Source organism: Falco cherrug, chromosome 3, assembly GCF_023634085.1.
Source record: "Falco cherrug isolate bFalChe1 chromosome 3, bFalChe1.pri, whole genome shotgun sequence".
Lineage (NCBI taxonomy): Eukaryota > Metazoa > Chordata > Aves > Falconiformes > Falconidae > Falco > Falco cherrug.
This window is the reverse complement of record NC_073699.1, coordinates 12,437,735-12,962,911: the sequence shown is the minus strand read 5'-3', so window position 1 is coordinate 12,962,911 and position 525,177 is coordinate 12,437,735. Positions and strand designations below refer to the sequence as shown.

Below are 525,177 nucleotides of genomic sequence, written 5' to 3'. Positions count from 1 at the left end.
AACTACCAGAATTTACTGCCTACAGTCTAGGAGTTGAAAATTACTGCTACACAGTAGCAGTGTTGTTAAGGTGATATTGTTTATATACAAACACTGCTCAATATGATTCATCATGCTCAAGGGCAAGATAACCATTTGCAAAAGGCAATTTTATAACTGTTTATCTGATTTGTGTTTAGCCTTCTTAAGTAATCCTCATATCAACAGACATCTTTGTTTTCTTGTCACAGATGATTGTTTAATCATATAGCAACAACAGTCAAGCAGTTTTCAAATAGCTTTTACCTACAGACTACTAAATTACCAAGTTTCCTATTCATATTTTTTATACAAGCACATTTAGTCTCAGTTATTTCTCAGTTGTACAATGGTTGCTTAACACAGGATTTTTTTTCAGCAAGGAATGTTAATTTTTTTCTTCTTAAAATAGCCTTAATTAACACTTCAGTAAGCTTAAATAAATCTCTCTAAGAACCCCCTAAGAATCATGGAGTTTTTCATAAAATGATGTAAAGTCATAGCAACTAACTTACAGAAGCACAAAACTGTGTAGGTTTAAAAGAGAGCTCTGGCAATCCTCTAGTCCAGTCTTCTAGTCGAAGCAAGTCCAGTTAGAGGGGCGTTGCTCAGAGATGTGTGCAGTTCAGTTTCAAATATCTCAAAGGATGGAGATTCCAAAACCTCTTGGCACTGTAACAATGTTTGACCACCCAACACATAAATATTGTTCCCATTTAACTGGAATCTCCTATATTCCAGCTTGCGTATGTCGGCTTCTGTTACCATACACCTTCATGAAAAGTTCAGGTCTGCCCTCTCTCTACCCTCCCATCAGACAATTGTAGGCTACAGTAAGATCTCCCCTTAGCCTTTTCTTCCTAAGGCTGAACAAACCCAGTTCTCCTAGTGTCTTCTCATACGTCACATACTCTGGCCTCCTGACCATCTTGGAGACCCACTGCTAAACTTGCTCTGTCAACCTGCTAGCTATTTCAGCCCTGTCCACGGCCAGCACTCTTTGCTGTGATATGCATTACTGGCTCACATCGAACTTGGTGTGGAACAGAACCCTTCAGTTCTTCTTTGTAAACCTGCTATCTAGCAACTGGCCACTGGCCTGTACTGTCATACAAGGTTATTCCATCCTAACTGTAGGACTGTTTTCATTGACTTTCTGGAAGTTCCTGTTAGTTAGTTTCTCAAGCCTGTCCAGGTTTGTTTCAATAGCAGCCCTGCCCGCCACATATCAGCCTCTCCTCCTACTTTATCATCAACAGCCTTGCAGAGTCCATTCTGTCCCATCATTCAGATCATTTGTAAAGACCCTGAACAGTATTAGCCTCAGTATCAATCCCCGAGGGACACCACTAGCAGCTGGCCACTAGCTGAATTTAGTACCACTTTAAGTCTGCTTATCCAGCCAATTTTCCACCCAAATGATCAGACTTATTCAGTCCCTATATGACCAGTTTGACTCTAAAGATATTATAGGATGCCTTGTCAAGCACCTTGCTACAGTCAAGTTACAGACCACCACCCACTGCTTTCCCCTTGCCTACGTAGCCAGCCATAACATCATAGAAGACAATCAGGGCGGTCATGCAGAAATTGACACTGGTAAATCAATGCTAGCTGTTCACAATCATCTTCTTGTTCCTTCAGGTGCCATAAAAATCACTTCCAGAACACTTCGCCCCCACTGCAACCTGAAAGGAGCACAGCTGTTCAGGATTACCTCCCTCCCCCTTGGTACTAACAACCAAGTTTATGATCCCCTTGGACTGAATTAAGGCAAAATGACACCAGCCAACCAATTTAATGATTTATTAATACACAATACAAAGCATGTGGATAGATACAATAACTCAATGGCAGTTACTTAACTGGATAACTTCACTGGATAAGCAAGTCCTGTGCCACATGTTTCTAAGAAGAAAGAGAGGAGGAGAGGGAGTGACATATAAAAAAAAAGAGAAAAAGAAGGAAAGCAATAATATCACACACAGATCCAGCAGCATCCTGTTGGTCCTCTTCACTCTGGGTATCTCAGCAGTGGGGGGTCCCACCTCAGCTTCTGGTGGTACCATTTTTATACGGTTCCAAGAAACTTCATGCATATGTACAGTGGGTAAGATTTCTAGGTGAGGGTAGGTGCAGTCTGGTTCTGCGCAGGCCAGTGGTGGTCGCAGGGGGACTATTGGGGTTGCATCAGACAAGACCCTCCCCAGGGTCGCTGACCTAGTGCCCTTGCACACCTGCAATTAGCTGTTTACAGGCAGCAAAACCATGGGATGCAAGGGCAGGGGAAAAAAAAAAAAACATCTCAGTCCTGCCTCTTCAGGGCCAGAAACCAGTGTCTTGTTCTTTCTTGTGATTATAACACCAGCTACATGCCCAAGACAGCAAAACTCACACCTTTTTGTACCAGGAAATGTTTAAGGCAAATGCCCAGTCATCCATCCACCACAGCCCCACAACCTTACCAGGGAGTTAGGTGCAGCTGGCTGATCTGCCATTACCTGGATCTTCCTTTTTCTCTTTTTTGAAGATGGGCATGACATCTGTCTTTTTCCAGTAATCAGGAACCTCCCCGGATCATCATGGCCTTTCAAAGATGAGAGAGGCCTCAAAATGACATTGGCTTCCTCCCTCAGCACCCTCAGGTACATCTTATCTGCTCCCATGGAATTCCATACATCCCATCGGCTTATGTACTCCCTAACACTATCTTTGGCTACCATGGGTAACCCTTCATTTCCCTACATTCTGCAAGACTACTTGAAGACTTAGAAAATCAGAGGGCAAACCCAGCTCATGAAAACTGAGGTAAAAGCGGCACTGAATACTTCAGCCTTTCCCATGATCTTTGTTGCTTAGTCTGCTGTCCCACCAAGCCGGGGGGGTCTACGTTCCCTTTTGCTGCCAGTGTACTTAGAAAAGCCATTCTCATTTCCCTTCACTCTCCTCACAAGTTTGAACTCCGGCTGAGCTTTAGCTTTCCTAACTCTATCTCCACACACTTGGGCATTGTCTATATTCCTCCTGGGTGGCCCATCCCTGATTCTACCTTCTATGGAAGCTTGCATATTTGAGCTCAGACAGGGTCTCTGTGTTCATCTATGCTGGCCTTCTGCAGGGCCTGCTCTTCGTTCTGCGCATCAAATGACCTGTCCTTGCATTCGAAGGATGTTGTTCTTGCAGATCAAAGAGTTTTCCTCAATCCTATTTCCCTCTAGGAACGTCCCTCATGGCACCCTGCCAAGAAGATCCCTGAAGATGACAAAAAAAATCTGCTGTCCTGAGGTCTAAGGTTGTGACCTTATTGGTTGTCTTGCTCACTTCTTTCAGGGTTTTCAACTCCACAACCTCATGATCACTGCAGGCAAGGCTTCTCTCCATCCCCACATCTTCAGCTCGTTCTTTGTTTGTGAGCGGCAAACCCAGCAGAACACCTCTGTCAACTCATTTATCATTCACAAAAAGAAATAGCCTTCAACAAACTCTAGAAATCTCAATCACTTAAGTAACTTGCCATGTGGCATTTTTACGTTAATTAAAAGGCTGGCAAAATTAAAGTGACTGGCAATCATGACAGGGAATAATCTAACCCATGGAGTGGGCCTATGTATGTGTTGATATCAAATAATCACAAATCATCAACTTACACAGAAAACCTCTTCACAGCTGTAATATATCCTCAGCCATCTCTCGCTCAGAACCTTTGAAGTAGGCTGCATTTACAGTACTAGATAATACACTGATCTTGATTAGAGTCATGGAAAGGTTTTTTACATTTATGGAAAGCAACTTCCTGTGATCTTCCCCCTCACTGTGTTAAAAAGGAAAACCAAAAATAATGAAGTGGTTGAGACAGTAGTTAACTGCCATTGTCAGGTCACTATTGTCCTTGGATCAAAAGCCAGACTTCCAGCAAAGCCAACTTACCACACCATTAATACAACCAACAAGCCAGAAGGCTAGAAGCAACCTTTCAGTCAGGAACTATATGCAAGACACCACTGTACTGCTTCTTTGCCTTACAAGCCACAAAAATAAATAATGCTTAGCCTTAAGTTTGGTATAGCTGATAACTGCTGAAACTCAGATGCTTCTGTAGTGCCAGATCCATGGTGAAGTTGCATTATTTTTAGTCATGTAATATACATTTATGAGAATATGCAACTTGTATTATAACTCAACTTTCTCAGAATAATTTTAGTCTGTCATGTGTCTCTGGATAGCCTTGACTATGTTCAGCACCCTACAAAACATTGTCAGATTTGGGGCATATCAGCGTTATGCAGGCCAGTAAATTCACAAAGTGCACAATCAACTGCATTACAGAAAAACTTTTTAGATTAAAATATCAAATTGTCATATTAGTTTAGGAATTATAAAAGTTCATTTCACAAAGACTTCTTTGATAGTGTTACACTGTACAGCTTCAGCAACATTTCTTTTACTACAGGCAATTACAGACAGTAGTTAGCTACCATCTAGTGGTTAAAAGACAAAGAGTACTTTTATACTGTTTTTCATAAGGCCACAAAATACAGTCTACATACAATTTGGCAATTGAAATTTTACTTTATGGAGATTATCACTTACAAATCACAGACTAAGATCTCCACTGAATAGTAGTGGAGGAACGTAAAGAAAAGCATATCCTACTATGCTACATTCTCTTCACACAACAGCAATACTAACAACCAAAGCTAAGGGTGGACTTTCTTGTCTTGAACTGCTTTCAAAGTCAAATAACATTGAAGCTTTAATACCTTTAATAAAGGCCAGGATATTTAACTGCTTTGCTGAAAAAACTTCAACATAGTTAGTGATTTCCTACACTAGTAGGCATTTGGTTTGCTTGCCATTCCAAAAAAATGCTTTTCACCTTGAAACATCTAATAAGTACACAATTTGTTAGCCACCTTATGTCTTATTTCAGCTAAACAAACCAAAGGCTACCATAGCTGGAAAACACAACTTCTCTCCATCTTACTTGTTTGATGATGTAATACATACAACTAAGATTTTAACCTATAATAATGTCATCTAGCTGCCCAACAAGCATTTTATGCAAAAGGTAGTACTGCTTAAAGAATTAATCTACCCTATAGGAAGTCCTAGTGTAATTCCTTGTTCTGCTTTAGGCAAGACATTTGTTCTCGCGGCTCTGCTTACCTATTTGATCCACTGATAAGAAAATAAAATTTAAAGATAAAACACTGAATATATTAAGTATAGAGATACACAATTAGTCTTCTGTTTACTAAGACAGAATGTGTAGGTCTTACCAAATGAAACACATTATTGTGAGGACAGACGGTTTCAGTTCCATAACCATGCAGGTAATGCATTTTCCATTTTAAGCAACCACAGAATCTCACACCACCTCTATCCTTTTCCATTGCCAATTATGTGGAGATCAGCTTCAGCCAGAGTAAGGATCAAAGGCAAAAATATGCTACCTCAGGTTCTTCAAGCACCCCAAACACCGATCAGATGTTGCCAATATTTCCAGCAATGTAGACTAAAGAGCATGATAAATTCTCAACACACAATTGAAGACCAGGAGGGAAATGAGGGTCAAATTCATTGCAAGCTGTGGACACTCTGAAATGAAGGAAATGGTTTTGGAATAAACAAGTTAAGTAAATTTTGTGGCTTCTACTCTTAAAAAAAGATTAGAGGTGTGTTTTTAAACCTAGCCTGAGGAAAAGCTATCTACATACCCATTTGTCTGAAGCACAGAGAGCCCTAACATGATGGAGCAGAGGCTGCCACTTGCCACACTGCAAACCATAGCAAAAGGCTGGAACTCTGTTGTCCCATTGAACAGGATGGAAGGGAATAGAAAACCAAAACAATACCTGCTTCTTCTACCAAAGCTGGCGAATTCCTAGAAACAAAGTTGGAGGAACTGGAATGCTGTCTTTGAACAAAGACATTGTTGTAACAGGAGCACTAGAAACTCAGTAGAAGGATGGTATCATTGGTACCTCATGCCATACGTCAAGGTATTTACAGGAAACATGGAACAGCCTACACCACTGTATAAGGGCTTGGTGTTCAAACAACTTAGCAAGCCAACCAGAGCCCAATGGAACAAAGTTTCAGGCATAAACAAGATAGACATAATGTATATTACTGATTGCCTGACTAGGATGGAAATATTGACTATGACATGCTAACAGTAACGAGAGGGGCCCCCATGGCAGGGAACAGAATCAACAAGAAACTTTAGCTATCTCCATATACACCAGGGAAATGCCATCTCAGATTCTGATGCTGATACTAATTTTTTTCGACATCACTAATAGTCACAGAAAGTTTATCATAAAAAACCCAAAGCATACAAGGCGGCAAGTGACTCCTACCTCAGTCCCTAAGAAGGTTCAAATTTTTAGCGTTAGAGAGAATAAAGTACAAAATTCAACAACCTCACAGCACTAACAAAAGTTTAAAAAGAAAAAAAAACCGCCATGCAGTCAAATGCTACTTCAGAGGAGCCACTAAAAATAAGAAGGTAAAAAGAAGCAGTCAAAAAAAAAAAATCTTTGCAGACAACATGCGAACTATTTAAGAATACCATACTGGAAATGCAGAGCAACTGCACAGCTTCTACCAAGAAAGACTGGAGAAAAAGCATAAGCCAGCCAGCATAACTAAACAGTAGACTAAAAGCAAGAAGGCATCCTCCAGAAAGCTGCATTAACAATGATATGGAAAAAATCCAGATTAATTAAACCCTGACAGTTTAAACAAAGACACAATAAGGCAAGGTGAAGCAGTCTGCGTAACAGCTAATAAGAAATACAAAGTGCCGATAATGAGGTCCCCTTCACAGTGCATCGCAGAAATAGGAAAAACCTCAGTATGTCTTCAAAAAACCATAAATCATAATATGCAAGAAAGTAATAGAAGATTACTAAATTTGTACATATTTTTGCTGCAGAAGTGTTCAATATTTCCTTCACAGGAACCTCCCACTCAAATGGCAACACATCAAGGCTCAGAAGACAACTTCATAAGCGGTAAAAAAAAATACTTTTTTAAAAACAATGTAAATAATGTATCAAACAGGTAGTCACCCAAAAATTCTAAAGTAACGCAAAGACAAAAGACTAAAACTGCTTAACGTGACATGTACTCTCCATCAGTATCAGAGGACTGGTCACTGGCTTCTAAAATGCACACTTTCAGGACTAGCTGAATAAGAAACCGCTGATGAGGAAGACTGACTAGGTAAAATAACAGGCACTGTAATGAAGAATAGAATTAAGGGGCAGCTCAAATAATTTCATTTCCCAAAGAAAAGTCAACAAGGTTTTTGTGAAAAGGAGAAACACTCATCATGAACTACTGAGGTTCACCAAAGGTGTTAATAAGCATTACTGTAAAGAAGATTCCTCTACATGACACAGATTTGCAAAAGGCTTTTGAAAAGATCTAATGTCAAATGCTTTTAGGAAAAGCATAAGGGAAATGATCTTTCAGAGATAAAAAACCTGATTAAATTTGGGAAGGAGAGGACAGGAATAAACAGTTAGTTCTTAAAGCAACAGGTGCAAGGTGTAAGTGGAGCTCTCCAGGCGTCTGCACATTGTCAGGTGGAAAAGGGAAGAGCTGTGAGAAAGTTTTGTCTACAGACTTTCTCAGAGTCATTCAATGTAAGAAGGATGACCACAAAGAATGACAGAACCTTCCAAGATTGAGCAACTATATGTGAAGAGTGGCAGGTGAAAATTCAGTGTAGGCAAGTGGAAAAAGAATCACCCTAATCCTGATTTCGCATATAAAGTGATGGTCTCAGAGCTGATCATTACTACCATGAAGTCTATTTCTACCTTTGCAAACAACTGGCTAACATATAGAAATGAGTGATCATCCTGGATAAAGGCTCAATTACAGATGCACGACATCACACAAACTGAAAACCAGGCCCCAAACTTTCCACTAAGAATTAAGGCAGAAAACTTCTCACTTTTTAAATAAAAACTAGCAAAAAAGGCAGTATTTGTCTTCATCTTCTTATCTGGCTCACTGAACATGTTCACTCCATCATCACACAACTACTAGGCCTAGGGCAAGGAAAGCACAACATGCAGACCATCCTCTCTGGCTTCAGTAAAGCATGGAACAGGATCAGTCTCAATACAAAACTTCATCCTGAAGCTCTACAGCCTCCCTAGCTTGTCTGGATTTCTCTTATTTGCAAGTAGCAGTTAAGCATACATTCAACAGAGGTCCAGAACCCACCCCAAACCCTGCCCCCGTTCTTCATATATGCATAGATGGATGTTTATCACCTAGTTCGTTAGCATTTCATGAGAATGTGTTTCCATCTCTTCCTCATACTGCTCCCTCAGAGGAAACACATCTCTGATGCCCTCATTCTCTCATCCCTGCATTTTTGAGGTGGAAATATAGGCCTCCGGTGTAAAACAGGCAGCCAAATTCAAGATTTCTTACGGAAGAGGATCCAAGACTTGGAATCTTTTTAGAGGAGTTCTTAAGGATTACTTCCTTGGAAGCAATGTTTAGCCATTAACATACCAGTCTTGAGGACTTTTCAAAAGACCATAGATTACATTTCAAATATAAATGCAGTGGCACCTACTTTTGCTCTCTTACAGCACCCACTACTTGGCTCCTTTTTTTCTCTGTTACTGCAAAAGTACTTGGCAGTCTAGGTCAAAAAAAAAAAAAAAAGATTTAGCAAGCCTTTGGTTATAGTTAGAAAAATCTCTAACAGATATTTGATACATATATATGTATACACATGGACATGCCAGCCATTCCTACAGCAAAGTAGCTCACAGGTTCCTATACCAAGACAGCACTATGCTGCCATCTGCAGTTAAAGTGCAAATGATGGCATTCCGTAGCTGCTGTCTAGCACTACACAATTAAAAGATTCTCTTTTCAAGCTGTTGCATGGCAAACAAAGCATCGCTGTAATAACAGCTCATGGACTAATTAACTTTTTGCTCATTTAACTCTAAAACCAAAGTTGTTGTTCTTCCCTGCAGGCCCCACCAGGAAGCTAAGATAGGGCGTTCTCACTCATTAAGTTGGTAGCATACTTTTTAATTCTGCATTTTTCTGATTAAATCAGAACTGCTTTAGTATTAAGACATGCATTTTAAAAGTGAACGCTAAACTCAAGATTCACACTCATCCATATTTTGTCATTAACTGGTACTAATTCATACCTCAAAAGTTCAAGGACCAGTTCTTAAGAGATTTCACTCGTGTTGTTTTTGACAGGCAAATGCACAGTTCAGCTTAGAACCATTGTCTCAACAGTCAGCAGAGCAGGCTAAATGTATATTTTCTTTCCATACTGTCAAAAGGGTCACATTGCATATTAACCCAAAGCTTGCTTACGCAAGAGTGGTCATGAAGTGCAAGCTCTGCTTTAGTTCCAGTTACATATAAAATCATGCTTTGGTGTAGTATTATTATCACTTCCTTCACAATGAAACGATCAAGCCTCCCATGGTCATATATCTCTACATATCAGCAGAGAAATATTAGTCAAAACAAACTGACTTGAAAACTGTCACATCCCTCTGAAACCTGAATTAGAACAGTTGCCTGTAAGTTGTTTTGGAGTTTCAAACTGTAGTTAAGTCCCCTGTCCAAGGAAAAAAAATTCCAACTCTTGCAGTTCCATGCAAATCCAACACACCTGTCTACTAAAATACTGTACAGTAAGTATTCTACCACGATCTTCAAGCATTTTCCCACTGCCCTGAATTCACACTGAGCAAGTTTACCATGCCTCCAGATCACTATGTATACTTCTTAGTAAAAATACAGTTGACGTTTCTTTTGACCCCTAAAAAGGGGATTCACTCACCTTTTTTACAGAAAGCCTAACATTATTTTTAGTAGAAGCAGTCATGCCTACACAGCTGGGTAACTAGCATTACCACAACCCCAGATCCAAACAGCAACACTGAAAGCATGTCAGCCATCAAATACGATGTTTTATAACAAAGTATGTTTGTGCTCTAACCTACTTTTCCAGAATGCAACTAATCAGTTCAATCCATTCAGGATTCCAGGTCATGTTATATTACTGTCTCAGTGGGTCACATTGATATCTTACTAGTAACCATCTTCAGATTAATAATAAAATAATAAAAAAAAATCTTGACACAACAAAGTACCTAGTTCTGCCTTACCCTTTGCTATCTACACTCCTATTAGAAGCTGCTAAATCACAATTCTCCAGCTGTATAGAAATAGCAGAGATAAATCACCAGTTCTTTGAAAAGGTTCTAAGAAGCTTGCCAGCAATCGCAACAAGAGGACACAAGTCCTGGAATAGATAATATTGGGAGGGTAGGGGATGTTTCCTGTCTTAATTGTTCTGCAAGGTTTCTCCCATATAGATAAAGAAAAGACATATTCACACATTTGATTTCAAAGCCATGTGAAGATTACTTTTAATAAATTGATCTCTGGTGTGAGAAAATCTCTTGGAAGGGGGACATTATAAAAAACTGGGACCTAACAGAAGTTGTAGTATTACAGCACCCTTTTTAAGGAAAAATACAGTTGCCACTTTCAGGATCGTTGGTATGCATGGAATCTACTTCATGGCTCTCTAGGCAACACCACCTGCCAACCCAGAGGAGCTATGGATGGTGCAGCAGAGTGGAGGCACCGCGGCCAGGCTCTGCTGTACTCCCTGCAGGACTGGGAACTTGATGGTATCGTACAGACAAAAAGCTCCATAGCAGCTGTCAAATGGAAAATGTAAGAGAAGGTGTCCATTGCTGAGCCAGTAACTGTGGTGAAATTACTCTCCTTAGTATTATAATGAACCGCGTTTGTCTAACACACACCTCCTTCTCAAAGTTACCCACCTCCAAGGCATGACCACCCCTCATTGAGCATGCACTTTATTTCTTATCAACTATGTCTTTAAATTAAAATGAGAGACTTTTACACCTATCAATAATAAAAGAATTAATGACTAGAGTCACTCAAGCTCCACCTGAGAGTAAAGAAAAGTACAAACAGTGAATGAATGAGGGGAGAAGTTAGAGAAGACTCCATCATAATGTCTGGGATCAGTCAATGGGCTAGATCTGTCTTCTCCCCCACAGGGATACCTGTTGGGTAAGAACTTTGTCATACACACATTAAATAACTAGCTCACACTAGCTGTAATTAGTGGTTATAGTTTTGGATGCATAGTTTAGTTGTATATCATTTCAAGCTTGTTTTTGCCAGCAGTCCGTATCACTGGCGATCATGAATCTTAACTGGTCGTGCTTTTATAATAAAGAGTGTTATTCCATAAACTGTTAGTGTGTCCTCGGTGGGTGCTAGCAGTTGCCAGCAGTGGGTAACATGCAAATTAAGTGGGAAGACCCACTGAGGGGTTCCCCCTTATGCTGTTGGCATGTTTCCCTGAACAAGTCAATCAAATTGCCCTTCAATCCAGCAGGACTGTTCAGTGAAGGGTCCCTGTAACGGGACGCTGACAGACTGGTCAGGCACAAGGGTCTCCAGTTTCCTGGGGTGCTGACAGGCAGATTAAAAACCCAAGGTTGGGAGAATCTCTCCCCTCCTCTTTCATGTGACATCTGGTAATTAGCTAGCTATAAAAACCTGCATATTCATATATACATTTTATACCATGTTGAGTGTTTCTACATGATAGTCCGGTCCCAAGACTCTGACTATTTGCATTAGATAGAGACCTTTCACAGATACTTTCCTGCAGCTTGGTTATCTCTCTTGACAGAGCAAGGAGCCATCTGTCCACTTCGCTCACTACAAATGCACTAGCATTAAGTGTTAGTATATCATTTGTCATCAGACTACATGTTTAGTGTTACAGACATCCATTCATTTTTATATTGAAAATATAATTTCACTATTAAGACAGCAAAGCCTCCAAAAGTCAAGGCAAACATTTACAAGTCAAAAGGATTTTAAGAAAATATTAGTTTTAATTGGTTGTAAACATCCTCTTTGTTCCTTGTTCACACCTGTGGATGCAGGATTAATATGTGGTGTTACAACTATTGAAATTGTCTAAGCAGGAGTGACAGTGTTGAAACCCAAACACTGGAGTCTTGTGTTCATCAAGTGGTCTTGTTACAGTTACCCTAATCTTTACATCAGCCCTTAGAGGTATGCAGCTACTTTGCAATCCTTGAGGACTCCTGCTCAAGGAAGGGATGAAGATCAGGTTTTTTCAACTACTGTTATAAGAGCCCAGCAAGAATTAAAAATGAATGCTGCATGAACCTATCTAATCTATACAGCAGTAAATACTACATAAATTGGTCCAGGACAGCAAAATTTGTTGACATTTATTGTATCAGATTGATTCTTACATTATACAGCAGCTGAAATATTTTTTTATTCCTAATACAGTCTAAGCATACCTTCTTTCTGCAGGAACCTCCATTAGATGCACTGTTCATCACTGTTTCTATATAAGAATTGACCGTCTCACTCTATGACATGCATGTTATCCTGCAGACAAGTTCATATATCCTCATAAACATTGTGAGTACATCCTTATCCATCCTAGAACTAAAACTCAACTTCTTGATCAACACAACAGCAGAAGGTATAATACTGTATTTCCAAAGATTGCTTTGTCTTATGCCACATGGTGTCAATAATTCATTGCTAACAGATGATTTTCTAGAAAGCCATGAAACATTTCCTTTCTGCCACTGCAGAATTTCAGTACAGTAAGTAAAGCATTTAGCTTCAAAAGAGCATAAATAACTATGATTTTTATTGTAAAGAATTGCTAATTATCCGTGTAGCATGCAGTGCTAAGCCAAGCAGTGTTTCTATTCTGTCTGCTTCATGTTTGGAAGTTACAGACCCTCCAATAGGTTGTAAACTGACCATGCCAACCCTGAACAATAATACCCGACAGAAACATTACTTTTCTGTTTTCAACATCTATCAAAGCTGTCCAGAAGTGTGTCATTTTTACAGCCAAGAGCTCAAAAACTGTTATAGCTTTGTTTTGGAACATTCCTCTATTCCACAACTTTTCAAACATCTTGCAGTCTAAACATTAGCCACCTTTTGTAGCTCTTGAGCATGATGAATTATGGAATGAGCACCATCATCTGAGAAGGTTGTCCAAGACTTAACTTCGGATCACTAGTTAAAACTTCTCTTTCATTAAGCCTAAGATGGCACCAAATCTAACAAATACAGCAGATTCTAAGAGACAAGTTTCTAAAATGACATTTATATTTTAGACAAATTAGATAAGGAAATACAAACTTGTGAAAAATGCAATTTTTTTGCTGAAGTTATTACTATAAAGATCAAAAAACCTATTTGTAACATATGAGCAATATACCCATAATAGTAACTTAACTTCCAGATTGTTGCCTTTAAATTTGAGAGGATGATAGCTTTCTCTACTGATGCAGTCTATCAAGACATAATTGACATAAAGTTGATAGGTCAGCGTGGCAAGCTGGGCAAACTGACTGTGTCATTTGTCTCTTTTTGAGGTAGCAAATACTTTTACAGGTATTAACTGCTTTCTACAAGCTGCTTTGTAACCCTTTTAAGTGAAGACAGTGATGTAGCAGTTCATATTTTCTATTCTACTGCTCCTTATTTACTTTACCTGAAAGGGGATTCAGCAGCATAAACCTTAAAGATTTATGTCTGATTTTTGGTTAACACACAAACTACATAAGACAATAAGTAAATTGATAAATAAAAGCATAAAAGCTTGATTGTACTAACCTGGGATATTTCTGGGTAGCTTGGTAATAATAACTAAGTGTCAGTTTTTAATTGACGAACTGTTTTGTTGGTTATTCTACGGAAGCCAAAAATCTCCAAATGGACATTTTTGTCTGGCTATCAAAGGCAATCAGATAAGATTATTTGATTCAGGCCCTGCAAGTTGCTCCACAGACCAAATCTATCTTACGATTAAATGTCGGCACCAGAAGTGTAGCTTTATCTACACAGAAGCAAGTAAAATAGTTCCAGTGATGGAATTCTTATGTCTCTTTTAATAAGTAATATAAACATTCTGGAATTTTTGATTACTTGTGCTGAATTCAGGCTTTTGCACTACACCTGTTTAGCAGTACTTTTGTACTGCAATCAACAGCTATTGAAGTTGCTCAGACACAGCTGAACTAAATTGCTCTAAAGCTTTTTAAAACTCCGCTCACAGCTGCACTGAGCTCACAAGAGTAACTCATCTGACCTATGGGTCATGAGAAAAATCACATTTTATGCTGCAGATATAGATGCTAGCTATGTAGATCACTTAGGTTGGAAAAAATCTTTAAGATCATGAAATCCAACTATAAACCATAAACCTGGACCATACAGCAATCAGGATGCAAAAAACCTGTACACAACAGATCTATACCATTACAGATTTCAAGAAAAAGGTATTTCCATTGTACTCTATCACTCCATTACAAGCAACACGTTCATTAAGACAGTCCAGTAGCTATGCTGAGCTTGGTGTTTTCTTCAGTCACTTGAAAGTTATTTAAACCTCCAGCTGCCCTTTGGATCATTCCTACTAATCTTTGCTTGACACGGGCCTAGCACTTCATCTTTGAAAAGAACTATGTGCATTAACTAAAACCACAAGTTTCATGGTACTACTCCACAATAACCCAGAAAGAGCTATTTGGTCAGCTGTATTATTGTTTCATGTCTCTAGTTTGAAAACATTGCAAGCAAAATGTCTTCTTTGTTTCCACTCCCTCCTCATAATTTACTAATACACACACATTTAAAGGAAATTAACTCCTTCAACACATACTTTTCAAAATGTAGAAATTGATGGAGGGGAAGTGGAGATTTTTATTTAGTTCAGTTATGACCTTCTTAATTAACATTTACTTCCAAGTAGACTTTAAGAGAGTCTTACTCATTTTTCAATCTATATATTTGGAATTATTTACCACCAAACAAGACTCCATTTAATACAACTTTTACCTATTCATTTCCGTACAATTTAAGTTTGAATAAAATTCAATGAAACAGAGCTGCAACAACTACGTATATTTAATCTAAGCTACCCAGTTCTTTGACTAATAACAAAAATCACCCTCTTAGCATGTCTTGGTAGTAGCAGCTATAGCACGAAAAACACCATGCTTACCAACCAGCCAACATAATAGTGCCTGCTTTCCTACCTTTTCTCCTTCTCTCGAGAAATAAAATTGTATTAATCACAGGCCATAGATTGATATTTCTTTTCTGCAGTGTAATTAATTTTTTCTACCTCTCTGCTTAGTAAATTTTTTGTCTTTGGTTCTTTCTGAAACCAGTCATCTTCTAACAATGCACTTCTTGCTCTAAGCCTTTGGAGGTTTATTTATTTATTGATTAACCCAAAATTTAGATTACTACTTGTACTGTACCTTTGGAGGCTGTTCCCTAACATATCATTGTATCAAGATTCCTCCTTTACTTAGCATTTCCAGTGCATTTTTCCAAGTACAATCTTATGACTGCTCTACAACAGTTTGAGGGCAGGGCAAGTTAAAATCTAACCCCAGTTATTCACATTTTCCTCAAACTTTAAAAGAATTCTCTTTTTATTGAATACCCTTGTTACAGTACTCCTGAGAACACAAAGATTACAAAACCTTTTCCTGAAGTTACTGCATTATCTGCATGCAGCTAAACCAACACTCATGAAACTCCAGCTTCTCAGCTTTTAGCAAGAATTCCCTCCCCACCACATTGAAATAATTGTCTGGAGGCTAGTTGGTATCACCTGGGAGGGAGAGACAATAACCTCACCACATGTAAAGTGAAGCTCACCTATTTCTTGAGGCTGTAACAATCCCTTGATGTGCTCCAGTAGATTTAAACTCCAGCTTTTGAATTCCAACAAACCTGAAAACATCTGGCTGCATGGTACCTCCAGGTGCTTTCACCTCACTAACACTAAAGGCCTGCTGCTTGCAGCTCTGTAACCTTGCACACAAGCTGCCAGGGGGGTGTTTTCCAGAACCTCTGTGGCAGGGTTTTTTTCCATTGCTCTTCCAGTGCTGCTGCTCCTGTGCCTGCACCCACAAACCCCAAAAGTGCTGTTATGGTGCTTCTCATGGGAACCCATTCCCTCTGGCAACAGGATTACCCTCACTTCCTTTCTTTGCCTTTTGTCTACGAGATTTTAGTTTACATTACAGAAAAGCAAGCATAACACATACCAAAGTGGAGAACAGTCATAGAGATAGCTGATAAACATTACTGGATAATATGTGTGCACAGAGATTTAACCACCATATGCAACATTTGCATTTGATTAGTATACTTCAATCAACACTAACAATCAATACAGAGTTTGAACAGGTCCCAAGGAAAAGACAGGGCAGAGTCAGCATCCTCCTCCTCATCTTTACCATTGCCACATGCTGCACTGGAGATACAGACAGGCCAGCCCAAGAGGGTGCTCAGTTGGGACCCATCACTGCTCTGCCTGGCCACACTGGGAAAAGTACACTCCCTCCCTCTTCCCCACAACCCCCCCCCCCCCCCAATAAAATTCTTTCATCACTAGTCAGTTTATGCCATCAGCTAGAAAACCTGCTAATAAATCCTTGTTGATATGAACTTCTCAGTTACATATCCTTTGTATAACACACTGAAAATTTCATAGAAAATTAAAATAAATTTAACATAGATTATTTGTATGAATTAGGTCAAGAAGAATGGAATAAACAATTCACCACACAAGCATTTTTCTTGAAGGAGTCAAAAACATTGAAAACAGAACACAATTCAGAGCAGGAAGAAGGCAAGCTTTCTTTTTCAAACTGACGGTCATTAGAGACATACATAAGAAATCCTCATTTCCACATTTTTCATCTTCCCGTCTTAAAGTGTGCCAAAGCAATCCCATAAAAGGCAGAACTTATGTTATTTTCTCCATGCTGGAAGTTTAAAATTGTTTTGGTATATAAATTTTTAGAAAACAAATGGTGATGAAACGGAAACTACATCCTACTGCTGCCAACTTCTGGCACCTATCACATATCCAAGTTATGATCTCATAATCCCTAAGCAGTTGGAGCTTGCATGCTCCACTCACTATTATCTGCTACATAAAATGGGGTTTTTTCTGTAGTAAAAATCTAATGATTCTTTAAATTCACTGTGTTCATATAAGCTATGGAAAAACTCAGTATATTTTCTTTTAGAAACTGTTACCCAACATACAGAGGCTTGAGTCACTTATTTAAGTTATAAAACAAGAGCTGCTTCTGTGTTCTGGTAATAAAAGTGAATTATTTAAGTTACTCTAAAGGTTGCAGTTTAGACCTTTCTTCAACCTGCCATGACAACACTATTGGGTTCATGGGTGCAAGGCAGAAGAACAGTATGGGAACCACAGGAGAAAATCTGTTGCAGTATACAGATTAGAAAACACAATTCAACATTCAACTTCATGAAGGATTTATTGTTTCAGGAACCTGAGGTTTTAGTATTCTTTAAACTACATACTAATACATTATTTTTCATGATTATACTTTAGCAATGCCTTCAGCTTTTCTAGGATTTTGAACACCTCCAACTCCTTCACAGAGGGAGTCTCCCTTCTGTTTCGCCAGCCAAACAAGAAAGGCAGCTCCAACTGACAACTGATTTGAGTAAAAACGGAGTAAATACTTGAGTGCAAATCTGTACTCAAAATATTGAGAGAATAAGGGGGGGTGTGGGGGGTCCTTAAAGAGCCACCAAGAAGTCTTCTGTAACTCAGCCTGCCCTTCTTTATCCTAAAAGACATGAGCAATGCCAAGTGCCATTCTTCGCATTTAGCCTTTTCGTTCACTTTTAATCTACTACTCATAATACCCTACAATCCACTGGGTATCCCAGAAACAGAACAGCATGTGAGCCATGCTGTTATTTCCCAGAACTGCTGGTGTTACTGTGCCTGGTTTTTGTTGTGCAGTTGAAGTGGACCAACTGCAGCCTTTCAGCAGCATTGGTCCAACTGTGCAGAGCCAGAAGGCATCCAGCGCGGTCCCCTGCCCCACTGCTCAACCCTAGGTCCTTGCCCTGAAACCTGCCAGGTATTTTAAATGCCTACTCAGAAACCTCAGAACAGAAACAGAACTGTGTCTGCCAATAACCAAGCGTATCCTTTTACGTAAGTTTGGCATTACGGTAGGTATAGATTTCAAATTTCAGTATTACATAAACAAATGCCAAAGCCACTCAACTCCACAAAAGTGGCAATAATGCAAAGTTAGAAGTTATCATGGGCTTTCAGGCTGTAGGCTTGCAGCTCAAGCCTATGTGGCATACATTCCAACCGTGTCAAAGATGAAATAAATGAGACCTTTCTGGAAACAGTACCACTGCTGCTGCTTGCATCCATACACATGGTAAAAAGCTGGAATTGTTGCTGAGCAACCAGAGCCAGGCATTTGCTGCTTCCTCAGCTTGCCATCTCTCCCCTGCACATTCGGAGCAGAGGAGGTTAGACAAGATGCAAGACGCCCTGTGCTGCTGTCCTTATTAAACATCTTCCTGCTTCTGTAGTACATGACTTATTTGTCATGAGGTGTCATCATTCTTGATGTGTTTGGAGTACAATACACTGCCTCATCTAGATTAAGCAACAGAGATCTTCCCTACCTGTAAGTCTTCTGAATATTAATTGCAATGATGGCATACTCCTTCATTACCGGTCACAGTTCTTTGGCAATGTTTCCTGTAGCTATTAAGCTTTTTCAAATATATTATTTGGCTACTGGAAACTGAAATCAGTAGGGACCTGTGACATTATTTTAACCAGTCACAGCCCAATTGCAACTACAAAAAAATCCTTCTTTCCCATCTAAACATTTGGTGTCATGCTTCATCTAAATAATTTAGTAAATGCAATCCATATCAATATATTCCTTAACTGACACTGTATTCCAAACAACACATCATAGGTTTTTTTTTCTTTTGGTCAGAAATGCCAGTTAGAAAATTAACAAAATCTACCCATAGTTCTTATGCTACTGCACTGGTTCCTCTTTCCATCGCTGCATATTTTAACTTCCTGTAGCATCCTACTGGTGATGAAAACAAAAAGCAGCTTTCCCCATCTTCCAGCAGGTTAGCTATCATTAGCCACTATCAAGATTACTTCAGCTATCCTACACTACAGTAACAGCTGTCTCATGCAATTTGCTGCATGCTTTGATATTCAGTAACTGTATCCAATGGTTTGCCTGCCACCAGTTAGCAAATGGATACTTTCTAATCTGATCAAAGGCATCCAATCGTTGCTTTAAAAAAAATACAAGCACCAAAGTCAGAAAAATCTCTCTCTTCATTGCACATTAAAGCAGTTTCATCTTTTTCATCCTACTACTGTGCCTGAACATCCCCAAATGTAAGGTAGAAGTGAAAAGGTTAACAAATATTATGTTGGTCTGTTTAATAAGAATTGCCATTAAGGCAGGTCACCCTGCACAAGAGTAAAAGGTGCTTTCTTGTCCTCAGTGGTTAAACTGTGAATCATTCAAGTGTGGAAGGAACCCTCCTTCGTATCTCTCTTCTTCCACCACTTCTCTGCAAAATACAGGCAGCTAAAACATAGGAGGATATTTTTGGTTAATGAGAAGTTACACCATCCAGCCCCAGTCTAGAAAAAAAAAAAGACAAAACAAGACACACATACTTACTAATATGGACTTAATGCCCAAGTTGCACAAGAGCAAAAGTTTACAGCCCATGAAGGTGTCAAATGGTAAATACAATCAAACTATACACTCAAAAAAAATTAAATAAAAAAACCTACTTAATCTCCTAGCTACATATCCACAAAAGCAAACATAAAAAGCATCACTCAAAGTCTCAACTGAATACTGCTATGATCAAAATTTAAATGAATGTTAATAAAGAGACAGTGGCTTCATTTTTATCCTTAGCTCCACATATCAGCTAATTAAGTATATTTTCTTAATTAATCTCTTGTAAACCAAGTAGTGTCTTCTTATCAAAGTTTAAGGTATTCTGGATGATATTACCACAGCATTAGGCTGATTGTCTCGACTTGAAAGTTTAAAGTCTCAGCAGGACAAGTCTCCTAATAAACAAATTACTCTTGTAAGAGAGAGGCACAGTTATTTATTACATTTGTAGTTGTACAGAAACATCAGCCCAAATGGGTTTGGAATGTGTCCTGGAAACTACTGCAGAAGCTAAGAGTAAGGTATATTTGCATTGCTGTAACATGGAAAACTAATGGAATCAAGCCATCCCTGGGATCTATTAACTACATGGCCCTTCCAGGAAAAGGTAATCAAGTTAGCATGCATTAGTAGTGCAAGACCATATTGCAAGCTTTCTTGCTTTTAGATACATTGAGGACTCCACCAAAACAAAGGGAAAACCAAGAGTTTACCAAAAAATAGTTTTGTTAAATGTTAACACATGAAAAAGTGTTGCATAATTAATTACTTGTGTGTTTCAACTCAACAGAACTAGCAATAAAATCATTATCAGAGTAGGGCTGAAACCAACAGCCAACAAGGAACAGGGTTTCCCAGGGCACGTGGCATTATTCCTCTTCTTTCACGGCCGGTCCCGAGAGCATCCTCCGCCGCCCCTCCCGAAAGCACCACCTCGGTTCTTTTCATACCTGGAGTCTTGTCGCAAGACAAGTAACTAACAGGAGAAGCAGCTGCCCTTTTAAACATGCAACGACGCGTATTCTGTTTGCAAGCAAAACGTAATCCAGTCGTCTCGGAAACCCAAGGAGACCCCCAGCAACGGCCGTGCCGACGTGCGGCTGACCCCTGCGGGCAGCCGCATCCCACCGAAATCCTACGGGGAAAGCGTTACCGAAGACGGGCCGCTCTCAAGCTTCTCTCCCCACGCAGGCTCCCAGCACCAGGCTGCTCAAGCCGCCCGCAGGGCCGCCCCTAGGCGGAGCGCCCCCCGCCGCGCCGCCAGGCACCGCGGCCGCCGCTCCCGTGCGCCGGGCCGGGCCGCCGGGGGGGGGGGGGGGGGGGCGGGCGGCGGTGCGCCCTGCCCGGGACGCTCGCCCACGGCCGCGCTCCTGCTTCCGCCCGACTCCCGTGCACAGCCCCCCCCGCCGCACCTGCATCTCCTTGCCGCTCTCCAGCGGGGCCGGGGGCTGTCCCGACCCGGTGGGAGTGTGCGCCCTGGCGGCGGGCCGGGCCGCGGGGCAGGCGGGAGCGGGGACGGCCGGGCCCTGCCGCTGCCGGGCCGCTGCCTCCATGTCCCGGAGCCGTTGCTATGGCGAGGGGCTCCCGCCGCCGCCCCCCACCGCTGGCTGCTAAACGTCACTTTCCAGCCCGCGGCCAGTCCCGGATCCCGGCGACAACGAGCTGCCGCTCGGGGCTGGGAAACCGATCCAGGGGTTGTCGGAGGGGGGATCGGCGCCACCGGCTCCTTCCCTGCAGAGCGCAGCGGCCACCCAGCCCGCAGCGACGGCACCGCCGGGGCCGCACAGACCGGGGGGCCGGGCAGCCGCACCCGCCCCGGGGCCACCGCCCAGGCTGCGCGGGGACCCCCGCTCCCGAGGGACCCGGCGGCGCCGTCCCGGGGCTGCGCCGGCTGTTCGGGGCTGTCCCCCGCGCTGAGCGCTCTGTGCGCGGCCAGCTTCTTCTGCGCTTCTTGCAGAGCCCCCACCAGCTACCTTCCTTCCCCCCCCCCGCCTTTTTCCGTTTTGTTTTTTTTTTTTTTTAAAAAAAAAACAAACCTGTAAAGTCACACCGCGTTATCACGCTAAAAGCTGAAAACTTGCATCGGGCGCAGCCATAGTATTCAAGCAATAGCAAAATAATCTCACCTTTAACATTTCACTTCTAGCAACTCTCAAAAGCATGCTGACTGTGTAGCCCTCACAGCTGGGGTTGCTGAGGGAGGCTAGAACACGAAGTTTCAAACGCTGATCCTTTAACTGCATGACAAAAGGTGAATGGAATTTAATACACCTGGATGCTACAGGTGCACATAATACATCTTTCTCCTAATTGGATGGCACAGTGAGGGTTGCCCTCTTAAATGACGAAAGAATCTCCTTGTTGTCAGGTTTCTAACACCCCTTGTTTTCCAAGCGTGAGGAAGGGAGAAGAGAAGAAGAAGAAAAAAAACAAAACAAAAAAAAATTTTTCTGGTGCTGTGTTAGGCATGCTGATCATTTCTGTATAAATCAAGTTTTAAATGTGTTTCTAAACAAATTTATCTGTAAGGAAGTGCTTTTTGCCTTAATTTTTCATAGAAGATATTAGGATAATCATATCATGGGAAATGGTTATGCTGTGTGCACAAAAGTGCTGAAAGCTATCTAAGCTTAAATATACATGAAGGACAGATTAAATATATGTGACCTGACACTGAGGTATCAGTGGCTTTTGTTCACCTGGAATCTACATCAACACATCTGTAGGAATGTGATAGCTAAATACTAGGTGTAAAGCACAGGTAATTTGGGAGGAGAAAACCTGAAATTCTTTACAGAAATATGTAAGAAACTCAGTGCCTAGCTTAAGGTATGTGTTTTTCTTCTGTTCCTTTTGATGTAACTTGAACCCTGGCCCAGGGAGCCTCCTGCTAGTCTTTTATGGAAACATGCATGCACAGAGCTGCAAAAGACCTGCGGAAACTCTATGTCTTGGCCCAACAATTCTGAAACATCCCCTAACAGAATTTTTCCACCTACTTTTAAAAACCTCTGGAAGACAGAGGCTATGCAAACTTCCTGTGGGGTATGGTCCAGTTCTCACTTGCCCGTTTCACTGGTTTTTTGCTAATATCAATTATTACCTCAAAGTACACTTTTTCTCATCTCTCACAATGACCTTTATAATCATAGTTTTTAACATGTTTGTTGTGGATTAACCCTAGTAGACAGCTAAACCCCACACAGCCACCTGCTCACTCCCCCCCCAGGGGGAAACGTTTTGTCCCTCAATTTTTTCTGTCCTAGAAAGAAGCTAATTGTCTCAGCTAAAAGCTGTTCATTTCATTGATTCCTTGGAATTCATAGGTTCTTTTCTTTATGATTTTCTAGTTTGTTGGTACTACTGCCAAAACGTGATATGCAAAACTGGACATAAAACTCTTCCAGAGGTCTTAGAAGCCACAGAGCAAAAAGGGAAGTTTCTACTGATAGTTTGAACATAAACTTCTACAACACTGTCAGACATCATTTATTCTTTTTTCTTTGAATTGTTTCAATGTTCACTTTGACACCCCTGGGATCTCTGATACACTTTTGCATATCAGTATTTATTCCCCTTTATACTTGTTCATTTCACTTTCTGTTTCTTGAGTACTTTATTGAATTTCTGAGCTTTTTTTTCATGCTCTCCTTCTTCAATGGAAACTAGTTTGAGTTTCATTCCTATCCTCTGATTCAGATCTGGATCAGCTCTCCCAGCCTGTTACTGTATGTGAACAGAAATTCTCGGTTCCCTTACGAACAATGTCCTGGAAAGTCAGGCTCCTTTAAGACCTCTTGTAGTATCTACACGGAGTTTCTGTGAAAATATTTTCCAGCTTGACAAGCAGCCTTTCAAATCATTGCTGACCTCCACCACAGTAATTTAAATTTGATTGTATCTATCTTGTTTCTTAAAAAAAATTATAAATGGAAAAAAAATCCCCATGAATTACAAGAGTTGTGTCAGAAACTTTGTTAGTTAGGGGCATGCTAGAGGTATTAGTTCCCACTAGGTGAATACATGCCTGTCAAGCAGCTAAACTATCAAAGAAAGTAATTGGATTGATTTGACCTGAACTACTTTTTTAAAATCCATGTGGTACATGTTCTTTCCCATTCTTGTCTCCTGAACTATTGGAAAATGGTAGCATAATAATTTGTTCTTGTAATCTTGAGGATTCTTTTCCCCTCATTTTTAAAGGAAAAGTGTCTGAGCGACATAGCTGAGAGTGCTGAGGGACCCTGAGACTTTGCCCCTCATTAAGTAGGGCTCAAAAAACCAATCTTTTTTGGGAGAATGTTTTCAGCATTCAAAGGTATATTTCATTCCCTCTTGTCTTGAATAGCTCTAAATTATATAAATATTTCACAGTACTTCTTTAATCTGATGCTTTCCTCTTCTTTTCATTATTTTTTTACAGTCTTGTCATATGTAGCATTTTACTAAGACCAAAGAAAAAGGCACTAAGCATTGTGGTCTTCCCCGGTCTTTCCACTAATTGTTTACTCTATCCTTTTCTCATTCTGCATGATGACTCCTGATTTTAACCCTCCACAGTCCGCTTATTATAAACATCTCTATATTTTGTGCTCAGTAATATTCTCCGTATTATTATTTTTTAACTTTCAGGGCAAACACATCTTAGCAAAGGCACTTCACTGAGATTTTAATATCATTAGGGATACTGAAGGTGCCACTGTAACACAGAATCACAGAACAGTTGAAGCTGAAAGGGATTGCTGGGGATCATCTAGTAAAACCCCTGCTCAAAGCAGAGTCAATCAGAAAAGGCTGCCTGGGCCCATGTCCAGTTGAGGCTTTAATATCTCCATAGATGAAGATTTCACAGCATCTCTGAGCAACCTGTTCCACTGCTTGACTCCCCTCAAAGTAAAAAAAAAATTCCTATGCTTTAGTGGAATATCCAGTGTTTGAGTGTGTGCCCATTGCCTTTTGTCCTGGGCACCACTGAAAAGAGCCTGGCTCCCTCTTCTTGTCCCCCTCAGGACTGATAGGATCCCTCTGAGACGTCTCTTCTCCAAGCTGAACAGTCCCAGCCCTCTCAGTCTCTCCTCACAGGACAGATGCTCCAGTCCCTTCATCATCTTTGTGGCCCTTGGTGCACTTGTTCCACTATGTCCCTGATGTCCCTTCTGTACTGGGGAGTCCTGAAATGGACACAGCACTCCAGACACGGCCTCACAGGGGTGAGCAGAGGGGAAGGACCACCTCCCTTGACTTGCTGGTGACAGTCTTCCTAATGCAGCCTGGGATGCAGTTGGTCTTCTCTGCTGGGTTATTCCCCATGCGCAGTCCAGGTGCAGGACTTGGTAAATTCTTTTGTTGAATTTCAGGAGATTCCTGTTGGGCTATATCTCCAGCCTGTCAAGATCCCTCTGAATGGTGGCACCACTACGTGGTATATTACTCCTCTGAGTTTTGTATCATCTGCCCATTCATCAAGGGTGTGCTGTGTCCCATCATCCAGATCATTAACTTGTGACAAACCTCCACCCTGACTTCCTGCTGCTGACCACAACCCTCTAAGCCTGGCAGTTCTCCCCATTTATCAATCCATCTCACTTTCTGTTTATCTAACGGTCTAACCCATTGTCGTGGTTTAACCCCAGCTGGCAACCAAGCCCCATGCAGGTGCTAGCTCACTCACGCCCCACACCTGGAGGGATGGGGGGGAGGATTGGAAAAGAATGTACAACTCAAGGGTTGAGGTAAGAACAATTTAATAGGGAAAGCAAAAGCTGTGCACGCAAGCAAAGCAAAGAAGGAATTCACTCACCGCTCCCCATGGGCAGGCAGGTGCTCGGCCATCCCCAGGACAGCAGGGCTCCGTCACACATAACGGTTACTCGGGAAGACAAATGCCATAATGCCAAATGTCCCCACCTTCCTTCTCCTTCCCCCAGTTTATATACTCAGCATGACGTCGTGTGGTATGGAACATCCCTTTGGCCAGTTGGGGTCACCTGCCCTGGCTGTGTCCCCTCCCAATTTCCCGTGTCCCCCCAGCCCTCTCGCTGGCAGGGCCCAAGGAACTGAAAAGTCCTTGATTTTGTATAAACATCACCCAGCAACAACTAAAAACTTCAGTGTCCTGTCAACATTGCTCTCACATCATAGCTGAAAGACAGCACTGTACTTACTACTAAGAAGAAAATTAACTATCCTAGCTGAAACCAGGACACCCATACTTTATCAGTTTGTCTGTGAGGAAGTTATGGGAGACAGTCCCATAACTAAAGTCTACAGTAAAGTCAAGATATCTAATGTCCACTTCTCTCTCCTCGTCCACCAAATCAGTCATCTCACTGTAGAAGGTTGTCAGGCTGGTTAAGCTTTAAAGAAAATCAAGAAAACTAAGTCTTATTATGGTTTACGTTAACACCTTTTCACTTGTATTTAGCACAGTAAAAACACACAGCACACTTTGGTCATTTCTATCTGACCTAAATTATTCTATGAGCCCTCCCAAAAAATCTTAGTAAATTCGGGTAATCCCAGTTTTTATATTTTTGCTTAAACCAGCCACTAGAGGGGGAGAAAATCCCAAACACTCGAATCCGTCTAACCCTAGCTAGCTGAATTTCTACATTTGAGTATACTTTCTTATCACCATGACAACAAGTCCAAAATTACTTTTTTCACAGTATGATACAAGTATCCAGGTATAATGAATTACATTGGATTTCTTGTTATTCGGTTGCCCAGCAGATGAATCAGGAGCGCTTTGCCGAAGCCGAGGCCTTTCCTTAGAAGGCTCTGTTTATTTATTCAGTAACCAACAAATCATTTTCAGATTGTAATTTCTCTTTAAAGGTGATTTGATTTTGAGACTGTAAGGTGCAGCAAAGTTCCTTTAAGTCATCTTAAATTCATAGGAACTTCAGCGGTCTTAGATTCATTAATGATAACAGACCCTGAAACTATGTCACGTTGCACTCACACAGTGGTACCCGTACTGAGACCATAACAAAGCATATTATAAATTCAAGCAACCAGATTATGACACTTACAGCAAATGTCAGTTTATCAACCAAACAAAATCAAGCTGTACTATCTAGTGTGATCATGAAAAAAACCCCAGTGACTTAACGATGATAGTGGCACTACCCGCTTCACTTCTGTGCGCGTCCCTCGGATCACAGTACCCCTAGAGCTGTTGCTAGCCCACAGTTGTCAAGGAAAGGGAGACTTATACTGTGTTGTATCACAAAGTTATCAAGACCAGTGGTTCTCCATCGGAGAGGAACATAGTAATTATCCACATCTATGATGTTAATAAACTTTGTCAAAGACAATAGAGCCACGATAAAATCTTCATCTGAGGCAGCCATGGGCACACTTCATTATGGGAGGAATTACTTTATATTTTATTATAACTTGTTAGGCAAATTTGTGAGGCTGACGTGAGATCATATGTTGTTATAGTTCCAGAAAGGCAATATGTCAAGTGAAACTAAAGAAGATGTTCCCCGGTCTCACTTGCTCCTCCATCAATCAGGGAGGGGAAATGGCAGGCCTGCAGGGACTGATTACCCACCACAGTAATGACTACAACCAAGGTGAAGAAATAAAAGAACATTTTGTGTCTTAGCGTTCCACATGAGCGGTCAGGAAGAACCACAAACTGAACGGTTCTTATTTTTTTGTGATTTTTTGCCTGGGTGATGTAAGCACCCAGAACTACTTTATGTTCTGGCTGGAGATAAACCAGTAATTTACCAGTAAATTGCCAGTAATTTAATATTATTAACCACTACATATGTATAGATATAAATATACATTATAAAAATATATTCCCTTGGGCATGACTGTAAGGTAACAAAACCTAGGGTACATTTATTTCTCAGAGGAAGAAAAATAAATATTGAGGAAAATGGCAATCAAGACAGGAGGTCTAAGCAGTAATCATAAAGAGAAATTATAGTTATGATATAGACCAAAAGGGCAAGAAGTGGCAACTGGAAATAAAAGGTATTATGGTCAACCTCAGAAACAGACAGGAATTTTTTCAGTGAAGAAAGTTTGGGTTTACAGGCAGGTAACTCACTCATGAAACATACTTTAAAGAAGAGAAAGGGAAACTAGCCTCTTGTTAGAGTTATAAATCTAATTTCTTTTTAAAAAGCAACAAATGAAAAATTTATTCTAGTTTTCTGAAGGCAGGATACAAAGCGACTGATTTTCCCATGCCCTTTGGTGGTGGTGTGTGCTGAGTAAATTTGACATGGTAGGAGTGTGGAGCATTGATAACAATTTAGAGAAGCAGCAGTGCTGTGGGAATGTGCTCACCTGGCTCTTCTTGCTGGATCTCTGCAAAGGAAGAACCAGCGTCTGGAGGACAGAGATGCGGTAGAGCAACAGGAGCAAGAGAGAAGTGTCTGGAGGATGGATGCAAAGTGTCTGTGCTGAGAAAGATGAGAGGAAGCCCTGAAATCAGACAGTATTGTTCGTGAGGCTTGGACATCTTTTTAATTAGGAAAAAAAGTCTGGTAGCTGGAATGGCTAATGTTACAGAATGTAAGAGTCTGCATGTGATTGCTTTCCAGCTGCTAAAGAAAACCTTTACAAAAAGTGAAATATATGAAATTTTAATGGAGAAAAAAATCCAAACGTAAACATCTGCATGGCTGTGACCATGCAAACAAATCCCTAAACAAACAAATCACTAAAACCTCAGTCCTTTATTGCCAAGAAGGGTCATACTAGAAGGAAAAGGACAAAGTACCAGCTAGAGTGAAACTCAAGAAACCCCCAGAAAGTTGGAGTTTAACTGGAGGTAATTCACAGAAAGTCACAGAAGTTCATCTTTGACAAATCAGACTGCTTTTGAAAAACATAGCTGAGTGACTGTGTTCCTAATTTGCCTGGTCATTTAGAGCGCTTTTGCCTTACAGCCTCTTTAAAAAGCTTGTCAAAGACCTCTTTACAAAGTAGGTAAAGAAATATTGTAAGGGTCAGCTAATTACACAGATAAAGGACTAACTTGGACAGCAAAAGCAGAGAGCAATAGTGTAAAGTAAGAGTTTGGGCTACAGAAGTATGAAGAGCTGTGTGCCACAGAGACCAGTAATGACTGGGAGTGACTTCATTCCTCACGTGCACGTCTCTGGCCAGGGCGAGGGAATATGGCTGTAAGGGAGTGGATTCTGCTCATGACACATAACTGGGCAGGGATTCAGCACAAGGGAGAAGAGTCGTAAACATCAGAAGGTCTTGGGCAGAGCAAAAGCAACAGTATGCGAGTTACTTATGTGCTTTAACTCGGAGAAAGTGGTGGTATTAAAGACCGGACAAGTAAAAATGTTCTAACGCTGCCCTGACATTGTGCTTCTCACAGACTTTTTACTGATCAAGTACAGTGAGGGAGCAGGACTGCTGGTGCTGAGGTAGGAGGTTCTCAAGTGTTTTAGCACTGGACATAACTCAGGGCAGACAGTCATCTCCAGTAATGCTTCCAAAACTTTTTTGAACAATATTACAGATGTAAGCCTGTTTAGGGGTTGGTTTTTTTTTTCAGTAACAAAGGCCAGGCCAAAAGAAAGCATTATGCAGGAGTCTGAGCAAGCTCTCATTGGATGCCTTGGAATAATATTCAGTTTTAATGTATGTAATATAGGTCTTTTACACAGATGAAGCTACACGAAAACTGAGCAAGATGTTAAACTAAAAACTTAATACTAAGAATACTACCTTGAGGTTGAAGAGTCTGTAGCTTCGGCTGTTTGAAAACTACTTTTATTTAGCAATTTGACTTTGCTATTTAACAACTGTGTGCAGGACGTGCTGTAGACTGTTTAAAGTTCGTTGTTGTGCCACAGAGGCCCCTTTGTTCATATTTTTAGATCTTCCAAATATTTGTTTACACATTTCCTGTGGAGAACATACCTTCTGTAACACTGCTTCTGCATCAGCCCACTCCCGATTTATTTTAGTATCCCCCAGCTGATGGGGGACAGATGGGTGAGGGCTGGGAGCAGAGGAATGCTGCCCTGCCTCTGATGGCCATGGAAGCTATGCAGCTGGCCTCCCCCCGACAGCTCTCAAATGCGTTTGGGGAAGGGCCCAACATGACTCTTCGTGTCACCAAAAACATTACAGACCTGCAAAAGACTTACGGTGACTCAGCTTTCAGTCTTGAATGGCAGGGCACAGGTCACTGAGAAGCGGTTGCTGAAGATTCCTGTCCCAGAAAGATTCCCAGGTTGCTTAGGATCAAGGGAACAGGCACACTTTAGTGCAATTATGCAATACTAATTAGAAAATTGGTGTATAGTTTGTGCTGTTCATAAACTTTTCCCACAGCTCCCATCTTCACCTTATCTGGCAATGGAATTTAAATTCAATTCCTGTCTCAGCAGACTGGGAAGTACAGTTTGGATTAACAAATTTTCGTTCAACACCTTGTAAAATTAATAGAGTCTAATCAGTACCAATGTCTGCAATATTTTGTGTGTGCAACGCAAACCAGTTTTGACTGTGATTCCTTCTATTTTCTGACTGTGACAGCACAAAATCCCTCTGTGCTAAGATATGCTCGACTGCATCTCCTGATCCAAAAGCCACATCCTCCCTAGTCTCGCAGGAGGCTGGAGCAGCCATCGGAGAGTGCCTGCTGCAGAGATGCCCTGACCATGTCATGTGGATGCCCTAGGCAGGGCAGCGAGCAGAGACCTCTGACAGCTTTACTCAGTGCAGGGCATTTAGATATGGGCCACTGAATTCCCTTAGTGTAACAAAGTCAACACAAAGGGTAAGACTAACTCTACAGCTTGCTTTGGGAAACGTGGCTGATCTCGAAGATAAATGCTGTGGAAAGTTATGGGTTTAGGAAAACAATGAGTTTGAATGTAGAAATTATTCTGTTGCTGTTTTTTTTTTTTTTTTTCAGTTTTCAATTTGCAGCTGCTATTCAGGGATTTGTGTAACACATTATGCTTACGAGTGAGTTTTTCCCTTATAACCAGTATGACATAGTATTGTCTTTCCAAATAGAAGGATGGGATAATTCTCTAGGGAATAAATCGTAATATGAATGCAGGCAGTTGTTAGTTCCTAGTGTGTGGACATGCACATCACACCTGCCTCTCTTGCAGATCATGGCACTCAGCAGTGATGGCAATCAACATAAACCCAGGCTACAATTAGGCCAGGACCACTGGGAGGGTCTTGTAAACCTGAACATTCAGACCCCTTAATAAATCTATTTAGGATTTGGACAAGCTCCTGGTTGGCTGCATCCCTCTTTCTCCTGTATCCTTGGAAAGCTGGCCAAAGGCAGCTGTTTCCCTGCCATGGTGGCTTTGTCCCTCCATGAATGACTCAAGCTTCCTACTGTCTTCTCCCCTCGCATACAAGATTTCAGGGCTCAAACAGAAACTCCTGTTGGCTGGCTGTGCAGTCCCACACGTCTTTCTGGCTCTGCCAGGACTGCACAGGGAGTGAAAAATTCCCCTACTTTCCACCACAGCGCCTTCAGCGAGTGTGCGGAGATGGCTGTGGAAGGACCTGGGGAGAGGAGGCTGTGAGGTCCAGCAGAAAGGGAAGCTGACAGGCAAATGATGGCAGATCCTCTGCTATGTCTGGTGGGAAAGGAAATTTTATAGAAAATGTTTTGTGGGAAACAGAGGGAAGAAGTCCTTTGGGGAGGGAATAAAAGACTCAAAATCAGAAAAACATAGTGAAGGAAAGAATTCCTTCCTCATATCTTTCATGGTTCTTATTGAGAAGAAAGCATCTTAAATACTCCACACCACCAAACTGTAAACACATTGGACATCAAACATTTGCTGACATGTAGTTCCTGCAATCATAAGGCCTTTTTCTATCTCAAGAACACAAAAACACTGCCTCAAAAGGTAACATTTTGTAAAAGCCTCTTTACAGTTTGTATTTTTAGAATTATTTTGTTTATTTATTTATATTCTCAAAAAGCTTGGTAAGTGTGAAACCCTAGGGTTAGTGTGTACATTACACCAGTGTCTAGTACTCAGGATTACTGATACAAAGTATATAACCATAACAAAACAAAGCATACATGAATACTAATCGGTGATTCTTTCTGCTATTTTATCTGTTAATTTGTTCCTTCAATTTGCCTTATAGTTGTTGCTATTAGCATCATTTCTGTATTTCTACTTGAATAATTTGTTATTCCCTAGACTAAGACTGCTTTGAAACTAAAAATGGAGTCTTGGTAAGTATAATATTCACCCCTTATTATTAACCAACTAAGATCTTCTTTATTTGTCTGGAATACAAATGCATATTAATAATGCCAGTATACCTTTAGGAAATTACTATCATCACAATAAAACACTCCACTTAATACAACAGTATGTTTCATGTTCACAGAATACAACCTGGGGATGAAGTATAGATGTTTGATTATATTAACATTTTATATAAAGTGTTTAGAGGCCATAATCTGTTGTACAATTGTTCTTGAATATTAATGAAGTGTTGAAGGCTACAGAATTGATGAGCGACTCACATGAAACAGTAATGCAGAACTGAAATCCATGGGCAATTCTTTTTCATAATTCTCTTTGATTTTCCAGGAGTAGACCTGCTTTCTCAGTGCAAATGTGAAGCTATTCACTGGGCAGCAATATCTCAAACTGAGAGGAACACGGGCTTTGAATACAAAACCACTTCGGGTCTGCAAATATTTTCATATGGAAAGAACAATACATATTACATTTATAAAGCTGACAATATGTATACTGACCATACAATTGAAAATCTGATTCCAGTGTTTGTGACTTACAGAAATATACTGTAAAACAGAATTATTTTGAAGCATGACATCAGTCACACGTCTCTGTGTGTGGGTCTGACCAGCAGCACTGTTCTAGAAATCCCATCACCACACAGAGCCACACCCAGTGATCTGACGTATTCTGAGAATCTGTAACATGCAACAATGAGAGAACAAGTCAGTAAATAATCAAGTTATTTTGACTGAGTTCATATAAATTATATTCTATTATACTAGGTTATTTCTGTTTTGCTGTAACAAAATAATAAAAAATTCTTATTCTGGCAGTCCAGAATTTGCCAGGCTTCTGTTAAGCTTGCCTTATTGTTCTTTGGCTGGGACAGGAAACAAAACCTAGTAAGCTATCGTCTCAAATTGCGCAAGCAATTGCATTCTTTGAAAACCATTATCTGCATGAAATCTTTCATGGCAGGAAATTACAAATAGAAAGAAATTCCTTCACAATGAAAGAAAAGCCCAGACTATTTTCAATACTTGTTTAAAGTACAAAAGGCACCGCAGTGGTCGCTGTGATTTCGGATCACAGGAATTAATTCAGTGGTCGCTGTGATTTCGGATACCTGTCCTGACAGTAGGCAGATTCCTTTAGAAAGAGGCTGAGGTAAGGAAAAAAGATAATTTTCTGCAATCCTAATAGTTAAATTTTCTGTCAGACAATCTGTCTTTTCTCATGACTGATCGCTGAAGAGAAATACAGAAAAAACAGAACAGGTATCATACATGTATTTCTAGTTCAGACTTAAAAACGGTGTTATGAAACAGTGAGAAAAAAATGCATATCAGCATTTAAGACTGTTTTGGAAAACATTTGGAAACATTTGCTTAACAAGATTATTGGAGTAGAAACTTTGGTTCAGACTGACATAGAATGCAAGTCAAGCTACCAATTGGTATTACATTGCGACTCACTGCAAATGATGTTAAGTGGCAAAATAAAATTTAGGAAAACAGGCCAGATTCTGAAAGTTATTTTTTTTCCCAGTGGAATTTTTAAAGTCTATAAGCTTTAAATGATTCATCTATAGGCCAGTGATTCATGTTGAGAGACTGACTTTTGTGAAAAACAGTAACTGGCAAAATTTTACTGTCTTGATAAGAGGCAGAACCGAAACACTGGAGAGCAACAATACTGGAAGCAAATCACTGACTGCTTAAATGCTCTCTGTTGTTAGCTGAACCAGACCTTGTTTCTTTACACTAACTGGCAGGATGGTACATATTTACATCTTTTTTCCCCTTTTACCTTTCCTTGGAAAATTCACATTTCATGTTGTCAATTCTGGAAGGTGCTGAAATCCATCAGTAATTCCTCGTTTTATAAAAAGATTCTATGTTAGATGGATATTGTGAACTTAGCTCAGTGAATTTACTGAAGGGCAAAAAAACACACCAAAAAAACCTGTCAAATTGTCCATAAGTGTCTCTAGATGATCCCTCCCTCCCCAAAATATGTAATGTTTAGCTCTATTCAAAATGAGTAGACAAGAGTGAAGCAAGAGGATGGGTGAGGAGTTCAGGCTGCTGCAGGCAGCCGGAGGCTGTCTGACCTTCCTGAGCTCAAGCGGTGTATCCCAGCGAACTCCGCATTTCTGTAGAAAAGGAACTTTGCCATCTTCAGAGCTGGGTCACGTCCTCATCTGCCATGCTGCAAAGGCAGTTACAGCTACTCACATGATATTTTAAAAAGAATAACAACAAAAAATAAGAATGCCACCCATATAAAATATCTCATATAGCAGCTTTATAACATTGCTTTTTTTCCCCAAAGTTGAAATATTCCTTGCTGTATCAAAGAAACTTACACATTTTAGCTCTTTTCTTTAAGCTCATTCTCTAAAGATGATAAAATAAGGAAGTCACCCCAGTCTGTGTTCTTCCTTGGGATGCTGCTTTCACACAGGACTCCTGGACAACCTCACCTTCCTTCCTGGCTGTAATCGCCTTGCTCTGCTCTTTCGGACCCTGCCTGTCAGTACCTACTATTACCTTTTTTAAGAGCACTGCAGATTTCTAGTAGTCATCAATTACAGTCCTTGCACTTAATCATGACTTCTTTGATTCATTCAGATCAATGGCATAATTTAGATCACCTCTTTTACCACCACAAGGGTTGTCACAGTGTCCAAAGGAACAGATATTTGTTGGGCTTATTTCTTACTTAATTATCAGGCTAGGATAAAAATGAGAAAATGGTGATTTTCTGTGCCACTTTTTCTTTCTTTCTGCTGTGTTGCAGCATCCTTCATGCCTATTACACTGTATAGCGATTCTTAATCATTTATTCGGTTAAGATTCAAAGTGTTTAACAAATTGCGGTGAAGGTGACTAAGCTAATTCTGAAGAAATGCATACCATCTGCTTGGTCAAACTCCCGGCAAGATATGTCTCTTTCACACCTGTATTAATCATGATTTAGACACGTTCTGCCCTCATATATCAGAAGTGGTATACCTTTCCACGGTTGTAATTAACTTGGTCTTGCCTGTGGCAAAGCACACAGCAGGTATGTGAGTTTGTAACTGACTGAGCTGGCTAGTTCTTGTCCCTTCATGATGCTTCCTGGACTTGGGAGTGTGCACTCTGAAAATCTACATTTTCAAGTTATGCTTCTGGGCTTTCTTGGAGACAGCAACCTCTGAATTGACACCAAGGCCAAAATAAAAGCTGATTTCAGTGCAGATAACAGCATTTAAATACTGGAAGTACTCAAATGCTCAATGCATACATTATCAGTTATATTTTTTGCTTTGTCTCATACAAGCTTCCAGAAGAATATTGAATTAGAAGTTTGTACTTATTTTATGCTTGGAACCTTGTTTTGCATAAACACAAAATTACCCTAATATTTCTAGAGATAAGGCAGTAAAAAAGTAAAGTCTTGAACTTTCCATCATGAGGTGATATGATACACAAATATTTATGTTATTAGAGATGCTTCGTTATGACTGATCAAAAAAATGTTGGGAAAAGTGTAACGGTTGGAAACCACAACTATGTTGAGATGGCCGTTGCCTTCTGTAACTGGTACCCACAGTCTATGCCTCTACTGTTCTCTTTGCTTACTCCTGTGGACCACACCAGTGTGAACATGTCAACGTGAAGCATCAAGAAGTTCATTCATTCATTCATCCATCCAGTGCAGTGTGTGGCTCCACAGATGGCTGGCACGGCCCAGGGGACTGAATGGGGAAGATGTCAGTGGGTACAGGGTGGGAACTGGCACCGTTACCAAGGGAAAAAACCCTTCCTGGAACAAGTGCTCTCACTGCGCAGGCTCAAATATCACGTTCAGCCCAGCAGCAAGGAGGCAAACATATCTGATTGTGATGAACATTCACTCAGTCAGTATGAGAAAAATTGATTTACTGAAACAAAAGCTGGAGTAAAGTAACTAAAGCCTTGTGATTTATTCAAGGGCTAAAAAATACAGGAGATGTTTCTGATAAAGGAAAGCATGAGTGGTTTTCAGAATGACATAGCTCACTGCTCTGGCTTTGCTGTCTTCTGGGCTGCAGGGAAATGCAGCAGATATTTTTAATAGTAGTAACTTTGTACTGAAACGCTGGCACACCAGTAGAGACACGCAGGTACAAAGGCACTTTTTGTCCCACCTTGTCTGTACATTAAGCAAGGCTAAAGTGGTTATTTAATATGCATATTTAGGGAATTATTGTGTCCTTATACAACTACAAATATTTCATTTATGTACAAGAAGGCCTTTATTTTAACATCCAGAAAAAAATTCCTGTGGGACAGTAATTCCACAGACCATGGAATATTGTTAACAGGGTTAAGCACAACTAAGAAGGCTTACTTATTTCTTTAAGCTGTTAAATTAGACAGGCACATATCACATAATACACACCATCTAATATAATTTGAAGAAAAAAGGGAAAACTGGACAAGCGGCTATACATATGATACACATTTTTATTTCGTAAAGGCTTCCTAGGCTGAAAGAAAACATGGAAACAAAATAAAAAATTAAGTACAGCAGTATTCATTTATTTAGACAGGCATCTAATTTTGTAATTATACTTCAGGTCAAACTGGTTTTAATATGATACCTATCATTCAGAGAATTATGAATCAAATACATACTTATATGTCATATAGCAAAAATCACTCAAGTTCTCTGCTTGCAAAAATGGAACAAAACTAGAAATGAGACAGATACATAGATATATAGATAGACAGATACATAGATATATAGATAGACAGATACACAAACAGACAGACACATACGTATATACATACATAGTACCTGAGATCTATCAAACAACACATGCTTTCTAAAAAAGCCACATACTTAACTTGCTTTGTTAAGATGTCATTGCTTTGTAGATCATATATTTGGGGGGAAAAGCAGGGAGAACTATGTAATTCTGTTGGCTCATCCATGAGTTTATGCAAATAAATATAAAGCTGGGCCAGCCAATTTGTAACCTGCTGTTTCTAGGGTCAGAAGGACCCACTTGATCACCCACCAAGAAGGGGCTTGGCTCCTTCCTAACCCATGGAGGGTAAAGGAGTGCTCTGGAGGCCCTGCGTGGTCACTGGGGGCAGGATGAGATGTGCAGGCATCGGTTCAGCTGACGATGAGCAATTTTGTCCCAGAGCTGTAGCAAGTGGACCACCACACAACAAAGCAATTGCTTCGGTCTGGGGTGCAGTTGAGAAGTTTCACATGGCAGCTGCAGCAGCTTCAGCCTTGCAAAAACCCATGTGTCTTCTAGACTGCTTGGGGATCTTTGCGTGGAGATTAGAGGTGGTAGCCCGGAGGTATGAACTGGACTCTGGAGCTTACCTAGGTTTTGGCTATGTGTTGAGATTGTGGACAGGACTTTGCCCTGCCACATCACCACCATAGGAAGTATTTTTGTCATTCCTTTGGCTATAGGCAGAGCTGGTGGTGTTAGGTGTAGTAACCACCAAAGTTTTGCACTGAATGTTTTTTCTTCACTGTTCTCTTATTTTTCTGTGTTTGTTTCTTTGGATTGCTAGCCTTTTCATGGCATGAATCAGCAAAACATTTAAGCACCAGCCCTGACTAAATTTGCAGAGATTTAGCATTTGCTTAATGCCAGGCCCATCAGAACAGCTCAGTTCGGCAGCAAGCTCTGAGCAGAGCCCCAGTGGCTATGTCAAAGAGGAGTCAATGCCTCCGTGGCGTGAATCACAGAACTTTATATTTCCTCTTTCTGCCACACTGAGGCCCACAAAGATCTTAATTCTGCAGTGCTTTTACGATAGAGTTCATTGCCTGTCTTTTACTGGAACCAGAACCTATCTGTATTCACGGTTACAGAACTAAATGTGTATTTTCCAATGTACTTAGTTCAAAGAGTACGTTCATGAATAAAAAAAAAACTTCTGGCTGTTTGCTGCTGCATTCCAATACAGGTTGTAAGCAAACAGACAAATTAAAGTGAATTGGAGCTTTCAGTCCCTTCTCCTGCGCAGTTGTCCCTGGTGAATTTAACTGAATAAATGAATAAACCTCTTCTTTTTAAATGAACATTGGAAAAGAGAAAATTTTGAAAATAGTACCAGTGATTGACCGTAGTTCTCTATTCAGAAGTAGTCCCTACTGAACTCTGAGGGTATAAACGGACCTCTGTGTTTTCCAAACAGCACTCTTTAAAACAATAAGTAATTCACACAATTCTATGAGGCCTAACCATAAATACACAGAAAGATATACAGAATGGGTTTTAATTTACTCTGTTGTTCCTTTTTTACATCTTTCCAACATATAATAGTGCTTGGGGAATTTTGTATGTCCATTATATGTGGCAGTGTATAGAGCTGCTTACTTAGATGGTTGCAAAGGCAATTTAGTGTACTAATGAATAAAACAAAAAATAACTATATGACAGAGGCACACTGTGTTTCGGAGCTGTAGGTGCTGGTGACAGATCTTCAGTTATGACACCCAGATAATTGCTGATGACAAACTGTGTATTCTGAAGCTGCTGCACTCCCACAAAGGGACCTTTGTTTGGCCCTGTGGATGTAAGCGAGACCTCCTGCTGCTCTGCTGCCAGCACACTGCCATCACGGAGCCCACATTTCCAGTGAACACTAACCCACCCTCACACAGAGTGAAAAAGTCAGAAGACCTCACACCAAGAGTGCACAGAGAGGAGCTGTACACAAAATGCTGAAGAGAAAGTTTGCTGGAGCCCCACAGTCTATTATTTGAAAAAGACAACATGAATCTGCCTGTGCGCTGGTGAAGCGATGCTCTAGAGGCAGCTCTGCAGAAAGTAAATGCAGTGCTCCCTGTACACGTCAGCGCATCCCCGACTGTGCTGAGGAGGCGAAGCCTGTTTCTTCAGTCTCAGTTTCAGACGGCATTGCCTTATCCACAGAGGTATCAGAAAAAAAACATTTACAAAACCAGGAGGCTAAAGGAGAACTTTTTGCTATAAAGAGCACTGTGCTGGATGTCTCTCAAGTGTGTATTTTCAAGTGCTTTGATTTTCAGAAGGTTTGAATGTATGTCAGCTTCTATACAGGGGACTGCAGTGTATTTTGTTCTTTGAGAAACAGGACCCACACATATATACATATCCATAGATACCTATCTCTCTGCACAGACATACACACTCGGGAGTCTATTTCATGCTTCCAGTTGCAAATATTTTGACTCATGTCTTTTGTATCCACATATCCCATGACACATATCTACATAACACATATACACTAAATAAACATACGGTGCTGCTAATAGCCCAGAGGTGTTCTTTCCCATATAATAGACACTATTTGCCATGCTGTACAGAATGCATGCCCTAAACTCCATGGTTGCTTTGCATCTTTGTTGCAGCAATTCTATCTCACAAGGCTGAGGATGGGCACCACGCCATCCTAACAGATGGGTCTGACAGCCAGGAGACCATGTATGTGCATCCAGTGTGAGTGAGACCGATGGGATCCTTTTCCAAGGAGATCTAAACAGCTGTCTGTTTTGGCTGTACCACTCCAAGGAGAAGGATGTAGGCTTACATTACATGAGGTTTATGCAAGCACAAAGACCGGAAGGGGGAGCATCACATGTGTAAAGAAAAATCCATTCAAATAGCTACGAACCAAAGACATCCACTGCAAAAAAAGTAAAGCAGCATTATAGCACTCCACGCCCCTCTGCCTCACCTCAGGAAGACCAAGCAAAACTCGTCCTGAGAAGTTAATTTGCCTGAACACGTCGGCAAGGGTGCAGAAACCTGTTGCACCGGCTTTCTTCCTGTCCCAGAGGCACATAATATTCCGTAAAACAAAGGCCTTCAAATACTGTGCAGACACTGCTCTTCTATACAGCATAAAAATCTGCTGAATAAAGGAACATGTCCTTTCAGCACAAAGAACACAGATTTAGCTTGTGTCTTTTAAAACATAATTTAAAATGCCTTGTGAACAATTAAGTAATTGCATGAGTAGAAGTTAAAATACTGCTTTCAAAAATTATCCCCTTGCGGAATTTGCATCCTCAGGTCAGGCCTGTGTGTAAGTGCGGAGCTGAAGAGAAACACCATACAAGCTGCGTTTATTCAGTGCTCTGAAAGGCTGGAGCACAATCGGGGTGACTTTCGTGATTGCTGTGATGCATTTTGTTCACCATAGAAAAATCTATATAAAAATAATGTCTGCCACCTAAAAATAATTAAGTGATACTTCAACCATTGTCTTGAACTAGCTTTTAACTAAAATTTAGACAGTGATCAAAGATTTAGCACAGTATATGGAGTGACCAGTGCTATCGGGTCATGGAAAAATCTATTTTGGTATAACATACATACTTTTAAAAACAATTAGCTGTTCAGTAAACCAACTGAACAGTACAAAGTAAAAATTGCATACAGAAATAAAAAAAAAAGGTGGGAAAGCATAGCTGTACAAAGGTGAATAAGATACATAAGGAAAGCTATTAAAGTCCTTCCTGTACACAAGCTTAAGTACCAGGCAGAGCAAGGGAGCTGGGAAACATGAAAAAAGTTGGATAAGGTGTTGTTAGCAGTTTTAAAAACATCCATCAGGTTTCTGGTAAATTAAAAAGTCATGTTCCTGTCCTTACAGATGTTAAAGGAAATTTTGTAGCCAGGTTGCTTAGGATGGGTGTTGTACTCCACCCCCAGTGATCACCCAAGATGGATGACACTTTCAAAGGAGCATCTTCCCACCCTGAGTGCATTAGCAATGAAACTCTCCTCCCACGACAAGAGGTCATGCTTTTAGGGCTGATATATTAATTCTTAATTATACTTAGAAATAATAATAATAATAATAAAAAATGTTAAATTCTAAGCCATCTGTAACCACCTTGTTGAAAATGGCAATTTATTATACTAGCACCACGGGAAACCAAGGAGCAGTAAGCCAGCTTCCTTCCTGCTCCGGACTTTTCAGTAGCTTTTATTGTGTTTTGTTTATTGAATTAACCCTTGAGAACAGTGAAAAAAGGCATGTTTTTGGAATGTGTTTGGTATTGAGGGAACTCAGCCATAATGCAAACATGTTGCACCAACAAATTTCGACTTGTGCTTGGCCTGAGGGTGTAAGAAGAGGGCAAAGGTGACATAGAGGAACTTCACGCCTGCTTATTTGGTGTATCGATGTAGCCACCAACAGGAGCTGCTGCTGCCTCAAGGGCTGTTCTGGCCTCTGGAGACAGCTGAGATGTTTACACATTGCAGTCGGTCTTTGGGTTTTTGCATCATTGCCTCCTGCATTGCGAGGTATGGAGCTGCCACAGGAGCTCTGCAGGCCTGCTATAGATTGTAGAGGAAATTTTCTCAGGAAGAAAGTTGATCCTTAAGGATTTACTCTGCAGCTTCATCAGGGCAATGCAGTCACAAGTGTGTGTGTGCATATATCACCTATTCTTAAGTACACCTTTTAAACTTCATAATTTTTTAATACCTGAAAAACATAGTCGTCGTAGTTCTCCAAGTTTTAGTTCTCAAAGTTTCTGAAAACCTCTACAGTTCAGGAACATACCGTATTATTACCCAGATTATATGAATACATTAATATCCTGCCTTCTGCCATCTCAGATTTTTTTTATTTGGTTTATGGAGCCATTTTATTATAAATTCAATTCATGAAATAAAAAGTGATGCTCTCCATGTAATCCTTAAAAATTCCTAGTGTTCTTTTAAAAGAAGGAAAAGCACAATCTAAAAGGCATTGAATTTTACAATATATTACATTATTATGTATAGTGCCTTCTTTGTAATTACAGAACCTGCTGTCTTTTACAGACTTTGTAGCTATGTAAAATTTACTTAAAACACTAATGTTTAGCTACATATTATCACTCAAATCATAAATTAATGGCAACATCAGAAAAAGCAAATGAGGAGATACTTCCAATCAAAACAAACAGGCTAAATGATTGTACTGTTTAGAGATCCAGATAAATTGCTTTTCTCTTGTACATGGACATGTTCTACACATTACAAAGCAGACGTGTTAAGAACAAGCTAGTGGTGTAATTCTTTGATGTTTGATTTAACCCTGCATATCTAATTCCTAGAATACCTTGCATTACTCAGTAAACTCTACTTTAAGGGACTACTCTTTAAAATGGGAGAGAAATGCAGATTTTTTAAAATTTCACAGTGAGTCCAGTACATTATTTCTATCGAAAGAACCTCATTACAAATGGACACTCTTGGACTTTCACAGGTATCAAGACACTCTGGTTTAAAGGATGGACAAGTTGTGAAATAAAATTTACAAAAGTTGCTTCATGGAAAACCAGCTCTTTGCAAGCTTGAGAGCAGTCTGTAACATTGCCTTTGCCTTGCCCCCGCCCCCCCAAAAAAAACAAAAAACGAGCTTGCAGCTTCTTGATGCTGTTTTCCAGAATCTTAGTTTTAATGCCTGTGTATATCCGTAGCCAAATAAGCTCTTTCTCATGGGTAAGCATTTTTAATAGGCTGCATATCACACAGGTAATGCACTCATTTCCAGCTGAATCACAGTGGAAGCCTCAAAATGCAACCACTACTAGACCCTGGTCCTGGGTGCACTAGCATCTACCCTCTCTACAGTCGAGGGATATGCTTAGGGGGGCTTCTGTAAACCAGATTAGAACACTTCCTAGGACTGTTTCTTTTGGGCAATAAAGACACCATCTCCTGAACTAATTCTAAAGAAAAGAAAAAAAAAATCTTGAAGGGAATCTTTTTTCTGTTTGCAAAACTGGATTTTTTTCCTCTTTGTCACTGTGCTGCCTAAAACCAAAGTTGAACAAAATACTAGAGGATAAGAGAAAAAAGTGTTAAAAACTGGAAAGTGAGTGATGTTACATAGTATTCTCAATAAAAAAAAATTAAACTATCGATTCATGAAAATAATAATATTAAGTGTGTGCATTTCATGTTTAACAGAGTTTCAAAACCCTATATTTTCTGGACAAAAATTGGTTCTTCTTTATATTAAAAGTATCTGTAAAAATAGATCTTTACTCTTCTGCTCAGCAGTAAGAGAATTTTTTTTTCAGAAGACATGCTACTATAGAAAAGAGAGGAAGGAAGCTGGAGTTAGAATAAAAGTGAAAATTATAACTTAGAAGAGAATTTTTAAAAACACAAACATACTAGTTTTCATCTTTTATTTTGAAAATATCTCATTGTTCATATTAATAAAAGGCAAAACCACCAATTGAACTTGTTCATAACTTTATTCTGCTACTCATTTTATCATCTCCAGTTGCCATTTCCCTGACTAGACATTGCATGTCAATTAAGAACGGTAGTAATTTCTGATGGATGGAATAATTTGTAACAGGAGCAAAATTTTAAATGCCATGCTAGGAGTATCAAAACTCATAAGGTACCAGATGTTCATCAGTAGGCTCCCTGTGTAGTAAAGCGGGATCTCATTATAAAATCAGGAAGTATGTAAATAATCCCGAAATGGTGAAAAATTTAATAAAGATAGCTCATCAACAGACTGATAGGAGTGGGAGTAATGTTATGTAAATTAAGCTCACAGTTCTTCTACATCAAAGGAACTATCAAAGCCAAATCAGAAAGGAAGGAACCTTTCCCATCTGCAATTCAGATCATCACTTGTGGTCCCATCATTAAACTTAACAAACATTGGAGCATCCTACTACTATTTTTTAACAATAAGTGAAGTAGCACCACTCACCTTGTTACTCCATGCCAGAAGTTACTGAGACGAGAGGGCACTAAAGGGTTCTTAAGGCTGTGGACTAACTTTTCTGGGACTGTAAAGGAGAACGGACACAGGCAGATCACCCTTCTTTCTCCTTTGCACTTGCCAGGTAAGAAGAGATAACGTTTACAGTTTCTTTCAAGCTCATGTCTAAGCATGTCAGCACCTGCCCAGCCAAGTCTGTCATGATCTTCAGCTGTCCGGGAGCGCTATCACATAGCAGAGCCCTCCTGCAAGCCCTGAACCCGTAGAAAACAAGGGATTAGCCCACATCGTGACCCTGCCCTGCCTGACAGGCAGGACAGTGTGATGAGGAGGTGAAGTACCCGATGCCTTGTGAAGTGCCTGAAGCACTTCAGAAGTACATCAACTGCAGAAAGATGGAAACCTATGGGGGGAAACTAAGAGTTGGTCAAGTCTGTGCAGTTAAGCTGCTTGTAGGGTTGACACTAGCTTTCAGTTTCGCCTCCCCACATTTTATTTCTGGATGTGCACTGCTGTGCATCACAGTGACTGTAAAAAGAAGACAGGTATTTGTTCTGAAAGGGTCCTTACCATGTAATGCCAGTTGACTATGTAGCTTTTGTGAGAAAGCTCTTCTTTGCTACAAAAAGTGTTTCCATTTTACAATGAGAGTGGCTGAGCTTTTCCCTGTTGCCATCGGTAGCTCAGCAGTATTGCAGCCACAGGAGACTAATGTAAGTAAGCTTTTATTCTGTATTCATAAGCTAGCAGTGCCTCTCTTCTGGCCATGAGAAGGAGCACTGATTTACATGTTACAGGACAAGGTCTCAATGGTGTCAGTAAAAAACAGCTAAAAATGCAAGACCCACCTCTGGGATCTTTTACTAACTGGTCAAAATTGCCCGTCTGGAATTTTTACATGTCCAATTGATCTATACCTTATCAGATGTCATCTAGCTCTACTGTGATTCAGATATCGTTAATTAAAAATTCACCAAGGAGTGGATTCTGACAGCTGCTAACTCAGCAACGAAAAACCTGTTCAAATATTAACAGTAATCAGTGAGCAAGATCACTTCTTTATGTGTTGCTCTTGTGACCTAAAGAAGAGGCAGCAAAGGGAGAAAATCTTTACACGTATATTGGTACTTAAGGACAGATAATTTTTGGACCTTTTTAGACATCTTTTTTCAGCCTGCTCTCAAATATGGCAGCTCACTAGAGCACAAAGTGTCCATGAAGCCATCATGATGGCTCCTGACCCACTGTCTTCTCAGGGCCTTGAGAGTGGACATCACAGAGCCTTCCTCAGCCTCTCCTTTCTACTGATTACAAGATTAATGGCTCTCAAATTGTAGCAAGAAGATCACAAAGCATATAGAAGATAATCTGGTGTGTGTGTGTGTGTGTGTAAAATAAAACAATCTTAACAGACTATGCATGGATTCCCAGGCAAGCAGACAAGAAAACGGGACAAAAAGTAAAGTACTAAAATGACATATGAAGTTTATAATAATCTAATGTGGTTGTAAGTGAAGACCAGTATAAGATCTTCATAAGCTTGTCTCCATGGGTTTAAAAAAAAAATCTAAAAGATTCACTTTACAAAGATTGAAGAGCCAGGGGCTGGAGGACATAGGTACACAACCCGCACAGATGGATTTTTTTGGCTGGGAAGGGCATCCAGTTTGGAAGGTCTCTTCTTTCACAGGATTTAGGCAGAGGGTCTGATAGCACATGTACAAATGATGGAAAACAGCTCCTCCCCAATTACTCAACAGTTGAGACTGAAAAATAAACAGCACAGTTGTTTAACAGATCTAGAAGAGCATTAAAATTAGCAGTGGGCTTTGGGAGCACGTAAATGCACACTGCCTGGATATACCTATAGCCAAAGCTTGATGTTTCAAAGCTTCATTTTAACCTCGTGTAAGGATCTCATTGATTGTCATAAGGAATGTAAAGTTGGGGGGGGGGGGGGGGGGGAGGTTGTGTAACAGAGGAAATACCTATTTATTTAAATTAATGAAAACACATAGAGTCATATACTGGTTCTCAGGTACGCCTAGCTTTCTAAAGCTAGCTGATCAAAATAGTCGTATAACAGAGAAAGGTTCTGTCTATGCTGGAATATTTGACTGTTTCTATAGGAACAGTTATATCACTGTACGTTTTACAGTGGCATTGTTAAATCAATATGCAGCCATTAAAATGGCATCAATCTTTGCAGGGCTGTGATTGTTCTAGATTAAAAGCAGCCTTTTCACTGTAGTTAAAACTCCTTCCAAAGCATCATAGTATAAGGTGAAGAAAATACTCTGTTTTTACAAAAGGAATCATACTGATATAAAAATTACTGTATAAATTGACAAGTTAGCACATTCAGTATTACCTTCCATGTGAGAAAACTCTTTGATAAGTTCCTTCAAAGGAGAAAAAAAGCAAGTCACAGAGTAAAGGGCAATTAGAAAAAGGTAAACTGAGAAAGAGAAGAGAAAGAATAAGAGGAGTCACTGTCCAACTTCTGTTGTGCCCGTGTTTGATTTGAATGAGGAAAGGCGCTACACTAAGGCCACCGTTATCGACTCAATTTATTAGTGTTTTGAAAAAGAGAGACTAGTAAAATGTAAATACTACTTAAATGCATGTGCAGGGAGGTCTAAACATTTTAATGATGCATTTAATTCTGCAAAATCACAGGTCTGGAAGATACCTTAAGAGGACATCCAATTTAGAACATCCTCCCAAGGCAGGGAAAACTAAATCCATTTCACTGCTTATGCTTATTTGTTCAACCTTTTCCCTTTATATGTTCATATGTTTGTGGAGGTATAGATTTATGTCTATACTTCTAATCAAATTAGTTCTGGTTTTTATTTTATTTATTTCTAAGTTTTCATACTTTGTCAGTATTATCATATCAGAATTATACATATAAAAAAATAACTTATGAAAATGTAAAACTTATTCCTCCACCAAGCCTAATGTAATAAATCTCCATTTTTGTGGAACTATAAGATAAGAATGTTATAAAGGTGCAACAAATGCATTTATATTACATGTACGTTTTAGGTGCATTGACCACCACTCACAGTGTAGTCTAAAGTAACTTTATGCCACCCGTTTATATAATACTAATAATAGAACTCATAATACTATCACATAAATACATAAGAAACCCTCAGCCTGAGATGAACTATGAAATATGTTCAGCTTCCAGTACACTGTCACAAAAGATATAGGAGAAAGAGTCCAGAAAAAGTGAAGAAAATTGTTTAGAAGGCCAAGTGCAGGGTCCTGCACATGGGTCGGGCCAACCCCCAGTGTCAATACAGGCTGGGTGGAGAATGGATTGAGAGCAGCCCTGAGGAGAGGGACTCAGGGGTGCTGGTGAATGAAAAGCTCAATGTGGCCCAACAATGTGTGCTTGCAGCCCAGAAAGCCAACCATATCCTGGGCTGCATCAAAAGCAATGCTGCAGCTGGTTGAATGAGGTGATTCTCCCTGTCTGCTCTGCTCTCATTAGACCCCACCTGGAGTACTGTGTTCAGCTCTGGAGCTCCCAACATAAAAAAAGACATGGACTTAATTGGATTGAGTCTGGAGGAGGTCTACGAAGATGATCAGAGGGCTAGAGCACCACTCCCGTGAAGCGAGGCTGAGAGTTGGGGTCCTTCAGCCTGGAGAAGAGGCGGCTTCGGGGAGACCTTATAGCATACCTGAAGGGGGCTTACAAGAAAGATGGGGCAGACTTTTTAGTAGGGCCTGTAACAATAGGACAAGGGGTAACGGTTTTAAACTAAAAAAAGGTAGATTTAGATTAGATATCCAGAAGAAATTCTTTACTGTGAGGGTGGTGAGGCACTGGACCAGGTTGCCCAGAGAAGCTGTGGATGCCCCATCCCTGGAAGTGTTCAAGGCCAGGCTGGATGGGGCTTTGAACGACCTGGTCTAGTGGGAGGTGTCCCTGCCCATGGCAGAAGGTTGGAACCAGATGATCTTTAAGGTTCCTTCAACCTAAACCATTCTGTGAGTCTATGATACTATAATATCATACAAATAGCCATGCATGTAAAAAATTAAGACCATTTAATATACAGAGAATGATAACTGCAAATGTGGTCAAAGTTTAATTTGGTAAACGGCATGGAGAGAGTAAGGACTCATACCTCTACTGTTTTCTCTAATGCAAAAGGGAAAAGAAATAACCTGTATAATTAAAAAACCATATGTTCAAAAGCAGTCAAAAGAAAGAATTTATGGACCTCATAACATTTAAAAATAAGATTTCTGTAGCCATGATTTTCAAAGAATGCAAGAGAAACTCAAGTTCTAGTGGAAGAAAGTCTTTTTAAGCCAACTAAAGTTGCTAGCAAAAAAATGTTAAGATGTGAAAGACTGCTTCAGCTGGCTTGAAGAACGTGAGTGTCTAAAAGCTTGTCTGGCTTTTCCAGTTGTACCAGCTCATCTGATCAAAGATACCACCTTTTCCCACTTAGTTTTCCAATTAAGTTTTATCACCTACAGGTGCAATAGTCACAATGCATGCATATGTTAAAGGATAGCAATACTTGTAGTTTAGGATTTATGATAGCAGTATGAGGCCAAAAGAAACTTCCAATATGGTAAAACTATTATTTCATTTGTCTGTAGCATTTGGTATCTATTGCTTTCCGAAACAAGACAGGGGGCTACATTTCAGATCAGCATTTTCACTCTTTATAGCGCATGGCTTGTGTTTAGTGAATAGAGAAGAAACCTTCCATTGTAATCATTTTACTCACAGTTTCACATGGAAGTCACTAGCCACTGAAAAAAACAGTCAATTCTGTCATTTATAACTGCTGACTTTATAGAAAACATGAATATGAATTAGTTGCATGTTTATCCCAGCACAACAAACTACCCTTTCTCCCCACCTCCTTTACCATCCACTTACTCAATTCGTTCAGCAAGTGTGTTGTTATGCAAAGCCTGCTGACAGCCTTCTGAAGCAGTTCTGCATCTCCACTGCTAGTCCTCAGCTTCAGCTGCCACCACATTCCTCCACTGGTAACACTTTTGGGAGAAGGTTTTTTTTGTCTATTCATGGTGTTCTGACTGGCCTTGTTCACAAAACCTCAGTATTAATGAAAGCAAAATGTCATTCTTTGGGATGTTTGCAATATTCAGTTTTTTCACAGAATGATTTAATACATAGTTTAAAGTAATCTAAAAAGCTTATGATAGGTGAAAATAATACTCTTAGATACATGAAAATGTTAATACATATGTTATAACTATTTTCTGAATATAATTTAGAAATAAAAGTACTGCTGATGAATCAATGAGAAACAATAATGTTTCTAAATATATTACAAGAAACGAATATGCTTCATGAATGAATGATGAAGGAATTAATTTGTTTCGGTATGTATGAAAAAGGACGAAATAAGATTTTAATCCTGCCAAAGCAATCACACTTGGAAAGAACTGATAGCTTAAAGCTAGTACACAAAAAATGGCATAAAAGGAGCAAAGGCTTGATTACTCATACTTCAGTAAAAAAATAAGGAATATATTTCTGAAAAACTCCTTGTATACAAATCTTCATTAACAGATGCAGGAAATTATTTTGAATCCTTCATTGTTGGGCTTGATACCATATTTAGTGAAAGCCCCTAAAAACACCCAGCAGATATTTTGAAAAGTCAGTATAAGTATTTCCATTTTGAAATGTTATATATAACAGATGTGAAACAGAATGGTTGTGTTAAATAGGAGTTACATTTATCAAATACAGCACAAGATCTAACAGCGAAGAATGAAACCACAGTGAAGCATAGTTTTTGAAAGCTTGTGAGCAACTATAATCCTTGTAGTAGATGTTAGTATAGAAGGAAATGATTGGAAATACAATTTTTTTCACTTCAGAAGGGTAAAACCATACACTAACTCCCTTGCATGCTATGAAATATGACAAAAGTTAAGCCAGTGAATTACAAAAAAGGAATCGAGGAGCTGGAAGCCATTGTGCAGCAGGAAGACTATGACATATTCACCATCATGGGAACATGGTGGGATAACTCACAGGAATGGAGTGCTGCAATGGATGGCTACTAATTCTTCAGAAGGGATAGGCAAGGAAGGAGAGGCGGTGGGTCCCTGTATGTCAGGGAGGGTTTTGAGGGCCTAGAGCTGAGTGATGGTGACAGTAGGGTTGAGTGTTTATGGGTAAGAATGAGGGGAAGGCCAACAAGGCAGATATCCTGGTGGGAGTCTGTTATAGACCACCCAGCCAGGACGAAGAGGCAGATGAAACATTCTACAAGCAACTGGGAAAAGTCTCAAGATCACTAACCCTTGTTCTCATGGGGGACTTCAACCTACCAGATTTCCACTGCAAATACAACACAGCACAGAGGAAACAGCCTAGGAGGTTCCTGCAGTGCGTGGAAGAGCTTCCTGACACAGCTGGTCATTGACCCAGCCACGGAGATGCCCTGCTGGACCTGCTGTTTGCAAACAGGGAAGGCCTGGTGGGGGATGCGGTGCTCCCAGGACGTCTTGGGCATAGAGATCATGAGATGACAGTTTTTGATTCTTGGAGAGGTAAGGATGGGGATCAGCAGAACTGCTACCTTGGACTTCCAGAGGGATGGCTTTGGCATGTTTAAGAGCCTGGTTGACAGAGTCCCTTGGGAGATAGATCTGAAGAGCCAAGGGGCCCAGGAAGGCTGGACATTCTTCAAAAGGCGGTCTTAAAGGCACAGGAGCAGGCTGTCCCCATGTGCCGAAAGACGAGTGGCAGGGGGAAGAGCAGCCTGGCTGAGTGGAGACATTTGGCTGGAACTCAGAGGAAGACGGAGAGTTTACCACCTTTGGAAGGGGCAGGCAGCTCCAGAAGACTATAAGGATGTCACAAGGTTATTCAGGGTGAAGATTAGAGAGGCGAAAGTCCAGCTAGAATTCAGGCTGGCCTCTGCTGTAAAAGATAACAAAAAATGCTTTTACAAAGACATTAGCAACAAAAGGAGGGCCAAGGATAATCTGCATCCTTTATTGGATGTGGTGGAGAACATTGCCACAAAGGATGAGGAAAAAGCTGAGGTACTTAATGCCTTCTTTCCCTCAGTCTTTAATAATAAGACCAACTTCCCTCACAGTACTCAGCCTCCTGAGCTCCTGAGCTGGAACACAGGGATGAGGAAGAGCAGAACGAAGTCCCCACAGTCCAGGAGGAAACTGTTAGTGACCTGCTGCTTCACTTAGATATGCACAAGTCTATGGGTCCGGATGGGATCCACCCAAGGGTACTGAGGGAACTGGTGGAAGAGCTTGCCCAGCTGTATCTCCATTATCAATAGTCCTGGGTAACTGGGGAGGTCCCAGAAGACTGGAGGTTAGCCAGTGTGATGCCCAGCTACGAGAAGGACAGGAAGGAGGATCTGGGGAAGTACAGGCCTGTCAGCCTGACCTTGGTTCCAGGGACGGTTATGGAATCAACCTGAGCGCCATCACACAGCACACGCAGGACAGCCAGGGGATCAGGCCCAGCCAGCATGGGTTTATGAAAGGCAGGTCCTGCTTGACGAACCTGATCTCCTTCTATGACAAGATGACCTGCCTAGTGGATGAGGGAAAGGCTGTGGCTGCTCTTTACCTGGACCTTAGTAAAGCCTTTGACACCATCTCCCACAGCATTCTCCTGGAGAAACTGGCTGCTCATGGCTTGGACAGGTGTATTCATCACTAGGTAAAAAGCTGGCTGGCTGGCCAAGCCCAAAGAGTGGTGGTGAATGGAGTTACACCTGGCTGGTGACTGGTCACAAGTGGTCCCCAGGGCTTGGTATTGAGGCCAGTTCTGCTTAATATATTTATCAATGAATATTTATCAATGATCTAAAGGAGGGAATTGAATACAACCTCAGTAAGTTTGCAGACAATACCAAGTTAGGGAGGAGTGTTGATCTGCTGGAGGGCAGGAAGGCTTTGCAGAGAGATTTGGACAGGCTGGACTGATGTGCCAAGGCCAACTGTATGAGGCTTAACATGGAGAAGTGCTGGGTTCTGCACCTGGCTCACAACAGCCCCTCACAGCGCTACAGGCCTGGGGAAGAGCGGCTGGAAAGCTGCCTGGGGGAAAAGGCCCTGGGGGTGCTGGCTGATGGCTGGGTGGACATGAGCCAGCAGTGTGCCCAGGTGGCCAAGAAGGCCAACAGCACCCTGGCTGGTATCAGAGACAGTGTGGCCAGCAGGACAAGGGAAGGGATTGTCCCCTGTACTCGGCACTGGTGAGGCTGCACCTCGAATACTGTGATCAGTTTTGGGCCCCTCACTACAAGAAAGGCATTGAGGTGCTGGAGCATGTCCGGAGATGGGCAATGAAGCTGGTGAAGGGTCTGGAGCACAAGTCTTGTGAGCAGCAGCTGAGGGAACTGGGGTTGTTTATTCTGGAGAAAAGGAAGCTCAGGGGAGACCTTACCACTCTCTGCAACTCCCTGAAAGGAGGTTGTAGGCAGGTGGGTGTTGGTCTCTTCTCCCAAGTAACAAGTGACAGGACAAGAGGAAACAGCCTCAAGTTGCATCAGGGGAGGTTTAGATTGGATATTAGGAAGAATTTCTTCATGGAAAGCATGGTCAAGCATTGGAACAGGCTGTCCAGGCAGGTGGTGGAATCATCATCCCCGGAGGTGTTTAAAAAGTGCGTAGATGCGGTGCTTAGTGATGTGGTTTGGTGATGGACTTGACAGTGCTAGGTTAACGGTTGGACTTGATGATCTCAAAGGTCTTTTCCAACCTAAATGATTCTATGATTCTACGAATTCTAAGAATAAGGTAATTGAAGTGCTCTGTTCTGCAATTTTATCATAAAGTTGGTCTGGATTCTAGTTAGTCACAGAGTGATACTGGTGAAAACAGAATCACAGTAGATCTTCCCCTAAAGGTCTTGAAATCACAGCATCTTACAGCCTAACATTACCTTCATTTGTAAGAAAGAAAATATTTTTATGGTACAATAGATTTGTCAGACCTGTGTAATACCTTTTGATATTTTCTCTACTAAAAAGGGCAATCAGTTAGATTAGAAATTGTTACTCCTAGGGGAACTAAAACCTTAATAGGACTAGTACCACCCCCAAGATGGATAACTGGATTTGCTCCTCTCCTGTAGCATAACAATAGTTTTTATATTGCATTGTTGTTAGACCTGGTGTTCAATTGTTACAGAAGCTTAGAAGTTAGTCATTGTAATCAACAGCAGAAATACACAATAATTCAAAGTAATCAAATTCCATACAACAGACATGAATGGAATGCAAGTAAAGTGACAAAATGCAGTATGTATTGCAGCAAGCCCAAAAAGAATGACTTTTTCCTGACAAAATGTAGGGACAGGTTGTGATAGCAGTGGTATTGATTCATGGCTCACCCTGGCAGTCAAAGTCTGTGAAGAATGTTCTAAATGAGGAGACGGAGCTTGAAGCAACACGTTAGCTGAAATAGCCAAGCAAGGAAAAGTTGCTTATATAGTGAAATGGTTGTTTGTCATGCAATCTCCATAGCATGATGAAGATACTAAAATTCCGTATTTGGCTAGAGGACGCAATTTGGTCCTACTCTTCATTGCATGCCACAAAGACAAGTTGTCACATGAGCTGCTGTAGCTCCTGTGGACCTTTGTAAAGCCCTTGCACACATGATAAATCAAAGGCTTCTTAAAAGTTGTGCAAATTTCCAAATCTATTGGACAATTGTCCAAGTCTAGGGAAAACCTGGGCAAATACAGTTAGTAGGTGTCATGTAGGAAATACTTCTGTTAGGTGAAAGCAGTAAATAGGAAAGAGATTTAGGAACAGTATTCAAATAGCAAAATTTCAGGTGGTTGTTTTGTGAGACCTAATATCAAATCTTTCACTAAGAAGTATTGATAATTTAAATTTTAGTGCTTAAGTAAAATCATTAAACATTTGCTTAATAAATGAACTGAAATGGGTATCTATGACATCCTACTTCCTCCTGATCTGGCTGTTCTATTGTTAGAGATTTACTGTCAAAAAGCCATTTCCCACCTCTTACCGGTACGAACAAGAGAACTGGTGAAACTTCAAGGTTATGCACTAAAAACAGTGACAACTGGAACAACTGGATGTAGCTTTCTACCTGTAGAGGGATTACTTCGGGTTATTAGTCCGCACCAACGGGCAGAAGCATTTTAGTGAAGTGCAAAAATAGCTTGTGTCCTACAATTATGCTAAGGCCCAGAAGTTTGTACGCATTTCCTGGGAGTGCTGCCAACTGAATACAGTCCCTGTCCCACATTATCTGCTCCCCCTCTGTGAGAATTGAGAGACAGGGATACAGCGTAAGCCATGCTGAGCGCATGATCTGTAAACTTGCTTTGTGCACAAACTGAACAGCCCTTTATTACAGAATGCAAGCACTCACAGATGATGTCTTCAGTCTGGTGTACAAGTATTGGCAAAGGAGCTAAGGACTAGAAAGATATGGAAGCTGAAGTCCATCTGCATTTCTGTCTTTAGAAACAGCAGCGAAGACCCTGGAGGGAATGTGGAACACCAAGTGACTCCACAGGTCCTGAATGGTCTCGCAATAGCTGAACATCTTAGGAAGCAACTGGATCTAACTGGGGTTAACATGCCAATAGAAGTATGTGCTGGATAACTTTCAGGGTCAACAAGTAGCCTATTCGATTAAAAATAGGAAACTGGGACTACCTGTGAAATTAGCTGCTAAATAGAAAAGAGAAGAAAGCAAGCACATGAGGAGCAAAATGCCGGCAATAGTTGCTTTTTGCTCAATTAGCTTACTGTGGTACAATGGGGAAAAGGGGATATACCGAGTAGGATGAAGGAACATGAAAGGGGGCTTGTCTTCTAATTGAAAAATTGGAGAGGATAGAAAAAAAATAAAACAGTTTATTTACTGCCTTCTATCCACAGAGCATCGCTGCAGCTGCTGCTTTTTTACTGCTGAAAGCCAAGTGGCTTCCCAGGCGTGGCAAGGAATTTGACTTTCTGACTATGAGCAGAGGAAACATTAGGAAACTTTGTTCCACATTGGTCAGTTCTTTCCCATTGTAGCAGCTCCTGGAAGGAGGCAATGCTGGCAATTCATGGCTGTACACTCTCACAAAATTCATTAAGACTAAACAATGTCAGGAATAACATCTGCTGCTACTGTCTAGCTAATAGCATGATCAACTAGGATGACAATGTTGGCCAACTGGTACTAAAGAATGATAAATCCTCACCTAGAAGTTGAATTCCCCAAGCAAAACCATTTACTTACCACCCCGAACAAATCACATATTCTATAGAGAGACCACAGGCAACAGTGAAATATCTGCAGAAAGTAACAGCTATGTGAAAAAGACCAATCTGGAGATAAAGCCTTGACAAAACCAAGGGAAAGGAGAAATCACTGTAAATGTATATACCTAGAAATAAATAAAATGGATTGCAAAAGATGGCTTTCATACCAGAGAGCACCTCTTGCAGCAGCAGGTAATGATGGGGAACCATGCCGTGGGTCTCAAGAGGTCTCCTTGGGAATTTGAAAAGCCTTTTTGTGAGAAAATCCATTCTTTCCAAATGAAACAAATTTGGGTGTCTGTTTGGGCACTCATGCAGTCTAGATCGACTACAAAAGAACAACCTTTACTGGTATCCTGACAGAAAATCCTGTATGTCTTGGAAATGTCTCTTTATTGAGCTCTCAAATGAACCTGGAAAACTTCAAGTACCAATTGTAAATATTATCTGGCTGAAAAACCTATACTCCTCTTTCAAAACAGTAAAGTCAGCAGTGACTGAGTGTATTCTGGGGAATCATCAACCTATGAAGACTTAAGTCATATAAACCCAACAAACTTGTGAGCCTCATAGGTTATTATCAAAACTAACTCCCTAGTACCAGATGCAAACGTATTGTAAATATTTAAAAATGTGTCAGTTTTTAAATGACTCAAACTGCAATTCAGTTCTGTGTATAGAAAAGGAAATATGCATTTTTAGTTTGTTTGTTGCACAAGCAATTACTCAAATTTCTTCAGTCTCTGTTACAAGATACTGATTGACATAAGTGATACAGACATAGGCATCCAAGATGCTTTCCAGTCTGGGCAACTCTAAACCAGCATGCTGATGAAGTTGCATGCATACAAGTACACAAGCAGTTGAACTGATTTAAATGCCCTCTTCTGGGACACAGCTCTTGAAGCAGGATGCTGTTTGTTTCAAGCTTCATTTTTGATTGACTTTTCACTTTGTCTAGGCTCATAAATTACAGTTCTGTTTTATGCATGGCTCTTGTGTGCTGCTTTATGCCAATTCCTGCACACTATTTTCACAAGTGATTGTAGGCAAGTCAGTACAACTAACGGACTATTACTGTTAAAGCAGAAAGGCAATTGTCAACTGGACTTAAGACCACTTTGATACTAAGTGAACAGTTTTGTCATAAATGTAGTATGAGGTGTGTTAAAACACTTGGTATAAATAGGTGACATAATGTAAGGCTGTCTGCTGATCTATAGGCAAACACTAGCATAATAGCTTAGCTTAAATGGTGACCTATTTTTCTGAGTTTCCACCGTGATGATACAAAGCAGTGGTCTGTGTTTAAAGATACATATGGAACATCTTTTCTGTATGTACAGTGCATTTTTTCCTGTGGACATGCTAGTGTTTTTTAGGCATGAAGAGCAGAGGTTCTTCTGGCATGAGCTGTCTGCATATCATGACCACGGATACCTTCAAGGGATGAAACGTCATGACATTGGAATACTTTCCTATAGTAATCATACAAACACAGATTGTTGATAGTGTTGGTAACGTAAGCTTGATAGGGGCCCACCTTGCTGTTGGCAACTTTTTATTCTATAACATCCCCTGAACAGGAGCATGGAATGAATGGGCAGATCTACAGAGGATATCAGGCTTGATGTAGAAGCTTTCCTTTAGGGCTTAACAGAGTTTGTATATAGAGGGTTTTGGTAATATGGTACATCTAGCCATGCTAAATCTTCATTGTTTCAGTTGATCTAGACCACTGGAGCCCAATTTCTTAATTTAAACTTACAAAGACTTGAAACTGGATTGGTTTTCCTTGTAAAGTTTAACATCTGATACAGTAGAAGGTGGAATTCAAGAAAGAAAAGGGAAAAAGCTGAATTTATCTCCTGAACTTTTTCCTAAAATGCTTTTAAAGCTGAAGAAAGTCTGAGGGAGACTAATTTAACTCATCAGTTAAGATGAACTCATGTTGCCAGTCTCATTACACAGGGGAAAAAAAAAATCATGTCCCTCTTCTTTAGTTAACTGCAACCATACCCCAATTAAAACCTAGTCTTTGAAAATTCAGGAATGACAATGTTAAATCATTAAGAATATGTAATATGATCTGTTGTGGAGCAAGGAGCACCTACAGAATGTCTAAAGGAAAGTATTTTTACAAGCAGAATAAGAGGTCATGCCACCTTGAGAATAACTGATTAAAAAAAGAGGACTAAATCACCCATAGAGGCTTTAGCATGCATTGTCTTACTGTTAGGATTTCTGGACATGATCATCTAGGCTGTGATCTTATAATGAATGTGCACTTTATTTTCAACCAGGCACGTAAGTTCAATTCTTTCAGAAAGACTCTGAAGCACTCCACACATTTCTGCCTAGGAAATCTTGGGCAAATAGGAAAATACTCCTTGAAAGTTGAGTATGGCTTCAGTATTATTGCTAGTGACAGAAAATCTGAAATTAGAGTGTGTGTGCATGTGTCCATTTGTGTGTATGCATACTTCCATATGGAGAGAACAAGGGTTTCTGAAAACCTGGATGGCAAAGGCAGTGGGATGACTTGTCCGAGATGCAGCCAAGTGGTTCAGCCACCAGTAATTGTACAATAATGTAGAATTATGACTGCCTAAATGTAAAAAGAAAATAACCCACTTCATTAGGCTGAGGTTAGTCAACAGATGGTATATAGACCACCAATAGTCTATAAAACATCAGACGGCTGGTGTAATTTCTACACATAACAGAAGTGCCCTTGACATCGACAAGTCAGTACAAACCACGTAGCAGAACTGAGAGCTGGATTTTTATAGAGATATCACATCATCGAAATGGTGAGAATTAAAAAAAAAAAAAAAGTGGTTTGGTTATAAATAAAATCAGGATGGTTAACATTTTTAGTAAATGATACGCAAAACCACACAAGTTGGGCTGTAGGTTATTAAAAATCTGCCTGATTTTTTTCTTCAGATTTGAAAGCCATGACCACATAAGCAGTAAAATTTCAGTTGCAGTGACCATCAAACACTGGCCCTTTACAGTTTTTGACTGAAGTGTACTAAACCTCTCCTTGCAGGTGCTAAGAGTATCTGTGAAATGTTATGTCCTGGTGGGTGCTGGCAGTGCTGCTCTAAGTTTATAAGAAAATTCAAGAATGTGGAAGGTCTTCCCAGTGGAAGTATGGAGAAATTATCTTCAAGTAGACTGGCAACATTTTACAGAGGTGATAGGTAGTTCATCTGCTATCACTACTGTTTTTCAGAAAAGTGGAACAAACAATGAAGAGGCAAAGGCAGAAGTTCCAAAAGCTGTCAGAACTCATACAATGAAACGAGAACCTGACTTTATAGAATGAGGAAGTGGAGCATGTAGGCGCAGTACTGCTCAAGATAACTTTTCAAAAACACATATGCTTCTATAGAAATGAGGGCTATAATAATTATAATGGTTGGAAAATGCTTCAGTGCTAGTCTACAGATAAAAGAGATGCATCTTGTGCTTGAAGAATAATTTGAAATCAAAAAATGTTGCTATAACAAAAGCACCATTTAGATCAGAAACCAGATAGCAACTCCGAGGTGGTACACATTAAGAACTTTGATTGCTTTCCTTAACTGTTACAAACTTAAAAGAAGCCTTGTCATCTTAAAAGCACTGTAGCAACTGGTATAGCCTTCTCTACTACTTACCACAAGTGCTTGTGCTTCTGCTTCTTATCCTGGATACTGAAGGCTAGGCACTGGGAAAGGTTCTTTGCTCACAAGACACCTCTGAGAGGAATGAAAATATTTGTGCATTGATATACTGATTTTAGGGTGACTGTTCAACCAGAATAAGACACAACAAAAGGAAAAATAAAAGTCATTCAAAAGAAACAACACTTCTCTTAGGGTATTTATTTTACTGGAATGTAAATCTTCTTGAACAATTTGCTTACATGAAATGAAATGATTTGTTTATATCTATAAAGTAGGTACAGAAATTAAGCGTGATTTCAACATCTTTAGATTTTAGAACTCCTGGTGTACGATTTAAATAAACTCCAATTTGAACCTCAGCCTTAACACTATTGATATTTAGCAGGTCACAGCACCCTTAAAATACCTTTTACATGAAGAATAATATTTTTCCTTTCCTGCATATACCATTGCAATTGGTGCAAAACCACTTGCATATTCACAAAACCCGAGACAAGCAAAGTAGGAGCTGATGATGTAGAATACGGCTATTCCCTACTTACAGGCTTCCAAAGCAGGCAAACTCATGCAACTTTTCAATGGGCAACATTGTGTCCACATAGACAATTCATACCTTGTTTGTTTGTTGGGTTGGGTTTTTTTTCAGTTTCAAGCCTAAAATGATCAAGAAGAACCAGACTAAGAAACTTAATTTCCTAATGTTAAAATATTAAATCTGGTATTTGTTATTTAAGGAGGATACTTGTGAATGAAATCCTTGTTTTATGACAGTGTATTAAGTAACTCTGTCATGTTATTTTCCTATCTTTGTCTCTTTCTTTTAGCTTACCTTTCAGTAAATATTGCATCCTAAACATGATAGTGAACACAACTGTATTTCTGTAACGCTCTTGAATGCTGCAAAGAATATGAGCATATTTGGCTGTTGAAGGTTCCCTGTAAGGGCCACCTTTGCTGCAGGTGAAGAACTCAAATTGAAATTAGTCCATCTCTGTCGCTGTCAGCGATGAGAGGCTCTTGTAGTGGAGGACATGGCTCAGGGCATCCATGTGTCAGAGAAAACCAAAACCAGCATCTCCTGCAATTCAGCAGATGGAGAAGACGGGGGAAGGGACAAACTTCAGTCATAGAACCTTCAAAATTGTTCAAGTGAACCTTGGCTTTTTAGCACCCACTGAAAAATTATACACTGCTCTGGATGAGCAGCTAAGTGGAAACAGATGGTCAGTAGCTTATTTTCAATAGCTGATGAACAATCTTCCAAAGCTTTTTCCAGTGTTGCACAGCGTATCAAAGTCTTAATTCAAATTCAGAAAACAAATAATCTTGAGCACTTCTTGCTCTCCAGCCACTGAAAGCTCAAATTATGGAGATTCTAGGAGACCCAGTTTTCTTTACTCTTTATATTAACTCTTTCCATTCACTTACCCCATTTTCTCATATTCTTGTGCAGTTTTTTCTGTGCTGACGTACAACACCCTATTCCAGCTCCCAGGTCAATTCACTGCTTGCTAGAGAACAGCAGCATTTGTCCCAGTTGTGTTTTTTGCTAGGTGGATGGTGCTAGGCCAGCTAGGAAGGAATTCACATTGCAACCATTGCTGTCAATGGGGTGCTCATTTGGAACTCTTGCCTATGCCTGCTGCTTGAAAGAAAAACATCTTAAAAAAATAATCATCTTTTTCAGTCAAACTAATCTCTTCTCTGTAAGAGAAATTAGGGCAGGGGTAGTTGAATAAAAGTTTTTCCATCAAGCTACACAACTTCAGATAAATACAAACCTTGGGAATGCCCTCCACATCATCTGACTACGACAGACTAACAGAACCACATTTCTCTTGAAGTTACTTTTTTAACACTTACCAAAGGTTGCAGAGTTTAATTCCTGGAGCTGTACTTCTGCGTTTCAAGTGTGCTGATAAGCAATACGTCTGACCATTTACCCCAAGCATTTGGGATGTGTTACTCAGGTTTATAAATCTGTGCAACTGCTAAACTGCCTATTCGGCCACTCTCTCTTTAGCTTTATCTGCACATGATCTTATTCGGGCAGTTTCACATCAGGAGCACGACTGTGCTGGGACGCACCTTAACCCAGCACTCAGCTGAGCTTTCCATCACGAGCTGTTTGCTTATTTTATGTTAATTGGACTCGTCCACGACACAGAAAAATTTGAAGTGTCCCTGTGCTCACTGACGAAAAAAATAGCAACAATACAGACAGCAATGTAACGGCCTGTGCCGGTGCCTTTTGAAGGCACCTTTCTGAAAAATTCACGTATTCCCTGTTTTTTTTCCCCCTTCAGGCGGTCCGCGCTCTTTCGAACCCAGGCGCCGGGGGGCTCGTACCGAGCACAACCTCTCGCAGAGCCGCCGGAGCTGCCACGCTCCAGCGCCGAGCGGCCCGGGGGGGTGGGGGGGTGGCAGGCGGCAGCACGGGCCACGCGCCGCTGGTCACCTCCCGCCGCGCCGGGCGCGGCCCCCGTGCACCCAGCCCCCAGGACGGACGGACGGGCGGGCGGGCTGACTGGATTTTTGAGGAAGCCTGCCCTCCGCACACCGGCGAGCTGGCAGCTGGGCTGCCCCGCAGCAGCTGCGTGCGAGGGCGAAAGTCAGTCAGAGCGGTTAAAAAAAATCCCCAAAGCAACACCCACCCCCCCCGCACCGGCCGCGCCGCCGGCAGCCGCCGGGCAACGGCCGCGAGGGACTCCCGCCCCGCCCCCGCCCGCCGGGCGGCCGCGCCCCAGCCAATGGGGAGCAGCTGACGTCCTGCGCCGCCCCGCCCCATCCCGACCGGGGCCGGAGGCAGCCGGAGACTCCCGAGCTTCCCCCTCCCCGCCCGCCCCGCTCCACCGCCCTTGTTCCTCGGGCGGGGACTCGCTTCCTTTCCCGACTCCCTTTTCCCACCCTCCTCCTCCTCCTCCTCCTCCCAGTCAAGATGGAGGACGGCGGTTGCTGCGACCACCGGCACCACGGCGGCTAGCGCAGCTGCTGCTCCTCCGGCTCGCTCCTCGCTCCCTCAAAAAAAAAAAAAAGAAAAAAAAAAATCCCTGCTGGAAACGTTCGTTCTTTCTCCGCCCACCGGCTGCTGGCTGCGCGGACTGCTGGCCCTTCCCATGCCGTCGTCGTCGTCGCCCTCCTCCTCCTCCTCCTCGCCCTCCTCCTCCTCCTCCTCCCGCGATTGTCTGCGCTCCGGCTGCCGCCCGCCCGCCCGCCCTGACTCCCTGCATGCACACGCCGCCTCCTAGGTGGCTGCGGGGGGTGGGCGCTCCCGGAGCTGCCATTCCGCACATACCTTCATGTCCCTGCGCTCACTGCGGCCGCCCGCCGCCGCCCCGCATCGCTCGCCCGCTCAGGCTGCCGCCCTAACGGCCGCTCCCGCCCGGAGGTGAAGCCGGGACCCGCGGAGGGGGCGGTGGGGTTGGCGGTGGGTCTCGCCCGGAGGAGCCGCCGGCGCCGCCACACGCAGCAGCCATGAGCAGCGCCGCTACCGCCACCTCCGCCGCCACCACGGCCGGCAGCGGCGCGGGGGAAGGGGCCGAGGAGGCGGCCAAGGACTCGGCGGACATCGCGGCGTTCTTCCGATCCGGTGAGTGCGGCCCCGTCCCGGGGGGCGAAGGAAGGGGCAGCGGCGAGGCCGCGGCTGGAGGTGGCGGCGGAGGGTGGAGGGAAGCGACGTTTTCCTCCCGGAGCCGGGAGAGGGAGCGAGGGCAGCCGGCTTTGTCAGGTGGCCTCGGGGAAGGCTCGCCCTCCCCTCGCCGGCGGGGCCGCCTCGGCAGCGCCCGTCCGTACGGGGCGCCGCCGCGCTTCCTCGGGGAGGCGGCGGAGCGGGGCCCGGGCCGCGCTGGGGCGGCCTGGCCGGGCGGCAGCGGGGCAGAAAGCCGGGTCCCCTCGTCCCCTGCCGGGGGGCAGCGGGGCTTCTGTTCGGGCCCAGCAACTCGCGGGCGGGACGCCACCCTCGCCGGCAGGAACGAGGCGTGAAAACGGGTGCGGCGGCCGGCCCGGCCCGGCCGGGGCGGTGGGGGGCTGAGTGCCGCCCCGAGGCGGTGTCGCCAGTGACAGGTGCGACTCTTCCTCCGATGCCGGCCCGGTAACGGGCGTGTTCCCGGGGCCGGGCGGCACGACCTGGCGCCGGGCGGACCCGGTATCCCCGAAAATGTCCCGCCGGGGACTGCGCGGCGGTACGCGAACGGAGGAGCCGCCGCGGGTCCGGGCAGCCCTCGGTGTCGGAGGGGAGCGGGGGCAGGGGAGCGGCGCGCCGCAGGGCTGCGGGCAGAGCGGACCGGGCCCCCCGGGCCGGCGGGCGGGCGGGGATGACACCGCTGTAAAAGGCATCGCGCCTCCGGTGGTGCTTGGCCGGTGCCGTGCTGGTGGGTGGCGGTCGAGGGCAGGGGTGGGAGAGCGCAGCATCTCAAGCGGGTGTTCATAGAGGGAAGGGAAAGAAAAAGACAAAAAGCGAAGCCCGTGCGCCGGGGGTGTCCCTGCCTGGGCTGAGGCGGGGCAGCAGCGGGGGCCGGGCGGCAGCGGCTTTCGGGCGCTGCCGGGCTGGGAAGCCAGGCTCGGTGCGGAGGCTCGGGAGGGGAGGCGGGGGAGCCTGTTGACAGGCTGCCGGGATAAAAAAAAAATGGAGGCCGCCTTCTCCCTCGGTGTTTACTCTCGGCACGCAACCGGGCGGGGAGGGCGGCCGTCCCTGTCACCGAGACATTGTCCCCCGGGGAATGGCGGCGGGGACGGAGGGGAGGGCAGGGCTGGGCTGGGCTGCCCGGGCCGCACGAACCGCCGGCGGCGGGGTCGGAGCCCTACCGGCAGCCTGGGCGGCGGCAGCGGCTGAGCCTCCCGCCGGTGCCGGCTGCCCTCCCCCGAGCGGCGGCTCCGCCCCGCTCCGCTCCGCCGGCGGCTCCGCGCCCCCCCGGGCACCCCCGGCCATCGCTGCCGGGCGGGGCGGCGCGGCGGGGCTGGGCACTTGCGCCGTTCGGATGCCTAAAAAGGAGCGGCGAGCAAGGAAAATGCAGACTCACCGCTGGAAAGATGAGGGGGATTGCCGGTTTGGTGTGTGAAAAATAATAATGACGGCAGGAGCTGTAGTAATAATAAAAGCCGTGTTAATTGGTTTTTTAAGGAAAGTCTGCGAGGGAAGTGGGAAACGGCGTAATGCGTGCTGCTGGCGGTCGGTGCTTGCTGTTGAATGTGTTTGGTTTAATGAGGGTGAAGGAGGAGGTGTGATTTGCAGCAGGCATCCCTAAAGCAGGGTTCAGAGCAGCGTTTGTTTGGACAGATGGTCTGGACGGGGGGCTGTGTCTCCTCCGAAAGGCCCGATGCTCCCTCGGCAACCTGTTTCACATGACAGCAGCGAGTCCAAAACTCCTTGTTGAGTCAAGGTGCTGGCCTTGGTGGGTTTCGTCATGGAAGAAGGATTGAGCTTTGTCATTTTGAGGGAGAAAATCCTGGTGAAAGCGAAATGACGAATTACAACAGTAGACTTACGGTCTGCCTAGTGTAGTTACAGATTGGTACACGTGTAGGAATCTTGCAGTTTTGGAAGACCTTGCCAGCTGTGTTAATAGTCAACTTCCACATTTATGTGTGGGTAGAGGGATGACACGGAATTGATAAGCTCGTAAATGGTGCAGTGATGACTTTGATACTGATAACTTCTGATAACAGGGAAGTTGCACTGACCTCAGTCTTGCAGCAACCAAAAACCTTAAAGCAGTAGAAGGACATGTCAAATGCTTATCAAAAAACTCTGAGAGCATATTTAACAGCAGGCATTCTCATTTTTGTATTTACATGTGGAGGTTATCTGGTTCAGCCTGGGCTGTGACACACGCTGGAAAATGCTGTGGCATCTCTAGTGGGTGTTTGGTATTGGGAAGAGCTCTTCAAACTCCACCTCTGTACAGGATCCACTCTTTTATAAGGAAAGGGTCTATGAAGAGATCTGTGGTGTTCCCCTTTGTTTGAACAGGAGGCACGTTTTTTTTTCAGTGAAACACAATGGACACAGCAATCTGTGAATAAGCAAAAAACTTTATTTGGTGTACATGGGAGCAGACAAAATATTTTTCTCTTTACAGTATTTACAATGACAAATGCTTCCTTTTTCCTGTCACTTGCAGAGAATGTCAGCAAAGCTGTAGCTGTTACTTAAAAGAGAAAATGAGTAAAAAATGTTATAAAGAGTTTTCCGGGAGGAAGAAACCCCTACCAACAACAAAAAAACCCACCTAAACAATCAGTTCTAATCTTAGTTTAGTTAAATTGGTTAGTTGAGATGCCAGTGGGGTTATTTACTTTCTGCATGTCCTTTTGCAAGGCTAAGCATTAAGTAGAATTCAAGGAGCCTAAAGAATTGGAGGGTGTTTTGTTAGGATATTGAACAGCGGCTAGGTCACTTGAAATCACTTGAAATGTGTACATTTCCAGGTTTCACTTTGGTTATGTAAATGTAAACTCACTCTGAGTTGTTGTGGAAATAAGTTGCAATTGAAATGTGAAGAAAACAGCTGAACTGGAAGTGAGGTAGTAGTACGAAAACATAAAGATTGTGTCTTGAATTTAAATGAGGGATCCCTTTACTGGAATTGGAAGAAATTGAGGCAGCTTACTTTCCGTTATCTATTTGGTATCTAAATCTCATTATTTGAAGTTGAAAAGACAAGAACACCTCGTTAGATCTGTCACCTTCTTTGTGGCAGGCTAAGGGTAAAACTGCTAAGAAGCAGAGTTGAGTGCCAAGCAAAATGATTACATTTTGATGGAGAAAACAGTGGTTGTAGGAAGTGTCTTTCTGTCCTATATGTAAATTGGAGATTAGAGATGACTCTCTGAATTGACAGAAGCGATGCGTTTTGCACTGAAGATGTATAGACAAGCATCTTTTTTTTTTGTCTTATTAAAAAGTGCACTGGTGTGATTTGAAAGGACTAGTAAAATCTTTTAGAATTACGGAAAACCAGACTGTTACTGTATGAAAACTCAGTGGTGCAGTGAGTAAGTGGCTGGGTAGAGGGTTGTTAATGCACATTTTAAGTATGCAAGATCTATTCTGTATAAAAAAAGTATTAAGATAAAGCTTTTCAAAATGCATTCTAAGTTTAAACTTAAAATTTTTTGTATTCAGAAGGGTTGAAAACAGTGAGCAAAGTTGATTTTGAAGGACTGCTATTAAGTCATGGCTTACAGGGCAGTAACCATGGAGAGGTTTTGCTTGGTGGTTGTTCTCTTGTTGCTTAAATCTTCATCTTTGCAGCTTTGAGGCCCAGTACTTTGGGTAGGGGACTGTCGGCTGACATCTTTAGGATGCAAGAATGAGGTCTGTTAAGTTCATATTGTGCTGTTGTAACAGTGTCCTCCAACCCAAAGAATTTTTGCTAGTTGAAGTTAATGAATATTGATTTTGAGCATAAAGAACAAAGCTTTTTTTTACTTAAGTAGAAGAGGTGCTGATCCTATATTTTGTAATTAAACTCACCTTTTTGGGATGATGGAGAAATCTGTGAATACCAAAGGATGCAGAGAAGAAGACTTGTAAGTGCTTCAGTCAGCTCTTGGCTAGACAGTATTGCAAGTGCCTTGGTAAATGATTCCGGTAAGTCTTCGTGGAAAAAAACCCACTCAAGTTATCAACGGATAACTCTGAAGAGTTTTGCTATGAAAATGGATGTAGTTATTTCCTGTAAGATACATTCAGGATGAGTGGCTTCTGCATACTGTGCAGTAGCTTTATTCATATATGGACAAACGACAGTTTTCAAAGCGATTGAGATTAGTGTTGTCACCACCTATTTATGAGAACACTTGCCACGTTTCCAAAAAGAGAACAATTTACAATACTGAGCAAGGGGCAGGAGCCTTTCGGAGAGACAGAAATGTTTCAAAACCAAAGGAAAACCAAGAGGCCCAGGAGGTCTTGTCACTAGGGTGAGTAACTACCTAAGCTTTACCAGGTCAAATCCGAATACAACTGTTAGTAGTACTTCATCACTTGTGTGATGTTTGTTTTTGTGGAAAACAAAAAGGGGAGGATTTTCCATCTGAAAATGAATCTGCACAGGTGGCAGCAGTCTTTTCTCAGGAGGAAGAGGAGTAAGTCTGTAAGATGAAGGTGGGTCTGGAGAAGGTGTCCTACGTAGAGAGTTCAGTGTGCCACCTCTCCCGATGTGAAGTCAGAAAATAGGCTGGTAGCCAGAACAGCTTTGAATAGAAACTGGTTCTAACATCGTACACTCAGTCTTTCCTGCTTGTGTATGTGCTTCTTAATGTAAGCTTAATGATAAGAGAATTAAAAACTGTTTTGAGATACACGTAGGTACCAAAATGTCCATCTGTGAGTATTTTAGGAAAATGGGATGCTGAAATCTATTGTGATTGTGGACATGTCGTTGAAGACTTCTGCATGGTACTAGTGACTTGAGACTTGGATCAGTCTGGGTTTGATGAAGTCTGCCTATAGCAGCTTGAGCTGATAATTGTTTGAGTAGCTGAGACCATGTAGGAAATATTAAGGAGTATCATGAAAAAATTATTGATATTTTTTTTTCTGATGTTTGTGGGGTTTGCTTAGTTTTCGTGAGTATCAGTTAACAAATAATACCGTAAAGATAAAATCTGAAAGATTTATTCAGAAATTTGCTATTTCAAGTTTACAGAGAGGATCTGTATTTTACTTTTTTCCTGAACATACTGTTTCATATACTGTTGTCTTGCTTGCTTTACATTGGTGTCCTGTGTGATAGTGGTTGGGAAAGTTGACTGCCTGTAGTAGACAGCATAAAAAATATTGCTGTAGTAGAGAAAGTCTCCTAGAAAGAGGAGAAGAGAGAGGGAGGGGAAAGATTAAAAGCAAACATACTATTAAAAGTTCTGTTTTTGTTTTGTTTTTTCATTAACACTACTTATAAAAACATGCTAGCTTTTAGATCATGGGCTAAATAGCTTTCATATTAGGCATCGAACATGAAAAATAAGCCCAATTTTCAGCTTACATCCATGAAGCAGGACGCACAATGAGATAAAGTTAAGGTAGTGCCTTTCTAAGAAGGTTCATTTATCTCCTGCTGATGTGTAGCAGCTAACTTACAGAGAAGGTGGTCAGAGCTGTGGTTGTGTAGCTTACTTGGCTACACAGTTGGAGTGGCTACATAGTGACAAATGTCTAACAAAAATAATCTAATATCGAAGCCTAAAGTGAAGTGTTGGCAGACAGCACTGGTGGTACCTCGCATATCTCCGTGCTGTCCTCTGCAAGTATTGATTCTTGGCCCTGTGGCTGTTGGGAGCTGAGGTATGTTTGGGGTTTTTAAGAAGTGGTGAGCATGCAGAGAACATAAAGTACGAAACAAGTTGGCCATTCTTTCATGCAGCTTAGAGTGACAACAGCATTTGTGTTAAAAAAAATAAACACAACAAAAAACTTAAGGTGTTGAGTTGGCTTTTCAAGAATCTGTTACTTTGCTCTTTGAGTTACTCTAGTCGGCTAGAAGGTTGCAGCGGTATTGCCATTATTACTACTGGGTGACCTGGGCTGGAAAAAGAAGTGGCTTGTCCTGTGAAGTTGAATCCAGTTCCAGCAGCATCCATTTTAGTAAGATGGTTAAGCTGGGAGGGTTAAGATGTTTTGAAAAGCAGTATAGAGAAATGTCACAACTTGATAGTGGCAGAACAAAAATAACTACAGAAACAATGAAGTTACGGTGGAGGCGTTACTGTGGGAATAGTGGTGTTGGATTGATGTTTCCTGGAACAATGAAGACTAGGGACAGAGCACTTCAGTGTGAAATGCAGCAGCTGTTGTGCAACTTAGTTAAGTGTGGAACAGTCAGACTTCTCTGGGGATAGGGAAGGGTAGAGAAAGTTAAAGGTTAGGGTGTGTTTGAAAGAGCTGGAGGCAGAAGTCATGGGTATTTCTAAGAGGGGACAGAGAATTACTTGTAATACCTGTGATAGCTCACAGTTGATAAACTAAACGCACATTAGGAAGTGGAGGGTAAATGGGAGCTAGAGAAAAGCCAGGCCCGTTCTTGAGAGAAGTACGTCTGAGCTGGCATGAAGTGCTGATGTGCTGAGAAAGGAGCTGGCAGAAGTAGGAAGAAATGTGATGCAGCTGAGGCTTTCATTAATTCTGTAGCTTGGTCACCGTGTAGACAAAGTGGGTAATAAACATTTGTTAAAGAAGTGGCTTCTCTCTATTTAAACATGTGTCCCACAGCAACATAGCAGAAATGGGTATGAAATTTCAGCCTGAAATACCATGCAGCTTCCGAAAGCTTTGCCATCTAGGTAAATAAAATCTGAAAGAGACTGGAAGGACTTTCCCTACCCCAATATAAAGAGAAAATATTAATGTTGTTCTGTTCTTTTTCCATTAAAATTTTTAAAATTCTAGTGCCAAGAATGGGCCTGTTTAGATACAGACTATTAGCTCAGTTTATTAATAGGGTGAAACTGCACTGTGATTTTTGGTGTGCAGCTTGAAGAAGGAGGTCATACACCTGCTTGCGTACAGCAAAAGTGTTAAAATAGGAAAGACACATTGAAACTTTGGAAATGTACTGGTGGTTGATTGAGGTATATTCTTCTGAAAGTGGGTGACTATTTTAATGAGAACAAAGGAAACTAATTTTACTTCTTGATGTTGGTGAGAACCAAGTCTTAATTTTTTTTTTTTTAAAAGGCTACTGGGTAAAATAAAAATATTGAAGGCCATAGCAGGCTATTTTAAATATAATGACTAAAATGCTTGCATATATTTGGTTGTTCTCATAAAAAATTTGCTTGACTTGGGGAAGGATCTTTGTTTAACAACATTTTTCTTGGTGCAGTAAAATCAAGAAGTAGACTACTGGTGAAGTAACACTGATGATCTGCAAAGCTGAGTCATATTCCTTCAGGAAGGATACTGCTGTTTTGAGAAAACAGATCACTTACCCAGTAGTGAGGAGGAGGAATTGAAATGACAAGGAACAACTCAAGTGCTTTTAGCAGTAGACACTACAGTACATTAAGGCATCCAATTTTCAGCCTCTAGAGTAGGTTGTTATATTGATACACAGAGAGGAGGGTTATAAATGAGTTGTGTCCACAACGTTTCACCAAACAGTCTGAGTGACAAGACTCTGCTTTAAAGATACAAAGCCCTTTCCAGTGGCTTTTCTGCCAAATAGCTGCTCTGACACATCTGAAACTGGAGCTGTTGATCCCAGCCTCTTGTGGTGGCACAGAGGAGGAGGAGATAGCCAAATTGTCTTTATGCATTTGTTTAAAAAAATAAGGTTGTTTTCCAAGGTGGTTGGATGGAGGCTTCTCAAATAATTTAGTCAATTTGTTTTCTCCTGTGTCACTGTTACTGCTATGCGTAAGTGACAGTGGCGCTGGTTCATAAAAAACACTGCAAATATGTAACAGGTTTTCCTACTGTGCATCTTGCTGGTGCTTTGAACATGATGTTTTGTAACCTGGACCTTACTGAAGAACTGAAATCAGTATTACTGTAATTATGGTGGGTTTTTTCTGAAGAGGAAAAGGAACTTTTCGAGAGAGAGAAGAAAATTCTTTGAGGTTTTGTCTCTCAGGGCCCAAGATGGTAAGTAAGGAAGCAAGATGTAAACAATAGGAAGAAAAGTGTAGGTTTCCAGATCTCAAAATATGCCAATAGTTTGCTTTGCTTGATATGTTTTACAGTATAGTATTTCAACAGGATGGTCAGATAATTCCTGCAAATCTGTGTAAGAGGTTAATGTTAGTGGCTTGTGTAAGTCAGAACGTTGAGGCTGAGATTCAGAAAGGTTTGTTTTACCAGTGTGCATGGGGATATATGTGTGCATGTATACACTGTCACACTGAAGTTCACGTGATGAATCTTTTTTAACAAAAAGTTAGGGAAAGTATTCTGGGTGGCAGGCACTGAACAGGGCTATTGTGAGTAATGCTGATGTGTTCTAGTTGTCTGTGAAACTACCCAGAGCTTACTCATGTTTCCTTGTAGTCTTACTGCATATATGAGCAGTAATAGTTATTCGTGAGGTGTTTGCAGACTGTGTAAACAACCAGTAGTGATTTTTGTGGTTAGCTTCATATATAATTGTTTAGCAATTAGAGGCTGAGGGTCTGGGGTCATAGGGAAGTGAGATTTCCTTAGTGTTAAAAATGAACAGGGAAATATACAGCAGCCAGTAGGGCTCATAAGGATGTGTTAAATACCTACTTGTTTTTATGTAGTCTGTACCTCACTTCTTGCATAAAACAGTGAATTTAAATCCAAACCCTTTAGATTTTATACTGATTCTCTTCCTTTTTTTTGCATCAGTGAAGTCTGCAGCATTATGAGATACTTTGTCAAGGTATTTGGTCAAAGGCTTTTCCCTAAGCTTTGTGGTGATCATATAGCTGGTAAATAGATTTGAGGTCATCAAACAATGAGAAATGTTATTGCTGAGATTTCTTGATAAAAGAATAGTCTTGAATGTTGAAGTCTTGGGGACTGCTTGTTTTCTGAGCCCAAGCAGATGTTAAATGTTGGGATGAAATGAGGTGACATTTCCTAAAACTTGGCCCAGATAATGAAGGGAGGATACTTCAGGAACAGCAGGAAAATACATCAAGAACATCCCAAGGAGTGAGTTAGAATAAATGGAGTGTTTAAATACTAAATATTACTTGGCTAACCTCTTACACTACACAATGGACTTTGCTGTACCCATTGTGTAAACTTGGCTGTACACTATTGGGTACTATTCTAGTAGCATTAAGGTAGTAAGTTCTTCACTTTCCAAATGTTTATCATGCCAACTTTGGGACATGTTGAGTTATGCAGCATTGAGTGCAAAGTTGCTATTTTCTGAGATCATAAAAATGCTCCATAATCTTCTAAAAAAAACTTAGGCTAAGGTTGAAATGTCTCAGCCTTTCATAATTCTTCTGGAATTAGAGGAATAGGTGCCTGCAGCTGAAGGCATAGAAAAAAGGTAGAAAGTTGTCAGCAAATTGAAGTGAATTGAAATGTAAGTTGACTGGATTTTCCCATTCTGTGCAAAAGCTGACAGTACATAGTGTGGTGAAGATCAGACTTAAGATGTCAAACCTAATCTTTAGAGGCCTCCTTTCAAGGTTACTATAGGGAAATAAAATGGTATGATTTTTGTGCTAAAGAAACTGAACAGCCATGATTTTTTTTTTTTTTTAATCTTTAATCTCTAACCTTTTATCACTGTCTTCATTTCTTTATTTGCTTTATTGATGTTAGTTGGCAAGTCCATTTCGGTTGCATATTGCACATCAGGTTGGTTCTAAAAGAGTGGAAATGGGACAGTTATAGCAGTAGCTGATGCTCTTGCTTTGCACCCCTTAAAGTCACACTTTGTGTGCTTCAAGTATGTTTTCTGCAGTTAAAGATAGTTGTTAGACTTGAACTTACCATGGCTTGCAAAGTTCAAAGAGGAAATCAGCGCTGTGCATTGCTTAACTGAGAGGGGTTTATGTGAGCCAGGTTTCTGTAAGGACAACACTTGTAAGCCAGACGAACATTTCTTAGGACGGTGGCACCTTTTCAGATGGAAAAATGAGGTCATCTGTAATGGCTTATCTAGTAACTTGTTGATTGGCTTGTTAATACATCGTATTAAATAATTAAATAAATATATAAGAGACCAGCTTCTTCAAACCTAGTGGAAGGCTGTCTTTGAAAGGAAAACAGGGGCACTCACTTGACTGAATTTCTTGCCTTGATGGCTGAGCAGAAAGTTACAAACCTGAACTTCCTTTCTGTTCCCATTATGGAACAGTTCTGCTGTTTGTCTATTGAATTGTCAAGGCAGCAAAGCCAAGTCAAGCCTGCTTATAAGTAAGTGATAAAATACGGTTTGGTTAGTGGTGATCCTTGTAGAGGGACAGACGTGACATGTTGCTACCTGTCGGTGCAGAAAGAGCAATTATCTTTTGTAGTACAGGGCAAGGACTGGAGTCAAATTTGCCTATCTTTAACTTAGAACAAGGGTACAACTCGGCCAACAATAACCACTCAGTGTGTGTGTGTGTGTGTGCGCGCGCGCGTAAACTTTTTTTTTAGGCTTGGAATCAGATGCATCCTTTTCTAGCCAAAGGAAAACATTTGAGAAGCTGTGACGCATTTACACAGATGAAGGAAGGAAATGTCCAAAAGAGTCAAAAGCTAAAAATAGAGCAGTTTACCGAGTTGAACTCTGGGTGAGAATTGAAGAACTAAATATAAATCTAAATTTGAGTCTTTGTGACTTACATAACTGAGTAGTCGTTTCTTTTTTTTTTTTTTTTTTTTTTTTTATTAAACTCTATAGTGGAAAACTTCAGGTGAAGACGTGTCAAGCCTTTTGAGATGGCTTTCTGGTGCCTTAAATAGACAGCACTGAGAAGTCTGACAATCTCTTGATGATTATTGTTATAGCATACAGTTTAACTCCCTGGAAAAGTGGGTTGTGGGTTGGTTTTTTTTTTTGTTGTTGTTGTGAAGAGCTTCTCTGTGGAAATGATATCTTCTGACTACTGAACAGAAGTTTCAAGCCAGTTGCTATTAGAACCAGTATCTATGAGGTTAAAAAAAAGTAAATATTTTTCCCCAGCTTCTTGAAGAAGTAGTAAATTTGCTTCTGTCTGATCCATGTGTAAAAAGCGGTGATAACCTGAGCATTTAAGAATTGAAGTTTGGCTGTCCAAAAAGGTTTGCTTTCTGCCTTGCCACGAAATCCAGTTTGGAAGTGATCAGCTTTCATTTGTGGTACAGAAAAAGTAAACTTGTAGGAGTGTTTAAAATTTGTGTAATGGAAGAGAATTTTGGAAAAATTCTTCATATGTGAGAGTGTTCTAGATTACTGTCCTTGGGTGACGATAGTAGTGACATGAAGATCAAGATCAAATTCTGTTTCTTTCTCCCTGCCCTGGAGTAACACTACATTTTGGGGGGAACTAGGGGCAACCCACACAATATGGCCAAACAAAAACTGGCCTTTTCCAGTCCAATGAAGTGGGCCCAGTGCAAGTGAGTCTCAGGTTTAGCATTTTCAGGCTGCCCGTGAAGAGCAGTTCTTTCATGATGCTATAGCTAATTCGAAGCTTTGCATTGGAGAGATGAAATGCGTATAGTTAATGCTTTGACTTTGTCAGGAAAACAAATGTTATTATTAAAATAATTTATTTACAAATATAGTAAATGTAATAAGAAATTATGGATAAAAATGGTGGCATTGGTTAGATTAACTTCTAAGTAGTAATTGTCTTCCCCTCCACCCACCAAGATGGGAGTTTTTATATTTAATACCTTCATTTTTATAGAATGTTTGCTTGGCAGATGTATAAATAGTTGTGCTGTTGTTTGCGTTTTGTTTGGTTTTCCAGAGGACCCTGAGAATGTTTTTTCAAGGTTGTTTTGAACAAATTCAGTGTCTTTGATTACTAAAATAGTACTTGTTCTAAGCAGCAATTTATACGTTAAAGCGATGGGCAGTTTGTAGCAAAATGACCTGACTACCTACAGCCTTGCGTATATAGAATCATAGTACGGTTTGGGTTGGAAGGGACCTTAAGGATCATCTAGTTCCAATCCAATACGCCAATTTAAACTTTGTGTTTATGGAATATATTGTTACATAGCAAGGTGTGAGAACTGCTATCTTTAAAATCTCATTTTTCTAGAATATGCTTTTGAAGTGGACTTGTCCATGTTGCTGTCCCCACTGTGTTAGCCTGCTGTTAGAAAGGTAAAGCTGTAAAAACCTTTTGAAAGACCAGCTGGTTAGCTGGGCAGCTGCTTAACCTGTGATGTTTCTGCTAGTAGGCAAGTTCATGATGCAGAATCTGGGCAGGACGTGACTTGCAGTTCATGTCCACTGAGCAACAAGGGTGAGTTCAAAGAGCAAGAAAGTGCTGCTCTCCATAATACTGCCTCTAGGCAGCGAAAAGGAAGTGATACAGCCCTGCATTTGCGTGTGGGACGGTAAGGATGGATATACCTTGATAGTAAGGCAGAGCACTTAATGGGCAGCCCTTAAGTTGTTTGTTGGAGCTGAGCTCAGACTGCAGTTTCCGTATGTGTTGATATAGCAGAGCGTGAGAGAAAAGTTTTTTTTTTTTTTTATGATCTTGAGCAGCCCAACATAGTATACTAGGCTGAATTTATTTCTTTGTGGAGTGTTTTCAGTGCTTGGGATAGGAATCTCACTCTCACTTGCCTCCTTCACTAATACTTTGTGTTCTTGCTCCTGTTCTGGCTACAAAGCTTTGGAGGCGGGGTACAAAACTGGCTGGTTTGTGTTCTCCTAGTTTAATGAGACTTGCCTAACTGCAGGAGACATGAGCATTGAGGAAGGTTAGCCATCTTTTTCCAGAGTGGCTTTTTACTGTTGTCCTCGCTTGTGTGATTCTTTCTTTTGTTCCTTTTCCTCAATTATTTATATCCTCAATTTTCCTCATTTATAAGACAGAGGTCCAACAGACAATAAGCTCAATCAGTAGGCATCAGTGTTCATCTCCACAGGAGGTCTGTTATGTTTACAGAGATAAATAGGGGGTCCTATGGAAAAGCACTGTATAGTTTGTTACAACATGTATGCTACACTGAGAAATAAGGGTCCCACAGGCAACCTTAATGCTGCATTACCTAGTTTTTGAGTGCTTTTTGTGGCAGCTTCAATCAAGCCTGATCCTAGCCAAATTAAGACATTGTTTTTATGTAAAGTTTTTATTAAATGCCTTAGTGGATGACAGTAGATGACGTTGGTTTTATCAGACTGCACTGGATTACTATATTAGATCAGAGTTATTTTGGGAGTAGAAATGCATGAATTCAGTATATAATATTAAGCAACACAGATGTGTAAGCTGCTTTATTACGTAGACATGTTGAGGAAAGCATCTCTTCAAAGACAAATTGAGGCTAAATTATCCTTTCATAAGCCTATGTATAATTAAGACCTAAAAGACAAAGTGTGTTTGGGTGAGGGAAGCTTTTCACAGCATAGTAGCATAGGTTTCATGTGCCAAAGCCCCATGGAAAAGTAGATGACACTGAAGGACTTAATTGGAAATACGTATTGATAAGTGACCTAAGTTACTACACTCTTCTTTTTTTTTTTTTTTTTTTTTTTTTTTTTTTGCCAGCTATGTGGACTGAGTTGATCACTCAAGTGGTTAAATTACTGCCTTAATAAGAAGCTTTCTGAACTGAACTGTCATGTAACCTCTGAGGAAGGACCCAAATGGAGATGAAGGGTGCCTCTCCTCTGGTTAGGAAAGAATTACGTTGCTGTGTAAAATACAGATTCCTCCTGTAATGTGGAATAGAAATTGGCTGAACAGATGAAGTAACTGTTTCCATAGTAAGCAAAGTCTTCTAATGCAACAAAACTGATTCCCTATTGAAAGGTGACTGGGAAGGTAGCTAATTATCAGAGACAGAATAACCCTGTATCTCCATAGTGGAATCATATGTCAAAGGTGACAAATCTGGAAATGTTGAAGTTGTATTTAAAATTTCAATATTTATTGGTTTCCAGGTCCTCTTGTCAGAAACTGTTTCTCTTAGCTTTTGACCAGCATACAGCATAAGGGCAGTATTATCATCCACATTAAAGAATGAATTAAGTCTATTAGAGGCATATTTTTCATCCAGGTATCTATTCCTTTTGAAGAGGGTTTGCCAACAAGGCCAGGATCCAAGTCAAAATTTCTGTTTCTGTTATGCTGTTGACATCGCAGGGAAAGGGAAGGAGGAGTGAACAAAACAGTTTCTCACCTGGAGGCCAGTCAAACAATTTCTAACCAGTGAGGCAGGACTCCTGTGACCTGTTGAGCATGTGGTGGTTGAAGTAGAGCTTTGGAGAATAAGCTTTGCTGCCGTTATCTTGCTTCTGCCCAAATATATTCAGGTTTGGTGCTGATATGAGATGTAGTCTTTGAGGAGGCAGCAATACTTGGCCTAGGAGCAGGCAGGAGCATATCCTTAGATGATGAAGGATGGAAGAGAAAATTGAGGAAGGACAAGATAACTGACAGAATTCAGGGTGAGGGTCATTTTGCTTACAGAAACACTGGCAATTGCCACACCTGCTGCAAGAGCTGTCATCTCTTTTGTGGTTAAGGTCTTAGAGTAATACTGAAACAGAACTAACAGCTCTTTCTACTGATGGCAAAGGTGGATTAATAGATACAAGGCAGCCTAAATTTTCACAGGCCATTTGACAGAAAAAGTACTCTCTCGCTGAAGCAACTACTGATTTTAAGGCCAAAAGGAGGGTTTTCTCGTTTTAAAGCAGAGCATGAGAAGGACAAGCCTAGACAGAAGAGTTGGAGGGAGATAAGGAGTATCTGATGCAGAAGGCTCGGGATTGCAAATGCAGTAAGGTCACAAAGAGAACTGCCCCTTGGAAGGAACAGGGAGGTGGGTTGCCTTTTTATGTACCATGCTGCTCAGATGTTGGCTCTACAGGGATAATGTGCTCAAGTCAGGAAGACAAGCTGTTAATAGGCCCTGCCTGACCTAGATAGGTCTAATGTTTCTTTATTCCCTGAAGAGAAGAACAAGAAACAGGAAAGGAGCCTGCATAAATTCCTTAATTTTGTACTGCAAAGTACAATCTTGGTGACATAACTCAAGAAGAAGTTAGTTAACCTGTTTGTACCTTAAAATTACCTTTTTCCATACCAGTCTTTGTCAAATTTCTGCAATTGACAGTAGAAATGTATTATTTGGGTTTTTGTGGAAAGAGCAGCTCAGTTGTTCCAGGAGGTCACTGACACAGCTCTACAAGGACCCCAGCACATAAACATGTTTGTGGTTAGTCCTCTCGCTGTAGTCTCTGATCTGGCAAGAGTACTGCAGAGGATATGTGTAAGAGGCTGTACTGATCTCAAGAGATTTGTTGAACCTTATCTCTAGGTAATCATCTTGTGTTCAGATGAGATTACTAATCACATCTTCTAATTAGAGAAGTGTCATAGCTGTAGGAAAATAAAGCTATTTGGATATGTTGGTAGTCATTTTGCTGACAGTCTCCTCTGCTTAAGGAGGTTGATCAAAACCTCCTGCACGGGCAAATGTATGCTCTTGAATAAAAAGGAACAGTGACTAACTTTAGGCTGACTTCTTACCAGGAACTTTTTCTTCTTTGTGGTCAAAAGTTGTTCTTGGTGAAATAGTGAGAGATATGAAGCATAAATTGCCTTGTATTGAACCTATAAAGAGGCAGCTAAGTCACTCTCGTTTTGATTGTAACCTTTTAGTAAAGTATATTGAAGGAAAATCTGACATTATTAATGTAAAGATAGGTTTCCAAAAATAGCAGTTCATATAGCTGAAAAGCGAAAGCAGAATTAAGAAAAAAAGAGCTAACTCGAGTTTGCTCCCTGGGCTAACAGTGATTTCAAAGTTAACCTATTCTGGGATGTTGCTTTGACAGCAATCTTGGATCTAATCTAGCAGTAGAATTAGAATTATCATTCTAATGATAATTGTCATTTCTTGTCATGATAGAATTGTCACTCCCTGTGATATTTAAAATGCTTGTAACTGGTCTCAGTTCAGCACAGAAAGTGAGTGTAGTTGAGCTATTTTTTCAAATAACATCTACTTCAGTAGTTGCTATCTGTGCGGTTTATCTAGTGTTAACAGCATTCAGGTATCTAAAATTAGAGGAATATATTGCCATAAGAAGCAAGCAAACTGCAACCCATATGTTTTGTTCCCTGCCTTTATTTTAAGCGTGGTGTTACTACTGGGTGTCCTGCTTTTGTGGCTTATTTGGTCAGAATTCTGAGTCCGTTGGAAGTATTTTTGTCTATTTCTTAAAGATAAAATAAAGATAGCACTGTGACATTTTGAGCTGGTGGAGGAAATTGTCAGTTAGCCAAATATATGAAATTACTAATTGGCTGATAACTTTAAAATCGTTCTTAATTAAAAGCATAAGTTCTATAAAGATAGATATGTATTAATAAGGTAATTTTGTATTTTCCTTTAAAATCAGCCTTGCCAAAGGGAGGCTTTGTGATGGCATCCTATAAAGGTAGGAGTAGAAAAAAATGGTTAGTGGAATGGAAGGACAGGTAGAATGCTTGTGTTTATGTACAGTTGAAAAAACAACTTGAAAATGCTGTAACAGAAGAGCCATACTGATAAGAAGGGACAAGTGTATAAAGGTAGTAATTTATAGCAAAATATAATGCATAGTTCTAAATGAGATCACAAAAGTCCTTAAAAGCCTAGCATAGATACAAACACGAAAATAAATACCGTTGCACCCGTTGTGCTGCCAAGTGGTTCTCCGTGTGAATGTGTTCTGGTCTGACTTTTAAGTTGTTGTTTCTAAGGCTAGAAATGGTTAGTCAAGTTTTGCTGAGGCTTGCTGCCTGATAATACTGCACTTTTTCTGGTTCTTTGGATATCTGTGGTTGTTCACCTGTTCCTGTGCTGCTTAGAGCCGGTGTGAAGGTTGTTCCTGAAGCAGCAGCTGTGTGCCAGGCTTTGTTGTGCTTAGTGCCGGGAACCTGTGGTCTGACTGGCTCCTGCACGTTGGAGAGAGAGTTGGATGTAGGCTACACAACTTGAATTCCTGAGGAGAAAGAGGTCGTATGTGTGTTCTTTAAAACATTTTTAGTTACTACATCTCTGCCTTTCCCTTAAGCTTTCGGAGACATATCTGAATATAGCCTCAATTAAATTCCTGCCCTTTAATGAAGGAAGTTCTTTGCTTAATGCGTAGCTGATATACTTGGAACATTAGGGCATCAGTCAGGATCCAAAATTAATTGCTGCTTGGGACTGATAGTGCCACGTGGGCATTGGAAAGAACATTGTCTCTTTCAAAAGCCTTTTCAAATGGTCAGCTTTGAAAATGAGGCACATCCGTACTATGTTAAACTATTGCATTTAATCTTGCATCCCATTTTTGCTTTGTAACAACAAAAGCAAATAAATATTTTGTCTGTTGAAGATGGCACAAGTTGAAAGAGGAAGGCCATAACTTCCTTACTTGTTGCTGCCTTGTGCTCTTTCTTGCCTCCACCAGCTCCCAAATGTAGGAGGAAAAAGCCTGAAGCTGGCACAAAGGGAAGAGGGCATCTTGTTCCAAAACCAGTGACTAATGCGTCAGTCCATGGCAGAACAATATTGTTTTAGTGTGGCTAAGGCCCTGTTCTTTCCTTTGTATTGAATTCCTTCCTGTTTAAGGACATTGTCTTTAAAATATACTTATATCAGCTTGAATGGTAGGCATTTTGTGCTTATTGCTATAGTATCAGTACTAATTGGTTGGTGCAGCTGTTTCAGGTAGCAAAACCCCCAAAAAGTTAAGCAGGCATTGGCTGTAGGATATCAAGTCTAACTGTTAGCAGAGCTGTTGAAGCATACTAGATGCATGGGGAGTTAAAAGAAGGCAGAACTAGGAAGGGAGCTTAAGCTCAACTTGCTTTTGGGAGCTCAATGTGGGAGGAAGATCTAGCAGTCAGGCAAACTCTGCTGGATGACGTGGATCCAAACATCAGCTGTCAGTGAAATAGCCCAGATGAATCTCAAGTAACTGATGGGTGTTAAGGAACTCAGTGGCACCTTTCCTGGCCCCTCATGTAGTATCAGTTAATATAGAAGATTAGGCTCCATTTGCTCAATTAAGGGAAACACCTAATTTTCAGTAATGCTTGAGCTAATATCCAGGCATTTCTGTGACTTGAACTTCAAAAGTAAAATTGGAAGTAGCTACTCTACATGTGCTTTCTGACTAATTTCTGTGACTCGTATTGGACTCGTTGTGGGCAAGCAGGGAAAGGAGAGCACTGCCTTTTTTTCAATAATTGTATAATTAAATTCATTGATGGTAGGCCAAGAATACTGATCACAAGGGTTGGTGCTGAATCAGAAGGATACTTTAAATGGCGCTCTGTTGAACAGAGACATAATTGCCCTCTCTTTCCCCTGCTTGGCTTATTGGATGGCTGAATTGCTCATTTCATACGTGACTTTGAGTGTGACTGGAGCTGTGAATCAGTGTTTGTTGGAGTTCTGCATCTGGCTTATGTTCTGACTTCCCTTTTATGAGCTGGAGAGGCTGTCTCTGTTATTACTAACTGTGTAGTGAAAATCCTCTTAAACTCTCCTTGTTATGAGTGGGTGAAAATGTTTGGCAAACACACGAATCAATAATTGCTTATTTGCCTCACTGCTGCTTTTCAAAAGCTTCACTGTCCTTTTCTGTGTTTGCACAGATAATCGATGTCTGTCCCCAAATGATAATTAACAGGGATAGATAACTTTGATGCCTTCCTTTACAAAGTCATCCTGTAACTGTGCCGCTCTGAAACCACTCTTGCTTATTCCATTTCTGACCTTTCTTCAGCAGAAGCAAGGCTTGCATCGAAATTGAAATAGCTTATGTGCAGTTAGAAAAACTTAATGATTGTTTTAGTTAAAGGTGTTCCCTGGTTTACCATGCTGCTGAAATGTCCGGAGCTCTGTGTGGGTTAAAAAGAGTAAGTAAACTGAACGAAGGCTATTAAAAGGGAAATAAACACTTGTCTCAGTATGAGGAAAAACTCTGCGTGTAACTTGACCTGGTAAGTTTTCATAAAGAAGAGACTGGCTTTGTAATGGCCTTGTCTAACATGTCCATTTTGTTCTGCTGTTGCTGGCTGAAATTGAAAATTAAAATGAGGGAAAAATACCTTCATGATTACAGTTTTCCCTTGGGAACTATTTCAATTGTGGCTTTCTCATAAGAGAGATTGTGGCTTCCTTTCTATTTGTGGCATGAAAATTCAGATTTGTGTAGCCTGTTGCTAAAGTTAAGAACATTCTAGATGCCAGTTTTGGAAGATACAAACAACTTCCAGGTGCCTGCAATTTGAGGAAGTCCCTAGCTGAATCACATTACCATCTTGATGTGACCTTTGCCAAAAATAACTGCAGTAGTACATGCACAAACTGTCTATGCAGTATAGTAAGGAGAAGACAAAGTATTGTGTTTTAATGTACAAGATTTGTTTACTTTTTCAGATTTGCGTTTCTGTGGGGGAGAGGTAAGCTTTCAAAACTGTTTCACTTTGCTCTTCAGGTCAGTGGCATCTTACTCCACTGGAGGACTACAAGATAAGACTTGAGCTGTTCACACTGTTGCAGATCAGTGAGGCTCACTGTTACTGGGTGACTTTCCTGGTTCCAGGACTTGGCTTTGTCATTCACTGAAGAGCTACTTCTGGTGCCATAATTTACGCCACTGAAAACCTACTTTTTTGGTACCATAATTTACATTAGCTCGATGGTAACACAATTAAAGCTTGAGACTGTGTTGTTCCGTAGATCAGATGAACCATAGATGCAATACTTGTACCTGCCCAAACCTTCAAGTACGTGCAGGTTGTTTGGATATCAGTGATATGATCTAATGGCAAGACAGTTTCTTCAGTGGACAGAAAGTAGCGGGTGGGTGGGGGCGGGGAAGGAGAGACATCACTCAGCATTCTGTAGGCCTGGGACTACATGTAATCTGTTGGGGTATCCAGAGCGTTTTAATGGCTATTTCCATTAGCAGTTTGGTTCAGATCAAGGTGTGCTTTTGAAGCACATCTCTTGATTGTCCCGTTTCACAGTTCTTTGCTCTCCATTGTGGAGCATCTCAGGTGCACAAATAGGATTCCTTTCAGATGAAATTGAGTTGGAAGACGTGCTCTAGTTACAAATAGATTTTAGTGCACAGAACCAGACAACAGCCAGCCAAAAGTAAAACTTCATGTAAAATTTCTTGCAAAGCATGTAGTTTGGCCATTGAGGCCTCTGCACCAAGGTTTTGCTGTATTGACCCTCTTCTGTTGTGCTGTGTGACTAGTGTCGCAAAGACAAATGCCAGAGGTCCAGCAGGTAAGTTGTGAAACTCAGCAGATGCTCCAATGAAGTAACAAAGACCTTCTAGTGACAGTGTTAATTTACTGTGTGAATTGAATGACCACTCTGAAGAAGCAGATCGTGCTTAGAGCAAGGGCAGTTAACCTTTCTTGATATCAAAGCAGTCCTTGTACTGCAAGGACTTGGAGAGCTGAAGGAGGGGAAGAGATGGCTGCTCGAGTTACAGGATGGAATGAGGGGCATGGTGCACAGCGGCTGTTGCAGTTGAGCTTTCTTTTGTGGCAAGGCACAGAGATTACCTGTCAGGACCGCTCTAATGTAGGTCCCAGTCAAAACTTCAGCATTTGAAGAGCTGTGCATGTCTAAAAAGCACAAGTTGGTCACTAATGCTCTAGAGAGGAATGGATATTCAAGGTTCCTCTTCACGTCATGTGACTGATTGGAAGGTGTTTTCTTCCTCCACATATTCACCCCTAGAGAAAACGTGGTTGATGTGTGGATGGGAAGAAAACCCTACACTTCCCACTTGTGTGTTTGGTGGAAGTGGTGAGTTGTTTCTCTGTAGGGCTGCTGAAAGTCAAGAAACAAATGAAATGCTGTAGGAAGAAGACAATCAGCAGCAGGCATGTGAACTGACTCTCAGATGCAGATACGCTGGAGAAATCCTTCTTACCCAAAAGCTGCTATTTACTTATTCAAAAGTTACTTATTCAAAAAGGAGTTTGGCAACCAAGTTGTCTTCAATAATTAAACACTGGTCATACCTTTTGGAAAATTTGAAGTGTTATTGGAGAATTCGTCATTAATTGAAGTATTTTGTAACAGGGTGGAGAAGTATAACTGTCCAGTGGATAACAGTATCCTTCCACTGTGCCCCTTCTGATGGGCATAAATTGTTAGCTCCTAATACCTAGATAAATATTGGAGTTGAATGCTACTAATTGGCCTAGCGTCAGTGTAAGACTTAAAGCTCAAGTAACCTTGCTGTGATAGCTAGATTTGACTTCCTTGCTCCACCTGCCAGAATTTTCATCTCTGTAGTAGAGTTATCTGAGAAGAGTATTTTCTGAAGTCTCAACTGCTTGATTGCAGCATCATTGATGCTCAGTCCAAATGGTCTTATGGGTTTGAAAGGTTGCACTTCAGTGGAGGTGCCAGAACTCCTGTTTGTCTTCTCTGTGGGTGGCTTGTGGAGCAGGAGCATGTCAGGATAACTCCAGAAGGGAAGTAATGTTGGAAGCTGTAAGCAGCATTGATCAATTCTGATTAAAAATCTTGGTGTGGAGCCCCTGTACTTAATGAACATGTACTGAAGGGCTTAGTGAAGGTCACTGCTGGCAGTAAGGATTTGTTGAGATCCTGGCTCTTTAAGGGCTGCTGCCAACTTAAAAAAAAACAAAAAACAACAACTTCCAAGACCTCTGTTCTTTTGGCTGCTGAGTGTGTTTGTACTGCCCAGGAAGGGGTGACAGGAGACTAAGGTGAAAATTCGGATTTCCGAAGACCTACTGAGAGTGAGTTCATTTGCTTTTGCAGACTCGTCTGGAGAGAGGGTAAGTTCTGGCAGATAAGTGAGACACTTTATTTTTTTAGTGTCAACTTACGACTCAAGATAAGACTATCACATTAATTTAGAAAAACTACTAAAAAAAGTTAATCTTGAAGGCTTGAAGTGATGTCTCTAAACAAGTCCCCTAGCCCCTCAAATCTCCAGGTGTAAGTTTCGTATTTAGTTCTGATATGGAAATACTTAACACTGAATTTGAAAAATTGTCAAAGTTTCTGGCACTGTCAGTAAGATTGTCTGGCTGGCAGAATTATATACATTGTTGGCAATACATTTGCATCTTTCAAATTTATGTGTAATATGTGTCTTGCTACCTTCTATTTAGTACCTTAATACATACATGTTTTTTCTGGAGGATGCTGCAAACCTTGGTCCTTTAGCAATTCTTTTGGTGCCTGTACATCAATGCATCACAACCAGCAACCATCTGTTTCCTACTGGACTTTAATGCTAACCTGTCAACTCTAGGCAGATCTGGTTGTACAGCTTTGTTTCTTGAGAGGGAGGCTGAAGTAATGGTGTGACTTAGTGGGTATTTGATAAAGATTTTGGATGAGTATCACTAAATACCATTTGTGAAAAAGAATGTTTATCCTATTTAAGATGACAGTATTAACAATTATTTTTGTGGAATAAAAATGACATATTTTTTTCACCTCAGATTCACAAGTATGAAGGAACATGTATGAAGGAAGGGAGGAAATCTTATTCTAGGATAGAATTCAATTTAACTTTGCTTTCTTCGGCTGCATTTACAGCTTGAGCTGCTGGTTTCATAATCTGTGTGTGTGTCATCTAACAGCACAGTTCCAATATGAGGTGTTGGGGAACTTCAGGCACGTCTTTGCCTCTTCTCTCCTTGGGGCAAGGAAGAGGTTGTGACTGGAAGTCATCTGTGACCTCTCAGGGAAAGTGGCTTGTATGGATAAACATGCCTGGATATCCTTCAGAAGAGAACAGACGCTCACCTGGTCTGTTACTTCACCTTTTTGTTCAGAGAAAGTGGAGCAGTAGTTCTAAAGTGTGCTTAGATATCAGAGAAATCTGTAGCCTGAACAGGGTACCCCAGCCTGCAGTATATTCTCACTTCCTTATGTGGTTCCAGGTGTCCTAAACATTGGTCCATTTTTCTCTCCTCTGATGGATATTCGTAAGGAGTTGTAGCCATTTGTGTGACTCTGTTAATAGACCATTTGTAAAATCACAATTGTCAGGCATGATTGAAAACACTCTCCCTACAAAGTCAGAATTTGCTGTATTTGGAGTTGTGTCTAGAAAGAAAAGAGGAGAGGGAGAATTTGTGGGGAGTTTTCTTCTCTCCTAATACAGCCTCTTTCCCACACTACCACTTCATGTTGCAGTCAGTGTTACAAGGGCAGAAGTCCCTTGATGATGGAGCTACTGACTCCTGCAGACGTGTATGTCAATACCAAGCAAGAGATCGGAGAAGAGGTTTTACTGGAATATAGAGAGCTTTGGTGGGAATGTTGGCTCAGGCTGAATTCTGCCTCTCCCCTGGTGTGAATTCTGTTATAGATTGCCAAGAATTCAATGTTGTCCCTTTCAAAAGTATCCCTTATTCCCAGTTGCTTATTTGACTAATAAGTTTGTATGGATAAAAGACCACACATGGCTTTCATTTTAATTGTGAACACTCAGTTGAGAGGAGCAGTTGTTCCTCTGACTTGAATACTGCAGCACAAACATGTTTCCCAGGTAATAGTAAAATGACTAAAGCAATCTTTTGGTCACCTTTCATTTTAGATGATAAATTGTGAACACAAGTTATCACAGAGTACTACATGTTTCATGTTATGGTGTTTGGCTGGTATCCCAACAGTGCTGTTAACTGTGACACTTAGTATTAGCAGCTGAAATTCCCATCTGTAGATTTTTTTTGAAATATCTTAAGCTACAGGAACATGAAGAACTGTTGTCCCTATGGTTCAAACCAAATATGCACCTGTCTGCTATCTTGCCTCTGCTGGTGACCAAACCAGATGCTCAGCTGTCCTGGTTTCAGCTGGGATACAGTTAATTTTCTTCTTAGTAGCTGGTGCAGGGCTGTGTTTTGCAGTTAGTAGTGTGAGAATAATGTTGGTAACACACTGGTGTGTTTTTGGTTGTTTCTGAGGGGTGTTTATGTGAAGTCAAGGACTTTCAGCTTCTCAGGCCCTGCCAGCAAGTGGGCTGGAGGGGCATGAGAAACTGGGAGGGGACACAGTCAGGACAGCTGACCCCAACTGGCCAAAGGGATATTCCATACCATATGATGTCATGCTTGGTATATAAGCTGGGAGAAGAAGGAGGAAGAGGGGATATTCAGAGTTATGGCACTTGGCTTCCCAAGTAACAGTTACACATGACAGAGCCCTGCTGTCCTGGGGATGGCCGAGCACCTGCCTGCCCATGGGGAGTGGTGAGTGAATTCCTTGCTTTGCTTTGCTTGCGTGCGCCGCTTTTCCTTTCCCTATGAAACTGCCTTTATCTCAACCCACAAGTTCTTACTTTTATTCTTCTGGTTGTCTCCCCCATCCCACTGGAGGGGGAGTGAGTGAGCGGCTGTGTAGGGCTTGGTAGCTGGCCGGGGTTAAACCACGACCCTGGGAAACGCCTCACAAGGGTAGGATAAACCTCTGTGGAGCTTCTCGGTTGTGTTGCCCCAGCATGCGACTGGGTCTTCCAAAGCCAAATGATACTTCTTTCTTTTCAGTGACCTGCAGGCTTTTGCTTTTCTACTAACTTGTTTGTTGTCTCCTTGGGCTTACATACACTTTTATATCTTTGAAATCCAGTGGTAGACAACTTCATAGTGTGAGGGGCCACCTCCTTGTGGTGTTTCAAACCTGCTACCTTCTAGTTCTGTTTGACAGCTCAATCTCTTGTGTTGGAAGAGTTTGCAAACAATTAATTTGCCCTGTCCAAGCCACTCATGATTTTATAAACCTTTCTCCTGTTCCTCAGCTTTTCCATGCTGAAGAATCCTACTCTGGTTAGGCACTTTTTGTGCAGAAGGGTTAATTTTATTTATCCCTGTTGTTCTTTGTTGAATTGTCTCTAGTTTTTCTGCTTTACTTGAGAAGGTGGAACTAGATTGTGTTGAAAATGTTGAGCTTGTAGTAACTTTACACAGTTGTATGTTTTCAGTCATTTTCTCTTCCTTTGCTACTATTTCTGAGCATTTAATCTGCCTTTTTTTTTATACTTCCTATGTGCATCGTTTTGTTTCTGTCTGTATTGGGTGTATCCTTGAAGATATGGTGATGAAAATACAGTTAACTTGTAAATTGAACTGAGGCCACTACCACTTCAGAGCCAATATAGTTTAGGCATTAGATGGCGAGTTAAACAACATAGCCATTTAAGAAAAGTTTAGTATTTATAAACCACTTGCCAGGTCTGAGACAGTCTTGAAATTCAGTTGTTTAATCTTTAAAAGCAAGGTGGTTTATTTCTAGTCTCTTCAAACCCTGTCCCTCATAGTTGTTAACTCCAGTTTGAGGTAACTGACCTTGGGAAACTTCTGGGACTCAAGTATGAATTTTTTGAATCTGGTACTTCAAGTAGGAAAGGGATTGTGTGGCTTCTCATACCCTTTGTATAACAGTTGTAACATGGAATGACTTGTTTAATGTGTCATTTAAGGGTATGCAAGCTGTTGCATCTGTTAGTGGAGTTCATGAACAAGACGATGATGCTGTTAGTGAATATAGAAGCAAAGGGCTGTAAGGTGTTATTCTAAAATAGGCTTATTAGTTTATTGTAAAGAAAAAAGATAAAATCTTACATACAAAGACAGGTGGTGTTGTCAAAACTTCTTTTGGACCAACACTATCATAATTTTCTCTTTGTATTTAGACATAAAGTGAAGTGAAACCCTCGTGCCTGTTGGTATATGCATATGGCAATGCCATTAATAATGACATTCAAATGGTTCTTGGAAGTGAGCCCGATATTTAAGCTCTGATACCAGTACTCAGTTCTGAAATTGTTGTGATTGGCCTCAGTTTCCAGAAGGACATACTGTAAAATCTTACTTTGCGTACTCATGGTAATGCAGGAGGTAATTTGATTGCCGAGACTGAATTGAGCTTTTTGTGAGTACTGGAACTTATGTATTCAAATGTATGAAAATATGTGATCATCTTTGAGGAATTACTACACATGGAAGAAGGTGTGAGGAGTAGTTCATCCAATGAATGATGCACTTTCAACTTGCAAGATTTATCCATTGTATTTTATTTTTCTCCTATTGAGATAGTTCCTTGGAGTTTGAATGCCAAACTTGCATTAGGGAAATGTTTTCTCTTCTGGTGAATCATATGAAACCATTGGCCACGAATGGCTAGGAGTACGCTTTGTGCATGTGGGATACTGCAGAGGAAAGCAACGGTAGGCACAAGGCTTGGAGAAGAGTTGTCATGAGCCCATGCTGGCCGTTCTCCGGTAGCTAGAGCCAGTTGTAAGGAAGCTTATGATTTGATTTGTTGGATGTTGCACACAAATCCCACTTACAATGCTTTATACAGCACAGATGTGAAAATACATTATTTTTTTTCCAAGAGTTAATACAGTAAGACAACCCAATAACAACATCAGGGCTTATACTGTGTGTGTTATTCACCATAGCCAGATAATACTTTCTCTGCAACAGTTGAATTAACTGGCTGCTATTTGAGGAACTTGGTATTTACAATAATAATTAATGATAAATATATATTATAATAATTTCATAACTTTATAGCTATTATATTAGTTTACAATCATGTAATTTGTACCAATAGCAATAAATATAATTTATGATAAATTTTATTCTAAGTGCCCTTAAAATACAGGAAGTTTTAATAGAGGAGCAAAGGCACCTATAATCTTCTAGACTACTCGTTACTACAATTTCTAGGCAGTGTAACCTATATTCAGTTTAGTCCTGCAAAATTAATTGTGAAGCCTGATGGTGAATCAAAATACCAATGAATTGAGTTTTAATAATCTGTAGACTATTTTTGTATGGAGAGAAGCCAGGAAGTCTTTTACAGGTTCTCATCTGAATCCATTTTTTTATTTACACCACCTCTATTTGTTGATAAAATGACAGTGCTTGGTTAACTGCACATACTTAAAATACAAAGCGAAGGGTGTGGGGGGGTAGGGGCTTGGGTGGGGTGTTTTGTTTTTTTTTTTTTTTTTTTTGTCAAGTATGCTGCTATCTTTGAAAAATGCTGTGTCTTTAGCTGTACGATACAAAGCAAATGAGGAAAATACACTTGTAAACTCGTAGTGATTTACATTTAAAATATCATGGGGAGGGGAGTAGTCCTTTTCACAGGAATTTAAGTGGACAGGATATGGGATTTCAGAATTATAATATAAACGACTTCGGAATGCATGCATAAAATTACTGCTTTGGTTGTATTATTATTCTGGATGTAGGACAACAATACTTAAACTTTCAGGAAGATGCAAATAACTAGCTATTTGTACTTTTAAATACTTGGTTCACAAAGAACTTTTAAAAAAATCCATTGTTATCTTTAATAGTACTGTGGTCCTCATAAAATAAGCTTAATACCAAAGCTGCTGTTCTACTTGCAGAGGAATATATTTTTGGATTAACCTTGAGCGTGAATGAACATAAATACACAAAGGGAAATGCCATCACTTTGGTACTGTGGAAATCAGGAAGGCTACTGGTCATGTAACTGAGAATTGTTGAGGCATGGTCTAGATTAGCTCCTGCAAGGCTTGTGGCTTAATTCTCATGAGGCTGCCTTTTTTAGGAAGTACTTGGTGCTGATAACCAGTTGGACTTTGATGTTCCTCCTAGTAATAGCATCCTAGAAAAACTTGATTATGCCCCTGCTGAAATGTGTGTGTACTCAGATGACTTTCACCTTAGTTAAGAAGCACTTATGTCCTGAATTTAAAGTAGCTTAAGTGTCATGAGTTAGCATAATTATAAAGGGGTCTGCTTTATTTATTCATTGGCTGTGGGTGTTTTTCTTAAATATTTGCTTCCAACTTGTATTATCATCTGTATCTGGTTTGGAATTGGCAAGGGTAAACTCAGTGGTATTTCATTTCACATCTCCTTTTCTGAAGTTTTTATAAGAAGGGTTTTAGCTAATTAGATATGCCACGTAGCTCAAAGTAGTGCAGGCAGGTAAATGTCCACTTAGAATGAATGGTACCAAGCATTCTGATTAAAATGCTTTTAAAGTGAGAGAGTTGTTCCCAGATCTTCCAGAAAGACTGTGCTTTTTAAGAGGTATAGCAGTTGCTTCTTATGGGCCATGGCTGTAGGTAAGTTACCTGGTTTGGAGGCGGCTTTTTTAGGGTGTCCCCTGCTGCAATTTGCAATATTGCTGGTGTGTGTGTGATAATTTTATTTTCTTTTAATTGCAATAAAACAGAGACAAGAATGTTCCTTCTCAGAGGAGGGATGTTGTAAACAACTCAAGATTATAATGATGAATAAAAACTTGGTATATGTGTAGTTCAACATAAACTGTTTTGGATGTTATTTCAGTAACAGAACTGCTGATTAAGTCTTTTATTTCCTCAGCACCCTAACATCGTTTCAGTCAGGCTTTAGCTGTTAGTTGAACTTCCTGGTTGCCCCAAACCCAAACTATACTTCATGAAAATGTAATCGGCTGTGTTTAAATTCATTCGGTATTTTAAATTTAACATTGAAGTTAGTAATTTGTCGACGTGGTTGGGTATTCTCCAGAGGCGATAGGCATGATATATTGGCTAGTTGTAACTGTTGAAATCAAGTTGAGGAAAAGGTTATTATCAATTGAGTGTGATGTATGTAGACCAATTTGAATGATATTTAATTTAGAATAATGTCTATACTGTCTTTAAAGCACTGTCTGTTAAAGAGAAGCATCTTAAGCATGGGTCTGCCATGTGTCACAGCAAGCGCTTCTCCCTGTCTGGGAGGAAAGAGCATGCCTTTTGAATTGTCCAGATGTGGGAGAAGGGGAGCATAGAGCATTTGGAAATCCAGAGGTTGGACGTTTTAGTGAAGTGAACTAAATGCTCAATTTTTAAACGTAGTCAGCCTTAAAATTGAGATCTAAAAGGAACAAATGCATATTTAAGTGGTAGATCCCCAAGGGGGAGGGGAGCAAAACCCACTGGCACAAAGTCATAGAACCGTGGAGTTGAATGTGTGCTGCTCAGTTAATGTAACAGGCGTTTCACTTGGAAATTGCATGGGCATACCTACAGCTTGCAAAACTTAAGATTGGATAATGACTTCTGTTTATTTTTACTAACAAGTAATGGCTTAAAGAATCTCTGAATCAAGAAACAGTGATAGTTTTGTAATCTTTTACTAAGTGTTTTACGTTACAGTGTGAGACCCCCTTAAATTTGGTCTACAGATTTTAATTTTGCTTTAGTTAGACTATATAAAATCATCCATTAATTTTTTTTTAATCATGCTTTTGTTATTTTACATCTTCTGACACAAGTTCCTGGTAGCCTTGTTACACTTAAAAACAAACAAACCAAAAAACAACCCACACCAAAACCCCTGCAAAACCTGTGTTGTGTGTCCTGGAATTATGACCTTGCCTTTTTTCATGTTCCCAGATATAAAAAACTAGGACACCCTTAGTACTTGTCCTTGATCTACTGCTTAGGATGTTAGTGGATGTAATAGTTGATTGTATTAATTACACAATGGCTTAGCGCAGCTTGTCTGGCGATAGCACTGCTATATAGCCAGCACGAAAATAACACTGCTGAGTGACTAAGTTCTCATTTAATGGGAGTGACTTAATCCCCTCTCCTAGTTTGCTCTAGGCTTTGGATTTGTAACAAAAATGCTAGTTTCTTGGAGCTTTTGTGGTTGGGAGAAGTACTGCTCTTACTAAAAAAACCCTCAAACTAAAAAGGTAAATGTGTTTTGTAATGAAGTTCTAAAAGCATTTGATAACTTTGTTTTAAACATTACAGATTGTTTTGGTTACTAGTAAGATAATTCTGTCTTTATATGTAATAATAAAATTACTGTCCTGAACTTAATCAAAACACAGAGGTGATTTTGAAGCACACAAGAGATTGTGTGCTTCTCTGAAATTGTATTCAAGTCCACAAGAGAAATTTACTTCCTAATTATTTCCTCTTGTTCAAGAATCTGTATGTTGGCTTGGCTTAGCTAAAATATGTGTTCTACTAAGAAGCTTATATATACTTCACATAAATAAAAGCAAATTGTCCATAACTAAGAACTTTAGTAAATTGGATATAAATAAGTATGTTTCAGTTATTTTCCAAAGATTCAACTTCAAGACGGACTGCATTAAAAAATGAAAATTAGGTAAGTCACTCACCTAGATGATTTGGATTGCAGGCTATTTTAATCCTTAGTGATTTCATATGTAGTAGTGAAAGCACCAAAAACCAGCCACTGGTGGGTAACCACTGTGTGATCTGACTGCAAAGTAGTCTAAGAGTTTGTTTTCAGTAGCAGCTATTTCATTGTGGTGTTTGCAATACATCTGGATTTAAGGCAATAAAGCAAAAAAAAATACCACAGGATAAATGCAGGTAAGAATGGCACGGGCTGTGGCTAAGGGAGTACTACAGCTGAGTGAGGTAGCAAAGCTTTCCCTTCAAGCTGACAGGGAAAAATTGGATTTGGATGAGAACAGAGAGCGGTACAAGTATGCCAGTTCCTGGTTTGATGTTGAAGTGTAAGGGGCAAATGTTTCAAAAGGTGTTGGGTCTGAATTGTTTCAGACTTGATCTGTTCCCCAGGTGCCTTTGGGATTAAACAGAAAGGTAAGAATTATTGTTCATTATTGTTACAGAGTTTGATGGGTTTTCTGGGGCACTTGAAAGTTGGAGCAAAAACTGTGAATGCACTTAGAAGACACTGCAGTATGCCTTCCTTTTGAAAGAGTAAATCATTTTGAAACAGATTGAAGGTTAAATACTGCACCGGGAATACCAGTTTGTGATGTTCTCCAGAAAATGTCATAGTTAGAAGCTCGTAAGATTTAGTTAAGATTCAAAATACTTACTGAAAGCAGATAATTCCGTTAAAGCACAGAATGAGGGCTTGTTCACATCGCTGAAAACTATGCAGATTTTGCATGCCTTACCTGTATTTCCCATTGGCAGACTTACTGTTCACAATACTGACATTCTGCTGAATAAAGTTTTAAAACATCTTTCTGAGTGCTTGAATCTAGTCTGAAAAAATAAAAAATGTGCAGAATTTTTGTAAAAGTTAATTTACATTTTTATTTTACTTCCAAGGCAGGTGAATCTAATGTAAGATTCCAAAAGTGACTTTAATAGTTGTGTAGCAAATAGTTTATTTATTTTCCAGGTAGTCTAGTGGTAAGCTTTAAGAAGACATTTTTGCTTAGTTTAGGCTTAGTTACTTGATATTGATTATGTTGCCCCTCCCCCCCCCTCCTTTTTTTTTTTTTTTCTCTTTAGCTTGTGCATTTGCTGCCTGAGTGTGGCATTAGTAGCTGCCATAGAACAGTGAACTTAAGGTGGATAAATGGTTAACCGTGTTTGGAAGATAGGCTTGAAATGGAAGAGGTGAACTGTAATAGCTGCACAGTTCATTTGGTTTGGGGTTTTTGGTTTTTTTTTTTCAGGGGGGCAAGGATGCTCAGAAATTTAATTTCAGATAGACTAATTTTAAAGCCTAATGTTAAAAGACAAAATAAATTGGGGGGGACTGAGTGAGAGGCAGGACATCCGTGAAGTGATGGTGGAGGCTTTTTAGTAGAAGGGAATTGTATTGTCCAGAAAACAGGTTGTGAAGAAGTGGACAGCTTTGAGAATTGACTCATTTAAATGAGCAAAAGCATATAGAAAATTGTTAGCTTGTTAAGTTGTGACAAGTGACTGAAGTGCACATGTCACATTTTATGTTTGATCCATGACTTTATTTAAAACAAGGAACAAACCTGGAATTCCTAAGGTGCTTAGGAATATGGATCATCTAAGAAATATTTATGTATGGTGTTAAGCAGAAGAAATTAAAAGAAGCACATCTTTATATGTTGGGATGTATTTTTTTTTTTTTTAGTGTGAGAAATGTGACAACTGATGAATTATGAGTTTGAGAAGTTGGAGGTGCTTGCAGACATAATGATGAACTTGCATTTCTAACTTCATTTTCCTCAGTAGTAACCGACCATGTACAGAAGGGATTTGCTGAGGAAAGTCTCAATTTGTGGAACAGCATTTACTTTGGGTGTGAAATGGTGTGAAAGAACAGAATGGAAGAAGTTGACCCTCAAGTAGGGGTGTTGCCTTGTAAGTGAGTTTTGTAGCTAACAGAAGATTTGACAAAAACATTGAAGAAACCCTGTTGAAAGACACGGCTTAGTATGTGCCTGTGCCAGTTACCCAAAGGAACCACCGTACTTATTAAATGGTGGGCCATGCTTCTAAGTTGATTCTTGTGAGCAGGTGGAAAGCAGAGGTGCTAAAACTGAATAAGAACATCTGTTGTAACCTTTTAGGAAAGGAATGTGGAGATTTAGATGAATACTGTCCTTGAAAAATGTACTGTAATGTGTTATGTTGATGTTTGCTCAACTTGGACTAGTTCAATCAGTAAGGCAAATGCTTGTTTGTTTTCCTATTGATAATTAAGTGAAAGAGTTTGGAATGGGTAGTGTTCAGAGGGGGACCTCACATGTAATAAGTCTGAACGATATTTTAGGTACTGTCACAAGGATGTCTTTCAGTCATGGGTAATAGGATTTTGGTGGACTCAGATTTAAGATGGAGCTGGCAATATGCATTGCTTGCTCAGATGTTAATTAACACAGATTTCTTAGAATTTACAGTGGATTTGAGGAAGAAATATATTTATTCTTTATAAGCATTTGTGCAAAAAACTGCTTCTAATGCAAAGAAAAGTAGTGAAAAGTGATTTTGCTGTGACTATAAAGCTGTTTCATTAATGGAATCTGGATAGAATAGGTGATAAATATGCAGTATTTGTTGCTTTTAAAATAGATTATTTCAGGGGTGTTCTCAACTACCTGAAGTTGCTTGGGAGACAGCTTTTACTCAGTTTTAACAAGCTGTTAGAATACATGCTGGCAAAATGTGGACATTCCTAAATAGAGATCATAATCAAAAGTTGTTCACACAAATTGTATTTGTAAAAGGTGACAGGATAAGTGTGTATAAAGGGGTAAGAAGTAACAAGAGATGGGCTGGGAAAGCCTGGAAACAGGTTTGGGTGGGTCTAGGAGATGGTTCAAAGCTGAATTACTGCTTAACTGCATTGAAGGATTAAGTCTTTTGTAAAAACACAGTGGAGTAAAAATAATTTGATAATATTGCTATGACTGTATCTACATGTAACAACATGCAAATTGGTATTGATAAAAATAGAAGGGAACTGACATAGTTCTAATAGAGCTATTCTTGCAATATTTTCTTAAATCCTTGCTAGTTGAAAGTAAAGTGGTGGTGGTGGGGAAGTGAACAACTTTGATTTCACAACAGAAATAACTAGAGCTGTATTTTTATGACCAATTTTGGAGTTTTGCATCATTCTGTAGTATATATTTTTCTGTCCTACCACAGGAAAATACTGTTTAACGAGTAGGACTGTAGAACACCTGATTATAGTGGGTTTTTTGTTTTGTGGTGGGGCGGTTTTTAGTTTTGGGGGTTGTAAAATTTTTTTGATTGGTGTTTTGCTTGGTTTTTGTTGGGTTTTCTGGTTTGGGGAGTTTTTGGTTGTGTTTCTGCGCCCCCCCCCCCCGTTGATATGGATTTGCAAACATGAATTAGGGATTAGGGTCGGTGCAAGCAGTATGCTGAAGTAATACATAACTGAAAACAAGGCTGATGATTACTGCTTAAGAATTTTAGTGTGTTAAGTATCAATTTGAGCAGCTCCAAATGACATGGAGGAAGAAGAGTCAAAGTTGTGTGAGAGCTTTTGGACAGTCTGTGAGCAAAGAATAAGAAACACATCAGAAAGATTTTTGTTGCCATTAGGAATTAGTACATGAGATTTTATAGGTAAAGTGAGTGCATTTTGATGAGTCCTTAAAAAAAAAAAAAAAAAAAAAGTCTTCATCTCTCTCAAACCGAACCATTTGGGCTTCATGATGCTGAGTGTGTAATGCCTATCATTGATATGCCAAACATTGGCAATTTTGGGGGCAGCTCTTGTAAGGGGAAGGAATTAAGTAGAAATTTGTGGCAAATTTGGTTCTTCATAGCCAGAGAAGAATAAGTATGTATTTAAAAAAAAAAAAAAAGTGGTGTTATTGCAGTTCATTAATAATTTCTCTGAATTGCTCAGTCTGGCCTCTGATCATAGTATTGGCTGTGAAATGAAGGCGCTGGGTATGTCAAGAGTTGCCAGACTGCTCAAGTTGAGCTGGGACAGTCATGTGGCATTTTATGGGCTACCGAAAGCAGGTGATGAGATGCTTCAAAAAGAATAGTTACTAGTGCTTATAGGGATATTTTGATAGCTCTTATTTCTTTGTAACTCTATGGCTTGTATAAAATGCTATTTTGAAGCAGTACATCCCCAACGATACACTGTTTCCATACCATGCAAGCTCTTCTGTTCCATCAAATACCACCTGGGGGGAGCATGACTCTATTGCCAGTCATTGCTATGGTGCAGTTCTTCATCTTGTGCTGTTGGGAGCATGAGATGGATGCTTGGTGGTGTTTTTTTCCACTTCAGAGTCCAGTAATTTCTAGTGATAGGACAAAGGGTAATAGTTTTAAACTGAAAGAGGGTTAGATTACATATAAGGAAGAAATACTTGATGGTGGTGAGATGCTGGACCAGGTTGCCCAGAGAAGTTGTGGATGCTCCATCCCTGGAAGTGTTCAGGCCAGGCTGGAAGGGGCTTTGAGCAACCTGGTCTAGTGGAGGGTGTCCCTGCTTGTGGCAGGGGGTTGGAACTCTATGATCTTCAAGGTGCCTTCCAGCCTAAACCATTCTGTGATTCTGTAGGATGCTCAGTGGTTCAAAACACTGTCAGATGTTGTTGAGCCAACAAGAGCATGGGGAGGAGAAATATGGGAGAGGAAGAGGGCTGAATTTTGGAAGAGAAATTTTAGACATACACATAAACGCGTTTCCTGCAACACATAGATACAAGATATACATGTTTTATGTCCAGTCTCCCTAGTACCTAATTTGCCTGGAGTTTCAATTTGTAGCTTAATTGTTTGGTTTTGTGGCACATGGAACATGAAAATATATCTGAGGTTGTGTCAGTTGAAGTCACCTATATCCTCTTCCCTCAGGATTTAAAATCTAATTTTGAGATTGTGCTAAAGCAGGTGACCTGCTGGTTGCTCAGATGCTTGTGGACATGCTTTATGTCAGTGTGACTATTCCTATACTCTCTGTATGCAGGCATGGCCAATGCTGTGGAAAAGGGAGGTGTTTTGGTTGTGTGTGGAACACGGGAGAGAGAACTTCAGATTCTCAAGAGTTTAAGAAAAAGTGGAGCATTGTAGGCTTTTAAGTGTTTCTGATAATTTGATTTAAAATTTTAACTTACTTGAATTAATGATGAGTCTTATTGTTTAATGAGCTCTTCCTTGTCTCTTCGATTAAATATAAAATAAGGGAGGGGGAATTTAAGCATAGATAATTGTCTGTTTGGCACATGGAGGAATGAAAGTTTAGTCCTGACAAGAAGATGTTAGAACAATTTCTTAAACAATTTGTCTCAACTGAAAAGCAAAGGCCATAATTTAGGTTGGTGGGTACAACTTTAAGCCATGTGCTTTTTCCTTGCCTTATACAGAAATGTGTAAGACTTGATATAAAAGACTGCATGAGTTTGCTTGGTACAGGGGAAGTGAATCTTGCTAAGCGTGTTTTTTGGAGCCACTTTAAATGTTGATAACAAAGAGTGTTTAGTCTCTTGTATAAAACATTAACTCATTCAAGCTGGACTTGGTGTAGCGGCTTTTGAAATTGCTACTAAGGGCTCCCACTAATGCGACAGAAGCTGCATGGCCATCAGGTTTGTGTGTTGAGGATACAGATGATACAGGTTGTCATTGGAGGAATTTAATTTGTCTGTTAGTATCTAGGTGTTAAGATGAAGACTGGAAAGGAGGGAGGTAGTTTTTAGATCCAGGAAAAAAGGTAGGAGACTGTTGGCGAGGAGCTTTATTATTTTTATTTGTAGCCAATCAGCTAGCATAATTTGTAGCCAAATAGCATTTTGGTTTAAAGAGTACAGATTCCCCATCCCTTGTCACGAGACAGTCTTCTGCCCACCTCTCAATTACGTTGCTTTTGATTGTGCCAACAGAAGCTTCCAGATTGTTGGCTGGTAGCAACTAGAGCTCTCTCTAGTAAACTTGCTCATGATTCAAAGCTGCTTGGTCTGATAGCACAAGCTGCTGATACTGGTTGTGGTAAGCTGCACTCAGGAGCAGTCAATAGTATTATCGAGGCACTTATGAGTGCTTTCTGAGGAGATTTTGTGTGACTGGGAGGGTTATTATCTTGTGGATTGTTGTTGAGCATGTGCTAATTGGACTAACAGTACAGACAGGCTACTGGGAGTAGTGATGGTGCATCCAAGTTCTGTCTGATAGACACACTGGAGCTGAAGATGCTGAGTAGTGTAATTGTAGCTAGCGCCTTCACAGGAAGAGAGGAGGAGCACTCTCATAGTACGTTCAGTTGCTCTATTGCCTTAGTCAAATGCTTGTAGAATCAAATGGCATTAGATAGCCAGTTTTGGTTAATGATACTCAGTACATGTTATCCTTGATTTTTTTTTTCACCTGCATCTTCCCGTGGTAGTATTCTGGTCATGAGATGACAGTATATGCCACAACGACCCTCTAAAAGGGTTTGGGGATGAAGTAACCCTTGTAAAAATAGCATTTGGGTGGGAGTAATATGATGCTTACACAACATAGAGGCCATTTTGCATCTAGCAGAATTTTATTTGCTCTTGTTTATAAAATTTCTTGGCAACCACAGACCCAGGGGGTATTGTGGCTCTTTGAAACTGGTTGAGATCCAACATACTTGAGGTTGAGTCTGTACTAATTAGCATGGTTTCTTTCCATGTGGGTGGTGTCTTCACTCAAGGTGCTTAGTCTGAGAGCACAGGTTCACACTAAAATTTGTCTTCAGGTGGAATCTGCTGTGGTCTGTAAGCCACCACGAGAGAGACTTTTCGTAACTTAAAAAGGCTGGTATTTTTGGATCTGAGCTGACCGTTGAAGTAACTGAGCACCATCTGCTTGATGATGCATATATTTCATCCATTCTGGACCAGAGCTTGAATCATGCTGGTTCTGAGCTTCTCCTCTTATCTATGGCACAGTTCACCTGCAGTTCCCAGGAACTCATGTACAGTGATATGAATTACTATTATTTTGAAGCTGCTGGTTGGCACAAAAACTGTTAGTGTGAGAGTAAATAAGCTGTCTTCCTTTGTCTTTAAGATTGCTTGCTGTTATCAAAGCCTGAAAAGGTCCCCTAGAGGGTTCTAAAGAGAGCTTTGACCAAGTGACAAGCTGAGAAGAATTCTGTAGGTAGAAATTGCATATACTTTGGGAGGCAAAAGCCAGGAGTTACTCAGTAGTTAGTTTGTAGAAAGAATTTAAATCCTGCGTCTTTTATCTTAGAATTACTATGGTTTGGAATGTGAAGATTCAGTGCAAATCAGAAGTTACTTGGAAAAATTACTAAATCTTACTGGCTGAGTAGAGTCGGGGCATATGCCTTGTCATGGAACTGTTGTCACATCAAACCTTGGGTCGCGTGCTAGGTGAAGGCACATAAGGAGGATACATCAGGTCTGAGTTACTGGCAAACAGTATGTCATAACTGCACGAAATCTTTTCCTAAATCCAAAGAGAAGGCAGTATTCAGTAGCAACAAGTCTAGTGAATTTTATTAGACAATTAGAAATGTAACTTGGGCATTGCGGGGGAGGGGGAAGCTACCCATTTGTTAGCTATGGATAGAGTTCTCCATCTGAGATTCTTATGTCAGCAATAAGCACAGTCCAGGAACAGCTGTTAGTGTTCTGGTTGCAGATAGTATCTCCTGTCTCTTAATTCATTGTATAGTTAAAACTGGAAACCAACTGAGCATTTTAATATCTAGAGGGGCAGTATTTGGAGCAAAAATACACCTGAACTGTTGGCAGCTTAGAAACTCCAGTGCAGTGCTAGTGCGTGGGGGATAATTTTCAGTGGTTCAGTGACAATTAGTAAATCAGCTTTTCTAATCTTGCAGTTGAAATTGTAACGGGGCAGAAAAACTGCTAGCAACTGCTAGCAAATAAAATAGTTTAAAATTTTAGCATTAATTCTTGTAAAAGGGTAATAGATGTGTGAAGGAGGGTAAAGGGTCTCATTTCTTGGTTTTAAAGGCATGTGGAAAGCAGGCATGTAGTCTTCCTGATGCAGATGGCTGGGGTACTTGGAGATGCTTTAGATTGACTAGGAGCCTTCCTTGTTCTAGTGGGACTAAAGATCTGGCAGTGTGATGAAGAGAAAACATTTCTTATTGTTGGGTTGAGAAGCCTTCCCCTGTTAAATTACTTGAATTACAGAGAACTGTTTGTTGGAAGAAGTTAGCCATGGATCAGTTCTTCTTTGCTAGGATAAGGTAACTTTTTATCACGCTTTAAGCCATTCAGAGCATACAACTGAGTGATCTGCTTGGTTTATATGTTGAGTACCTTTAGAAAAGTCTCCTCTTCAAGGCATGCTTACTTGAATGAATTACCACAGCTCTTCATTTCAATGCCTTATTGTTCATACTGCTATTCTGGTAGGGAAACTTTCAGGTTTTTGGCTGAAGATGTTTGATGTTGTGTGTGGGTCCCCCTTATCCATTGCTGTTTGGATTTGTTTCAAACTTCTTGTTCTTGGTCTTATAATTGAGTCAGGGTAGTGATTTTAATTGGGACAAATTAGCCTCTTGATGTATTGTACAGGCCAAGATACTGAAGTTCTTTGAAAGGAAAGGTTTTGTTTGAATAGATACACTTGCAAGAACAAAAAGGGACTTTTTGAATTTCATTGTAGGGTCATCTTGTTCCCTGTAGTATGATGAAACAGCAGCAGAAATAAGCACAAGATAAGTTTTAAATTTCTGTTTAAAAAACAGAACAAAATGTTGTCACTCGAGGTTCTGGCATTACATTATGCTTCTAGAATTGGCAAATGAAATGGAAATTTATGAATAAAATTTAGACCAGAGCTACAATTTACTGTAATGGAGGGGAAATCTGAATATGTTATACAAAGGGTATTCTCAAAATCAATCGATCCTGAAAAGCTAAAAGCTTTCTCTACATCAATATTATTTTAGCCTGAGGAAGGAAGTAGTGTGTTTTGTTGGTAGAACAAGCCAGATACGTAACTCAAATTATTGCTCATAGGAGTATTTTCTTCTGTTGCACTAAAACTTCTCCTTTCCTCCAATAGGGAGGTCTTCTCATAGACTTAATATGAAGTTCATATGTAAGGGATTTTAGATTTGATGTAAATAAGATATTCTGAAATGTTTCTATCCAGCTTTTCTAAAATAAGAAAGTTTTCACGCAAAGTAGAATACAAGTCTGAGATGAAGTATTAACTTGCATGGTAACCTGATGAAAATACAGGGAAAATTAAGAAATACAGTAGTGCGTGTCAAATACTGAAAATCACTAATTTGTGAGCCTAGGACAAGCTAAACTTTGTTGGAAACAAACCAGAAGCAAAACCACCTAAACCAACCACTACTTCACAGTTTAACTCTTTCTGCCATCATTCAGTATAGCTCCAAGCAGCAGGGGTGCTGTGGAGATGTAACATTTGCCATTTGCTCTCACCCCAGCCCCTTCAGTTTCAGTGTACCTCCTCATGCTTGGCCACTTCTGCCTCTCTCCTCTTATACTTCTCTCCCCTGCCCCACTTCTCTCCCCTCCCCTCCACTGTTTTTGTAGCATATTCTTCTCTTGCCTAGATAGTCACACCTACAGCCTTTGCCTTGGATGCTGCTGATCGTTTTCCTGGTGATGAACAAGAGCTCAGCAACTGGAGGTGGCCACCATAGAGGGCTGCATTCTTCTCCTGCTGTCTCTTACTGTCTCTTACTCCTGGCTCTCTTTCCAGGCTTGAAGGGGACAGCTGCTGTGGCTTTGCTCTCAGCTTGACAAGCCATTCAGCACTTGGCCTCACTGCAGCACAGGGGATACATGTGTAGGTGAAAGGACTGTATGGATCTGCTAATGGTATGCTGCTTTGAGGGCTGTGAGGCAGTCTAGGGGAACGTAAAGAGGTAAAGAAAACATGTGGCCCAAGATTTTATGCTTTTTCTGCTCTTCCTGTAGGTTTCAAAAGAATCTTATTTAAACTTTGTTTTAAGTTTCTCACAAGGTGTTGAAAAGTTAGGCTGAAATCTTCCAAATAGATCTTGGTTTTGATTGTGCTGCCCTCAAGCTGTATGCTGCTCAGCTCTAATGGGCTGCAAGTAGATACCATTTCTGTGATGAATTTTGTTTCTGTGATGAGTTTCCCCCAGCCTCTGGTCATCTATTCTCACCTTTCATAGCACTGTTTTTTCATGCTTATAGGAGTAAAAAAAATATTTACAATTTTTCTTTGCTACTTGAGGAGTAAATGGTTTAAATACAATTTTAGGCAGTTTCTACTGACTAGTAATTATTGCATCTTTATACCAGTAATGTACAGTTCCAAAAATTAAGCTATAAATATTGTAAGTTGAATATGCAAATATGAATTTGCCCGGGAGAGCTGCAAGTGCATTTTTGAGCATTGGTTTTGGGTTATTGTTAGTTAAGTGTCCTACCTGAAGTTACCTGCAGGGAAAAGCATTCCAGAAGCCCCCTTTTCTGACACTGGCAGGAAAGCTGTTGGCAGGACTTGGTTAGTGTAGGAGACAAGAGTGGGGGCCTCAACTAAACCAGCTCTCATGATTTAGAGTAGCAAGAAGTCTTGAAGCTGACTTGGCACTCAGCAGAAAGAGCCTGCTGAGAAAGAGGATAAAAACGATCTTCACCTTCGGCTGTAACTCAGTTTGTAATTCGGAAGCAGTGCCAGATCGAGTTTCCTGGCCGCTCGCACTGGTTCCTGTGCATACTGGATTTGAACAAAACTGAGTCAGTATAACACCTTCCCCTACCCCATCCCCCTCAGGCTTTTCAGCAGATTACTCTTAGGCTGGATCGGTTCCCTGCTGCTTTTCATCATGCAGCTGCACAAATACTTCTGTTGGCACAACAGTGGGAGCAGTGTAGGGGTAGGAATGAGCAGCTGGGGACACGGGCCCTTTAGATCAGCTTAGGGATCCACCAGCTACAGCCTGCATCTTCGCTCTCATGATTGGGCTTATCTGAGGGCTCAGCTCCCAGCTCTAGGGGGCTGCATGAGTAGTCTAGGGTTTTAGCTTGCAAGGGCTTCTCAAATGTTCATGTATTTCAGCTGAATCCCATTTTAGCTAGAGGAGGCTGGACGGATCAGAATGCCATACTGTGTCAGTGACTTTGTTGAGCCTTGGTAACGGGTTGAGTTGAGATGCCCTCTGTAAGCATCGCTGTAGCCCTCAAATGAAACTACTTGTGGCAGGCAGAGGGTATTTCTAATTCAGTCTTGATCATCTACTGCAAAATGTCCACAAATGCTCTTAGTTCCTCTGTAGATAGAAGGGAACATTGGCTTCATTTGGGTGCTTTCCTTTTGCTTATCTAGTTGAAAGCTGAATTGCTTAATTGTGTGGACAGCTTAACTTGTCTGAGCATTAATGGGTAGCAGAGAGTGTTTGGGATTGGAGCACCACTGAGTGGAGCGAATAGAAGGTACCTAATTTCTTCTTGCTTTAAAAGTCCTTGTAACCTATGGCCGTTAGGGTGAGGCCCTTCTGGCTGAGTTCAGCTGAACAAGCAATCCGTTACTCTGTCAAACAATGCGTTCAGATAAGATTTCTTGACAAGTGATGTCACCAATAACTTTAGCTGTGACCACTGGCGTTGATTTGTTTCAGCACCATTGGTATCCGAATGCTGTGTTGCCATTTTGTTTAGGAAACACCGGTAGGGCATTAGAGTTTTTACACTTATTCTATTAGCGTATTCTTGCTTTTTGCAGTAACTGAATGGAGATGCATCAAGGGATGAAGCTAAAGTCAGAACAGGTTGGTTTGTCAGTGGGCTGATTATGGGGAAAGTAGCATGAGAGGGCAGCACTGAGATATGGAAAATAACATTAGGGCAACTGACAGCTTAGTATGACCAGGTCGAGTGGAAGTAATACATAGCATAAACTGGCAGGAAAATGGCTGGTCAGCTACCCAGTGAAGAGGCATCTTGCGCAAAAAGAACAGTTTCCAAAATGTTTCTTGTGATCTTCAAAACATGAATAGCTTGTTTAATTGTTTGTTGATAGCTGGATTGTTGCATTGCTTTAGCTGGTGCTTAGGAACCCCTTGAGAGCCAGTAGCTGAAACACTTTTACTTGCTTTGCTCTCAAAGGGCATTAACTTTCTGGAAATAGGTTTTAGAAAGAATGTTCCAAGTAAATTTTAAGGGACTCTTGAACGGTATCCCTACAGTGATGTAATATGTATTTTAAGATACTGACTCACTTTTGAAATACTGCCAACATTCTGCAAAAAGGAAGATGTGAGTAATATTATCAGTTAGAAAATATGTCTACAGGGACAGTTAATAGCAGAGAAATTTTCTCTCTATAAGATGTATCTCCAGTAAGCAGGGTGTTACCTGAGAATGAAGCTCTGCCTACCAATGTATTTAGCATTGTTAAAGAAGATGAGCAGATTTTTCTAGTTTGCTTGGTTGGTTGTTTTTTTTTAAAAGAGATTTCAGGGTTTTGTTAAAAATGAATTGTGAAAGTAAGTTGTTATTGAAAAAGTATGGAAAACATACTTGAGAAATCCCATCTGTAAATACAGTCTAAGCAGACTGAAGAATTACAGAGGAAAAGTAATATGAAAGCTGTTCCAGCAGGAGGAAAAAGCTGCCAGGGAAGGTAAGTGACAAAATCTAACTGCAGCACAGGATGTGAATACAAGAAGATTGGACTCCTTGGCGGTGCTGGGAAGCTACTAAAGTCAGTACATGAAACAAAAAGAAAAGCTATATCACTGAAGTTAAATTCTGAAATTTAACTTAAAGTTTGTACTTCTGCCAGCCTGAAATGGAAATGAAGGACAGTTACGCTTCTTGTGTTCCGTGTTAAAGCAGGAAGCGTAACTGTGCTGTTTACCACTGCGTGTAGTTTTAGATGTACATACTCTGAGCACTGGCCTTTTGCAGTTACCTGAGCTCTGAGCTGAAGCAGTTTGTGGCTTCTATGTCTCTTTATGTTCTAGAGCACTATGGGGGAAAAAGTACAGTTTTGGCTTCATGTCCTATGCAGTGAATGCTTCATGGACAGTTCTTTTGACTGTGAAGCCTCATGTTCAGTTCAGGGTGGGAAAGGGAGGTGATGGTGGTGCTGTACTTAGTGACCCAGAACCGTACCCTAGTTGTTGCTAATAAAAAGGAGAGCTGTGACAGCCTTATTCCCTCTGAACAGATATTTTCATGTCTTCCTCATTTGATTTTGTACTAAACCCAGCTTAAAAATCACTCTGAGTAAGCTTTCTTAGGTTGTAGGTAAAAAAAAAAATAAAATATAGTAGCTATTTATAATAACCAGACAAGTGGTGCCTGCTGATATGTATTGGTCAAGACAAGGAAAATTGGGACACACACACACACACAAAGGTGTGTTTCGTCTCATTTTGCCTGCCTGTTTGTTATACCTGCAGTCCACGGCCCCTATAAGCTCCTTGAAATGACAGCAGTCTTCATGGAATTGTTGACATTTTGGCATTGAACTTCTTGAACTCTTACACAGTGGTATGGAAAACTGAAAAGATGATCTGGGTGTTAAGATTTCCTCCTCGTACACAGACATGTAGACAGGGGGGCAAACAGAAAAGCTGAACCAACATGTAGACTGTGGTATTAAGTTTCTGTACTGAGATGTTGGTTTGGCAGTTTTGCCTGTTCTTTATCAGTTTGCATCTGTGTATCAGCCTCCTAAAGAAAATTATCCAGAATCTTTGTTGTGTTTGGAAGCTTATGTCAACATTAGGTTTGAGCCTGTTACTGTGAAGGGAGCTCTGGTTCTGATAAGTGACTCAACTTTTTTCGACATGTTAAATGATCTAGGAGCACTGTGAGAACTTGTTGAAAGCCACAGGAACAAATGTTGTGAACGCTTTAAATTGTCTGGCGATAGCAGAAATTTGTCTCTTCAGATGTGCAGGCTGACAATAATAAGGAGGGCTTCCAAGGAAAAACAGATCTCAGTTGTTTGGGTGCTTCTTTGATCACTTAAGTGTCGATATGTAGGGCCTTGTTTTACTTGCAGTATTTCAGTAGATTAAAGCTGAATCTAGCTAGCTAGCTTAATTGTGCAAGCTATTGAGTGGCCCTATCATGAGAGGAGCAGTAAGAAAGCAGTTCTTTGGATCTTTTGAGTCTAAAACCACATCTTTTAAAACTGAAATAGGATGAACTAAACAACAGTGGCTACTGCTGCCTGGAGAGCTTTTATGCTTGGTGTATAATGTTAAGGTGTACGCTAAAGCCATAGAAGATACTAACAGTTCAGAATGTGTTGCAGCGTGAAAGACATTTAAAACTATAGTAGGAGGCAAAGGCTTGATGGGCTTCACTGTGTGCCTGGTGGGTTTCCATTTGCATTGTTAAGCTTGCTGCTGGTCTTGCTGACAGGTAGGCACATGTGTGACAGTGCTGTTGTTGAGTCAGGCTCATGGCTGAAGGTAACTGAAATGTTGGAAGTCTCTGGATCGGTCAGTATTAGTGCTGTCGAGTAAATAAATGGCCAGTTCTGGAAAAACGAGAAAGAGTCAGGGTCCCTTCTGTATGGTTTGTGGCCTGTCTTATAGACAAACTTTTGAACAAAGAAGAGACAAATAATAAGGTGTACAAAAGCTAACTTTGCCCATGGCATACATGTTTGTTTTATTTTTAATTTTGTGCTGGAGTTCTCTGGACTAACTTGCTGCTATGTCTCTGGACTCTAAGGTGTCCATTTAATGGCAGATGGAGAAAGTGTGAACCCTCTTCCCCTGTAAACTATATATATATATATATATATATATATGCCATTAGTAATCATCAGAGTTATTATTGGGATTTGAATAGAATAGTTAGAATTCTAAGAATTCTAAGAAAACTTAGAATGCAGTTTATAAATTAATGCTGTTTATGAATTGAGTGTAAGAGTGTCTTAAGAAAGAGGAACTTCTTGAGTGATAGATACAGTCAAGAGGGGCAAAATTGCAGGTTTATTAATGTGCTTTCCACCTGTTCATAACCACTAAATTCAGTCTTAACGAGTTTAAACTTACAATCAGGCTTTAATGTGTCCTGGGTAGCTTATAACCCGGAGCTCTTTCATCTTTGCATACATCAGAGAATATTGCATGAAATCCATTGAGTTAAAATGAATTGTTGGCTGTTTAGCTCCGTTGGGAGTTTATGTAGATTGTCTAATGATTGTCTTGGTGAAGCTTGGCAATGCCTGGAAAAATGCATACTAGCTGTGGGTGGATAAAAATGCAGATTAACTATTGTTTTGCAAGTTTTCACCAACATTTATAAAGGAAAATTCTTGCAGTTCTAGTATTGTATGGTAGTGGGGGTTTTTTCCCCTCGGAATTTCAGAAGTTTTTCAGCTACAACACAATGGTAAGCCAAGGAAAACAACTTGCTAATAATTCAAATAGAAACTATTAGGCATGGGGGTGGTGGGAAATAAATTTGGGTGCAGCTCAAAGGCAGGTGTTTGATGTATCTTTGCCTCCTTTTTCTCATATGAACTCTTTGAAATCAGTTTGGTTTAACTGAGATACAAGTATTTGTCATGTTTAAATACCTTTGTGGATTGCTTTTGATCAGGCCTGACCCTCTCAGCTGGCTGGTGAAAGCTGGGATGTGAAGTTAATTTCTCTGTTACAGGAGTTAAGAGTATTTTTTTCAAACCTCAGTTTGCCTTAAGCAGTCTTGGATTCCACAAAGTCTGGGTATGGGCTAAACCAAAATTAATTTCTTAATTGATAAGTGGACATTAAAAAAAAAAAAAAGGGCAGTCAGTCCCACTATTGAAAATCATTTTGCAAAGACATGACATCTTTTGATTGGATAACCTCTTCCATTGATGCAGGGGCATGAGTGAGATGGTCTAATGTATCAGACAGAAAGAAAAGCGTCTTTGAGCTCATACCAGCATGATTGCATGACTGTTAACCTGTCTAAAAAGATTTGCTCTCTGTAGGCTTGCTTACAGTACATGCATCATTTCACAGATTGGTGCAAGCGGCACAACTACCTGAGGCATAATGTAGACCAGTAGCTGAGGTGGACATACAGGCTAAACTAACCTCTTGGCTCTTGATGTAATTGATACCACCAGAATCGTATTTAAGTTATGTTACACGTACTGTGTGCTTAATTTGTGTAGCTGTCAAGTCAACCCCTTTCTGGATGCCATGAAGTCCTTGAAGTTGATAGTTCAGAGAAGAGTCTGTACTTATGAAAACAGGGTTCCTTTGTAAAGGTTAGGAAATGATGGTGAGAGTACATAAAAGTTCAGTGTTCGACTACCGTAAAGACAAAGGAAAATATTGCAGATTCCAGTTGAATTCCTCTGCTTAAAAAAAAAAAAAAGGCAGCAAAACAAAATCAGTAGGTCTTTACATTGTGAACATAACATCTTCTTGAACATGAGCTAATATTTGATAAAATAGAGGATATCGAAGGCATTTTAGCTTAGAAGTTTTTAAATTTAACAAAAGATATGGTTAAATGTAATAGAAAATTTGCAGGTATGCTTGCAGAGAACTTTTGTATGCTTGAGAAGCTTTCCTTGGAAAATTGGGGAAGAATTACGTAGAGCTTCCTAAGTGTACACAGAACTGTGAAGCAGTAGTAATACATGCCAATCTGACATGCAGAGCTGAATGTTAGATAGCGTGTATGCTGTGGTTGGCATTTCATAATTCAAAATTGGTCTGTCAAATTTCATTTTAAGTGTTCTACACGTTAGGTGTTTCAAGACATAAAAGAATATTCTTATTGTAATTTTTACCTCTAGACCTAAATTGATTTTCTCTGAATAACAGTTTAAGGCAAAAATTTATGTTTAACTTCATCTCTGTTACAAAGTATAAATTTTGCCAGGAGGTCTTTTTGGGTGGGAGTGGGGGAAGAGGAGAACTTGCAAATTGTTTTTAGACTACACCTTATGCCCTGGCCACAAGTAGACACTTTCAAGACATTCCTGTTAGATTATCTCCTTATCTGCTTCAAACAAACAAAAAAAATCTCACTGATTTTTGTGAAACACTTCCAGAAAAAATCTCTTACTGCAATTTGATCTGAAATTTCCAATAAAATGGTTAAAATGTTAAACAAAGAAACTTCTAAGGTAGAGAGATCATTGACAAATCCAACTGCAGTATTATAGAAAGCACTGCCATTCTGGCTTTGCTTTTCTTGATTCTGCGGCATTACTCTAAAACATGGTTTGGTGGCTGATGTTAATTTCCAAAGTTAGGTATATTTCATCTCAATGGGATAGAAATGAAATGTCTATCTCAGCCCAATTAAAAATTTTTGTGAAGTTTAAATAATATCTGTATATGCATAGAATCATGTCACATACAAATATAATGAACTGAAGCTTAAGCTTCAGGATGCTTGAAACACTAAATGCAAGAAACAGAGTCAGCATTTATAGCATTCTTAGAGTTGACAACCAAATTTTAGAAAATGAACTGTCAGTCTTGTTTTCCTTCTCATCCATTTGCAAGTAATGTTTCGTTTCCTTTCCATTAAAACCACAATAATCCTTAAGGAGTTTAGCCCGCCAAATAAATAACAAACATTTATTCTATTTCTTTAAAAAAGAAGAAAAAATAACAAACCAAACCCAACAGGTGTTTAGTCCCCGTTCTCATCAGATGAGCATTTTAGATGAGGGTATGGTAATTTGTTGGTTTGACATGTTTACACTTCTGTGGACTTGAAGTGGATCAGTTTGTCTAATCATGTAACTAGAATGCAGATACCAGGGGTTTGATGTGTCTGCCTCTGTTAAACAAACTGGCAGTTCACAGTGGAAAAGCCCCTGCAACAGAGCCATTGGATTATGAGTGAGGTGAGCTCCCTTCCTTTGCTTTGGGTCAGAGCCTACAGTTGCTGCATTGCAGGTGTTGCCACATGATGGAAAAAGCTTTCTTTGAAAAACTAAACTGAGAAATTTTACGCTAAGATGATCTTTGAGAGGGTGGAAAAAATTGAGCAATGAAAGGAAAGGTGTGTATGTTCAGAGCTATCATAGTATCCCTTCACTGCCTTCCAAAAATTTAGATAAAATAAGTCATTTTTCATGGGTGTTTTGTTGAAGGCTGGAAACCTGTTACCTTGTGTTCTGTGGGATAATCAAACTTGCCAGTTACAAATTAGTTCAGGCATTTGCTCACACACAATGAGGAAGGATTTTCCCCAATACTGAATTGCAGTATTTGGAAGACTGAAGTCTCTTCCTTTGCAACTTGGCAAGAGGAATATGAAGCTACTGAAATAAGTGCAACTAAACCTAGAAGAATCGTATTAACTTAATGTGTTGTGTTAAGCAGAAGCATCAGTGGAATTAGGCTTCCAGTGATACCTCTGCTGATTAATGGCAACGTAATTGGGAATGGCAGTATCAGAGCTGATCCAGCTTGGGCTACTACTGCTGTTTTACTTATAGGAGTAGTGGAAGTAACTGTGGTCAAAACCAAAGCGAATACTTGGTTTAGCACCTGACTTCGGTTGTCTTTATTTAAAGAAGTAAGTAGTTTCACCTATTTGTCAAAACCTCTTTCAGAAGCTGTTTAACTTTTCTTCCAGTCAGTGAAGACAGATGCATTTTTAGATGATTTCTTGTGGCTGTAGTTTGCAAGCATAGCGTTTTTTGACCTAACTATCCATTACATTTATTGTATTTCTCAACCTCCCAAGTAGAATGCCTTATTTGTCTAAAAACTCAGTGCAATTCCCCAAACAGGCTATGACTGTATCTGTTGGATTTTTGGCTTGTTAAACTTAAATGTGCAAAAAGGGCACAAACAAGTGTGCAAAAAGGGCACAAACAAGATTTGGCCCCCACCCCCCACATCCCCCCCACCCCCCAGATTTGCTGGTTTTCTAGGTCAGAATGTTTGAAATTAGAGAGAGCTGCTGTTCTCTCTGTTGACCTTTGGCAGAAGGTTACTAATGGGAGGTGGATGCAGATGGCTAAATTGCTGGGTTTGCCTCAACAGGAGTGAATAATCTTATGGGAATTTGTGCTGGTTTATTACAACCTTATATATGACAGGTCGACCACCCATGTTTTTGAAGTTGATGACTGTGGTTAGCTCAAGGTTTAATTGTTAAAAACATTGCTATGATTTAATGGTCAATAGAAGGCTCTTTAGATCTTGTATATTTATAATGCTAGTGCTGCTTCTGTCACTTTTTCTTCAGAGATCAAATTATGGGCCTATGATATTGTTGGCATCTTTTCCTATTCAACAACTTGCTGCAATCATCTGGATTTGTAACAGGAAGGTTAATAGTGCGATAAATAGATGGGGTTTTCTGAGATGATTCACTTGAAGAGGAAGATAACTCAGAACTTTGGATGCTAATACGCAATCCTAAAAGTGACTTTGTTAATAAGTTCATTTAATTTTGTTTGCATAAAGGAGCTCAAGGTTTGGTTGCAGATATTCCAGTCAGAGAGGTTACTCCAGCAGAATTAGAATTGAGTTATTCCATCATACTGATAACTACTTATCCTACCATTTCCTGTGATTGTTCCTTGTTTTAAGATGTATTCTGCATGTTTTTGAGTGAGCAAATAAGAATATAAGAATGAGAAATACATTTTAAAAATGTTTTTCTAGGTGCTTAGCATTAACTGTACAAAGTTGATGTGTAGATTGGGCTTTTTGGAACAGGATGTGGAAACTGAATGGTAACAGGAAAGTCTCAATGCACAATGGGGTGGTCATGTTGTGCCTTCCTTGCCAGGTCCAGCGATAAATTAGACTTTAGGAGCAATGAGTTCAAGGGGAAAGCTCTTGAGACAGTGAATAGGTGAGGTCCAAGAAAGTTCATGATATCAGTTCATCTGCAGGAAGAATGCCAAGTAGTAAGGCAAAGGAAAGCAAAAGTTGAGCCAGAGTTGAAGTAAGATACGGACATCGAGGGCAACAAGAAGAGCTGATGCTGTTACGTTAACAGCAAAAGAATACAGAAGGATAAAGTGTGCCTGCTGCTGGTCGGGGTGGGTGATTAAGTTACCATTGATGCAGATGAGGTTTAAGGTACTCAATACCTTCTTTTCCATAGAGAAGATCTATCAGATCTTTGTACCTACAGACTGGATTTTGGGAGGAGAGGAATAACTGGCAGTGAAAGAGGCTCAAGTCAGGGAGCTCTTGAAGTCTTGACCTATGCCAAGTCCATGGGACTAGGTGGGATGCATTCAGGGGTGCCGAGAGATCTGTTTGACGTTAGAATAGCCACACTGTCACTTTTGGAAGGTCATGGAGATTGGAGGAGTTTCTCAATGATGAGAGAACAGCAAATGCTCCACCCATATTCAAGAAGGGCAAGGAGTATTATGTAGGGAACTACAGGCTGGTCAACTTTACTTTGGTGCATGGAAAAATCATGAACCAAGTCCACTTGTAAGTCAGTTGTAGGTGTGTGAAGGTGCTGCTGTTGGTTGGAAATAGCCATTGTGGTTTTACCAAAGGTAAATAGTGTCTAACCAGCACAGTCAGCCTCGGTGATGAAATGGCTGGGTCTGTGAATAAGGCAGAGAGCAGTGGATGTGATCTACTTTGGTTTCAGCCAGGCTTTTGGCATGGTCTCCCCACAGCAACAGCCTTGCATTCAAGTTGGGACAGTGATCTAGATAGGTGGACTGCTTGTTGAGTGAAAAACTACCTGAACGTTCATGCTCAGAGGGTAGTGGTTAATGATTCATTCTGTACCTGTTAAAAGTGGAGTTCCTCTATTCTGAGCCCTGCTGTGCCTCACATCTTGAGCAGTGTGGCTTGGAGGAGGAGGCAGTGTACCCTTGTTAAGTGTCTGGGTGTTGCTAGACTGAGGAGTATAGTCCATATGCTTGAGGGCAGGCTACCATTCAGAGGGGGCCTGGGCAGGGTAGAGTTACACACTGACCTTGTGAAATATGAATGCAAAGTCCTGCACGTGGAACGGATTAACTCCCTGTGTTGATAGTCTGGGGTCTGCGTGGTTGACAGGAGCCCTACATAGAAGGCTGTGGCCTGGTGGACAGTACGATAAAGATGAGCCAGCCCTGTGCTCTGGCAGCAGTGAGGAAGAGTAACAGCATCCAGAGCTGTGTTAACAGGAACATAGCTAGTACGTTGACATGATGAATTTTCATCCCATACTTAGTATCTGGAATATTGTGTTGAGTCCAGCTGGTGAACCACTAACACTGTTGCGTTGTAGCCATTGTCGTATGAGGAGGGGATGAAGTAGCTGGGCTTGTTCAACCTCGAGACAAGAAGGCTTCCGTGTAGCTAACGGTAACTTTCTGATACCTAGAAATAGGGAACTAAGGAGAAGTCAGGCTCTTCATGCACATGGTGGGATGAACATGAATGGAAACACGGCAGGTTTTCGCTCTGAGGGTAATTGAGCACTGAAAAAGGTTGCCCAGAGAAGCTTTGGAATATGGTCCTTCCAGGTTTCCAAGATCTAACTGAATTAAACTCTGAGCAATCTGGTCTGACCTCAGAGCTGATCTTGATTTGAGCAGGAGATTGTACTGTGGGCCTCCCAAGGTTCCTTCTAACCGGAGCTAGTCAGTATTTGGATCCAGCGTCCAAGTTACACAGAGCCAAGAGAAGCTGCTTGGTCTTTCAGGGTCCTGAAATGTTTCAGGTGCTCTTGTAGTACTTACCTGAAAATTTTTGGATTGCTTGTTTCAAGTTGCAGGCTTCTGTTCACTTAAAGGGTGTAGAGAGAATCTGAGTATCCACTAGCATTTTAAGACCTTAAAGTTGTTTAAATACAGGCCTAAAGATAGCAGTAAGGACAGCACGAAGTATGGCTGATGTTGAAATTTGTTTCTGCAGTTGCATGAGCGAAGAAAATTTATCACTCTGAAAACTGAGGCAGAATAGGAAACTCGCTTCTACGTTGGCAGTACAGACGTAGGTGCGGGACCGCTTCTGGCAGGAGGAAGCTATCTTAAGAAAGAAATGCAGCATAGTTTCTGATGCAGGTGGAGAGGAAATCGTGGACTGTCTGTTATGTCAGATTCATGTCTTCATCCACAGTCTAAGCATCTTATGTTAAAAGATAACGTCTTAAGACTACTCAGTTTAACTGCTTACATGTCCTTGTTATCCCGTATGCCTTCCTGTGCAAGTTTAAACTACAGAAGTCTGATGTGTAAACATCAGCTCTAAGGGCAGAATACCAAAGCTGCAGTTAACGGTTGTGACAAAGGGATATCAAAAATCCCAAAATCATCATAACTGCTCAAATTCAGGTGCCTTTATACATGTAGGCCTGTGCTAAGTTAATTCTGCAAACTGGCTGAATGTTAAGTGAGAGGAATTATCCTGAGTTGAAGCATGAGATGTGTAGTATTATGAGTTGTAATTGATTTTTCAGATATGCCAACATTGAACTAATACAGTTTTTGAATAAGAATATACTGAGAATTAAATGTAAATAAGATTGAATATTTAAAAAGACTTGGAGAATGAGAATTGCTTCTATAACTCGTGAAAAGTTTACCCCGTAAGCCTAAATCCAAATCTCTGTCAGTACTCATGTAAACTAAAAAGAATGATTTAGAAATGTAACTAGGAAAAACGGGGCTATAACTTCTAACTCCATTAATTTAATGCTGCAGTGATACTTTAAAAAAAAAAAAAATTACCACGGGAGTGAGGTTGTATGAAAGAATACAGAAAATGAGGACAGTGGTCAGTTTATAACTTTTTTACTCTGCCATGTGTACTCTTGCTTTCTGTAGGTATGCAGGCTGTTAAAACCCGGTGTGGTTTTGTGCCTTTGTGGGGTGTCTGGGTGTGCTGAGGAGCAAGTGACCTGCTGGTGGTGGCCTCTGAGGGTTACGGGCAGGCGCAGCTGGACGCCTTCCTCCCTGTCCCCATGGTGGGAGCACCAGGGCTGTGCCAGGCAGTTGCTGGGGAGAACTCAACAGTTGCAGGCCTGGCCCAAATGTGCCTGCAGTTGCGAATGAAAGAGTTCCCTATGTAGCCCGTGTTTAGTTTGGAGTGAAGTAGTGTGTATAGACAGTCTTCTCCTCCCCCCCCCCCCCCAATTCTTTGGGGGATAATTGTTTCTTTGATAGGTTTGCCCACATGATGTTGGCAAGGCCAGTGTGCCGTACTACATAGATATTTACTGGTATGTCACAGTGAGCTGCATTCATATTCAGCAGTAAACCCTGGCATCATGTTAGAAGTTGAATTGCTTACATAGTTGGCATAGTCTTACTGAAGTAATTGCTGATGTATGGGGCAGTGTTTCATGGTAAAAAACACCCTTTCAAGTGCCTGAGTCATGTTAGAGGCATGTTGTCTGGAAATGGCTGAAAGAGATTCCTTGTTGCTTTCCTTTGTACTCTCATTTCCTGAAGAAGAACAAGGGGGGGGTTAGTAATTTTGTGTAGCAAACTGACATGGAATCATAGTGGCCCTCAACTAAGACAGCCCGTGTCCTAGGTCTGTCAGGAAAGTATCAGTGCTGTGGATTGATGCACTTGCTCCATGACACAGATCAAATGTGTTCCTGTTTGTACACCTAACTGTCAGTGACACGCTTTCTGATACATTAGGAAGAAGCTGTTCCTGTCTTGATTTGCTTAAAAAAAAGCCTCTCGTAGTCATATCACTTTTTCAATGAGATAATCCACTGTTAGCTGTTCTAACAAAATCATGCTGTTTTGTTTGGAAGTCCTGGAAACAAAATACGAAGTTCATGAAGTATTGGCAAATGTACGGAGAAATGTGGAAATTATCTGTCTTGCTCCTGGTTTTGCTGTACAAGTTGTTAAAGGAGTCTTGTAGAAGGACCAGTGCTGACAGGGAAGCTGGAATCTTTGTCTGCCCAAATGCTTCTGCCATATAGAACAGCAGTGAGTAATATTTCAGATTACAATGAGAAAGGACTGTCTAAATTCAGGGTCATCATCTTAAATGTCTTTGGGTTCTATAAGCAGCAAAGTGGTGATGTCTAATTTAGAGCAATTAGTCATATTCTTTTTTCCTTGGTGCAAACTGTGTAATTTAGCTAATACAGAGGCCAAATTTGAATTCAGCTTGTCCTGAACCATTAAGACAACAGCCTGTGAATAAGGCTTAAGCTGTAGTCTAATAAAATGTGGCACTTCTTCAGAGCTGTTGGGGAGTAGAGACCTTGAGTCATTTTGCCTAGAAGTGCTCTAGTTACGGCCTGGATTTCTTGTGCTAGCATGTCAGTGCCCTGTGACGCACTGTCAGTCTTCAAAAATGGCAAGTAGGCTGAAATTTTTACTTTGTTTATAATACCTTGTCTTTCTCAACCCAACCCACATAAGCCAGTTTCTTTTAACTGAGTGCAGTAATCTCTCATATTTATAGCTGGCACTAAGGAGTTTAAATCCATAGGACGTACTATTACAATTCAGGTATGTTGGCTTTTTGATTAGAGATGATGAAATAATAAATGGAGCATTAGATATCTTTAAGGTGAAATCAAGCAGATTATTTTGTTCTTCTCCACTGTATCTTATCTTACATTTTATCATCTGGTGCTGTAGGCAGTTGTTCCTCACCCTACTAATGCTTAGTTTGTTCTTCATTAAATTGTTGCTGTAGAGTGTTATCTAAATCTTAGGTATGTGTTATGTTGAAATGATAAATTTATCATACAGTTAATTGTTAAGGTTATTTGTTCATATCTGTAGAGTAGTAACGACAGAATATTGGGGTGCTGATAGGTTTTTTTTTTTTGTTAATTTTTAGTCTGAAAAGGATTTTCTAGTGTTTTAGAGATTAGGATAAACTTTGAATGTATCACTATAGTTTTAAAGCAGTGTGTATGTTGACTTTCATTTAGGTCATGGCAATATCTTCTTCAGGAGGATAAACATTTCAGAAACTGGGATGTGGATGTTCAGGGGTAATCGAAGTATTGTGTTTCATGTAAATGTAAGCAGGGATGAAATGATTAAGGAAATAATTCTAGATTTTGTTACGTACTTACGTGGGATCTCCTTGCTAGCAAATTCTCATGTACACTGAAGCTTTTTATGTAACAAATGTTTAATATTGTACCATGATGATTAGATAGTAGAATTCATAAAAACAAAGCATGGGATTAAGTTTACAGATGATCCAAATACGACCAAAAAATAAAAATAATAATTGCAGATCCTTGAAGTGAATAGCTCCAAAGGGGGTAATAACAACTGGGAATTGCTAGTGAGTGTCCAGCTAGCATTCAACTTCTACAATTGAAACGGTAGGCTTGTGTAGGATGAGTGGGCAGAGAGAAGGTTGACTGTTGAGTTTAAATTGCATTGCACTGCATATTTCAGATTTTGCCATTTGTGGTGTACTGTATGAAGGGTGGCTTGAGTCCAGACACTCAGGTGGTGAACCCTGTTACTCAGTTTTATTGGCATGTTATTCCCTAAAGTACAAACATTAGAAAGTTTAGATAATTAACCTTAAATTTTAAATAAGGCATTTAATTAGGAATCTTATTTATAATAATTTGCTTGTCATAGATAAATATATGTAAGATTAATAGCTTTTATTTGCAACAGTGGTCCTTTCTATTGTTGAGTTTTGCAGATACAAGATCTCTAGTGCTTAACTTCAGACTTGTATGTAGCTGGGGAGGAGACTGTTTTTAAACTGTCCTCCGATCTGGGAACAGTTGCCTCTGGGTATTACATAGGATTAAATAGCAATCATTGTCAAAGCCTATTTGGTAGTAAATCCAGGCAGAGCAACTGTTAAGCAGACTGACAGTCAAGCAAACTGTACAGGCGGAAGATAGGCATTGACAAAGATGACTTGGATTTTGAACATGTATTGTACCTTTTTTCACCTGACTGCTCAAACAAGACTAGTTGAAAATTGTTTTTACATGGAAATAGAGCTCCTTGGAGAAGAAAAAAATCTAGCAGCTGTAGAAACTATATCAAATTCACTGGGGTCTTGAACTCAGATCTGAGTTTCTAACATCAGGATTCATTTTTTCTGATAAAGGGATAAGGTTTTAATTTGACGTTGTTCCCAAGCATTGTTTAATTTATCCATTGTGTTGGCCACAGACATATTGAGCCTCTGGGGTATGAACAATGTGTTCTTATAAATGGGATACATACCAAAAAACGGGTGTACTGATACTTCTCAATGGTAAGTCACTTGAAGATTTATTGAACTATGTTTTGTGATAGCAGGCTGCTGTATAATATTAAGAATTAGACTGAACGTGTACCTTTAGTATGGTAGAATCCTTTCTACTTGCATGTTAGTTAATGACCTTGTAGGATGGAGAAATAGAAAACATAGCTATGGTGGGTGAAGCTTGACAGTGCTTCTTGACGATGTGTCAAAGCAATTCTGTATTCTTTTACTCTCCAAATAGATGTGGGTAACACTTCATGTTTTCGCATGATGTAAGTGATAATGGCAGCTATGGTATTAGGTGTCAATCAAAATAGTGTGCTTGTAATATTAGTCATCTGCTGAAGGGAGCATAAATGTAGATACTGAGCTCGTTATGAAGAAGGAATGCTTGTGGTATGATCAGGGCAAATAGCACTTCAAGTAAATGAAGAAGATTCTGGAGATAGGGATGTACGCAGATAAGCTAATTGGTGCCTGTGTCAAACTAGCATTGCTCACCTGACAACTGTTTATACAAAGACATCTTTGAGCCAGTACCAACACTGTTGTTTTCTTGCTCTAAAGCTGTTCTGGAGAGTGAAAATTCAAAGGATGGCATTGTAGCCGACTAGTGTAATGCAGTAATTCTGGCTTTTGTAATGTGATCCATAATCGCCAGTGGCTTTCCAACAAATGCTCTTGTCTGTTTTAGGTTGATTTTATTGTAACACGGGGTTTCCATGAATCTTCTCTTAAAAATTTTCTTTATCTCTTTTGGAAACAAGGAGGACCACTGAAGATCTTTCCCAGTTGAAGACTCTGTTTGGCATATGACATACAGTTAACTTTGCTTGGGCTTGCCACAGTATATTAAAATTCAAATTCACAACTAAGCTTCTAATGTGTGCTACCCCTGAATAGAAATATATGGGCCCAGTTGGTTTATCTAACTTAGCTCATCTTCTGCTGGTTTGATGGGCTGGAATTTCAGAACCGGATCAGCTCCGTGGTCTGGTACCAGAGTCAGCTCATAGTCTTCACTAACATGCTTCTGTTCTACTATACTTTGTAAGTGTACAGAGATACCAGGCATGTACTGAATGAGTAGATCTTAGTTTCTCTTGGTTTTTGATTGTAAATTTAAGCATAAGGATATTTTTTTAAGGCTACATTATACATTTCTTTTACCGTGTGATGTAGTGATTTCAGTTGATTATTGGCAGTCACTTTGTTAGAACTGCAGTAAGTCAAATGCTTTTTTTTTTGGACTGAATAGAGGCTCTCCTTTCAAGATTATTCCACAACTGAAATCATTGAACTGGTTTCAATGTGCTTTACAAGTTGGTTAATTTAACATGGGTTTTGGAAGAGGACTTGCAGAGTGTCACTCAGAGGTAAAATACTGATGGTTCCTTAAACAGTTTGTCTCGGTGTCTGTTTAAACACTAAATTGCATTTCTTTCTTTTAATCATAGGCCCGATTTAAGATAACTTCAATCATTGATTACTTTGTCAGCTTTAGAAAGTTTTGGGATTTTTTTCTAAATTCAGTTGTGTTTCTTGCAAATTCATCGAGTATCTGAGAGATTTTCATGGCTGTCGCTATAAAAGTATTTTGTATTGATTTTTGGCAAAATAGCTCTCTAACCAGCTTATTCAATGTTTTAAAGTTTTGCTTTTAAACCCTTTTGCTCTTGAGGGAGCAGGGTGTTAGTAAGAAGGATGTTTGTTGATGTCCCTGTGCCTTCATGTTGGAGATGCACATAGCCATGTGGATGGAATGCCTTGATGCTGACCAATAATGGTCAGTCAGCCTTCTCTTAAGGAAGGCAAAGATGAGTATTTCAACTTCTGGGGTTTTTTTAAACAATAGCCAAAATGTGCAAAATCAGTTACAGATACTTGACTTGCACTTAACAGTCTGTACACACTTGGCTTGAACAGAGGGTTGGGGTTTTTTTGCCTGGTATTTAGCTCAACTGTGTGTGCTGCTTTAAATTTGTGTTTGGAAGTCTGCATACTTGCCAGCGTCATGTGCTGGGTTCTGTTTGTGAAGACAGTCTTCCTGATAGAGAGCATGGCAGTTTTAATAGCCTTTCTTTTTTGAGGTTGGGGGAGAATTCTATTTATAATGAATTTTTTTCCTGTGTATCAGTCTCCTCCCTTAGAGCGAAACTTCCCAAAATGTCTTTCTCCCAGATGACATGCCCATTTCAGTGAGGAGATATCTCTTTGTACACCTTTCTTATTTTTAATCAGTTTGTCAATGGACAGCTACATTTGATAAACAAGATTTAATGCATGGGAGCCTCTGTTTGGACTACTGATGTGTTGGTGGTTAATCAAACTAAGAATCCCCAGCCTGCATTTGGTAATTATCATAAAACCCTGGCTTAAGCTGGCACTGCCACCAAAAGGGAATATTGATTGAATTACACCCTTGATAATGCAGTTGCATGGAACTTGACAGAAACTGTCCCTTGGCTTTTGTGTTGTGCCGGTGCATGTGTGCACACATGTACGCCCCCGCAATCATTTAATGAGCTATCAATAACTCTTTGTACAGATGTCTGTACCAGAAAATTAAAATATCTTAGTTTTGTAGTGAACTTCTGAGTTAGCACTTTGATTATGCTTAATAGTGGAGTATCTCCTTATTTGAAAACTGTAAATAACTACAAAAACTTTTCTCTAGGACTTTATGTTTAGTCCCCCAGCTGCCAGTAGTTACTTCCTGCCTACCTTAACTGTATCATATTGTGTTAATATGTTTGATGGAAGGAGTTATAATGCGTGGAATAATTAAGCCTTCAATTCAGTTGTAATCAGTTGGTAGATGCAGATAGACTAAAAAGTAACGACACTGGGCTGAGCTGGTAAAATGCAAGTGGAGGGGGGAGTTTTACTTCCTATCTAGAGGCTCTGTAGCCGTTCCTTCTTGCTATAATTGCAATTTAAAAGTGATTTAGTTTTTTGAACGTTACAAAGTAAATAGTCCATAGCAATAGAGGGCTATTGGTCAGAATCACCAGCCTTTTCAAGCCTTTGTTCAACAGAAAACAGGGAAATCACAATAAACTTGACTGTCACATTCGATTGGAAGTCTTTGCAAGAAATCAGATATTTAAATACCAGTATCTTTAATGTGGAATAGTGTGCTCTAAATTTGAAAGATCAAAAAAAATCTGATAAGGTCAGGGAGTTTATATCCGTAGAAAGTCACTGAGCCAAGAGCTGGAAGAATGACAGTTCAAAAAATGTGGATGTAAGAATAGTAATTTGAAAAGTGATTCTAATGGCAATCAATTACCCAAAGAGGTCAAAAGCAGGCCTTGCGTAAAGATGGGATTATCTCACATCTGCTAGTGACAGGCTGCTTTGGTAGGCAACGTAAGCTGCTGATACTGGCCCGGTCTGAGAAGCATTTTGGACTCATTCAAGGTATTTTCTCATACATCCAAATAAACCCTAGCTTTGGTGATTTTGATTCTTATATTAACATTCTTCATAAAACAATTGCTTAATAACAAATCTATCATGAAGGCAAGTAGAGATGCTGTGTTGTAGTGCTGTAACTTGGATGCTTATCATCACCATGTGTGTTGTTATTTCAGGCATAAATCCTGTTAGTTGAAAATTTTACTTTTAATGAGTCTCAAGTACTTCACATTTGTTTTCCCCAGATGTTGAGATGGTTGTACAATTTTTAGTCTGCATTGAAATCAGGGCAGTTTTGTTGCTGCTAACAGTATTGGCATTCTGACAGAGATGTATCCTGGTAACTTGTTTACAGCTCCTCCTTTAAAGAATTACAACCCATGGAGTTTGTGTTTGGTGCTCAGTTACAGAATTCAGGACTAAGTTGGCATTGGAAATAGACTGGTTTGAGCTAACTGGGATTAATTTGTATACAGTTGAGTTGCATGTGGTAATGGTCTAAGTCTTGCGTCTGATCCTCGTGAGAAGTATACAGAGTCAACACATCTGCTGGAGGAAAGGGTCTCCAGCCGTCTCAATCTGATGTATGTACACAGAAGTTACTGTTAAGTAAGTTCTGAAGAGGACTAGTTCTCCTGATAGGTCTTGTGAAGAGTAAATGGATAGTAGGTAACATGTTCCATCTACTTCTGTTACTCTTGCAGTCAAGTAGTGCCAATGAACTGACCTATCATTAGCCACAAGCACGGTTGTTGCAGTGGTAGCAGTGGTTAAGTAAATCAGGGAAACACTATGCATAAAGGACTTGGTAAGAATGTTCTTGTATATCAAATGTACTAGATGATGCATGGTATACACATGTATACACTCATGCTTAGTCAAGGAAGCAAGGAGGGAGGCTGTTGTGATGTATCAGCTATTAAAACTTTTGGGGAAGTCTTCTAGGGAGAGGTTTGAGTCCATGCCTTGCATTCTTCTACCTGGATGCTCTGTAACGCAACGCTGAACTCAACACTCTCCCTTGTGCTGAGTCCAGAATACATCCATTATCTGTCTGTATGCTTTGGAATAACCAAATGCCTTGTGCTGGAGAAGGTCATGATACTACTTCATGTTCAAGCTTTCAATAGCTGCCAGGCTAAAAAGACTCAGTAAACCTCTGACACAACTTAATTTCTCAGGGGTTTTTTTGTTTTTCTTTTAAATAATAGTAGATATGAGAGTTTAAAATTTGAATGGGATGTCAGGGTATTGGAGCTCAAAAGCAAGTAAGAATGCTGCTGCATGACTTGTCTACAACAAAAGTGGCTCTAAACCAAAAGCACTTTAGTAGAGAATGCTTCTTATTTAATAATGTGTAAAAATAAAAATATTTGCCAAACTAAATAATGTATCAACTGTTGCCATGCTGTACTACTGCCATAAACTTGTGTTTTAGCCAGATGAGATGGTGTAAGAGTTAGGCGGCAGGAAATAAAGATGAGAACAGCTAAAGAAAAATCTAATTTCATGGTTGTTACTGTTCTACTCTACAGAAGTTAATACTTCCAATTAAGCTTGCTAGGCCATTTAGCAGTACACCTATGGACTGCTAATTTTTTTAGAGTTTAAAATCTTCAGAGACAACTTTGTCTGTCTTTAATCATGTTGGAACCGAAGACATGAAGGCAGAGGCATTGTTAAAATCTTACCTGGTGCTTTTAAAATACATTGTAGACTTCTGAAGTAATGCATTCATATGCTTGCCAAAGTACATAGCTGCTTTTTAATGCAATTAAAATGTTAGCTCCTATTGTTGTCTTAAAGAGCTTTTTCAGGAAATCATATACATTTAGGATTTTGTGTAGAGTGAGTCAGTGTTGTAGAATACCAACAAACCCATTTTAATTGAGCTTAAATTAGGTCGGTTTTGTGAACTTAATTAAAATCTTATAACTTACAGTTCTTGAGTCATTGTTGTTATCCTGATTTGCAGATGGTATCACATGGTGTGTGTACTATACTACATAGCACTTGGTAAGTCTGAGCATGTTCTTTAAAGGCATGGATCAGAGGTGCTAGAACATGCCCATGTGATAATGCCCTCTATTGAAATAAAAATAATAAGGAAAACGTCTGCCAGTGGTGGTATTTTGCAGGTAGTGTTACAGAGGTGGATGGCTGGATGGTTTGGGCACATAACATCTTTGTATTCTCCATCCTCCAGAGGGCTGAAGAATAAAGGTGATGGGTTGAATACTTGCTGCCTGTGCTAACAGAAAAGTAACTGTCTGCACTTTGTTTTAATGAGTGCACCCATATTGGGTCCACAAATTTGTAGTTAAAACTTTAAACATGAAATAGTGTGAGCTCACGAGTATTTGTTAGACTAGGTTTGTTGTGCTGGCAAGTAGTAGGAAGTGGTAAGTTGCAGTCAAGTTTAAATAACTTTTGTCTAGTTTGGCCTGTAAAATGACCAAGGGTTTGTATGTGATTTTTTTAAAAAAAGATGAAGTAGATCTTCATTAGCACACTTGTGAGTATAATGCAGTGCCCCTGCTTTCAGGTGATTTGTTCCCAAAGAAATCAGACACTATTTTAGTAGATAACAATTGTTTGATTATGCGTGCAAATATTAAAGCTATAGAAACAAATCTGGATATCTGAATGCCTTTGGAACATTATGTCTAGAGGCTTCTGTCTCAAATAGTGTTAAGAGCTGCTTGCTTTGTCTTGGATGTCTCAGTATTGCATATGCTACGTATCTTTAATAATGATGAGTTTGAAGCTGATTTACTCATGACTTGAGGATAGGTGTGCTGGTGAGAAATCCTTCCCTGGTTTTGAATGCTGAGTTTGGGAGTATGCTTCTGACTGGAGTTGTGGAAGCGCACATGCGGCATTTATAGTAATGTGTATCCATTTACGGAAATGGATGAAAGTGAAGGCAAAATGTTAATGTTGTTCTCATTACAGTAACGTAGAAGGAGCTGAGTAAGTGCAGTTCACAGAGAACACCCAGCCTTCATGTAGGTTAAATTCATGTACTTCAGTAGCTATATAAATGTAGCTCTAATAAGATTCAGGCTGCTTGCCTTTGTCATCTGATGGAAATAATCTGCTAGAGCAAATTTGATAAATGAAAAATGCAACCTTCCCTTCTTAATCGTGACAATCCACAACACCCTTTCTGTTGATTCTCCAGTGAAATCTATTCGCAAAGAAAACGTGGTAAGGGTGGGGTTTGGTTGTGGGTGGGTTTTTTTTGTTGTTGTTGTTTTTGGTTTTTTCCCCCTAATGAAATTTGCTAGAGGGATCACGGGGAGGATTTTTGGCGGGGGGGGGAAGGGGCGGGGAAGAGGAAGGTGTGCGTGACTTAAGATAACTCGTATTCTGCCTACGTACGTTTGGGGGGATGGATGCGGGGATGCAGCGAGTGGTGGCAGCACGATGGCTCAGCCCTGCACAAAGCTGGTGATGTAATGTGTGGTGCTGGGAGTGCGGCGGCCATGCGGGAGCCATAGCCATGCTGTCACCCGCTCGCATGCGGATCGGGCTGTGCCCCACCGCTTCGCTCCGCTGAGCCTGTGCGCAGCTCGGTTTTGTCTCAGTAGAGCGTTTGCTTGCTCACTTTTTGCCTTCTATTGTCTTAAACCTGTATTTTTTAATTAATGCGGCATGTGTGTTAAGAATACGTATGCACCTGCTCAGAGTAATTCAAGCTATCATTTGTAATGTAATCCTCGAGCAAACAAGACGGGTATTGGACATCTCTTTTGGCATTTCATGCTAATCATGCTCTCTGCCTTTTAAAGGCAGGGTGGGAGGGAGACAGGTTGCTGTTAGCAACCGCTTGCATATTAGAAGTGAAATACCCAAGCTTTTAATTCCCCTGTGGATTCCTGATCAGTATTCTTTTTTTTTTTTTTTTTTTTTTTTAAGCATTGGTTTATTCTAACTAGTAGCACATGTTAATCAGTGTTTCAAGTAAAATAGTCTCTGTAAAAAGGTAAAAAAGGAAAGCAGGGAGAAGCTCTAATGTAAAACTTTATTTGGCCCCCTCTAAATGCTTCTAACACATCTGAAGCTAAGGGGCTGTATAAAACAAGTTGCAGATGATTCTTTTTCTCTGTTGTTTGAATTGATGTGAACTTGACTGTTTTTGTGATGCAGCATGAAGAAAAGTGCCTCCCCCTTCCTCCACACTTGATCTTTTGCATGTGCACTGTAATGTAGCAGAGAAGCTCAGATTCATCCTACATTTCCCGTGTCTCAGTGCTCTTACAGCTCGAGCTTCTTACAGCTGCAAACTAATAAAATGGGAATTTGAAGGAATGAGTACTGTGCGCTAATCCAGTTTTGACATACATCTTGTTGCAAACTGCTGGTTTTGCCACAGAAGGAATATCAAATGTCGTGCAAAAAAAGGAAGGGAGGGGAGGAAGAAATATTAAACAAAAACCAGTTGTTTAATTACTAATGTCTCCAAGTAACAATGTAACCTAGTCTAATTTTTGCATATGGATCTCCATAAGGTGATGAAAGTGTTGTGAAAATGTGTGCATATTAAAAAAAGAAGGGGGAGGGGAACGGAGAGAAGGGGGAAAAAACCCCCAGAAAACCCAGTAAATGTCTGATCTTGGAGCCTATGCATCATAGGAAGCCCAAAAGCAATACTTTGTGCTATAAAAATGTGTTTCTTCTGAAGAATATGCAGTCTGGTTTTTGGTGTTTTTTGATTGATTTTCAGGGCTGATGGAAATAGTTCTTCTTATTGTTGCTCAGGATAGAACAATGCAGGACAATTTTCAATCTGTTTTAACCTGCTTATTTTTACTGCCCTTGCTGTAGTTTTCATCAATTTCAGTGCGGAAAGAGATTTCTCCAGATGGTGGTTGGGAACAGGAGCCAAAGGACATGATCTAAAATGTTATGTTCCAGCTGTTGCTGCACAGAATTTAGAAGCTACTGCCTTTCATTTGTTCTGTGTTTTCAGCAGAAAAATAAGTAAAATTGTTTAGAGACCTTGTGATTAAAACAACTGCATGTTAAACCAGTCTTTTATAGGAGACTGGGTACCCTCCCGGTAGCCCTGAGAGTGTAGACCCCTTAAGCCATGAGTGTCTGTAGCAGCAAACAATAAAACAATAAGGGGAACAGCAGTGAGCGGTGTGCTGCTGCTGTATTTGAACACCACTACAAAAAGGTTTGCCACCTCAGCGGGGCAGCGGACTATTGCAGCGCTTAGAGGTGGATGAGTGGTTCCCACCAAAACAAATTCACTCCCAACAATGTTGGTAGGACATTAGGAACAGGTTGAACATCCTGAATGGATAGATAAATTTAAGAACACAGTTCCCCTCACTTCAAAGGGGGGAAACTAGTCAGATTTTTATTGTCTCATCTTAAGTTTTGGTTGAGAAATGGTCATTTGTACTTCTGGCTTGCACATTTCATAGGATAAAAGGGTAATTCGGGATGAAAAGGACCTTACGACAAAATACAGATAACTCTAAGGTTTCTGTTACCCACTTAAAAGGCAATTGCAGATTTTTAACAGAGTGATTTAGTATTTGGAATTTTCTTCAACTTAGGTTCTTAAGGCAGCTCCTCAGAAAGTTTTGCAGCATGCCTTTGGTAGTTAGTGAAATTGCTCTTTCTTAAGTTAGGAATAGATTAATTTCTTGCTTCCAAGAAAAGGATGCTCGCCTAGTGAATTTGATCTTACTTGAGTATTTGCTGTCAACCACACCAGTAGCCTTTTCTTGTCCCACATCCCTCTGTAGGACATTGTGGCCCTCCCATAATTTACAGTCAGGAGAAGTGCGTACTGGTGTTAGGACAAACTACAGAGCTGTTAAAAATGGTAAATTTTGCCTCTTACACTTGGTAAAAATGCCAAAACCTGAAAGTGGCTGAAAGAGCTGGTAACCTTCTAATGAATCTCATTTTCTTACTTCAAGGCAATTTCGAAGTGGTCGGCTTCTGTGAGCTCTCAGTTGTCATGTAGTAGAACGGCATACCAGCTCAGTACTGCGGTGCAATTCCCCTGCAGCACCTAGGGAGAGTGCACAGGGTGCAAAACGGGACGAGGAGGGACATTTCTGTGAGCTCTCATGATTTGAAGTGAGGGTTTGAGGGTGCAGTGTTGCCTGATGAGTGGATCTTGAGCCTGATCAGAATTGAAGCGTACTCATGTCATACTCCTGGAATCGCTTTAAATTCAGGACTAGGTTCTTAATGTTGAATGAATACCTGTTAGCTACGACAAGTACTTTGCTTAAGCTCGTGACTAGGCTGCTGGAACAACACTGAAATCACACCCCTCTGTTATATGCCTCTAAGCTGCGTCCTTGTTGGAGTCACCTGGATGGAGGCTTTAGTCTAGACCAAGAAAAGTGAATGAATAAATGATTAATGCCGTGGTTATGAATGTTGCCCAGTGATCTGTATGTCATTCATTTAAAACAACTGCTCCTAGTTCTTCATTTGCTCCTAAAAAGAAAGATGTATAGTCTTAAATATGTCATGACAGGCATATTTAAAAGTTAGTGTTCCTGAGCTGAATTGCTATTACACCTTTTGAAACTGGTCATCTGCAAGCTCAAAGAGCTTCAGAGAAGAGAACAGAATTGCAGTCTTTGCCATAATTTCCCTGAATTCTCTTGCTTTGTTGCAATGTGAAAGATGGTGTGAGATTGCTGAGCAGCACTGAATATAGGCAATGTCTATAACGGGAAGCGATAACAGTACAGTTGGTGAATTGACAGCTCTGATTGCTCTATGAATCCTTTACTTGCATACAAAAGTATGAATTTATAGTTAAGCCTACCATAAAATTGAAATTGGCACTTAAAATACTTGAGTTAAAATCAAGAAAAGCTATCAGTAATCTGATAAATGTGCTTTAACTGTAGTTACCTTTTGCTTCCCTTTGCCAACCCTTTGGGTTATATTCACAATTAGTGATGTTTTTTGCAGTTTTCTCCTTTGTGAAAGTTCAGGTTTCTTTCTCACCTTTACCGCAGTACCCTGATTTCATTTGTAAGCCCAAAACCATGTTGAGTTCAGCAATCATTTTTTTCCGAATCTGATTGAAGGAAAGAATCAAGTGGTTCTACTGACTTAATCTGTACTGGTTTCTATGTACTAACTTCAAAGTAAGGATGTGAAAGGCTTCATAATGGCTTCTTGTGAATCTCCACATACTTTGTTTAAAATTATTTTTCATGCAATAATACCATTTTTAGAAGTTAGCTCACTGTCCTCTTTTAGAAACCTCTAAATGGGAATAAAACCTCTAAACAGGAGAACAGGAACCTGCTTTGTGCTCTCTTTCTCTTTCTGGACACTTGAAAAACATGGGAGGTAGTGTATAAATTACTTGCAGCTGGGGTTTATCATATACAGTTGTTAACTGATAAACAAAATTGAATAAACCTATGGATTTCCAGGATTTAAAATCAATGTCGTAGTCTTGTGATATGGAGGAGGAAAAAGGGCAGATAATGAAACCTTAACTGATCTAATAATGCACTAATTTTATTATATTTGAGCTTCTTTATTTCTTTATTTGGTTTTTGCCTTTTTACTTAATTAGAAGGCATTTTTTCTTGAAATGCAGCTAGGACGCCTTTACAATTAAAGGGGAGGAGTATCTCAGATTTCAGAGTTGTAGTTGATACCATTCATGCTGTGAAATAGAGGAAGTGCTGAAGACAGCACCATCTTGGATTCTTTTTGCTTGAGTGTTTATTAGCTACAGTTTTGAGATTTTGTGTTCCAGGGTGAAGCTCAATCAACACAAAGGGACCAGTGGATGCAAGGAGATGTCCAGAAGTTGTCCATGGAAGTTGTTTTGTCTCTCATCTTCTAGCAAATATTTCTTTCCACTTAAGACTAACCTAAATCAGTCTGATTATTATCTAACACCCTGATTACTGAACTGTGGCATTAATGTAGCAGTTCTGAGTGCCTCTGTCGCAGCTTCTATGTGTTTGGGGTTTTTTTTCCTTTGTATAGAATTTAGCATAGTGTGTGGATTTTTGAGCGGAAGCCTATCAGAGCAGGTCCTTTGAAATGAAGAGAGTACTCTGCTGGAAAATAACTCACTGAGAGAGTTTTCTCTGGTTGAGGATGGAATTTCTCTCAAAGAAGAGGTGGGGATTTAGAAGGCTGGTGCTGGAAGGAGCAGCCTGGCCGATAAGGCACTTGCTTACTGTTGGCACAACACACGGAGTCATTCTTCTGAACTCGGAAGAGAGCCTAAACCATTGATGTATTCTGGATTGAGTCTGGCTTTTTTTGTGTGAGCCTGTGAAAAGGTTGTCTTTTCATGTTGCAAGGTGAAAAGCAGTTGTGTTCTTAAAGGCGGGAGTTTCAAGTTGAGAGCATTTCCCTTTTTTTGTTTGTGCTTTTTCTAGCCACATTTCAGAAAAGTTTCAAGTCAGTTGTGTGTGACAGCAATGGATGAGGGTTTCGTCAGCCTCTTAGCAAAGAGGTGCTGCTTGTAGCCTCAGTTTTCAACTCTCTTTGCTGTCTTAATTTATGTTTCTGTAATTTGTTTGTCACTATAACTGAACGATGCATGCCACCGAAGATACACCTTCAAAGTAATGAAGACTTCGGTGTTCCTGGGGCAGCAATGCATCTTTGGGGAAGCCGTTTCCAAAAAAATGTTGTTTGGTATTGCAGTTCTGTAATGAAATTGTTAGCTTAAAGCATGTGTTTTAAGGCAAATTTATCTGCTCCCTTTGTGTGGCTGGCTAGTTACTGATCACTGCAGTGCAAGATGATTAACAGTTACCTTGTTTCCTGTGTCTGAAGGACACTTCATTCAGCCTTAGACTAGTACAGCATTTGTCTTAGATGGATAAGCTACTGCACAGGGTAGCCACTGTCTCTTACTGCTCTAAAGGTGAGTTGGTCACCATATTTCTGTGCCCATGAGAAGTTTCAGCAAGCTGGGTACCCAGGGGAGCAGCAGTGTTACAGAAATGCTAATTCGCAGGCAAAAGGTGGCTCCTTTATCCTGGCTTACTCTCTGGTCTCCAGGGCAGATGGACGTGCAGCTCTGCAGCCAGATATGTGCCATGGGATTTGGGAACACTTGCACCCCAAGTGAGGGGGGGCTGTCCTGGACGTTTTGGTAAAGGGCTCTCAGAAATGTCCTAGGGGTGATACCTCTACCCAGAAATGCTATCTTTTCATGGGTCTTTGAACTTGGATAAATTAATATATTGCAGCAAAATAGCTTGGCTTCATACAGGGTGAGAAAAGGGGTTAGTACAGACCATTTCGTTTTTTAAATGTGGCTGCATGATGGTGTCGTCTTGGCTTAAGAGCTGTGAGGGCGAAGAGGAGATGGTGTGTTTATGGGAAAGACTTCTTTGCTTTCCAGTGTATACATCAGTATAGAAAGTGTAGGTGACTTCCTTTTGCTCCTTTCTTGTTTGCATGTTTTAAAGATCCTTACTTGTGTGATATAATATTTCAATGACTGCTCTGTAATAACAGGCTCTGTTCTAGTAGAAGGCTGGATATAACTCAGGATTGTGTAATTCTGAAAGCTTAATGGGGGGTAATAGAATAGACTAAGTTGTGTGTTACTTAATCTACTGAAGTTGAATATTAACTAGCATAATTTGAGTTTTTTCCCTCTTGACTGGTAGTTAGGGAAAAGTGTCTGTATGATATATGAGACAACAGAAGGGCATGTTCTACCTATTAAAACTGTGAAACGGTAAAATGAGTATTTCTTTAATAGGTATTGAAAATATCAAGGGTGGCTTTCCTGTTTCAGCCTAAAATTGTCTTTAAAAGATACTGGCGTAGGGTTTATTGTTAAAATCCCCATTTTAAATTAAAAAATACTGTATTAGGTGAACTGCAATAGTGGAAGTTAACAGCGTAAGTATGTGCCGCATGTGCATATACAACATGCTTTCAAAAGAGAAGCGTGTGCTGTGGGAATGAAACCCCGTTCGAATTTTTCACGCTTGCCTAGCTGCTCTGCCATTGAGCTCTGCCATTGAGCTCGCCACGCCGGCAGCGGGCCTGCTGGCCACACGGCCGCTCGCTCCGTGGCCGCTGCGGTGGGCTGCGGGCGGCCGACGGGGCTGCGGGCACTGCACCACGGCAGCGGGAGCTGCAGCCGGCCGGGAGGGATGACATCACCTCCAGGAACATGTGATGCAGCCGGCTGGCGCGGAGGTTGCTGAGCTGTGTAGGGAGAGATTGGTGCAGAGATTTATGGCATTTCATTGGAGTGCGGTAAATGCCTTTTAATTTTTTTTTTTAATTAAATCCTCATAATCGCCAATGCTTTGTGGCGTAGAGGCTTTAAAAAGGGGGGGTGGGGTGGAGGACCCACCCCGAGCCCTTAAGACCTGTTTATTTTGCTGGTTTTTTGTTTTATTATTGCTCTGTTGGAGATAAAAAATACAATACTTTCTGGCTGTATTCACCCTCTTTGCTCCCCAGCATTCTTTCGTCAATTGTAATCCCCGCAGTCTTTTCAGTTAAGCTTTAACACTGCAGAACTGGAATAAAAATAGGCTGTTCAGAGCAGCAGGAGTATGATAATCCAAGGCAGTCAGCCTTAAGGATATGCAGATCCAGAGCATGAGCCAAGTACTAACGTATTTGCTAGGGTGTTTACCTTGAGCAGCCCCTTAATAGTCAAAGAAATGTTAGCTAAGTGTTTCTCACGTCTTACATGCCACAGGCGAAGTAAAATGTGCAGCTACTGCGCATCATATGAGGTGAAGTAGTTTAAGAGCTTAGAAATCTGAGCAAGCAAGTGGTAACATCAGTGTCTTGGGTAATTTTGAGCTAAGATAGGCAGCAAAGTACAGCACTAGTTTCTGCATGCTTTTTAGGCGAGGAGAAAGTGTTTTCTACCTCTAAATTTACTGTAAAGAAAAGGAATCACCATTGCTGATGGGAAAGCTGAGCATGCTAAATCAGTGTTAAATCTTATGGTGGGTAGCTGAAAGCATGTTTAAAAAAAAAAAAATTAATTCTGGAAGTGTGCCTGTATGCCTTAGTAGTCAACTGAAGTCCGAATATTTCAAGGTGGTAAAGGTCTCTGCTGTCTTTTTAGATGAGTTATTTAAGCCCAAAGTTTTTCTTGAAGCCATGTTTAAAGCTTTAGTCCATACTGAATGAAAACTTAGTAGGAACAAAACTGTGGGCAGTTTAAGGAAAAGGTTGATAACCCATAGCCAGTATTCTGGAGGAGGGAATAATACAAGAGGTTCCTTTGGAGCTGTCTTAGACTCCTTAGACTTCTGAGAAAGAAATAACTGTGTTCCTCTGCTGTTTTGTTGGTCTGGAGTTGCTCTGTAATTGCAAAATACTGTCTATGATGTAGAAACCCTCCATGTAGCATGCTTACCCAAGGAACCAGTTTTCCTGGTCTAGCTTTTCTGAGAATGTGTATTGAATTTTGGATTTGTTTTTGGTTTGTGGTGTTCACAGAAAAACAAGGAACTAGCCAATGGCTGGAAGAGGATGTGTTTAGTTTTCTTTTGTTTGTAATCTGGAGTACTGAGACAATGCCTGGGTTGAACAGTTAGAGTGAACTGGAGGGACCCATTGCTGACAGACATTTGTCTAAATGCATTTTTTTAAAAATCCCCAATCATGGATGTTCCATGGTTTTCCACAGGCAGTCCCGTGTGCTGCTGCACAGTTCTTTCCTTTACAAAACTTCCTTCCATTTAAAGCAAACCTCTCGCTGTAATTCCGGCCAATTTACTTTTGCCATCACTAGCCTTTGTTTTGAGGACTGCTACCATGTCTCCCTTCAGTTCTTCAGACTAAACAGTGTCACTCAGTTTACTCCTTCCTCATAGCTCATAACATGTAAACACCTGGCCAGCTTTGTCCTTTGGGTGTTTTGTTTGGTGTGTCCTGGGGCTGTTTTGAAGCCTAGTGCGCTGCACATAACAAGATACTCTAGTGGCACGGGAGTCTCAGTATTGCTGGCTAGAATAGAAAACTTGTGATGTAATTTACATATATGATGCCCTTATTTACAAATCTTGTGTTGCTTGATGACACCAGTAAGGTACCTTCAAGTTTTAGCTCTAAAGTGCACAGTTCTTTTGTTAAAGCGCAGAGCCTGACACCAAAGGATATGGAACATTTGGATGTTTTTGAGGAGGAAGAGAAATGGTGGCCTCCCTCCTGAGCATCAATGACAGCTTCTGCTGCCATCTCTAGAGGGATTGTGGCCCTTACACACAGAGGAACAAAAATGTATTTTAGAAAAGACTGCTACGTACACCAGAGCTTGCTCTTGTAAGATTTCCCTAAAATTATAAATAATTAAGCTTAGTTTACCTTCTAAATAGCTCACTCTTGCTTTTAAGGAACACAACTACTGTGTTGTAGCAGGCTATTTGGGCTGTCTTACTTAACAGCACCTCTGGGCTTCTGCAGTGTTAGAGGAGCTCTTCCTCAGAAGAGGTACTTTCTTCAGAAATGAGATTTTTGAAAAAGCACGTGAATCCAAGGCGGCTGGGAAGGATCGTACAGGCAGTTGAAATGTGGGTACAAAACCACCTAATTTTTATAAGATGAACAGTTCTGTATTCTACAAGTCAACATGGAATGTAAGGTAATAAAAAAATGCTTCCTAAATGTCCCTTACTAAAGAAGGGAGAAGTTTAGAACCTGGCCACAGAAATGTAATGAGAGTAGAGAGGAGGGACAAGCTGGTGATGTGCTGCTTTGTAACATTGACCATAATCACTCACCTTGGGGACCATTTCAGACTTCATGGGTGTATAGAGTTGATAAGACAAAATGTGCTCTCCTAAAAAAAATGCCGAACCTGTTAGGCAGCAGAAGAGGCAAAGTTGAGAGTTCATCTCCCAGTTCTTCTTTCAGAAGTAACGTAAGGGAAGTTGCATGTAAATAGTGTTGGGGTTTTTTGGTGGGTCTTTGTGTGTGTTGGTTTTTTTGGGATTTGGGAATTTCTTGGGGTTTTTTAGTTGTGTTGGGGTGTTTTTTTGACTGGTAATTGTTGTAAAGGTACCTACTCTTATTAGCTTGATACTACTTCTTTCTACTGGAACAAAAGGTGAAATTGGCATTTGGAATGCCAAAAAGCAACAGGCTCTAACTGATAGTTTTTATTTACTGATGAAAAAGGCTGCTTCCAATATCCTGTTTTCTACTGAGGCTTGCCAACAGACTATGCTATTTGTGTTAAGCTAGTCAAAGCGATGACTGGTTAATTAATACATGTTAAAAGTTTAGTTTAATTTTTGCAACCTTCTACTATAAAATTACCTTAATTCCTGTCATCGTAACTTTCAGATTGTATTCCGAAGGTAAATGTTTATATGTAATTACATTCATTAAATGTAGAAGCTGAGCTTGTCTGAATTTTGGACTAATTATCTTGTCTTTTCCTTCTTTTAGGGTTTCGCAAAAATGATGAAATGAAGGCTATGGAAGTATTGCCAATTTTAAAGGAAAAAGTTGCATACCTTTCAGGTACGGTTATTTTCTCCTGTTGTGGAATGTGTAACTGTGGTGTTAGTTACATGTGAAATAGTATTTTAAATACTTAGAATTTCATTACAAAAGTCACGGAAATCTAGGGTAGCACCTATTCCAGCTGGATATCCCAAACATAACGTAAGCATTGTGAAAAGATCTGTATTAAAGAAGATACATGAGTGTGGAACACACTGCTTGTTGTCATCCTGGTCATGTCCCCTCCCCCCTGCATATCCAACAGCATTATTTAGAACAATCCATAGTCCTATTCCTTCTCTTATTTCTGGTTCTTCTGCTGGAGAGTTCTAAAGAGATGGCTTTGTTACTGGCCCATCTGAAGCACTGGAGAAACAGCTCTGTTGCAGAGGTGAAATTTCAGTGCGTATCTTTTGAAGCACACTTAATAGCCATTCATGGTGAAATGAGTTCGCACCTAATTTTAGCTGTCTCCACCGTATACCTTGAAGTTGGTTGATTACTTAACGAGGGATAGCAGAGGATTTAAGAGTGGGGTTTAGATGAATGACTAGCATAACGTATTCTATAACTCGGTAAGTAACTTGATGGAATGGTGGCTGAGGTGCTTATTCTTGTGAACTGCGTTTTGGTGTGACTTTCTGAAGTAAGTACTTCCAGATCTCTTTGGATTAAACATTAGTCTCTTTGCCATAATCTTATTTTAGTGTCCAATGATTTGGAGGACAGTCTTGTACTTGAAAGGGTTGGGGTTTTTTTTGCTAAATAATTTGTCTCAAACACCAAAAATAAAGCTCTTATCTGTAAATATTAAAACATACAAAAGGTTCCCTGAAACTGCACTCTAGAGATTTGCTATGCACGGATGCTGATGCTTGCAAATAGTGTGTAGTTTACAGTACTTCATCCTCTCCACTCTGCTGAATCAGGTAGAGGTGTAAAGCAAAAAAGATGGTTTCTTTAAAAGGTCCTAGCTACTGTAATAAATGATATAACAGACTTCCCAGAGCTAATTTCCCTGATAGTGTGGGAACTCCCGTTCTGCTTATGAACTGTAGTGCTGATGAAGGCTTGCTGAAAACTGTATTTTCAGAGGGAAAGAGGAGGAGAAAAGGGGGTTAAGCACAGTATTTTAATCCCTTGTTACTCTTTTTTGGACCTTCCTTTGTGGCATTTCATGAAAATTTAGTCAGTTTCCATTCCAAAACCTCTGAATTTCCAGTTGTCCAGAACTTAACTTAGACCCTTTAGAAGGGATCTGAAAGATGATAGGTATTCTCTAATGTTAATATGTAAAGCATACGGCATTCTCAAAAGGCATTAATTCGGTGAAAGTGAAGTGGGCCAAGTGAAAGCTGAAGATAAATTTAAGGGGAGGTAATGGCTTATGAACCAGAGCAGATGAGGTGCAGGCAGGCAGAAGTGGTTGCCAGCTTTCCAGTGTGAAGGTAGCATCTTCTGACAGAAGAATGGAGGAGATAGCTGTGGGCAGCAAGACTGGCCAGAACTGATCTGCCAAAGTCGGTAGTTTCACATTTCCATTGCAAATGGAACTCAAATGAAATTAGATACATTAGTAGTGCAAGTGATTTACAAAAACCCAAACAACCACACAAAACAAAACAAACAAAAAACCCCTCACAAAACTACCACCACTGCTAGGCCTTAACCATTGTGGAACTAGAACTGTCAAGCTTTATACCTGAGAACACAAAAGTAAGGCAGACTGTTGGATTACTGATTTATTGAGACTTTCAATGTACTTTCTTTTTTTTTCTTCAAAAGTACAACTTTTGCTGAAGTACTTTTAATATTTGTAAGTACTATAACTTGTTAAGGTCTGTAGAAGCAGGACAAATTTAGTTGGGATATCTCTACTAAAACTCTTATCTAAAGATACCTCTCAGTCATCTCTACTAAAAACTCGTAATGGTCCTACTAAGCCTAAGGCATCCACAAGCATAATTATAATTTTTCTACTTTGTTCTCTCATTTCTGTTTGAGTTCTGGTGGAGTTGCTGGAACAAGTTCACTGTTGATTGTCAGATACCTTCTTAAGTAAAAATCAAGTATGATAGTCAACAGTGCTAAGAGATGGTTCTTTTTTATAGAGCAGGAAGGTTACACAAGTAACAGTCTAAAAAAAAAACTGTGCAGTGTTTGAGATCCTCAGTTTACTTCCCCAGTCTTTTCTCTGCATTTCTGTGCTGAGACCTTTCATCTCCAAACTAAATGAGTAAGTATGGGCTGTAATGCAGTATATTCATCTTTGTGTTCTTAGAATGCTGAAGACACTGATTTTTCCACAATGCTGACTTAAGCAGTTCTTGAGACCATGTTATTATGAGATGGACATAAAAGGGTGAGCCATCTTGTGGAGAGATCTGGACAGGCTGGAAGAGTGGGCTAGCAAAAACAGTATGAAGTTTGATAGAGACAAGTGCAGAGTCCTCCACCTGGGTCAGAATAACCAAGGGGCCCAGTATAGCCTAGGGTCTGTGTGGCTGAGGAGCTGCCTTGCTGAAAGGGGCCTGGGGGTCCTGGTGCACAAAAAGCTCAACATAAGTCAGCGGTGTGCTGCTGCAGCAACAAAGGCAAATCAGATCCTGGACTGCATCCACAGGGGCATTACTAGCAGAGATGGAGATGTGATCATCCTGATCGACTCGGTGCTTTTCAGGCTGCACCTGGAGTACTGTGTCCAGTTCAGGTCCCTGCAATTAAAGAAAAATGCAAGCAGACTGGAAGTGGGTCCACAGGAGGGGCCACCAAGATGGTCAAAGGGCTGAAGAACCTGCCCAATGAGGAAAGGCTGAAGGAGGTCTTTTCTTCCTGGAGAAGAGAAAGCTCAAGGGAGTACCTTATCACAGTATTCTAGTACTTAAAGGGCAGCTATAAAGAGGATGGAGGCGCTCCCTTTGCACAAGGAGCTACATCAAGAAGAAAAGGAGCAATGACTGTTTCCACCATAGGTGTCTCCTAAGCCATTCTTGGGATCCGTTTTGATCCAGTCGGAAATATTGTTTTTTTTAATCAAGTTAAAGCTCTTGGTAACAGATGTCTCCCACAGAGGCACCACTTTTACTCCAAGTGTACTATGTTATGGTTAAACTGTATAATGAGTTTCCATTTTCTCCAACAGGTACCTCTTTGGTCTGTGTTAGCCTGTAATTCTATATTGCTTTGTTTCAGTCATTGCTTTTCATCTATTCCTTTCATTGGGTTTCCAGTGGATATAGTTATTTAATGGATCTAGTCAACGTAACTTCTGTTTCTTTGCACTGAGTGCTTCATCACTTTGGAAAAAACTCTTTCAGTAGTTGCTTTCCCTCTGCCAGAAATCACAGTGGATCTGATGTGATTCACTTTTGCTTTCTCCTCCATCTTCACAATCCAGTTTAGTCCCCTTTATTGAGCTGTTAATGATGGGGGGGGAAGGGGCTGTTTAAGTGAAAGAAATGAGTGGATTTTTCATAATTTAGCATATCTGAAGATGTATTTAGGTGAAAGAGAATTCTTTCTCCTTGCCTCTGTCATGTGCAGAACCAGCCAGGGTAACTTTAAAAAAATAATAGATTTTGTGCAAATGAGGACTGTGGTGCAGATAAATCATATGGAATTGTTTAAAATCTGTGTGTTCCTTGCATATCTTAAAATTTGTTAGCGTAGCTGTGATGCTCAAACTGTTAAAGAAAGGTAAAATTAATGATTGGATGACAGCTGGAGTGAGAAGGAAAGATGTAGTCTCTGAGAATTCAGTTCTGAAACGTCTTGAGGCAGGCATATTCTTGCTAGGGCAGGAGGCAGTGAAGTACAGAAGAACAAATACTTCTGTGAAGTATTGTGAAGTACATCTTGCTGTATGTAGGTTGGTAACTGCAAAGTCCCAAAGCTCAACAAGCTAGCTTGAATTCTGGTATCTGTACATACTGATTCTGGAATAAATTCTGTATTGGAAATACTTGTCCTTCATGAAAACAGTTTGACAGACTGGACTGCTTTATCTTGTATTGGTCAAAGTAACAAAATTAACTTGGTGTGTAGAATGCAAATGCTTGGGTGCAGCTCCCCTGTGAATCTTGTGTTGTTTTTCTAAAATTGCCAACAACAATAAAAAAAAAAGGGGGGGGTGGGGAGTGGGTGCAGGAGGAAGAGGAGAAGGTTCCTTGGACTGATTTTCACTGAACTGGGAAATAATCTGCTTGAGTATTGGGTATCTTACCACCTAAAATAGAAAAGCCTCCTAGAGCTGCAACCATGAAGCAGAAATGGAGTCTTGGGTGCAATTGTTTTGCTAAGTTTAAATTGAAGTCTGTTGAAGTACCGATACTCTAACATCCCTACACATACTTACACCAGGAGAGCATTTTCCTAGAAGGTGCAGTTATCTTGGCTTCATATGAGGAAACAGCACTTGATAACGTCCTGCGTTTCAAACATGCCACAAAACCCCACTGTTTAGCTTTACCCAAGTACTTCGAAACCAGGTAAAAAGGCATTTCTTGAAAAAAAACCTGAACTACTCAGCCTGTTGATTTCCGTGCCATTTGGAGACCATCAACAAGACTGCTGTTATTGATGTGCACTAGACAGAAGTGATTCATGTTGGGTGACTCGTGAGTTGATCAGCTACTCATATGACACATCTTGGCATAAACAGAGAATTTCTCAGTACTCTGGGGGTTTTATATAAAAGGAAAGGGGTAAAAATGGAAGTCTCACCCATGAAAGTAGTAGCTTAATATGTTTTTCTTGAACCAAGACAAATAAGGGGTTGAGTTGGTTAAAGAGTATTGTGAGGCAGGAAATTCCCACCTGATGCCTCATACATTGTTTCTTTTAACATTCCTGCTTGTGTAACACACAGGAGCATCAGGAACAAAGGAAATGAGTTATTTATTGAAAAAGGCCTAAGAAAGCTTTCAATATAGCTGATGAAAAAAAACTGAGTCTTCGGGACGTTTTTGCTTAATATTTGCAATTTTGGTGCCTGGTTTTAAGACTGGATAGTGAAATTCTTTTCACCAAAAATCCAGGCTGTATTAATATCTTCATTACTCATCTACACCTGAAATTTGCATGACAGATTTTTGTCTCAACATATTAAAAAATCAGGATATGATTTATCAGAAATTTAAGCACCATACTTAAAAAATGGGTTTTCTCTGTGGTGTATGTGGAGCTAGAAGCCAACTGAAGTGCCATCCAAAATGGCTTACATAGCATGGATTTCTTTCCTTTGCCATGTCACGATAGGGGTTACTGTGTGGGAAAGGCCTAGAGGCCTGATCTGAGGTGACTTTCTGGAACAAGGCGTTTGTTCAAAATGTTTAGAGAGTAATAAAGACAATTCAGTGCATGCTCTTTGCTGCTAGCTGCAGCTTTTTTAAAGAAAAATTCCTCCCCTGAGCAATCCAGCATGTTTTCTGTGGGGTTGGAGTCAGTAGTGTTTACCAGTTGAAATGTAAGTTTTTGAGGCCTGCAGTTGATGGCCTGCAGTGCCCTGAGGAGAGCGTTAGGAACTGCGGCAGGCTTTCGGCTAAATTTGGTAGCTTTGGAGGCCAGCAATTGCTCTGGAGGTGAGGGGAGGCCTGGGCTGTTAGATTCTTGGTCGTTTATCTTTCCTCTCTTTTGTGTCTTCTGTCTAGCTTTTAACCTGTCACTTGCTATGTAAAAATCCTCAAAGCTCTTTTCTTGGCAAGTGGGTCAATGTGGTCAAGGTCAGACTTGTCTCATTCTAATGTGGAGAGGCAACTTAGTTGGTTTTAATCTCATGTCCCACTTAAGAGGGTCATGGAAGATAAGAACATGCATTTCCTTTCAAGTTTAGGTTTCTGGCATAACAGCTTGACAGAAATTCAAAACTGCTTTTGCCTCTTCTGAGTTTCATTTGGTGCCTCATGGGGAATATATCCAGCGCAGACAATCCCTGGATACCTCGACAGCTAGGCTGGTGTTTGGCAAGCACAGCCAGACTCGTGGGGAGGCTAGCGATGAAATTTTGAGTGACTACTTTTATTCCTTTGCTTTTGGCCTTCCTTTGTAAGTAATTTAAAAAAACCAAACAACAAAACAAACCCAAAAACTAACTACTCCTTAGTAGCATGGATTTGCAATGAGGAGCTGATTTGCAATGAGAAATCGTTCAGGACAGAGGATAGTGTTTTTCTGCATTTCCATGGGGCAGGATGTAACAGTCCACACATCTGTGGTTGAGAACATATATGTGAAATTTAGCTTGTAAAAATGTGTGTGCTATTATACAAGTGTTAATAAAGACAACCTACTGCCTTGAATTTAGCATTTAGTAATAGCAACATTTTGTTGTCACCAGCAAGGGGTTGGATATAAGATTGCTTTTTAATGTTCATCGACGGTAAGTCAGTGCAGTCTAATGAATAAGGAATACACTTAAGTGGAACTACTCAAAGGCAGATTTTTTGCCTTATGTATTAAGTGGATTCAGAATTTCCTGCGTTGCTAACAGGATGAAAAATTATAAACTGACAGTTCAGAATCTGCACGTCAGAACAGGGTAAAAATATAAAGTAAATGCCTGAATAGTATTCATCTACTCATCTGCTATATGCATTGGGTGTGAAATACTATATACCTAAACTCTGTGCTAGTATGGAAGTTAATGCTGGGTATCCTCTAAATACTTGCCTATAAAGTAGCATAACTGTCTATGTAAATTTAATCTGTACAATTGCTGATTCAAAAATTAAACACTTAACAAAGCACCATTGCTGGAGATCTCACACTGCCAGTGAAACTTCAATGTGACTGTAATTTCTAAGTGTAATGCTATGGTTATTCTTTGTTTCCATTTTTTTTGACAGTTCCTTCCTTATTGAGGGAATTACGACAATATGCTGATTGATACTCCCAAAATTAAATTTTAAGCTGGTCTCTAAATGACAGTGTTGGCATTTAATTTGAAATAATTTCTTTTTTTGAGTGGATATTCATGAAACAATGTAGGACTTAAGTTTTCAAAAAGTATTCTGAAGACTAGTTTTTGCAAACAAGAATGGTGTTAGGTGTGGGGTCTTTTAACATGTTTAATTTTTCAGGTGGCAGAGATAAGCGTGGAGGTCCCATTCTAACGTTTCCAGCGCGTAGTAATCATGACAGAATACGGCAAGAAGACCTTAGAAGGCTAATTTCATACCTAGCTTGTATTCCTAGGTAAGTGATGGTCTGGTAAGCTCTGAGGCTATAAAATGAAACAAATGGGTTATGTTGCAGTATATCCACAAGACAGAAGACTGAACAAGGTAAGAAAATGCACAAATTTATACCAAGTTCTTTCAGTTAGTGTTTTCAAACTGCTTTTTGGAAGAGACCTAAAGCACGTAATTAGAAACATGCTGGTCATCATTCAAAATATACCCGGTGTGGAGTGAGGTCAGCACAACTGTCCTGTTACTTGTATTAGGTAAGTTATACTGTCCTGGTATAGCACAGGAATAACCACAAGAAGTATATGTAACATTGCTTGTACAGGTCTCAGATAAACCTGTGAAGAGATCTGTGAAAGTACTGATATCATTGTATTATCAGCAATTGAAGATATGAATTAGAATGTGTTATTCAAATAAATCGGCAGGAGTCAAATCCAGTGCTAGTTGTGTATGTGTGTGTGTTTATATAGGCATACATATATACATATATTTATATATAAAAAGTTATGTATTATATATATGTAAAAAAGTTTGTTCACATAGATCTTTATTCATAGTAGTAACTGAATTGCGGACAAAAATGATTGTAAGACCCTGACTTGAGGTCCATATCAGAATCTGCTTGCATTTGGTGCAGACTGGAATAATGCTGACTCTGCTTGAATACATTTGCCTATGACATCAAGAAGAAGTTGTCACTACAGGTGAAAAAAGTCGCTTGGACAACATCCCTGAATGCAGTATCTTCCATATTTCTGTAATGTGTTAATTTATAGGCAGTTGTCTCTGCACCTGATGTAATCAGATGTCACTTTCAGATTTACAGATGTGGTTTCATAAAAATAACTTCAAGACATGTAGTTGATAGTGTGTATGGCCTTCCTTAAAAGCATTGGTTGATAACTCAGTTATTCTAGTCTTTATTTAACTTTGAAGTGTAGGAGTGTTTAGTACTTTTTTTTTTTTTTAAGTTAACTGGGGGATTTGGGGGAGGTAAAGGAAGGAGAACAGGGAGAAGGCTTGAGACTTTTACTTCTGAAATAATTTGACTTCATATTTGAATGTTTGAGATGTATTCTAGCCCTCTAGAGCTTCAAGTAACTGAAAAAGCTAGTAGATAAATGTGCATCAAAATATGCCCAAAAGAGTTTTCTAGAGATAATCTGGCAAAATACAGTGATTCTCTGGTAAAAGATGTATGCTAGTTTAGCATCAATAGATTTAAAATTAAAAGAAAGTTAGTGCAGATTTTATAGCTTTGTAAGCATCACAAAGCTTTGAGAATTAAGGGAGCTTTGTTAAATACAAGACTCGTTTTCATACGAGACATGTTTTAGGGATGGATCGTGCAACTCTTGCTAATTACTAAGTTCCAATTGGTACAAATAGCCCCAAACATGTGATCTGTTAGTTACTGCAGTACTGTTACTCCATGTAGGTGAAGATTCAGAGGTATCAGTTGTTTGGCAAGAGTTCTAAACACTTAAGGTGATTCAGTCTCACAGTTTTACTAATTTAAAAATTTATCTGATATAAAAATATCAGGAAGCTTGTCACCAGTGCTGACTGGACCAGGTACTGTGTAGTTCAGGTTTACCAAACAGGTGACCTTGGCTGACTAAAGCCTCCTCGAGAAATTTTTGTGATCCTTGGCCAAAAGAGATTCATCTTTTGTCAGATGATGGGGCCATATGATGGGGCAACACATCTGCATTGTATCACGTGATGAGGGGCTGCTTTGTACACCTTAGTAGATGTATGCCTTGTGAATTAGAGGCAAGCACTCTTCCTCATGTGATGCCCAGTTTCTGTGGTAGGATAGGGATGGACTGAGCAGCACTCGTGTAATAGCATGAGCTTTTCAGTAATGGGTGTCTCTTTAAAACACTAGTCCCTTTTGTGCTTTAATCCTGTGAGGCTGTTAGAAAACATTTTCATCATGATCAGAAAATCATATGCTGTAGCCTACGAGTATGCCAGGCTAGTGAATTTTAATGTATTTCCTGCTACCATTGCGGTTTTGGGCATTCCCATGGGCAGGTGGGACAGCCAGCATCTATTGTGATAAACTCCTTTTTTAAATGGTGGTTGTTTGGTTTTGGGGTTTTGGTTTTTTGGCTTTTTTTTTAAAAAAAAAACACTTTAATGAACTTTTTAAACTTTTATAAAGATTTCTTTTCTAAAGAACCTTTATTATCACTTCTTTCAAAAGCTCCTTTGCTGTCCTGTATCAGTCATAACTCATGTTTTTATAGTGTTGCCAGTGAGACTGTGTAAAGTATGCCAGTGAAGCTTCCCTTCTTGGACACATGTAAAAACCTCTCCACGAGAATTCCAGAATTGCATTTATGTTAGTCACATCACTGAAAGGGACTCATACTCAAACAATGGACATTTGGTGCCTTTTGATAGCCCATTAGCTATGATGCATTGGTTTTGAAATACTTTCCCCTTCCGTGTTAAGAAGGTCATGTATCCACTTCTGCTGGAACAAAATCAAGGTATCTGGTGTTGGTGGTAGTTGCCGCATTTGATCAGTGCCAAGTACTAAGTGTGCAAAAGGTATTGATGAAAAGAAATTAAATCTGTCATTATCAGAAGAGTTATCAAGGAGTTTGGATGTAAGATCTGTCAACTTTTGGACAGCAAAACTGAGCGCAAATTTAGTAGAAACAGGTTGATGTGGTTTTATTTACATCCATAAAATGCTTTCCTATCCATTATCTATCCACAAATTGATCCTGTTGCAGAAGGAACTGTCAATAAAGGGTGTTTTTCCCTCTACAGAGTCTTTAACTCTCAGATAATATGGGACTAAATCTGAGACAGTTTGCAAATGTTGCAGAACTGGTAGGTAAGAACAGTATGCCATCTTCTGTCTTTTAGAGGATCCCCTCAGTCATTAGAAAGGCATAAATATTGTTATCAGTAAAGTGTGGGTGCGTTCTGAAGAGTCAATTGTAAATGAATTGCATATTGCTGCTTCAGTAAATGGTGTGTTTAATGTGTGTATAAGGTGAAGGAGAAACAAGACCAGAAGATGAATCATCGTGAATATAAATGATGAAAATGAAAGAGGAGATAAAGACAGATTATCAAATCAGTAACAAGTGTAAAGCTATCACCCTCAAGGAGTTGGGCAGGGAAGGGGGAGAGAAACTTCCTGAGAGGTTCATGAGTTGTATGTGTCAGCTAGTCAATAGTGAGACCCTAGGGTAGGGGTCCTCAAACTTTTTAACCAGGGGGCTGGCGTGTGGATAAAGTGGCAGGCAGTCATCTGCGGCTGCTTGGTTCCCACCCCCCCCAACCCCTGGCTGGGGGTGGGGGTGGGGGGGGTCTGTAAATACCAGCAGGCAGATTGAGGACCCTGGGGGGCCGTATATGGCCTGCAGGCCGTACTTTGAGGACCCCTGCCCTAGGGTGTTACACTTAGCTGAGGAGGCCACGTTCGTTAGGCAGTGTGGTGCAGCAGAGTGCTGTGTTTGAAGTTGTAACACTTGCTTGATAACCTTTTCTTCTTTCTTCTGCAGTGAGGAAGTATGTAAACGAGGATTCACGGTCATTGTAGATATGCGTGGGTCAAAATGGGACTCCATAAAACCTCTGCTGAAGATTTTACAGGAATCCTTTCCATGTTGTATTCATGTTGCACTGATAATCAAGCCAGACAATTTCTGGCAGAAACAGAGGACTAACTTTGGCAGCTCCAAGTTTGAGTTTGAGGTAATTTCCCCTATGGGATACTAATTTACATGTATTTCATGGTTTTACGTGTCCTCACCACTGATCAGCACCTTGAAAACTCTCAGATAAATTACGTTCTAGATGAGAGGAGGGGTACATAAGGCCTGTGGTGTTAGAGGGAGTGTGGGTTTTTTAATGTACTTTGGCTAGATAGTTGTGCATATTGCCATTCTATTTTATTTTTTTTTCTGAGCAAGAGAAAGCTGGAATTAGGGGTTTACCCCCAGTGGTAAGAAATTAGGTTTCGTCTGTTTGTTGTCTTCGTCTGCATTGTAGTAACTGTGATATCACCAGCATTCAGAGGAAAGCAGCCAACCGAACCTTGCTGTTACCCTCCTGCTGCTTTACAAGACTCAAAGTCAAAACTTAATCAAAACAGTAGTCAAAGGAGTGGTTGCTGTTTTCTCCTTAAGGTTAGTGAAGCAGGAAGGAAATAAAGTTTTTTCTTATTTGGGGAAATACCTGCAAGACAGGGAGACAGATCAGAATTGATATTTGAAAAGTTAAGTCACATGGACTTCACGAACAAAATTATCAACTCTTAGAAAGGGCAAAACAAAAACTTGAAAGAAAACTTCAAACTCATTTTACTAACAGCATTTTTTAATTTTAATTTTTGTCTTTTAGACAAATATGGTGTCTCTGGAAGGCCTTACCAAAGTAGTTGATCCTTCTCAGCTAACCCCAGAATTTGATGGCTGTTTGGAGTACAACCATGAGGAGTGGATAGAAATCAGAGTTGCCTTTGAGGACTACATTAGCAATGCAACCCATATGCTGTCCAGACTGGAGGAACTGCAAGATATATTGTCAAAAAAGGAAATGCCTCAGGACCTGGAAGGTGCTCGTAATATGATAGAGGAGCATTCACAATTAAAAAAGAAAGTCATTAAGGCCCCTATCGAGGACCTTGATGTGGAAGGACAAAAGCTGCTCCAGCGGATACAGAGCAGTGACAGCTTTCCCAAAAAGAACTCTGGGTCAGGGAATGCAGACTTACAGAACCTTTTACCCAAAGTATCCACCATGCTGGACAGGCTGCACTCAACACGGCAGCATCTGCATCAGATGTGGCATGTACGGAAATTGAAATTGGACCAATGTTTTCAGCTCAGGCTGTTTGAGCAGGATGCTGAGAAGGTATGGGGTTGGGGGAGGGGAGTATAAATGGGCACTGCTTGACAAACTTGAAAGAAGTACCAAGGGTAACTGCAAATAGTAATTTTTGTCTTTATAGTTGATCACTAAACTTTTAATGAGAAATGAAGGATTTCTTCATTGAGAATGACTCAGTCTTCTGGAGTAAAAGGGATGGAGTAGTAGCTCTGTGTTGTAAAGAACACAGGTAGCTGTCACCGAAGAAAATTAAGTGGTAGTGACTTTTGCTTTGGTAAGTTTTTATTCTAGACAGAAGCTTTTGTATCCATCAAGTGAAGAAGAGTGCTGTACACTATAAATACAGATGTATAAGGGCTACGTCAGTCTCCTTTGGAGCGACCCTTGGGATTTGAGTGACAGGCAGTCAACAAAGTCTGAAGAGTCTGACATGGGGAACTGCTTCATTGATGCAGTATTTAAAGTCCCAGGCTAAAAACTGATGTATCTCTTTTGACAGTGCATATGTCATTAACAGGGGACTGGGTGATCTCACAACATTTCAAACTAACCAGCCCCTTCAAATAAGAAAGCTCTTGATTGTCATGGAATTTGAAGAGGAAATGAGGCAAGCAGATCACTTTTAGATGAGCTCAATTAAGATCTATTTTCATATAGAATGGTTTTGCAATCACTTGTTATTAGCTTGTTACCATGGAACAAATAGCTTTAAGAAAGGGTGGGGAATTTTTCTCCGGCAACTAGACTGTGCAGTCAAGTGGTAAGTATGGTCTTTGGCTGGCTTCTAAAAATATTTCATGGAAGAATGCTTGAACTGGATGAGACCAAAGGTCTGTATTAAAGCAGTATCCTGCTCTGCAGCAGTGATCATAAGCAGATGCATAGGGAAGAGTAAAAGCAGAGCAAATATGTATACCACTGCTACTTCCTCCTCCCTCCTCTGTTTTCTTCCCCTGTACTTACCCTTACCCTCATCATTTCAGCTCAGGGACTTTCTTTACACTACTCTTGATGTTTTCTGATGTGTTTAGAAAAGAAATACTTTTTTAAAAGTACCATTTAAAGTGTTTACAGAATTGGTGTAACTGAAAATAGTAGGGGCATGTAAAGAGTTGGAAAAAATCTGGTCAAGTGCATTTAGAGTTATAGAATTATTTAGAAAATAACAAACCGTTGGTCTAGTATTGCTCTTTCAGGCCCAAAATGCTTTTTAGCAACCTTTCAGCCACTTAATTACAGCATTAATTATTCTTTATATAAAATATATTTTGATGGTGCTCATATGGTATTCAGCTCATCTAAAAGTTGCTCACAGAACTTAGGCTTTAGGAAACTCCTTGTGAAATACTGTGGGATTGATCTCTGTCCTGCCATGTGGTTGCATAAACTCTACCTGTGTTTTCTAGGTTCCCAATTGCAAGAATAACTCTATATTAAATTAATGTATCTTTCTTTCGAAATACAAGGAAACGTTAGGCACCTCAAAAGGGGGTTTACAGCAGCTAGCATACTTGGGACTTACCAGCCAGCAGAAAAAGATTAAAAAGAAGGTTTGTGTAGTATCCCAACTCACTTTTGGATTGAAGCCGCCCTTGCCTTAATCTACTTGCAGCCTTTATTTCACTGCTTGTGTCAGATTAGATTCCATAGCTCAGGGCTTCCTTATGTATATGTGTATATATATATAGACATACATATGTATGTCTGTGTGATTTATTTAGGTATGAGAAAGGGCTTGATCTTTGTTGGGAAAATAAAGGGTATTGGATGGGGAGAAATGAACATGTTCATTTTGGAGTACTTGCACAACTCTTTGCACGAGCAATCTGAGCTGGTTCAGAAGAGAAGGCAAAAAAGGGGTGAGGTGAGAGAGAATCTGGTTAGAATTGCCCTGTAGCAAAGACAAACTACCTAGAGAAAGGTGGTCACAAGCAGGACCAGTGTTTATTTTGAATAGTGTTTTAACACATCTTCACTATAGTCAAGATAAGAAACTGAAAATCTTAGGAATTTGTGATCAGCTGCCTTAGTTGTCTAAGCTCTTAAAACTTTTTTCTTTTGTTTACAGTCCTTTCCACACTATGGTCAACTTAAATTTGATTTGTCATGTACCTGGGTGGAATAATGGATTTAATAATATTGCTCTGTTAGCCAGCATATTTTTAAAGATCTTTAAATCTTTTAAAGACAGTTGCTGGAGGGTAGGAGGTGGGGGATAAACTTAGCCTTTTGCTGTGCTGCTTGGTCTTTGAAAACTGTCTTCCAGTGCCACTGTTAACATACCTATGTACCTCCATTCATGGGTGTTGTATAATTTGTTTGAGTGTTAAATTCTTTTTTTCTTTTTTAAACAAACATATTTAAACTTTATCCTTAAGCTTGTCTGGAAGAATGTATTGTATAAATCTGTGCTCATGTATAGTTTTAAAAATTTGTTTAGTAATAGAAAAGTTGTTTTCAAATCTGCTGTAAAGTTCTGAACTAAAAATATTAAACTTGCTGCTGAAGTACTTGATCAGCAAGAATGAATTTATATTTGATTTCCATGAGTTGCCTTTTTCATTCTAAATTACTAAGCTGCTGACGACATGAAATGCTGACACTGGAAAACGTATAAGCTCGGTAACTCAGGGCTGTGCTCCAAGCCTGTTAGTTTACTATGACTTCTTTGTAGTAATGAAGTTTATGACTCTAGGATTATGATGTTATTGTAACTTTTTGAGATAAACCCCTATAGTAAAGATTTAACAGCCTAGGCTGTTTGGTCCAAAAAGTCTGATTTCAGCCGTGATTTAGTTAAAATGTACATGGCCTTAAGACTCTTTCTGTCTTGTATTCACAGATTTCTCACATGACTTGTCTGTGATTTGTGCTGTAAAAAACTAGTGATTTTTTTTTTCCTCCCTAATTTTTTCTTGTAGATGTTTGACTGGATCACACACAACAAAGGTCTGTTTCTGAACAGCTACACAGAGATTGGAACCAGTCACCCCCACGCAATGGAGCTTCAGACACAGCACAATCACTTTGCCATGAACTGTATGGTAAGAACAGCACTGACACAGCACTACATGTTGACTATTTTCCTCTATGTTAAGGTAGAATACATAAATCATAGACATAAATCATCCCTTCTGTTTCAAGTAGTGCAAATTTGTATTTGAGCAGACGAATTATAAAACACAATGAAGGAAAATAAAGGGTAGCAGAGTACAGAGTTATTGTGGTCAAGCAACAAAATTGTTTTGACAGATGGCAGTATTCAACACAACCTTAGCACTTCTCAAATAAGCGTCCAAACTTCTAGAACCTGGGATGTGTGTTTGAGTGCTGCTTTGAGTATTGTAGGAATTTCCAGAGAATCATGTAATATGGAATTCAGCACTCCATACAGAAAGAAATAGATCTCAGGATCTTCTGAATAGATTGCAGCTTAGACAAAAAGTTCTGAGAAGCAGTGATCAACAGCTGAGCCTGGTGTAATAACTTTCCATATTTTTAGGAAGACACGCTTCTTATTTCTGGCACAGTAGAATGGAGGTAAACTTTTTTTTTTGTCAGATGTCACGTTAGGATGAGCTATCATTAGGCTGCAATTAAAAATTTGGATTTCAACCAGAAGTGAGTAAAAGCTGCTTATTTTCAGTTTCATAAATTCCTGCCTGAACATGGGGGCTAAATTCTCGAGCAAGTTTTAGGTCCTTTTCACTAGGATGATGGGAGGTGTTTAAATGACTTTGGGAGTCTGGGCCTACATCCAATCCCTGGCTGTCAGCTCAGCAAAGGAAGAACACTACCAGTCTTGTTAGAAATTAACAACCTTGGCAATCCAAGGATGGGAATTGAATGGAAGTATAGTCTAAACAGTCAACTCTTGCTATACGGTGTTTTTGTAGGAGAGGACTACTAATTGTGGAAAGGGAGAGTGGCAAAGTAAATTTACCTAGGTTATGCATCTTGCTGAAATAACAGAAAGACTAGTAAGGCAGCTCTTGTGTATGATATAGCTAGAGTTAAGCCAATAGATGACACGAACAGACAAGCTACATTTTCTTCTTTTGCAACTCAACTACGTTTGCAAAAACAAAAAAAATATGCAAAAATAATAATAAAAAAAATAAAGATCAATATGAACTTTTTGGAAAGAGTAAAGCAAATGCTGGTGGACATTGTCATTAAGTTACGTAACATCATATACGGATGTTACTTTGGCCATTAGGTTTGGAAGGTATAGGTTCACTCCATGGGCATGGGGATTTGCTTGTTTACGGAGTATTTTGTTGTTGCTCATTGCTCAGCGTATGAAGTGGAGCAGAAGGAAGTTCACAGAAGGACAGTAGGTGTCATTGACATGACTTTTGGAACTTAGTAATTTTGGATAGGCTTCCAGGCAGTTCTTGGGCTCGTATTCTAGAGGCTGAATTCTTCTTCTGTCAGCCTGTCCTGGTATTAGTCACTGTTGCCCTCTTTTCTTCAAATTGGATGACTTTTTTTTTTTTTATTTTTTTATTTGCTTCCATACTGTTCAGATACTCTGAGCAGTAGGAAGCACTTGAGCAGTGTAGCATAATCCCTACTGCTCTGTTTTTTAATCTCTGTTTTGCCTGTAGTAGTCAAATGCATTAATTGTAGAGGACTTTTTCTCAGCCTATAAAATGTTTTCTTGAAGCACGCAAGGAACAGCTTAAATTTGGGGCAAATTACACAGTCCAAATATTCAAAAAGGGAAAAGAAAGCTTTAGTTGTTTGAGGTGTTTCTGTAGCATAGCTCCCCCCTGCCCCACCCCCAGTGGTTCTTTGGCACAGAATAGAAAAACACAAATTCAAAATGATCAGTCCCTGGTTTTGATTTAAGCAACATGCAGGTTTTCTGGGGTTTGTTTGGTTAAATGGCAAAAGCCTTACATGCAGATTATAGAGGAAAAGATTAAACTGAATGTGACATAAACGAATGATGAGAACTGATCAAATTTTGGCACACCTTAATTTTCATTAGCTTTTAGCCGGAAAAATACTGAGTAATCTTAACTTTTGTCAGCATGTTCAGCTTCTCCCTGAGCACTTTTCTCATATACTCTGTGCTTAACAAGGTACTCCTTGTTCACTGTTCTTGTCAGTGTAACTGTTCAGTAATCAGAGTTGATTTAAGATCTCTTATGTGAGTGCTTTAACACTAGAGATGGAATTTAACTTTTAACCCATCTACAACCATGCATGTTTATTTAATTGGATGGGACAGAGGAAGGAAGAGTGGCAGCAACGTATACGATTTATTATATGCAGGAGATTTTGAAGGCTTTTCATTGTGGCCCTAATGGGACCCTAATATACCTTACTTTCCAGGTAGTTTCCTTAGGCTCACTTTAGGTGGGGAAGGGCTGTTCAAAGGACAGATGCTGCCCAGGCAGCTAAATGCAACCTCTCGCACTTGCTCACAGCATAACCCTGATATTTGATGTTGCAGCTGCTTTTCCCAATGCCTTGCTGCAGGGGACGTGTTCCCTTCACAGCAGGTGCTACCCTCTGTCAATAGCTGGCTTTCCCATCTCCCTTTCCTTCCCAAGTAGCAGCTTGGCTTTCCAAGAGGTGCACCAGGGCAACTTTTGCAGCTGCTTATGCCAAACTCGGGTGAGAAGGAGTGACGGCCTTTGGGTGAGATGCCAAAATTTTAATCTGGTCTTCCAGTCAGAAATGAGCCACCTGGATGTAAACCATTGTGAAAGCTACTTAGTTCCTCTCATGAGCAGGAGTTGGTTACATCAAAGACAAAAAAGCTTCGCTAAATGATTCTTTTTTCCTTGTAATGGATTTCTGCCATTTTTACAATCTGATTTTCAGTATTCCAGCAAAAGTAGTTGGAAATTTAAACCAAATGTTTTAAAACAAAAAGGTGAAGAATACATGGGGGGAGAACATTTAACTGTATTTGTAGCAGTCTCATTAGCAAGTGATATGTCTAGGAATCTTGTGTATTGAGTATGGAATAGGCTCATGTGGTTACTTCAAGGTAGCAGAAATAAGTTCATGAAAATCTTAAGCTTAATACGCAAGCTTGTTCACATTGCAATGAAACTGTCCCAGAGAAAAGCTGGGTAGGTGCAGTCATGCACATCGGAGATGGGCATAGGTTTGGTTACCATTGCTTAACGCACAGGTTGATGTGGCTAAGAGGTCTGAAAGATAGTTCACATGTGCAGCTGTAGGTAGGTGACCTGCTGTTACTGAATCGAAGAGGCTGTGCACTGATAAATGTCAGGGCTGTGTCTTCACAGGGCAAGTAGATCCCGTGTTCCCTAACTGGGGGGGGAAAAAAACTCACACTGATTCTCCCCTCTAAAGATGAGGGTAGTTTTTCAGTACAATTTAAAAGGCCTGCCTTCAGCAACAGTAAATTGCTGTTGTCAAGTCCTGAGATTTGAGCTAAGTAATACTCAATTTCAGCTTGAAGTTCCTCTTTGGGTGACTAAACCAACGCTTCACTTCTCAAAACAAGTTTTTAGTGCCTTTTAAGGAAGAAGCTTGCAAATCAGGCATCATAGGAGTTGGAAGTACAAAAATTATCTGTCAAGTTTTTGAACTACAAAAACAAAGTACCCATGATTATATGATTAGTCTTGCATATAGGAGTGGAAGAGACTGATTCTGTGTCTATCCATTCATTTTTCCTACCATTTTCTATACGCCTGCTCGGACACAAGGGAAACAAAAGCAGTCATGAAATATGGATGAGGAAGAGAATGTTATTTACTTGAATATTTTCTTCTACTCTTCTTGCTAGACAAAATGGCCTTGTTTCCATTACAGCTTAACCATGCCATTCACTGCATGGTGAGAATCAAAATGATTGGAAAGTGGTATAGGCAAAAAGGTGGGTTTTTTGGGGGGTTTTTTTTTTGGTTTTTTTTTTTTTTTTGAGAAAGCTGGCAATGGCTGCTATTAAAGGGTATGTTGTGACTACTTCTTGTCTTGGGGCTGATAGGACCATCAATTGAAGATATGTTTATTAACCACAATCCAAAAAGTCTGGTGTCAATTTTAAGCATATTACTAAATTATATTAATGTTCTCAGGACAGGCTATTTGCATATACTAAAACCGCTTTATCGAGGTAATGATCAAATAACGTAATCCAAAAAGAGTGCCAGAGATGAGCACTGGTGAGAGTTTTGGGAGGTTAAAGTAGAAACATGAACATAACTTGAATATCACTTGGTTTACAGAGTTACAAGTTACAAAGATGTCTTAATTGGCTTGGCTTGCTCAAATACAGCCACAGGGACTGATAATATGAAAACATTAAGGTCGGATAGGATAAAATCACTTTAGCTGACAGCTAGTGTGACTTTCTCTTCTTCCTTTGTACTACTGATAAGTTTCAGTCTTGAGATTCTTTTTATTTAAATACATACTTTTGTAACTGTACAGAGTTGTTGCTTGAGATAAAATGAAGCACCATGTGAATTCTAGACTGCCCTGGGTCCTGAAACTTCAGCAGATGAAGAGCAAGACCACAGGTTGTGAATGGTGAATTTGTCCTGAGACTGCTTTGATTTTCAGATTTTCACGGGTTTTCACAAAACACTTTTTTCAGAATGGTGATAGTAATAAGCTAGCTCTTCTGTCTTGGAGGTGACTTGTCTGTTTTGTGGGTTTTGGTGGGGTTTTTTGGTGGTTTTTTTTGTTTTGTTTTTGTTTTATTGTTGGTGTTTTAAACTAATAGATTGTTCAGGCATGGCGTTGAGTAAAAATAAATAAAAGTTAAATGTTAAAATCCATCAACTGTCCAACCAATCTAACATCCCTAATAGACAAGATAAAGACTCTAAATAGGCATTGAGCAGTAGAATAGGTAACATGGATTCAGCGAAGTTTTTTGGTAGTTCTGAATAACAATAGTTTAAACAAACCATGTATTTGTGATGTTCTTGAAGCTCAGGGAATGCACAGCTGCGCATCCTGGTCAGACTGGGAGGATGTTTTTTTGAGTGCACTTCTGTAAGGGAGTCTTTCTGGTGCCAGAGCAGTTAATGCTTAGACACATCTGGATGCCAGCAACCTGAGAAGAGACTGAGAAAGCAAAATGAGTTCAGGCTATTTCCAGCTTCTGAGGAACACTCCAAAGTCAACAAGATGAAATAGAATAGACTAGATGTACGACCCGTAAGAGGGAAGAAGCAAATAAACAGATTTTTAAAAAGCGATCAGCTGGTGAGTTGTTAATACAGCAACAAGTATGTTCATATCGATGGATCAGGAAACAAAGGAAGAGACAGTGGTGTTACTGCGAAGAGATAAATCTCATTTCACTCTTGATACTTTGTGGGCATGCTGAACTTAAGATTTTTAAAGAAATTGCTTTGATTCAGTTGGTCCCACTAGAGAACTAGGTGCAGTTTAGAGCTCCATACTTAATGTTGTAATGAGGAACATCCAGATGAAAATAATGTGGCTGTAAGGAGTAGCTGATGGCACTGGTATTTACTGTAGCAAAGTAAAGGTAAGTGAAAGGTAAGAGAGGAAAGGTGGTGATGTTGGTGTTGGACTATATGGTCTTGCTGTAAGATTCCCAAGGTCCACCATCAAATACATGGAAAAGAGAGATGATAAATTAGGAGAAAGTTAAGAGTGAAATTGTATTTCACTGGTTCCAGGGTTGATAGCAATGGTTAAATAGTTATTTCAGAATATTTTTAGGATCCTTGTAGTTGACGAACAGGTTAAACACTTTCCTTAATTGTAGTCTGGATGTTGCTGAGTTTGTTTACTGTATTTTTTTCAAGGGAAGAGGTCAGGTGATACCTTTAGTTGTTCTGCAGCCCTTGTCTTTGAAGTTTGGATTGCCAGGCTGAGAGTTTTACTGTTGGTATAAGAGTGAGAATAGAAGAGATGTTAGAAAACATTTAAAACATAAAATACATAGGTGTTATTTCATACATTAATGCTACACTTTGTCTTGTGTGAAGTGGCAGATGATTTGGAAATTCTGTTGCCAAAATATTTCCATCACAGATGAATAGTTCAAACTCACTCTAGTCTGTATAGAGGTGCCAGTTATGACACTTATGGACCATGTCACTGAGGTGGTTACTTAACACTGAATGCTTAATTATCTCTCTGTCAGAAAACTACTGTTTGAAACATTAGACCTAAACAAACCTATTATAAATGGGTCTGCAAAAATCAGGAAATAAAATAGAAACTTCGGGGCATCTGCCAGCTTAATTTTGCATTGAGTATGATAGAAGTTCAGTTAAGCTGTCACCTGTTTTTCCCCCTGTGTACTTGCATTTCAAGCACACACCAAGGAATGACACAGTGCACTATGGCTCAACAGTGTTAGGCTGCTGAGCTATTGCCTTGCTGAGCAATACTTTTTTATATGTATGCTCCCTTTAGGGAATAATTCTGCAATGAGGAGCTTTCCAGACGTTGTAAGGTCTCTTCTGAGCTTCTGGTTAAAGGGCGTTGTGAGAGAAAATAATTTTACTAAGTACATCTGTGTACTTACTGCACATACTGGAATGCAATAACTTGGATTGTTCCTTTTTTATTTTTTTTTACAAGTTATGTGTTACACAATGAAAGAAATGCAGTATCACTTTACCCTTTCACTTTTTAGACGCTTGATACACATTTAGAAGCTGCAGATGTTTCATGCAGATACACATGATGTAAATGAGATGGCTGAATAAGTCTTTTAACAGTTACTGTCTGATAGCTGTTGCTTCTTAAATAATATCAGGATGTAAATCCATGCAATGAGTAAGATGTCAGTCCCTGGGGAATGAGCACCAGCTTACTTAGAACAGCACTTCTCGAGCAGTGCACAAAATATGCATTTGTCATATAATAATGACAGTGGACCTGCCCACCCTCTTAGAAGATTGAATAAAATTTGTTAACCTTCAAGGATCAGTTAAAGACAGTCTAATTATAGTGAGTTGCTATTTGAGATTCTTTTCCTTCATAACTAAATCTGTCTCTGTTGGGTCATTGCATTCTAAAATAGTGAAACTTAAACCTTTCGTAGCTATATCAGGTAGTGAAGGATATGATAATGGGGGGAGGGGAAGTTGAGATTATGGTAAGATTTTATATTTTTTTTTAGGAATGTGGCATACATAGCTTGGAAAGTGTTCAGTGGTCAGTATGTTCGTTCATATTCATATCGCTACAGAGGGTATTCTTCCACACTTGTGAAGCCAGATTGCCATGGGAAAATTAATGCTTTTTAACCGCAGATCAGTTTTGATTTGTTTACCTTCACATTTATGGTGCCCTGTCCTTCATATCTAAGTGGAACTGATGTTCCAGAATTCCTTTGTTGTGATATACAAACAGTTCAAATGGCAGCCTAATACAGCTTTTATTCTTTCCTTTTTTGACGCTTGGTTTGTTCTTTCTTTTTCCACACCACTGTAAGGAGCACATAATGGATTCATTTAGCAGTCTCACATTAATGCTAGATAAAATTTCATAGACCTAAGTGCTCTCTAGTCTTTTAAAATTTGTTGGAAATAGTAGTTCTGTTCTCTTCCCATTGTTCAGCTATGCTTAAGAGGAGTGCACAGATGTGTGGCATAACCTAAAAAATGAAAAAGTAATATTGTGCAGGAAGGAGAAGCATGACACTGCTGTGCTCAGTTTATTAAGTGGACCAGCTGATGTGTAGACTGTGTCAGGTATGCTCCTGCTTGCATATGTGCATATGCTTGGGACTAATAGAGGTCTGTGCCAATTACCACTCAGATGAGTCAGCATGGTGAAACCTGGGGAAACTGCAACACTTGCTCCAGCCAGTCAGTGTCAGGCTCTGGGCAGTGACTTGATGCCGACGGGTAATGGTTCCACCTCAGATGGTCAGCTTCTACGTAGCATTGGGTGTTCATCTGCCAGCATTCTCCCCTGACCTCTCTTACTGGTGGGGGTATAGTCAGATTTTGTCACAGGCTGCCCATCACATCTCTCAACAGTAATATAACCATACAGTTTTCCAGCAATGTCAGGTTTTGTTCTTCTGTCATTTGTTCATCTGTGGCCTTTACTGAGGCTTGTTGGAGTCAGTTCTGTCCCCCCTCGCTTACTGGACTCTGTTCCTCAACCCTTGATCAGGAAGGGTTGTGATGCTGCTGCTGACAGGTAGCTACCTGCTCCATGGCATTTCCTGCGTGCTGGCATTCCAGACAGCACTGTGTGGACAACAAGGAAAAACATTTCACTGTAGAATGTTGAGATTTTAATGGTGTGTGTTTGTTTTCTTCCCCACTGTTCTATGTGGTAGTGTCTGGCAGGTTGGTCCCACATGTAAATTTTTAGAATATAGGCAACAGTGCAGCCAACAGAAGGAGCCAATGGACGCAGCAGTTTGCGCAGCAGTTCATGCAGGAAGGGCCAGCAACTCTGCTCAGAACAGCATCTATGCCCTCAGCCGTGGTGGTGATGCACCCCAGAGCACAGTCCCCAGCTACTGCTGGACTGACTCTCCCTGTAACATCAGAGGCCCCAACCCAGAGGGAGCCTCCATAAGGAGGATGCAGCTTTGCAGGGAATGTCTGCAGCCTCTTGCAAGGCTGGGGCAGTGGGAAATGGTTTCCTTGCCCACAGGAGGTGTGCAGTTATTAAGGATCTGTGTCATCAAGTAAAGGAGCTAAAGGAGGAGGTCAGCAAGCTGCACAGCATCAGAAATAATGAGAAAGAGGTTGACCAGATCTTTTCCAACACTGCGGCTTCAAGAGCACAAACTACAATGTACTGAAGGTAGGAGGGTCAGACAGACTCTGTGCCTGTCTGTTTGGGAAGTGGAAACTCCTGTGATGATGAAAATTGGAAGATAATGGCTTCTGGCACAAGGAGGAAGGTTTCTGCTCCACCTGAAGATTTGCAGCTACGGGATAGGTTTACTGACCTGATAGCTGGTGAGGAGCTGGAAGCTGTCAAATAAAGCGTCTGTGCCATTTGAGTCTGAGCCGCACAGGAGCACCAAAAAGAAGAGACGAGTGAGAGTAATGTGAGACACTCTTCTACAGGGAACAGAGACACCCATCTACCAACATGACTCATTCTTTATGGAAATTTGCTGCTTGCTGGGGGCTCAGATATGGGACATGGTGGAAAGACTGCTAAAGCTTGTCCAGCCCTCAGACCATTGCCCCCTACCGCTCTTCCATGTGAGCACCAGGGATACTGCCAGGAGTGACCTCAAAGGTGTCAACTGTGACTACGTGACTCTAGAGGCAATGGTTGAGGGCATGGGAGTCCAGGTGGTTTTCCTCCCAATCCTGCTAGTGAGAGGGTAGATGAATCCTGCAAGTCAAAAACTGTTTACACAGCTGATGTTGGCAACAGGGGTTTGGTTTCTACAGCCATGGGATCCTCTCTCTGAGCGTCAGAACATCAGAGGCTGTTCGACCAAGTGGGGCAAAAATATCTTTGCCAGCAGGCCAGATAAGCTAAGAAGAGCTTTAGGGTAAGGATGATGGGAGAGGGAGAAGAGGACCAACAATTAAGTGAGAAGTGGTGGACTAGGCTGGCAAGCAAAGGATCTGCTGTGATGTGAACAAAAGGGATGCTGTAGTCAACAAAACAGGGCTGAACTGGGGTTGTTCCAAGTGTACATGCAGAAGTCAGGATGTGCCTATAGGACAGTATTATGTGGAAAGCTTTCATTTCATTTCTAGGAAGTCACCATGACCAAGTTCTTCTCGAAGTACCTGTATGGAATGCTTGTCTTGTACAAGAAGAGGCTGACGGAGCTGGGATCGGTTACCCTGGGTAAAAGAATGCTTAGGAGGGATCTCATGTATATAAAAATATAAATATCTGATGGGAGAGAGTAAAGAAGACAGAACCAGACTTGTCTGCATGGTATCCAGTAACAGAACAAGAGGTAATGGGCACAAGCTGAAATGGAAGGAATTCCGTTTAAATATGAGAAACACTGGAAGAGGTTGCCCAGAGGGATTGTAGTCTCTCCATCCTTAGAAGTTCTCAAAACCCCACTAGACATGACCCTGAGCAACCTGTCTGAGTGAACCTGCTTTGTGCAGTGGGGTTGGACTAGATGATCTCCAACCTCAACAATCCTGTGATTCTAAGAACTTCATTCTAGATGTATGAAAGTCAGTCCAGTTGAAAGAAGCATCAACTCAGCATTATATGCATATAACTCCGGAAGAGCTACTCAGAAACCTTTTGGTGGTGGAGTTGTTCTTGTTTCTGGTTTTGCATGAACCATAAAATCTTGATTAAAAATTATGTGACTAAGAGCCATCAGTGAGTAATGCTAGAGAATCTTTTGGATCTTTGACCTACTTTGTCTAGTTTTCAGTGCTAGCTCTGAGGAATACAAAGGCAGGAAAATAAAATGTGAAACTGTTGAAATCCTTTAGAACTCAGAGTTCTGTATTTTGTTACTTAAAATTTAGAAATTTCAGAAGTTTATGTAGAAATTTGTAGAGTGATGTTGCATATGTGCATACCACGTAGAGATAAAGTGCTTACTAATTATAGTTTGATTTTTCTGTTGTGTGTGTCTGAACATCTCGTTGTCTTGATGTTTGTCTGTAAACATTCTTATTGAGGCGGTTGTAAAATACGGTTAGCTTTTCCTCTTCATTATAATAATGGGTCTTCATATAATATAACTTTAAGCTGACTGTTAACATTAGCTTGAGACTTCCTTGTCATTTTAAGTTGTCCTTCTCCCTTGTAATACAGATAGGCTGTTATATTACACACCTAGATTCCCAAGTTAGGGATTTACAAACCTGGCAAATAAAAGCAGTCTATCAAGCAGCACTGTAATAAAGAAGAATTTTATGGAAGTATACCTCTGTATTTAAGTGGTCTGTTAACTTCCACTAATTTTCCCCTCTTTCTTCTCCATAGAATGTGTATGTAAACATAAACCGCATCATGTCAGTAGCAAATCGCCTGGTCGAGTCTGGACATTATGCTTCACAGCAAATAAAACAGATTGCTAGTCAGCTGGAGCAAGAATGGAAGGCGTTTGCTGCAGCCTTGGATGAACGTAGCACGTTACTGGATATGTCCTCCATCTTCCATCAGAAAGCTGAACAGGTTAGTGAGCGGGGAGGGGGCCAAAGAAAGTTTCCGTGCTGGGATGGTGAGTTGGACTGTTTGCTTTTGATTTAGACGGAAGTAGAAGAGAGTGATTGAAAAGGTTAGCAAGAAAGCCAGAGCATTCATTTCTGCCAGTTTCAGCTGATACTCATAAACTTGTTCTTCTCAGGACAACCCACTGACCTTATATTCCCCACAGAATGCCCTGCCCATATCAATGCAAGATAGATTAGCCAAATTAACTATGTGAATCAAAGTGAAATGGACATAAATGCTTAACTATATAAAGCTTTTAAGGTGAAAGAAAGGAAAAAAATCAATATAGTCAGTATAAATACAATGCCTTTCCTATGTCACTTGTTCTGTTGTCCCCACCACTCCACCACAATCAGTCCTGAGTATCAAGATTTAACTCATAGTAATTGCTTGTAGAAAACTAAGTTGAACTGGCCTGAAAGTTGAGAAGTTAATTAACTGTCTTCTGAATCTGAAATTGTGATGGGAGATGTTTATTTAGTATCCCATAAGAGATTCCTCCTATATTAAACAAAAATTTTAGCTTTAGGCCTATAGCAATTATTTTAATTAAGTCATTAACTGCGTGTAACTGCCAGAGAAGAGGTATATGTAGGGGAAATAGGAATAAATATCCCCAAGTTAATAGTCTTGATGATGAAAGCATGTTTCCCCCTCAGGGGAATTCAGTTCTGAAGGAGTTGCTCTGTGTGTGCTGTTGAGTCACCCATTGATATTATAGACAGTCTGCTCTGTACATCTCTGGTGAATTTGGAGAGCAGAGGTTCTTTGATGGTTACAGCTGACTGAAGCTCTGGTGTGCTGTATGGCTGCTGTAGATACTTTTATCTCCATTTGCCTTGCTAAATTTGATCCAAGAAAAGGTCTCGTGTCTGATATAACTTTAATTTGGAATAAATGAAGGAACCACTTGGGAGCTGATAACTGCAGAAATAGAGGGAGACAGCAGACTTTATTGTAAGAAGTTTTTTCTCCTGATTTCTACTACACAGATAGTCAGCTTCATTAATGTCCAGAAATTAGAAATGTGAACATATTAAGATGCAAATACACATGGCTTTTCATTATGTTAGTGGTGACATTGGTTTACTTGTCCTTAGACAAAGGTAAAGTACATAAACTAATGCCACTATAATAAGTATTTTTTAGCAGGTTTTACGGTAAAGCCACATAAAAAGTAGGTGAAGGCATTGTTTTCTGGTATAAAAGTTGCCAGTCAGCTTGAAGCACATGATAGACGTAGTGTGGTACCTTATCAGTATTGATGGTTTTCTAATTGTTTGGGTTATTCAGGTTTACATTTAAGCACTGTCAGCCATACGTGTAGGAGAGAGATGGTGAAACATGAACAGATAGGTATACTGTGACTCAAATGCTGTCCTTTTTTATATGAAAATTATGTTCGTCAGAAGTCAGGGGAGTAAATTTTGTGTTGTGCTGGGCATCTGTCGTAAGGGTCGGTGATACCCTCTTCAGCGCTAAATGTAAGCGTAAAGAGGAGGAAAGAGAAGAATTAAGAGAAAATTGTGCAACATCTGCTGGAATTAATATACTTTTTAATTGCTCCTTCTGCAATTTTCATTTTATGATTAACTGTGGTGGATTGTCCTAGTTGCTTTGTAAGAGACTTGGCTGTGATATATCAGCTGTTTCATTAACAGTGGAGAGTGAGTTCAAGGAAAAGAGGGTTTGGAATGAGAGGAGTGACCCCTTTAGAGAACGGTGATGCTTGACCTACATAAAAACATGGTTAAAAAATAAGCAGCCGAAGAAATAACACACTTGTTGAATGCGTGTGTTCCCTCGCAAGTGACAGGTAAGTGTCACTGCTTACTGTCAGACACAGTGAAGACTGCATCCAGCTATCGGTGTCTGATGACTGATGCAAGAGGTGTAGCTCTGTGGTCCTCCATGGAGCCTCTCTTAATGTTCAGTGCTTAAGATGAGAAATTTTTAAAAATGTACCTTGGTGAAATGAAAATTAAGTGCGCACCTTAGAGTTAAGTGCTCTGTCACCCTTTCTCCCAGCTTTCAAATAGTAATGGATTACCAGAAACGGTCTGTGGATTACTTTTTCCTCAAAAGACTACATATGCTCCAGAAATGAAGTTATGTATGACGAGAGAAATGGCTTGGTCTCTTAAAACCTTTGAGACTTGAACTTGACATGAATAGAGGACAAATTTAGTTTACAGATACCGCATGTGCTTGGCTGTACTAAGTTTGACACCTGTGAAAACTCATAGAAAATCAGATACTTTTTTTCCTCTTTCCTTTCCTAGCATAACAAGGGTATAAAATTGATGCCCCCTAGCTGTCAAAAATAAGTTGACAGAACTTCTGCTGTGCATGTAGTTTGGCAGTTTCTTGTCTGTCGAGGCAGCTTAAGCTTCAGAGATAACTTAAACTGCCTGCAGAAGAGATTCTGATGCAGTATCCTCAGCTTCTGCTGGAAGGCTTGACTTGAGCAGCTATGCTGACATAGCTGTGTGCTCAAAGTTCAGTGTTAGTCCTAAGAGATCCCCACTTAAATTGTAAATCCCTTATGTGCTTGCTGCTGTAGTAGCTTGCCAAACGGATTTAGTGCTTCTCTGTGTGTAGAAGTTAGGGACTGAGGTGTGAATTTCCTGTGCTCTTAACAGTGCTTTGCCTCCTTGATGATCTCCTTCCAGCAAAAGACAGCTGTGGAGTGCTTCAGTGAACATTTCACCATTAATTCTTTGTGTGTGCACGCACAGGCACACGCAAGTGCAAAGTAACTTGGTTTTCTCTGAAAACTTAAAAAAGGTGAGGTGATACCATGAGTTTCTGCACAGGAAGTTGATGGCTGAGAGCTGAGGATCTGGACTTGAAAGTTGTAGCATGTTTTACCTTTTTGTGTGGATAAGATCTTGATTGGCTTTCATGCATCTGAAATGGTAGGTGCAGGGTACAGTAAACTTTTTCTTAGCTGCAAAGTCAAGAAAAGGAGCAAGAGTAAACCTGAAGCATCGGTATTGCCACCAGTTTAATTGGTTCTGAAGGCTGCCAGCATTCAATTAAGGCTGCCTGTCTGTGAACGGTTCAGAGTTACATGTAAATAAAAGCACAAGTATTGTCAAGACTTGAATATTTGTTTCTGTTCTTATGCAAACTTCATTTTGGTCAGTTCAGAGAGAAATATTAAACATTTTTCCCTTAAAAACATCTTTTCAGTGGCTGTCATGCAGATGCCAGCTCTTTTGTTATATTACCAATGTGTGTACTTATTGATGAACACTAAAATCAAGCAGAATGTTTTTTCTCTGTTGCAGTACATGAGCAATGTGGACTCATGGTGTAAAGCCTGCGGTGAGGTGGAGCTTCCCTCAGAACTGCAAGATTTAGAAGATGCTATCCATCATCATCAAGGGATATACGAGCATATTACCTTGGCTTATTCTGAGGTAAGTGTCTTGTTTGTTTCCTTAGATTACTGACTTGATAAAATGGTGTAATATGAAGTTTGGATCATGAACTGGTATCACTCGTTGCATAGTACATTGGAAACTCAAGTGCCAGGTTGCTTTTTTAACAGGACTTTGCTACCATTGTTCAAAATGTAAGTGTTAAGTCTTCCCCTTAATCTTCTGAAATAAATTTAGAAGGCAAGATGGAACTCTGTGTGGTACAACCCATGCAGGTACTAAGTCTGGTTTCATTTACATTTGCATATTACTACCTTTTAATAGCAGTATGATACTATCATTTAAACGCTTTCTTGAAGGGAAGCTAGCTGGGTGTTCTTTGGGTAAGCGTTCTGTCGGAATGGATTGTTTTAAATGTGTTTTGAAAATCCATCTCTGAAGTTGCCTCACAAAAAAGACTTAACCATCAAAGAATGTCACTTGACAAGTAGAAGGTAGTATACTTAGATCTGGGAACCTCAAAGACACTTAAATGAGCTAGTGTGCCTATGTAGTCAGCATTTGTAAAGGTAGCATATCCTATGCTGCTGCTGCTGCTATAATCTTGAATGCTGCACACAATGAAGTAATAATATTTCTCAGTATTTCTAATAGCTGTATTTACAACTTCAGATAAACTGCTTGTTCTGAAAGTGGCCTAGAAAGCAATGACTTAAGTAGCTATTGTTTTTCTTCAAATGTTGAGTTCTCTCATGTGCTTTAATTAACTGAAGTGATAAACGGGTATTGACTTCTCTGTTAATTAAAAGGTATTTTCTGTATTTCCTGTTGAGCTTTTCTTGCTTTCTTTTGCCAGGGTTGTTCTCGTCACAGGGTAAAACTATTTTTGCTGTTAAATTGGGCTGGTGTTTTCCTGGATTAAATACAGCAGTTTCTGTTCTCATGAAAGTTGCATAAAATTATGCATTTGATTAAATCGTGGTAAAAAATTATCAGTGGACACAGGATAGCTTAGGCCGCAGCTTGCACCTTCTTTTAGAAGGAAGTTGCGGGACTCAATGGTTGTGACTTATCTATTACATTAAAGATTAAAAACTACTTTCTGATGAACCAGCTCTATTATGGACAACTGTATCATAAATCTGGTCGGATTTCATGTAGTAGTAAAGGAGGGTAAATTGGTGCTGATAATCAGTCCTATTGCGAATATATCAAAACAGGGTTTTTTAAATACCTGCCATCTTAGGGCCTGTATAACCTTTTATTACCATGAGTCAGATGTCCAGAGTTGACTTGGGTAGTGTTTCTTCTGCGTAAAATACATGCTGATATCCCCCATTTCTGATATATGCCACCTTGCTATGCCAACTGATCTGATGACATACTGAAGCCACCTTTGGTGGTAAAACTTGTGATCTTACTACACATAGCTATTCTAACTCATTCTTGAGAGTGCGTTTTGCAGAAAGGTTTCTTTTTGTCATTGTAACCTTTCCTCATTGGAAGGATCCCTTTGTAAAACAAGGGACAGAGACATAGCACATTTGTAGTAGATTTCTGTGAAGAGAAGCAATCTGAGGTGCGTGCTCCATGAGAGTGCAGTGAGGAATAAGAAGGCTAGAGCTTTCTAGAATAATGATTATAAAGCATTGAAGTTAAAATAGTGGGGTTTTGCAGTTTGATTCTGTTTTGGATTGGGTTTTTTGTGGTCTTCCCCCCCCCCCCCCCCCATCAGGGACGTGACTAGATTAGAGCCTGCTGTTAAGTGTAAATAAGTACTTTGGATTACTATGTTAAATACTGTTTGCTTCCTGGTGATGCATAATAAAAATAAATTAGATGGGTGGATTATAGGATTGCTTTGGCAAATACTTTGAAAATTTATTTAGGATTTCAAAGCTGTAACTTTTTGACTTTGGGATAGTAAAGCAATAGCTTTGTCTTCAGCAACCAGAATTGGTGCAGAAATAATAGTTGTGTGTGTATGTACAGTTCATGTTCCACCTCTGGACAGAAAGTTTTATTTTGCCTTATTTAAACATTAATTCCTTTTTGAAGATTGAGGGAATCATCTTCCCATGTAAAGATACTACAGTACTATTCCTTATCTTTATTAGATGTATGACTTTATTTCTGTTACAGCATGGAGCTTCTTTCATTTTGTCACGAATAAACCTGGAGAGGGGAGGGAGGGCAGGCGGGGCGGGAGGTAGGGAGGAGAGAGGAGAACACTGGAAATTACAACACTTTGTCATTCATTTTAGATTACGGTGTCTTGACAACATGACTTAGTTGCAAAGTAGAAGACAGTAATTTTAAGAGAGAAAATGCTTTTAAGACTAGACAGTCTGATTTTACTGAGGGATAATTACTGTATATTACTAGAAAAGTAACTTACTAGCTTACAAGCTTAGGTAACTAGTGTACTTGAAAATCCAATAGCTGTGCCTTAAATTACAAATAAGTTATTATATATCTCACTGAAATCTTACAGTAGTCATGCACTGGGAAGGAAGAGAACTTTACTGTGTTAACTCCAAAGAGGAAATGTGCATGATCATTTGTTTGTAAAGTAATAAACTAATCGCATCAAGGGGCTGTCACAATTGATTTTTCCCCCCCTAAATTTCATGGACTCTGGATAGGTAATTGAAGTCCATTATCTTGAAATATTTGTAAGACTTGTACTAGATAATTGCTTTGGATACAGAAAAGAAAAAAATCATCAATATAATAACTACTATGGACTATACTATTTTTCTGCCTCACTTGATTTCATAAGAGCTACCTTTTCCAAGTGAGCTTCGTTCTGCATTGATACTTACTACTAAAATAAAAAAACTTAAATTGGAACTGAGAAGTAAACTCACTTATAAACTAATTATTAGAAAAGAATTTTTGTTTGGATCTGTTTGAGTACAGAATAGCAAATTTAAAATGTGCCTAGATTTAGTGAAAATCGTTGAAAATAGCTGCTGGGGGAAAGCCTTGACGAATTTTCTGTTTCTGACATGGTGTTGATTTGATGGATTCAGACTATTGTTTATACTCCAGTCTTGTGGTTTCAGATGAATTTTTCCTGCTTGTTAGATGAGGTATTAGAAAAATCCTTTACAGCTAGCTGAATGGTACTGAATTGTAAGTTCTCTGAGCTTCATGCTAAAAGTGACAGAATAGTTAAACACCAATGAAAAGTACTCTCAACTGCCTTGGCCAAGTGCTAAATGTTAACAGTGACCAGATAAGATAGAATTATTGCTTTTTAATTAGCATGCAAGCTTAATCTGAATATTTTTGCTGTGGTTTGAATAAGAGAGGACAACAATTAGAAATGACTAATGTTTCCTGTCAGCATCAGTAGTTAAAACCTTTCCATGCAGCTCAGAAAGACACTCTTTTCCGAAATGCTTTAAAGTGATTCGGTTAGGTTTAAGTTTGCCATAACAGCAGTTTGCCTTTGGTGTAACAGTAATAATTTAGAAATTGTAAATTGTGTCAGACCAAATCATGTTCTAAGTTTATATCTGTTGGTCTAAATGTATTAATCAAATTAATATTAAACCTATAGAAAGTAACCTCCTGCTTCACCTTTACAGCAAATGAAACAAGAAGTGTTCCTGGAAGGATAATTCTGGGCAAATGCTTAACTTTAAGTGCTGCTTTGACTAGAAAAAGAGCTGAAGGATATTTATTCTAAGTCAGACTTGACCTGTTTAAAAAAAAAAAAAATCACTTTAAAGGAAAAGCACTTTTAAGGCAATCGAAAACTGGGAAGACAGGCTGTTATTCAGAAGAGTGCTACTTCTTAAAATTACCTTACATAGTGGGAGAATACAGGGTTTTTTTCCTATAACAGCTGCATGTAATCATGCCTGGAATAAAAAAAAAAGTCATCACTGCTCCTCAAGTTCTTAAAGACATCTAAAATAGGGAGAGGGAGTGGGGGAATGAAATGATAGTCTAACAAGCTTTTGGCAAGAGAAGTAGTTCTTCATCCTTTCTCATGATCAGGTGAGCCAAGATGGAAAGTCACTGCTTGACAAACTTCAGAGACCTTTGACTCCTGGGAGTTCCGATTCCCTTACCGCTTCTGCCAACTACTCAAAAGCAGTTCATCATGTTCTGGATGTTATCCATGAAGTACTGCACCACCAGCGCCAACTGGAAAATATTTGGCAGCATCGAAAGGTCCGCTTGCACCAGCGGCTTCAGCTATGCGTTTTTCAACAGGATGTTCAACAGGTAGGTTTTATTTCATGTTGTCTAAATGACTTTATACTCTGTCAGCCTGTGATTTGAAGCTGGTTGCATTAAGAAGTGGGTTTTGATTGCTAAACCCCATGTTTCTTCATTCAGCAATTGGAATAGTTGCATGGGATTGACTGATTCCAAGTTCTGTGTTATCAAAGGATATTGGCTTTACATCTGTTTTTTTCTTTCTTTAAAATTATTTTCTTTAGTTACTTTAAATCAGAATGAAAGAGATATTTAATAGGGATGGCTATTCTGAACTTGTGCTGGAAGCTGACATTCACATTCTAGGTAAAATTCTGGACCTAAAGTGTCTGAAAGATTCGTAGGAGTAACATGGGAAAAACTAACAGTGTAACTGTAACGGTTTTTCAGTTTCAAATCCTTAGTGATACTTAATTGATTTAATTGGGTTTCTTTAAAATCTGAGAGTAGTATAATAAAGAGGTATAAAAATTACATATAAGATTACTTTCTGACAATTACTCTGTTCTTGAATTAATGGTTATTAGCTGCCGTATTTTTATTATTATGATGACATCCATAAAAGTTAGTAGCTAAGTGCAGGCATTAATATCTCTGACATGTTTTAGTTTAAAGAGGTGAAACTGTACAGAATTCCTTTGTTGATAGATTTTTAATAAGTAGACAATATTTGCATTAGGCTGCAATTGACAGAGACATTAGTAATAGATCCCTTAATGGTTCAACTTGATAAAAAAAAGTAAAGATGGCCAGTAGCTGCTGATCATGTTTCTTTATTTTAGTGTAAAGGCATTCACAAATCAGGAATTTCCAAATGGGGTTTTAGGATAGCCAGTCATGCATTCTGGTTAAAATAATCTTGTTTCTTCCAAATTAGTTGCACTTTCACAAAACAGATAAGTACAAGAAATTTTGCTTAAAGTGCTGGATGTGAGCATTCGAGAGTGAAGTAACCTGGTTTCCATCATTTACAGTAGTTGAAAAGATACTTAATTCAGGTAGATGGTGAGGAAAATAAGCCCAATCTTGTTAGCTCAACTTTATTCTATATGCAGTGCCTATCTTTGCATATAAGATAAAGAAAACAACTCAAAAATACTTAAGCGGTAAATCAAGTATAAAATTATTAAAACTCTATTACTTATTTTTTTATGTAAAAAGAAGCATATATTGAAAGGCAGGCAGTTATCTAACTTGTTAACACTCAGATGTGACGTAGGATGCAGAAAGGCATGAAAAATGTTAGCTGACAAAAAACGTAAAAGCAAGCAGTCAGTGTTATGAATGGGTCAGGAAGGGCATAGAGGACCAAACTGAAAGCACTATTATGCCATTGTATAAATCATCAAGATTTCTACATAAACAGCAGCTGGTCAGGAGGGTACAGTGCTGGTACTTGCACGAGTAGTCAGTGAAGGACACTTGTCAAAACTGATGAGGCACAGCCCCCAAATGAGTCACCTCTTAAACTTAAAAGGCTTCATAAGGAATCTTCAGTAACTGAAAACAACACAGTGGTTTGCTTCTCGTGGGGAAAGACATAGGTCCTCTCAGTGGCAGCCTGGTGCCAACCAGTGCAGGTTCGATCCTGGAACTTTCTCCTCTAGTTTAAATTCAGTTCAAGTAGGAGCCACTTAGGCAAAGTAGGCCAGATGATCTCCTGAGGTTATTTGCCAGATACGTAGTTCAAGCTTCAGGCCTGGGGGCCAGGCTGCAGGTGGTTTATTTCCTGGGAGAAGGTGTTCATTAAATGCTGCAGAGAGTCTTACTGTCCTGTTCCTACTCTTTGCCTTTGTTATCTTGGGAGTCATAAAATGTTTGTAGGAAATTGGCATTTTCTGTTCCCTCCTAAGTCATGGCTCTCGGAGTGGAGGAGTTAGTGCTGAGACTGGTTTGTTGTTTGAAACTGACAAGTAACCCGTCATTAGACTCAAGTCATTGTACAGTCAGCACCGGGTTCTTCAGCAAGAAGCAGGATTTTCCTTCTCTGTATGAGATCTGTCAGCCCTTGAAACTGGTGCATTTAACATCAGAAAGTTACAGGTTTGAAAAAACAAAATAGACAGCTTTACCTATTTTTATAACTTCTAGTACTGAGAACATGTTACCCAAATCATGTATGTGGATTGTGAGTATACCAAAAGTTTTCAGTATGAGGCAGTTGCCTCGAGAGGGTTAGTCCATCTAGGGTCACTGTTCAGTATGTGCCCTTACCTATTGGTTGGAGAAATTTCTTTCTTCCTGTTTATGCCTCTGGTTTGCAAGGCATACCTTGCATTAAGATACCAAGATATCCTCTTGACAATTTGAAGCTGCAGCCTTTGGTGCTAATGCACATCTTTATTAACCCCTTTAGATTTCAAGCTAGATCTTATGTACAGAGATGCAGCCCCTGCTTACCGTGTTCTGAAGCTCTTCCCTTAACATTATGTAGTTATCACTGCCAGAGACTGGACTGTCCTTTGGTTTATCCCTGTAATGGCTGTTAACATCCAGGTTGGAGGCTTCTGAAATGTTACATGTGGAAGCATATCTCTTTGTTTTGTTGCTGTAACCTAATGTTCAGATACTGATGTATTTTGGGTACTGCCTTATGAATCACAATGTGAATTGTGCTTAATGTTCCCTTTCATAATGCAACTTCTCATACTTAATGTTTCAGTGCAGATCATGCTGTAAGGCAATGATAATTCAACATCCATACCAGACAAATTAATCTAATAGCCAGGAGCAGATGCATTAAAGATAACAGCAAGTACATAATGGTATTTCCCTGGAATAGCCTTGCTTTGGAAGACTGTAGCTCCATCAACTTTGAAAATCCATCAGGGGAAAAAAGTGGTCTTGAATAATAAGGATTCGTTTTTTTTCTTGCAAAACAAAACCAAAACAACCTTATCAGATCATCTAATTAATCTGAGAAATGTTAGCTCTTCAATTCAGGAATCATTGATGCCTTTCAGTGCATGAGATTACTTGGTTTTGAGGTATTGGTTAAACTTATATCCAAGACAGTTCTGGAATGGTTTACGCAGAGCTCCAAAGCAACTTCCTAAAATACTTTAGTTTTCATTTGCACATTGTCTCAGGCTTCTTAGTCTTTGTTTATATCTTAAAAAAATAAAATAAGATTATCTAGCATGATTTAGAAACTAGCATGAAAACATTTTTTAATTATTTTCAGAAAAGTTCAAAGTTTGTGGGTTTTTTCATGTTAAAATAAAGTCCACTGTTTATAATTAAATTGCACATAGGAGCAAGCAACCAAGTGTGTTGTGAGTGAATCTACAACCGTCCTTCAGTATGAGCCTGTGATTTCCCTCTGCTGGAATAGTTTTCTGCTGGACTAATGAAATAAATCAGTTCATGGAAGTGTTAAGTGAGTGACGGAGCAGAGTTGGAGATGGGAGTTGGCTGGGTTGAGCTGGTACTTCGTTTTGTGTGACTTTCACCTTAGAAGACTGGGGTTATGGTTTTGGGTTTTTTTTCTTCTGTCTTGTATGTGCAGTATTGGGAAAGTGTTTCTAGTGGAGCTTTCCAAATCAAAAACACTGCAGTGCTAACTGTGTACACCAAGAGCCATCTGCTCATTTCTTGGAGCAAGTAGTAAGGAAAGTAGCACATGAAATATTAAAAATAGTAGATAAGATGCAAATTACAGAAAATCTGAAATTTGGAGTGTGAAAACCTATGACAGTCTTAAACAGAACAGAATTCTGAGTTTGACCTTAGAAAGCAGAAACATGCCAGGAAATCTAGTTTCTGGTTAGCTTGTATATTAACATCAAAAAAGAGGGTGTTTAAGTAAAAAGGGAAAAAAAGTCATTGGCTGTTGCACATGATGGTTGAACTAGCCCTTCTAATGTAACGTGCTAATAAAAGTACACTTTAATGCTTAAGAATTGACAAGCTTACTAAGGGGGATAATATATAGCAGAATTTCACCTAAGGAAAGGATCTGGGTGATGATTCTGATACAAAACAATAAAGCAGACTTGCAATAGCAGTGCGGGGTTTTGTGCTGCTAGTCCATGAAAGGTCAAAATTGAATGTAAAGATAATGTTTCTGGTAGAGTGGTAACTGCTGACGCTTCTATGGTGGAAGTTTTGGGGCCTGAAAAATATTCCTGAGGGCTTCCAAGCCAGAGATTAGTGAAAAAAATAAACTACAAGTATTTTGTAAAACATACATTTGTTAGGTCTTAGTGACCTTGTGCGTCTTCTCTGTCCATTCTGGATAAATGTGCTGCTTCTCCTTCCATGGTCTGCCGGCCTCAGAGACTCTGTCTGAGTTTTTTGTTGTAACAGTCACTTGTTTCAGCCTTGGCTAATGAAGGGCGGGCCGAGAACTCTTGCTAGCTACTTGCTCAGTATCATCATGTTACTGATTTCACTGGGTGATTCCCTTGTGGCTTTTGGAGGTGGTTCCAATGTAAAATGGTCCTGTTTGGGAGAGACTATTTCCACATTTTAACTATCCGAAGATTAGAAATGCAGAGATTTCCATCTTCCCCTTCTGAATGTTGTGTCAGCACCAAGTAAGTGGTGGAGATGGGAAAAGTGAGTGTGTGCAAAGTAGGTAAGGGGGGTGGGGGTGGGGTGGTAAGAACTGGATCATAATGTGGGAAAGACTGCTGAAAATGAGCACGTTGAATCTGCAAGAGATCAGATTGTTGATTTCTGCAAGCAGCACATACAAACAACATATTTTACAGCCATGAGCAATGAATTTGTCAAAGTGAAGCTATCTTTCCATAGCTTCTTCTGTCTTATATTCAGTACTGGTGCTAGAAAAAATAAGCATTTTTCTAGATCCTCTAATGAGCATAAGGACGATTCTGCTGAGACTGCAGTTCAAGTTTCACTGCATTGTTAAAGCAACTTGCTGCAGTGGAGGATAATAGTAATTCACCCTTTCACTGAAAAGTATTGAGCCTCTTAAACTCTGAACTGTACTACTGAACTGCCAGAGTGAATTCCGTGTGCTTTCAGTGTTAGTAGAAGAGTCCTTAGTGCGCTGGTATGAATGGTTTCTGTAACTTTTAGCTCTCCTAGGAAGAGGAGGAAGATGCATTAATTAAGATTGCTAAATGGCTAATATTAGTGCCAGCTAATGGTATTGTCCTTTGGTCAAAGTGGTATGCAGAAGCTCTCTCTGATGGGCGCGAGCATAACTTTGACTCTACCTTTACATGCTGTGAAATTCCCAAATGATGAGTGCTTCCGTAGTTTTGTTAAGAGTCAAGGTAAGAAGGCTGAGGACTAATAAGACTTGTATTCATACTGATTTTACTCAGAGGCAGCAGTGTTTCTCTAGTTGACTGGTTTATGTCACCATCTGTGTACTCTATTTCTATGACAGTTTCTTCTCTTGTTAAGTTACTGAGTGTTATTTGGAGCAAAAATCACTCTCCCTGGACTGCTTTCTGCTTTTCATCCCATGCTTTCTGGGACAGATTTTGCTGTTGATTTCATTTGTTAGTTTGTTAATAATCTCCAGAGTCCAGCCTAATTCTCTCCTCCAAGCATGTCTCTTCTGAGCTCTGTTTATAATGAGAAAAGCAGAGCAGTCTCCTAAAACTAGCCAAAAGCATTGGTAATACAAACTTTACAGATAACTGAGGCCCTGTTTGGCTCCTCACTCTAATTTCTCTGATCAATACTTGCCCTTGAAAGAAGCAAATGCAAATTTAATTGGCCTAAACCACAATAATATTACTTTGACAATGCTTACTAGGAAAAACAAACATTGCATAAGTTTAAGTATGGAGATTTATCAAGTGTTGGTTAATTGAGATGCCTGTGTTATGTGGTGTTCTGGGATTGTTTGTTGTTTTGAAGATGCCCAGTAGGAGAGAGTTCGCAAATGAAAAAAAGTTTCTAACAGTCAAGATAAATGAGAAAATCGCACCAGATGGTTTCACTTCTCTACTAAAGCAAGCATGGATGTTTTGTATGGGAGTTCTGTGTAGGCCTGCATGTGTATTGAATGTAGTTGTGAGTGATGTTGCAGGAATGGTTCTAAGTCTGTTTAGAAGCAGGGGGGGGGGAAATCTTTCTCTGTAGTTGTGATAAATGTCAGATGCTTTCAGTACAGGAAAAGGTGGAAAAAAACTCACCCAACTTCAGGAATCAGAATAAAGGACTCTGGTAGATAAGGAGAGATAAGGTACAGGTTTCTGGCAGGTAAATTCAAAACAAAGCACTTGGGTTTTAAAGAAAAAAGATTGCTGGAGGTAAATGTGAGGTAAAGTATTCCATCCACTCCATACGTAAATACTGTAGAAAAATGGTTGGCTGACTTAAGAAAATTGCTTATATGCAGTTGTCTTTAATTCTGAACAGCACTCTTGAACCTCTGAGTATCTTCCAAAGAATTAAATACATATGCATGCTAGCTAATGAGTGAATGAAGATATAGCTAAGATGTATTAGTTTGGAGAAAGACCAGATGTTTTTGTTCATTCACTCATTAGAAACTTGGTATGTGTGCAGAAATCCTTTGTGTTAACTGGCAGGAACTAATTACGTGTACAGTTTCTACTATATATAAAGCTGTCAGCTTAGTCATTGTGGTAGAAGCTTTCATGTCCTTAAAATGTCTTTCATTCCTCACTTCTTCAGCTATAAAATTTACAAAACATAATTATGTCTATCTGATGTTTTGAGGAGATACTTGTTCAGAATTGGGGCAGAATCCTTCATAGGTTCTGAATGCGGACATCGGCATTCTTCTCATAATAATTTCAACTCAGTTTTATTGACTTAGTTAAAAATTCTACCTCTGAATCTTTCTTCTTGACTTAATATGTGGTAGGAGAAGCGACTTCTCATCTAAAATAAAACTTTACTGTGTTATTCACTGGCATTGTTGGGGAATGTGCAAAATCCATTAGTGTTACATTTCAGAAAAATGTCAGCTGAAGGCATAAACAGATTACAGAGACACCCTCACAAGGGGTCTAGCCACTTGGATCAGATTACTGTCAAATTGATGAATGTGTAGAAATGAAGTTGTCCTTGGTATGCTTAAAAATAAACATATAATCTTGAATCGTATGATTTAGCTAGTTTGAGCTAGTTACTGCCTTGAGAAAAGTTAATGAGATTTAATTAATGTCCTTCAATGGCAATACTGTGTTTTAATCCAACAGTACAGTTCCTTCTAAGTAGTCCCTTTTACATCTGCTTAGTTTCTTGAATAGTTGTCTTTTTGTTGCAACATTCAGTACATCCACTCAGAGTTTTTGTGTGTCTCCTTCTGTACCACAGGTGTTGGATTGGATTGAAAACCATGGAGAAGCTTTTCTTAGCAAACATACTGGAGTGGGAAAATCCCTGCATCGGGCTAGAGCTTTGCAGAAACGCCATGAAGACTTTGAAGAGGTTGCGCAGGTAAAAATGATCACGCGAAGGACTGTGCACTTGCTATGGAAATACAGGAAACATTCCTGTTCTGCCAGTGAAGGGCTGGGCAGAGGGGAGCTCCACTACAAAAAAAAAAAGCAGTTCTAAGAACGGACTATTTTTTTTCTGTTGCAAGCTTTTATTTCCTTTCTCCTTTGCACTCCATCTTCAATAAAAAAAAACAACTTCCAGTCTACAGAGAGTGGGAGCCATGGAGCCCAACAGAGCTGCTGCTACTATTATTATTATTTTCAAAAGCATGCTTTGAAATGTTGAGTCACAGAAGAATGAAAGCTGTCCTTTTAAAGTAACTTAATTCCATGGGGCTCTAAGATTTAAACTTTTGTGCAGCCTGTAAGAGAGGATGGAGATGAATTGAAAGCCCTGCTTCCTGACTTTAGGCTTGGGGAGCTCTCAGATCCCCATGACAGTCATCTGGGGGAGGGGGTGTGTGGACTCCTAAGAGACCAAGTGGGCCAGCAAATTGGCCAAGCTGGCTTTGGGTTTTTTCTTTAAATACAGTTGAGTTTATGTATGCCCTCCTGGTCTGAATCACTGATATCAATGCTTTTTCCATAGGAAAGCTCTAGGCTTAACCTTAAGTGGAACTGATGATAGAATTTCAAAACACACTTTTCTGTGAAAAAGAGTGAAGCCAAAAGAAATAGAGATGCTAAGGAATACAGGGAGCATAACAAGAAGTTGGTTTGGGTGGCAGCCTCAAAAAGGGGGAGTGAGGTGAATAAAATCCATGACAAGCTGAAGGCTAGAATCCTCCCTATTAGTAATATGCACTGTTTGTCCAGTCTTAATGGTTGCCAAGAGTAAACATCTTCAAGAGTCATCAAGCAAAATTTTATTAAGGCAGGGTTGGTATAGTGGTCCTTTGTCAAAACAGGAGATGCATTATTAGAAAATTGCAAAGTGACATGCAGCAGCACAGTTGGTGACACCTGCTATGGAGGATGCATCAGGAAGCGTGTTTACAGATTGCCTGTTTAATGGATGATTAAGGTCGTAATAAAATGTTGTTGTAAATAAGGTCTTAGAGCACTGCAGTGACTGAGGACTTGAAACAGCATCAGAAAGTTTCCTCAATATTGATTTCCTATAAAATATTCCAAAATAATAAGCATTTTTAGTTTTGTATATGTGCATGCTGGATTTTCCATAGGCATCCCTAATACTACATTTTTAGTAGAATCTGTAATATTTTTCATGTGGAAATACTTATTTTTCTGGGTCAGACAAGCAAGAACCTATTTCTGTAAGACACTTAACAAAACTTGAATGATCTCATTCTTAATACTGTGATATCTGAGCAAAGAAGAAAACAATGTTTGAGTAACCAACGGGGATGAAGTATGTAAAGCTGTTAGTGGGATGTAAAATGTTAGAAAAGCATCTTGTTAATTTGCATTATACTTTAAAGTAGAAAGTTGTAAAGCAAATACTTAGCAAAAACTTCCTAAAACTGAACGTTGCTAGAGTTTAAAATGATCTCTTTAGGGGATGAGTGGAATTTCTATTTTTGGAGATACTGAAAACTTAGACTGGTCAAAGAACTTAAATATACTTCAGGGGAATATCTTTTGACAGAAGGTTGGACAAAATGATCTAATAAGTAGGGTTTTTTTTCATCTCTAACTCTTGAATGTGTAATGACTGCCAGGAGAGGCACACCCTCTGAGTTGTTCCTCTTGCTCTAAAACTGAACGTAAGCAGGCCCCAAAAGGCATTCCTGTTGTTGGTGTTACAAGGAAGATTATGTTGAAGTATAAGGTAGCAATATGCTGTCCTTTTCAAAGCATGAATATTTTTTGGCTGGTTTATTCTCTACCTACATTTCTGGTTGGTCCGGGTTTTGAGGTTTTGTTGGGTTTTGTTGTGCTTTATTCTGTTGCTTTTTGTTTTTGTTTTTGGTTTGGTTTTTGTTTTTGTTTTTGTTTGTTTGTTGTTTTTTACAGGACCCTAGGCATAATCAGGGGTTTTCAGTCAGTTCTAGTCAGAAGTTGAGAAGAAGCGGTGTCAAGTGAACTGTCAGTGGCACAACAATGTTTTAGCAAATGCAGGGAGCCAACAGTGTTGTTGAAATTTTTCTGATCGAAGGCTAACTCCTGATTTTGAGGGGAGCAAAAATTATTTCTTTTTTCTTCCCTTCTGCTTATTCCCTCATTCTTTTTTAATGTGAATGAGGTGCCACTTCCTCAGCAGCATTCAAAGAGATGTTAAAATAAGCTTTGTGTTGAATAGAAAAAAATGTTCCAGAGTCAACGGGCTGTGGGCTCACAAGTTATGCACTTAAAATTTTGTGTGAAATGAAGGCTTGTTTCTCTTCCTTTGGCACTTTTTTGTTACCACTACAAAAACATTAGGTAGTCAGAAATCAGCCAATTCATAATCCTCCCTAATTTCTGATGTATAGACATTTGTGCTACACATACACGCTTTGATTTGTACCCACTATTGTAAAATTGTGTTGCTCTTCATGTGAAGCCTGTCCAGTACACTTTCCACTTACCCTTTTTTTTTCTTCTTTTTTCCTCTCTACCCATGATCATCTTTGTCTCTATGAGACCATTTAGTTAAAGTATCAAGACTTCAGATTTTAATACCACTGATAAACTTATGGCACAGTTTTTAAGTTAGCAGCACTGGATGCAGATACTTCCCCGCGCATTTTTGTATGAAATTCTAAGTCAGCTTCTTCTGTTTCAACTGTGCTCGATGCCTGCTTTTTGACAGTGGTCTATGCTCAAAAAACATGAAAGGTGTGTGGCAAGAATTAATTAGTGGGATCTTTTTCCACGGGTAAGTTCTTTTTTCCATGTGCAGGCTGGATATGAGTAAAGAATTCAAGTCTCCTTGGTGCAAAAGAAAAGTAAAAAGCAAAAAAAAAAGTAAGAAAGACTCTTCCAAACCTCGTTTGAATATACCTGTCGTTTCCCTCCCACCACCAGTTCCCACCTCCTTTAATGTTTTAAGAAAAGGTTATATATTTGAACTGGTTCTTAACTTTACCCATGAGTGGCTGTAATATATCAAATTAAAGGTCCTTGTCTTACAGTGTGGCCATCACCAGATGCATAAAGAAAAGGGGACCGTATGCTTAAAAAGTTACCTGTACCCTGCCAGTTGTCTGGGCCTATTTGGATGTCTGAAACTGAAGGGTACATCAGAACCACTGTTTGATAGTCACTGATGGACTTCTCTTCCCTTAATTAGGCTAGCTACTTTTTGAACCCATTTATGCTCTTGGAATGTATGCCAGATCCTGTGGCAGTGAGTTACGCAATTTAATTGTTCCTTAGATGAAAAGTACTTTTGCTTTTTCATTTTAAGTGTGTTGTCTGATGCTTAAAAGGGATAGCATCCACAGCATTTAATGAGTAATCTATCTTTATTTTCTTTATGTGTTAATAATTTGTACACCTTTGTTAATCTCCCTCCATCCATGTGGGGGGTGTGTGTGTGTGTCTTTCCCCTCTCCAGTGCAATAAACTCCAGCTGGTATGAAATTCGGTCCGTACCTCCACTCACTTCTGTTGCTGTATTTATTGTCAGTACTACTCATTTCTGCAGTAGTCTCTTAAATTTACTTTTGACTTTTCTGTGATGTGTCACTTCATATGCTTTCTAAAAATGCAGTGTTTGTTTTTTCTGAAAAACACGTAGAGAAGGTGTCTCAACATGAAGACTAGAAAAGCAATGTGGTATATTGTTGGGGAAGGTGGTAAACTGTTATGGAGAGTCTTTCACCATTTTGGAGAAGAATGGTCGTGCCTTGGGGTACAGAGAGATGGACTAGGTGGTTCTTTTCCTGTGGGATTTGGCGAGGGTGTGCTAGTGGAGATACTCTGAGGTGGTGTTAATCTGTTTCAAAACTCTCTGTTTTGAATTTGTCACCATGAAGGCTCCTAGCAGCTTCAAGGAAGAACTCCTGGTCTTTCTGCCTAACCTTCTGTTTTCTAACTGGTGGCTGCCCTGCTTGGGACCAACATTTTCAAAGTCTTGACACTACTACTTTTTTCCTCCAAGCATTGTTTAGAAGTAAGCAGAGAGTTGAGAAAGGTGGGTAGTACAGCATGCCTATTTGCTGCGATTTCTATTCCATAGGGCAGTTATTATCTACCAAGATAAATATTTATATTATATTTGAGCTATACTTGGAAGAGAAATTTTGGCGATAAGGCATGTGTCTGCTGTTAAGATTTGAGAATTGCAACCCCTTCTGAAGCAGCGTCTAGGCTGCGATCATTTCTAAGTACAGGCAGTTCACCATCCGTTTTACAGTGAGAGCTCTGATGTGCCTGGACCTGTGTTACACGGAAGATACCCCTGGAATTCATAAACAATGCTTCACATGTGAGAGAAAGTTTTCATTAAAATGGGAAACTTCTGTTTCAGCCATCTGCAGCTGGGTGTGGCTCTCTGGGTTGATGAAGTAGTTGCTGTTCAAGGAGTGCTTTAAGGCTCATCAGCCTTGCCCCTGAAATACATGTCAGCTGCGACCGTGGAAGTCAAACCACCAGAGCACACATCGGCGTGTCTTCTGGGCCAGCATGGCCAGAGCCCATCATCTGCAGCATTGAGTAGTGCGTTCCCCACTGAAAAGCATAGTCTCACCAGGCTTTCCCAGGGAAGCTGGGGAGGACTTGTCTACCTCTCCGTGCAATTAAAAAGCTGAAGGTTAAGGAGGGGTTAAGATGCACATAGTCAAAATCAGGGAGCAGCATGGATTTAATTTCTTAAATAGATCATAACAAATGAAGGGGGAGCTCCCCCCCCCCCCCCCCCCCCCCCCGATATATGAAAGCTGTACTGGGTCATGTTATCGGTCCTGGGCTTGCCTGGTAATTTGCTTGAGAGCGTGGGGGGGGGGCGGGGCAGAGCAGAGCTGGTATTTCCTGCCCCTTAGTTGAGTTTTAGGGCCAGGCTTTTGTGGCTATTATAATGTTAATTAGAGGTGTGATACTACATTCATGGCAAAGAAAAGCATATTTGCATAGGTTTAATTTGTCTTGGCAAACAGTGTTTTTACCTGATATAATGGAGGTTGGGAGAACATAGGAGGGCAAAAGGGAAAAGAGAAAGGTATAGTTTATATTGTCAAGTTTGGTGGTGTTTTTTTTTTATAGTCTGTGGTTATCAGGAGATATGATGTGGTGACATAAGCAAAGCTTCTTTGGTGTAGACTTGGCTTCAGTCTGTTTTCTCAGGAGGTTAACATCTTTTCTATGCTTTCTTGATGAGTCTGTTTTGAGAACCATTCTAAGGCATGAAACCCCAAGGTTAGGCTCAAAAAGAGCACCCAAGTTTATAGGAAATGTTTGGAATCAGTCCTGTTTTGAATTAATGAGAAAGATACAGGTGTAGGCTGCAAGTTCTAATCTTTAAGAGCTGTTAAACATCTCTCTGTCTTCTCTGGACCCTAGTGCACTCAGCACATCATGGACTTCATCCATTCTGTTTTCTGCTTTGACCCAAGTCTCTTATAGGATTTCTGATCTGCATTTGTTAATGTTATGATGTATTGGGACAATGTTCCTCTCTGACATTTGCCCATAGCTGACTTCTAAATCCTCATCTGTTGCTGCTGTTTCACAAATGATGATCCACTTGACACATGAATTTTGGAAACACTTCTGTAAGGATGGAGAGACGTTTTCTCCTGTGCCTGGTCACTTCCCACCTTCCTGGTGGATGTGTCGATCTGATGTTAAGCGTTGCTACCAGCAGCTAGGACTTTCTCACCTCTAATAATACACATTTGGAAAGTCTTCTGGCTGTGACTATAGTGATTTTTCCAGTATTGAAATAGGCCGGTCTGCAAGTAATGAGACATTTAGGCTAATCTTTATTATAGTTCTGAATATAAAATACTGATTCCAAGAAAGAATAAATAGGCTGCCACGTTCTGGATCAAGGAAACATTTGAATAGACATAAATAAGGAGCTAAGGAATGAATTTATTCACAGCTAAATGAAAAAGTATCTAGAAATACAAAAGACCCTATAGGAAGATTATATTGTACTACCTTTAAAAAAGAAGAAAAATACATTTCAGGGTACTTTTTGTCCTTTCATTTTCATTAGTGGAGTGGATTTAAAATACACTGACTGAATTTTCTTTCATTTAATCCTGTGAAACTAACATATTTCTCCACAGAACACATATACCAACGCAGACAAGCTCCTAGAAGCAGCTGAACAGCTCGCTCAGACTGGGGAGTGTGACCCAGAGGAAATTTATCAAGCTGCCCATCAGCTGGAAGATCGCATACAGGATTTTGTTAGGCGTGTGGAGCAACGCAAGATCCTGCTGGACATGTCTGTGTCCTTTCACACTCATGTTAAAGAGGTAAAACTGCTGCAAAGTTATAGTCATAACTTTAAGCCTTAAAACTGATGTTGTCCAATGTTACTTCATTGTTAGAAACTTGCTATAGGAAGTCATGAAACCCCTAGTGTACAATGAGTTTTGGTTTGCAATTCATTGCAGATTGGGAGCTGGGGTAGGGGTTGCTTTTTTGGTTTTTTTTTTTTGTTGTTGTTTGCTGTGTGTGTGTTGTGTTTTGTTTTTTGGGGGATTTAAAATTTTATTTTTACTTCCACAAGCAGCTTCTACCTTCTTTGTTGTGCAAGTACACATGCTTGTTCAGTCACAGGGAAGGGGGGAGGGTCAGATCAGGAAACTGATACAGCTAAAAGACAGCATTGTGGGGGAGAGACTGTGCACTTTTTGGTTTTGTTTTTTTATCCAACCAGCACTCCAGTGCAGTTAACTGAGTTGTCAGACACATGGTTAGACTGACACGATTCGGGAGACTGAAACACATGGCAGAAGTACAAATCTACTTAAGGCAACCCTGCTGCCCAGAAAGACTTGGTTTTCTTTCTCTGTTTTAACATTGCATTTTGGTCTTGTAGATTGATGGTTCTTCACAACCTAAACAGCTTATCTGATGACAGTGGTTTGCCTTATGTTTGCAATTTTAGTCTCTTTCAAAAGTTTATCTGTATACACCAGGAAAAGGAAGATTCAGTCAAACGCACTGAATTTTCAGCTCTGATTCAGAACACTCATCATACGAATTTATAAACTCATCGGAGGGGGCTGAATAGGCTAGAGCAAGAATAAGGACTTCAGTAAGGGGGTTTGGTTAAAGGTAGTGGCAAATGTCAGTAATGGTAGATTACCCGTTTTCTATTTACAGCTCATATTAAATCTCACTGCTCAAACTAGGTGAAAATATGAAAGGTTTCTGGACCACAGCATGTCAGAGTATGTCTTCCCTTCATCCTACATAAAGATGTGGTCTGTTCAGTGGGGAAGTATACTATTCAAAGTAGCTTCTTCAGCAAAACCTTGTTAGGGGATAAGAGTGGGAGTTTTTTGAATGTGAAACATCTGCTTTGCACTTGAAAAAAAACGTACAAGGCAGTTGGTCTTTGAAGAAGGTCAGGATTGAATTACTTTTTAGCTCTAGATGTGAGTACATAGCTCCCCCATCAGTTCTCTGTTAGATGCTTCCTTTCTGATACTCGGGACTCTTGCTGTTTAAACAAAACATAAGTGCTATATCTTAAGCTATTCTTAGGGGACAACTTTTTTGTTCCACTTTTCTCAAGTACACAGTGCTGTCCCATTACCTGTTGTGAAGCACAGGAGCAGTCAGCTGCTGGAACACATTAATTGTTTCTATAGATTTCTTCATTACCTGTTTTTCTTAGTATCAAGAGCAGCAGCTGGAATGGTATTTAAATGGCTACAGTTAGTTGTAGTGATGAAAGACTGAGACTGTAAAAGGATTTGCAAGGAAAGTGCTTTAAAAAAATCCAAAAAACCAGAAGGCAGACTGATCTATGAGTCAGTGTTGAGTAATTCTGTGAGGCTGATTCCAGATGTGCTGGAATGTTGCCACTGCTTCTCTAGATAATAATGTTTTATTGGGGGGGGGGGAAGATAATTCTGTATCTTGATTTATTTCTTTGGGAAAATGGTTATTATTGTGACCCTGTAAGCGCACACAGCTGTTACTATGGCAGCCTCTTTGCAGCCTGGACTTTGGGGGAAAGGTGCTGTGGCTCATGTACGCATGTTGGATTTCTTTGTTTTTGTCATGTAGCTGAACTTCATACCTCATAAAGTGAGGAAAATTAAGAAGAGTACTTATTTATGTAAGCAAGACTATCCTTTTATTTATTTGCATTTTACTTGAAAATACAGATGAGAGAGTGAGGCTGGCAGTTCATATTTAGACTAGTCCTTTAATAAAGATGCAAAGAAATAATAAGCTCAAAGCTGTCTTGTGCGTTCTGTATTCTGATGTGTTTTCAAGAGTATGTTGTTTGTTATCAAACATGCATGTGGAGTGCTGGGAAGGCATCACAAAGCAGATGGAAGATAAAAGTGCTCTAAACCTGAAAGTCATCCATGCTTTGTTGGCAGGAGAATTCCGTTTCTCCTGCAGGATGTGGGAGGTCACTGAAAAAATTAGTGCATACCTGTAAGCACATAACCTTTCCTCTGTATAGCGGAGTGAAGAAATTAATGTGTGTGCTTAGCTAGTGAAGAGGAGTTCAAGTAGTAGGGTAATATACTAGCTGTTGAACTGGAAAGAGATGCTTCAGTTGTTTAAAAAAAACAACCTGAAAAAACCCAAACAAATCAAACCCAAACACCACCAACGCATTTTGCCCTTCAAATATTCAGGGTGAATTTTGTTTCTTGTATCTTTTTTGTGTTTTCCTGGTCTAAAAAACAGTCATGAAGAATAAAAATCCTGTTGTGTGTAACAGTTTGGAGGAAGCCACAGAGCCGAGAAAAGCTGGTAATCTGAGTTGTTGGCTGTTTTGAGACTTTAAAATCTGGCTCCGATATCCATCCAATCCCTTGATTTTTTTTTGAAGTAGGATGTTTTCTTGTGTTTTATTCTTTTCCCCAGAAATACATCATGTTGAATGAATGCTCCTCATCTGGATGAGAGCATTCCAATACTACCTCTCCCCTGTAGCTTTATATAACCTTTATACTTGGCACAGAATTTGATTGCAACTTTTCCCATCTTCCCTGGGAAGCATTAGTCCTGCAGTGTCTGTGCACTACTGCACTGTGTACTGTTACTCTGTTCACGCTTAATAAATCGGCACAGTTTCTGCTTGCAGAAGCAGCATGCTTGCCACAAAAGCAATAGATCAGCTTGATGCATCCTGGAAGTAACAGACTTTTGCTATACCTGTGCACAAAGCAGCTGTGTAGTTTGTGTGCGGCAGCCTGTTATGATGCATGTTGGAAATGCTGGCTGGCTTTAGCATTTTCAGAAGGTCTGTAGCCAGGTGGTTACAAACTGGTAGAGCTCCCTGTGGCTTACCTAGGCTCGTAGACTAACCTCAACAGACCACATTTCTCACTGGGGAAAAAAAGGGATGTGTTCAGGGAAGCCAGAAACATGGTGTCGCCATTATTCATTTTGCTTAACGGTGGTCCAAGAAAATCAGTTGCTTGCTACATAGAAATCATGATTCCATGTTGTTGTGCTATTACTAGTTTTAAGTTTGTAAGGTGGTAAATATTGATTTTTACTCCCATGCAAACAGTGAGAAGTTTCCATCTGTAAGCCAAATTTTTCCATAACTGATGCACTGAAGTTAAGCTGTGCACTGGCAAGCTTTAAAAGTGTTTGGGACCATAAATATCCCTATTGGAATCTTTGCGTTGGAGAGTACTGTGTCCTGGCAGGTTCTCAGCCTGAGGGTGGATAAAATGCAACTGAACATCTGAACATGTTGACCATTGCAAGACAGTGAATCCCTTATGGCTTTTGTGCCTTTTGACATTCAGTAATATATGGGGAGGAACAAGGTGAGAAAAAATTTGCACAGATAAGAGACATTTCCTAAATAAACTATTATCATAAAAAGTTGTGTGCAAAACATAGGAGCAAAAGTCACGGTAGTCTTTGCTGTGAAATCTGTCAACAAGTAGAGATGAACAGGATTTTGGTGTGAATTCATATTCTTCCATACACATGTGTACAGACACACATACACACGCACTCTCTCTGACATGGCTCCCTCAGCATCCTTGAGTGGGAAGACTGAAATCCTGGCCAAACCAGGTGTTTGTAGTAGTGCCAAAGCAGAGCAACAGATATTTTCCTAACTGGAGTCAAGTGTGGGAATATGGATCAGGCTGACTGTACATGGAAGAGAATGATCTCTTATGAGCCTGTTGGCTTTTTGCATATAACCTTTTGTGTGTATTCTGACAAGCTGCTTATAAAATAGCTCAGAGTGCTTTTTGTGTGTACACAATACGCTTAATGGTGTTACTAGAAGATGTCTCTTTGTTTCAACCTCAGTCTGTTCTGGTGCAAAGTGTGGTTTGAGTAAGACGAAAAAAGGAAAAGGGAAGTGGAGTTGGCTAAGATTTCAAACACAAAACCTCACTGTTCCTGAACAAAAGTAATGAAACAGTAGTCTGTGCAAGCTATTGAAGGAAGGTGGCATCATTTTGAAGATGCCAGTGCATGGGAAGGCTGAGGAGGCCTTGCTCTGGCCATAATGTTGCTGATTCATTCACATCTAAGGGTGAGGCATGTGTATTCGATTCAAATAAGCCTATTGATAATGGTCTTACTTTGTCTCACAACTCACTGCCAGAAACATGCCCTCCTTTGCATTATCTGGCATGGAAGGGTGTCCATCCATGCAGCCTTTTATTTGTTTCGTCCCAGCGTGGACCCTGAGGCGACAGACCTGCTCTTCTGGTTGCCTATCACTCCTGCATATTCTGAGTCTTCTGTTCTGATGGTCTACAGGTTAAATTTGGATGTCATAATGAGGCTGCTCTCACTTCTGCGTGCCCTTTCCAGGCAGCAGAGCAGCTTTTGGATGCCCTCATCAAACACTGAAGGCTCTGTCCCTTTAGTGTTTGTGCATGTCTAGTATTTGTATCATGTCATTATAACACAGCAATGCTCGATGTGACAGGTCAGGCAGAATATAGGAACTGCGCTCTCTGGTCAATACTTCAATACACTGGTCATCTTACGCGAGTTGAGGAGCACACAAACACATTCGGTGGCAGCAAACTAACGTGTGCTGTGGTTTACTGGTTGGTTAGGACTGGAATCTACTTACCCAGCACAGATTTTTCGCTCTTGATTTTTTCAAGACTGGTAGCTGCTTTGCTTGAAGAAAGGGATCGAATTTAAGTCCAGACTTCATTGAAATAGCACTGAGTACTTGAGAGAAGTGTGGCAGAAATAGGCCTTTAAACTGTGTAAAGCTACGGTATAGAGATTTTTTTTTCCTTGCTCGGTTAAGAAATGGGATGATTGCTTACAGTGTACAGTAGTAGTTGATGTAGTTTTAGGAAGGTGTGAGCAAGTTGGTTTTGCTTCAAGGATGAATTTATTTTGAATAGGATATTCATCCAGTTATAACTGTAGAATAGATAGGGATATTTGAAGCTTTTTAAGATAATTGTATCTAACTTTCAAAAAACTATGCATGCATTTAATATCTTAAGTGTCACTGAAAGACCCTGGAAGACAAACTCCAGGGGGTTTAACATCTCAGTGTTTTTCTTTTGAAAAAGATGCCGGTTTTGCCCACTGCATGTCCTGAAAGGCAAAACTTAAGGCAGACACACACACACCAGCCCCTTTCTATGCCCAGATATACTTGTTAGGGAATACTGTTGCAACATTTGGCCCTGTACAAATAATAGCTTTTTCAACAACTGTGCCTGTGGTGTAACACACGTACTGCCCCACTGTGCTGGGGGGAAGGGGCAGAAAGAGGAATTGGCAGTTTTTACATGCAGAAGCAGTGTGCCTTTCTCTGTCTTATCCTGCTGAAAAGGCTGACTGCATATCCAAAAACCATTATTATAAAAACGAAAAAATAAATTGTGAAAGAATGCAATGTGGTTTTTTTACGCTAATAAAATAACTCTGTGCACTTGGGAAGGTATTTACTCAGAAATAATTGTTCTCTGATTATATTGAGCAAAATACAGTAAGGGCTTATTTAGTTGAAGTCTTCCAGGAGGTTGCAGGGATGGGACTTGAATGGATAGAGGCCCATGATGGAAACACTGAAGCTTCCAGGATGTTGCAGACAATTAAAATAATACCATCTCAGTGACTAATGGCATGCTCCCAAGAACTTAGGAAAGAGGTAGCACAGGATGCAGGCTCGTTCAAGCAGATGTTTCTTAGTCTGTGCTATATTTAGATCAAGAAAAAAAATCTGCTGTGTGAAATATTTGCCTGTCAAGGATTCAGAATTTGATTCCCTCTCCAATTTTAATTCTGGTAAGATGTGAAGAGCAGATGAAAAGAGCAGAAGAGCCTCCTTCTGTGACAGGATTGAGTTACTTATATGGTTTTCTCACTGTATGTTAAAGCTGTCTTGCTGCTGGATTGAAGTTCTTACTGAGGTCACAGGAATCAGCAGTTTGTTTAGGGATCTTTGTGCTGCTGCTTTTAAAAATAATAGAAAAAGATGTGCGTGGAAGTTGCTCAGAAGTTCACACTGAGAGAAGGTTAATAGTTTTTTAATGACAGTTTTGTTTGTGTGTTTTTCTGCACTGGATTTTTGTTGCCAAGTGCTGTTCTATGGAATAATGCATTACCTCAGAAAATCATTGCACTATAAAATCTGTAGTTCTGCAATGCTGAACGTGTATGGGTAAGCTCCACTCTGTGTTCACCCCCCAGTGCAAACTGTTCACTTTCTTTTGGCTTTGCTGTGCAACTTTGTACTATCTTCATCCTTAGTTTTGTATCTGAAAACAAGCTAATTTAGGTAATATCCAGTATATCCAGTGCTTATTCTGGTATTAAAGCTGCATACAAGCCAGCTGGCTATTGCCACCTATTATGAATTAAGCTCCTCTCAGTAAATGGCATGAATTTATATCCAGCTTTAATAACTTGACAGTTTTGTTCATCTGTGGTGGCTTTATTCTGATTTTTATGTATAAACTTCAAGATTATTTTGAGGGGAGGCTGTTTGTCAGAAACTTACTGGGTAGAAAAGCATGAAAAGCTTATTTGTAATGTATTAGGGTAACTTTTGCTATGGAAGTGTCATAGAGCTGTTTAGTCATTTCAGAAATGGCTTAAATTGTTCCACTTTCAACAGCATATGAATCACAGCTAGACAAGTAATGCATGCTAATTACTCTCCTCTTTCTGCACATTTGTAAAATGTTCTTCCTTCCCAAACAGTGGACAATTCAGCTAATGAACTAGGGAAACAATGCATTTTTGAGCCCTTTGGTACCCTGGGGCCAATATACCATGCTTATAGTCGTGCTGTGCTGACCAGGCACTAAGCCAGTCGGCATAACACTTTGTTGTGCTAGCGCCCATGTCTTTCTGCTCTAGGCAGGTGGTGTTGCTTTGAACTGGCTACACAGAGGAAAAGGTCTGCTTGTTCTGTGTTGGCTTGGTCTCCAGCATCCAGGGTGAGCGTTCAGGGAAGTATTGACGTGCACAGTACATCACTAGCCCAACACTTACAAGTTTATTGCTCCTGCCAGGTCCGCTCCACCCAGTAGAAGTAGCTGAAGCATATGTGAAGAGTAAGAAAAGCAGATGTGAGGCCTCTCTTGCACAGGTCTGACACAACCTAGCTGCAAAAGACGTATTGAGAAAAAATTGAAATGGTTCTTAGACCTGTCTTGAGCTGCAGTACAGGTGCTTGTAAGGGAGCCAAGAAGCAAACTTTATATAGTCCAAGAGACTCAAAATGGTTTTAATCCCAGTTTGTCTGTGATAAACTTCTCTGAAAATCGGGCATTTTATAGAAGGTGCAGTAAGCATGAGTGTAAAGGTCTTTCAGCTAGCACAGAACACATTAGTTCTGCAGGCAACAATAAAGTATTACTTTCAAATGAATATATTTGCGCAGTTGCAAGCTGCACTGGTTGTGTGTACATGCCAGCTCACTTGGAAGGTCTCTAACATGGTGCCCTACTATTGCAGTTCTTCAGACAAACTTCATAAGCGAAGAGTGAAATAAAAACATCCTTTCCGCATTGAAACCTGAGTAAGGTTTTCAAGTTGTATTGTCAAGCTTCTTACTCTTAAGCTTCATTTGTCTCAAAATGGAATTTGCGTTCCTAAGTATGCATTTGGGGAAAAAAAAAAAAAAACTATTTGGATGCAGAAATGAATGTTGACAAGTGCTTTTGACTCACTTGGTAAGTTCTATTGATTTGTCCTCCTTTTAATAAGACAGACTGCTGTGGCTTGAGCTTGTGGTGTTCACAGCTATGGAGTTGGATTCAAAACTGTGACAGACATTGTCTTTGAAGCATATGAGTAGTCACAATAACTGTGTTTGAATTGGCAGTTCCGTTTGTGGGGGGGACAGTAGATTTCTAGAAGAGAGTCTGGTTAAATGTCATTAATTCTTCCTAATTGTGAAAATTTAGCCTATAGCTTGGCTAACACAAAACCTACCTCAGGAGGCAAGTAAGGCTCTAAGATACAAAAACTGGCATTTGGTTGTAAATTAAAGTTTCAGAGGAACTAATTAATCAAGATCTAGAATCCTTCACTGAATTTTCTATTTTAATGTAGCTCTATTGTTAGTTAGGAAACCTTTATGATCAGAACGTTGCACACACAGCAGCATGAAAGGGGTATTTCTGTAGAAAACGTTAAACAAAGAAATAAAGAAAATATTTGTTTTTCTGTCTTTTGAAATCAAGCCAGCTTTGGTTGCTTACTGTTTGTATTTTAACTGTGTTAACCTTTTAATTAGCTTCAAAGTTAATAAAGCCTATTTGTATCTCTGAAATGTATGAAGACGGAGATTAAAACGCAGTCAGAAGACCTTAATGCTTTCAGTGAGATCAGAGGTATTCTTTCAGGATAAAAAACAAACTCTAATCCTTGTTCTTGGAAATGCGGCATTTGGGATGTGATGGTAAAAGAGAGGAGGGCCCCGGCTTGGATGCTTCCTGTGAGAGTAGCTGTTCCAGCCTGCTGTTTTTGCTGCTCATGGGGGTGTTGCAGGAGACAGCTGTGCTCCCTCTCTTCAAGCAGTGTTTTTATCAGTTGTATGATAGATGGCTAATGGATGGCTGATGAACAGTTTTCACACAGAGCTTGTGATGCAACATCTTGCCTCATAAAATTGTGGAAAAGAACGCAGTAGGGTTCAAGTGACCAGTAGTGATACCTTAACTGGCGTATATCTAGGGATTTTTGCATAAGTGCGATACGTGGGCGGTTCTGCACAGGGACATGTGCACATGTTAAGCAGGGCAGGGAAGGCATTGAATTAACTGGTGGAATTCTTTAGGATAATTTTTGTTGTAATGGTGTGTAATCAAAATCGAGAGGGTAAATACCATTGCTGTAGAGATCATGACAGAAAAATAACTTCTCCCATCTGATTTGTCTCTTTATTTTGTTTTCTGAAATGCCCTTTTGTTTTTCCTGCTTTTTTGAAGGCCACTGAGAAATGTTATGGTGTCTGTGTGCATGTGTCAGCCTGGCAGAGTAAATTTGATGGTGGCTACAATACATCTCCCTTCCTTCCTTCCTTCCTTCCTCCCCTCTCTCAGGGAGTGTTTCCATAGCATTTCCCTCCCAGGGACTCTCGCGCAGAGCTGCAGATGGGATTCTCGCTATGAACTCTGTGCAGCTCAGTCGGATATGCTCAGTACTGTAGAAGGAAAATCAGAAAGAAAGGGTGACTTAGCAACACGGATAAAGCTTTCCTGGTATTTCCAAGAAGCAAAAACCTTATTTGAAACAAAGGCTTGTTTTCATTAAATTGAGGATGAGATTTTTCTATCAAGAGAAACAAATCCTGTTTCTCCCTACCACCTCAGTCTGTTTTCTCTTCTCCAGGGAGATTTGATTTGGAGTACTGACTGCCTGGTCCTGGGGCTTATGGTTGTTTTTTTTTTTCTCCACCACCCCACCCCCCTTTAGCTGTGGACATGGCTTGAAGAGCTACAGAAAGAACTGCTTGATGATGTCTATGCTGAGTCTGTGGAGGCTGTTCAAGACTTGATTAAACGTTTTGGTCAACAACAACAGACCACTCTGCAGGTTACAGTCAATGTCATAAAAGAAGGTGAAGATCTTATTCAGCAACTAAGGTAAAACAATTTTTTATTTAAATCTCCTGGTGTACATGTGATATTCTGTGAGGCTCTGTTTGAGGGTAGAGGATGGATGACTACAAGATATGACCTATAAATAAAACTTGTAAATATTAGGACTACAGTGATGTTTCATGCTGTACTGATGGTCTCTCACCCTCTGTTTACAGGAAGCTCAGCTTATATATAAACACTATCTCCACAAGGAGATTTTGTTTACTTAAGCTACCTTTTTTATAGGAGCAATTGTACGTTTTTGTAGTCTGACATGCGGGGTTCCACAGCATTTTGAGTTCTGGGCGGCAGCCTTTTTATAAAGAGACACTTGAAATTGTTTTGCAGACTGATAAGTGACTTTGTTGTAGTAAAGACCATCAGTTTGCAGTCCCTTTCATTTGGCAACGATCAAAATAAATTTTGGCCACAGTTCTACTGGTACATGTCCCTTTCGTTGTGGGAGCTGGTTTTATCATATCTGAATTTACAGGTTTTATGCTAAAGTAAAAGATTAAGTAATTATTTTTTATTATCTAATTCTGATTTTTTTTTTTCGTTGACATGAAGGTTCACTAAAGTAAATAGTTAGCATATGCCACTTCCTTTTCATTATGAAAGGGTTTGTCTCTGGTTTTAAATTTTATTCTTCCTGTTAACAGAATGTCCTTAAATGTTGAGTTAGTCAAAAAATGAAAGAAATCTTAATTTTGTACTGCTTTCTCAAGTATTTAAACATAATTTGGACTTTTATTAACAGAGATATACAGACTTAGCTTTCATGTAATATGGCTTGCATTGACTTTGTGAAAGTCTTCCGTGTTGTGGTCATGTGTATTATCCACATTGTATGGGCTTTGTTTAATAATACCTTTTTTTCCTTCCCCTCTCTCTTCTCCCTCTCGCTGCTTTGAATAGGGATTCTGCCATTTCTAGTAACAAGACGCCCCACAACAGCTCAATCAACCACATAGAGACAGTCCTGCAGCAGCTGGATGAGGCACAATCTCAGATGGAGGAGCTTTTCCAAGAACGCAAGATCAAGCTTGAGCTATTTCTGCAGCTCCGCATATTTGAAAGAGATGCAATAGATGTGAGTGTTTGCTCTTGGACTTGCACTGCACACACTTCTCTCATGTAGGAGTGTTTATGCCCAGATTGTTGTGTAGTTGCATTGGCATGTGGCTCAAACGGCTTACCCAAACTGAAGATTTTTGTCTTGTATGTGAAAGTGTCAGGAGAGTGCAGAGCTGCGCTTTTTATTATTAGCTCAAGCTGTCATTGGCTCACAGTGCATTTTAAGCAAGTGTCTTATAAAATCATAATGCAGTAGTTGCTTCATCTGCTTAGTTTGGTTTGAATATCAAGCTACCTTGATATAACTATTATGCTTACAATTAATATGAATAAGACTTCCCAAGATGGTTTAGTACAAACCCTCTAAACTGTTGCTTTGTAGTAACACCCCCTCTTTCTCTTTCTTTTCCACATCAGCAGTCTTTTTTTCAGTTGGCAACTACAAGTGGTGTTTGGAACTCTCTTTTAATCTTCAGGGATGTTGTCTGGGCTGTATTTTTTTACAATAGGACTCTTTTTTTCCAGCTATGAAAATAATGCAAAACAAGTTGTAGTGCTGCACCCCTGCAAATCCTCAGGAAGTTTTGAGGCTGTCCAAATTTTGGAGGAGGGTTACAGCTTGTCTGTTAGAAGGTTTCTGTTTGTGTGCAGGGACATGTATACCAACAGACGTGAAAGTCCACGTGGAGCTTAGGTTAATGGAATTGCATCATAAAGATTCAGCTAAGTTTAGGGCTTTTGTAAAACCACTAGTGCTGTACGCAGTGACTGAAACTGATTTGCTGCCTCAGAAGGTTCAGGGTTATCCACTGGTAAATGATTCTGTCTGAGTAGATAAAGGTTTATCTCAAGACTCAGGAAACCAGAACTTCCAGTGGTAATTTTACCCCTTTTAAAAAATGCAACTGTTGGTTACGTATGAATGGTGTAAGGGCAAAGAGGCTGTCAGAAGTGGTATCTTCTCAGGTTTGGTTGTGTTAGGGGTTTGGGGTTTTTTTCTTATTAAAATCAGGATTAGATATCATGGCTGAAGTCTTGTTTAGCTAAGCACATTGTTGGCTGCAGTGCAGGAATAGGCAGACGCAGTTCCTTGATCTGTGTCCGTAGAGGAAGTGAGAGTGTGTGCTCTACAGTAATAACAACTCTGGTGTAAAGAAAGACTAAGAAGGTTCTCTTATTTCACAATTCACACTGGTCTGCACGAGTTTGCTACTTTGATTATGTGAGAGTAGCTGTCCTGCATATGCAAGGGAAAGGGTTTGGCAGAATTGTGATTGTAATAATTAGTTGGATGACGGGTGTATGTGGAGGAACATAAAAGGTATCCTCTTCTATAAGGCCATCAGCAATTTTGCAGTCTCTGCAGAACTGATCGGCAGTGCCTGATGTCTGTGTGATGTTCTCAGAATGCTTTTATTGAGGAAATGGCAGCTGTGGGGGGCAAGGCATACCAAGAAAATGAATGGAAGATCATTAGGTTAAAGGTTTGAGTGAAGTTCATGGTTAAGGTGATGGCTCTCTGCTGTAGGTTACATAAACCAGGATTCTACAATAGCAGAAGGCTGGTTGCAGGAGCCCTGCTTTGCAGATGTGTTCTAGTACTTCAGTGCAGGACAGCATCTGTATAGATAGTACTTCTGCACATGTTGTTTGGTGATGTCCATAAGATTTTGTATTGGAAAACTGCAAAGCCAAACTTGATATGTCTTGCTTTTTCTAAAGCTGACACTTGGCATGCATTACGTTTTGGTACGTACAGTGTACATCAAAGTACCAGTTACTTTAGTGAAAGAGTTGGTGTATTTTGTTGATGGCTTGGAAATAAAAAATTGTGTTTATTTAAGATTGCCAAGGAACCCTCCAGGGAACAAAATGACCCTGGCTGCAGAGTGTCTTCAGCAAAATCTTGATTGCTTTGCTGCCTCTGTACCATGTCCTTTCTCTGCTTCCTCAGCAAAGCAGGCTTCTCTTTTACCTCTCCCTGAAGGCAGACATCTGTTTGGAAACTTCCAGGAAGAAAATGCAGGGACTTGTTCCAGGTCAGCTGTTTGAAAGCAGAAGCTCAGCTGAAGTAACGTGATAGCGAGGAAGAGCCAAATGCCAGCTGGGAACTTGCAGACCTTGTTTTCACCTCTTTGTTTGTTGAGTATTTTGTGTGACTGGTCCAATCACTTAAGACTTGGCTGTAGGGGAAGTTCATTCAGGGGAGCATTGTGTGAGGACAGTTTTTCTGGAAGGCAAGTAGTGTTTCTAGCTTGTCTTACTGCTTGTAAAGTAACACAAGCTAAAATGGGACGAAGGGTTCCCCTAGCACTGTAGGATCATACCGTGCATGGGAACAGTAGTGAGATTTACTGGCAGGATTAGTCCTTTTCTCCTTGTCCTTACTCTTCCCCTGTTCACTGATGAAATATTGTTTTCTTTTTCTTATGTTGCTGTCTTTTATCCTACAACTTTTGAGATTCACCTGCTCTTCTGAAATTGCTGTAACTGCAGCACTGTCTCTGTTTTGCCCCTTGCTCTTGGCATATAAACTTGACCTTCTCTGTCCTCAGCAGGCTTTTGAGTGCTGTTGGTTGTGAGCTATTTGAAGGACTCTATTGTAAGTGCCTGTGTTAACTAACAGCTAGAAGGAGCAAAATAATGTACATGAAGAGTCCCTTGTGAGCGTGATTAGTAGCATAAGGAAGATGTGTATGGACCCAGCCAGTGGGAAGGTAACACTGGTGGCAATGTCTGCAGCCTAAAATGTGTGTGTCTCATTTGTGTCAGTGCATTTTTGCTTGTCTGTAACTTAAATGCCTCAAGGCCGATGTCAGGGCTCCACACAAAGCATACCACACACTTTTCAACTCACAGCTTTATCTCAACTCTATTTTTGGACCATACTTACAAGATGCCTGTTAAGTCATACAGCTGAAAAGGCAAGGATGCAAAGTGCTGGATCACAGAGACCAAAAATCTTCTCCCTTTCCTGCTTTCCTTTTTTCTTTCTCCCCAGCATATAATATTTTCAGGTCCTGGTTAGCACTCAGTTGGTACGAGGAATGCTAGTTAGATCCTTCTAAGAAGAGACGTGTGGTTCTTTCTTTCCCACTAGTGCAAAGGAGTCAGCATCCCTTCTGTGTTATATCCTGCCTTATTTCCCGTTATTGTTACCTTTACATTTGTTAAAACCTGAGAATGTCAGGCAGCTCAGGCTTTGCACCAGGAACTTCTTGAACACATGCCGTGGTAAGTAGTTACCCTGTGTTTATGCTGGGTTGTCCATTTCCTGTCCATTAATTTGTGATTCAGTTACTTTCGATGTCTATTAGTCATTCATTTTTGTTCTGTTTGTTTGATGTTAATTGGCTTGACAAAACAAAATAGGAGACTTCTCACTTTAAAAGTGTTGCTTGCAAAGCAGAACTTCAAGGGAAGCACTGAAGAGTGTGGGCAGAGACGGCTTAATGCACTTTATTTTTGTTTCGACTCTGCCCTCGCATTTCACATTTGCAATGTGAAACAATGAGTGCAATGGCTGAAATAGACCTTGTGCCACCTAATTACTGCTGAAAAATGTAAGGATTACTGCCCTTGTTAGGAACCTTGGCTGTGATGTTCAGGGACTTTTTATCTTTTGAGTGAGTGTGGGACCATGCTGGCATTATTTATTTGAGTTGTTCTTCCTAGCCTTTTGAAGAGGACAGAGAATGTCTTGCTCTTGCAGTGTTCCAGACTGCTTTAAACAGTGTGTGGGCCATGATCTTAATCTTGGGGTTGCATGAAGTAACGTGGGAAGAAGTTATAATTCTTACTGTTGTTCGTTTTTGTTCTTTGGCAGCAGTATCGCTAAAACCTCTTGGCTGAGGTGATAGGCAGTGTGATACGCAGTGCTGACGTCTTGGAACTGCCTGTCAATTATATGGGCTATGGTGAATCTCAGGATAGTCTTAAGAGGACATAGTGACTACAATCTACTTAAACCATTCCATGATTACAGAAATACTGACAGTTAGCCACAGCAGTGTCCTGTTGTGAGCTTACTGTGTTTATTACTTTATTTCTACACAGTTTGCTAGTAAGAGAGGTAAGATTTTAGCCTGTGTCTGAAAGGAGATGGAATGGCTTTGCTTTTAAAATTTTAAAACGTAAATGTGGTATGTTAAATCTTAATGCACTTTTAAAAGGTGTTTGGAAAGACAGTGGAAGATGTTGTTTTGATGGAAGAGTTTCACAACCTTCTTTAATGCTCAGATTTCTTAGTTTTACCAAGTCTAACTACAGTTACTTATTGAGGATAATTTATTAATGTTGTTAACTGAACTGGATGAAAATAAGATGGTAAATCTGATTAGTGAGAACTTCCATAGTGCAGTGGATGGTTTGAAGAAACAAATGTTAGATGACCTCCTCTGCTTTTACTAGTGAATGAACAGAGAGTTTTGAAGGCAAACTGGGAAGGGCAGGTCTGAGGTGCGTGAGAGCAGAAAAGGGGGGCAGCTGGCTCGACTTTCAGGAAGACTTGAAACTTCTGAAATATTTCAGGCCAGTTAAAAGGAGATGAAGGACAGAGGTGATAAGACATGGACCAAGTAAAAGGGAAATAAAGGGAAATTGTGAAGGATTTTGTGGAAGGGGAAGTCTGCATGTGTGTTTATGCATTATGAGTGGTCTCCCCTCTAAATAATTATGCATGTGATGTTTAGAGCATGCAGAACAGAGATGAAAGAAGCTTTAAGCAGTAGCTAAAAGCCTTGTCCTGTATATGTTCCTGCATCTCTTGTCCATCAGCTTTTCTGTTTTCAGTGTTAGCCCTGAACGTGAATTTCTGCCTGATTCTGCTTTGGAAGAGCTAGCTGATCAGGATTAGGGTTTGTAAATAGTTACCCTAATGGTTTGGTATATCCCATCATGGCATGTTGCTAAACTTGAAGACTTTAAGTCAACGAAAATTTTTGCAGAACACCTTTAAAACAGGAAGTAACTCACTGATGCCACTATTTTAATAATAATTGCTTCATGTGTCTCATTTTTTATGCTGCCACCTGTGGGAAAGGAAACAAGCCTTCAAGAAATGTGGTAGCTGACAACAGAAACTTTATACAGATTATTTAACTTTGTTTTCTCCTCAATTCTGTTGTTTTTTAGAAGACTTGTTTTCCTGGAACTTCTCTTGTAGTTTAACTGTCGCAGTTAAACAGCTCTGATTAACCACTCAATGTAGCAGCATATTACTTCTGCTGACAAATTACTTTGGTTAAATATTTATGTAGTCAACTACTTTGTTGCTAATGCCTGTTTAGTCAGATCCTCTTCTTGCTGTGTCTTGCTGCATAAACAGGTGGGTTTCTGTCATTTAGCACCATTCACATCAGTTGGTCCTACTCCTGAAATTATAGAACTCTGGAGCTAAGCCATACTTGGTTCTTGATATCTATAATTTTGCTTTCCCAGTGCACTGCAGTAGTTTGTGGCAAAACTCTGCTGAGAAAAAAATGATTACAGGCTTGAGGGTTAAGTGTCAAACAGACTTGTTTGAAGTAATTGATGCGTGAAACCTGTGCCGTTAGAACTCACCCCACTTTGATCAGTGACGGTTGTAAGTATTACCTGTTAGACTTAAACAGGTTTGTATCCTAATTAAAAGGAATATTATAAGTTTCAACCAGGTTTTGCAATATGATGTGTGGACAGACATTACTGTTGTCATACATACGTTTAAAAAAATACCTCCTTAGCTAAACTTCTTTGGATATCTTATGGCTGAGAGTAAAATCCAGAATTAAAGTGTAAACTGGAAAGTATGGCTGAATGATTTCAGCAGGCAAATTTAGCTCTGACATTACAATCATACTGGAATAAAGTAATACTTTTTGGTTTTGCACCATTAGTCACTAAGTACCCTGCCTTTTGTGTCAAGTAGTGCTTCTCAGTTGTCTGACAGAAGTCAAAGGTGCTCACAGAACCTGATGCTTCTTGCTCACAGAATGATAGAGCTGGCTTTTTTGTAAAAGGGCTCTAGACTGGCACAATTGAAAGATAAGTTGGCTCTTGATGTGTGAATTATTACTTGGTGCGGTCTGAAGAATTGAAAAGATGTTTTAGATCAACGTTTTCCTTTAAAAGTGGAGATGAAAACCCCCGTCTGTTTCACAAGTGGTGTGTTGATGGAGTACCTTAAACAAGGCAAGGGTACCCATAGTATTGCATGCACTGGTTGAAGGAGAGCTGTAGTGGTTCTCAAAGAGATTCTTCAGGGTTGTTTGCCAAAATTTTAAATCCCTGCTAAAACAGCCTATATCTGAACAGTTTTGAACCTGATCACTGAAGTCAATCAACAGTGAGAAACTCAAGTTCCTGACCTCCATCTTAAGTACAACATTGGAAATGAACATATGTTGTGAAATGGGTAATTTAACATTGTCTTCCTGTTTTCCGCCCAGATAATTTCAGACCTCGAGTCTTGGAATGATGAGCTCTCTCAGCAGATGAATGACTTTGACACTGAAGATCTTACAATAGCAGAACAGAGGCTCCAGCATCATGCAGACAAAGCCCTGACCATGAATAACTTGACCTTTGATGTCATCCACCAAGGGCAGGATCTGCTGCAGTATGTCAATGAAGTGCAGGCATCTGGTAAGATGGCTTCTTCATGCTATTCTGGGCAGTGGCTTTGTGAGAATTATCCAGTTGTCTCCATGGGATGTGTGAAAATAACAGAGATACTGGTTAACTTTAAACTGGAGATGTGGACTTTTTTTTTCCCTTTATACTCAAACCATTTGATAGTGTTCATGAGAATGTACTGTTATTATGGCATATAGTTTTTATATAAGAGTTGGCAACACCTGAATATGTTTAGGATTAAAAAAAAAAAAAAGAATTCCACTCAGGAAGTCGGTAAAGTTAAATAGCAGGGAGTTAATTTTATAGTGAATCGGAGCAACACAGTCAAGCCAAAAATTTCAGCTTTCAAGGAATAAGTGTTCCTTTTTTGTCTCGTACACCGCTTCACTTGATGTTTCTAACTGTACACGGTCACCCAGGGTAAATCTCAGGCTTCTTTAAAATTGCAGTATGAACTTTTTTTTTCTAAAGAGTGCAGAACCTATGCTTATTTAAGCAGTTGCTCTGGGGATTAATTTGAACGTTGAGAAGGAGCCAGAGTGTGCCACAAAGCAGTGGAAACAGGCAGTTTGTCTTCGGGAGATTTTTTTTTTTTTTTTTTTTTTTTTGGTAAGTCATTTATAAATGACTGGCTGATTACAGGTGTTGAGCTGCTTTGCGACAGAGATGTAGACATGGCAACTCGTGTCCAGGATCTGCTGGAGTTTCTCCATGAGAAGCAGCAGGAGCTGGACGTGGCGGCCGAGCAGCACCGCAAGCACCTGGAGCAGTGCGTGCAGCTGCGTCACCTGCAGGCCGAAGTCAAGCAGGTAGGAGCCGCCTGCCCCCGCGTGGGGTGGCGGTCCCCCAGGGCTGTGCACACCTCGGGGGGGCGGGGGGGGGTCTGTGCCCATTAACTGCCCTGGGAAACTGCTTTCTGTCCTAGCAAGTCTTGCGGGGAGGGACTTTGAGCACCTGAGAAACTTCATCCTCTGCTAATGCGAGGTGCGTTTTTTAATTTGCATCAACAGTCCGTATTTCTACATGGATACAAGTCAAGTATTTGAAGTGTAGAGCAATTTGAACTAATGTTAAACCCATACTTTTATCATCTGTATTGTTTGGTGATAAACCGTGCACACTGGCCTAATGCTTTTTGGTATACTGTTTGAGACTTCTACAAACCGTGGTAACGTAATATCAGCATGGTTTACTTTCTGGGAGAAGAAATATGAAGTTTTGCTTTTCCTGACAGTGAAGTGGCAAGTGTCGAGGACCTTATCTGATAAACACCTAAACCTTTAGTGAATTTAAGATGCCGTGGGCAGAACCACTGAATTAGGTGAAAGTTTAAAAAACAAAGAACACACTAGAGAGGTAAAAGGTTTTGATCTTGCTCACACTTGGCAGCAGCACAGAAGTCTGCTACAGTCTGTTGTATTAGTATGTCCTATAATGGCTCCCAATGCAACCTGTCCTTTTCCTGTTTGTTGTGAGCTCGTACAAAAATTCATCTCCCTCATGAGACTCTGAGAACGCCTGAATTGCAAAGTAACATAAAAGGGGTCCAGTTAGCACAGGAGAAGTGAACAGAAGGTTCTCAAAGTATATCCAGGCAGCGTGTGGTTACTTTGTAGTAGCAGACCCAAAGCTTCTGTGTTGTCTCAAAGGAATGCAAGAAACGGGTAGGGTCTGCCATCAGTGCGATACATACAGGTGTTAATCAAATACACGGCCTTCGAGTTCAAGCCTTTGCATACTCTACTGAAACTTGTTCATCTTTGTAAATGCACATTACAAATTACTGATTTCACATGAGTAATGGTTGAGATAAAGTTATTGCAGCTGAGAATAGTTTGCACATATTCGAAGAAAAGAAAATATGAAAAGAGTGTGAATGCTAGCTGAGGCAGTCTCATCCCTTTTGGGTACATCAGTGGGTTAGGATGGGATAGATTTGTAAGAAAAAAGGATTGTTAATTCCCATGATACTGAAATAATACTCAGTTGCTGAACAGAATAGAATATAGCACTTGGGTAATATTTCAAAGACACGCTATTAAATAGTTACTTATATTGCATGCTCCCATAAAGTGAGTACCTTGCTCCTCTAGTTTTGTTTGTATGCAGGTTAATTGTGACAAGACAGACACAGTGTTTAAAACCTGTGTTTGCAGAACCAATGTTTTGTATTTTAGCAGATACAAGCGGATGGTGAACAACATGGATTGTAAAGGAATATCCATGTTGCACCTAGCGGTTTGTAGGTCATTCTGTAAGATCTTTGTAACTTTTTTGAACCACTGCTAGCCCTGTCTGAAATTGAAGCTCAGGATTAGATTTTTAAGAAAACACTGGAAAAAATGAGTTCATCTTATAATAAAGATACAGGTAGTATAATGTTCTAGCCAGCTGCCTTTTCTTAATAGACTGGTGTTTAGGAGAAAAAATGGCTTCTGTTTTATATTCTTAGAACGCATCTCTATCAATTGGATTTTTCTGTTGAATTAAATGCCACAATAGGTGTGAACTTTCAAACAAACTTACATAACCATGTAGCTGACAGAATGTTCCTGCATTACAAACTCCTTTTCCAGATTTTTCATTGTACAGATTAACCTGCAATACTTGCCCAGCCTGAGGGCCTAAAAATTGAACGTAACGAAAACTGAATGTTATGGTCTCATTTTGATCCCCTTTGGAATGCTTTGGGGCTAGTAACTCTTAGTTTTGTGATTTCAATTGCCTTTTCAGAAAACCATGTCTGATTTATTTTAGTTTTTTTTAAATATCAGGAAGCATGATCCTCTGCACTGGGAAAAAACTTCATCGCTCAGCAGGTCCCAACAGGTGCTTTACCCAAAAGTAAAATGATATGGTAAACCTCATCTTCAATCTGTTTTGTTTGTATTTGGTTGCCCAGTTCAATTACTGTGATTTTTTGCCAGATTTATTGTTAATGATCTGAGTGTAAACATACTTATTATGTAGATGGGATACTGTCTCCATAGCAAGGATTTTAACAAGTTTTCAGTTTGAAATTTTCCTGCCAAACTGACATTACTGCTATTGTATTTTTACACACACACATACACACACACAGATACATATAAAAAAAGTAGTGAAAAGGTTAGACTGGAACACTGCAGGGGTTTTTCCATAGGGTTCATCTTTCAGATTACTGTAATCAAGACCAGAAAACTGTCTCCTGGCTTAGCTTTTTAGTCAAATACTTGCAAGGAGTCCCTTCAGTACTAGGTTTTGAAACTTGTAGCTTAGTGATTTCTTATCAAGCAAGCACAGAAAGCAGACAAAAACGTCCAGTGGTGCTTCTCCCTTAACAACCATACCAGTTCTGCTTTGTGGCATTGAAGTTCTGTACATCAAGCCTCAGGACAAGGAGGAAGCAGAAGGGCCGTAAGACACAGAGGTTTAAAGAAACCCTGCAAAGAATTTGCTTGTCAACTTGATATGTTATAGGTGCAGAAAGGGCAAAAGCAAATAGAAGATCACAGTGTAGGAAAACCTCAGAAGGTAGGGGGAAGAGGATGCTCATTGAAATAAGAAGGGAATGCTGTATGTGGGGAAGACAACATGGAAAGGAAAACGTGGGCATTTTAGTCAGGGCAGGAACATATGACTAGGTAGAGGCAGAGAAATATTTTAAGAGAATATCTGTCTCATCCAGAATTCCACTTGCATGTTTGCCAGACAACCTTTTTCTTTTATCACCTAAAATAGAGCTGCTGGATTACTTATTGCTGCTATCACTCCCACATACTCACTTTATAGAACGAATGCTGTGCTCTGCTTAACGTGCAGCATCTGCCAGGGTCACAATCTCTACCAAGCTCCAAAATCAATGCGATTGGTTTACAATGCTCATTAAGCCTTTTCAGTGCAGTATTGTCTGCTTCTCTGATCATGGTGTATGTTCTTGGATATATAACTGTGTATTCATATCTGTACAACAGTGTAGATAGATACTTGTACCAGGTACAAGCTTATATCGTCAAGAGCACCTTGAGCTGCTTTTTGTTCTCACACGCAAATCTTTTAGCTTGGTGCAAACACAGTCCAGTGCTTAAGCTCTGATTCTCTCAAAATACTACTCGGGAAGAGTATCCTGGCACTCTGTATAGTGCCATATGGATATGAAAACGTAGCAAGGACGGCAGGCTGAAGCAGGTGTATCTCATAATCATGTTTAGTTAGTCAAATATCAGTCCAAGAAACTAATCTTAAATCAAGCATCTATAGAACTACCTATTTTATCCTTTCACGCATCCCAAATTGTTTCATTTCCACAGTTTTGCTGATGCTCTGCTGATGCTCTTCTAGCCTGCTGAAGGCTGCAAGGAGAAAGATGGCATGTGTGGTCCACCCAGACAGTGAGGTGATGGAAACATGCCAACAAATGTGGGAAGGCAGCAGCCCTGAAAGAACAACAGGCTCAATATTTACTGGTGCTTATATTTTCCCCTTGAGTCAGAGCAGAGGGAAGGGGAAAGTGCTGTGGGCAACTTCCCTCCTCTGAGTTCCACCAGCTTCTGCACTGGCACCGTGACCTGCATCAAGCAGGAGGGCAAATCAGTGTGTTTGAAATGACAAGTTCTGTGCTAGCTGTCTTTGCTGTGTATGATGGGATGCCAAGTCAAGAGGAGCTTTGAACTGGTGCTGCTCAAGCATTCACCTTCATTATAAGTTCTCTGGACAAGGCTAAATGTATTTTAACCCTAAGAAGGTATGTTAGAGCATACCTGGAAAAATAATTACCTAAGTAAGGTAGAGGGGGAACTTAGAACGGCTTTTATAAGACAAACTACAAATAAAAAAGGGATTTAAAAACATCTTCCACCCTCTGTGTTCTTACAGACAAATTCTATTCTCCAAGCATAGTTTCTGTCTACAGTCTATTGAACCCATCTTGTTCCTCTGGAAGTTGCCCTTGAGGCTTACCTGGACTTGCTCCCTTGAGTATTAACAGCCCCAGGTGTCTTAACGAATTCCAAACTCCCAGCTCCTTTCACGGTCCCTTTCATGTGCCCCCATGCTGTTATCCGGGGGATAACAGCAGGAGAGGTTGTTCCAAGGCCAGAGCCATCTTCCGCCTCCCCATAAGGCTCCACCTGACCCAGCATTTTGTCCTCAGAGAAGCAGAATGTGCACCCACTTACATGTCTAGGAGGTGCTGTCCCACACTACATCTACACTGCAGACTTTTTTTCTACAGACTTGCAGGATTTGTATAGAAGAATTCAAATACATGTTATCCGAGGCGGAGGGTGGGGATGGGGGAAATGCCCAACTTCTTAGCTATTCATCGTGCAGGCAGAAGTGGAAAAAACTGTATTACTAATCCCACAATATTGCAGTGTAGATAAGCACAAGACAGAGGGTGAAACTGTGATTTGAGGGAATGGATATTGTGTCAAGATAGGTAGACCTCAGTTGCTTCAAGCTGTTAAAGCCATGTTAGAGTATACCTTGGATGTAGACCACGTGCGCCTTTTGTTTTTAAGCATCTGTGTTTTGATAGGTCCTCTTCCTGGTTTCTGCCCATGTTTTCAGACTATGACTATAGTCATGTCATCCTGATTCACCCAGTCATAACCTGGCACAGTAGTATCAATGGTGGTGTTACAGGTGGATCACTAGATGACAATATTTAGTGTTAAGAGCTAGCTGTCATTTGGTAGTTAATATATTTATTACCAGTGGTTAAAGGTCTAAAATCAGTTGGTAGGAACATGCTAGGGAAGCTATGCTTAAACTGGTTATTTTCAAATCAACTGGGCCCAAAGGAAATCACCCCAGAATACCTATAAAACTGCCTGAAATAATGTCATAGACATTAGTGCTTATCTTCTCCAAACTTGTGGAGGTTGATGAGATTCTGGAGGCCTGGAACTCAACATCTACTTCTCAAAAGTGGGAAAGGATTAGCTAAGGGAGGATTATAGGTCAGCTAGTTCAACAAAATTCCCAGGAAAAATTGTGAAACAAGTAGATTATTAAACCTGAAAAGTGATGAGGAGAAGAGAAAAGGCTTACATAGATTAATTAAGTATAGCTTCCCATTGATAAATCCTGATTCTTCCTGACAAGGTAACAAGTCTTCTGGGTAGAGGTGAAAAAGCAGATGACATAATCTTCCTTCTATTAAAGCTTTTGGAATGGTTTAGTTCATTCTATCTGGCCCTGGCTTAGTATGCGAATGTAATATGGTTTTCCAGCAAGTTTATCATTCATGGTACTGTAGTCTCATACTCAGTAATGAAAGTTTTACTAAGAGAGTCACTGGATTGGAAAACAGATTTCAAAATTTAAAAAAATATATCTGTAGAAGGTCTGTATTTGGATACTAGTTCATGTTTCCAGTCAGAAAATTACATGGTAGAGTAGGGATTATGCTTTTAAATGTGAAGATAAAGGCAAAAGAAACTGGAAAAGGGATTTGAGTTCATCAGAAGACACTGGATTACAGTTCAAAATTATCTTGATGTATGGGAGAATTGTGCTGCAAGAAGGATATTAATTTTATTAGTGACAAATACAGAGCATGGTGTACTGGCAGGAATAATCAGCTGAACAAATACACCACAGAGGTAATTACTGGCTGGGCAGAAGTTCCTTAGAAAAGTTACACAGATGACAGTGAATAACCTGAATTATGTCCAGCTTTACTTAGTACTTGAAAGACGTTGACTGAAGTAATGGTTATCAACTGGAGAGATCTTATAATAAAGCAGTGAGAAAAATAAGGCAACTGACTTCACATGGGCTTGAAGAGACTGTGGTCAACAGGGGAAGATGAAACTAGAGGAAGGAATTGGGTAATGTTCTTGATGGAGAGAGGAGAGTGATAAACAAAGCTGATGCTAAGAGGGAGAAAACTAAGGGGTTTGGCTTGTGTTTTTTCAGTTTTTTTCCTCCCAGTGCGGGCAGGAGAAATGAAATAAGCTGAAATGAAAGCAAGAAGGATTTGAGTGTTACAAGAAGGAAGACTTGTGGTGATAAAAGCATCTGGTGGAAGACTGGGATTGGAGTCTTGAGTAACAAACAAGGCCCAGATCTTTCAGGAGGGGCCTTAAGGTTGCATGTTCCTGATGTTGGTAAGGGATGCACTAGGTGGCCTCCTGAGGCTCCTCCGCAGCCGGGGATCCTTCTGGTTTCAAGGACGTGTCAAGACACATTCTGAAAACTGAAAATCTTTAAGCAACTAGAACACAGTCAATGGTCACATTTTTCACAACTTTAATATTCAGAATTGTTTGCTTACTTTTTACTAAGGTGCATATCCTCAATTTATATTATTGACACTGGCTTTTAGGCAAATATTGCTCGTAACTTGTTCCTGTTGTCCAGGTGACAGAAGTGGTGTTCAGAAACACAACCTTGTTCAGAGTGTAAACTGAAATCACAAGCATGTAGTAGTTGACAGAAAGATACAAATTGTCAACGAAGTGAAATTATAGTGAATGTCATTCTCTGTGTTCATTGAATATATAATTCACCATAAATATATCATTAATAAATTAATTAGTTATCAATTCCAGTACTACATGTGACCCTATGTGTGGGGTTTTTCCCTAGCAATGATGCCTTTCTTGCTGTTTGGCAGTGGAACTGCATATTTCATGGTCTTCTCCTTTGTTACAGGTTTTGGGCTGGATCCGAAATGGGGAGTCAATGTTGAACGCTGGGCTTATCACTGCTAGCTCTTTGCAGGAGGCAGAGCAGTTACAGAGGGAGCATGAGCAGTTTCAACATGCAATAGAGGTAAAAGCACAATTTCAGTGACCATAACCAGGTAGTCCTGTGTTACAGTTCATGAGCCTCTGTAAATAGCATTGTTGGGTTCACACTACAATATTTTGAATTTAGGAAAAGCTGTTGAAAGCATCTTACGGTAAAGAGATAAAAACACTTACTGGGAAGGCGGGGGTTTTGTTCTTGTTCTTTTGGAGCTGCAATTCCAGGTGAACACATCTCAGTACCTCTTTGCATTTTTGTAAAGTGATAGCTGTTCACAGCAATTTCACTGAAAATGGTGTTTCCCTTTGTTAGAATACAACACGTAATCCTCATTGTTGTAGTTTAGAATAAATGCAACAGCAAACATCAGTTTTGTGTATTCTGATATGGTCCTTTAATGTTTCCATTTTTGTTTGACAGTAGGTTTTACAGTAATTTGTGTGTGGTGGTGTGTCCATCCTCCTGCCATGACTTCAAACTAAACTTACCAGACTGGACATACCTCTGCAAAAAATTGACAGAGACCTTAAGACTGACTGAAATGCAGTATTACTAATAACTGATATGCACTATTGAGGAACTTAAGGTGATATTGATTATGTATAGCTTACATTTTTTAAGAATTTGACTTCTGTTGAAAGATTAACCAATGTTATAATTTGGGAAAACTTTTTTGACGTATTCTGTCTTGCAGTAACTCTTTCAGTTTATTTGCTATTTGGTGGTTTGGTGGAGTGTTGCTCTCGTTCCCACACACACACACCTTTTTTTTTTTTTTTTACAGTTTGCACTATCTTTACCCTCATTTTGAGAGCTCCTAAGTATAAAAATTATCAGACCTTTAGGTGTTCGTCAGTTTAAGAATAAATTACTAGGAAGCTTGAATTGTTTTTCTGGATCATTCTGTACTCTGATATGATAATACTTATTATAGTTAGGGGTTCCAGATTTTAGGCAAGTATATGTTTACACAGAGAATTACAGTTAAAAATTTGCTTACAGTGAATGGAGAGTTTTCTTTTGTTATTGGTCTGCATGCCTGCACCTTCATTTGCTCACTGTTGATGTGTAAAAGACTGCAGTAAAGCTGTGAGGATAGTAAAAGCAATCAAGCCAAAATAAGATACAGCCCTTCCATCTTCCTTTTCCTCACCATGAAGGGAAAGAAAATTGACTTGAAATTCATAATTATAACAGTGTACTCCAACATAGATATGCTGTGTGTGGCTTACTGCTAGACAGTGGCTATTGCTTGCAAGCTGCTAGTCATTGTTGATTTGATGATAAATCTCTACAGGATTTATTTCCTTTGTATTTGCGTAGTCAAGTCATGCAGTGACTAATATTAGACAGTTCTTTTTAGCTGATGGGTGTTTGTGCATGTGTATAGAAGTGTCGTTGACACAGTGGAAATGTGAGCCTTTGAGGTCTTCAAGAAAATGAAGTACTCCACTGACCTCCTGAATTTTCACCTCTTGCCAGAAAACACATCAAAGCGCCCTGCAGGTTCAGCAGAAGGCAGAGGCAATGCTGCAGGCTAATCACTATGATATGGATATGATCCGGGAGTGTGCGGAGAAGGTTGCCTCCCATTGGCAACAACTGATGCTGAAGATGGAGGACCGTCTCAAACTTGTGAATGCTTCTGTTGCCTTCTATAAAACTTCTGAACAGGTACAGAAATGCTACATAATCTGTGTCTGTCTCGGGTAATTCTTCAGTGTGGCATAAACCAGCATTCCCTAAAAAAAACGGTTGACTAGGTTTGCTTCTATTTACTGATCTGATAATAATTGCAGTTATACAAAAAAAAATGCAAAAAGCAAATCCTCTTACCCAGCTGCCTTAGAAAGACAAATTATGTGTTGCAGCCTTTCAATATATAAAGTGGTCTTATAAGATGACTTTTTACTACGACCTGTACTGAGGGTGATGAGACACCAGAACAGGTTGCCCAGAGAAGTTGTGGGTGCTCTGGAAATACTCGAATATCCCTGGAAATACTCGAAGTCAGGTTGGACCGAGTTTTGAGCAACCTGATATAGTGAATGATGTTCCTGGCCATGGCAGGGGCGTTGGACTACAGATGATCTTTAAAGGTTCCTTCCAACCCGAACAATTCTATGATAAATGAGTAGTAGCTAGATCATACTAACTACTAAGAGACTACAGTGTAACTGATCTGGATACACTCACTTCAGTTAGCGAACTTCCAAAGAAGGTACACTACCAAAGTGCAGTGATTATTGGTGAAGACTGAAATCTTCATCTGCCTCTTCTATCACCCTCCCCTTTTAATATTCCTCAGATTCTTATTTTTAGTAAAGAAAAGTCTTGTAGAACATTTTCAAGATGAAACATACATACAGCTGCTTAGTTGGATTTCGGCTTGTTTCAAGAAGTTTTGCTTAAACCATAAACAAATTACACAGAAGTTTTAATGGAAGTACTTTAGATGGCTTATTCTGTTTTTTGGGCGGGGGGAGTCAGAGAAAAATCAGCTTCATCCTACTTGTCTGCAGAAGAGTTGGGGGAAGGTTGGCAGGGTTGCTTCCTCTGCAATCATATCTTAAGCCTATCCTGAATTATGCAGTCACAGAAGCAGATATAAAGATGAGCAACTCTAGGAGGGATAGTCTTCTGAGAATTCCACTTAAGCAGGCCAATGCTTGCAAACCTTCAGTCAAAGTTTGTTGCTTTCTCTTAAGTCCCAGTCAAAACATGTCAGAAGCTAAGGAATATCTAAGGGGTGGATTCGTTTTCCATTTTTTTTTGGCTTGAATTTGAGATTTTTGTCTTTACTAAATTATATTTGAGTTGGACTCCTTTCTCCTGATAGGTGTGCAGTGTGCTGGAAAGCCTGGAGCAAGAATATAAACGAGAGGAAGACTGGTGTGGGGGAGCAGACAAACTGGGTCCCAACTCTGAAACAGATCATGTTACTCCCATGATAAGCAAACACCTGGAACAGAAGGAGGCATTCCTAAAGGTAAGGTTTGCTTTTTTTTTTTTTTTTTGTGGTCTTCTGTGTCTTGGAAAGCATGCAGTCAAATGCTTACTCTTACAGTGCTGAAATGTATGTGGGAAGCAGCAGTGCCCATTCAAAAGCTACAGGTATGTCCCAAACTGCAGAGATGTGGTAAGTGGCATGTTAACTGCTTCTGACAGCAATTAGGAGAATACTGCCAAGTGCATACAATTGTAGCCAGTTTTTATAAATATATTTCCTGTTGAACTTCAGTAAATGTCAGGTTTCCCGCTGTGACTGAAGAGGAATTGGGAATCACTGCTTTGAGCAGCTGTCATTCTAAAGAATGCTTAAAGGCTGCTGCTTTGGAAGAGGAGTGACAGTCACATAGTGCCTTTGCTGCCTGTGCATCAGGGCAGCTCTCAGATGTTCTTGGGACTACAGTAGAGTACAGAAGGAGGAAATTGCTAGACAAGCATGTGGGAGTAGTTGGGTTTATATGGTAGTCTGCAGATAAATGAAAGGTTTCCATTCCAACTAGTGTCCTAGTGGAGAAGCTTGATTATAAATGTGTAACGGATGCTTGCAAAGCAGTGTAACTAACCCTGTAACCAAAGGCTTTTTCCAGCATCACCTTGAAAAACTACTAACAGTATAAATCTTATTTTTATTAAAAGCTGTTTTGTTCTCATGCACAGATGAGAACATTCAAAAATACATTAACATAGATCTGACTGTACTGTCAAATAGATCTTTCTGCAGCTGGCGTGTGAGTTACCAGTCTTTGTTTAAAAACAATTTGAGAAATTACTTCAAACCGTGCTAATTTATGTAACCTTTTACAGTAGCGTTTCATGTTCTGCTTATTAAAAATAAAGCAGCAAGCCCATGTGTAGTACTTGGTGTACATTAAGGTGAAGGCAGCTGAGCTGAGTGTTGGCAATACAGTAGCAAGGTCTGAAAGCTCTCAAGGCCTTGCCTTAATATATTAAGGGCATGTCTTAATATTTTAGCGCTTTGTTTCAGTTCAGTGAAGTGTTTACTTTTTTGTTTAAAGTACTGGTGGATGTTTTGGAGTATCCAGGTGAGTATGTAAGCATGTGCACTCTGTTTACACAGTAACTTCAGGTGGCCCGTGGCACATGGCACATACACAAAACAAACTTCTTTGTGAGTGGTGCTGAAAGCTCTAGAGCAGGCAGTTGCCTTTCAGGATCTTTGGATAAAAATGTATAGCATTTTGTTTGGGGTTTTTTGTTTTTGTTTGGAGCTGGTGTTTTTTTTCCCCACTGCTGGATGAGTAAGGATCAACTGCTATTTTTTGGGAAAACTATTTTAGCCATTGAGTTGGCTTACTTGCAGAAGGATTTAACAAGCAACCTTTTCTAAAATTGGAGAGGGTGGGAAATGCATAAAAAGGGGATGGGGGTGAGGAAGGTCCTTCCTCTCTTTCTGGATGTGTATTTGTGCATCTTCAAATAAAGTAATACTGCTGTCTCTCTAGGCTTGCACACTGGCTCGGAGGAATGCTGATGTCTTCCTGAAATACCTGCACAGGAACAGCGTAAACATGCCAGGGATGGTGACACATATCAAAGCACCTGAACAACAAGTGAAGAGTAAGGGGTTTCTCATCCTTTTTTTTCCCAAAGAATGTGATCATCATATGCTGTGGTGTGTGTGATGATGGAGTGAAGCCTGCCCAAGTGGAAAGGGTTCTGTCAGACCTAACAGGAAATAATTAAAATTCCTCGCACACTTAGAAGGAGCTGCCAGTTATCAACTTCTCTTATACCCAAATGAAGTTGCTTTGAATTTATCTCCTGCTTACACTTAATCTTCTTTCAATTTGAGACTCAAATGTGCTACTTCTGTTGAGAAAATGAGATAGTAAACTTCCACGTGATAATGTTTGGTCTGAAGCCAAATGGAAGCTGATCACTGCAAGCTTACTCTGTTAGTGTGGTACATTCTGCGAGTTCCTTGGGTGTACCAGCGTGATACAAGATAATCCCTTGAATGATGCCCTTGGACCTTTCATATAGTTGAATCAATATTAAGGAACTTCATGAAGTATAGGACTTCATGTTTAAATTAGATGCGTAGATAAGTAGTAGCTGAGGTGAGGCAGGAAAAAACTATTACATGGGGCTTTGCTTTTGCTGGGATTAGTTCAATATAGTACAGCTTTAAGGTGCAACGTGCACTGTGGGGAATGGAGTAGAGAGAGAAATCTGTAAGTCTTTCAGGGACAGAAGTACAGAAATTAGTAGTGTGTGCATAACTGATGGGTGAGATAGGTGGAACAGAGATCAGAGAGATTCAGGAATAAGTATTGCATTTTACTAATTTATTTGCCAGTCGTATTCTGCTCAATGAGTTTTGAAGCTGTGACTGAACACTCAGGCCATGCTACAGACTCAGTACCAGTGAAGTCTAATTGTCTGATTAATTGCTGTTTGCAGCTGCCCAAAGGGGAGTTATGCAGAGGATGGAGCCCAACTCAGAGGAACACAGCAATAGGACCAGAGGAAAAAGTTGCAGCAAGGGAAGTTCTGAATGGATATAAGGAGAAACTGTTACAACAAGAGTGAGAAAGCACTGAGTAGAGCAGGTAGCCCAGAGAGGCCTTGGGAATTTTTAAAACTCAGTTGAACAAGCTCCTGAAAAACTTTGAAGTTAGTTCTGCTTTGAGGAGGAGATTGGAACAGATAGCCTCCAGAGGTCAATTCCACTCTAAATTACTTGATGACTCTGTTAGAAAAGGACATGCTCACTGCTTCCCTTTACTATAAGGCAAAGACAGTTTGTGTTAAACTTACCCGTGTACCTGACAGTACTGAAATTGAAAATCAACCTTTGTTGAATTTTTTATGTCAGGAAGATAATAGCATGTTGACCATACTTTTAGCTCTAAGGAAATAATTGGATTTTGGCAGTTGGAAATGTTGAGCATGTAGAGCTGAGGGAAAGGATTGTTTTTTTCCTCTGCCCCCAAGACACCAACATTTATAGAATTGTATATGACAAAATCTCAACACAAATGCTGGCAGTATCCATAACTGAAATGTTGCTGACATTTGTCACTTAGCTCTTCTCTTAGTATAGGACAAAGAAAACAAAGCAGGAGCAAGCAGGAAGTTTTGGTTACCACACTTGCAAGTGTAAGAGTATAAGGAAAATGTTAGGGCTTTTAGACAAACTTTTAAAAATTCAGTTTTGACATTTGTGTGGAAACAGTCATTCTGGGAAAGGTAAATGTGTTCAGATGAGGAAAATACAGAAATAACGTCCTTAAGAATAATTATGTGTCAGAACCATAATGCTATACATGTTCTGTGTACATATAAAATCCTGGGTGAATGATATATGTTTAAAAAGCAACAAAAAACCCCACCAAAAATCCCCAAGCAGGAAAAAAATAAGTTATGTGCTCTAACGTAGTGAGTTAGTTGTTCCCACCATATGCCATATAATATATGCTTCTGAGAATTAAACGTAAGTCAAGAAAAAATTAGTGAGGACTCCTTCCTTTGAGGTCTCAGTGGTATGGTGGTAACTGAGTAATTAAAAATCTCTGGTATTCTTGTTCAAATATGCATGTAAGGAAAAAAAAATAATCTCTTTTCTAAATAGAGGAAAAAAATAGTGTGTTATTTCATTTTGGTGCAATCGAGGTTACATGTGTTCCGCTGGACCATTACACACTCATACTCGGGTGTATGCTTGAAACAGTGTGTCAGACTGTGATCAGTATATAGTATATAAATGAACACTTTAAAAACCTTGAGTAGCCCTCAGGTTTCTGCAGAACTGCTGAATGTTTTTCAAAAAACTTGTTCAATGGCATACTTGATGGTACTCCCAGCTGCAGATTATGATGTCTAGAAAAGCAATGTCTAAAAAAATCTAGGAAAAGTTTAGGTAAGCACGTGCCTCATGGGAAACAGTTATCACAATGGTACTGAACTCTGAGAAGTCCTTCTGTCTCTTTTTACCAGTGTAAGTAATTTCCTTGACTTGCAGCTCAGAGTATCCAAATACTGTCAGACACCATGCCAAAGCTATATTTTAGGAAGGAGTTGTGGCCTAAAACTAAAAGCAGGTGGATTCAGTTGTTGACAATAGTTGTAAGCTCAGAAATGGATCATCTTTGTGTTTGCTTCTGTTGCTAGTTTTGTGTGCTTCTTTGTAACCTGTCTGTGCTGTATGGGCTGTGACTGAACATACTGTGGAAGTTGTCTAGTGATGCTCGTATTTTTAGATTGGTTGTTAGAGAGTGCGTGGTGCATAGACACAGCTGAAAGCTCACCGAGCCTGGAGAATAAGCTGAAAGTTTAGAAAACAATTCTAACGAATGTTGGAATCAAAGAAAATAACAACATCAGGGACTTAGAGTTCAGGAGCATTGAGACAGAGCTGCTCATCCAAACATAGTATTAACTACTGATGTTCTATATTTTCCTTCAAGTATTTTATATAATATTTTTGCTCTTCCTTGTCAGTCCAGGAAATTAATGACAGTAACACTAACACTGCCCAGCCAAATATCTCTCACTGCCTTGCCATCTGTATCATGTCCTGACGGAACAAATGCTGTTCCAATTAGCTACACTCACCTTGCTTGCTCTTTGTCAGAACTACTTTGCTTGGGTCACTCTCGAGATGTCTCTTTTTATATGGTGTGTCCAGTTAGGTGCATTGCATTGTATAATGATAATTGTGTCCCACCCCAACCCTTGCCCCTCAAAATCTGGCATATATTCTGAGCAAATGTTTTGGAGGTGGTGTAAGGCAGAAATAAAGCTGAGAAGGCAGGTGAGGCTCATAGCAGATCAGCTCACAGCTTGGCTAGGGGACAGATCAGTTGAGGCATATCTGAGGGTAGCCTGCCCAGCAGGAAGAAAACCTTGGCCACAGTGACCAGATTCCAACCAAAAGCAAGTCCTGGGTGATCTCAGCACTCTGTGGCAACTGGGAATACGGTGCTTCCAAGCAGGAGGATGTTGGCAGCATTGCAGACAGGTTTCATAATCCTTAAGGAGGCTGTGACAGGCAGTTACAATTGGTCTAGATAGCTGATAGATGTTTTCTCCTCAGACTCCCTTTATTTGAGCTTCTCTGTCAAACTGTTTCTTGAAGTTGTTAGCCTTTGGGATGTAAGGCATGGTTGGACCCACACAGTGGGGCAGGGGAATGCAGAGGCCTGAAGTGGCCTAGCACCTGATAGCCTCCATTCATCATTATGAGGCATATCTGGCTGTGGGTGTAAGTAGAAAAGCAAGTAAAGCGCCATCGTGAAGAATGAGCCTTTTTTGTGCTCTCTCCTGTTTTGTAGTAAACTTCCCCTTGAGTTCTGTGCACTTCCAACAGGGTCATCTGGCAGAGACAGTGAGTGTCCCGGTCTCCGTGTGTGGGCAGCTTGCCACCAGGCTTTGCAGGAACTACGAAGTCTGGTAGGGCTGCTGCTCTGGAAGAAGCAGCAGGTGAAGTCAGCTTCACAAGAAAGTGCTAGGATTTCTCTGAAGAAAAGAAAAAGAGTTAAAGGAGCAGAGTTCGGCAAAAATCTTGTGCATATTATAAGCAAAAGGTCTTTGCTGTCCAGGAAGAATTTATAAGCCAGATATGTGGAATTGCAGGTTAATGGTGGAATTTGGATGTGACTTTGCAGTGGCAGACAGTTTCTGATACTCAGGAATGGAATAACAAATTGTGGAGTTAATTATTTCATTACCTGGGAATTCTCTCAAGGCTCAAAGAACGCTCATTTCAACAAGTCAACTTACTCAGTTACACTGCTGTTGGTTTGGGTTTTTTTATTACTTGGGTTTCTGTGCATTTCATATCTGCTTATGTTGCATCTGTTTGTGTAGTGACCTAAGGTTATGTATTTGCCCACATGTATTAAATTATTAAAATATTTTTAGGAGACTGGTCTATACAGAAAAGGTGAGGCTTTTTTATTGCAATTAATAGGAGATGTTAAGCATGTTGTGATTACTTGCTCATGCTCATTCTTTCTGAGGAAATGCCAAGAACCATCTTATCAGGCTACATTTTCAGTTCTGTTATAAGCAGTGGCAATCCTTTGTATGAAAATATTTGAGAGTAAAAAGATGTCAGTAGTAAGTTTTAATTGCATCTCTAGTTTCTTTAACCAACATTTCTGTAAATAATAATGAAAAAGGAACACTGTGTCATGAATATCAGGGGAAAGAGCAATACAAAGAGTAACAGAAAGAGTAACTGGATTGTAAATTCTATAATATAAAGAACTGCTGATTAACGTGATATTTCAAAATTGGATGTCATAACATCTGTTGAAACTGTTTACGTTTCCTCAGATATCTTGAATGAACTCTTCCAGAGGGAGAACCGTGTGCTGCATTATTGGACCATGCGTAAAAGACGTCTTGATCAATGCCAACAGTATGTGGTGTTTGAAAGAAGTGCCAAACAGGTGAGGCTTTTATATAAAAATCTTCTTCAGTTGTGATCAAGGTTTAACAAACACTGACTTGTCCCACAACAAATTTACCCTTGACTTTAGTATTTCAAATGGCAGAAAGATCAATGATTAAAATATAAAGTAAATTTGCTTTTCCTTTAATACAGAACAGCTAAATACACTGAGGCAGGGTGTCTTTACTGCTGTAACTTAAAGGTAGTGTTTTGCTTCTTCCAGCTTGATCTGGTACTGGTGAATCTCATTTCTGCAAACTTGCATTTGACAATTTGTTACACTTTTTAACTTTTACACACACACCTGATTTGACCAGGGACATAACAGGCAGCAACATTTTACACAGATGTTGGGGGGAAAAAAACTTCATATAATTAGTCAGTTGGCAGGTCTAGGAAACTGACAAGCTGGGTAGCTCGTTAAACAATAACTGAATGACTTTGGTTTTGCAATATGCATGTACTTTTTTGTGGTTTCTTGCATGGTACCACCTCTTTGTATTTTTTGTATTTTGTTGAATTTATCAGCCTGGAAAGAGCTATTAAGTAACTAATACACACACAGAAATTTCCCTCACTAATTAAAACACAAGCCATAAAAATAAGTAGGAGGTTCCGAGGCAGAATTGGTAACTGGAATGATCTGCAATGCTTTTTTACGACTTTTTTTTTTTTTTTTTTAAAACTGGATATAGGACAAAGAAAGGAAGCTATCTGTTCCGCTTCTACAGAAAAGGACACAACGCCCATGGTGTGAAATATAGTTAGATCTACTGTACAGAACTCAAAAAACTAACTTTTTATTTCTTTCTGAGAGTCAGTATAGACAGTAGCTTAAATACTAGTGGTCTGTTCTGATCTCTTGAAAGATTCCTAAAGTCTGTCTTCTATGCTTTCATAAAGAAAGTAAAGCGAGATAAATTTTGGGAGTAAAGTTAAAGGTTAATACCTCTTTAAAATACCACCACCACCCCTTCCCTGCCCCCCACTCCACTTTTGAATAGCCTTAACTCCAGCCTCTGCCAAGCACATGACCTACTTGCTTTTCTATAGCAATTGCTAACAATCAAATACTGGAGATAAAGATCTGTCAGCGTTTTCATTGTAAATCCCGTTTTTCAGCAATCACCAGTTCAGTCATTGCAAAGGAAACCAAACCATATATGGACTCCACACTGATTAGCCAAAAAATGGAAATGTTGTCTTAATTTAGATTTTTGTTTGGAAGCTGGAAGAACCTATTCTTTGTGCTTTCAGAACTCGATGCCCTGCAGTGGGAGCAGATACCATAGTAGTTTGCAAGTGAAATGTTAGGCTCTCAACTCATTCCAGAGTTAAGGGCTCACCTGATCACTAAATTGATTGCTCCGGTTTTTGTATGGAGATACTTGTCTTCAGCATGCAATCCTGAGCCTCACATGAAATGAGAGCTGATCTAAACTGTAGGAATTAACATTGAGATGAACTTTATGTCATTGTGGCTCTGGAGAGCTGCCAAAAATTTACAAAAAGGGCAGCATTTGGGGAGGCAAAGTTTTTTGTTTATCATTCATTCCAGCATTGTGTAATAAATCCACCAAAAAGAGGTGGAGGTTAAAAAGTTGAAAGTGAGAAGTATCAAAATAAATGTAATTTGTAATATCAGCTGTGCTGTGCTGCTTGTCCTTGTCAGTCTTCACTTGGAAAGATCAACATTAGAATGACAAGGAGTATCATACAGGTGGTTGGTTGAAATATCCCTTTTCTTGATAGTAGTCCAAAAGTTGTTAGTTTGTTTCCATCAGTGACTTTTCAAATGCGCAGGCCTATCTCAACAGGCTTGCATCTGCACAAGTATGTGACTAGGTAAATGGTACCCTAGCATTCACGTTCAGCATTGAATTTTGAAGGCTTTCTACTCACTTGCAGGTTTTTATACCAAGAGGCAAAAGCATCCGAAGTGGAAGGAAGAGAATCAATGTTGTTCAGTCACAGCCTTGTTGAGCTTAAATTGTGGGTGCGATTATAATATGAACAATGCCTTTGCTGATTCAGTGTAAGGTTATGCTCTTGAAATAGACATATCTGTTGTCCGCCAGCATAGAACTTTTCCTGTTCTTGGTAATGTGAATGGAGAAAAGGGTAACTGGAAGCATGAGAAAGAAAAGGAAGAAGGAGGACCTGCTAGCAATCTACTACTTTTTCTCTTGAAGTATTAAATTTTTGTCCAGTGCTGTATGTATTTACTAAAGACACAGAAGATACACATGCATTTAATAACAAGACAGTTCTAAACAAGCTGTATTAAACTCTCTGAACATCTGGTATTGGCTTTTTCAGAACCAAGAAGTTTCTAAGTTCATGTAGTTCTGCATACTGCTGTAGTAGCCTGTATGTAGAGCTGCAAAAAAACTTGATAATGTCAGTCTTTTGTTACATTTTTTTATTTTTACTCTTATGCTGCGGTTTGAGAAGACTCTTTTTTTCCAGTAGCCAGAGAGTAGGATTCCTTGCAACCACTGAGTTATGCTTAAGAGGGCAGCAAATATTAATGTGGGCAGAACATAGATAATAACATGGATCAGCATGGTTCGTAATAGTGAGAGAGTAAGGTGCCAGGATGTGGAAGGAAAACTGTTTAAGTCTGCAGTTCTTAGTTAATTGTCTTTTACTACCTATACATACATTAATTGGTTTAACTGATATATCTCAACATTCCTCCGCTGCTGCAGGTTTAATTTCTAGGAGTACAGGTAACTACAGACCATACTTTGTGAGGCTGGAATACATGTCAACTACAGAGTGAAATGACAGTTGCATCTTATGTGCTTGGAAAGTTCAGCCTACACATTTGTCAGTCTTACATACAAATGTATGTAAGTTTTATTACAAGTTGTTTTACAGGTTGGACGATGTATATCTGAGTACAGCTGTCCTGTGTTGTACCAAGAAAGTGATTTTTGCTCGGTTGGGGAGTATACTAACAAAACTGTAGACAAAGTCAGTTAGAACCTTTTATTAGTGTACTGCTGTAGTCCTGTAGTAGAGGACTGCTCTGAAGTTTTCAGATTCATGTGTCACTGAATTAAAGTGAATTATTTCAACCTGATGTTGTAGAGGTATTAGAGATTGCCACAAGTGACATACAGTAGAATTTACTTGTGGGAAATCTGTGTTTGTGAAATACCAATTACAGATAGTTTCTATTGGCAAAAGTATGTTACCTTATCTGTTACTTTTCCTTCATCAATGCTTCATTTAGGCCCTGGAGTGGATTCATGACAATGGAGAGTTTTATTTATCCACACATACTTCCACTGGCTCCACTATCCAGCACACTCAAGAGCTGTTAAAAGAGCATGAAGAATTTCAGATCACAGCAAAGGTAAAAGAAATAAATAACATTATATAAGAACTAAAAAGAAAAAGAAACCCACCAAAAAAAACACAAAACCACAAATTCTGCCCCCCCCCCCCAAAAAAAAAACCCCAAACAAAAAAAAAACACAAAAAACCCAACCAAAATCAAACCCTCCTGAGGATGTGTCCATAAATATCTGTTTACTTGCAATAGCTTTGTATTTCTGCTGGGAACAGAATAAACCAAAAGATAATCGGAAGATAATCACTGTTACTGGAACTCTCTTAGCCCTATGTGCTGTTGATTTTTCATGACAGAATCGTAGTGACATAGCTTTAAAACGTTTTTGAAAAAAACCTACAAACCTTGGAGGGCCATTGATTTCCACTTTTGCATCCTCACGTCTGTCGATTACTGCACATTCATTTAGGATTTAAAATACAACAAGGCGTTTTATTATTCAGCTGTGATTTAATTAGAAGATAGAAAAATCAGAGCTTTACTTGTTAGGTTACTCATTTTATTAAAGTATTCTGTGGTACTGCTGTAACTTTTCGAGCCATGGCAGCATGACGTTGTTCTGCATCTCTAGGGGCCTATACGGAGATGCAGATGTCACTGGGGAGGCTCACCAGTTTTCACGTGTGAAAGGCAACTAGTGCATGATTGAAGTACCAGAGCTTATGTAGCCGTGTCTGTTTCTGTGTTTCATTTTGTCGCATGTTCGAAGTGTCACTTATTTCTGTCTCTTGACTCTCCAGTCTTCGTAGAGAAATAATACAGTCTAAGAAAGTAAGCAGGCGTTCATTTGCCTGAAGGACTACCTTGGAAGAGAAGAGACTTGTAGATGGGACACATGGGAAGGGAGAGAAGAGAATCCAGAAGGAACAGAAATCACTTTTGGTTTTCAAACCTGGATTTTCTTCTTTCTGAGTTTTGCTCCAGCCTTTGTTCTGCTGGATCCCTTCCAGCATGCAGAGCACCACTGCCCCCCTTGTTTCCTCTGTCAGTCAGCAGATGACGTGGGTGCCCGATTTGAAAGGATGTTGTTACTGTCACTCCCTTGGCGTTTCGCTACCTGTTGGGAGGATGTATTAGCCCTTGCTAATTCCATAGAAAATAAATGCTCAGATGAGGGACCATTAGGAAAGAAAAAGATTTTTTTTTTTAAAAAAAAAGACAGACAAACACTGTTGATTTTCCAACTGACATGAGTCAAGTTTTTATTGGCTGTTTTGCTTAACTCCCTGTTACCAAGGGCCCTGACAGTGCACTTTGACATGGTATCAGAGAGAGAGAGGTGGAGGTATAAACTCATCCATTATGGATGATTTATTTACACAAAAGAAACTGCATAGTCTTACGCAGCTTGGTAATTGGGAAAAGTGCCTAGTTACAGATTTAGTGGTGGATACTTGTTCTCTTAGTTTCTCTTAAACAACTGTATGACAACAAAACATAATATAAAAGTGATCTAAAGAATATAGTCTTGATCTGATAAAGTGTAAAGCATGTAACAAGACTTATCGCCGTATCACCATTTCAGTGATGTCTGAATGAGGTAGATTCTTGAGATTGTGCGCTAGGTCCAATATGAGTGCTTCAGTGATAACGGACAAAATATCCTCTTTGGCATCAAACCCCCTTTGTATTGATGCAGGGAGAATACCCATGCTCTGAAAAGCTTGGCTACTAGAATTTAATCTCTGGCTTAGATACAGAGCAGATTTTTGAAAGAAAAATAAACAACCTGCTTCTAGTCATGTAATAATAAAACCCGAGGAAACTAATATCCATCTTGTGCTAGTTTTGTTACAAAAAAAGCTATCAGTTTAGAGGAGTTCTGAAGAGAGAGGAGGAAGCTAGCTTCTTTGATGGCTTCTCCAGCTGCACTTAGTAGCAGGTTAAGTAAAATGACCCCCTTCATGACAGGTAGAGCTAGTAACTGTTCAATATTTTCCTGTTTTCATAGCAAACCAAAGAGAGGGTGAAGTTGTTGATACAGCTGGCTGATGGCTTTTGTGAAAAAGGGCATGCTCATGCAACAGAGATTAAAAAATGTGTCACAGCAGTGGATAAGAGGTACAGAGACTTTTCCCTGCGCATGGAGAAATACAGGACCTCTTTAGAGAAAGCCTTGGGTATTTCCTCAGATTCCAATAAATCGGTAAGAAAAATTTTACTGTGATGACAGACAAACAAGCTTTGCTTGCATTTGATTTACCTATTGTTTTCTACTGTCTCCTTCCTTAATCAAATCTTCCTTTCTTTAATAAAGAGCAAAAGCTTGCAGCTGGATATAATCCCAGCCAGTGTCCCTGGGTCAGAGGTGAAACTGCGTGATGCTGCTCATGAGCTTAATGAAGAAAAACGAAAGTCTGCCCGCAGGAAAGAGTAATACATTTATTTTCTTATAATCAATGAGAATGCACAAATCAGTCCTGATAATGAAACAAATGTCATAGCTTGTCTGGCAGCTTAGGAATTGGATAAATGGTAAAAAGAGAGAGGTATTGCTCAGTAGCTCCTATGGCTTGTTCTTATGGATAATTCTAGCATGTCAGAATCTTAAACATTCAATACTACGTTAGACTTCTTTCAATATGCTTTTTTTCTTTTTAGAAATAATGTGAAATAAATGTGTAAGGGGAGGAGGGAAGACAACAGTTAAATGACTGTAGCAGGTGAAAAGCATTTGAGAAAAAATTCCATCTCCTTCCCTATTTCTTTTTGCACTGGTTAGTAATGGAGGGTGTTACCTCTTATGCTTCCTTCATCTGTTGTCTCTCTTCACATTTCAGTTCTCAGATTTTTCTTGCAGCAATAGAAAAAGCAAAAGTTGATGAGAAAGATGGATTCTTGTTATTATGCATTCATAATGATCTAACAGACTGAGATTTGATTATTCTTTCTGTTGTCACCTAAGGTTCATTATGGCTGAGCTAATTCAGACAGAAAAGGCTTACGTAAGAGACCTCCGGGAATGCATGGATGTAAGTTTTCTTTTTTTTTTTTTACTAATCTTTGAAGGCAGGATTCAAACCGTTGCTTTTCTTTTTCTTCTGGTTTTAACAGCAGAGCATGATTAGTTTGCAGTTGTAGGACCAAATTAAGTATCTCTTCTGCTATTAAGAAGAAACTTAGATTTTCATCTGATAACAGCCACTTTGGAATTAATCCTGTATGTTTTGCTTTTGTCAGTACTGAGTTTCAGCATTTGCTCTTTTCCCAATTCATAAATGTGGAGGGGTTTTAGTTTTAGAGAGGGGAGGGAAAAAGGAGGGGTTCACCGTATGTGCTTTGCTAGCAGTAGAGAAGAGCTTGTGTTAATTCTCTTATTATCTGTATCACATGTTCTGCTACTGGCTGACTTTTTGAATAGAAATTCAGAGAGGTTCTATGGAAAAGTGCCCAGTAATTGTCTCACTGAAGCAAGTAATGTTCAGTATTAGCTGTTGCACAAAACATGAACTTCTGGACTGCAGACGTGACCTTGATAAGGAATATCCTGAAGCATTAGAGGTTGTCAAGAACACTACGCATTTTAAATGATGAAGTCTCAGGGACTATTTTAAATTGTCAGTTTTAGAACTTGGATCTTACTGTCAAAATCACAGCCTGTATTTGACACAACAGGTACTGTCACAATTGGAGATGATGCTCTGAGATCGTTCCCCAATTTTTTCCAGGAATGTATGCTTACAGATACCTGGGTGCTTCTGTTCAGAGTTTATCATGACTTCTTATGCATCTTTTTTGTTCTGGGCAGACATATCTATGGGAAATGACAAGCGGAGTCGAGGAGATCCCACCTGGTATTGTAAACAAAGAACACATTATCTTTGGAAACATGCAGGAAATCTATGAGTTCCACAATAAGTGAGTGACTTATCTTCCATTTCCATATTACTGCTAAATCCAAATGATGACCTGAGGGATTTCCTAATGAAAATACTGTGCATATGAATAATGGTCACTTTTCCATTAAAAAATCTAAAGGATTTCTTCTTGCATTGCTAAACTGTTGTTGCTCTTTGCAGCCAGGTAGGCACACCATTAGAAATGGTCGTTTTCAGTATCGGACATCTTTCAGCTTCTAAGAAATTATTTGAATACATTAAAATTTTGCTGTAGGTTTTCCAGTTGTTCCAAAGAGATGGAAACCACTGAACTCAGTAGAATACAGATATAGCACATCAATTTAAGACTCTGCCATTTCTTTAGAACCCTCCTTCCTGCTTTCCAAGTGTGACTGCTAGTAGGAAGGAGTAGGGCTCCCCACTCTTTCTTGGCTCTTTGAAGCTTCTGTGGAGATGCCCCACCATTGTTATGTTTACTTGAGCATGGGGCATGAAAGAGGCTTGTCCACTGTGTTTCCTCTGAAATGGTTCCTAGGCAGATCGGTGTACAGAGGTCTTGCTCTGAGTCTTAACTCTTTGTTAATTCATTGGTGTTTGTATTGGGTTATGATTCCTTCAAGTAATATACCTAGCATATTCCAGAACCTGATTTTACAGTCCATTGTAGGCTTTGTGTTAACTTAAGCATCCAAAAAGCAGGTCATGTCCTTTCTGTCTTGAGATAAAAGCTAAACTTTTCTTGAAGCTGAAACAGTAGGAAACCCTAATGGAGAACAACAGCAGTTATTAAGTTTTTGTGTGCTCTTATGTGTTAACTGGATGTCTGCTGGATCAATTTCTCATCTTCACATCACAGTTTGTATTGAATTACTTATTATATTCATTCTGTTTCTACACATTTTTATTCAATCTTGTTACTTTTATTTCTTTTAACTCGTGCTGTTGGTATGAATTAATAGCAACTTTTCTAACCACCATTATTCACAGACAATAGATCAATATCAGCTGATCTAATAAAAATGTTTCATGTACTGCATACTATTTGTTTCTTTTCTACCCATAGTATATTCCTCAAGGAGCTGGAAAAATATGAACAGTTACCAGAAGATGTTGGACACTGCTTTGTTACTTGGGTAATTAAGTCAAACTTATGTTTAGAAGTAACAAAAGAGATAGGAAGCATGAAAGGATGGATTCTTGCTCTCAGGTCCCTTTAAAATTTGTAAAACTTGTAAAAGTACCTTTTCCTTCAAATTTGAGCAAAAATGTGTATATCTTTAACTGGGGGTAAAAAAATTAAGGCACTGCTGTCAAATGCCAACGCTTAGCTGCTCTTGAAATTTATGCAGGTTGCCTAAAGCTGAATTCAGGTTTGGTATCTTTGTCTTAGCTATGAATAATCTCCTTTTGCATGCATTGCTGCTGTTTTCAGTCTTACTTGCCTGATGTATTTTCTTATGCTCCCAGTTTAAATGGGAGGATAATTCTATATATTTCAATTCCTTGAGAGAGAAGATATGCTCTCTTATAACTGCAAAAACTTTGAGACATAAATGATGCTCTCTGATAACATGTGTAAATTTGCATTTTGTTCTGCAGGCGGATAAATTCCAAATGTATGTTACTTACTGTAAAAATAAGCCAGATTCTACCCAGCTGATATTAGAACATGCAGGAGCATACTTTGATGTAAGTACTTCATGTCCATCTTAAGTGTGCCTTTGCAGTTTGAATCATGTACTTGCAGTTATGCTGCATGCCTCTCTTCTTAGGAAAATGCAAGTTTCTTGGTACTAATCCTGCAATTTAGTGTCAGATCAAGAAAATCAATCTTGTATCTCACATGGTTAACTTTTATTGCTCAGTTGGTCTCATAAAGCTGTCAAATCAAATGTAAAAGTCACTGTCACATTATCAGAGCAGTTCAGAACTGGAAGCAGGTTCTGGCAGCAACTACTGTGAGACATGAATTTTCAGCTCTCACAAGCACATTCTGCAAATCTTAACATTTTGATGTGCTTAGTTTGTGTTGTATGTAATAAAGATTGAAATCTTAGTTAAAATTTTGGAGCACCTTTGAATTGTATATAGTGGTAATTGTATATAGTGGTAAATCAGTTGACAGCCATTGTTCAGAGCTGCTAAACCAACCACTTTGCTTACTCAGTCCCAAGGTTACTTGGTCTACGTGTAAGAACTCTACTTAAGAAAGGACCAAAATGCAGCAGCTGTTAAGAGGTTTTGGGGAGGAATTTTGGCCACACTGAATGAATTTTGGAGGAACATGTATTTGCAGATAATTTGATTAGAGTGATCTTTACCCCTGTTTGTCTCCTCCTCCACTATTCTGAGTCACTAGCTGTGTACTGACACCACAAATGATTTTTAGAATTGTTTGTAGAAGTAGAGGGAAGGACATAATAGAAATCAAACAGGCAAAAAATCCCTGGATTTCCTGGGGTTAATTTCAAGAGCCTTTCGTGGAGGAGATGGGGATTCTAAACATTGTAAGGTTAAGACTTTCTGTGAAGCCTCTGTTAAGTTTTCGGTGTTTGAAGAAGAGCAGGTAAATTACAAGAAGTCAGACAGATACGATAAAAAATTTCAAAGAAACATTTAGTAAATACTATTTTAAAAAATAGCAAAGGGCTGTGATAAAACTGTATTAGAAATTTCTTGCCACCACCTGCAAAGGGGCACACATTGATCCTTCTGTTTTACGAATGTATCAAGAGCTGTCCACCGTCTAATCCACCTAAAGCGGATTAGAAGTGTGAAGACCTAACGTTATGCACAGGTATCTTCAAGAGCCTCCATTGATGCCACCACTGGACCATGTGAAAACATCATGTGTATCCCATCTTGGGAACTTCTGATTCTGTAATCAGGGTTAGAAAGCACATAGGTGCGGTGCATAGTTTGCCGTTTGAAATCGTGGTTAAAACATATCTGATACTGTGATAAATGGCAAACACTGGCTGTGACGTTCAACCGTGATCAGTACTTGAAATCTGTTATTATCTCATCTAATTATCATCTAATTCTGTTTTCCTCCTTTAGCTTTATGGAGGTCATTCTGTTTTTTGATGTTAAGCGCCCGTTTTCTTTTTTAAATGTTTGGTACCTCTGGCGATCAGTTAGAAAATGTTAGTTCGTGCTCCCCCTTGTGGGGGAAAATGCTTCCCGTGAGTAGTAACAGTTAAACTAGCAGGTGATGCTAAGAAACCTCCACGTCAGCCTTCCTGTGAGAGTCCTGGCTGTTCCTCGGAACACTGAAATTCTTTTCTGTCTTGCAAGTAGCAAAAGAAATACAGATTTTAATTTTTTTTTTTAAAAAAAGAGGTGTTTCCACATGTCTAATATCCCTAATTGTTGCTATTTGTATTTAGGTTTGTTAAAATGCTTCACAGATACCCTTGGAGGTAATATTTGTACAAAGTGAGCAGGCAGATGGACAACATCTGTACTGTAGTTGGAATATCTTGTCATCCTGTCTTTTTTTATTTCTCCTTGCTGAAATAGAATTTGTAGTTAATGTGTATTATTGCATAGCCCTCAAAGTAAGCTATATCTGAGTATTGGTGCTCACAAACTTCAAATGTTTGCTTTTTTCATGTAGGAGATACAGCAGCGACATGGACTGGCCAACTCTATCTCCTCTTACCTTATCAAACCTGTCCAAAGGATAACAAAATACCAGCTTCTTTTAAAGGTCAGTGCTAATTGAGAGTTCTTCATCTGAATCTGCTTTTCTTAAGAAAGCAAAGCTCTTGCTGAAATCAGGAGGGCTGTTTTACTGTGCATTCCAAGACCACAGTATCCTGGCCAGCCTCAAAAATTGCTGTGATATTTTTTTGGGAGACCATTGAAAATGAAAGAAGGCATAAATAAGCCACTTTTTGTCCAGATTCCTGTAAATCAAAAAAAGATACCTCTCTACTAATGTTTACTTAGAAAATAAAATTTGCATTTCCAGAGTAAAAAAAAAAAAAAAAAATTATGGCCCCATAGACAGGCACATTTCTGTGATGGTTTCTGCAACAAACTTTGGCGAGATGTTGGCTGTGTTTATGGTATTAAGTACTGTAAAATATGTCATTTTTTTATATCTGTAAAACTATAATGTATAAGATCTATAAAATATATAAATATATATATGTGCCTATATACACACACACTGAGTACAACTGTTGCACATTCTTGTTACTTACAATGTTGCCTGGAAATGTCAAGTAAATAATAGCTGTTAAACAAAACTTCTGGAAACCTGTAGTTAGAGCTTTCACTCAGTGGACACATCTTGTTGACTGAGCAGCGGTGTTCTTGAACTGCGCTGGGTCTCTGGTAGGTGACATTGCTTGTTTTATAAGAGTTGCCTCCAAAAGCACTGTAACTGATCTGTCTCCCCTTTTTACCTGAGAACTGCCATGGTTGATTGTTTTTAAAAATTCTGAAAAACATTACAGGCTATTTCAAGTCAAGTTGGATAGAAACAAGTCTGTTATTTTAAACTGAAACTTATTGTCTCTTCTCCCCTTGCAAAAAGGTGCAACTTGCTTAAGTTACAACTTACAGAAATACTTGCTGTTTCAGAGAGGTTGGGGTATTGATTCCAACAATTATTTCTTTTAAATCTAAATATGCCTTAGCTGCTACATTATTGAAATGGTGGGATAGATCAGTTTCACCAGTGGTGTTGTAGGGCCAGATGGCTTTGATACAGAGTAAAATGGATTTATTTGGTAGTTGCTGGGGTTTTTTCTCACCCCCCAGCCCCCCATAAGAAGAGAGACATAAAACATGGAAGGATGGAGAGCCTGCAGCTTGAAGATAGCTGAAGCATTTTACGGTTCTAGAAGTTCTCTGTGTATTTTTCCAAATGGTATTGAAGCTGCTTGTCTTCTGTGCCTCCTGGAGGGTATTCAGTTACACTCACTTTTGCGTGGAGTTGCCATGCAAAATCTAAGCGTGATCATGTAGTGTTTTGCTGTGATGGTGGTATTGACAGTTAAATAAAAATAGTGTAATAATGGTAATAGTAGGAATTGCCTGGCTTTCTCTTTAAAAAGGAAAAGGGAAATTAACCTGAGGGAATGAATTCATTTGGCCTTTTGAATAATAGAAGGAACATAATATGCCCTTTTGGTTACGTAAGCTACGTTTTATCTTGATACTGTTCAAATGCTTAAAGGATATGAGGAAATTTGAGTATCAGCTCAGGCACTGTTATGTTAGTATCTGTGGGATGTTGAATGGGCAGGGAACAGCATCGCCGTAAATTCCACTACAGTACTTAAGTGTATTCCATTCTCAGACTTCCGTCCATTAGTTAATGCTTGTTTGTATTAAAAAGTTTTGTCTGTAGGATGCTTTTAACTGTGTGAACACAGAGTAGAGTAATTAAGAGAATATTTGAAAGAATCTATATTGTTTCATTTTAGCAGCACTAGCACAGAGTAGGTCTTTGGTGCAGCGGAGCAAAGACTGACATGGGAGGCAGGGAGTCCTTTTGTGCTGTCCTGCTTTCCACTGTCTTCATGACTTGGCAGCTGTGGCGTTCTGAGCCTTGATGTCATGCCGCATCTGATAGCTGTGTCTGTGCTTATCAGAAAAAATGTTTTATTTAATGTAACTTTTAAAGATTTCTTATTAAGCAGATGATCTTGTTTAAATTAGAGGTGGCTAGCTGAAAGCTGGGCTGCTCCTTGAAGAACAGAGCATGATACGCACAAAGTACGCTGTCGTGTCATTGGCAGAGTAACAAGTTTGAAAAGATTTTACATGCCAAAAATGATTCTTTGCTTGTTCGAAGTAATGTTTGGTTGCCTATCATATTACTCTAGAAATATATGATAGAGAGTACTCATGTTTGCTCATCTTGTGCAGGAGCTGCTAACGTGCTGTGAAGAAGGTAAAGGTGAGATTAAGGATGGCCTGGAGGTGATGCTTAGTGTGCCAAAGCGAGCCAATGATGCCATGCACCTCAGCATGCTGGAAGGTAGGATTCAAAGTGACTTTCCAATTCAGTCATATGCTGTAAATGTTGAGAAGATCTGAAGAATGCAAATATTTCCTTATCTCTGGGTTTGTATTTTATATACTTTTTATTTGGAGGTATATAGAATGCAAACTAACTTAGGAAAATCAATTGTGACAAGACAACTGGTACAGTTTTGTTAATTTTTTTAATGTTTTTTTTATCCTCATCTATAGCTCTGTCACTGCAGATTTGAAAAATATGTAAGCTAAGAAAGTTTTTCACTACTCACCTAAAATGTGACAGGTGAATCGTCAGATATGATTACTTCAGCTAAATTTTTCAACCAGTATCTTTGGCTTCTTTATATGAGGCATGGAAGTGTGTTAGAGGGGTTTTTGCTGATTTATATATCAAATAATTGTCTCCAAGAAGTTTGTAATTTTCACATCTGTTTGCTGCCTGTTCCATAACAGACTTCTGGTTGAAATTAAATGTATCTTCTGGCAGTAAAATGTCAGCATAAGCCAATTTAGCCTGAGCCTTAGCCAGAACAGCATAATCATATTCATGGCAGACAGTGGAGGTTGGATGTAATTGCTTCTATGTGCTTAGAACAACTTTCTGACAAAATTTGTTTTGTAACTGGCATGTTTTCATGTATGTGATGGTGCCATCATATATGTAGTAATAAAAGTGGTTTTCTTTGGCATTTATATTTTTTGAGATAAAAACAGAGCTGCCTTACCTTGCAGTTGCTGAATAAAGACTTACAGGTGCTTTTAGTTAATATTCCTTTTCTTCCTTTCTGCCTTCTGGTACTAAAATGAAGCTTGTCATGGAATTCCCAGTATTGTCCAAGTTACTATAAAGCTCAATGGTTTGCAGTGTGATCCTTGATCACATGAATGCTCAAAATCACCTCTCTCCCCCAATTTGAAACAATAGGGATGTTGATCAGATTACAGGATTGGTTCCAAATGCTTTGTTTGTGAGATGGTGTTAGTATAAATGCTGACCAGCTTTGGTAATAAACTTTTAGCACTGGGAATGCGACTCTGGAGAATATCCTAATCTTTTACATAAGTTGGTTTTATAACAAAGCATGCATGTATTGTTTCGTCATCTTATGTTAGACAAATACAGTGAGTGAGCACATTTCCTTTTTATGTCTCTGGAGGATTTTGAATGAATATCCTGATGCAACTTGCCTCTGATGCTCTCCATACTTTTGCCCTGTTTAGAATAGTGAGAATGTTATTTTTTTGAGAAGGATGGTGCTCTTCTATTCAGAGAATACTGGCAAACGGAATCTGTTTAAAATGCAGTTTAATACCACTTGGAACAGTATGGTAGAGTAATTTCTGTTATCCTGCAACTCTAAAGCTGTGTGTTAAACTGGGAAAAACTCTGTATCACTACAATGCAAGTAAAATTGTTGATGTTCTCAATCTTCATCTTTACATTATGTCTCAAGATAAGTAAACCCGCTGCTCTTTCTTTATTGTGGATCAGTGCTGGAGTGACTCAATGGCAGGCTGACCACATGGCAACAGCTCCAGGTTGCTATCTTTTTTCATCCCCTATTGGAACATGTTGGCATGCACACTGCGTGCATGGTAGGGAAGGTGTACACCAAAACAGGTTGCCTTTGGGAGCTTGCTGATGTCAGAACAACCTGACGTGCTTTCTCTGTCCTTGCAAGTTGCTCATTTTCTATAGTGGCAGAAAGTTTATGAAAGAAATCATTTTCATTATGGAAGAGGTTACCAGAATCTGACATAGACAGATCTGTTGTTTACTGGTGAAATGCTGCCAGAGATACTGATAAACTTCTTAACAGTTGGATCTCTAAATTTAGATGTAGACTTGAGCTACAGTTATATCTAGTATATTGCAATGTTCAAATCAAGTCTTGTTTTTAGTATTGCTTTCTTGGAATCCCATTTTCTGCAAGCTGGGGGGGGGGTGGAAGCGGGCAGAATGAACGTCATATCGCTTAATAAACAGAAGGAATGCTTTTAATTTCCTCATATTATTAGCTTTTCGTGGTGAACCTTTCCTCTCCCTGGGTTTTTAGGCTTTGATGAAAATATAGAATCTCAGGGAGAGCTCATCCTTCAAGAATCCTTCCAAGTGTGGGACCCAAAAACTCTCATTCGAAAGGGAAGAGAGAGGCACCTTTTCCTTTTTGAGATGTCCTTGGTTTTCAGTAAAGAAGTAAAGGACTCCAGTGGAAGAAGCAAGTACATTTACAAGAGTAAACTGTTTGTAAGTATGGGAGAACGTGATTATATTTAGAAAACTGTCCAGATTACACTGCAACTAAGTTCAGATGATTTACATGTCCCTGAAGAACAACGATTAATATTGCACTGAAAGAACAGCCTCAGTATGTGTAGACTGAATCTTAAGTTTGCTGCTTTATTCCTGCTTTTGAGAAGAAAGAGTAGACTGTAACTACTGAAGGCTATGTGGCAGTCTTGGTGTGTCAGGACAAAGGAAAATCAAGATTGGGCTGGACTAATTTTTGTCCTAATTGTGTGTGTAATTGCTGTTTCTTTAAGGCTTATTTGTGTAAAGCAGAAGGGTGGAAGGAGTTGACAAACTGTCTTCATCTTGCTTGTTCACTATTGTTGTAGTAATATTCATGTTAAGGATTCATTTTGGTGGATATTCTACTCATACTGATCTGGAAAGGCAAGAACACCTTGTTATGGAAAAGTTCATTCCAGAATGTCCACTGAGACAAGTAGTCTTACAATAACATTTTGTAAATAAAAGGATAGCTCTTATGGTCTACTAAAAGAATGTAAAGATGGAGATGTTTCTCTTCCCATTTAAAAAAAAAAATTAAAAATCTTCTCTTGCTTTCCTCATCTGTACATGTATGCTTGGCAAAATGTGACCCTGGAATTCATGTCCTTAACCTTCTGTCTCATCGGATGACTTGGGAGAGAGCAGTATTCACACTTTGTAAGCTGAGGTAGCCAAGGGACAAGACAGACTCCCATGGCTTGCTCTGCATATGTTGGAGGCAAGACTAACTTTTCTGCTAGACAATTTAGAACAAGTACTTGAAATTACTTTAGAGTGTGATTCTGAGAAGGAAAAGATATTATTCATCTGTTGATCCTGTCAGGATATATGACTAGTTCTAGATGGTATAAATATTTTTCTCCCAGCTTCAGCTCCTTTTCCTTCACTCATTCCCTCTCCCACCTCTGTGTCCAAACTGGTAAAGCAGGTTGTTCATAAAACCTCTTTTTTCTGGATCTTACCTTGCATATTCTGTCACTTAATTGCCCACACTTGCTCTCCTTCCTGATACAAGGTACCTAGCAGGTAACACAGCTGCAGCTGTTTTGTTGATCACACCTTTCTTTGCTGCTCTCAAGAACCTGAAATACAAAAAACTTCTGGTGTACTGGAGGGTAACATCAGCTGCCAAGGCATTATGTAGGAGGGGAGACAGCTGAAAAATCAGTCACGTAGGCTTATCATGTCAGTTCCTCTGTCAGGAATTTAGTAATAGCTTTGGGTCCTAGAAAAAGTACTGGAAATCTTGAGGACTCCCATTGTGCCTCATTTTTTAAATACAAGCATTCTTTTTGTCTTCAGATTCTGCTTGGCAAAACATCCTGTAGCGCAGCTTAATATTACAGCAGTTCTTATAGTCTGATCTTTAGAAAAGGCATCCGTACAGATATTGAAAGCATGCGTGTTGACTCAAGCTAAAGATCTCTTTTGCACGTTACCCTGTATCCTACCTCTGGAGGGTGGTTTTACGAAAGTGAAGTCCTTCTCTTTACTTCAGGCATGATGACCACCATGGTTTCCCCAGCACAGGAAACTCAGTGGCATGATTTGTGTAGTGGAAGAATGTGTTGATGAACTTGTTTGGCAAGAAATAAAGTATCCAAAAGCAAATGCCTAAGGAGGGCTATGGGAACAAGGCAAGCAGGTGTTACTTTGCCAGAATACTCTCCCAGCTACCAGTAACTGGCAGTTCAGGGGCTTCCTCACCTGAAGGTGGTTTCTATGCAGTAACCTGCAACAGGTTTATCTTCTGTGAGCTTATCCTTGGATCTCACGCAGACTTTCAGCTTTTACAGTGTCCTTTGCAAAGAGCTGTATTGCTCAGCTACATGCTGGGCACAGGCCAGCCTCCCTGTGTCGGGTTTTGAACCTGACTCCCTCCCACGAGTGTCACTTGATGCCTCCCAGAATCGTAAGGGACAGTGAACAACGTCTGCTTTGCCACTTCCTAACCGTACAGACCTATACTGCATTTCCCCTCAGCTGTCCCTTGTAAAACTGACAATATTCAGAAGTGTACCAAGGCTTCTAAATTTACTAGGCTTTAAAAGACAAATGACACTAAAAATTTTACTGTCCCACCCATTCAGACTTTATATTGGGCAGTGCAGTAGTGTGTATTTTCTTTGAATTACATAATGTAGTGTTGGATTAAGTATTTTACAAGCTTTTTAACACAGAAAGTTGTTAGTGAGTCAAGTTTAAAATGCATCACAGGCTTTTAAGTATTTCAATGAAGGAGAGTCCATTTTGCCAAAAAGAGATGACAAAGCTGGAAGGGTGAATGTGTTCGGTTGGGGTTTTTTTTAGGGGTGCAGGGAAAAAAAAACAACCAACCAAACAAGTTGTCAACCAAGTGAGACAGGAGAAAAATTACTTTTACTCAGGTACTGCATATCCAACATCTCTTGCAGTGAACTGTGTATGTGCTAGTGGTGATGTGTATGAGGGGAAAAATACAGCTTCTAATAATGTGAGAATGCTTAGCAGCTGTCTGTTGGAGTCAGGGCTCTTGTAGTTTTGAGCTCTGTTTCTTAGTTTGCAATTTTTTTTGGAGCAGAGCCTATATGAATTGTTTAACTGGGAGCCAATTCACATGATTGAGATGTTGTTCCAGTTGGAAAGTGAAAACATTTTGGATGATTATTAGCTATTAAGGTTTGACATTAGAACATTCACAGAGACGGATTGTTAATGTAGTTGTCCCACAAAATTCTCCAAGGAAACTGTATTTCTGAATTATTTCATCTGTTTCAGAGGGAAGGAAACACACTAGGAGAGGCTCCTTTGGCAGAAAAGAGATCAGAGGTTTAGAAGGTATCAAGAGAATTCTTGAGCATATTTTAGCTGAGAGAAAACATAAAAATCATGAAGTAGTGAGTGTTCCCTGATGAAAATTAACTAGAAGCCAACACATTATTTTACCAAACACCTTTTTTTAGAGTTATAAGGCTTTTATTGTCAAGTCAAAAATGCAAAATTAGCAATTTGGTATTCAGATTATAAATGCTATTATTTTTTGTTATTTTACAGGAAAAACTGTTTGAAGTTTTCAGGTTTGTTTGGTTTTTTTTTTGGAAGAAACCCTTACTGCTGCCACCAGAACAAAGGATTCTCTCTAGCATATGAGTTAGCTTCAAGCTTCTAAAACTGTCTTTAAATAGCAGAGCTCAATTATTTATAATATTAGCATCCTTTTGTGGCTTCTGGGAAAAAAAATGCCATATCACCCTAACAAATTTTTCTGAATTCCAGACTTCTGAACTGGGTGTCACAGAACACGTAGAAGGCGACCCCTGCAAGTTTGCTCTATGGGTTGGAAGGACACCAACTTCAGACAACAAAATTGTTCTCAAGGTAATTTTAGCAGATGTGCTTGTACAGTCTATATTAAATCTTGTTATTCATACTTGTTGGGAAGGCAGCAACCGATGACTTCCTACTTTCAGAGGGACAGCTGCTGACACCTAATTTTCCTTTGTGTAAAGGGTGTGGTGGGTGTTTAACTCAGTGGCTTGACAGCAGAGGGGAATCTGTGTGGTCTGCTGAAGGATTTAAACAAATTTGGTTTCACAGCTTTGGAGCAGGAAGGGGTTTAATCCCACAGACTTGTAGAATTTGAAGACTTCAGCCACTAGCTGACAGAGCAACCGATACGCCACAAACAAATCACAGCATCAGTGTGACATCTCATACTCAAGTTGTTGGTGTTTGGTGGTGATGCTGTTCTTCATGGCCCAAATTTTTATGCAGAAATCAAAACACTTCAAAAGATTTTTTTTATCTTTCTGTGGGCTACCAGGTTTTCTGAGGATGCTTGCCTTTGGGTGATAGTACATGCAGTGCCTATATGTTTTGTGTCTGGGGAAGTTACAGGTGTCAATAGTGTATTTTGTCTGTCTAGGAGAATGGCTAAATCATTTTTCCTGTGACTGTGACAAAAAGTGGAGAACTTTTTTGTAATACCACAAGCAGCTAATGAGTAATTTGACATATTTTGAGGACTCTGCCAGCTTTGAAACTTTTCTTTTGTAAATTTTAGCTGTGTTGAGCTGAAAAAAAGTTCATCTTACAGGTTAATACACCCACTATTAAACTTGTTCCTGTTTTCACATATATATTTGGTAATTATTCAATGATGCCACTTAAAAATGGCCACTCAAATTTATATGTTTTCCTGGTGAATTACAGGCTTAGAAGAGCTCACATTAGTTTTCTGACAGCAGCCAACAAGTACAAGGAAATAAAATGTACATCACTGAATAATACTATCTGTTCAGTCCCAAGGTAGAGCAGTTTAAGGAGTTTTATTTAAACTCTCTCGACATAAGAACACTTTAAGGTGTTCGTGATCTTTATTTATAGCATAGGACATTTAGATAACTTGCATGGTATGTGAAGCTTTCCAACAATTTTATTGGTTTTTTTAATTACTATTATTTGTTTGGTTTTGAGGTTTGGAAACTAGCACTTCTTTAGCTCATTAACATTGTAAGTAAATTTCATGAAAACCTAAATAAAAGATTTAACAAAACTGTGTTTGGCTTCTTTTCCTAAATGTTTTTGTTTGTAAAAGAAAACAAAGATAATTTCTTAACTGTTCCATCTGTTCCTGCAACTTTCTCTATCCCTTTAGAATCTGTGGTTATTAAATATTTATAGTATATTAAATATTTATCATCTATTCAGAGCGAATTATTTCAGGAGACAGCAATTAAGAGAAGTAGGAAGTTATACTTGATAATTTTTTTAGTTCTGCAATAATGTTTATATTTAATAGCATTTCAGGTGCGGGGTTAAATTGGATTAAACAATCATATTACAGGTTGGGCAGCTGGATATCAAGTCTTTTCCAGGGTATCTCAAAAATATAGATGATATGTTGCAGGCAGTTATTAAAATACACAATCCTTAAATTAGCTTGCTGCTTCCAGGTATGTTTCAAAATTGGGAAGAGTAATACCTTAAATGTATTGTAGAAGTGTATGTGCTGCGTATAAGTTGATTTTTCTTTCAGTGTTAGTAGGTTATTATGTAGAATTAGAGTTGACCTAAAATGTATCGTGAGTTTAAAATACTAATGTTCAAGTTGTTATTACAGGAATTCTTTAATTCTGTCTCACATTAGAGTAAGCGTACAGTGTTTTAGCCTTCAAGTTATAAAAGGATTCTGAATCTAAATTAAAATGTTTTTTAAACTAACAATATTAATAATGTTGAGAAGTGTAAAGCAGTGTTGGCAATTCAAAATGAAGACAACTAGCTTGAATTTCCTATTTTCTGATCAAGTTTTTAAAAATGATTCACAAAGTCATTTTTGTGCCTTCCTCTTTGCATTTACTAGCTGAATGTATGTGTGGATCTTCTCAGCTATAATAGTCCATTGTGGGGGTTTTGTTTCTTTTGCATATCAAAGGCATCCAGTATAGAGAATAAACAGGACTGGATCAAACATATCCGGGAAGTGATACAAGAAAGGACCATTCATCTGAAAGGAGCATTGAAAGAGCCGATCCACATCCCCAAAACCGCACCAACAACAAAACAGAAAGGAAGAAGGTAAGTAGTATTTAAAATAATCAGCAATCTCTAAGTACACGACAGCACTCTTTTCCTCTGTAGTGATGAATTTCTAAAAACGTCCAGTGAACTGGACAAAAGCACGAGTCATTTTGGCCAGCTTTATCTTACAATTAATTTCCAGTTTCCTGCAATGCTGAATTTGTTGAGATTTCTGCTCTGAACAGTCCTTGACTTGTGTCCATTCAGCCATTACAGAAGGGATTTGGAACTGCAGTATAGTTATACTATGTGTGTATATATATACATATATATATACAGGATAGCTGTATATTTTAGATTTTTACAATTCTGCATGTGTTATTCAGGTCCTTGGTTTCCTTTCATGAAGCTTAAAATGTGTGACTGCACGTTCTGTTTGCTAACTTTAGCTAAGTGGCTGTGCAGGTTTCTTGCCATAGTTCTGTCTGGTTGGTTGTTGCCTTAATTCTACATGGTGTAGACTTCGAGCAAATGAATCTGTTCTCTTAAAGCGTAGAAGAAATTATTAAGTGCTGAATATTTAATTTTTGCATCAGGTAGTTTGGCTGGCTGGTGTCCATTGCCACAATGTCTAGATGCACCTTCTTTAGAGTTGGAAGTAGGGAACTAACATGTTACAAACACAGTGCTAATATTGTAATGAGAACTGAAATATTTGCAGAGACGGCGAGGACCTGGACAGTCAGGGAGATGGTAGCAGCCAACCTGATACTATTTCAATTGCCTCTCGAACCTCACAGAACACGCTAGACAGCGATAAGGTAAGTTTCCCAGGTGTTACTTTGTTCTGAGAGCCGGTTACTCATTCCTTCGTGTGAGTTAGCACCCAAGATTAGCCCTTAGTACCTTCAGAGAAGAGGCAGAAATACTCAATCTCTTAAAAATAGCTGTACAATAGCAAAAATATCTTGATACCATGGGGGAGCAGGGGTGGTGGTTTAAATAACAGGTCATGAAGGAATTGTTTGCTCCAAACTGAAACCATTTTGGTTCCCTTTGTTCTGCAGTTTGTTCAAAGATTTAATCCAGTTTGAAAAGGAAGTTTTATTTTCTGTAGAATTTGATACCCATGCACAGAAATCTTCTTGATGTCAGTCTCAGCCTTTCTGAAAGCATGCCATCTGCTTTTTATACTAGCTTGAGGTTGGTGGTTGCCACATGGTTACTTTTGTGAAGGAAAAATACTATCCAGTGTTCGTGGGTTAGAGCGTTAAGTGTGTTCGCTTTCTGCATGAGAGCTGATGGAAATGACCTTATTTAAAGAGGAGTAACCCACAACAGTATCATATGATACTAGTGCTAGTGTCTCCTTTCCTCCATCGCTGCCTGTAGATTCTGGCAGGGTTATCCCCTAAGGATAACACAGCCAGAGTTTCTCATAGGTGGAAGAAAGATAAGCATTAATACCCATCTTTCATGCAGATTGATGCCAAGAATAAAAATTCTTATGAAACGTGTGTGTTACTTTGGAATTGAAAGAGGATTTCTGGCAAGTGAGAAGTGTTGCTCTTGTGTTTGTCAAAAATAGCCTATATTTTGATCTTGTGTATTTGTACTGAAGCTGGTCTGTAGTTTTGGTGGAGACTTCTTCTGAGGATATCTGTGGAAAAAAAGTGGTTGGTTGGCACAAAAAAAAATCTTTTGATGACTTGTTTTGTTGTTTGCTTACTTATTTTATTTAGCAATTTACAAAAATTGTGTTGTGTATAACAGCAAACAGTTTAGATTTTTTTTTTTTTTTTTGGTGTGTATTCTTAGGAGTTTAGGTAATCTATCACACTCAGAAGTAAGTCTTGCTCTCTCTGATTTCCCTGATCATTGGCTGAGACATCAAGCTGTGTGCAGTCAGCCTGGCTGGATTGTGTTTAGTTTCAAACGGAGGTGATGCAGTCCATCCCTCCATACACAACCATTGCCACTCTGCAGTTGTTTGTGATGTACTGTTTACTGGGGAATAGCATGGATTGTCTCCTGTTGCCCTTCACAGCAATATTTCATGCATCATGTGATAATTGCTAAGAACATTGGCCAAGCGAAATGCCCTCAGGATTGTCTTCAAATCTGACATGTGGAGGAGTCTTACCAACAACTTGTTCAACAGAAGCTATAAAAGGAGGAGAAATGAAAGGGAGGGAGGAATGGAGAGCAGTTCAATATTTTCCTGAGAAACTAAGTTTTATATTTGGTTAGTGAGTGTACTGTTGTTTTTAAACTGTATGAACTTGTTAGACTCTTCCTTGACAAGAACAAACTGAAAAATGGAAGACTCCCTGGAACTTACTTGTGCTATATATTGTATATCCAAGGAAGGAATTTACTGTTTGTGCATTTCTTAGAAGTGTGTGAATTGGCAGAGTAACTTTGTTTAATGTTTCTATTATATATTTTTGTTTGTTAAATACGTTAGGAAGAGAAAAAAATTAATCTGTTTAAAAATACAAAATAAAAATTATTAAGGAACATTAACAGGCAGAAGGCTGGTGAAATCTGTAGGATGTCAACACTTGCTGAATCTGAAGTAATCTCTCACTTTGTATGTTAAAAATTCATTAGCTGTAGTCCTTTCAGGGTCTAAAATTGACTGTGTTTTCTCAACCTAGAAGCTTGAAGTATGTATGAATGTCTTACAGAGCTGGAGTAAACGGTTTTATGGATTTTAGGTGCTCTTGGTGTGGTTATCCAGGTGGAGCAGTGGAACTCCTCGGTTGAATTTGAAGCATGTTCCAAACTGAGCCAGGATTCCAAACTGAGAAGCATTAAAATATAAAGTAATTTAAAATAGTACTATTCAAGTGCTAAAAATGTGTAGCACTGTATCATATTGCTGATGAACATTTTTCTGTTCACAGTTATCCACTATTGTGATTAAGAAAAGACAACCAATAACAAACGTCATACTGATTGACAGCCAAGTAAAACCATTCTTATTTTCTCTAGTTATATGTTCAGACAGTTGATTCCTTTAAAATACAATTTTTTGTTAGAAGTGCTAAGCTGTTCTGTTATACAGGGAGAATATAAATAATTAAACCTTTACTCAAAACTCAATGCTTTTTCTCACTTCCTCAGAGATACACTTTGAAAGAGCTAAAAATCCTTAGCCTTGGTAGTAAGTGGTTGCGTATTGTCCAGATGAGCTTTCTTTCCTTGCATCCTGGTTTGTGGCATGTGGAAATGCATTAACAACAGAGAATAATTTCATGATTAGCTTTTTTCCTCTCCACCCTGGATTTTTGAGCTAGAACTGTAACTTCAGATTGTTGGCTCCACTGTTGCATGTTGCTTTTCAGTAGTGACTGGGATGATGCAATAGACCGTATGTTTATAATGCTGACATCCTTCCCAACTTCATATCATCTGAAAACTGTGTTTGAAGGCAGAGTTGGAAATCAAAATTGTCTTGGCAAATGGGAGAAATTGATTGGCAAAATACCATGCAATGTAATTGGAACACATTTGAGCTAATGTGAATAGGTGGAAGTAGTTAACTACTAATGAGAACAGTGAGTGTGTTGAACAGTTTTTGAGAAAATGGTCTAGAAGCTATAGGCTTACAAGATGTTCATGGTTTTAACAGTGTGATGTAGTCATTGTTGGGAAGGGGGAAGCAGTCCTACATTGGCTTTTAGAAATAGGATGGTGAGCTGCAGGACACGAAGTCCTCATTCTTTACTCAGCACTTGTAAGGCCTCTGTTAGGTACGCATCCAATTTTGAGTACAGAATTTTAGAAAATTAGTGGTCGGTTGGAAGAGTCCCAGGGGAAAGATGAAAAAAAAAAAAAAAGAAAAAAAGACTGATTAGGCATCTGTCAAACATAACCTACGAGGCAAGCTAAAGAGTTGGGACTAATAAGCCTAAAGAAAAAAGGCAGGAGGAAGAACTTCAGGTCTTCAACTGTGTAAAAAGCTACTACACAGAGTTACAGAACAGTATTTTACCTGTATTTTCAGTGGATGAGATGAGATCAAAGGACACATTTTTCATAAAAGTTTGCAATAATATTTTTTATGAGTATGAAAATGTGTGAAGCCCTAGAGCAGAGTAATTGTGCAGGCTGGCAATCTCCATAACTGGAGATCCTTGAGAAAGGTTTGGATAAATGTTAGTCATGATTCACACAGATGTAGTTGATCATGCTCTAGAGGAAGAGAAAGAAGTGGACTAGGTAACTTAGATCCCTTTCCAGCCTGTTTTTAATAGCATGCATGGGGTGTATCTTCATATTGCAAGACATGCTAAATGCATCCATAGCAGTGACCCATCCTGAAGTACTGGAAGGTAGAATGGAGTGCAGAGTGAAATACAGAATTTTTTGAGAGGAAGATTTCTTCTGCTCCATCAAAGCAACTCGGTTTTTGAATGAGTGCTCTTGTTGTACCCTTCTCAGTAAATACTTTGGCCTTCACCTTTAGCGCTATTCCTTTTTTTCACCTTCTGTAGCTGTGTAGCCAGCATTTTAGGTGGCTAATGAATAAAAGAGATGACACTTGGCCCATTCATTCCACCTTTCACAGTTCCTAGCCTCAGAGCTTGATCTGATTTTATCATCTTTTGAACTTGATCCAATGCACAGGAAATGAAATGGGGAGGCTAAGGAAACAATGTAGGTCTGATAGGTCTTTTCATGCTTGTATTAAGTAGAAACGTGAAATAATCCAAACCACTGTTTTGGTAGCTGAGATGAGAGGCTTTTAGAAGAAGAGCTGTCATAGGGGTGTTACCCTAAATAGTAGGAATCACGCTAGCTGCTGTGGGTGGTCAGTGGAGCAATATTTTATTTTTAAGAAATTGTCTTTTGTGCCCAGCTGGTAACACTTTGTACTGCTGTCTATGTGAAGTTGTATTTCGTTCTCATGCTGCTTTAAGTTTGTGTGTAGTACTTCGGAAAACAGCGAAAGGACTGAAGCATCAGGAGACGACCAAGTAATTGGTTCTGCCAGCTGAGACTGCAGAAGAGAAAAGGATCCCGTCAGTAGAAAAAATGCTAGTAAAAAACCCAGACATGGCTCCAGAGTATACACCTCTTTTCAGAGTCAAAAACCAAGTCTGGGCAGCTACCTGGCCAAAGCAAAATACTCTGTATTTGAGACAGAACTTCTGTGTGTGTCTCATTTCTTTTCTCCCACTGTGCACTTGTTTCCATTTTAAAAGGGGATTAAAGATTTTCCATGCTTGTAATAATTGAGAAATCTTATTAGCTACTGTCCTTCCTTTCCCTTCTCCTTAATGTCAAATTACCATGGGACAGTAAATACAATTTGCAGTCCTGAGAGGATGTTATATGGCCTGATGTCAACGCTGTTGTACATGGCAAAACTGCCAGTGATGATGCTCCTAGGTACTGGTGGCAGATGAACTGTTGGTGTGGTGTCTCTGACTTCAGCAAACCTACACTAAGAATGCGTTGAGCCAGTGAATGTTTGTTACGGTTTTATTTTTTTTCGCTCTACAAGCATCAGCGATTAAAAGGCCCCAGAGAGATGATCATAGATGGTTAACATTAATTTCAGCAACACCAAGACACTGTGTCTATGATAAGCTGTTTAATTAAACCTTGTGCCTTTTTTAATCTGCAGTTCCATTTCTGTCTGGCTTTTCCTTCTCATCTCATCTCTGTCTCTCCAGTTTCCATGTTTCAGACATAGCCTCATTTATTTTTATCATGCATGATTAATTCAGTTTACATAAAGGGTTTCTTGAGAAGGGTAAAGTATATAAAGTAATTGTTCAGCCTAAATTTGGATTTAGATGGTTTGCAACTCTCTTCAGTGCAAGTCAGTTTCCTGGTTCTGCTGTGCCTCTTTCTCTTCCCTCCAGCTAGCCTAGAGAGCCTTGCCAAAGCTGTCTAACAACAGCTGTTAAGCAGTGTGCTTAATCACAAACACTCCTTGCTGTCCAACTGCATTTAATCAGTGCAAAAGACAAAACTGCTTTCAGAAAGTGTGTTACGGAGAGAAAATGAGCAATAAAATAAAGAGGAAAGCAGTGTTTCCTAACCATTACAGTTGTGGGGAGAAGGAAGGGTTGTTATCCCAAAGGAGGGGAAAATCGGTAAATGCTTTTTTTGGTCAGTTCTCCGTAATGACGCAGATGCATTGGGTAGAGAACATCATTGATTTTGGCATCTTAGGCAGGAGTGAAGTCCTGCACTAAGTTGCATCTAACAGCATTAGTGCATGTTGGAGGATGGTGTGGCACTAGCAATTGCACACAGGAAGTCCCGTACACGCTGTACTGAGGTGTGATAGAATATTGCATTCAGTGGAATACTGACCAGCTAGGATATCTGATTCCCCCACAGTCTTAAAGACAAGGATTTTTTTGTACTTTAATAGTTTTTGACATAGCCACTGACAGCTTTTGTTTGGTTTTGTCTTTAGCTTAATACTATATAAAATACTTAGTGAACATAAAATCTGAGATCTTACAACTTTTTTAAGGGAAGCAGGAGAAGGAACATCTATATTAAAGCCAAAAACATGGCCATTGCACTGGTAAACAAAATATATTTTAATCACTATTTTTAGGAAGTGACGGGTCAGGAAAGCAAGCAGAGCACCAAAGCCGTGCTTCTGTACGTGTTTAAGAGAAAATACAATGACTAGATGCAGTTTCTGGAAGGTGTCAGCTTGTTACTGTCTTGGTGCTTGCACCGATTGAGATATGGACTCTCCAGAGAAAAATTTGGTCTGCATTGGAGACCTTATGAAGTCATACTTCATCAGCTTTTTTGTTAGTCCCCATCAGGCATACAGATGGTTTCAATTGTTTGTCTGAAGAAGGCTGCAACGTAAATCAATACCAGAAAACAAGGGAAAGCTCTTTACTTTTTCCCCCTTTGGCATAGTTTTGCATGGACTAAAAACTAATAAAATATGGAGAAAGAGTGTAAGGAAACAGGAAACTTTTTTATGAGGGAGGAGGTAGCATGTTCTGAAGATGTACCCACCCACCCCCCACCCCCTTTAATTTGGGTGTTGGGGCTGTCTGGAGAGATGTAGTAGAAGCAATGTGATTAATTTTTAGCCTGGAACTAAATGGGTACAACCTGATTTATCTTTCTTAAACTTTAGATGTATGAGGGTTTTCTGCCCTTCTTGGCCCCTGCATTCCCCCAAGAAAACTTTTTCTTCTTTGTATGCATGCACAAGCAAGGGTAGCTGGTGAGATTAGCAAGCAGATAGCATGGGAAAACTCTGGAGTTACTGCAGACCATCTGCTAGGAGTTACGTCCTGTTGTTTGTTGCAGACTTGAATTAAAGAGAAGAATTAAGAGAAGGCTGGAATTAGCCTTTGAGTCTTACTGGAGTTTTGCTGGTTTTGTCATTTGCTCTAAAATTCTTGCTTGATAACAAATAGTGTTATCCTTCAAAGGTTTCTATCTGGTGCTTGCTTCAGTTCCTAGCTTGTAAGAAAACTAATAAATGAGTAACAATGCAGTCTCTTATCTCCTTTTCCTAAAGCTCATAGGATGTAGCTGACAGCCGTGTACATTATTATTAGGCTGGCAGCCTAAACATAATAGTCAAAAATAATGTGGCAGGAACCGTGCGCTATGTTGGTGTAGCACATGCAACTATATTTGCTGCAGTTGGAACTCCCACAGGGTATTTGTCCTCCTTTGTCAGCACAGAGCATTGCAGGATTATCTCACTGAGTTGAAGGAGGTTACTGGCTTGGTCCGAAGTTAGTGAATTGACAGAAGTTGCTCAGATCTGATAGGCATGTTGCACTGAAGCAGCCTGAGCTGTAGAAATATTCCCACAGAAAAAAGCTGAAATAACCTGGAATGCCATTGCTGTATGGAAGGAGAAGGAATTCCTGGGTTGTTTGCTTAAGTTGGATGGCTGCTCTGGCGCTGAGCAATCTTGGGAACTTTGCAAAGTTCTGATAATTTTCATTTCACATCAAAGCACATGAAACAATCAAAGAGAGGAAACTTAGGCTTAGGCAAAGTGATTCTAATGAAGTGTTTCAAAGAGGGGGAGGAAAACCCTAAGCTTGCGTGCCTTTAGTTCATGTTTGTGTGATTTTGTTTGGGGAATCAGCAAAAAGGTGAAAGCTGTATTTCTACTAAATAGTTCAGTATTTGTGAATCTTACGTGAAGAAATGTATCCTGGTTTTTATAATTATGTATGGTGTGTCCTGGATTGTTTTGTGACCTGCATATATGTAAACTGAGTTGGGTGGGAATAAGGCAGTAAGCTCATTCTAAAAAGGTTCCTCTTTCTGCCTTGAATTTGCAAGGTAACAAAGCTTATGAGTGACTGTATTTAGTAGTATCTGGCTTTTTGTTGCCAATTATTACCCATAAAATATATTCTGAAGTGACTGCTACTTCAGCTTTTGGGGTAAGGAGCAGTCTAGCAAGAAAAACTGCTTAAATCCTCCGCCCAGCACTGTCACAACTGGTGTGCTTTGAACGTAGACGGAGGCAAGCAGAGTTAGAAATCTGTTCTGAACTGCCTGATTTTGAAATGAGCTGCTCTTGATGTGGAAAGTCCCAGAAGCTTGCCATCTCATCCAAAATACGAATCCTGCCAGGAATCCTAAATAGGTAACGGTGCGTGACGGACGGTTTGATAATGAGCATTCATCTGGCTTCTTGTTTTTCCCTTCACAGTTGTCTGGTGGGTGCGAGCTGACGGTGGTAATCCATGACTTCACTGCCTGCAACAGTAATGAGCTGACAATCCGCCGTGGGCAGACAGTGGAGGTCCTGGAGAGGCCCCATGACAAGCCCGACTGGTGTCTGGTTCGAACCACGGATCGGTCCCCAGCTGCAGAAGGCCTGGTCCCCTGCGGGTCCCTCTGCATTGCTCACTCTCGCAGCAGTATGGAGATGGAGGGGATTTTTAACCACAAAGGTAAGACATGATGGAAACCAAGTCTGTTGATCAGCAGCATGAGTTTTTGGGTAATGGGGAGTACTGTGCAAATGGGAATTCCGGTGTTCTTGCACTGTTTTGGTTTCTAGGTTTTATTATAGATAAAACAATGCTTTCAGCAACCTGCAGCCACGCTGTCTATTCCAAGACAAGCAGTCAGCAGTTCTCAGTGTTAAGTGAAAATGTGGCTGAAGACAGGGAAGAGATTTAAGCAAATTATATTTTGGTGAACTGAGTTTATAAATCATGTTAGATCAAGCTCCATGACAGGAGAATCTATACCTGTCGTGTGCTGAAAGGGGAGAGGGAAGAAAATCACCAGCATGCATTATCAGTGGTTCCTGAGAAACACTGCAGTAAGAAGTCATGACAGCATCGGGCTCAGCGATGGAAAAGGTAATACATGCACCTATATGCCCTGGCACACGAATTGGCTATTTAGACTTACATAGTTTACTGAACTGAGTGTTGCAGAGTAGCAGTGGCACAGTCATCCCTTTTTCCCAGAGCAGCTCTGAAATCTTACTTTGTTTTTCCAGATGCATGAAAGAGTGTGCCCCTGAAGGGTGTAAGAAAAATCTGACAATTTTTTGAAAGTTTCTAAGGTGTGCTGTAGTCCTTTGACTCCATAAACTCCCTAGACTTGCAGAGTTTGTTAATAGAGAAAATGCTTGCTTGCTTCATTTGAAACTTACTTGAGTTTGCAGCCTGTGAACAGCAAGAAATGTGAATTAAAAAAAAAACCACCAGAAAAACAGTCCATTAGAAGGTGTTTTATCACATGCTGGGGAAAAGATTCATTTCCAAAATTGTTATTGCAAGTAACAAGATTAGCAGGAAAAGTGATGTTGGGGGAAACTTGTTATCCAAAACACAAAATTCTTGTTTTGGACAGTTTTTCATAAATATAACCACAAATTTTTCAATTATTCAGTCCATCCCCAATAGCACGTTACAATTTTTCCCAGGTTTTTCAGACATTGTATACATATGCTTGGCTAAAAGAAGGGAGTTTGTGTTTCTTACATTAGGAGCATGCACAGCAGGAACTTCCTGAATGCAGACTGATTAGGGGCGGGGGGGGTGGTGGTGGTGGGGTGAAGCCTGAAAGAGTCTGAGCTGTATAGCTGGCATACTTTTTTGTCCTCTTGTGTCCTATAACAATTTGGATAGAGAAAGTTGAAAGTTTGCAGTTGTGCGGATGATAACATTGAAAAAAATCGTTAGGTATCACCAAAACATTTCTTCCTTTGACTAGGAAGTGAAATCATGGAATGTTACCACTGTTTTATTTGTTTGTTTTTAACACCATGCACAGAATTGATAAATCCAATTTGCTTTGGAGCTAGGGGAATTCATTTGAATTGCAATTTGAATGCAGAGAGTATTATGAAGAGAGGCAGATTGTACTGGACAAGATACGTTATATGAGGAACATTGACCCTGTCAGACTTCTGAGGGAGAGGCAGTTTATATTGAGCTGGTTTCGCCTTTGCAGGTTACTTTTATTAATCAAACCAGTGGACATAACCTGTATTATGTTTTTTCTTCAGTGTTTGTTTGGGGAAGGTGGGGCAGAGCCTTGTAAAGTTACTTTAGTTTCTGCTTGACGTGTTGCTTTGAAATACAGAGCATTAATTAATTATGTTAATCATGGAGACTGAAGAAGAAAAGGCCATTGCTAGAACAAGCATGATTTGCAGGGCTGAATGCAGCCTGAGAAGTGACTTCTGTCCCTGCCTCTGCCACAGGCTGCCTGTGGGATGTTATGGCATGCCATCTAAACCCTAGCTGATAAGAAGCAGCTGCTAATTGTTTATTCCCACATTACTGGGTGTCAGGCTGTAGGAGCTGAATGTTTGATTTGTGAAGTTTCCCCGTGCATGTGACTGTGACCAAAGTCAGTGTGAGCAGTCTTGACCACGCATACTATTATATAATGTTAAGTAATCTGGGGAGGGAAAAACAGCAAAAAAAACAACTTCAGACTGGATACTTGAGACCACTGGATACATTTGACTTCAGTCTCTACCTCAACTTTATACTGCTTGAGTAGAATTGAAGTAGTTGATAATGTTCATTTCACAGAGGGACTACAAAAATTAAGCAAAATTAGTGGAGTGCTTTGATTTTATCGCCCCCCCACCCCCCAGGGAAAAGTACCTCAGACAGTCCCACAAAGCAATTACGCATTCTCAAGTGCTGCATTTGATTAAAGATCTTTAAATAAAGCATTAGAGAATATGCTAATCGGAAGAATGGAAAAACAATTAGATGATCTTCTCAGAATTGTGAGCATTGATTGAGGTATGAATTCCTAACAAACAAAACAAAACCCACAACCCCCATAAACAAAGAACAAGTGAATGGCTGACATAATTTAAGGCAGTCTATGTACTTGAGTGGATAACTTTTAACTGTTGTATTTTCTAGATTGCTAGTGCTTGATTCTGCAACTTTAGTCTTCTTATTAATACAGATTTTTTTTTTTCCTTTTTTTGACCATAATTCAGTAAACATCTGTTTTTGAATGATTCAACAAACTAGGATATTGCCCTCTGGAGTTCTTAGGTCTGAAAAGACATGTCATATGTTAGGCTCGCAGTGTGAGCATCAGGTTTGAGTAATTCTGTACAGTTTATGGGCTAAGCCACGTGCAGTAGACACGAGTCTGGAATTTGTGCATGTCTGGCATCGCAAGCTGTTGCGAGAGGCTTGGGGAGAGAGGTTTTATGTAATTCCAAAGGAAAAAGGGAGGTGATCAATGTCAGAAGTGGTGGTGGTGACTGCTTGGATGTTGAGTGCTTAACTAACACAAATGACTTGTTGAAGCAAGGAGTTCTGTGCTCTTTCCAGTATCTGTGGACCCTACAGTTTTCATCTTTTCAACAGTATTTGTCAATACTGTTCGCCAGCTAAACAAGTCAAAAAGCCACAGCATATCAGAGCTGAAGTGAGCTTCAAAGTTTTGAAATGGCAAACCTTTTCTAATTTACAGCTCATTCTTAAGTTTTGTAAAACCACATTTTATCAGAGTACAGAAATGTTGGGTGATACTTAATGCCTTAAAAAAATCTGAAATTATTATCCAAAGTAGGGTAACATGGAAGATTATTAAAGCAGAAAGTATGTTTAGCCTAGTTCTGACAGCTGATCATGGCTATTTCTTGTGTGTCCACATATTATCTGTCAAGCATGAAAGGTAATGTTTTATTTTCTTGTAAGAAGACAGCCCCAAAAATGACCTTCCTTACTTGCCTACAAGTGTAGGTCTTACTTGTCCTCTCAGAACGTGTATTACTTTAAGTATCTAATCAGTATCAATGGGTTTAAAAAAAAAAGGCATTTACAGTATCTTCAGTCTCTAAAATTTTATAGTAGTTAACAAACGTTTTGTTAAGAGTATAGGGAAAGTATTACACAGAAAACAGACATTCACTAGGTGGATAGTCATTTAGGGGGAGGGTTGATTGCAGGTTACAGACCTCTTGCTTGCTCTGCTGGATATCAAATCTATTTTTGTAAATTATTTGGGTCATTTAATCAAATTGATGTACAGTTTACAGATGAGTACATTTTTATAAAGTCTAAATCCCTTCTGTAATGGGGGGGAAGAGACAAACAAGTGGGTAGTGAAGAGGTTGAATAACAGTTGGTACACTCTACAAAAAATAAATTACTAGCTTTGGAAGAACATGTTTTTCACAAGTAATACATAAGGCTTTGCTTTTTTTTTTTTTTTTTTGGGCAATGATTTCTCACATGTTATTGGGTGTGGGGGAGAAAGAATATTCCTGTTTTATTTGGTGCTTCTCTCTCTTTTAACAAGGGTTTCTTTTCATTCTGTGGTACATCCTTTTTATATGTGCAGTTCTTTCCTTTGTTTGCAGGGCATTTACACAGCCACAGAGCTCTGGGTAAAGGGCAGGGGACGGGATTCAGTATAATCAGTATAATGAAAGTGAACTTGTAAGCTCAGAAAAAGTGGCAGGTGTTTAAAATGGTTTGTGAACACCTCTTGCCTGCCTAGGTCACAAGTTCACTGTCTTTTCCAACTTTGAGTACTTCTGAAGTCTGAAGAATTTGTGATAGTCCATCATATCCTTTCTGTTGGTGCTACTGCTCAGCAAGCTACAAAGGCTGCAACAGGCCTTTGCTCATGAGGCTTACATTTACATGTATTTAAGATACAGGGTTTCTTGTGACCACATCTATCTGCCGATTCATGCTACTATCTGTTTAGTTCAAAACTTGCCCACAGATCTTTTATTTAGCTGGAGGTACAACATCTGCCTGTTTTATACGTTCTTATATTGCAGGTATCCATACAGGTTTGTTCAGATCTGAAAGGTAGATTATACCTTAGTAATGTGGTGACGTGCCATGCACCACTACAATACTGAATACCAGCTTTTGATTTTACTCTCAGGATACTGTCCTGACTGGTGCCGTAAACAGAAAAATGTTATTTGAGCAGGTTTGTTTTTTTCCCCAACTGTAGTATCTCTCAAACAATCTACCATAATAAAGAGTATCAAATGGCTGATGCTTTCCAAGACGGTTTAAAGAACTGTGTCGTAAGCCCTTTTCTACACCTGCAAGATGGGAAGGAGTGGTGTAAGGCAGGAATTGCAGGTGTCGGAGCTCTTCTTGAATTGGTATGGGGGCCTCCCATTCAGGAATTAAGAAAAAGAAAAATTGCACGGGTGATCTAGAAACATTTCCCCAGAAAAGACAGGTATTTTATAGTTGAGGCCACAGAATGGGATAAAACAAAGTCTTGAATTTGTTACATTAAGTAAGCTTGCTCTCGCACAGTGGGAGACCTTTTATTCAGAATATTAATTTTAGATGAACGGGGAGGTGGGGAGAGTAAAGGTAAAACATCTTGCATATGTTTGAGAGCTTTGAAAACTGTGGTTGAGAAATGGAGCTTTTCCATGCTGAGTCCAAATACTGTTGTGTAGGAAGAGGAAGCTCTGGATGGCAGCAGAATTTGATCAAGTAAAATGGGAATCCAGTCTGAATAATTGAAGGAGGACTCCCTGTTTGTAGTGGAAGAAAAGAAGGATGACCTGGGCAGCGATTCTTTGCTTACAAGCAGGGGGAGGCTGTAGAAGGGGAAGATTTGCTGTTTTGAGTCTGCAGGCGAGCAAAGCGTGGGCCATGTGTTAGGGAAAAGGATCCCCACCCGTGGCTTCGAGCCAGAGCGCTGCCTGTGAGATTGTCTGACCGCATTTGCAGCTGCAGGAAATGAGTTCCAGCCCAGGCCAGCAGGGAAAGTAACTCCTGACAGCGGGTAGGTAGGGTGCTGCTGGCCTGGCCTTGGGGCCACCTGGCAAAAGGTGGGGACTGTCGTTTCCAGGGCACCGTACAAAAAGGGATCCGCTTCTGCTACACAGCGGGATGTGATCACGTGCAGAAAGTGATACTGAGGAATGTGTTGTACTTGTGTAGGACACTAGATGTTAATCTAAAAGTTCTGGGGTTTGATGAATCAATTCCCGCATAAAATTTGCAAATAACAGGCTGCCCATCCAGATATCCGGGTGGTAGAAAGCCTTATGAGGAGCTCGCAGGAGGCAAAGCGGAGCGGTCAGTTGGATTTCATGCTCTGCTCATCTAAATTAGCAAAAAAATTGTAAAAGCCATGCTGCAGTGGCAGTTCAACTTGTTTATCGGGCAGACGAGCTTGAACAGAGGTGCAGGTATTTTAATAACTAAAGTTCATCTTCACAATTATCAGTTGTTTTGAAAGCCTAATAAATCATAAATAATTTGCCAAAAAGCATTACTAGTCTAATAGCAGCAAAGATAGTTCGAATTTAGGGTTTGTGTGTGTATGTGTGGTTTTTCAGACACGTTCTCATGCTTTAGTCCAGGTAAATAAAATAGCTGCAGTATGAAGTTAAACAAGAATTCTCTATCCTGACTTGCCCACCTTGTGGTTTTGGTTGAGTTTGCAGTTAAAAACATGGTTTGAGCATAAGTAAACTTAAATAAAATGTCAGCAATTGACTGTGGTCCATTAGATCATAATCTTTGCATTGAGCTTTATAACCAAACTATCAAATGGTCAGAATTAATAGCCAGATTATAATTCAGCCTTGAATAAACAGTGAAGTCTATATGAATTGCTTCCTTGGCATTGTGCAATCCTAAACTAGATAAGGAGAGTCAATGAATCTCACAGGTTTAATTTCTGGAGGAGTTCTCTCTAAATCAAGTTTATATGTGCTCGGAAACATCATAGGATTGATTTCTGCATAAACCTGCCTTTTAACTCCTGCGCTATTCTTCCTGGGCTGGGTTACGATAAAAGATCTGTCGGATATATCTGTATTTCCCATGCTGACTCTATTTGTGGGCATAAATATGTGGTTAATTTGTCTCCGGAATTTTTGTACATAGGTAATGAAAGCTTTCTGCCCTGCTTGGGAGCTCAGTATTACAGCTGAGAGAAAAGAAGAAACTTTATAATACTGGCTTGAATATACTTTTGGTCCCAGACAGCTGCCAAATACATTTCTCTCATATCGTAGTTGGAAAGGAAGTAAGTGTGTAAAAACTATCTGCTTCAGAACAGATGTATTTGCACAGCTGATCTTTGGGAGGTAGAGGGTGGATATAAACCAGCAATTCTGATGGCTTTAGATTTCCCAAGAGCGCTGTTATTTTGCTTGCAATTAGGGTTTCTCTGACAGCAGTTTCTTTTTCTAACCAAGTTATTGAGGCAGAACAGAGTACAAACTAAAATCATATCCTGCAATAACTGACCCTCTTCAGGTGCAACAAACAATTGAAAAAGTTGCTTCAGTGTTAAGAATTACTTCTTGAGGGTGTCTTTGTTACCCATCTGGAGATCACATGAGAACAACCCAAAGAATTTTTCTTCCATTTCAATGAGTAAATAGTTTGGCAGAGTGGTGGGGGACAGGGAGAGCGGAGCTAGGGACACCTATTTGGACAGCAGAGTTCTAGAGACACAGAGTTGTCGTGTGGTAGCTGCCTTGTTCATGATGGGTGACAAGGAGCTATTGGTGTATTTTTTTTCCTGTAGCTGGAGTGGCTGTTCACGTCCAAGGACCACCTGGGTAATTTTACCTGATGCGTTTTCCTTCTGTCACAGAACTGTGTAATACTGACAGTGTTCATAAAGTCTTCTGTTCTTCTGACTCTCTAGTTTTTTGGCACTTACGCTGCTGTGGCTCAGATTCTTAAACTTGGTGTTGGGAGGAGCGTTTATGTGTGTTGTGTTTAGTGGGAAGGAGAAAATTGTTGAGGACCAGGCTAGAGCCAATGTTCTTGTGTGCCTTTCAGGGCTCGTCACATCACATCCGCTGTCATTGCGGCCTGCAGATGGAAGTAGCAGGATTTAGCATTCCACTGACTTCCTCCAATTCTGTTTTTGTAAGGAAGCTGCTGAAAGTCCATGTCCCGTTGACTTCATTTCACTTTTCCCGCAAATAGTAAAATACTAGTCTCTGTTATGCATGCTAAATGAGAAATGTTGCGCCACTTCTAATGCAGCTCTTATGCAGAGGCTTTTTAGATGCCCTTGATGTCTCTTAATTTGTTGACATTGGTTGTAAATCCCTGCTTCATTATGCAATGTTTTGCTACTATTCTGAGTGGATGTTCACTGATACAGGTATAGTTCCAGTTTGGGACATGCTTGTGCTTTCTCCTAGCTTTGAGTTGAGTACAATTAGCAAGACATTTTTCTGTCGTGGACATCTATTGAACTTAAATTCATCATTCTCTAACCTGGAAGTTACACAAGTAAGTGATGGAATTTGTTGAGCATACTATGAAAAAGAGGCTGTAGCACTATAAAAACAGTTCATGATTGCAGGAAAAGTACTCGTAATGCTTCTCAGAAATTTGCAGTATGCATTTCCTAGGCTGGATGTATAATGGTTAACCCCTATAGCAATATAAGACATTTACATAACTGACATGCAGGCGTAATAGTAAAGGCTATCTTAGGTAAGCTTCTTATCAAGTTGTCCTTGATGACCAGAATCCTGTAGCCATTCTCCCTGTGGTCAGAAACGAGCTGTGTCCAAACCTACTGTACTTTAAGCATTTACAGTGTGGCAGAAATAGTCCCTGTGACAAAACATGGTTAAAAGTATGTCAGGTTTTCAAGAGCAGGCTGGACAAAGCTCCAGAGAACCTGGTCTCATCTCATAACTGACCCATCCTTTTGAGCAAAAGGTTGGACTATATCAGTTTTTGAGGCCCCTTTCAGCTGAGTTATCCTGCAGTCCTACACTAAAAGTTAGAATTGGCAGCACGGACTTGATACAATCCAAGTGTTTCCTGGAGTCTTGCCCTCCTCTTAGTGTCTGTGGGGATGTCAGAAATGCTTAAGATTTTGCCTCAAAGTATATTAATTCCATGTAAGAAATGGAAAGGAACCGTAACAAGTATTTCTGCTCATGAAAAGTGCTAGTTATTCTTGTTGCGCCATGCTGGGTGTGATTTTAGCCTCACTATGCTTATGATCATTTGTTAACATAAGCTTTGAAGTAAGAGTGATACGGAGAGTCCCTAAACACAGAGTCTAGGGAAATCTAGTTGCATGTAAGAACCTGCAGATATGCTGAAGGAAGGAAAGCTGCTAGGGAAGCCACCTGGAAAGAGGGACTTGTAAAGCGGAATGGTCATTGGTTGCTTTCTGTAGAAGAGCTTAAGGGACATGGAAGTAAGTGGGGTTGTCAAGGTCTAAGTTCAAGCTGTTGCTCTTCCCCTTATGAATAGTAGCAGAGGAGTCTTAGAAATGTTAAATGTAGGGAATTTGTAGTGATGAAAAAGATCCTGGAAGAGAATGAGAAAGAAAGCAGGATTCACTGGCAAAAATGTATATTAAGTGAAAATTTAAAAAAAAAAAGAAAAGACTGGTTGAGTGGATTGACGTGTGTTTTAGGCAATATTCAACAGAAAAGCTTAGCTGGTGAAAACCACCAAATTGCTAACAACATATCTTAACCTTTTTATGTCAGTAGCTAATCGCTTTTAAAGAGTTTATTTATTATGGACTGACTTGGTTGTTGGTCCGTCCTAGTGTGTTCTGTGTGTGTTTCTCATTGTCTCAGGGGTAGCGAAACACATGCAATCAAAATGCTGGTTGATTTTGGAAATGGAACAGGCTTAGGTGTGTTTGTCCTTTCACATCCTGAAGATGTGGCAGGACTAAATGCAGTCGTACTAGAATCAGTTTGGAAACCACTGACCCGTGACTCTGGGCCTGTAACCAGAGCTGTATCTGAAGAAAAGGTGCTTATAGCAGATCATACCCTGGAGGTACGTGCTGTGTTCTCTTTGTGTCCTGGTTGCTTGCTTAAGTGAAAAGCCAGGCTATGGGATCCAGCGCTCACTTGTGTCATCTTCACAAAACTGTGCTGAGATTACAGTCCTCAGAACTGGAGTAAATTAATGGCGGTAGTATTTACTGTCTTCTTTTGCTGTTTGTGGAATCACAAAGCCTTACTCTTGTTATTGAAATTGTTGGGGTGGTAACAAGCATTTAGATTTCTGTAATGATTTTTATTTGAAAAGAAGTGTTTTATCTATTTTGACAGTCTAATCTTTCTTAGCAGTATTTTATTAATTTTATAAAGCAAAACGCCATTATAAATTGCAGAAGGAGATAGCACTGTTCAGTCAGGTTGAGCTTTTGAAAGACAGTATTAGCTTTTGGAAAAGTTTAAGTTCTTCAGAATACTAACCTCATATTTTTCTCAGCAAGTTGCATATGTATTAGGATATAGAGTCTGTTTAGATCTTTTTGTGTGTTTCAGGAAGTTAACATTAACCAATCTGAAACTTCTGCCATGACAGCATGCTTTGTTCAGGAGGAACTAACTGGGAAAACAGAATGTGCAAAAAATTTGTGGCAATTAATATTTTTTTCCTGCACCTAGATTTTAATTGCTGTCCCAAAGGACCATCATTGTCTTAACTGAGTGTAGTTGCCTTCTGAAATATCTGAAGCATAGAATTACAGTGGTGGGTATTTTGTAACTGCATTTTCACAATTCTAGTAAGGGGTGATGATGTAATTTCTGGAAAGTGTACCCTTTTCAATTTTGTGAACTGTGTGACACTGTTCTTTTTTTGGTTCAGAGCTAATATTATTTTAAATGGATGTAAAATGCATACTGTGTAACCCAAACAGAAATGTCTTCTCTTTTTCAGTCCTGAAATATTCTACATCTAAAATTCAGAGTAGATATAAAAAATGTTAATTACCATGCAGAAACAGTCACATTTGCGGAATTGTTTGGCAGTACAAATTTTCTATTGTTTATATGTTTTAACATCTGATAAGCAATGTAGACTAATAAAACCCTGTCCTGTGGATTTTTTGCTCCCTTCTTTCTCTTTTCCTAGGCAAAGCTAGCTTCCAAGTATACTTAAATCTGTGTAGTAACAAATCTGTTTTCATAATTTACGAAAATGCAGCATGTGAAATCCAGGCTGAGACAGAAAGCACCCATTTCTGATTTTGTTCTCCTGCGAGATGTAGTGCAGAGGAATGGCAGAGGTTGCTTCATTTTGCTAAAGTAGCTTTTAATATAATGAAGGAAGCTGTGAATGTGTGCAAGTTTTTTGGGTTTTTTTTGTGTTGAATGCTAATATTTGAAACCCAGACAGATGCTCTCAGTGCCCATGTGCCTTTCCTGCTTCCAGAAGCAGCAGGGTGTTGAGTCATGACTGGGCTCCATCTGGCATATGTAGCAGCGCTGTGCAACTTAACGTGGTGTATTACATGGACGTGACTTCTGTAGACAGTACTGAGCAAAGACCAAAGGAGAAGAGGTCTTGATGTAACCCCTTGTAACTCCAAAATGCATTTGCACAATTTGAACTTAGCAGAAGGGAAATAAGAAGTGTTTTGGTCAGTGATACCAGCTAGCAGGTAGCCCACGCAGCTTGCGGAAGCAGTTCCTCCAGATGCATATGTATGGAACGAAAGCATCGGTATTTCATACAGGGAATGTGTGTCCAATTTTAAAAGCATTTCTTTTATTTGTAATGACCTAGTTTGGTTCCTAGAATTTTCCTTTTAAGTGACATAAAAGAAAGTAATTTTAAGTCAAGAACATAATTCAGTATTCTGAACACTTCTGATGAATATATTCTTACCCTTTCCTTTTGTCTTTGACTGCATGCATTTCTAGTTAAGACAATTATCTATGAGAGATATGTTAAAAAGAATCCCAACTCCTGTATGTGCAGTTACAACTTGTTTGGAAAATTAAACCTTGTTTTAACCAGGTATTTTTTCACACCAGCAGGCTGATTCCTTTTTATTTTGGAGTGGGAAGGGAAGAGAAAGTGTGTTTTAAATACAGTTGAGGAGACTACATCAGAAAATTCAAATTAAAACAAGAAAGGATGATTAAGGGTAACTTGGATAATGAAATTAGTGATAAAAAATGAGTGTTTCTTCAATATATCTCATTAGGACAGCACGTATTTCTTGCTTGGAACACTTTTTGTGTTTCCTCCAATGTAGAGATGAGGCAGGGCATATTTCTTCTCCCCTCCCACCCCTCGCTAAGTAGTGAATGTATGTGGAACAACATTCCTTACACTTATCCAAAAGATTTTGTTTGAATTATCTGAAGCTGGTTTGTTGTGGTTTTGCTGACAGTGGCTGGGATCCTTCAAGCTGATTTGGCATGCTGCAGTGGTGACTCTGTCTGAGGAGTCAGAATTTTCCCAAAGCCTTTCCAGATAAACAGAAGACCGGGGACACTGAACATCTCATCCCTTCTTTGAAAGGCCTCTTCATTCTTGGGAGTGGTATACAGGCTCCAGTTCCTTGGCTACAGAACAAAATTAAAACCTCAAGAAAATAATAGCCAAATTATTAATTCTGGGATTAGGATGTCACGTGCTTTTTTATATTCTTTCGTACTGTAGGCATGAGCAACAGCTAGGGCATGTTCTGCAAAGCTGGAGACAGGAAGGACTTGTTTAGATCCTGGCCTCAGTGACTGGATAGTTGGATAAATGGTTTGTTTCCCAGTATTTTTAATTAAAGCCTGAGTACTTAAGTCTTGATATCAGTTGCTCTAGACAAATGTTTTATCCAAGATGTAGAAGGGAAGGTTATTAATCACCCAGCTGAAAACAGCTCTTTACACTCAATCAGAAAATACTTTTCCCAGGTTTGCTAGCTAATTAGATAGCTCTTTTCTAATTTCTAGATATTTTCTTAGAGGTGGTTGTCGGTTGGGTTTTTTGGTTTGTTTGGTGGTTGTTGGGGTTTTTTTTGTTGATTTGGTTTTTGTTGTTTTGGGGTTTTTTTGGTTGAAACACCCACATTTTGAAAGGAGTTCTTGGAAATCTCAACTTAAGGATGTTCGCACGATTCATTGCAAAATACAGTTTCTGACTGATTCAATTTAAAGTGTCTCTGGCAGCTGGCAGCACTGGTAGTAAAGAACAGGAAACAACGCACTGAATGTAAGTCCAAAGAGCCACTGTTGTAATGATTCCGCTCCTTGCAGACTGGCAGTGTTATCTGTGAGACTGAGGAGCTGTAAGGCTATTTTTTGGGAACAGGATGATCTTTGTGTATGGAGCTGAAGAAACCAGATCCTACTGGTGCAGCTGTGCTCCAAGCAGTTAAACTGTAGATACATTGTACGCTGAAGAAAAAGCAAAGCTAGGCTCCTTTCAGAATTTTCATCCTAGTGTGGGAGCTCACCTTTGAAGAATCAACCTCAGGTTTATTTATTGATGCATTTTTGCTGTTCTACAATTTCTTGATTGTGCTAGAGTATTTGAGTGTGATGCAGAGCATCTAACTTGCCAAAGATAGCATTTCTGTGCAAAGTCTGCCTGATTTATTTGTTGTTTGGTGGGTTTTTTTTAAGGGGAAATGGATATTGTAAATAAAATTCCTATTGGTTTGTGCAATGTTAATTTAGTTCAAGAATTTTAAGTTATGAATTTGTGTCTAACTTGGGCTCCTAGGGCTGGGTGGTGTTTGGTCCAGCATGGTTTTGGAGAAGTCTGAATCTTTTCTCTCCCACATTCAGAAACATGACTTAAAATTGTAAGAACTGTGCACTCCTCGATGAAAGCATTTGTCTCATAGATTGATTAAAAAATGGTTTTAGGTGCTGGTGCTGGCAGAACTGAATAAAGAATTCACTCTTCTATTAATTTCAACTATCCTGTATACACTTCTCAACTCTTAAGATAAACAAGAATTTTTAAAATAACTTCATAATACTGATTTAAGAATATATGCATTGCTGAATTGCTTTTGTAAATGCAATGTCTGGAATAAAAGGGGGAAGATTCCAGAGAAGAATACAGATTTAGTTTTGCTTGAGAACAACATTAAATTTTGAAGCTGGGTTTTTTAATGGTATAATCTTTGAAACTTTTTTCTTTTTTACACAAAACTTAGATATTAATGAAAAAAGGTTGACTCTTTAGCTTCTTTGTCAGGCTCTGGGACAATTCAAAATAGGTGTTTAAAAATGAAACTTCTGCATTTTTTTTCTTGTTCTGCTTGTTTTCCATAAGATGGTATAAAATGAAATGGGTCTTAAAAAGATTAGGTTGGGATGCTGTTTATCTTGCTTTATTATAAATTAAGGGTTTTTTTTCCCAATACCATGCAAATCTTTTGGAGTATGAGAAATGCAGTCAGTTTAGTTGTCCTCTTCAGTGAAAGAAGGGATGAATGTTTCCATTCTTACATGCAAGACTAGTAATAGTACCCTCAGGTGAGGTAGCACTTGCATGGGGAGGTTAATACGGTGGCAAATGATGGTTGTGGATGCTGCAGTTAGGAACTGGTACCTGTGAGAAGCTGAAGCTCTAGCAAGCTAATTTCTTGACTCTCAGTGTCAGAGACTGATGAGCTTGTTACTTCTGTGCTGGAGTGAGCTGGCAAAATGTTAGTGCTTTCAAATGGTTTGGGCGGTCTGATATTGTCCATCAACGAGCCCCAAGATTAATTGCAGAAAGTTGATCCCATTCCTTTACTGTCATAATAGATACGGGCGTGTGATGTTTTATTTATGTATATCATACAAAGTATGTGCTTGAGATCACACAGTGCTACTCTAGCGGATATTTTTTAAATTACTCACTGGGAAGTAGTCTTTCTTACAAAATGCTATCTTAAAAGTGAGAGAGCCTGGAATTTTAAAATCTTCATGAAATAGTCATTGACAAAATTTTCACCTGGACACTTATTTTGTGACAGGTTTAAATATTTGAGAAGTGTCTTAAATTGCTAGGGGTATGAAGGGCCTTTCATCAGTACTTTGCTTTCAGAAATTAAGCTGATAACTGTCTACTTTTATAAAGGAAATTACATAAAATATATGGTCAAGAAAACTCATTTCTGCTTTACACTGGTAAGGTAAAAAAAAGAAAGGTAATTTTTACTTTAAAAAACCACTGTTTTAAGTGCTGCCAGATAGCATGGGTCAGTATCTGAGCTTTTTTCTTTGCTAATTTGATCGAGTTTATTTCATTGGGTTGAGGTCTATGAATATTTAAGCGGTGAGTGAAGCAGGGGGCAGCTCAGTGCTGCTGTGCACCATGCCATGCAACCCAGCGTCTTCTGTGCTGAGCTTGTGCTCTGTGCCCAGGCGCGGTTTTGCCTATTTTCCACGTTAGACATATTCTCACCTTCAGAATGGAGATTGACTGGTTCATTGTTACTGAGGATGAGTTCCTACAACAAATGGCTGCTAGGAGGAGCCACAGGAAGAACTGTCTGGCAGGAGCTAATGCAGGGTAAGGCTCTGGAATACAGAAAACCTGATGGAGCTAAATGACAAAGAGACCGTTGTGGCAGAGCCTGAATTAAACTGTAGAAAGGCATTAATTGGCTACTTGTTTGGGCTTAAAATTACATATATTTATATATCAGGTCACTGACTCAGATAGAAATGGAGAATTGTGATACGTCTTATATAAGATGACAGTGGTACTAAATAATGGCCCCTGCTTGTTAAATTAAGAAATGTTTTTGTGATGTAGAAATCATCTCCCTTTTGCTTATGCTTCAGCACAAGGGTCTGAGCTTTCTGTCTTGGACCGTAAGAAAGTTGTAGTTATTGTTTCAGTATATGCACCAAGATGTTTTTCAAATTCTTACCTGATACCCACAGTGACTGCAGCACATTCCTGTGGAGTCTGCTGTCTCCACGCCGGTGTTGCTGTGCAGCAATTGCTTTTTAAAACAAATGAGTATACGTCGAAGGCAACTGCATATTTGTGATCCTTTCTTTTTAATCATGTAACCTGTGAAACACACTTTATGTAGTGGTTCGTGTGGCTATTCTCAGTCCCCCACCACCTTGATCTACTTGTCAGAGTTGTCTTCTCAGAGTAGAAAGGGCCAAAGCATAAGCTAAAAATAATGGTGTTTGATTTAAGTACAAACAGAAGAACTTTTTGCAATAGCAAGCTGCAAACGATGTAGTTCCCAAAGCATTTTAAATATATTCCTGCATATATTATTGGTGTTACAAGGTCAGTCTACATGCAGTTAAAAAGCAAAAGCAAACCAAACAAAAAATAGGTTTGTGTGTATTTTACTGTGTTTTAGTCAGATGATGTCTTACATATGGAAATCACTATTTCAAAGCTATATTGATAACTTTGCTATTTTTTTCTAAATGTTAGTTAAAGATGTGAGAGTTTAACTACAGTAAGAATGGCTGGATATTTTTTAGCATCTTCAACATGCGTGGGAACTGTTGGGAAGTAGAGGAAAAGGATTGTTTAATTTATTTTTTTTTCTTGCTCAACTAGAAACTAGAATCATTTTCAGATGTTCTACAATTTCATGAAGAATAAACTAGCCTTAGTGGAAGTCTCACCGTAGGTGGCAAACTATAAAGATCACTTATCCTGAAGAAAGGGGTGGTTTTTTTCTTCTACTGCCCACCCCCACCCCTTAGGAATTCAGTGTCATTTGAAAGTTGTCTTGGGTCAGAAGAAAAACCTTCAGGAATCAGAATTAATGGTTTCAGTGCAGGAGGCTATGAAGGGAAAACTGACTCAGAATTTAGGGTGGCTTTCCTTAGAAACATGAAGAAAGCAAAACTTTTGCCTCAGCTGGAAGGGGAGCACAGCTCTTTAATAGCGCGAACAGGGTAATGTGTGTGTACCCGACTTGTGTTAAGTGCTAATGATAAGCCTTCCTTGACTCTGGAAACCCTGTATGCTATCAGTTCCACATAAAATTCATATTTATCCTTGTGTTACATGCATTTGTTTGTGCTGTTATCATTGGCAGTCCCCTCACTGCTTTATTTTCTTCTTTCTCACTATATACGATTGTGTATTTTACAGTACTGTTTGTTCAATCTTGTTTTAGGGCTCTTTTTTCATGACAATATGATGAAAGCATTTCATTTCTGTTTTTACAGAAATTCAATCCTTGCTTTGGCTTCATAGCTGTTTATCTAGTGAATGTAGCTTTTTGTATGTTCTTTAAAATAAGATGATGATGTGTTCGGGGGAAGAAACCAAACATCTTTTCTAGGTTTCTAAAGTTTTTAGCTTTTTAGCTAAAAAAAAGTGTTTAGTTTTTTAACTAAACACTTAAATGAATATTTATGGACAAATGGTTGTGTGGCATGCTAGATGAAGAATGTACAGATAAAAAATAAAATACACATAGTTTCAATTTACCGCACAGGAAGACAGCTTGATGAACTAGAAATTTATCTTGCAGAATATAAGCTTAAAGTGATCTGAAACGCAATTTAAACCAGGACAAGGTCTTAAATGAATTTATCAAAAGGTGTGAGTTTTCTAGTGTTTGGATTTTTTTAATTACTTTTCATAAGCAAGGCTCAAGAGCAGGTGAAGGTAAGGGCAGAATCTGTCATTTGGTGCAGATTTTGTCAGTGAAAATGGAAGTTCTAGGGCAAGTGCTGGGTGGTTTAGCTGACCAGAAAATGTCCCTCTTTTTTGTATTTATGGCTTTAGCTAAAGCATTAAAAACTAACTATGCACTGTAAAATAAAAACAGGTGTTAAAGGTTGGTGGTGTCACTGTAAAGCTTTGTGGAGGTACTAGACTGCATCTTCTCCGAAGGCTGAGAGGAAAAATAGCTGGTTTGCTGTATTTTGTTAAGATCTTCTTGAGCCTCAATTAGGGTAGTTACGGTAGAGTGTAATCTGCTGCATCTGGCTATTCCCACATGTGAATTTAAAGACTGGAACTGTGCTCAGTGAGTCAGAGGAGAGCATCCCTAGAAGAGAGGAGCTGCTCTAACGGGAGGGCAGGGGGCTAAACCAGACTGAGAAGATAACAGCAACTTCCTCAATCTGATGGCATTGCTTGTAATGTTACCTCAGTGAACATCTACTGGAGAAGCTGTCACATCCCTGGGGTGTGGGCAAGTAGATCATTTGTAAGCTGTGGGTATCGGAACAGCTGACTCCTCACCATGCCAAACAGGATTAAACAGATTGACACTCTGGAATCGCTTCGCTCAGTAAATCCTACCTGCTGCGGCAACGGGCAGCCGAGTGGCTGCAAATACTGGATTCTGGATTTAGGTACAAATACATGCAACAGAGAGATAATGGGCTGGGGAAAGAGGCTGGGTTGGTTGGTCGGGGGATGTTTTCAGATCATCGTTTAGTAGGATGCTTTCTTTTCTCCTTCTCTCTCTGCTCTGCTCTCTCCTCCCTCTGACCCCAGTCAAAAAATGCAGAGTATGACAGAAAGGACCTGTATGGGAAAGGGAGCAGTTACGGAATGAATCTACTCTGTAAACTACTAGGGTGCTGTACAGTAAGCTCTTTCAGAAAAAGCATTTAAAATGCATGTGCTACTTTATTATTATTTCTTTTTAGTTGAACTGTGGAAATGAGAAATGGTAACTCTTGCTCTGTGAAATGTTATTAAAGGTAGTAATTTGTTTTAAGAGCTTAGCAGAAATTTTCTTGGAATGTTGCTGCTAAACAAAAAAATCATAGCTTGTTTAATACCTATCACTTCTGTTAAATTATTGTTGAGAAGTAATGTTTTACGGAATAGGGCTTGAAAAGAATGGGTGGTTGGGAAATAACTTGGTCTGTATGAAATTCACTTAGAAACATCATTCTGAAATATAATATGGAGGAAAGCCGTGCTATTTCAGTCTCGACTGGAGTAGCACAGAGGTCAGGGTAGGGATGTTCACATTAAACTCTGTTGTTGTTGAGTCTTCTCCCCTTCCTCCTCTGCAGTTTTAACAGGAAGCAATACTTGTGCTTGGCATTTGGACTGTTGCTGCAGAACAGGTTTGATTCTCATACATAGTGGTCTGAAATATCTGCAGTACAGAACAGTGCTAACCTTCCGTGTCTGGAGCTGATGCAGCTGTCAGGATGCTTCCTTTTCAGGATGCAAGTTTTTTGTAGCTAGGTTCAGGTCTTACATAACCTGTTGCTGTATGCATATACCTAAAATCAGCAGCAAAGAGGCAAGTTATAATCTGTTTTATTTTATAGTATCTAAAGTGCTGTTACAGATCGACTGAGAGGAGAGGGAGTATGGTAGAAGGGTTGCCGACATGAAATCAAGGATGCAATGGAAAGTAATCTTATAGGGAGCATCTGAAGGTAGGGTCACATGTCAGTGTGGAAGAAACTCTCAGTAGTTCCTCAAAAGATAATGGGGTACCAGCCAGAGGGTGTTAATGTTAGCAGGCTATCATCTCTGAGCCTAGCAGCTGTGTTCTCGGAAAGCTGCTCTGCAGCCCCCACTGCTGCACAATCACTTCCTAAAACAACAATTATTCCAGTTTTTAGAAGTAAACAAGTACTGAGTATCTTGGAGGGAGGTGGGGGTGAAAGCTGTCAATTAGAAATGATAATTGATAGGCAGAATGTTTTGCAGCAAAACATTTTACAGCAGGTGCTCGCCCAGAGCTGTGACTACCTAGTCAGCTGCAGGTCTGTTCATGGCACGGCAAGAGTCTTTATCCCTTTCTGTTGCTTGGCATTCTCCTGTCTTCACTGGAGCTCATTTGCTTCATTTTTGAACTCTTGTTGCTGCTGTGGTTAGTCAGGCTCAGATCTATCTGTTTTTTACGTCCAAAGAATTTTTAGCAAACATGTTTCATGAAGTGCTGGGTGTAGTCAATCCCGATCAGCAAGATGCTTTCCATTATTACCATAAATTAAGATCATAGACATGTATGAAGTCTTGTTTGGCAAGCATACATGGTTTCACAAACATTCTTCATTGTTCTCTTTCTGTGTCTTAAAAACAGATGTCCGTGTGTATAGACCATGTTGTAAGGAGGCTCAATAGCCTTTCATAATAGATAATAGGGGAACAAAGCTTACTTGCATGCCCCAGTATAACTGTAGCTATGCCATCTCTTGAACTGGAAAGAGTAAAAATTGTGTCTCTAGTATTTCTGGCCACTGCAAACTTAAAACTGGCAATTTGAGATTTAGGCCGAACGTTCAGAACGTACTCTAGTGCGTGATTTTATTCAAGAAGACTTTAACCAAGGCTTTGACTTTGCTTAAAGAATTCTTTAGGGAATTAAAAAGTTTGGTTTATTCTTCACTAAAATATTAAAGAGTACCTGTGCAATTAATAATTATGTACTGCTGTTCAATTAAATGATCTGAGCTTTTTCCCCACTTATTCATGAAATTAAAGGGAAAAAAAAAGTATTCAGATCTAGAGAGAAAGAAAATAGGAGAATTGGCAAGAAACTACTGAAATTAATAAGTAAGTATTGTATTTTTGCCTTTATCTGACAGCAGTTGGAAAAAGCAGCAGTGATGGTAGGAAAGCAATTCTCATGGTAAATCCACCCATTCCTGTAACTTAAAAATGCTCTGCATTTGAGACAAGTGTGGATGAATAGCAAAGTTGTTTATGGTTATCTGGCTGGAGAGAGTGTTGAGTAGTTTCAGTCTGGAACTGAATACTGGAAATAATAACATCTTTTTTCAGTTACCTTATGAGCTAGAAGAAACAATAGGATGTGTTTCAGTCCGTAAGTGTATCATGTTGAGTCTGTATTTCACTTGGGAAATTTGAGAGGCAAATCTCATGGATAAAATCCAGGGAATAAATCTACAAACCCAAAATTTATCCTGAAGTTATTAACCATCTGGGGGCTGGGTTTTGGAGGAGGAAGGGTGTTTGTAGGAGTAGACGGAGTTCTCATTTGGCTTTGAAGAAATGCATTTATTATATGTGCAGTAGATTGCTTAAAAGAATGATATGAATCAAAGTAGCATTCTTTTTCCTCTTTCATAACATTTTATGGTATATCAAGCCTCAGAAATAATTCATCCATAAAACAGGATGCTTTTACTATAGAGTAATTGTTAGCAAATGGTGTCCAAGAGAGGATAAGAGGTCTCTGAGGACTGGACTCAGAGGATGCAGTGGGGAGAGTCCAGTATTACTAATGGATTGGTGTAATTCTTGGCATAAATCCACCTCTGGGCTTTGAAAGTCTATTCTTTTAGAATACAGATGGAAGCTGTTAAGTATGTGCTGTGTGTGCTTTTCCATCTCCACAAAGAGCGTGCAACAAAAATCCTCCTGAAACTGAGCTCATGTATCAGCTATATAGTTACATATGCAAAGGTACTATTTTCCGGACCTCTATGGCCTTCCTCGCTGCTCTTACAACATGTCTTTTTTGAATTGTTAGGCTGCAGGACTTGCAAGAGAGTTAGCTGAAGGTGTTTTCTCATAAGTTAGTAAAAACTTAACTATGTGCCAGGTACTGCCAGCTTATTTACCCTGTTCTTGCACATGTGATCCAGCTGCTTCTCTTGCATCAACACTAGCAATCACGCAGGCAGCCAGACCAAGGAGTTGATCCGGCAGAAAATGCTATACCCCTGCCTTCCATCCCCAAAAAAATAAGCCTTCAGGACCTTACGCAAGAGAGAGACTAGTATCCTTTCATAACTGCCGTTCCTACCCGTAAACCTGAAGATTTGAGGCTCAGGGTTTTTTGCTCTGAGTGAGCTGATAAGATCCAGAGTTATCCATATTTTCATCTAACTACTCCTAATTTTTGTCCCTTATAATTCAGATCTATCTTTTCAGTGACTGGAAAGTGCCATGTAGCTCTCAGGCAGGTTACCTGCATTGTGAAATAAGCCAGGACTGAGCAGCAATGTAGATCAGATGTGCATATGCGGTTAGCCCCAGGCAGCCTTCTGCCTCTGATCCTTGGAAGTCTGCTCCCTCCCCTGCAGTACTTTCCGCTCTGACCTTGTATAAGTACTACTTGAAAACGCAGTAATTTAAAATGGGTCTGTTAGCCCCAGCTCTTTGTCAAACTAGCGACTTGGCTCTGCCTTTCAAAGAGTTTTTGAAAGATATAAAATGAAAATGTATTCTCTTGTGAAGGAAATGCAGTCGGGTTTATAATGCAAACTTCATGTAATAAGGACTTGTAACTCCAAAATGAGTCGTCAATACCAAGAAGGTTTCCCAGAAAGAGAGGAGGGAAGGAATATTGATAAAGCTCTGAAGAGAAGGGTGGAGTTTGATTCCATACCAGAAAAAATGTGGCTGCCTCTTTATGTCCTAGTCACACCTCTCAGAGCGTAGCTGTAACTAAACTTTTGATGCATGCAGTTTTAAATGATGGTCAAAAGTCAGTATTGAATGGATGGGCTTAACCTGAGCAAAGCAGAACTGTTTCAACTCATATTACAACTTAATTTCCCTCTTGCTATGTTACAGCTCTATTTTAAATGAATTACTTCAGTGAGGCAGCAGCATAAGAATGAGCTATCACCTTACATAATGAAAGTTTCCTCTAGGTGCTCATTGCGAGACTGGTAACGAACAATGAGCTTATGAGCTGCCTTTGAACGTGGCTACACGCAGCTGTAACAATCCATCGAATTTGCTCATCTAGGCTTGGGGTGACCCTCTCTCCTTTAGTGGAGGTAATGAGAAGGACAGAATTTAGGTGGTGTAAGTATATTCCATCCAGCTTTGAAAAGACCACATCAGTAATGTTAACAGTCCTTCCTCATAAAGGTTGGGTTTCCCCATAGAGAATAGTACAGTATGTTTATTAAACCACTTTTTTCTTTGTTTGTTTGTTTCTTGTTTCCTTGCATTTGGACATGGGATTGGGCACCTCCAGACAATCTTTTTTGTGCAAGTGGTTAAAAAAAACCACAAACACCACGGCCCAACAGATCACCTGCATGGGGTAGTTTGTCCTAGGAAAAGAGCTTCATAGAGATCAGCTGTCTAGATGCATTGTATGAAATGCTGAGGACTTCATGAAAAGAAGAGATGTTTATTCAATAGAAAAAGGAATAGAAGCTAATTAAATTCCTTATCTTTTTTCCTCCAGGTAACTTATTTTGCCCCTAAATTTAGGTTTACATTTGAGTCTTTAACTTAAAAAAGGTGATTTACTGTAGCAGTAATTATCGTTGTATCTGTTACATATATATATATATATGTATCTGTTACATATATATACATATAAGTATCGTTATACAGATCTCCGTCCCTCCCCCCACTTTGTGTTGAATTAAAGCAAATAGTAAGAATTCTGGTTTATTGCCTTTCAAAGTAAGTTTGTTTGCTTTTTTCCTTTACCTTTTTGTTTCCTTTTGATTCCTACTTCCAAACCAGTTCTGGACAGCCCTCCTGTGATCCTGTCACATCATTTTCCTGTGGCGACTTAGGTAATATTAGGTGGATGGGAACTAGGGAATGATTTGAGGAACCAAGATTTGGATGACTGGGTGGACAAGTCAGTGTACAACATCACCCTCCTCCTGAGGCTTTATTGGGAATAATTGAGGGAAAGAAAAGCAACAGAATAGTTGCGTGGCAGAATGAAGTGCTTTTTGTGTGTGCCTGTGAGATATGGGCTAGATCATACCAGAGAAAATTCATGTTCCTTATTCCTGAAGAGATTGTAATCAACTTAACGAACGTAGCAGTGATGGATTCCATTTTTAGTACTCGGTGTATTTTAATTGCCCATTGAGATACAATGTCACTCCATTACTTTATAGTTTGCTTGTTTTAAAATACATCTATACCAAGGAGTTATCTTTTCCCTTTCAACTCAGTGGTTATTCAAGACTGAATTTTTGGAGGAGTATCTTCCCTTTCCTAATCCTTTAAAATAATTCATCCTGAAAAGGCATCTCTGCAGCAGTTTGCCATTATGACTTTCAATAGCTATCTGCTAGTCAACCTTGACTGTGAGTCTGTTTAAAAAACCTTACATTTCCAGTGTGACCGCCCTTGATTAAAATCACGTGTGCTCTCGTTGCATTGCTCAGGTTACATTTCCATCTGAAGACAAAAAGTTTAAACCCAGTGCAGTTTCTAATCACTGTCATCTAAGTCTGCTCTTGATAATGTAGTTATTGAGGTGGGATTGAACGCGGAGGAAGTTGTCTGTCATCACCTACAGTCGGCTAGTTAGGCGGTGTGGAGACTGAAAGCAGTGGCGTGGCTGCAAGGGCTGACTCTGCTCATTAGTATTCCCAATAGTGCGTGCACTCAAAAGGTCAATGTTTTACAATGCAAAGCAGTGTCAGTACAATTAATTTCTATCACTATCACTAATAGCAATTAATTGGATGAGGGAGGAAACATTTTTTATATATATAGGAATTTTGGAGGACTTATTTTTATCACTGTTTTAGCCATTCCATCTTCCCTCCCAATTCCTTTAATTATTTTCTCAATTTATTTTTTGAGGGCTACAACAGTATAACATTTGGAAAGAGAAAATGACCAAAGTTATTGTAATAGCCCCAAAGCTAAACAGTATGAGTATATTATTATTAAGCTTATGGCAGAGTTCCTAACTTGAGATTGATGTGTTTGTACAGCTGTTGCTAAAGCTGTAGCTCCAAACAATCGCTAGTTGTTCTAATGAGCTCTTCTGCTTTGAATCAAGAGGATTGGGGGAAAACAAAAAAAGACTGTTCAGATTGCTGTTGGATTAGTATGTGTATTTAGGTTAACATATAACTGCAGTAGGTGAAGAGGAAACAAGTCTTTTTTTCAGTACAAGTAGTCTAGTAACTTGGGGTTTTTAAACAAATAAAATTTGATAAAGTCATCATTTCTTTGGTATCATTTGTTCCTGTAACTCAATACTAGCACTGTGTACTGTTCATATTTATGAACTTTACCGATACGCTTGAAGATACGCTTAGCAATTATTAATATCTACCCTGTGTGTTTCATAGTATGTTTATTGGCTCATCATATATTCCCTCAGTTTTACTAGAGAATTTTTGAAGGTTTTCTCATGTGTTGGAATTTTTTAAGGTTTTTGGAAAAAAGAATAAAATACATCTACTTTCATCTTTTCCTAGAGGCCACTCATTTGTAAAACACATGGCAGAAGTTGTACTTGCTCAAATTCTTTTTCAAATTTTTGGACAAAAGAAAAAAATATAATGCTGACTCACTGGTTTATGCTGACTTTTTTTTTTAATGTAAAATTTTTTTTTGGTCTTCATAATTGTGAAGCTTGTTTTTACCACTTAAGATGGTGGAAGCTAATTTCCTCCCTATCAGTGTGTATAGTCTCAATTCCAAAAGTGTACCAGTAGAACTGTGCATCCCCAATTTCCTTTTGAGGTCAGATGTGCTTGGAATGTCTTAGTGAATATGCAGCCTTTTTGTTGGAGTAGCGGAGGATGTTTTAAAATCTGCGTACGATAAATTTTTTCCATTGGAATGCTCTGCGTTGTTAAGCTTTTGCACAGGGCAGCATGGCAGGCATTGCTTTAAATAACGTCTAAGGTCGTGATTCTTCCTAATGCAACTTCTGCAGACCTGCTTCTCCCTCCCTTCCCCCGCGGCTTTCTCTGCCTTCAGTAGAGCTGAGGACTTGCTGAATGCATCTTTTTCTCCCTTTGCTTGGCCATGCTGTTACCTGCATTGATACGGATGTTTTTGTTTCATATGTGCTCATAATCTTCCTCTTCTGCACACGTGTCAGGTAGGTTGCTGTGCTGCTTCAGAGCTGTGTTTCTAGGACTGGAGATTATTTTTATCCATTTCTGAGCAAAAAATGATTTTGCAACACAAATTAAAGTGGCAGATGATAAAACCCTACAGCCCAGTAACAGATGAGCAGAAATGAATTGTGCAGCTGTCCCAATTAAAATCTGAGACTGCTTATCACAGATCTTGTCAGTAGTGGTTCCCAGTTGTAGCGTGCGACATACAGCTCTCCAGCAAGAGCAGAGCTGCGTCTCTGCTGCTCACATCACACAGCATGGCTCTTCAAAAGTAGGTTGCACGCAGCATGCATGAGACAAATAGCTTGTCAACAGTCAGCAAAACTCTGTCTCGTGTCTTCTGCAGCAGCTCTGCCTACAAGGCCCAAGCCCAAAGCTTCTGCCTCCACTCTTTTCCTTCTTTGGCTGAGACTCCTCTTGTCCCCACCAGCTCACTGCTTGGTTTTGTTGAAGGTGGGGAGTGCTGTAACTTGGAGCAGTTGGAAGGAAGCTAATGCTGCCAGCTCCCACTGCTTCAGGAGCTGCGTTGTGCCCTCCACCAGTTTCTTCTGCTGAGATCTTAAACTGTTGAGCAGCAGCAGCAGTAGCGGGTAACGGGCTGGAGGCAAGGGCTGGGGGCAGCTCTTCCACAGCTCAGCGCAGCAGGGGGGCAGCAGCCCTGGGCTGGGACAGGGTCGTTCCTGGTATCTGCTGCTCCAGTTGCATCCATTCTTCTGGAGGGAGGAGTGCATGGGCCATGCCTTCAGCTGATCTTCTGTTTTGGTCATTGTAAAGCAGTTAGATTTTGCTGATGCGAGACAGCTGGCAAAAATAGCATACAGACTTTATTTCAAAATATATGTGACTGCAGTGAAAGCTCCAAAACACCCACACTTTGAAAATGGGTTATGTAGTTGAGACTTGGTGAAATGTCTCAGTGCAAAATTGATCTTAAAAGCTACCGTATTTAAAGGAAAATGGGGAAATTACATTGGGACTGTGGGAAAACTTGCTTTCTAGTAATAGAAAAATACCGTTTCTCTTATTTTCTTTCTCTGTTTGCACTGAAGAACTTTCACAACTATTTAATGAAAGAAAGATGTCCCCTTAATATTCTTAATTACATGGTATGTCCCTGCCTGTATGCGGGAATTAACTGTTAGTATGTAACTTAAATCTGTCAATGAAAATCTTGCCTGTTGCAGGCCCGCAAAGCAAATAATGTTATGTGCTCCTTCATGGTGATGTAAAATGATGTCATATATCAGGAGGCACAGGAAAGTGCGAGAGATAAGTAACTAGCTGATGGCCCCAGTCAGCCCAAAGAAAACTTTGCCTGAAAATTAGGACGTCAGCTTCTCTGTTCATTAGCTCTTCTGTAGAAGCATGCAAGCCCCTGTGCAGTTAGTGGTTAGCAGAAATACGCACCCCCCTTCCAGGGGGAGATAATTGTATTAAAATGATCAGGGCACTTGCTTTGATCTGTGAAACTTTGATCTGTGAATCAGGGTGACTCAGTGTACTGAAACGGAGCAAGAGCTTGAGTGGAGAACAGTGCTAAAGGACAAAATTTGTCCTTGGCATGTCTTGCCAGCACGTGGATGTAGCTGTCTAAATTTGAGCAAACAGGTGGTCAAAAGAGTGGAGCTGAAATCAAGACATTGTAAAAATACAAGCTGCGTACAGGGAAGCTGAGATTTAATCTGTTAGAAGCTTGTGGTTTTCACAAACTGTGAAACAAAACTTTAGCAGTGTGAGTAACTTTTAATACTTCCTACTTGTGACAGAAAATATATTTCTCTCCAGAAATAGGAGAGAATAACAGTTTATTGCAAAAAATGAAATTCCCCACAAAGTCCACTCTTCCCTTCTGTAGTGCTGCCTTGCGCTTTTGGTAATACACAGCAGTTAGGTTTGGGGATTTGTATCCCTGTGGTCTGAATTCCAGGGAGCACAAACAGAACTACTTCTGTTAACCTGGAAAAGGATTTTTTCTGGCACAATATCAAGCCTTATTTAAAAGTTTAAGTGTAAAACCTTGATTTTACATTCACGGGGTAGGAAGACAGGAGAGGATATTAAAGGAAAAGACACAATAGTAAAACACGTGTGTTAAACCCTTCAGGCATATGCCACTAATTTTCTAACTTCAATGAACAATGTATTATTTTTTGCTCTTAATCAGAGATTTTCTTCATTCCTTTCTCTAGTGCTGTTGCAAATATGTCTATTGGATGACTTTTCTCCATTTCAGAAAGACCTTCAGAAGTTATTAAAGTGACAGTGTCTGTCTTGGGGAGAGGGTGGGGTTTTTACTTGCAGACCTGCTTGTGAGGCAGTTTAGTATCTCATTAGGAGATGCTGAAGAGTATGTAGCCTCAAGCTTAGAATTCCAGTTTGGCTGATACTAGCACAATCAGCTTTTGATGACTTGGAGGACTTAATTGTTGAACACACTTAAATCCAAGTGTCATGGTCTAGTGTCTGTATCAGTCAAAATTAGCAGGGATAACTCGCTAATCAGGGAAGATATACTAAGGAGTTGAACTCTTAGTCTATCCACACACTGAAAATATTGCAAATTGTATTTCAGCATAATGTGTAACTTGAAATAACTCAGGAAAGGTTTGCTGACCAGAGATGAAGAGTGAGTGTGTTTTGTTCCACTCCAAACACGAATGTGATTGAAGGATTTTCTTTTATGTGTTAAGTACTAGCTTTTTGCATTTTGTGATTATTTTTAAGAAACTAATTTCATGAACATTATTGCACTGTCTGTATATCGGAAGTGAAACTTGTGCTTCCCAAAGGGCATGGTGGAAATTCTCCATTTGCAACACTGATAACACTCAAGCTGCATCACCTTTAAATGGTAACTGCTGTTTTGGTGGCTTGTTAAGAGTTGAAATGCATCTAATGCCTTTTGAGGTATATACCACTATTGGTTTCCAAAAATACACAGTGAGCGTAGTCTAAAGAGGATAACCCAGCAGGAAAGAAATAAAATTCCTGACACGTACAGAAGTATCTGGATGGTCTTGTATATGGCAGATTGATAGCCTCCCACTTCAAAAGCGGTTCCCAGGCAGAAACCATGTGCGTGTGTGTCCACAAATAAAATAAACCTCTCACTCTTTTTATCAACCTTTCCCTATCTCATCTAATAACAAATGATGGCTGTGTACACGGGCAGCATTTAATGGGCATTTGTCATTAGATGCTTGTAAACTATTTTTGCTTCCTCTGATGGCATGTTGATTTGGCTCAGATTGGGGCATGTTTGTAGGTAGCTGTGGGCTTGGCAGATCACTGAACTCAAGCTGTTTCCAGTTCGCATATTAAAGTTTCACGTTGATCAGTGTAGATCGTGCTCCCATTTTGAACCAACGAGCAGCTCCTGTCCCCATATAATTTGTAATGTACTTGCATAAAATCTTACTGATCGGTTGGTTAATTGCTCTGTGTGATGGATATTTCTGGGCTTTTTGGTCCCTGGAGTTCATGGTAGATAGCAGCTCTGCAGTGGTGGTGTGACAAGCCAGTCAGAGTTACTAGGTTTGCTTTTCTTCATTTTTCACTCCTTGTCCCATTACTGTTTTGTAGTCCAGGCATGGTGAAATGTCTTATTTTGGGGTTTGGAGAATTTTGGGGTTAGGGATGCAGAGCAGACATCAAACAAACTTGGTGTGATTCCCTAGGTAAAGGAGTCAGGGTTTTTTGTAGCCCCTTGCACTCCTTGTAAATACCAAAACTCTAAAAATGGCAATATGGAAATAGTTAATATGAAGCAGAGTCTTTCAAGTCATCAACTAGCTTAACATGGCTGATTTATTTTTTAGGGGAAAAAACCAGTTTATTAATCACAGATGTGCATGTTTCTAGTGTTAAGAAAGCTGGGACTAGAATGAAAATTCCCATTTCCCTTCTAGTTTCAAAAATTTGCCACTTCATTGGAGGTAACTTTATCTTCTAGTTTGAGGGGGTCAGAACCCATGCTGCCCGCTCTTTTTCTTTAGCTTCAAAAATATATTTATGGACTCTCAGTGAACTCTGACCTCACCACCACAGCAACATATGTGATTTTGACTTTGAGGGAAATGGCAGTTAAATGCCTTATTTTCTTATTGTGACTATGAATTATAAAACGAAGTCCACCCGTTAGGTTTTTTTAAATACTTTACTGAATTATAAAGCTGTCTCCACTTGAGCAAATAGCAGTTTTATTAAATTTGATAGTTTCTTGTTGGATTGGTGTTGCTGTGTATGATCGTTATATGTGTGTTGGTTTGGGGTTGTTTTTTTTTTTACTCTGAGATGGCCATCTGTTGCATTTATCTTTTTCTAAAAGGGATTCTGACGCTCACTAGAAAGTTTACTGTACTTGAAAACACAGTTGGGGTTAGCATACCCCAAATTTATTCCATCTGGCTTGGTTTTAAAAGTCCATGTTGTTCTTGGTTTAATTTGGAATACTCCTTTTTTGTCTTAGCATGTTTTAGTGATAAAATATTCTTGAGCAACCCTAGAAAAACAATTTGCTGTGTAGTCATAAAGGAAACAAAGCCAATTTAGTGTAAACAATCCCAAGCATGGTAATCAATCAAACTGAGTCTGCATCCCTAATTATATAGATAGAAGTAGTATATAGTGAAGGGGGAGGGGAAAATGAGAGACACCTGTGTGGCTGTTCACATACTGAAGGTGAAAGGTCTTTCCGTACTCTTGAAAATGCCTGTATTGGATGTCGATACTCCCCAATGCTTGGTTCTGGCAATGCCTCAAAATAAATAGATGAACTTGAGCACCTAGGTTTTTTTCTTGATTGCGCTGTAGTATTGTAACTGGTCTCCTGAGGAAGTGGATGAGGGTGAGAAATGGAGAATCCAGACCTTTGTTCAGCTGGGATGGGACGGGAAAATGGATGGTAAATGGTCTCACTGGGAAAATACTGGGATGGTATATTTGTAGTGAGTATTAGCACCGACCTCTGAGGCTGTAGGGATGTTTTCTGCAAATTTAAGGAAGGGCAAAAAATCGGATCTGACTTCTGAAAAGGCTAGTAGGTTGGTATTCATTTCAGGTTAACTCTGGTGATGTTAAACCTCTTCTGTTTGTTTACTCAATTTTTTAAATTGTTTCTATTTTTTCTAATGCCTTTTTAAAATAAAATTTTATATTTAAGCTGAAGTTATTATTATGGCAGTGCAGTATTTTTATTCATTTTAACCTTTTCCTTCTCACCCAGGGCTTTCATGCTTTGAAGAGCAAAGCGGAACAGTGCTATCGTTTTGGTGTACTAATTACACTTTGCCCACTTTTATAATTCCCTGAAGCCCTAATAATACTTCAATAATATTTTGTATTAAATCATGCAGAAGAGAAGATGAGAAGCAGTTACATGCTGCATGCCAAATGAAAACTAATGCTGTGTGGGAGGATATGGCTAAAGTATGTGCTGCGAAAGATGTCTGGCTAACATTGTTTTTGTCTCTTAGATCCTCTCCACTTGAGCGGAGTACACGTATTTCTTCCTGCTCTGTTCCATCCTCCTGCCCCTAAACTCTTGGCTGACTTGGGTTAAGAGCAGGAGTGGTACAGCAGGAGTGCAGTCAGACAAAAATACCAGTCTTCCACGGTTTTAGGGGCTCTGGGCTGTACTGCTTGGTTTTACAAGGGATTCAGTAGTTGCAAAGTGCTGGTTGTCAAAAGGATGGGTGATAATTTGAGGAGGTGGAGCACAGGTTTTATAAAAACAAAAATGGGTTTATTAGCTGCAGGCACGTTACATGCTTAGGGATAGACATGTTTATGTGAAAGTAAATCTTGCACAATCAGTTACCACACCGCCTTTCTCTTAGAAAGGAGTAATTGTGAAAGTAAGAAATGCAACAGATGCAAAAATCAAAACAGTACATGGTAAACTTCTGTGAAGGCTTAGTTGCTTTTTTTTTCTTCTTCTTTTTTTGTAAACAAGTGAACGTGCTCTATTTTATTTGTATGGAAGGAACTTGTATGAACCCTTATTGGGAGGAAAAATATATACAAATGAAAGAAAAACTTGGCTGAGGGATTTTAAACATCTTCAAGCTTGAGAGTCTTGAAGACAAAGCATTTAGTTTATGCTTTAAGAAACTTAGTTGTAAGAATACCAGCACTGTTCTCTCCTCTTCTGTGTTCCACTAGCAGAGTGACAGAAGGTTATTTATTGAAATACCCATCAGCCAGTGTTTGCTGTGATTTCTGAAACAAGGCATTTGAAAAAAAAATAAAATTAAAATGCATGATACAATAAAGGTAATGTTAAGTTTGGTGAAAGAGCAGTCAAACTAACTTCTAACAGTTTTAATAGGAGATTGTTTGGATTCCAATGGAGACTCCAGCTTGCAGATGATTGTGAGTTTTGTTTGGAACTTTTTTAATAAGCAGACCACTTCCCCGCCCCCCCCCCCCCCCCCCCCCCCCCCCTTTAAATAAAGTAAAAAAATGTGTCATGATGTGGATGCTGATGGCTAGTAGGCTTGTCTGTCTTACGGATGTGCTGAGAACCCTTAAGCAGTAATCCAGGGGCTTTGAGGGATACTCAGATTGCAAGTTGAAAACCATTGTTACAGATAATTAATTTCTTCTTTATGTTTCCTGCTTCAACAAGAAAATAATGTGGTAATTATGGGGCGCTGCTATCTTTAGATTTAGAGGCAAAGCTGACTAGCGTAACTGTGCGTCTGCTTTTTGGTAGTACCCATTACTTAAAGCCTTGAAACCATGTTAATGGCATCGTAGGAAGTCTCCTTACCCAGGTGCAGCACAGCTGCAGCTGTGGCTAGAAGATAATTCTGCAGGTGAATCCCGATTCTGGGTGACTTTAGTAACTAGCTTGTAGGACTGAAGGTATGTTTTATGAAGTTTCTTTTCTTTACGGAAACATGATGGAAGTGGAGGTTAATAGCAATTATTATGTGTGTGTATTCATACAGTATAAGCTACAGGAGTTCGTGGCATCAGACCTGATGTGTCTTAATGGTTACATGCCACTTGGGTTTTATTAGAATAGAGAAAAATCCTCACAGAAAGCCTGATAGATCATAATTTTGGGTGCCTTTTTTGGAACAGCTTGAACAGTGAAAGAAAAAAAAAGTCCCAACTTAGTATATTCATATTTTATGTCTCCCCATCTCAGTTCAAAGTTGTAATTTGCACTTAATGCTTTATGGAAACAGAGCAGGCTCACATACTTGTGTGTGCATCTAAGGCATTTGAGTGTTTACGGTGAAGTGTATTGCTGCATAAATGTGACCATATTATTCTACAAAATTCAAACGGCTTCTGGTCAGACTGGCAATACGCCTCTTACAGAAAAGCAGCCAGAAGAGGTGACCTGAACATCTGTGTCAAGCTTCAAGAAGGAACACAAGCACTGCATTTAATTCCCAGCAGTAGAAACATTCAACAAAACATTACTTATGTCATCCTTATATAAACTACTCATCTACAAAAGTGCACACACATGGGGCGGGGTGGGGGGGGTGGTGTACGAACCTGCATTTGACAACCTAGGAGAGTCTTGTTAACACCCTAATGGTAGATGGTATTCATAGGAGAGGTGTTATGAGAACGTGTCCAAACAAAAAGTATGATTTCAGGAAAACAGAATTGCTAGGGAAAGAAGAATTGTGCTGCTTGGGGGGGGGGAACCCAATGTGGTCTCAAAACGGATAACCAGTAGGTGTTTATCATAAGCATACAGTCCAGTTCAAGTGACAGGAGCCTCAGTGGGAAAGTAGTGTTGACCTCATGCGCATACAACTATGGCTTGATGAAAGTGTGTCCTTTGTTTGACTACAGAACTCCAGGCATTGTCATGCTGAGAAATACTGCTGATCCTGAGGTTTGAACAAATGGGCTTTTAAACTTTCGTGTTCTGTGCCTTTTTAAAAACCAAACAAAACAACAGCCAAAAGTCTGAGAAGATTTAAGCAAAAGACAGACGTTTAGCTGTTTTCTGGATTCTTCTTCCCCTTTTCCCAAGGGCAGGGGAAATAAATAAAATAAACAAACTGGAGCATTGTAGTAGAATTTGGTGTTTGAAAAATAATTTACTTCTCTCATTGAGGCAATTATTTTTGCTCTTCATGTCCATGCTCAAACCAGTATACATTAAAAGATAAACCAAGCATATCCTTCCATGAAGTCAGATGACATATAGAACATATCATCTAATATCAAATAAATATCAGCAGTGGTAAGTATGCATTGTAGTTGAGGCAGGAGTGACTTAACAATGCTTGACTGTTGTAAGCATATATATAGTGTTTATGTGTGGGTGGCCACGGGCAGCGTGAACACTGATAGTTGTGGTGTCATTAAAGCCAGGTTAGTTAAAAATAATCTTGTCAATTCATCCATAAATCCAATCTGATACCCGTGATTACACGTGTCATTTGCCTTGTTTCTCACTTACTGGTGTTTCAGCTTTAAAATGCTCCCCTTCTTCTTTTTCCAGACTCCCTTTCAGTCTCCAGCAATGATGCCAGTCCTCCTGCTTCGGTAACATCCCTTCAGCCCCACATGATCGGTGCACAGAGCTCTCCGGGCCCCAAGCGCCCAGGCAACACTTTGAGAAAATGGCTTACCAGTCCTGTGAGGCGTCTGAGCAGTGGGAAAGCAGATGGGCATGTCAAAAAACTGGCCCACAAGCATAAGAAGAGTAGAGAGGTTCGTAAAAGTGCCGATGCAGGCTCTCAGAAGGACTCTGATGATAGTGCAGCAACCCCACAAGATGAAACTGTTGAGGAGGTAAGTGTTCAGGGCAGCTTCCCGAGACTCGTTGTTATGTTTTTTCAAAGAACTACATGTTGTCAGGTGAAGGTTGTCTCCTCATTTGACTGTCCAGCAGCTGATCAAAGTGGCATGTGCCCATGTGCTCATTCTTGATGACTGCTGTACTCTGTGTAAGTGCTGTGCCAGGCACAGTTTGCTCCCTTCTGCATTGAGAGTGTTAGTATGATAGCTCCGTGGAGAAGGCTGTGTAGTTAAAAAGGAGAAATGGGAGAGTAAACAGTTGTTCTTTAGCTTTGCTTTCTTATCCCACTTAAGAAAGCGGCTTTGTGAGTAAAGGTGCTTCATGTTCTGGGAATAATCAGGTCATTTTGTATTTCCTTTCCTTTTCCTGTTGATGAATCAGGGAAAAAACAGGGAGAGCCGCTTAACTGCTTAAAGCTGTATGTACACCTTGAGCAAGAGTTAGAGTACAGAATTACTGGCCCTTCAAATCAAAAGGTAGATAAACACAGCAGTTTTCATTAGAGGGGAAAAAAACTGTGAACTATTTGAGATTTTGCCACCAAGGACATCTGCCGGAGGCCTCCCTTCCTCCCACAAACATGTGCCCATCCTTGGAAGCCTGGAACTGGTGTATGAGCAAAGCCTGCCTTCAGTTAGGTGCGGACAGAGTCACATTCCCTTCTCTTATAAACCTGTGGTTCAGGCCGAAATGAACGGCATCTTACTGTTTCCAAGGGCACAGCAACTTGCATGCTATACAGTTACTCCCTCCTACCAGGCTTGAATCTGAGTAGTGGTTTTGGTAGTTATTGTACAGAAAAGTGGTCTCGGATGCCCAATTACTTATGTAGTACGTCTTTTTTTTTTTTTTTTTTTTTTCTTGCTCCTGACATATTTTGCTGCAAGCTTGGAACATCAGTGAAGTTACACAGTAAATGTAGGAAAGAAAAGTACTAGAGACTTGGCAGCATGGTGAATTGGGAGATGTGGTTTGGGAAGGAATATTGGCCTCTGTCCTTGAATGGCAAGCTGTAGAAAAAGGCCCTCTGTGATGCCGTTGTAGTGGAAGTGTCTGTTATTCTGCAGTTCTGTGAGTGAGGGAAAACCTAAGGCCAGTGCCTTAAAATCAGGAAAAAGCAATAACCGTCTATGCTGTCTTCCTTTAAAGATAGTTAAATCATTCTGTGAGGTCAGTTATATTAAACTTTGGCTAGTTGAAATTATATTCCTTATATAACTGGAAGGACTGTCTTTCGACACCACTGTAAAAATTACACAAGCAGTCTGCTCTTGCTGCTTAAAGGGGGAAGGGGCAGAAAGGACAATTGAGAAAATACTTAACGTTGTAATAGGGGGGAGTCATATCCTTTAGAGGTCTTGCTGTGAGGGTTGGTACTTCAGATACAAAGTTCTTGAGTTTCTGAAGTTAGAGGAATGTGGCTCTTCACAGAACTGAACTTGGAAAGCAAGCATGGCTTTGGTAACATTTTCCTGTAGTAAATTTCAAGCTGAATGTCTTGTTCTCAGTATCTCAATCCATCTGCTTTTACCAGACACTGAAAAATATTTTTGGCATCTGCTTTCCGCCCCCCCCCCCCCCGCCCCTCTGTTGAGCAGTTGCACTGCAGTTTGCTGTATCATCTTAATTTGTTGGGAGAGGGGTGAGATCTACAGAACAGACTTAAGAGAAGCTTGTAATCACAAGCTTTGTGCTGTTGAGGAGGTAACAAAGCTCAAATCTCTTGGTTTTATTTACAGAGAGGTCGGAATGAGGGGCTGAGCAGTGGCACTCTCTCCAAGTCATCCTCTTCGGGCATGCAGAGCTGTGGAGAGGAGGAAGGTGAGGAGGGAGCGGATGCTGTGCCACTCCCTCCTCCAATGGCAATTCAGCAGCACAGTCTTCTCCAGCCTGACTCGCAGGATGACAAGGTAGGAGGAGGAAGCAGGGAAGGCTTCACATGTTGATATAACCTGTGTTTGCACAACCTATGTTTGCACAAGTTTTTCTCCTGTTTCCACAAGTCTCTGTAATGTATGTAATGCAGCTTTGTGGTTGACAGAAATAGTCCCTATGTCACTTTAGACAACATTTAAAGAGTTTCCTGTGGAAAGAGTGTGAATTAAATGCTTCTCTATTTTAAAAGCACAAGCGCAGAAAATTTTCTGCAAGCACTTTAAATGTGGAAATGGGCCACTTTGCATGTTTGCAGGCCTATTTACATCTGTGTGGATGATGCCATCTTTAGTGATCAGAATGTAATTGGTTTATAGTCATACCTTTTGGTACCGAGGTTAAAAAACATTTGCAAATAAACTTTATTAGGAGAAATTAACAGTTGTACATAACCTTTCTAGGTCGCAGGCTGTTCACCAAGCCCTACTAGTTTGGATTGCCTCTGTTCAGGGGGAAAAAAATGTACATGCCTCAACAGAAGGAGCTGTTCATATCAAATCTGAGGTGTTGGGGTTTTTTCTTCCAGTTTTTTTTTCCTTGTTTTTTTTGGATGTCTGAGAAAAAGGTGTTCCAAGACATTAATATCCAAATAAGGGTCATAATCCAGCTGTTTTTTACAAAGCCATGTTAAAATTGAGGGTAAAAAACTTTGCATCGGTAAGGAAATTCTGGATGTATGTAGTAACTGCATGAAGGACACCTTACTTGAATATAATCTGGTTTTCTTATGTTGATGCATTGAGAGGGTTTATTTCAATTTTCAACCTGGATCAAACATTTAGAGGACAAGTATGAAGCCTGGACATGGAGATTTTAGAATGCAGTCTAAACGTGCAGCAAATACACTCATTACTGTTTTCTTCTGATTTTGCTGCTTAAAATTTTTAATCTGTACCACTGAATGTTGTTAGTGAATTTTGTGGCTGGTTGCTTGCTGTTCTTCTCAGTGATGCAGATGTTTTTGATAGCTTTGGCTGATCTTACTTCTTTCTGTTTTGTTTTTCTTCTTCCTTTTAAAAACACTGCCTTTCAGTGGGGATTGCCCTCATCCCTGAAAATATTGTTTGTAAGATCAAAATGGCTGGCTGCTGTGCTCTATGTGTATTTAATTCCTACATGTTTTCTGAATTGAAAAAGTGTAATATATGAGTTGGGGAGTTAATATATTGGGAAATATTCAATAAGCAAAAATAGGCCAGCCTTTAGACCTGAGAGAATATTTTATTGCTAGAAAATAACAATCCCAGTTTGAGGCTTTGAAATAAAATTTAAAAAAAATGTTGGTGAAATACATTAAAGTTCCTACTGATAAGCTGCCGTATTTGTATGTCTCTTCAGTGATATAAAAAAATTGATATGTGAGTCTTATAAAAAGCTCTCGAGATAAAAATGGACTTTGCTTAGCAATAAACGGCAAGAACAGTTACGTGAAGGGGTATGCCTGTAAGGTAGCGTCCCCTCACTTTTGTATTTCTGGTGCCAAGTCAGACCCTTACCACAGCAGAGTAAGAGGCTTTGAGTAGCTTTCAATCCCCAGTAAATACTGCTTTCACTTCTTAAGAGGTTAACATGTACCCACTGCAGTAAAAACATGTTGGGACAGTTTCTGAAGTAGCTTAAACTGCATTCTAAAGAAGACTTCTGAGAAGTTAAAATTTGGTAAAGTTAGTATCGTACCGTAATTTTTCAAAACATGCCAATAGCGATTAATCTGTGGTGCATTGGTGTTGTGCAGTATCTGTCCTACTGCACGGTGGAAGGCAAAAAAAAGTCCCCTCATGTGGCAGCCTGCTAGGTTGTGTATGCCTCCCCGAACTTCACACACCAAGATGAACCACCACTTCCCAGTACCTAAAGCAAATGCTTTATTGGAACACAGAAGTGAGAAGCCAGAGCGGTTTTACCTAGCAGAAGTCAGTTGGCTCTGTTGATGGAGTTACTGTTTAATAAAAGGCTTGCAAACAAATTCCCAGTTGGCTGCCTTCTGGGTGGAGTCCTCCTTCACATTCCTGCCACACTTGGTGGTTTCTTGGGTTGCTCAGCTCCTCTGGATCCCAAGGAATGTCTCCTCCTTTCCGTGACCTCAGAGGCTTGGCTTTCATCTGTGCTTCACTGTGAGCATTTCCTCCTCTCCAGGGATCGTGGTCTATGCTCTGTGCTGGAAACTCCCTGCTCTCTGGGTTTCTCCCTCCCTACCCAGCCCACTGTGGGCTACAGCAGCATCTCGCACTTGCACGTGCTCAGTTGCTGCCTTTACCTTCCCTTGTTTTCTGGGCAAGAGGTGTATTCTGCTCCCAGAGTACGTCAGCAGGCAGACTTCATCTCTACAGCTCCTCCTTTTTCAGATAGTATGTGATACAACCACATGAACTGGAAACAAACCAGTTCTGAAGTTTTACTAACAGTCACACCCCATATACTCCCCTAGAGCAATAACAGAGAGAAGGGACCTTGACCAGAGTCTGGTTCCAACACTGTCAGTGTTCTGTAAAGCTAAGCTGAGCTCCACAGGCAAAGTGAAAACCCACATACAGGCGCAACTTTGGAAAACACGGTCAACGTTCAGATGTCAGGAGCTTACAGTTGCTTAAAAGGCACACCAGCTGTGGGATTGCTCAGGTTTTGGTGTGCATGCAGTCGTCGTGTGTTAAGCCATGCTGATTTGTCTAGTATCACTAAATAACACAACCATTTTCTCCCCTAAGGGCTCATCTGCACAGTATGCATTCTTCCATTCAGTAGAATCATTGCACACTTCATGGATTTGCATTTGATGGCAGTTTGCAAGTTGTTTGCATTTAATTTTTGGATAAGCAGTATTGACGTTTCAAGAACAGTTGTGTTTAATATGAAACTAATTACTTTTGCTTTTTGTTTTCTCTTTTTATAAACTCTGATGCAGCATTATGTTGACTTGTGTTCTGTCTCTGCTTTGGCTCAGTTCCCATATCTTTCCATTTAAAGTTGTCTGTATTTCCTTTGCTTACCCAACCCCTGTTTTCCTTTCCGAATAAGGCAAATACAAGGCAAGCTACCTAAAATCTGTATATTCTTTTTTTGTACTGATTTATGGTGAGCCTTGTTACAGTCATGCTTGATTTGAGCAGAACCTCTTGTGTTAAGTCTTTATATGTGCCATTTCTTTGTCCGGTTTGTTGATAACATTTGCAGGACAGCTTACCCTGTGCTACGTGATGTTCACTGTGCTGTTTGTAATATGAAGTAAGGTTCATATTACGCCCTGTTTCTACTTTCCAGTTATTTAATGATAAATGTAATATGCAAACGACACTGTTTGCAAATTACTGAGGCTGAACTTAATGGCCCTCTCCCAGAATCCTTTACTGTGAACACCTTTTACCTTCAGTTGTATCTATAAACTGGCATTTTATAGCTTATGAGGCCAGAGATCTTCTGTGCTCTACACATACCATTGGGGAAAATGGATGGCACAAGGAATGGGTGAGCTCAATTTCCCCTCTGAATCTGGGCAATATACCCCAGCTCCTTTAGAAAAGTAAATGCCCCTGAGTTACTGGTGTATTTTTTCATAGCTCAGTGATGCTTGCCCCTTTATGTCAAGTCTTCTTGTTCCTGTTACTCTTCTGCAGTTGTTGCTTTGTTTAACCAGCAATAAAATACATTAACAGTTCGTTGTCCATTGGGTCGGCTCAGGTGATTTTTATAGCTATTTGTCAGGTATTATCATAGTCAGCAAGATGCAGGATACTTCCTTGACTTCTGTTGCATATAGGAACAGGAGTTTTTATCCCAGCATTTAACTTCTATGGGGGTTACTTAAAATTTGCAATTCCAGTTGCCCAAGTCGGAAGGGATGGTATTAGTGTTATATTACACTGACAGTTATTGTTGAGTACCTTTGTCTGACAGAGAAGTGAAGGAAGCCTCTTGATACTTGAGCATGTACCAGGCTAACTCTGGGATTCTCCTTCCTTTGTGTCATTGCACAGACCTCTTCTCGACTATTGGTGCGGCCAACAAGCTCCGAGACACCCAGTGCTGCAGAACTAGTCAGTGCAATTGAAGAACTCGTCAAAAGTAAAATGGTGAGGCTGACTTTGGCAGATGCATGCATTTAAAGCAGTTGTGTCTTCAAGTCCTGACTTGCTATTCAAAGAAAAGCTACATGTGTTTGACTTTTAAAACTTGATGTCTGTTTCCAAAGTTGCTTTCTGGGTTGGTGTAAGGGTCATTTATATGCCCTCTTTTGTAAAAGCACTTACTGAATAGGTAAATGGCTATGTAGAAAAGAAAAAAACAATAAGAGGGAAGGGAGATGGCAGGAAATTTATGTCCTGTTAGTACAAAGAAAACGTCCTATCAGTAAAATGAATATGAAGACCCAGTGTCTTAGCTTGGTAGACCTTTATGAGAAGGATCCCTGAAACAAAATTTATAGCAAACCTAATAAGGTGAAATGGTAAAGCAGATAACCCTCACACAGAAACATCTATGCTATCTAGCTGCTTTTTAGGTGTAATGTGATAATGAAGAAATAATTAAAAGAGTAAAAGGATCATTTTGTATGGTGGCGCCTCCTTTCTTGCTTTTGTTGTTTGCTAACGAAATAAGTAGGAGGAATTTGTTTTAGCTTTTTTAAGTTTTCTGTGTTTCTGAAGATGCTTATTGACAAAGGGTAGGGTGTATAGATAATTCCAGGCAGGACCTCCTTCATATTCAAAACCCAGCTTGAACCAGTCCTGGAAAAACTGCTATTGCTGACCCTGTTTGAGCAAGGAGGTTTGACTATATGGTCTCAAGAGGTCCCTCAGCAATTCTCTGACTCCCTCAAAACCTTTTAAGTCTTGCTTTTGCAACATAGACCCCGTTGGTCTTAGTAGAAGTGCTGCTGTGAAAACTACAGAGAATTGCAGCATGGCAGCCCCATGTTACCAGAGGCTGATATTTCCCAAGATCATTCTAAACTTAAGCAGCTTTGAATTTCAGAATGAGAAAATTTAGTTTCTGTTTTATCTTTCCTCATTCAGAAAGACTTACACTTCACATAACTACATGAAATAATTTCTGCGCTCTCTTTAGAATATTAACTTTGCTTTTTACTACTTTTGCACCAGAAGGGTGAATAACCAGTAATCTGTGGCAAAACTCAACACAGTCTTTTGCAAATTGGAAGTTTGATAACCCATGCATCTTTGAGGCAGCCTAGCAGTGGATATAACTTAATGATCCATGCATATAGTCCCTGATGGAGATGTTCTCATTTCACAGTTTTAGCCAAGGATCAGCTTCCTCTGTTTTCTGGGCCAGTCATATCGTTATTGTTTTTTTACTTTTTGTAGGGAAAGGAAAAAGATTACAGCTGAACCCCACCCTGGTGAAGTAAATGTGTCTTCCATTAAAGGCTGTATCACATGCAAGGAAAATGTGATATGTAACTGTAGCTTGATCCAATGTTATGGGCTTGAATCAAAGTCGTCCAGTAAATACTTCACAGAAGCTTGTTGATATTGTTTTTCCCATGGCTTCTCCATCTTTTATACAAATAGAAGCCTGTGTAGTCTATACAAGGGAGACAGTGTATCTGGCAGAAGAGAGAGGGACTGTTTCTTAGGATCTGAACTGTCATGAAGCTCAAGAGCAACATTGACAGCGTAGAAGTCATTTAATTTCTTCAATGAGTCAATATATTGGCTAGTTATTATGATAAAATGTCTTGACAAAGGATGTCACTTCTGTTGTGTTAAAAAATACAACATCAAAATTATTTCCTTTAAAGATGTCCTATTTATTATTGATAGTAACTTCCATATGCCAGAATCAAAGTACAACAAATACAATTTAGTCCCTGGCAATAAGCACATATCTGTGTAGCTTCCACTATAGAAGTATTTACATCCTGAGCAGGTTAGTCTGACTTTCAGCCCTTCCTGATGAAACCAGCTGAACTCTGTTCTTTTCCTGTGCAGGAAAGACTGACATATCTGAAATGTGCTTCTGTACAGTTAGGTTATCTGTCCTGGAAAGCCAAGTTGTTGGCTGATTTCCTAGAAGCTTGAGACCTCCTTTGCTGAGATACATTACAATAATGGATCTCCCATAGGTTCCCGTATACAGCTGCGTGTAAGTGTCTCTTGTCAACAAAGGGGAAATAAATCGTTGTTGCTCTCTGTCTTGAAAACCTTCTCAGGCCCTGGAGGACCGTCCAAGTTCCTTGTTGGTAGATCAAGGTGACAGTAGCAGTCCATCCTTCAACCCTTCAGATAATTCTCTTCTGTCCTCCTCATCACCCATAGATGAGATGGAAGAAAGAAAATCCAGCTCCTTAAAAAGGCGACAGTAAGACCACATTTTCATTCTGTTTTTCACAGTGTTTTGAGACATGAAATGTTTAAAGGAAGTCCATTTTCAACTGGAAGGAGAAGCTGTTAGTCTGAAAGGGGGAGGATGTGTTAGGTGTCAAGCATGTAGTCACATTATGCAAAGAAAAAATTTTTTCTCAAACATTAGTTACAGTTTAAATTTCCTGAGATGTTGAATTTCAGTCATACTGGTGTTTGATTTCTGTCACATGTCAATCTCTGAGTTACTCAGGAGGATGCTGATCTTTAAGTGTTCAGAGGGCTGTTAGGCTTAAAAAAAACTGGTCATTCCCCTTGTTCTGTTTCACCACGCTCTTAATTTCTTTACGTAGCAGTAAACTGTTACCATGGTAGAACAAAAACATGCCTGGCTTCAAAATTATTTAAATCTGTGGGTAGAAATAACAAGTCATATACTTAAGTCTCCAGACCAGAGACATAATAGCATTTTATTTTAAACAATAGTTCAATGTTTAATTTTAATGACACATGTAAGAAAACACCTGACTTGAGATAAACAAAAGTAAGCCTGCTCCAGTTCCAGAGTCAAAGCAGCATCTTGCTTAGAAAGAATGTGCATTAATTCTTCTGTTCCAGCTCTGTTTATCAAACACATGACTGCAAATGTGTAGAAAGTTCAATGCTATTAATGCTTTTTAAGAATCTCTTTTGGTTTTTGGTGAAATATATGTTCACCATTTTCTTTCCATTATAGCTACGTCTTACAGGAATTAGTGGAGACCGAGCGAGATTATGTACGAGATCTGGGCTATGTAGTTGAGGTATGATGTTTTTGATTCTCTTGCTTTTTCTTTTTTTTTTTTTTTTTTTTTAAATGTGGTACTGACCAGCTGTGTAACTTGAACCTCACAATTTTTTTCACAAGGCAAAGGAAGAAACTGAAAATGTGAGTGCTTGCATTCCGAGTTTTCCTTCCTGCAGACTTTTAACATATTAGAAATACTGCATCAAATCTTACTCTCTTCTTTCTTCCTGTTATTGTGCGAACCTCAGTGCTCTTCTGAAGAGTGTAGTTTTGTCATTTTTTAAGATCACTACCTCTGTTCTAATGATATCTTAGACTATATGGTTTTATTTAGCACAACTGAATTTAAAAAAAGTGTTGTAGCTCAGCATAGAGAGCAGCTATCCTGGTTTTGAAAGCCCTGCTTCCTTTCCTACTGCTAGGCTTCTCTTAGACTTCATAGTTTCCCCTTCTGTTAAATGAGACAACAACACACATTTCCCTTCAGTCTTCAGCTAGCAACAAGATGCATTTGGAAGAATAGAGAGAATGAGCATGACAGTGAATTTCAGCCTAACAAGGTTCAATTCTTAAACTCTGTTTTAAAGGGAGGGGGGGAAAGAAAGATCAGTATTGTGAGAGTCTTCTTATAGTATTTAAAGGGTGCATTAGAAGGCTATGAACAGATGTATTTTTGTAAACTGACAAAATAATTCCTGGTGAAAATGCTAGACATCGAAACCTAAACTTGGAAACTAAAACCAGGCCTGACTAATTAGGAATAGGAGTATTAGGAAAAAATAGAAGGAATAGAGTTGCATGAATATTACAAAACTTAAAAAGACTCCCAGCTCTGTGTGATAGAATTGCACAGTGAAATGACTATATACAAAAGAGAAGATGGGAGTATGGGAAGATGTAAAAGGAACGTTATTGCAGCCAGAATGCTTGCTAATAGAATTGATGTCCAGATTTTTTGGCGTTCTGTTTGCTCATACTGCAAGCAGTAGTCCGTGCAGTGCAGTCCCATATGCAGTGTGGTTGCTGTCTTCCTCAACACATTTTGGGGGAGGGTTAGTGTGGATGGCTGAAATAAGAAACACTGAGCAAAGGAGCACAGAAGCCAGTTCAGCGGCTCTGACATGTATTAGGTAACAGCTCTACCTGGCAAAGCATTGAAGCTGCTTCGGACAATAAGGAAAAGGGCTGTAGAAGTTTCCTCTATGCTTTGAGCCTGTCACATGGCTAAATTAGCTCGAGTGAATTCATCTTGCTAGCACTGGGCAGTGTTGTGTAGACAACCTCAAGCCAATTTGTGATATTTTTATGCCTATGCTCTATGTTATGCTATGTTATAGAGCAGGTTTTTGGTTTATTTTTGTGTCCCAAGCCTGCTGTTGTAATGAGCAATTTGGACAGCTGCTGGGAAAAGGGGGATTAAAAGACAACTCACCTTTTTTTTTTTTTTTTTTTTTTATTAAAGTTGAAACGTTCACAGTGAATTTCCTTGGACTGTTGCAGGGTTACATGGCACTTATGAAGGAAGATGGTGTACCTGATGACATGAAAGGCAAAGACAAGATTGTATTCGGAAACATTCACCAGATTTATGACTGGCACAGAGAGTATGTATTAACTTGAAAACCATCTGCTGAACAATTCTACCTAAAAATACTTGATTGACTTGAGATTTTTTCCCTCGAATATTCAGATACAAAATAAATACAATTGCTCTTGTGCTTTGAGTTATAGGTGCTGTAGATTCAGCTTACAAATGTTGGTATGAAGATTTGATTTAAACAAGGATGCTTATATATAGCAAGTGCTTCAGCTGAGTCTTTAGTATGGATAGTATTATGTAAAGAAGTTTGTACATTGTTTTAAAAAATGTTTTCTCTAAGAATACAGTGTAAAAAATCTGTTGGGATTAGCATGGCAATGTGAGCACCTCGGGCATTCAGACTAGGAAAGAGAAAAAGTGTCAACCAATATATGAAATTAAAGGATTTTATTAATGAACACCAGTATTTTTTCATCTTGGCATGGATTCAGTGCATCCTTTTGGAAATCTGTAATAAAATATTACACTGTTAACATTGTCATTTTGGATATACATTAATAGCCAGAGCTACTGATAGGGCACACAAAGTGGACCTTGCAGTAAGACCACTTTGCTTTGCAACTACATGTTGCTATGGTGTGTGCTATCAGAAAAAAGTACTTACTCTGTTTATGTTCAGCTTCTTTTTAGGAGAGTTGGAGAAGTGCCTTGAAGATCCAGAAAAGCTGGGATCCCTGTTTGTTAAGCATGTAAGTGCAAACATTGTCATTGGAAAACCCTTATCGCTGGTACATGTTTGATTATTAAGGATTTATCTATGGTACAACATGGTTAAGAAAGTGCTGTAAAACATTCTTCACTGTAAGAGGTGAAGAGAGAGCTTATAAGAGTTTATAAATAGATTAAGTAAATGCTCTAGTTTTTGTCCCCAGTATCTTCCTGTGGAGAAGAAATATGAATGAAGGCCTCATTTCTCAATTCAGTTCCAGTTCTGTGCAAAGGAATTGTCATTTCGTATGACACCTGCCTTCTAATCCCCAGTATCCATGTAGTACCATGGAACATAGGAACCAAAAATAGGAAAGGGGCTCATTCTTCTTTCTGGTTTCAATGCATCCTTATTCTGTATCCTTTCCTCTCCTGAGACTCACAGTAGTGGTGGAGATTCCTCCCTCTTCACTTGGGGAAGCAACTGAGAGGGTCAGAAATTCATGATGTTAAATTCTAGTCCAGCACGGTGCCCTTTATAGCTTTACACAAGTCCCTGGTTTTCCACTTTTCATTTATTAAAAGGAATGATCATGTGATGCATGCGGATATTGTAACACTTCAGAAGGAAATCGGATGAAGTCTAGTTATCTGGAAACTAGATACCAAAAGTCAGGACGCATCAAACATGCTGTTAATCAGTCCTTTTGCAGTTTCCTTGTGTAGAAATACAATTTAGTATCTGTTTGAGATGAGGTCTCGAGATACTCCAAATCACACAAGACAGCAGAAGGGAAATTGCCTGCTAAATATGATTGTTTGTGCAAGTGTGCAAAGACTCAAGGCAGACTGGATTAAAGCAGATTTAATGGGTTTCAGATTTTCCCTGGAGCCTGTGTTTAAAGTGAATACCAGGGTACCAAAAGAGTGCAGAACCAAACATTAATCAAACAGTAACACTGGAAGCCTGGACTAATAATGAGGAATGAGCTGTTACATTTCTGAGGGATTATTTTATAAAAAGAAAGTATGCGGAGAGGGGAGAATTCTGGCACTGGGAAAATGGGAAACCTGGAGGAAGTAACTCTCCCTGTTTCTGATTGCTGGTTTACTTTCTTCTGCTATATTTGTAACTGACTTGACTATGAAAGGCACGCTTACCACTCCAGATGGAAAGGCAAGCTGTGATGCTATTACAGCATCCTCTAGAAAAACTGTGACTACCAGCTAGAACATGACGATTCAGTTCCTGATCTTAGTCTGTGTTCTGCATCCTTTTCAATCTCCATCTTACTTGGTTTTTGCTTTCCATTTGTCCTCGCTGGTCAGTACTCCCTAAGTTTTTGAGCAGCAAAGCCTCTAACAGCAAACCAATCCTAGCAAAATGATAAAGATTTTGAAATAGGTAATACATATGGTAAGTATGTGTTTTCTTAACCAGCAAGGTCAATAGTCAAGAATAAATCTTAAAGGCTGAAGTTATGCTCTCTCTCTTTTTCATTGTTGCCTTGGTGTTGAAAGCACATGCACAAAATACAGAATCAGAGTTAAAAAAATACTAGTGCTACGGTTTCCAGCTACATACTCTACATCCCCTCTCAAACTCCAGTAGGACAGCTGGTATTAAATAGAAGACTGGAGAGGTTTCTCCTGACTACTCTGTACAGCTTAACAGGAAGAGGTCATTATTCTAATACATTAGAATAATAATGAGATTATTAAAATTAAAGAAAAAATGTTTTTCAAAGACTCCATCCATTGCTCTTGCTAAAAGATAAAGATAACCATTTTCATACTTAATTTTGTTGTGGGACCTGCTGAGCTATCATCTAAACACCTGGGTTTTAGGAGTATTTGTAACTGTAGCAATTTTTGGACTTGTGTTGCCTTCTAAAATCATTGTGATAATCCCAAATATATGTGCTTTCAGATCTGTAATTTGTGCATATGTAATGGCTTTTTTGCTCAGAAGGACCCTTTTAAGTTCATACTTTTGAACAGCTGTACTTATTAAAATAATACTCTAGTTCAGTCTGGCTTGTGTTTTTTCTTGATGATGATGATGTATCGTTCTGTATCTTTGTTCCTCTAGGAGAGAAGGTTGCACATGTACATAGTTTACTGCCAGAACAAACCAAAGTCTGAGCACATTGTCTCAGAATACATTGATACATTTTTTGAGGTAAGCTCCTGAGAGAGGATGTACGCAAGGTGAAGGGTGTGTATAAATCATATACCAGATCTGTTGACAAAAAAAAAAAAAAAAAAAACCACAAAAAAAAAAAACCCAGCACATACTATTGTTACTGCTTCAAGTTATAATTTATTGCCATTTCTGTTCTGATTTCTCAAGTCTGATACAGACTCCTAGAGATGTGTAAAGCTCTGGGGGAAGACAGCTAAAGTTTAGGTGTAAGATAGTAATTAATCAGTAGAGTCTCATCTTTACTAGCCCTAGCCCAGGCACTTAACAGTGCATATTATATGAAGAGGCAATTTTTGGATGAGCAAGGATCGCTGTCAAAAATAGACTGTATACAACTTACGGTTGAATAATTACATTTCACTATACAATCTTTTCAAAAAAAGATACAGAAGAAGGGGAATATTTTGGAAACAAAGCTTATACAGATAAGGGGCAGGACTCCAGCTGTTGCTAACTGAAGGTTAGATTCGGCTCTGACTTGTGCCAACTCCTGCTTGATAGCCATTAATAATGATATATCCTGCTGTGTTTCTAACTCAACAAAACAAAGTTGTTTCTAACTGAATGAACAAAAAAAAAAATATGTTTGTTTTACAACCCTCAGGATCTAAAGCAACGCTTGGGCCACAGACTTCAACTCACAGATTTGCTAATAAAACCTGTGCAGAGAATTATGAAATACCAGCTGTTACTAAAGGTAAACTGGTGTTGAGATGAATGATTTAATATCTGTGTAAATAGTTACATTTTCTTTTTTTAAATGCTGCTGATGCTTTTCCACGCTCCTCCCAAACAGAACCCAGATTAGTAAGCAATGTCATAGGATTATCTTCTGAGCATATTCAGATAGTTATAAAAATTGGAGTAAATAGCTTGGTCAGAATTCTGCTTTTTCTTTTAACAGTTAAAAGACTAGATGAACTCAAGTCATGCAATGTCATATGAAGGGGAGAGGGATCTCACAACTTTTCAAGTGTAAATGTGATACAAGTTGTTTGGACTCATCGTAACTTTTCTGTCTACATCTACAACCATTTTAATATCACATAAATGTTTACCAAAGAGCAACCTTGTGTATTGCCTTAATACATGTTCTTATACGAGTTAAATCAAAATAGTGAATAAATCTTGAAAAATAAGAGGGGGAAAGCACTGCAGCAAGAAGCTTTAAAAAGAAATTTTTTCTATGTGTCTTCTGCAGTCTGTCATTCTTTGACAGAGGATATCAAATTCAAATTTTCTAATATTTCTCTTTGCTGATTAATGAGAAAAGAACTCTTATTACTGTTTTTTCCCTTTTTCAGGACTTCCTCAAATACTCTAAAAAAGCTAATCTTGACACAACAGAACTAGAGGTACATGAGACGTTTTCTCTTGGTGATTTGAATGCTCCTTACTCTGAACTTGTTTTGATAGAAACACTTTTCTGATCTTCTTAAGAAATTGATTATAAGTGTTGGCTTTTCACATTTCTATTTTAAAACAACCAATAGCAAATGAAACAAAATGTTACGTTGCTACCTCATTTGGAAAGTAAAGCTTTGACTTTCTATTTGTCTCGAACAGAGAGCTGTAGAGGTCATGTGTATAGTACCAAAACGGTGTAACGACATGATGAATGTTGGTCGCCTGCAAGGATTTGATGTAAGTTGGCTGGGATTTTGCTTAGTTTTTGTCAGATTCTCTAGAAATTAACTGTTAATGTTGTGGGGAGAAATGAGATAGGGTGCTCCCTCACCACCTGGTTAGCTGGTGCAAATAGGGAATGAAAAATCAAGTCATAGCCCTACCAAGGACTTTTTCCTGGGAAACTTTACCTGTTGTGTCAGTCACGCTACGTAAGTCCTGCAAAACAACTTGCAAAATAGTGAAGTAATCAGTTTTAAGCAGGTAAGCAGACCTGACCTCAGTAGTCTAGATGAAGGAGGAATGGCTAAGGTCAGTGAAGTGCCTGAGGCAACTGTAAGCCCTTCTTGTTTTGCTAAGTCTAGAAGAGATGGAAAACGGCTTTTGAAGCAGTATGCATCAGCCAGACCGTAGTCACACCGTCTATTTGCAAAGCCCTTTCTGTTCTGTGGTGCATGTGTGAACTTGAATTCTTCCCCTTTTTGGCACCCTGGAAGACATTGGAAGAATATATGAGTTACTGTGGGAGTTACTTAGACCAGAGAGATAAAAGCCTTTTGTTACAAGCCTCAAACTGGACTATGGATTGAAAAGGATGGAGTGAATTTAGTGGTTTGTTGGGTTTTTTTCTTGATTATGTTTGTATTTTGAAAAAGGGCATAAGAATGTCTTGTGTTTAGGAGGATCAATGAATATATATAATGGTCAGTGACACTTAGAAATTGGAAAATACACAAAGCTATTTTGGTATGAGCATCTACTTGAAAAGGTTGATTGGGGAAAGAAATGAAGAACTGCACTAAATGTGTTTCTGCTTCCTTCTGTGTTTAGGGTAAAATTGTAGCCCAGGGTAAGCTCCTGCTCCAGGACACATTCTTGGTTACAGACCAGGACACAGGACTTCTGCCACGCTGCAAGGAGAGACGGGTCTTCCTGTTTGAGCAGATTGTAATTTTCAGTGAGCTGCTAGATAAAAAGAAAGGTTTCTCCATGCCCGGATTCTTGTTTAAAAACAGTATCAAGGTAACTGTTGTGTGTGAGTCTTTGTGTCCCCTGCTCAAACTCTGCTAAGGTAACAGTTTCTGATTCAGTGTGGAGTCACTAGTGACATCTAGATGTGCAATCATAAAGGACAGTGAGGTGTCAGTCATTTCCTGAAATTACTTCCTATTGAATTTCTACTCACTCTGATAAATGGAAATCTTTGGATCCCAGTGCTCTGATGGTTCCCACTTGAAGCTCCAAAACAGATGTTCTTGTACAAAGCTGGACAAGCATTCACAAAGAGTTCAGTCTTCGGCTCTGTACTATGTGTACATGCCATTGCAAAGTCATTGCAAGTAAAGATAATAACTCTTTATGTATCCCTTCTTTTGAGTTTCAGCTGAAATCAGTCCAAATGCGTAGATAACGTTTGTAAGTAGCGTCACCTTCTTTGACATGTCAGCTCTTCTTCAAGCAAGAAGTATTCACCCCCACTTCAAGCTTTCCCTGAAACAAAAACTAATATTAGGGCCCACCTGCCCTCCTCGTGAGATGTTCTGTGTGGATGGTGCTTCCCTTAATTCGCCTCAGTTCTCTGCCTACCGGCTGGACAGCCTATTCCAAGACGTTGCTGTATTTGCAACAGAAGCCTTTGGTGTGGGCAGGTGGTGGAGCTCCTTTGCAGGCTCACCTGTATACTAATCCTTTGTTTACTGTAATCCTTCATTTTATGGTTTTGTTTTACTGAGGTGAAGAGTGGTCATTATTTGAACATATGACTCCGCTCCTGAGAAGGAGATTTTAGAGGTATGTTTCTCATAAAATACATGAAGTAAGTTATCTTCTTTTTTTGTTGTTGTGAAGGTGAGTTGCCTTTCCCTGGAGGAAAATGTGGACAGCGATCCATGTAAATTTGCACTAACATCAAGAACGGGCGATGTCACGGAGACCTTTATTTTGCATTCTGCCAGTCCAGGAGTCCGCCAGTTATGGATCCATGAAATTAACCAAATTTTGGAAAACCAGCGCAACTTTTTAAATGGTAAATTATTTCCTCTCACTGCAAGTTTGTAATTGAATGACTTCTTTCTTATCCTTTTTTTCTTGGCTTTGAAATGTTTTGCAAGTTCCCTTTTTCCTGAGCTAATACAGAACAGTTGGGGGAAATGTACGCATTTCTGCTTCAGAACAGATGCTAGCATTTATTATAAGAGGGGTAACCAATTTACATGGTGTTCTCTTGTTAAAATTTTCCAACTGTCTTGTAGGAGTGAATCAAGATCGGCACCATCCGTTGAGGTGGAGAACTTGTGTACCACTTCTAAGCAAATGTAAGCCTTTAAAGGCTAAACCCAAGTGGAATTTTAAGCATCTATTCAGAATATGTTTGCTTGTGTTACTTCAGTGGCTATTGTCACACTTTACTGTGGCAACAACATTCAGATTCTGCAGGAGAAATGTAGAAGACAGTAATGTCTGCTGTGACACCAGAAGATTCTGGCTGTGGTTTTGTATCCATTGGTTGTTGCTGCAATCTAGATTATTTTTTTTTTTGAGTTATAATGGATGGAACAACAAGCTGAGTGTTCAGTGTCAGGCCTGGTTTTTTCCTAGCTTGGCTGCTGACCAGCAGTGTGATCCTAGAAGGAACTATTTCTCCCTGGTTTCAGGTTTTTCATTTTTAATAGAGGTACATATAGCAGGTCATGAAGGTGTGATATAGAAAAGTGGCTTGAGATCTGTGGCATGACCAGCATTGCAAAGTTTATCTTTTGATTTATCTTACTTGAACAGCACTCCCCTTTTGACAGTAAACATGTCTGTTTTAAACTGTTCCTTTTCCTTTCCCTGCCCTCCTTTCCCCATTTGCCCTTCCTCCCACCCCCATTGCAGCCTTGACGTCCCCAATCGAGTACCAGAGGAACCACAGCAGTGGTGGAGGCGGCAGCGGGAGCAGCAGTGGTAACAGCAGCGGCCCCAGCAGCTGTAGTGGCATCCCCAGCTCCAGCCGTAGCCGGCCATCCCGGATCCCCCAGCCTGTCAGACACCATTCCCCAGTCCTGGTCTCCTCTGCAGCCTCGGCCCAAGCAGAGGCAGACAAGATTTCAGGTATGTCCATTCACAATCTCTCCCTGCCACACTACAACACCACCTTAGAAACTGGCCTGAGCCAGCCAGACAGGCACCCTCCCCATGCAGAACCAGACGGTCCTCAGAGAGAAGCTGAGCAGATTCCCAAGATGAAAGTGATTGAAAGTCCCAGGAAGACAGCAGGAAACATTTCTGGCTCAGCTGATGGAGCCCAGAAAGACTCACGTGGAAGCTCAGAGGATGGTCGATCAAGAAACAGCATAGGATCACTGACGCTTGGGAAGCCAAGGCCAGGAGCCATCTCACCAATGAACTCTCCTCTCTCCACGACTTTCCCTTCTCCTTTTGGCAAAGAAACCTTTCCACCCAGCAGCCCCCTGCAGAAGGGCTCCTTTTGGAGCTCCATCCCAGCATCCCCTGCCAGCCGCCCTGGCTCCTTCACTTTCCCTGGGGATAATGACTCCCTGCAGCGGCAGGTCCACCGCCACTCTTCACACAGCAAGGACACAGACCGCATGAGCACATGCTCCTCGACCAGCGAGCAATCAGTTCACTCCACCCAGAGTAATGGGGTAAGAGCGGAGCACCTCTGTCCTGCGAGCTCTTCTAAAACCTTACCATGCTGCCTTTCTGTGCGTTACCATCACTCTCCGTACTAACTTCTGGCTCTCCGGTGCTGTACCTCTCTGAAATAATCAACTGTTCGAATATCTTCTGCACATTAAAAAAAAAAAAAAAGATTGTCTACTTTTCTGTGTATGTATACATACGAACATGGATATGTATACAGACACAAAAGCAACTGCTAACATTAGATGCAATTTCTGCCTCTGCTGAAAACATAGATCACTAGGCTGATACTCTACTAACTTGCTCTTCTTGCTTTTTTTGTGTCTAATTTGAAGGCACATAATTAACATGCTGAAGCGTGGCAGCCAGAGCACCTTGGGGTATGCATTGCGGCCAGCACTTAAATCTGACTTGGAGATTTTGGCAGATTGCCTTGGGGCTTTTTTCCCTTTCACGCACCAATCCACCACCATTGTCCCGTTGAGTTTTAACTTCGTGGAGACATCTACAGTACATTCCCTGGGCTTCTTGATTTTTATTTTTTATTAATTTATTTTTCCCCCCTCTCCTTTCAGCCTTAGTTGATGTACAACATTCTCTTTGTAAATGCTGTGCCTGATCAAAGAAGCTTCCTGCAATCCACTCAGAGTAGTCAACAAAACCTACCTAGCTAAAATAATCCTCCTACTACAACCAAAACAAGTAGCGGCTCCACTTGTCTTTTCTGCTTTGTAAGAAGAAATGGTTTAGGGCATCTGGAGATTCAACCTTTTAGTATGCAGTTGGTGTGTTTGTTCGGACAGAATCCACATTCTCTGTAACAACATCCACCAGGAAATGCAACACAGCAATCACAGGGGCATGTGCAAATAAAAAGCACAAATTTCAAGGCACTTGTCATGAGTGTGGTAGGCAGGCTATAGTGCCTTTCCTTTTAAACTCACATTTGATTTTTCTCTCACTGAGTGTTGTGTTCACAAATGTTTGTTTTTCTACTTTCTCACAAATAGTATGCAATACCAGTGTTGCAAATCAGCTAACTCGCTGGACCTTTTTTAAATGCATGCATTTCTTTATAGAACTGTTTAACACACAGAGCTTTCTTGACTTCTTAGTTCTTACACTTACTTTTATAATAGCTTCAGAAAGAAAAATTATGCTTTGCATGTATCGTATTTTTATCCCAGTCTTCCTTCAGCTTTTCATTTGGTTTAGCTCTGTCTTGTGTTTATCTTCAGTCTAGCAAAATGTGATGATAATATATCTGAGGTAATTTGAGTATTTCACAGTTACTGCACAGTATGTGAATCAAGATGGTGTACTTTTTATATGCAGAGAAGACTTGCATAATAATAACTGATGTTGTTCCATTAAGAGGGAGGGAGGAACGGGATGGCACTGAGTTTTTAAAACATTTGAATTTTGACACTATCTCAGCAAAGACACCATTGCTTGTTTTTATCTTACTATAAAACATAGTATCTGAATGCATGCCTTCTGCTTCACAACTGCTTCTTTTAGTTTGGTAATTGAGATAGGTAATAATTCTTTATTTATAACCTAATTTCTAGACAATATTTTAGCAGGATTTCACACCACATTCAACAGACTAGAGAAAATGGGCTGTGAAGGTTTATTTTGATTTAACCATTTCTGTGTGAATTTGTATGCGCATATGGTTAAGATTGGTTACTTATGGAAAAGTTACTTTTAAGAAGAAGAAAAAGGAGTTGGGTTTGCTGGGATTTCAGCAATATGGGAGGAATTTTTCATATTTTGTTTGTAAATCCTCCTCTAATTCTATAATTGAGGTCAGCGATGACCAGCAGAACTTGCAGTAGAAAAACATTACCTGTACAAGAATAATTACTCCTTGCAAGGCAAAAGAAAAGGCTATCTTTCTGTGGTGAGAATAAGTTCTGATATAAACTCATTCACAAGAACGTTTGTCACTTTGTAGTTACCAGACACTTGTCTAACAGATTTAACAGATTTATCTGTCCTTGTTGAAAATAAGAAATATTGAGTTTACTATGATCCTTCAAGACTTAAAACTGAAAAATAAATGTTATGTTACAGGAAGGTCAGTCCTGCAGTTATACAAATTCTGCTGCATGCTAAGAAACAGTACGTTCAGGAATCGTGTGTGGGGCGAGGTTTGGGACTTAGGTTGGTTTTGCAGCTTCAGCCTTCCCTTCATCTCCCCCTGTAAGTCTAACAGAAAGAGTTAAAAAAAGCAGCTTTCTCTGAATAGAGTCGTTTTTCATCTAGCTAAAAGACTGTAGCAAGTTGTCAACAATGACTGAAAATGAGACTTTTTTTGGTTCTACTATTCCTGATTTGCCTGAATCATGGAAAGGGCTTGCTAATACAAAAGACCATGCAGACAGTCCTCTAAGCCAGACAAAATGAGCTCTTCCACTAGAAAACAGCATCTGGAATTGACTTAAATAACCTTTAGTAGAGGTACAGTCCAGAGTGAGATCTTTCTCTGTGGTAGCATTTGCTTCATTGTCCTAATAGGGGGAAAAAGACAGAATGGGCTTGAATCACCCAGCTGAACAAAATAGTCCAGCTAGAATAAAATGTACAAACTCACAGGAAACCCAAGCATCGATGTGCTGAACATGCTATGAATGAGTAATCCGAGACTGTTCCTTTCCAAATGTCACGGTTTCTAAGCCAAAGCACTACTGGGGAAGCACAGGCACCGAGAAACGGGAGTGACTTGTTCGAGGCCGTCAGCAGATTGGAAGAGAACGTGAGTTTCAGGGCTCCCGTGCTCTCCACTGACACCTGCTGCATCTCCTCAACACTAAGGGGAGAAATATTTGAGTTTTGAGGAAAAAAGGTGGCAGTGCTGTAATCCTGTGTGCCGAACTTCCCACTCGCTGCTAGCACATACGTGGTGCTAACATGTGGTTGTGCTATGTAAGCAATAGTAGTCTCCAGCTGCAGCTGGGTACTGATTTCCTCCTTCAGCTCAGTTACTACTAAGCAACAGTGAGCCCTCCCTGGTAGTGACTTCAAACAGTTTGAAGTAAGAACAAAAGGCAGGCACACACACATACATGCCTCATGCCACATCATTAATAAACCATCCGCTTTGTTTTCAACTTGTTTCAAGAAGTCTTTAACTTATTTCAGGTAGTAGGTTGCATGGTCTGATAATAGATTTCACACTTCGATTTATTAAACCTCATATGAGAAATGCATGCAAATGGACAAGATGAGTCTTTCTTTGAAAAAATAATAATTTCCAGTGGATTCATGGCCAGGAGAAGAGGTTTTGTTCTGAAAAGTAGTATGACTTTTAATGGACGCCTGATCAGCCATAATTAGCTTTCTGCAAATGCTTGGTGGGGAAACGAACAACATTAATGAATACTGGTTGAAAGTGTACGATAAACTCCTAGTAACACTCAGCTATCATAATCACTAATCAATTAGAAGTGAGATTTCCTGCTTTATTCTGATAGTTCAGTGGGCCTGTTTTGCTCAAGAAATGAATAACTTCTTATTTCAGTAATTTACCTCATCCTGTGCGCTTAAAGTAATAAACCTAATCATACAGATTCAACCACAGTCAGTCATGTTTTGTGTGCAGAAGGCTGGTGTCTGAGATCTGACAAATAGTGAAGACTATATGTATTTTTCGTTGTAGGAATTTCTAGTGTTTGAGGTAATGATTATGATTTTGAAACTGCCCCTATAAGACCATGAAAAACTGTCCTATGTGCTGTGCTGTAGTTTTGTTGCCTGATAGAAATGCAAGGTTCATTGTCTGAGCTCGAAAGGAAGACCAGTTGAGATCTACGTATAAACTGACTCTTAGTTAAGGGAAGTAATCTTGAGTACAAGTAATGGGAATAAATTTCTGCAGCAGCTGTACGTGAAGATATTCAAAGATCAAACTAATTTGCACAAGACATAGTCACAGGGTGGCTTTGAAAGAGAAATCGTAGCTCTCTGACTGCAGCGTAAGTTATGTAGATTATGCAGGTAATGTAGCAGGCCAAGAGCAGCCTGTCTTTTCATCTTTGTGAATTTTAAACTTGGTTCTTCTTTTCCTCCCTTCTTTCTGCTTCCGATTGACACTTGCAGAGTGAAAGTAGCAGCAGTAGCAATATCTCCACCATGCTGGTGACACACGATTACACGGCAGTGAAGGAGGATGAGATAAATGTCTACCAAGGAGAGGTCGTGCAGATTCTAGCCAGCAACCAACAGAACATGTTTTTGGTGTTCAGAGCCGCCACTGATCAGTGCCCTGCAGCCGAGGGCTGGATTCCCGGCTATGTCTTGGGGCATACCAGTGCAGTCATCATTGACAACCCTGATGGAACCATCAAGTGAGTGTCTTGGGTGTGTGTAGAAGGGGAGAAAGAAGAAAAACTTCCAATTTAGACAAGGCTTTGAACCTTTTAAGCCAAAAGTTGATAGGATCTTTGAGAAGTAAATAAACATCAAGCTGAGCGAGTACTTGGAAGATCCCTTAGCAAATTTCAAAATACAAGCTAGTAAGAAAGAGCCCAGAAGCACGTATTCTTTATTAAAAAGCTATAGTAGTGCAATCTTCTGGGAATAGACAATGAAGGAATACCTGCTCTAAGAGCAGCGATAGTTACTGGTTTATTTAATAGAATGAGTTGCCAGGCTAGACACCATTGTTTAGGGCAACAGTAAGGGAATGTTTGTTCCAAATGTAACGAGATTTCAGAGTTCGTAGATCTCCATTTTGAGCCACAAACTTATTGAAAATCACCCGTTGTACTAGGAAGGTCTCTCAGATCTGCAATGGGAGAAATTGTATCAAAGTTCTTAGCACTAGAGCTTTTTATGTAAAGCCTCTGTAGGCTGTATTTGATACAGATTTCATACTGATCGTTGCTCAATTTGATTGACAGTTTGTATTTTCATATAGAAAGTTTACCATTTGAGCAATGATTTCAAGAAATACTGTACTACGGACTAACCTTACTAGCTTAGCTTGCTTACGGTTTTCACCAAGGGCAGCATCTCTTATGAATACTTCATGTATTTTAATTCAGTATACTTTAATGCAATGAAATAACATTGTAACATACTTTTCCAATGCTGTTTGCGACTAGAGAGCATAGCACACAACCTGGACTTGAAAAAAAAAAATGATCACTTTAATGTTCTGTATTCAGGAAGTCAACGTCTTGGCACACAGCACTCCGTTTAAGGAAGAAATCTGAGAAAAAAGATAAAGACGGCAAAAGGGAAGGCAAGCTAGAAAATGGTTACCGCAAATCCCGAGAAGGACTTGCTAATAAGGTTTCTGTAAAGGTAAGTATTACAAAGATGTAGTAGTTTCCAAAAGAAGTTGTGTTGGCATTTCTTTAAAAGTAGCTTCTGTCAGAATTTCACATGAAGGAATTACAGGCAACAGTAGTTTCAATGGACAGCGTTTTCCAAATTTGTAAACAGGAACAGATAATCTCTGAGCCCACAAGTGTGATACAGCGTAAGGATACTACAGGAAGAATAGAATGGTGCAGAATTTCTGGTGTTCAGATGTTTCTTGGATCTTAGTGGGTACCACTAACTTTGACGCATCACTGTGCTTTGTTTTCTATCATTCTTTAAGTTACTGTAAGGTTATCAGGACATTAATTCTTTAATTTCTCCTTTCCAGCTTCTCAACCCCAATTACATTTATGATGGTAAGTTGCTTTAATTTTTAAAAGTCGCAGTAAATATAATTTGTTTAAAATATTATTTACTTTGTTTGAATTTGCTTGATACAAATCATTTTAGGAACTGAGTGTTTTCTGTCAAAATATACATAGGCTTTTTTTGGATAAGGGAGAGAGTTAATGAAATGTCGTATTTATTTTTCAAGATGCGGGGAATGCATTTCTCTTAACAAGCCCAAAACAGCATAAAGCACAAGGACCATATGAAATGTTCTCTATGGAGATTGTATGGAAGTTGGGCCTTGCTGAATTTGCAAAATAACAAGGCCAGGAGTTGGAGCTGCTTCATTTTTAACCTTGCACCCTAGGGAACATGCAGGGCCTCTCCAGTGCAGAGGCTGATCAGGACAAAGATAGTGGTTCTCTGGGGTCAGAGGCAAACTTAATACACAACCAAACTTTTTGAGTTTCAGCTGCGTGAAAGTGAAACCACTACAGTGCCTCAGTGGATGACTGAGGTGTTTTGTGTTCCCTTTTATAAACTTAGCTGGATATAAAGATAGCCTAGTTGAGCATGTCAAATACTTCTTACTGCAGCGTTTCCTCAGCTTCCCGTAAAGACGGCGTTCAGTTCCCCATGGTAGGTTTCAGGGTTATCCATAGCGTAGCAGTAGTGTTGTGTCCAGGCTCATGTGGAGAAAAACTCACTAGTTCTGCAGAGCCCCAGCAAGTGGCATGACCATGGATGTGCTCCAAGGGTAGAGGGATAGAGACATCTTGGAAATTTAAAGTACTCTACTACTTTGCCTGATAAAAAAAGAGAATGCAAGGAATAGAAAAGCAAATTTATTGATTTCAATTGACCTAATGCCATTAACTTCCTTTTTCCAGTTCCCCCAGAGTTTATAATACCATTGAGTGAGGTAACATGTGAGACAGGAGAGACCATCGTGCTTAGGTGTAAAGTCTGTGGTCGCCCCAAGGCTTCGGTTACTTGGAAAGGTCCTGATCATAACACACTGAGCAATGACGGTCATCACAGCATTTCGTACAGGTACGGTGATTTGTGTAGTGTTCAACAGGAACTGCTGAAACTGTTACATTCTATTTGCACCTTTGGTGCAAGATAGCTTTTGGCTTTGAGGCATAAAAATAGGGTTGCCCTTTGACAGAAATACTTCACGGCTGAGATTTTTCTGGAAATGTTGTGTAACTTCTCCGTATTGCTGGGGTACTCCAGTGTTATATTCAGGTTTTTTTTACAAACAAGAAAATTCAGCTCGTATTTCTGATTAACTGTTGCAGAAGCCATTGTGGTTCTGTCACACTGACCGAGTGATTGAACCAGAACAGTATGTTGTGGCTTGCCAATGTTGTGACATGCCATCCTGCCAATCCCTTGTTTCCACTAGCAGCATACCATCGTTTTTTAGGAAAATTACTGCTTTCAGGTGACGCTACAGCATTTCGCAAAGAAAAGCCTCTGGTTCCTACTGACATGGCAATGTCACTGTCTTCACTGTTGAAGCACAGCAATTAACGTTTTTGTCTGATTTTAGCTTTGCTGTGATAGAACTTAACAGGCTACCTGGTAACTCAAAACACCTGATTAATAAGAACAACTGCTGTATTTTGGAATGTGAAACTGCATGGTGGAAAAGAGGGTATTCTTCTGAAAGAGCATTCTTTTATATACAGAAAATGTTGCTTAATGAGTAACTTCAGTGTGTCACCTTTATGAATTATGCTCTCAATTCAGAATGATGAGATTTTTTGTGAAGACTTTCTCATTACTAGGTAGAAGAGTGTGTCGTCATCTTAGAGGTTGTACGGTATAGCCCAACTTACCTGCAAACTTGATTGATGGCAGGTTATACTGTTCCTTTTTACTTCCTGCTGCTGCTACTTTTTCCTTTTCAATGGGTATATTTTATTTTTTTTTTATGGGGAGACAGAGGCATTGTAGCAGTTTTGCTAGTGCATCCAGCACTCTTGTGAGATGAGTAAGAGGTAGATTCACTAGGCTGAATTCACTGTGAGTCATTACTGTTACGGAATTATAGTCAGTAAGTCATGTTTCTTAATGTCATAAGACATTTTCTTTTTTTTTTTTCTTTTTTTTTTTTTTTAGAAATAATAGTCATGAAATGTTCTTTAAGATGGGGTGGGGGGTCATCTTCCAATATTCCTGATTTTTTTTTTTTTTTTTTCTTCCCTTGAAATTGTGTGGTGAAGACTATGGCAAATAGTTATTGGTTCATTCAGTCAAATGGCTTGCATTTACTGGCATGAATCCAAAGGAAAACAGTAAGAATGATAGAAAATCTTGAAAATATGCCTTATTGTGAAAGAATAACACAATGTTAAGGTTGTTTTAAGCCTAGAGGTGAAAAGTGTAGGGAGGACTTGCCAAGTATTCACATTTGTAAGAGACTTTTACAAAGAAAATTATCTGCTGTTCGTGTCCATGACAGATGGTTAAAAAAAGACTAGAAGTGAATTGAACGGAAGAAGATTTAAGGAGAGATTTAAAGACAAACCGTTAAACAAAAGGGGTGGCTGAGCAGTGAAAAAGATTAAGGAAGAGTCTGCAGAATCTTTCTCCTGTGGCCGTACCTAACTTATTGCTGTCTCTGCCCTGAAACAGAGAGAAAACTTAAGTCCTTTCCGGTTTCCTCCCATCCTTGTTCTTCCAGATTCTGAGGTCTCCAAAGCTGTGGTGTGAGGTGCACCTTTTTGTAGCAGGGGGATCCCTCTCTTACAAGGAATGAATGCTCTAAAGTACAAATGTTAGATCAGCTTCTGTACGCTGGGAGTCAAGGAGGAAAACTAACCTTGCAGAAAGAGCAATGATGGATGGCTGTCTCGATATGATGACTTATAATTTGAAGGAAGTAGAGAAAGCACGAAGAAACAGGGGAAGCCTTTGATATTATTTTTTTTTTTAACACAATGGAGCCTGGGACATGCTGAGGCAGAGTGTCAGTGAGGATTTTTTTCTAATAATCTAGGGCATTCCAAGATACTTGATGGACACAGAATGCTCAAATTCTGGTAGACGCTTCTGAAATGGCAGGGACAGGGTTAGTAATGTTTGTCCAGAGAGAGACAGGGGCTGTAGAATAAGAAATATTAACAGTGTCAATCTAACTGTCTGATTTCCATAGCTTAAGGTCTGTAAAATGAATACCAAGTTAACGGATGCCATTGTGTTTCCCAGTGACTTAGGAGAGGCTTCACTGAAAATCATTGGCGTCACTGCAGAAGACGATGGTATTTATACATGTATAGCTGCAAACGATATGGGTTTGGTTTCATCTTCTGCCAGTCTACGAGTTTTAGGTAGGCCTGTCTCTTTGCTGTTTTGTTTTTTTTTTAATTATTACATCCAAAGTGTCTGGTACCTGTAGTACAGGAAGAAGAAAACCCTGGCTTTTGGGCATCCCTCTGTTAAAGGGGTATTACAACAAACCTTTTCACCTGTGATATATTACTTGTTTCAGCAAGATTAGATGCACTTCTAGAATGTAACTAATTAGAGGTTCATACAGACAAGATGCCTACACGGTACTGTCAGTGTGTGTTTACCTTGTCTGTCAACACTTGTTCAAAAGTACTATGATAAAATCATATTTTATCATCGTACTTACTCTAGTTTCAGGGAACGTTACTATACTAACAGAAAGAAACGCTAAGGAAAGAGTAGCATTGTTCTGTATTTTCATAGCTCCTTTGCTTGAAACGTAAAGCCACAGTGTTTAGGAGAACATACAACTTTTTCTTGTCCTTGCATCATGGATCTACATTTAAATTACATTATTTCAGTACCTGAAGTGAGGCAACCTGAATGTTTGTGAGAGGACAAAAAGGAAACCTGCAGAGATTAAAAATGTCTGTGTTTTGGAGGCAGACAGCAAAGGAAAAAAAAATGTTACTTGATGTGTTTGGTGGCATAGTAATAAGTTTCAGTGTATGTTTGTACATTCAGTTATTCTTAAGTGTTCAGGATCCTCCATTTCAGGGAAAACACAGGGAAACAGCAGGATAGCAGGCTTTCTCAGATGCAGTTTATAACAATTGATGCTATCGGGGTCCTTTAATCTATTGAGAGGCCCATATAGTTATCCATTGGTGAGAATTAATTAATAGATTTTAGGTGGAGTGCCTGTGTCTCAAATTGATTCTTATATAAAAGAAAACAAGATATGAAGTGTGGCAATTCTGCCTTTGTACGTCTGTCCCAGCTGATATGGGGACTTGTACAGTTGTCCCGAACCTCTCCAAAATACATTATTTCTTCCTTTTTATTCCAAAAACTTTGCCATTTTCCTGGAATCTTGAAACCAGACTGTGAAAGGTGTGTCCCTTGTAAAACCTCATCTGAAATTTTTGGGGGTTTATTATCAGTGCTGCCACTTTGAGCTCTGCCTGTTGGCAACCGTAGTACGTGCCTTTTGGCCAACATACTGAGGCAGTAATTATTCCTGACACGTCCTGCTCACTGAACTAGACACTCAGTAGTTAAGCCCTAGGATTGGGCTTATATATAAAGAGGCAGAAAATAAAATGTTGTCAGGAACCATTGGTGTAAAGAACAAGTAGAGCTTTTTTTTCAAGTAGCTGTTACGTTGTCTGATCAGTTCCCCCACCCCCCCAGTGGCAGATGTATTGTTGATAATGGGACATAATGTAAGATACCTATTCTTTTTGCTGTTTCCTTCAACTTGGCAAGCTTACTCATTCATGTACAGAGGGTTTCCATCACAATTGAACTATAGAATTTGTTCTGCTGCATTGGCCAGGCTGCTTCGGTGTGTAATCCAGTTTGTCTTGCTGCCACCGTGTGTTATATGGGGATTAACAGGACGGGGTGATTCCACTGATAGTATCTCAGCCAAGGAAGCTTTCTAGCCAGGGGATTAAAAAGCTCTTGATGGACCAGAATCAGTGTGAAACTGTGCGCTTTAAGGAACCAGTGTTAACAAGTCTCCTTCCTACAGCAGTACAGAAGCCCCAAACTGTAATTTGACCAGAATCAGAGCCACAGAGTTCCTGTAGACTGAACTACTGTCTTTCAGCCGCAGTCCTTGGTCTTACTGACCTTGTCCAAAAGCAAGTGTTACACTTTTCACTCAAAACTAAACCAGAATTTGGTATGTCTTGGTTACTCTGCAACTGGACTCCAAAAGACAGGCACTTGAATTTTGCTAGCCCTTCTACTAAGCTCTACCAATACTTTTACAAAGAAGTTCTGGCCCCAGTTTTTCTGGGACCATCCTACCCTTCATTTCCCCAGTCTGTAAGAGCAAGGTGAAAACTCGAAGGCTGTAGCACAAAATAAGGTTTCAGCATCAAACTACTATGAGTCCTTTTCAGTCCTTCAGACTTGATGGACTTGACATTTTGTTGTAATCAATTCTTGTGCATTATCTTGTACAACGAGCAAAGAATACTCTTTGCCTCCTATTGCTGTAGTAGTCTTTGTAAACCGTCAATGAAGTAGTTGATTACAGAAGTAATTTTCTTTCCGAGCTGCAAGAGAATGGAAAATATGAGGCCATGTGTTGCTTTTCAATATGGACAAACTCAGCTTCCAAAGAAAGATGATTGGGGCCTGTCTAACTGAAGCAAATTGTATTCCCAAGCTAAATATGAAGTCCAAATATGTTGCCTTCTGCAAACATCTGAAACAATACATTGGTTGTAATGACAACAATTTAGTTGTGCAGAGGATCTGAGTATATTAAATTTTGGCTACACTGTCTTTTTTGTAGGTCCTGGAAGTGATGGGATCATGGTGATCTGGAAAGACAACTTTGATTCCCTCTACAGTGAAGTGGCTGAGCTTGGCAGGTGTGTTCTGTATTCTGATCTCCAAAGCTGTCTTATTTCAAAATATTAATTTCTGTCTCAAAAAATGAAATTCACTTTGAAAAATACTTACGTGGACCTAAAAGGCTAGAATGAAATTGGATTAAACAGAACTGAGGAAGCAAAAAAATTACCAGCACTAGATGGCACTGCATAAACAGAATGTATTTAGGCTGAAGTGGCGTCATAGGTTAAGGGCTTGTATTTTTTTATTAAGCATGCCTTAGTGACTGATGCTGCTTCTGTAGTGAAGCTCTCCTAAACCTTTTTATTAGGGTATGAAAATTACAGACAGAAAAAGTATGAAATTGGGCAAGATGACTAACATATGGTGGTCCAGCTTAATGACGACCTTTGAAAGCGGGATACCGCTCCAAGCTGAGTTCTCCACAAATGCAGATTTCTGTTAGGAGATGATAATTTATACAGAATAGAAGATGCATGCACTGAAAATTCTCGTTTACGTCCAGAAACTGCTCCGCAAGGGTGGCTTATTAAAGATTTAAAATTGGATCTCTCCCATGATACCTTTCAAGGTAAAAGTCAGTCCTTAGTGTATCTCTCCGTTAATTCTTTCCTTTCAATATTGTATTCCAGGGGCAGATTTTCTGTCGTTAAGAAGTGTGACCAGAAGGGAACCAAGCGAGCAGTAGCCACTAAGTTTGTGAATAAGAAGTTGATGAAGCGAGACCAGGTTACCCATGAACTTGGAGTCATGCAGAATCTCCAGCATCCCCAGCTCATTGGCCTTCTCGATACCTTTGAGACCTCCACCAACTACATACTAGTGTTAGAAATGTGTGTAGACTCTACCATTACCTGTAAAGTGCTCTCTCTGCAGCTGGCTTTCTGGGGCATTTATAGTGGTTTATGAATAAGGAACTTTAAGATTTCATGGAACTTTTAAAACACCTAAGTAAAATAATGCAGTTATCTAGTGCTGTTACTAAAATGTTGAAGGTAATAATCAGAAGGAAACAACTTAGGATATTAAACCGATATATGGGTGATTGTCTTAGTCTGAAGGTTCAGGAATTGTTTTATATCAAATGGTTTCACAAGTGAATCAGGAATTGTGATCAGGTAGCTTGATAGCGAGTCTCCTCTTTCGTACCCTGTTCCTCTGTCTTCTAGGTGCTGAAGGCTACAGTTATTCCTGTAGTTTATGGCCTGTTAGGGTTTTCTTTCAGTTCAGAGATGTGAATTAATCCAAAATATAACCTTTGTAATTCCAATAGGGCTGACCAGGGTCGCCTTCTAGACTATGTCGTGCGATGGGGAAACCTCACGGAAGGGAAGATCAGACTCTACCTGGGAGAGATTCTGGAAGCTGTGCAGTATCTTCACAACTGCAGAATAGCACATTTGGACCTAAAGGTGAGCAGCGAATGGGATTCCTGGCGGTGTGAGCCATTCCAGGCATAAACACCTCCATCTTCTAGGAAACTTGCAGCTGGGAACACAGAACTGTGAAGTGCTTTGAGACTGTATGAAGGGTATGGTTGGGGCTCCATCCTCAAATGCTTTAGATCAGGAGTCCTCAAACTACAGCCCGCGGGCCAGATACGGGCCCCCAAGGGTCCTCAGTCCGCTCCCCGGTATTTACAGAACCCCCCCGTGTCCCCCCCTGCCGGGGGCTGGGGGGGGAACCAAGCGGCCGCAGATGACTGCCTGCCACTGCATCCGCGCGCCGGCCCCCTGGTTAAAACGTTTGAGGACCCCTGGTTTAGATCACTCATAGCCAGCAAAGCAGAAACTTTGAATTCCCTGTGCTTTTTCCATAAAGCTTGCTGGCCCTGTGTGGTCCTTTGTGCTGGAAATAATTGCTGACAGGAAGAGTTTTGTTTGATTTTCGTTGATTTATTTAATTTCTGAGAAACTTGCAGCAGAAATCCACTTCTTAAGAAGCGTAGTTTCTTGTGAAAGACACTGCTTTTCCTCTCTTCCTGCCAATCTCTTTCTCATCTTTGCATTTTGAAGGCTGTAATAACTATGTGAATGGTACTTCTTTGAGCCTCTGCTTTACCCTTTGAATTTTACTTGAGCCACAAGAATTTGATGTGTTCTTGTAGGAAAAACTATATAAGAAGGTCTTAATCTGAATATTAAGAACTTATTCTTTACACCTTTTTTTCCACCTGTACATGAATAATAAGGAATTTTAGCATTGACAAGTCATCTTTGTAGGCAAAGTCTCTTTAGGCAGAAGGGGTTAGTGGTGAGAGAAAGCAAAAAGAGCCTGCATCTTCCCTCCACATACTCGTGTTTTCCAAGCAGAACCAGTCTGGTCTGCATATTGTGGAGACCCAAAATTTAAGTTTTTCTACTGCTATGTGGAGTTTTATCAGTACTTTTTCCAGTCTCGGGGTACATACAGGTGAGCTAATGAAAAACTAGTTGTACATAAGTCACTCTTATTTCTGGAGCTACTGCTGCTGTAGCTGTGATCTTAGCAAAATAAAACCATAAATGTAATTCCACTTTCAGCTCAACAATAGCGGGGCAATTCTCTTGAAGCCACGTGCATACAACAGGATCTTCTGCTACCATAGTCTCATAACAGTGCACAGCTGCCATACGTTAAAGGTTCACCAAGTAAAGCTGAATTCTGTTGAAAGCATCGTGAAAATTCTGACAGGGTCTTCCAGTCTGTCATAAAGCAAATACAGCAGTCGCTTTATTCACACTCTGTTTGTAGTTGTTCTTTCAGTGTAAGTTCCCAAACACAGAGCTGCAGTTGTGAGCCTCTGCGGTATTATCTGACAGAACTGTAGTTCCTACGCAAATTACAGCGCTGGCAGCTAAAATACAGTCATTGCATACTGCAGTTGGCAAAAAACTGCCTGCCAGTTGGTCTGGGGGAAACCTTGGTAGAACTGCCTAGGACCTTTGCAGAGCCAGCCTTCAGCAGTAACCCCTGTGGCTTGCAGCTGGTTATGTTCCTGAGCTGGCAGGCACTGGCTGGGAAATGCTAATGTTGGAGCATTAAGTGTATGTTAGACTGACTTGACAAAAGAAATTTTAACTTTTGCTTTTATGTTTTCTAGCCTGAAAATATTTTGGTGGACCAGAGTTCCACTAAGCCAACAATAAAACTGGCTGACTTTGGAGACGCAGTCCAGCTCAATACCACATATTATATCCATCAGTTACTTGGAAACCCAGAGTTTGCAGCTCCTGAAATTATACTCGGAAATCCTGTTTCCCTCACTTCAGATGTTTGGAGCATTGGAGTGCTCACTTATGTCCTTCTTAGTGGCGTCTCTCCTTTCCTGGATGAAAGTGTAGAGGAAACTTGCCTGAATATTTGCCGCTTAGACTTTAGTTTCCCAGATGACTACTTCAAAGGAGTTAGCCAGAAGGCCAAAGATTTTGTATGCTTCCTACTTCAGGACGACCCAGCTAAGCGTCCCTCGGCTGCACTGGCCCTCCAGGAGCAATGGCTGCAGCTGGGGAATAGCAAAAGTGCTGACAGCATTGACATATCCAGACTGACTTCATTCATTGAGCGGCGAAAACACCAGAATGATGTTCGACCCATCCGTAGCATTAAAAACTTCTTACAGAGCAGGCTCTTGCCAAGAGTTTGACCTTGCTTGAAGTTCTCTCTCATTCTCTTTCACCTGCCAATCAATCAGACTGGAGATAGACTCCTCCTGCCAATCGATCAGACTGGAGATAAACTCCTGGCGATCAGCTGTTGACTTGAATTTTGAGGAAAGTGAACCCCGAGCCAACCAGCTGCTAGCGAATGTTCGTGTGCAAACGCATTCCAGGGGGACCCGCGCAGGGTGGCGCGGGGGACTGGCGATGCAGACTTCACTGGGGTGGAGGATGATAGCACTGTACTCTGCAAAAAAGCAGTCACGAGCGATACAGTAACAGTATTTTATTCAGGTTTCTGCAAAAAAAAAAAAAAAAAAAATAGTTTTTTTAATAAACCAAGAGTTGAATTTTGCAAGTGAACTTAACTACCGTTTTCAAGATTTATTCAAGGAAGAAATGCCTATGTTCAAAGCACTGGTGTTAAACAAAAACGAAATTATGCCTGGAGAAGACTCACCAAAATGGCTGCCCGTTGGTACGGTCTCCATTTATAACATCCGATTTTCACTTGGTCCTAGAGCTTTCCAGTTGCCTCGCCTGTATGTATCTCACGTAGCAGTGCACTGAGATCAGACTCTGCTTTTAAGTGCATCCAACCTCAAAGTTTTTGCATACAAATAGAATGAATTGTTTTGCTCTGATAAAATGTAGGCCTTACTTGTATATAGACTGTTACCTGCCTTCGGTCTGTAATTTTTTTTCCCCCCTCCCCTTATCCTTCCCCTCCCCCCCTCCTTCCTAAATGGTGGTATGCCACTGTGCGGGTCTTCAGTTTGGGTCAGTACTCACTGGCCCCTTAGAAAAGGACTTCGGGTTGGTGCCCAGCTTGCTGGCCCGATTGTCAAGCAGTATACAGCAGGATGAAATACTGTAAATGCACTCATTTGGGATTTTGTTTTCTTTCATATCATGTGCAATGTTGTGGCTTTAACATTTTATGCAACTATTTATGAGGACCTCTGTTGTAACTGTAATAAATATATAGAAAAAGCACATACTTAGTATGGCGAGCTTTATGGTTTTGTTTGTGTGTTTGGGGTTTCTGGGGGGGCAGGGGTGGGTGTGTTGTGCCACACTGTCATTATTAGTTTAAGATGAAGGTTAGCATAGAATCTAGTCGACTAGTCAGTTTTAAGGATTGTTTGAGAGAGAGAGAGAGAGAGAGATTCGTATCCCAGATCTCAAACTGGTTAACAAGTAGGGTGACACTTTAAAAAATGTATTATTATATTCAAAATGCCAAAGTCTGACTTTCCCAAAATCAGTCTCAACGCTTACTTACTTTTTAGAATTTTCAAATCTGTGTTTACTTCTTTCTGTGAAACGAACAAATGAATTTTGTGCTCTTTGGTGAAGAATACATTCAGAAAGTAGTGGTCAGAGGACGAGAATCTGACACGTAATGTAATTGTCTTAGTAACTGTTTTTAAGGTTGAAGTAATATTAACGTGAGCTATTTAAAGAGACAGAGATGGGTTTCTGTGCATCAGTGAGTTCATAAGGGTGTGTTGTCATCTATGTTTGTGTGAAATGCCATGTTTAAAAGAAACCAAGCTGACATCCCACGGTAGTTAGATATATGGGTCTTAAGCCATAACCTAGCTTGGGTTAGTTTAGAGCTTTGCGGCTTCCACTGTATTCTATTTATTCCTTTTTTGGGTTTTGGCTTTTTTGTAAAGTTGTACAGAAACTTTTTAAAAGAAAACAACTGACTTTGGAACTGGATGTGTATTCGTACCAACCTCATATCATTATGTTTGTGTATTATTTTCCTTTATTGTTTTAGTTAAATTTTTGCTTTATTTTGCATGTATATTTTTTTGTACAGTGACGTTACATGTTTACACAGTATGACGTGATGTAAATATTTTATTTTGCCATCAGTTATTTTGAAAAAAATTAAACATATTTGACATATTTGTCTGATCTCTTGCTTTAAGGAGTTTGGAAGTTTAGGTTTGGTTATATTTTGATTCGGCTCTGTATTTAAAAAGAAAAAAAGCACGTTATTTTATTGCCATAAAACTAATTTTAAATTGCAATGATGTATCTTTCTTTCATGCCTTACAAAATAATATTTGCCTTTGCTCTGTGTTGAGTGCTTTGTAGTGTCATGATTGCTTTTATATAAAACATGCATAACTCTCTAACTGTGGAAATTCATTATAGTCTTTATTAGCTAGCAGTTTTTGACCAGCAGAGTCTTCTACCAGATGTTCCCAGTTAAAGACCAAAGGATCATATTTCAGTTTAATATTAAACTGGGCAACAGATTTCCCACATCCTTTAGGCATTCCAGATTCATTATGAAGAAAAGTTACTTCCAACTGTAAAGGCTTGGGGTTTGCAGCGAAACTCTGTTTGCATCATGTAAGAAATGAAGGAGAAAAGTTTTTTATTGTGCACCTTTATCTCTCCCATTTCTGTTATCATTAATCCATTTGCAATTCAAAATGAAGTGAAAGGTCAGGGAACGATACGGAGCGTTTATGCTTGTCACTGCATTGTATATGTGATTTTTTTCCCACTTTCTTCTCTGCTGTTACCTGTCAGGTGATGAAACAGTCCCTTTGTTCCTCACAATGTGCTACTGAGACAGACAATTGAGAGGGGCAGAGACTATTCAGGAAGGATGTACTGCCAAGGATAAGCCTTTGGAAGCTTTTGCCATGACAGGGAAATAGATGGCAACATGCTCCATGGAACAGTTTGTGTCCTTGAATTGGCTAAAATACTTGGTTTTGACTGAAGATACACTAAACTGGGGAGAAGCTACCCAAATGCTATACAGAGAAATGATGCATTTGTAGACGTTTTAAGTAGCAGAGGGATGTTCCACTCGTATCTAAATGAGAGTGCACTCTTTCTGGCCCTCTCTGTGAGCCCTGTCTCTTGGGAAACTTAACATCTTGACAGAGTGAGGTTTTGCACCAAAAGCTGCTGTTCCATGCAAGAGCTTCCAGCTGAAGAAAGCCTGAATGATGGGCTCCTCAGCTTTGATGTCTCTTCACATGCTTTGAAGAAGTTATGTGTAAGGTCCTTTTGATCCGCTAAATTGCGTAGTCAGGGAATTTAATGCCACTTGGACTCAACCTGGGCACAGTTCTTGTTGGCTGTCCTGCACACAACAAACCAGCGCCGCAGGCTGATGGAGAGTGAAAACTAACAGCACGGATCAGAGCAGCTGGTGTGAGGTCTCTGATCCAGGAATGTTGTAGAGCGTAGGGAATGGCAGTCAAGCAGGGTTTGGGAGCGCAGGAGATTGTACATTTCATGACACAGCTTAACTTGAAAACCATTGTGCCAACTGCTAAGCAGAAAGCCTGGCTAGATATTCCCATGGTCAGGGAAGCAACCTACATGGTCTTCCTCATGGGAAGACCTGACACATACCTGCCTGTGCTCCTGAGGAGTGGGCTGGGAGAGTCTGGTGTTCTCTTGTGTGAAGGTCCGTTATCTATGTCATCCTCATTCTCAGATGGGACTATTAATGTGCTGATGAATAGAAGAAAAAAATAATTGTGGTTTTTTTTTCCTTCAAACCCAAAAGCGTGTTCAGGCCAGGGCACAACAGAGATCCTCCAGACTGACACAGCAAAAGCATCTGGCTTCCTGAAGATTTCAGGACCTGTGCAGACCTGATCAGTAGTAGAAGATGCCTGAAAATATAATGGGATGGTCTTTCCATGTAACGTACTGATCGTACAGTCCACCCTACACGGGCTTCCTCAGCAGTGGGGCGTCATGGAGGACTCCATCAAACAGAGGGGCTAGCGAGTGAGAAACGAACGTTACCAAAGGGAAAACCGATGTCTGACTTGAGGCTAAGCCCCATGGATCCCAAAATCTCAAGAGAAATGATGACAGGAATATACTTAACCAGTGCCTGTGGGTAGTGAGATCTATGAGTAGCCGGTATTTGGTGAAGTATTTGGACAGCCGGTCTTTGCGGTGAACAACAGTGTTATTTGTGTGCTAGAGGTTAGTGTGCAGGGAGCGCTGCCACGTCTGCTCCGCTCCACAAGATGAGCTAGGCTTAATTTATATAGCCTTCCCACGCGTGTATAGACTCAGTGTGGGTGTGTTACTAGTTCTGCTGCTGTAGGGATTCAGCTGCACGTGGAGGTGGGTAGAACCAGGTAAGATCAAGTTTCTGTATTTGTTTAAACCAGCTTCAGGTATTGTAGTGTTTTTGTCAACACCACTGGAAAAACTTCCGAATTTATTTCTGAAATTAAATCTTGATGGGGCTTATATTGGAGATTAACAGGTAGGTTTTGCATCTGTAGAGGTTGTACTTCCAGTACTTCTTGCACATTCCCGTCTGGCCAAACAATCAAGGCAAAAGGCTTTTTCTGTGTGCACTGAGATGCGAGAGCATATGATCTCTCATCACTGCAAAGGAGCTAGTGCTTGCTCTTCACTCTCCTTCCTGGCAAGCAAAGGTTCATACTCAGCACCTCAGGCTTCATGTGCCTAGCGGTCACCTCAGCATTTCCCAAATAAATGCACTCAGTGGCCCTCTGTGCCATGCCGGAATGCTGAGCATCAGTACCAGCATGAGATCTGTTCTGCTGGCCTGCCACAGGGACTAAGAGCCTGATGTGCAGGAACAGGAGAATATGCTGCTCTCATGATGTCTTTGTCCTCAGATCAGGAACACTTACCATCTCCCCGAAATCACTTCCCTTAGCCTTATCCAAAAAGTTTCATGGGAATGGGAGCGGAGGGGCAGTTGGAGTTACTGAGGAGAGCACTCTGATCTCCTCCCTTTTCCCTAGCAGTGTCAGGAGAGCCAGCACCAAGCCTGCTAATAATAAACTCCCATCGGCAAATCTGTGCCTTCCAGTAACAGAAGCCATTACGAACCCTGGTATTAGAGAAGAGCACCGAGCGTCCTGTTTTCCCTACTAGTTGTAGGTTAAAATGATGAAATGTGCTAGAGATGCATCTGAGGTTTAGTACATGAACTCTTCGAGCTATCTTCAGGAAAGAAGGTACTCATGATGTCTTCATTGTCTAATTGTTGAGAGCAGTAATCTGAAAGCTGCTTTTTTTAGTGAGTTTTCTGCTTAACATGTGTGTGGGGATGTTCAGCCTGGAGAAAAGGAGGCTCAGGGGAGACCTTACTGCTCTCTACAACTATCTGAAAGGAGGTTGTAGCAGGATGGGTGTTGCTGTCCTCTCCCAAGTAACAAGTAACAGGATGAGAAGAAAATGCCTCAGATTGTGCCAGGGGAGGTTTAGATTGGATATTAGGAAAAATTTCTTCACTGAAAGGGTGGTCAGGCACTGGAACAGGCTGCCCGGGGAGGTGGTGGAATCACCATCCCTGGAGGTGTTTTTAAAAAACACATAGATGTGGTGCTCAGGGACATGGTTTAGTGATGGACCTGGCAGTCCTGGCTTAACGGTTGGACTTGATCTCAAAGGTCTATGATTCTGCTCTTGACTGCTGGAGAGACTCTTCATCCTTGTTTGAGGAAGTGAGGTATTTGAAACTGTATTGGTTGCAGCAGATGTAGCTTCAGATTCCATCATGGTGCCTGTGGTAATGTACTGGTTCTTACTGCTTGAAATTTCTGGGTTTCTGAAGGAAAACACACTCCACCCAAAGAGGATGAATATATTGAGCTACGAAAAGGATGAAACCTTAACAGCAAAGCAACACTTTAATCTTTACAAACTCAATTTCCAGCCTCCCAAAGATATTCTGTCCGTTACTGCCCCAGCGTATTCTCCTCTGTCATACTAAATGGCCTTCCTGATGAACCGATCTCATGGAAGAGAAGTCTACTGAGGATTACTTAATTATTGTTTTACAATGGCACGAAGTCATAACTTTGTGTAGCAACAGGCTGTGCAGTTGAACTCTATACTGTGTGAAGAACCCACTGACATCTTCCTCTGAGGTCTCTGAAGCTTTGTGTAAAAGGCAATGAGCAGTTCCTCTCCCCAACTTTTGTCCCTTACCTTTGCTTTTACAGTCTTCTACCTCACTTTTATTTTGGTCACCTGTTTACCAGGCTAAAGAATACTAGCCTGTTATTCTTCATGGGGAAACTATTTACCATCTTAATTGCCTTCCTCTGAACCTTCCCCAAGTTCTTCCAAGCTGTGTATTTTCTGTGATGGGAGGAGGCAAAGCTCACACAATATTCATGATATAGGTGCATCATGAGTTACACAGCTCTAAAACAGCACTTTGTTCTCTGTTCCTTTTCTAAAAATTCCAAGAGTTCACCTTGCTTTGACTTCTTTTGAGCTGATAATTCTTAGAATATTAAATCTTGAGTTCGTGTTTCCAAGTTGAGCGTCAGTGGTCGATTTAGAGCCCATGATCATACATGGAAAACCTGGATCCCCCTTTCAGCACAGCCCCCATGAACATTCATTTTCTCTCATTTAATTTTTTTCAGCTGCTCTATTTTCCAGACAAACCTGAAGTCTGAACCATTACGATTGCCTTAGGGAGAGATTGTTCTGCTGAAACCACGCATGGAGATCTCTTATATTAAACAAATAGAAGCTGACTACTGCTAGCCTTCATTTCACTACTCAGATAGTCAGCATAGCTCCCCTGACTTTTTCAAGAACTGCTTTTGCGGTTTTCTTGCCAGCTCCTGGAACCATCAAACTCTTTCCTCTCACCCTGAGGAAGGAAATTGTAACCTGCCTTGGACTTGATTAGGCTGAAACTCTTCACTTCCAACTTAAATTTCAGGCACTGATTTTAGTGACCACCCTCACTTCAACAAAAGGATTTACTTGTGTCAAGCAGGAGGCTCGTTCCCACACCAAAATCACACGTCAGGAGTATCTCCAACGATTACTTGCAGAAATTTCATATCAAGCTTCCTGAAGACTCACCTGGCAGTAGTCACCACCAGGAATTCACTTGCACATCCTGAACTCGGCCTCTACAAGGGTTGGCTATCCCAAGCGTTACTCTCAAATACTGAGGAAGAGCTGAAAGTTTGCCCTGTTGTACTGTTGGGAATCTGCCTAATCCCTTCTGGTCAAATAGCAATGAACATCACTTATCTTGCCTGTTTTTAGACAGCTTGCCTGTGTGTTGCTGAAGACCATGTGATCGCTTGAGGTGAATGGTTCTTCAAGCTCTCAGACTTTCCCTTCAGTGATGCCAAGATCCACAGAGTGTTTGCAGAATGATGTCATTTAATTTGCCATCTCTCAAGACTGATGGTGAGAGTGTGCTTCCTTCTTTGGTGATGGAGCACTCTCCTGGGACTTGGAGGGTTCTGGACTCTTTGCTTGCCAGGAAAACTCAAAGCTGAGGATCTGAGCTTGTTACAGGAGTTAACGCCTCCATCAGTTCAGCTTTTGTTGCTGTTGTTGGAAGCTTTACATGCTAGTGGACAGTCCTGACTGGTTCACACTGACGGAAAAAGAATGTCATGATACATCATGAAGTATTAAGGGGAGGCTTTTAGGATGGGGTGTCCTGAGAATCAACTTGATTGCCACCAAAACATGCCTGAACATGAAAATTATTCACTGCTTTTGGAGTTTGATGGAAGCCTAAACTCATTTCTTTCAAGGCTCTTTCACAAAGACAGGGGGTAAATCTGGTGGTGATTGCTGCTTTTGTTGTGGTTAAGGGTTGTAGGTGATAACTGGGGATCTTGCCTCACTTTTCAGACCTGCTTGCAAAGAATGGAAAGCTTGCTGGTTTACTCCATCCTACAGGTTGGGTGTTAAATGGTTCTCAAGTCTAAAGTGAGTCTAGTCTTTGCCTTTTTGGATTAAGTACTAATTTTTTTGCTGATTTTTTTGCTTCATGTTTAGCTATTTGTTTCCTTTTCGAGGCCTCCACCTGCTTATACTCTGTTACTTTTTCTCTATTTGATGAAGTGCAGATACAGTATAAATATGTGATGCACGATTAAGTATAAGATTGCAATAGGGGTCAGCACCTCCACTGGGGGAGTAATCTCCTTGCTGTAAGAGGCTCTCTGTCTTCTCTCATCCCACTCTCTAGGGAATTTCTGGGTATGAAAATACTGGCTGAATTCCTATTACACTGGTGGTCATGGTATGGATGAGGCAATCATCTGAGCTTGTAACAGCTTCACCTTTTGACAAACTTCCCCCCCCCCCCCCCCCCCCCCGGGGTATTTGAGAGATTAATAACTGTTTCCTCTAATGTTGTTTTCTTCCAGGTAATTTAATGGGTTTTTTAAAAGAGTTTATGCCGGGCCAATAGCCATGTGTTTCTGCCAGAAGTCAAGAAATCAATGTCATTGTTTTCTTTTCCACCTAGCACATCTCTGCGGTCGAGAGGTTGCTTCATAGCTCACAGAAAACTTCAGCTTTGTCCTTTGTTCTGCAGAAAATCAAACCTTCCAGGGCAATCTTCATACATGGTAGCTGTCAAAACTAAATGATCTAATGGTGTGACCCTGGGGAATTAATCTCACTGGTTACCTGGCAGTTGCAGGACCTGGTAACAGCATGAGCTTGTTCTGCCTGGTGTCTTGGAGAAGCCAAGGGTCCCATGCCCAATTTAAGACAGTCAGCAATTCAAAAAGTACATAGGGAGGCCAAGACAGATGGAGATTGGGGAGAAATGAGACTACAGAGAGAAACAAGGGAAAAATGGAAGGCAAACACAGAAAAGAGGTGGCTTGCCCATGTTTTACTAGGATGCCAATGATAATTTACCCCCCTTAGGAGTAGGCACGGACAATGCTTGACTTTAACTGTGCATCTGATCCCTGCCCCCACCTCACAGTCTGACCGAGGGAAGGATGGTGCACCCACAGAAACCGTGACACGGCTGCCTGTGTCTGTTCTGCTTTTTGGTATGGAGCTTTACAACCAGTATCTGAAGTTAATGTCTCTTTCTCCACGTTGATACCGTGCTATTTACTGCCGCTTTGTACTGGCTGTAAGTTGCCTGTTGCTAGACCATGGCTGGCTTTAGAGAGTGCACTGCCATCCAGCAGTTCAGCCACGAGAAATACGTTGCAGCCAACCTTCAACATCTCTGGAGCAGGATGGGAGAAATGCTGAAGAGGATGATAATCCCTGGAGATGGGAAAGAGGAGGATTGGCTTGGAAACATGTTCAAATATGCAAAATAGTAATCAAGATTTTTACTCTAAAAAGTATTTCCAGTAATTTATGATCAACTAATGGATCTAGTGGAGGCAGGATAAGAGTATACTGGGAATAGATGGCATCCTTTCAAAATAATCTGCTGTGCAAGTTAAAAGCATTCCCCTAGAAGTATCTGCTGCTTGTCTTGGAAGCTAATATTCCAAAGAGACTGCAGAGATAAAGTTCAGAGAAACAAAAATATTTGGTATTTAATAAAGATATTATAAGTAACTTTGAGTAAGAATGTTCTGGGATAGTCAGTACATGGCTGATAGGACTATGATTCCTTTTCATCCTCCGAATGGATGGGCAGGGGTGGCATTTGTTTGTGAAAGCAAACATCTGTTCCTGTTTGCATGCTGTGACTTTTCCAGTTGTGCGTGGTTAGGTAAGTAATGCAGGTGCTTGATCAAAGCTGAATCTTCCTCTTGAGTCTGTAACGTTTGGTTTGACAAATAATCAGGAAACTTAACTATTCTCTGCTAGTCAACTGTAAGAGTTGAGAGGGGTAACCTTCTACAAGGCCTAAAAACCATCTGTCGGTTTGAAAAAAATAAAGAGGAAATGGTAATGCTCTTTTCCATTAGTTCAGATGTGAACTGTTCTCTACTTCAGTGTGCCACGGAAACTCTTTATGTGCTTTGCACATCTATTCCCGGATAACCTGAGTATTTTTTCTAACAGTCTTGCTTTTCTAGTTTATAATTTCTATCACACATCAGACCCTGTGTTAGCAAGCAAACATTGTGACAATCTGTCCATATTTGAAGTGTTTTGGGTTTGGGTTTTTTTTTTTTTTTCCAGAAGAGAAGCATTGAAGCTACATGTGCATGCTGTGGAATCTAATAGCGTGAAAGCTGCAGCCGAAGTTGTAAAGTTGGGGTTTTTTTTCAGGACCTTGGTATTACTGTCTGATGTAATGCAGGATTTAATTTTCCATGGTTAAGTTGGCTTGATGTCAAATGTTGACTTCTTGCCCAAGTCAGGCAGAGAAATATCAACTTCTACCATGTTACTTGAGCTTCCACCTCTGTTGTATTTTAGAGGTGCAAGGAAAAAGCTTTCCCATTGGATAAAGGGGGGTATTAGATGAAGAATACATCTCTGTGTAAATGCTGGAGGTCTTCTAGAATGAAGTAGTATAAGGGTGGGTTGTCTTAAGTATCAACAGCTGTTGTATTTCTCTTTTATGCTGTGGTGTTGTCCTGGGGTATCTGCCACGCTGCCTTATTGCAGCTATTTTTTGTCATCAAGGTTTTTTTTTTGGTTTGGTTTGGGTTGGGTTTTTTTAGTAGCATTTTGAGTTATTTTGAGTTTCTCCAGCCACTGGAAGTGAAAATGATGTTATTTCATTGTAGAGAAGCGTTACACTGAAAGCCATTAGCTTTAGCAGGGATTGTTGTTCTAATCTTTCTGCTGGAGGACACCATCCCCAGAGCTCTGTTTGTACCACTCTGGGGAGCTCTGCTGGAGCTGGTGCCCCGAGATGTCTACTTGTATTTCTCCAGATTCTTCCCTTCTGTACATACTTACAGCTTTCCTAGACCAGGAAAGAGGTGAGAGGAAAGGCAAACGGGCTCTTTGCTAATTATGGAACAGTTAAAAAGGTCTTTCCTAGGTGCTCTTGGCCGTGGGGGACGTAGAAATGCTTGTGTCGGGAGAAAAAAAGGAGACACAAATGGCAAATCGTGAGAGCTGTGTGGGAATTCACGCTCTTCTGCTGACTGCCTGTCCTCAGTTCTGGTGGTGGGCGTGAAGAGGGGCAGGAGGGCTGTACGCACCACAAGGACACGGCTTTGTGTGCAAAGTACCCTGCCTTATGGACAAAGCACTCAGGTGTTGAGAGCAGCTTTGTTGAGAACAATCTGTATGCATGGAGAATCCAGCAGGTGAACAAGTTTTGTATAAAAATTTGTATGGACTAGTGTCGTCACCTTCGTGTTTTAAAGCAGACTGCATGTCCTGGCCTACCTTTGAGGTGACCAAGCAGCCATTACATCCTAAATCTGTCATGGCAATGGGCATGCTGCAGCTTCCAGTTTCTAGTCAGACAGTTGACTCCGCACTGTGGAGCTCCTATATAAAAAGCCAAAACTGCTTTAACTGTTGGTGACAGTGCTGCTTGCTTTAGCAAGGCTATCACAGCAGTCAGGCGATGGAGAAGACGGTAGCAGAGGTCTCTGCACTGTGAAATCCTGTCCTTGGTTCTGTTGAGGAAAATGGGAGGTATGGAAGCTAGCTAGCATGTATTTGCCATTCCCTCAGCCATACCCGGGCTGCTTTTTTTCAAATGTTTTGATTAATTCCATAAAAAAGACAAATCTAATGTTACATTTGGGGGCGGAGGGGTGCTTTCAAAAACGATGGGTGCATGTATGGAGACCCAGGCTGTTCAGTTTGCAAAACCTGCCACCATCAGCAGCCTTAACTTTGGCATTTTGGGCCTCCTACTAGTTTGACTATACAAATGTATCAGCTTCTGTTGAGCTGCTCATTTGCAGCTGACATAGCGCCGCTTAAAAGCGGTGGCTCGTTTCTGGCTGATCTCCATGCTGGACTTTATGACAGGTCTCTGTATTTGTTTATTGAGCACAAATTTTACTATTGGGTGTAGCTTTTTATGAAGTCCGTCTCCTGGAAATACTGCCAGTGGAAAGAAGTATAACTATATGATACTTACCTTACCATGAGGCTGTTGTAGTCTTACTGTTTGACTCACGGTAGTACAACTCATGCTAGTACATTTTGTGTTAGAAATAATACTTGAAGGTCAGTGGAGGAAGGACTGTGCCTGCGTTTGCTTGGAAAAAACAAATGTAGCAAAGCGTAAAGAATTGTCTGCTTGAGTTTTTGAACTTGTAATACACAGCTGATGGCAGAAGAGAGTTGTGTGTTTTACGATTGTTAGAACTAATTAAAAACTTTAACAAAATATATAAATCCAGCAACATTTTACTTGTATGACCTGTAGAGAAGTGCTCCAGCACCTTCCAGAGTAACTTCCAGTAGCTAGAGAAAGTGGCAGAATACCTCATCTGATTCAATTCTTTGAAATTTCCTGAAGATGAGGTGTCTCTGAAACATGAGGCACTTGTTAGCAGAAGAGACCCCAAGAGCAAGGCTCTTCAGCGCCTCAGAGCTGAGGATGATCTATATTTAACAGCAGCAACGGTTGTACATTCTGTTCCTCATTGGTTTCCTGCTGTGCCTCCAGCATGTGAGATCCCTTCCCTCACAAAAATGGAAGTTTAGGTGGTCTCCTTTTCATTTCTCCTCCCAATTTGTCATGCACTTATGCTCTAAGTGCTAAAACAAGTTTATGAAGATATGTGGAAACCATTTGAGCTTTTGAAACAAAACCTGTGACATGAGAATCCAATTACGTGACTGTATAGTTAATGATCCTTTTAAATGCAAAACTCCCCATAAAAATTTAGTGGCAGCTTTGAGTACCTTCAAACTGTCAAACTGAAGTGCCACAGAAAGTAGCTTTATTCTGATGTAATGTAAATCCAGATTGTTCGGAGGATATGATTAAATATAGAAGTAATTTTGAGGCAATAAAGACAGAATCCAAGATGCAGTCCTCCTCCTCCAAAACTTAGGAGGAAGTTCTTCTAGTGCTACTCAAAATCCACACCTTCCTTGTGTAAAATGGATGCAAGAGTCTGAAATGAAACACCAGCTCCTGACTCCTGTAACTTGTAGCAATGATGTTTGGAAACCAGCCTGCCGGGCATGGATCAGACCTTGAACCTAGGCTGCACAGGCTGCTTTGTGCATACCCACGGGTGGCAGCTGGGACCTCTGCACACCTGACGTGCTGAGGGAACAACCAGTCTTGCAGGGCCAGGGGGGTGTCTGGAAATCCTATAAACACCCAAAGCCAGAGACAAAATTCACTGAGACAAAATTTCTGTGGTGGAAGGTGGGTGCAGGGAAAAGTGTGTGTGTATGTATATATTTGAGAAGAAGCCACATGGGAACAGCCAGGAATTTTCATTTTTACCTTCTCAACACTGACTGTTTTTTAAAGAAAATTTATGTCATTTACTTGCCAGAAAAGTAGAAATCCTAATACTTGCAGTCTAAATAGAATGTTGAAGACGATAAGATTGATTAAAAAAATAGAGAAAAAGAAATCATTGAATCCTTTGTGAGGAAGGTGCTGACATCCCTTGCAAACAGGAGAATTCTGCCTTTATTGTCAGTGACTGCAAAGGGAGATGAGAGTGCTGCTTCTCTTCACAGCGGGTCTTGTGCGTTCAGCTGAAGAGTCTCCATCACCATGGTATTTTCACCATCTCTCAATTTTAATCATCAAGCTTTGCTTTACAGATGGAGAAAGCTTCTTACTTCCTTTCCCCTTTCTTTAACAGGTGGTAAAAGGATTTTCTGAGGATGCATAAGATTTTGGCAGCTGCAAAAATAGTTTCATCCTCTGAATTTCTGCCTCATATCCTAACTAGAAAAACTTAATGTCATCCTTCCTTTTGTGTTGTGAAATCTATAAAGTATAGCATATATTAGCTTAGCAGTAGGTTGTTTTGACCTGCTGAATGAAAAAGCACATACATTAGTTTCGGCTGTCAGCGTGGATGGTGATTCTGTTAGGAAATGGGGAAAAGGCAATGGAAAATAGAACCTTTGCAATTCAGAATGAGCAAACTGTTAGCTGCACAAAGCATCTTTCAGAAAAGAACATCTTCTGTTACTGTTTCTATTAATCTAAAAGTCATTTTGATCAATAAGATGCATATGAAAAGGGTCATGTACATGCTCAAGCCCTTGCGTCTCCATACTTTTCCATCAGCATTGTTGCTTTTCTGTGTACAGGCTACTGCTTTCCCTTAACGACCTTGTTTTTTACATCTGTTTCACTTTCCTGCTTGTTGCAGACTTCCTCTGAAGAAACTTTGTTCTTTTCACTGATGGCATTTAATGTTTTGAATTGAGGTGACTCCTTCCTCCTAAAAGAAGTAGCTCCCTTCTTCCCCTTCATGATCCTGTTCTGCTGTTTCAGTACAAAACAAGCCGCCACTGATGACTTTTGCGGTTCTTCATGGAGCCAGCAGAAAGCGGCTCACTCCTTTTCCTTAAGAGGAGAAGCCCAGGGAAGGGGGTGCTCAGATCTGCAGATCTGTAGCCTCAGCGAGTCACAGCACCCAGGTCTTAAAATGCTTACTTTGAGTTGCTGCTGTCAAAAGTGCATAGCAAAACATAAATATTTAGTCACTATTCCAAAGCCAGACACTGACACTAGACACACAAAAAAAGAACAACCCACAACAAAAAAAACCCAACAAAACAACAAAACCCTAACTGCCTACAAATAAGCTGTGTCTTGTTTCTTCTGGCAGTAACATCTTACAGCCTGAAGGAGAAACAGCTGAGTTCCGAGTCTTTTCGTGTTCATTTCTAAAGACAAAGAAGCCATAATATTGTATCTTATTCTCAGTATGAAGTACCTGATTTACAAAGAATTATCCAAAAGCAAGGCCTGTCACAGATTTTTAGCAGGGATTCCTTTTCCCAAAGATGTTGATCTCCTGTGCCCAAGCTCAGGCACTAGGAGGAGGCAACTCTGCACCAACAGCTTGCTTGGTGCTTCTGAAATGCAAATCTATCCAGAAAGTGGATTGTATTGATGCTAGTCCCCTTACTAGTCTTCAGAAGGAAAAGGATAACATGTTGGCCCACCAAGTAGCCCTTTGTGCACCTGCATAGGACAGCACCTCTCCTGCTCCCAGCCGATCCAGCTGCAGCAGAAAGTTGCCAACGGTAAGAATAATTGTTCTTAAAAGGGTGATTTTCTTCTAGGTAACAGACAAGAGGGTAGGACAACTTGTTACAGCAGAACCAAAGTGACTACATGCAATCAGAACTTGGGGGTATTTGTCTCTGTAACCTCAGTCTGCTTCTGGGAGAAAGGGAGAAAGCAGGAAGAAAGGAAGAAGTTGGCTCTAGAGCTCAGTAATAGAGATGAAACTGCCCGCAACTCTGGGACACAGGCAGCCATCGCATCTCTAAAGCATTTGTGCTTAAAGCTTTCAGCTGGCTGGATGATGGTTGTGCCGTATCATGTTTCGGTTTCCCAACGGCTGTTGAAGACCAGCAGTTCTCCTATCATTGGCAAACAGGGAAACAAACGTGTTGAGCTGTGGTGAAGTCAAATGCAGACCTCATTTTGTACATCTCACAGAACCACAAGGGAATGTCGTGGGTAGGAGAGGCCGTCTGATAACGCCCACCACAGAAGCATGGGGGTGGACAAAGGAAATTTCCTCGTCAGCCTGTGAGTGCGATAAAGAGTGCAAACAGGCAGGAGTGCAAACACTAGCTACTTGGTAAAACATGGCTATTAGTTTGCAGACGATGTCAGCCCAGGTGGTCGCTGCCTCTGGCACACCAAACTCATCACCTTCCATTTTAGGTTTGTCTATCTCTTCCCCCCATGACCTTGCAAAAAACTCGTGGCTGTTTCTACTTTAAAAAAAGGCACATGGTGTAGGGGGAGGAATTTTTTTTTTTTTTTTTTTTTTTTAGCTTAGTCCAGTTCCAAAGCTCAGCTGAGGTTTTCTTGCAAGGAAGGGGTGCAGAAGGTCCTAGTCTGTCTTGTTCTCCCTTTTGGAGTCCTTTTTGGCCTGTCACCTGATCCTGTTGGAGCAAAGATGGCATCACTTTCCAAAACTCCTCAAAGTTCCTAGATCACTACCACACAGAGTGTTCAGATGTCCCAGCATTTTCACCATGCCCTAAAGATGCTCACATGGCCGTGGAAGAAATGCAGAGCTCAGGCAAATGTTAATGCCCCAGCACAGCAGGGAAGTGAGGTAATCCATGCTCTTCCTGCTTAGATAAAGCCTAAAGAATTATTAAAGACTTATCCAGGTGAACCAGCTATGCTTGGTTGGGAAACATGGGTTAAAGAATGTGGAAAGTCCAAGAAAAGCAGATGAGTAGGGAGTGCTAGACATTCAGAACTGTTTCTGGCCACAGCAAACCAACCTACCAGGCAAAAGTGGGTTGAGAAGTCCAACAGAGTAACGTAAAAGGACGAAAGGGAATTCAATGCAGTGAAGACAGTTAATTTTCACTGCATAATTTAAACTAAACAGCTTACTTTTTTCCTTTATTAAAAAAAAAAAAAAACTAACCCAAAACCCCCCAACAAACCACAAACAAACAAATAACAATGATAAGCAAGTAAAGCAACAGAGGGCATGTGCAGTGTTTCTTTCTTCTCTCCTACTAATTTTCTTTCCAAATCTCCCCTTGGAGATGCACTGGTTCTGTAGCCAGCCCGCAATTTTTCCCCTCTCAGAACTATCTTGTTCTGCTAATGGAAACTGAACACAGACAAAAATATCCCATGCATGTATACATATAAATGTGTGCATAGCATGAGAGCATCCAAAGGCAGCAAGTAAACACCTAAAGACAGAAAATTCTTTATTGTTCCCCTCCTCCTTCCTCCACAGTAAATGGTGAAATAAGAAGTGTTTGCAGACTTGTAGTCACGGGTCCCAAGCCTTGGACTGGAGCAGGGAGAGCAGATTTCACCTTCAGCTCCTGAGGTGAACAAACAGAAAGCATAATGTAATATAAGTAACGGCTATCCCCCCTCAACCCCACCTTTCCAAATTTCCTTTATTTTTGCTTTAGTAAATGCTCCTAATCCAAGGGTGATAATGGAGAAGTAGCATTTTAAAACTAGTTTAACAAAAATAATGTAATAAAAGATATAGAAAGGGAAATCAACATTCCAATGAAACAGAAATGTGAATCAGTAACCACACAAGTTCCAGCAATTTTTTTCAAAATCCATCTGTAACATGGAGCGACAGTCAACAGAAGAGGAATCTGGCAGGGCAAATGGTTGCTTCTGCCTCTGAAACAAGAACTTGTGGGTATTTTCAGAGCGGGAGTCTGAATTTAGTGAACTTGTAAGCTATGGTATTGGGATATATCTTCCAAAAGTGTAATTAAGAAGCAATTAGTAGTCTTAGACTGTAGAGAAACCGCTGGTCTCATTTAACTTAAAATGATGAGTGAGGAGGGGAAAGCAAAGAATCTCTTGAGGGACCCTTTGCTTACTCTTGTTAAAAATCCTGTATTTATGAAGGGATTTTATCATGTTTGTGTAAACTTTACTTTTACATAGTACAGTCCGTATCTTAATAGAGAAGGGACGCTTGCGTGGACCACCTGCTTCCTTTTCATGGTCAGCGTGTTTCTCCAGAAAGCGCATTGATTGTGTGATAAGCAATGTTAAATGCTAAGCAATCAGACATGACATTGGAGTTGAAGAGAAGAGGCTGTGACTCTCTGAGGACTACCGCCAAGATAAAACCCACATATAGGTGGTACATCAGTTTGAAAATCACCCTGCCATCTCCAGCCCTCAAACAATGTGAAAGACGCAGAGGGAGGTAGCAATGTGACCTTTATAAATAGCTGATTTATGCTTGATTATTTTTTTTTTCTTGTGGCTTGGATATGGAGAAGCATACACAGCCCGTGTGACTTTGAAAACTTTAACGGAAATGAAACAGGAAGCCAGATCCTTTCACAGCTTGTTGATCTGCAAAGACGAGCCGAGTCTGTAGAGACTCTTTTTCTACCCCCAACAAAAGAAGTCAGGGGAAAGAAAGCCAGCTGGGGGATACTCTGGAAAGGACATGCAGAGGCGACATGATGGAAAGGCAAGTAAGAACAGAGACTGGTTCACTGAGCAAGAAAAACGAAGCAGAATTAACCACTCAAAGAGGAGTGTTGGTAAGTTCATAGAGCTGTGCTCTAAATTTGGCATCTCATGGTGATCAGCTTTAGAAAGCTGCTGTGCTGCAGATCATAGTGCATGGGCACTTCTTTTACCTGTGAGTTGGACTATACCTGACCTTGTAATAGTAATAAATGATGATAAACAGGGAAGTTGCTCCTGACTTAACAATGGACTTGAAAAACCGAAGAGTGAAGCTCTCATGAGTTCTGCACCCAGGTTTCCTACTTTTACTGCATTGGATGCTGTAGCCTTTGTCTCAGCAGAGCCTTTTCGCACTCCTTTTGAATTATATTCTTTTGGGCTGTGCTTATAATCCTGCTGCTCACCTGCAAGTGAGAGCAAGAAGACAGCAGTTGCTTCTTCTGCTCGTTTGTGGGTTTAAACAGAGGCAGTAATGTCTTCACACTTGCTTAGCAATGTTTTCAGCATAAGCTTTTGCTGCAATTGCTATGCAGTTTCCTGTGGGTACAAGCAGAGGGAGGCAGTGACAGTCATGCCAGCAGCTTGGAGAGGCCGTGACCTGCAGAAAATCCTGGAGGTCCACGTTAGAGGCAAGTTCATAATGCTCCCCTAAAGGAAAGAAATATCGTAAGTATTCTTAACAGTAGAAGTTTGCTGTCAGCACATAGCCTTGTCTGAGCATCACAAAAGTCTGCAAAATGCCATGACCAGAAAGTCTAGAGGAAAAGAATCAGGCTGCTTCCAGCTTCAGCTCCCTGGAGCTCTCCTGTTGTCTCCACAGAGGTGCTGCCCACTCAGAGGCGAAGAAGGGGAGACATTAACTCCTGCAGAAACGTTGAATTGCATACTCTAAGTAAGGCCTTCTCTAGCTCACTGTATGGATTTCCAAGATATTTTGGGGAAGTTCGCACTTTCTGAAGCTTTCTGAACCCTAGTAGCATCATGTTTCTACTTCTGCCCCGTCTGTAACAGAAACTGCCTTCCAGTTAGCGGATATTCCCCTTTCTGCAGTTGAGCCCAGCTCAGACCTAGACCTTGCTTGCTCTCTTTAGGATTATCCTAACTCGTATTCAGCTAACAGGAATGGCACACCCTGACCGGTCCAACACAGAGTGCAGGAGGCCTGTGTGTTACCTGGCTCAATCCCACCAGAGCTGTCCGCATCCCAGGCCAAGGAGGGGCTTCCAGAGGACGGAGGTGGGTACAGGCTGTCCCGTCTCAGCAACTTGCAAGGAGAAGAGTCAACATGCTCCTGCCGAAGCCTACAAGTGGCAAAAGGTAGTAGAGGGAGCTCTCCCTCTCTCTACTCAGGGAAGAGGTCCAGAAGGGAGCTTAAGGAGGAAGAAAAGGCATATGGACAGTGTTAGTTAAAAAAACACCTCAAGGTTTCAAGAAAGTGTTCTCTGCTTCATTGTCGCAGGGCGTATTCCCCCTAAGAGCCCGTGCAGAAGGGCACAGGGTATTACTCTTTAGATTGCACTGAGGTGCTGAATAAATGCCGCGAGAAGAGGGCAGAGAGGGGAAGCGGGACGGACTCGCTGATACAGGGGTTGACCTGCAGTGTTTGTACTAGGCGTGTTTCATCTCTCTTCTCTAATGAGTCAGCAACCAGATAAACATTAACTTCCAGGTCTGTCTGCACACGGAAATCACCTACTAAATCCTAAAATCTTAGCACAGGTTAGAGAGGGTAGAAAGAGGCGGATTTGGAGTTGGCTGGAATGCTAAACCATCAAGCAGCACCGACAGTGGTTTGGCCAAGGCAAGAAGAAAGCTGGTTTATAAGCCCAGATTTTCTTTTCCTTGGATAAATGTGTTCGTGACATTCTGCGAGTGCCTCTAAGTGAGACCTCGGCACACTGGGGCACACGGGTATTTAACAGCTCCTGTCTATTTTGTTCCTTGCCCAGATTAACTGAGATGGACGGAGAAACAATCTGATATCCATGCCAGACAGTACAAATCTCTTCACTGTTTCATGAAAAATGCTGATTTTCTATCTCCAACCATTTTGATATCTTATATTTTTTGGGGGAAAAAAAACCCAAAACAACAAACAAACCATGAAAAACCGAAACCAACCAAAACCCAATGCTGTAAGTTTGTCCTAGCTCTGTGCTGGAGCAAAGTGCTTGTAACTCTGTAAAAAGATTTAAGTCTGCGTCACTTGTTCAGACCATTACAATTCCCTTCTGTTTTTCCTGCAAAGTCCCTAGGGAGGTAGAAGAAAATTTTTCTTTAATGTGTAACCAGAAAAGGAATTACACCAGTCTATGCAAATTCTCTACCTACAGCTGGGACAAATCACACCCGAAAGACTGCTATAAGGGAAGGTACCCAGTAAGGGTGAACTTCTTTTTGGATCAATGCATTTAATCTTGCTAATGAGGGAGTGTGTGAGGAAATCAACATTTAATAAGTGGGGGGGGGGGACCGGGGGGGGACGACACAGGGGACAGGGGATGGAGGGGCAGGGGGGACGACGACGGGGACAGACCCCAACAACCGCGAAGTCACCGGGTTCCGTTTATGGTTCGTGGCTGGGTTTCAGACAGATGCTGATGCCATTACGGGTACCGCTGCGGTAAAATGTAAAATAACATCGCGTGACACGGCGCGGCGGTGTCCGGCTGCCGGAGGAGCTGCGGGGACAGCTGGGGCGACGGAGAGCCCCGCTGCTTTCCGCGGCTGGGGGCAGGCCGGGAGATGGGGGACAGCCCCCCGCCCTCCTCCCCGACACGGGCTCGCCGCCCCCGGGGGCAGCCGGGCGGCCTCGGGCCGTGCCGGGGCAGCGGGGGGCGGCGGGGGGCCGCGGGCGGGGGGCGGCCCCGCGGGATCCCCGCCCCGGGCGGTGCCGGCGTTGCGGCCGCAGCCGGGGTTCGGTGCCGGGGAGGCGCCGGCGGGGAGCGGCGGAGCGGGTGAGGCGCGGCGGGGGGGCGGGCTGGAGGGCTTCCCGCGGCGGGGCGTTTGGGTTTATTTGTTGCTGCTTTATTTTTGAATGTATTTTCCGCTTGACTCTTTTTGGGGCAGTTTTACGGGAATGGCAACGCGCGGAAAGCTGCCCCGGAGGCTGCCGCGGCGGGACCGCCTCGGTGCGACCCCCCCGCGGGGCCGGGCGGGAGGCACCTGCCGCGGGGCCGGGCCACCTGGGGCCGGGCCGGGACCAGCTGGCAGCTCCGAGGGGGGGTGTGGTGTGTGTCGATGTATTTGAGGTGGGTTTGGGCTTCCCTGGGGGGCTGCGGGGCTGGGCGCGCTCCCGGCGGACGGGGGGGGCGGTGGGTGTCGAGCGGCACCGTGTGTGCGTCGGGTGGGGGTCACTGCTGCTCGGGGGGGCGTTTGGTTTGGGTCTGGTTTTGTTTGGTGGGGCGTTGGTTTTTTCGTGGGTTTGTTTTTGTTTTTGTTTTGTTGTTGGGTTTTGGTTTTGGTGTTGTTCTGTTTTCCTGTGTGGAATCTGAATCGAAGTGCTGCAGTCTGGTTTGTGGTCCTATCAGAAAGGTGATGGCTTAGGAAAAAGGAGATTAGAGGTCAGCGCGTGATTCGGGAAGGTGTACGGGCACCCCTGCTTGACCTCCTTGCCTGGCTGAGCAGGAGCCAGCAGTGCCCAGGTGGCCAAGAAGGCCAACAGCACCCTGGCTGGTATCAGAGACAGTGTGGCCAGCAGGACAAGGGAAGGGATTGTCCCCTGTACTCAGCACTGGTGAGGCTGCACCTTGAATACTGTGATCAGTGTTGGGCCCCTCACTGCAGGAGGGACATTGGGGTGCTGGAGCGTGTCCAGAGACGGGCAACGGGGCTGGGGAAGGGTCTGGAGCACAAGTCTTGTGAGGAGCAGCTGAGGGAACTGGGGTTGTTCAGCCTGGAGAAGAGGAGGCTCAGGGGGGACCTTATTGCTCTCTACAGCTCCCTGACAGGAGGTTGTAGGCAGGTGGGGGTTGGCCTCTTCTCCCAAGTGAAAGTGACAGGACGAGAGGAAATAGCCTCAAGTTGCATCAGGGGAGGTTTAGGTTGGATACTAGGAAAAAATTTCTTCATGGAAATGGTGGTCAGGCACTGGAACAGGCTGCCCAGGGAGGTGGTTGAGTCACTGTCCCTGGAGGTATTTAAAAAAACGTTTATATGTGGCACTTAGGGACACGGTTAAGTGGTGGGCTTGGCAGTGCTAGGTTAATCGTAGGACTTGATGATCTTAAAGGTTTTTTCCAACCTAAATGATTCTATGATTCTGTGATTTCATACATCACTGTGAAGTGGTCTTTTATCATGACGTTACCATGAAGACACCATGCCCTACAAGCTTGTTTTTCTGCTGTACGGTTTAGGATACATTTCTGCTTTGATGGTTGCTGATCCAGCTCTCCTTTTGCACCGCCTTTCATACTAACCAACTGGTTTGTTCTTTGGAGGAGCTGTACCAATTGCATTCAGCTCTACTTTCATTTTCTGCAGTGGAGACAAAAACAGGTTTGTGTGGTGTTTGCTAGGTGAGTCTTAAGCTAGTGTGGTGCTAACTGCTCTATCGCTGGTAAGTGCAAGTACAGTTTTTTCCACTTCTGTCTTTCGGACCTCTCCAGTTTCTGCAAGTGATGAAATAAAAGAGGTAAATTGTGTGAAACAGGAAGAAGTGACCCATTTTGATTTTAAGGCTCAGAGAACTTCCTTGTAGTCGCTGAAGTGTGCTCTCTTAAGAATTCTATTTCTTTACTGCTGGACAGATAATGTCGTTAGATAGCAAGGGGGACACCATACAGTGAGAGGAAAAGCTGCAGTTTTGCATAGCTATAAAAAATACTACTAGGTGAAGGGTATTAGAATTGATTTTGAAGGGCAAAAGCAGCGTTAAAATGCTGGTCAGCATATTAAATACAAATGCTTTTATGGATAAGTATCTGCACTTGGATTTGGAATTCTGAAAAAAATATTTAATTTTTGTAGTTCTGAGGTTTTTTGTCATTGGGATATTAGGTTTTTTTCTTTTTTTTTTTTTTTTTTTTGAACTTTTTGGACTAGACTGCCTGACTAGATAGAGATAGGTGTGGATTTCCCATTCAGCATCAGGACTTTCACTTCACCTTGTTGCCCAGATAGAGCTTCCAGGTTAAATCCTCACATCCTATCTACCGAGGCTGTAACAACAAACATTAAAGGGCTTTTTAGTAATGTCTGCAGTTTTTCTTGAGCTTAATGTGTGAAAATGATTGCCTTTACATGATTACCCAGGCAAATGAGTTTGCGATTTCAGAAATACCTCTGTGCTGCATGCCCTGACCCTGCTCAGCTGAATCACAGTGCCAAACTATGTTAGGGGAGACGAGTATGGTTTTAATTTAGTTGTTTTGAAAACACAATGGAATAGACAGTGCTCAGGAGTCAAAAGGTTGTATAAATATGCTGCTTTCATTGCACTTTTATAACTACATTTGTGGGTGCGATCAGAATTGCATTAACTTTACCTTAAGGAGCTTCTTAATTTTCTCTTGTTTTAGGCTGTGAAATTATTTTTGTAAAAATTACCATTGGCCCGTATTAGTCCTATTCTAATGACATTATTATTCAGGCATTCTGATGTCTAAAGGAGTTGTAGTGCTCCTTAAAATCAAATGCTCATCTGAGTTGCAGTCTGATACGTGACCCTGAATTACTTTGGGAGAGCACGGTGGACACACAGCATCCTTTCTGCACTCCTGGATTGATGCAGCTGGCGTGGTGCTGGCACGTAGCAGTGATGGGCAGCTTTGCCACTGTGCTCTTTTGCTGGGATTCCCGGCATGGCAAACACTGGGTCCTCTGTGCATGGTTGCAGCACCGGGGATCAGACACAACGACGTTGTGCCTTTCAGAAGGACAGAGAAATAGCTATTTATCAACTAAAATGTCAGTGTTCCATGAAAGACAACTGCCAGGACTTGTGTACTTCAGCCACCGCAAGGTAGAAGTGGTCCATGACAGTTTTAAGAGCAGAGTTTGTAGTTATGGATCTTGCACCAGTTCTGGGGCTCTAGAGAGCGTGTAGTTTCTATATTACAAGGTTTGGTTTCGTGGAGTTTGGTTTTTCCCCCCCCATGAACAGTATTACTCATGTTTGGGCTATTGGTGGCCTGGTTGTGTAAAATGAGGTCAAAGTTTTGACCCAGCGTAACTGAGGAAAAAAGGGAGATAAGGATGTCCATTTCTGGAGAAGGCTCCAGTGAAGGCAAACTTTTAAAATGCTCCTGAACTGCTGCAGGCTACTTCATGAATTTTCTGAGAAATTTCTAAGTCAGCAGCTTTCAGTTTCTTTTCAGCTTTATTCCGTCTTTGTGGCTTTTCCCCATTTTTTCACTGCTCAGGAGTGATACTGTACATTTTTAGCATCCTCAGGATCCAGACCCCAGTGCTTGGAATTTCTCTGTAGCCTGTGCAGAGGTGCTGGAGGCTCCTGACAGAGAGAGGAGGTGTGTGTCTAGCTCCTGTCCCCATGTCACCAGCGCAGATAGATGCCCCTTACACCACGTACCCGTGTAGAGGGATGTGGCTCGCAAGGCAGCTTGTGCTGCCCATGCATTTCTTTCGGCAAACATTTCTCTGAGGAGAAGGCTCTGTACCGAGCAGAAGAGTTTGTGTTCAGTTGAGCCACACCATGTTAAGATGGAGGGCTAGAAATACGGGTTGGTGTGACGGTATATGCTTAGTCTCTAGTCTTGTTGTTAGCTCCAGATGTGGTCTCGGGCAAGACCCCACCTCAGATTCCTTGTCCATAATATGTTGCCGAGATTTTCCGGATATTTTGAGTGTGTAGCATTTATGTTTCCAGGGTGGGGTGGTCATGTTGGGTGAATGGTGAGATGAAAGTGGGAAATGTGTACCTTAGGTTCAAAGTAGTGCCTTGATATGGTGTGATGTACGTGGGGCTTTGACTGTGATCAAGTTTGCCCTGGCCTTTGTGCGGCAGAGAAGCATCATGGCAAGGTGCTTGGCACTGCCTGCAGGTCAGCCGCCACCAGGGCAATGCTGGCAAGTTTTTAATTGCCGAGTTTGTGCAGAATCAGTCTTTCTGTGAACTTCAATAGTTTCAGGTCTGCCCGTGTGGCAAAGAGACATCCTACCGGTTTCCCCCCGTTTTGCGCTGAGCACAGCTCCGCACCGTGTGTGTGCCTGCTGCGTTTGTCTGGGAGCCACCCGCAGGTGTGCTCGCCATCCTTCAGCTCTGGTTTCATTTCATGTCACTTCCCGTGCCTGAATTTCAGATGTGACATGCTTGCCAAAGGTTGAGATCGTAAAAACGAGGATGTCGTATCATTGCAGATAGTTAAAAATGACACTGCCAGGTTCCAAGGTTAGAAACTGTCCAGTACTCTGTATTTCATTTTCTTAGTGTACAAGTGACAGTAAGTTGTGCCTCTGCCAAGTGGCAGCCCCTCAAGGAGAGCTTGATATGCAGGGTCACGCTTAACCATATTTTACAGGGCTGCCTAATTTTTGTTTTGTGTAGACCTTGCCGTGTAACTGTCCAGTTTTTAGGCAGTTTTTGCTAGTGCAGAGGTGTCAGGGAACCCTGGTCTCTCGGTCTCTGTGACCGATGTCTGGAGTGCTTTGCTTGAAGCTTCTCTTGGCATCCAAATGTCTGTAAAATACCCGACGTGAATTAGCAGTAATAATAACAATAATGTGTTTTTACAAGCAGAGATCTTCCACACAGAATATTCTGGGTTCTTGAATCAAATTTTTTTTGAAATGTTTGTACTAGCTATGACTTTGTTATTACACTGAGCGATAGTAACTGAAAATTAAGTTACCTTGATGCAGTCAGTTTTTCTTTCCAACATGTTTTGTTTGGTTTTGGGTGGGTTTTTTTTTTTGCTTAAGATTTTAGGCAAGAAGTGCCTGGCAACACTGTGTTTAAAAAAGGGGAGAGGAATCCTATGTGCGCGAGCTAATAAAAATGCCAGTTTGAAACTGCTGCCCTTTAAAAGATGGGGAGAGCAGGGTTTAAACACCCCAGCTGCATCCATACTAATAGCATTAACTCTGCAGAACAAAGCTGAAGTTTTGACTTTCATCAGGCTGGATGTTGAGAGGTGGGGGCAAGAAATACCAGACACTTTCAGAGTGATGGCTTTGATATTTTGCTTTCGGTTGCCTTTCCCTTCTGCCTCAAATCTGTCTTGGAAAGAGGGAGAGAGACAAGTAAAACTCCCAAGTAAACAAATAACACAGCTGGAATATCTATGCACGTACCTAGCAGGAAAGCACAGGCTTTTTGATCTGATGCACCACCAGATGTGAATTATTGGAGATTATTAATCATAAATTATATGTGATTATTGATCCATATGAAGAATGCACAGCTCTGCATGGCCTGCACACGGTCTGGTGCACTTTTGGAGAGGGCTGCAGTCTGAAGAGTGACATAAAGTCTGTGTCATGCGGGTGCAGCAGTCAGGCCCTGCACAGAGGTGGGGATGCTGGCTGGCTTTCCCAGCTGTGTCTTTACCTGATGGCAGATGTACGCACCGCCTGTAAGAATTAACAGCTGCGACTGATAACTGCCTAGGCAGTAGATAAGCTCAGATGAGTTGATACTTTTTTTGGTTTTCTTGGATTACTTGATGCTGCTGTTTTCCTGGCTATCACTTGGGATGCCTCTTCATCAACAGGTAGAAACTTAAATTTCCTTGGGCTGTCCTGCAATGCATGCCCACCAAGCTGACTGGCACTTCTTGCTTTCTCCTCTGGGCTGCAGCATTTCAGTGAAGGATGCCTCAAGGTGTCAAACAGCTGTTTAGGAATGAGCCAGCTGGTGACCTCCGAGGGGTTGGGGAGTCCCCTGGGGCTGTCCAGCGGATGTGTTGTCCGGGGAGCACTGCTGGTGGAGTCCGATAAGCGGCTTGGTTTCCTCTGTGCTGCTCGCATAGAGATCTTTTCCATGTGGGTTTCCACTGACATTCCTTCTTCCTCAATCTAGGTGCTTTTCACCCCTCTTCGTGTGCAGCTGGGGGGCTCCTCTGCTTTGCCACTTGCACCCCTCCCCTGGTGCTGATGTGGCGGCCACTGCGGTGGGTCACGCTGGAGTTGCAGATCCCAACCAGTCCCTTCCTTTGGGGCAACGGGTGGCAGGTGTGAGAAGGCCCTGCTCGCCGGGGGTGGCAGTGACCCTGCGCTGCGGGGTCCGGGTGTGCATCCAGGCAGGTCCGGCCGGGCAGCCCAGGGGAGGGGGCAGCTGCTGCTGCTGGACCTCTGCCTGCAGAGACCGGGAGGGATGCCTCCTGTGGTACCACCCAGCCTCATTAGTGCCTAATGACTGTGCATCCTTAGAGGGTTGGGCTGCACGTACAAGTCTTGCACTGTGTGTCAAACGAAATTTTAAAAAAGAAGGAGGAAAGTAATTCTTACTGTGAAGTAAGACTTCAACTTTTTTTTTCCCCATAACCAAAGCTTCAATTACATAGACAAACCAACAGAAAATCCTGTTATTTATACCACTTAGCCTATCTGTTCAACTTAAGTGTAAGAGGATGTTCAGGCAGAAGATGCTTTCTTTACTCTGTCAGTTTGGATTCAGCATAGGAAAAAAAATTTATATATATATATATGTATGTATGTATAAAAAAAGGCATTTTTAAAGTTGTGTTTGCAAATAGATAAATCAGAAGCAAACATGAGCGGCATTAGGGATGACTCAACATGCAGCTCAGCAGCAGGCATAAGAATCCTAAGCGTGGGCTTCTGTCAAATAATAATTCAGTGCATTTACGTAAATTCTATTTGAAGTGTACAGGCATTAAATAGCAATTCTGAATGAGGATGGATTTTTTTCCACATTAAAAAAAAATTACAGTAGCAGGAATTTCAGAGGCTCCTTCTTTAAAAGGGGTTTATTTTATTTTTTTCTCCTTTTTTATTCACACTTGGCAATAAGAGCTTTAAGGAGCGACTTGCTTTTTGTGGCATGAAATGCTTTTCATGTATTGCTCTGGACTGTAAATTCTCTGAAGGCTTCTCAGTTTTCCTTACATAAATGGAAGTGTAGCTGAGCTTTTTTCATCTGGAAGTCCTGGCACCCTGTGCCTTAAAATGGAAGCTGAATTATACAGGAGATCAAGAACTGAACTTTCCTTTTCTTCTAGTAGACATTTGGAGAGAGGGAAACAGTATGTGCGGTCTAGGGCATGTATTAATAGCTTGATTATATAGATGAAATTGGTTTTGTAACGGTAACTCTAACGGTGTATTTTTTTATAATCACATGCTAGGTAAGAACACATTATGCTTGTTGCTACAGAGTAGGATACATTAACACCAGCCGTTTGGGTCCTGTTGACGACCAGGGAGTCCAAAGAAGGCTGCCAGCCTTTCTGCTGTATGTTTTGCTGAAAGCAAAAGGACAAGGGCTGAGAGAGCACTTGGGACTCCCTGCACAGGACAGCTGTGTAAATAAAGCTTTTCTTGCAAGTGATGGGCCTCAGTGCTACCAAAGCTATTTCGTTTTCTAGGTAATTGCACGATTCTAGTTACAGTTTGGGGCTGGGATTTTGTTTTGTTGTTTTTTTTAGTAGAAGTTAAGATCTGATCAGCAGACATGGCTGAAGTGTTGATAAGTCACTGATGATTACCATCTTTGCCTGTAAATAATTCTCTTTTTCTTCTTATACCAAGGAGACATCCTCATCTCTGGTTGTTATGTTAGAACAGGTGAAGGTTTGCCTAACAAGTTGACATTGCTTTGCTCTCTAAAGGAAGGGTTTTGTAATGAAGTGGTTATTGAATCAAGCAGTGCTTCCCACGTATCTTGGTGTGTGTTTGATCTGTTTTCAGTAGTTTTTCATTTTTTTTGGTGTGGCACTGATAATAAACTGGGAAATAAAAACCTTTGTAATCACTTGGCACGACTTAAAAAGGCATCTTTCTCTCTTCTAAGCTGTTATGGAGTGTAATCTGCTGTCGGTATTGAATTTGTATAATTCATAGCTCTTTGTGTCTCTTTGGCTCAGTCAGTTGAGGTGTATGGGCCCACGTGTGCATTACGCTGATGCCGGCTCTGTAAGGCTAAATCTCCTTGTTTTCCCTTAGAAGAGGCACTTGGCCTATTCTGTAACATGCCTTGGTAGCCTATAGTACGTGGTCTGGAAAAAAAAGTGATGTGCAGCTGTGAGGACAGCTCTGCAGGCGCACACTGGGTGCAGGCAGACTTGGACCTCCGTGCTAAGGTTTGCATTGCTCAGTTGAGGGGCCTCTCTCCCTATAGCTCTGGGTCCAGGAGAGGAGGGAGGAGGAAGTGTACAGGTGGGCAGCAGAAGGTTTGGAACGGAGGGATCCCAAATTCTGTCTCCCTCTTTGAAGGAGGGGATACCTGCTTTTTAGGAACTGGGAACCTAGTGGTGTGTGACAACAGTATCAAACTTGGCCACTTTATGGTAACAAGTACCATGTCCTGCTGTCAGTGCCAAAAAGACGGTGAAGAGAAGTGTCCTGAACAGAAGTCACAAAGTCAGGTTTTAATTTTGAAAGACACTCTGTTGATGGCCTTGTTACAAGGAGGGAGGAAAAAAGTAAAAGGGTGAAGGTGCCATCAGACACGCTGGAATATTGCATTGTGCTTCAGCACTGCGTACAGTGCTGCGTGCTGCTTCCCAGGCTGATCTCTTACATTTGTACATCAGTTACACGTTTTTAGGGTGGCAGCCTCCAACAGGCTGTGAGGCTGTCAGATGTGGAGCTAATCCTTTAGAGACTTTTCTTGAGTTACTCGTGAAAGAAGCAGATGTTGCAGATGTCTCTTACTCATCTTTTCTTTCTGGCCTTTTTGGTTGTTTTTTGTTTGGTTTTCTTCTGCGTGTCTCCTGCTGACTTTGCAGGGGGGTAAAATCTTAAGGTTTTGGCACTAGCAGGAAGTTGATGTGGCACGAAAAGGAAATGCCATGTCCTACCTGCATTGCAAGGTAAACACTGCTACCAGCTCCTACTTCAGCGCTGTTCAACCTCTGTTCATCCCGATTTCTGCTAGGAGTTGTCTTATAAGTCCCAGGGCTCTGTTCCCCTGCATGGGAGAAGGGTCAGGCCTCCCTGTCCTCACGGGGATGCTCGCAGACAGTCCTCAAACAGCTGTGAGCCCAGCAGCTGGTTGCAGCACCGATGGGTTGCCACTGTCTCCTGAGGAACAGCAAAAATCGTCTCCGTATCCCAGGGAACAGATTGGGTTTAAAAATCTGTGGGCTTATTTTACTCCCCCCACTGGTGTGTTATTAACATAATTGCTTTTTGGTTTCTGAACAGTTTTGGAGGGGGCAGAGAGGGGGTGGAAGGATCTATTTTAAACTGCCGCCTTCTCTTATTCATGTCTTGTTTGTGATGTGTTTTTACCAGCAGCGTTTTGCGATCCAGCTGCCACTTCTAAATGTCATTTACTTGAATAAAAAAAATGTAATTACATTTCTAAGCGTGACATAAGCACTGAAAGTAGTTACTGAATCACAAAGTGCTGTTTGAACAGCAGCTTTCCCATGATGGGAGGGAAAGTTTATGAGGTCCTGGGTATGCTGTAATACAAGTGTAGCAAAAATACTCAAAATCACTTGTTTTCAGGTCTTCCCATCTTCCGTTAGGCTTTTTATTGGGGAAATACATATTTATAAATCCCTCTTATTAAGTAAAAATAGATGGACAGTATTTGGTTATCTCATGTTCTCTGACACAGGTTTGTGTTTTTGACTGAAATCAGTAAGACAGTGCTTCCCAGCATTCACATGTATTTCTGGTGCCCCATAAAGCATAGTATGTCATTTTAATAGATGGACCAGCTCTCACTTTTTATAGTCCCAGTTTGTTCAAAATCTAAAGAGGGGCCATACAGTCATTTTAGGTAATTAAGTGAAAGTCAGCTGCATCTTCCTTTTGATACTGTATCTTTAAATTGCTGTTAACAAAATTAATTTCAATCATCGTTAGTTTCAGTACAACAGCACGACAAGATAAATCCAAAATACCTGCAATATCATAACCCAAATATCCATGGCCTGGACAATATTTGTAAGCCTTCAGGTTCCATTCTAGTTAGCAGAAGGTTCAGTTATTTACAGTCTACTGCGATTTTTCCAATGCTAATGCCCTTATCCTAAAGAAGAGAGAGAAAAAACTGGTGGCTTCGTTCTGCCAGGACCATCATCTTGTTACTAATTCTGAGTTGTTGTTCTCTAGGTAGCAATTTGGGTGCTTACTGAGAACGTGCCTGTTGGTGTCCATCAGCAGTAAGTGTGTGAGCATGTGCTGTTAAGTGGGAGTGTCCCGGTGTTTCCATGAGCTATGCCATTTTCAAACTTTACAGCTGATGTTTTGCTGTTTCTTACTTGGCATCTGTAGTAATCATTTCCTGAAGCTTCAGATTTTTAGTCTTTTTGGCTGTGCATGAATGCATGTCTTGCTTTTTCCTGCTCAGCATGGGCAGGTATAACCCCCAGTCGTGCCAGGTACACACATGTTAGTGCAGCCGACAAGTAGAAGCTAACAGAAGACCTGCCCATCATCTTGAATGTTCAGAGCATACGGGTTTTGTGTGAATTGGAACTAGCACTCCAAAAGCTTCTCTGGTTACCTCTTTGAAGTTTATGAACACCTTCTCATCCACAGCTCTTAACCTGCCTTTTGCTCGTGGGAGATATGAAGTCCGGGTCTTGTCTCCAGACAACTTGTACGTGACATCCTGTAATAAAACTTCTTCAAACAACAGAATAGTGGAAAAGGCGAAACATCAACAGTGCTCTTGTATATCCAGCAGTGCTTGTAAAAATGCGTGCGTAGCTGTTTATCTCATTCCCAAGGATGGGATTCATATGTAACTCTTCAACCGGGTAGTTGTCCACGGTGCATGGACTTAACTTCCTTGGAAAACTTAAGCCCCTCTTAAATTTCCTGTTGAAGCGAGGAGGGGCAGAAGTTCAGTTGACATGAAAGTATGCTGAATGAGTAATTCCCTTTGTGGAGTCTCTGGAGGAGGATCTTTTCAGCCTTCTCTGGGATGCCTTTATAAAAAGTTGAGTTCTCTTGAAGTTTTGTACTAAATGAATAAATAAGAATAGAGCAGCTGTTGATCATAAACTCTGGGGATTTCCTTAACTTTCAGCCAGAAGATAAATTTTTCACTTAGGGAGCGGATACTGCCTTTGTCAACTCTTCAGTCTCGAGGCCCTCTCTGAATTCTGGGTTTTGTTATCAACAAAAGACAACCAGACCCTTCCCTAACCCTGCCTGTAATGCCAAGAGAGTGACAGAAATGTGTCCTGGTTTATGTCTGTGAAGAACAGTAGAGCACACCCTCTTTGTGGTGATCTCCTGAGCTTTCTTCGGAGTTTTAAATTGACCCAAAACTTGCCCAAATTGAGGCAGGAACATTCCTTTAATTCCCTGGGTAGTCATATGATGCTTAGTTGGCTAATGCTGCCTTATATGGCCCATTTGTAGACCAGAACTCCCAGGAACCCCTGGTCTTTAAAACCTTGACTTAATGACGGGACAGGTCCCCTAGAAACTTGAAAAACTAAGTATATAATATACAGGATATTTATCAAGTATATAAAAATATACTTGCCTTTTACATTTCATGTTTGGTGTTTCATTTGGAGTGGTATTGTTCTTGAATGTTCTTTTTGTAAGAAAACAAATAGAAACAAGTATTGCAAAACAGTGACAAGATTTTTTTCCCCCTCTCTTTTTATCCCTGTTTTAGGAAGGCATGAGGTGCAGTCCTGGACAACAGCTACCAAGCAATCCTTGTGTCTCGTGTGGCAAAAAGTGAAAGTGAAGCTAATGCTAAGCATGTCTTTCCTCATTGCTGTTCTTTGGTATTGCAGAAGGCTGTACAGTTTTTTAGCACAGCTACTGAAACGGTAGGTTTTTACTGTGCAGGCTTGAATCTTCCACAGTGTGGCTTATTTGAGCAAATACTGACCTTTGACAGCTCCTCACTGACACCTGTTTTATCGTTTGGATTTCAGGTGGAGCAACTACCTTCAGAGAAAACTCATAAGTAAGCTTTTCGTTGTCATTCCGTACTCATTAATCCCCTCCACTTCCCCACCGCAAGTACCCTTTAGATGCAGAACAGCAGAAGGTAACTAATCTGTAAATTAATGTCAATTTAGGGAATCTCAGTGTGCTGACAGAAGTTGATCTACTTGGTTACAGTGCGAGAGAATGGAATGGAGAAACAAAGCAGGCCAAACACATGAGGGAGGTAAGAGTTAAATTTTAACCTCTGCATGAGGCTGGGGGAAAAGTAGTGCCTGGGAAAGGAATAGCACTGCCAGTTCGAGCAGCCCAGTGAGCAGAGCCTGTCAGATGAAGAGCAAAAGGGACACTTTGCGTCTAAATAAAGGCTGTAGCAGAGCGGGTCAAAATGTAGATCAGATTTTGCATCTTGCATCTTCTCCAAATTCCCCTCTGGACCACCCATGACCCACGCAGCAGCTTTAACAGGAAAAATCATCCTCAGCCCCAATAACTTGGTCTTAGGTGCAGTCTCTTGGCCAGCCTTCGATTTAAGGTAAAAATTCTCATTTCAGGGGGGAATGAAACACCACAGCCATTTCTCTTCCAGGCTCTGGAGGTCCATGGGACAGCAGCCAGTGCCTGGCAGCCTCCCCGCTGCGACTCCCTGCCCGGCTGCATCAGCTGCAGGGTAGGGCAGGAGCTCCCATCTGACCTGTGCCAGGTTCGGTGGTGCTCAGCAGGCGAGGAGGTGGCGTGCTGGATGCGGCCATCCCTGCCTTCGCACAGTGTCCCTCTGCTCCAGCTCTGTGGCCCTGGCCGCGCAGCGCAGCCATGGTGCTCCCAGGCTGGTGCCCTTCTGAGGCGTCTGCCACTGCTGCAAGCAGGACACGCGCAACTTAACTGCACCTGGCAGTTCCTGCTGCCTCACACCACACATAGCTAGGACTAACAAGCTACTTATCTCACAGTTGATGTTCTCGTTGTCCTCAGCACCCCAGTCAGCTGCTGAGGGGCGGCTGGAGGCAGCCCTGGGCTCTGTGCGGAGGTGGCAGCCTCTGCTGCTTGCGGGCATCAGCTAATCCTCAGTGCTGCTCTTTTCTGATTCTCTTTTTTCTTCTTCTTCCTTCTGTGGTTTTTGTGCCTTCCCATGTAAGTTCTTCTGTGTTGTTTTTTGTAAAAATTTGTTTTCCTCTTTTATCTTCAAGCTGCTAGCTTGAAGATAAGTAATAATAAATATTATTAAATAATAATATTTATTATTATAAATAAATAATAATTATACTTTTCCCTGGGTTTTTATTTCTCTTACCATACATCATTTTACCTGAAATAGTTTCTTGCAGCTTAGTGAGTTTTCTTCATAACTGTAAGTCAAGGTGACAAGAGTTGTGCAGCATCAAACCAGGCTTTGGGTCATAGATAACTGAACTTAGCCAAGGACCTCCTAAATTCATGCATGGTCTGCTGTGGCAAGATACACCGTTCTCTGTCAGCTCACCGACGTGTTTTTCAGTTGTGTACATTGTGTGTATGTGCTTACACTTGATAGGCAGCAATGGCAGCTGCCGTTGTTAGTGCACGAGCAGTGGGCTGTTGGCAGCTATATCTTGGTGGCCATTCATGAAGGCAGCGCGGCACGAGGCGTGGCGGGAGCAGCGGTGCCCTCCCAAGGGCCCTGACCACGTGCTTGGAGTTCAAGCAGCACTACGTTATCCAAACTTGTGATAGGGATGGGCCTCCAGGAGCAACATGTGGTTTATGGCTCTCTTTCAGCTATGGTCAGCCTTAATCACCAAGGTAGGCTCAAACACCGTGGCCTGGACCTTTACTTTTCCCATAAAACTTGTACCTAAAATAGGTTTAGCGATGTAAAGTATTATCTGTTGAAGCAAGCTTAGACTCAAATCCAGTTAATCAGCTAATCTTCTATAATACGTGACATTATATCCTAGCATCCTCATGGTGTGGCATTTCAGACCGACACAGGACGAATGCAGCATCAGGTCTGTATTTCTGATTATCAGATGATGATGGAAACACTGTCCATGATAAGCAGAGAGAGATCAAAAAAGCAGAGGGGGCAAGATACGCAGTAGTAACGAGAGACACCAGCTAGCCATCTGCACTGGGAACAGCCATGGGGTTGAACTTCCAGGTGGTGCCAATGCCTGTTTCATGGATCAGCTTTTCAGAGAGCCTTCAAGAAAGGAAGTAACCCTTACCTCGGTCCTGAGTAGTGTGCAAGTTCTGCCTCAAAATGTTGCTTTCTAATTTCTGTTGTTCTCTGGAACAGGCGATGGCACATATTTTCATTCAACATCCTTGCAAGAACAACAAAGCAAAAAAAAATTATTACAGTTGCATCCACCTTCAGAAAGGGACACTGCATAAAAACAAGGAAGTACATTAGGAAGAAGCTAAAAGCTAAGAGACGAGTATTTACAGTCAGTGTGTTTGACATACATATAGCTTTGGTCATGGTACTGGAATCACAGAGCAAATACATACCAAGAAGGATTTAAGAAAGGGTAAAAGGAAGCTCGTAATGCTGAACAGCAGCATAAGGGAGTTATGAGAAAAAAGAATGTATTTTTCAAAAAGCTGGAGTTGTGTCCAAATGATGAACAGAGAAAAGATCCAACTTTGTCATGTTAAATGCAGAAACGCAGCAATGCCGAAAGTGCACAGGGCAACACAGTAAGGCCAAAAGTGATTTGGAGGAGCAAGTAACAAAAGATAGCAGAACTTTTAATAAATTTGCAAACACTTACTGGGCAGCAAGCCTTTCAGAAAATCCATGAGCCTTCCAGATGATCAGACCTGAAGAAGAGTTTCCTTTACATAGAGCAGCCACTGTATGGCTGGTTATATCAGGTAGAAGTGGTCACAGGCAAGAAGAACATTCTAGGCTGAAGTCTTGTGAGATCCAGAACCAGCCTAACCTGCCCAAAAGGGGCAGTCCCTTGCTTGTCCTGCTCCCTTTTTCTCACCTCATTCTAGCTAAGCATTCCTTCTCCTTCTTATGTGCTGGCTCTTACGTCTTCTGTTGGATGTGGTTCACCGAGATGATGATCAGGTCATCCTGAAAGGACCTTCTCTAAGCCACCTGAACTTGCTGAAGCAGCAGGACACTCTCCCAGCAGGATGGATTCAGTAGGCTTACTATCACAGCCAGGGCAAAGTAAGAGTAGGGGAGACTGCAGCTGAGAAGTGGTGTTGGGATGGGGCCGGGAAGCAACAGAGATGAAAGAGGACCAGGGATTGAGACCATGTTCCTGCCCCCTTCAGGAAGCAAACTGTGAGACTGGTGCAGCAGCCTGTGGAACTGCAGGGTCCTCTCGTTCCCTGCCAGTTTATTGCTCTGAATTGGCTCAGCAAGGGCCCAGACGAGAGCCAGAGGTAATGCAGAGGGAATACAAGGAGCGTAAAGCTGGAAGAAGGGCCACCGGCTTCAGCACAGGGCTGCCAGATCTGCTCAGTCTCAGGTCACTGTTGCACAATGGATTCAGGTCAGTGTAAGGAGATGTTTTTGCCCAAAGGAATTTTCTCCAGATGCCAGTTTCTGCCCTTCTGCTGCTCCATCCCATGTATCGGCAAAAATTGTGAAGTGGCTGGTGTTAAAACTATTATGGCAAAGAAGCCTTCACTGACCTGCTCTGATTTGGTTGACCATGTGAATGTTTACACTAGCAACAGCGTAGAGACTGGGGCAAGTTGCTGGGTTTGGAGAGAGTTCCGGATCACTCTTAAAGGGCCAGTGCCAGTTCAAGGTGTTTACCAAAAAAACATGGTGTTGGAACATTTTTATGCCTGCAAAACTTAAAAATGTACTCTCTCATTCCCCTAGCTTGCTCTTATGAGTAGTTTGGAACTGGACTCCAGTCAACATGGGTTTTATCCAAGATTTAAAATTTTTATAGTTTGGTTTTTTTTTTGGTCTTTTTCTAGGCATATGAAGAATTGTTTTGGAGCTGTCATATCAAATACCTGCGACAGGTCAGGAGAGACAACTATTGTGTACTAAGAGCGGTGCTTTTTCAGGTATTCAGCCAAGGCATTCCTTTTCCGTCATGGATGAAAGAGAGAGATATATTGAAGGTAAAACTAATTTCCTGAATGAACATGATTCAGATAACCCTGCACTGCAGATGGAAGCTTTGTTCCATGTGAATGCTGACGTGTCTGCTATGGAAGTAGAGGAGAATCACTATCAGAATTTAAAGAGAAGTTTTTTTAAACTCTTTGAACTATACTTAATTGAAAAAGTGTCCCAGATCTAAACATACCCATGTGAACATAAGTCTTAAGTGGTAAAAAAATAAAGTGGATGGACAAATGTTACTGCTGCCCTGCTAGATGTCACTCCCTTAACACAAAAGGGTATTTGAATCCTCTTCGTCCGCATCTGTGCAAAGTCCAGTGGCTCACTTGGGAGCTGCTGAGTGTGCTGCTGGAGCAGCAGGAATCCTGCCCTGAGCTGCAGGAGCTCTGGCAGGAGGGATCGGTGAGGAGGTGGGGAGCTGTAGCTGCCTGTAGGGGCATGTGTGTGAGCTGCGGGAGGTGTCTCTGATCCTGAGTACCTCACCGAGTGCAGATGTATCCAGCTTTTCCAGGGTGTGGATTATATATTTTGCTGAGAGCGTATTTTCGTCTTTTTTGGCTGGCCCTCTTTTATTTTCTTACAGACTTGGCAGTCAAACGAAGCCTCCTTCTTAATATCTAAGTTGTTCTGAGGCCCATCTTTTTGTTGTTGTTTGAACTGTACAACCAGAGGCTAGAACCACATTGTAAATTAAATATGTAGACAAGTGTATATAACTTTATATTCTACTTCTTGTTACGGTTATGATGGTTTTGATTAGCGTTGTTTATTTTTTTTCCCCCCTCCCAGCTCCCTGAAAAGCTTTTGTATTCTCAAGGTTGCAACTGGATTCAGCAATACAGTTTTGGGCCAGAAAGGTACACGGGTCCCAATGCCTTTGGTAAATTGCGCAAATGTATGGAGACGTTAAAGACAAATGTGAGTATCGAGGAAATGGTTGGGAGGAATAAAAGCACTGAGAAGTGGGTTGAGGCAGAGTTAGGGAACTGCTCCTGGTTACGTATGTCTATGACAGTCAGCCTTCCTCCTGGGTTCAGAGAGCTGAGCTGCTGAGAAGGTCATCAGCTCTCCTGCAGGGGAACCCAGCGTCTGGGGATCCACTAGGCTAAGTACTCGGGATCCCCCTGCAAGTTAGGGAGGCCATCCTCCCCGCAGCTGTTACTGTGTGACTAGTTGCCCTTACTGCAGGAGCCACTTGACGGCATCTCAGAATTTTGGTCAAAAATAACAACGTGCAGTATGAAATCCTCCTGCATTCCCTCCCCATATGGGAGGGAACAAAGGAACAGTGCGTTTTCTTCTGTTGTCTTTCCTTTGCTCCCATCTTTGTGAAATGTTTTATTTATCCAGTTGTACTATAATTTCTCTCTGTAAGCTGAAGCACTTGATTACAAAGACCTATCAGCCTCACTGCCCCCGTCTGCTCAGCATAGCCAGATTGCCTGCATTCCCAACCAGGAATATTTCTTACTTATGTATTTAAAACTTGGGGAGTTTTAGTAGCCCCAAAGCCTACTGAAACAGAGATAAAAAAATCAGCCTGAGAAGACCTTGCACCTTCCTTGCGCTCCTCTGGGGGTCACAGCCCTCAAGTGAATACTGGTATTTGCTGGACTCCGGGGTTTGGGCTAATTAAGTTGAAACGCTTCTCTGCAGCATATCAGATCTTAAACTGACGTTTTGAATTCTACAATACACTGTGGTTCTGGGTTGTCTTAACTACAGTCACAACAGCTTATTTTACTGGTAAACATTTAAGCTAGTTCCTTTTACGTGACCCTGTGCATATGAACCACAACTCTGTATTTTTAAATGCTGTTATCAGTGATGATAATTGTGACTCAAGGAAAAACAACAAACCACAAACAGATCTATTTAGCTCTAGAAACAAAGCATTAGTAATAAAAAAAGGGAATTAAACCAGAGATCTGTTCCTTGTCCCTTGCCTGCACTCTTGCTGTGCCACGGTGGCCACTGCCTGTCTGCTTGAGATGTGCCTGGTGGTTCACTTGTGCAGTTTATCGTGTTGTTCTGGTCGCTCTTTACATTTGCCAGTGTTGGGTTGTTCAGCTTTCCACTTGTAGTTCTTTTTAAGTTGATGTTAGTCCCTTCGCATGAAGCGTTTGAACTGAATGCTTGTGTGGAAAACTGTTTCGGGTCAGCACGGTGAACAAATCATACAATTAGCAAATTGTTGCAGAGTAGCTGCAGGATGCATTATGCTGTTACCAGGCATGAGGTGTAGCTCCCAACTTCATTTTATTTTTATAAAGATGCTGTTTGACCAGTGAGATGGATTTTTGCCTATTTTCCTAACAGGGTTGTCTGTGGCCTTTCCCAGCTCCATTGTCACCTTGTGGGCTGCTGCTTGCCGATGCTGTTGTGCCTGGGCTGTGTTGGTTAACAGGTGCTTTACACTTAGGACAGGGTTTTCACTTAGGTATTAGAGGTCCCCTAGCAAAGGGACGTTAGTGGTTCATCAGCTTGGTCTCATTTTTAACCTGTAAGGAAAATCTTCAGGAATGCATGAGGAGATGGGGGAATCTGTTTCTCAATTTAATGTTCATGGGTAGGTTAGATTGTTGAAAATTTTGTTTAATTGAAATTCACAGTTTATGGCCACTTCAACATACAAATGTTACAAGCACAGAATTAACTGAAACTCACTTCAATCCCAGTTATTGAGCATCATCTCTTATGGTGGTCCAAAAAGCCTCTCGGTTTTGGTACTTAGTGGTCCTTGGTTGGTGGGTGGGGTTAAACCACAACACGCAGCCATCTTACCTTGACATCATGAAGCAGAGCACACCGAAGACATACAAATGTGCACCGTTCATAATACCATTCTGGCTTGTCCAGTTTGTATAGGTTCCTTTTAATTGACACACTTCCGAATTGGGCTCAGCATCTAAAGAATTCAGGCTAGGACAACTTTAATGTAAAAGGTACTATAGAGGAAAATCACTAAATGTTGGAAGCTGTAAGTTAAAAATAGGTCAGGAGTCATTACTTAATCTAACATTTGTTTATGGCTTTGTGTGTATGCCTGATGCCACAGAGATTTCCTGTAACTTTCTGGGGTCCTTTTGGTGGTTACACTCCTTTTAGACTCTTCACCAGCAACGATACCTGTTTTCTTTATAGTGGTGGTGGGTGGCTTTTGTATAGGGGGATTGTATTTGCTTTCTCCTAGACTATCATTAGCATCCAGATGCTTGGAGCTGTCTGTGGCAGATAGGTTCAGCTGGATTAGTGGAAACCGAAATGTGTAAGGCTTCAAATTTCGCTGTGGATCTGAAAGAGCCACTTGCTTATTTGCACCACCATTTGGCCGCAATAATGGTATATTACAGACTGGCAATTCTTCCTGTATTGGAATATTTTATATTAAATAGAATTCTGTATAATTTGACTAATACTCTTCCGTGTGCTTTCCAGTGGACTGAAATAATTGCTACTAAAGATCCTGAAGAAAGAGGAAACATGTGTAATACACTCTTTTCTGATGACAGCAAGGAACACAAACTATACGAGGCCATAAAATTCATCATGCTCTACGAAGTTATTGAAGCCTATGAGCAGATGAAGAACAGGGAAGAACCCCCACACAACCTTTTTAGCCTTCTCCTAGCTCGTGATTCTTCGTCCGACCCTTTGAGTTTCATGATGAATCATCTGAACTCCATAGGTGACACTATTTGCCTAGACCAGGTAAGGATATAAATGAAAAATAAATCTCAAAACTTACTCCACCTCTGATGCGATTAGATGAATACATCATACGTCATCCATGGTAGCTGGCCCATTTCTTTTCTTTGGGATGTGGGGAAGTGGACTGAGGATAGTCATTGATCTCCCAGGAAAAAACCTGTAGTAGAGTAAAATGGGGTGGACAGTTTTCTTGCTGGGCCAGAAATAAATGTTCTGAGCTATCACTGAGACATAGTTCAGAACAATGATTCCTTTATATGTAAAATAATTTTAGATTATGCAGGTTTTACATGTTTTTTTGCTTTTCCTATCTGTTCCACCATGCCAAACCCTCTACCATCACCCTGGTTTTCCCCCCTCTTCGTTTCCCATTAGATCTGATGTCTTTTAAGAGTAGATAATGAGAAGTCTGCTAACTGTTCACCTTGATATGTTAAGATATTTTTTTTATTTAGTGCGGATTTAAGTACTGACATCTAAACTCCACAGTTCCACGCTGTAAACAGTTTCACTTTCCAATACGTGAAATTATTTTTCATAATCAATTTGAATTATCAAGTCAACTGTTACATGTTGCAGTCACCTTCAGAAGCAGTTTGATTATAACTGGACAAGTTCTGCTCTGCCTGGCTATGCTCAAGGATATGAGCTTTTTCCAAAGCATTCTTCCAGGTTAAGCAATCCTTTGCAAGAAACATCAATGAAGACGCCAGTTCTCAAGTTTTGTATACATGTCATACAAGGAAATATTTTTCCTTTTACCTATTATGTTTCCTCACGTTGCAAGTGATCGCAGGGTGGCAGGCTTCCCATTGTTCAAGGTGTATCAATCTTTTAACAATAGCTAGTCCTTTCCTGCTCCCCGCTGACCTGCATGATCTGGCTTTGGGAGCAGGTTATGTAGTCTGTCAGGTGGAGGAGGGATGTTTCCAGCGTGTCAGGCGTTAACCAGAATATCCGCTACATGCAAAAGAGCAGTGGGAGGACTGCTGGGACATTGAGAATACCCTCAAACTTTTAATTTTCTTACTCCACTTACAGAAGGGCCCCTTTTATTCCTTGTCTGCTGTTTTGAAGCCAGATGACTTGCCTTAACTTGGGTTATCTTGGTTTAGTTTTCTAAGTCTAGAAATAAATGTCTTACAGACTTCTTTCATCTTTAGGTTGATCTGTTTCTTCTTGGATATTTACTTGAAGTAAAGATAAGAGTTTACAGACTGCATAGGTTTAATACTGAGGAATTTCAAGTAAACTATCCAGATGAATACCGAAGGGAATGGAATGAGATTTCTCTTCTGACCGAGGATGACCACTACTATCACATCCCCCTTTTCAGAACATGAAGGACCTGTGACTTTTTTTTCCTTTGTATAATACAGTGAGTGACCAGTTCCAGTGAATTAGGTTTCTAATCGGCATCAGGAAGATTTTGAGAATGCTCGTTAATGATTACAAAATGATTTATGGGTTTATTGTGTAAACATTTTGCTTTCCCATTGCAGCTCAATTCACCATCAGTCAGCCATAAAAGCCATAAAATATATTTCTGTACTGTCTGGGGGAAAAAAAAATGTTGTATTTGAGAGCTGTCAGATAAAAATGATTGGACTGCATGACAAAGGTAATGCTGGGGTTTCCATTGCTAGACTAGGGGTTTACTCTGACATTTAAACTCCAGTTCCTAAAGCAATTACTGCCTTTCTCTTGTCTGTCTCTAGCTAGGGAGAACGAATCACAGAGGAAGCAACTCCCAGGGCCCCGCAGTTTATACTCCAGGCTATTAAAGTTGCATTGACTTGGGGCTGCCTAGGATGGGGGGATGTAAACTGGGGCCTCTGTGTCACTGCTTCAGGTCTTATGTGGCTCCTTGGCTTTCTGGAATGCCTCCCTGCAGGGATGGGCAGAGCAGGCAGCTGCAGGCTGTACTTACTTCAGATGTGAAATGTCAGCTCTTAGCGCTGCTATCTGAAGGTGAAGAAGTGTTACACGGGGGAAAATACCCCAACACACACGCGCACAAGACTGCTGTGCCAGATGAACAGAAGATCTGCTTTGTAACTGATGAAAGTACGCAAGCTTTCTCAAAGCTAAAAAAGGCAGTATTAATTAATCAGTGACATGCGACAGAGTTAGACCCATAGCTGCCTATGGTTTTTGTCAACTTGTAAATCCTTTAAGGGCTGATTTCAGCATTACCTGCCAAGATTTCCTTTGCGATTCATCTGAGAAAGCTATGCACAGAACACATTCACAAACACTGCATTTTCAGAAAATATTAGCTTTCTATGCATTATGTGAATTCAGCAGTGTGTATACATCTGCTGTCCTCTGAGCATATATTGATCTCCTTGCCTAAGATTTCTGTCTTTAGTTTAGACCTCAATGTTTGAGGAAGTCTGTCCAGGACAACTAAATGAGATTTACCTTACTGCGTGGAACACTTTTCCTGGTTCTGTTTTCTAAAAGAACCAGTTGTGTTTTGATTATTTAAAAAATAAGGGACCTTAATTTGAAGAAATATTGAAATGATATAGCAGATCTAGCAAAATATTTTTTAAAAGCTTACAATTGCATAGGCATACAGTTGTATTGAAGAAAGTGGGATATATTAAGAAAGCAAGCCTCTCCTTTCCTTACTCGAGAGATACGAGGGCAGGTAGGTTTGATTTTTAATTCCTGCAGGAGAAAATACAAGCCGGTAACAGGGCCTGCAGGAGCTAAAGCAGTTGCATGAGGTAACAAAATGGTAATGCTTGGAGTGCATGGAGAGTGCTCAGTTCCTTTGTGTAAAGGAAAGCAATTTTATCCCTTACAGTCCTCTTATTTGTGTGTATATGTATATATATTTATAAACACAAACACTTGAGTTCTGTATTGTAAATTCTGTTTCCTGAAAGTTTTTCTGAGATCAGTTTTGTTCAATAATTTGTAGCTTTGAACTGAGAAGGCTTGATACTTATAATAATTTCATCGCATCAAAACCTGCTTATCAGATACTTTATTTATTAACCCCCCCTTTTTTTTCCACTGAATGAAATAATTTGCCTACTTTAGATTTTTTTCTGCTCTGTATGGAGAAATGTTAGAATGCCTGATAGTATGGTATTGTTCTCTTTTGCATCAACGGTAACATTTACAGCTATCAATAAACATGTCTGTATTTTATTCTTGTTTTGGTACAAGCAGAAATACAAAAAAAGGGTGTATTTTTATAGCGGGCTTTTTAATGGTTTGCATATTATTTATGAATAGGAATACAAAAGCATTACAGCTGAAAGCATTAAATTGTCAAAATGTACGTTCTTGTAATCTTGAGCATATTAATAGGAGGGGGTTAATAAAGATCTAACACAGACAGTGGAATTTATCTCGCCAGTTTGGATGTTTGCATCTGAACTAGGTCCCCCTGGGTGCTCTGCCTTGTCAGTGGAAGGCAAGGGCATGTAGTCAGCCAGAGGAGTGGGTCTCAGCAAGGGTCTGGTTCTGCTCACTGACTGTAGTGGGAACTGGCAGTGATCAGCATATATCTCTGCTCTAGATGTTTGAAGTTAGGTGAGATTAATTGTGTCCCAAGAATTCAGAAAGGACATGTTGAAACAGATCTGTTGGCTTATCAGATGTGAGAGGTGCTAGTGGAATCGTGACGGCAACAGAAATTGGATGTGAAGAAAGAGGAGCTTCAGGTGAGGATAATCACAGGTCTTAGAGGTAAATGCAGAGTGTGCTCTATATGGGATCTGAAGAAACACTGAGACAGGTCTGGGGCTGCGCTGAGTTTTAATCAGGGTCTCTGGTAATTTATTTTACATGTGTATAAAGCAAAAATACATTTTTTGTACAAATAAAGAAATATATGTATATACATATATGTGTGTGTGTGTGTGTGTGTATACATGTGAAAGAAACATACATAAAAAAGAAAACCATTCTGAATAAAGTGCATCTGGAACTAACTGGTACTATGGAAGTGACAGGTGCTGCAGCATCTTTTCCAATCAGTGGCACAGGCAAGATTGCTATACAAATCCAGAAGTTCACAGTTGTTGCCAATTATTTTTTTGACTGCAGTGTTGTAGGCAGCTAAAGTTGCAAGTCAGGGTGTGTTTTATTATTTATTGCTGCCAATTTAGCAAAAAAACCCCCCATACTGAAACCTCAGAAGTGGGTGCTGATTTTTCCCCACACTTGAAAATGTGTGTTAAGAATGCAACAGAGCAGCTGAAGAAATCTGTTTTGTTATGATGGAGGAAAAAGATGTTTTTAAAATGTCATCTTTTTTAAAAATTGCATCTCAAAAAATGTGTGAACCATGGTCCATATTTCATTTTATCTCCAAAGAAAAATACTGACAATCTTGATTCTTCAACTCTAATACTGAAATTACTTTTTGTCTAGGTTGTGGCTACTAAGTTGAAGCGAATTAACAATCACCCAGTGTAGTTGGTTATTGCCGGTAAGTCTGCCTGCTTAGTCTGAGAGTATTGAGTTTAACGTCTCGGATATAGTTTTGAAATGCAGTTTGTAACTTGCCTAAAACTCAGGTTGAAGGTGCATTAGTTTCGTTGTCCAGAAAAATAAAAATATGTCCATTCTCTTCAAAGCACTGAAATGACCGGCACAGGTTTTTTTTGCCAGCCGTTTGATTTCACTGTCCCTCTGCACTTCAGCAGTCCCACCTGTGACCCTGTTGTGTCAGTGCCATTACGGCACTAGTGTTCTTTGGGGTCTTCATTTTTTGCAAAGCTCCTGATTCTGAAGAAAAGGTAAACTTGGGGTTTTGGTGCCACAGAAGTCCTGGCCCTTCCCTCTTGATTTGTGAGCATTTCGGGGTGCTTGAAGGCCTCCCGGGCAGGAGAGAAACTTTCATTTTGGACTTGATTTCATGAGAGGGCAGGATTCAGCAATTTGAGGATCCCTTGAAATCATTTGGGAGTGGGGCCTGGCATGGCAGCTGGGCTGGAGGGGTGCTGCCGCCTCCCCAAGCAGCATTCGTTCCCGTTCACAGCATCCTGCACGGTGTCAGTCCAACCCTGGACAGCTTGGCCAGGGATGGAGCAGGCAGCTTTGCAGAGGTTTGCTTAAGAGATTTGTCAGAAAATTTCCAAGGAAATCCACGCACCCCAGAGACCAGGAGGTGATGTACCTAGTGGAGACAGGAGATGAATGCAGAAAACTTGCCTCCCTGGGGCTTGGCTGATTTGCATCTCTCTTCATGAACCGCAGAGCTCTGTGTCAGCCGGGGCTGGTAGGTGAGGAGGGTGGCTGGGGCATTGCTGCGACTCCTGGCACAGGGTTGTGCATGCTGGCCAGTGCTGGTGGGAGGGAAAAATGGAAAACATGAAAGAAATAGGGTGGGTCCTGGATGTTTTCTTCATCCAGCACATCCCAATTTTGCGTAATTGAAAGGTTAATGCTTTGGACGGGGAGGGCATTTAACCAAAACATCTTCCTCTTTAGTGAAGCGTTTGGTGATAAATCAACGCTTCATTGAAATGTGGAGACAGTGAAGTTGAATCCACTTGTGCAAGTCTGTGTGCAGCAGCTTCTGAAGTCTGTAGCCCAGAGGAGCTAGCAGCTCCCTGTGTCCTTGTCCTGGTTTCAGCTGGGATGGAGTCGATTTTCTTCTTGATGGTTAGTGCAGGGCTGTGTTTTGGTTATGATGTGAGAACAACGTTGACAGCACACTGATGTTCTAGGTTGTTGCTGGGTGACGTTTATACTGAATAAAGGACTTTTTAGTTCCTTGGGCCCTGCCAGCAAGAGGGCTGGCGGACATGGGAAATTGGGAGGGGACACAGCCAGGAGAGGTGACCCCAACTGGCCAAAGGGATGTTCCATACCACATGACGTCATGCTCAGTATATAAACTGGGGGAAGGAGAAGGAAGGGGGGGACATTTGGCATTATGGCGTTTGTCTTCCCAAGTAACCGTTACACATGATGGAGCCCTGCTGTCCTGGGGATGGCCGAGCACCTGCCTGCCCATGGGGAGCGGTGAATGAATTCCTTGCTTTGCTTTGCTTGCGTGCACAGCTTTTGCTTTCCCTATTAAATTGTTCTTACCTCAACCCCTGAGTTTTACATTCCTTTCCGATCCTCCTCCCCATCCCTCTGGGTGAGGGGAAGTGAGCGAGTGGCTGCGTGGGGCTTGGTTGCCGGCCGGGGTTAAATCATGGCAGTTCTTAAAGCCAAGTTCTCTTGTTAAGCTGAGTGTTTTCTCCATGGTAGTAATTTTCAGGATTGTGATACACTGCGTCTTACACATGTTGGAAATGATCAGCCTTTGAGTTTCAGATGCCAAATACGACATTTAGCTGTGAAGGATTTTCTGTTCTTTTTACCTATCCGGTAGATGGCTTCCAAGCATCAGGAGATGTAGTTCAATAAGCTCAATTCTCCTGGCAATTCTTTGATTGTCATGCTTGCCCAGATGATAGTGGTGAGTTGCTGACGGTGCCCTGGCCAACAGCCAGGCACCCACAGCTGTTCGCTGTCTCCCTCCCACACCACCGGGCTAGGGAGAAAATGGGAAGAACAGGAGAAAAGAAAGCTTTTTGGCTAAGATAAAAACAGGGAAATCACTTACCACACACTGTCAGGGGCAAAACAGAGTCGTCGTGGGGAATTTCACAATTTATTGGCAATTAGTATAAGTATTTAATTACAGATTTGGGTGTTGGGAAACAAAACAAGACAAATGTTAGAACACAGGGGGAAAAAACAACCCTCCTTTCCCAGGCTCAGCTTCACTCCAGGCTTTTCTCCCCTTCCTTGTTATCACCGCAGGTCACACTGAGTCCCAGCAGCGAGCAGCATGGGGCTGGGGATGCGTGTGTGCGGGTGGGATGCGGTGATTTCCCTCTGCCCCTCCCCATTTCTCACTCCTTTGCCTCAGTACCAGTCTCTCACAGGTGCCAGTCTCCCCCTTCAAGGGTGTACCTGCCCCAGTGTTGGTTTGGGTTAAGCTGTACAACTCTTGGCAAGTGACATGTTAATTTTATAAAAGTCTATTCAGCTTGATACAACTTTGAGCCATGCTACTGGAAGGGAAAACAAGGAAAAAGTAAGTCTGTGGGGTTTTTGTCTTCCCTTTTTGTTTCTTCAGTGTGCTGTCACACACCACACACACACACACACACACACACCCTGTATTTCTACAAGACATAGATCAGAACAGAGCAAACGGGTCTGGAGGAAGAGGCTCAGAAGGTAAGGGTTTAAAATCAGTCCTGGAATGATTTGGACCTAACACAGGAGATACGTGGGAGCTCAAGTGATGACCTAATGGTGAAGAAAAACCAGGATGGCAGCAGTGTGAGGAAGAAGGTATGGAAGAGATGTGGCTAAAAGTTAGCAAATTCATGGAGGAAAACTTAGCAAGTCCATGGATACCTTCTAACTACGTGTGAACCGCCAGTCTATGACTATGACTGGAGATGGGAAAATTTTCCAGTGTGGTATCCACAGAAGGTGTACTTGCAGCGGTTCTTGTCCCGCTGCCTAAAACATGATATATGAATAGATCATGCCTGCTGTAATTGAAGCATCTCTCGGCTACCCTTTCAAAGTAGAGGACTTGGTGCTGTGAGTGTTCTCCAGAAGTACAGAGGTGTTTCTTACCTTTCCTTTATTGATGTCTTCACTTAAGTCTTCCTCTCTTTTTGTGGGTCATGTCCTCACATCTGGCTGGCATTTATGGTGCTTCTGTTGCTGCAGCAGCAAGGGTGATACGGCCGAGAAACACTTCAGCCACCTTCGGTTGAAGTTTTGAATGATACATGAGTGAAACCACTTGCTCTTGTTTAACAGGCCATGAAAAGCCCATCTCATCAGGGAGTGTGGCTGATCAAATCGGACCGTATATCTGTCTTCAAGGTCACCAAAGGTATATTCAGGGAAATGTTGCTGAACTTCCTCATTAGTCTTCTCAAGTTAGCTTTGAGCATGGGAGCTTGTGTGTCCTCAGTGATGGACATCTAGATGACAATATATTATCTAAATAAGGAGAAAAGTGGGAGTCAAAGTTTAGACCCTGAGCATACCCCACAAGGTGAACTGCTTCACATCTTACAGGTGCCACAGCATTTGATGTGAGCATAACTCGAGAAAGCTGCAGATGTAAGTATCTGGAATGAGACATTCCTTAGAGTTCCACCAAAATCATGTGCACACAAGCAAAACTGTGCAGTAACCACCATGTGATGCTCTACCTGGTTTAGTAGCACAAGGCATCCATGGGTATTGGACAAAAGATGTAAGCAGATCATGCTGGCTATTTAAAAAAAACCATGTAAACTGCACAAAGTTTTAGTTCTCTTCTGGGCAGTTCCAGAAATGTTTCTACATCGAAGTGCTCTTTGAATTACTTAAAGGAAAGAAAAAAAAAAAAAAAAAAAGGTGTGACAATTCAAAACAGTAGAAATGTTAGTACAGAGGTATTTGAAAAAGGGATCAAAGACATTTTTTCAAACTGCAGCTTAATTAAGGGACTTCACAGCAGCATTAGTCAGAAAAGCTGGTTGTAACATTTAGTCCCCCAAGTGTAATTAATCTAAGGATACAGAGTACTGCACAGAATAAATATTATACATTCAGGAATCAAATTATAGCTGTGTGAGTTACAGCTGCTGGTAGCCCAGGACTTTGAAAATGCAAGGAGAGGTGAAGAAAGGAAGGAACATGATTTTAATAAGAAGAAAAGAACACCCTTTGTGTGGAAAGCCACCAGCCTATTTATTGGTGGATATTTTATTGCCCTTTTTTAAAAAAAGACATAAACCTGAATCAAACTCCAGCACAATTAAGTGCATGAAATACCAATTTTGATGAGTATTCTCTGTTCTTTTCTTTGCCACCTAGGCAATATCAAGTAGATCAAGATGCATCACATAGTAGGCAAAATGTACTTTTTTTTTTTCTTTGCTTAAAGGAGGATAGATAGAATTCTGTGGGAGAAGGTATCACTAAAATCTCTTCATACCATAGTCCTGAAATTCCTACTAACTCCATACATGTGGCAGCTCTGCTCTGGAAATTTGCTGGGAAGAGGGAGGGATGCTACCAGCTGTGAAGGTATGTAAAGGAAAAACAAAGTCACTTCTACTTCACCTCTCTTTGGAAACACAATGACTAGAATAGAGGTGCACAGCAAGCCTGGGGGAGCATGGGGTGGAATTAGGCTTGAGTCATGCAGAGCAAGGGGTAAAGGAAGCAGCACAAATGCCACGATACAGTGATAATGTGGTTGCCTAATATTGTTCAGTAAATATGAAAATACTTGATATTTGATCCTGCATGCCCAGCCTTCTTTATGGCTTGCTTTATTGAAGAGTGCTGGGGGATGAGAGATCACTGCTTTATTCTCATCTGACCAATGAGCATCCTTTTCTGTCCCGTCCCTTGCAGTCCCAATGCCCTCCCGCTGCCTGACACCGTTTCTCACAGTGAGCGATAAGCTCAGGAAACTGTGGTCAAATTCCTTGTACAAGAGCACGTAACACAAATTCACACATTATTTATTGGCATCCTGATGACTTTAAATAATCACTTCTTAGGTTCTTTATGATCTCTGCCTTCATTGTTAGCTCCCAGGTCCCTTCCAAAATGTCTGTGTGTAGGGGTGGCTCTGTTTGGCATCTGAGAGGCTATGTTCTAAGCAGCACCTTTTCCAAGGTGATGAGTACTTTGGGATGCTGGGAAGTCTGCCTAGCTGCCAGGCTAGTATCTGTCCTAAACTGAAGATTATTCTGGTCAACTTGGTCAAAACTCAATGGTAATCCATGCATACTCACGTCACAGAGACTCACTATTACGTAAATGAATATCAGTATGTTGACTGTACCTTTGTGACCCCTAAATGTGAAATATTCATAGAAAAATACATGGATATTAACAGGGAAGTTTCATGACAACTATATTTTTGAAGCTGTTGAAAAAAAAACACCATAGTTGTAGATAATTTTAGTGCCCTAGATGCATGTAATTTAGTAACAAAGCAAATGATTCCTCTGAGATGCTGCCAGCAATTATAAATTCCCAGTTTCTTGCCAAGCATTAAAATCTGCAGCCCTCAAGTGGAGCCACTTTGCCTCCTGCTCTTACAAATTCAGTTAAGACAGCTGACCTCTTTGGGTTTTGGTTTGTTTTTTTTTTCTTTTCAGTTTTGAGGAGGCCGATTGGAAAGAGGAGTGCAGTGGCTACCCTCTGGCCTCAGCTTATATCAAGGGCACAAACAGCAGAGAGAATCCCAAATATTTCTCTGATCTCTGTCTGCAAGGTGCAAGATTCCTGGTGCTGTATTTCAGTCTTGGCATATGACCTGGGAGTCCTATTTTGTATTTATTTTTTTTACTAACAAAAGCTACATAGAGCTAGGACTTGACACTGTCAGTCTCATCTCTCATCCTGGGCTGATTGATGTGCACCAGGTCATCACAGATATTTTGAATTTAAAGCTGTGGTCTAAAACACAGTTTAACTGGCATCTAGTCTCTCTGTGCATGGAAGTTGTACTGGGTCTTAAGAGAAGGTGGGTTATTTGCTGGAAATTGGGATCTCAGCTGTTCAACCTGCTTGATACTCTTAAACAAAACTAAGCAACTGATACTTTGATAGCAGTAGGATTGTTTAGATTATGGAGTTACATTAGTAGGTTAATATTTCACCATTTTTGGCAGTTTAGAACAGTAATGCAAAGTAATTTGGAGACTTTTTATTAGAAAAATAGGAGTTCTTGAATGGGAAAGAAGAATGTGGTCCCATATCTCAGGTCCAGCACACATTCCATATATATGCCATCATCTCCTAGGTGGTACATGTCCAGATTTAGTAGTGCCTAGTCTCTTGATGTACCCCTGCTGAACATAGCACCTGGCTTGCCTGGGTGAGCTCTTCTGATGGGGATCAGATGAGAACTGCAATCCCAGAACCTGCAACCAGATGGGAATCCCTGACATTAATTTCAGGCCTGTTGCCTGAGGAAGGCATGCATCAAGACAGCAAACGCCGCTCAAGCTCCTTCTGCAGACCTGAACTAAGAAAAGGTAGGATGCGACAGGATTATGTCAGTATTATAAAATGCAAGTGAAAAATGAGGTTTCTATCTGGAAATGCCTCTTTTGCCAGACAGGAAAGCACCTAGTTCAGAGTTTACCAACTGTTCAACCTGTTCTTTTCCCAGCATTTGAGTCTCAGTGTGCTTAAATTCATTGGTGTTTGAACAGTGAGACTTAAAGGTTAAGTATGGACATTGGGCTGGACTTGCATAATTTTATTCTAGTTCAAAGGACAACATGTTTTTCAGAAAAGGTATTAAATTTAATCTTAAAATCATTGAGTAAGCTAACCCACTGCTGAATTATCTATACTTTTAAGAGCATATGACATTTTTCAGCTGTATGACTACATCTACCAGTCACTGAACCCTGATACACCTTTTTCTGTTAGACTGGAAGGCCAAACAGCAAGCACTGATTTTCTTAACAGAATGTGATCAAATCACCCCTAACTTTTCCTTGGTTAAACTGAACAGATACCACTCATTGTAAGGTTCATCTTCAGTCTTTTCATCTCTCCCATGATGTGATTATGAACTCCTTCTTCTTGTATTCCAAGTACTACGCAGGGCTTAGCATTTGAATCAGTCTTGCGTGAGCACTGTATAAGGAGAAAATAATAGAAAAATTCCATTTCTGCCTTGGATTTCTCTGTCTTCACGCCCAACAGAAGCATCCTGGTTTTTAGCTGAAATGTAGACGAGCGTTTTCCACACTCCAAGGCAAACCTGTCTCTAACTGCAAGGTTGGTCTGAGATGCAGCCAGCCAGTCCTGTCAGAGGCTGATAAGATGGGCAGGGAAGCACCAGATAGTGACAGCATTTTAGGTCTGGGATCCCACAAAGCCTATGGCTGCTTCTCTCTGCACATGTTCTGCTGCAAACCATTGGGGACTGAGGGAATTTACTGGGTCCTAAGGATTATGGCTATTTTTAAGCATGACAGCAGTACATACGCAGCTAGCTTATGTACTTGGTACGTTTTATGTCTCCAGATGATGTGTGTTACCATAGAATGTTGCATATAAATGACTGCAGAACTTTGGACCGGGTAAATTAAGGTCAGCTAAACAGAAGCAGGATTTGCATGTCCTGGGTGTGACAGGGCAAATCAGGACCATAAACGCGGTTTAGCTTTTTCTGTGATCTAAAAAAGGGGGTCACACCGTAGGCTTGTGTTTGGATTTTTATGATTGACTGATTCCAATAAAGATACAAATAAGCCTAAGATAGAAAAATGGTCTAGCAGCGGTCATCAAAAAACAAATACCCTAAAAGTCTAGAGAGACAAATGAAGAATCCAGACAAAGAAACAGAAGAAGAATGTAAAAACAACACCAGATCAGTTATCTATTGCCAGAATGGAGCATCACCCCAGATGACTAGTTTTCCCAAAGGCAAAGAGAAGCAGCAGCCCACTGTTACTGTACCACTCATCCTAGGCATGTAAATTCTGCCCTGAAAAGAGATGGAAAGGATTTGCTCCAATGCTACAGAATTACCAGCATCTTTTAAGTCTTTGCACTCTCTGCATTTCGAGTGTTGACAGGCTACTGGAGCGCTACACTGTTCAGGCTCAGTCTAATGAATCAATCTCAAATTACAAGCAGAGTCCTCACATTAACCCAGGAGATTTAAGAAAGGAATAAAAATCTTTTAACTGGAAAAGCTTCTCTACAAGTGTACAGATAAAGTTTTCCAGGTCTTTCTACAGGACCTTGCAAGTCTTGCTCCAGAGCGATTTGTCAGCAATGAAAACTGTAGACAAGAGGTGAGGGCGTCTCTCTGACCAGACTGAACTCCTTGTGAGCTGGTGTTCACCAAGAGGCAGGGGGTTAAGATTTAAGAACGGATGACCAGATGGTAACAGCATCCGAGTCTGGCAGTGCCAAATATTTGCAGATGTTACCAGAAAACAAATGGCAGAAACATCCTGCAACTTCTTCCTTTCATGAGTTACCATCAAGTTGTTCTACCTGTACAGGCTTTGGACATTTGTTTCAGAATGTGCTAGGAAGATCAGGTGCATGAAATAATGGGGATCTTACCTTTAGAGATTGTCTGCATATATATTCACATAAAATACATACACCCGAAGCGAAGAACTGGGCGAGGCGCATGGGTGGACCAGCAATGCAGCAGCCTCCTGGCTGGAGCGGACTTTCCCTTTACACCTTCCGTAAGCAATGACTCACAGCTGCTTTGAGGCTTGTTCTCTGCTGATGTGAAATCTTTCCCTTCCGTTTAATTTCTTTTGTTTGACGCAGCTTATCTGAATAACCCAAGAACTTTAAAATAAAACCTGTCTTGCAGGGAATGTTTCCTTATTATTTGTGCGTGGTAGGTGTGTCTCTTCTGCCCATAAAATATTGAATTCATAGCAACTTCTAAACCTAAAGTGAGGGATGGGAGAGGGTACAACAACTACTTGCTAGGCAGACAGACATGCTCAAACATTCACTATCTTCTGGATGAAAGTGCTAAGCCCACAATTCTATTGTTGCAAAAACCCACAAAAAGCACTAGTGTTTCAGAGAGAAGTATGGAAGGCTTTGGCTTTATGTGGAGAATAATAAAGCGTACAGAATACATCAAATTAGGAACTAGTGAGTTCCACTGCCCACAGTAAATTGTGACTGTAAATACAATCTCTGTTCAGATACTACATGGATCCACTGGAGCACAACAGGAACTGCAATATACTTCATGTAAAGGACCTGAAGGTATTTCTTGGGGTACCATCTCCTTTACACTGTCATTTTTGCTTGCTTGACATTTTGACGACAGGATTGGAGGAAAATTCACCCTTTAAAGACAATGCTAAGATTAATTTAGCACTTTTCTCAGGACAGGATGAACAGCTCCAGAAAAAAACCACGTAAATCCTATGTCTGGTCTTCTGCTGTGCTGAGTTTCCAGAAGACTCACTTCTTAGATACACTCTTCTTTGAGAGAGAAAAGGCTTAAGGACTTTTCCCATCATAAAATCTCCAAATACAAGCAGGCCACTAAGCCTCAGATCCAGCCACCAAGTGGATCAGAATTGGGTACGGGTTTCCAATACTGTCGTGCTCAGTGCTGCTAGCTCATCCCTGAAAACAAGCTTCAAAGGAAACCTGTATGAGGAGTATCTCAGTCACCCTTCCGTGCCCCAGGAACCTCAGACCAGCCAGCCCCTCACTGCGGAAGGCTCTGATGGGCTAAATCCATCCCACAAACAGTATAATGCGAGCAGCTTCCCTCAATTACTACCTGAGGCCACCGATACTCTGTGTTCACTTTACATTACATATGGAATGGCAAGGACACTCCATTTTCCTTTCCAGGAGAGCGTACGTGAATCTGTCACTTCTAGGGATTCTCAATCTATCAGTGAAATGGTCACGAACCTAGCTGGAGTGGTGAGGCAGCCTCCAGCTCTAGTGGTGCCAGCTCCAAACACGCAGACAAACACGTAGACAAGAAATAGTAGATCTCATGGGGATTCATATCAGTTGGGGGGGTGGGGGTTTAAATTCACTATCTTCAGAGGTAGTCGTTGGTATTGAGAGCAGCAGATAAAGCAAGGATTGTTTTTAAAGGTGGTGATGAACGCATATGAACTGGTCATAGCGTGGTTCAACTTCTTGAACTGTCTGGTTCAAATTGCAAGATAAATCTGGAGTATCTTCAGGTGCTTGTCTTCTCTGTTTTTTCCCTTTTTTTCTTCAATGCTAACTGAACAATATGTGAGAATTTTGAGCTTTTAATGCCACTTTGAGAACGTCTGTTTATTTATTACACTGCATTTCAGGTACAGGATCAGTTTGGCCTCTAAGTGGAAGGACACACTTGTTTACAGCAGACTCCTTGTGCTGAGCAAAGGATCACAGAGCAATTTTATACTCACTTGGAATATGCCCCTGCCATGGTTTAACCCTGGCCGGCAACCAAGCCCCACGCAGCCACTCGCTCACTTCCCCAAACCCAGAGGGATGGGGAGGAGGATCGGAAAGGAATGTAAAACTCAGGGGTTGAGGTAAGAACAATTTAATAGGGAAAGCAAAAGCTGCACGCAAGCAAAGCAAAGCAAGGAATCCATTCACCACTCCCCATGGGCAGGCAGGTGTTCGGCCATCCCCAGGACAGCAGGGCTCCAGCACGCGTAACGGTTACTCGGGAAGACAAACGCCATAATGCCAAATGTCCCCCCTTCCTTCTCCTTCCCCCAGTTTATATACTCAGCATGACGTCATGTGGTATGGAACATCCCTTTGGCCAGTTGGGGTCACCTCTCCTGGCTGTGTCCCCTCCCAATTTCCCGTGTCCCCCCAGCCCTCTCGCTGGCAGGGCCCAAGGAACTGAAAAGTCCTTGATTTAGCATAAACATCACCCAGCAACAACCTAGAATATCAGTGTGCTGTCAACATTGTTCTCAAGCCAAATCCAAGCCAGAGCCCTGCACCAGCTGCTAAGAAGAAAATTAACTCTGTCCCAGCTGAAACCAGGACAGCCCCCCATTTTCTTCTGCCCTGTGGCAGTTCAGCCACCAAGTGCTCACAGTTCTTCAGTTTTGCTTATCTGAGGATTCCTGATTTTTCCTCTGCAAAAATGGAAAGAAACCACAAAAAAAAGGAAAGGGAAGAAGTTTACTCTAAGCAGAGGCAGAGTTGTGTACTAGCCAGTTAAGTGCAAGAAATAACTTAATTAAAAAAAAATAAATATATATTTACCTATGAAAAAGGGAGAAAATCTTTATTTTAATTGGGAATGGCCAGACTGCCTCCTGGAGAAAATACAGAGAAATTCAAGCTAAAAACCTGGAAGCCCTGGAGGATTCTGAAGGGGAGATCAGCTACAAGGATTTATGTTCTCCACCAATAACATAGGAACAATGTGTGATAAAAATCGTGAGGGGGTGCTCACAAAGGTTTTCTCTGCTGGAAGCTCTCTAAGCCATATTCTTTTCCATGGAACACTTGTCTGTTAATGCCTTCCAAGCAGATGCAATGTGAGGCACAAGATATAAGAAAAGCTCATTATACTGACCTCCAAAGCAGCTAATAATTAATAGAGAGAAAGTGTTTCACAGGACAGTGGTAACTTTCTGCACACAGCTGATCAAGAAACCAATACAACACACAGCAATCACCGCTGTCATGGTTTAACCCCAGCCAGCAACTAAGTACCCCACAACTGCTCACTCATTGCTCCCCACCCCTGCCCAGTGGGATGGGGAGGAGAACTGGGAAAAAGGTAAAACTCGTGGGTTTAAATAAAAGCAATTTAATAACTGAAGTAAAATAAAATAATAGCAACAACAACAATTGTAATAAAAAGGAGAGAGAAGAATAGAGGAATAAAACCCAAAGGGAAAAAAACCCCACAAGTGATGCACAATACAGTTGCTCACCACCAGCTGACCGATGCCCAGCCAGTCCCCCAGCAAGGATCGGCAGCCCCAGCAAACTCCCCCCAAATTATATACTGAACACAATATTCTATGGTATGGAATTCAGTTCATTCAGGTCAGCTGTCCTGGCTCCGCTCCCCCCCAGCTTCTTGTGCACCTCCTCACTGTCAGAGCATGGAAAACTTGAGAAGTCCTTGATTTAGAGTGAGCACTACTTAGCAACAACTAAAACATCAGTGTGCTATCAACATTATTCTCATACTAAATCCAAGACACAGCACGTACCAGCTACCAGGAAGAAAATTAACTCTATCCCAGCTGAAACCAGGACAACCTCATGCCCAGTTTATTTTTTCCCTCACTATTTTCTGTGCAACCACCACAGAAACATTGAAGTGAAGACTTTCTGTAAACTTGTTACACATTATAAGTTTCAAATTAGATGCTAGCATTTCTTTGAAGGGGAGGAGTTAGCATTAGGAGATATACAAAAGAGAGTTTTTGATCATATCTAAAGACCAGAAATAATTTCATAACAGCCTTTAAAGTGTGCAGGTCCTTCATGAAGGAATGCAGGGGATGGAGACAAAACTTGACATGAAGTTAAACACTCATATTCACTGCCATAGTAAACTACATGAAAATCAACAGATAAAATGGTATCGAGGAATTTCACCTAACAGGTTAAATTCCTTACTCCTGTTTTATCTGTTATTTTCTATATTTCTGTATATAAGTTATTTCCTGAGTGTGCATGTTAGTACCTAGTTGTATAAATGCAGTAGCAGCAAGCTGTTTTTTACAATATCAGGTTGCATTTTAGAGCACCACTGCATTTTATTGTTCCTTGTTAACACTGGCAACATTCACACTTTGTCTACCTATCTGTAGGTTCAATATTGTATTTCCAGTCTTTGGAATCATTTAAGGTAAAACTATAGATGGAAAACCTCAGTATAAAATTCTCAAGCACCTAGAAACTTGGTTACCTCTTCCTTTCTTCCTGTATTGGTCCTGAGCGAATTTTTATCACAACATTTAGTCTGTTTAGACATCATCTTCCACCCTTGTGTCTTTTTCTTTTGTTACCAACTTTATTGAAATTTCTCAGATTTAACATTCCCCTTCAACGGTCTTGATTTTTAAACATGGAGCTAGCTGAAACATCATTTTACTCACACAAGTGGACAGTAGAAATCCACTTGAACAACTTCACCACATCCCTGTGCAAAAGTGGCAGAACACTATATGCATTAGTCTATTTTCTCCTTAGAAGTGTATCACCCTACTTGCTGGTCACATTGCATGAGGTACATTCACTATCTCTCTTAAACAGAAATGGAAGACACGGGTGACCCCTTAGCTTAGTTTCTTTTTCCCTTTGCACTTTATGAAAGTTTAGCTCTAGTAGGAAGGAATTCACTTCCTCTGTGAAAACATAAAAGTAAATCAGACATGCAATTTAAATTCAAAGAACAGACAAAAATAAGGAAAGCAGGTAAATAAATGCTTAAAAATTGCGTGTCAGCGACTTTCCTTTTTTTTTTTTTTTCAGCCAGTAAGTGTTCATTAATTTGCATTTTGTCCATTTTAATGGTCTTAGTGAAGTCCTGAATACTTTGAACTTGTGTCCTCTCTGCCGTATTAACCAAAGGTTGGATGGCACATGGCATTAAACCCCAGTTTGAGTATCAAGACAGATACTCACCAGCTCTCTTAAACATGAGTTTCAAAAGGGCTTACTGTCTCAGTCTAAAGCCAAGTACCCACCTGAAGCACTTCTGGCGCTCTGCAAAACTCTGGCATTGCTGTGGGTGAGTCATCTCCCAAGCAGCATTCTCCTTCCACACTGGTATGCTGCCATATGGCTGGAAACCTGGTAGAGCTGGGAACCAGCCACTTTCTGAACGTAGATGATCTTCTGAAGAAGTGGTATTTATCAGTAGCTGGAAGTTCACTGAGATGATGTCTCTGTGCTCTTCACCACCCAGCTGCCTTCCCCTTTACTCCAGAGCCTGCCTGGGCCCCACCATGAGACTCTCAGGAATGGATGGACCAAGGGCACCTGTGGCTCGTTCAGGCCCATGCATGCAAGGAGAAGGATGAGGAAAAGCCCTTCTAAAACTGAAGAGGGTGACTTATGCTCTTGAAATTACAAGCTCTTTGTTCAGTTTTTCTGACTACAAGATAATCACCATAGATTAATTTTAAACACCCACAAGGAAATTGTCTTTTAAAAGAGCAGTTCAATTTCTTAATATATTCAGATGCTATTGCCTCCAAAATCCATTTAGAATGCAATTTGCTACCATTATTCCATAGTGACTAGTGTGTACTCTAATAAGAAACTTTGCTGCTTGGTGCTTGGACCATGTAACTGTTGTGCCTATGTAAGTTAGAGTGCAGATCCTGCCCAAACCTACGTTCCAAGATGACAGCCTTCTCAGTTCATATGTCAAAGATCATTTTGAATCAGAACAGCTTTTTCCCCAGCCGTCAAACTAATTTTGGTCAGTCACTGAAGCAGAACAGGAATCCTTAGTCTTTGAACCCAGTGAGAGGGACCACGACCATGAGATTTGAGGCCAAAAGTAATTTCAGACAACGGTCATGTCATTTTAAAATAAGGGCAGAGACAGCTGCAAATCCTGATATTATCAGATTGCCACGTCAAAGAAGAGTTTATCAACGAAACCACACAAATAATGCAGGAGGAGATGACCAATGACAGCAGGCGATAACAACGATACTTTAGAATTTCATTCAGCATTAGCCCTGCAAACACTCCCTAAATCACTGAGGTGTCTTTGGTAGTAGCCTGGGATCATTAAAATTACTCGTAACTTTGCTGTTGATATCTGTTGGACTGAGACTGAGACATAACTCCTGCCAGGTGAATTCACATGTGTGAATTTAATCCAGGGCAACTAATTTCCAAATGACCTTGTATCCCCAGAGTTAGTTCTCCCTGCTTTCTTTATGGGACTTCAAATGTTCAGAGCTCCGGAGCTTTAAAATGGCACGTTGGCCCTCTGTAAACTCTTTAAAATGTGGAAAATTAGGTGTCATTGAGCAGCAGTCAGAAAGTTTACCATTCAGCAGGGTCTTACACTGCAGGGAGCCTTGCCAAAGCCACATTATTCAGAAACAGCTTTGCTCTGCTTACTCCTTCTTGTTCCAATGCATATATCTGACATTGGATTTGGGTGGCTACAGTAAGGGGACTTCACTGTCTTCCCTGTTATTTTAGGGTCAAGAATTCTCAGCAATAGTGGAGTAAACCACGCTGCCAAAGGGAGTTACCTCAACACCTCCCAAGAGAAGTGCCATAGCAAAATAAGACAGGGAGAGGAAAGTGAAGACAGGGAAGATGTTAGACAAGACTTAGGATTTACCACCAAGGCAAAGCAGTGAGTGAAAAATATACACAAATCAGCTTTGTATTAGACTGACTCTGGCTCAAAGCAATGGAGGCTGCTAAAAGCCTATGCAGAAGCAAAAGTGTAGAAGAAACAAGGTTAAAAAATGCCTCTTTTTTTTTTTTTTTTTTACTCAGTAATGTGAGAAATACACACAATTTTTTGTTTTTTAATCAGATGCCAAATTACATTCAACTGACTTGACTAGGAAATGCAGAAGTAGATGGTATTAATCCAGGGTGGGGGACGGACACAAATGAATTGAAATCACAGCTAGCTGTTTGCCTGCTAGAAGTTCACTGTGGCATTAAAGCTTGTTAAAGGCAAACTATTCTAGCATCAACTAAGAAATGAACTAGTGATATTTTTGTGCTTTCTTGTACTTGAAACAGCAGCAACAGCTACATATCCTAATAAAAGTAGGTATTTGGGAAACATTTAAATATAGGTAAATACTATTTTACAATGGTGGCAAGTAATTTATAATCTAAATGCATGTGTAGCTTTCTACATGAGATCTTCAGTAAAGAAATCCATAACTTCAAAAAATAATTGAATCAAGAATTAACAAAGTTCATCCATCAGAATTATGGAGGAACTATTAGCTATAAAGAGATAGATATATGAAAGACATGTAAGTTAAAATATGCAACCACTTTTCTTTAGGAATATTCTTGCTAGGTCTCTTGTCTCTTTAATTAAAGTTAAACATTATACTGATCTTATTTATCTTCTGTCTTTTTTCTACACTGCTTGAGGAGATGGCTTGGAAGAATCCAGTTCCTGTTCTGACTGTTTGGGTGGTGGGTTTTGGTTTTTTTTTTGTTTTTTTTTTTCTTCCCCCTTCTGTCACAGAGGATGTTCTGATTTACTTGTTTAATTTGGTAGTGGATGTCATTACTGCTTACTGTAATATGGGCTTCTTTGTGTTTCTGGTATTCCTTTGCTATTCCTTGGGGGTGTGTGTGTGTGGGTGTAAGGCAGTGAGCTGCTGCTCAGAGACTTAATCCTACTGTTACAAACCCGCACAGGATCTCTATTTTGATTCAGCATATCTCATGGATCAGCTCAGCCCTTCTATAGAAATACTATTTTTTTAACCAAAAGTTTTCTGTATGAATTAAGAAGGTTTAAGAAAAGTACCACAGTAAAGAGTTTATGCTGTGGCTGAGACTTACAGTCTACTTCTTGGTGGAAGCCAGTGTAGGTTGCCAGCTGCACTCAGAGAAAAAAACAGGTTTACACCATCCACAAAGCCAATTCTAGTACCACAGCCAGCAGAGGGGTAACAGGCAAGGGCTTCGGTAGCACTGGTCTTCCTCAGTGAGGAAGGCTGATGCAAGGTCAAGGCAAAAATGGAGAGCTGTATCTTGTCAGGAGGCAAGAACCAAACACAAAAGACAAGAACCAGCATCAACAAGTAGGAGCCCAAGAAGCTGGTCAGCTGGAGAGTAACTGCAGAGCAGGCATAAATACATTCCTTGTTTCAAGCAAGTGTTTGCAAGAGCAGCCACATTTAAGCACCTCCAAAGGCTTGTTCATTAGGTAGACTTAATGAACATCAGCTGAGAGGGATTTCTGCCAAATGAATGGATCTAGGTCTTTTGATTAATGAACTAAAAAAGATCTTGAGGCTGATCTGTTGACTCATTAGAGTAAAATGCCACTTTTTCATTTATAGAACAGTAAAGGGGACTCATGAATTTCAGTGCTGTAGCAAAAGTCACTTAGTTTCTTGATTTTTGACAGTAAATTACAATTTTTATGGTGGAGCTTGCATACTCTGAGAGGTCTTTGGGATGTGTCATTCTTTCAACTCAGCTGAAGGCTGCTTCTCTTGATGCCTTGACCTTAATGGCACACTACATCACCAAATACATCTGACTACAAAAGACACCGCTCCTGAGTTGGAGCCAGGCTTGCAGGTTTGCCATCAACACAGCTGATGAGGGTGCTATCTCTGTGCTCCTTGGTGGGTGCGCTGGTGTTTATCACATATCCTAGCCAATGTGATGGATGCAGACATGTCAGACTCACTAGGCAGAATGCTGCAACTCACCACTTCATCTTGATCACTTCTCTTGGCAACTCCATACAGCCGTTTTGCTTCTCACTGTTGGTCTTTCATCTGCCTTATTACTCTCAGGTGGTCAGGCAGATTCATGATCTTCCTCACTCAAGAGGAGGTCACAGCATTTCAAAGGAGAAGCTGGTAGCCTTGCCACCAACTGCATGCTTCTCAACTGAGACCTGTGTCAACAAACCCTACTAGCAGAAATTTTCCCTGGGAAAAAAACAGCCTGATGTTGCAGGTCAGAAGCTGTTGTGTAGCTCACAGCCCAAGTGCTTTCCCTAGACATGCAATCCAGCTCACAGGCTGTTTCACAGCTGCATTCAGGTAACTTCAGAAGTCTACTGATAGCAATGAATTCATTCACACTAACAGGGAGTCAGTTTTAGCAGCAGCAGTGACCACACTCTTTTATACAAGCAAAAAGCTCCTTTTTTTCCTGCTATCTTATGAAAAAAATACCCAGTTGTTTTCTTCTTTACAGTAGAAGAAGAATGCATATGTCTTTTGCAGATTAAATGTAAGACCTGGAGCAGTAACTCTTAATGCTAAACCTTCTCTGCAAGCTGAAAGAAAACTGAATATTCAAGCAATCAATAAAGGAAATATATATTTGATACTATGGGTGGAGAAGATGGGGCTACCTCCATATGTATGTTTCTCCAATTTTTGTCTCATAAAAATGCTGGCATTTTGCACTTAGTATCATGATTTGGTTTCTGCAGACCTCCCTTTCCTCTCCTTTTTTTCAAATGTGGAAACTGGAAATGAAAAAAGGAATGAAAGACACAAATTGTTCAGGGAGCTTTAGTTAATTAATTGAGCCAGTACCAGTGTTCTTGGTCTGGGCAACAGTCAGTAGGAAGTATTACTGGCTTACTCTGACAAACCAATTATACTGACAGTATTCTAAAAAAAAATCTGTGTGTATTTTCCAATTAGGGGACATGAGCTGTTCTTTGTTTAAAAATGAAAAAAATTAGCTACCTCATATTGCAATTTCTTTAAATAGTATTTTTGTCAAATACTTAGACAATATATTTATTCATTTTAATCTTCATGCATTTTCAAATGTGCAAACTAAGCTTGTTCAGAAAAACCATGAAGCAGGTTTTTAAAGGTGACTTTTCTTTTTGTGAAGGCTTGTTATTTTAATTGTTTAGACTGGTGCATCATGAAAAATAGTGACAGTTTGTACAGGTTATATTGATTTGATTCACACATGCTCCATTTTCTGTTGAGGGGACTGAAAAAAAACACCCACTGCACCAAAGCCACAACCTACATATTTTTCTCAGTCATTTAGAAAAGGATCACAGCGTGCGGGAACTGCCTTTTTGCTTGACAGACAGCAGCATGCCAGTTTAGAGCTCACTTAATAAAATATAAAACCGAAAACTGTGAAAGCGGAAAGCAGCATGTATATATACCTGTCTTCATGTACAAGGTAGGAGACAGTATTTCTAAGACTACTTCTTCAAAAACTCCAACATGGGGAAAAAAAAAAGAATTAAGAAGAGGCCAAAACCCCACACAAGTAACATGTAATTACAGAAGTATGTCACGGATTTTGTATTGCCCATTTGACTTCTACTGCTGGGTTTCCCCATCTATTTTCTTCTGAATGGTATTCCCCTATAGTCACAAGCAGAACTGATCACAGAAAGGTTTCTAATTGTACTTCTGAAAACTTTGGAGTAATTTTCAAGTTAGTGCACTGTAATTAGTTTAGCAAAGAAGATGACAACTGCTGGCAAGCACCAACATGCATAAAATCAGGTAAAAACACAGTATTTTTTCAGGGTGTCTGATGGGTTCTTTTTGTAGCAAGACCTCAGTTGCTAGCATCCCTTACCATAAAGTACCAAGTACAAAAATATTTCAGACCTGCAAAATATGATCTCTTGTATTACACCAAATGTCTTTGTTGTCTGTTTTCATGAATTTTTAAAAGCATGGTAAAGCTGCTTCAGATAAAATGATTAAAAAATTAATCCAAATGAAACTATGCATAGAAAGTTCTTATTTGTAAACTTACATTAAAAAGACCAAACATTCCAAGCAATCCTAAACACTCCACCTCCTCCTCACAGACACTACTAATAAAGTCTTTTTAGAAGAGAATAATATGTATGTCAGTCAGTAATCAAGGTCTGGTTTCCCATACAAAGCTGTATGCAATGAACACTGATGCATTTTGTCATTCCATGTAACTCCTTTAGAGTCTTGCAGGTGGAAAGGTTTGCCTTGCAAAGATCCTTAACTCTCCTGAGCTGAGGAAGTCAGAATCCCAAAATACCATGTGCTGCTGCTGCTTCACTGTGTGCTTTGCAATCCTTTCAGCATCTCAGCCTGAAAATAGGAAAAAATTAGAGAATTACAAGCATTTTGGGCAAAAGTATATTAGGCAATATTTTCTTCAGTTTTGGTATCTACCAATTGATTTTTTGCTGTTGTTTTTATGTGGGATTTTTTTTTTGTGTGGTGTTTTGTTTTTTTTTTTTAATCTATTTCGGGATATATGCTTTTACCCGTAATGGCAAAATTGAAGAATTGTACTTTAGACTTAGAAAAGGGTATGGCCAACTTCCAGCAGTAAGTAAACCCTGTGGAACTCATTCCAGATTGAATCAGCATCCCATAGACATGTTCTTGCTAAACTATGAGTTATTCATATAACACAGAATTGCATTATACTAACAGTAGTGCTCACTGATCTTCTTCATTCATGTTCACACGATTTGGGGTTGACCTTGGTACCTTGGAGCTGAGAACTGAAATCTCAATTTTGTTTTCAGCTAGGAGGTTGAATCTCACCTCTATAGGAGCTATACAGCCTTCCCATTGGAAATCATGGCAACAGGAGAATTCGATTTCTAAGTGAAACAATCTGAGCTATTAATAGATCACATACAGGACAACAGGCATGGCTTTGGGTTTTTACTGTAGACTTCAGTGATAATTAATTATCTGCCAATTTTGCAGATGGAAGTTTGAAAATACAAGTTTTAGGTGCTTGGGGAGTAATACAAAGATCTTGGGTTTACACGTCTAAATTCTGCTTAAACCCCATTCTCAAGAAAAAAACCCCAACAAACTCTTAAAGTGAAACGAGTATTTTGATATCTTCAACAAAAGTAAACAGCTGCTCCATTTTTTTCTGTATAGGTACATCTATCTAGCTTGACCTTAATATACAGTTGACTTTTTTTCTGAGTATGTCAATGTTGTTCTCTCAAACTAACTTCCGAAATTCAACAGAATCCTGTGGACCTCCTTCTTAGCATCTGTAATTTCAGTATTTTTGTAATCCATGCACATATATCTATTATCTATAAAAGCAAGATGCTACCTCTGCCCTGAAGACTTTGCAAAGGCCAATTGTCCTCTGTTGGAAAATACAGCATTGTCAATGGATATGGGTGACCACCTATGGCCCAAGCTCTAAATTAAAGTAATTATGACTAGTCTTGAATGTCTTGAATGTCAATGCAAAATACTGGAAGCAGCTGTGTACAAAAAAACCCATAAACACTGCGTTGTTTTATGTAACACACTTAATATTTTATGTATATCTGCTGCTCAGAAATGTTACATACTTTGAGCAAATGAGACTAATTTTTTAAATTAAACATACCTATTAGAATATAGAACTGAATATACAAATAACAAAAGGGGTCTGTCTGTTGTGAGGCATCTGTTTGTTTAAAAACAGATCATCTGAGAAAACAACAGTTCATCATTTCCATAGTCTTTTGAAAGCAAACTTCAGGACTTTATACTCAAGTCCTTTTGTCTTTTGAACTTGATAGCACTTGTACAAAAAAAAAAAAAAAGGTGGTTTGCTTTGTTTCATCTACAGTACTCTAGACATATCTGTATAAATTCTTATTGCACTGTCATTATACCTGTTTCTTCTTCCTTATCATTAAATCATTTACTGTTGTTACAGGCTCTTTGACAGCTAGTGCATTCAGCCCCTAAGACACTGGTTTTTATTTGCAAGCTGAAAATATTCTTTGAGTATCTGCAACCTGGAAAGCAATGACTAATACACAACTCTTTTGCCACACTTGATCTTGCGAAACGTGTCAAGGAACTTTCCATTATTTCCAGATACCATATATCTGGTATGCCTACTATATATACAGTAAACCCCAAAATACCCCTTGCTAAAAAAAAATAGATTTCACATATGCTTGCAATATATTGTTTAAAGGAGGCAGAGAAAACCCTCATTTTTAAAAGGAGTTTATATAAAGGCTGAACTGATTAATATTCCCTTGAATCATCTTTATCAATTCAACTATGCGATATATCCAATTTGAAGATTATGAACTTTTTCCAGTTTTTCTTGTGGAGGGAGCATTGGGCAAAGAGTGTGGAGTATCCTGTTGAATTTATTTATTCAGCCAATGACACTTGGAATATTTTTTTTTCAGTTAATGTAAACACAAAGTTTTATCAGGAAAAATCAGGCAAAAAAAATGAGTATTTAGGTTTGGTCTTTTTGTGATGAAGAGAAAAAAAAATTAGTCATGTGATTGACATAAGCCCCATCTGTAAGCAGACAGATACCAAATAAAAAAAAGATTACACCCATTTTTTCATGTTCACATGGCAAGCATTACTGTAAAGCAGCACAACATCATAGAATGGTTTTCATTTAATAATTTTTGAGAAAGGAAATATAATTTCCTGTTTAGGAACTTTGTTACAAGGAAGCAGTTCCAAATAGAGCAAGCACAGAATTTTCAAATTTCATTTCAGAACTCAGGTACGGTTCATGTATTTTACAGCATCTTTTTGTAATACTCATAATTTTGCTCATCATGAAGAATTAGATCTGGGTTGCAACTTCACCTACATTTAAAGGTGGGCAACAAACAAGTAAACAAATAAAAAACCTAATCTTAAAAAGCAGGCAACTGCAAAGATTCCTAAATGCTAATCAATCTAAATTATTTTAATTATAGGAACACAGGAAACAGTTGGGTATATTTTAAGTGGACTAGGTGTTTGAGCCCGAGTAGTTCTAAGTGGCCGATGTGAAACAAGGATGCATTTTGAAACAATCCTCTTGGTCAAACAGTTGTTCAAACAAAGATTTTTTTCAAAGGAGGTGTCATTGTCAAGAGCAATCCAACAAAGATTTAATCCACAAGAAAAGCAGTGATTAAGAAAAATTAAGGTAATGCTTTTTTTCAAACATTTGTGATGATACTTCCTTCCGTCTCAAGAATAAAGAAACAGAAAAAACTTGTATACAAAAATGTCCATCAATTTTAAGCGACTTAAAAGTTTCACGATGTTGCAAATTACTTACCATTGCCATTTGACCCTTTTATAGGTTTTACTACCAGACCCCCACCTTTAAAATGTTCTCCCTAATAAATGGATTTTAAAAAAATCATATTAATTCACATTCCTTTACTATCAGCATATTTGCAAGTTGTTTTCCACCAGTCTTCACATCACTCGTATTACTTAGAGAAAGTGTATTCTTATGAGTAGAATTCTGGTACGAAGACTACTTTTTCTTCCATTTTCAGGCCCAATTTCAAGTGAACACTCTCCAAAACGCTCGGAGATCAGTGGACTTCTTTCTACAACACAGCTTTCCTACTTTTTACTGTCCTCAATATTACATTTTTAATAGTACTGGGTATGCTTCACCCTGAGTAGCATGTCATTTTGAAAAGGTTTATAATTTACTCTCTATGTATGCTTCTATCCTGTAATAAAGGTGCATCAGAATTTGCTGACGTCTTTTGTGATTTTTTGCTCCTGGAAGACTTCCAGCCCCTGAGAAGCGCCGCACGATGGCTGTCCCATATATCCATGCATCCTGAGAGCACGGGGCTTCCCCACGAGTGTTTTTGTACGGAGCATCTCTACCGAAAAGCAACTCTGCTTCCCCCCGTTCCTATATTGACGAGAACGCTGTCGTCTCCGCGTTTGGGGGCTTTCATTGAAACCCTTTTATGCCACGTGGATCCCAAGCACCGGCCGCGCTCCGGGAGGCCCGCCGCCCTACCGCACGCCACCGCAGCACGCGCCAAACCAGACGCGACCCCCGGAGCACAACGCACCCCACCGAAGCCCCGCCGCCGCGCGGGGCGAGCACAGCCCAGCGGCCCCTCCGCGAGCGCCACGGCTCCGCTCCCCGCGGCTGCCCCCGGGACGGCCCCGCTCCCCGCAGCTGCGGCGGGGACGCCACGCCCCCCCCCCGCCCGGGGGACGCCACGCCCCCCCCGCCCCGGGGACGCCACGCCCCCCCCCGCCCCGGGGACGCCACGCCCCCCCCGCCCCGGGGACGCCCCGGCCCGCCACGCCCCGGGGACGCCTCCCCCTCCCGGAGCCGCCCGCAGCCGCAGCGACGGGCGGGTCTCGCTGTCTTCGCTCACGCGCCTGCACCGGAGGCCAGCCCCGCCCCCGCGCCCCGGCGCTCACCGCCGGGCGGCCGCCGGGCGGAAGGAAGCGCGGGCGCGTCCGAGCGCTGCTTCCGGCGTGATGACGCCCGGGCGGAAGATGCCGGCGGCCGGCGACGCGGAAGCGGCTGCGGAGCCGCGTAAGGGGCGGGCGCGTTCTCGCTCGCGGCGGGTCCGCGGCCATGGGCGCGCGGGGCCCGTGCGGTCGGCCCCGGTAGCCGGTCCCGGCGCGAGCCTGCGGGCGGGCGCTCGGCAGGGCCCGCGCGGTTGACCGGCGGCCTCGGCCCCGCGCCATGAGCGGCCGGCGGCGGGCGGCGGGGGGCGCGGCGGGGGGCGGCCCGCCGCCTGCCCCATACAGCCCCGGCCAGCGGGCGGCTGGAGCGGGGGCGGCCCCCTGCGCTCGGCGGGGAGCGGCTGCGGCGGGCGGCGGCCAGCGGTGCCGGGTAGGACGCGGGGCGCCGGGCAGGTGAGGCCTGGGCGGCCCGGCGGGGGGGCAGCGCCGGCCCTGTGCTGCGCAGAGCCTGGGCCGCGCCGTCCCGGGGGAGCGGCGCTGGGAGCGGTCGGGGCGAGGTGCGCGGCTCTCGTCCCGGGCCCCGTCCCACGGACGGGTGGTGCGCGGCAGGGCTCGGTGGCGAAGGGACAGTGACATCTGGGAAAGGAGGGCGTGTGGCAGGTGGGAGGCGTTAACCTGGAGCTAGAAACGCGTTGTACGTGTGTAGGCGTATAGCGTTATTAAGTTATTTTAGGGTGTATAACTCTAGTTATTAATGCTGTCAGTTTTGGGGTGACCGGCCTGGGCAGCAATGGTAAGAATCGTCTAGACCGTGAATGTGGCCACTGCAAAGCAACCCATAATTTTTTGAGAGGGTTATGTATCAATTTAAGGTAAATTATCACTGAAAATTTACTGTACGGGTGCATTCTAAGTTTTCGGAGAACTTGCTAGAACGGATTGTAGAAAGTCCCATCTTAACTAAATAAATCATATTCAAAGAAACCAAAGATCAGAATTGTTTGCGTTAAGCAATAATCCTGCTGCAATGGGAGGTCTCAGGGAGCACGTGGTGAGTTTGTAAAAATCCTCTTGCTGGACTGAAATTTGTTTTATTGGGCTATCCGTTAATCCTCGGGGCTCTGAGCGGTACTGCCCCTTGAGAAGAGCAAGTGTTCGGTCGGGCACTGACTTTAGCGTGGGTTGCGTTTGAGGAACTGGCACAGATTAGCCTGAGTAAGAAATGAAACTGGCTTGCCGAGGAGATCAGTTTGAAAATAGCTTGGGTGTTGTGTTACCTTACCAAACTTCTGGATGTTGTTCCTGCTTTTGAATAAGTTAAGCGCCCTCTGAATCCTCAGAATATAACATAACTATTAAAATACTGTCGTTTTCTTAAAACCATGTGCTTTTGCTCTTCCCTGAGAGGTACTCTTCATGTGTTTCTTCCATTCTTCAAAGTCAGGATAACTTTCAAGTGTGGATGACGGAACCAGCCAGCCTTTCTGCGGGTGCAGAACAGGCACAGAAAAAAGAGAGTGTTGCCATACGCTTGGTGAAGCATGAAATGGAAGTTGTGGCTCCTTCTGACGAACTTGGCTCAGCAAATGCAGCTGCTGACCAGAAAGAGCAATCTACATCGGAAATAAGAAAAGACGACGTATACAGAAGTACTGGGAGACCTGAGAAGACAGATATGATTAAATCACTTCTGACAGATCAGGATGCATCTAGAAAGTGTGAACTGTATCTGCCTGTGTCTAGTAATTGTTCAGCAGTGGAGTCATCTGAAGACAGGCAAGGATTTGTTTTTTTAAAAATATATTAACAGCTTTTCTGTAGAAAGGGAGGCGTACATTCAGTTCATGAAGGTGAATTTCTTGGCAAAATTTCATATATGTTAGTGTTTTAGTGAAGTAGGTCTAAATGTCAAATCTTAAACTTTGAAGGCCACCTTCACCCTTTAGATAAATTATTATTATTATAGTTTAATAGTGGTGGTCTTTCGCTATCGAAGGGAATAACTGATGTGACATGAAGCTCTTAAGGGTAGCGTGCAGAGCATGGGAAAGTAAGAGTTGAAGGCAGATAGTCTTCTGCTAGCTTGGTTTTAACAGTGTGAATGCTTTGTTAGCTGCAGTGCTGACAATCATGGAAGGCTTTTTTTAATCCTAATGTTTAAGCTTTTTGTTTGTTTTCTGTAAAGCTTGTGCTATAAGCTGAAGTAAAAATTCAGTTGTGTGGTTCCTGTTTGGCAGTAGAAGTCTTTACAAGAATGTTTGGAGGAAGAAATAAATATGAATGTTTTTTTAAAAAAAATATTCCAGACTTCTGAAAAGTAAATTAATGCACATTAAGAGTGACTTTATATTGTTGAAGAATTCATTAATAAAGTAAGAGAAGAAAGTGATTCCTAATTAATCCTCTTTCTATAGGTAGCCAGTGAACTGTTTTAGACAACATCCAAAAATCTACAAGAAGTGCTGACTTAGTGGAAAAGTCACTAAAATAAGTACATGTTTTCAAGGATGCTTTTAAATTCTTATTTCGTGCTTAAATTACTCTGTGATTTGAGCATAACCTAATATGAGGGGATTTTAATATTAACACATTTATCATTAATACACAGATTCATATAAATATGTATGACATGTATTCTGTATGTTGGCAAAAGTGTGGTACGTAAGGATCTCTGTCCTTCTGGATTTTTAAATTAATTGCTATGTGGCGTACTAATTCTAGTTGACCTAATATGTCTTTAGATGAATTATTAATAGTAATGGGTTTAATCTGACGTAAAAAAAATTAAATATTCATCTCTTCGTGAAAATAAATGGAAGACTTTAAGCATTGGTTTGGCTTTTGTATGATATCCTCAGTACTGGGAGTTCTAGTCCTGCAAATTTATTAGTATAAAACTGTTTATATTTTGCCCCAAATCCTTTCCTTTCTCTCCAGCTTAGTTTTGCTTGCTGTCATCTTAACTTGTTGGGGTTTATTTTTTTTGGTGGTGTGGGTTTTTTTTTTTTGTTGTTTTTAAAATTGCAAAGCCCAGGATACCCTAAGTAAAACCTGACCTGGGGTTTTTTTTTGGTCTTGGTATCTTTGATTCAGCAGAATCTGATTTACTAGTTCAGCAATTTAAATGTTTACACACAACACTATACACTTTTTTTCTTTTGTAAATGCATGTTTTCATTTAATTGTTTTTCCACCTGTTGTTTTCACTCTATGGTTAGACATTAATGTGAAGGTTAGTAGGGAAAGGCTTTAGTTTCCACATTCTTGTTTCCGCAAATTTACTTAACAGTTTCTATGCTAGAACAATGTTAAGATCTGCTTTCAACTCTGAACTGAGTGACTGTGCGCATAGATTGCATCTTTTAGCTACCTTGATTTCAAAACAACTCTGTTAAATTGCAGTACTTTGTTTACAATGGTGGTTAATCTCTCAGGTTCTGAATCTATGGGTCCTATTTCATCAACTCCTAGAAAGAAGAGGGGGTAATATCTGTGGAAGGAACACTTCTTTTTTTGAGTGACTTCACTAGTTTACTAAGCTGAGAACTTTCTCTCTTTGTGCATTGTAACCTAAATGTATTTGAGGATGTATCCCAAAGAAAGGCTTCCCCCTGCCCTGCCACCTCCCGTGGGATCCCTTGTAGAAACGGGTTTGTTCATGCTCATAGGGGGAATTTGTTGTTTTGTTTTAAATACTTTGGTTATAGATAGGCTAGGCTAGAGATCACTGCTGTTGGATACCAAGTTGTTTGGATTTTTTGTTTTCCACAGTATTTTCAAGGTTAAGTATTCTTGAAGTTCTTCGCAAACCTTAATGGACCTTAATCTCTGTTAAGAAGTAAGATTATGCATGGAAATTAGGGTTTGTCCAGTGCCACACTGTGACAAGGATAAGGACTTTAGGTAATTATTTCTATGATTTTTCTTCTCAGCAGATAGTACTCCTTATGGAATAGTATGTTTAATATCTACTGGATCTATTGTTTCTCTTTTCATTAATATTTATGTAATATTGTTATGAATCAGATTTCAAGCAGCTATTTGAGCACCTGGGAAACCTAGTTGGAAGGTTAAAGGTTTGAAATCTGAGTAAAACTGAACAGTAGTTTCATATGACTGCACAGTAGGTGACAGTTTACAGCTATATATTTGTCTTTAAATTTATTTTTTTGTTGTTCTTAAGGGAAATACATGCAAATGGGTTAGAAATGTTACTTTTTTTAGGTAAGCTGGTTTGGATATAAAGAAAAAGAAATAACAAAGACCAGTGTACCACAGTTACCAGTGTATTTTTTCAAGTTTAATTACCAGCTGGCTGCATTAAACTTTTTCTCGGTCTTCCTAACTGCTTGTCCTCTCCGAGTAGCGTAAGATGGGGCAGGGTCACTGCCTTAATTTCTTTCTGGTCTTTTGCAAGCATGCTGTGGTTTGGGCTGCTAATAGTACAGTTTTTTTCTGCACATGTACTTTCTGCAAAATACAAACAAAAAATAATAAGAATAAAAAAAAGTCGATGGAACCTCTTTAGTGGTAAGCCTAAATGATTTATGAGTAAGTTTGGTGATATATGGGGTTTTTTTGAAGTATTTTAGCTGTGAAATTGATTTTTTTTTAAGTTTATTTGCTAGATGTATTTGTATGACAAATGCCACCCAGAGTCATATTTAAAGGAATGTGCAATTTATTGCCTGTTTCTTGGACGCTGTATGAACCTCTATTCCCAATGGTAATGTTCACACCCTACCTTTGAGATCTCTTCTTGATAATGCTAGGCTATACATAGAAACAGTATCCTTCTGGGCCATCATTTCCTCCTTCATGGTTATAACTTGATGTCAGAATGTCTGTATACAGGTTCAGATGGAGACATTTGACTCTTAAGACTGTACCTTGACCAAAAAGCCTGTATCATTCAAGGAAGAAATGTGTGTCTGGATTTCAGTTGGCCTGTAGGCTGCAGTTTGGATCATGCTTAGAATTTTGTTTCCTTTGTAACATTCAAACCCGCTGCAGATAGCTGGCTACTTTTCATCATGATACTCCGTGGTGCATTCTGCTCATCTATTAGGCAGGTTGCTCAGCTCCAGCGGAGCGTAGATACAAAGCTGGTGGTGAATCATGTGTTCTTAGTTGCGTGCTTAGGTTGTAGCATCCATATGCTCAGCAAATAGGCATTTTGGCTTGTGCCTTTTGCAAATTTATCCTGTAAAATTTACAAATACAAAGGGACCTTAGTTCTGTAGTCTTCGTACAACCAGCAGAAGAGAAATAGAGGCAGTTATTTGTTACCAACATAAGTGTCATAGATAAGGGAGGGGAACAGCTGAGAGGTTTTTTAAACTTTTTTTTTCCCTGAGAACTCATGTTGTTTTATGAAAATGTGTAAGATGGAAAGGAAATCGACTTAAAACATAATTGGAAAAAGTCTTAAGTACTTCTTAAGTACTTGCCTGTGGTTGTAAACTGGGGAATTACTGTAAGATTTGTGCTGTTCCATGAAGTATGTGTTGGTTTTTATTGCAGTGAGGAGGACATGTATCGCGACGCAGAAGAAATAGAGCGAGAAAAGATATTGCGTAGTGAGACAAGCTCTTCAGGTACATTAGAACTTTGTGTGACATTTCAAATACAGTATCACAATTCATTGTAGCACTAGTTTGTGATGATTTGACACCCTCGTTTCCAAGGATCTTTGCGCACAGATGTGTCTGTACAATAGAAGTTACTTATCATGACGGAGTACATTATGCAGGTTAATTCATGAAAAGATAGATCTTATGTAAAACTGGTTGCTCTTAATAGATTTTTTTCCCCCATGTTTCTATAGTTGCTTTACAAGAGAACGCAAATCCTTTGGAAAAACAGTCGTGTAGCCTGTTACAAGACTTACGCTGATTTATACTGATCTATAGTCATTATAGTGGCATCTGTTGCTGGGATCCCTTGATAACTTTAGTGCTATCAGATTTGAAACAAAGGCTGTTGGGATTCCAACAGAAAACTGTAATTCTTCTTTCTGTTATGGTTTCTGACTTACTCGGAAAGATCAGTCATCTTTATCCTTTATAGTCTGGCTGCTGAAAGAAGAGAAACTTGTCAGATATTTTTCTGATTGCTAAGAAAACGAAGAATACTAATTCCTACTCTTTGCCAATTAATATTGTGCAGAAAAGAGGATGTCGATTTTGTTGGATTACGTAATTACTTGTCTTCACTTGTCATTTTCAGAGCAAGCTTTTTCCGTCCCGCCCCCCCTCTGATACTAATAATTACTTAGTAGCTGTAGGTTGTGCTGCCAGTCTCCTTTGGCACCAATGTTATTTTAAAGTGATAGAGTGTATTTAACAATTCAATGCTTTTTCTATGTTGTTCTGTTTCACCTTCTCCGTATAATGTTACATATTCTATTTTAACAGAATATAAACTAAGTGTTGCACCTGAAATGGATGTCATGGAGTATTGCAGCAAAGAATGGAGAGGAAATACACCAGTAGCAAAAAGGATGAGAAAGGTATCAGTTCTGTGTTTGTTGAATTTTGTTGGGCTTTTTGTTTTCATTTGTATGTTTAGTGGGTGATTTCCTATGGGAACACTCTTTAAAAGAGGAAATGCAATAGCAGTGGTTTCCAGTGTCTGGTCTTAGAAGTGGCTGACAACTGAAAGATGGTTTTGTTTTGTACTCGTTCAAAATGTGTTTTTTAGTAAGGCTGCTTGTTGATAGTGTAGCCTTTTGATTAATACTATTCTTCAGTGCAGTTTTCAATTGAAGTTTTAAATATGGTTTATTGCCATAAAATGGTAATTTTGGGGGTTGTTGAAATGAAAGAACGGATAACCATACTTGGTAGCAGAAGGCAAATAACTGAAGCTGGTGAATTGCATGGTTTTTAAGATGGGGAGCTTTAATGAATAGGCTCAGTTTTTCTTAAATTCTTCCTGAATTCTTATTTTTTGTAGGTTTTGGACTAGTTTTATTATATTAATCTTGAGCTAGAATGGCAGAAAGTAAAGTATAAGGTTGGTTGGGCTTTTTCAGTTTTTGGTTTTGGGTTTGGTTTTTTTTCAATACAACTTAAAAATTTAGTGGTATGTATGAGTAAATTTAAAAAAATACTTTCCATAAATCAGAAGATATGTGTGTCACCTTCAAGAGGTTAGTAAGAGAAATACAGATGCACAGGCACTGGGTCTTGCTAGCTTAGTTGAAGAGGTGTGCTGAGCTTCAGGAGTTACAATTCAACATTGCTGCTCTGCTAAAAGTGTAGGTATGGGAACAGCAGGGAGGGGACAGATGTGCTGAGGCATGTGTCAGGAAACCTCAGTGTGAACTCAAATTTTCCCTGAGGCAGAAACTAGACATGCTATGTATTGGGTAAATAGTGTGAACTGTTGCTGAAACTTCTTGTAAGCATGATATATTTTTAGATTTATATTCTTGTGTGTGCATGTTTATATGTTTAGATTTTTTTGAAACTGAGTTAGCTACACACATTTCAATGATAATTGTGCTCTGTCATCAAGTAAATACCACAACCAGTTATCTACTTGATTTCTTTGGTTTCTTGTTTGTTATTCAGTAGAACTAAGGAAGTTTTTTTTCACAGCATAATTTGTGACGTAAAAGCATTTGAACTCCCAAAATGGGTAGTTTTTGAAGTAGTTTAAGTGCTTTAGAACTACCCCCTCCCATTTTTCTTTTTTAAATACAATTACCATTTGGATGCTGATATGTCAGTGTCTTTTACAATACCACTGCATGACCTTAAAATGTTTTATTAATGCTTTGATGTTGTTTGGATGTTATGTTTTTCTAGGGATACGAAGCAGTTGCACAGAAGTTTGCATCTATAAGGAGAGTACGAGGTGATAACTATTGTGCTTTCAGAGCAACTCTTTTCCAGGCACTAAGCCAAGCTACCCAGTTACCAAGCTGGCTGCAGAGTGAGGATTTTACTATGGTATGTGTCAAGGTTTGATCTTCTGACAGTAGTGGAGTGTTGATTCTAACCTATTTGAATATTTTTATGTTTTCCTTTCTCTGTTATGCTATATATGCTCACTTCTCAATATCCCTTGAACTGAAAAGTGACGGGCTCAATTTTGTTGTTCAATTAGAGTGATTCTTTCAACTTGGAATTGAGTCCAGATCTCCTTAATTTCTGGTTTATAATGTATGAAAGGTACTGTAGTGCTGACTGTAATATAACTTGTCTGTCTTAGAATCGTAGAATTATTTAGGTTGGAAAAGACCTTTGAGGTCATCAAGTCCAACCATTAACCCAGGATTGCCAAGTCCATCACTAAACCATGTCCCTAAGCACCGCATCTATGCATTTTTGTAAACACCTTCAGCGATGGTGATTCCACCATCTCCCTGGGCAGCCTGTTCCAGTGCTTAACCACTCTTTCAGTGCAGAGCTTTTTCCTACTATCCAAACTAAACCTCCCCTGGTGCAGCTTGAGGCCATTTGCTCTCATCCTATCACTTGTTATCTGGGAGAAGAGACTGACACCCACCTGTCTACAACCTCCTTTCAGGTAGTTGTAGAGAGCAATAAGATCCCCCTTGAGTCTTCTCCTCTCCAGAGTAAACAACCCCGGTTCCCTCAACCACTCTGTATAGGACTTCTACTCCAGACCCTTCTCCAGCCTCCTTGCCCTTCTCTGGACACACTGCGGCATCTCTTCATCCCTCATGAAATGAGGGAGCCAAAACTGAACACAGTATTCAAGGTGCAGCCTCACTGGTGCCGAGTACAGGGGGATGATCCCTTCCCTTGTCCTGCTGGTGAAACTATTTTGGATACATTCCAGGATGCTGTTGACCTTCTTGGCCATCTGGGCATGCTGCCAGGCTCATGCTCAGTTGGTTGTCAGCCAGCACGTCCAGGGCCTTTTCCCCCAGGGAGCTTTCCAGCTGCTCTTCCCCAAGCCTGTGGTGTTGTGTGGGATTCATGTGACCCAGGTGCAGGACTCGGCACTTCTTGCTGAACCTCATACAGTTGGCCTTGGCCCATCAGTCCAGCCTGTCCAGACCCCTCTGCAGAGCTTCCTGCCCTCCAGCAGAATAACACTCCTCCCTAACTTGGTGTTGTCTGTAGACTTACTGAGGGTACACTCAGTTCCCTTGTCCAGGTTGTTGATAACAGGACTGGCCTCGATACGGAGCCTGGGGAACACCACTTGTGACCAGCCGTCAGCAGGTTGTAACTGTTTACTACCACTCTTTGGGTAAAAGCTGGCTGGATGGCCAAGTCCAATGTAGAGTACACCCATCTAAACCATGAGCAGCCTCCTTCTCCAGGAGAATGCTGTAGGAGATGATGTCAAAGGCTTTACTAAGGTCCAGGTAGACAGCATCCACAGCCTTTCCCTCACCCACTAGATGGGTCATCTTGTAGATCAGGTTTGTCGAGCAGGACCTGCCTTTTATAAACCAGTGCTGGCTGGGCCCAGTCCCCTGATTGTTCTGTATGTGTTGTGTGATGGCGCTCAGGATGACCTGCTCCATAACCTTCCCCATCACTAAGGTTAGACTAACGGGCCTGTACTTCCCCATATCCTCCTTCCTGCCCTTCTTGTAGTTGGGCATCACACTGGCTAACCCCCAGTCTTCTGGGACCTCCCTGGTTATCCAGGACTGTTGATAAATGATGGAGAGCGGCTTGGTGAGCAGCTCCACCAGCTCCCTCAGTACCCTTGGGTGGATCCCATCCGGACCCATAGATTTGTGTGAGTCTAAGTGGAGCAGCAGGTCACTAACAGTTTCCTCCTGGACTGCGGGGACTTCGCTTTGCTGCTCCTCGTCCCTGTCTTCCAGCTCAGGGGGGTGGGTACCTTGAAGGTAACTGGTCTTACTATTAAAGACTGAGGCAAAGGCGGCATTAAGTACCTCAGCCTTTTCCTCATCCTTTGTGGCAACATTCCCCCCTGCATCCAATAGAGTACAGATTATCCTTGGCCCTCCTTTTGTTTCTAACATATTTATAAAAATATTTTTTGTTGTCTTGCTTTCTTGGTTTCTTCTTACTGCATGTAATATGGCAGTAAAAGGTTTCCCACAAAACAGCTGGTAATAACAAAAAATATAGACAAGCTGTTTTAAGCACATTTGGGAAAAAACCCCAGCTTTTCAAAATTGTTGTATGTATTCTTGTGTGTCATATATGGTTTCTCTAGAAAGTGGTTTAACAAATTGGATGCTGTGGGCTTTTTGGAATGTATTACCTGTGTCTTAAATGTTACTTAAAGTAAGCCTAAGAGCAACGTCAACCTGACAGAAAGAACAGTTCTTATGGGGCATTGATAGGTAAGTAAACAACATGTCTTCATAAGAAGTAGAAGAATATTCCAGAAATGGTCTTGTGTCAACGAAGTCCATTTGGTGATATCTGTGAACGTGGAAGAAGCTGCCTATACAAAAGTGGCCCACTCCAGTGGGGAGCAAGGTTCAGGTTGTGCAGGTTGCTGCTGGAAATGTAAATGATGGGTGTTTGATGCAGACTCTGTGTAGGCTATCAGTCGAGGTAGGTCACACTGCTCTGACTGTCTGTCTGTATAACTTCAGAGGCTATCTTAAAATTTCTTATTGTGGTCACTGTCATTAAGTGAAATTCTGTTCATAAGTTTTTGTAATTACTGATAAAAGACTTTGCTTGAAATATTTCTTACTGCTGCAGCATGTTGTAAAAAAAAATTTTTTTATAAAAAAAATTCTGCCAGCTGACAACCATCTCCACGTTATCAAACTGTAGAACATAGTTTCCTAGTGCTCCTTTAAAGAATGTGCAAACTTTTTAAAATGGTGTTCTTCACAGTTTTTAATGATGTTCACCTGTTTTTCTTCCTATGGATTGACAGAGGAAAACATGTCGTATGGTAATGAACATTTTTTTGAAAAAGGTGTACAACTATAAAATGAACTAATTGAAATGATAAACTGTTAATGCATCAAAGCAAAGGCGTGTTAAAAGAAATGTGTGTGGTGACAGCTAGCAAGTACAACTTGTAACGAAGATTTTTTTTTTTCTTTAATTAGAACAGTGTTTACATGCACATTTCTAGTTGTGGAAGTTATTGGTATATAATCTTTGATTATTTAGTTCTATATATCCAGTTAGCATAGGATGCCAGGCTGGTGTGAAGGTCTGTGTATATCTGACAAATACTTGGTTGCAATTAAAGAGAACATATCACTGGTTTGGAGTCCTGATAAAATGAAAACTGACTGGTAATGGCTGACAGTTTATGTGTTGCTGTAGCCAAATATTTAATTCATTGAGAGACAAAAGTTGTTTTTCCAGTTCTAGCAGTAAAATGGGTTAATAAATGAGGGTAAAAATCTGGGCATGCAACTGCCAACATGTCCTTCAAGAGAAGTGTAAAAGCTCTTAACTGATCAGGTGTAGCATGTGAGTAGTAAAAGAGGCAGTTCTGAGGCTGCAGTATGATACGATGCATCAACTAATCCCGAGGTTGTTTTCTTCTTTATAAGAAAACCTGTCTAGTAGTGCTGTAATTATGTTTCCTCAAAAAAACAAACCCCACAGCTTGTGTCTTCTGGACAAAGTGGTTTGCACTCCACCAAGACTTCTAGATTATCTGGTGGATGTCATCACATCTTTAACCTTTTCTTCTGTTGGTTCAGGGACACTTTCAAACACAGTCACTGTCATGTGCTGCTGGCTTATTTTAATTAAAAAAAAAAAAAAGTGAGAGTTACTTGGAGTGATTAATTTTTCCAGTGCTTGTGTATTAGGTAGATCTGGAATTCATAATAGCCCAGTATTCTGACTGTTACCTGGCAAGTATTATAAAGAGCTCGTTGTGTCCAGTTATGTTCATCTTACTATGACATCTGTTCATATAAGGGATTGCTTTAAGGTGTGAAATGATTTTTTTTAAAAAAAAATATGAATAAAATACTAATCTGGAAGTTAGTGAGTTTTCCTGTCAAGATTTTTGACTTAGGCTGCCTTTTCTTCTCTCAACTTCCAGCTTCCTGAAAACTTGCTGAGCAAATATGACTGGATCAAGCAGTGGCAGCTGAAACATAAACTGGGCAGGAAGATGGGAGAAATAAGTGATGAAATTAAAGAATATTTAATACTTCTAAGGGAAAAGGTTGGAAAAGTATTTGTTTATTCTTGGTTACTTGCAAAGAAGGAAAATGACAGACTCTTGGATATGATGAATTTAGCATAAGGATGCTTTCACTAGTGAAAGTCACTTTTCTGTATGTATGCTGCAGAAAAATCAAGGCAAGAATGCCTGTTCAGACCTGTGGCAGTTTTCACTTGCCTGATGCTGGAATTAATTTTTAACCAGCTGAGCAGAAAACTGCTACAGGTTTCTGTGAAGAAATTAATGTAACAGAGTAACATTTTGCCCTATTATTTCTTGTATTTATTTGAAGGAATGATGTATGCTATGCATAAATGCCGTTGCTACCTTGAAGAGGTCACAGAAAGAAAAACAATACAGAATAATGCAGAAGCAATTTCAAAGGAGTAGTTTCTATTCAACGTTTATATGTTTTTGTTCTAGGTTAATGTAACAGGAAAGTCATTGTGCCCCTTTAGTTTGTACTATATAACCTAGCCCCTTCCTCCCATGAAACTCTGGAACCTATTTAAAATCTCTTCAGTTGTTTCTTTCTTACTGTGTATGCGTATTCTCTTTTTTTTGAAGGCTTTTAAGAATATTTTAAAGGCTGCATTCAAGCAGTTTGAGGGCTGACATGAAATAATCATTCAGAGTAAGTGAAATGTAAAGAATATGAAGGATAGAAGATTTATGATACAGGAAACAAAAGTTTATTACCTTCTTGCTTATTGTCCCATGACAATGTTTTTTTTGCCACCTTGCAACATTTTCAGCATCCTCTTCTTTTGCTTTGCTTAAGGACTAATTTAAGCGAAATCAGACTAACTCACCTTGACCTTGATAGGACTACAGCTGTGGAAAAATTCTTGATTGTTTTTAAAAAGACACAAAACCCTTCATAAATTAAATTCCGAGTGCCTGTGCTGAACGTCTGACAATTCACAAGTGGCTTTTTGCAGCTCTTGCATGATGATGGCTATTGATACATGTTGTATGTTTTATTTTTTTATAGTGGAAGAGTATAAGTGAAATTAAGGGTCCTTTTGAGAAACAAGAAGCTTGTGATAAATTGTTTAAAAATGAAGAGGAAGAGTATAGTCTCTATGAAGCGCTGAAATTTTTGATGCTTAACACTGCCATCAAATTATACAATGATGATAAAGATGGAAGGAGAGTTCCTGTCTTCGCGTGGTTGCTGTTTGCACGAGATACGTCTAGCAACCCTTGTCAGTTAATGCATAATCACTTGAATCATGTTGGTCACAGTGGAGGCCTCGAACAAGTAAGGAGAGATCATTCTTAGAGTGTTATTTTCCTGTTTTGGAGATTTTGGTTTCAAGTGATTTAAGAAATCACCCAGCTTTTGTTGGTCTGGCTAAATTTAATGGTGTAATGTCTGGTCTTTTATTGGGAGAAATATGGTAGAACCGCTTGCTTATGTAAGAGTCTAAAGCTTCCTCTTAAACATCAGTTTTTGTCTGGCAGCTGACACTTGGGTAGCATTCTTTGGTAGTATGGCCTTGTGTTAATGGTAACATTTGGTTTAGTCTCTTAATTATTAGCTTTTAAAAAAATAAAAGCTAATACTCAAATTATGCAGAGAAGGTCATGTGTAGTACATATACTTGGTGAATTCTGGTAAACTAATAGTAATTACTGCCTTATACGTTGCAGAAATGGTATACGTATTACAAAAAAGCCCCAAAACAAAACATAGTAGTTAATGAGCTGAATAGTCCAAAAGGTTTTAGAAACATCCATTTAAAAAAAAAAAATAATCCCATTGAATGTTAAGTGTGGTACTGCAGTTGAATTCGCTACTTACTTCCATGTTTCTGTAATTATTACATTTTGTTTCTGTTTATTGGCTTAAAAATCCTACAACTCTTGTATAGATGAGGCAGGTTGCTTTTACTGTTAATTAGATGATTCACTGATGACTTTTTTGCTGCCCAGTTTAGTCAATAAGTAATGTTGCTTGTTTTTGTGCTGACTAGGTTTATTTCATTTATATTCTTTGTAAATTGTTACTTAGAGGATAGGCTTGCCACTGCAGTAGACAAGATAGATTTTCTAGGTTCTTTCTCTGAATTCCTTCTGATATCAATGGGCTTTGTAAAGGCTTTCTGTCTTTTTTTTTTTTCTTTGGTTTTGTTTTGGCTAGAGAGCTTGGAGTTCCCCCTAATGGGGAAAGGATCATTGCTTGAAACCCATTCTTGTCTGGTTTAGTGACATAACAGGATGAATACAGCTACAAGAGAATGTCATTCCTACCTGTTTGTGGCAGTAGGGAAGTGGGATTCTCTGTATAAAGTAGCTTTTCTTTAGGACTGGTTTAGTTTCTTTTTGTTGGGTCTGAAGAGCTTCATGTTGAAGGCATGGTATCTTAGAGGTATATGATTGAGATACTGAACTAGAGATGCTCGTGTATATGCTTTTTCACTTTTTTCTTTCAAAAATTGCTTCTGATGGGTATTTAGTATTTTTATGAGAAAAATCTTACAAAAGGTATGTTTAATTTTGCACGTGGCATTTCTGCTTTTTTTCCAATGTAGGTGGAAATGTTTCTCCTTGCTTATGCTCTGCAGTATACCATCCAAGTGTATCGACTGTATAAGTATAGTACTGATGAATTCATCACACTTTATCCCAATGACCCGGAGGAGGACTGGCCTGTGGTGACTCTCATAACTGAAGATGACAGACACTATAATATTCCAGTCAGAATGTGCCAAGAGACTACGCTGTAAACAACTGATCTTAGCAGACAAACCTCTGCTGCTTGTTGAAGTTTCCAGTGCTATTTTGAAACAGGATGATGATGAAAGAAGCATTATTGACTCTACAACAACTTGAAATCCATGGTTTAGAGCTTAAAGAGTAAGAATTTTGTAAGTATGGCTTCTGTTGCCCATTTAAAAAAAAAAAAAAACAAAAAACACACCAAAACCTTCTGCAATCTTTTCTTTGAAAGGCCTGCTCTGAATAGGAATGCAAAACCTGTAGATCTACTTCATTTAAAACAGGTGAGGCTCTGTGGTAAGGCATGAGCTGGCCTTCTGCTTCTTGAAATAACAAGATAATGAGTTGAAATTTCTGGAGAAGTAAGCTGGCAGTGTCCTGACTTATTTGTGGTGCTGCTTGGAAGCAATTTGTACAAATTTTGGGTCTCAGGAAGCAATGTAATTCTTTTGTGGTTGGAATCTAATGCCTGCCATGGTTTATGCCATGAGAGATGTTACTGAAAGTTTTCCAGTGCTTTGGGTTTTTTTCCCCAACATGAGTATCTGGTATTTGGAAACCAGTTGTCTGTTCGACTGAAGATGAAGAGCTCTTTCCCTTTCAACCCCTTGAGAGGATTATGGCAAAGAGACGTGATAATAAGTGAGTATAAAACTTGTTAGTTAGTAGGTCACAAATTCAAAACGGCACAGAATTGCTGCTTTGGTTGTGATAGCCAAGCTGAGCTAACCACGTGTCCATTAACTCCCATGTCTGTTCGTACTGCTGTACCTGTAACCTTAATCCTTGCTGGTAGTTGCTATGAAGAACATCAGGATTTTAATTTGTCTAGGGAGTGCAGTAGATGGAAGTAAACTTCTGGTGCAGGTCTTCCACACTTGGGAGGAATATGTGGGAGGTCCTGTTTCTTCTGAGTATTTTTCATTATGCTTTAAATTGAAGGAATACTGAATATATCGGATGCTGGGAGTGCTGAGACATACCCCCCAAAATAATTAAATAGTAAACCCTTTACCTTTTAGCTTGAAGTGGAAGTATGCCCTACAGATGAGTGAAAGTATATTTAAATGAAATGCTGGTGCTACACAGATCACTTGGCTTCTCTTAGAAGCCCGTCTTGTATAAAAGGGATAAGATTATAAAGCTACTCTTCATTCAGATATTCTAGAGGAAATTGCATGCAAAGCTTCTGGCATGCCAAACTTCAAATTCTGGTTTGTTCTACTTAAAGTCAATTTTTAAACTTTTGTTGTGAAAGGTAATTACACAAAGAGAATGTGTATTCACTGTGTTCTAAAATGTGTCTTAGACACGCCTTAATGAGGTCTATCATGTACTCAGTGTTATATTTATCATGTTGTCTTTGGCTTTTAAAACAACTAGATCTGTTACTGAAAATTTCTCAGAGCTACAAGGGAATAAAAATAAACCAATTAATCTGGCAATATTGTGTTTCTTGTTTTATGGCCTGTTTTCTCTCTAGCTTTATATTTTTGAGTATTTTTGACATCCTTGTTCAAGTTATTTCTTGAAAGCTGCAAAGCATAGTAATTATGTAAAACAAGCTGGATTGCACAGACGGGGGGGGAAAAAAAAATCCCTGAATTACTGTTCTCCAAGTAGTGCTGAGGGGGAAAGAAAAATAAATTAACTTTTGCAACTCATTGAACTCTGATAGAAAAATTATAGTTATGAATTAAATAATCAAAATTATTGAAATCCTGATGTATTCTGATTGCAATGCATTGTTGAGATTAAAACTTTACATCTCTTTGAAAAAGACGTCTTTGTCATACATCCAGAGCCACTGCTGTGAATGTACAACAGAAGCCTCTAAAGCAGGGGCTTTTTAGGGGCTGTGTGGACAGCCATGAGATGTATAAACAATTCACAGAATTGACTTGTACGGTGAACTGAGCAGTGCGGGACTGAGCACAGGGTGCCTAAGTCACGTATTGTTCCTGCAGAAGTTGAGTGACAGTAGAAAATCTGATGTTGTTTTGTGTTCTCTGTTTTAGACATAAGCAATGAGTCTGCACTGTGGTGTGCAGTATATTGATTTAACTTAAATTTTAAATATGAAGTTGACAGCTGATGGTTTTTAATCTAGACTTACACAATGAATAAATACTGCTTTTCTGTTGGGTCTCCACTCCCCCATATGCTACTGAATAAACTGAGAGTCAGTAAATTATATGGAAGTGAGGGATGGAAAAAGAAGAGGAATAGAGAGCAAATAATTTATGCCCCTCCCCCGATGTCCATGAGTCTTACATGTCAATAAATTTAAAATAGCTGCTGTGCTTCAAGATCAGCGTACTAAAGGAAGCAGAGGCTTTACTCAGCGCCTGGCATACTGTTAGGTACAGTCCTGATTTTTAATACGTTTTTTAAAAATAATATGTGAGCTCTTAGGGGTTAGTAGAGATGATGAAAGTTCACTCTGTTGCATTAGCGTGCTTTTTGTGCAAAAGATACTGCATCTGTGTTGAGTCCCTTTTTAAAAAAAAAATTAAAAAATCCCTACTTGGACATCCTTGTTAGGTCTGACTTATGCCCCCTGTGTGCTTTTGGAGAAGGAGGTTTGTGTTCATTGTGTTCTTCAGAACCATTTTAGCGTGCTTTCAGGTATTAAATAGAAACATCCCGCTTTCTATCATAGCACTTTGTCTTGGGTTATCTGATCGCTTTTTAAAAAGCATTTATGTGTGTATTTTTCACTAGAAACAGTTGTGGTCTACACGAAGTTTTTATTTTGCCTTTTTTTGGTCTTTGGTAAGAAAGATGTTATAAAGTTAATGGGTACTTATTCTCCAGCTTCCTTTCTGTTGGTGGAGGTGTAGAGCAGGAGTCCTTTGTGTGAAGGAAAAGAGAGGTTCGGGTGATCTTGCTGGGCTGGGAGGAGGGGAACAAAATTGCGTTGTACCATGTGGGAGCTCAGCCCACAGCCTGGCTCTCGGGGGAGAGTGGCTGTGTGTGGTTCAGGACTGTATTCAGGTAGTTGAGCCAAAGCTTGGCCAAGTTTATTTTCGTGTGACAGTGACAACCCTATCATCAAAAACTGGTGAAGGGGGGTGAAGGGCAAGGAGGGAACTTGCATCTCACTGGAATGGCGGATGCGGTCACGTGTCCCATTTGAGGTGTGAGAGGAAGCGGGGAGAGGGAGCTCTTGCGTCGTGTATCAAGTGCAGGGCTCCATTAGTGATCTCATGGCCCTAATATTTAACAGTGTCCCTGCATCTTGTTGTCTTCTTGGACGTAATTGTGTGTGTTCTCCCAGTATGCTAGCTGGCAGGACAGGACTGGGAATGTTTGAAGATGGCCAAATGTGCTTTATGAATGCTCCCGTTTTTGGTAACGGTGGAGGTCGACAGGCAGCACCGTCTGGAAGATTGCCGCTAGATTAATAGTTGTACTATGACATCAAATAATGTGTTTCAAGCCAGACTCAAAGAATATTTCCATTTATAAATTTCTTGAGGAGGAGAACCTCAGCCTCTGAGAAATGGGAGAGAGCATTAATTCCACAGAGCTGAAAGTGCAGCAGGGACGTTCCGTGGTAGAGGTCTCAAGGAAGGCGGCTCTCTAGTCCTTTTTCCCCAGAGACTTATTTCTGTGTGGGTGCTGATGCGTTGCCCTTCTGTTTGTGACTTCTACTCAAGTCGGCAGGATGGCAAAAAATCATCCTGAGATGTACTGAGCTATTGAACTAGTTGGTGCTGACTAAAAACTGTCCCGTCGGGAGAATAGTGTCGCATGCTGAGGAGGGAGCGGCACAATGAGTGTCATCACTAGCTGTCTTCTCCAGAGGATTGTTTGCCCAATTTGCCCCTTTTTGGAATTAGGGGTTTTGGGCTTGTGGCTTTTTTATTTTTAGATGCCTGCCTATCACGTGTTTGACATGATTTATTTTTCCTTTGGGCTGCTGCAGCGGACAGCTGCTGCAGGGTCTGTAGCAGGAGTAGCTTCTGCACGTGCTCTTTGATGTCAAGCTTTCAGTGTGACTTTTTTTTTTTAAATTGAAAAAAACCTCATAGAAATTATGTCATTATGTAGGCTGAATGTGGTAGGTACTTCCTCCCCCACCCCCCCTTACCTTTCTAGAATCATAATTCTGCAAGTGTTTGTGGCTCACTAGAATGGGACAGATTTAGACATTGCTCTTGTTAGATCTGTTGTGCGCCCACCCATCTTTTATCTGAAAAATAAGACGGAAAAAAAGGGAAACGGCTACAATAATTACAAAACTGGTATCCTTCTCCAACAGCCTCGTTGTTTCACAGAACACTGGCTGGAAACGTTCACTCCCAGCCCAGAGCCGCCCGCCAGTATGTGCTCTGGCTGTTCAAGTGGCTTTGCAGGGGGGACCCGGTGGGGCAGGCAGCTGTGGGCTGGCAGGGTCGTCCGTCGTCCCCGTCCCCCCCCCCCCCCCCCCCTCTGCTGGGGGCACCTCTGGGTGCCTCGCCACACCTTGGTACGCCAGCGAGCGCAGCATGTGCTTAGGGCACACGCACACCAATTGCGCTTAGTGAACTGCGCCAAAATGCTTTTTCCTTCTGACCTGGAGATCTCAAAAGATCATGGCCTAGCGGCATCAGCTTACCACTTGTGTGACAGGATATACTAGTTAAAAGCAGTAGTGCACTGGTAGGTGAAAGCCATTTTGAAGATGTGCAGAACACTGAAATAAAGTGGTAAGACTTGACGTTTTTTTTATTTCTTTAATTTTTTAATAATTTTGAATGTCAGATAGCTCACCTGTTTATGTCTTGAATAAGAACCAGCTAGTAGGGGTTGAAATTTGTAACAAGCCCCTCTCTTTGGTTTCTGAAGTATCTGCTTTTGCTTATGTATTCATCCAAACCTTCTAGGTGATGTATTGATGCATTTGAGTCTTCATAGCCAGAATAATTCCATAAGAATTAGAAGCCTAGCCGAGACATGCTGTGTGACTCCTGAGCAGTGTTTCTAGGGCAGCTTACTCTTTGCACAAACACAGGGCTATACAGTGTCAAGAATAATGTATATTGAGAAAATGGTGAGGTTGGATTCTCAGACTGTCCAAGAGCAAATCAAATAACTTGTAAAATGTAGAAACCTGTCAGTTTACAACCACACTTGCAGGTGCACAAGGCATATTCTGTTTTCACTGTCCTTATTATAGAGGACAAAACCCCAGATGTTTCATAAGATTTAGATGTTTCATAAAGATTTAGACCACTTAGAAAAATAGAATAAACATGATAATAATCTTCTAGTACTGCCTATACTGTTGTTCTGAATTGCTTACAAAAATTATTTCCAGCTGAAAGAAGTTGATTCAGTGCAACACACTGCACCCATACACTAATGGATGTAACTATAACAGCTTGGTGGAATGCTACTCTTTTCATGTTTCAGAATGTTTTCTGCATCGTGTTTGTTTTGGTTTTAGTTTTGGGTTTTTTTGCATGAAAAGTTAAGAGAAATAAGAAATCGTATTGAGCGAGGAGGATGTACTGCAGCTGTTTCACTCAAAGTTTTTCTAGAGCCTCATTCTTTGAGTGGATTTTTTGTTGTTGTTGCTTCTTTTTTTGTTAAAGTATTGTCTAACATATTGGCCTTTGTTTTATGGCAGATGATTTGGGTGGTTTGCTCCAAGAGTGGTTCTGCAGAGCTGAAAGTAAGAGCTTGGGGTGAGAGCCTGCTTCTTGCCACTTCTAGCCAGGTCCATGTCTTGCTGCCAAAGTTCAACTTCTGTGCCAGGGTGTAACGAACTGCATTGTGAGTGCACTTGTATTTTGGAGGATTGTGTTCTTTTTAGCAAGCCGGCAAGCAGGAATTAACAGCAGTTCCTGTTCTCTCACCTGAATGTGTCTTTTGAATCTATATTGTTGAGGGGGGCAGAAGGATCAATAATAAAACTTCTTCTCTGGGTTCATCGTTGAGCTGCTTGGCTAATAGGGTTGGAAAGAAAGAGGGAAGGGGATTTTCACAACGAAAACAAGAACAAACTCAGACTTCAGAGAGTTAACAGTTTATTTCCTTTGTGTTAAATAATACTTGCACAGTGACAGGCTGTGCTGTCTCCTGCTGTGACCCTCAGACTCTCATCTTCCATTCAAGCCCCCTAAGATTGTCCCCAGAAAACACCCAGCTGGATGCCACTGGCCTCCTGCACCTCCTGCAGGTATTGCCACAGGGGGCTGGCACACAGTGCTTATGTACTAGATTTAGTAGCTAACATTAATGTTACTTATAGACTATCAAGTGTTTCCATGGTGTTCATAATGCTCTGAAGAGCTCTGTCAGATGTGCTGCGTTTTGTCTCATCAAACCATGCTACAAACAAAAAAATTAAACAAAATAAATGACTGCCTTTTTAAAGGTAATAGGTGACTTCAAATATTATTAAAAAAAATAATTGTCAAGTTGGAGCAATGCTTAGGGCTGTTTAAAGTTCATCTGTGATGGCTTCCACAATAACCTCGTCTGTAAGACATCCAGATTAAAGGTCCAGGTGTTACTACATCCTCGCATCACCCCATCCTGTTGCTGCGCCATTCTGATGTGTCTGCCTTCTCAGCAAGAAGATGGAAAACAGCAACATGGACAATTCAAAGGAAGTAACGGTGTGAAATTTCCTTTGAGGAACTAGTATAAAAGGTATAAGAGCTGCGATTCTGAGGCAGTCCTGTTGTACTGTGGGAGCTATGTTGCCATTGGTGGGGCTTGCTGCTGAAACACCTGGTTCTTCAAAGAAATGCTGCACTGGAGGATGTGTGGATTACCTACCTGCTCATGGTAGGATGTGTGAATTACCTACCTGCGCAGAGCAGTTTGTTTTGGCTGTAGGTTTGAGGAACACTGACTACAGTTGCCGGGAAAATGCTCCTCTGCTCATGAGGCACGGGATAATGCTGCACCTTTTAGGTCATTTAGAAGAAGGAGGCTTGCTTTTCATAGCTACAGAACAGCCTGTGTAGAGAGTTAATTACTGCTTGGCTTTCTTCTGGGTAGTATCATCCTCAGCAGCCACTCCTAGACTTTGGGTTTCTCCCTGTAGGTCTCCTTGCCATGTTGCAGGGATGGGGAGAACACTGGCCATGGTAATCTGATGCCTCGCTCAGAAGTGCTGTTATAGGTAAGCCCAGCTGCAAGATGACGGTGGTGCTTCTGCTCTCTGTGCCGTACCTCCATTAGTTTCGGGATTTTTTTCGCCTGTCTGTGGTTAGGAGCCCTTTTCTGTTCCTCGGCACGGAGAAGATCTTCCCTCAGCAGAGCACATATGCTACAGATCTCCAGTGGAGCTGTGTTTTCCCCTGCCTCCCTCCCCACCATTACCATTATTAGACACTAAAGCAAATGCGGTGCAGGACCGCGTCTGAGCAGGAGGGTTTCTGTCTGCGGTGGAGCACTATCTGAAGTCTATGCGTGCCCCCTGGGGAAATAAACTAGATTATATTTCAGCATACCTCATCGAGGGAAGTGCTAATTGTCCTCATTACTGATGGAGGAAGAGTTAGAGGAGGGTCTGCTGTTGGCAGGGAGGGAAGGGGGGAGGGAGGGAGAGCAGACTTTCAAGACTCCAAGCAAAGAAGGTGAATTAATAATGCTAGTTTGCCATCGTACTGCATGTCTGTCTTTTTACCCTGCTTGCAGTCTGGCCCTTTCTTGCTTGGGGAGAGGGAAATAAAGCCTATGTGGTCCCCGTAAGACAAAGCTCAGTTTGAGAAAGTCAGCCTCGTCACTATGTGACTCCGTTTGCACTTTCTGGCCTCGCTCAAATGTCCCAAATGAAGCAGCATGGCAGTAAATCCTTCGCCTGTTCCAAGCAGGCCCTGGCCCTCCCAGCTGCGGGGATGCAGGCTGGCTGGGCTCTGCCATCACGAGCGGGTGCGGAGGCCTGGCAGGCACAAAGGCACGGTCTTGTTCTGGGCCCGATCTGAGCCTTTTTTTTTCTTTTTTTTTTTCTTTTTTTTTTTTTTTTTTTTTTTTTTTTCTTCCCTTGTGGCCTCTTGCCAGGCCAGGGCTCTCTACAGGGAGAGCAGGACAAGTTCAGGCCACGCTCTGCGAGCAGCCAGGGCAGGCGGCGGTGGGTGGCAGCTGCTAACGGGCCTGGCCTGGGAGCTACGGCAGGCCTATGGCGGCGCTCAGCCCCGCTCAGCACTTCTCCTTTTGGGCAGGATTGTCACCACACAGGAGGCAATCCTTTCTCCAGCCACAGCCGGAGAGCGGGAAGGGGGAGCTCAGGGGTCTCCAAAGGCACCCTGGGCAGCCCTGCACCGAGGGCTGGGACAAACAGAGCTGTGGCCCCCCACCTCGCTGCAGGGGAGATGGGCCACAGCCGGTGGGGGCTGGGGGCTGCGGCACTGCTGGGGGGGAGAGGGTGGTCGGGGAGCCCCAAGGAGAGGAGGCAAGACGAGGCGGGCAGGAATTGAAGGGCTGGCCAGGCACGGGGGACCCCTAAGGCAGGCCAGGCTGCCCAAGATTGTGAACGGAAAACCGTACGTGTGGCAGTCATTTTGTGGGCTGGAGGAGCTGGGCTTCTCTCCGAGAGCATCATCTGGTTCTCTGCTGTGGGCTAGTGTGAGGAGAGCTGAGGCAGCAGAGTCCCGGGGCATCAGGCACAGGTATGCGCGAAGCCCTACCACTGTACCTCTGCAAGGGCTTTTTAAAAACAGTGGCTGCCCAAGTGTCACATCAGGAGAGACATTTAAGGCTGTGGTCTCATAGTCAGCCTTCCCCCTGGCTCTGGGTGGCTCAGATCTGGTCATTCAGGAGTACCCAAGGGACACATTGTTTGGAATCAAACACAAAACATTTTTGGTTAAAGAACGTTTTCACAGCTTCGAGAACAGCTTTGGTGGCTTGCCAGATGGGTGGATGAAGCGTCTTCTCATGACTTTTGAGTTTGCCCTGGCCTGATTAGAATAACACTCTGCCTTTAAGTACTAAGTGTCTCTCGAACAGGAATGATAAAATTTTTAGATTTGGTGGGGGAAAAGTATTCTGACCACAGTAGTTCCCCATCAACAACACTCGGAGGCTTTGCAGAAATAAAGAGCTTGCCTTGCATCATTTTATGGATACCCTTGGATTTCATTAACTTCAAGTTAAGACCTTGCAGTTGGCAGCATCATGCTCATAATTCAAAAAAATTTGTGTGTTGGATTGATTCTCACCAGGAGGTATATTTTGCCTGTTCAGATGAGAAGAGCACTTTAGACCGCGTCAGATGATCAGAATTAATAAAACAGAAGCAATCAGAATCATGAATCATATGCAAACTGTTAGAACTTTACTTAAAGTAATTAGAATATGAAAGCTATTGGACAATATTGGAGCACAGATTCCCACCCCAAAGAAAGCATAGGTCATTCTTTTTAACAATGCAAAAACATACATCTGTTAAATACATAAACAGCACTCAGTTTTAATGCAACACATACTTTTATACTTCTGACCTTAGCAGTCACTTTAAAAATATACAAAGTTTTAACCTTCGCTGATTTAAAAGAAAACCCATGTTTAAAGCAAAGCAAAATGGTCATTAAAAAAAAATAAAACCAGTAGCTTCAGCATGTGTACAAATTACAGAAAGCAACATTTTGAGAGAAATCAACTGGAATTCTACAAGTATGACAGAAAATGATGCATGAGGTAACATTTCATTTAAAATCTAGGATCCCTGTACTGTAGTCCCAAACGGTGCTCTGGCTTGACACCTACAGTCCTTGCAAAATTGACTTGTTTAAGTAGTTGAGGATGGCTATTAGGCACACAGCTTTGCATAAAGACAGCCTTATCCTGAAAGAAAGATTCTGAATCCAATACTGAAAGATATTCTGAAAGTAATGAAAAACAATTGATACCTCTCAGGTGAAATATGCATTTGCCTAGTTCTCAGATTTACCTTCAAATTACAGAAATTAACTGAAAAAATGGGGCTTTTTTTCTGCCGAAGGGTGTTTAGTGAATTGACCTTAATGCCAATGCAACTGCAGTATGCCCTAAAGTGCGGCCAACTACTGCTCTTGCCTCTTTCAGTGTTGTAAGCCTACTGAGAACAGAACAAGATGTTGTCTTGCAGACTAGTCCATGGTCAGAGCCAGGTCAGGAAAAGACAAGGCCCTCAAACATCCTTTCCCCTCTTTCCCAAGCAAGAGTCTTCAGACTCTGGGCTGCCCTTTTTCAGGATGCTGCTTCCAGACACTATTTCCCACTTCCAATTGTAAAAGTATTTCCACGAAACTAAAAACAAGTCAATTTTAGAGAACCCAAAGGCACAATTAGAACATGCAAATATGAATTCAGTATTTTTAGGCATTTCTGTGGCGCTGTTCCCTGTAGTATCCAAGCATCTTTCACCAGCATTAGTGAATTTTATCCTTATAGCACCTCTCAGATTGGAGAACCTGCTATCCTTGTAGTATTACTCTACAAATGGCGCAGTCTGACCTCACACAATACGGTCAAAGCTATCTTGAACCTCTGTTCAGAAACTGCATCTCCTTTGAGAGACTTTCTGGGGGTTACCTCTACACACCTTGCTTCTCCTCCATGATGGTTTCCTGCTGTGAAGACAGAATAGTCCTCATCTTCTGTTCTGCTGTTTAGGTTTTGCTCAACCTTTGTAGTTTCTTTCTAGAGTGACCTTGTGGTTGGCCCTGCTCACTATGCAAAGATGGAGAGAGCAGGATGTGTGAAGCTTGCTTATTCCTCCATTGCAAAAGGTGTGACAAAGTTTGCCATCTTTTATGCTCACAGAACTAGAAAATTCAGCTTTGTCTACTAACTAGTGGCTAGTAACACTGCCCCATAACCTTTAAAGGCCAGCGAACCTTTTACTAAAGATGATAAATGAAGGGGTTACAGTTCTTTCTGCCCACTGGTATGGTTCTTGCAGGGTAAGGCAGTGTGGGGTGCTTGCAAAAGACACTCCAACTCATTCATCTGCGGCCGTCTCTCCCCACATACACACACTCACTCCACCACACTCACTTGCTCGCATGTGCTCCTCTCTGAGCACTCCCAGAAGCTTTCTGTCCAGTATAGATGAAACAAGGCTTTCTCAAAGCTTGGGAACACTGTCAGGCTGTGCTGCCCAAGCACCATTAAACACTTTTCAGTCATTCTGCCACGCAGAGTCAAGTCCTTGGTCTCCAGTTTGGATTTCTGTGGCCTGTGGTAGTAACATGCTCTGCCAGCGTTGCAGAACAAATAACACAAGCAGGGTAGGGGCCTCTGACACTGAAATCTCAACTTCAAGTCCACCAGTAACAGGCAAAGTCTGCTTTTTTCTCCTCCTCTGAGCAGCCATCTCTGGGCAGGGTCACTGCCACCAGCTCATGCCCAGTGGTGGAGGGACAAGCCATCAAACTGCATCTTTCTAAAGGAGCTCTGTGCTTCCTGCCTGAAGCCATCCTCCCTCTCAGCAGATGAGCTCTGGGGTCCTCCAGCCATGCCTGTGTCTCTTACCACAAACCCTCCATAGGCTCCTGGCCTCAAGAAACAAAGGCAGAAGCAGCAACACCAAAAGCTGATCCAAAATAACGGAGCAGTGAGAGCAATGTTCTAAGCCTGACAAGAGGTAAGCTTGATTGCTATTATGATGGTGGTGGCTGTTTCTGCCCAGTTTAAAACACAGGTTGAATTCCGCATCTTGTGCGTTTGCTTTTTAAAAATATACAAGATACTGCAGGTAGATTTTTATTAAACCTCAAGTAAATGAAGTGCACTTTGAACTATGTTGCTTAAAGAGTGATTTATTTTAAAAAGCTTGTCGATGGTAATAAGCAAGGGTATGTCATCTACAAAAACACCTATGTACCTTCAACTTTTTTGCAGGTTTTGCTTTTGCAATTCTGTGATGCTTGCAAACTCTGTGGATGAAATCCAGTTGATCTAAACAACCAGTGAACTTACTGCCTGAAGCTTTCCAATTGCTTCATTGTAGCTGAGGAAGGATTTTTTGTTTATCATAATAAGGACACAAAAGCAGAGAAGCAGAGTTATGTTACTGCTGCTTTAGAGAGCAAACTATAAAGTTGAGCAACGTTAGTTCCAGGCTCTGTTGTTACTGCATGTGTACATACAGTCCTTTCCACCTAGGCAGTATTCGCATTAAAAGTTAATGCAATTAAATATTTTTTTTTCAGTTCCGCAATTTTTTCTTTGCTTTTCTGTTGTGTTTTTGCTGAATTATGGATGAAGCTTTTGTTCCAGTATTAAAATGCATCCTTTCCTAAGAGGGGATTTATGTGCTGTCATTTGTAGATAGGCCAAGCGGTTCTATTATGTAAATGTAAGTATTTACTTTGCATTACCTTGATTACAAAGGAGAGTTATCAGAAAGGGTAGCTTTTTTTTTTTTTTTTAAATGCTGAATGACGCACAGAAGAGAGATGGGAAGAAGCAGGTAGCAGATGTAATTGCTTGCTGTTTTCAGGCATTTTTGCTTAGGGAGTTAATTGAAAAAGTGCAGTGCAGTACTCAAATATTTTATCTGCAGATACAATAGCTTATTTTTGCTTTGCCCTTGTTGTGGGATCTGAGGGCACAAGGGTGGGAGGGTACTTACAGCTGGCTCTGCACCATGAAAGTTTTGCCATCAGCAAAAGAATCTGTGCAGCTCAGATTTTTGCTCAGATGTCTGTGTTGTAGAGCCCTAGTAGGCACTGTCTCTCAACCCTGAACTGAAAGCTTAAAAAAGGCAAACAGTCTCAAGTCTCTTAAGACGAAGGAATCTCTCTAGGTTCCTGACTGAATCAGGGAACAATATAGGCCAGAAGGGGACTGCAGGCAGTCATCTTATCCAGCCCCTGCTGCTCAAAGCTGGGCCACCTTAGACACTGGATCAGGCTGCTCATGTCCAGCTGAATGTTAAAACTTAATGGATTGTACCTGTTAATCAGGCGCTCCAACTCGTTAAGTTATACATTCAGTTGTGAAATATCTGAAGTGTCATGTTTCCCAGGCCCTGGAAGTATTCTGGGCTGCTCTGGGGATGTAGCGCTAACTTTGCTAGAAAAGCTGGGGTTGTGGTCTTATGGATCATTAGAAAGTCTCAAAGTGGCTGGGGTTAAGTAATGAACTTGAATTAATTCTTTTCATTCTTGATTTTAAACAAAGACACCCCCCAGTTCCTTCTACTTCTTGACTCTTCAGCTTAGCAAATGAAAAGTAAAAAGCAGCCTGTCAAAGAAGAGTTTTGTTGCAACTGACTTTTTAATCACGTCATTACTTGACATTCAGTCAGCGTGACTATTACATTTTCCTTCTCAAAATGCCAACAGACAAAATAAACCTAGCGGGAGCCTTCAGAAAAAAATAAGGAAAAGTCTGAAGAAATTGAACTAGGAATGACAGAAAATAATGACAAGGTAAAACTAATAAATTGATCTGAGCAGTCACAAGTCTTGGTAATACTAAGGAAAACTTTCCCCTCAGGGTTACAAAGACAAAAGAGCACCTAAAATTATATCACAATTCTTCTGTTTTACTGAGAGTGGATATCGTGATCATGAAATGCTGAGACTGAAGCTCACTCTCTAACCGTACAATTAACTTGCAGAAGCTGTAGCCAAAATGCCCTTCTGTGCCAGTACGCGCTCCAAGCTGAGCTTAAAGCTCCATCTCTCTGCCCCCGTATTTTGTCTTTAGCCTTTTTGTTCAGAAGGTGCCAATTACTGAGAAGTCTGGCAGTGTTTTTGCTGAGGAGTGCATCTATGCACCGACAATTGAACTTGGCTCTCTAAAGCAAATCCATGCAAGCTGTCCAAAGCCGAGCGGAGAGCCAGGGCTGCCCCTGCACCCCACACCCTCCCGCTGCTCCTGCAGCACTGCTGCAGGCCAGCACCACACGTTGGACCGCTGGACCGAGTTTGCTGCTAAGCTAACAATTGTGTCTCGTTTCATGATGCTGTCAGCCTGCAATTGAATACAGCGTGCTGCAGGGCACAGAATAAATTTGGAGCTCCTCCTTCCACCAGGGCTCTGCCACGAGCCCCACAGCCTGCTCTGCACCGTACCCCCCTCGTCGGGAGCTTGCTCCCTTCAAAAGGTATGGTATTCTGCACTTGAATTCCAGTAAAAAAGCAAACATGAACAAGGGGAGGGAACCCTAACATTTTATGGTTAAGTTGATAGCTCCTCCACTCAGAAACCAAAATACTTAGGAGTGGTGCCTTGCAGATGCATTGCTCCTCACCCTTCAGTCCCTCTCCAAGGCAGCTGAAAAGGAAATGGCAGCAGCCAGAGCTCTGGTGTTTTCTGCCCTCTGACTCACTCATCTCCATGCCATGCTGTTGTCTTTAGGCTGGGTATACAATATCTACAAGCTTTTCAACATGTCCTCTTTCTTGCCCATTCCAGCTTACTGTTCTAAATCATGCTTTAGCTTACTGGTTTAAGGTCTGCTGAAAGGGCGTTTTGTTTACTCTTTTATGTAGGTTTAAATTGCAATTTCTTTTAAACATCTTAGTATTAGTCCCACATTAAGATCATGTTTAGACTTGAATCCTTGTTCCAATTAATGATATAAAGGCTGTAATAAAAATGCCTGTGCAACACTCTCATATGCACACCCATACACATGGTGTGGTTACACACACCCATACACATGGTGTGGTTGCACACACCCATACACATGCATGGCTTTCCAATGCACTAATGGCTACAGCAACTATGCCCACTTAACACCCAGCTGCACTCAAATCCATGCTGATCATGCCACAACCACAAAACCTCAGTGAGAGTCAAGAGCCGACACCACTGTCTCGCCACCCACTGCACTGGGCAGAGCTGGAACGCTGGAGCTGCAGGATGCCCTGTTCCCATTGCCACCTTGCAGCCCAACGCACAACTATGCCTGGCGACTCTGGGCACCGGGGCCTGAAAGCATCCTTTCTCCCTTCTTTTTAAGCATGAGGCGCCATCCCACAAAAGAAGGCGCTCTCGCCTTCAAAAGGTTTCTGTTCATGTGTCGTGGCCTGCCTTGAAACGGCCGCATTCATCAGCTCACCCTCCGTCTCGGGCTGGTCCTTCTCTGGCTGCAGATTCGGCAAAACACTGAGCAAGAGCCAGATATAAATCTCTCCCTCTCAAAGGAAATATTTAGCAGCAAAATGAGTGGAAAACAAAAGACTTACTCACCCAATCCTCTCACTCAGGGTGGGTCTATCTAACAAGCAGGCAACTGAGCACTCCTGCCTGGAACGGCTGTGCCAGGGTGATGGGGAGCGGGGCTGCCCCACGCCTGGGAACCCGCCGGTGTGCCCAAATGGCCTCAAGCACTGGCTGGGAAATGTAGAGCTTTTTCCATCAATTTCACTGCTTGGTAAGTTGAAGAGGCCTGCTTAGGGCAGTGAGGGGGAAAATAACCCAATGTTTCCTGTTGATTCTGCAAAAGGAAAACTCAAGACAAGTGAACACAATTTTACACACATATTAAAAGCCAAGGAACATTCATCCACAGCCGATCAATGTTCTGCTCTTATTTTCTGCTGCGTGAGCTGTTCTGAAATCTAGGATGTAGAATGCAGATCATCTTTGTTCCTCTTTTTATTGTGACTTCAATTGTGTAGTTCAGTAACTCTCAAGAAAGTCTAGAAAGGCCAGGACTCCATGTGAATTCTCTGAGATGACTGCCCTCTGGCTCTCCAATACAGAAACTTAACAGGTTTCTACTGTAAAATATTTTTCACAGAGATAGATAGCCATGTCATCAGCAATAACACAAGAGGGACAGCTAAGCCATTTTACTGGAACTCAGGAGTCATTTGGGGAAGGAAGTGGTGCAGGAGAGGGTCTGCATCAGCATCTGCCTGACAGAGAAACTGGAACCATTAATGCTCTGGCTGGGGCTTCAGCAGAGGACAGCTGCCCATCCCCAGCATGTAACCCATCAGACTGGCTGCTTCACCAGCCCAGCTGAATTTGCCACTGGCTGGGAGTTGGAGCAGTGAGGTTTCAGGTGGTTGCTGAAGCTTCTGACAACAGCACCCAGAAGCAGAAGCAGAGGCTGCAGGGGACAGGGCACTCCTTGGACAGATGCCTTCCCGCTGAGCACCCTGCCTGCCGCGCAGCCGGTACCCCAGCCAGCACGCGGGCTGCTTCGGACTTGCAGAACATCGCAGAAATGTCAGTGTGCCTTGTTAATCCAGCACAGCACACAACCTGCAGGAAGCAGAAAGAGATGCGATGCATGCATCCTCATGTCACTGCTTGAATTCTTGCCCAAATCCCACCACTCCTGTGCTCATTTGGTATCTTGCAAATAAAGGACTATTATTACCCACACAACTGAAAATTTATCTTTTACAATACTGTGTGACCAATAATTCAGTTCTTTTCTGTTTGTTCATCTGCAAAAGCTTCGGTGTATAATTTAATTTGTTTTCAAATTTTTACGTTTTGATGGAATTATTACCTTGAAACCTACATCAGCAATGCTCAAAAGTCTTCAAAAATACTGCTGTTTGAATTTTAGTCATGTACCAAAAGAAATACTACACAAAAATATTTTCTTGCTTTGTCTCTTCAGCTCCTGAAAAACCGTGTCTTGTAGATTTGGATACAAACGTACTGAGAAACTAAAACTACATGAATAGAGATGACCTCAAATGGCCACTGTGACCTGTAACAGTCTATATACATGTTATATACATATGACTGTTTGAGAGCCCGTATTCATGAATCTGTACAGTCTACATCCTGCACAAAACTAATTTGTCTGAGGGTTTTTTTTTTTTTATTATTATTTTTCAGCTACTGTTAAAACCAAAGAGAAAAAACTTGTGGTAGCAGAGAAGGTGTGTGGTTACTGGACTTAGCCTTACCCTCCTAGTGCCACTGCTCCTTAACCGTGAACTGATTTTGCAAACCTGTCAACACAATAATTTCTATGTTTTTTCTTATTGCATTTGTACATGTAACAGATTGGTAAATGTTTACAATAAAACGTAAAGTTCATTGATACAATGCCTTTCATGACGGCCATAACTAGTTACTAGCAACTCTCTAGTTTTTTAGAGACATTTTTAGCTGAACTTGGAAAAATAGGAAATGTATTGTAGCTTAAAATAAATTTACATAATATACAATATATGTATTTATACACACGTGTATGTCTACACACACATGTATTGATAAAACATTTAAAGTAATGTTTAGTTTTGATCAGTTCTCTGAGTGCTGGGAGTATCTGGCAAAAAAATCTAAAATGGGAATTTTTCCACAATTAAATAATCATTTCCACAACTTAGAAAAATATACTTTTACTAAATAAAGTTTAAATTAACTGATTTATGGATATAACATGAAGGATAACTGTTTCCAGACTCTGGCATGACTAAATTTGAAAGAACCCGAGCTACTACAAACTGGTAACGAACGCTGCCCTGCAGCCAAACACACAAGAGCACAGAAACAGAAGCTGCTGCTGCAGCCATCACCGGTGGCACCCAAACCCTCTCTGGTTCGGTCACCTCTTACACAGGTTTCCTTTCCACTGATACAAGTCACCCGCCTGACCTCACGCTCTGTTTTTTAAGGCCCACTGCAGCCACAACCACACAGCCAGCGCCTGCCACCTTCTCCAAGCACAGCACTTGCTGACTGATGTGAGCAGTTCCCCACTTCCCCACAGCTCTTGCCTTGAGAGCTAACATATGATCAGGGTCCCTAATTAGCAACTTGGAGGACCATCGGTACTTGAGCTTCACCATACGGATTTTGATCTACTGCATAGGTAAATATATCATAGCAAAACATACATCTGTCTGTGTGTGTGTGTGCGTGTGTGTATAAGTATATATACATACACACACGTGTGTGTGAGTATATGTACCTCTTTATATAAAAATTTCATGGAACTATGTGTAGTAACATGATATACCATGGTATCCTGCATACGTTATTTGATTTTTTTTTAAATATATAGGCACCAGAAATAAGTATATCGAGCAAATCAACCTTTAAAAATTAAAGTTAAATCAGTGGACAAGAACTTTGGTAAAGCTTGTCGATATTTATTTTTTTTAAAATTCAAATACAGTCAAAGTCTTATCAGTTGCCATCACCCTCTTCACAAGAGGAAAGTGCATGGATTTTTTTTCTAAATAAAATTATATGTAAAGTGGTGCTTAATGATTCAAGAAAATTCTGAATTAAATGTTTACATTTTTCAAATGATTACTATCTTTCCAATGGAATGAAAGCTATATAGAGTTCTTGTCCCGTGTGTATTTTATTTATTGTATGCATATATATATATAAAAATATATATATATGTATGTCTCTGTTTATGTACCTGTGTGTGTATATACACATCCACACACTTTTAACATGAGAGAGGAACCTGTTTTTCTCCACTTTGCATACGGAGACTTACACGTTCCTCACTGTCTTGTACCCTGTGCAGTATAAGCTCTAGTGATGAGGCCAAACAAAAAGATATAGTTCACCATAGTATATTAGTTTATGTAGCAAAGTCATTTTCAAGCAAGTAAAATAAAGCTCTGTATTCCAAACTTCTTTTCCTTTACATTTCTCATAAAGAAAAGGAAGGAAAAGGAAAGAGGGGAGGGGGTAGGATTATGGCAGTAGCATTGAGCCAGTGGCATGTGTGCATGTGCGAGTGTGCAAGTGCATGCACGCAGACACACACACACATGCACAGAGAGCAGGGCTTTGGTTGACAAATGCAGATTGTCCAGAGAAGGTGGATGCATAAGTAAGGAAGACTCTACAGTGATGCAATTGTATCTTTTATGTTTGCATGGAGTGAGAAAACAAATTCAATTGGGGGGGGACAAAAAAAAAAAAGCAAAGACCTCTTTTTAGGTCCCTCATCAATGAGAGCATACTCAGTATGCTAGAGAATTTATCTGAAACCTTTTAAATCAAGGCCTCTTTATTACAAAAATAAAAACGAACAAACAAAAAAGTATGAGAGACGACAAGATGCTGAAGTGTCACTCCAATCGTCCCTGCAGAGAACAATTGCATCCCATTTATTATTCATTCTCTTCTCTCATTTCTACGATGTCTGTCATTTCCTCTGTGTGAGGCATGTCGGTCATTGCGGAGTCTTCACCTTCTGTAGCTGTTTCATTCTCATTCCGCTTCTTTTTCTAGATTGAAACAAGCATTCAGAAACCTATCAGTAAGTTGTGCATGAACACAGTCTGACAAACTTTGGGCACTGGGAGAAGTGAGGTGGGAATAATTATTTTTTTTTTTAGAGTATATTATTAAAAGCTAGAATATTTGTGTCATATTTGTGGCTCGTCACTAATTACTTGGCTTAACTTAAAAGTTTCCATAATCCTTCTGGGGCTGAGCTTTCTCCTTTCTAACGTAAATGCAATAATAGAGGCATTTCTTATGCTAAGCAACATCCAAAACAGGCTGCAGCATGACCAGAGGGAAAAGAGCATCTGGAATCTTTTACCTCACAGACTTTTTATTAAAAAAAAAAAAAAAAAAGAAAAAAAGAAATGCAAACAAAATATGAGAGAAGATAAGCTGCTCTAGAGGGGGGAGACAGAGGTGGCTACTTAACTTCTCAAATGTCAAACTTCAGGATTTTTACAAGATCGGAGCATTCTGGCTTTTCTTGGTACTGCTGATCCACAGTGATCCCACACCCCACGAAGGCCAAGTAATATTAGAGTATTTTTGGCCAGCGGGAGCAGGAGGGCATTTAAGAGTCCTATGATTCATCCAGGATGTCCTGGATTAGTAAAGCTAAGAAGCATTCAGCCCCACTACAAAACAAGTTGAAGCATCTGTTCCTTATTATCTGTTTCTCAGCAGGCTGACTAGTTTTACAGAAAACACTTGTACAGCTGACAAAAAAACCCCCACAGGTATTACTGATTCAGCTGAGTTGGGCATATCAGAGTTTCAAAATTTCAGAGGTGTCTACACAACACTTGATTTGGAGCTCTGAGATGCTACCCACTTATTACCACTGTAGGTGAAAACAAGTTGGTGTATACAGCTACTGGTTTGCTCTGCCACTTCATATTGGCTGTTGAGATGATGCTGTCAACCACGTACTAATTCTGGTAAGGGAATAAATTAGGCTGGCACAATTATTATTACTACTACCCGCACTCATCACTGCAAAAAATTGAAGTGCCATGTCCCTGGCCAGAAACAGCCAATGAGCTACTACTGGAACAGACAAGCGATAAGGAGGTTAGTCCAGACAGTTACATGTTGTAAAACCACAGGCCAAGAACACCCATTTCAGTGTACTACAGGTTTTCCTCTTTGGTTCCCCAGAAACACATGACAGACTAATCATGACAGGGATCAAGGTCTTCTATTTTCTTTGTTCTATTGCCATGGCCCGCACTAACGCGTATCAAAACTGCTTGGAGTTTGTTCCAACATAAGGCTCTTAGATATTCCATCTTCTGGGTTTCTTTTTTTTGCTAAAAATAGAAGTGGTGGGCATCTTCACTTGATCCTTAGTAAGAAGTCTAATTTAAAAAAAAAAAAAGTAAACACATAGACTATATTTTATGCTCCCATCCACAGAGTCCTTCTGCACTATGGAATGACGTACACACCATGCCATTTCTGCTTGGAGTTGGAGCTGGTGCCCTACACAGTGCCTTCAATACGTAACTGGAAGGACACATAATGTCGGTACCGCTATGTACCCAGTAACCCAGCCAGCATTTATCCTGTCTTTGACTCCACTTAATGGAATATTCTTTGAAATCCATGTATCACTACTACTCTGTACATGCAGGACTGTAGTGTGTGAAATATGTAAAAGTATGCCTACAAGAAATCCTCGCCTGTTTAAGTATATGTAAAGCTCTTATCCTCTACTGCTGCAGGAGCATATCTTGATTTAAGCAACTTCTGTAGATGGCAAAAAAAAAAGCAACTGTACTTTTTGTCCATTTTCAGCAGAGCTGGTTTTATAAAGAAATAAAAGTATACCTATATACACAAACACATATGCATATGCATATACATATACATATACATATACATATAATAAGCCTGGATGAGTAGTTCCTGTGTCTACATAAAGAAGCTCTGTCGTAGTGTAGAAGCAGCTCTACAGTGCAAAATAGGTGCCAGTAAGGACATGATATCCATGAACATGTGTTTTGAGGAGTAAGAAGTTTACCTCAGACCAGCACATCCCATGGCCTGAATGCCTTCTAGCAGCTGGAGGGCACATTTTGGTTTTATTTCAACCCAAAGCATTCCCAAAGCACACATTTGAGACCACATGGAGAAGCAAACCAGATTCAGTTAAGTGGGGACGCTGGAGAGTTACATTTCGAAAGTGTACTCTTAATCTGAACTAAAGTCCACTCCATTCATCAGCAACTTTCATCAGATCCTGAAGAGACTAATTCTTACCTGTTTCCGGTAGACATAACAGGCTGCTATTGCAACCATGGTGGATTCACCTACAAAACCAGCTAGAAGGGATCCTACTCCAAGAGTGGCTCCATGAACTCTGTGGGTGGCATAAAAAGAAAGTAGTCATGGTTGTGTAAGAACGCATGATTTGTCATTATATTTTCACCGGCATATAGAACCAATCTGTTAATAGAAATATCTCCTTCAGCGTATACTACACTGGCAAAAAAAATGATGCGTATTTCAAAGGACCCTTCTGTTTCTTAATGGCTTCACTGTTTAGTGAAAGAACAACATTCTAGTCAAATTATGGACTAAGAATTTAAAGTCTTGTACAGAGTGCTGTAGAATAGATTATTTAACTTATAAACAAGATATTCTTTCATGAGCTCTCTTAACAGTGCATTTAATAACATGGAAATACATTCCCCTTAGGACAAAATTTTGCCTCTGACGTGTGTTTTTTCAAAAGAGACATCGCTATTGTGCCTGCCTAGAACAGTCACTCTTGTAAATTTGTAAATATTTCTTCTCCAGATATTGACACTATTTAGGCTTTATATTATGGTTAGTATTTGGGGAAAATGTTCTGAGCTATGCAAATTCAGCTACCAAGTGACAGGCAACAGGAATGAAGAGAAAAGCAAACCCATCAGCTCTATGGAGAATAAGGATTTACCCCAAGTAAGGCAGCACAATGAGACTAGTGATGAGGACGATAATCCGCAGCACTGAGCTGGGTGCCAACACAAATGTCTTCTTCAGAGTCATCAGCCAACCCGTCAAGTGCGCTCTGACAGTCACTGTTCATAAACAGGGGAAGGGGAGGCGATGGGAAGAAAGGGAGGCAAGAGTAGTAAAAAACAAAAGTCCACCATCTCATATGAAACTTTCTCATGTAGAGAGCACTGTTCAGAAATAACCATGGTAAAACTTGTTTCTAGTAACTTTGCACAGTGGGAAACCTTAATAGAAATGAAGTAGATCTTGTATCCAAATTGCTTTAATATACTGATATTAATTTTTTTTTGGTGGGGGCGGGGTGGGGAAAGCATGTTACGGGCAGCAAGCTTTCCTAAGACCAATTTATTAGATGGTCCATGCTGTTTTCTTCATTAAAAAATACTATCCCCTCCCCTAAAGATAAACAGTATCAAGGAAAGTTTTCCCTATAGCTCCTGTGTGGTACATGGTGTAACACCTAGGCACAAGAAAAGATATCAACATGTACCTATTCTTAGATTTTTAGTGTATTACAAAACTGTCTTGTCATATAAACAGAAAACACTACATGATGCAGCACTTAATTATGGAAGTGAGAATTTTTTAAGGGGAAACGTTTTGATTATTGCTGTCAAGCTTGTCTCTCTCTTGAATAAGGGCATTAACTTTTATTTTATATTGTTTATGCTCTGATATCTGAAAGAGCCACCGAGTCTGGCAGTAGAAGGGGAGGCTAATGGAGGTGATGTTACTGTGGAGGTGGTCCTAACTGCTATTCCAAATAGTTAATTTCAGTCTTGGCCCACATGTATTGCTACTGCCATTCATGTGTGTGTTCTTGGTCAACTAAAATAGACAGAATCTGGGCTTTACTTTTGACAGTCAGAAATCTGTGTAATGACAAACTGCTCTTACTGCAACATTTGTATCTTGACTACCATTGTAAATAGTTCTGGTTTACACCAGCTTCAATAAAAAGTGTTACTTCTGCTAGGCATGCATTTAGCCACTCTTGAACATACAGCCATGCCAGACTCTATGACCACACCTCACAGCTGGCTTGGTGTTGAGATTACAGATTTTTTATCTTCTTTTTTCTTACCTGGAACTGGGAAGAAGGAGAAGATGCGCAAAGGAACAACACACAGCTCTGCAAAAGCAAAGTCTACTCCAATTATGTCAACTAAAATCTTCTCTGACACGTTTGGTGTCCAAAACATCACAAAACAGAGCTAGAAAAAACAAAATGAAGAAATGTTTGTATTTCATAAAGGAAGCACAACAAAAGATGGTCCCTCCTAGTCTAAAAAATGTATTTGGTTCACTGATGGGTAGATTACTGGCAATAAATACACGTATGGTATGTTTATACTTTGCTTGCATTCAAATACACAAAGTACACACACGTACATAAGAGAGGCATGTTAACTTCAGAAGCAATTCCTACTCTTCATGTTCCTCACATACCAGGACTGACACATATAGAAAGAATTTTTATGGTGCCTGCAAATAAGTGTTACCAAAACAGTACAAAACTTTATTATTACAGCACTTGCTCTGGTTAAGACACCCATATTCCTAAACAGATTATCAAATATTTTACTAACTAAAGATTTCAAGTACTCCAAGACCTAGAGATCTGACTTAAATCTAAGACCAGGGGTTTAAATGTACTGCTGATACTAGTCCTGTTGGTATGTAATACGCCTGATAGCAAGGCAAAGGTGTTCAGCATAGCCCTACAGACAGAGCGCCCTCGGGCTACAAATCCACTAAGTCTTGTTATTTTTATTACAGTGTTCTGTTTAGTCCATACATGAAAGGAAAACTTCCATAAAAAGCCTGCAATACATGGTACAGCATTCGTACATGTTGTTTAATTTTTTGGTCAATACTGAGGCAGGGCTTCAGTCCAAGCTGAGGGGGCTGCTGGCAGCTGGCAGGTCCAGCTTCGCTTCAAGGCACTCACTCAAGAATACAACTGACAGCCCTTCCAGGACTTTTCCTGTAAGAAGGGGTACATGACATCCTTTCAGGTATAACTACTTTGCTATTTAACCTGGTTTTGTGATTAAAAAAGTTATTTCTTCCTGTTATTCTTGCATTAAAGCAGATGTTAAGGAAGCAAGCTGACTGAACAGGGCAAAACTTGGGACCTTAAATGCTCTGGCATTTCTCTTGTCAGGTTACAAACCAGTGTACCAGGTAAACGATGCGCACTGGCTGTACCGTCTGATGGCTCTGTAAGACTCTGTAACCACTCTGATAATTTAGCCTACAAGCTAGTATCATAGTATCTAGCTCTTCTCCTTTTTATCCAGTTGTCACATCTCTACATGTTCAGACGGCTTTTAAAGCCAGTCTTTGAAGTCCCACTCCCTCTAAGACTGCTGGGATTTCACTCTCATTCGCTGGTTGTGTGCCAGAGATTGTCCTTTCTGTTTAGCCTACAAGTACCCATACTGCAGAAGTTTCCCCAGGCCTGTGACCGAGTGGCCTGCGGGAGGTCTCACGTTCTGACTGCCTGTGCAGCAAACAAAACATTTCACCTTCCTGCACAAAGGCTCATCTTCAGTTTTCTTTTCCACTTCTTAGGTTAGGAACCATTACTTATTTTTCACAATTGGATGTTTTACTTGACTAATTTGATGTTGTCTTGCAGTATATCTTTATCACCTACACAGAGAACAGTAAGTAGAGGAAGGTATGAGCAGAAAACAAATGAACTGAGCACGGATTTTTTTCTGATTTCGCCAGCACTTCTCTCTCCCTGCCAAACTACTTGTACAGGGTACAGCTGAAGCAGAGGGGAAAATCGAGCAGGGAAGGTGGTGTGGTTGAGAATCCAGTTATTAAAAAGTAACTGTAGAGTGACGGAGCAAATTGTTTCATTGTCACAGACACCATTAGGCAGACTGCAGCAATTTGTACTCCCACTGCAAATGACCTGTAAATCAACCCTACCAGGCGGATTTTGTCAAATCTTTCTTCCAAGTCCAATAAACAAAGTAAGATGCAAAGACGTCCACTCTTCAACTATAATTTGCTGGTTTCATGAAAGCAAAGACCTTCACATTGCTTGTACTGCACAATGCCATTAGCATCCAATGAGCAGTTTAGTTACTGCTGCTGCAAGATTCCATACGTTTATGCTAACAGCAGAGTCTGTTGACTGCTAGCACAAGGCAAATACAGCAGTCATTCCCTCTTCAACTGCCTTTTGAAAGAGTACTCCAACACGGTTAGACAGGCAAGGAAGCAAGTGACCAAAAGCATTGTTCTCAATCCTGTTCTCTTTGAAGTTAATGTTTGTTTCTGGCCTTAATAAGAACAGACTCAATCTTCATCCAGTTTCTACAGGAGGAAAGTCAGTTTGCAAATCAGGGGTAATGACTTATGCCCATGTGGCATTCCTTCCCAGCTGTTGCAAACTGCAATCTGCCCCACTCCCTGCCCTGCTGATCAGCAGAGTCAGTGCGGATAAATGGCTTCCAAGAGCACGTCTTATACAGCAGCTGGTTGGTAAAGACAACAGTGACTGCTAAGCTCAAGAATAAGCAGTATGAGGAGGTGAGCCATGGCAACAGAAGGACCTTCTATTTCTGTCTCAGCACGCTTCCATCTTCTTGGTTGCAATATTGATAGCTAGTTTCATCTTGCTAAGAGACTCCTCTTTGTCATCTTATGAGCAGATAATAGTCTCATTGCCCACAGGGAACAAAGCTTCAGGAAAAGAAATTAATCCTTCGCATCATGCTAGCCCTCTGCAATTTAATTTCTAGGGTGCCTGTAACTTGGGAAATTTCCATATTATTTCAAAGACACAATCAAAATACAGTGGAAGAAAACAGGCTCTAGTTTGGGGAAACAGTAACACTAAACGTGCAAAAGAGGGAAGGCATTTTGGCTACTGATTTTATTACAGATGAGGTATATTGAAAATAGGAGGAAATCTTAGCTTTTTTGTGATGCTGAGTGGTCTGTATGCTGTTTGTGATCACCCTGGTAAAGCATGAAGACTGACCAGAAAGGAGACTGGAGAAGATGGGAACAGGTGGAACGATGCAAGCAGTCCAGTGAAACAGGGAACACGGGACACGCAATTAGAGATGGGATCCACTGGAGTAAGTGCTGCTAGCTTCCTGGGGCTCAGATCAGGAAGTATTTTAGGAAATAGATTTACCTACATTATGTTTCCTGTATTTCTTTTAGTTAAACACTGGTTACCCCTCCCCCTTATGTCTTTCTGTGTGTCTGCAAGGTTAAAAATAGAATAAATAGGCTTGGGTAGACTTACAGTTATAGTTCATTTAATCTAATCAAGAGGTAAAGATAAAACAGTAAAAGCTCTTGCATAGGCTAGCAACACGCATGTCTAATGGCACTGCAGCCTCAGGTTACAATTGTAGTTGGCTGCAATGGCTTTATACAATAATAAATATTATGCTTCGCAACTCTGCTGAGGCTGAAGTGTTTTAATGCTTCGGGAGTAAGGCTTTTGCTTGTGAGATTCTAGCAACAGAGTTGATTTCATTAGTACTGCCTCCCTGCTAAAGGTTACCGGGCGTTGCCTAAGGAAAGAGCACAAAGAGCAGAGCAAGTGCAGAGCATGAGATGCTCTTCCCTCGCTGCACGTACTGAGCTGCTGGAAATTACGGCTTCAGGAGTTCGATAACTGTGATGTACCTTCATCCCACGCAGCATTATGTTGTGCATACAACGTATATTCACGCTGGGCTTTTTTTCCCCAATTCAGTTGTGGATTAAAAAAAAGTCAAAAGCCCTCTCACTGATTGTTTAGTAAGGTGGGTGCTTGCTATCGTGTGGAACAATGCTATTCTCAGCTAGCAAGTTCAGCGTCTAGGCATATTCAAATGTTACACATCAAAAACCCCTGCTGTCAGCAAGCCTGAGAGAACGCACCAAATCTTTGTTTCAGTAGGAAAAGTATCAAACTGCTAGTGCTCAGTCCAGCTTCTCCTTAATCTCTTTTCTTAATGATGTCACGCATGTGACTTTCACAAATAATCGCAACAAAAGTCTGTTCATCAGATTTTGTTTCAGATGCTGCATGTGTGAGCTTGAATGCTAGTAGTTCTTAAAAACTAACCGTCTTTTCATAGACTCTGCATCTCCTGGAAGATACTTTTGTTTATTCTGGTTGCTGACAGGGATTACTAAACCTCAGACCCACTACATGATGCATTATAATACATTAACAAGAGCTATTGTCATGTGTATAGCAATCTGTAGGGCGCTAAACTGATTTGCTTTTTGACATTTGTAGAAAGCTGCCTATCTTTTGGGACATTCATTGATAAACGGACAGCACAAAAGAGTATTCCAGTGAGCTATGAACAACAATACAGCATTTCTAGACTTCAGTGCAGGCTCCAGTTAGAAGAAACACTGATGACAAAGACACGAGATGGCTCTATGTTCCTCAGAAAGAAGCTATGGAATCCAAAATGGATATTTTTAAATATAGGTTAGAGCTATACCAGCTTGCAATGAGACTGGAGTAACAGATTTTTACCACAGGGAAGAATACCGTTAACCTGTTAAAGGTTCTTCTGTGGTGAAATGCAGTTCATATTCTGCAAAACAACTCTCAGCAGCTGTTTCCTATCATTTGTTGAACTTGCTATATTTGCAGAAGTATGGCTGCCCCAAGAGAGGTGTTTTACCTTTAAAATATTGTTCTATGTATGTATTGAGGATTGCATCTTAATTAATTTAACCTGTGTCTTGTTCATAACCTGCCTATCCCATTCATGCTACATGGTGTCCAGTGGAAAGAGGTAAAGGAAATCTACTTTAGACCTGATTACACATCTCAGCTTTGAACTGCACCTCAGATACAGATCTTTGGGATTGTATCAGTTAAGTTTATCACTTCTATTAATATGGAAGAATGTAAATCATATGATTTTGCCTTTTGAAGTGTGCAATCAACGAATCAAAAAGTAGTCTGAACCTTATCTGGGCCAAATATCTCCATGGTCTCCTTCTTTCTCACATAAACAGAACTTTCCTAGTTCTGTCTCCTTTCAGAGCTTGTATCACACTTACAAGATGAGCTGACCTTGCGGATATGTTTGTAAGTCAAAAGAATATCTTGTTCTAACTTGCATCGGTGTGAAAAACTGAATTGGACTCTGCTGTTCAGCATTCTATTTTGCAAGATATTGGAAAAGGAAAAAATAGTTGAATTTGTAGTGCTGTTCTAATGGCTATTCTAAACCCATACCTTCATTGACCTTGAAAATATAGTTCTCTAAATGACTATGTAGTACTGGGGCTTGTCACTCAAAAATTTACTCTAGCATCTTAATGTTAAAGGAAACTGCACTTCTATGTTTTTATGACGAAGAATAAAAGTAACTATCCTTTTGAACTGTTAACTGCTAGTACCAAAACTAAACAAGCTGTTAGTTACTCCCCTTTTCAGACTACAGCTGGAATGTGTTTCCATGTCGAGCATAGCTATGCAACAGAATACAAACTCCTCGTACCTCCTGAGCACTCATTCCACTATGCAGTCCCCCAAGTAGCTGAACAACGTGGGAAATGTTCTACAGCGTTCTTACAAAGGAAGGAGATCCAACTACTCATCAGTTTACACTAACAAGGGATTTTGTGTTTTACTGTGGACCAAGAAATCAAAAAGTCTAGGGTTTATATAAAGACTTATTTCCTGTGATAGGAAATAATGTGTGAGTTTAACATGAAAATAATCATGTGAAAAACTCGGTATCTTTAAAGGGGGGTGGTGATGTTAGATGGTTTTATTTTTTTTTTTAAGCACACTGCTATAAACAATCATAAAGTTCTTTGGAAGCTGTGGAGGAATTGCTGGGTATGGTACAACACTAGAGGCCAGTGTCACCGGCTTGCTATGCATACCACCAGAACGGACCTGCAGAATCCTGTGCTTTGCTGTAAATCATGTCAGAGAGCAGTCTTTGCACAGTCCATCCCAGTTTTGGCAGTTTTGAGGAGGTTTTGATATACAATTTTTAAGAAAAAAAAAAATATAAAATTGATCAGCCCAAATAGAGGTTTTGAAGGTTCCGACAGTCTGATGCTCTGTTGGGATATATCATGATGATACGCTCACATGCCCTGTAACTCTGATGCATGCAGAGTGGGTCCTTTTCTTGTGTGGGAAATGTAAGGTTTTCAAGACCAGACCAGGCTGGCCAAAGCCCCAGGGAACCTGCCCTGATCTCACAGCCGACCCTGCTCTGAGCCTGAGGCTGGACCTGATGAACTCGAGGCCCTTCCAACCTGTACAGTCCTGTGATCCTATGAAGCAAATAGTCCTGGATCTGTGTGTGGTAAAAATGTCAGACCCCAGTCGTATTTGGAAGTGGTTTATCATAGCGCTGATGACTTGAATCACAAGGACGTTCTTTTATAGCAATTATCCCTCAGGCGCATGCAAGTCAGTATAGATTTCTGTGAACGTTGTGTTCCGCGAAGGGTGCTGTGAGGCTGAAAACAGCCACCGTAAAATCTGTCAAGCAGCAGGGGGAGCAGAAGAAACCAGAGCCTGCCTGCGGGAGAACTCCCTAACCACATCTGAAATAATTGGTTCCTACAGATCTAAGTCTTCCCCCACCTCCTCCAGATTTCCTTATAGTTTAGAGTGACAGAATATGACAATCTTCCGAAATAAAGCTAGGCCCAGCAGCTGCACAATACCCTGACTCTCTGACAGCATTAACATGATGCCACATCTGCTTTCCCCCTAGTTGCTGCTGAAAATACTTAGGCGGCATTTTTCAGGCTGGGTTGGGTCACTAAATGTTTTAAGACATTACACCTCCCCACCGAATGATGCTGTTTTATTTCTTACAGAAAGCAGGTTATTTTACGGTGTACAGCTTCACTTTTAAAAAGCTCAAATAAACCAAAGCTGGCAGATTCCTAAGCTCTCTTTGAAAATTGTCGACTTCTTCTGTCCTGAGTTTTCTGCAGCCCTTCCTGCTTCCTATTGCGATTATGGAGTTAGAGCAGAAACATGCCGCAGTGACAATTTTTGACCCTTCCTTTTCTGCTTGCTCCAGCCACCCATGCAGAATAGACCCTTTGTGTGAAACCTGAACAATCATGAAGGAGACATTAGTCTCCACCTCACTGGAATAAACAGAAATCCTTTGTTCTGGGACAAAGGCTCAGTGCAGTGCCATGGATGGGACAAGGCCCTCGTGAGGTTTTCATAAAGTCAGCCTCTGGTGGTCTAGCATCTTCCTGAGCAGGCAGGAATGCTTCCACTCATGTCTGAAATAATTTTTACTGAAGCGGGAACTGAACCTGACTTCGAAAGGGTAAAAAGCTTGAGTGATTGTCTGCCAATATGCCATTTTTCAATTGTTATTTTTGTGCCAGCAGCCTGAAGGAAAAAAAACAAAACAATCCGGGAGTTCAGAGATGGGCAAAATCAAAGCAGGGAAAACACACCCATACGTTGGATGGGTGGTATTATTCAAAAGCTGTCCTTGGCATCCAAATAGCGTATGACAGTAAAGTCAAAAGAAAGTGGATTTAGTCTTAAAAGTTAATGCTGTTTTTTAAAATGTGAATATCCTAGACAGGACTTGTGAACAATCCTTAATACAGTGAGGCTGTAATGAAACCATTGATGAAATAAGGCTGGGGAGTGTGGGGGAGATCTGTCCCTCTGTTTATTTCTTTTCTTTGTATACTCACAAGAGATAATAACACTGCACTCAGTCACTCAGGAAATTTCAGATACTGGCGCTGTCAGCAGCTGGGGTTAGGTCCTCTGAGACAGACTGGTTTCTTGATGTGACATTTCTTCCTGTGTATTTTACTGCCTCTCAGTCCTATTATCCCAGTTGTATTCTGGGATATTAAAGCCCAGTTGTAACCTTTGATAATAAAGCAATGCAAACATGTAAAATAAAGACAGCAAATAAAAGATAGGAAAAAATGAATGAACCTTGAACACAAATTCAGTGGCCTTCGCAATGGTTTAAACTTTTGGCTGCTTTTTGACTTGTGACATGTACTTTGGTTCTGAAGAAAATGCAGTTTGAACTGTTTCTTAAAGCCAGTTACTAGCCATGCCTAAGGTCTCTTTTGTTATAAAAAGGTATTCCTGAAAGCAAACAGCGAATACCAGGAATGGAGAGATACACTGCAGTAGCTACTGTGACTCTGAAGCTCTTCAGCACTACTCAGGGGGACTGAATTATTCTCACAAGCAGAAATGGAGATACTCGGGAACAATCTGTTGAGGAGAGCTGTAAGCATGACCTCAGACAGGGGAGAATGGACTACTGCTTTAATCTGGATGAACTGTAAAATGTACTATAAAGTATGATTGCTTTAAAGTTGGTGGAAGAGGAATGAGGATAGGCAGTATTAATCTATGATTTGATGTTGTGTGATGCACTGAAAAAATTCCATTATTATTCAAACTCTAAAGTTCACTAGTCAGATTTAACTTCATTAAAAAACAAGCAAAAAGCCACACAAAAATCATATAACCTTGGTCAGCTTTAGGAAAAAAACAAAGGCTTTCCTAGTTGATGTAGTAACACAAGCCAACTTTCTTAAAGTTGGCTCTTAAGTAATCTTCAGTTTATAAATTCTGGTGCAGTGACTGGTAACTGATGTGCTGGAACTACAATGCTGCAAAACTCTGGCTCATGTCCCTGGCCACATTTGTTAAAACACAAGCATCTCAAAAACTGAAAAGCGTTATTGCCATCAGAAGTCATGTTACCTTTCTGATCTAGAATTCCAATTTTTTATTTCTACAGAGTAACTTAGTCTGTGCAATGTTATAGTTTGAGCACATGAACACTGACAAACTCACAGATTTCACTGTTTACATGAAAGAAATCACCATTATGAATCCTGCTTTCTATGTTGTGGCTGTTTCTTCTGGTAAGGTAGAAATGCTACAGTAGCCAAATCCTCAAGATAGATTAATGAGATTTAGAACTGTGTGTCATATTGCATTCCCCTTTTGCAGAAAAGATGTAAAGCATCTGAAGGGCCAAGGAAGTTAAAAGTATGGCTTCTCTTTTTCAGACCCTGTTGCTGTTCCCTCGACCATGAGTCACAAATTCATGAAAAAATGATTCTTTGTTAACTTGTAACTACTTCTTTAACTGCTGGGCTCTCCTGCACCATCACTGCACAAAGAAAACATCACTGCACACGTCTTTGGCTCTCTCTTTATTAGTAAATACTCTCATATTTCACCACACCACCCTCTAATCCCTCCCCCTTTCCCAATTCCCAGTTTGGCCCTGGTGAGCCATCTTCTGAATGCCTGCTATCAGTCATCTATGTAAGAGCTGAGATGGGCAAGTGGAATGGTTTCAGCGTTGCCTGCAGGTTACGTGTAAAGCACAGAGAGGAATGCCTAAATTAAGGACCTCAGAAACGACCACTTTGTTGGAAATGCGTTCTTCAGCTTGTGAATGAAGAACTAGCATTAGCAGCCTGGACTGCGTACAGCTATCGAAGCTATACAGGTTGTAATAACTGGGTGATTTTCTCTGGTAGCAAACCTCTCTCGATACACAGAGGAAAACTGTGGCATCAGTCACAAAGAAACAGAAACGATTTTTTTCTTGTTCTCCTTCCCAGCGTCTGAACCAAACCATAGAGATGAGGAGGCAGATACTTGGCTAAAGAACTTTCAAGTGAGAGTAAAGGAGGAATAATGGAGTAAAAGGCCTGATAGTCTCTTGCATTGGTCAGAATTTCCAAATAATTTTGCTTTACTCTAGGTTGATCTTTACCAAAGTTAATCACATGTGTACACAGAAACCTTCTCACTGTGTTTGCTCAAATGCATGAAGGTGATAGCATAAATTCTAGCATTCCTGTATTTTCTTGGTACCTGACAGTCTCATGGTCATTTCACAGTAGTAGTGGTAACTGACCTTATTTTCTTTAGGAAAGGGGGAAAAAAATAACTGCATTTTTGTGGAAGTATGTTCACATATACTGCTTGTGGCAAATTCTATTTTAAAATACTTCTTTGCACACCCTCTGGCTACAGTGAAGCTGCTTAAGGCATCTAAAAATTAAAGCTGATCTCCTGTCAGGTTCTGAATGCGATGCACTGTCTCTCAGCCTTGAAGTAAGACCCTTGAAGTGTTCTGTCTCCAAAGATGGAAACAAAGCGAAGTGCATGATACTTCTGTAGGCATCGCAGCTCATTAAGTGCATTCATGGTGGCTAAATGTCACCCTGTGTGGGACTCCAGGCACCAGCCTGCTGACACCCAGTGAGAGCTGCACGCTGCAGCAAACTGCTGTGCAGTTATTTCACGCTATGGACACTCCTCTTCTGCTTTCACAAGGTTTCATCAGTGAAGCAGGAACATGTTTCTTTGATGTTTCTCAACATGCAAGCCTAACTCATACTACCTTGAATGCAAGCTAAAGATACCTAGTAAGACAGCAGTCAGTCTTGCTGCAGAGATGCAAAGAATTCTTTAACTTCTGTCCTTTACTAATAGTTGCTGTATGTCTCATTGTTCAGCAGGACAGCATAGCTGAAAACATCAAATAAATCAGTGTCTTATGTATGTAAGAGCCTTACTTGGGATACTTCATCATGTGGAAAATGAAATTATTGGTAAATGCAGAAAGTGATACAAAATGGCATATTTATTAGACTAGAGATTGAAAATTTGAAAGCAAATGGGTCTACTGAAAACTGGATAGTCTTTGGTGCCCCTCATGGGAAAAATCAGCTGCTGGACTGATGGCTAGGAAATAAGATTTGCTGATGTTTAATTTGGAAATTAAACAGCTGTTGAGTATAAAATGTTTGCATAGCATCAGGGAATACGTCAATAAAGCAATGCTATTGCAATAATATACTGAGCTGGTATGAATATTCTGTCTTCACTCATGCAGGCTCCAATTTTATTTGCCAGTGCCTACATCAACAGGACAGGAGAGTTGGCAGATGGTATGCACTTGGCAGTCCCTAGTTTGGCATAACTAAATCCAAAGCACAGCACAAAAGCTTGGGCATCTGGACTTGCCTTTTAAACAGACAAGGCTTCTCAGCCTGAATGAAACACAGCTGCTTCTCTTCCACAGTGACTGGCTCTAGCTCTTACAGAATTAAGTAGAAAGCAGCAACTACTGAGTTCTGTATTCTGTAGCTGTACAAATACTTTAGTTCTTTCATATAGGGAATTTTCCCTGTTACACTGGCTTCCTTGCTCTTGATCAGGGTTTTCTTCTTATCTCCTAGGTGCTTGATGATTAATTATAGAAGATAATCAAGCAGATGATGACTGAAGATCAGGCAAATGATGGGATGGCTTACAGTAAACTGTCATCAAAATGAACAAAGACTTTTCTCCTCCCCTCTTCAGGCTGAAACTGAATTATCCCATCACAGGGACCCAGCAAAAAAAAAACCCTATTACTCTGGAGCCCTCTCTTCTGTTTTAAAACTTTGACGGGGTCCCTCTATTCAATCTCGCAAGATCAGTTAAAGAGCCTGCGGTCCCCAGCAGTCTTTTTGTCCCACTTTTCTGCCCATGGTTGGGGGAAATAAGAGATGCACAGGCGAGCATGTTAAATGCTGCAGCTTAAAACTTCTGATCGTTGTAATACAATATAACCCCCCCCACTTATAATTACATATAATAACACTCTGCGTATTATACACTTATCAGATATATATTTATAATTACATACACTATATGTTAATATATAAGGTAACTGCCAACTGATGGTAGCTTATGCTGCTGTGCTATAAGATGTGAGCACCAGAAAGCTGACACGATGCCCATGTGCTGCTCTTCCTAAGGGGCTGATAACCTCCAGCAAATGAAAGAAATGAGACAGTTGCCAATAGTAACTCCTTAAACTACAAACGCTCATCAGCAGGAGCCCTTAGAAATCAGTATGTGTTTCTTCCCCTGTGAAAAAGTTCAGACATGAATCTAATTATTACATTCTATCTAAAAAAGCTGTAATATTTTATTACAGAATATAAAAAGTGGTCTAATTAGAATATACAAAGTAATATTGTCAGTATCAGAAACATTTTAAAGCTATCATTAGACTCCTCAATCACCTGACTATAAAGCAGATGACATTTTGACATATATTGACACACACATATTCAACTCTCAGGCCCAAACATGTAAACTAGTAAACTGACCAGATGTTTGCTCCTAAGTACATTAAATGTAAACTTTCACTGAGATTTAAATCCAATGCAGGTTACCTGGCATTCGAATTTGGTTATCACAACACAACTGATGCATATCAGTTTGCTGAGCTTCAGTGCCTGAGCATTCATTGTAGTTGAAACTTCATGGAACGATTGTTTTTTATGAAAGTGTTTTACAGTTACTACCAGTCTGTGGTTTGTAACAAGTAAATCTAAAATTGGTAAGCCTTGCATAACCCATACACATATCTGAGCATAAATGTGAAACCTTTCCCTCCACTTTATCTTTCAGTCTCCTTTTGGAATAGAAAGGAATGAAAAATCACAAGGCAAACTTGAACAGCTGAATTTTGTTTCTTAAGTGGTGTCCACTGATTAAATGTAAGGTAGCATTCTACACAGTTAGCTCCTCCCCTTAATCAGTCTGTTTATTCACGGAAACTGCTACTTTTCCTGTTTGTCCGTAACTATGTGTCCATTTACAAAAAAAGCAAAACCGCATTGAAGTGCCTTTTATAATAGCACTGGTACTATTACACTTAAAAGCCGGAAAGAGCTTTCAGCTGTTTCTAATAGAACATGTGTTAAAATGGAGGAGTACTGTGCAAGTCTCCTGCTGTACGTTAACTTGGTGACAGACAGATGAACGTGACATGGTACGCACAGCATGTCCGCCTTGCCACCTTGAGCCTGTCTTATTGGTAAGGGAAAATCTGTTGTAATACAAAAAGCACTCAAGAATACGAAGATACCACAGGTCACGTGTCTTGGTGACGCTTTAGTTAACGGGAATCGTGCTGCTAACAGGAGCGGGTGTTTGGAAATGTACCCCTAAAGCACCGTGGTCTGTCCCACCTGAGGATGCTTGAAGGGGAAGCTGAACTGAATAGCGTAGTTCACTAACTACGGCTGTAAGAACGGATTGCTCCTTCCCTGGTATAAACAAACAAGTAATTACAGACCACTCTTAGTGATGATGAGCTAGGGAACTTTCACAGTGGTCTCTGAGAAGCTGCTTTCTGTGATCGGCATCGTGTATGCTCCTCATGCAATGATCTTGCTTCAGCCAGCCACGCTTTTACCCCAGTGGCAGTCACTTATACGAGGGTGCTCACATCTCTTGTAAGACATCGCTTGCCTTCCAAGCTGACTGAGATATGAACAGATGCCACCACGTGCAGTCCCCTCAGAGTTAAATGTCCCACTTTCCCTATAGCTGCTTGCACAATCGATGGCCTGCTTTCACCTCAGGGCACTCAACTTCACTGACTTGCACAGGGTATGCACACAGACATGTGCATGAGGGCATGGCTATGACTGCCACATGGAGTGGGCAGCAGCAGGTGCAGCGACGGAGCCTGTGCCCTCCCAAAGGAGCCCTCTGCTCATCAATTCCTGATAGCAGGCACTAACTAACATGAAATCAGCCTGGAAAGCCTTGTAGCTCAGAGGCAGATGACCAAATGCTAATCACATGGCTGCCAGAAGCTAACATTAGCCAGGGGAAAGGAACTTAACTGACTGCGACTTCTGTATCATCGCAGAAGACTTAAGGAAGAGCTCAACTAGAGAACGGAGACAGAATGAAGGGAAAGAAAAAAAAAAAAAAGGAAAGAAAGAGAAAGGTAATTTGGCAGTAGCTGTGCCCTACAGGCTGCCTTGGAAACCCCCTGAATTCTGCACTGTCTATACTTGTCTACATGTCTGAGCTCAGAGACACTACCACTATTCTAAAAATAAACATGCTGAAGTGCAGCCTATTTGTTGTTACTCCTGCTGGGTAAGGCAGGGTTCCCTTGAGTAGCTCACTCCTTGCACAGCCCGCCTCTCTGTGCACGGCTTACAAGCAAGGGAATGCCCTCCTTGACAAAGTAAACCTTTGCTGCAATGGAGAAATGCAGTAATATAGCACCCAGACAAATTATTTTGGGATTTCTTCACTATACTGAGGCTGACACATCCCACAACCAAAGGGATGTGTGCTAGAAATGCAGCAGTTTTCCTTCTCATCAGTCTGTGTCTTCACTTAGTTTACAAGTATGCAGTGATTTCAGGGCTGAATTGTAAGGTCATCTGAACAGGTCTAGCATTGAACCAAAGGAGTTTAGTTCTTCAGCAGCCTTCTCTGGCAATGGCAGGAAGTCTTGTAGTCAAAGCATTATCTCTACTTATATATAAAATGAAGCATTTTTTCCTGAAGTGCCTAATGGCAGTAAATTAGCAAATAACTGCAAGCAGCTTTATGCACACTCTTTAAGCTGAGATATTTTTTTTTTATTATTTTACCAAGCATGCCTTATTTTTTAAAATCAGAACAAGTCTCTTAATTGTATGGGCAAAATTCTTCAGCTGAGACCCTTCCTTCTGCTATTTAAAGTTTACATTCAGTTACATAGTCACAAAATAGGGCTGTTGGAAGGAGTCACTGCTTCCTTACAACCAAAGCTGTGTCAATATGACTAATCACATCAGCTCACTTACGCATTGGGAGTCCAATGGCTTCTATTTACAGCCTTTAAATAAAAGAGCTTGTCTACATGTTTTTCACTAAACAATACAACCAATTCCCAGTTTCTGAAGAAGCAGCTTTGATACCTGCCTGATGCTTCAGAGCCGTAAGACAGTACTTATGATTACACTTGGCAGAACCTATTTGCATGCTCTCCAGTCAGCCTGGGAAGGCTCAAGTGCAGCCTTTCAGATCCCATGAAGATTTAACCCCCCCTCAACTTATGTTTCTTAACAGAACTGTGCCTTTTTTTCTACTCTGACCCAATACTGCCACTATCAACAAGAGTGAACAAGGGCTTCTGCTGCACTAGTAGGTTTATAGTACTTCTTGTGCAGGTATGACTGGTCTGTGGAAGCAGGTAGGACATTTTTCTTCCAACTCTATGAAAAAGCATGTCTTCAATGATTGAGAGGTTTTCCAGAATTTTACACTGGAAGGGTACTTTCCTGCATGGTTGCTGCTCATACTAAAAGTTTCACTGTTATTTTTTCCAGTGGTTAATGGACTTCCTTTATCTTTCCATCTTCCTGAATCCTCCTATAGATCATCCACTGGAGAATGCATTCACATGATGTGTCTAAGTATTTGACTTGTTTTGATCTCTCCGTCAGCCTGGGTGCCTGTTTCCCACTTTCTCACTGATCCCCAAGAACAAGGTGTTACCAATGGTGATGCCACTCATTGCAGTAGAGTCCCTCCAGAAAAACACAGCAATCACCAATGACTGCGAAAGCTCAGCTACAGTGGCCATCTGAGCTGGCTGTGAGAGAGACAAATTTGAAGTCCAGTTCCTTAGAATGTGTGGCACGTGATAAATTGACTCGTACCGACACCTACTGAGCTTGTGTGCTGAACCATTTGCAGGCTCAGGCCCTTGAACCAAACTGAGATTTTAGAGCTCACGTGTCTATTTTTCTGCTCTGTCTGTTGACAAGCAATCCTAAGAATCTGTCACTAGTAGGCAAAAATAGAAACAGGACAGGAAAAGCTATGGACCTCAAAAGTGTTTCTGGAATTGCAGTGTGGATAAATCTCTCATGATGAGCTTATGAAAGAACTGCCCTTGAAAGTACTATGGAGAATTTTGGGGAAAAAATATCCTGTGAAGTTGCAAAAAAAAAAAAAAAGGCTGTTGAAGTAATTAAAAATTACTCTGCAGAAGATGGTGATAGTAATGTGAGAAGTTCATGATCAGAACTCCAGTAAGCTGACAAATGCCTAAAAGGGTTAAGAAAATGATCAGTTCAGAGAAAGCTTTGAGAGTGAAACTATTCTCAGAACAGTTTATAAAGAGGAAAGCTGTTCCCTTCACGCGTCTGTAACAACACTGACAGACTTCAAGGGAGGTTCCAGCTGTACAGAACATAACCTCAGCCTGGCACAGCACACAAGAGAAAACCTCAGTGTGTGTGATGGTAAGTAACGTGTGAGCTGTGGAAAGTCTCCAGACAATGGCCAGTTCAGTGGAGGGGTATGTGTCTCCATTACATGCTGTAGGAAATCCAAGTTAGAACCAGAGCTGTTGGTCTCTAAGCCACATGAAAATTGTTCAAGCTTAAGTCTAGGAAATTAATAGAAGACATGCCACATTGGCTCATGCAATTCTGTGTTTGATGGTGGCCAGTTGTAGCTGTTTAGGGAAAAAGTATATGAAATAAAGAGCTGAAGAAATCTAATTCAGTTCTGTATGGATGGAATCGCTTAATTTTCAATTGTGAAGTAAGACAGAGTACCACATCCCACTTTCTCAGGATGTGACAAGTGGCGGGGGATGGTTACAAATACTTCAGGCTTGTGTACTGCAAGATTTCCTCTGATGTAAATTAGTTTCTCCTAGTGTATAGGCCACGTGCAACTAAATCAGAAAGTCTCTACACTAAAATGAAGGGGAGTGAGAAATTATGTCAGCCCTCTGATACTCAACAGGAAATTTGTGAACATGGGGAGAAGAGAGTTATAAAGCAGCCAGCCACTCCATGGAAAGTACTCAACACTGGGGATAAAGCTCCTGGCTGGGGGTGGGACCGGCCCTGGCTGCCAGCCCCTGCCATGACTGACCTGGTGGTCCTGGCGCCTGGTGGTGCCATCACAGGAGCCAGCCCAGGACTCCTTAGGACACCATGGACAGATCACAAATATGCTAACGACTGTCATGGACAGAGCTACGGTTGCTAATGCAAGTCCACCTCAAGTGGAAACAGGGCGGGTTGACCAGCTCCAAGCACTAATGTAAATCCATCCTGTGTAGAAACATGAGTTGGATTTACCCTGGTCATCTGCTCCATTATTTGCTATGACCCTCACCACCTGCATGAGTTTTCTTCAACAACTGCCTGTTTGTTGCTAAGAAGACTTGTGCAGAAACAAGTTTTCTTGGGGAAGACGCACTGTATGTTTGTGCAAGCTGGCCATTTTGAGACGCTGCAGCAAAATTTCTCCCTGAATGTCAGCCCCTTGCAATGCCTCCCAGCACAGGCGAGGCTTTAGATCCTTTTGCCAGTGTCAGCACCACCTCTGAGACTGCCCTTTTTAGCTCATTTTGAGAGTAAACGAAACCAACAAGCATGAAAGTAACCCCAGCATGGAAAGCCAGTGCTGTGTGAGGGGCAGGGAATAGCTATGGCCGTTCCCACATGTGCTGCCTTTCCCACCATCCACAGCAGCTGACGGACGCCTGGGTACAGGGTGCACGTGAGACAAACGTGGTCTGTCATTTCCCTGACGTGCTGGTTACCAGCGGTTTTGTTCATTAAAAAAAAAAAAAAAAAAAAAAGATCTCTGATAGATCTCCTTGCATGTGGAGACCGACTTGAAATGAAAAGTACTGAGAATGAAATAAAATAATTCTAGCCCCTAAGATATCTAGCCTGAGTTAATGATAGCTTATTTTCTTAGTGCTCCAGTACTATGATCACACTTCCTCCTCCAGATAAATGCAACAGAGCTCCGTAAGAAAAGACAACTCACCTTTCTTGAACCGCTAGTGCTTTTAGCATTAGGTAGAGGAGATAATTTTCTGGTTGAGTTGAAAGCCAAAGAGTTGAACAAAGGTTTCTTACCGTTAAGGATAATGCCATGCACACAAAAGTGAACTTCTTGATATGTGTCGCTGTGACGGTGCTGTTGGTGTTCACCAATTTATTGCTGGGGTTATTCTAGGGTAAGAGAAAGAGATAATGAGCATTAGCTTGGCTCCAGACTACTGGGACGCTGACGGCACCAGGGTCACGGGTTGGGCCTGACTGTCTGTGCTCTTGCATGTCCGCCTTTGCTTGTCTGCTTTTTAACCTCGTGCCTTCTGAGTACTTTGTACCACCACAGAATATCTTCCGCTTAAACTGACAGCAACTGCTCCTATGGTCACCGAATGCTGAGTAACCTCCCTACTTTTCTAAGGAGTGAGTCCTATTTAACAAATTCAGCTTTGAAAAAGGGTGGTAGCTCTTTCTAAGGAAACTCCATGTGATTTTTTTTACCTCAGTTTAAAGCCTGTAGCATGTTTTCACAGGAAAAAGAGGATTGCATTCCGTTTTACCAGAGTGGTAGCAAATCCATACACCAATGCCAGCACCCTTACTGATACAATTAGACAAGTAGGTAATATAAACAAAGTTCCTGGAACAGCTGGCTCTGTTAATGCAGTTTAATGAACAGAACATAATTAGGACTATTAGATGTTCTACCTTGAACATGGGCCCTGTACTCACATGGCAGCCAAGTTTTATTTAAAACAACAACAAAAGCCCTCTTCCAAATGTCCAATATAGCAAATGAAGCTGAAGATTTAAAATTGCCCTCAGGGAACACAAAAACAAACTAAATGGTCTGTGAAAGGAGAGGATGGGATATCAAAAGCAGGGTGCCATTAGGAGCCCTGTAGCAATAGGCTGTTGGGTCACCTATTGCATTTACCCTGGAGCTGTTTGAAATACACGTGTGCACCCATGCTGACAAAACCTGCACCTTGAGATGTGGTACAACATTTAGTCATCCTTGATGTAACTCAGGTAGAACAGCAGTATCTGTCACATGGTCAGCCTCCTTTACTGAAGTTGCTCATAAGAGAAACAGAAACTTATGCAAATACATCTTGGGAGTGGACAAACCAAACGTGAGGTCTGTGAAGAGTACACCATTTCACATTCCACTAGTTGATGGAATTTTGCAGTTTAAAGCTTTTGTGGAGATCGGTGAAGCAACAGACAGCCCCACAGTCCTGCCTAAATATCTGCTTGGAAGTTTGGGTTCATGACAATCCACGTAGACAACCCAGACCCTAAAGAAGGAAGCAACTCCCATATCTGCTGGTTTTGGGAACACGTGTTGAAAACTCTCTGCAAACATTTTATTCATGCATCTATTGTTATTTCTTGTGTTTCTGAAGAAATACTTTGTTACTGTTAGCTTTTACATATGTGAGGATAGGCCTCACATATATAAGGATGAGAATGAGAATCGCTTGCAAGTGTTTAAACAAACTCTGTTGCATGGCTCAACTTTCTAACAAGGCTAAAATAACAGAGAGCACACACAAATCCAGCCATCCAAAAGGGCTGTGAATAAAAAGGACTCTCGTTTGGTCCTACCTTGCTGCTGCTAACTCTGCCCTTGCTTTATTCTGCCCTTTGCTCTAACTCTTGACCACATACTCTTTATTCCTATCTCTTGCACACCATCTAGTTCTTGGATCAAAACACTATGCAGATTACGGAGCAAAAAGAGTATCCATTCTCATTTATTAATCAGATAAATATCATTCACAAGTCCTCTCACAGTCAGTATTGTTGGTCTGAATCAGATGGCACAGGCCATTAAGAGTAAAGGCATCATCACCATATAAAACAGCAGAAAGAGCACAGAACTAGAATATGCCTGTTGTCTTTCAGAAAATCAGCAGTAACCCTCAACCTGAGTGTAACTGCTAGGCTAAGAAGTTGCTCTGGACACAGAGTCTTATAAAAGACTGAAGCAGGACCCTGCATCCCTCTTACAAATGTGAACAGAGGCAACAATTTCCCTTTGAAGACAAGAAGCAGACTTCTCCAGTAGAGCCACTGAAGAGGGGCACACTATCTGGATCCCAAGTACCATCAGTTAGCTAAGGCATAGCAGTGTGCTTCTGATGATCATCAGCATTGCCAGCTTTCTGAGTTTGCATGCATGCAAATTGTTTCGGCATCTGAAAATCACAATGGAAGCTTTACAGAGTCCAGAAATAAAATGTGCTTCTACCTGGACTCCTCCGAGAAAGCTTTAGCTTAAGGAAACAAAGCTTTTGAAAGGCACGGTGACATGCGAATGACATGGGACCAAGAGTAAAGCAATTCTCACAGCAATATAAAAAAAACCCCACTGTGGGTTTCTGGTTTGGTGGAGGCATTTGCACACAAGGTTGCCAGGATGAGACCCTTTATACTGCTGCTACCTTAGCTAGCACATTTTATGCCAAACTGCTCTTAAAACAGGCAACTAAAATCCCCGTTATATACTTTTCTGGCTATTAGATAAACTGTACCTATCTACGTCTTATCCTGGCTTTTTCTTCCTCACTTTTTTTCCACAAGGGCTCTATGAGAAGCCTTTTAACTGAAATCAGCAAGCAGACAAATCATGGTCTAATCCTGTCACCACTAAAGTTGTCAGCACGTCTTCCACCAGCTAAAGGAGACCTGAATTTAGGAGTCTTAATAGCTGCTAATTTTGCTTGGCAATAGTGCTTTTGATTGTGGCTCTAACAGATGAGGTTAGCAGCCCTTGTGTTTCCTGTTCCAAAACATTTTTAACTTGCAGGTTATTGGTTTTTCATCTGCCGTTCCCTTTCAGTAGCATGACCTCTGAGAAAGCCTGCATGCAACATTTTATCTGACAGGTCAATTTAGTTGCACACAGGCAAGTTAGGAAGTTACGACTGATTTTACTTTCTTTGTTTTGTTTTTAAATACTCAGAAATATGGTGGGTCGTATCAAACAGGGTTTGCTTCAGTTAAGTACATCCCACAGCAAGCAAACATTTTTTTTCATCGGTACTTGGAACCAGAAAGTTCAGTTACTAATTGGTAAATAAAGGGAAGGAGGGGATCTGGCATTTGAATTAAGACGGTCACAGGACACAAATGTTCTTCGCACAACATATGGGCTAGTGAGTACCAGTTCTAAAACCGAGCAAAAAAAGTGTCTAAACAAAATTAATTTTGGTTATATTTACTCTGTGCTCAATTCCAGGAGCAGTCCTACTATGCTTATGTAATTACATGACCTGCCAACAAAAATCTTCATAGTCTTGGTCAGCTAAACCAGTGCTACTGAAAAAATTTATGTTATCTGTGTTACTGTCAGTCTGTGAAACAACCTTTGCTAAATACTGAGCAAATGAACCCAAACCCATTTGAGAGATACTGCAGAATCTGCAGCAGAGACGTGAGCTTGCTCACTCACTGATGGACACTTTGTGAGCAATCATTTCATTAGCTAAGTAGCTACATCGTAGTGAGTAAGTGAGGACTTTTTTTTTAATCCTAAAAAATACAGCACCTATCTATTCAAAAGGTAGCATAATACCTTGTAACATGGAGCTAAGGTTAAAACCATAAATCAGACCACAGCTTGAAGCCACCAAAATGCAATTCATTTTAACTAGGATTTTAAGGAAACCTAATCAGTGGGACAAGGAACAATAGGCAGCAAAAGCAAAAGTAAAGAGAAGCAAGACAATAGATGGCCATTAATAGAGCCCTATGTAATCTTTGGTTGGTTTATTTTTAAAGTAATCTGTTACACTTGATTATGGAGCCATGAACTAATTTTCTTCATATTTGTTTGGCAGAAATTCCTCTGACATCACTGAAGCCACCCCTAGATTAAAATGTAACAGAGAGAAAGAGCGGGACCATGCATGCAAAAATAGAAAAAAGGTATTTATTATACCTCCAGCATGGGCACTCACCTTGTCAAAAGCAGGGTATACTGCTCTGATCTCTGTCAGCCAGCCATACGGCATGTGTCCCACAGGATACGTAGCTGTCAGGATCGCCACTGCCTGTGAAGACAGACAGGGAAACACGAACTTCAAATCTTTGAACAGAGCAGTTAAACTAACACAGGATGCCATTTCCTACCAGTATCACCACATTGACCTTGACACAGCAAGAAACCAGTCAGGCAAATGGAAGCTCTTTGTTTCAGAAAGACCATCAGAGTGGCCATCATTTGTTTAAAACTAGGCCCTTTTGTACTTTCACAAGTGCAGTCCAAGAGGTGCATCAAAGATATAACACACACACACCCCGCCCCACATATTAATATATGAAAGATTTTGCTGATACTTCCGATTTCTAAAGAAAAAGTCCAAACACATGTACTTCATGTCTTTCACATAGGAAGGGTGTTTAGGGAGCTCTTCCTGTAGCTGCCTGGAATCTGTGGTCACCCCAAGTTTTCTAGTCCTCAGAGACTGTGTGCATCTGTACAGAACTGCCTGACTCTTAATTCCAGAAATCAAAGTGTTTGATGGCCTTTTGTTTGCAGGTTCAGATCTGATACAATCCACCTCAAGTCAGGTTCATTTTACATCTGGCAATGGTAGCATTAAGAAAGACTTTTTTTAAAGTAATGATGTCTCTGTTTCACTCCTAAACTTCTGATGCACTCTTTCTTGGTTATATCCGAACCCGTTTTCTCATTATAAATGCAATTGCTGTCCTTGCTTGGTTAAAAGGTCTATACAAACATGGGACCGTGTAGCAAGCTAATTTGTTCCGTGTGCTGTTTAAAAAGGAGGAAAGTAGTGATATCCACAGAGAGGAAGAGAGTGGGATAGATTATTCCATGTTAATAATAGCTTTAATAATGTTTAATGTACCTTGAAAGAGTAATTGGTTCAAAGAAAACAAACTGGAATTTTAAGACAGCACCCCTTTTTAATTGCAATCCCACTCCCATTATTTATTTTCAGCAGAACTTCCATCTCTATGCAATCTAACTAGGTTAAATCGAATAACGAATATAAAAGATACTTTGCTTATTTCCTTGATGAAATCCAAAAAGACTGCAAAGACACAGTAACTGTTAAAGAAAACAGTATTTCACTAACACATTTGGTATGCTAGATTCCACTTAAACTATCAAAGTTTTTAGCAGTGATTTTTCTTCCAGTATTTTTCCCCAATTGGTGGAATCCCCAAAAATGGCATGAAAGCTTTCCTAAATGTCTAGAACCTGTATTTGACAGATGAAAAAGTCCCCCATCAAAGGCAACACCAAAAAAAGGTACCCCAATCACCATGACTGTGCTGGCAGTCCAGACAGAAGCAGTGGGAGCTGGTCATGCAAGTGGACTTGTCCTCACGAACATGCTACAGCCTAGCCCTTCACAGGGACCTCCTGTCCACACCTGAAGTTGCTGATATTATTGAACAGGGGACCTATGAAATTCCTGTGTACACTGATGTTCCAGAAATGTACGTTATCTGTGTTGCCAGTACCTCCCTTTTCAGAGGCAATTATTTCAGAAATCAGAGGAAGTTGAAATGGGACCATTACTGTTACTGTAAAAAGGCCAGCAGACCACCAGCTGTGACAGGTTTGGAGTCATCCTAATAGCAACACAACGCAATTGTCTAGCTAGCTGTCAAATGTGATATATCTAAAATCAAAAGTTACCAAGAAATGCAAAACTTATCTCTGCTAACCCACTCTGGCTCCTCTTTTTCTGAGACTGATATTAACATATAGACTGATTCCTGATTTACACATGTAAAAGCATTACATTTCCTAAATTGTCTCTCCACCACTGATTATTTGCAGTCACTGGCAACTTCTGGGTGAGTGAAGTACACAGTATCAAATATGTCAAATTAGCAGTGCTGACAGAACTTTTGTTAGACATCAGCTGTTTGAATTTTCCTTTCCGTGTAGTATCTTACAGCTTTATTTTTTCTATAGAAAGAACATGAGAGATTTGCTAACGGCTGCATGGACCTAGACATCCTCCCACTGAAACTGGCAGCAAAAGTCCCCCTGACTTCGTAAAAGAACAGGTCAGCTGATGGTGAGCATTGGTGAAATCTCTGCATTAAAATCAAAGTCCAGCTCCCATCACCTGTAGGTGACTACTGGAGTAATGTGAAATTCCTCAAGAGAAACAGGGTGCATTTCATATCGCAATCAGGAGACAATTTTTTTTTACGTGCTTCCTTCAGCCTCTACCCAATTCCGTGTGATGCACTGACTTCTAATGGTAGCTTCACATCAGTTTGCACAGCCATAAATACACATGACAGGAAACAGAGGAACATGGGACTGCTGATAAGTCCTAAAATTTCTGGGATATGAATGATCAGGAGCGTATGTACTTATATGTAAAGCATGAAAACCTGGGATGCACAAACTGCTCAGTGAAAAAATTCTGCTGCTCTTGTTGAGGGTGAGGTCCCACTGGGCCTGGCAGAAACCCTCATGGTAAGAATCCAAGCACTCTCTTCAAGGATAAAGAGACAAGGCATTTTTTTCTTGTCAGCATGGCTGAGAAAAGAAACACGGAGGTAACTCCATGTAAAGGATCATTTGCAGTAATAGAGAGCAATGAATCTCTTACCTCTGTGGCTGAAGAACTGCCACCGAGGTCCCGGGAGACAAAAAGGTTGACAATGGGCCTACTTATTCGCTGAGTTGCCAAAATTAATGCCAAAGGCCACCAGAAACTCAGCATCTTCCTTATCGTAGCCTCTCCCTGCAACACATAGGAAAAAGCAAAAAAAAAAAAAAAAAAAAAGTGTGTTTGGAAAAGAACATGGCAGAACTGAATCAAAAGCACAGAGAATGGATTTTTGCTTTTCCCACCCACTGTCAGTTCTGGTACATTCATTACAATAGTTTTCAATATGAGGAACCTAAAATATTTTCACTCTTTAGCAATACTGATTCAAAAGAAGCTGTGTCATGGATCTCAATAAATAATGCATAAGATATCTATCTGCATAATTTGTTCTGGCTGCCAGACAAAGATACGTGAAAACCAATATGACATTCGGGGAAAATGAGGAATTTTGAGACCCTATTCCCTGTGAAATAAGGTGTCCAGTCAGTTCATGCTGTGCTGTCTTACAGCTCAGTATAAAGCTCAGTACAGAGGTGCTCAGTAGACAGCACATCTGTACCACAGTACACAGTTGCTGGAATATTTTCTACCATGACTCTTTAAGCGAAAATGTTTTTTCCTGCAGAATAGAGAGAGGAGGCCCTTCATGCACAGTAATTTAATACAGTTTTATAACACAAAAAGCAACTTTAAGATTATTGAATTTGAAAAAGCACGAAGTATTAAGACATACCCCCATTTCAGGCCCACTTCTGTCAGGAATTACATCATGTATGTTCCTGTAGTATCCGAGGCATAATGTGGTACATCGGACAAGTGCTCCCATGTATAAGGACAAGATTGGGATCAAGAGAGGCTCCCTGCACTCCAAGTGACTGTGAAGCAAAATGGCTACAAAAACAACCTGTAGGACAAACAAATAAATGATCAGTAGTTTGTGTGTTTCTTAGGACCAATATATCTCCTGTCTGACTCCAAGCTAGTCCGTCTGAACAACCGACCATGTGTGACTACATTATCTATCTGACTTTGAGTTTGTGGCATTTGAAACTTTAGTCAGGACCCCCCCTGCAATTGGTCACACAAATGAGAAAAACAAGAGTTAACATCATACAGAAGCTCTATTAAAAAAAAATAAATTGAAGATATGGGCAGGTGTCAGACTAGGAGCCATATATAGGAGAAGGTTAGCATGACAATCTGGCAAGGTTTCACAGCAAGCAAGCATGTGGCTCCCAGGAGAACGTGCCTATTCTGATATACACTGAGGCTGCAGACATGCTTCTACGGTCAGCTTCTAAAGTCCTACTTTTTTTTTTGGGGGGGGGGGCGGGGGGGGTGGGGGTGGTGGGGGTAGGCCAGTGGCAATTAAAAAGCCAGATGTTTTCAAGTATTCACTTCAGCATTTAGAAGCAGGAAGTGTTATGTCATCCTAATTTTCTACTTTTCTGAGTGAAATTTCAGTATTTCGTCATAGTCTCTTCAGCTGGGTGCCACATTGATGTAAATGAAATGGAAACTTTTGGGCTACCAAACAACTTGTAATTCAGTCTAGTAAGATTAAATGTTCAATCCAGAAAATGCAAAGCACATGATTAATATGCTATTATTCTCTTCATTAACTACAGAGCTGATGGCATGCCTGTTACATTCCAAACATCTCTGGATGGGGAGCACAACTCAAAAGCCAACTGTGAGCTGGTGCTGTGAACAGCAAAATCGAAGACAACCCAGCTAGGACATGCTGGCCTTCAAGTGAGTCACAAAAACCACAAAACACATTGTTCAGGGGCACGTTCTCCTCTTCATTGCTAGAGCTCGAGAAACACTTAAGAAAAATCACAGTGTGCAAATGTTTATTAGGCAAGCCACACTGCTTATAAGGGTTTGCAAAACTGCTCTTTTGAACCCTCTTTGGCAACAAAAGAATCTTCAGTAAACAGAAGCAGTCACAAGAAGTTTGTATATGAAGCTACCGATGGAGAATTAGCTACTACCAGCGCACCTATTGCTTGTGTAGTGAGCAGATGTAGGTGTAGAGAGTTCTGGGGTATGGAAAGTCACAACTTTTTGTCTTCCAGATTTGCTCTTGCTCTGTGCAATATTTTGTTGAGAGAAGATGACAGGTGTCCTACTCTTCACAATCCTGGCACCCCACTCACCAACCATTGTGGAAAGGGCATGTGTATCATGGCCAAAATAAGAATTTGTTTCTGTATTTAGCTGTATATGATCTGACATGCAGCTAGGGCTAGCAAACTTTGTAGGTCACATCAGAACGAGAGCAGATCCTGAGGGTTAAGGTCATTTACAGTAATTGGTGTTATCTTCAGGGATTTAGTGCAGTACTGTAGAGAGGCAGGCCTGCCAAACACAGAACAGCAGCTGACTGAATGGTTCAACCTGCTTTATGGTTTACTCATATTTAGTGGGAGGAAAATGCTATGGAAAATTGAACTAAGTGCTGCTGACTTCATATTTCCTTTGATGATGTACTGTTATTACTGTCTTTCTTACCCAGTCATTACACCATTCAGCTGGTAATGGGACAGTACACAACTGTTTTACAAGTGCTGGACTCTCCATTTCGTAGTATTTTTATATATGCTTTAAAAAGAGGGCTGTATATTGGTTCTCAATATAAATGCCACAACACTGGCCACCAGCAATGTGTATTAATGTTGTTTTTTAAGTGTGTCTAGTACAAGGCAATAGGATAGTTAACACCCCTCTTGTAAATGAAAGTTCAAACAACATTTGGTCTTTTCTGTATCACCCAGGGGCTACCACACAGATAGATCCCTTGTGCTGCAGTTCTCAGCCTTCACCCTTTGAACCAGTAAGAAGAACAGTGGCATACTGGCACTCAGAAGATGGCTTACACTACTGGATTTCACTGGATTAGACAGCATGTGCAAAACTGACAGGTGAACTGGAGAATCAGGCCTTCACTTCTCCACCTACAAGCCCCACGCAGGATTTCAGTGCAACTGTGCGAAGCATGGGGGAGAATGCGCAGGAGGGAGAAAGGTCTCTCTGTCTGCCTCAGAACCGGTAGCAGCATTTGGTCCCTTTGCCTGACCTTTCTTTTTCCCAGCTGTACACATGTATATATAACTTGTTTCTCAGCCATTCTGAAACAAGGTTGTGGAGGTGCTGGAAGACATGGCCCTAGCTCAAACAATCCTGATTCTCTTCTCCTGACATTGGTTTGGGACTGACTTGATTCAGTCGGCTGAGTCCAGCCTAAACCACAACAGTCAGTAAACAGCCTCCACACAACAGGGATCAGCCAGTGAACAGCACACAGAATCACTTCCACTAGTGTGTTCATGACAGAGAGAGAAGACAGTCTCTGTGCAGGAGTTCCTGCTTAGTAAAGCATCTAGCCCATAGCACAATGGAAACTGACTGCTAAGGGGAGTCATTACCTGAGCTATGACATCTGAGATGGAGGCACATCCCACTAGGAAACTGTACTTGTGTTTCAGCAGAATTCCAGCATGGGTCCATGCCTGAAAAAAGGGAGAGAAGAGTTTGGGAAGTGATTGTGATATTTGTGGTCCAGAATGGTGTTTTGTGCTTACACTGTACACAAGCAACTTGCAAAGCTCCTTTGTACCAGCAATACCTGGTGTGAACCTGGGCAAATGTTAAGCCAGTAATGCAGAGAATGCACTGCTGCATTCAGTTCTTCATTGCCAGGGCTGACAGGGAGAATGGGAATTTTATAGACTGTATAAACATTTCTGAGCAGATCTAATATGAAACTGCCCTTTCTTCATAAAACAGATGCTACACGGGATGGATTATCACACTAAATAATCTGAGAGAAAAAATGTTTATTCTCATTCACCAGCTGGACGCACATTTGAAGCATAATATTCATTGGCCCACTGAGTTATAGTCAGTCCTGTCTGGAAAATAAAACTTAATGATCCAACTTCTTTTTATTGTCAGCTACTGTTTCAAGCAAAAGTGGTAGAAAAAGTGGTGGAGGCATGCCATGAGAAGGTTATCCTTTACCAGTTTTACACAGAAGTAGAGGCATTAAAGACAGCTTCCATATTTTTATGTTGTGCAGGCCACAGGCAGTAAGTCTGGTGAACTGGGAAGCAGCAGCCCACCCCATGTGTGGCTCTCTTGCCCAAGCATTTGAGATATACTGGACTTAGCTGTGCTTGTAAAAATTCCTGGTAAGAAATATCTTTTGAACAAATTTGCTTTGGGAAAACATTGAGCTTATTCCTTGTGAGGTCTGCAAGTGATCTGGGAATGCACGGCAAATCCAACTCTCTCACTACAAACTGGAATGAGAGGACACATACAGACAACCAGTGCAGCTCATCACAAGATGACCGGTGCTTTCCAGCATGCACATACAGCAACTGTAACAAGGCAACTGAGGTTCTTTTACATTTGTCATGATCTCTGGATATTCAAAGTCCACCCAGATGCTTTTTCCAGGTAGCAGGAGATGATGCGTCCAGGTATATCCAGAGCTACTGCTTGCAAAGGACATACTTTCCTTCTGCACACCTTGAGTTTCCCACCAGGTAACAGACTTTGTGAACTAAAGCCATCAAAGAAAAAAAATAACATAAATATTAAAAATCAGTTCTGAATGAGGCACTCACCATGGCATCCATAAAAGGGAAGGCAGCAAGATAAAGGAAGGCCCTCCGAGTTTTACTTCCCACTGATTCATCCACATGATGCAGCTTATTAATAATGTAATACCCCAAATCACTATATGCTGTAGAGACACAAGAATAGAAGTGAATAGTAAAGGTTACATATGGACTCTGGGTGACACACTCAGAAGTACCTGAAAGCCTGTGATGCCTAGGAGCTCAGACATGCATCTACTTAGCAAACAGCTGCAGGGGCCTTAGGATATTAGAGCCTCACCAGCTGCTGCTCATGACTAAGGAGTGCTCTCATGGTTCTTTTGCAAGTAACCTTTGGCAGAGGAGTGGTAACAAATGGCTGGGTTGGGAGATGGGTAGAGTAAGTGCCAAATCTGTTTGCTAAATGAACACATGGGTACTCCAGAAAATCTACTGCTCTTTCATTAACTCAAGGCTCTTTGTTAGAAAAGCTGTTTTACACCAGGCATTGTGTATTTCATGGGATGTAGTACCTTATAAATGCTGAAACTATTTATTATCATCACATTCTCATGACATTACCTGTAAACCTTTCCAAAGCTGTAAAAAGGATACTATGAATTGCAAAAGCATGCAACAAATCACATTCATTATGCTTCTCCCTTACTTCGCCTAATGATCACCTCTGCTGGGACCTGTCAGGGCGCTGCACCCTTCACTGCACAGTCTCTGGGCAGCCTCCACCAGCCTTAGTTTCCTTCCTTATTTAGCTAAAGCTGGCATCTCAGGAGCCACAAGTTGGAAAACGGCACCACTGGAAATCAGGGGGTTGCCACTTCCGATGGACAGCATGCAATTTCACTGTCCTGTTTCAAGCCAAGATAGGAATTTTCACTGTTGGGCAACACACTTCTTGCCAAGCCTCTCTTCCCAAGGTATTGGGTTGAAGACCACATAAATACAGGGACTCACCACACAGTTCTCTAAAGAATGGCTTATGTCTCTGTTAGTACCCATGTTATCCAGCTGTTTTAATAACCCCAGAGTCCTCTGAAAGAGCAGGAATAAGGAAGAGCTAGCTACGATTGGGGTCTCTGAATTATGGGGATTTACATAATATGCACACTTAAATAATCCAAATAGTTTTTAACCTTTCATAAACTATGTTCTAGACCTGCATACTATTACTTAGTTTCCTCTATACACTTGTAATAGCTGTTAAAAGAACTACTAAGTTGTAAAGTCAACCTCCCAACACGAGTAATGGCAGAATTACTTGTGCCTGGGGAATCGTACCTCAGTTCTCTTCCACTCACGTCTTTTCTAAAATAATTATTGCAAATGTGAACATCTATATGATTTCCCCTTTATAACAACTCTATTATCATTGTACAGATCTTCATATACGGTATTTTAGGAAAGTTATCCTTTTCATGCATGCAGGTCACATAATCAGATTGACAAATGCAACACGAGTCATCCAATTCCATCTTTTTAGCCTAAAACCCTCTCTCATAACTTAAGAACAGTGTTTGGAAACAATTACAGAATCATATGAGTTATCAGTGTTTCGTGATGGCTTAGGGATACAGCAGCTAAATGGTTAACAGGACTGAAAAGACTTTTTCAGTCTGAACACCACAGTGTAAACAAGGTTGTAAAACTAGCAGTGGGAACAGGCAAGAGCCTCATTCCGGACAACCAGGACTGCCCCAAAGATGCTAAAATGTTAAAAACTCCCCCTTTGCCTATGCTGGTCCCCAGCTACATATCTTTCATCTGAGCCATAAGTGTTACTGTCGCAGTCTCCTAGTTCACCCAGCAATCCCCAGGTTGCTTAGCCATCCTCTTGAGGCACTCCCCAGCCTTGTTTCCTTTTGAAGGGAGTTAGGCAAGAAACTTAAACCAGGACTCCAACCTTTCCTCAGTTCAGGCAGGCCAGTTTAGTTCTTTCAGCGTTCCTGTGCTTCCTGCAATCCAGTCACACATCAAGCACAGCCTCTTTTTGTTTTTGTAGGAATACCCATACACCGTTTTCACTAGTATTTTGAAAACTCTGTTATGCATGGATTTTTTTTTTGGTGTTAAGTCCTCATGGAAAACTGTCTTTATGGCAGGGCGGTACACAGATGTTCCTGAATCAACATTACTTGAATAAGGAGAAGTTGTTTGGAAGGCACACGAGGCAAACCACCCGTGAGGGTCAGATTCACTGAGTTGTCTGTTAGGTTCCATTGAAGTTGCTTTACACTTCTTCTATACAAAAACTTTAAAAATGCTGCAGGAAACACACCAGCCTTATCCCCCACATGGGGACTAATAGCATCAGAGTCCAGGTGCTGAGGAACCTGCTTCTGTGGAGGGCCCTCCACCAGCAGCGCGGTGCTGGGAAGACAGCACGCCGCAGCAGTCACCCTCCATGCTCTCCATGCACTTCACCTGCTTGGCTTCACCTGCTTTAAATAAGACTTTGAAAGTGTTTAAAAAGTGAGTAATAAGCAACTTTTTTGGCTCTAAAAGCCACTGAGATGGTGGGGTTTTTTTGTTCGTTTGTTTGGTTTTTTTTAAGTTTACTAGCACAGAAAAATTCACAGAATCAGAGGGGTCAGAGGCTGATGACTCACTTCTAGGAACAGACAGTTCACCACAGGGCTGTAGTTCATTAGCAGGGCACTCTCAAGGGGCTTATACCACCCCAGCCCACAGTACCACAGTTGTAAGATTTCTAGTGATATCAGCACTGTGGTCTGTATGCTTTAAGATTTTTTTTCTCTCTCCCATCCAAAACCAAAAAAGTCTAACTGCACTTTTAAAATGTGGTTGTGATTTTAAAATTGTAATGGCTAAGCCTAAAAGCTAGTTTTAAAATAGTCAACCATTCCACATGTCAGTGAAAGCACACAATCGCTTCTGCTGATGTCCATGAATGTTTCCATCCTCAGAAAGAAGGACTCAGCAAGCTGAGATTTACTGACAAATACACAGACATGTGTCCCTGAGCTGTGAATAAAGCAATTGCTGATGCAATTAGAACTTAACCTTGGCCAACCTTACAAACTTATTATGAAGCATGGTAGAAAATTAATAACACAGACAACAGAGCTGAAGAGTATTGCATGAATGTAAAGCAGATGGCTCTTCCCATTCCTTGCATCATTTCAACCAAAACAGAGAAGTCCAACTCCAAGACAAGCTGCCTGTTTGTCTCCTCTAATACCTCATTTATTTTGATGTCTACAGATTAGTTTTGCTACAGAATTTAAGCAGGAATTCTTGCTGTTGGCTTTTGCACTTGAGTTTTAAGGCCCAAGAGCTTAAGAAATGACACTCAAAACTGCATACCTAATTGGATCTCCCCTTCCCTACACTGATTTCCCTAACAAGCCAACTACTACCACATAAACTCCAGATGTTCTTAAAACAACTGAACACACTCTTAATGATGCCAGAGTCTCAAGCAAATAGCTGTACCATAGCCATTTTGGAGCTGTCTTCTACCCAGCATGTTATACTCATATCATAAAGAAAACATAAAGAAACCCTCACAGGAAGCAATACCATTTACTTCTAAACACAGAACTACATATGTAAATATTAGCTTTACTGCAGGAAAAAAAAAATAATCCAAAAATGTTTTTGGGTTAAATTTTGTTCTTTTTAGATGCATTCCAGTTTCATACTTCACTGCTAGTTTTAAAAATGAACTTGGAGACTTGAGAAGTAAAAATCTATTCTGGTGCTCTTCAGAATGATGGCTCACATGGCCAAAACTGGTGCTGGTCACGAGTTTGCTCAGCTAAGTGATTTGGGCAGATGGGAAAATGCCAATTTGAAAAAATAAATAAAATAATCTCAATGGCAAATCTTCATTTAGAGATGGGCACAGGGTACATAGATTTCTTTATGTCTTCAATTAGCCTGACTTAAAGCAGAAGCAAAAGCCTGTGTCCCCCTTGTGAAAGCCCAGATGATCAGTGTTTTAGGCTTTGTGACTTTTTTGCTCATAGTAATACATGAATTCAAAAAACCCCAACAGCTTAGGAGCATCTCAATGCAGACTGATTACTGCAATCATCTTTTTCTGTGCTCAGCTCTAGTTCCAAAATCGCATTAGCTTATTCTCCCAAATACATCAATGACTGTTGGTCTCTGAAATACCTTTAGGTAGGCCATCATCTCATAAATCTCAAAATTAGCCTGTTTTAACTAAAAATTGATCATTGCTATCCTAAATTCCAAAAATGCTTCAGTCATAGGCTTTCTTCCTTCTTCCTTTGCCTTGAATACCTTGCTGATAATAAACTGCTCCTGCTGTGGGAGAAAGATTGGGACAGCTGGGTTTGCACGTTACTGCTTTAGCAACGGCCATCTGAAGATGCTGAAGCAGGATGCATTTTTAATGAATAATATTTTATCATCTTTTAGAAAGAAAGAAAAAAAAGCAAGCCTGGATTATATTCTGATTTGTATTCATGTGCTATCATCTTTTTCCAGGGCAAAATGTTGAGTACAAGCCAGTACAGCGGGCACATCATAACAAGACTGACTGGAAAAAAACCCCTCAGATTGTCACAAACCACTCTGTAACTCCTAGTCTCTAGAAAATTCCAGTAATGAAAATTCCATGCTGGAAGTGGTGGGATTACACCTGTCTCACTCCGTATGCAGGTCTTTTATGCAACGCAGTGACTATGCATGTGGGAAGTTCGAAAGAATCAGCGGAATTATTAGCAACTGCTAAATTTTTGCCCTGTGCAATATGTGCAGGGAGTGGCCCATGCCCACTAGTCTGTCAGTAATAAACTGGCACAAAACAAATCACTCGCATGTCTTGACCATCCAGTCTGCTACTGGATGTAGTTGGAGTAGCCAGTTGCCTGGCTACTGAAGTTCCAACATTTTTTCCCTGGTGATGGCAAATGATCACTCATGTAGTTTTTAATCAGATGTAGTGGGCACCAGTTAAGGAGCTCTCCTTAAACAAAGAGGATGTTTCCCCAAAGTAACTTCTGCCTTGTCATTTCCAGAACCTCAGAGAGCTGTGGAAAGGAATATTAATATGCAAAAGGAAATAAACTTTCTCGGTATACTATTTCTCAGTAAACTAGTGAAAGGCTGAATAATTCTGTTCTATTGCCAAAGAAAATGTGCACGTCTTTCATGACACTGGTGTTAAAAGGACCCACTTAGTATGGAGGGCTTATCAGCAACACCATGAAATGCATTATGTTAGCATAATGTTATATAAATTATTTTTCTCTGTCAAGCTGGCAATTTAGTAAGATGTCAAAAATACGCACAGAGAAGCTTAGCATCTTGAATCCCTTCTCTTACAGCCCAATATTCCCACCAAAAGCCAATCTGTGAAATAACATGATGCTTTATACCCTGGCTACATAGGAAACCACCAACAGGAAACCCTAACTGGTGGCAGTAGCTGCCCCCAAAATAGCATAAGGGAAGGAAGGCAACATACTATCTTGTATTTCCAGATTGCAACTGAAACAGAAAATCCAGGAATACTGTACTGACCGACGTTTGCAGCAGCATTATCAGTGGGACGTGAATATGGTTTCAAATCTCTATAGTCAAGGTCAACTTATTTCTTGGTTCTTACTGCTACCTGTACAGGAGTGCGATAAGAACTGTTGGTGAGGACTCTGCGGACATTCATGGGAATGTGCGTGGGGGCGATGACTTGGGGACCCAGAGCTTGCAACTGTGAGTTAGAGTGGTTTGGCTCAGCCAGTCACTTCCGCGGATGACTGCATTAGCTCTGGTGGGGTAGCAGTAGCGGGGAGCTGGTGCTGAAGCAATGAAGTGTGAGTCAGGTGGGTGAAACGGTCTGTTTTGATGTTTTAAACAAGCAGAGGCTGCTGTTTGTGAGGAGCTGTGTCTGCAGACTGCAAATAGTCTCTATCACAGTTAGAAATGTGGTGATTCATTGTGGTCACTGTGTACTCCTTATTTCACTGGGCTTTTTGTTCCCTGTTCCTTCCTGGGCTTTGACAGTCATGTCATCTTCCTTAGCCCCATACACGTGGCATGTGGAAGAAATTCAGTCCTCTGAGTGCTGTTTCTTTCTCTTTTTCATCTGCTGAGCATCAGTAACCTGCATTTGTCTCCTGTAGATAGCCTGTCACAGGCTTACAGCTGCTGGGGAGTAGCTGCAGGTCCTAGGACACTGCCTGTCTGTCACTGGACTCCTCTTCCTCCTGCTAGGCAGGTTGTGCACCTGTGGGTCAGAGAAGAATAATTGGGATTTAAAACAGGTTCAAAGGAAACTTGGAACGTAAAACTTGGCAACATTACCCAGGCAATTGGTGCTAGAATCTGACTAACTCCATCATCTCAGGCACTCTGCCAGTCTCTGCTGTGGCCTTTGCATATTTTCAGGCATAGACAAGTTAAAATACTAAAAAATATTTTGCAGTCTGCCATCATAAGCAGCTGAAAGATTGTGTGAAGCCCTTTAATTGGGGACTGTAAAGTATGGTGAGTACAGCTTGCTTTCTTCTTCCACCCTCCTCCCTGCCCCATTATCTGCAGAGAGGGCATTTCAGAGGTTCTGAACTCATCAGGGATTTACTTCCAGGCAAAGGAAAGAACCTTATCTGGCATGCTTTGCAATGGTTGTCCCAGACACTTCCCTATAAGAAGTCCCACATGGAAAATTTAGCTATGTATTTCACCTGGAAATTTGATAGTTATACTTCAACTTTTTCTTAAAATCTATTGTAGCTTAAAATAAAATATTGGATGACTAGAAAATATTTATTTATCCAGCTGGCAAAGCCAAAAACTTTGACCAGCATTGGCAGGAAAACAAGTGAGCAACTAGAAGAGCAGCTCTGGGCGCTGAAGAAATATTCCAAGCAAAGACATGGAGAGCCAAACATACAAACAGCCCAAAGTTTACAATACCGACTCAATAAAGCAGCCTCATCTGTAAACATATTGAGGAAGTGACCAATCCATACCACTGAATTAAATTAACTTGAACGCATGGATTCAGCTTCTAAAATTAGCAACAGCTTATCCCTGGCACAGAGCTGCCACGGCTAGTGAGCCATTACAAAAAGCATTTATTATGACCATAACATGGGGTAAAAGTAAACAGCACAGGGCTGCCATATCAGCGGTGGGATGAGACATGATGGTCAAACACACTGGAGTGCTTGGGAGGCACATGAAGCTGGTACATACAGCTGGCAGGCTGTTAAAGGATAAAAGCAGGGGCCATTCGTATTTACCATCTGGCTCTTGTACCCACTTGGGCAGGAACTGAAATAGTCTCTTCTATTCTATTCTATTCTGTTCTGTTCTGTTCTGTTCTATTCTATATGCTGAGCAGCAGCACATGCTGCTCTTAAGATACTAACAACTGATAATGAATGATGCCTCACTTCCAGGCCACACTGTAATTTCGCAATTCTGGATACTGCCATCACACTCTCATTTCCCATCCTTCTGTGATGGAATGACATCCTACTGCTCGTCATCTTATTCAGCCCTATTGCCTGTCAAGCCTCCTTAGGCTATTGCATTACCTCCCTCCTCCCAACCCTTATAGAGCTCCTAGCTTTCAGGATTTTACCTGTTGAAAGCAATGCACTCGCTGCTTCTTCCTCCAGCGTCCCTCCTTGCTGGGGTCCACAGGTTTTGACTCTGTAGAATGAGCCAGAAGGAGCGGAGAATCTGGTGCAGTTCTTGGAGAGGATGAAGTTAGTCTTCTGGGTCACATGGCTTTTTATTGCTGTGGCTGATGCTTGGGCTGATATCCCATTTCTTCATGTCTCAGAAACCGGCAAATCCTGTGACTGCGTTACTTATGTGCAGTTCATATCTGCTTATGTATTTTATTTGTTTCAGAGTACACTCAAGGAGCTGGTCTCAGTCTGGCATAAAGTCCTCTTGGTAACTACTTCTTCTCTTACAGATTGATTATTCAGCAGAAGTGGATGATGACTAGCACTAGCAGAGAGTAATACTCGATATTCTAATGAGAATGCTGGCACCTACTTGCTTAGAGTTTTTTACCATGAGGTAAGTAGCAAAGGGATAGGTACAGAGGGAGTACACCAACAATGCCACCATGTTCTGACGAACAGCCCTAACAGACCTAACAGTAAGACTGATCTATCAGCTTCATGCAACCTGTCAACCTTGGCAAAGTTTTGCTCACACACCTGACTGAAAGAGATGAGCAGCACATTTTGCTGCCAGGGAAGAGAGCCCTGGGTGTGGAACCTGCCACTTAATAACCTGTTTGAAAAGTAATAAAAATTGCGTGGATGGGCACAAAACCAGCCCAAGAGACTTAATCTCTTTTGCACCTCCTGTTGCACTTACAAATGAAATCTTAAGCCTACAGATTAATCAGTTTGAAGAACAGGCAAGGGAAGAAAATTAAGACATACTAATTAGATGTGAAGTGACCTTACCTATTAAGGTATGAAATACAGCAGCTACTGCGCCAGCCACAACCATGCACAAAACTGCTTTGGTCCTGTCTCTCTTGCTGTTCACAAACACCAGACCTACATTTTTGAAGTCACTCATTGGACCCGTGAAGAACTTCATCAGGGAGTACGCCAGCCCATAGCTGGCCAGCATTTCCACAGCATCTTCCTTGACAGCAGCGATACCCCTATTCAAGGCCTGTGGAAACACAGAAACAACAAACAATGTAGGATATGTGGAAGCGTACCGAACCCAATCTTCTGCAGCTGGTTTCTGAAGGAACAAGCAAGTTCAGCTCTCAGTGTTTTCACCCCTAGCTGGATTTATTTCTTTGGATTCAGCAGTAGTAACTTGTGACACGGCAACTTCACAGTTTCATATGGACAGTAAATTCAAGTAAAGCAGACTTGAAGATAAGGTAAATACCTATTTCTAAAGTATATAATGGAACTCCGGCTACACCCAAACTCAGTGTCTTCCCTTTTTAGAGTAATTTTATGACCTGCTAACAATCATGGACGACACAAGACCATTTAAATGCCTCTTTGAGGCCTCAGGCCTGAATTGAACAAGACATAGCCCTTGGAGGCCATCTTTATGGGTAAAAACTCTTGACATTATCACATGCTGAAAGTTCAGGAGATCAAACTTTTTTTCAGCGTAATGAGCTTCACTACATCCTATGTAAATGTTGTGAATAGCTTATATTGTCCTATGACATTTATTATGAAACTAGGCCAAATATGCAAGTGACTAAATGTAACTGTTCTTTCATGTATTTCACAAGGTTCTGATGCTATATTCATTTATACCTCCCTACGGCATATTTAAAAGGAAATACAGCACATGTATTTCAAGACATACTCAGGTTCAACTAACCTATTAATTCATTCTAGGTCCATATTTAGGAAATCATGAATCATTGAGAATTAGACAGATTATTTTTATAACTAAGGTGAACCAGAGCAAAAATGTGTAACAAAGCTTCAGATTCCAGCTTGCACCAAAATGCTTCTAAAATACTGAATAAAAAAGACAGAAGGATAAAATTTATCTGCAGTGTGACAGCATCAATCATCTGGTACACCCAGAAAACTGCTAAACCAAGATTTGATTCAAAAAGCATGAAGGATGAAACACGACTTGTTTTCACAAGTATTTAGTTCCTATGGGTTACAGCTGATGTGTGGTGACAGGACCATGGCAAGAGGGCCAGCTAGGAACATCTCGCCAACCCACCTTCCAAACCAGAGTCTATCCACTTACACAGCAGCTCTAATACCACTTTTCCTGAATGAACAAACCAGGCAGAGTATCATCAGGTAACTGTGGTGAAGTCCTTCCATTTCAAATGCAAGCATAGCCTGTTTTTTGCAGTCTTTTGACTTTATTTTTCCCCCTTCCAAAGACCATATAAGCAAGCAACTCCCCTGACTTCAAAAGAGACCGCATTCCCATAGCAGAAATGAGCATTTTTTCCTACTGTTCTTTTCCACTCTTTCTGTCAGATGTGCTTTGTTTTTGAAACTAAAGCTGCACTGTCAACACAGGAAAAAGCTGTAGAAAATACCAACTTCTCCATCCTTCATATCTGCCCAATCTCTCTCTCGCAATGTGCTCTGACCTGAACACTTTAGGTTCCAAATGTTTTCAACTGTCCTGCTCCAGTTTGTCCCTTGCTGAAAATACCATGTGTTAGGTATGGAGGATCTGCATCTGCCTTATGCAATCTTTTCTGGGGTACAGATAATTCCATCTATTTCATCGATAAGAGTTCAAATTATATTTAATCTGCAAATGCCAAAACCACTAGTGGGTGCACAAAACTGTACTCAAACAATTCATGGAGAAGACTGGCCTCTGAATTGAATAATCAAGTTTAGCTGTCTTTTGTGATGACGCATGCGATGAATGTTGTAATTGATATCAAGGTGTATACAGAGTTATAATCTTTTCATTTAAACTTCCTAAAGATGCTGAATCTCCCTTTTGCTGTTGCCAGTAATAGGCAAATAGCCTTAGATTATGCCATATAAAGGGTTCCTTGATCATGGCTCTTCCCCCCTCTTTTATTTTGTCAACAGTGAAATATTTATGGCAGATTCAATTTAAAGAGAAACAGCTAACCAATTTCAGGTAGTCTGGTTTAAAAGCTCCTTGTCACATGTAAAAAGCTGATTTATTTCCACCACAAGTTTCACAAGCGCAAGTGCTTCCTTCCTGGGTTGGACAACTACTGAATACCAGAGTGTGTGCAGGACGGTAATCTGCTTCTGACAAGGTCCCCCAGATAAACAGCGTCTTTAAGAATCACACTCTGTCAAGAAGCACAGCACTATGATCTCTCTGCAGAGAAACAAATCCTTGCTGAGCACAGTCCTCAAGCCAGTGAAAATAGCTCCATGTGAATTTGGCCCCAGGGTAACTAAGTTTTCCACCTAAGTAGGACAGATGGAAAGACTCGATTACTCCTCTTTCTCTCCCTGTCTGGATTTACAGGCTGATTTTTGATCCCTTTTGTATGAACAAGTAACAGACAAGTAGATACTTGTGAGTAGTCTTCCCCAGAGACACACTTTGTACCAGGTAAGGTAAACCGGCAAAATCCAAAAGGGACTTTTTTAAAGAGATACGCTGCCATTAATTTATACTCCTGTGGAACAGTTGGCTAACAAGATGAAGTAATATAGAGGCTAGTCCTGAAAAAGCAATTGTCCTAAATGCTTCTTTGGAAAGATCCTTTGGAAATGAACAGTCAATAGGACCGTGTACAGAGGGTTTAACTTCTGTAGCTTCCTTTTTCCTTTTTCACTTTAAGATGACAATGCAAAAGGTTCTTTATCCTCAACTTCCAAACACTGTATGAGACCATGTTTACCTCTTCTATTCCATGTACCTTAGAATATTTTTGCTGCTAAAGCTGATGATGTCGTATTTGGTATCCTTAAATCCACAAGAAAACCAAGATACTTGATAAAGCTGCTTTGGGGTGCAATATGAAAGACACAGGCATGCCAACCATACAGTCGGTAATCTTCCAGTCTAATTTCCTGCTAGATTTCCAATTACATTTCTCATAAAGGAAAAAAAAAAAACTAAACCAAGGCACGGTCTCAATTTTTTTTATCTGACTCTATTTTGTACACTTTTTGTGTGAACAAAAATCAGTAACAAATCTTCATTAGTAGCATCTGTATTCCATGTTTGTTTCACTCAAAACAGAGCATATCTCTACAAAGATTTGTGTAGCTTGTCAACAAAACGTCACAGAACTAGGTAGTAATAATAATGACAATATTTAATACAAGAAGTTAGCCTGATCATACATATTTCTGATGTCATCCTTCTTTCAGCTGGCTTATTCACACCAAACCTCAAGGGAGAGCTAGAAATCCAGATGCTGGAATAAAGACTATTGGTGATGGCACCTTCTGCTGAGTTTTTAATGAACAACTAACCTAATACTGTAGTACGTGAAAATGTCACAGCAACTTCCTATTCATCAAACATGTTTAAAACAAAGCCACTGACATTGCTGACCTTTCTTTTAGAAATAACAGAAAAACGCACAGAATACTTCCAGGCTGAGCATGATCTGGTAGGTACATGAACAGGTTAGTTGAAGTAAGTCATATTCCTAAAACACTTCTCAAAAAGGCAGGCTCCAAGATCTACAGAACCTTCTATGCAATGTCTTCTATAACACATTATGTTAACACTAGAAAGATTAAATCTTACCTAGAGGACCTGGTAACAGCCCCTTGAGCCTTCTTTTATGAATAATTGTATGCTGTCTCTCTAATGTTGACTAAAATCAGAGAAGACTAGCACATTTAAATTCCCATCCAAAAGCTTCAATTCAGAGGAATACCAAACAATAAACTTTACGACACTTCAAGCCTGTAACCACATCTTTACAATTGGGTACAGCAGCTGGCTTTATTCTCTTAGAAGGAACATACGAGACCTCTATCAAACTTCTAGGACGTGCATAATGGATGAATCCAACAAACTTTTGCGTGCAAAGGCTGCAATTTCAAAAGCAGCAGTTGTTAGAAAAATGTCAAAGGTCTAGCTTGCCCTACTTTGCATGAGCTTTCAGCACTATTCACTAACGTTGGCAGAAAAGGTTTGATTCCAATCTACAGCTACACACCTCTGTTGCCAGAAATTCAAAGTCCGTCTCTTAAGCTGGTTCTGTACAGATTGACCATTTCTTACATGATCATCCCCTCCCAGAGACTACTGGATGACTGATGCTGTATTTTGTATTGGATTATAAACACTGGATTATAAAAACATTTTTAAAAATCTACTGAGAAAGACACTTCTATTGTACACATTTTCTTCTGCTTTTAAAAAAACATTTTATTTCTTACGTACTGCTCAAAATTTCAATAGTCTTTATCTAACTAGAAGGGTGCGTTTTCTACTTAATTTGGAGTTAACTGTTGACTATGAAGTCAATATTTGTCCAGTGCCATGTGTTTCAAATAAGAGCAAGTAAAATCCAATAAATGAAATTCTTGTCAGTCCTCTGTTTTGCTTATGCTGGAAAAAACAAGACTGTGACCTAGTGGAAGCTGGCATGTTCCCATGGTTTGTTTGAAGCTGGGATTCTACCTGAGAAGTTTTAAAGTCTGTTCTAGTTGGTTATCTACCTAAGGATGACATCAAAAACCTGCTCAATTTGGCAGTAACTTGGCCATGTGCATGTTCGGTTCAGTGATCGTTTGTAATGTGTCCCCCCTTGCCCTACGTCTCTCTTCCTACCTGCCCTCCCCTAACGAAATGGAAAAGAGCCAAAGGATTCAGTTAAAGAGCAAGCTGACACAGGGGACAGTCTTTCTTCTGTGTCAAATAATCTCTCTCCTGATGATCGTTGGCTGAGTTTTCATTTACTAAATCCTGTCACATTGAAATCTTCAGTATCAAATGCTCCAGCTGGCTCTGGCTATTCTGCCTCCCCCCGTCCCCGCAGCAGAAGCTGCACTGCCAGAAGGACACCTGACAGATCCGATGCTCAGTAAGCACGGCATAATCAGACCACTGTGTCGGTGCTACCTGAGTGTTATCACATCTCTGCTTCTGGCTGGGTTTCTCGTAACGGCAGAAGCCAGTGGTGGGCAATTTGAGGGGAACAGCTACTGCTCTGACACAGGTCTGGGCAAGATTCCCATCGACATAGACATAGAAGTGGGAGAAAATGGGATGAAAATAGCTCGTGTACCTTTATTCTGGCTTAAGAAGATTGACCAAACATGATGTACGAAAAGGCAGCCCTGAAGGGTTAGGAGTCTGACCTTGTAGCCTGAACATGATGACCAAGGACTGTTCATTGTTTTGGGTCATTTTTGTTGTTTGTGGTTTGTTTTGTTTTGCAACACTTTTACCCTAATTCAGCATCTCTGATTTTGGGTCAGCATCTGTTGTAGATCATGTGTCAGATGACTGAAATGCCGCCTGAAGTCAGTTCCTATTAGCCCACTACTGCAGTATGTTATTTCCCCCTTGCTCCCTTGCTAAAGGTGCCTGTAAGTGAACCGCCAGTCCCCCTGTCCACCGTGCTGCAAATGCTCACACTGGTTCAACCCACTGAAATAACCCCAGTCCCCAGCAAGAGACCACAGCTCCAAACCCCGGTCTGAAAGAAGAAGATGCCTGTCCTGAGAGAGGGACACCTAGACGCCCCCTGGTACATGGCCTGTCTCTGGAGAGCACTCTGGGAGCTCTGTCCCTTGGAAGAGCACTAGGACTGCCCTGAAAATGACAGCTGAAGTTCTGTCTCTTGCTACTTTGTAATTCAAAAGAAACTGCAAATGCAGGGCAGGTGTCGTGGTTTTACCTTAAGAAAAAATTAGCATCCCACAATTTCAATCAAATGTACTCTGTTTGCTTAAGTAACGAGAATATGGCCTAGAAGACCCTGTGAAACAAAAAACAAGCCATGAAAACTAGAATGTCATCAGTAGCCATTTCTTCCCCATTCACCTTCCTGAGCAGCAATGAAAAGCAAGGATTTTGCAAGATTCCTACTCTTACGTGAAATGCCTATTGCGCTGTGCCCATGATCAGGATCTCAAGGCTGTATCAAAGTGTGCCCTGGGGGAAATTTAAATAAAGACTCCTAACTCAAAAATAACGTAATTTTAGAGGACTCACAGCTTTCACTTGACCTGGGATATATCAGGGAACAGCGCTTTTTAACGGGCACAGCCAGGAGGCGTAGGAATAACTAGGGTAGCAGTGCCAACAGTGAAGTCAGTGAAAATGGGAAATCTTTCCCTCTGCAAAAATAAGGCAGAGGAGGATGTGTCGGGGAGGTGGAAGAGTAGGTATGGCACACTACCCTATGGCACCTACTGTCTGCGGGTAGATTTTGTGAACAACAACCAGCACAAGGCACAGACTAATACAAAACCCACATGAAGACTGCAGAAGATAATGCTGCAGGACCACAGGAAAGAAACCAGACTCTGTGAAGCCAAAACACGTCTCATTTAAAACTACATTTGATGGAAGTGTCAGCATGTTTACGACAGGGAGCAGTCTTGGAGGGGTGAATCAGTTGCTGCAGATGGCTGCCTCCCCATGGGATGGGGAGAATGCTGATACTGAAGTCAAGAGACCTACGAGCCATGATCATGGGAAGCCCTTCAGGACACGTTCCCCAGGTTGTGTCAATTGAACAGGGATGGCTGACACCTCTGTAAAGGAGACCTAAACCACTGCTATTTCCACTGATGGCTGCAAAGAAACCTGTCCACTGAGGTGAGACCATAACCATTAACTTTTCCTGGTCTTTTTTAGGCGAGCAGTGTTTGTAGGGGCACATGACAGAAGCAAAATTAACGTGTCAGAGATACTCTCCTGCATTATGACTTTCCTGGTATCCTCTGGCTGATGCTAATACATCCAGAAAGTATTTAAGGTGAAACCTGCAAGGGAATGGTTTGCCCTCAAAGCAAAGCAGTATGTGAGCTTTTCATTCTGGCTTCCCTGGAGCTCATCCGCAAAGGTGAGAAGCATTTGTAATTACGTTACAGAAGTACGACAAACTCCTGATGGAGGATATTTGTCTTCAGATCTTCTTCATGTGGAGGCCAGAGACTAATTTTTTCTCAAAAGCTATTTCTGTTTGTAAGTCTATGAGTACAGACAAATAAAACTGAGACATAAATTGAGACACATAAAACTAGAAGGTTGGCTCCCTGACTCTTCAAAATGCCCTGTGGAATAGCTATAATTTCTTCACCAAATTCCATTTTGATTACTTTTAAGTGCTAGAAAACACTGGGGAGGATACAAATGCATATCGTATGTTATCTACACACAAAGAATATTTGCCTTAATCACAAGTGATACAGTATCTGCAGCAGTATTCCTTCTTTTGTTTTTAATTTCTCAAAGTCTCTGTCGTCTTCCTCACATTATACCCCCGAAGTAAAAAGTAAGCTAATTTACTATCAGTTGTGTATTTCATGAAAATCACATTTTCTCATGTTTATAAATTAAATCTCTGCAAGGACTGTTATAAGACTTGTTTGTATGCACACAGAAAATTTAATCTGCATAGGTCCCACCATACCTGTCAGTCTCCCATAACTCTGACATACTGCTTTTTTATTAGCATTAGCTCCGTCTCTGCTGAAATACTCTTTGTGGTTCTCTCCTCCTGAAATGGAGATTGCCACTTTCACATGATCGTCTGATCTTCCTTATCTTCTCACTAGGCTCTGAAGCGCAGACAGGTTGGGGTCGGAAGGGGCACTTGGGGGTCAGCTCAGAGCACTGCCCTGGGCTGAACGTGTTGAAGATGTTGTGGAGGAGACCCCACACCTTGCCTGGGCAACCGCCCTGAAGAAGCCACCCTCACCCTGAACCTTAACGTAACCAGAACTGGCATCTGAAGATCCATGGCCATCTCCCTTGAATATTAAAACACGCTCTCCTGCCAGTGAAGGCCATGCTGCTAGTATTGGCCTGAATCTCCATTTCCCAGATTTCTCCTGCCTTTCCTGAAGGATCTTTTGCTTCACCATTGTGTACCACTTCCCCTTGCTGCTCCAAAGACCTGCTCTGTACCACTTCTCACTTTTACCAAAGATCTTGTCCTTGACAATAACTCACGTATATTTTCACCCCATGGCAAGAAATTATTTAGCTCCACGTGCATTCCAATTTTTACCCTTCTCATTCTGCTGTTATTGGCTTTTTCATAGATACAACTTACAGTAGAACAGTATTTGTCATTTTCAGTAATTTAACTGTTGCATTTGTTTCTTTTGTATTTCTAAGTTCATGCATTGCATATGAAACCAGGCTTCTGCCTTCTAGTTTTTTCACATAAGGTCACCTGACACTCCTAATGATCTAGTGTAAGTCCATTTTTTCCCCTTAAAAAAAAACACAGCCTAGGCAAAGACCCAAATTGAAATAAATAAATAAAAATAATCCAAGCAAATACTTTAATGTATCTGCAAAAAGGCTTTTGCCAGCTGCAAGAATAGGGAAAATTAATGAGGTTTGTCCCTGGCTTTGTAGATATTTTTTTTAGCCCTTTGCCTTAAACTTTCAATGTTAAAAAAATCTTAATGCATACAGCATTTGGTGAAAACTTCTGAAATTTGGCAGAGGCTATCAGAAGTGCTTTTAAAGCAGTCCAAAACTGGCCAAGGATCTGCAAAATACACGAATTGTACAGGTTCAGTACAACTTGTTAAACTACCTTAACTGCACAGAAATCCTGTCCTTATTTCAGCTGTGCTGGGCATGCTCCTGGGCGCTGAGCTCAGAGCAGTGAAGGTCAAGCACCACACAACAGAGACCACGTAAGTTCAAGTCCTTAAGGTACAAGAAGACAAGGAAATGCCACCTGTATCATTTGCTTGAAGCAAAAGGGAGAGCATTGCTCCTTCCATAGACTGAAGCTGCAGTACCCTACTACGACTTCTTTCTCTCAGGAATGGTGCCGTGGTTTATTCTCCTATCTTGGCTCTTGTAGAACAGAACCTGGAAGCTAGATCTGTAAAATTTATTTTTACCACTTCAGGTCTCTTATTTCTGTCCCCTTTCCACTCTTTGTTAGTGATTAAGATCCCATGTCCTCCTACTTGGAAGACAAATAATTGGCATTTCCTGTCAATTCCCTTTCCACATGGAATTTAAGGGATGTCATAATTATACATAGCAAATCGAGAGCCAACAATCAAATTCCAGATGGTCAATACTGCAGCAAAATATTTTAGTATCATCGCACATACTATCCTATCACTTCAAGGCTCCCCTAGAGATTACCCTGCTGCTGCTTTCAGAGTTACTAATTCTGCCACAGCCAGAACGGGTAGTCAGCTGGCAGAGGTGGGTTACTTCACCGGAGCATGGCCATGCAAACAGCTATCTTGGGGTCTGGCGTCATGAAGAGGCGAAAGCCTCCCAAGATGGATGTCCTGTGAGGGAAACCTTCTGTTAAATCAGCAGCTGATCTCTTTGGAAAATAAATCCCTGAGACACGTAGCTCCGTGGTAGATGTCCAGGCTGCTTTGACTGCAGAAGATGGTGAAGTTCAGCCTCAGTGCCAATGTGCAGGTGGGACCAAAATGGTTTCAGATAATGGGGCTATAAGGGAAGACACTCACTATGCAAAAATAAGATTTTTTCCTTAAATCACTTTCAGATGTGACTAAAGTGCAAGTTAGTTACTTAAAAGTTGAAAAAGGCAGAATTGGGGGCAGGGGGCTGCCTTTTGTTGTCTGTCCCTTGCTCCCTCCATCCCCCAGTGCAGTTCAAATTCACCAGTAGCCAGCAGCAGACCAAACCCAGTATATCTTGCAAACTGCGACCCCTCTGTTGTCAGTGGAGCTCCCCTAACCATTAAGGGCTCCCTGGAAGTGTCACTGCACGTGTCTGCCAGGTAAAATATGTAAAGCCACCAAGTCTCTGCCATTTAATGAACATTACTTGCACATGATGAAAGCCTAAACAAACTGAAGCAAGTGTCTGCAGGTTTTGTTCACTCAGCTTGGCTAAATGTTCTCTCTCATTGCAGAGAGGAGAGGTAAGGAGGCTGCTGAGCAAACGCACAAAATTCTTGACTTGTCATATGGCTGGGCTTATGAAGACCAAAGGCAAATAATTGCAGCTTGGTCTTTCATCCTCCTCAGTACTGCACTATGTGGGGGAAAAAAAAAATCATCTATAAAGTACACGTCAAAGCTACTATGATTACAAAAAATACACATAACCCTCAAATAAGGTTTCTCTGCCTGACTTGCGAGAAGTGGGAGCTAGCCCAGCTGTCCCTGAATGTATAGTACAGCCCCACCTTTATGTGTACTTAGTGCACTATGCAATTATCTGCTGTCCATTAGCTTGCTCTTAAAGCCTTTAACTCCCCATGTGGCCCAGCACGGACTTGTTACTTACGTTCTAGGGCTTTGCCCAACTTCAGCAGAGCAGAACGTATTTGAGGTCTGTGATTTTCATCAGCTGTTCTATCAGGAGAGGGAGCCCGTTAAGGTCCGTCATTCAGCAGCTGTTCCCTCCAGCAGGCTGCTGGCTAGGCAAAGCACGGTTTGGGCGACACAAAGCAGAGTTTGTTGGGTGTGAGTGCCTGCGACTGCAAGTACAGAGCTGCCAGATTACCTCATGTCTTAACTGCTTAGAAGTGACGAATAGAGGGCACCCACACCATCAGCCTAAACACAAGCTTGGTGTTTCCGCTCCTGGAAACACCCGTCATAAACAAAGTCCATAACATCAGTAAGAAACCCTTCCATTTGTATCTGTTTTTCTTTCCCTTCGATTCTTATTCTTTGTACCAGCTTTATTAGGATGAAATTGAAGTTATTCGGTCGAACTGGAAACAGACTGTGGATAGTAACAGTGATTTCCTTTCTCTAGGGCTGGTGAACTTATTACAAAACACACCTTGAAGCACTTCCAGTTATTACAGCTCTTTCCAATACTCTGATACCTGCAGAAAGCAATGGTCTTACTAAACAAGTAATTCTGTGTCTAGAATTCGACCTCATGTATCTGTTTAAAATAAATGAGGAGTGGTAAAGACATGGGAGTGGAGGAAGACAGAATGGAGAAACGGGTAGACTTTCTCCAAAGTAAAATTTTTCTCTCGGAAAATCTAATCTTCTATGCCCTCAGCCCAAGTTTTGAGAACCTTGAACTTCTCTGCCAGTTCTTGCAGGTGGTGTTGACAGGATTGGCTAACATTTCCTTTTAAAAATAGCTCGACGGGTTCTCTTGGTATCCAATGTCATGAAGTCAACAAGTCAACTCACAGCGAAATTGCTGCACATGTTGTTTTCCAGGCAGTGGGTGTTCAGAGCAGAGATAAAGAAGTTTCTCTTGAAACCATGAAGTCTTTCTGAAAGCTCGATCTTTCAGAAGGGGAAGCATAGTTGTATTTCTACGTAAGTAAGGCCAAAAATACTGTCTCTTGACGCAGAAGAGCAGAAGGCCACCAGAGAACCTGATTACTGTTTATGTGAGCTCATGGCAGCTGGGAGCCCAGCTGCTGCTGTTACAATAAATGGCTTTCTGTGATAATGGAAATACAGGTAAAATACCAATTAATCTGAAATGCAGTCAGGCTAGATACGCTCTGTCCTTACTGGATTTGATAATAAAGGGGAGAACTGGAAAATGTATCCATGCTTCAAGCTTTTCCTCTATACCTCTTGGGAACACAGAAGTCATGGAGGGAGAGAGAAAAGCATTCTTTCTAAATATACTGGGATATAGAAACCCTAGAGCCAGGGGTTCACTAGTGTAACCTCTAAATGCCTGGCAATTAGTCCTGTTACACCTTCATCAAGTCCTTGGTTAATGCTTCTACTCGGAATTCCTTAAGCAGTACCCAGGCAGCCTTCTCCTCAGGGAAGAAGACTTGGAAATGCCCACGGAGTTGCAGCAAGCCTTGCAACTCTGTGTCTGGCAGGGGTGAATCGTAACCTGAAGTTCAGTCACAGTGACTTTGTGAGTGTTCTTGATCACGCCAAATATATGGTATAATTTGATGCTTAATTTAGCTTCAGCAGTGTCTACCCATGGGTTCACAACATCCGAATAAGAAGAATATATACTTTTAAATCTTCAAGCTGAGGTGATCAGGCACACAGTGGATGGGTACCTCCACTAACTGAGGAACTGTAAATGGTGCCACAGTAATTCTTAAATGGGTTCTGCTGTCTAACGGCATCTCTAGAGACACCTTCAGCAAGAGAGCACCTGCAATCACAAGACTCTTGATGTATCAAGCTCAGTGCTCTCTTAGCCTTAACTCCAAGCTTAAAACTATCTTTACTGACATCCTTCCTCATTCTTGCATTCCTTATGACCTGATGCAACAATCCCTTCTTATAAAAGTGATTCTTTCAATACCAATGAACATTTTTCTCCTAACCCACTCCCTCCAATTCTTCCATTTGAATTGCACAGTTAAAACTTACTAGCTTGTTTCATTTGTTTTATACAAGCAAAAGACCGTAACTTAAGTTCAGAAAAAAACACTCAAGGATTCCCAAAAGCTTAAGTGAAACTGATGCTGAAACATTGTAGCACAACAGGGAATTTTGCCTAGCAGGTTTTCTGTCTGAGTCACTGGCTTTACATAATGGATTTCCTTACTCCTGCATATTGAAAATGGTAAGAAGTGCAATGACGACAGACTTTTTGCCATTCTTTCAAAGTAGTGCTTTACATTGTGCAGAGGTTTCACTGGGAGAAAAGCCTCCCATCACTGTCCCCCCACCCACAGACCAGTCTTGTTCTGCTTTTTGAGTCATTTAACACCCTATTTCCACAAAGTCAGAGAGAGGCATCTCCTTTCTATCTTCCCTGTACCTGGGGTTATTCATCCTCTTGCTCCTGTGCAAGATACTTCTTGCTTCCCATACTTGCAGGGAAGTACGCAGTATGTTAATTCAGCACAGCTAAAATGTATCTCTGAGCTGCTTTAATATGAAATACAACACTGGCTTCAGATGGGCATCCTGCCAAGATTCTTACCAAGGGGGAGAGGGTTGAGTTGAGTGTCATACTAATGCTGTTGTGGGGGTTGAAAAATTGAGCTGGCTTGCTTTGGTAGCGTAGTATGGCCTATAAGCTAGTTTGTTTTACTCAGTAAATCCTTCACTACACTTCTCTGTCTACAAGATCAATAGATTACCATTTAACCTGTTCTTCTATCTCCTGATCTTCAATGCTAGAGGACAAAATACAGTACAAGGTACAAGGCTGAAAAAACCCAGAAGAATAAAAGACTCTCATCTGCCAAGCTCTGGATGCACAGGTAATAAAGGGACAAATATTACTATGGACAAGTGGATGATCCCTCTGCCTAGCTGTATTTTGCTTTTACAAAACTTGAAAACTTGCAGGTGGGACACAAACCCAAACACAGTATTTTTCTATGATAGTCTACCCAAACCACCTGCATTCTGTCTGACTACTGAAAACTCTGGTAGGGCTTAGCAGTAAAGCAGGACACAAAGGACACGTTTCAGCTCATGGGTGTAAATAGCTTGTATCGTATTTTCAGGTCCTCAGAAAAATGTAGCACATGAAACTCCAAAGGCTTCATCCTTGGGGCTTCACAACAGAGTTACAAAAATGTCTTGCACACATATTCTATCCTCATTCATCTGTTTATTTAGAAGCATTGTTTTCCTACTGAAAATTATATCCATAGTGGATACTTCCTTTCTAAAGCATGATGAGATGTACTGACAGAAAGCACTGGATGCTCTGCTCATCATCATGCTTCCAAGAACTACAGCTTCTGTGCTGGTGAAACTCTAGCCCTTAGAGGTTGGTGGACTTTCTTTGTCAGGCTTGCAGCACAGTCGGGCAAGACCATGAAATGCTCCCGTAACAGCTTCTGAAATGTGATGATGCTAAGGCCACCAGCTTGGACTGCAACGGGCACACCATCTTAGGGTAAATACAATGCTGAAGCTCTTGTAGAGGTGGTGTATACTTGTAGAATACAAACACTGCAGATGCATGCATGAAGTGAACAGTGATGCTGACAGAACAGTTTTTTTACTTGCACGGTAGAAAAATTGAAATGAGGATTTCCACAGCCACCGTGGAACACTTCTGAGAAGTAAGTGCCAGGAAGGCACAAAGGCTACTGTCTCCAGGTGCAGGTCAGGAACAAATTAGTCTACACAGATCTTAATAAATTCTTTTGGGCATCAGTGGAATAAGGACCTGGAACAGATGTTCTAAAGTGGTAGTGGGAGCAAACATCTGAAATATTTTGAGGCAGTCAATGCTGGTTGATGTCTTACAACAAAAGCTGGAACGTATGGTTGCAAAGAAAATGGAAATTTGAGATAATGTCATGTGATGGTTGTAATCGCTACTCCCTCTGGTCATGTTCCTGCTGATAATCTAATGTGTTTGTTCTGAGCAGGCTGGAATAAGAAATTTGTTCATACTAGTCACAGGTCTCAAAGGAAAATTTATAACTGGAGCTAAACCCAGGTTATACTCTGTTGGAAAGCAAGAACTGCTCTAGCTTAGGAACTGCAGTCTAAGAGCTGCAGGAGTATTGCAGGATGGTCCTCCAAAGCACTGTCATTTGGAAGTGCTTGTCCTAAAGGGACAGATGTTCAAAACCAGCTTACCGAAACTGTAAAGGCATAGCTCTGTACTCCAGGTATTTAAAAGACTTTAGCAATGCTGCACAGCACGTATCTCTTCTAAACTTTTCTGTTTGAAACTCTTTGTCCCAAAAAGTCAAAACCATGACTGTGATAAGAGCAAAGCCACAATAAAATGACTGTGATAAGAGCAAAGTCACGACACTTCTCTTGAATAGTCTAACCTGAAGGTTAGATGATCCAAAAAGAGCCTTTCCCTTGCGTCACTCCAAATTTACTGCAGGCAGTGGATTTTCCAAAAGTGGTTACTCTATCGAGACAACAGTGTAGGGCAGGACTCCTAACCCCCAGCGAGTTCTGGAGCCCATTCCCCAGGGAAATACGCCTTTACGCCTGTTGCTTGTGGTAACATACAAACCCCAATGGATTTTTTCCTTGTGGGGCTGACCTAACAGCAACAGATTGATCTTCCTTTAGGTCACTGTTCACTTCACCAAAGAGCTTCTCACCTCTGTCCACCCTCAGACACTTCAGATCTTCTTCACATTTTCCTCTCACCCTCTCTGTCCTGGGCTGCCTCCCTGGCTGCTCTGTACAGGCTCCCCACCTGCCAGCTGAGCAAGTTGCCTCCTTCCCTGCCATGAGGTAAGGCCAAATTGCCTTAAACATAAGAAAAGGACTGTATATTCATAAACTTACATAGAGAAAATATATCTCTCAATGCATATTTCATTGTCTATGAAGCAACTCCCTTCCTACTTCTGTGTTCTCCTTTTGGAAGGCCTGACTTTATGTTTCAACTTCATTTTAGTGTTTGATATTGGAGAAAAACCCTTTGTTGAGGTTGTAGTAGAGGAGAACTGTTCTTGTCACTGCAAATCTAAGCTACCGCTGTGACCAATTTGTCAACTCCAGGCAAGAGTGCCAAAATCTTATTTTATAGTAGAAACTGAGTTGCAATAATTCTGTAACTCAATTAGCAATCTCTTCAACAAACACAGTTAAAACCCAGGTGAAGAATTTATTTTTTTTAGCTATACGATTTATTTCACTCTGAACAAAAGATAGGCCCACTCAATTAAATATTCAAATACTATATATTCTTTTTTGCAGCCAGTAACAAAGCTGCTGCTGTTGATCAAAAGGCTTTAAGGGAAATAAGGTATCTCTTTTTATTACAGAGCTTTCGTGATGTCTTTCCCCCAGGAGGCTATCTTGATTCCTTTTAATAAAGGTATCTTTGAGAAAGCAGATGCTTGTCACAGCGGTATCTAGTGGATTAAGCCTTTTCTCCCTGAAACTGGGAGGATTTATAACTGAAGATCCTTGAATTATAGGCATTGTAAAATTAAAAGGCAATTCTACTCTGAAGCTCTGTTGCATGCTTACCTTGAAACCCAAATAGCATAAGACAAAGAATAGTTCAAACCTCTTTGAGTCGTGGTATTTATATGACCCCCAGTTTGGGGATGAACTCTTGAGCCCCAGTTTGGGCTAGCACAACTCTGTTCCCCCTCCGCTCTCAGACTTCTGGAGAAAGACTGACAGCACTAATGGATGTACTGTTGATGACAGTAAAGCCCAAAGTTTTCTGCTAAACCCTAGACAGCTGTGTCAGGATGAACTGGTACGCCCTTTGTGCTTGTGTAACGAGACTCTCAATGCAAACACTCAGCCTAGACCAGGTCCCAGCCCTGCACAAGCACTTCAGTGACAGAGGACCCCTCCTAACAGACCTGGTGGAGTGCCAGCCTTTAATTCAAACTAGCAGTGAAGCTGAGGGTGCAGGAAAATACACCCCATTCTGCTGACTTGCTGCAGTCAGTATTTATTTCTTGGGAAAGGGAAGCCGTAGGGTGGTCTCTCAGCCAGGAGCATCCCTGCCGCCTGCAGTGGGACAGCACTCGCCCTTGCAGCCAGCACAGAGGCAGGTGCCAGCTGATGGGCACAGAGGGCTCTTGGAGCAGTCAATGGAGCTGCATTACAGGTCAGGCCATGTTGTGAGAAGCATCTCGGGGAAAGAGACAAGGGCTATAAAGTAAAAAACAAAGGGAAAAAATTAAAGGACTTCGAGAAATGCCATTGTATTTTTGGTTAGAATTTTATAATAGTCACAAGGACTTTCTGAGGTGATGCTCCAACCAGTAGATGATAATAACCTGAAACATAAGCTTCTTATTTCAAACTCATGTTTCATGAATGGTAAGTAAACATACTTAAAATGCTATTTTATGCTACTGAACCAGTAGCCTCTGAATTCAGTGCAACTCAAAAAAAGTGGTTTTTGCTTGAGGAATGACTCTCCTTGAGTGCTTTTGCTTCCCCAGGTGTCTTACCAAAAGACACGGAAGGATGTAACGAGTGTTGAGAACTCCCCCTCTCATCTCTTCCAGCCTCACAAACTTAAGCAGATGAAATTATGTCAGCAATGGGAAGAAGGAATGGTACAGTTCTACACGAAGTGGTGATGCTAAGCTTGGCTTTGTCAAATTTAATATTGCTTTTAATATTTCAAAGGTGATGTCTTTTAAAGGGTGCTATTGACTCTCAACCCTGCTACCTATGATCATGACAGAAGCCACGTCTGGTTTTGTATGATTTGGACATGTTTCTCTTACAGCTGTTAGGTGAAACAGTCTTAAATTTTCAGTTAAGTAATAGCCTTTGCTTTCTGTCCTAAATTCCTATGCTGGACATTTGAGGGCTGTTCACAAAGGTGCCATAATCTTCCAGGCAAGTGCACATTTCAGAGCAATGTTTATTTGGAGTATTTCACAGTATGCATTGTCCTATGATGAAAGAATTGTATAAATGCCATTTTAAAATGTATTTAATTTTAAAAATACTGGCTCTGATTAGTATTATCATACTTCTCCGGAGTCTGGAAGAACTAAAGTGGCTTAAAGCACCCAGTAACTCAAAAAGCCTTTGTATCATGTGACTGTACACTGTGTGAAGCAAGCCAAGGTGCCCCAGCTACAGTGGGGTGGGCCACTGTCCCTGTGACTCTGGAAGCCCTCACCAAGGGACTTTCCAACTTTCTGATTCCAGGCTGGGTTGTCTGCCCACAGCAAATTAATAAACTGCAAAGCAAGCCTACAGTGGACCTAGACAAAAATTCCTTAATCCTATTTGCACTAGAGGGCATTTCACTAAGTCGCCTTTAACCAGAAGCGTTTTCTTTTTCCTGCTCCTAGAGAACCTGATCATAAGACCACAGAATCACAGAATGGTTTGGGTTGGAAGGGACCTTAAAGATCATCTAGTTCCAACCCCTCTGCCATGGGTGGGGACATGACCACCAGGTTGCTCAAAGCCCCATTCAACCTGGCCTTGAACGCTTCCAGGGATGGAGCATCCACAACTTCTCTGGGAAACCTGTTCTAGTGTCTCACCATCCTCACTGTAAATATTTTCTTCCTGATATCTAATCTAAACCTACCCTCTTTTAGTTATGTTAACAATACCATACATTTGTTTGTTAATTTCAGTGCTAGCATTATGTCATGCCATAGAAGATTATGACTTCCCATCAGGACAAATTAGTTTGGAATAAATAGATTTCAAAAGAAGAAAGCAAAATCCAGGTCAGTGCAAGAAAGGATATTCCAATTTGAAGCGGTACATACAGTCTAAGTCCTTACACTTGATGACATTAAAAACATTTTTGGATGCTAAGGTGTATTAATTTGGTAACAAGTCAGCAAGTTCTTTGGGATGCTCAGCAATGGGAATTCAGCACGCTTACTGAGCTCGCCCGCACACCAGGAAGCCTGCCATAGGAAAGCAACTTGTTGCTAGCGGGAGGCAGCAAGCCATACGGAAACATACAGGCACTCATGCCTGCACTGGTGGATGTGGAACAGAGGGAGAAGGTAGGTTTGGAAGATGCTGTGAGAAAAGGTTTATTAGGTTTACAGGGGAAGAGACTTGAAGACTTCAGACCAAAAAATACTTACGAGGGGCGGCTTTGGCAGAGAGTCATTATCTTTCCCTTTTCCACTGCAGCAGACTTCTCTGCCTCTGCATATCTACCAACTCACTGCTATTCAGTGATGACAGAGGAGACCATGAAGTCAACTGGGGTAAAACAAAGCTGCATGCCTATTGCAAATGCTCTTTTGACAAGCCTGTTTGGCTGTACACTCACATTTTACTTTCGAGGCGATGGTGGATCTCATGGTGGAATGCTACCAAGTCAGTGGGAAGCAGGACTGCTGGTTTCAGCTCACAAAACATCCCAGTCTGCTGCAGACGCCTTTGCACAGGTCTGTGGGAGTACTGCTGGCGCTGGTACACCAGTGCATTCTGACCACGTTACATACTTTGCCCACATCAAGTAAATAACCAAGCTTGCATATTGCAGCAGTGAAAACAAAAAAAAACCCAAACAAAAAAAAAAAACCAAACCCAAACCCAAAAACACCCCAAAAAAACCACAACCAAACCAAAAAGGGAAGAAATCTTCAAGTGGTGCTTGCATGGGAGAAAAAGTAATGATGAACACTTCAGAAAATGGCCAATGAAGTAGAACTTTCTCTTCCTATTATTATTACTTGAAATGGTACAAACAATGAATCATTCCAAAATCAAAAGTGTATCTCACCAGTGTATTTTCAACAAACACAGCGATGCTGAACACAGGCAAAGCTGAGGATTGAAGCCATACTCAGTAAGCTTAATGCAGAGTCCAGACAACAACAGCTAGACAGTCCACACCGCAAACCTTTGAAAGAACCAGTGCATGAAATTGTAGGGGGTTTAATTAATTTGTCATGCTGGTGTTTGTACAATCTGATTAGGTAACAGCATCTGATATGGTATCACCTAGGAGAGGATTCATCAGACTGAATAATTACATGGATTAAAAGAGGACCTCTGAAATGCTTAAGGGGCTGTCTCAAAGAAAAATGCAATCAGCAATGCTGAAAGGAGATGCAGCAGCCTTAAAGGAATTCACTGGTAGAGCTCCTGAAGATCAAGCTGATATTCTTTAGCATTTTCATTAATTTTCATTCACCACATCACAAAGACTGTGAATATGCAAATTACATATGCTTAAGGATGTAAATCTAGTAAGCACCACCGGCGCAGATGACTTTGAGACTTGCGTAATAAAAATGGGATGAAAAAAAGTAGAAAACATCAAGCTAAATACTGAGGACTAATAACAAAAATTTCTGCCACGAGCCAGGAACTCATCAGTTAGACTGGGTGTACTAACACATTGCCAAACGACTGACCGGCAGTGCAATGCAGCCATGGAAAAAGGCAAATGCAACGGCAGAACAGGTCTGGTGAGGCATTTTGGGTACAAACTGAGAAATATTTTTTGCCATTTTAAGGCCTTGTCAAGATGACAGCAGGAATAAGTCTGCATCAGCTCAAGGAGGCTTTCAGGGCATCCCCAGTTCAGTGGAAGGTTACTAAGCTGATCCAGGGGTACAGGGAAACCTGATAAAGTGAGAGGAAACCAGAAGAGCTTGTTTTCCATAGCTAAGAGAAAGCTGACAGGCTGCTCTGTTTCAATATAACCATGATGGAAAAAACAGGGAAGAAGAGCCATTTAATTCAGACGACGGTGCTGGCATTAGAACAAATGGGTATAAACAGCACTTGGATACGTTTTGGCTGCAGTTTAGAAGGCAGCTCTCTAACCAATGAAACAGAAAACTGTTTTTTCTCCAGAGGTAACAAGGGCAAAGATATGTGGCATGATCTCCCTCAGTAATATATATCTCGTGCGCTTGAACGTAGGGAAACCTGGAAACCCAAGGGGCTGCCTGCATTTTATTTTTCAATTATTTCCACAGGCACTAATAATGTTGCCTGGATCTCTCATCCCATTTCACCCCTTCCCTCAGTACAACATGCAGCATGAGGATGAGAAAACACCCCCAAAAGCCAGCTCTCAGCCAAGGGGGGCTCACCTCCTTTTGCGGAGGATGTTCCCAAGGGCAGCTTCAGCAAAGGGCTCTGGCTTAGGTGCTCCAGGTCCTGTCTTCCTGGTGCTCCCAGCAGTGTTTTCCCCTCCTTCTCCAGCTGCTTTCTAACACGAAACAGCTGGGCCAGCCTCTGAGGCAGCAAGTTTCAGTGCTGCTGAGAGCCCGGGATGTGTGTGCAACAGCTCTGTTACATAGTGGGAGGTTGTTGGGCTTTTCTTTTTTTTTTTTTTCTTTTAATAGTCCTGCTTTTTTCTGCCTGACACCCCAGACATGCTATAGTTACAGCTGCCTCTCTGCCTCCCCCTTTCCTCTTTCTCTTAAACAAGTGTCAGGGCAAATTTATAATCTTTCAAAGAAGCCTGTAAGGGAAGGGATGGGTCACAACCACACCGCCCCTACTTTCCTGTGCTCTCAACCACCACAGCACCTGGCTCCTCTCTCTCTGCACACCGCGTTTGCATGGCACCAGCCTGCCAGCACCACTCAATACTGTTATACTTACAGGTATCGCCTCCTTTTTTCTTCAGTCATGCTGGCTTCAGCTTTTATTAGCCTTGCCCCAAGTTATCTCCTTTAGCATCAGTTAAACCAATATTTTATCAGCATCACTGCTTTCACTTCACTACATTTGCAAACAGAAGAGATGAATATATATTAAAAGATATAATGGAGATAACTGTGTGTGCACTGTAAGCCCAGATAATGAGAAATTTGATTAAGGACTTTTTGTTGTATTTTTTAGAAGTGAAATATCTTGAGGACTCTGCATTCAATACGTTGCTTGGGCTCGGAAGGGTGCAGGCTCTGAAGTTTATCTTGGTAAGAGCGTGACAGGATCGGTGTCCTCCTCCTGCTTAAATCTCAGAAAGACTTTAAGTGGGTACAAGCCAGGGGGAGGTGAGAGACCTCCTACCCCCACTAAGTATAGCAGCCAGCTGCTGTGCCTCAAAATGGCTTGAGGCTTGCTCAGAATCACTTGTTAGGCCAGGAACTAAAAAAAACCCTGGTTAGTTTGGTACCTCAGTCCACTGGAAAGAAATCCTTTTCCTGAACACGCCCCTCCCCTTTTTCTCTTCATTATTTGGTTTTGCTTGACTTTCTTTTGTTTGCATGACACTTTTCGATCTTCGAGGGCTACAGAACCTGCTCACCCTAAGCCACAGTCCCTTCCAATGCATTTACCTGCTCTAAAGGATTATTTTTAGAAAAACATATATACTGGGACAAACTTAGCCAAAATGCCGGATCATGGAAGTGGCTGTGTTTGTTTCCTGGAGCAGCTGCGAAGGCTTCAAAGGTGAATCCCAAGCGTCCTCCCTGACTTCAGAAACCCCTCCCAACAAGCTTCCGCATGAAGAACACTGCAGGAGAAATCTTCAGGGAGGATTCTTTACTGCCTTCTACTTTTTATAGGTATTTGCATCTGGATAAACTGAAAAGAAGGAACTCTCCTCCTGAGACTGTAAGATGGAGGAGAACTGATGTGGAAAATAAAATAAATCTTTCTGTTTTGAGTTGTGAGTAATAACTGACGAAGCCAACCTTTCCACACAAAATGCTCCATTGGTTTATGTGGCCAGGATGTTTTGCCACCAAAATCTAGGTGGAGTCAATTGAAATCTGTCCTGTGGGTTTTGCGGTACGTTAATATGTTTTCTAAATTTAATATACTCCAGGGCAGAAGGCTTGAATTCCTGAAGATAGCAACCCTTGTATTATTTTCCTTTTTCTTTCTTGCTAAATTGACCTAGATGGAAAGGTTTCTTCCAGTTTTCTCTTCTTCCTACCACAGGCTAGTCAATGAACCAAAGTTTACTCACTTTGCCCCTTCGGGAGTGGTGTTCATCTGTATGTCTAAGAGAGTGAATGACTGCTAAAGTTTAATTTACAGGATAAACATCCTGTAAATGTCTGGAAGACAGAGGAGCAAACTTGGACATCTTTTGAGTAATTAAAAACTGAGTGTATCTATCTCCTCCATTTTTTCAGTCCTTTGAAGAAATATGATGAGCAGTTCACAGTTGACTGGGAACCGTGAACTTTATTCCCCTGCATTCATTGCTGAAAAACACATCAGCACATGAACAGTTCAAAGAATGGTACTAAAACGTGACAACAGGAAAGGCAGAGCTATGATTTGTCTGGCAGTGTACTTCCTGATGACTAACTACTTGCAGCACACGAGTGGAAAAATCTGATACTACGCTTGAAGGCCAGAGGCCATAGTCCAAAAAAACAATCTCCTATAACAAGGAAAAGGTCATCAAAACTAAGATTTCATTTATCCTATGAAAGTGTCTTCAGTTTTTCATGGGCACGAGGGCAGGCATGATTTCAAATGCCAGACCTGAAATTTTGATACAGCCAGTTTGGCAAAGGATGAATGAAAACCTATCATTCAATTCCCTAGAGATGTAAAGCCTAAATAGCTTTAAAAGACATCTGATAGAAAGAAGAGAATATTCACTTCTTCAAAGTGAAAAGAATATAATGATCTAAGTAGTCATGTGGGCTCTACAGAAAAAAAACGCTTCCCCCTTTGGCTAGAGAATTTTAATGTTGCTTGTCTTCTGTTCAGATGTGGCTCTGTAATGTACTAATAGCCAAGAAAGAACGGACAACAGTAATTAAAAAAAAAAAAATCTATTCACATTTAAGTAGAAGTAGAAACACACAAACAGAATTATACTATGGATTCTAACAACTCTTTCAAAATCCTAATCTGGGAGCCAAACCAAACAGTGGGGCTTAAACCACTGCGCTGAAGTTTTGTTTAACTAAGGCTGAAATTCAACTGAACAATTTGAGCAGATCTGAAATGGAAAATTGAGGTGGTTTGCCTCCTTCCCTAATGAACAGTCATACCTTCACAGACCTTTCTGTTAGAGGTTAACCTCTCAAACCTCTCTTCCTTATTTGCCAAAGAGTGAGGATACAAGCAGTTCCCTAGAAAGCTAGTAAATTCTCCAGGATGGTGAACAGTAAATAATGCATATACACCATGGAACTCGAAGGAACTGGAAGCCAGACCACAGCCTTATTTACAAATACTGCAGTGTTTTCTTCTAATCTCCTTGCTCCTGGAGGACCAGACCTGTTAGGATTGGGAGCGCCTCCTCTATGTTTGCACATGGCTTAACACCACTGCACATATTTATTTTTAATAAAGAAATCGCGATAACTGACAATATGGTTCCCAGTCTTTTCTGATGATGGAAAGGAGAGAAAATAAACTAAGAGCTGAAATGCACTGACTGAAATTTGGATTTGTGACAGTGGTGATCCTACGAGCAGAGATGTATCTGAATGGTTTCATGTGCATCAGAAGCCCTTTTCAACTGCTATATTTAAAGTATTTGTTGGTTCGACCCCTATCATGACTTTTCCAGCATTTATTATTTACCTCACCTTGAAAAAGGAGCAAAAAAGCTCTCAAATAAAAAACTGGAGACACTACAGCTTTAAAATGTATCTTCACGTTCTTTCTCAAGAAAGCTTACCTGTCACTTGCCTACTACGCTATTCTACAGTGAAGTGTAACAGATAACGTGATGCTTCCTTAAGGCAGCAATGAACAATCGAGCTCATTTTATTTCTCCAATACTGCATGATTAAACCAAAGCGCCAATAGATGCTATGTTTCAAGTTTAGCACACTGATGCAGCAGATACCAAGCCCTTCCATGTAAAGTACCTTAACTGAATTATCAGGCATTCCTTGCCCAGTGAAAAAGAGGGCACCTGCCAATGAAACTACCCTTTTACTCGCTCGTTGTTCTCCTGCGCAGCTAGCTCTGGTAAGAAAGCTGGAGGCAAAGAAAGGGGAAATGAGGGGTTTTTTATTGACAAGCTTAGCCAGGCATGGAAGAAGTAGTTTTGTCAAGTTTTTTTCCACTTTCTCTTTCAAATCCAAGAAATTCTTTCAACCAGCATAACCTAAAAACTTGACGTACCTGAGTTAAAAGCAAAAAACCGAAACATGTTAGCCCTAGTGCTTTAGAAGCACTGAAGCAGTAAGAAAAAAATCTTGATATGATCTAAAAATACCTGTTGATTAGCTTAAACAATTAAAGTTTGCATTTTTTTAACCCTTTGAAGTGCACGTTTTCAATTTTTTAATCTGTGTTGTCAACTATTGTTTAATGAGTGCTGTCAACTTTGAAAAGCTGAAGTGTTGGAAAAATGACAAAATTCAAGAATTAGCATTTTAAGAAATGCCAAATATAATAAAATCTGATTACAGTGGATGCCTAAGCAATTCTTTTGTTTTTTACGTTGTTGTCAACAAGCCTAAGTATGACATATCCCTGTACTTATTAATTTAATCAGATTACTTCACCATATTACTTCCCTGAAGAACTGAACTCCAGTGCTAGAATAACTGTATACCTTCGTACTGTGCAAAGACATTTCACTTCTGTATTTGTATTTAACTGAACCGGCTCACTTGGTCTAAGCCAAGTCCTCTCTTTCAATCTGCACATCAACTGAAAACGGACGCATATGCTCCGGTGCTTTATTAACTTTATTGACTGGACATAGGTCTGGAAAGGCACATCTAGTTTTCACAGGCTTCTTGTTCGGCTGGCTTCTTATGGAGCTTCTCAGCCATCAGCCATCTAACTGATTCCAAAGGTGTCTAGCAGTCATTAGGAAATCTGACCTAATGCGTTTTAAGCTGACTCCTTTGATGTGTTTCTTAGCAATGTGTTCAGCTGGGACTTCGTAGTAAGAAAATAATTACTTCCCCGCCCCCCCGGCTTATAGCTTAGATGTTTGTTAGAGGCAGATCATTAATAATAATTTGGCAGCATTTTTCCTTGCTGCTGGCTCACTAGGTGGTTCAGCTACCTTACCAGAAGAAGACAAACCAAAGGATATAATCATGTGATGTTAATTCCCTTCAGTGAGCCAGGTAAAATGCAGAGGTTGAAGGGGAGCAGCTTTGGGAAGTGGCAGCTATCCAAACCGCTACCACTGCTGCCTTGTTCAGAATTCTTTAAAACTACTGCCTTGGCAGAAGGCAATGTCCTGAGCAATTCCTCCAAAGCTACTGAACGTGCTCCACGAGGTATTGTGCAGCGCACGTCTGTATGGTGGATATAAATTTTCCTCCTGAAAGGAATAAATCTTTCACAAGTAAAGGAAAGAGGAGAAGGAGATATGGTTTCTAAATGAATGATTCATTGTTGGAGGGCACCGTCTTGATTTGCTGGAGTTGCTACGATACCGCAGCAGCAATGCCAACTTGTCATAGCCCTTAATGCTCTCTGGAAGCTCAGCAAGCTGAAAAGGCATTGCTGAGAGAAATTATTTATTTTTAAACAGGACCTGTGTATTTACCACAAAACTACATTCAGTCTCCCACCTTTCTCCATAGGATGGCTTGAAATTACTTGTAGCATTTTTTCTCCCCCTCATGGGTTCTGGGGGAGTGAAGGGCATAAACAGGAAGGCAGTGTACACTGAGAAAGATGGCAGGGTGCCCCAAAATGGTAATTTAAAAAACTCTCTTGCTGTGCCTGCCAATACTTGGGCTTGGGCCGTTTTTTGACAAAAAGAGAAAAATATTGTCAACAATTTTCTGTCGCATTGAAAGCGTTTGTGACTTTTCTGATTCATGTTTATCTAGCAAAAGTATGAAAGCATACAGCATATATTCTTTGTGAGAAAGCAGAGCAGGGCTATGTAAGAATAAAGTTAGATTTTTGGGGGGGAGTTCTCATGATGAAAATGGTACCTGTTGTAACACCAAATCTGTCTTTCAGCAGCATAAACCCCTGCATTTTATGCAAGCTGACACCTCAAACTGTTAGCAAGCTAACAGTACAGAACAGGGAACTGGCACTAACTAAACACCAGAGCATCTTACTAACAAAAATAGCTAACGGAGATGGGAGAGAGGTTATAGGCAGGGAGAAAGACATTAAGTACCAGCATGCAAATTTCTGATGCAGCAAACTGCAGGGAAAACATGGAACTGAATTGCTACTGTTGCTGAAGGAAAATTGGCTCCTATTGCAGAAGAGCCTGTGACTGTCCTGGGAAGATGAAAGCTCTGGAAGAGGAAAGACTTATGTCACATCCTCCCCATGGGCTGCAGACTTTCAGAGAAAGTGAAACAACACAATTAATTTAAGAAGAGCTACATAATGGCAGCGAGTCATTTCATAAGGATGATAATGACAAAAAGATGACAGCCTCTAGGTAAAGATTACCTAAGCATGTTTCTTCCGTTGCAAAACCATTTCGATTTTCTGCAAAGAGCTGTAGCACATGCTGCCTCCTCCTTTCTTTCAAAGTTCTCATTAGTCCTCTTAAATTCAGAAAATAGAGAGTACTACAAATGTGGGAAGTCAGAGAGGACAGCTATTAAAAAGTCTTCTGCTCCTATACCTTGCCTCTGCCAAGTCACAAAGTACAAATAAAGTGGTATAAAACCAAAGTAACAAAATTGCTTGTAAAGAAGGGACTAGTGCAGGGAACGGACACCCAGACTCTACTACCAAAAGGAAATTCAGCGATTTTTAGCTTAGCTTTTTTTGTAGTCAGAAAAACTAAATTTTTTACTTTGTTTTTAAAGAAAGGATAGGTTTCTTTCTGAATTCATGATTGAACTTGTATGAGAACCATCTCTGGGTGGTTTACAAAACAGAGTACTTTCTTGCTCTAGACGCTTAGGAGCATCACTCTTCCCTGCTGAAGTTTGGTAAGTGGTGTCTGCTTTTAAAGAGGCTGTGCTCCTTGACTGACAGCTCTGTCATATTTTGCTTTCAGTGCATGCTGAGAAATGACCCAGATTGGTTTTGTAGCAGGATAAAGCTCCATTTCAGTGATTTTTTCTTAAATAAAATATAAACATAAAATCGCCACTAAATCTTCATATCGCAATTCAAAAATCTCACTAAGTTACAGTACTGGGCCCAAAAGACACACATGAGCTTATTTAGGTAAATGACTTCTCAAAAAGTAATTCACAGTGCCTGTTCCTTTCTGGTTGTTCTGTAAGAGCATCTGTGCTGATTTCTGTTATGAGATGTTAGCTATGCTGACCAATACTGGCTTATCACACAGAAATACCTACGAAGTTAATAATATAACCATTAATGTCTCCATAGGATTCTTGTCTTTAATTCTGTGGGACATTCCTGAGCCCTAATCTTACTGTATTTTGTTCAAAATAAGAGACTTTTCTCCCTTTATTGCTGTTTTCTACCAGTGACTGACTGTTCAAAAATATCTAATTAAAGTTTACAAAATGACTCAACTATAGCATACCTCTGGCATGGCACTGAACACATACGCTTGGATCTAAATATATGGAACCTGCTGCTGACTTGGCTTGTCATTTTGTAGTTTGCTTCTAAAGCTGGACAGGCAGATGTTTCATTGTTGGGCTGAAGAGGGATACACCTTTTAAGTCCTGTTACTTCTGTCTTCCCCCCTTCGTATTGCAATTTCTGAAGAAACTGCTGAGACTTCCTATTCCTTTGCTGCTTGATAGTAGCAGAAAAACAGGAAGGTTAAAAGAGCGATAATATTGAAAGGGACTTAAAAGGATACTTAAAAGAACTTGAAAGGAAGTACCAGCAGCGTTCGGAGGAAAGCATGCTCTCTGAACGAACGCACTGCTTCCCTACGGCACCTCCAGCCTTTGATTAGGCTCAGCCCTGTGGAGACTCCTAGAAGGATCCTAAGGGCTAATTAGAAAAATGACATGAAATGATGAGAGTCTTCCCAGCTGGTCTTTACCCTTTGCTTTCTAAGGGGTGTGGGGGGTGGGTGGGTGGTGGTGGAGTGGGGAGAGGCAAAAGAGCCAAAAGGAAGGAATACTTTACACACCAGTAACAGCACAAATGGAGCTATGTTTGTTATGGTGGTTATTCTGCAACACTGTGATCCTTGTGTTGTGGTCCCAGGGACTGAGCTGCATGAAAGGAGGCCACAAAGGGTCATTCCTTAGAAGCCATCCCTTGGAGTGTGTGTGAAAGGCTATAGGGTCTCAGGCAAGGCTGCGCTGTTGCTACACCTTTTCTAATACAGCTGGGGGGGGGGGGGGGGGGGGGGCGGTAACGGCATGAATAATTCACCCGAGACTTGCCAGATTGAAGTGGGAGAAAAAGTGAATTTCCTTCCTTTGCTGCCAGTATTCACAAACCGTACTTTCCTTTAGTCTCCCTTGTTGGTAATTCTTACTGCTCTCCTCTGACACTGGATTAATTATGAGTTTGGCACAATGTCTGAAAAACAGAGAGCAATGCAGTGACACAGCAAAAAAAAAATAATAAAAAATCAGGAGCCAAAATCGATCTGCCTGCACCAGCAGCTGAAATAAAAATTATAATGGAAAAAAACAACAGCACCTTCCATGCAAGCTGCTCGGGCTGTGGAGTTTATACCTAATGGTACCTCTACCTAGAAATAGCTACTGCTGTAATTTATTATGTTACACCTAGCTTAACAGGAACATCCTCTGACAACAGCGGAGGTTAAGAATCAATTTTCCTTGGCCCAGCATTTCTGTGCAGTCAGATTGTGGCTGTCAGCTAACTAAGCCTTGTTACTGGGTACATGACAAAGGAGGATAGAAAATAAATGACAACACCCATGACACAGCTGTCCTGGAGGAAAGAGCTGCACCTTTCAGCCAAGCATTTTAAATCACTTCTGCATACACTGCAACCAACAGCTTAGAAGCGTTAACATTACATGAAAGACAAACGGTAAGATGCTAGTGGTGGCTGTAACAACTAAAAGCTTTAGCATGATGTGCCCCCACATTACTGATCCAAACCCTGAATACCACAAGGGTCACCATCATATAACTGAACTAGGCCTCATGTGCACAAGAGATCTGTATGTAAGGACTGTTCTCCACCAGAAAGTGACATCTGCTTTCTTAAATTTTATTTCAACACTGTTTTAATAGGTAAAGGACTTTGTGGCTCTTTCACTGCTGAGAGAAACACAAGTCTCAGATAGAGGCCCACAGATAATACAGGTGTAATAGACACAGACACATGTATTTGTAGGGATGCGCCCATTCAGTCAGCAGAAGGAAGAAGGAAAGACTATTAAAAAGATCAGCAAGTGACAGTATCTTGCTGAAGGATGAGCTGTTTAACAGACAGAAAACATGGCCAGGAGTTTTTAAGGACATGGCCAGAAGTGAAGAAGGTGGGTCCTGTTTCTTGTCCTGCCACGGACTTCATTATAATAGTGTCTTTGCAATGTGCACTGAGAATTTAAGTATGTAGAAACCACATATTGGAAAATGCAAAAGTAGTATAGAAATAAAGGATGCCCCATGCTGACCTTCGCTGTGTGGATTTGGATATCCGTTTTCTAAATGCAAAAGCTGTGATTTTCAGAGAGTGATAGGAGGCTTTGCACCCTGGCAGGAGGAATGAGGCACCTACACGAGGAAAGACAGCCAAGTGCAGCTGACAGAAAAAAAAAAAAGGTCTGTGCAAGCCTCTGCATAATACAAGTTTAACAAAACTGGAGTTCATCAAATCTGAATCCTAAAAATCTTTTTTTTAAATTATTATTATTTTACAGAATAAAATAAAACTGATGATAAGCAATATGAGAGCTTTTACAGAAATGGGATGATCCTCCTTGTCAGGGTGGGGGCATGTGAGGCCCCACGTCCACTGTAGTGCCACTGCCAAAGACAGACAAAACCTCCCCAGTGGACAAGTTATTGCACAAGCATCCCTCAGCACCACCTTCTGACAATGTCAGCAACCGTCAGGAGGAGTTGCTAGACTAGATGGACAACTGAGTGGACACTGATGGACAGCTAGAGGGACAGTGGCTGCCCTGGTGTTAATAACATAAATTTACTCCTTATTCATACTATTTGAAATGCTACTAACTTACCCCAGAGGGTATTTACCAATATTTGAGGTATGTTTTCAGATAAGAGTCCTATGTACAAAATACGTACCTAAGTTTATGGGAAGTAATCTGTCTTCCGTGAATGTATTTGAAAGAAGAAAACCTACACATGGAATGACAGTCTGCTTAAAAACAATGCTGACAAGAAAAATGACAAGCCCAGATCATTCAGCATTTGCAGGGTTAAGTTTTTTGGTTAAAATGACATTAAGATACAATCTTACATCTGCAAAGCTTCAGATACTTTCTGAGCTGGCCAACCAAATAATAATGATATGCATATGGAAATTAATAAATTGACATCAAACAAATTGCACTAATTGATCTAGTTTTTTAATGTATACTTGAGCTGACACTCCAGTTGGTATTTTTCCTCAGTGCAATTAGGACAGAGAGGTTTTCTTCCAAAACCCCCCAGACAAAGGCACCCAGCTGCTACAGGCTCACAGCAGCAGCAGGCAACCCAAATCCCTCAGCTGATGCCAGGTCTGGGTATTTTATTACCTTCCCAACCTTCTCCTTATTGCTGTGCTGTTGAACCCAGGTGTGGTGGGCTGCTCTCCTTCAGCAGGCATAAGCACCAGGCTCATTTTGGTCTCTCCTAAAAAGCTGGCTTCCCATCCCACCAAGCTGTCCATCATTACTTTTGCTTATCTGTCCTTTCAGCTCCTAGTGATCTCCTATGGGAAATGCAGCAGGCACACCAGCTAAAAATATGGCATGGGCAAGTAGTCCAGAAAGTTCAGGACAAGGAGCTACCTGATAGGAACAAGCTTAAAAATAAGCTGGGTCCCAAGGGTAGGGGAGACATATCACAGTCTGTGTCCCAAGAGGCAGGTCTTTACCCGTGGATTATGTTTTGCTATGTACCCAATTGGGACAGCTTGCAGCAAAAAACTTCACAGCGAAATAAATGTCATGATTTGCTCCATAGCTTTTTTTGGCAAATTGCAGTGTCGTAGATGAACAACCATTGCTCTTTTCTTTAAAATGCAGATTGAAAACCCTAACGCTGGAGATGCTGGAAGCTGCACAGCCGAAGGCAAGGCAGCTGCCTGATGGAGCCGCTGCCGTGTCAGCCTCCCTGGCACTCCTCCTCCAACCCAGCCTCCACTTCAGTCAACGGAAACATTTCTCTGGCTTCAGTCGATACTGGACCAGGTCCTCCATCAGCGAGCAAACTTGTTTGTTTTCTTCTGGAGAGGCTTCTGCCCTTGCAGAAAAAGTGATGGCAATAAACATAAATTCAGGTGGAAAAAATAGTAACAAGCATGCAGGGTGCTCACACCCTGTCAGGCTGCGGGCTGCTGGGAGCTGCCTGCCCCGGCACCACTGCCACCAAGCTGGGGGGAGATGCTGCCCCTCCGCACCCCTGGGCCTGTGCGAGAGGTGGCCAAGCACAACAACCCAGCCTGCGCGGAGGAGGGAAGGAAGCCATCTGAGACGGAACACCAAAACATGGACGCCGTAATCAGCTTTGGTCCAAACCCGGTCATGTCTACAGGGGTTAAAGAGCAAGACTGGAAAAACACATTACAGAGCTACGCTGTAAAGAATTTGTACTAAATCAATCCTAATGCACTCCGTAAAAACAGTAACTCAAGAGGGCTGAGTGTGGCTTAAGAAGCGTATATAAATATGTACATATCTGAATGAGGAAATGAAAAATGCTCTCAATGTCCCAAAAAGCTCTCTTTAGTCTAAATTTGCTAATAGACTGCTATTATAATCTGTTCCTAAATTGAGTGGACATGTAGTTAACCTATTAGCATGGTTGCATGCTCCTACAGTATTTCATTAAAACTTTTCTTTTTTTTTTAATCTTTTTGAAGTATTTTCATTAATAGAAATGTCAGAATGTTTCGGGTCCTCCGGGGGAATTTATGGCTTCTTATTATGCAGCTTTAATAATTTAAATGCCAATTTAACAATCCAGGAATAGAAATAGTATGTTACAGGAATGCTGCAGTGAATTAGTAATCATAATCTGCTTGTAATTGCTGATTATCCCTGTGAACTTTACCCTGACTAGTAGAGTGAATTTTACAGTTTACTGACAAAAATAAACTTGGGAAGAGTGTTAACGAAATGCAAATAAACAGTCACTTACCTTGTTTCAAACAAGGTTTTGACTCTCTTTATCAATTTTGACTCTTTTTATCAATCATATAAATAACTGCAAAGGCTCAGTGTCTGGAGCAAGAGCCCCTACTCCTAGACCAGGGCCAGAGCAAGAGCCATGTACCACGGTACATGGAAATCTGGGATCCTGTTACCAGGCTCTGCCATTGCAATGTCAACACAAATACCGTCGCTAGGGGAAGGAGAACAGCCAGCAGGGCTGGAGAGGCTGTCAGCTGGACAGAAGACAAGGTAGCAGAGCCATGTGTCCCAGGCAGTTTTTGCATACGCCAAAAAATACTTGAATGATATATGGAACACGCTGCAAAGAATGTATGTTCATTCGGATGTGTGTTTCCTACTGACTGTTGCATTCAGTCTTGTTTCTCCTTTGACAATATTTGTTTTGAGGAAGGAATCTGTGGTTAGGAGAGGGTAATAAAATACCGCACCGGCATGGCATGGATTTGAATGAGCAGATGCTGGGCTTCTTGCATAGCAGGCTGAGAGGTCAGATGTGTAGTCACCAGGCAGTACCAATAAGGAAGCTTGGGAGAACAGGTACGATTACAAAGAAAAATGCTAGAGGAGGAGTCTGAGATAACTGATGGTTACGATAAAATAGAAAATTAATAAAGAAAAGTTTGGAAGGAAACTAACAAGGGATAGGGTATGCAGTAAAGAGTGGTGAGCTCTGACACAGATTAAAGGAAAGAAAAAGGTAAGAGGAAAGCAAAGGCTTTAAGCTTTGCCAGGGTCAACGCCAGTAGTCAATGCAGATGATGAAATTAATTTCACTGAAATGAAACTATGTCAATAGTGAATTCAAGAGATTATTCATGACCTGATGACCTTAGTAAAGCCTTTGACACTATCTCCCACAGCATTCTCCTGGAGAAACTGACTGCTCATGGCTTGTATGGGTATACCCTGCACTGGGTAAGAAGCTGGCTGGATGGCAAATCCCAAGGAGTGATAGTAGTTACATCCAGTTGGTGGCCAGTCACAAGTGGTGTTCCCCAGGGCTCAGTATTCCCCAGGGCCAGTCCTGTTTAATATCTTTGTCAATGGTCTGAAGGAAGGGATTGAATGCAACCTCAGTAAATTTGCAGATGACACCAAGTTGTGGGGGAGCGTTGACCTGCCTGAGGGCAGGAAGGCTCTGCAGAGGGGTCTGAACAGGCTGGACTGGTGGGCTGAGGCCAGTTTTATGAGGCTCAACAGGAAGAAGTGCCGGGTCCTGCCCTTGGGTCACAACAGCCCCATGCAATGTGACAGGCCTGGGGCAGAGCGGCTGGAAAGCTGCCTGGGGGAAAAGGCCCTGGGGGTGCTGGCTGATGGCTGGGTGGACATGAGCCAGCAGTGCCCAGGTGGCCAAGAAGGCCAACAGCACCCTGGCTTGTATCAGAGACAGTGTGGCCAGCAGGACAAGGGAAGGGATTGTCCCCTGTACTCGGCACTGGTGAGGCTGCACCTCGAATACTGTGATCAGTTTTGGGCCTCTAATTTCACGAGGGATGTAGAGATGCTGCAGTGTGTCCAGAGAAGGGCAACGAAGCTGGAGAAGGGTCTGGAGTAGAAGTCTTATGAGGAGCGGTTGAGGGAACTGTTTTTTTTTAATCTGGAGAAAAGGAGACCTTACTGCTCTCTACACCTGAAAGGAGGTTGTAGGCAGGTGGGGGAAGGTCTCTTCTCCCAGGAAACTAGAGACAGGACAAGAGGAAATGGCCTCAAGTTATGCCAGGGGAGGTTTAGATTGGATATTAGGAACAATTTCTGCACTGAAAGCATGGTCATGCATTGGAAGAGGCTGCCCAGGGAGGTGGTGGAATTGCCATCCCTGGAGGTGTTTAAAAAATGCGTAGATGCGGTGCTTAGGGACATGGTTTGGTGATGGACTTGGCAGTGCTGGGTTAATGGTTGGACTTGATGATATCAAAGGTCTTTTCCAACCTAAATGACTCTATGATTCTATGATTAGACAAGTCAGGTCTTACAAATGAGCAGTTCAGAGCACTGGCCTGCCAGCAGCCTGTAAAACAGTTGATACCATCAGGAAGGAAGGGCCATCAGGAAGATGGGAAAGGTAAGTGAAGATTCTGACGGAAGGTGAACAGAAGCACAGACAAGTAGAAAGTGCTGTGGGAAAGGCTGTACGGAAAAAGGAAAGATGACTTCAGTAAAACTCACTCCAGATCTTGCTGGACAAAATACGCATTTTGGCATTCCCGGCTGTGACACTAGGACACTCTCACCTGAGACTGGATCTGTAAACCACAGTCGGTGACTTTTGCTATTCTACCTCTGAGCCACATTCAACCACACTTGAGTGGTAACAAGGGTCTTCAAGCCTCGCCACGAAATGATCTCAAGGCATGCACAAAGCTACTTTGAAGTCAGTGGAGCGCTACAAGAGTCTGCTCGTATGCATCATGCCAGGACCAGACTGACACTGACCATGACAATTATTACTTGCAGGCTACTTGTAAGACACTGGTCAAGCACATAGTGCATTTTGGCTTTCTATTTTTAAATTAATATAAGGCAAATCTAAGTAATTTGTGAAATTTATGGTTATTACACTGTGTGGAGAAAGTTGTGGACTTGATAGACTCCACTGCTCTTTTAGAAGTATTTATGGTCTCATTTTCACTTCATGGCTGCTGCTGAAATCAGCAGTGCATTGGTTATTAGCTGGGGTAAAAGAGAGAAAAGTGGCTCCATAGGTGTTTTTTAAATGACAACAGAAAATATTAAGACTACAGAGAATGCTTATTCCTGCATCGTGAAATTATGAACCTTGCTTTCCTCTTTTCCTCCATATGAAAAGCACTAACACCAAGTGAGGCTATTCCCACACCTTTCCAAACAACCATGGAAGTGAAAAAGTTATCTGTAGAACATCCATGCTTACAAATGATGAAGTCTGTATGTTTAACTCAGTTTGTGCTGCCACTCACAGCTAGTCTGGCAATCACACAAGCAGAAGACCTTTGTCTTTCCCTTGTTCTGTTATGCAACTCAACCTATTTGCCTGATCCACTGCTCATTCACATCACTGAAGAGGTACAAAATGTTCGATAGGACTAGGAAGCCACTTTTATCCCGGCACATACTTCCAAGTGTGCTAGTCACATAACCGTTTCTATGCACATTTCCCCTGAAGTATCAATGAGAGAACTTGGTGTCCTCTAAAGTGTAATAATGTCTGGCTCACCCCAGAACTGAAATGAGGCAAAAACCAAGAACCATATTCTTCCTTTACCACTTCTCCCATCTTCTTCAGAACTTTAGATGGGGACATGGCATATGACAATAACATCTACAAGTATAGCTACTATGAAGTAAGGGGTGGCATGGAACAAGGAGCTTTCTCCTCCTTGTAAGGAAGAGACTGAATTGACAAAAAAATAGGTGAGGCCACAGGAAACTGTCCACAAGAAAGGCAGGAAAAAACACTCCAGAAGGAGACATGGGGCAGGATGGATTTGATGCCTGGGAGTTAAAAGGGAGAAATCTCACAAAATTCATCGGAATAGAGTTTCTTGGCAATGTTAGGAGGTTCCAGCTGAATATTCTTATGTTTCTATGATTGCAAGTGTTTTCCTCACTTGAATGGAGGTACCCAATGGTATCAAATCTGCTGGTGGCTTTGAGGCAGGAATCCAAACACCTCACAAATGAGAAAGCTTCTAAATTCTTGGAGCTGAAACTCTTATGTTTATGCTGAATGGGAAGTTTTCAGAGTCCTAGAAAAGTATGAAAAATTGTGTAACCTTGCCTGACAGACACTGGCAAGCTGTAATTAAGCTGTAGGTTGTCCAACGAGATAAAGGCAAACCAAGGTCTCATGAAAATCCGCTTAAGACAAGACGGAATAGGAATAAAGGTGAAATTGAAGAAATACTGTAGGTAATGTCTCTACCTCTGGAAACAAAATTTCACTAGAGGGAGCAGAGGTGATCATCCTAAAGTGATGTTAACACTGCATAAGTCATGCCATGCTAAGAACTAGTTTAACTGTTGAAAATGACTTGTTATTTGAACTTGTAGGTTTACATATTAACAAATACCTAAAATCTGACTCTCAAGTATCAGCCAACATTGATAACATCAGCATGTGAAAGAGAGAACAAATGAGCAAACAGGCTTTCAAATTTGGATCCGATATTGCTGCCACCCCAGAGCTCCTGTGCGTCCCGTCAACTTCAGCGTATCCATATATTTTTTTTGTTAGATGATGATACACACTTACAGTTTCCAGAGTTTTACACTCACCAGAAAACTGAGTTTGGATGTGGACCTGTATATCTTTACTTTCCCTTGGCCTGGGGCAGCTCTATGGGTGAACTTTTTACCCTTTCCCCAGTAGCCCCAAGACATATTTCTTTCACACAGATTCAGTCTGTTAACATGTAAGAAAGTAGAACTTCATGGTCCAAATGTCCAGTCAGAGCTATTCCTAACGCCACCCAATGCCACATGCCTGCCTTTACATACACACACACACATAGCCATCCTCACCTGCTGAAGCGCTAGACTTTCCATTTTCTATGCATTTGCAGGGTGGTGGTTTGTAAGTGGAGGAGCAGATATGGCTGAGATATAAGAGAGATTTTGCAACAGTTTCTGTTACAGTTGCACAAGAAATAAACAGAATTAGACAAAACAAAAAATTCTGTTTGCATTTCCCAGCTTTGGAAATTTTTCCTTTGATCATTGTTTGCTAGGGAATTTGGGGGCCTTCAAATTATTCAGGGACCTTCACTGACATAGCTTTGCCTTCTGCATCTCTTCTCTTGAAAATGGCTGGCAAGATAAGTTCTTCCTGATAACCAAGGGTCATCAAGGTTTAGTGACCTTCTATGGTCACCCTTGCGACATCACTGCTTGCGACTGCAGCCAAATGGGGATTGTGAAAGTAATTAAGATAGCAGAAGGAGAGACTGGGCTTACAAACAAAATGGAGCTTGCTGTACGATAAAGGTGCTTACACAGAGCTCATAATCTCTGAAATGCAGCTCACAAGTTGCACTGTCCCCACACAGCCACAAGTGAGAAATCCTTTCTCCGGTCCGCAATGCCAGCGCTCATGCTCGTCATGAGGAAAGCACAGAAGCAGCAACGGTGCAACAACACGTTCACCTGCCACAGCCAGCCTCAGCAATGCAAACACCGATCTTCCTTTCCAGTGCGGTAGAGAAATGGGGAAGGGAGGTATTTTAACTTCACATATTACTGTGTGAGTTTTCACTTTAGTTTGAATGAGCCCTTCAACAGTATCACCAGGTGCTGGACAACGGCTCCCGAGCTAGCTCGTTGTACCAGGTTTGGTATGGCACGCCCGTAGTGATCCCCGCAGCATCAGATGCACAGCTCCCAGGCTCCACGGGAGCCTCCGTGACTCCTGCCACCACAAAACCGTCAGGACCAAGTGCCTGCTACTGAACTACCACATCCACAGCAGGCCATCTGTTTTCAAGGTGACACATTTTCTTGATTCACTTCGCTTCTTCAGTTCAAAAACACCAACTTGAATTTTGGCACAGGGCAGTTCTCACTGTTTCAGTGAAAAGCAGGAGGTTGGCTGTCACAAACCATAAAGTGAAACTTGAGGGGAAAAAGGAGGAAGCAAGACTTATCTCCCTGGGCACATTCCAAATACCTTGTTTATATTCTGCCTTTTAAAGTCCACTGCTGTTGTCAGATGCAGCCCCATTCTGCTAGCAGCAGCCACAAATACAAAACGGCCTAGAGTTCAAAGCAGGAAAAAATCAATGCACAGATTGCATTTTACCACACATACACAGCGATGGCTGAATTTGCTTCTACCTAACAGCCTGCAGCTCAAGGACAGTGTTTACAAGTTTGTATTTATTTTTAGATCAGGTAAGCATTCACTGAACAGGGAGGAAGAAACTGAGCAAAGTAGCAAGTGACTTGCATGGTACAACTCCATGTATTAGACACAACAGGTGAAATGGTGACAGTCACTAACAGTTAAGAAAAATCTGAAAGCAGAGTTCTTAATTGTGACAAATGTTCAGCACTAAATTACAATTTTATTTGTTTACAGCACTTCTGTCCCTAACATTTGCTTTCTCAGCTCATGACTTAACAAATAAACCAATTATTTAAGCAAAAATTAGTTTTAACACTGTGCTTTTTCCCTGCAAGAAAGTAGCTGCAGAGGGCTGTGCTGTCACTATGTCCTCATTTGTCCCTGCTGCCCAGTCCACAGGTGATCTCAGGTCTGGCTTGGTTAGCTGCACACATGCTGAAGTTGCCAGAGATAGCTGTGGGACACAGGTGAGAGCAAGAGTTGGATGTTTACCCTTAGAGGTTGCCGGTGGTGGCTGGGGAAGGGAAGGAAAGAAACTTCAGTGCTGTTTGAGTAAGAGGTCCCAAGATCCGGCAAAGTGGGGGTGGGGGTGGTGTGCTGGTTTTGGCTGAGGTAGGTTAATTTTCTTCATAGCAGCGAGTATGGGGCTAGGTTTTGGATTTGTGCTGGAAGCAGTGCTGACAACACAGAGATGATTTGGTTATGGCTGAAGCAGTGCTCACACACAGCCAAGGAATTTTCTGCTCCTCACCCCACCCCACTACCAAGTAGGCTGGGGGTGCACGAGAAGTTGGGAGGGGGCACAGCTGAGACAGCTGACCCCAAGTGACCAAAGGGATATTCCACACCATATGACATCACGCTTAGCAATATAAAACTGCGGGGAGAAGGAAGGGGAGGATGTTTGCTGTGATACCGTTTTGTCTTCCCAAGTAACTTACACGTGACGTAGCCCTGCCTTCCTGGGGATGGCCAAACACCTGCCTGCTGATGGGAAGTGGTGAATTCCTTGTTTTGCTTTGCTTGTGTGTGTGGCTTTTGCCTTACCTATCAAACTGTCTTTATCTCAACCCATGAGTTTTCTCACCTTTACCCTTCTGATTCCCTCCCCCATTCCTCTGCAAGGGGGGGTCAGCAGTTGTGTGGTGCTTAGTTGCCAGCTGGGGTTAAACCACGACAGGTGGCTTTTGGCGCCCAATGTGGGGCTCAAAGGGTTTGAGATAACAACAGATTTGATTAGAATGTGCTAGATCAAATTTATAGCTGTTATTGCTGTTCAGCTATTAATTGGCAGGCTTCTGTGCTTGCCATGGGGCTTGCTTGCCTTACTGTGTATTAGAGTCTAGTGCTCGTTAGTGGCTGCTTTTTGCTTTCGGTGCTGGCTGCACTGCTGCACTGCTTCTCATCTTACTGTGCTCTGCCTGGGCACATTTTGATAACGGCAATGGTGATGCACCTACAAGGGCAGACGGCCAGGGCATGGCTGCTGTTTCTGTGCTGCTGTACTGGACAGGCTGTAAGCCTAGAGTAAACTCAAGTCAAAGGGACTGTGACCTGTGGATGAGTCCATGTGGGAGCAGGACACCCCAAAGCATCTGTGGCTGTGGATAAATCCATGCCAGAGCAGTTACATCTCAAAGTGTCTGTGGGCATGGTCACATCTGTACCACAGCAGGTATACCTCTGAAGGGACTGTGGCCCAAGGACAAGTCCATGTTGGAGAAGGTACACCTCGAAGCATCTGTGGCTGTGAAAAAGTCTCTGCTGCAGCAGGTACACCCTGAAGCATCAGTGGCTGTACCTGAGGTTATGCTGGAGCCTCAAAGCATGTGGCAATAGATAGGCCCATGACAAAGCAGGTACAACCCTGGAAGGACTGCAGGCATAGGTAAGGCCATGTTGGAGCAGGCTTACTTCTGAAGGGACTGCAACTGCGGTCAAGGCCATGCTGGAGCAGGTAGATCTCTGAAGGCATTGTGTCCCATGGATAAGGTCACACTGGAACAGGGGCACCTCAAAGCGACTGTAGCTGTGGATAAGTCTATGTTGCAGAAGGTATATCCCTGAAGGGGATGGCTCATAGATAAGGCTCTACTTGGAGTAGGTACCAACCTAAGGGACTGCAGTCTGTCAGTAAGTCCAAGCTGGAGCAAGGGTAACGGGAGGAGTTCATCACAATGTTAAACCCTGTGATCTGGTCTAAAGGGACCGGGGTGGCAACTGTAATGGAAATACCTTTAAATTGTTGTAACCTGGTATTTGAGTTGCATATTATGGGGATTACTGTAGCAGGAACCCCTTGCTGCTAGCCAGGCTAGAAGCAAAGGGAGGAGTTCATTGCAATGTTAAACCCTGTGACCTGGCCCAAAGACACCAGGGGTGGAGACTGTAATGGATACACCTTTACATTGTTTTAACCCAGGATTTGAGTTGCATGTTACAAGAATTACTGCGGCAGGAACCACCCAAAACAGTGGAGGACAAGTCTTACAAGAAGCAGTGCAAATGCAGCAGCAACATGACCTGAGCTGGCTTTGGTGCCCAGTAACTCCATGCAACACACCACCTCTCCTGTCCTCAGTGACCACCGTAACAGTGGAGCCCAAATCCATGGACTAAATGAACTCAGTGGACATCCTATAGACTTTTGCGGACATTTTATGGGTATTTTACAGGGTAGTCCGTAGGAAAAGGAATTGATATTTGTGTATTATATCAAAGGATGGGAAGAGGGGTGGTGATTATTGAGGATGTATTGGAAAATGTGAGACTGGATCATGACATAAATGGCATGGGATAAGGTATATAGAATGTGCTGGTTTTGGCTGAGGTAGGTTAATTTTTTCATAGTAGCGAGTATGGGGCTACGTTTTGGATTTGTGCTGGAAACAGTGTTGATAACACAGGGATGATTTGGTTATGGCTGAGCAGTGCTTAAACAGTGTGGCTTTTGCCTTTCCTAGTAAACTGTCTTTATCTCAGCCCACGAGTTTTCTCACCTTTACCCTTCTGATTCTCTCCCGCATCCCACCACCGGCAGTGAGTGATCAGCTAGTGAAAGGCTGAAACAGGCTCCCTAAATGTAGATGAATCACGTAAATAAACTTGTGCTGTGGTGGATTTTCCCCTTTTTATTTGTATTTTTTTCTTGTTGTTTTTTTTTTGAGTATGACTGTACATTTGTACAGGTTTGTATCATCTTAGCATTTGCAACTTTTTTCTCTAATTGTTTTTTCTGAAACATGATACTGCAAATGATGCTGCTTGCTCTCCACAGCTGTTGTATAGCCTTCCCAGTTTTGAGCTGTCTGAGGTTTCTTCACTACCTGTTGGGGAATTTGGCTAGCCTAATGCTGTTTTCTGTCCCTGCTATTAGTTTTATAAAAAAAATAGAGACAATATGATATCAAAATATTGCTTCTTTGTTCATCTTCAAAACAGAAGCGAAATCTGTTGGCTGTAGCTTCAGAGCAGCCTGTTACACAGCTCTAACTGGCATTCCTCCTTTTTTAAACCGTGTTAAGAATAGGTACAGTCAGCTGCATATGTTGTTGCTCTTCTGTAAGTAATATAAACATTTATCTGTATAGAAAATTGTGGAAAACAGAACTATTCATGTAGAGTAGTTCTCAATGTAGTGTTTCAAACAGAAACTACGTGCTTGCCTGAATCACTGACTTAAGTTTCATTTTCACAGAACTAACATAATGAGAGGTCAGCTTTACCTGAGCTTTACTCCCAGAAAACATCTCACGCTTCTGTACAGCGAGAATCAACTTTTTGCTTGTTCAGGTCTGAGCTTGCTCTTCTCAGCAGCTACCATTCAGCTTTGCCAGTGGGCAAAAATTACTTTCCATGGAGGCATCACAGACAACACTCCTTGGGTACCCAGCGAATGCACAGGCAGTGTTTTTTTCATCTCTTCTGGGAGCCTGCATCTTACTATAACAATATTAATGTTTTCTTCTCAGAAGTACCCTTCAGTTACAAATAAAGACCAGGCTATTGGAGCAGTAAAAGAAAAGACCATCTTTTGCCTCATTTTGTCAGTTTTATTAAAATCGGTGTGAGATTTGGCTACTGCTTTCCACAACTGGCATCCTGCAGCCTCATTAGGATTATCTGTTAAAAGTTGGTAAGTAAAGATGCTTTCTCCCACATTCCTGCTGTCACTTTTTCTGTCAATGATGACTGCCATCTACCTTCTCCTTCATTGCTGACTTCTTGGTCTATGGCAAACAAGTCCTGCCGATACAGTTAGTACAAAACAAAGGTATTTTCAAGGCAGTAATACAATAACAAGTGTTTCAACTACTAAATTCTCTATTCTTTCCTCTCTTTCTCTTCTGAAACACCATTAATACGCAATAAACAACAGTGATTTCAGTGCCACATTACTGGAAGCAAAAGAAGCTGAATCATGTTATATGAATAAGCAGATACCCTTACTTTTACAACAGCACAAACTTCTGATAGAAGCTGTGCAATTATTAGAGCCACCAGCTTTGACGTTACAAGAGAAACTGCAAGGGCACAGGTGGTGTCATTCCCTGTAGATAAAAAACTGGTGGACCTTCATCTTAAATCCACATTGGTCTGACGGGTTAACAGACTGCTGTTTGAAGCCTTGCGTTTGTTCCTCTCTCCTGATCTTTTATTTTATTGTCTGAGTAAAGGGAGATTTGCTTATTGGCATATCCCAGGCTCCTGAGGTTTTTTTCTGCTTTTTACATAGTACGTTCTTTGTCCAGAAAGCAAAGCAATGTGATGACTATAGCTTTTGTTCCAAGGTCTGGGCTGAGTTTTGGACCATTAAGACTCTTTCCAATTGTAAGATCTCGTTCCCTCAGGCTTTTTATGTAATGGGTGATAAAGAAGTTGGAAAGCAATTTTATTGCCTCTTTTTCTTAAAGGCTTTCCTTTTCATCCTTGACAGTGGTAACAGGACCTTTACCGCTGATGCTATTGGGTTTCTCCTGAGTGTCTTATTCTTTGGTGTCATTAACAAGATAAGTTATCCTTTCTTAAATCTCCTCCTCCTGTTCACTTTCAAGGGTCATGTTTTTGCATGGCTTCAATGTTATTGTGCAGAAAGTTCCCACTGAGCATATGGAAACTCTACAGGCTGTCTTGGATTAGGACTGCATTTATTGGTCATGGATCTTCAGGTATCTCTTCTGTGGGTATCAGATATTACAGACAGCCAAAAACTTCCAGTGAGCCAAAAAGAACAGGAGCCACTTTTATGTCATGTGATATTTCTCTTCTTTCTTTTTCCCAGACTTCAGTCTCTCTGTTTTCAGTTTGGAAACCCACCATTGTGCCTGATATTCATGTTCCCAGTGAGGATTATTTCTGATGACTTCACAGTTTCACAATGACACCCAGCAACAGCTGACATCTCTCTGCACAGGCTGCAGCAATTTCTATTTCCAGACTATCTTTATTCTGCTTAGTTAACAATGACACAGCAAATTTCTAATTCACTACCAACACTGAATGAAAAAGATCAGTTTTTTAAAAAAGATTGGGTAAGAAAAAAAATCACTTTTCCACTTTTAAAGAACACTTCTACCTACCTATGGCTACAGCAAGCACAATGACTATTCAAGCAGTGAACACATTCAGGGAAATGCCAAATCTGCACCTATTTTCCTATGCATTAGTTTAGCAATGAAGAGTGACCATTAGAGATGAAAAGGGAATAGCTATGCTGCAGAAAGATTTCAACCTTTCCGAGTCTATGACGTAAGTATAAACACATCCACCACTTTATCTGTGAAAGAATGAACTCTGCCTTGATTAAAAAAGAAGAAAAAAGGGTCAACAGCCTTTATAAAGGCCAGAGGATTCACCTCTCTGCGTGTATGGCAGTGGCAGTGAGACAAATCTTTTGCCTCCCGCTCTTGCTGGCCATCCCTCCTCTGCATGGCTGAACAAGGAGTAAGGCCAGCTGATGGCTGCAGGTCAAAGTAGGTATGACACACCTCATGGTCTGGCCATTTGCTTCCATCTGCTGTCAGCAGACTAATTAGACTGTGCTCAATCAGCTCTTGGACTCTCGCGCATACATGGTGTAACTAAAAAGAACGTAGCAGCCCCCAAGTTGAAAAAAATTCCTTCTTCCCTCAACTTCAGCTCAACCAGATGAAAATGCTTAACCTCTCAGACACAGAAGTAAGCCTCTCACGTTTCAGTATTTGCTCTCCTTACAGGATGGATGTTCTAGTCACATCATGAAAACATTTTAAAATCACATTTTTAATTAACTAGAGCAACACAAATATGGCTTCTTAGTCACCATATTTATGCAAAGGCCAACGAATTTAATGCCCACACTTCCATAATGCCATATTTCTGAAGGTAGCATGTCTTATGAAACTTGTGATAGATTTTTTCTTTTAATATCTCATTACCGTAATAATGGTTGCTTTGCTTTCAGCAGGCTAATTCAACCTAATTCAAACGGATGGAAATACACAGATTGAGACCTTCAAACAGGAGTTAAGCTTTTCTCTCCCAGCGCTCTCAGTGCAGCCTGGGTGCTTCCATCTCTGGCATACTTTTGGCAGTCTTGTCTTTTACTAAGAATACGCTACAGCAACAATGTTTAAAACGATTTTCAAATCACAGTGCCAGCCTGCTATTTGGAACTCTGGAAGAAGACATAAGCATTGAGAAAATGGGAAGGTATTTTGTGTTTTGAGATTGTCCTAAATCAGGGTCAATGGCAACGACAAAACAAGCACTGATGCTTGACTCTGATTTATCATTAGCATGCAAAACAGAAAAAATGAACAGATAAGCTGTCCTGTGAAGAGCAATAAAAGGGCATTGCCAAACCCTTCCAAACTGTGTTTAACATATAATCATTGAAAGCACTTCTTTATGAACCTGACTATACATTCCCTTCCCTCACTATATTTTTCCTCATTCGATTGAGCAAGCTCCATCCCCAAGCTCATCCTTCTTCTGTCCCGTCCCCCGCCCCCTGCTCATTCTGCTGGAGCAGAAAATGAACAGAGCTTTGTTTGTTCGCTGGTGCCAGCAGCAGCAGCAGCAGCAGCAGCAGCAATGTCAGCCCCGCAGAAGCTGCCGCCCTGCCTCTGTGGCACCAGGTGAGGGGACACCTCATGTTTTGGGGAACTGTGCATCCCAATCCACTGCTGTTCCTCTGGGAGAACAGGGGTTGTGGAGGCCTCAAGTAAGCAATGATTTTGGTTTTTTTAAAAAAAAGAAAGCAAGAAACAAAGATAGGTATTTTAGAATGACAGCATGTTCAGAGAGATAAAAAAATTAGCCATGAGAAGAGAAAAGCATTCAGAATTAGGGCTTAAACAGCAACAGCAAGTTCTCTTAGGTAATCACTAGACAATGTAAGCTGAAGTCAAAGCATCCTGCAGCTCCACTCAGAGCCTCTCATTCCTTTTTGTGTGTATATGAGATATACGTATTCAAAATAACAGTTGTCTGTACCAAGTTCTACTTTCTTCCCATCACAGAGGTAAATGGAAACAACTTTCAAGGGTGTAGGCTTTGGTCCTTTGCTGTGCTCCAGGCACACATACAATAGCATGACTTTCATTAACACAATTTTAAAAACAAGTAGTACAGCTTTCCTGTCCTTGCTCTTTCCAGTGCCTCATTCTTCTGGTAGCCTGGAGCCTTCCTCATTTCCAAGCGCTTAAAAACACTCGTTGTCTGTTTACAGTCAGATGTTGCTACCCAATGTGCTCTTGTTTGCAGGAGGGCTAACATCTTCCCTTATCTCCTTATAAAGAACAACCTTATTCAGATCTACCCACCTTCACCGGGATACAGAAATCAAATCTTTCAGTTTCTCCTTGTCAGACAGGAGGATAAAACAAATGGAGAAACTAAAAGCTGGGGTTTCTTTTGCCTGATCTTTTGAACAAGCTTGAATTGACTTGCCTTAGGTATGTATGGCCAGAACTGAGCAAACTATCCCAGGTGAAATTTCACTTAGGGCATTTATTATCTCTACTGGGAGACAGGTCATCAGATAAATCATCCAAGATCTCTTATCTTCTCATCTTTATGTCACCCTCATGTATTCCATATTATTCTTTCTGCCCCCCAGAAAACAGGAACTCTTTGTGTTAATATTTCAGGCAGCCATTCATATTTGTTAGGAGACAACTCTGCTTTGGTAAATTTAAGAGATTTGCAATCTAAACTCATGAGAGTGCTAGGCAAGCCAAAAGCTGTCTGCTGCTGAAGCTGTTATTTCACGAGCTTGTTTATTCAGAATAATTTCTCCTAGCTGCATGTTTTGTTTCTTCCCGTCATAAAGTCAGCTTGTTGCTTCCTTACTCTCCTCCATGCTCTGCTTTATTTTTTTCTTCATTATCAACTGCTGTAGAAACACTATCAAGAATTTCTGTAAGGTGGGGAAGACTTTCAAAGAATCTGAAGATCAATGTTGGCTCAGCACAAGTTTATTTTAGAGCATGTGATGGGTCTGGCTCACAAAGTGCTATTCATGCCATCCATCCCGGATTTGGAACAAGCCTACCAGTTTAGTTATGACCTAGAAATGTCTGAAGCCAAATTATATATAGCAATTTGGAAGTATTTATAATGTTAAGAATGGTTATAAACATCTTCAAAGTCTCTCAAGTGATGCACAGGTTCGCAATGGACATGTTTCTGTCTGAAGCCTACAGTGAACACCCGAGTTCGTGACGCCTGGACCTCTGCACACAAGGCATTCATGCCCATGTACAAGTGACTGAGCTTGACGTGCCTCTCCCAGGTTTCCTCAAAGGATTGCTTTGCAAAAACACACCAAAGAGCAGAAGTACTCTCTGATTCAAAAGAGATTTAGCTGAGATTAGATTCTTTCAGCACTCCAACATCTTTATCTCTGCCCTTGCAGGTAAGAAAACATCACTGGTCAGCTACAGCAATGAGACCTATAAGGCAGGATGAACAGGCATGTGAGGAATGCAAGCAATGCTATTCTCGCCTGCGATCCAGAAATTGGCTTTAAGACTTAGTGAGAGAATAATCACCCTGACCTTCGTTTGCAACATCTTAAAAAAAACCACCAGTGAGGGCAGCAGGCATTTACCATGTGCCATCAGATGCCAGCACGCAGGGAGAAAAATTTCACTGCTTCTACACAGCATCGTGCTGGGCAGGAATTCAGAGCAAGGCACTGGCGTGAGGATGAGAGGGAGCCACAGGTCACCAGCAGTGGCAGAGCAGTCACAGCCATGTCCCGCCAGCACTGCGACACGCCTGGTCCTAAAGAAAAAGTATCTGAACCAGCCTGACCCAGAGCTGGCCTGACACAGTGGGATGTGAAAGAGGAACAGAGACAGCTGGGTAGCACGTTCCCTGGTACCACAACTGCATGTCTGGAGGAAGAAGAAGAGGCAAGTACGGACGCTTTGCTAGATAAAGTCTTGCAGCTTTACAAAGCTCGCATTCTTCGCTTGAAGCCTGGCTGCCTCTTAAGAGATAAATACCTGTGCATGAGCTTAACCCAGGCCTGAATGTAAAGCCCACAAACATCAGAAAGATTTCTAGTTAAGCATTTCCCTTGCTGAACCGCGCCTCTTGTTTGCAAGGAAGGAATCTGCTGGGGCCAGGCGGTGGCACCTTGCTGTCATGATTGCGGTGGGCTGCTTGCCTGCAAACAGCTTTGGGATGTGCTCTGGAGGCAGCCCCTGGACAGGCACAGAAAAGGAGAAGTAGAGAAGACAGAAGGGAAGCAGATATTTGAAGATTACAGACTACTCTGGAGAAAAGAAAGGACTGCAAATGGGTGGCAGGGTGACAAGGAGCAGGCAGGGAAGGAGGGTCAGGAGCTGTCCAGGGCTACAAACCACTGCAGTGGCATGGGAAGGCCCAACCCAGGGCTGAAACCAAAAAAATCCTCAGTTTTAAACAAGTACGTATAAACAAAGTGCCAAAAAAAAGACAGTAAGAGATGACATTTATGATGCTCAATCCTTTTGGGTTCAGCTTGGCAGGCTGCAGACGCCAGACTGTTGCTTATGCAGCACCACTGCGTGCTGCCATGCAGGCATTCAGTGGAAGGAAAGTGAAGGATTGAATTGTGCGCTGCTCCCCATTTTTATATCCTGTTTCTCTCCTTCTCAATGGGATGTTGTCGTTCTTTCACAAAGGGATCACAAGACAAAGGGGTATACACAGAAGATTAGAGGTTACAGAATCTTACCTGGCCAAAACAGAAAAAAGAAAAGTGTAGAGGTATTTGATGCTAAATGTCACAAGACTATAGAGGCACTATTCTTTACAGAGCACAAATGAGAGACACTCATGCTTGTAGTTGCCTTTGACACCAACTCCCAGAAGCTGCAATAATAACCTCTTGCAAAACGGCTACTAATCCTTTTTTGTAACCGCTCCAAGCTGTCTGTGCATCCCTCACCCCTATGCTGTGTCAACAGCAAACTGAAGCAGTGCTTAGGGTCCCTAACGCTATAAGCATGTTAAAAATAAAAAAAAAGTAGTAATTCAAATATCCTTTGTTCTTCTGGCCGTACACATAACTACCTCCCTGTCCAGCCAATTTGCTTATATCTTGCCATAGCAGGCCATACTGAGCTCTCAAGAGATAAGGCAAACTCACTGTATTCATATCTAATGGTTTCAGGTGCTGCTACTATTCTTATCTGCTCTTGAAAAAAAGGTCAAGGATATTAGTAAGTCATGTTTCTTCCTCCATTTATTTCTACAGTTCAGCGCAGGTTATCCTGTATCGCCACTGGATGAGTATTGCTTTAACATTCTTCTTGGTGCTGGTCACAGAGAACCTGATTGCCTTCTCGTTAGCTAAATTTACACTGGCACGCCTCCTTTGTATACTCTAGACTTCCAGCGGGACAAAGGAGGAAAAAATACCTAGTTTGTTACTTAGCCAGCTATCAGTGATGAAATTATGGCCCTGCAGCCACTGTGTCTGTAAGCATCTCAGCCTTTCTAGTGTGAGGAAAAGCTTTCATGACCCGAGAGGCACTTGCTGGACAGTGGGACTTCTGGGATGCGCTGGTACTTCCAAAGCCAAAGCTGTCAGGCTCTACCCTTTCAGGCAGCTTCCCTCTTGACCTAACCCCTCTCTCTTACCACTCATTTCCCCTTTCAAATCAGTGGATGCACACAGAATACAAACAGTCTTCACATCTGCAGATTACTGCAAGCACAAGCAAACCCTTGGCGCTGAAGTCACAAATATGTAACTTAACATGAGGTTTTCTTCACGAAGTCCCGAGGCAATGATTGTGCCTTTGCTAGCTATTTTCTCCTTAGTGATGCAACCACCCACAATGCGGTAAGAGCTTGCAGCTGACAAAAAAGGCATGCTGCAATTTTGAAAATCTAGCCCACAACTATACCGGCCTTTTCCGGACAGCGATTCAAAGCTCACCAACAGGTCAAGCCTACAGTAAGAAAATGTCAAGCAGGTTACCTGCTGTGATTTCTCATAAATTTATTAAAGAGAGAAATGTTGGCCTCTGCACAGTATTAGTAGAAAAAAACCACACTACTTACACATTAGATCCAGAAGGCACTGCTGACGAAAGCTCTTCCCAAGACTATTATAATGCTGGAGCATGTCCTAACCAGTAGACCATTGATTGAATCTCAGAACACTCATATAAGAACAAGACTGTGAATGCTAAAAGGTCGTCATGCTTTCATGCTTTGAAATGAAACACTCTGAAGCAAAATGACTGCCCGCAAAAGTATATAAAGAACAGTGATGCAGTGATGAGGGGTGCTCTCAAGGTCACATTGTGTACAGATGAAATCCATGTACAATGCCATTGATTCAAAAATAAAACAGCATTTGCACATGCAACCACTGTAATAGCATGTAACCAGAGGCAACTTAAACTGTGACACATCAGGCGCACGTGCGATTACCTAAGCAGCCCTATGCACACCTCTTGCCCTTATTTCCTTAACCATTTTGCTTTGCATAGAAGCCAGTAAGTAATCCAAGACTGTACATTAGCACCACTCAGTGTATAATTCTTCTATAAAGGCAATCTCCTGCTCACAACGCAGTATGTACATGTGCATGTGTATGACAGAAGTACCTGAAAAATGTATATATCTGTGGCAAACAGAAACCTTTTTGTGGATGACTACCTTTGGTGTCTTGAGGAGCTGAAAAATGTTTTGTGGTTTGGAGTTTCTTTCTCTTCCAAAGCACACGCTTAAGATCATGAGGTTGTTATGTTCCAACATAAATACAGGGGAAGCTGACAGTGCTGTCATACTGAGTTTGGAGCCCCACATTACCAGTTGTTTTATACTACTGAAGTGCAGAGAAGAAACAGCAGACACGTCCCTGTGACCGTACAAAACCAAGGACAGCTGGGGTTATTTTGACAGGCTTCAAAAAACTATGAGCAAGAGAGGGCAAAAATAAAAATTTCATGAAGAGGATGTTCCAGATACTCAGATTGGAAGATTTATTCCCCACCACCTCAGGCCACGCAAATAGGGAAGACCAGCAACCCTTCCAAGTACATCACCTGGTATGTCCACTTCTGCTGGGCAGAGCTGGTGGCAGGTTTGAAGCCACCTCCTTAACTGGCCTCTTGGGCTCAGCGGGTTGCAAATAATCCTAATGTTCAAAGTCATCTCCAAAATCCCATGGTGGGGGAGGAAGTGGGATGGACTGATGGAGTAAGTTACCAAAGCAAGTAACAGGACAAGGGTGAAATAGATGGGCTCCCTGGTAGCAATTAGGGTGAGGAGCTGCCACTGCAGGCTCCAGCCTGGTGACAAAGCCACACAGATGTCTGCATAACTAAACCGCTCCAGCACCCACAACCAAGCAAATCAAAGGACCTGCAGAACTGAATTAGAAAGACAGTAAGGGTGCAGGGCTGGGCAGGCATTTCACAGTACCACAGAACCTGCAACGTCCCCTGTGCTTGTTGAGTCTTTTCTCGCGGCAGCTGTGCCTTTAAGCCCTTCAAAAAACTCAGCAAGCCTCCAGTTTAAAACCAGAGCTAAGATCTCGCGTACTTCCAGACTGAGAACATCTCAAAACTCCACTTCTCTCATACTGGAAAGGTCCCCGTATTTTTTGGTACGGTCATTTTGTTTGGATTTGTTGTGCTCAGCTCTGCTGGGGAGACCCCAGCGGTGCATATTGCTCACCCAGGCAGCAAGGGGCACACCACTTCCACTGCACACTTCTGCAAGGAACAAGACAGGGGTTCACAGTCGGTATGTCTATTGGTAGCTCCGGGTTCTCTCCCTAGCAAGTGCTCTGTATGCTGCATCTGGGAGGTGTCGTGTGAAAGAGTGCTGTAAGAAAACTCTATCATGATCAGTAATCCTTGATAATAGAAATTCTGCACCTCCTGAGATCCAGTTTTTGTGTATTTTACCTTAGTGTGTACGATTTCATAGGAAGAGGCCACACTAACAGCCCGTAACTACATGACCCTTCTGGACTGCACTGAGTATCTTTGAGGAGTGTCTGGTTCCCAAGCTGCCTGTCTCCCTCACCAGGAGACGTGGTCTTCAGGTTTGACCCACCATATCCAGCATTTTACAGTGACCACAGCACTCTTTGCTCTCGGTGACGCACTGAATTTGAGCCTACATAACATGCCACCACCACCACCACCACCCAACACCGTCCAAAGCACAGCGCTCTTCATGCCACATTTTAGAAGGAACTGATGTGTGAAAGGGAACAAGTCCTGCTTTTTACTTGTAAAATGATCTGGTAAACTTTTCAGTCTAAATTGTGTGCAGCTCCCCCAGTTTCTCTCAGTGCTCCTCGCTACGTTCTCCCCATGGCAGTGACCCAGCTAACCCTGTCTCCCCTCCTTCATAACCACACTGTGGTTCATACAACCGTAGATGGTTACTGAATTCCCTTTTTTGTCCAAGCTATAAATGCTTCGTTTCTATAATCCTTCCTCTTACCTAACTCACATTTTCCCCCCCTCTCACCTGAACCGAAAATGTGAACCGTCTTCCTGCCCTGTAATGCTGCTAACTATTAATTTTCTTTTCAAATGGGCTAAATGCTTTTTAATTGGTAACACGCTGACAGAGGAAATGGTAACGATGGACTTGTGCGGGAGCCTGCCTTTCATCTGCAGGACGGCAGATTTGAGATCAAAGGCTGCCAAGTTCTTGGAGCAGGTTGGTATGCTGCGGCAAGGAAAGTGTTTGCAATGAGGAGGGACCTGCTGGAGGTGGATCAGAGCTACCTCACCGTGGCTGGCCATGGCTGCAGGAACTGCAGCTGCTGCTCGCTGACAGGGAGGTTATAAAAATAAGATACTGTTCGCCGATACGCAACAGAATGAAGGAGACGTAACGCGGCGTAAGTAAGAAATGAACAGGAAAAACAGCCCAATAAAATCTAAACGTAAATCCTGTATTTTCAAAGAAGAGGATGGCAAACACCACAATTAAAAGAAACAAGGGAAGAACAGTGGGTGCCGTGCAGTTATGCCCCTTATACATACACACACTGCCTGTCTGACTAGATGAAGGAAAAAAAATCAGTCCAGGCTGGCACGTGCACACCTGCTTTGGCCAGGGTAGGTGGGGAAAGCTGTGCAGGCACACAGTTCAAAGGCCAGCACGTGAAAGCTCAGGTATGGCCTGCATCTGACTTCATTCACTAATTTAAGTACAAAACACAGGCAAGAAGGCCAGAAGACAGACCACCTCCTAGCCAAAAGCCTTCCAAATTATCTGTCAGCAAATGTGCTGGCACATGCTTTGGTGAGGTGAGCTTTCAGCCCCACAGAACCCTCTGCTTTAAGGAATATTTACAAGCAGTAGGAGACAGGTAACTAAAAAAACATGTAAACATAAATAAGCTCTCCAGCTTGTACAGATGTGAATTTTCTCTGCATCTCCACTGGAAAATTTTCTGAGCTCTGCAAATTGAAAAAGGTTGGAAACAACTGCCTTAGCAATCCAACAGCATTGCAAAAAAAGCTATGTGAAGCAAATCACTTGAAAATAAGTTGCGTCTTGCAGTTTGTTTGCTTCCCACGCTAAAAGCTGAACTCTTGCTGAACTACTACATCAGTAAAGCAAACTGAGCATTCTGGACAACAGTGACCACCCTTTCTCCAACAGTAACACTCCTGCCAAATCAGAAACAGTGACTTTTTTGCATCATCTTGAGGAAAAACAACTCCCAGAAGCTGCAGTAATAACCTCTTGCAAACAGCTACTAATGAATTGGCACTTGAGACTTCATGCCACTGCAGCACTTATTTTTTAATAAACTGGTCTTAACTCTCCAGTATTTTTCCTTTGTCCTTTCCTAGAATGCTCTTGAAAAGGCTACAGAAATCAACTGTGGTTTTGCAAATAAAAATGCTGCACTTCATCCCTCTTTGGAAAAAAACGCGTGTTTACACCTGCAATTATTCTTAGTTAATGTTTCATGCAGGCACTTTTATTCTGCACTACATCAAAAAGGAATTAATCCAGAAAAACTGCATATGCGGACATACTCCAAAGCAAGGTAGCAAAGTTCTGTGGGAATTCTGAAAGAGAAACGATATCATAGAGGAGACAGAAGACAGGAGAACAGCAGAGCTTTACTGTTTCAGACACCGAAGTTCATGGGTCATTTAGGTCTCCTGTTCTTACAGTGGTTCTTTTTTAATTCCCTGGCTAATGGTTATCTGAAAAGGCAGCAGCAGTGTCTAAAACCATAGCTACAGCAATACCATGTCAGTAGAAAATCAAGCAAGCAGAAGGAAGTGTAATCTGATGATCTAATCGCATATTCACACTCCTGTTTCCCTCTCCCCCAAATCCACAGGTTTCCCAGGTACAAATAGGATGAGGCACCAATAGTTAGTTAGATTAGTTTGTTGAAATCTAAGCTCATGACAAATTTTCCATAATTTTTTCTAAGAAACACATGTTCTGATATGCCATTTTCACTGGAACTGAGCTCAGCAGTAATAGATATGTTACTTAAAAACATCACAGATTTCTCAAAGTAGCTACAAAGCAAAAGCTGTTTGGAATTGCTCAATTTTATGCACGGAGGTTTCTGCATGAGCTGGCAGATATATTTAAATTTTCTATTTATACAGCAACTTACATCCATGTTTTACAAACATGAAGGACTAAACTTTGTAAATGCCTTGTAAAACACATCACTACTTTAGAACCGACAAAACTCACATAAAGAAAGAGACAAATTTCTTGCCTACGATCAAGATAGGAAGTCAATTAACAGCTAGAATCTGCACTTTCAGAGCTGGAGCCTTGCGTACATGCCTTCTTTGCATATAAAAAGTCACTTGTCTTCAAATGGTCATAAGATTGGTCATGTCATCTAAGCCTCTGTATAAAACCACATTCTCTGTGCAGCAGCAAAATGATCGAAGATTAAAGATAAATCGGTTCAGACCGAATCAAATGCGAAGAGAGATCAGCTTTCTGGGTTTTGTGAAAATGAAACCAAAAGAAAAATGAACAAGAAACCCCCTGAAACAAATCAAATGGTCTGTTGAACTCAAACCCAAAAGTTTTACTTTGGGGATTTCTCTCCATGAAGCAGAAAGTGGTTCAAACCCCTCTCAGAACTTCAGTTTTCAACCCATGTTTTAACATAGGCTCAGGGTATTTTTATCCCTTCTTTCTGATGCTGTCTTAGTCTACTAGATTTTCACTGGCACGGAGGAGAACCCAATTCTCCCATCTCTGAAATACGCACCAGAAGTATTTGGCCACCCCATAATGCTTTTTCAGTGAATATCCAGTGATATTGTGACTGGAGTATCTCCAGAGAAGGCTCTCCACCCCAGAGACTAGGACTTGGGACTGCTTGGCAAAGTGGTAAACGTACACAGGTCTCCCACTCCATCGGTTACTCTTCTGGTAGGGAGAACTGTTTCTAGCCCACAGACCTGAAAGTTTTACTTTCCAGCAACCTGGTGGGCAAATATCTGAATTCACAGGTTTGGGATGAATTAAACTACTTCAGAAACAAGTAAGTGGCTAGTTGGTGCTGCAAGGGGTTGTTTCTCCCTCCCTCCCTCCTTGGAAACAGGCTCTCTGCAGCTATACAGCTAGCCAACTGCTTCAGCATGCTTCATGGGTAGCATCAAGTACAAAACCTCCCAGTTCTTAACAGCGAAGGGTATGAAAAGTCCAGACAAGTCCTCAGAGCCAAGGTGACACAGCCATGGGAGGTGGGAAGCAATGTGAACGGGAAGCAGGGAACCGGAGGGTTTTGGGAAGAAAGGAGAGGGTAGGATGAAAAAAGAGAAGGTACTGACAAATGAAGCATAACACAGCTCCTAGCTGTAGATTATGTATTTTACACTATGGCGACATGGAGCACTGCAGGGGATGGACACCTTGTTTGTAGGTTCATTCTCATAATTTCTAGTATCATCTGCAGTCTTCAGCGGTGACAGCCCCACTGCTCTCCATAACCTGTTCATTTGGTACCTTATGTGCTATAAAATGCAAATACATATTGTTTTAGCTGCGAGGAGTATGTGCCTCTGTTCTCCTTGCTGTGAAACTCCACCAAATGCTCTGCATGACCGGTGAATGCAATGCCTGGTAACTAATGCGCGCTGCAACTAATGTAGACATATAAGCCTAATTAATCACTCGTGTAGTCCCAAGAATCGTCTGTGTGGTCTACAGACCACTTAGCACTGGCTTGAAAACCTCCAGTGCTTGGCAGACGACTATTTAGGAGTTAAGGCTGTAGGGTTCAGGCTGGCATGCAAAAGTAAGGAGAGCTGCGCTGCTTGGAAGAACCTCTCTGAATTCAGTACTGAGGTACAAATTCTGAAAATTACTGCTTCAGGTGTGTGTGGTTTGGGTTTTGATCCTTCATACAAGGTCTCTCACTTGGATTTTCTCACTCCAAACCGGGAAGTTAGATGCACTTCACCGATCTTCCCTAGCCACAAGACTATTTGGCTTGTGAATCCTGCAGGAGAAATGAATTCCTTCAAAATGTTACCATGGAAAACTAAAAAAAAAAATATAATAATAATTAAAAAATTAAAAATATTCTGTTCATAGTATACTCTGTAGATGTTTGCTTCTTCAACACAAGTTCATCTAAAATTAATTTAAAATGCTGTGTAGTTCACATTCATTTTAAAAAATAGGGCATTTCCATCACCGTACCCTACTAATAATATGTTTGTGGTAATAACACAGTCATGGTCTACACCAGTTATAAGACCTTATTAGCTTTCTTGTTTATATGGTATTTAAGTCCTACGTGACTTAAATGAGTCCCTGACCTCTCACAACAGCACTAACAGGAGTACTTTGCACTCATATAGCACCTTTCATCTCGCGGCGCTTCTGACACATGAATTTTCCTTACACCCCTGTGACACACAGGTAGGTGCCTAGGCACACTTCAAAGGCAGGGGAACGGTGCCACAGAAAGGTTACACAACTTGGCCCACATCCCCGGTGAACAGCTGGGAATGTGACCTCTCCCATTGCTTGTTCTGAACGTCCAGACAATAACACCTACCCCAAAAACGAGCTTCAGAAAGCATCAATCAGAATGTTTAACCCCCTACTAAGTTTGCAAACGGCATGGGCAGACAATAAGCTCACTAATTCTTTTTGATACATTATTCATGACTTGTTCTCCTTTTCTGGCAACACTTTTTTTTATTAAGCAAAACCAGAAAACATTCAAATACAAGAAAAAAAGTTTGTTTTTCAAGCAATTATTGCAGAATAACTCAGAATCCAAAATGTTTAGCGCTTCCTTTACAGCTCGCCTATTTGATCCCAACCACTACTCTATGCGCGATGTACGGCCATTTTTCTGCAGGACCAGAGCTTGTGAGTGACCTCAAGAGAAAGCGGCAGCAGGACTCTGCTTGCTCAATTTTAGTTTCCAAGGCCCCACAAGCCACTGAACAACATTACGTCTGTATACTTAACGGTTACGTTGGCACATAAAACTGCCCAACCAACAGCAAAGGCCAGCAATTGAAAGAAATGATTCAGGGGCTGGGTATGTGATAGCCAGAAAAAAAAACCCTCCCACTGTTGCCGCTGATAATTGAGGGACTACTGCAGACTGGCCCCGAGTTCAATATATTGCTCTCTGCCTGGCCTTGTGAGCAGCAGAGTTACCAGTGACATTTGCAAAATGTATTTAACACTGCCTAGGGCTGGTTCTGCGCTCCTGAGAAAGTTACTGAACTAACGCGCACCTCAGTCTTCTCCCTTTATACTAAGGCTAATGCAAATGTACACATACATTACAAATCAGGCCACCACAACGTATGTGAGCAGCTCTGAAACTGTTAAAAAGAAAACTGATGTGGGTGGTGACACAAAGGGTAATGGTGGTATTATTTACTGAGTGAGTTGAGGTTGTGTTGTGCTCCACCACACAGGAGCAGTTTATTTCCAAGCAAGTACTTCCAACAGCATTTTTCACAGGAGCTGGGATTTTTTAATGCAAACTCTGCCCCCCCCACAGCTGAGCTCTAACTAAAACACTAATTATTGTGAATCTCAGGATAAGATGCTGAGAGTCGAATGCTCTCACCAGCAGACTGCAAAGGGAGAATCTCTCTTCTGGCGGTGTTAAGCTCTTGGGATGAAGAAGCTCTGTTGTGTATATTCGTGTGTGTGTGCATACAGCTAGAGAAAAATAATTGAATACATGCATGCACACACACACACTCACACACAGACACGTATTTGTGTGGAGAAGGAACGTTCAGCCAAAATATTTAGGACTATATTCTTGAAGGCCTTACGCTAAGAAAAAAGCTATATAGTATTTTATTTCATAAAAGCTATGTAGTACTGTAAATAAATTGTAAGGGAAACCGGTTGCAGAAGTAAATCATGGAAAGTTAGAAATGGTTTATTTCTCAAATCTTCTGGGAACTTACCTGTCTATGCATCAAGAGTACCTTTTTTAGGGGTGGGGTGGTGTCAGGTCTTTGTCTAAGAAGATTTCATGAGGTGAACTGATGAGGTTAGCTCACTAGGTTGGAGTAACTCTCTAATATAGCCTTGTCCTAAAGCGTTAGTGGATTAGGATCCAAGGGTCAACAGGAGGCTCTTCACCGGCTATAGCAGCTCTGGAAGTGACTGCAGAAGCTCAGCTTATTAGTTCTTATGAGCGTTGCTCCTGCACTTTTTACTTCCTACAAAGTAAACACACTTGTCGTAGCAAACATCTTGTATGGGGCAATGGTATGGGCCAGTCATGAACTATGTTCTGGAAATATTCTCTAACCTTACTATAAATTTCCCTTGAAGTAGCAAGAAATCTAGAGACAGCCACATATCAAGGACCTGGCAATTTCCTAGTGATGTTTACCATTGAATGAAACTATTCAACACCCAGAAAAGCCTCTCAAGGTAAAAAGAAAGAAAGAAAAAAAAAAAAAAAAAAAAGAGTGAGATTCTCTTTGTTTCTCACTTTTCAATATCAGGTACCTAATGGTACTAGGTTTTGTTAAAAAGGCTCTGCTTTGAACATTCTGCTTCCAAATACTCTCCTCGCCTGACAGAACAATGTATGAACATGACACATCAAAAGGATTTATGACTTACAGCATTTCTTAGACATCTTTTCTTCCCTGGTCAGGCAAGGTCCATTCTCTCCCTAATTATTTACAGTCATCTCTCACTTCTGACCTATAGTTCTGATGTCTCTTTTACAGTATTGTCCAGAGCAGGTAACATTACTTCATGCAAATTTTACTTCCCTTATCATTCTTAGAAATCTTTTTTTATCTGCCACATACATTCACAGAAGGAGGTATGGCAGCCTATTCAGAGCTGGCACACCCATTCTATGTTGCTTCAATTCAGCCCTGTCATTAAAATTATTACCATTTTGTAGAGCAAAAAGGTGACTGGCTCAGCCAGTCAGCATATTTCCAGCCACAGGAGTGCAACAGTAATGTCCTATAAGCATAAAAAAGTTCATTTATTATATACAGGAAAATAAAATCCCTGTCCTTTTTTCTGTAAGAGGATCTCTTCAGACCTGGAGTAACTTCGTCCCTGCCTCAGTTTCCTGATTTCCAGGCAGGTTAAGTCTCTTGCTAGGCTGGTACAAAAAACATCCTTCCAGCTTCCACTCCTGGGCTGGGGTTTTCTGCAGGAGTCTCCTTGCTCACTAGATTTCTCCCTTTTCAATTAAACACCTCCTCAGGCTGCCATCTGAGACAGGGGATAACTCCAACTCTCCTGGACGGCCAATCCCATGACAGCTATCAAATAAAACACATTTTCTGACATATTTTGTCCCTAACACTGTCAAAGTTGCTTAGATAAGTGCTTACATGTATCATCCACATGTTAACATCCCTACTGTGTCACCAGTACCCAGCCAGCCAGAAGGCCCTCACTTATAAAGCTGTAACCTCTTGCTTGCTAATTTTTGAAATCCTGGTCCAGAGCACACTGAAGCCAGGGGGATGTTTATTATGGGTTGACATTGATTTTGAATCAAGCTAACCTTGTATGAAGCAAATTGTACACATGCACCTGTCTCAGTTTGCTGAGAGAACTGCTTTCAATTTGACTTCTGCTGTATGTTATTAACGTGGTACAGTTATTAGCATTTAAATCACCTTTTCCCTTGTCATTTCTATCTCTAGTTCCCCCCCCCCCCCCAAGTACAATTTATAGAACACCGAGTTAGCAGGAAAGTATGTAGTCGTTAGACAAGGATGGAATTGCATTTTTTTAGTATCGTGGTTTATTTAAATTTGAAAGACAAGGAAGCAAAATGCGATTAACAGACACAGGCATGACAAACATTTTATTAATGTTAGCTATTTTTTTTCCCACTGTAATATTTTTCCTATCACTTTCTTCTTTACAAACGGTGAAGGTACCCACTAATTTTCTGGTAGATTTGCTCAAGGAGCATGGGAACAAGTGCCTATCCTGCTTAGAAAACAGGAGCTTCTCAGCAAAACGGAGCGACTCAGGACAAGGATAAAAGCTATTTGAGGTGCAATACTTGACGTGGCTGCCCAGCTTAACGCTTGTAAGTATTAGTGTATACTGTTCTACTAAAAATGTAATGATAGGCTCTATATAGTGCAGCCTGACATGAGACCTGGGCTCTACCTGTCATAAATACTGAAACAAGAGAGCAGGTATTTCCCCACCCCACAGTGCTGTGGCAAACAAGCACCCTGGGTGGAAAGCTCGGGCAGCGGAGGAATGAGTACGTCAAGCACAAAACATGTTTTCAGTGCAAACGCAAGTGGGGATTAGGGGGGCGAAGCAGCAGGGCTGCGTGCGAGGGAGCCGGCCGGCCCGTCAGGGCACGCCGGGGTGTTTTCTCGCTGCCCCAGCGCGGGGACAGCCTGAGGTCACCAGCCCCGCTGGAGAATTTGAGCACGGCCGAGCGCAGCGATCCGTTCACGGCTGGAGTGTGGCGGCAGCCGCTCCTCTCGCTGTGCCCCGACCTGCTGCCCTGTGCCCATCACCGCGGGCTGCCGGCTCACAACACACGGGCGGAGGAGGGGGCGCAGAGGCTCACCTGCCCGGAGCCCCCCGCGCTGCCGCCCTCCCACCGGGACAGCGGCGGCGGGGGCTGCTGGCGGCGGGGCGGGGGGGGCCGAGCCGCTGCGGCAGCGGCAGCGGGAGCGGCAGCGGCGCGGGGCGGGGGCGCGGGCGGGGGGGCCGCGGCGGCCCTGGGCAGCGGGCGGCGGCAGCCGGGCCTGGCTCCCCGCGCCCCCCAGCTCGCCGGGTCCCGGGGCCGAGCCGCCGCCGCCGCCGAGCGGCGCTGCACTGCGCTAGGGGCTGCCGCACCTGAGCAGCCGTGTCAGCGGGGGAAACAACCAGCCCCCGGCGAGTGCATTATGTAATTTCAGATTATATAATCATGAAATACAAGGGGGGGGGGGGGGGAAGGAGAGAAAAACCGACCCCGACCCCGCCGACCCCCGTCCCGGGTGCCCAGCGGGGGTGCGGAGCAGCCCGCGCTCTCCAGCCGCCGGGGCACGCACGGCGGCACCGGCCGCCCGCCGCCCCCAACGGCGCAGGGGCCGCCGTCCCCGCCCGCCGCGATGCGTCGGGGGAGGACGGCGGGGCCCGGCCCGGCACAGCCCGGTCCGCCTCCCCTTCCCTTCCCCGCGGAGGCGCCGAGCCCCGCCGGTACGGCCCTGCGGAAGGGCGGGCGAGGGTCACCCCCGGGGGAGGCGCTGCCTTACCTGCTCCCCGAAGTCGATCGCGATGTTGGTGATGCCGAGAGGGACCAGGAACCGGATCAGGGGCCAGTAGTTAGTGAGCGCTGGAAATTTCACCATAGTCCCAGCTGCGCGGTGACCCCCGGCGCATCTGCCGCGGCAGGAGACGGCGCGGGAGGACGGCGGGGGGGAAGGATGAAAGGGCAAAGGAGGAGGGTGCGTGCGTGTCCCTGTGCGTGTGTGCGAGCGGGGAGGGGGGTGGGGGGGGATAAGGGCGAGGGAGAGGAGCGGTGGAGCCCCCTAAAAATAAAGCAGCAGGGGGAGCGGGCGGGGGGCTGGTCCCTCCCTGCCCGGCGCGGCTCGGCCCTGGCGGGTGCTGGCTGGGCGGCGGGGCGCGCTGTGCTGCCGCCTTAGCAGGAGACCCGGCAGATCAAGTCCATCCCCGCCGCCCTCCTCCCACACAACAATGATCCGCCGCCGCCGCTGCCGCCGGAAAAAAAAAGAGGAGGGACACCGCCGCCAGCCACTCGTGCGGGCAGCGCTGCCATCCTCGGGGCGCGGGGGCCAGGGGAAGGGCCGGGCCGGGGCCTCCCCCCCGCCTGACGCTCGCCGGCGGCGCCGCGCAGGAAAACACCGCCCTCCTCCCCGCCGCGGGGCCGGTGCAGGCCGCGGGGCCGCGGTGCGGGGCCGGCCGCCGGCGGAGGTCCCCGTGCGGGGCGAGGCCGGCGGCGGTGCGGCGGGGCCCGGCCGCTGGGCGCCGCTCCCCGGCGCGGGCTGCCGGAGCACGTGGGTTTGACACACGCTCGGCAGACGGGCCGGCGGGCGGCGGCGGCGGCGGCGGCGGCGGCGGGGGAAAGAGCGGCACCGAGCGGCTCCTCCTCACGCCGGAGCGGCCGCGCTGCGCCCCGAGGGGCCGAGGGGCGGCGGCCGGGCCGGGCCGGGCACCTGTCCGAGCCCCCCGCCCCGGGTCCCGCCGGGCGCCTGAGCGCCCCTCGCCCACCTGCGGCGGCCGGGGGCGCGGGGGCTCTTCCGGGCCGGGGGCTCGGGCCTCGTGCAGGGGCGCTCGCGGAGCTGCACCGGGGTGCGGGTCCTGAACGGGGCGCTAACCGAGATGTCTGACCCGCGGCTTGTCTTCTGCTCAAGCACCTGACATAAAGTGATGGCGAACGTCTGCCCGCGCAGCCTCTTCGCTCCTCCGGGTCCCTGCCGAGCCCCGGGCGAGGGAACGTGCTTGTGGCGCCGGGGCAGCGCGCAGGAGGCTCCCGCCGGCGGGGAGCGCTGGGGACCTTCGTACCCACGGCCCCGGCACCCGCGGGGCTCTGTCAGCCCGAGGGGTGGGGGGAGGAAGGGCAAGCAGCCCCCTTCTGAACGCGTTGCGGGAGTTTCTCAACGTTTTCAAACTCGCCGTGGGAGTTTCAGGGTTTTGTTGCAGCCGAGTTTCTCTGGGACGTGTAGGTCTGTGGTGTCACCTTCACCTTGCCACCTTCAAGGGGGGCTGACACGTAGTTCAGGAAGGTGGAAGCCCTGTGAGGAATCAGGTACTACCTGTATCTGGTTCTGAGAGCAGCAGTGGATAGCGGAGGAGTGGCGGGCAGCCTTCCTCACCCAAAGACTCCTGTACTAAAATGCTCCTGTGACCAAGAGCCATTCCATGTATTTTGGAGAGTCGACGGGAGGTGAGGTCTGAAAATCCCAGACAGGCAGAGGACAGACTGTGGGGTGGGGTTGGAGTGGGAGAGCCCCTGGCTCCCAAGGTGACTCGGCAAGGTCAGCCCCAGCTCACTGGAGGTTTTTTCCCTCCTACAGCTGGAGTTAGACTCACCTAGTAGCCCTTAAGCTGGTACAAGCCTTCCTTGTGGGCACACAGGAGCAAACTCAAATGCTTACAGGACTGCAAACCTGCCTTCATCCTGTAGCTGACTTCAGATGCCATGGGCATGGTCTCCTGGGGACGATAGAGCAGAGCAGTGCAAGGCAGAAGAGGACAATGAACTGAGAAGAGGGAAGGAAGGCTTGTTTGTGAATGCCTAAGCGTGTCTTTGAATTAAAAGCACTGAATTTTCATCACCCTAAGGAAGATCTAACCATCTCCAGATGGACCAGTGGTTGGTCCACTGGACAGCTTCACACCACATCCACAATTCAGGTTCCAACCAACCAGACTGAAGTTGGACTGAAGCAAAAACTCTCATAAAGATGCAGGGGCCTTATGCCAGCTGCCTTGTTTTACTTGTTCGCTTGCATTGAGCTGGATTACCTGCCAATTTAGATACAGCCTGTGCGTATGCTTATGTGTAAGTTGTAGAAGATCTGCGTAGTATGTCACTCTCTTTGAAGCAAGTCTCATGGCTTTTGATGACAAGGCTGGATATATTTCAAAGTGTTAATTCAATATTAAATTCTGTCTTCCTGAGACTGTATTTAGTTATAGATAACTAATAGCCAGTAACTAATTTCCTCCCAATAGGACTGGATTTCACGGGGGGTGGGGGTGGGGGGGGTGGGGAGTGTGAGGTCATTCCTCCTTGTCATGGATCTGAGAACAACTTGTAGCTGAAATTATGGAAGAATATTACTTACAGCTCTGCATTTTTGCATATTTTCTTGGTGAAGTGTCACTATTTTGTGTCAGTTTAGAGGGATAATTTATTTTTTTTATGGGAAAGAAACCTTTAGTGTTGTTCTTGAGTCAGAGAAAAGTAAAAGTGAAGCCCCAAAGCCACTTGTAAAGACACGGTTTTAACTTTCTATTTGAAATTTTCAGGTGGGTTCATGTTTGAGGGCTACCTCCTTTCACTCCTGGCAAAAACAAGCCACCACAAAATTTAAGCTTCCCGAATCAAAACATTTGGACATTGAGCATGTGGCTCACAGTGCTACCTATAAAGCATACATAGTGATTAATTACATTGTCAGAAAGTTATGTTCAGTCCTGGAAAAACTGAGACACGCGAGTAGTTTAATGGGGTAAAAGAGAAGCATACCCATGTAGGGATTTCTTATGTGTTCATAAGGTAGTTCATACTTTTGAACTCCAGTAGGTGAAGAATCAGGCCCCTTACATCTGTAATTAGTTTTCATCTGATTAACTTTTTCTCATCCTGCTGCCCAAAGCAATAGCACAGTTTATTTTAAGAGTAGTTTACATTTTACTTCCTATCGTGTACTGGAATGTCTTGGGCAAACGTTAACCTAACTGACGCTCTCTTGAGTCCCCTGTATTAAAATCATTAAACTTACTTAATAAACTGTAGGCTATGCTTTAGATTTGTCTGTTTGCTTCCCATTCATGTCTCCTGTTTATGGAATGAATGTAGTTCTTGTGTGCTGCTTTTTCAACCCAGGTCATATTTTCTCCATGAATTCCTTACAGAAACAAAATTATGTTTGGAACCACAGAACAAGAATGGTTTCTCACATCTTGAAGTCAGTAGTTTGCTCAGCTGATGAGCTGAGGAAATAGGTCATTTTAGCTGTCTTGGGCAAAAAGCAGTGATTAGTAATCATTTCCTTTCTAGCATATTTTCTGTTATACTACATTTCTTACTCATATACCAAACACTGTCTGTTTGTTTAATGGAATAAAAAAAGACACAGAAAGGACAGCAGGAAATAATTAGCCATAATCTCTCTGCTTTTGGTAGAGAAATGATCTGGTCCAGGAGTATCTCGAATGGAGCATCTCACTGGAGAAGTCCATGTAAATCAAGTACAGAGCTGTAATATGTTATAGTATAAATGGTGAAATGTATCAGAAAACCCCCTTGTGCCTGGTAACAAAATGTGTCTGTAATTGCTACTTAAGCAACATGGTCAAAGTCTGAAGGTGTCGCCAGCAGCAGATCGTATCAGATTAGTGCATGTTAGCTTTACTCATGCAGTCAGAAAGC

General features: G+C 41.0%; 4 protein-coding genes and 1 long non-coding RNA gene across 21 annotated transcripts; 4 read left to right on the top strand and 1 right to left on the bottom strand.

Moving 5' to 3' along the window:
* The first annotated feature begins 61,550 nt into the window (after positions 1-61,550).
* Positions 61,551-317,234, top strand: TRIO (trio Rho guanine nucleotide exchange factor). Of its 5 annotated transcripts, XM_055704044.1 has the most exons (58): positions 61,566-62,234; positions 135,425-135,499; positions 142,558-142,672; positions 146,199-146,391; positions 147,040-147,552; positions 150,450-150,572; positions 161,416-161,607; positions 164,940-165,071; positions 169,044-169,274; positions 176,541-176,663; positions 182,845-183,036; positions 192,644-192,813; positions 193,729-193,903; positions 200,316-200,511; positions 201,145-201,311; positions 208,144-208,263; positions 209,722-209,913; positions 211,079-211,228; positions 212,712-212,826; positions 217,552-217,667; positions 220,911-221,033; positions 222,982-223,176; positions 223,288-223,403; positions 223,936-224,002; positions 224,779-224,888; positions 225,933-226,002; positions 226,469-226,558; positions 228,489-228,581; positions 230,756-230,867; positions 232,927-233,117; positions 236,421-236,522; positions 238,582-238,724; positions 239,389-239,488; positions 247,354-247,597; positions 281,111-281,403; positions 283,150-283,320; positions 287,317-287,412; positions 289,515-289,663; positions 290,402-290,468; positions 291,953-292,056; positions 292,672-292,741; positions 294,793-294,882; positions 295,511-295,603; positions 296,211-296,261; positions 296,473-296,550; positions 297,364-297,555; positions 298,381-298,558; positions 299,410-299,625; positions 299,716-300,179; positions 304,282-304,529; positions 305,352-305,490; positions 305,840-305,867; positions 306,732-306,894; positions 309,061-309,182; positions 311,615-311,693; positions 312,309-312,509; positions 312,950-313,088; positions 314,759-317,234. In XM_055704044.1, exons 1-58 carry the CDS (start codon positions 62,120-62,122, stop codon positions 315,299-315,301), a joined length of 9,135 nt encoding a protein of 3,044 aa, XP_055560019.1. In that variant the 5' UTR covers positions 61,566-62,119; the 3' UTR covers positions 315,302-317,234. The 5 variants fall into 5 exon arrangements, 4 of the variants coding, with proteins under 4 accessions (XP_055560020.1, XP_055560019.1, XP_055560018.1 ...); XM_055704043.1 differs by having other exon boundaries at positions 299,410-300,179; XM_027812968.2 differs by lacking the exon at positions 61,566-62,234 and adding an exon at positions 118,528-118,600 and having other exon boundaries at positions 299,410-300,179.
* A 15,533-nt stretch (positions 317,235-332,767) lies between these two features.
* Positions 332,768-383,955, top strand: OTULINL (OTU deubiquitinase with linear linkage specificity like). Of its 9 annotated transcripts, none has more exons than XM_027812975.2 (9): positions 332,777-333,218; positions 346,357-346,406; positions 347,882-348,041; positions 348,150-348,181; positions 348,297-348,388; positions 352,093-352,242; positions 353,036-353,164; positions 355,685-355,957; positions 357,121-359,823. In XM_027812975.2, the coding sequence occupies exons 3-9, from the start codon at positions 347,962-347,964 to the stop codon at positions 357,298-357,300; spliced, it is 936 nt and encodes a 311-aa protein (XP_027668776.1). In that variant the 5' UTR covers positions 332,777-333,218; positions 346,357-346,406; positions 347,882-347,961; the 3' UTR covers positions 357,301-359,823. The 9 variants fall into 9 exon arrangements, with proteins under 9 accessions (XP_055560413.1, XP_055560414.1, XP_027668776.1 ...); XM_055704440.1 differs by lacking the exon at positions 332,777-333,218 and adding an exon at positions 336,024-336,104; XM_055704438.1 differs by lacking the exons at positions 346,357-346,406; positions 357,121-359,823 and adding an exon at positions 383,445-383,955 and having other exon boundaries at positions 332,768-333,218.
* Positions 383,956-384,264: 309 nt separating this feature from the next.
* On the top strand, positions 384,265-400,628 carry OTULIN (OTU deubiquitinase with linear linkage specificity). 5 transcript variants are annotated; one of them, XM_055704767.1, is made up of 8 exons: positions 384,265-384,463; positions 385,777-386,112; positions 389,860-389,933; positions 390,753-390,847; positions 392,151-392,294; positions 396,334-396,459; positions 397,454-397,723; positions 398,997-400,628. In XM_055704767.1, the coding sequence occupies exons 2-8, from the start codon at positions 385,799-385,801 to the stop codon at positions 399,189-399,191; spliced, it is 1,218 nt and encodes a 405-aa protein (XP_055560742.1). In that variant the 5' UTR covers positions 384,265-384,463; positions 385,777-385,798; the 3' UTR covers positions 399,192-400,628. The 5 variants fall into 5 exon arrangements, with proteins under 5 accessions (XP_055560742.1, XP_055560741.1, XP_055560738.1 ...); XM_055704766.1 differs by having other exon boundaries at positions 384,373-384,463; positions 385,781-386,112; XM_055704763.1 differs by lacking the exon at positions 384,265-384,463 and adding an exon at positions 384,470-384,789.
* A 10,311-nt stretch (positions 400,629-410,939) lies between these two features.
* ANKH (ANKH inorganic pyrophosphate transport regulator) lies at positions 410,940-521,444 on the bottom strand. The gene is made up of 12 exons (XM_055704584.1): positions 521,312-521,444; positions 459,643-459,859; positions 451,226-451,344; positions 450,020-450,103; positions 447,322-447,492; positions 446,586-446,720; positions 443,937-444,029; positions 440,053-440,148; positions 422,390-422,519; positions 421,244-421,367; positions 420,562-420,661; positions 410,940-418,298 (listed from the first exon to the last, which is right to left on the bottom strand). The coding sequence occupies exons 1-12, from the start codon at positions 521,405-521,407 to the stop codon at positions 418,182-418,184; spliced, it is 1,482 nt and encodes a 493-aa protein (XP_055560559.1). The 5' UTR covers positions 521,408-521,444; the 3' UTR covers positions 410,940-418,181.
* Positions 521,379-524,554, top strand: LOC129735570 (uncharacterized). The gene is made up of 2 exons (XR_008731324.1): positions 521,379-521,503; positions 523,094-524,554. It is a non-coding gene; the product is annotated as an uncharacterized LOC129735570 (long non-coding RNA).
* Positions 524,555-525,177: the final 623 nt, after the last annotated feature.

What these genes read in the sequence shown, in the direction of transcription:
- TRIO (XM_055704043.1), top strand. Translation starts at nt 62,120, where the DNA reads ATGAGCAGCGCCGCTACCGCCACCTCCGCCGCCACCACGGCCGGCAGC. An exon ending in ACAAAACAGAAAGGAAGAAG is followed by an intron (nt 238,725 to 239,388) that starts GTAAGTAGTATT and finishes AAATATTTGCAG; the next exon opens with AGACGGCGAGGACCTGGACA. An exon ending in AACCCTGATGGAACCATCAA is followed by an intron (nt 304,530 to 305,351) that starts GTGAGTGTCTTG and finishes TTCTGTATTCAG; the next exon opens with GAAGTCAACGTCTTGGCACA.
- OTULINL (XM_005444475.4), top strand. Translation starts at nt 333,122, where the DNA reads ATGCAGAGGCGACATGATGGAAAGGCAAGTAAGAACAGAGACTGGTTC. An exon ending in AGGCCAAACACATGAGGGAG is followed by an intron (nt 348,389 to 352,092) that starts GTAAGAGTTAAA and finishes GTCTTTTTCTAG; the next exon opens with GCATATGAAGAATTGTTTTG. An exon ending in AAGAGAGAGATATATTGAAG is followed by an intron (nt 352,243 to 353,035) that starts GTAAAACTAATT and finishes CCCCCCTCCCAG; the next exon opens with CTCCCTGAAAAGCTTTTGTA.
- OTULIN (XM_055704763.1), top strand. Translation starts at nt 384,617, where the DNA reads ATGAGCGGCCGGCGGCGGGCGGCGGGGGGCGCGGCGGGGGGCGGCCCG. An exon ending in GTGGAGTCATCTGAAGACAG is followed by an intron (nt 386,113 to 389,859) that starts GCAAGGATTTGT and finishes TTTTTATTGCAG; the next exon opens with TGAGGAGGACATGTATCGCG. An exon ending in AGAGTGAGGATTTTACTATG is followed by an intron (nt 392,295 to 396,333) that starts GTATGTGTCAAG and finishes CTCAACTTCCAG; the next exon opens with CTTCCTGAAAACTTGCTGAG.
- ANKH (XM_055704584.1), bottom strand. Translation starts at nt 521,407, where the DNA reads ATGGTGAAATTTCCAGCGCTCACTAACTACTGGCCCCTGATCCGGTTC. An exon ending in GCAGTTCTTCAGCCACAGAG is followed by an intron (nt 444,030 to 446,585) that starts GTAAGAGATTCA and finishes CTGTCTTCACAG; the next exon opens with GCAGTGGCGATCCTGACAGC. An exon ending in ATTGTGCTGCCTTACTTGGG is followed by an intron (nt 420,662 to 421,243) that starts GTAAATCCTTAT and finishes TGCCACCCACAG; the next exon opens with AGTTCATGGAGCCACTCTTG.